Source organism: Lepisma saccharinum, chromosome 29 (genome assembly GCF_977018435.1).
Source record: "Lepisma saccharinum chromosome 29, izLepSacc3.1, whole genome shotgun sequence".
In the NCBI taxonomy this organism is placed as follows: domain Eukaryota; kingdom Metazoa; phylum Arthropoda; class Insecta; order Zygentoma; family Lepismatidae; genus Lepisma; species Lepisma saccharinum.
This window is the reverse complement of record NC_139257.1, coordinates 15,078,064-15,654,779: the sequence shown is the minus strand read 5'-3', so window position 1 is coordinate 15,654,779 and position 576,716 is coordinate 15,078,064. Positions and strand designations below refer to the sequence as shown.

Here is a 576,716-nt window from a genome sequence, read left to right as displayed (position 1 = left end):
AATTCTAGAATTGTGTGTCTGATATGTTGGTTAATGTTTTCGGGGAGATTTATAAACGATTGATGAAAAATAATGCTTGTCTCTAGAAGAATGGTTCTTCTGCTAAATTATTCCGGCATTACTTAACCTCAGCATGGAACTAACATCAAAGGTTGATCAAAAAGAACGAGAAATGCTACGTAAATTAATAACTTTTGACAACTCGAGATCATATTTCATTTATTGTTTATGATGTATCATTTATGCGATCCATCCTTTAATAAATAGTACGTTAATGAAGTTCATATTAATAATAATTTTATAATTAAGCTTAACCGATTTTTTCGGGAAGGGCGGGAGGCGGTAAACTGATCTCCTTGGGATGTCCCGTTTTTGGGTCAAAATATTATGGTCACCCTAATTTGATGCATATATTAAACTGCGAATTTTTGCTCGTAAATTACTTTTCAGTGCGATGAGAATTTTATGTAAATTCTTGATGTTTGGATTGAAACGTGGTTTTTCATCTGCAATAGTCCCTGCGGGTCTTCAGTGTCTAGGAAGACGCACGAGACCACCGCCAGATGGCTCCAGCGTTCCCATTCATTTAATATTCATAATTCCATCTTTTAAATCTGAGGGAAAACTTGATTAGCGTTCTCTTAGGAACGTTATTTGTGAGTGAATATAAAACCTTCCGGTATCCTTGGATAAAAAATGTGGCTGAGAGGGAGAGCTTCTTGCTGCCTTTAGGTTACGCAGCCTGTTCTTGTACTTTGAATACTCTGCCTTTCTCCTTGAGCTACTAAGGTTGCTGGAAATGTTTCTGCAAACTACCAACAGTGGCGCTAGTGTTCTGCTATTATAAAAATCGGAAGAATAGACTTTTTTTATGTTTAAATTATCTTTGATTGTTTGTTTAAGCCTATTCGTTTATTTTTCACAGCAGTTTGAAGAAGTAGTTTCGTGTGAGAAATGGAAATTTCTCGTGAACACTTTCGGGCAATGACATTTATGATTTCAAATGAAGTTTAACACCGAAACAATGCATCGAGCGACTTCATTTGGCTTTTGGACATCCAATAGGACTCTGTACAATTGGTTTTCCGAATTGCAGCGTGATCGCACATTTCTCAGTGATGAATTTCGTGAAGGTCGTCCATCCACGTCTGTTGTTTCCAGTAATGTTGATGCTGTGCGTGAAATGATTGAGAGAGATCGGTATGTGACATACCCTTGAAAATTGACATGAAAGCAATACATACGATTTTGCATGGTCATCTCAACGTACGAAAACTTCCAAGCCGTTGGATCCCACACAACTTGCCCGAAGCTCGAAAACAGGCTCGTGTAAATTGGTGTAAAGAAATGCTCAGAAAATTCAACAGAGGCAAGTCAAATTTGGTGCACTACATCGTTACAGGGGATGAAACTTGGATCTATTCATAAGAACCCGCAACTAAACAGCAATCCACTGTTTGGGTGTTTCAAAATGAGCGGAAACCAACAAAAGTTGTTAGTTCGAGAAGTGCTGCCAAGCAAATTATTCCTTGTTTCTTCGGTTATACTGGACATGTGGCAACAATAGCTTTAGAAGACCAAAGGACTGTAAATGATGAGTGGTATACAACAAATTGTTTGCCAGAGGTCATCAATGAATTGCGTAAAACAAACCCAAATCGTCACATTATTCTTCACCACGACAACGTCAGTTCCCACTCAGCACACCAAACTGTTGATTTCTTGTCCAGTAAAAATGTCGAATTAATGACTCATTGTCCGTATTCACCTGATTTTTCACCTAATGACTTCATTTTGTTCCCACACATGAAAAATAAGATGCGTGGTGAGCGATTTGTGTTGCCTGAAACAGTTGTTGACGCATTCTGAACAGCGGTTTCCGAGGTATCAGCTTCAGAGTGGAAAAAAATGCTTTCAAAATTGCTTTGGGCGTATGCAAAAGTGTATAGATCTTTTAAAGGTGAATACTTTGAAAAACAATAAAGCCATTCCCAGAATTCCACATGTCCTTTTTCATATTGATTGCAGAAACGTTTCCAGCAGCCCTCGTATGAGGTCAACAATGAGGTGCTGTTGGCTCGGTGAGATTGGTCAAGATTTTGGTGCTATCAGTTCCTTTAGCATTGTTGATTGAAAGTAGAGTACTGCATTGGACCACGTTCGCTCCAAAATACTCGATCGAATCTCCCACGCTCGAGCATGATTCCCTCGAATATGTAGAATATCAAATATCATTTCAATCGGACATTAATCGTACAAATAACGGGTGACACAGGAAAGTGAACTCATTTTTGAATTAACAGTATACAGTTAATGTGACACCAAACTTTCTTCAGTTCGTCTAATGCACGGGGTTTATCGATGTAAACTCGCTCCTTTAAATACCTCCACAGAAAGAAGTCGCACATATTCAGGTCGGGAGATCGCGGAGGCCAAGGAACATCTCCGAACCTGGAAATCAAATGATCATACGTGAACACGCGATGTTCCACCGACCGCCATGGTAGAGCCAGCGTATTTTTGGAACAGCTACGAGTTCTTTCACTTCGCTAGTTAGCGAACCTAAAATGCCAGTCGTGAATGCGGCGGCGTAGCAAGTTGCGCAGAAAGAATGCTCAGAAATCACTTGTGCGTGTCAAGTCGAGGTGCTATGATCGGGTGTTTGAGTTTCGCGTTCTTGCCGGGCCATTGTTGTTTTCCATTGTTGAAGACCGGGTAGAAGTGCTATTTTGAATTACGTTTCACGTGAATAATATGCCTCCTACACAGACCAAAATATATCGTAGGACACTTAAGGGACATGACGCCAGGGGTCCTGGGCATGGATGTTTGTGAGTGTCCATTCATCAGTTTCATCATATCATCACTCATCCCCATCTTCGCAAATTAGCCAAAAGTGGTACCAGAAGCGAAGAAAAATAAAAACAAATCAACAACAACTTAAGGGACAAACGCGAGAAGTTGTCGCGAACGTATTAAAATTTAAGCAGGAGGAAGCCGACCAAAATGATCTGAAGAAAGTGATAGACCTTGTTGTGCTGAGACAGGTGTCTCTGTAAATACAATAAATCAATTAAAAAGGAAAGGTCACAAGTTAATGCGTGAACATCTTCGTTATATAGCACGCCACGTAGAAATAAAAACCGACCACGGCCATGTACTTACAAATATTGACGATTTCGATATGTGCGTTGTTCGAAGGACAATAAACGAATTTTATACCACAGACAAACAAGTGCCTACAGTAAAATCTGTCCTCGCTAAATTAAAGACTTCAATAGGGTTTAAAGGGCAGGCGTCTAGTTTGTTAAGGGCCGGTTTTTCAATGTTCAGTTAAGGTTCATGTTTACACGTAAATGGAAGTTTGTGAAAATTTCGGTTTTTCAATGTACAGTTAGCTCGTAAGTGGAAGTCTGGTGGCAATTATCTTTACTGGTACTTCTTCTTGTAGTTACCAACCTAACTGGAAGTTGCGAAGCAACATGGCTGCCTCGTGCAGCTATCCAAGTTGCACACTCGGAACTTCACTGTCAGATGAAACAAGATATGATTCATAATGTTAAATTGGTACAGAATAAGACTTGTTTTGTAAGACCACTTTGCTATGTAAACGGGTCTTTCAAGATGATGTGTACACTAACGAACTCTAGGGTTAAATATAAGAAGTAGAGATGACGTCAGGCGTGATCTGATTGGTGCTGCACAAGACGAGCTCGAGTGTTCAAGAGCGACCAGGAAGGCTGAATCACTCGAGTTCTGGGTAGCTCGCCGATCAGATACACTAGCGTTATTCATGTAAGGTAGAGTTCGTTAAGTCTAATTGGTATTTGGTATGTGTCTTTAATTTAACTTAGATGAATTAATGGAACGATAGAATGGTTCCAAAAGATTTTGTTAACCTTATTATATTTTTCAATTTGGTTTCAATACGTGCAATAAAACTCATGTTAATATATAACTTCATCTGGTTTCTTTGAACCATGCTGGTTTTAATTGTAACATCTGTATTTTTCAATGAACATTCTCGAGACGCATAGGACTATCTATAGCATGCTCCACTGCGCGGTCACATCAGCCTCGTTTCCTCACGGGAGTTTGGTTTTCTCGAAGGAACCGAGGGTGGTGATATTTGTTTGGCAGAGCTTGCCAATGTCCATGCAAATATGGAAATTAAGCAGCGTATTTGCTAGAATTCGCTTGGCAAGGTTGTGTTGGAGAATTTGTGGCCAGGATATCCGGTCTACCAGGCGGAACAATCTGCAAACAGTAATTTGGTGCAGGGCACCACCTTTCGGAGCGGGTTGTGTTTTGTAATACTGTCCTGGGGCGAGACAGAGACACACAGGGGCGAGTACCTGTGTGGTGGGGATCGTCGGCCGGTCACTCTACTCTACCTAGCTTATCCATATACGGAGTTCACGGGAAGAGTAGGAGACATACCTTTCTCTGATATGCCTACGGACTAGCCTTGCCTATTTTAGTGCATAAAGTTATAAAGCTAGTGACTTCATTATAACAACGTTAAGGGGAGAAAGTGTAGGTGAGTGTAAAAGAGATGGGAGTGTCTGTGTATGCGTGGGGGGATACTTACATTAAATATAATTATCCCAGACGTCTCTTTCTACTGTGGTGACAGGAGTGCCTCCTTCATACGCACAGTTGCTATGGATATTCTTAGGGCTTAATCTTAGAGTAAGTCTTTAGTGTATTATTACCTTAATAACAGTCACTGCGGAATCATATGATATTGGAAATCATGGGGATAACAGATAAAGCAAAGTGTTGGATTTTATAGTTTTAATAGGCAACGAAACAAATAAAGAATAGAATTAGATGTAATACAAGGATCAAGACATACAAGCTTTTAAGGCGTAATGATGATTACAAGATGATTACATTGACCCATGGGGGTTTTGTGTTCAGTACATTTAAGACATTATGCTAACGGATATATATCCTTTAGTTTCTAGTGTAAACAAGAATATAAGGGCAGGCGTACAAATATGGCCCTTCGGACATTAGTTCGCTTGATCCAAACATAGCTCTCCTAATAACGGAGGTGTGTCATTATACCAATCAATCTACTGATTATAATCCTACCTAATTCTGGGTGTGTATGTTAGTGTAATTAATGGTGTACGTATGTAAGTTGAAACGTCCTTCGGAGCAGAATGACCCATAGCTTAGTTAGCTAAGTGTTTCAAGTCTACCCATAATGCTAACCTTTTCTCCAGCGGTGGCATGAGACTCCATTTTACTCAGGGTTCGGGAAAATAAACGAGCACTTAGTGGGCTATGACGTAGTTGACCAGTTAAGTTCATTGACAACTCAAAATTAAGTAAAACATATGAAGGTTTATTTCATCACAAACTTAAGCAAGGAAGGAACTTAGACCCTTTTACAGTAGTTTTATACATCCAACTTATAGTTTCACAGATACAGATATATATATATATTCATATTTGGGCCTCTCTATATAGTTACGGCCTTTTGTAGTTGAACTATACAAACTTTTAACCCTTAATGAAAAGGGAACAGGTAAACCCATACAACTTCGTATATGATACCTAGTAATCTTGTTAGAAAAACAATCACAAAGGGTTTATAAACAAAGCATCTAAAAGAAAAAGATTAGTGTAACCTTGGAAACGGCTTTGTTTCCATGTATAGGAGTAACTGGCCAAAAAACTAAGGAATAGATTCTAAGAAGCGAATTTCCCAGCATCGAGGAGATGGGGATTCGCTGTTACCATACCCAATGGGTCTGGTTTCCTAAATATCTCTCGCCCGAAAGCGGAGTGGGTCCTCTCCCACCAGAAGGTGGAGTGGGATATATTTTTCTCTCCCTGTTAGAAGGAGTTTACCTCTGCCCGTAGGCAGAGCCCTACTTCTCTCGTCCGCAGACGGAGTCAAACTGAGAGGCTAGCCCCGCTCTCGCCTTTATATTGGGTCGGCGACGCTAGCGTAACCAAGTGGAAGAAATATAAACTATTAAAAGTATATAAAAGGTAAAAAAAAAAAAGGTAAAGTGCTCCCCTGTGCATAGCACCACGCCATGAAGGCGTAAAGGGGATGTGGGGGTAACGCCCCACACTTTCTTGATCCGGTCGTGAGTGGGGGTGATGTGATCAGCATCACGCCCCTGACCGCCTTTACCCCCCAGGGTTTCCCCCAGGTACCCATGTTATTCGACGCTGGTTGGGCACCGGGGCCGCTTCCATCGTTAGAAAAGTATATTCTTACATTAAATATTAAGTAAGTTTACCAAATTAGAGGTGTAACCTGTTTTTAAATTGATACATTTCTTATTACATATTTTTATCAGAAAGGTCACAAAAATAGAGGTGCGACTCTACAAATTGTGAGGAGACGGGTTCGTTACAAAGTGTTGTGTATGGGCAGAGAGTGTGCCATACTTGTAATATAGGGGAGTTTGTCCCCTGGAGGAGTAACTATTTATCATACTAAGTACGGACTACACATTTATAAAGATTATGCTTACCTTCAGAAGAAGATACTGTTACAACGGAAGAATCCCAGCGATCGTCTCTGGTGAGGGTCGATGAGGGTCACAGACTGAACTCAAAAGCTTTGAGAATGACGTTTTAAAGTCAGATCAACAGCAAGTGGAAGGTTCCCTATTCTGTGCAGTACTCGCCCACTGGTCAAGAGGAGGGAGGATGGTGGGGAAATGGAGGGCAGAACCACAAAAAAATGAAGAAAGGGGGATTTAAGCCATATGTGCGTTGGTGACGCCATATCCTATGCTTGGTAACATGGTTCCTGTTGTGCCCTATGTGCCTACGCCGGCAAGTTATCACTCTAGCAAGAAATCGGCGGAACCAAAAAGGGTATCCGGTTTCCAGTGACTTGCATGTGTGGGGCGGTTAGACATCAACCAACCTTTGACCTTCCCAGTATGATGCTGGCAAATAATGCCTTCACTCAAAGTTCATATTACCACATGTGCACAGGCAGGGACCTAACAGTGGTCCCATTACGATCACGATTCAGTTCCAAAGTTCTTATGAATTAAATATGGCATGCTCAAATATAAGTTGTAGGCCCTAAAAAAATGTACCTAGGGAGCGTACAGGATTATCACTGCCAGATAGGACTCCGTTTGAAATTTAAAAAGAAAAAAAGAGAAAAGGAATGTCCGAATATCTGGAGGTGACAATACGAGTTCGAGTCCTGGTCACGGATATTTTTTTTTCTTCTTGTCAATTATTTATTACGTGTGTTGCCTTTAATTCATGCTTTATTTTTGAATGATCTTCTCGGAGAAATATTACAGTACATTTTTAAATTATTTTTACTCGTACCTTCATATTTTTAGAAGTTTAGAAATCATGCTTACTATTAACATGTTTCTTTCGCTCAACAAACATGCATAGAGAGGTACAAAGCATGCAGTCAAATGTACAATATTTACATATTAATAGTGTTTATATCAACAGACAGGTATTATTAATGTCTCGACTTTCGAGTTCTTCACGCTTCTTCTACAAGAAAGTATTTGAGTTTGCGTCTCATAACAGTATTTCCCCCACGTAGAATTCACCTTTATTAGAAGAAAGCTAAATTTGTAGTGCTGTCTTTCGTTAATTTATTTCGTAAGCATACAAGATGGATACGCAACCATTGTTCCTATAGTTTCCCAATGCAATAACGCGCTTGTAGTTCTATATTTAAACACCAGGCTGTGTGCCAGTCGACGCGGTTTGAAACTATACTAACATATGGCGCTCAGATCGATTTCCTGTAATTTCCGTGCTTCAGAATTGCCAACACACTGTTTTGGAGAACAAACCATGGTTTAGTTAAATGGCAGTTACTTTCCCATTGAAAAATCCGGTGCTGGTTAAGACTGGCTATTATCTCCAACTGGCAGTTAGTTAACAGAAATATTAACAAGACATTTAAAAACTGGCCCTAAGGTTTTTTGAAAACTCTCTTTCAGGTGAAAGAAAGTGCAGAGTAATAGGCACCTACTTATTGAAAGAAACGATATTCGCAATGTGAGAATAAGTTATCTGCATATAATTTGTAGATATCGAAGGGAAGGGCGTCCTATTATTTATTCCGAGAAACATACATCCACAGCTCTCACACAACCTCCAAAGCATGGTGTGACGACACTGTTGAGGGCCTAAAACCTCCAGTATCCAAACGGCAAAGCCTGATTATTCTTCATGCAGGCACCCACAATGGATTTATCCTTAACGCCCTTTTGATATTCAAGTCTGGTCAAAAAACTGGTGATTATCATACAGAAATGAATTCAACAATTTACCACCAAATTCAGTATTAATAATTGACACTGCATCATATTACAATGTACAGAAAGAAAGAAGTGAAATGCAAGACTGATTATTGAAAAACGGGATACCTTTTACTAATGATATGTTTAAACCTGAACTGTACAGTCTCATAAAACTACACGAACCAGAAACAAAGTCTTACGTCATAGATGACATAATGAGTGAGCATGGTCACACTGTCCTTTGTTTGCCTGCATATCATCCCGACTTAAACCCAATTGAAAAAATTGGGGGGATATGTAAACAAAAGGTTGCCAATCGCAATGTCACCTTCAAATTGAACGACGTCTGGGAACTGTGCAAGGAATTGTTTGGCGAATGGGAGTCCTGTTGCGGCAATGTCAAAGAGGCTGAGGAGGGATACATTCGTTTGGAAGGTTCGCTGGAACCGGAAATTGAACGTCTCGCTTTCAGTGTTGCTGACAGCAGTAGCAATGCAGACGATTCTGTTTCAAGTGCCTATGATGATTCGTGCGACATGACAGATTCCGATTCAGAACTAGATGGCATTGAGCAGTTGGAATAAAAACAACTTTGTTTCATGATGACTAGAGAGAGCCCGGAAGTTTGGCAAAATGCCTCTTTTTATCTACTGCATATATTGATACAATTTTTCCGGATATACGTTTCTTATGTTGTTTCGAATGTTTTAGAAGCCTTTTCATTTTGCCTATTTTGCCTATTTGGGACCCCACTGCCTATTTTTAATTATAATGCCTTTCTTTGCCTTTTTCAATGAAATTTGACCATTTTTTAAAAAAATGTGTATATAAATTATTTTTCTCCGAAAAAACGTTGTTGGCATTTATTTTTCTTCCTTTCATTATGCGAGTAATTGCAATAAACTGCAATAAATAAATAAATGTAAAATAAATGGCAATAGATCACACACATAATACAACAAAAATAATATAGTTTGGTGTATAATTAACTGTGTAATGTTCATTCAAAAATGAGTACACTTCCCTGTGACATCCTGTATATGTGTAAAAATTCGTCCTGGTAGTTTCAGCCCATAATCATCTATTCATTTTCATATATTGCTAAGATAGACTAAATTACATTTTAACACGGAGGAGATGACTATGTTTACTTCAGTCTCAATCACTGCGTATTTCACTTCACGAAACATATTTGAAGGCTCACTAGTACAGAAAAATTACGATTACACCTGAACTACTGGGCTTCGAGCGTATATCAGTCGTTTGAATGATCGAGCGTTATTCGCTAGAGCGAAGAAACAGTCGATGCCGTATGCCATCTAGCGTCATCCGTGCGATCTATTAGACTATCGAACAAAAAAGGCCTCGATGCAGAACTCTTAAATGACAATATTCTTCAACTGAACAACTCACTGAGCCGAGAGAACAGCAGGCTGTTTTCCAATTAAGATTTCATGGCACTGTGCTGATATTTTACAAGTATTAAAGTGTTCACAAAAACATTGTAGATAAGTTACATCGACATTAATCTAGAACTTGGAAAATATAAATTTTGCCACGTTTTCGCTGTTACTATTTTAACAGCTCAAATGTAAAATAAAGTTCAAATCCGATTTTTCAATTATGTTTGTAACATACTTAAGAAATGGTATAGTATTCAATTTTCTTTGATGGGATAAGAACATCCCTGGCAGGGGATACATTTTCTGGGGGGACTCCGTCCGTTAATTCGCACGCTGCTGTTAACCGTTATTGTACTACAGTGGGTGTTTTTTGGGCTGAAACAGTAACAAATGGCTTGGAAATTTATTTTGAAACATCTGGAAAACTCAATATGCTGACCAAGTCAGAAATTTATTTTATTTTAAAACATAAACTAAACGTAACGTTTCAACCTTCTAGCAAGGTCTTCTTCAGACTCTGTACCAAGTACAAATGAAACAAGGTACAAAACAGGAAGATATATATACACAAAAACCACGCCCTCCAGACAGAAGATTATTAGAAAGTGATTTTTCTGGAACATACCAGCAGGTGGCCTCCCTTGTGAACTGTACTTTCACCTGACAGGCGATTTAGCTAAACATTTCCTTTCATCTGGAAAGTGGCTCTTTTTCCTTATACTTTGTTTCTCCATTCCTCTTCCTTCTTCTCTCCTCTTTCACTCTTGTCCTTTCCACTCTTTCTAACACCTTCTTCCATTCGTTGTTTATCTTCAGTCCCCCATTCCAGTTCATTGTGTCTTCTTCACCTTTCTTCTCTATTTCCTTGGCCTCCTTCCATTTTATCACTAGTATTCTCTTCTCCCTTTCTATCTGCTTAGCCTCATCCCACTCTATGTCATGTCCTGTTTCTCTCGTGTGTTTAAATATCGCATTTATCTCTCTCTTAAGTCGTACATCATCCCTATGTTGTTTCAACCTGTCTTGCAGCCTCTTTTTCGTTTCTCCTATGTACACACTACGACATTCTTTACAATTCACTTCGTACACTTCACGTCTGAGAAACTAGCAGAATAAGTGAGAACTCTGATAGATCAAGAACATTATTAAAGTCGATTAGGATAATGTCAGGCAGAAGAAACTGAAATGTCATCCAGAATTACTATTTAGATTATCATGAATGTCAGATGTTCAATTTCACATCTCACGTTTCTTCCCATTAAAGTATAATAAACCAAACTAGATGGCGGATTTTATTCGGGATCACCAAAGAAAGACGTGCCTCCGCTTAAATCACCCTTCGCCACTCGAGGCGGGAAAGCGCCTAAAGATGTCTTCCAAAAGGCATTTGCTGCTTCCCTGACACGGGCTTTAAATGAAGACCTCCCGTTAAAAGCCCTAGGGACCTAAATTTACGGCGGTCCCTTTTCAGGTCCATAAATTTTTTGATCGTCCCTCGTCGTGCCGTAAAGACCTGGGGACAGACGGTGAGCAATTTCCGGTTGGCAATTTGAATCGGGCTGCTACTGAAAGGGGGAATTGGGCATTCCGTCCCTCGATGAGGGTTTGGAAACATTTCACCTCCTTGGTGTCATAATAAGACGCCTTCGTTCCCATGGCGACATAAGTTTTAATTGTGGACTGTTCTGAGGGTCTTTTACAAGTTATTTCGGGGATAGGACTTTCTATGCTGGACAATTTCAGTACACGATGATTTTACATTCACAAGTTTGCTATTTTAAGTCCACTTTATGCTCAAATATGCTAACCGCCACTGGACCTACAATTTAAAGTGGATCCCACGTTTGAGTGACTTACTTTCCTTTCTCAATTGTAACAATTGATTTAATTGCTTTATTTTACTTCTCTTCTCTACTACTTTTGGCTAATGTCGAAGATGATTGGTTGATTGATTTGGTGTTTTAAGTCCACTTTATGCACAGTAAGTCTAATCGGGACTGGGCCTACAGTTTAAAGTAGGGATCCGAACCACTATGTTCCTCCACCGTGTATCGAATCCGGGACCCCTTGATTACAAGGTGACGACGCTAGCACTGCGCCATCGGGGAGGCCGTAATGAAATTGATGGAGGGTCACTAACAAACGCCCATGCTCATGTCGGGATTCGATCTCGGAACGCCTGGTTCGTAGCGCGCTGTACCAACCACTAAGCCACGGAGGCCGAGTATTGTAACATAAACTGAAGCAGTAGATGAATAACAGCCTAAAGCCAAACTCACACGAAGTAAATAAAACATTGTTAGAGATATGCTGTCAAGGGTGTTACAAGATTTGTGAACTGTCTTTGCAGGTGGAAAGCTTCAAATAAAAATAATAAAACTCTGGTCCCTGAACGAACCTTATTGTCATATTTATAAAAACGAAGTAAATCCTCAACGTTTTCACTTTTGAAAATAATCATAACTCTCGAATGCCTGGAGTAATTTCAAACAAACTTGGTACACATATCTCTTGCAATCTGTAAAAGAAATACTGTGGGGGTAAGATACCCCTGGTACCCCTAGGGTAGGGGTGGGAAGGGGTGACATGTAAAAATAATTAAAAACGACCGATATTAGTGTGGAATCCATAGTTATCGGGGTCACTAAGATGAATAGTGACACTCCCAATGTCGTTCAACTCCGACTTCATCACCTATCGGGTTGGGGGGTGAGAGAGGGTGAAAAATAAAATGTAAAAAATGACCTAGATTAGTGTCGAATCCATAGTTTTCCAAGTCGCTAAGCTAATTGGTGACATTCACGATGATCAAACTTGGTACACATATGACTTACAATATAGAAAGCAATATTGTGGGGATAAGACATTCCTGGCACCGCTAGGGTGGGCGTGGAAAGGGGGTGACATGTACAAATAATCGAAAACGACTGATATTAGTGTGGTATCCATAGTTTTAGGGGTCGCTAAGATAAATAGTGACACTCACGGTACACATATGACTTACAATCTAGAAAGCAATATTGTAGGGAGAATACACCCCTAGCACCAGGGGTGGGAAGGGGGTGACATGTAAAAATAATCGAAAACGATCGATATTAGTGTGGAATTCATAGTTTCCGGGGTCGCTAAGATGAATAGTGACACTCCCAATGCCGTCAAACTCCAAGACACCCCTGGCACCCCTAGGGGAGGATATGGGAAAAGGGTGACATGTAAAACGACCGATATTCGTGTGGAATCCCTAATTTTCGGGGTCGCTAAGATGAATAGTGACACTTCCGATGGTGTTCAACTCCAAGTTCAATTTACACTATAGTTAGAATTCATTATTTTCCTGTCTAATAGAAGATTTCAATAAATAAATACCCGGGCAACGCCGGACAATCAACTAGTTCAATATAGGAAACAAAAAATCCTGTGTCACGGAAGTCAAGAATGAAATATAAAGTCAACTCTATTACCAAATAGACATGTTAAAAACAAAAGTGAAACAATAACTCATTTGATTCATACAATCTGATATCTTTTAAAGATGTTTAACTAAAGAATATCTTCAGAGAAATGTTCTGAATATTCCCAATTTTCATGGATTCGCTCAATTATATTCTCGCCATTAGATCCTAGATCTTATGCAACCCGAATATCCGTTAAGTTATTTGGGTTGCATAACATCCAGGCGTTTTTCTACCAATATACAGAGTTCGATGTTTAAAGTCGCGATTACATGGATTATGGCTATTCATATCAATACGGTTACATTTGATTCCAATCTGTGATCCCTTTGCTTTGCACCAAATCATTATGGTAGCAGCTAGACCACGTATATCTGAAATAGATGCATATTAACATAAGTAATCACTGAGTGTTCCTGTTATACGAGAGGATGCAACAATCGACACCAGCTTCCACAAGGATATATTTACTATCTGGTAAATAATGTTAGTACAGTGCTTTTCATGATCGAGTCGTCCGCGGAGCGGCGGCAGCACTTCGGGCAGCGAGAGCTCGTCTGCCGGCCAACTGGATGCAACATCCGCGTAGCTGAAACGCGAGCTCGCAACTGGATGTAGCTATGTAATGAAATAATCTCGTGCGATTACATTGACCGTAACAATTAGAATAAGCACGTACCTTACAACAGGCACGGAAATGCTGTTCTGAATTTACAAATTTACGGCATGTTTGTAGTACGTTTTCACCAACACGTTCAGTTCCTCTTCTGAAATTACTTCAATTTCTCTCCTGAAATTTCCTTTCTTTCGATCTTTCTAATGTATATGGTTTCAGTTTTAAAAGCTTGGTAGGCCCTCCTCGATGGCGCAGTACTAGCGTCGTCGCCTTGTAATCAAGGGGTCCCGCGTTCGATACCCAGTGGAGGCACATAGTGGTTCGGATTCCACTTTAAACTGTAGGTCCAGTCCCAATTAGCCTTACTGTGCATAAAGTGGACTTAAAAACACCTACCAACTGAATTAAAAGCTTGGTAGCTCGCCACGCAGACGTCATGAAAATGTCTGTTGCTTGTGCAAGGCGCCGGAGGTATTTTTGAGGAGTATGTTCCAATTGTGCTCCAACGTCGTCTAGTTTCTCCCAAGTACACACACACCGTTTTACCCTTCGCGTCTTAGCAAGAACAGACTCAGTTTCCCTAAATTTGTTCACAAGTTTTTGAACAGTGTTTCTGTGTGGAACAGGAGCATCTGGGAATTCTGCTGCAAAAAGTATGCTAACTTCCCTACAAGAAATCGTAATGATGTAAGAGTCACCCCCAAAAAATCGTTATTTTAAAGTGTACGAATAGCGTGAAGAAAAGAACCAGTAATAGTGAACTAAAACAAAACAATCTAAAACACTTGTTGACAGCTTAACAGTTCACAAACACGTGCAAACGTGACACCAGCTATCTGGATACTGAAGCACTGTGGGTCTAAATGCGGGCAGACGCTCTCCCACAGCCAGGCACGCTTGCCGCCGCTCTGCGGACGATTCTACTATGAAAGGCACTGTATAATTGTTTCAGCCTTGAGTTGTCAGCGAGTTTCAAGCAAAGAGGTGTGCATGCCACGTAGAAATATATCTCGTAACAATCTGTAGAATCTTTGAAAATGTAAAATACAACGAACTCCAAATTCCAGACATATAGCCATCACCTTACAAGACAGGAAATAGCTAGAAACATCTAAGGAATGTCTTGTCAGACATTGCCGAGCTTCCTTGATCGCCATCGTTGTATCCAGGTGTTAACAATCGCAATCAAGGAAGAGACTACAGGTCTGACTCTGTATTTGTTTACTAAAATCAATGTGAACAAATTTCTGGGAAGAGAGAGGTCAGTGGTCAGTTTTATGCTATCAGTTAGAGAGGGCAGAAGTACGTGCCAATAGTCTAGGAGAAGGGAGTGAAGTCTGTGCTGTCAGATTTGCACTGCAACGGGCACTTCCACAGAGTCAAAGACAGGTACAGTATGCGCCAAAATATACAGTACTGAAATGAAAAGATGAACAAAGGTGTAAGACATGTTACAATATAGTGACTGGTCTATATGCAACCCAAATAACAATCGTGCCTTTTGGGTTGCATAACTGTCACGAAACCTAAGGTTAGGTTAGGTTAGGGCATGTGGAGTGGACGATTGCCATTTGGGTTGCATATAGACCAGTCACCTTTTTCAAACTCGGTCCACCTTCACGACCGCTTCCGTATGGGCGGAAATAATGCTCAACTATGAATACTTTTTCCTCCGTCGAGAGACCCATTTCCAACAACAACTGCACAACACTACTTCCTTTTCACTACTGCGAACACGTGCAGTTGGAGCTATGCCCCGTCGACAAACGCAACCATGTGTTCGAGATGCGCGAGTTCAGTACTGTATATTTTGGCGCATACCGTATTTCCATTCACCACGCCGATCCAGTCCCTAGGGGTTTAAACTCAAGTGTTGTGGTTTGACATTTAAGTGTGTAGTTAGTACCCCTCGCACCTTAACATCAAGCTTACCACGAGTAGCGAGTTGCTCCATGAATGATAAGTGAGCTACATCAACCCAGTTCGATCCCACATACCGAAGGAGATCGAATTGGGTTGATGTTCTATCTATTTCCTGTCTGGAAAGGTGATAGCTAAATGCCTGTTACTTGGAGTTCTTTGTACTTTACATTTCAAAGATTCTACAGATTGTTACGATCTAGGCTCTTCGGACAAAAGCACTACAGTTTTTTTATGTTTTTTATTTTAATAGTAAACATTATACATGTTGGATTATCACTATGGCTCGAACGTTGAAGACCTTAAAATAGCCAAAAAAAATACCTATAAAAATACCTAAAAATTAAAATAAGGACCTAAAAACGAAAAAAGGGCGTATAAATGTGATCCAAATTAATTAATAACTTCAGTTTTAATTACAATATTTAATGAATAAAAAAATACAAATACAAAATTCTGGTGGTATGGAACAGCCAGTGCGAAAAAACTGAAAGCTTCAAAACAAGAGAAAGTTGCCACTTTCCAGACAAGTTAGGGTTAAAGGACCTTGTACCGTACCTGCTTCAGTCGTCCAAAAATATTTTTTTTTTATTTCTTTACTACAGAAAGATGTTTAAGAGGTGATGAAATGATGATTATTCGAATTGAGCAGTAAAAATGTAGTCGAAAGAAGGCGAAGTTGCAAAGAAAAAGCTGTTAAGACCTAAAAAAATGCTAAAAAAGGACCAATAAGCCAAAAAATGCTGAAAGAGGCAAAAAAGGACAAATAAAACCCACCTTTTTCTGGCCTACAATGACCCAAAATGAACATACATTATGTTGGGCCTCGTCTTCGGACACTAGGAAAAAAAGGATTTTTCCTCACCTTCCGAGACCTAATTATCACACTTTAGAATTTTTACACACTCCATATATAGAATTATACTTGAAGTATTTTCTGTAATGATTCAGTGCAACTTAAATAAAAGCAACAAAAAATCGCAGTTTTTGACTTACGTGCTTTTTCCCAAACACCCTATACTCCATCCCGTGAATATCTGGAGCAAGGTAGAGAAGGGGAGAAAACGACTGGGCGAAGCGAAGCCGTACACGCCGCTTAAAACAGCTAGTACATGCAGTCACTTTTCCCCCTCCATACAATCCCGTCCTCTCGCATGTGTTCATTGGTCGAGCCGTCTCGAGTCACTACTTGCGCAGAAACTTGCTTTCGTTCGCTCGCTTCAAAAATTCCCTTGAAAGAGTAGATACAGAGGCAAAAAAAGGCGTCAAAATATGAACGAAAACTGGATATGTCGCTACAAAGTCCTTATCTAGATCAATGAGGATCTCGGAAGGGAGTGGGTGACATAGGCCCCACCTTGCCCTACGGCCCCCTCTTCCACACATTTCACGTGTAATCTAGCTTTAGGTGCTCCGTTTTGCGCAGTACCAAAGTGTGAATTATTGAAGCTGAATTTCCAAACTTACCACCCTTATAAATAATACAAGCTCCAACCCGAGTGTTAGTAATTTATGGAAATAGCTTTTCTCATCCTCAGTAAACATCCACAGAAACAATTGCCTGGGTTAACTATAGATGGAGCGGACGGCGTGCGTAAATATTGTTTTGTCTCAGTCTGTTTCCGTAATTTTCTGTAGAAAGAATATTCTACGTCAATGTGGCATTAATTAATTCGCAAATAATAGCTAATTAAGACATGAATACAGTGATACATAGTAAGTGTTTCGCAAATGAGATTATACAGAATTTGCAATACAAGTATGGAGACAAATGCTTTTAGGATGGCAATAGGAAAGTCATTCTGCTCTACAATTTGTATCTGAATTTTCTCGTCAGGCACATGGAAGTTGACTTGTGATTGGTTGCAATTTTTCTTTTCAAAAATTAATACGAGAGGTTAATAGCTACAGAGGCCAGAATGATGTGACTTTTCGGCCGTGAGTGAACCGAACATTGACACAGAATCAACCACGTTATCTTCTTACGAAGTTGCAAGTTGCTTCTCTAATTGAGCAACGACGCCAACCGCTAGCAATAGTAAGGCAAGACTTCACGTTCTGTTGAACAAAAGACGATCGATTTTGACCATTCCGCATCTCTATCCCTTCTACAATCGTTCAGATCAAGTGATCAAACTTGAAATTGAGATTTTCAGAATCGGCGGTTTTTGGTACAGTTCTTAAAATGCCAACGACAGAGACCAAAAAGGAATATATGGCCTCCCGGATGGCGTAGTGGTAACGTCGTTGCCTTGTAATCAAGGGTCTCGGGTTCAATTCCCTGTAGAGGCACATTGCACGGTGGTTCGGAATCCACCTCAAACTGTACGTCCAGTCTAAATTAGCATACATGTGCATATAATCCCATCAATCAATCAAAATGAAATCTACACATTTCAATCATTTTGGAAAGCTGCCATCACATCTTCTGTTCTAAAACTTATTTTGAGTATTTATATTAATGACAAAAATTGACTTGCTGCAATCTGTATTCTTTCTGTAACGTTCCACCCAGTCAAAGCTAACCAGCTCTATTATTCCCACACCCGACGGTTGATTGATGCAACACCACAAGTTCTCTATCCGGCCCTCCTCTCGAGAATTACACTGGAACTGGGTTCCGCATAGACTCAATCTCACTTGCAGAAGAGATCCTCTTTCAGCCTCTGCCGAGTTTGCATTATCTTAATCATTTGCATAGCGGAGAGCGGCGTCGCTGGATTGAATATCTCTGTGATTAAGGAAACATGTAGATTCTGCAAAACGCAGATAGAGGGCTCCACTGGTGACCTTTGACGCGCCAAGCGCCAATATTCCACCTGAAGATAACTCAGAACTTCTATTTTTTGCAATTTATTATTTCCTTAAAGTGTTAATCATTTCAACAAACCTTAGCTTTTGTGGGGAAATGCAATTTCTGTGCCATAAACGCGTTCACGATGCTGCCTGATGTTGGACGGAGGCTGGAATATTACACAGGTTTCTATGGAATGATAGTGTTGCTTAATCCTGTGCAAAGCACATTGACAAAAAGGAGAATAGCCGAAGACCAACCGGTTGTCATGAAAGATGCCACACTGCCTGTTCCTCGCACAGCACGAGGGGAAGGGGGGCGGACTGTGACGTCACTGACAAGTGAACAGCGAATGTGCGTTCGGTCGGTACTTTCCCGACCGTGTCCTTGTGCACTGGATACAGCCACGCGAAAAATTTCGCGCGCGCTGCAACGAATAACGTAATGTCTTCAATAACTGTAATTACTGTACTTGAAAATAATGTTTGCACAACAGAGCACAATGTCACTGAAATCACTGAATGGTAACGTACCTCATGTTCAATGCAAAGGAGATCGCGGCCTGCGGAGGACCATAATGATTGTGTATTCGGACCGTAAAGGGCCAAAAAAATGAACGCGATTCTACCCGGTAGGACCCTGATTAATCTCTCTGGAATGGATTGTATCACCATAGAGCTGCGTTCACCGCGATCTTCTTGAGATGTAAAGAAAATACAGACACTTCCTATTAACTATAACGTTGTATTATAATGTATATGTACACACAACACGTAATTACACTGTCCTGCACTCCTACCTCGGTAAACTGTGTGTATATAAAGTTGGAAGCCGGTTTTACAATAACACTCCACTAGTTCTTCACTGAATGATATCAGCACTGTAATGTTCCTGTGATACTGAACTACACTGCACTTCACTGATATGCCACGAATGAAACGTAGCCACGTTAGGCTTACGTTTTTTTTATTAATGTCCGCAACACGGTGACTTTCGGCTGCTGCCGGAGTGACTTTTCCACGAACACTGGCGTAAGTAAAGGTACCGCGCAAAGATGGCGGCAACTAGGCACCGCACCCAATATGAGCTGACCAATGGGAGTGCAGGATTCTTAAAAGCATTAGATATACACAAAATAAACAATTGAAGTTGTACAAAAGCAAATGAATAGGAAAATGAGCAACAGAAAAGTTCATGCGAATATAAGAATATATAAAAAAGATATATCGTGGTTAGTTTTTTAGAGATAAATCTCCAACGTCCTTCTTAGTGAGAACTTGAAAAACGAGAGTTTTTCTTCTCAATAAGAAATACATGGATGTCTGAACACATTTATTAATGATATATTTAATAAGGTCCTGCTCCGTAGCCTTGCAATCTGAGGCGTCTTGCCTTAGGCTCCGGCTACGAGACGCGCGAAGGTTTGAGCCTCCCGGGGGAAGCGTAACGTTACGAGCTAAGGTTCTTGTCCCACGGCTGGTCCCTGGAGACACAACTGGGGACGTTGAAATCCTAGTTGTACCGGATTTTACCCTCTGTATTAGAGGGTAGGACTCGTTGACCAATGGGCGACGAGTCAGAGGTAGAGCAGTTAAATTAAGGAAACACTAATTGAATAGTTAAGTGACTGAGTTTTATTTGGCAAGCACTGCCATAGATATGTCATATGAAAAGGGATAAACTAGGGGCGGAAGGATTATACGACGCACGCTTTTAGAAGCGATATCGGGCGGGGCCACGCAGAGGGTGTGAGTGGCGATCAGCCAAGGGCAGGAGTGCAACGTTGTACAGTTAGGAGACTGCGACTCGGAAGTTAAAAGCCGTGTTCTGTATTATTCTTGCGCGCAAGAGGTTTTTTAAAAACTCGCAACTTTAAGGTTCATCATAAGATGGGGCAAGACATTTTGAACCTGAGTGTCCAAGTCCCATGAATTTCCGTCGCCTACAGCCGGAGTTATCGTTTCTCGAAGAAACAAGGGAAACATCGCCTTTCATTTCCTTCCGCCTGTTTTTTTCGTTGACACCGTGGTGACGCAGCTGAGTTTTTGTGTCTAGGGAAAACTGTGGGTGTTAAATTCGCTTCGATATAAACAATGACCCTTCATTGTTCTGGGCGTTCTCGAACATTGAAAGTCTGGATCAGTTTGAGTTCAGCGTTTTCGTAGCAAGGCCGGTGTAAAATAATTCGCTCATCGTTCACTCGTGCGCCACAAAGAACAGTTTGTGAAAAGATTAAATGGAGCCCTTTCGTGCAATAGTCTGTGTTCCGTGTGTTCTTTTTATTTTAAATAATGTCACTCTCAAAACCTAGCACCAGTAGTACAGGCACCAAGGGTGCAAAATCTAATCATTAACCTCCAGGAGAGTGACTCGGAAATCTGTGACACGGAGACCGAGGAAGACGACGAGAGCGGTGATGAATAAATATCTTCAAGTTTCTTTCAGGTATGGGTTTCTCGTATATGTTACAGTGATATGATATTATAATCCTGTGTAGAAATATTCACTATATTATTTCACTGTACTCATATATACTGTGCACGCATTATCAAAATAATGAACACATCGCGAATTTTCTGTCCTTCCCTTGCGCTAGCAGTTAGTTTGGCAACAGCGCAGTAGCACTGTCTGGGTATTGGCCGAACTCATGTTCCTTCTAAAAGCGTGCGCCGTATAGCACCATAAAGGGGCAGATACTTATCTCAGGATCGCCTGGGCGCTGGTCCGCTGGCTGGCCTGAGGCGTCTCGCGTCTGGACAGGCCCCGGCTTGGGCCCCATGGTAGATTCTTCCCGTCCGGCACTGTCGCGCTCTCGCGACACGATCTCGATCCTTGGCGTTGTTGTTGGGCTTCTCCTCCTGAGGCAGGTTGTTAACTCCTTTTATAATGCTCTCGGGAGTTAGGACATGCTTAGGATAGAGTTTCCGGGTATGGCCGGTAACGGTAACAACTTTTCTCCTGAGATTTCGGCTTGTGTAAGGGACCGGTGGCCGCCCACCATCCATCGTGAGGAAATTGGGGAGCTACGAAAGAATAGTGTAACCTGGTCATATAAATCTACATGCCACTTTATTCATATTCAGCAAAAATAAGAAAAAGCTACAAAATTTTTGAAAAATTGAAAAACATGTAAACTATATTCATTAAATTAGGCACACACAGGAGATGTACTACGTAGAATTTATCTACGTAGTACATCTCCTGTGTGCTTAATCCTAATGAATTGAACATCTCTACGCTGGGAGTTAAAAGTCAGCATGGAAGTAAATGGAGTACTTCCCTCTTTCTCTAATACATGAGTTTTGCCAATAGCTCTGTCCTTCTCTACCACCGCTGCGTTGCCAGATGTTACAAAATTTACAAAATGTAAGTCATAAATTTCAAACAGTGAAATCATTATCCTGTAGTTTTTTATGCTCTATTTACTGACGGCATTATATAACCTGTCATAAATTAATGTGATCTGAAATTTCCATAATTATGGAATTTTCCAAAACACTTAATTTTTTCTACTAAATACTTCAAAAGCAATAAATATCAAAAGGCTTGAACAACTTCGCCAGTTTTTTTTTCTATGGGATCTATGGTGTTTGTAGATATGATATTCTTCGCCTGAGTGAATTAATTTGCTTACGAGGAGAGTTATATATATATATGCACACACACACATTATTGAATATCTTGTATAAATCATCAGACCGTAACACGAAAAAGTTGGTTACCGAGAAACTTTGCGGTTTGTCGCGATACACATGCAGACCAAGCGAGAAAATTGTTGACCATTGTTGGAAGTTATTTTTGGAATACATTGTTACTCCACCACACCTTTATTTATTGCAAAATCGTAGTTTGTTTACGCGGGCTGTCTCGCGTATCAAATTCATTGCGCGCCACCAAGGTTACAATTCAGTTGCAGGCAGGTGCAGGTTCCCGACCCAGTTCGTAGGAAGTGCAGTGTGCTGTGTGATAATTGTCGATTGCATGAAGTTATATATTTCGTTTAATAATGTATAGAGAAGCTGGAAAAATATGCAGTATTGGTAAGCTTTGAGGTAAAAAAAACGCATAATAGTTATGCGCGTGCTAAATCACTTTTTAAAGTCAATGAATATCAGCATGGCGGTTAAGACAACAGATAATGTTACGGAGTGTTCTGAACGTCTTATATACAGAATACGAAAGGAAGAAACCGAAGGTTCTCTCAGAACACCGGCAAAAAAGAAGTCGAAAAGAATGGGGAAACAGAATAACGTCAGAACGAAAAAATACGATGGAACCGGGTCCATCAAGAGAAACAGAAGATTTTTTGGAGGATGTAACATCATTACCAGACGAGGACAGTAGTAACGCTTAAAGGTACGTGAGGTGAACACACTTTGTTATTACTTCATTTTCCGTAAAAAGGATATCTTAATGTTTGTTTTTGCATTTATTTAATTCTGTTTATATAAATGATACAGCATTCAAGGAAAGCAGTAATAATGGTTGCGTGTATTACACATATAATGCAAATGTAAAATAGTACTAAATAGTTATGTCGAAATATAAACATTTACATGCAAATATTGAGATAACTATCGTTTTTCCCAAACTGCATCAAATACATAGATTTTGATGATTTCCTATACGATATTAAGGAAGTCAATTTGTCGCAGTCATTAGCGATTAACAGCGACTCGATGCGACTCCGTTTATTGATCTGGCAACGCCGCGCTCCATTTAACCCATACTGACTTTTAAGGTTGAGACGCTCTATAGGTCATTCTATTGTGTTTTTTCTTTTTCTACTGTAAGTAAAGTGTTGTCTGCTATTTCATAGTAAACTATTTAGTAGAGGAAACGAACTGCAAAAAATGGCTGAGGCGGAAATAATTGCAACACATATGTTTTGTGCCAGATTGTGCGGAATGGTAGAGTAAATAATATATTAAGAATTCACCATATAAATGTTCGGAGAAAATCCGCCATCTTGGAATTTGGCGGAAAAAATTGACCTTAACAATTTAAAAATTATATCTGGAAAACGGTGCATTTTACATAAAAAAGTGAAGATAACAAAAATGAAATAGCAGAAAGTTTGCTAAAATATGTTTTTTGTTTGATACAATTACCATAAATTGAATTACAAAGATTCATATATTTTCTTTAATTTTTAGAATGAGCGTAATAGTTGGTTTTCGACACACAAAAAAAGCAAATATATAAGAAACTATGTAATTGATGACCTAAAGTCACTAGACCAAATTCATAGATCATGATTTCGACGTTGCGCGCTGCAGTGGCCTTGTACCGAGGGTGTTAAGTGACTTTTTGAGCCACCCTGTATTGTTTTCTGCAGTGCTTTGTTCACTTGCGTTTGTTACATGTTGTTCTTGTTGTTTAAAAATGTATGCACACAGTAGCGACGATTGGGTGTCTAAGCTGGGGGGGAGGTGCAAGGACTGTTTACTTTCTACTTAGTGCAATTAGAAAGAATCGTATTTGAAATGGAATTCGGGTCAAATCCACAGGTAGACAAGGCTTAGAATTAAGAGAGCATAGTGTGGGGACAGAAAGTGTGTATAGGGGGGGACTGCTCCCCATCCGTAATCGTCGCCACTGTCAATACATTGAACTAATATGATACGGTAAAATACGATTCTAAACCTGTCACTTTACTCTAAAGTCGATTCGAGAATGTTGCGTAGATACAAGTAGTATAAAAGTATATATTATAAGCACAAAAATTGTACAAAAGAAGAGCTCTTATGATTAAACAGCCCGATTTGCCTACACTTAAAACTATGCCAAGATTCCCTTATTCCCTATTTCTTCAAGTGTGATATGCTCTTAATTCCAAGAATTCTGAACTCTAGTGTAGAAAAGAAGACCCCTCAATAGACAGATTTGCCTACACTTAAAACTATGTCAAAAAGGGCATATAGCCCAATCGGCTATGTGTATACATATTTAAATCTAAAGAATTCTGAATTCTAGTGTAGAAATGAAGAACTCCCCTCAGACAGATTTGCCCATGTGTGTAAAAGCTACATCTCTCAGTTTGTTGTCCATAAACTTGTCAAAAATATGCCCCTCTTGTTATTGTTTTGACTATACTTAAAACTAGGGCAAAAATGCTCATAAGAGCTTTTGCTTACACAATAATATAATATAATATATGCTTAAATACTTATTACCTGGAATATGCTCAATATTTTAATTGGACACCAGCCTCAACTCATATATCTAGTACTAAAACAATGTAATATGCAGAAATCTTCTAGAATTGCTCTGCGACTCTCTCATTTCTTACATCATAAACATATGATTTTTCACCTATAAGAATAACACTACATATGGTGTCATCAGGGAGTGTATCGTGGAATTCACAGATAATTTTAATGTTTGTTCTGTCATTAACCACAACTTGTTTCCTTTTTGAAGTGTTGATGACAAACATGGGTCTCTGTGCTTTGAATTCATCTGGTGTGTAATACATGTCAGTATTGCCAGTAGTGACCCTTTTGTATGCTGTAAATGCTTCATATAATTTGAGGAAATCATCCTTGGACATGTCTAAATTATAATTTTCTCTAGGAAACACCTCATTTCTGCCATTTTTAAGATATATGTTCTTGATGTTGCAGTTATCAAATTTACTTGAATTTTTTTCCTGATTATTGTGTCTTCCAGTCTGAAACAGTACCACCACAAAATCTGGCATGTCATATTGTATACTGGAGAATGAATTTGTAGCATCAAACTCATAATAGGTACCAGTGGCGGGTTTCTGTACACATTGATATGTATAAAATTGTAAAGGAACTTGTGGATTTTTTAGGATATCTGCTTTGTATTTAAGAGCATAACTGGCTTCATATTCAACAACTGGAATTCTTAGCTCCATAGTCTGAATAATGCACTTGCCTTCATCAGGTAGGGTATTAGGCAGAGCTTCCCCAGTGGAGTTTAATGTACTGTACCTCATCAAAGCATTATTATCATTGGCAGCTCTTCTAAATGTGATTCTTAATCCACCCTTCCACATAATATCTTTGTAATCTGAGAAGAATCCTGGTAACAGGCGCATGGGGAACAGCACAGTGTGGTTCTTAGATAATATCTTATCACCAGCCTCAAATCCACCTATTTTGCAGTAAGAAGCCTCGGTTTTGGATAATTTTAGTGTGGCCAAAGCTGTGGAGGTAATGCCGGGATAATCTACTCTGTTTATAACAACACCATGCTTTCTGATCTCAATTTCAGAAAACAGATGCGGCACAAATTTGTCTACCAATCTTATATTTGAATTTGCCGGATAATCTGTACCATCGAGCTTTACAACATCAAATTTGATGTATAGATCTGCTCTGTGAGGGTGTATAAAGCCATCCCCTACATCAAGATCAACCTCAATCTCTGTGTTGGGTTGATTTAAATTTGCAAAGGTCCTCCTGTTTGGGGGGAATGATTGTAACTCATAACTTTCAATATTTTCCATTTTTTTCTTGTATGTATTTTTATTTAAATATTAATTTCTATGATTGCAGTTGTTGTGGCTCCAGCAAAATCAACTAATTCTTCTTTTTCATTAGTGACCATCAATTCAATGTTATCTATTCTATTATGGCACACAGGAAAATATATTGTTGGTGATGGAGTGTAGTTGATGGGCTCCATAAATTCAGAGTTAGGTTTGAATGTTGCAATGATGCCAGTTTGTTTGTGAGTGCCTATGCCATTTGATTTGGTGATCATACCCTCAGCCACATTACAGTGAATATTCAGAGTCTCTATGGCTAAGAATTTAGGTATATTAATAGCAGTGTGTTTGATGGCTGGTTCAAGTTTTGTGTTGTTCTCAAAGCCTAACAGCTCTCCTATAGTACCCAGATCCACTGTTTCTGTAGCAGATACAATCTCTACTCTGTGAGTGACAGAATTTTGAGTTAAGACTATACCTCTGGGTAATTGAGCATTTAGAGTGGACAGATTATACTGCCCTGGAGTGATGACAATTTTTTGATCCCCTACTGCAATTTTGTTGTTGTGGTGTGTAATATTAGGGATCAAGTACATGCCATAAAATGCTCTGAGAGCTATTGTTTTGGGATACACTATATCATCATGTAATTTGAGTTTCAATATTGAATTTTGGCTGGTGAGATGGAATACCCCCATGATGTTTCAGATACCACAGGGCTTTTTGAAAATTTTCAATTGATGGTTTATTTATTTGAGACATATATCTAAGAACAGATAAACACAAATGTCCACAATTAACATCTTTGAAATTTTGAACACGGGCATTATTGTAATAAAGATTAGCTGATTTTATATATTTTACTAAATTTTCAGGTGGAACACCTCCAAATGAATCAAACACAAATGCCTCATCTTTTAAATATTTAAGATAACAGATCCAGTGAGTGCCCTGATTTTTGTACTTATCCAAATTAACTATGCCACACTCTTTGTTGAGTGGTTGTTCTGGTAAAGAATCAGACATGTACACACCTCTAAAATTTTTGATGCCCAGTGGCTTGATTAAAGCTTCAATATCTTGGTTTGTAAGCGGCTCTTGTTTTTTTTAAACTTATTCATGGCTCTCTTAACACCTTTGCCTTGTTTCTCCATGAGCAAGTTATGGCGCTTCAATTCATCTAATTCTGCCCTATTCTTCTTGGCATCTATTACTGTTTTTGCTATGGCAGCTGATCCCCCAGCCAAGCTCCCAACAGCCCCAAGTGCTGCTAAGATGGCCGGGATAGTAAATATAAATCCACCCACATGTGATTTTTTCCTGGATTGCTGTAATTTTTTTAATTGGGGGGTACTAAGCAACAATTTCATACCATGGCCCTTTGCAATACAAGAATTTTTTTTCTTGCGCTGCTTTTTGGTTAAAAGACTATCAATAGTTTTAAGAGATTTAAGACCTGCATAAGGTATTTGATACATAACACCCTTGGCCTTCATTGTAGGTTTATTATATATATATTCACAACCCCCACCCCAGTTTTTGTTTGGTGTTCATAGCTATGGTGGTTCCCAATGCTGCTATTTTTTCACTTAAAGAAGCATCTTTGCTTACAAATCTACCAAATGCAGCCTCTTCTAATTTCTTGTCTGCAACATGTCTCTTGTCAAGATCAGAATGTGTGTTGTATGCTATGTCATGGTCTCTACAAGCAGCATCTAGGGGATTAACACCAGGATCACCTTTGTTTAATCTATTGTCCAATTTTGTGCCTGGACCACAATACTGATAGCCTGGAATGTGTAGTTCAAATGGCAGCTTGTTTATAATGTCATTAACCAACCCCCGACCCTCAGAAATATTCCAAAATTTAGGTGGTAGAGTATTAATAATTTTTATAAGATATCCAATCCCCTTAGTGTCATTCACTATAAAATTAGACAATTTTGTGCTTATCATGTCCATAATTCCAACTTTTTCATTGAAAAAATTGTGGTTGCCAGCATTTTCCTCCCCAGCTATCACCAATAACCTATCTACAAGTTTCCTGACATCATCAACCCACACAAATTCTTTAGGCAGGGTGTTGTATTGTTTGATTCCACTGCCAGTCTTGATCTGTGACCATATGGGCTTGATTAAATTGTTGTATTTTGCTCCACTGCTAGACTTGTCTCTTTTTTGTGTGGGATCATTGTTCTGGTATAGAGCATCTGATTTTATTAATATTTCTTTGTAATGCTCATAATCTTGATCTGTATAGCTGCCAGGCCTTTTCCTAGTCATCAGTTCCCACAATCCAGGTGTTCCAGGATATTTAACAAAGCCACCTTTTTCTCCAAGATGAGATTCTGAATATACAATCAGATCATCTCCCATAAATGTTACTCTAAAATTGCCAATTCTATGTATGATGCTACCATCACGCTCTGTGTCAGCATATAAGCCAAAAACCTCATCTTTGTTGTCTTTAGGTGTGCTTAAATATTTTTGAGCAAGAAGACCCAATTCAATAGGATCCTGACTAGCTTCAATTCTTCTAGGAGCAACAGGACTAGGTGTATGAATACTAGAAAGTGGGGTGAATGGATAATCTAATATGTTCCTAGCAGCTACAGGTACAAGCTCTGTGATCAAATTTTGATTTTGCTCTGTAACAGTTTTGATATTTTTACCTAATTCACTGATAGCATCAATAATAGGCTGTTCTGTTTGTTTGTGTTTTTCATAAATTCCTCGGTTCTCTGATTTCCATCCCTTAAATCTTTTTACAAGATAATCTTTTAATTTAAGATCATCAATGATTGGCCTTTTCATGGTTATTTATATATGTTTCAATGTCTAGAAAATTGTTGATTTTATTTCTGTATTTGCCACTATTGGGTTTTTTTGTCATATCAATTGTGACAAACCCATAACTGTCCTGGTTCCAGCTCCTACTGCAAAACTTAGAAAAATCATTGTAGCTCAAGTCCCCACCTACATATTCATCATGTATGTGTTTGAGGTTGGTATGGTCTTGATGAAACACACATATAAAATTGCTGTTGTCTCGGATCAGTTGCTTCGGTATTTTAGAAAAAGTCTGTGCCAGGTAAAAGCAATCTATGTTTTTGTGTCGCCCCTGTGTAAAGAAATTTCTAATCTTGTTTTGATTATCCAGTATAATGTCATCAAACACAACAACAGAATTATCGAGACAGTCATGAAGTGGCTTAACATCTGATTCAAAAGTGGCTATATCCAGTCCATCATATAGCTTCATCAGCTGCTGATATTTTAATTGTTCCAAGCTCTTAGAGAAGACATACAAGTGCCTGTTTTTCCAGTCTAACCAGTTGGGTGCCAATAAAAAATTATCAATCATTAGTGTAGTTTTACCACAAGCCGATGACCCAACAATAAGACATCTAATATTATCAGGCAGCAAGTTGCCATTTCTCTTAATCTGCTGTTCAGGTTCTGGCAGCCTTTTTATAACATCCCAGGTGCTCATATTATCACTTTGTCTGCATCGATCCAGCTGTGTTCTGGAAGTCCTAGCCATTTGACAAATAACTTGTTGCCTTTTCTGCGGATGATTTTTTCTATGAGATATGTGTCAGGCTGTTTAGTTTTGTTGAGTTCTTCTTCATAGAACCTGCCTTTGAGAATTTCTCCTCGGTGGTCTTTTATTATATATGTGTTAAGGGTCCCAGATTAACTTGAACCACTGTAAATAATTCAGTGCTCCAGTTTCTTGTAAAGCCTCTTTTGAATAAGTGCTTATATTTGCTGATTCTTACTTGATCACCAATCTTGTATTTGGCTTTTCTTGTTGTTGGCTGGTATCTAGGATAATAAACAGTTCTGATCAATTTTTGCTCATCAGATGAAGTTACTTCAGAGGGTTTCATGTTGATTGTGGAATGGACAGAGTTGTTATATTTATGTAGAAGTTCTGGAAGAATATTAATCCATTTATAATTACCTTGAAGTGTAAATTGTTTATACATATGATTTTTTAGGGTTCTGTTGAATCTCTCTACAATTGAGGCCTTGAGATCACTGTAACTCGAGTAATGTTGTATTGACTGGCTTTTAATAAATTGTTGGAACACAGAATTATAAAATTCTTTGCCATTATCTGTTTGCAAATAGCGCGGTGATCTTCCACTCTGATTGATGATTGTCCTGAAGGCTTCTGTAATACATTTTCCAGTCTTGGATTTGAGTGGCACAGCCCAGGAAATTTTGAAAATGTGTCTATTACAGTGAGTAGATACTTGTAGCCCTTGTTGATTTTGTCTAAGTTTTTCAGCTGTCCACTTGCCATCTCAATCAAGTCGCTCTGCCATAAATCATCTATGCCCTTTGTGACTACTGGCAGTCTCTTAAAATTATGTCTGGCTTGTCTGTGTAATTCATCAACAATAATTTGTCTAGACATAATATGTAAACAAGAATATTGCAACTATAGGGTGTTCAGCAGCTGATACTACAGGATTTTCTAAATATAATTTGTCTCCTATTTGTATATGAAATTCCAGAGAGCCATCATCTTCAGCATAAGATGTTTCTAATGTATTGGGGTCTGTAAAATCCTCTAACTCTACACTCGTGATTTTTGCTTTGTTGTCAGCATTTGTTATTGATAAGGTAGGGTAGTGGTGTGCCTGTGGTTGAAGCCAATATTTGATCTTGATTGGTCTAAGTGTGCCCCCAACAAAAAACTGGTAATAAAATTGTGCAGGGGACAGCATATATATTTTGCCACCTGGTGTAAATGGTGAATCATATTCTTTGTTGGGGATACTGTACAATTCAAGAATTACTGTATGTTTAGGATTCTCGATTATGCCAGTTATTTCTTTTTCTGCTGTGAGCAATCTACTTGTTACAGATTCAAGGTGCTCATTGATAGTCCTAACAACATCATCATGGCCTGGCTTGATTTTTATGTCTACAACAAGTTTCTTGTATTGTTGTACAATCTCTTGAAGCTGGGTGGCAAAAACACACAGAGCATTTGCTTGATTGGATTCCATGGTCCCTAGCTGTTGCTTGATATTAGCTACAATTTGCTGTAAATTTTCAACAACTGCCAATTTTGAATTTTGAGCAGTAAGATCATGGACCTGTCTTCTGATATCCTCAAACAGGGCATGCAGTTCATTAATATGTTGATTAGTTGGTAGAGTGGCCACTGTCTGAGTAAGTTGTTTGATCTCTGTTTGGATATTCCTGATATCTTCTGATTTCAATATGCGATTCACTGCCCTTTTTATATTTTTAAGTTCCTGTGATGTGGGCAGATTTGATACAGTATTTTGCAAAGATTCAAGTGCCAATTTCACATTGTTTAATTCAGAAGCATCAGCCACATTTTGCATAGCATTTTGGAGCAGGGCTATATCTGCCTGAGTGGGTGTTGATTGTTGTAAAATTTCAAGTTTTGTTTGGATATCATCGATCAAGTGATGAAAATGAGATAGCTCAGATTCAGTGTTGAGGTTTTCAAGCTTTGTGATTTGTTGCTGGACACTGACAAGGGTATCTACAATGCCAGGCAGGCGAGATTCTAGAGATTCTTGTACATTTGTCAAATCACTTTGCACTGCTGCTATGGTACCTTCAGGATGGGTTATGGTACTTTGAATTTTTCCAAAATCTTCATATGTTTCAAGTTGCAGCTTAATATTGGCAACACTCCGAGTTATTGCACTCAAAGCATCAGAAGATGGCAAGTTGTTCATAAAATTTTCAAGTGTCTCAATTTTTTCTTTAACCTCGGCTATGGCATTGTTCAGAGGGTCCAGATTAGGTATCTCCAGTGATTGAATCTGTTCCTTTAGAGTGGAAATCACTAGATCAAAATCTTCTTGTGATTTTATGCTTTTGACAATTGTTTGGAGCTGCGTCTGGATATTATTTATCTGCTCTTCCAATTGTTGTTTCAATTGCTCAGAGTTGTTAGCCTGGGTTTTAAATTTGGCTTGAAGAGCTGCTACAGCCTCTTCTAAACTTTGAAAATTATCCAATGTGGCCAAGTCAGTATATTTCTGAAGCAGCAATTTGAGTTCAGAATCAATTTTAAGAAGAGGGTCCATGCATTGTGATTGTAAATTTGTAATTTCTAATTGAAGACTGGCATTGAGTGTGGTTTGTAAAGCTTGTAAATCACTTCTTAATTTCTTGACTCTGACATCAAGCATCAGAATCTCATCACTGTGATCTTCATGTCTTGTGTGGCCAAAAATATCATTAGGCATTTTGTTTTAGTGGTTATTTATTATTGAATATCTAATTCTTAATTCTATAAAACAAGGTATTAGCTTGTCATAGGATCCCGGGACCTCAATATATAAGCAGTCACCAGCAGAAACAGTATATACAGTGCCAGAAACCATGTTTGAGTGCTTAATTCTATAAATATTTCTCCCTACTGAAATCTTGACATTACCCTCAGGGGTTGTAATAATTTGCAATTGACCACCTACAGGTAATTGGTAATGATTTAAATTATTGTTAAATATGTACAATGTTTTAATTGTTTCATCATCAACATCTGTAAGTATGCTGTTCAGATGAATAATTAACAAGCCACTTAGTTTAGATATTATATCAGAAGAGGGTTGTGGTGTTGGCAGGTCCATAATAGCCTGTTTTTTGAACCCAAATAAGTTCATAGGCATGTTTAATATATTTCAAATCATGCTCTGTAATTGGGCATTGATTACCACTTCTCAAATAACAATGACCCCATGGTAGAGTATGTATGCCACATGATAAAATGCATCTTTTATCATCATGTGGGTCCAGAGCCACTTTTCTTACAATATTGCTAGTCAACAAGTGATCCACACTCTGAATTCTATTTTCTGATGTTCTGATTGTGCTACATGATTTGAGGCAATTTTTATAATCTTCAAATTCAAGCTCTTTGTCAACAATTACTCTGCCAATCCCCTTGGCCTTTTTGGCAACAACACCACTACATGTTTCAAAACTGTACATCTTGGCCCTTAACCCAGCAAATGCCACAATAACATCACCAAGTGTCTCATCTTTTAACTTGCCAGGCACCTTTTTGTTGTGGTGTTGAATTTTTGAATGTTCACTGGTATCAAAATATTTAAACAATTCAGGCTGGGACATATCTTGATAAACATCTTCTGTCTGAATATCAACAACAAAACTATCTGTGTCCATGTACATCAGTTTTACACGATCACCATAAAAAGGCTCCAGCACATCATAATAGAGCTTTAACATGTGTAATTTGGCCAATTCCAATATCACAGCCCCTACATAAATAGGCTTACCAAACTTAATCTTTGTTTTTTCATGTTGAAGAGTGCCATATTTTCATCATAAATTCTTCTATAATTGAAATTAGGCTTTGCAATCAATTTTTTGCTCCGGCTGGGGTCAGTAATTATTTTAACATCAGTATGTTTTCTGACATTTTCTATGGTTTTGCCATACACAGAATTGACCATCAATTTAAACAAGGTCTTATCAAATTGGCTCATTGCAGATGTTCGAAGCTCTGTATTTGTATCAATATATGGCTTCAACCATCTTGAGTGCCTGAACCTCAAAACTTTTCCAATTTTGGTTACTTGAACACCATGATGCATCAGGAACTGGAGGTTTTTGTAATATATGACATAACCCTGTTTTGGCTCCAGAGTCATCATCAATTTCTTCTGTTTAGAGCCAGGTGAGCACTCAACCTCAGGAATTGGGGGCAGATCAGAAAATGTGTTGTGTAAATCATCAGGAATTGTCAGATCAACCTCTAAGAATAGGCCATAGTCACTGTCATCAAAATCCTTAAGATCTTCAATATTGAAATCTTCAACCCACTCAAGCCCTGCATATGGCAATTTATCCATCATAGCATAACCATAGAGGCTGTTGGCATCTACATACAGTATATAATTTGATGGCAGTGCTGGATCATAATCGGGAATATATTTATTATTTGCTCTGGCATATCTCTGAGAGCATTGCACCATGCCCCCTCTTATACATTGCTCCATAAACAAGTACATATCTTGATCTTGGATCAGATCCAATTGCAATTTAGTGTTTAAAAACATTGCAGTCCATGCTAGACCTGGCGCACTGTAAAAATACATTGGGTCCAGTTTATAATTTTGCATGGAAGATTTTCTGAATGCCTTCAATATATCAGGTAAGAGGGTCACATCAAGTTTTAAATATGCATTGTGATAATCACCAAATGTCTGGCATTTTAAATTGTTCCACATCAACTGGGCATGGTGATAATCTTCATCTGTGATTCCAGATCCTCTGATTTTGCTGTAAAACTCTTGTTGTGGTGGCAGAGAACACTCATCAAATCTAGAAAAATCTGTAACATAATCATATGGATATACACCCTTCCGCCTGATTAATTTCAGGTCCTGATTTGGAAACAAAGCTCATGTGATTTTGAATTGATCATCAGATAATTGAGTGGCCAGTGTAGCCAGGCTAGCAGACAGAATTCTGTAGGAATCAAGAAATCTTAAGTGAATAGGAACACCAATAATTTTAATTATTTTGCTAATAGATATATATTGTTCATCATTTTCTGCTAAAATATTTAAATTCTGCTTGTCAAACCCCTCGTATCTGATCAGATGATGGAAATCATAATTGGATGCACCATGGCAAAATATGGGGACAAATTTTGGTCTCTGGATCTTAATATTACAGCTATTACACAGGGCCATTAAGAATTTGCCATCTGTATGGGAATGGTGATGTACCTTGATATTTATATCTGAAAATTCAGAATCACATACCGGGCATTTTTCTGCATTGTTGAAATCTTCAATCTGTTTCTCTGTTAAAGGCAACATGGGTTTTGATTTTAATAAGACATTAGATGCTATGTCACGGCACTCATTTTCTATTTTATGTGCAAATTTTTTGATGGCATCTGGTCCCATGTATATATATATATTACTAACAACACCATCCTGTACAATCACATAATAAAAGCTGGAAGGTTCATGTAATTGATATGATGTAATTGAAGATTCCTCAGGGTCTGGGCTACAGAATGCAAGAGGTTTGAGATTTGATTCAAAATCACAGACTATATATGCTGGGTGTTCCAACAAGGCTTCAAACTTTTTGAATTTGACATTTTCACTTGGCATTGGCATCACCATATGAACAGGTTTATGGTTGCCACAGTATTTCAGATGCTCAAGTAACTTGTTTTTAGCAATTTCTGCATTCACTTTACAAACCCCATTTATTATTTTTTTACCATCAAATACAGTCAAACATCTTCTGCACAACTTGAATATTGTATTGGATTTGCCTTGTTGTTTTCTGACTAAAGCTTCAAGACTGTGTATCAGAGTGTAATGATATGTACCATCCCCTTCAATTAAGAGCAGATCAATCGGAACAGCAGAATCATCATCAAATATACTGATTCTGAGAGGTGCTATCAAGCAATTGCCACGGCCAGTAGAACAAATAAATACATTAATAGATAATTGTTTACCATTGATATCCCGGGCCTTTTTTCAAATTTATCAATATTCTGAACAGACATTGGATATTCTAAACCCTCCATTGCTTTATCAAAATTGTGTTCATATTGTTTATAATAACTTATTCTCTGAGGATTCCTTGAAACTGGAAACAAAGCAGCTAAAATACACCACAAAAAGCATTTCTCATCATTATTTTCTATATTAACCACGGCTCTTTTGTTTTTAATATTGGCAGGTAATGGCAAATATGTAGATCCTTGTAATGGGCTGAATTCAGAAATATTAACATAGAGCTTGTGTGAAGAACCGCATAGGCTCCATCCAGACTCTTTTCCAGCAAATTCAGAGTGTTTAATATTCAATTGATCTATCAAACTGCTTATTATTTTGTCTAAATTTGCATTTGAATATACCGGTACAGTTTCTGTTATGTGGGGCTGTGTAAATTTTGTGCCATTTGGTTTCTTATATTGTGTAAACAATTTGAGGGACAGCTTATAAGAGCTATTTTGTGCATTTAGAATTGCCTGCACATCAGGATTTATACTGTTCAAAAAATTCTTAATGCCGCATCTTGCCTCTGATACAAACCGGTAATCCCTTAATTGGCTATTAAAACTGCTATGGATAGGTAGTGCATAGCGTGGCTGCTTTGCCGGTCTAGCATTAACAGGTGTTTCAAACTTTCTTTTCAGACCAGATGTAGATGGTTGTGAGGGCAATATTGATGACTGTACATAAGAATTACACTTATGCCTTTTGTAATATGCCTTGCTTAATATTTTTTGGCATCTTGAACACAATTTAGTAGTTTTTCTGCATTTCTTAGGCTCACAAATATGCCAGTGCCTAGACCAATTAGAACTAGATATATTTTTTTTGCATTGATTGCAATATTTTTGATTTGGCATTTTTATTGTTTATTTATATAAAATTTCTTGGTCCAAAAAAACAGAACTATGGACAATATGCCAAAACAATTATAAGAGTAGTCAGTGGCTGAGCTAGTGCTTTTATACCCAAACAACAGCAATAACTAGGCTCTAGTGATCCCCAATATAAAATAATTTTGCTCTATTATGCTGTTGTACAACACACTTTACCAGGTTTCAAACCTCAGCTGTATATCAGCTAGCAGTGAATATTCTCAAAATCTCACGTGTGGAGATATTATTTTGCCACATGTATTTTAATCTCACACATCTTACCAGGGATCAAACCCGAGCCTCTTGTTTACAAGGCAATAATACCAACACTTTGCCGTCAGGGAGGCCCACACATTCTACCAGGTTTCAAACCTGGGGGCCTCTTGATTATAAAGCATATAAGCCATGGAACTATGTCTACATTCTATTGAGCATCAGAACCCAGGAGTTATGAGCTCTATATCAGCTAAATACAATTCAAAGTTGGACTTTGAAATGTGCAATGAATATGCTGTAAGTCTCACTCGGGTTTATATTATCAGAACAAAGCAAAACTGAATCCAATTCAGGCATATATGACAACATGCAAGAGGCCAATATTCTTTTTACTAAGAATTTCCCTTGGAGTCAATAACATGATGGCATGTATAGAGAATTTTCCCTGAAAGGGTACAGTGTAGATTTTATCTCATGCATGCAAGCATGAGATAAAATCTCCCAGGCATGCATAATTTATTGCCGGCCAGAACATGAAACTGATCAAAGATTAGAAAAAACATGAAATAATTTGCACGCCTGCCCTTGTCCTATTGTATTGATTCTGTAAGTTGTAGAGGATGAGAATATAAGTATTTTTGCCCTAGTTTTAAGTATAGTCAAAACAATAACAAGAGGGGCATATTTTTGACAAGTTTATGGACAACAAACTGAGAGATGTAGCTTTTACACACATGGGCAAATCTGTCTAAGAGAAGTTCTTCATTTCTACACTAGAATTCAGAATTCTTTAGATTTAAATATGTACACACATAGCCGATTGGGCTATATGCCCTTTTTGACATAGTTTTAAGTGTAGGCAAATCTGTCTATTGGGGGTTCTTCTTTTCTACACTAGAATTCAGAATTCTTGGAATTAAGAGCATATCACACTTGAAGAAATAGGGAATAAGAGCATCTTGGCATAGTTTTAAGTGTAGGCAAATCGGGCAAATCTGTCTATTGAGGGTTCTTCTTTTCTACACTAGAATTCAGAATTCTTGGAATTAAGAGCATATCACACTTGAAGAAATAGGGAATAAGGGCATCTTGGCATAGTTTTAAGTGTAGGCAAATCGGGCTGTTTAATCATAAGAGCTCTTCTTTTGTACAATTTTTGTGCTTATAATATATACTTTTATACTACTGATACCTATTGCTAACTTGTTAAATTTCTTCATTTCATCATCACTTTTGGCTAATCGCGAAGATGAGGACTTATGATGATATGGTAAAATGGATGAAGGGACAATATGGACTTTAACACGAGCCCCACAGAGGATTATTCTGATTGTGAGTTCAGACACCAGAGCCTCGCTAGACTTCAAACGTACTTAGAAGTAAAGAACTTTTCCGGTGATCATAGGTTATCATAGGTTTAACAGTATTACCTGCGTACATGATCTCAAGGGTTTGTTGAAGGCCATTAGATAACCAGCACATCTCAGGAAAATCATCTTGATATGAAGACCACACAGCCTTAAAATGGGCTGCTTTACTGGACTATCTAAGTTCTCATATTCTCCACTCATCAATCCCTACCTTCGTGATGACTCCTTGTGCCTCCGACTATGGGCTTTTAGGATTGATTTGATTTGTTTTAATTTACATTACGTCGTTGTTGTGCCACTTTTGGCTAATCACGAAGATAAGGATGAGTGAATGGACAATCACAAACATGTATGGACGACACCACAAGAGTCCATCTATGACAGGTCCTGCGGCAAATAATCTGGAAATGCGATCATCCAAGAAAACCAGCGATTTCTTTAATACCGGATATGCATTCAATCCACATTGCACTATACTTGTGGGCAATCAAAGAAGTACATCACACTAACATCATCAGATTTGATAAACCAATATTTCTAAAAGCACTCTGTATCGTATCCAATGAGAATTCGGCTAGTTGAAGTTCTCTGAAGCAGCCCATATTAATGCTGGGTGGTCTTCATATCAAGATGAACCGGCCTCTGTGGCGGAGTGGTTAGCACTACGACACCAGGGATCCCGGGTTCGAATCCTGGCCTGGGCATGGATATTTCATCATATCATCACTCATCCCCATCTTTGCAAATTAGCCAAAAGTGGCACAAAAGGCGAAGTAAAATAAAGCAAATCAAATCACAAAAAAATCATATCAAGATGAGTTTCCTGAGATGTGTTGGTTATCTAATGGAAGATTCAGGCCTTCAACAAATCCTTGAGATCATTTACGGACGTAATAATGTTAAACCTGTGATCATCGGAAAAGTCCCGCACTTCCAAGTAGTTCACCTTGTACTGCATTTTGGAGTCTAGCGAGGCTCAGCCGTCTGGACTCGCACTCAGTATAATTTTCTGTCGGGCTCGTGTTGAAGTGCACATTATCCCTTCATACATCTCACCATATCATTATGAGTCCTCACCTTCACGATTAGCCAAAAGTGGCAGAAAAGCGACGTAATATAAACTAGAACAAATTAAATCAATCCGAAAAAGCCATAGCCAGAGGCACAAGGGGTTATTTCATAGTTTATGCAGCACTCTTCACGCTACTTGAAGAAGCAAAGTGCATTGCAGATGAACATATTTCTGAGATACGTTCAATAATAATTTGTAGCCTGCTCAATTCAGAAATAGACTCTAATGTAAGTTCAAGCTCTGAGGTGTTGAAAAATCTTTATCTCCATTTGGTTCAACTCTTGAAAGATAACAGGATGCTGCTGCTCTGTGGCTGCAATACATTAGGATGCTCGATGGTCTTCGAAATTTCATTAAAGCCGAGCTTATTAGGAAGTGGAGTGTACATCTTCCATCAGTTACGCATATCTTCTCATTTTGCTGCATCAGGGGCAACACTTGGCTACAAGTACAAGTCTGTATGTAGAGGAAATGATGAAATTTAACATGTTAGCACCAGGTAAGACAAAGTGATCGGTTTAGAACCGTATTTTACAGTTTCATATTAGTTAAGTGTTTTAACAGTGGTGGCGATTAGAGGTGGGGGGCATGGGGAGCAGTTTCCCCTCCCCTCCCCACACACACTTATTGCCCCCATACTTTCGTTTCTTAATGCTAAGTCATGTCTACCAGTGGATTTGACCCCAGTCCCATTTTAAACATGATTCTCTCTAATTGCAGTAAGCAGAAGTAAACGGTCCTTGCCCCCTCCCCCCACTCCTTCAGCTTAGACACTTAATCGCCGTTACTGTGTGCACACATTTTTAAACAACAAAAACAACATGTACTGCAGAAAACAATAAATTACGTTCTCACCAATATCATAAGAAATGGAACAGGTAAATTTAGGGAAACACATGACTCTGCATTAAACTACGTACATGTAAATATCTCCCCAACCCCTGACTCTATAGGCGCGAAACAAAAACCAATCTCTAGAGGAAATCATAAGCTATGAATTTGGTTCAGTGACTTTAAGACGTGAATTACATAGTTTCTTACATATTTGCTGTTTTTTGTGTCGAAAACGAACTTTTATGCTACTTCTAAAAATTAAAGAAAATATTTTAATCTTCCTAATTCAATTAATATTTTAGGTACGTCTATCAAACAAAAACCATAATGTAGAAAATGTTCTGCTCTTTCATTTTGGTTATCTTCACTGTTTGTGTACAATGCACCGTATACGAGATATTTTCTAAAGAAATTTAAGGTTATTTTTTGCCGCCATTTTGAAAGATGGCGGATTTTCGCCAAATATCTGGATGGTGAATTTGCAATGTATTATTCACTATACCATTCTGCACATTCGTGTTGCAATTATTTCCGGGTGAAATCGTTTATTTCCTTTACTATAAAACCGCTCCTGCCGGCCCCCGTGGCGGAGTGGTTAGCACGTCGGGCTACAACGCTAGGGGTCTCGGCTTCGAATCCCGGCCAGGGCATGGATGTTTCCGAGTGTCCATTCATCAATTTAATCATATCATTACTCATCCCCATCATTGCAAATTGGCCAAAAGTGGCACAGAAAGGGATGTAAAATAAAGCAAATCAATCAAGTCGCTCCTCTGCGCAGTGCCTTGTGGGAACAAAAGCCTAACAGCAAGTACAGCAACGAATATCAGTTTTAACAAGTACCACATACCTAGTTCAAGACCAACTGGAAAATCCAGCGGGAGATCCAGCCTCGTGTGGTTCAGACATAACTCTTGGGGGGATGGGCAAAGCAATTTCTGTGGCTAAAGACGAGGAGTCAGTTTCTTTGAGGAATCACGATGCTGCATGCTGTTGTACGGAGGCTATAATACACATAAGTACTTATATAATGACTTAATGTTGCTTAATATACCTGCACAAAGCACATTGACAGAAAGGGGAATAGCCGAAGAAACACTGGTTGTCATGAAAGATGTCAAAGCATTGCCCTGATTGGTTAAAACTTGAAAGACGAGCATTTCCTTTTCAATAAGAAATATAGTCCGTCACAAAAGAATAGCACCGCTCTTTAGAATTGCATGTTTAGCGTGATGTAATAATAACAATAACCCGTGGCTCGATAGCCCTTTAAGGGCCTTGGCCTATCTCCCGACTGCCAGTCTCCCTCCACAATCCTACCTAGAGGTGTGGAAATTCCCAACCGGTAATGGGATGCCGTGGGGTCACCACGTCGAACCCTCAGCCGTTATAGGAGATATCCGAGGCCGGATTACGTTACTCTCTCGTAGCTTCCCAGTTTCCTCACGATGGTGGGTTGCCACCGGTCCTATCCACAGGCCGAAAATCCAGAGACTGAACCCAGGCGGACTCGAACCCAAGCCGTCCTGCAGTCAGAGTCCAAAGCACAGCGCCTTAGACCACACGGCCACGGAGAAGGACGATTTAATAAAAATCATGATTTTTTATCCACCCTGTATGCGACCAAGGCTCCACCCTTTCTCTGGTCCGGTTCACAGCCTCAGAACAAGAGGAATTGTTTTCTATTTCGTCTAGTTTCCAGAAGATGACATAATTCATAGCACAGCACAAACACAGTGGCGCTATTTTTTTGTGACTGACTGTACATATATACGACGAATCATATTTATAAATAATATCTATAGTAAGTTCTATTATTCAAACGTTCACTATTATTATAAGAATATACTTCTGGTGAGAACAATCACTTGTTTCTCGCCTGTTGAAGCAATATTTAGTTACGAGAAACTATTTTCTTGGTCATTCGAAACAAAGTTTTTTCTCTGTGTACGATGACAGGGGTTCCTGTTTCGAATCACGGCCCAGACGTAGGTGTTGTTTGTCTCTCTTCATCAATTTCATCATATCATCACTCATCCTCATCTTCGCGATTTGCCACAAGTGACAGAAAAGCGACACTAAATAACAAAATTAGTAACGGTAATCGTAAACTGATAGCGTAATGGTAACGTTGTCGCCTTTTAATCATGGCATCCCGGGTTCATTGCCCAGTGGAGGCACATAATGGTTCGGATCCCATCTTAAACTGTAGGTCCTGTCCAGATTAGACTATCTGTGCATAAAGTGGACGGACCTTCAACAAGCTTTGGCGACGATGAGGATGAATTGAGGAAACAGGCGATCAAAAGCAATAAAGATTACGCTTTATAGAGTACTTGAACGTGGAACCCTGTGGGATAGAAGGTTAGTAACAATTCTGGCCGCTAGGTGGTCTTTCGGCTGCAGAGTGTTGTTGCCAAACGCTTGTTTCGTGCAAACATGGGCACTGACCGTGCTGTTGCACAAGCCTTTCGAAAGGGCAAGTAAATATTACCGAGCTATTCAAGCCCTTCGCCAAGCTCAGGTTGGGAAAGAACAAAGCACGTGCGGAGAGGTGGAAAACTGAATTCAACACCGTGTAATTGGAACCGATAGCTGTGTAATTAAATAATAATTTATTTTAGGTTTCCATGGCGTCAGTTATAGCACATGGTGTCACTTAGACAAACGATAAAACGTTATGTTCCGAAAAAAAAGGCTAAAAGTTTATGGAAAATTGAAAATGTACATGTATAGAAATTCTTCACATCACTATCATTAGAATAAGTCATTACAAAGCAATAAATGGAAAATTGGTTATCATAGAAGTACTTGCAAATGTAATATCACGTTCAGGATTATGGTAAATACATTGATTGACATTTTGTCCATTACCCTACATATTTTGAGAAAAGCACCGAAGAACTATGACAGATACCTGGCAGACAGAATGAAATTTTCAAAATTTCAGAAAAAAGGTTGTGTACTGGAAATTTCTGTGAGAATATGTATCGCTCTTGTCCTATGTGGCTTTCGATTAGTACATTTCATTGTTGGCGAAAAATATAGAAAACAGTGGAAGTTTTGTATCCAATGTGATGGCGAAACATTTTCACAAAAATTTAATGTAAATTAAACTGAACGCTGCCCTCTGCCATACGATCACTCGCTGTGGAGCACGAGGAACGTCTACTTGAAAAAGCCTCCAACAGATGGCACCTCCAATGTGCAGTAAAAAAAGCTTGTGGAGACGTCAAAGCCATCCGACTACAAGAGTGAAATTTAATATTTATTTTACAAAATAAACTGGCAATGCATAAAGTATGGAGACAATAGAATTGTGATGCTAAGCAAATACAATCGGTTCAAGCAGATAACTATTTACCAATAAGTTATGTAAACAAATTTATATATAAAAACCTATTTATTTAAGCTGAAATCAGTTATATTTAGAATTACCTTGCTTTGAAATATTTGTACATATACTAGGTTTTGGCTCATATTGTTACGACCTTACTTATTTTGTAACTTTGCAATTCTGCGTCAAAAGAAAAATTGATATAGTGTTACCTCAAGTCCTTGTTAATGTCCGTGATACTACATGTTGTGACGCAAATATGAACGCGCCAATCAAGGCGTTGTTGAACTAATGTATTAACCTTTCTGTAGCAATCTAATGAAGTCAGCTCGCTTAAGACAACGGGCATTTATTATGATGTAAATATAGATTTGCCAAATCAAAGATTATCAATGTTTGATGAACTAACCTAATTGTAATTGAATAATGGCGGAACATTTAAATTTGTATAATTCCAAAATGTAAAATTTTATCAACGTTAAAGAAATAATTGTTAACTCAAATGAATATGTAAACTTTCTTTGTAAATTATTGATAGCCAAACTATGTATTTTTCAAATATCCTTCTGTTGTAATTTGGAATATTGTAATAAGAAATTACCTAAAGACAGGGGTTCGAGGCTGGAACTTTGGGTATAAATACGAAGTAGTTTGGTCCGTAAGGAGGTCTGTTCTGGTGTCAGTCTAGGAAGAAGTGAATAGGTGCAAGCCGCTCTTCTGTAAAACCTAGACTGGCCAAATAGGAACGGTCTAATCTAGGAAGAAGTGAATAGGTGTATTCACCTAGGTTTGTCTTCTGTAAAACCTAGGTTTGGGCCACCCTAGTTTGACCTTTCCAGTAAGTTTGAAATTATCTATTAACAATTGATCTCCAAGTTCCAGTTATGAATTACCTAACCACTGGCTGTAAGTATTCAAGCACTAAATAAACTTTTCATTAAAACTTCACGACTTTGGTTGGATTTGTTCTGCACCTACCCTGAAGATAGGTTTCAGTGTAGACCCTCAGAGCCTCAATGCTCCCGGCTATAGGAGTAAAGGGTGAGGAAAGTTACTAGGAACGTAACAATATTTTACATATTTTAATTATTTTTACATGTTTCCATATTTTAGAACATTTGTCAACATATACTACATATTCGCGCAATAATTACATGTACCTGTGTGACCGAAAGAGTTGGGTTAATTTCTTGTAAAGAACTAACAAAAATCCGAAGCGACGTTAAGCAAAATAAAGTTTACGACCCTTTTCATAGCCTCCAATTGTGTTAATTGCAAGTTTTCTGTTACCTGAATAATAGAGGAAAGTGACCAAAGAAGGACCCTCGTTTTGTTTTTCATCCCTCGTGTCATTATAGCACATTATTTCTATTAGAAATTTAATAAAATGGGTTACCAAAATCCTAACTGCGTCAATTGCCCTTGCCATTGTTGGACATCCCACCTTCTCCAACCTGCATTGCCTTTTCCCTTGAACATCTGAAACAATATGTAAAAGGACTTTACTAACGAGTAGGGACATTGAATTTTCGCGATGCGCGAAATCGCGAAATGTGAAAAAAAAAATGCAATTTTGAACATTCTGCACGTAACTACACCCCCAGTAATGAAATATGCATGAGTTTTATTCGCGAAGTAATGCGAAATGTGTGCTTTTCCACGAAATGAACGATTTTTCGCGAAATAACCGTGAAATATCATCAAATTAAGTAGAAAACACGCAAAAACCGGCGATCGAGGTTATGCGCGCAAACTGTCCATTTGTACCGAAACGTTTGCATAAAGTTTCCTACCACTTGCAGCTGAAGAACGTTTTATCTTCGATCACATCAGGAAGACGCTGCAAATTGGAATTTCCCATGCACATAATCTCAGTTCGAAAACTTCGCTCCCTGTCAAGCTGCATTCCTTTCTTCCCCCGAATGTCTACTCAACTTCCAGTTTCATTGAACTTGCTAGCTGTAGCAGCGATAAGATTAGTCTGTTCCCGCACATCAAGGGAAACAATGGTGTCATTGGTGTTCAGTCATGAATGAATTTTGTTTATCATCATGTGATTTTCAACATGTGTTTGTGTATGTGCAGTAGTGATTATTTTATTTGTTGGACAGCAAGGATATCCTTTAAATGCATACAATGAATAAATCACTTGAGATATGCAGTTTAGAAATTAAGTGATTTTGTGTTGATGTTTTCTTAGCTATTTTGTATGTTGTTTCCTCTCATAATGAAAAAGTGTGTGCCATTTTATTCCACCGCTGGTATATACCGCTGATCTAACATTTTATTTACCGCTCTCCTCAGTTTTTATTTACCATAAATTTGTCTCCCTACACGTTACTGTTGAAACCTTCCCTACACAATCTTTTCGTTATTCTTGACGTGCTTCGCCCATTGCGACCACGCGGCAGCACCTACTTCCGGAAACAGGAAAGGGGTCCAGGTTTGGTTAATTTCCTCTATTGTTTTTTATTTTCAATTTTACATCTCTCAACTCTATTTTTGCTATTGTAAAACATTTGCATCGGCTCCTGGTTGTATCAAACGTTATTTTGGTAACTCCAGTAGTCGTTGCGAATTTGAAATACACTCCCATTACATCTTGCGATATTGAACGCAGTTTAAATCCATCTTAAGACACAACAGAAGGTTCAAACACTAACACCTCTTCTTTTTATTGTTTTGGAAACAGAAAATGAAAACATATTTTGTGTTGTTTCGCAATTAATGTCAATGTAAGCATACTGAAACCGCGGTAGCTCAGTCCGTCGACCTCCGTGGCGGAGTGGTTAGCACATCGCGCTGCGACGCGAGGGATCTCGGGTTCGAATCCCGGGTAAGACATGTGTTTGTCAGGGGATACTCTACTTTGAAAAAAAGTCGTTAGGGCGTCTGACTACCATGCGAGAGACCCGTATTTGATCCCCGGCGGGGAAGAATCGGGATTTTCCACCTGCTCAAGCGACTCCGGCGCCCATCCAGCGTCAAATAAAGTGGGTACCTGGGGGAAACTCTGGGGAGTAAAGGCCGCCAGGGGTGTGGTGCTGACCAAGAAAGTGTGGCGTCCTAACTCCACACCCCCTATACGCCTTCATGGCATGGTGCATAGCACAGGGGAGCATACTGTATTATATGTGTGTCGTGTGGTGTGTCTAATTATTCAAAAGGTAAGTTTTAACAACATTAAATCCACATTTTAATCCATATTTTGGTGAAAATAACTAAATATGTTTTTACAAACTTAGCACATTTTTACATACAAATCCGTTCTCTTCTGATAATATTGTATTGTAGCCATGATTCGGGCTATGGGTACATTGAGAAACCCGTCATTTACTATTTCAATCACAGCTGTTGTTGATTTGTGGATAACAGTAATTAATCACATATCTATAACATCAGTAATATGCAACGTCAAGGGGAAGGGGCTTTGACGTCACTTGGGGTTCGTAGCTCAGAGTGGTTCATTGATAACTCACTTTGTACGTTTCTAACATTTATTTTCTCTCTAATTCTCACAAGGTTTTATGAGTCCAGATATCTGAGTTCAATTATACACATATAATATAATAACCAAGTTCTAAGATATTAAGTACTAAACCTATAGGCAACTGAATGGAGATAATCTAAGGCGCCATCCTATAGAAGCATACAGTAAAGTCATTTTTACCTAAGATTGGCAGAAGCGACACCGTCAGCGTCAGGCAGCAATTCCCTTATTACAGGATGCTGTTTTCCTAAAAGGTTTTTTTTATATATACCATTTCAGTCAGCGTGTCTCGATACTTGCCCTAACATACAAGCAACCTTCTCCATTCCAGTGGCCATTTTCGCCTAAGTCCATTTCCAACTGTCTTGCCCTTCAGAGGACAAGCTATCAGGGCGATCATTATCTCATGCACGTGGAGGTGATGGGTGAGCACATATGCACGTGGAGATCTTGAGTCTCTGAGGACACTAGCGATCGCTATCTGACCTAGTCACCCTTAATGACAGATTCACACACACTTGCGTTTGCTAGGCCAGTTCCTGTTGTTCAAAACTGTGATGTTTACCGAGAAGAGGGAAATATGGTATCTTCCCTAATCTTTCCTAGATGAAATATCGGGCGCGCTATCTTTGTGGCTAGTTTGGCAGAATGTCTGCACAATAAGGAATTTCACTTAATGTAGAAGACAGGTATCTACTATTACCAACACAATAAAGAATATTGCCAGTTGCAAATAAAAGTAAAGTAAAAAGTAAAGTAAAGTGCTCCCCTGTGCATAGCACCAAGCCATGAAGGTGTATAGGGGGTGTGGGGGTAACGCCCCACACTTTCTTGATCCGGTCGTGAGTGGAGGTGATGTGATCAGCATCACGCCCCTGACCGCCTTTACCCCCCAGGTACCCATGTTATTCGACGCTGGGTAGGCGCCGGGGCCGCTTCCATCGTTAGAAAAGTTCCCGGATTTGAACCGGCCGGGGATAGAACCCGGGACCTTTAGCATGGTAGTCAAACGCGTTACCGACTGAGCCACCGCGGCCATTCTGTTATAGTAACTCATTTTGAAAATAACTTAGTTTAAGTTACTGTGCTAAAAAAGAAACCCAGTTGTATTAACTCGTTTTGAAAAGTAACCGAGTTACTGTTATTTTGTTTAAAAGAAACTCAGTTAGTTATAGTTACTCATTTTCAAAAGTAACGGTTAAAGTTACTTTCTTAAAAAAATAAGTCAATTACAGTTTTGTAGTCACTGATTTAGAATTACCTTCACATTAAAAAGTAACTGTAAATTACTTCACGTGTTACATGCATGAACTAAGTAGCTGTGTTTCTTTAGTGATGACACACTCAAATATACTCTAGTTATCGTTAACGTATAATAATTAGGGTTCTGCATTGGACCACTTTCGCTCGCTCAAACTAGATCTAATCTCCCACACTCGAGCGAAGAAAACTGTAGATTCCGTAAGCCATCTAGCGTCATCCGTGCGAACTATTAGACGATCGAGCAAAAGAGCCACAATGGAAATACAAATAGCCAGTTGCAAATAGAAATGTATTTTATTCGAACAGTAAAGTTTCGTTATCGACAGGCTCGTAATGTAATATCTTCAAACGTTTGTCAGGGAAAGTTCTGTGTTTACCATTATAAAATTCCTTGTCTATTTTCTCTCATATGGAGTATGTAGCTGCTATGAAGATTTTGCTCAAAAAGTATCATTTTACAGCAATTATGTTGGTCACAGAAAGCGATAAATTGCCTTCCTTAACACCTTCCTCACCATTCCTGAACCACGTGTTATATTTCATAATACTTGCTGTTAAATCTTAACGAAAGTGACATACAGGGTGGTCCAAAAGTATGGAGACACCAGAATAAAAGTTTAGACAGATTACAGTTGAATGGCTACTGGTTACTGGTTAGTGTTGGTAAGTTAATGGTGTGGTGTGGGGAACGCAATTAGTCAGTCCATTTTTCATCGACGGAATCTTAATTACTGAGGGCTACTTGGATTTGATAAATAAACATGTTTTTTCATCCTTGCTTACAGAAGAAGATACAGAACGGAGTGCCACATTGTTACGGGAATGTTGTGAGACAGTTTCCGTCCAAAGTGAGTTATCAAATAAAAAGCATTGCGTGTTCTGTTTATTAACTTCCTTATGAACAATTGACCTTGTCAATGTGAAGGACTTTTCATTCCAGTGGAAGCATCACACTGTAATTGTTGGAAACAATCAGTCACAAAATTCAATCCTTTGGGAATATCCGTGATCAAAATCATGTGTATTGCCATGCGAACTTCTCTCTGTCAGTATGATCTCGATGCGTTACTGACGCGTTAGAGCATTTTTAATGCTTTCTTCTGACACCTCGAAAAGGAGCAAATTATTACAAGAAATCATTCATAACGTCTTACTGGTTAAAGATACCTGGAAATAACCTTCACCACTGCATTCCTCGTTAAATTCTAGCCTGATTTGATATATCATATCACCCCCTTCCAAATTATTTTTTTAAAAGTTTAATTCAAGATGGCGTGTTTTAAGATGGCGACCATCATCGTCATATGCCCTACAAAGGCGTAGCTACAGGGTGTGCCGGGTGTTCCTAGGCGCACCCTAATGGGCTGCTTTACCAAAGAGAATTAAAGACAGATATTTCAATAAGAGAGAAAATAAGCGGCAGTTTGTAAGAAGTTGAAAATGTCATTACTTGGTTCAAACGTGTACATTATCGCTGGTGAAACAAGTGTCTATAGTTTTTCGATTTTTTGATGTCATTGGAGAAAGAAGATATTTACTGCATTCTACTCTGTACTGCAGCGTCTTTCTTCTATACCTGTCACAAGCTGCACGTGTGAGAGAGCTTTCTCCAAGCATTTTTAATGCTTTCTTCTGACACCTCGAAAAGGAGCAAATTATTACAAGAAATCATTCATAACGTCTTACTGGTTAAAGATACCTGGAAATAACCTTCACCACTGCATTCCTCGTTAAATTCTAGCCTGATTTGATATATCATATCACCCCCTTCCAAATTATTTTTTTAAAAGTTTAATTCAAGATGGCGTGTTTTAAGATGGCGACCATCATCGTCATATGCCCTACAAAGGCGTAGCTACAGGGTGTGCCGGGTGTTCCTAGGCGCACCCTAATGGGCTGCTTTACCAAAGAGAATTAAAGACAGATATTTCAATAAGAGAGAAAATAAGCGGCAGTTTGTAAGAAGTTGAAAATGTCATTACTTGGTTCAAACGTGTACATTATCGCTGGTGAAACAAGTGTCTATAGTTTTTCGATTTTTTGATGTCATTGGAGAAAGAAGATAATTACTGCATTCTACTCTGTACTGCAGCGTCTTTCTTCTATACCTGTCACAAGCTGCACGTGTGAGAGAGCTTTCTCCAAGCTTACTCAAGTTAAAACTAAATTAAGAGCAACTCAGATGCAGGATAGATTGGAAGCCCTCCTCTTGCTATTTGTGGAACAGGAAAAAGATTAGTCCATTGATGTAAATGAAGTTATTGATGAGTTTAAGAACATTGTACCTTTTGACAGACGTCTCTTGTTATAGATGACGTGTATTTTGATGCATTTGTTTGTAACATTTATGAACATTTTGTGTGTGTGTGTAATTTCTATGCAATTTGATTTTTTCTACTACATATATTCAGAAATTTTCAACACTGTCATTTAGTGAATTTATACTCCTTTTCAAACATCAGTGCAGTTAAAGAGCTAAGTGATTGTGTTGAAAAAAATGCTATTGAAAAGGTACAAGACCTCATGTTTTTCCTTTGTGCACGCCCAAATCTAAAGTTCTAGCTACGTCTATGATGCCCTATAAGATTTTCACCCACCCCTATTACAAACCTGCAGCGTTAGTTTTGCGGAACAGTATGTCATTCAACTTTTATTCGGATGTTTGATTGATTTTGTGTTTTTAAGTCCACTTTATGCACAGTAAGGCTAAACGGGACTGGACCTACAGTTTAAAGTGGGATCCGAACCACTTGTGCCTCCACCGGATATCGAACCTGGGACCCTTTGATTATTTTATTCGGATGTCTCCATGCTTCTGTACCATCCTGCACTACAGTTATTACTGCGTTTCGTTCTGTAAGATCATAAAATATTAGGCAAAGTTTTGAAAATATCAATATATATCGTTACTGAGGATACCCCAGTTGCTCCCTAATATCCCTCCACTACAGCGGATACATGAATGGGAGGGTTAAGATTTGAACGATTTTTCCCTGATCCCGTCTGATCATCTCCCGGAAGACCTGGGCATCCGAGATGAGTATACTTCGTGTATACTCCGTATACGGGCCGCAACCTATGATGTTTAAATGGCTGATGACGTCAAAGAATTAGTCGCGTGTTGTGGGGAAATTCTTGTATTTCAATGAGCGAGTTGTTCGAAAAAGAGTTTCTGTAAATGTATTTTTGTCAGAGTAAGAATGATAATTATTGTTTCAAATTAAACATAGTTATATCCTGATCAGGTACAAATAAATTATGAGTTTATATGAAATACAACATTTAATTACGTTAATGAAAACAAAGTCTGTGTCTATTTATTTATTTCAGAGTAAGAATAATAATTATTATTGCAAATTAAACATAGTTATATCCTGATCAGGTACAAATAAATTATGAGTTTATATGAAATACAACATTTAATTACGATAATGAAAACAAAGTCTGTGTTCAACCAATGCGAAATACGACATGTATGAATTTGTGCATGGTAATATTAATTACTTGGATGCCGAACTTGTAACTACTAATTATCTTCCTTTATTTAACACGAAAAATGTTGATAGTTATTTATATGTCCGTATTATTGATCATAGGTTGTCTGAAATTGTGTAGTTCAAAGTTCAAAAGTCACGTGTTAAACATCTTATATACTTTCTAGCCACAGTAGAGGATATTAACTTACTTCTTCAAGCTATGTTCCCGTTTACTAGAATTATGATATACATCAGAAATATAATGTACATCAATGGAATTTTACGACTTTGTTCAATTATAATAACCTATTTCACAAATACATTGTGGATAATTTTGTGCCTTTGTGCTCAGTAATAGATGTTATATTTTCCCTTTGCCGATTATATTGACAAAAACAGGAAGTTCATTATGATTATTGCGATGTAGTTAGCGAACTATATAAAAACGTGTACTTGTGTCACCAACATTTAGGTATTTGGAAATGCAGAACTAAAATATGTAGACAAGTTGCTAAAGTGAAAATTTACTAGTATGTAAAGAATAACGATTCGTTTCGTACACTTGCACAGTCAGTCATTGTGATTTTATGTAACCTATTTCCTTTATTTAAATTTACGCTCTGTGTAAAAGTAGGAGAGCGAGATTTTATCTCAACCTGTTCTAAATATCACAAGTACAAGGGGAATATATAATTATCAACTTATAAGTCAGCGAATTTTGCATGGTACGATTTCAATACGTGTTCAGGTATTGTCGTTGTTAGGGATGAATGAAACACACGCAGGGGTCATTCCACGTCAACTCGACCAGGCCATGTCACCCACCATCCCCGATTTTGATGAAATTCGGTATACTTATAGAACTTTTAATGCTGATTACAAAAATGACAACTTTTTTTAAATTGGTCAAGGGGTTCAAAAGTTACGAGCTTTTTAAGAACTCCGTGTACGCCACATGCAGCTCCACTTTGAATGACACGATCGTATCTTCCCTCGGGTTTGCCGTAGAAACTTCGAGTTTGTTTTATTTTGTTCAGAATAGTATAAGCTTTCATTTAAATTACGTTCCAGATGAATGCATCAATAAACATGTATTTTATATATAGTTTTATGTATTTTTTTAGAAAAATAAATGACTAACTTCAAGAGCAAATTTCATGCAATGCCCCCCCTTCAATTTCCTCCCAATTTTATATGTAGGTAGCTCAGAGTGTGTACTAATGCCCGATGGAAAAATTGGGATGGGCGGTTTAGAGACAGGGTGATAAAAAAATCATTTGCATAAAATGACATTAAAAGTAAATCTTATTAAAAATGCTTATGTATTTAGCACAAAGCCTGAAGTACATTATGTTTCAAGCTACAATATTCAAAATTTATGTTCACTATGTGTGAATGTAAGCATAGGCGTAACCTGGCGGGGGCAAAGGGAAGCCCTTGCCCTATCCCAAATTTATATATTAATTAAAATTTGCAAGTAATAATTACAGTGGAACCCCGATTTAAGTTCCTCGATTTTACATTTTCCTTCATTTTGCATTCAATCTTGGTGGTCCCAACATAGCAAATTGTTCAGAAATTTTCCAAGATTTTACATTTTCCCACGTATTAAGTTTTTCAGCCAGGTCTCCTGGATAACGTAAAATCGAGGTTCCACTGTAACTATGTTAGTTTCAACAGTCTTCATTTTTTTAAAAAAAATATATGTTATATAATTATATATATAATCATTATTAACATTCCCAAGTTTAGCAAATTTATCTTCGAGAACATTCTTTTGGACATTTTATCTCAATATGGAAGTTCTTTTTTGGCTGCTCTTCATGGGGATACTTAATATGAAGTAAGAATCAATACTACACATTTGTGCTGATGGAAGTTTTTCAAATAGAGCTTTTTCGCCACATACCACAGAAAATATCCGTGTGACGGGATGGTTGGAACAGTAAAAATACTTGTATAGACTTCTATAGTATAAAGCAACAAGTACGGCAATTATGTACCAATTCCGTAGAAATAGTATTCAAGACATAAATTTCTTAGTAATCATCTAGGGTGAGGTGAAATGACAACAACCCACAGTACAATGTGTCAGCGATTGCAAAGTACTACAACAGAACCAGGAATTATGCACTATTTTAAATTTACAGGTTCCGTAAGTTACTTTTTACAAGTAACTGAGTTACAGTCAATCATTAAAAAAGTTACTCAGTTATTGTTACTGGTACTTTGAAAGTAACTGTACTCAGTTATTGTTACTGGTACTTTGAGAGTAACTGAGTTTCTTTTACAGTTACTGTAACAGTAACGTACTGTTAATGATCATTGATTTTGTGTAACTTCCGTGTTTTACTTATGTTTCTAGAACATAATATGCATTCATATATTTACATTATTACTGCTAATAAATGATGGAAAACACAGTCAGCTTTGCTTGAACAATTATAATTAAGAAATCATTTGTATGCTGACCACGGTATTTTGAATATGGTGTCATTGATTCCACTTGCACCTATTTCTTTCTCCTCCATTCCAAGTTCAACAAGATCCAAAGATCCACTCCCTCGACAATGACTTTTTCCTAGCTGGACAACCACATTCCAAACGAATGCAGCAGTCTACCAAAAACAATGGAGTTTTCACATACAATTAGAAATGAATTACAGTAAAGCGTGGATGTTCTCAATTTAGCATGCAACAAAGCATAGCTTCCTTGCCAGCAATTCCAAGACAATCCTTTCACGTAGCATCCGGAGAAGGTACATATCGTATCAATCTCTTCTAAATTGAGATTTATAGCTAGCCTGAATTCATAACCCCTGTCGCCAGCCGTTGCTCTCTCAGGCATTCAAAGAATGTCACATCAGTAATTTACAAATCCTTCCTGGTCTATTGGAGTTAAGGTGCTGATCAGCTGGTTTTTCAGGGCAACGACCAGGGAAGGAGGAAAGAGAACAAAACAGAGAGCAACGTGTGGTGTGGGGTCTTTTGCCTGGAATCGCCGAACAAGAAGGAACTGAGGAGATTGAGCCATCAAACACGTTTCGATATGAACAGCTATCAGCGGGGAATTGTATCATCAGAGACAGACAGGTATTGTTACTTCCAACCATGTTGATCTAGACTTGAAGGTATAAATCCGAAAGCTTGTGTTTTGCCATTTCCAAGTGTGTAGTTAGTACCTCTCGCCCATTACCATTAGGCTTACCTTGAAGGGCGAGTGCTCAAATAAGGAGGATGAATGATTAAGCGAGCTACATCACCCCCCTCAATGGTGAATTTTCTTGGTTCGATCCCACGTACTCAGAGTGCGTTACGTGGATGGAGGTGCTGGAATTTTCATTCATTTCAGTTTGAAATAAATGAAAACTAAGAACATAGAACCGTCATGCCATTTTTGTGCCCGATTTCGTTCATCTCAGGCGGAAACGCAAAGAAAAATAAGATTTTATTTTAAATTAGGCTGCCTCACCCTCCAGACAGGTTTTCTCATTTCTAGGCAGAGAAAAGAAAGGATGAAAGTTATAATCATTAAATGAATAACAGGCTGCGTACGTATTTAAAAGTAGAGAATTTATAGAGTTACACGTGTTTTAATGCTAATATCAGCTGGGGAGAACCATTAAGCTATGATAGATGTCGAGTTCTAACTTGAGGATGAATCAGATGGAACCTATAGACCTCAAGTCAGAGTCGGTCACCCGTAAAATGTAAATTGCGGAGGAACCTGCGCCCCAGCTCCGTCGCGGTTATCCGCGTCGGGCTGGCAATTTGGTATCAGGAGCGTCCGGCATTCCGCGTGGCGGAAGGTTCGATGTCGGATTTTAGGGAGGCCCATTTCATCAAAAATGTGGCCAGCCCAGGGACGTCCGTGGACGATTCCCTATCAATCTGCTCCTGGTAGCTCTGTGGTTCACTCACGAACCCGGTACCATGGCTACGACAAATTCCCACCTTGGGAAAAATTTTACCATTCCCAGAATTTTTAGAAGAAAAGGCATTTAGATTCGATGGTTTTTTGCATTTACAGTGGTTTTAGAACGTAAAAGGTAGGATTTTTTTTTTTTAATCATGATCTTGGATACGAAAATTATCACAGCGTTGTTTATGAGGGTTAAAATAATGCAGTAAGCTACAGTAATTTTAAACATTTTTTTTAATATATCTAACGTTCCTGTGCATTTTGCTCAGATTGTGATTAGGCTTCTCCTTAACATTTTAATTAATTAACAACGTGGAATAAAAGTGGATTTTAAAGTTATTTATGAATGAGGAAAATAAAATTAGTGCCACCGAGTCAGAGACAATTGGCACTATGGTGCAGTTTAACGAGTCATGGCAGAGAGTATGCTTGTCTGAGTCAATATTTTGTTTTGTTATTATTATTAATTGAAATTCCTTAAAAGTTTAATTTAAATTTTGTTTAAAACTGGCCGTAACTTGTAAATGATTTAGAATGCTTGAACTATAACTGCTAAGATTATTGCAACGAGGATATTACATTTTTATACATATATAGTTTTTGGAACGAATAAGGCCCCGAGGACCACTCATTTATATTCTTAATGACTGAAGTCTCCTAGCACCTCATGAAGGGAGCTTAGATTAAGGAGATAGTCAAGTTTATACGAGATAGTCACTTGCCTTACGTTACCTTAACTTACGCATACATTGCCTGAAAATTTTAATCCATGTTAATATGTAAAGAGACGAAACGCTAATTATATTCCTCGACACGCATGTACAAGGTTCGTACCGTGATTTAGGGTATAAACCGCCCGATTAATTAAAAGTTCTAGTTGAGAAGTAATAGATGTATAAATAGGCTGCAGTGACGAGAGATGTCCGTTCACAGGTAAGCAGTAGTGACGAGAATGAGTCCGTACACAGATATACATATACTTATATGCTTTAAGCAAAGTTAGGCACAGCCAACTTATTTTGAATAACTAGAAGAGAATTATGAGAGCATTACACGGCGTGGACGTTTCTCACATATTAACGAGATTTTTTTTGTTAGTATATATTTATATATTTTTTTTTCTGTCCGAAACATTTCGTTTGACAGTTGAATATTTATCCTTAGCACGTTGTAGCTTCGAATGTTAAAAACTTTAAAATGCAGATTGTTTTATAATCTTAAATATAAATATTGAAAGTTTGCTCCAAGTTACGGTATTTATTAAAGTGAAACAGGTCTAATATTTTAAATCCACTCACGAGATATAATAATAATTTATAATAAAATGGCACTAATAATATTAAAGATTAAAAGCAGACTTATTATTTAATAATGTGCTTTAGGCACAAAAGTTTTTTTGCAGTATGTAATAATACTCGCTCAGCGAATACATCACTAGAATTTTATAGTTACTCTTCAGAAGAAGGTATATGATTATATTAGCAAAGTTTATTTTAAGCGCCAGTTATGAGAATATTTATATTATATGAATATGTAGACGTCGACGTCAAGATTTTATTGCGCTCCACTAACAAGTATTTTCCTTCGGATATTGGATAGCTACCGATAATCCTGGAAATCCATTCTGCCATCGCAGAATGATTATGAGTAAACCACAACGGTTTTAGATTCTAACTTTGCCACAATAATATGCTAAGCATATTTTAGAATGAGTAGAGGGAATTATAGATTCTTCATTTTTAGTGATGTTAGCATAATATAAAGTTAATTATCGCATGTTTAGAGAGTACTTTATCTTATTTTTTATGGTCGATTTCAAAATAAACGATTGTTAGCAGACGAAAAGTAAACTAACGAGACTAAAATAATAATTATCTTTTAAATAGTAAAGTTTGAACAAATTTAAACCAGAAAAGCCCCCATCAAAGAAAAGTAAAACTTCAGGTAGGAAATAACGTTAGTTGTAAGAAAGAGTAATTGCGGTTGAGACTAAATATGCACAGGAACTTGTACAGTCAAGAGTAGAAGCATTACATAATTCGTGTCATCTTAACAAGAAACCAAAGTAATTTATTAGTCATGTTCTTCAGAATAACTAAACTGCTTGCCTGGTAATTTGAAATAATATTGGGACATGGTTCGAGTCGCGTCAGCGCGATCGCCAGCAGCAACGTCGCTGGAATCAAAGTTTAAACCTCACAAGCTGAAAAACGGGAGCAGCGCCAAAAGTGTTAACACCGCTGCGGGCGAATCCTCCGCGATAACCAAGCAACCAATCACCGCGAGTCCAGCCCGACGTTATAAACATTAGAGAGAGTAAACAGTACAGTTTTAAACACGTGCATTTTTGTATGGGAGCGACCAAAGTCCAGCTCGGCAGCGGAGAAGCAAACCCCTCTCACTCCTCAAACCCCTTGCCATCCCGCAATCCTCCGTCGGTCATCTTTGGACCCAGTCGGCTTGTCACGACACATTTTTTTTTTTTTTTTACAAACGTTGAATTTAGTCTCCAGTCTTGAAGCCGTCGGAATGAAGAATTTGCAACGTAAGAAAATCACCCCCCTTTCCCTCTTGTATCGAGTTACGCAGCAAGAAGCAGCCACTTCGGCCGCGAAAGACATGTATTCCTTTAACAGGACAACCACGGGAAGGAAAACTTCAATGATAGCAAATTCTTTGTTTGATACAATGTTGCCACATCTCAAATATGTTGCCACTCCGGCGTTATAATTCCCAGAAACGCTTTTACGAACAGAATTTGCTTCAAGCGAAGCAAACTATTAGAATAAATTTAAGCGATTCTATATCTTAACGTTTTATTTCCCAGTAAAAGTATGTATATTTTAAACCTCTCTCACCACAATGAGCCAGTACACGTTCAATTTTTAACAATAGTATAATAATAGGCAAAGTAGAGTTTTCAATGTTTATAGCAAGCAATTTTCCATTCAAAAGAGTAGTAGTAATTTAAGTTGAATCAAACGGAAACAGGACATTTCTCATAGCACAAGGGAAATTAAAGAAATAATTTCGATAATTTTGACAAATATTTCATTGGTTTCGTTATGAATTCTCACATAAATATAACTAACCTTATTCAGTATCAATCTAATTACATACCTTATTATTTTATGGTTATTAGCTTTCTTTATATTGTATTATCGTGGTAACTTATAAATGTTCATACGAGGAATGGCAAAGCAGTTGAATTTCTGTATTTGTGTTAATAAGTTTAGATCAACACCCCTTTCCTCATTTCCCGTTTACGAAATTATACTTTATCCTTTACCTAAGTCTGTCTATTCATCACACCAGTCAAGAGCTATCAACAGGAGAAGGATTTTCCCAGCGTATCTATTGGGAATCAACATGCAGCAGTTTGGCCAATCACCAGCGAGGAGAACGGGATTCGAACCCGAATCTGCACGCATCCCGACGGTTTAGCTTCCCAGGACAACAGCATGCAACAGCCATGTGAGCCAGCCAGCCTGCCAGTATTTTAGTACATGGAACAAACACTTTCCACCCTTATAAGAAGAAACTCCCAAACCGGACAAAATTCTTCAGTCCCTTTCCCCATCAATGCTCCCACAAAAGAAGAACAGAAGAGATGCAGAAAAGAAGAACAGAAGACATGAAGAGGGAGCAGGGAAGAGAGCAGAATACCAGAGAGAAGAATGAACACCGTAGTTTTGTCCCCACAAACTACACACAATATGCTCCTGTTCCGAAAGTGCATCGCTTTCCACAAATATCACGGTACTTCAATCAAAAGTGCAGCTTGTGTAAACGTTCCCCAAAATCTGCCAGTCTTTATAAATTTCACCCAATGAAGAAGCAGAAATTCATCAAGGACGTATCCTAGTGTTTACACTTCTCACCTCTGTACACTTGCATTACAGAATGTACATGACCCCTCCTAAAAAGTCATTCCGCAGTGTTTACGAAAGTGCATTTTTATGTGACATGTAATGCGTCACATTCAACTCTACAACTTTCATGTAAAGCAGTTTTACACCCACAAAGAAGAACCTTCCAGTGTGTGCAACCTGTCTTTTAACGTCATGCACAGGAGTGTACTCAGTGAGTTTCAACGTCCCATGTCTCATTCACTTTTCCATAAATGCACAAACTATGCTTATCAACGGTGCAATTTTACATGGTTTAAGTGAATATGCTGCATGACAAAATCGTGTTTCGCCAATGTCTACAATTTTGTCGACCGTTTCTCACTTAGTTCCTTGAAAGAAACGTTGAAATGAAAATCTGTGTGCAACCAGTTGTGCAACTTTTGCACGGGAGTGTACCATGTGAAAATATTTAAAAGTCGTTTATTCATCATTAAGTACACCGAACAATACTAATCAACAGTGCTTTTAACACATGCCCTTGTCGATCGTTTTCTTACCAGCTTTAAAGAAAACATCGAAGCAAAATTGCTAAGTGCATCAACCTCCAAAGGGAAGTCTCACAGTAACTCGACGGCATGTTTCCCCCAAGTGTACATGTGTGCTTCATGGATTCCAAATATTAATTCATACTTACATCCGTAATTCCAGTAGTGCCGAGAGTGATAACAATCCACTGAACTATCGTGACAACTCCAAACACTTCCAGTGAATGCGTGTGCATCGCAATATAAACCAAGAAGAACCCAAGTGGAAATATATTTATTATACACACATACAAACACTACGTAGTGTATCCGCGAATTTACGGTACTTTTTAACTCAAGTGAAAATATGTGTCGTGTGAGTCCACTTGTGTTGACTACTAACGCACACGTGTGTTCACGCCCCCTTTTGGCGACCTCAGGTCATAAGCAGTCATCATTGTTGCTTGGCCACACCTTTAACATGTTACATCAGTTATGTCAGTGATCGTCACATGTTAATCTTCCTATTACAAAATTGACGGTACGCTCATTCCATGCATGATTATGTGAGCGAGTATCAAAGTGCAAGTTAAGCACTGTGCTATTTTTTTTTACTAAGCAAAGATGCGAGCTTGTTATTTGTTTTTCTTATGGCCAGTTACGCCAGACAGTACATTTATGCCTATGGCCAGTTCTCGCGTCTGAAGTATCGCCAAGTATTTACTCAATTACTATTTTGTTATCATTATTTTTTTTTCTTTTCGGTTTTGGCGGAAACTATGGTTTTATTTCATTTTTATTTTTTCTATGTTTTTAATAAAAACTTCGATTTATAAGGATAGATCAACATGGATACCTTAAATATAAATTTCAATTCTGGAAATTTTTTCCAGAGGGGCTAATCGTATCAATCTCTTCTAAATTGAGATTTATAGCTAGCCTGAATTCATAACCCCTGTCGCCAGCCGTTGCTCTCTCAGGCATTCAAAGAATGTCACATCAGTAATTTACAAATCCTTCCTGGTCTATTGGAGTTAAGGTGCTGATCAGCTGGTTTTTCAGGGCAACGACCAGGGAAGGAGGAAAGAGAACAAAACAGAGAGCAACGTGTGGTGTGGGGTCTTTTGCCTGGAATCGCCGAACAAGAAGGAACTGAGGAGATTGAGCCATCAAACACGTTTCGATATGAACAGCTATCAGCGGGGAATTGTATCATCAGAGACAGACAGGTATTGTTACTTCCAACCATGTTGATCTAGACTTGAAGGTATAAATCCGAAAGCTTGTGTTTTGCCATTTCCAAGTGTGTAGTTAGTACCTCTCGCCCATTACCATTAGGCTTACCTTGAAGGGCGAGTGCTCAAATAAGGAGGATGAATGATTAAGCGAGCTACATCACCCCCCTCAATGGTGAAGGTTCTTGGTTCGATCCCACGTACTCAGAGTGCGTTACGATATTTTATTTTTATAGTCTGAAACAGAATTGTCCAATTTAGCTATTTCCCTACTGCAAAAAGTAACTCTGTTACCGTTGTTAACGTTACAAGTACTTACTTTTAAAAGTAGCTAGTTACAGTTAGAATTCCTAAATAAAAAATAACTGTACTTGTAACTTTGTAACTACTTACTTTGAAACACTAGTTGTTTAACAGTCAGAGCAAAAATAGTAAGTGCTGATGTAATATGTTTTGTATAACTATATGGTTTGACTTTTGTGATGAAGTGGCTTTCCGAATTCGAACTTTAAACAGTTATGTAGTAGCATGTGTGTGCGTGACTCAAACTTGATTGTAGGATTGCTTGAAAAGTCCACGTGAATGTTAAGATGCAACTATTAAATTCTTGCATGCACTTGGTCCATCAACTTCCTACTACTGGCCAAAAAGTATGCTGTGTCCAGTGGACATTAACAACACAAATGGATGGACATATGTAGTTAGTGATGTCAACTACTTTAGTGTGTTTAAAATGGTCAAAATATCCATCTAAAATGTGAACGGCACAATTTATAGTACATGAAATTTTGGCAAGGCATAGAGTACAATTTTTAGGTGCTATCTTAATGGGTGTCACTTGGAAACTATCTTCGGGTTGGGATAATCACAAAGTTTTCCATCGCATAAAAATAGTGTCCAGGATTATTTGATAAATACATTTGAAAAATCACAAATATTACTCTATATTCGTTTGATCCTCAAGTGCCAGGAGGATCAAAAAATATATTTAACTTGCAAATTTTAATTAATATATAAATTTGGGATAGGGCAAGGGCTTCCCTTTGCCCCCGCCAGGTTACGCCTATGCTTACATTCACACATAGTGAACATAAATTTTGAATATTGTAGCTTGAAACATAATGTACTTCAGGCTTTGTGCTAAATACATAAGCATTTTTAATAAGATTTACTTTTAATGTCATTTTATGCAAATGATTTTTTTATCACCCTGTCTCTGAACCGCCCATCCCAATTTTTCCATCGGGCATTAGTACACACTCTGAGCTACCTACATATAAAATTGGGAGGAAATTGAAGGGGGGGCATTGCATGAAATTTGCTCTTGAAGTTAGTCATTTATTTTTCTAAAAAAATACATAAAACTATATATAAAATACATGTTTATTGATGCATTCATCTGGAACGTAATTTAAATGAAAGCTTATACTATTCTGAACAAAATAAAACAAACTTGAAGTTTCTACGGCAAACCCGAGGGAAGATACGATCGTTTATAACCTAATGCGTGTCATTCAAAGTGGAGCTGCATGTGGCGTACACGGAGTTCTTAAAAAGCTCGTAACTTTTGAACCCCTTGACCAATTTAAAAAAAGTTGTCATTTTTGTAATCAGCATTAAAAGTTCTATAAGTATACCGAATTTCATCAAAATCGGGGATGGTGGGTGACATTTTCACAAAATTCTGGATGATTTGACATGGAATGACCCGCAGATATTCCTAAAACTTACGGCGTATCCTGAAAAACAACTTGTCTCTTGATTTTTACTATATCTAGCTTGTCTACCGAAAAGGGATATAATTATAAGGATTTTAGAATACGAAATTCTTCTAACAATATTCTCCTGATAGAACAGTGGTTTCCAACTTCAAAAGGTCCGAGGGCCAAAGTTATATCCAGCTGTTGATTGGCGGGCCGCATTTTTTTGGGGGGGGGATTAAAAATTACAAAAAATGTAAGTACTGAACTGAAAATGTAGTACTTTCGCATGACTTAAATTTCTAAAATGAGGTAATAGAAACAATTGAATCACACATCAAAATTGTATAATTACAATTTATTTCACAAAAACCCAATACTTATGGACGAATTTAAAGAAATGAAAAACACATCACACAAATAAGAATCCTTCATAGTAAGCGTTCAATGTGAAAATTGAGCCCGATCTGCTTCTTATATTAAAGTTGTATTTGAATTTCTGTATTTGAAAGTCTCAGAAGGTGAAGCAGTGAAGAATCTGCCAGTCGGCTTCTGTAGCGGTTATTGATGAACTTCATTGAAGAAAAACACTTTCCACGTGTATGTGCTGCCGAACATCGACGTCATTCTTTGCCCAAAACTACGAAGGTTTGGAAAGCGTTCCTTTGAAAGGTATTTGAAAAATTCTGGTCGCTTTTCTTGCCATTGTTGTTTGTAACGAGGTAGTCTTTTTTCCAACGTTCTTGGTAGGTTCTATTTTCATTTTGAATCTTACGTTTTTTGGAGATATTGCTCATTTCGATATTTGCACAAACTTTAACAATCAGTCACAGTACAATCCGAGTTGGAACACTGGAAATCTCTTCGTGCGTAGTAAAACAGATCAGGAGTTTGATTCTAAACACAAAGAGTGAAGCCAGCGCGGAAGCGGGCGAGTTCATTCCGCATAGCGAAGAGGTGGGAAGCGGGCGAGTTCATTCAGCATAGCGAAGGGGTGGAATGCATGATGTGATGAGAAAGTTACGTCACTTTGGAATCTTCTGATGATCATTATTGACTGCAAAATCAATTCTGTGATATTGTCTTTCTTCACAGAGCTTCCGTTCCTTCAGTAAAAAAAGACCGTATTTTAATAAAAATACATAAAATTAATGTATTTTGCAAACTGGCTTCGCGGGCCGCCAGTTGGAAACCCCTGTGATAGAAAATGAGGTTTATTGTGTTCTATTGCTTTTTGATTTGGACATCTTAATTAAAGTAAGTTGTTTGCATTAATATTCTCATTTTTCGTGTGATCGTAAATCCCTTTTCACAGGTATGAATTACTGATAGATAATTTAAGGTTAGTGTTCTTAGCATCCAATTATTTCGAATAGGTTAGGCTAGTAAGTTTGTTGTATTAGTGTGTGTACTCTCTCTATCTCTCTTTACATGATGTAAAATATTTAATATGAAAAATGATTTTAAAAAATTGTAACTACAAAAAAACCAGTCAAACTTGTGCAGCCAAATATTTACCGGATTTCTAGAAAATTCAAAATTTATTCAAATTACACACGGGAATTGAGTTTCCAAAGTTGGAAAGTTTATTTAATACAAAATTCCAATCTTACAAGCTCATTCCTCAGCCTTCTGTTCGTAAACGTTTACAAAATTACCTTGCATGCATATCTTAAATCGTAAGTGTTCATTCCACAGCAATTCAATAGCAATTATATACTAACGATGATAATTCTTTACGAATTTAGTGTGTTTCAAATGTAGGATAACATGTTATCTCTTTCGCCTTTTTTCCCTTGGTAATTTGAAAAATAAAGGTACATTATGCAGAACGGTAAAGATTGGATTTTGCTTTTATCAATATTATTTACATATTTTCTAATTCTGTATAACATTTGAAATGTTCTTGAAGTGAAAGCAACGTTCTGAACGAATAAGAACGGACGATTCTGTTAGAAAAATAGATATTATATTCTTAACTTTGTTAAATGTTGTAAATGAACTATATCCAATTATTTCGTCTAATCCTGTAACGTCACGGAAGTTGGTGTGAGACCCGTATATAAGTATCTAGGAGGACTCGGGTGATCTCGGATTGGATGAGTTCTCCGACAAAGTCGCTGCACAAAGCGACTCTGGGGTTCATCCAGCCTCTAGTGTCTAGTCGGGAAAGGGGCGGTCGAAAGATGGTTGAGATCAAAAATGTGTAGTGCCCTACCTACACACCCCTTATGTACCTTCATGGAACGATAAATTACATAGGGGATAGCTTTATCTTGCCCTTTTATTCTAATTTTATATTTTTCCTCCTGTATTATTTTATATCTCTTAGTTTATTTCCTTCTCTCTCTCTCTTTCTTTATCTCTCTCTCTTTCTCTCTCTCTCTCTTTTTTTCAATCTCTCTCACTTTCCTTCTCTCTCTCTTTCCTTCACTCGCTTTCTCTTCCCTTAACTCTCTCGCTTTCTTTCTCTCTGTTTCCTTCTCTCTCTCTCTGTTTCCTTCTCTCTATCTCTATTTCCTTCACTCTCTCTCTTTCCATCTCTCTCATTCTTTCTCACTCTTTCTCTTTCTCTCTCTCCTTCTCTCTCTCTTTATTTCTCTCTCTTTTTCCTTCTCTCTCTATGTTTCCTTCTATCTATCTCTGTTTCCTTCTCTCTCTCTCTTTCCTTCTCTCTATCTCTATTTCCTTCTCTCACTCTTTCTTTCTCTCTCTCTCTTTCTCTCTCTCTTTCCTTCTCTCTCTTTCCTTCTCTGTCTCTCTCTCTTTCTCTCTCTTTCCTTCTCTCTCTCTTTCCTTCTTTCTCTTTCCTTCTCTCTCTCTTCCTTTCTCTCTCTCTCTTTCCTTCTCTCTCTCTCTGTTTCCTTCTCTCTATCTCTATTTCCTTCTCTCTATCTCTCTCTTTCTTACTCTCTTTCTCTCTCTATCCTTCTCCCGCTTTCTTTCTCTCTATATCTATTTCCTTCTCTATCTCTCCTTCTCTCTCTTCCTTTCTTTCTCTCTCTCTCTGTCTTTTTCCTTTTCTCTATCTCTATTTCCTTCTCTCTCTCTCTCCTTCTCTCTCTCTCTCCTTCTCTCTCTCTCTCCTTCTTTCTCTATCTTTCTCTCTCTCTCTTTCCTTCTCTCTCTTTCTCTCTTTCCTTATCTCTCTCCCTTTTTCTCTCTCTTTCCTTCTCTCTATCTCTATTTCCTTCTCTCTCTCTTTCCTTCTGTCTCTCTCTCCTATCTTCTCTCTCTCTTACTTCTCTCTCTTCCCTTCTCTCTATCTCTATTTCCTTCTCTCTCTCTCTCTCTTTCCTGCTCTTTATCTCTCTTTCCTTCTCTCTCTTTCTCCCTCTCTCTGTCTTTCTCTTTCTCTCTCTTTCCTTCTCTCTCTCTTCTCTCTTCTCTCTCTCTCTTTCCATCTCTCTCTCTTTCCTTCTCTCTCTTTCTCTCTTTTCTTCTCTCTCTCTCTTTCTTTATCTCGCTCTCTTTCTCTCTCTCTCTCTTTTTTTCAATCTCTCTCACTTTCCTTCTCTCTCTCTTTCCTTCACTCGCTTTCTCTTCCCTTAACTCTCTCGCTTTCTTTCTCTCTGTTTCCTTCTCTCTCTTTCTGTTTCCTTCTCTCTATCTCTATTTCCTTCTCTCTCTCTCTCCTTCTCTCTCTCTCTCCTTCTCTCTCTCTCCTTCTCTCTCTTTCCTTCTTTCTCTTTCTTTCTCTCTCTCTCTTAACTTCTCTCCCTTTCTCTCTTTCCTTATCTCTCTCCCTTTTTCTCTCTCTCTCTTTCCTTCTCTCTATCTCTATTTCCTTCTCTCTCTCTCTTTCTTTATCTCTCTCTCTTTCTCTCTCTCTCTCTTTTTTTCAATCTCTCTCACTTTCCTTCACTCTCTCTTTCCTTCACTCGCTTTCTCTTCCCTTAACTCTCTCGCTTTCTTTCTCTCTGTTTCCTTCTCTCTCTCTCTGTTTCCTTCTCTCTATCTCTATTTCCTTCACTCTCTCTCTTTCCATCTCTCTCTCTCTTTCTCACTCTTTCTCTTTCTCTCTCTCCTTCTCTCTCTCTTTATTTCTCTCTCTTTTTCCTTCTCTCTCTATGTTTCCTTCTATCTATCTCTGTTTCCTTCTCTCTCTCTCTTTCCTTCTCTCTATCTCTATTTCCTTCTCTCACTCTTTCTTTCTCTCTCTCTCTTTCTCTCTCTCTCTTTCCTTCTCTCTCTTTCCTTCTCTGTCTCTCTCTCTTTCTCTCTCTTTCCTTCTCTCTCTCTTTCCTTCTTTCTCTTTCCTTCTCTCTCTCTTCCTTTCTCTCTCTCTCTTTCCTTCTCTCTCTCTCTGTTTCCTTCTCTCTATCTCTATTTCCTTCTCTCTATCTCTCTCTTTCTTACTCTCTTTCTCTCTCTATCCTTCTCCCGCTTTCTTTCTCTCTATATCTATTTCCTTCTCTATCTCTCCTTCTCTCTCTTCCTTTCTTTCTCTCTCTCTCTGTCTTTTTCCTTTTCTCTATCTCTATTTCCTTCTCTCTCTCTCTCCTTCTCTCTCTCTCTCCTTCTCTCTCTCTCTCCTTCTTTCTCTTTCTTTCTCTCTCTCTCTTTCCTTCTCTCTCTTTCTCTCTTTCCTTATCTCTCTCCCTTTTTCTCTCTCTCTCTTTCCTTCTCTCTATCTCTATTTCCTTCTCTCTCTCTTTCCTTCTGTCTCTCTCTCCTATCTTCTCTCTCTCTTACTTCTCTCTCTTCCCTTCTCTCTATCTCTATTTCCTTCTCTCTCTCTCTCTCTTTCCTGCTCTCTATCTCTCTTTCCTTCTCTCTCTTTCTCCCTCTCTCTGTCTTTCTCTTTCTCTCTCTTTCCTTCTCTCTCTCTCCTCTCTTCTCTCTCTCTCTTTCCATCTCTCTCTCTTTCCTTCTCTCTCTTTCTCTCTTTTCTTCTCTCTCTCTCTTTCTTTATCTCTCTCTCTTTCTCTCTCTCTCTCTTTTTTTCAATCTCTCTCACTTTCCTTCTCTCTCTCTTTCCTTCACTCGCTTTCTCTTCCCTTAACTCTCTCGCTTTCTTTCTCTCTGTTTCCTTCTCTCTCTCTCTGTTTCCTTCTCTCTATCTCTATTTCCTTCACTCTCTCTCTTTCCATCTCTCTCTCTCTTTCTCACTCTTTCTCTTTCTCTCTCTCCTTCTCTCTCTCTTTATTTCTCTCTCTTTTTCCTTCTCTCTCTATGTTTCCTTCTATCTATCTCTGTTTCCTTCTCTCTCTCTCTTTCCTTCTCTCTATCTCTATTTCCTTCTCTCACTCTTTCTTTCTCTCTCTCTCTTTCTCTCTCTCTCTTTCCTTCTCTCTCTTTCCTTCTCTGTCTCTCTCTCTTTCTCTCTCTTTCCTTCTCTCTCTCTTTCCTTCTTTCTCTTTCCTTCTCTCTCTCTTCCTTTCTCTCTCTCTCTTTCCTTCTCTCTCTCTCTGTTTCCTTCTCTCTATCTCTATTTCCTTCTCTCTATCTCTCTCTTTCTTACTCTCTTTCTCTCTCTATCCTTCTCCCGCTTTCTTTCTCTCTATATCTATTTCCTTCTCTATCTCTCCTTCTCTCTCTTCCTTTCTTTCTCTCTCTCTCTGTCTTTTTCCTTTTCTCTATCTCTATTTCCTTCTCTCTCTCTCTCCTTCTCTCTCTCTCTCCTTCTCTCTCTCTCTCCTTCTTTCTCTATCTTTCTCTCTCTCTCTTTCCTTCTCTCTCTTTCTCTCTTTCCTTATCTCTCTCCCTTTTTCTCTCTCTTTCCTTCTCTCTATCTCTATTTCCTTCTCTCTCTCTTTCCTTCTGTCTCTCTCTCCTATCTTCTCTCTCTCTTACTTCTCTCTCTTCCCTTCTCTCTATCTCTATTTCCTTCTCTCTCTCTCTCTCTTTCCTGCTCTCTATCTCTCTTTCCTTCTCTCTCTTTCTCCCTCTCTCTGTCTTTCTCTTTCTCTCTCTTTCCTTCTCTCTCTCTCCTCTCTTCTCTCTCTCTCTTTCCATCTCTCTCTCTTTCCTTCTCTCTCTTTCTCTCTTTTCTTCTCTCTCTCTCTTTCTTTATCTCTCTCTCTTTCTCTCTCTCTCTCTTTTTTTCAATCTCTCTCACTTTCCTTCTCTCTCTCTTTCCTTCACTCGCTTTCTCTTCCCTTAACTCTCTCGCTTTCTTTCTCTCTGTTTCCTTCTCTCTCTCTCTGTTTCCTTCTCTCTATCTCTATTTCCTTCACTCTCTCTCTTTCCATCTCTCTCTCTCTTTCTCACTCTTTCTCTTTCTCTCTCTCCTTCTCTCTCTCTTTATTTCTCTCTCTTTTTCCTTCTCTCTCTATGTTTCCTTCTATCTATCTCTGTTTCCTTCTCTCTCTCTCTTTCCTTCTCTCTATCTCTATTTCCTTCTCTCACTCTTTCTTTCTCTCTCTCTCTTTCTCTCTCTCTCTTTCCTTCTCTCTCTTTCCTTCTCTGTCTCTCTCTCTTTCTCTCTCTTTCCTTCTCTCTCTCTTTCCTTCTTTCTCTTTCCTTCTCTCTCTCTTCCTTTCTCTCTCTCTCTTTCCTTCTCTCTCTCTCTGTTTCCTTCTCTCTATCTCTATTTCCTTCTCTCTATCTCTCTCTTTCTTACTCTCTTTCTCTCTCTATCCTTCTCCCGCTTTCTTTCTCTCTATATCTATTTCCTTCTCTATCTCTCCTTCTCTCTCTTCCTTTCTTTCTCTCTCTCTCTGTCTTTTTCCTTTTCTCTATCTCTATTTCCTTCTCTCTCTCACTCCTTCTCTCTCTCTCTCCTTCTCTCTCTCTCTCCTTCTTTCTCTTTCTTTCTCTCTCTCTCTTTCCTTCTCTCTCTTTCTCTCTTTTCTTATCTCTCTCCCTTTTTCTCTCTCTCTCTTTCCTTCTCTCTATCTCTATTTCCTTCTCTCTCTCTTTCCTTCTGTCTCTCTCTCCTATCTTCTCTCTCTCTTACTTCTCTCTCTTCCCTTCTCTCTATCTCTATTTCCTTCTCTCTCTCTCTCTCTTTCCTGCTCTCTATCTCTCTTTCCTTCTCTCTCTTTCTCCCTCTCTCTGTCTTTCTCTTTCTCTCTCTTTCCTTCTCTCTCTCTCCTCTCTTCTCTCTCTCTCTTTCCATCTCTCTCTCTTTCCTTCTCTCTCTTTCTCTCTTTTCTTCTCTCTCTCTCTTTCTTTATCTCTCTCTCTTTCTCTCTCTCTCTCTTTTTTTCAATCTCTCTCACTTTCCTTCTCTCTCTCTTTCCTTCACTCGCTTTCTCTTCCCTTAACTCTCTAGCTTTCTTTCTCTCTGTTTCCTTCTCTCTCTCTCTGTTTCCTTCTCTCTATCTCTATTTCCTTCACTCTCTCTCTTTCCATCTCTCTCTTTCTTTCTCACTCTTTCTCTTTCTCTCTCTCCTTCTCTCTCTCTTTATTTCTCTCTCTCTTTCCTTCTCTCTCTATGTTTCCTTCTATCTATCTCTGTTTCCTTCTCTCTATCTCTATTTCCTTCTCTCACTCTTTCTTTCTCTCTCTCTCTTTCTCTCTCTTTTTCCTTCTCTCTCTTTCCTTCTCTGTCTCTCTCTCTTTCTCTCTCTTTCCTTCTCTCTCTCTTTCCTTTTCTCCCTCTCTCTTTCCTTCTTTCTCTTTCCTTCTCTCTCTCTTCCTTTCTCTCTCTCTCTTTCCTTCTCTCTCTCTCTGTTTCCTTCTCTCTATCTCTATTTCCTTCTCTCTATCTCTCTCTTTCTTACTCTCTTTCTCTCTCTATCCTTCTCCCGCTTTCTTTCTCTCTATATCTATTTCCTTCTCTATCTTTCCTTCTCTCTCTTCCTTTCTCTCTCTCTCTCTGTCTTTTTCCTTTTCTCTATCTCTATTTCCTTCTCTCTCTCTCCTTCTCTCTCTTTCCTTCTTTCTCTTTCTTTCTCTCTCTCTCTTAACTTCTCTCCCTTTCTCTCTTTCCTTATCTCTCTCCCTTTTTCTCTCTCTCTCTTTCCTTCTCTCTATCTCTATTTCCTTCTCTCTCTCTCTTTCTTTATCTCTCTCTCTTTCTCTCTCTCTCTCTCTTTTTCAATCTCTCTCACTTTCCTTCTCTCTCTCTTTCCTTCACTCGCTTTCTCTTCCCTTAACTCTCTCGCTTTCTTTCTCTCTGTTTCCTTCTCTCTCTCTCTGTTTCCTTCTCTCTATCTCTATTTCCTTCACTCTCTCTCTTTCCATCTCTCTCTTTCTTTCTCACTCTTTCTCTTTCTCTCTCTCCTTCTCTCTCTCTTTATTTCTCTCTCTTTTTCCTTCTCTCTCTATGTTTCCTTCTATCTATCTCTGTTTCCTTCTCTCTCTCTCTTTCCTTCTCTCTATCTCTATTTCCTTCTCTCACTCTTTCTTTCTCTCTCTCTCTTTCTCTCTCTCTTTCCTTCTCTCTCTTTCCTTCTCTGTCTCTCTCTCTTTCTCTCTCTTTCCTTCTCTCTCTCTCTCCTTCTCTCTCTTTCCTTCTTTCTCTTTCTTTCTCTCTCTCTCTTTCCTTCTCTCTCTTTCTCTCTTTCCTTATCTCTCTCCCTTTTTCTCTCTCTCTCTTTCCTTCTCTCTATCTCTATTTCCTTCTCTCTCTCTTTCCTTCTGTCTCTCTCTCCTATCTTCTCTCCCTCTTACTTCTCTCTCTTCCCTTCTCTCTATCTCTATTTCCTTCTCTCTCTCTCTCTCTCTCCTGCTCTATATCTCTCTTTCCTTCTCTCTCTTTCTCCCTCTCTCTGTCTTTCTCTTTCTCTCTCTTTCCTTCTCTCTCTCTCCTCTCTTCTCTCTCTCTCTTTCCATCTCTCTCTCTTTCCTTCTCTCTCTCTTTCTCTCTTTTCTTCTCTCTCTCTCTTTCTTTATCTCTCTCTCTTTCTCTCTCTCTCTCTTTTTTTCAATCTCTCTCACTTTCCTTCTCTCTCTCTTTCCTTCACTCGCTTTCTCTTCCCTTAACTCTCTCGCTTTCTTTCTCTCTGTTTCCTTCTCTCTCTTTCTGTTTCCTTCTCTCTATCTCTATTTCCTTCACTCTCTCTCTTTCCATCTCTCTCTTTCTTTCTCACTCTTTCTCTTTCTCTCTCTCCTTCTCTCTCTCTTTATTTCTCTCTCTCTTTCCTTCTCTCTCTACGTTTCCTTCTATCTATCTCTGTTTCCTTCTCTCTCTCTCTTTCCTTCTCTCTATCTCTATTTCCTTCTCTCACTCTTTCTTTCTCTCTCTCTCTTTCTCTCTCTCTTTCCTTCTCTCTCTTTCCTTCTCTGTCTCTCTCTCTTTCTCTCTCTTTCCTTCTCTCTCTTTTTCCTTCTTTCTCTTTCCTTCTCTCTCTCTTCCTTTCTCTCTCTCTCTTTCCTTCTCTCTCTCTCTGTTTCCTTCTCTCTCTCTCTGTTTCCTTCTCTCTATCTCTATTTCCTTCTCTCTATCTCTCTCTTTCTTACTCTCTTTCTCTCTCTATCCTTCTCCCGCTTTCTTTCTCTCTATATCTATTTCCTTCTCTATCTCTCCTTCTCTCTCTTCCTTTCTTTCTCTCTCTCTCTGTCTTTTTCCTTTTCTCTATCTCTATTTCCTTCTCTCTCTCTCCTTCTCTCTCTCTCCTTCTCTCTCTCTCTCCTTCTCTCTCTCTCTCCTTCTCTCTCTTTCCTTCTCTCTCTTTCTCTCTTTCCTTATCTCTCTCCCTTTTTCTCTCTCTCTCTTTCCTTCTCTTTATCTCTATTTCCTTCTCTCTCTCTTTCCTTCTGTCTCTCTCTCCTATCTTCTCTCTCTCTTACTTCTCTCTCTTCCCTTCTCTCTATCTCTATTTCCTTCTCTCTCTCTCTTTCCTGCTCTCTATCTCTCTTTCCTTCTCTCTCTTTCTCCCTCTCTCTGTCTTTCTCTCTCTCTCTCTTTCCTTCTCTCTCTCTCCTCTCTTCTCTCTCTCTCTTTCCATCTCTCTCTCTTTCCTTCTCTCTCTTTCTCTCTTTTCTTCTCTCTCTCTTTCTTTATCTCTCTCTCTTTCTCTCTCTCTCTTTTTTTCAATCTCTCTCACTTTCCTTCTCTCTCTCTTTCCTTCACTCGCTTTCTCTTCCCTTAACTCTCTCGCTTTCTTTCTCTCTGTTTCCTTCTCTCTCTCTCTGTTTCCTTCTCTCTATCTCTATTTCCTTCACTCTCTCTCTTTCCATCTCTCTCTTTCTTTCTCACTCTTTCTCTTTCTCTCTCTCCTTCTCTCTCTCTTTATTTCTCTCTCTCTCTTTCCTTCTCTCTCTATGTTTCCTTCTATCTATCTCTGTTTCCTTCTCTCTCTCTCTTTCCTTCTCTCTATCTCTATTTCCTTCTCTCACTCTTTCTTTCTCTCTCTCTTTCTCTCTCTCTTTCCTTCTCTCTCTTTCCTTCTCTGTCTCTCTCTCTTTCTCTCTCTTTCCTTCTCTCTCTCTTTCCTTTTCTCCCTCTCTCTTTCCTTCTTTCTCTTTCCTTCTCTCTCTCTTCCTTTCTCTCTCTCTCTTTCCTTCTCTCTCTCTCTGTTTCCTTCTCTCTATCTCTATTTCCTTCTCTCTATCTCTCTCTTTCTTACTCTCTTTCTCTCTCTATCCTTCTCCCGCTTTCTTTCTCTCTATATCTATTTCCTTCTCAATCTTTCCTTCTCTCTCTTCCTTTCTTTCTCTCTCTCTCTGTCCTTTTCCTTTTCTCTATCTCTATTTCCTTCTCTCTCTCTCTCCTTCTCTCTCTCTCTCTCCTTGTTTCTCTTTCCTTCTTTCTCTTTCTTTCTCTCTCTCTCTTTTCTTCTCTCTCTTTCTCTCTTTCCTTATCTCTCTCCCTTTTTCTCTCTCTCTCTTTCCTTCTCTCTATCTCTATTTCCTTCTCTCTCTCTCTTTCTTTATCTCTCTCTCTTTCTCTCTCTCTCTCTTTTTTTCAATCTCTCTCACTTTCCTTCTCTCTCTCTTTCCTTCACTCGCTTTCTCTTCCCTTAACTCTCTCGCTTTCTTTCTCTCTGTTTCCTTCTCTCTCTCTCTGTTTCCTTCTCTCTATCTCTATTTCCTTCACTCTCTCTCTTTCCATCTCTCTTTCTTTCTCACTCTTTCTCTTTCTCTCTCTCCTTCTCTCTCTCTTTATTTCTCTCTCTTTTTCCTTCTCTCTCTATGTTTCCTTCTATCTATCTCTGTTTCCTTCTCTCTCTCTCTTTCCTTCTCTCTATCTCTATTTCCTTCTCTCACTCTTTCTTTCTCTCTCTCTCTTTCTCTCTCTCTTTCCTTCTCTCTCTTTCCTTCTCTGTCTCTCTTCCTTTCTCTCTCTTTCCTTCTCTCTCTCTTTCCTTCTTTCTCTTTCCTTCTCTCTCTCTTCCTTTCTCTCTCTCTCTTTCCTTCTCTCTCTCTCTGTTTCCTTCTCTCTATCTCTATTTCCTTCTCTCTATCTCTCTCTTTCTTACTCTCTTTCTCTCTCTATCCTTCTCCCGCTTTCTTTCTCTCCATATCTATTTCCTTCTCTATCTCTCCTTCTCTCTCTTCCTTTCTTTCTCTCTCTCTCTGTCTTTTTCCTTTTCTCTATCTCTATTTCCTTCTCTCTCTCTCTCCTTCTCTCTCTCTCTCCTTCTCTCTCTCTCTCCTTCTCTCTCTTTCCTTCTTTCTCTTTCTTTCTCTCTCTCTCTTTCCTTCTCTCTCTTTCTCTCTTTCCTTATCTCTCTCCCTTTTTTTCTCTCTCTCTTTACTTCTCTCTATCTCTATTTCCTTCTCTCTATCTTTCCTTCTGTCTCTCTCTCCTATCTTCTCTCTCTCTTACTTCTCTCTCTTCCCTTCTCTCTATCTCTATTTCCTTCTCTCTCTCTCTCTCTTTCCTGCTCTCTATCTCTCTTTCCTTCTCTCTCTTTCTCCCTCTCTCTGTCTTTCTCTTTCTCTCTCTTTCCTTCTCTCTCTCTCCTCTCTTCTCTCTCTCTCTTTCCATCTCTCTCTCTTTCCTTCTCTCTCTTTCTCTCTTTTCTTCTCTCTCTCTCTTTCTTTATCTCTCTCTCTTTCTCTCTCTCTCTTTTTTTCAATCTCTCTCACTTTCCTTCTCTCTCTCTCTTTCCTTCACTCGCTTTCTCTTCCCTTCACTCTCTCGCTTTCTTTCTCTCTGTTTCCTTCTCTCTCTCTCTGTTTCCTTCTCTCTATCTCTATTTCCTTCACTCTCTCTCTTTCTTTCTCACTCTTTCTCTTTCTCTCTCTCCTTCTCTCTCTCTTTATTTCTCTCTCTCTCTTTCCTTCTCTCTCTATGTTTCCTTCTATCTATCTCTGTTTCCTTCTCTCTCTCTCTTTCCTTCTCTCTATCTCTATTTCCTTCTCTCACTCTTTCTTTCTCTCTCTCTCTTTCTCTCTCTCTTTCCTTCTCTCTCTTTCCTTCTCTGTCTCTCTCTCTTTCTCTCTCTTTCCTTCTCTCTCTCTTTCCTCTTCTCCCTCTCTCTTTCCTTCTTTCTCTTTCCTTCTCTCTCTCTTCCTTTCTCTCTCTCTCTTTCCTTCTCTCTCTCTCTGTTTCCTTCTCTCTATCTCTATTTCCTTCTCTCTATCTCTCTCTTTCTTACTCTCTTTCTCTCTCTATCCTTCTCCCGCTTTCTTTCTCTCTATATCTATTTCCTTCTCTATCTTTCCTTCTCTCTCTTCCTTTCTTTCTCTCTCTCTGTCTTTTTCCTTTTCTCTATCTCTATTTCCTTCTCTCTCTCTCTCCTTCTCTCTCTCTCTCCTTCTCTCTCTCTCCTTCTCTCTCTTTCTTTCTCTCTCTCTCTTTCCTTCTCTCTCTTTCTCTCTTTCCTTATCTCTCTCCCTTTTTCTCTCTCTCTCTTTCCTTCTCTCTATCTCTATTTCCTTCTCTCTCTCTCTTTCTTTATCTCTCTCTCTTTCTCTCTCTCTCTTTTTTTCAATCTCTCTCACTTTCCTTCTCTCTCTCTTTCCTTCACTCGATTTCTCTTCCCTTAACTCTCTCGCTTTCTTTCTCTCTGTTTCCTTCTCTCTCTCTCTGTTTCCTTCTCTCTATCTCTATTTCCTTCACTCTCTCTCTTTCCATCTCTCTCTTTCTTTCTCACTCTTTCTCTTTCTCTCTCTCCTTCTCTCTCTCTTTATTTCTCTCTCTTTTTCCTTCTCTCTCTATGTTTCCTTCTATCTATCTCTGTTTCCTTCTCTCTCTCTTTCCTTCTCTCTATCTCTATTTCCTTCTCTCACTCTTTCTTTCTCTCTCTCTCTTTCTCTCTCTCTTTCCTTCTCTCTCTTTCCTTCTCTGTCTCTCTCTCTTTCTCTCTCTTTCCTTCTCTCTCTCTTTCCTTTTTTCTCTTTCCTTCTCTCTCTCTTCCTTTCTCTCTCTCTCTTTCCTTCTCTCTCTCTGTTTCCTTCTCTCTATCTCTATTTCCTTCTCTCTATCTCTCTCTTTCTTACTCTCTTTCTCTCTCTATCCTTTTCCCGCTTTCTTTCTCTCTATATCTATTTCCTTCTCTATCTCTCCTTCACTCTCTTCCTTTCTTTCTCTCTGTCTTTTTCCTTTTCTCTATCTCTATTTCCTTCTCTCTCTCTCTCCTTCTCTCTCTCTCTCCTTCTCTCTCTCTCTCCTTCTCTCTCTTTCCTTCTTTCTCTTTCTTTCTCTCTCTCTCTTTCCTTCTCTCTCTTTCTCTCTTTCCTTATCTCTCTCCCTTTTTCTCTCTCTCTCTTTCCTTCTCTCTATCTCTATTTCCGTCTCTCTCTCTTTCCTTCTGTCTCTCTCTCCTATCTTCTCTCTCTCTTACTTCTCTCTCTTCCCTTCTCTCTATCTCTATTTCCTTCTCTCTCTCTTTCCTGCTCTCTATCTCTCTTTCCTTCTCTCTCTTTCTCCCTCTCTCTCTCTTTCTCTTTCTCTCTCTTTCCTTCTCTCTCTCTCCTCTCTTCTCTCTCTCTCTTTCCATCTCTCTCTCTTTCCTTCTCTCTCTTTCTCTCTTTTCTTCTCTCTCTCTCTTTCTTTATCTCTCTCTCTTTCTCTCTCTCTCTCTTTTTTTCAATCTCTCTCACTTTCCTTCTCTCTCTCTTTCCTTCACTCGCTTTGTCTTCCCTTAACTCTCTCGCTTTCTTTCTCTCTGTTTCCTTCTCTCTCTCTCTGTTTCCTTCTCTCTATCTCTATTTCCTTCACTCTCTCTCTTTCCATCTCTCTCTTTCTTTCTCACTCTTTCTCTTTCTCTCTCTCCTTCTCTCTCTCTTTATTTCTCTCTCTCTTTCCTTCTCTATGTTTCCTTCTATCTATTTCTGTTTCCTTCTTTCTCTCTCTCTTTCCTTCTCTCTATCTCTATTTCCTTCTCTCACTCTTTCTCTCTCTCTCTCTCTTTCTCTCTCTCTTTCCTTCTCTCTCTTTCCTTCTCTGTCTCTCTCTCTTTCTCTCTCTTTCCTTCTCTCTCTCTTTCCTTCTTTCTCTTTCCTTCTCTCTCTCTTCCTTTCTCTCTCTCTCTTTCCTTCTCTCTCTCTCTGTTTCCTTCTCTCTATCTCTATTTCCTTTTCTCCATCTCTCTCTTTCTTACTCTCTTTCTCTCTCTATCCTTCTCCCGCTTTCTTTCTCTCTATATCTATTTCCTTCTCTATCTTTCCTTCTCTCTCTTCCTTTCTTTCTCTCTCTCTCTGTCTTTTTCCTTTTCTCTATCTCTATTTCCTTCTCTCTTTCTCTCCTTCTCTCTCTCTCCTTCTCTCTCTCTCTCCTTCTCTCTCTTTCCTTCTTTCTCTTTCTTTCTCTCTCTCTCTTTCCTTCTCTCTCTTTCTCTCTTTCCTTATCTCTCTCCCTTTTTCTCTCTCTCTCTTTCCTTCTCTCTATCTCTATTTCCTTCTCTCTCTCTCTTTCTTTATCTCTCTCTCTTTCTCTCTCTCTCTCTTTTTTTCAATCTCTGTCACTTTCCTTCTCTCTCTCTTTCCTTCACTCGCTTTCTCTTCCCTTAACTCTCTCGCTTTCTTTCTCTCTGTTTCCTTCTCTCCTCTCTGTTTCCTTCTCTCTATCTCTATTTCCTTCACTCTCTCTCTTTCCATCTCTCTCTTTCTTTCTCACTCTTTCTCTTCTCTCTCTCCTTCTCTCTCTCTTTATTTCTCTCTCTTTTTCCTTCTCTCTCTATGTTTCCTTCTATCTATCTCTATTTCCTTCTCTCTCTCTCTTTCCTTCTCTCTATCTCTATTTCCTTCTCTCACTCTTTCTTTCTCTCTCTCTCTTTCTCTCTCTCTTTCCTTCTCTCTCTTTCCTTCTCTGTCTCTCTCTCTTTCTCTCTCTTTCCTTCTCTCTCTCTTTCCTTCTTTCTCTTTCCTTCTCTCTCTCTTCCTTTCTCTCTTCCTTCTCTCTCTCTCTGTTTCCTTCTCTCTATCTCTATTTCCTTCTCTCTATCTCTCTCTTTCTTACTCTCTTTCTCTCTCTATCCTTCTCCCGCTTTCTTTCTCTCTATATCTATTTCCTTCTCTATCTCTCCTTCTCTCTCTTCCTTTCTTTCTCTCTCTCTCTGTCTTTTCCTTTTCTCTATCTCTATTTCCTTCTCTCTCTCTCTCCTTCTCTCTCTCTCTCCTTCTCTCTCTCTCTCCTTCTTTCTCTTTCTTTCTCTCTCTCTCTTTCCTTCTCTCTCTTTCTCTCTTTCCTTATCTCTCTCCCTTTTTCTCTCTCTCTCTTTCCTTCTCTCTATCTCTATTTCCTTCTCTCTCTCTTTCCTTCTGTCTCTCTCTCCTATCTTCTCTCTCTCTTACTTCTCTCTCTTCCCTTCTCTCTATCTCTATTTCCTTCTCTCTCTCTCTCTCTTTCCTGCTCTCTATCTCTCTTTCCTTCTCTCTCTTTCTCCCTCTCTCTGTCTTTCTCTTTCTCTCTCTTTCCTTCTCTCTCTCTCCTCTCTTCTCTCTCTCTCTACCCATCTCTCTCTCTTTCCTTCTCTCTCTTTCTCTCTTTTCTTCTCTCTCTCTCTTTCTTTATCTCTCTCTCTTTCTCTCTCTCTCTCTTTTTTTCAATCTCTCTCACTTTCCTTCTCTCTCTCTTTCCTTCACTCGCTTTGTCTTCCCTTAACTCTCTCGCTTTCTTTCTCTCTCTTTCCTTCTCTCTCTCTTTCCTTCTTTCTCTTTCCTTCTCTCTCTCTTCCTTTCTCTCTCTCTCTTCCCTTCTCTCTATCTCTATTTCCTTCTCTCTCTCTCTCTCTTTCCTGCTCTCTATCTCTCTTTCCTTCTCTCTCTTTCTCCCTCTCTCTGTCTTTCTCTTTCTCTCTCTTTCCTTCTCTCTCTCTCCTCTCTTCTCTCTCTCTCTACCCATCTCTCTCTCTTTCCTTCTCTCTCTTTCTCTCTTTTCTTCTCTCTCTCTCTTTCTTTATCTCTCTCTCTTTCTCTCTCTCTCTCTTTTTTTCAATCTCTCTCACTTTCCTTCTCTCTCTCTTTCCTTCACTCGCTTTCTCTTCCCTTAACTCTCTCGCTTTCTTTCTCTCTGTTTCCTTCTCTCTCTCTCTGTTTCCTTCTCTCTATCTCTATTTCCTTCACTCTCTCTCTTTCCATCTCTCTCTTTCTTTCTCACTCTTTCTCTTTCTCTCTCTCCTTCTCTCTCTCTTTATTTCTCTCTCTCTTTCCTTCTCTCTCTATGTTTCCTTCTATCTATCTCTGTTTCCTTCTCTCTCTCTCTCTTTCCTTCTCTCTATCTCTATTTCCTTCTCTCACTCTTTCTTTCTCTCTCTCTCTTTCTCTCTCTCTTTCCTTCTCTCTCTTTCCTTCTCTGTCTCTCTCTCTTTCTCTCTCTTTCCATCTCTCTCTCTTTCCTTTTCTCCCTCTCTCTTTCCTTCTTTCTCTCTCCTTCTCTCTCTCTTCCTTTCTCTCTCTCTCTTTCCTTCTCTCTCTCTCTGTTTCCTTCTCTCTATCTCTATTTCCTTCTCTCTATCTCTCTCTTTCTTACTCTCTTTCTCTCTCTATCCTTCTCCCGCTTTCTTTCTCTCTATATCTATTTCCTTCTCTATCTTTCCTTTTCTCTCTTCCTTTCTTTCTCTCTCTCTCTGTCTTTTTCCTTTTCTCTATCTCTATTTCCTTCTCTCTCTCTCTCCTTCTCTCTCTCTCTCCTTCTCTCTCTCTCCTTCTCTCTCTTTCCTTCTTTCTCTTTCTTTCTCTCTCTCTCTTAACTTCTCTCCCTTTCTCTCTTTCCTTATCTCTCTCCCTTTTTCTCTCTCTCTCTTTCCTTCTCTCTATCTCTATTTCCTTCTCTCTCTCTCTTTCTTTATCTCTCTCTCTTTTTCTCTCTCTCTCTCTTTTTTTCAATCTCTCTCACTTTCCTTCTCTCTCTCTTTCCTTCACTCGCTTTCTCTTCCCTTAACTCTCTCGCTTTCTTTCTCTCTGTTTCCTTCTCTCTCTCTCTGTTTCCTTCTCTCTATCTCTATTTCCTTCACTCTCTCTCTTTCCATCTCTCTCTTTCTTTCTCACTCTTTCTCTTTCTCTCTCTCCTTCTCTCTCTCTTTATTTCTCTCTCTTTTTCCTTCTCTCTCTATGTTTCCTTCTATCTATCTCTGTTTCCTTCTCTCTCTCTCTTTCCTTCTCTCTATCTCTATTTCCTTCTCTCACTCTTTCTTTCTCTCTCTCTCTTTCTCTCTCTCTTTCCTTCTCTCTCTTTCCTTCTCTGTCTCTCTCTCTTTCTCTCTCTTTCCTTCTCTCTCTCTTTCCTTTTCTCCCTCTCTCTTTCCTTCTTTCTCTTTCCTTCTCTCTCACTTCCTTTCTCTCTCTCTCTATTTCCTTCTCTCTCTCTCTGTTTCCTTCTCTCTATCTCTATTTCCTTCTCTCTATCTCTCTCTTTCTTACTCTCTTTCTCTCTATATCCTTCTCCCGCTTTCTTTCTCTCTATATCTATTTCCTTCTCTATCTTTCCTTCTCTCTCTTCCTTTCTTTCTCTCTCTCTCTGTCTTTTTCCTTTTCTCTATCTCTATTTCCTTCTCTCTCTCTCTCCTTCTCTCTCTCTCTCCTTCTCTCTCTCTCTCCTTCTCTCTCTTTCTTTCTCTCTCTCTCTTTCCTTCTCTCTCTTTCTCTCTTTCCTTATCTCTCTCCCTTTTTCTCTCTCTCTCTTTCCTTCTCTCTATCTCTATTTCCTTCTCTCTCTCTTTCCTTCTGTCTCTCTCTCCTATCTTCTCTCTCTCTTACTTCTCTCTCTTCCCTTCTCTCTATCTCTATTTCCTTCTCTCTCTCTCTCTCTTTCCTGCTCTCTATCTCTCTTTCCTTCTCTCTCTTTCTCCCTCTCTCTGTCTTTCTCTTTCTCTCTCTTTCCTTCTCTCTCTCTCCTCTCTTCTCTCTCTCTCTTTCCATCTCTCTCTCTTTCCTTCTCTCTCTTTCTCTCTTTTCTTCTCTCTCTCTCTTTCTTTATCTCTCTCTCTTTTCTTCTCTGTCTCTGTTTCCTTCTTTCTATCTCTATTAACTTATCTCTCTCTCTCTTTCCTTCTTTCTCTCTCTGTTTCCTTCTCTCTATCTCTCTTTCCTTCTCTCTTTTCGCTGTCTCTATTTTATTCTCTCTCTCTCTCTCTTTCCTTCTGTCTGTCTCTCTTTCCTTCTCTCTCTCTCGCTCCTCTCTTCTCTCTCTCTTCTTCTTTCTTCTCTCTCTTTCCTTTTCTCTCATTCCTTCTCTCTCTCTCCTCCCTTATCTCTCTCTTTCCTCCCATCTCTCTCTCTTCCCTTCTCTACATTTTTCTTTCCTCGCTGTGTCTCTTTCTTTTCCACCACTGTATCTTCTCTGTCTTTCTTGCTTTAACACACTAAGTATTTTCCTTCTCTTCCTTTCTATATTTTCTCTCACCACTCTTTCTCCCTCTTCTTCCTCTACTCCTATCTCTCTCCCTTTGCCTTTTCTCCCCGCTCTCTCCATCCCTCCCTTTCCCCCTCTTGCTCTTCCTCCCTCTTCTCCCCTTCAGATGCGAGCGCAGATCTTCCTTTCCACCCAGCCAAGAAATCGCGTTAGCGCCACTGACTCTCGCTGCAGATGTTTCTGGAGCATCTTCCCACAAGCGAGATGTGACTCCGTGGAGCGAACTCGCTCATTAGATTTCCTCGTTGTTTACAGATCAACCCCAGCCTGCCTTCAGGAGCAGCTTTTACCAGGTGGGTCACGTGATCAGAACATCTGCTATGTAAGCAAGGGCAGAGAAAAAGTTGAGAAAGCTACTTGTTGAAAGTCACTTCGTTAAACTCTGATGAAGTTCCATTATACAGCGTGTTCCTCTTAGAAGGACCGAGAAATAATTAATAATTTGAAGTGTAAATAATGGTTTATTTACACACCTTTTTACATACCTTGATGTAGAAACTCGCCAAGTCAAAGGCAACAGATCCCATTGCGGTAGCACTGGCAGAGACGATTCCACGCAAGTAAAAAACTGTCGGCTCGGTAGCTCAGTGGTGCGAACGGCACGAGTAGCTCGCCAGTAATAAAAAGTCCCGGGTTCGAAATTTAAATAAGTCAGCCTCCGTGGCGGAGTGGTCAGCGAATCGCGCTACGAAGTCAGGGGTCCCGGGTTCGAATTCCGGCTAGGACATGGATGTTTGTGAGAAAAACGAAAATATTGTAAAAATTGATGTGTGAAAGTTGAGAAAATGTGTGGATGACGGGGGATATTATCGCATAGGGGTATTCCTTTAAAATAAAATGTGGTAGAGCAATAGCACGGTGTACCAAAGACCTGCGTTCGAGTCCTGGTCGAGCCTGCATTTTGCGCTGAAAATTTTTACTTAGTACAAATGAGTTAAACATTAGAATGGAAAGAAAATTGAGACATTTCTTTTGGAGATATTTGTTTTTATATCGTGACAAGTCTATTGAGAATAAAAGTATTTCTACTATTACTGAGTGATTCACTGATGGTTATTAAATGACAGAATTGTGACTAAATCACAAATACAACTATGATTCAAATGTGATTAACTTTATTTTTCTCAATGATTCATCTCTTCAATACAATTCGTTTATTATGCATAATGTACAGTGGTGAAAAGAAATACTTCCCGCATAGGCTTTAATACAAATATCCTCATGGGAGAGGTATTTTTCCTACAACTGTACCTAGCTAACTTTAAGCAAGTATTTGACTTACACTAAATTAAACTAAAACGTCTATATCTAGTGAGAAAGTCGCTTTGGCAACCATGCATGGAGTGAAACAAGATCTCACTACCAGACTTTATCTGTACTAAAGTCTATCGTATGATTATTTTTTGAGAATAGGGTCATAATTAGTAGTACAGTAAAACCTCGTTAATTCGGACTAATGTGGGAATAAGTTGACCGTTTTAACGAAAGTCCGAATTAACTGAAATAACCTAAAAGAACAGTTTAAAGTGCATTAAAACTCCGTTTATAGCAACAAAACACGTTTATTATTGTGTATTTAAAGGACATAGGCCTAAATACACTATACCGTACAGTACAAAGTCTGTGGGAAACAGAATTTCATCAATGGTTGACTGCCTTTTCTTTGGGACGTTCTCTTGTTGACTTCTAGCCACATTTAAAAACCTTCCATTCTGCTTTTTTCTGGCCTTTTGCCTGTCCGGATTAAGCGAAGTCCGGCTTATCGGGATTCGGATTAACGAGGTTTTACTGTACCACATGACGTTTCTAAGTTTAGCAAGGGGAGTTGTATTTATAATACGATCTGTGCTCATTTGTCATAGTTTTCTGCTATGTAATTCGAGACTCTGTTTATTGGCAGGGTAGAGCACGTGCGCATCCAGGGCAATATTTATGAATTATGTTTCGTAAGCAGGGAAAGTGACCATTAGCCACGTCTATTAGTACTTATAGCCTTTCTATTCCTGTCCCCTAGCAGGGATAACTCCTGAACGAGGGTGATATACGACCAATTACGTTAGTTATAAATAATGACAATTCAGCTCGGAATGGCAGCGTTTACGCCGCATAAAACGCCCCCTGTCTTTTCAGCGCGCGGATGCTGCATGAGTGAATATTAACTTTTTTGCGGGACTGATATGCTGATAACCATTTCGCTGGAGCTGGATGTATGGCGGTCGAAACGACTTGGTGGCGCTATACGCTCGGATGATGAACGATACTATTGCTCGTTGTGGTGCCTGGATGAGGTCCAGATGCTGTAAATGTGGGTCAGGGGGTTGACAAACATTCTGAAAAAGGTCATGTGTATTCCGAAACACATCATTAAGACTTCGTTGCAGTGGCAGTATTTCTTTCCTTAACATTGACTATCACCTTAGGTTAACCACAACTTTTGACGGAAGAGCCGTCTCCTGGCTTTGTGATCGAACTCAGAACTCATCTTCCCTTCATTTTCTCTACCTGTATTTCCTCTTTGGGTCATTCCCTGTGAGATCAACAAGGTCCTCAACCTCACATGTTTTGATTCATTTGAAATTTGGCATGCTGAAAAGGGACATATATGGTAGGAAAATATGCAACTTTGCAGATCCATATTTTTTGTATTTCCGAAATTACAGTGTTGCAAACTGTGAGATTTTGACCATTTTTCCAACATCTTCTTAACTTCCAATTGCAATATTTCGACACTCAGGGCACCTACAGAAGTGATTCAGACGGCTTTGGAAAGGTCTTGAAGGGCTCCTTCACACGAAATATTACATGCTGATGTCAGGTTAAGAATTGATGACGATGTGAACATATCTTCCTCTCCATATATCTGTTCTCTCTCTTTCTGTTTCTCTTTGTTCTTTATCCATGTCTCGCTTTTCTCCATTTCTCTTTATATTTCTGTTTTCGTTTACTTGTTTCTTCTCCCTCTCTTTTTCATCTTCTCATTCTTCATCTTTCTCTCATTCTCTCATTCTCTCCATATCTCCTTTTATACCCGGGTTTTTCATACTCTCTCCTCTTTCCTTTCCTTTCTTTTCCATCTCTTTGTCCCTCTTTCTCTGTCGCTCTTTCGTTCTCCTTCCCTCTCTACGTCTCCTCTTTCTCTTCTTCTCTCTTTTTATTTCTGTTTTTATTCTCCTTTATCTCTTCTCTCTCTCTCTTTTTCCACCCGTTCATTCTCAATCTCTTTATCTAAACTTGCTATCTTTCTGCCTCATTTTCTCCATGTTATCATTCTCTTCACCCCCTCCTACCCCCATTTCTGCCGTCCACAACTTTTGGTATTGCCAGGGTGGCTACTCACTGGGAATTCCTTGAATTCCGGGAAATTCTACGTGAATTTTTCTCCGTAGACATGAAAAATTTCAACTTTCATCAATCCAAATCATACTGAATTTATACATATTTATTAATGCCCTGGGGCACGTTTTTCACAGATTTTGCTTTTATTTTTACCGAGGAAGGAATAGAAAAGAAAGCTGCATGAAAAATAAATCATAATTCTCTCAAACCGTTTGCTTTGTTTATTGTAAGATATCTTGAGGTTGATTAGGTAAATGTATATAAATACTATATATAGAGTAAATACTATATCCCGTAACATTTGTGACTTGTTTTTGTGGATGTGTTTGAAGTCTGAGTATGTGAAATGGCACATGTAAACTCCCCAATTTATATTAAATATTATATACACAAACACCGTTTAATTTAATTGAATTAGAATTGTCTTTCTAAATTGGAATCGCACAGAACCTTGATATTGAGAGACGGTAATACATAAGGTGGAAATAGAGAATACATCTGCTTGTATACTTGAATTTTTGGAAAGTTCGCCTTGGAAAGCGGGAATTATACTTGAATTTTATCAAGGTCCTAGAGTGGCAACCCTGTAATCATCATCATACTTTATCTCGCATCCACAAAACTGTTTATCGCTTCAGTCGTTATTGTTGATACGTTCAAGCCTGTATTATTATACTATTAAACGTATTATTGTATTTATGAATAACTTAATAATACTCAGCGGTGAACGATGAGACTCGGTGAAGTACACAGACTCCTCTCAGGTACAGGGATAGTGTTAGGCAAAGACAATATTCACAGCACAGAGAAATAAAACCACATTATTGCAGTAGATAAACTAAAAGGTTTTATTCTTTATTTATGGCAATTATAATGCAAATATACTTGAGACGAAGGCGAGGATTTCGCTTTGTCGATGAATTGACTCAACTAAACGCATAAACTCAATGCGTGGCTATCGGCATGCCTACGATCACATAGACCTAGCTTGCGCCCCGAACTACCACACCAAGAGATATGCAATAATAACCGAGCCAATATTTACTTTTTTAGCCTTTTAGTCCAAATTAATCATTAGGCTAGCTTTAGTTCTTAACGAATAATGGATGCAGTATTGTGCATAGCATCTATGCATGGCCATCGGCATACCTATGATCGCATAGGCCTAGCTTGCGCCCCGAACTACCACACCAAGATGTATGCACAACACCGAGGAGTTCTTTTTAGGTTTAAAAGCTTCGTCGATCCGTGGCGAAAGTGTGTTATTTCTTACGCTTTTATACTATTTCGAGAACACAGATTCAAGTACAGATGAATCACTCACTATTTACAAAAAAATGCTACCAACAAAACTGACATCTAGAAATACAAATTCATATAGTGCACTCTCTCAAATATAAAGATACATTAAATTACCCATAATGTAGCATAAAATACAATAAACAATAAACAAAAGATATACATTACAAACAAGGTGCATTATTACATATAATAACAAGGAAATTACGCTTTCTTTCACAAAAATAAATATATTAGTGACATATTTTGTACTGGTGACGTCACATAAAAATATGGATCATATCATTGTCAACTTTCAAGATTTCAAGTCCGGATCTTTGGGAGTCATTTAATCTAATTATTACTCATCCTCATCGTCGCCATTACCCAAAAGTGACAGAAAAGTGACGTAAAAGAACAGAAACCCAATATACAGTCTTTGATAATAATTCGCTTAAATGTTTACATACATAGAGTGGCGCTGTGCGTAAACAGGAACCGAGCAATATGGTCTGTTGCCAGCCTTCAGTCTCGTCAACGTCACACATAAAAAGAAACGCTAATTGGGCGTTAATAGCTTCATGCCATAGATTGCGCCGACGACATTAGGGCATTCTGCACTCAATGCGCCAACTTCCAACCCAACTTGTCTCTGAGCTATTAAACAACGCCAATAGTTTCTCTAATAGCATTCCGTGCCCCCGTCAGCTTCCGGTGTTTTCTTTCTTCAGCAGTTGCAGCCACCGCCGAGCTTCGAACCTCAGCAGCGCCTCGGAATCCGGCGGAGAGTGGCTTCGTCAATCGAGTATTGTTGGAGAAGTTTCGTCCAAAGTAGCAGCAAAGGAAGTAACAAAGTTGCGAATTCTTCTCTTGATGTTGTGAAGGTCCACATCTGGACATGTGAATTTGTTGAAGACTGTTGTGGAGGAAGAAGATTTTTACCTAACACAGACGCAACACGCATATGCTATATACATAACATGTTGAATATTGAATAAATTTTAAACCTCGTTTTTTAATTATTCTGTATTTTGTTGAGTCTGTCCATGTTTCACATTCATATCGGCATTCTTAACTCCCGGGACGTTTTAGACCACATATTTGCTAAAGATAATACTTACAGTATAACTCAATAAGTTTTAAAACATAAACTAAACGTTACGTTTCAACCTTCTAGCAAGATCTTCTTCAGACTCTGTACCAAATACAAATTAACTAAGGTACAAAACAGGAAGATATACAGGGTGTCTCATAAGTAATTTCGCAAACTGACACAGGTGAAAGTACACGATAATAGAAGCAAAAAAGTCTCAATAAACATTGGTCCGCAAACGAGCCGTTTTCGAGATAATCGCGAATGTGTGATTACAAGCCGCCACTGACTTCATTGCTTGTGAACGTCGTCCTAGTTGGTAAAATGCTAATAATACAGTAAGAAAAGTCATTGGAGATCTCAGTGCTAGACTGTGTACTGATTGTATCCATCCTGTTTGATTCCAACGCCACCTCTCGGAAATCTTCTGTTTTGTAAACAAAGAGCAAACCTCGGAACGAGCAAGGAGTAAAGCACTCGGTGTTTACAAAATGCAATCAGTGACGGCTTCTAACCACACATTCGCACACATTATTAGCATTTTACCAATGGGGACGACGTTTACAAACAATGAAGTCAGTGGCGGTTTGTAACCACACATTCGCGATTATCTCGAAAACGGCTGGTTTGCAGACCCATGTTTACTGAGACTTTTTTGCTTCTATTATCGTGTACTTTCACCTGTGTCAGTTTGCGCTATTACTTTTGAGACACCCTACACACAAATCACTCCCATCTTGTTGCTTACCTTATTTAATTTGTATTTGGTACAGAGTCTGAAGAAGATCTTGCTAGAAGGTTGGAACGCAACTTTTAGTTTATATTTTAAAATAAAATAAATTCTGCCTTGGTCAGCATATCATGCAAACAAGGCTTTTCAGTATAATAGTTCAGACTCGGAAGTTGATAGAAAATAATCTTTTTTCTGAGCCTTGAAAACAATGCTAAAGCAGTCCGTTTTCCTTCATTTACAACCAGAAAATATTGTTTTCCTCTTTCAATATTTTTTTGCCGTTTCTGTTCATTTTTGAGGTTTACTTTTCTTCTCCACTGTTGTATCGTGAATACTAAATGCATTTCCTAGCATAACTTACGTACATAATAACATTTCCTGACATGGTATTTTCAGCAAGTTTGCCTTGAATCGAATATACAGTCAGTGAAAAGGCACAAATATTATTCTTAAGTTAAATGTTTGACAATGGATTAAATAATTGTGGTAAATACGAGGGTTGGGGAGTAAGTCATGGCAACCCAGTAATAATTCGACAATCGAAGGATGTATTAGAAATTTGGTATATACAACTGAAAGAGTATCCAATATGGATATTTTGTTGGTAGGAATCATAAAAGAAAACCCAAGCAACCTTGTGACATACATATGTTACAAAAACTTGTCTGATTATGACAAACCTTCGAAATAATCTCCCGCATTGTCCACAGCACGCTGCCATCAATGTGGAAGAGTTCCTGCAGCGACATCTACGACGTGCCGTTAGGGAGAAGCGTCCATATCTACTGCATAACGCAATCATACTCCACGATAATGCAAAGCCACATAAACTTGTGTACGGGACCTACTGCGAAGCGTGCTGTGGACAATGCGGGAGATTATTTCGAAGGTTTGTCATAATCAGACAAGTTTTTGTAACGTATGCACATGTGTATGTCATAGGGTTGCTTGGGTTTTCTTTTATGATTCCTACCATTATTACTGGGTTGCCATGACTTACTCCCCAACCCTCGTATATGTTTCCTCCAGCACACATAATATACTTTCTGTGAAGCTACTTCGAGGTTTCCTTGCTGGCCACTATTATCGCCTTAATCTGTGTTTTTACCTATTAAAGTCAAATTAGTTGCAATATAAATAAATTATCTGTTGCACGCGAAACACAACAGAAACGTGTAAGGCCTCTATCAAAGATCGTGAATGACTTATACAGAAGAACCTTGTGATGTGTTTTATGTAACCTTGAATTCAAAAAAAGATAACTACATTAGCACTTAATTATTTTTCCCTGTTCTTCAGAAGTTTAAGCCACCAAACAACAAGGTTTATCGAATGATTCAACTACTAATATCCAGCTACCAATTTAGGAGCGAGAATTATTTTTAGGTATTTTTTTAGCCATTTTCGGTCATTTTTGAGATTTTTTACGTCATCATCTTCCGAGCCCTAATAATACTAGTAATAATACTGTAAGTTTTTTGGTAGTGATGTGTCTATTTTTCCTTTTCCAGCAGCCAGGGCGTTCCGCGTGTGCGACATGAATGGATCCTGGCTTTGGGGGAACTGGACCAATTACACGGAGTGTCTCCTCCTGCTGGATAGGATCAACGTGGAGGTAAGCCTCTTCACTGCTTTTAACTGTTATTATATCATTATTCACATGGGCGTATTTAAGGAGGGGTCAACGAGTCCAAACCCCCCCCTTTTGGTTCAGTAAAATTACCAGATTACCTGTTCTATCTTGTTCATAAAAATTTCTTCGGACCTATTGTATTCTCCTAAATTCGACACATAACGAAATTCCACACATCACATGGGACTGCAGACCAAATGTCTGCAATTTCCTCATTTCGGAATTTCTGCGATAAGAAACTACATTCGGACTGTCAAATCAGTTATATTTTTCCCTCGAGTTTTCTTAAAGGAATTTCGTTTTTAGAAACAGCGCAAGAAAAACAGGGAAACAACGTAACATTCTCAAGTTGTTTGACACAAGATGAACAGAAAGTATAAATACTAAGTAGCGTGACCGTGACTACATACACACACACAACTTTGTCGGGTCTAGCAACCCCCCTCTCCTTTCCCGCTCCCCACAAGCTTCCTGTCAGCAGTGTCCTGGATTTTTACTTATGAAATAAAGCAACGCTAATCATACCAAAAGTTGAACCCCCCCCCCCTTTTACGTAAACTATATATACGCCCATGATTATTCATATTACATGGCTTTCTGGTCCTCGTGGGGCATAATTATTATAGACAAACGATTATAAGAAAGCTTGAATTGCTGTGAGAAGCTTTAAGTCCACTTTAATGCCTGTTAAGGCTAATCGGAATATGAATTGAATATATACAGTTGAATATGGAACCACTGGATGTTACCCCAATCAGGAATCGAACATGGAAAGTTTGAATATCAGTCGACGGCTGCATAACAAGCGATATTAGTTTTTTACCTGAACTTAACTCATACTTTTGTCTCTTTTATGATATATTTTGACATTTATTTTCCCATTATTGTGATGGTTTCCCTTGAATTTTTAATTGTATCAAGGTTTGGTTGTAAGATAGGCTATTCACACCTACTGTTCTATTTATATCTTAGAAAATGAAACATTAAAATGGTGACCAAGACAAAATTTATTTGTATACTTATAAAAAATATACACTAAAATCATATCGTTTCCACCCTCTAACAGGGTATTCTTCAGGCGAAGATTAATTGTGAATCTTCGTCTGAAGAAGAGCCTGTTAGAGGGTGGAAACGTTATGTTTTAGTGTATATTTTTTATACGTATACAAATAAATATTGTCTTGGTCAGCATTTTAATGTTTTATTAACATAGAAGCAAGGCTCAACAGTGTTACCTTAGAAAATGGAAACTGTTTACAGTAATAAATGGTGTTTTGTGTTTAATACAAATGTTTAGTGACACTTTATATCTAGTTAATATCAAAATACATATGCCACTTAATTATGCATTCTTTATTCCTCAACATAAAGTACCACTAAATATTTATAACAAATTATATCTTAAAAATCAAACACCATCTCTTGGTATAAACGGCTTTCCATTTTCTAAGTTATTCTATACCGTACAGTCCAGTGACATTCGTTGAACGACCGCAGCGCCACAAACGACAAAATTCTAGTTTCCTCTTTTAACCACGGGGGGGAATCATAAGTGGACAGCAACAAGCTGAATGTTGTTGTTGACCGTCATTTAAAACTTACGCCTAGAAGCCATAGTGCTTAAACTGAGACTAGCACATTCCACGACTCAGTTTACAAATAAATATATCAGTCTAATATACTCTGTGATCCTGTACTAATGTATAATTTACTTTCTCTTTCAGCACACAGTGCAGAATGCTGTGAGATACATAACATTTATCGGTTCGCTGTTATCACTGGCCACCCTCAGCGCAACGATGTTTATATTCTGTTACTTCAGGTGAGATTTGAACTTTGCATAAGTGTGAAATATGCGTTCCAAATATTGTAAGGATAAAATATCTATCTGGCCATTATGTGACTTGATCTTATCCTATAATAGTAAGAATTCCCAAGTGTCGCCACTTTGGGAATTTTAGGCTTGCCCTCTAAAGGCCGCCACACACGTTCCGGAGATCCTGAGAGGAATAACTGTACAGTTATTCTCTCTCTCTCTCTCTCTCTCTCTCTCTCTCTCTCTCTCTCTCTTTCTCTCTCTCTCTCTCTCTGACTCTTTCTCTTTCTCTCCCTCCCTCTAAACCAGGGGTCAGTGGCGGTGATTGGGTTCCAAAACTAGGAGGACAAGATGCAAAAAAGTGGGGGGCAACTCCCCCTCAACCTCCTAATCGCCGCCACTGCAAGAGGTGTTTCAAAACCTTTTCTATGCAAGGTCAGTTAACTACTTGAGAAATTGGTCAAAGTCCATGTCACACGAGAATAAAGTTGGAGGTTTTACAGTAGCAACGTGGGCCATATAAAAAGACATGACGCGCCGTACTTACACAATACAGGTATAAATAAAATTAATTGCCTATTTGTAAAAATGGACCCACAAGATGTATGTATCATTGGAAGGCCACACGCTGACATAAACATAACTATGGGGAAAGATGAATAATGAATTATATGTATTACTTTTTCACGGCGAAGAGAATGCTAATGTGTTCTGTCACTTTTCTTACCAGGTCTTTGCAGTGTAGTCGTCTGTCAGTTCACAAGAACCTTGTTGTGGCCCTTTTGTTGAGATGCTTGCTGCTGGCCATCTGGGCAGAGCCCTTCGTCCTTAGAAGGGACGGCCCTTCATATCGAGATGTGGTGAGTACAGGAATAAGCAAGAATATAAAATTTGAAGGGGGGAGCTTAAAAATTCCATGTATATTGTAGAATGTTGGGCATATGTTGATAAAGGTTATTGTACAATCTCTGCTAAGGATGCAGCAGCTACTGTCGTAAATAAAGCAAAGAGGGTAGACTGGATCTCCGCCCTCCCCTCTACAGGGATCGAAAAATACTGAGCACCCGGTCGCCATGGTGCCTGAGTGTATACAGGGTGTCGCAAAACTCTTTCAACAACGCTTGGGTGCTGTTAGATATAATAAAAACAAGTAACTTTTCCCTATAAAGTTTACCTCGAAAGCGCTTAGTTTCTACGCTATGAGCGCTTAAAATCTATCCTGTACGTATGCAACCCAACACAGCAAACGCTTGGTGTGACATAACTACCAGGGGCGCGTGGCATGGTTGCCACTAGCGTTCCTTGTTAAGAGAGACTATTTGAAAACAACAACGTGCGAGTCTTGCGTGAGCAATATACAAAATATTAATGGTACTTGCGATGTTGTAAGAAGCATTGACAGTATTTATAAACTGACCAAGACAAATAATGGGCAGACTGAAATTCAAGATTACTCATTCTAAAATATCTCCATAATTTATTGATTGATTTGGTTTATTTTAATTCGCTTTTCTGCCAACTTTTGCTAATCGCAAAGATGATGATGATATAATGAAATAACAAATGACACCAATGTCTAGACCAGGATATAAACCCGAGACACCTAGCGCGATAGCGACCCGTACTAATCACATCACCACGGAGTGTTTCGTGTATCATGCAATATCAACAATTGCAAGGGACACGTGAGGTAGGGGAAATCGACGAACGAACAAATGTAAACATGATGTGTTTGCTGCCTCGTTACGAACACGCAGACTGTAATGTTATTGCAATTTATTATTCCTATCTGTGCTAGCGTTATTGCTAATCGTGTTCGTCTCGTAAGGAAATAATTGCAAGGCTCTTTTAAGTTAATGATTGATTGATTGATTCATTGATTGATTGTTTTATTTTCCATTACTTTAGTTCGCTTTTTTGCGCCACTTTTGGCTAATTTGCGAAGATGGGGATGAGTGATGATATGATGAAATTGATGAATGGACACACTCTCAAACATCCTTACCCAAGCCGAGATTCGAATCCAAGACCCCTGGCATCCTACCGCGATGTTTAACCACTCAGCTACGGACCCACACTTTCAATTTAATGAACACGTTGTTTGGACATGAATAAATTCACACAATAAAACTAGTGCTTATTGAAAACCAAAGCCAAGAAATGTATACTTATATCATGCGCTGAACTGTAAAGGGCAATCGTATTGCACATTTTCGTATTATTTACATTTGTTCGTGGATTTCCCCTATTTCACGTGTCCCTTGCAATTGTTGATGTTGCATGACACACGAAACACTCCGTGGTGATGTGGTTAGCACAACTTTCTACGGCGCCAGGTGTCATTGGTATCATTTGTTATTTCATCATATCATCCTCATCTTCGCGATTAGCCAAAGGTGGCAGAAAAGCGAATTAAAATAAACCAAATCAATCAATCAATTGTGCAGATATTTTAGAATTAGTAATTTTGAAATTCAGTCTGTCCATTATTTGTCTTGGTCAGTTTATAAATATTGTCAATGCTTCTTACAACATCGCAAGTACCATTAATATTTTGGATTTTTCTCGGGCGAGACTCTCAAGTTGATGTTTTGAAGTAGTCTCTCTTAACGAGGAACGCTAGTGGCAACCATGCCACGCGCCCCTGGTAGTTATATCACAGCAAGTGTTTGCTGTGTTGGTTTGCATACCTACAGGATAGATTTTCAGCGCTTATAACGCAGACATTAAACGCTTCCGAGGTAAACTTTACAGGGAAAAGTTACTTGTTTTACTTATATCTACCAGCACCCAAGCGTTGTTGAAAGAGTTTTGCGACACCCTGTATATACGAGGGCAATGTTCTTGTAGTGGCAACACTGTTGGTATACGCTTGTCAGTTGTCGCTGGGACAAAAGATGATCGGGTCTTGTTTAGTCTTGTACTACGGATCGTGTGTAGGTGTTTGGTGCTGTTGTGTGGTAGTTAGAAGACTTTGTGAATTTGCCGTGCATTCCTTTCACGTGCAACGCGAAATTTGATTAATATTCGCTGATCTTCACGCGTGAACATTGTTCAGGACGGTATTATACACACACTTCACTTTAACGACCACACAACAGTACTATTCAGCACCAAACACTTACACATGATCCGTAGTACAAGACTGAACAAGACCTGGTCGTCTTTTGTCCCAGCGACAACTGACAAGCGTATACAAACAGTGTTGCCACTACAAGAAAAATGTTGCTCATATATGTAGCTATATTATAGACGTGTTGTTGCCAATTAAAAATTGACAAAGAAAACTAACAAAATTGAAATGTTTCATTCTAAATGCTAACATAAAAGAGAGATTTCCTTTTAAGCCAAAGAAGTTCACAAACAACTGAATATCACACAGACGTTCTAATTAGTGCTAATGGCCTTGATCTTTGTGAAGATTATGGAAGTGGAAACATTTCTAATATTGAAAGAGAAGCTTAACAGGAAAGCCAGAGAAATGATAATATCGCTGAATAGAGAGAATGTCTGTGAGCACCTTGAATCAAAGACCTGTGTCTTGCATTGAAAGGTGAAAGTGCTTTTAAAGAAATGAGAAGATATTTCTTTGTGCCTTTACAAGAAATATTAAAACAAATTGAAGTAGCAATTACGGGAGATTGTGAATATTTTAATCACCGGTTTTTTTTATGTACATGCATACATATACATATATAGGTATATATATATATATATTGTCATGGAAAGGCGAACGAGCATCAAAAGCTTAAAGTAAAAACCAAGTTAACTCGAGCACACTGACCCAATCAAGGCAGCGACAATAACAAAATTCCTCTGGCTAGATAGAAACCAGCTTGCAACTACGGGGTCGCTCTTCCTGATCGAAAGAAGGAAGTTGTGGCTAGGTAGCTTGCAAGCTCATCAGAAACACTGCACGTGGCGAGTCCGATAAGTACCTTGGAATTTTGGGAAACATCAGGAGCGTGGAAACGTTATAGTGGTCACGCGGTCGACGCGTGCCACAGTTCAGATGCTGACAGTCCGGGGTTACTCGCTCGAGCCGTGGTCGTCACCAGAGCCTGAGACGCCAGAGGGGTCGCTAACTGATTAGGTGATTGTGCTTTGCTCGTCCGCCTTCCTTGCCTCTTGACTGAGACAAGGAGGGCTATCCACAACCTGCAAAACCCAATCGAACATCGTTTTACTGCTACATACATACATACATACATTTAATAATATTAGTATATGAAGCCCCATCTTTCACTTTCACCAAAATAAGAATAACCATAATTGAATGTCTGATCACCTCCAGCGTGGTGTGGATCTCACTTTAAACTGTATGTCCAGTCCCGATAAGCCTTACTGTGCAGGACTCTGTGCATCGACTCAAACCAACTCCAGTATGGTGCGTCTGTGATGATATTTTAAGTGTTCGGCATATTCTTCTCGAATGTGCTAATATTACTTTCCTTAGACAAGTTTTTAAACTTCACAACTGTTTATCATAGTGTTTTAACGCCCGTGAATGAAAATAATGAAATGAATAAAGATTCAGTTGGTTATAATTAAACAAAATTAAAGTATGTTAACCCTTATTGGTTAACTCCACAAATTAATGCATTCTTATGTTAACATTTATAGAAACTGATGAAGGAATTAACAAACAATTATAGTTATTGGTAATAATTATAAGTATGTGTGTTGGGACAGTTATAATGTAGAAATATACGCGGGGTGGCCATCAAGTCTTGAACCAATAGAAGCGTTTCAACATGTTTCCTTGAATTATCTTCAAAATACGAGACTCCAGAACAGTTGTGGTAGTGGTTATCCTTTCCTGGAGAGGACACAGATCCAGAATTTTTACAGTATACACCTCACATTTCAAAATTCCTCGTATGGTTAAGTCGATGGGGTTGAGGTCAGGTGTCCGTGGTGCCCAGCGTGCAGGAATCATGTCGTCCGGTCAGTCGTGTACGCTCCTCTTCAAAATGAGGTGGCGCCCCGACATTGCTTCAAGACTTTATGACTACCCATTATGAACAAGAACGAATAAAGCATTTGTCGCCTGTTTCTTGCAGGAGTGGCTGTGCCGCCTGATGCTGTCCCTGGAGATGTACGCGAGGATGTGTAGCGTCAGTTGGATGTTCAACGAGGGCTTCTTCCTGCACTCGCGCATTACCGTCTCTGTGTTCAGCTCTCAAGCGCCGTTCAAACTCTTCCACACTGTTGGATGGGGTACGGGCATTTATTTATTTATTTATTTATTTAGCAAAGATCCTTAACAGAACATATTGTTTCAATTATAAAGGATCATATTAAAAACATTTATAATAACAAATAAATATACATTTTAAAAATTACAGAACTACAAAATTACAAGATACAAAGAAAAAGATACAGATAATAGAGAATAGAAATAGCTGTAGGTATGTTATGCAAAGTAACAGAATAAAATACAAACACAATATAGTACAATCACAACAGAGTATCGGTAAACACTTTCAGATACAAACATATTGTACATCGCACAATAGTCGATGAACACTAAGATTAATTGCAGAATTTGTACAAATATCAAATCCATATGAGAGGAAATAAGGCATGACTTTAAATACATAGTATCGATAAAAATAATATAATACAAACACAGCTTCAATCAAATTTAGTGTGAATTTAAATGTTAAGCAATGACAATATATTTCTTTTTATTATTGAACTATATGTTATAAAAGGAAGCGCGAAGTCTACTTTGATTACCTTTTGAACAAGTTTGTTGTGCATAGTCTGATAACAACTGAAGATTTATGTATATTATATCTCGATTTATCAATAAAAAAAGGAGGCAGATACCTAAAATTTATTGGCTTAACACTAAGTTTAACATATTAAATATTGCAACACTTCAGGCGAATCTATTAAGTAATTCATAATCTTATAAAGTATAAAATATTGAGCTATTAATCTTTTAGGTTTCAAAGGTGGCACCTCAAAATCTACAAGTAAAAAAGTTAGAAAATCTATTTAATACTGCTGAACGATTATACTTTTTAAAATACAAAATGTCGTAAAAATTTAGACTGAATTCGTTCAATATTATCTGAATGTACTTGATAAAATGGATCCCAAATTTCACTTAAGTATTCAAGTCTTGAACGAACGATTGCATTATATAGGTTCATTAAAACCTGCGTATTCTTAAAATCTTTAGTTGACCTAATTATAAATCCAAGACGTTTATATGAATCCGAGCAGATGTAAGAATAATGATGTTCATGGTTTAAATTCTCATCCAATATTAATCCTAAATCATTGATTACATCTACGCGTGTAAGTACACTTCCATTAAGAATATAATTAGGAAGTACGGATTTTGTTTTATTTGTAAACGTTATTATTGAGCATTTACTAATATTAAAAAAAACTTGTGTCAGGAATCGATGGAGCAAGGCCGCGCATAACGACAGGAAAAGGGAGACAGCGACTGGTGGTAGCTGAAACTGCGTTTCGCATCCAAGCAGTCCCTTTTCCTCCCAACGGTTCATTGGTCGAGCCCTCTCGAGTGATCACTTGCGCAAAGGACTTGTTTTCGTACGAATGCTCCACAGACTCCCGGACTGTGTACCTTGAACGTTATCCATGAAGGCATTGTGTTGACATAAACTCAAATATCTGTGAGAAGATAAATTCTATTGATGGACATACATCTCAGAACAAGACACAAATGATGGCATTTCTCAAATTGCTTGATTTCCCTGCGAGATGCAATGAAGTTGCAAAAGCGAAAGTCTGTTTGTAAGTCGATTTTATGCACAGATAGGGTAGGAACCACTGTACAATATGCCTCTACAAGTGAGTAAACCTGGTATCCCTTGATTAGAAGGCAATAGCTAAATCTTTAGTCACAACACCATCGGGAAGGCCCAGATGGAGTTTCATGTAGCAACAAGTAAGGTAAACTGTAATTTGCAAAGAGTCTAATTGTTTTTTTGATAATTCGTACTCTTCCTCCTCTTTCGATCGTATCTGTGGTTACTTATAACTAGACCTCGGATTTTTAGGCTCTAAAAATCCTAAATTAGGTTCGAAAAACCTTAAAATAGGTTCTAAAAACCATAAAATAGGTTCTAAAAATCCTAAAATAGGTTCTAAAAATCCTAAAATAGGTTCGAAAAACCTTAAAATAGGTTCTAAAAATCCTAAAATATGTTCGAAAAACCTTAAAATAGGTTCTAAAAATCCTAAAATAGGTTCGAAAAACCATAAAATAGGTTCGAAAAATCCTAAAATAGGTTCGAAAAACCATAAAATAGGTTCTAAAAATACTAAAATAGGTTCTAAAAATCCTAAAATAGGTTCGAAAAACCATAAAATAGGTTCGAAAAATCCTAAAATAGGTTCGAAAAACCTTAAAATAGGTTCTAAAAACCATAAAATAGGTTCTAAAAATCCTAAAATAGGTTCTAAAAATCCTAAAATAGGTTCAAAAAAACATAAAATAGGTTCGAAAAATCCTGAAATAGGTTCAAAAAACCATAAAATAGGTTCTAAAAATCCTAAAATAGGTTCTAAAAATCCTAAATTAGGTTCGAAAAACCATAAAATAGGTTCTAAAAATCCTAAATTAGGTTCGAAAAACCTTAAAATAGGTTCTAAAAACCATAAAATAGGTTCTAAAAATTTTAAAATAGGTTCTAAAAATCATAAAATAGGTTCGAAAAACCTTAAAATAGGTTCTAAAAATCCTAAAATATGTTCGAAAAACCTTAAAATAGGTTCTAAAAATCCTAAAATAGGTTCGAAAAACCATAAAATAGGTTCGAAAAATCCTAAAATAGGTTCGAAAAACCATAAAATAGGTTCGAAAAATCCTAAAATAGGTTCTAAAAATCCTAAAATAGGTTCGAAAAACCATAAAATAGGTTCGAAAAATCCTAAAATAGGTTCGAAAAACCATAAAATGGGTTCGAAAAATCCTAAAATAGGTTCGAAAAACCATAAAATAGGTTCTAAAAATCCTAAAATAGGTTCTAAAAATCCTAAAATAGGTTCGAAAAACCATAAAATAGGTTCGAAAAATCCTAAAATAGGTTCGAAAAACCATAAAATAGGTTCTAAAAACCATAAAATAGGTTCTAAAAATCCTAAAATAGGTTCTAAAAATCCTAAAATAGGTTCGAAAAACCATAAAATAGGTTCTAAAAATCCTGAAATAGGTTCGAAAAACCATAAAATAGGTTCTAAAAATCCTAAAATAGGTTCTAAAAATCCTAAATTAGGTTCGAAAAACCATAAAATAGGTTCGAAAAATCCTAAATTAGGTTCGAAAAACCTTAAAATAGGTTCTAAAAACCATAAAATAGGTTCTAAAAATCCTAAAATAGGTTCTAAAAATCATAAAATAGGTTCGAAAAACCTTAAAATAGGTTCTAAAAATCCTAAAATAGGTTCTAAAAATCCTAAAATAGGTTCGAAAAACCATAAAATAGGTTCGAAAAATCCTAAAATAGGTTCGAAAAACCATAAAATAGGTTCTAAAAATCCTAAAATAGGTTCTAAAAATCCTAAAATAGGTTCGAGAAACCATAAAATAGGTTCGAAAAATCCTAAAATAGGTTCGAAAAATCCTAAAACAGGTTCGAAAAACCATAAAATAGGTTCTAAAAATCCTAAAATAGGTTCGAAAAACCATAAAATAGATTCTAAAAATCCTAAAATAGGTTCTAAAAATCCTAAAGTAGGTCCTAAAAATCTAAAGTTAGGCTCCAAAAATCCTGAAGTAGGTTAAAAAAAACTAAAATAGTTCAAAATTTCTGAAAAATGCTGATTAGGTATAGTCACCGGTAATGAAAATAGGACACCTATCCTGAAATACGCACTATCTTGCATAACGTTATGTGTGTTGCCTAACCCTACGGCGATGGTAGAACTTGAAAATTGCTATTAAAATCCACTCTTCGCCTTATAGTTACGCAACAATCTTTTTTCATGTTATCCACAGTCAAACTCCACCTTTTGTCTGTGAGTATTATTTATATGCTAAAAATTATATTTCAACATAAACATGATCACTGATCCAAATTTGAATGCTGAAACATTACTTCGGAAGGCATGAAAGCCACAAAGCACCGAACTGAAGCGAAAGTGAGCAAGACCACATGGATCAGAAGTTAACATTTTGGACTGTGTAGGCAATGATTTTGCTTTGTTAAGAGTTTTGATAAAACACCATGGACTTGGAGGAAAGGAAATCGACCTACAGTACGTTTCAAACACGTTCGTCATTGAATTTTTTTGTGACCAAACGAAGAAAATGCCTCTGTGTGACATAAAAATCCTGTAAAACCTTTAAAAATGTATAAAAACCTAAAAAAGAGGCTTGATTTAGGCGCATAAACTTAAAATAGGTTCTAACAAGCAAAATAGTTTTTTTTGGGCACCATAAAATTTCATCAGTTGTTGCGTTTTTTAAAGAAGCGCTGAGATAAATTATTATTTCTATCATATCTGTAAAGGAAAAAATAGGTTAAAAACCTAAAATACGAGGTCTACTTATAACTTCACTGTATTTTAAAATAAGAACAAGAAGTTTGCTTAAGGTAATTTTTTACTTTTAATGAAAAGTATTCCCCAGTACAAGTGGTAGTACATATCTTGTTGTTTGAGAATTAGAAGTAGGCTTGTAAAAATAGATTTAATACTTCATTGCACTTAACCATAAATAGATAAAGACAAGGCAAGTTACGGGGGATGATCGAAAAAAAAGGTTACAAAGCCTATTATGGCGTATGTGTTAGACATAGCTGGAAGATCAACACACCTGATGATGGAGGGCACTCAACACTAGTCCTCGATGTTATCACCTTTCTTGTTCAAGCACTTGTCACAACGGTAGATGAGGTTTTCCATACCGGTTGCACAGATATCCGCGTCAAGTTCTCGTACCCACCGTGAGGCAGCTCTTTTGACATCATCACATGTCAGATAATGGTGGCCAACCAACCAAATGGTAGTCCCAGCTCAGCTGATATTGAGCGTAATGTTCTTCTTCTGTCCTCACGAATACACTCATCCACAAGAGCACAGTTCACGTCAGTGGTTGAGGCACTGGGCCTACCGCTGTGTCCAGGGTTGTCATTAACAATACGGGTCCGTCCTTCTTTGAAGGCACGACACCACTTCGCTACATGTTGCCTTGAAATTGTCCCCTCCCCATACACCTCCACAATCTAGCTTTGAATATCAGCAGGTGTAGTGTTTTTGGCCCACAGGAACCGCACCACTGCCCTCATTTCTACTCTTGACCAATTTTCTAGACCAGTCACCATTTTAAATGTCCGCTTCTCGGGTATACATGGTCAGAATCCGAAGTCCTCAAACTCGCAACAAGACAAACATGTTATTAATTTACACATAATTTCTTTACGTTACAGTGAATAAAACAAAAGTTATATGCTTTGTAACCTTTTTTTTCGATCATCCCTCGTACATTTAGAATGAGTTAGTTTGGCAACTTGTTAAATATATATAACTGCGGTTCAGTTTCATATAAGTTAACTTATTAATTAGGGAACATTTGTTTTGATCAAGCCAGTTTATTTGTAGATTCTAGGGATTCCAAATTCAATTTCAATTCTAGACCAAATAGTTGCTTGGTCTGTTTCTTCAGAATGAAAAGGTACATACTATAGTATTAAGCCCTAAAAGAATATATTTTAATTATGACTTTGAAGGTCATTCGTTTGAAATTAACTTAATACCTTAAAAAGATATATAAATTGGTTGAACTAGAAGAATTCCAGAAATTGATATGAAAATTGCAATTACTGATAGAATTTGTTCTTTTAAATTTAAGAAATGTCCAAACAGGATTTCCGTTCTTGAGGGACTAAGTTTCACGTTCACAGTCTAATTCTTTGTTTCACTACTTCCCAGGTCTTCCCGCTGCGCTGGTCTCAGCGTGGGCCATGTGCATGGTCGAGAGCAGCAGCTCACCTTGTTGGGCGCATTACTACAAGCTCCCTTTCATTTGGATCTTGACTGCGCCCATGACGGTCGAACTTCTGGTGAGTGAGGAAAACACAATTGTTCACGGGTTCCATGTGGATGGTAAAGGAGTTTGATCCTGCTTGGGAAATATCCTATTTATTCTTTGTTTCATTTATGTACCTTTTCCCTTATTTGGTTTCCTTTTCTTATATCTTTATTCCACAGCGCCTTTATCTGTCGAGGTGTCCTCAGAGCGGCGGCTAGCTTGGCGAAAAGTAAGATCGCATCTGCCGGCATTTAGAGCCGCAGTTGCGCGCTGACTTTGACACCGGAACTTCATTATTCAGATAGCTGGTGTCGAGTTTGCACGTGTTTGTGAAGTATTAAGGTGTTAACAAGTGCTTTAAATTATTTTATTCTATCTTATGTATTACTGATGCTGTTCTGCAATAATGCCAAGCTATCCGTACAATTTAAAACAAAGAATGTTTATGTACGACTGACTCTTGCGTCAGTACGAATTCTTGTAGGGAAGTTAGAAGGCGTTTTGAAACAGACTTTCCAGATGTTCTCGCTCCACACAGAGAGTGTTTGGAGACTTATTTATTTAATTTATTTATTATTACCTTCTACAGAGGTATATCCTCCAATGACAGAAGACGTACATAATAATAATACTAATAATAATGAATAGTAATTACAAAATTACAGAATTACAATACAACTACAATTACAATAGATAGATATGCAATCCAGTCACAAATTGTATTCATTACATAAGACATACAGAACAGTTTATAAATAAAATAAAGAAAAATAATAATCACATAATCTTCAGTATAAATACAGTTATGTATTAACTATCACATATTCGTACTTTCAGAATTGACTCTTAAATGTTTTCTTGTAAGTCAAGAATGGCATTGAAAAATCTATGGAATGATTATATTTCATTATACATATCACAAATTCTATTAATCGGGCAGCTCTTAAATGTTTGTGCTTTTGGAATTTTAGGGATGAAATATTTCTACAACGTAAATTATTCTTCCTTATATTAAAGTTAAGTTGTCCAAGAAATAAACTATTATCTAATATGCCGTTTACTGTTTTGTACAGGAACAATTTATCTAACAATTTTCGCCTATTAGTAAGAGTTTCGAAATTGAATTCCTGAAGTAGGTCTTTGTAGGGTGTTGTCATTTGTAGTGGTCTATTATAATTTTAAAAATATAAATATCTTAGAAACCTTTCTTGCATTTTATAACACGGGTCAAGATACCAAGTGATTATTTATAACTGATTTATTTTTAGAAGGTTCGTGACTTAATAAAGACACTAGAAATTTCACGTTTGAAACATCACGCACTTAAAAATGTATCTTTCGTTTACAAACGTCCCAAGAAGCAGTGTAATTTTTGTTAGTTATTTGGCAAGACTTCGTTAAAGCGTTCATAAGCGAGCGTAGTCTGGTCTAATATTTAAAGTTTGAAACCACATCGATCGCAACGTAACTCTGGCAACCTCGTGCAATGGGGAAGTGGAACAAAGGTTACTGCACGCTGTCTACTTTTGACGATCCAGTCTCGCTCCATGAAACTCGAAGCATTTCGGCTACGAAGTGCTCAGCCACTTGGACGTATTGCGCTTAACAATTGAAAACGAAACGTCCTAATTAAGCCATCCTTCAACCTTGTGTATCAAACCCGCGAGACTACGCGGCGATCGCTGCCTCTCCTCGAAACCTCAGCACAATGCTCGTCGAAGTCTGTTCCGCGTCTGTCTGCTGTGGGATTTCCTCTTTCTCGTAGAGTGCGTTGAAGTAATAGGTGCTTCCACCTGGTGCTAGCCTAACCAAACTTCTCCTCGACAGTTAAGTGCAGACTGCACTTACTCCAGGGGCGGAACGTCCATAATTGTGGCGGATTTATGCGACGAAATTTAAATTTATACTTTCCGGCAAGAGAAACGCTACATGGTAGACCTACAGGGATAGAAACCGTGTTGACTATTGTGTATGTAACTTTTAACATGTTTAAATATTCTTGAATACAAAATTTGTTCCAAAACTTTTGCTGGTGCACATATTGGCCTATAATTCTCTATTTTTGTATTTTCATTTGTTTATAAAATAGCACAGACTCTTGTTAATTTCCTTATCTTAGGAAAATTGTGCGGCTTTATTATTAAATTATATATCAGACATAAAGGTGTTTTGAATACCTCTGCACAAGCTTTGATTACATACGGAGAAATTCCGTCTGGCCTACTGGTCTTTTTTGGTTTTAATTTTTTTATCGCATCCCAATATTCCTTTTCGGTAATTCTATTATTTGAAAGTGGATTCAACTTCCTCAGTTATGTCATATGCACTTTGATTAATCAGTATAAACAGATTTAAAGTAAGAAGCAAAGATATTTACTATTTCTTGATTCGTTTGTAATATTTTATTACCGTACATCATACCTTAGTTTGAAATCATATTTCTACCCGTTTTATTTTTTACAGAATACTGATATTCTTGATACTCTCCTCGGTTTTCCTTTGATACACGTTGTATGCTCTATTTATAAGTGTTTTTACTCTTTTACGAGTATCATTATATTTTAATCCGCTTTCATTATCATGTTCCATTCGTTTCCTGTAACACTCTTTAAATCTTAACATATCCTTAATTTCTCGAGTAAACCAGGGAGGGTATTTACTGTTCGAGTGGATTCTCTTTGTTGGTACTATAGAGTTAAAAACAGAGTTAACTTTAACATTGAAATATTCTACAGCGTCATTTACATTATTCATACTACTAATAGGTTCCCAATTTGTGTCTCGAAACAATTGAGGACTAAAAGTGGTAAACGTTGTAAGTGCCAAAAGCGAAAGTGTTGGGAAATCGCATCGTTCCACACATCAGCCCCTAAGAACGTGCACACTAATGACCTCTTTACACGCCCTTTGAACTACTTAGAGGGCTTCCAGCCACATTTCACGTTTACCACATTATAAAGCATGGCACATTTCACAGTTTAACGTGGAAAACGGTGTTTGAATTATTGTGGCACTTACAGCATTTAACATTTTTAGTCTTCAATTCATACATTCGGCGGAAATTTGCTTTTTCAAAATTTAACATTGCAACTGGATTATAGTTCTTCAAGTTTGTTTTGTTTTTGTATAATTCACACTTGCAATTAATGCTGGATGATGCATATCTTCTTTAAGGCGATCTCCTACCCCGGCGAAGGTCTGAGCATTTTCTATGTAAGCTTATGGGATGTTTTCGGTATTTTGGTCACGATTATCTCGAGAACCAGTCGACAAAAATTTTCCAAATTTTGATTGAACACTGAGAAAGGATGTTTCTAGAGACCCACTGATTAATATTTTCATTTTTTGCATCAACGTCCCGAAAATTAATTAATTCATTTTACTCTATTTTCACTTTTCTTGACACAGCAACCCTGCAGAGCCCAGTCGCCTGGCTCTTCACGGACCCTCGTTCACGACTAATGAGCCGGGAGGAGAAGGGAGGGAGGCCCGAGGATAACTCACCAGATGTTTTCGAGCTGTAGAAATCTGCTTCAGGTATAAATATCCGGGGAGGAAAGCTCTCGGAAGATTTAACTGAGTATTTTTGAAATTATAGGGCTAACTTGAAAATGGACAAAAGAAAGTGTTCAGGAATGCGAATAGAATCAGCACAGATATATATTCACTTAGTCTGGAGTATGAAATTTCTGGAAGTACCGGGATGGCGAAAGTATGCTGTAAAGCATTGCTGTTCTCAAGGAGGGGTTGAGGGCAGCATATTCCCCAGTATCTCAGATGTCAAGAAGAGAAATAAATTACACAATGTCCATTTCAAGAATATTTCGGCAAAAATAAAGCGCAGGTTAAGTAGTTCATGAATATCTGGATAATGAACTTCTAACAATTGTATAGATCAGTCTCCCACCCCATCCATGACCAATAGCGCGTCCCCCCCTTAGATCATGCCATAATTCCCATAAAGTATTTTATTGCGACACTCTCCTATTACAGAAAGTCATTTTTTTACTTGATCTGCCCCTTCTCCAAATTATTCCTTTTCTTCATCTTGGAACCAATTATAGTGAGTTGAATTAATTACTAATCAAGTATGTTCCTCTCCGCCTCATCGCACACATTGCACAACGATGTCCTTTTTATACATATATTTTAGAAAAATATATTGAATTTTATGATAGTGAAAGGAAAAATATTCCTCACCAAGAATTTAGATGGGGCGGTCTGCGTCATTATCCCCTCACGCGCGAAGCGCCTAATAATCCGGGAGGAGGGGGAGACCCAAGAGAATAAAACCCAGATGCACTCGACCTGCATGCAACCGGTTTCGGGTATATGTAACAGGGGAAAGACCCCTCAAGATCAATCTTGGTATTTCTTTTTCTAAATTGTGGACGGGAAGTTTCGGAGCAAACGTTTGATGAATAGAAACAGAATAATCGCAGATAGTGTATATTCGTTTAGTGTGGAATATGAAATTACTGTGCTGCAAACAGTGCTTCCGGCAAGGAGGGGCTGCGGGCGGCGGCATATTCCCAAGAATACAGATCAATTGCGCTAAATCAATTTCAATTTCAAAAATATTTCAACAACGACCAATATATTGTTTTGTTCCGTGGTGGAGGATTCTCCCCGATGGCACATTGTTAGCTTCATCGCCTTGTAATCAAGGCGTCCCTGGTTTAATAACCGGTGGAGACACATAGTAGTTCGGATCCCACTTTAAGCTGTAGGCCCAGTCCCGATTAGCTTTACTATGCATAAAATGCAATTAAATCAATGTTTCATGGTCGCAAGAGTGTAAAACATCTGAGTCACATAAAATATAACGTTTAGCTTGAATTAACAGTGTTACCTTCTCAAAGCATTTAAATAGAAATGGCATATGCATGGTTTCGTTACACATTCCAACTTTAGGCCAAAACCTAAATAGTTTTACTAAATTAAAAAAAAATACTCTCAAAAGAGGAACACTGAAAAATTTGTTTAAAAGCAGATTTTCATGCCCCAAATATCGTACTAACAATAATATTACATACGCGTGTATGCATAATCACACAATAGCAGTAAAGTGGAAAATAAAATACGAGAATTGTATTTATTTTAACTCCACATACATACATGCACCTCCATAAGTGTGTTATGTATTATGTATCTGCATGTCTGTGTTAACTTATATTTCTGTTATTGGCCTGCAACCGTGGCGGAGTGGTTGGCACAGCGCTCTACGACGCCATGGGTCCTGGGTTCGAATCCCAGCCTGAGCATGGATGTTCTTTGTGATTGTGCCTTCATCAATTTCACAATATCATCACTCATCCTCATTTTCGCGATTAGCCAAAACTGGATTAAAAGCGACGCGAAATAACAAGAAATCAAAATGATCCCCGTAAATATGTTTCATGCTTCAGGACGTACTGGTAACCTTCATTTTTCACCCCCTGGAAGTTTTTTTGCCCTAGTCCATGTCTATGCAAGAATACGTTTATCTACGAATACGACAATTCTATTTATTACGTAAGGCATTATACAATATACCCCGAGGAAATATCATTATTTACGAGATTTTCTTCCCTCTGAAGATGTAAAATTGGGTTTTCATGTTGTTGTTTTTCCGTGAAGCACTGTTCTCCCGTCGAGTAGCTAATCTGGAGTACGTACATTTAAATCTTCTTACACATCTCACTATGTCCGAACAAACTGTCGTACAACATGATTTTTACTCGCCAAAAGTCGTACCATTTGTTTTTATTGCGCTTTCTGTCCTGCCAAGACAAGCAGAATGTCCTATTGCGCATGAAATACATATATATAACAGCGATGTACGTAACGTATCTAACCGTTATGGCCAGGGTTATGTCTGTCCGGTTGTCCCTATGCTAAAACATAGCACCAGCTATCGTAAGGCACAACCAACACCCCCCAGCTATCAATTTTCTCTTGGAACCTTGAATATATGTGTACGACAGAAACACACTATTAGATTGTAGTAGAAAAGGTCATATGGTTCAAGAATAGTAGAATTTGATTACAAGTAGCAAGAATGATTTCGAAGGATTTAAATTTGAAACAGATTTTCGTAGTGATTAATTCTGCATAGGTATAATAGTTCTGCAGTTGTGATTAAAAGATCTAGTATTGAAATGCAAATTGGAAGCCCTTTTAATACTAATCTTTTCATCACGATTTCCCTCTATTGATCGCTCTTCGGTCTGATTTTCCGTGTGACTATGATATGTACCGAGATTCCATGTAACACTTTCCTAGTCTTCCACGTTCATGACAAACATGCCGCTCTCAATATAGCAACTGCTACCGATATTTTCATTTGATACTACAAAATTTATGAGGATAATCCGAGCTTTTTCTCTTGGAAAGATCGACATCTACCATTATTCCCGGCCGGTCATTCACGCCAAAAATAGTTTAGGCCTAGAGGCCATACCAGATGCGCTGTCCTGTTGAGCGATCATATTTCACGGCATGGTCCACTGCGTTCTTTCACCTCGTGTCTGTTCAAATGTGTGTGATCTTCCTTTGAGACAAGTGTTTCGGAAAGCAGTGTCTGTCGAAGATTTGTAAAATGAAAAGTGGCGACGATATCAGCAGAAAGAGGAAACGGTGCTACAGTTACGGAATCTTTGCGAAGAATATTACAATAATAAGGTTGACATTGGAAAGGACAAGATTACGGATATTGAACGACTTACCAGAGAACAATCAACTTGCAAACAATGGAAAGCAGAAAGACGGATCAGAGTAACTGCCTCAAACGTAAAGAAATAGTTTGTAGACGAGCAGGCACTTCAACATCGCCACTTGTCAGAAATTTATTATATCCACCATTCCTCTCTGGTAATGCTATAGCTTGGGGTAAAGCCAACGAACCAATTGCCAAAGAGCAATATGAACAAAAGTTTTCAGTCTCCATAAAAAATTGTGGCCTATGCATCGACGAATTCCATCCATTTCTTGCAGCATCCCCCGATGGAGTAGTCACATGCAATCAAAATTCCTATCTCATAGAAATAAAATGTCCATATGCAGCCCGTTATTGTAAGACCATTGCTGAGGCCGCCCAAAACATCAAGAGTTTTCCACTATCTGTTAGCAACAGTGGTGATTTATATCTTCCCAGAAACCATCAATATTTTTACCAAATTCAAGCACAGTTACAGTGTTGCAACATGGAAAGATTTGATTTAGTGCTGTATACCCCTAGTGATTTGAAAGTTCTGACCATAATTAGAGATAGAGATTTCATGCGACAGATTATGGACAAGTTGCAAAGATTCTACAATGAATGCTTGCTGCCGGAAATTGTAGATTCTCGTGTAGAACGAGGATTACAAATCCGCGAACTAAAAACGAATGTAGTACAAACTGAGAAGAGACAAGAAAATAGCTGAACCTTGCAAGTTTTCAGTTCTTCCTATTTTAGGAACCTTTATGTCAAGTGAATAATTCAAAATGAATTTTATAGACTACACAAACTGTTAAATTCCATCAGAACTATGACATCTAGTCTTCAATATGTATATTTGTGTTTATTTCATGTTATAGTGTGTAATGAATTGTTCGGAAAGAGCCATTAAAGTGCCCCTTGCCATTTTACGAACATTTATATGAAGTAAATAATTTAAATGAATTTTATAGACTACACAAACTGTTAAATTCCATCAGAACTATGACATGTAGTCTGCAATATGTATATTTGTGTTTGTTTGTGTTTATTTGTGTGTTATAGTGTGTAATGAATTGTTCAAAAAGAGCCATGAAACTCCCTCTTTTCCATTTTACAAATATTTATATGAATTAAATGAATTCTATAGACTACACAAACTGTTAAATTTCATCAGAACTATGACATGTAGTCTTCAATATGTATATTTGTGTTTGTTTGTGTGTTATAGTGTGTAATGAATTGTTCGGAAAGAGCCACGGAACTGCCTATTGCCATTTCACGAACATTTATATGAAGTAAATAATTTAAAATGAATTTTATAGACTACACAAAGTGTTAAATTCCATCAGAACTAGGATATATAGTCTTCAATATGTATATTTGTGTGTTATAGTGTGTAATGAATTGTTCGGAAAGAGCCACGGAACTGCCTATTTCCATTTCACGAACATTTATATGAAGTAAATAATTTAAAATGAATTTTATAGACTACACAAAGTGTTAAATTCCATCAGAACTAGGACATATAGTCTTCAATATGTATATTTGTGTTTATTTGTGTGTTATAGTGTGTAATGAATTGTTCGGAAAGGGCCATGAACCTGCCTATTGCCATTTTACGAACATTTAGCTATATGAAGTAAATAATTTAAAATGAATTTTATAGATTACACAAACTGTTAAATTCCATCAGAACTATGACATGTAGTCTGCAATATGTATATTTGTGTTTGCTTGTGTTTATTTGTGTTATAGTATGTAATGAATTATTCAAAAAGAGCCATGAAACTGACTCTTGCCATTTTACGAACCTTTATCTGAATTAAATTAATTCTATAGACTACACAAACTCGTTCCCTCAGAACTATGACATGTAGTCTGCAATATGTATATTGTGTTTGTTTGTGTTTATTTGTGTATTATAGTGTGTAATGAATTGTATGGAAAGAGCCATGAAACTGTCCTTTGCCATTTTACGAACATTTATATGAAGTAAATAATTGAAAATGAATTTTATAGATTACACAAACTGTTCAATTCCAACCGAACTATGTCATGTAGGCTGTGACACACACATATTTATGGGTGTCGGAACCAGAAAACAGAGGCGATGAATTTGATGGTCTGGCTGATCATGCGTCACCCAATTAAAAAGGCAATGTGGCAGGCACTGGCCCATAGCTGTCGCACCATCGAGTTTACATATGTCTGTAGTTTTAGTTTCTGTGTGTGTGTCGGATTACGTTTATTCATCTTCCAAACCTTTGGAAAGCACTCGGCGGGAGAAACATGATACTTCGGTGGTGATTCTCGGAATTTGACCCCAGCTGGCAGGCCCTTCCAGTTTCTCCACCGCTGGAAACCGGCGATCTGGTGGTAGGAGGGAAAATGCCAGAAGTAAACAATAATAGCTGCAGAAAACAGATCGAGGTTGAGAAAAAGGATTTCTGATGTTTTACAGTCTTGCAAGAGCCGAAGTGGTCTATTTTGTCTACCCCCGTCGCGAACCTGTGAATGCAGCGCGCTGTGACGCCAGAGTCCCGGGTTCAAATCCCAGTTCGGACATGGATGTTTGTGATTGTTTGTCCTCAATGAACAAGTCGAGATTTGACATCAATTGAGATGTGTTTTGTGTGAGGAAAGCTGCCCCTTAGGGGCTTCACTTTAATAAAAAGAAAATAAAAAGGATCTGACTGCTATGCGAAAGACCCAGGTTTGATTTCCGGGTAGGTGATCTAAGGTTGGAGTTTTTCCGGCCTTGTACCCGTATAAAGCGGCTCTGGGGCTGCCCCAGCCTCAAATCAATGGGTACATGGAGGGGGGGGGGGGCTAAAAGCTGCAGTAGTATGGGGCTGGTCACCACCTCCAAAATGGTCCAGTTCGAGAATGTGTGGGGCCCTATCCCCACATCCTCTAAATGTGCCTTCATGCCACAGTGGTACGCACAGGTAACTTTATATTTTTATAGTGTTTGCAATGGAATTGAAATATTAAAATATTATACTGGCATAAATAGGCTACTTGTATTTTGTGCATGAAATGTTTCATTGCATTAGTGATAAGAGCTTTCGAAATGATTGATTTAATAGTTAATTGGTTCTAATGTAGCCATTATGTAAAATTCATACATCCACAACCCGAAATCCGGACAGTCGGGCCGACCTGCGTGCGAAGTGATTATTAGCATAGCGTGCTAAAACGCCGGGTGTCCTGGGTTCGAATCCCGGTCACGGCGTAGAAGTTTTTTTTGTGAGTTGCCGTTCAACAATTTCATCTAATACGCATTCTTCATTATTGTTGCAATTATCCAAGTATCAGAAAACGACGAATAATAACAAAATTAATCAGTCAATCAACGGACACTCGGTTCTAGGATCAGATCCAGGTACCCGGTTCCGGTTAATCTCTAGTATATACGTATGTAATCATGTATTATTTATACGCGGATCTTCCCGATGCCGTAGTGGTTACGTCGTCTTCTTGTAATCAAGGAATCCCGAGGTCGATACCCGGTGCAGGCACATTGTGGTTCGGACTCCACTTTAAACTGTAGGTCCAGCCCTGGCTAGCCTTTCTGTGCATAAAACAAATTTAAAAACAAACTCTACATTTATTTATGCATATATAGTATGGTCCGTTATCTACATTTATAATGGAAGAATAGTGTGTTTTACAATAATAAAAATAATGTAGTAACCAGCCCTGTTACGGAAACGCCACTGCTTTAGAAACATATTTGTCTCTCAGACTCAAACTCTCGGACCAAATTCCAACTTCATATTTTTCTTGGTCCGGAACACACTTCACCAATTTCATGCCACCACTTCCAGTCCATAATTTAAAAGCTACCCAGTTAAAAGCCAAAATACATGTTGCTTTCTTTTCATCTTCTAAACCTGTTGTGTGTTGGGGCGAAACCACCCGCCGTGTTCCAAACCCTCTTTCTACAAGGTCATTAGGCGACCCCGAGCAGCTGCAGTGAACCTGCCGGCCGGCAACAGGGTTGCCCTGTCAAGAAAAGTGAAAAAAAGTCTGATATTTCACAAATAAAATGAATTAATTAATTATGGGGACGTTGATGCAGAAAATGAAAATATCGATCAGTGGTTCTCTAGAAACATCCTTTCTCAGCGTTCAGTTAAAGTTTGAAAATTATCTGTCTACTGGTTCTCGAGATAATCGTGACTAAAGTTACGCCCATAAGCTTACATGGAAAATTGCTCAAACCTTCGCCGGGGTAGGAGATCGCCTTAACAAGAGGTAATTCGTCCGTATTGACTGTAACGAAATCCCATATATTAGTTAAAATCAGATCAAGTGTTCTATGTTTTTTTTATTTTCTATGTAATTAATAGAATGCAAGTCATAGAGACTCAAAAAAATTTCTAAAGCTCTGTACGAAGGTCCTCCTGTCTGCAGATTATAACTTGAATCTACAATATATGGTAAATTGAAATCACCAATAGTAATAATATTGTTACCTTGTAATTCCTCATTGTTTTCGAATAAGTTATAGAAATACATATAATTGATTGATTTGGTGTTTTAAGTCCACTTTATGCACAGTAAGGCTAATCGGGACTGGACCTACAGTTTAAAGTGGGATCCGAACCACTGTGTGCCTCCACCGGGTATCGAACCCGGGACCCCTTGATTACAAGGCAACAACGCTACCACTGCGCCATCGGGGAGGCAAATACATATAATCATCTACTGCTGAGGAAGGTGTGCAATACACAGTAATTATATAGTACATCTTATTATCTAAGGTCACTTTAATACAGATCATGTCTAGATTATTGCTTAATACAACATTGTCAGGTTTTATATTTTGTTTAGTGGCAATTAATACTCCCCCACCTCTATTATTACTTTGTTTATCTTGTCTTTATACCTTATAGTTCTCAGTAAACAATTCAGTGCTATATACACCGCTATGTAGCCACGTTTCTGTAATGGTAATTAAGCCATAGCTGCACATGAAAATGTTTAGATAAAATTCCTGAGTTTTTGTGTTTAGGCCCCTCACATTTTGATAATAAATTGTGAAATACCTTTGTGGAGCCTTTGCAAATGATACTAACTTATCAACATCTTCAATTGTTTTCAGAACAAAAATATCTCTATCCCCTTATCTTTTTTTTTTTTTTAATTTTATAGACCCTGAACCATCAACCCATAAGTATGCGTCGTTTTTCTCTCTTTTTACTTTCCTGGCATAGCCATAAATTTTCTTCCTGAGGGGAGTGAGACTTTGATTAATATATACAACATCGTTATTTGTGTAGTCTAGATGTGCACAGTTTAGATTTCTCTTAACTTTACGTCTTTGTATTATCTTATCTCTAACTACACGTCAAACAAACTTAACAATAATGCTCGCTGATTTCTGTTTCATTCTGTGACATGTGTGAATCATTTCATTTTCTACCTTCACATCTAGTACTTGTCCTACTTTCTATACAATTTCGTAGGGATCTTCATTCAAGTTTTCTGGTACACCATTGTAAACAAATTTAGGGAAACAACGTCTGTTCTTGATAAGAAGCGAAGGGTGAAACGGGGTGTGCTTACTGAGGAGAAATTAGACGGCATTTTGGCACGATTGGAACATTCTCCTAAAAAAAAAAAAATTCTTCCGGCGCATTGCACAAGAAACATACATCTCCATGTCGAGTGCGTGGCGAGCTACCAAGCTTTTAAAGCTGAAGCCATGCATTAGAAGAATTTAAAGAAAATATCAGTTGAGAAATTGAAGCAATTTCGGAAGAAGAACTGATGTTAGTGAAATTTCTTAAAAAGATGCGGTAAATGTGTGGAAGCAGAACCTATTGTAACAAGGTATGTGCATATTTTAATTGCAATTATCCATGTAATTATACTAGGTTATTTCATTACATATCTAGTGGTTTCAGGTACGCGGATATTGCATCAGTTTGCCGGCAGACGCGATCCTACTTCCCGCCGAGCTAGCCGCTACTCCGCGGGCACCTCGACCGAAAAAGACACTAGATATCGTCTTCCATTCTCAGTGTGCAAATCTATTTCTTCTTACTTACTCTATATTGTTGAGCGCAGTGGTAGGGTCTTCGCCTTGTAATCAAGGGGTCCCGGGTTCGATACCCGGTGGAGGCACAAGTGGTTCGGATCCCACTTTAAACTGTAGGTCCAGTCCCGATTAGCCTTACTGTGCATAAAGTGGACTTAAAACAACAAATCAATCAATCAATCTATATTGTTGACCGTTTATTTTGCTACCATTCTTCTCCAGTTTCCTATCTTGATTTCTGTTTTAGGTAAATGTCTGTTATATCGGAGACACATAAAAATCGGATATCTTGTGTTTCGGATGGTTCGTACTTACCAATTGTGTATTGCGGAACATAGTTGAAGGTGCCATTATGCTTTTTACACGAAAATAACATCGATTTTTCACATTACGAGTAATTCTTTTGGTTCCTTTCTTCCCTTGCGGATCATACAATATGGCACGCATAGCTGTGGATCATCGCGCGTCGTGCTTGTGTTTTGTCGATTTGGAGTGGGTATGCAGTGTTTCGACCTTCTTAACCGAAAAATACCTACTTTCGTGTTCATTATGTCATCACAAACCATTGACGGATATCCCCAAAAACCACTCAGGATAGCCCCACGAACCATTGACGGATATCCCCAAAAACCATTGACAACAACCCCAAGAACCATTGACGGATAGCCCCAAAAACTATTCACGATAGCCCCAAAAACCATTCACGATAGCCCCACGGACCATTTCCGGCAAGGTTTGGTTAGGTTAGGTAAGCATAGTTAAAAAAAATCGTAAAAGAAAGCACGTTTGGAAACACTGGCGAGACCGCGTGACTTTCGACGCACGCGCCATCTGCAGGTACATAATGGAAACAACGGCATAATGTTGTCTCTTTGCACAAAATGCAAGTTTATTATACCAAAAGTGCTTATTTCTTGTTGTGCAGCATTCTACGGTGAGAAAATACCTCCACGAACTTTCAAAATGCTACAGAAACTCATTTCCGTAAGTAGTGTCTTCTTTAAAAATGAAGAAATGTGTCTCCGATATAACAGACATTTACCCTGTTTTACTCTCTCTCTGTCTCTCTCTCTCTCTCTCTCTCTCTCTCTGTCTCCAGTTTACTTGTTTTATTTTTGTATCACCTTCTGCATGTCTTTACTTCTTTTCCTCTATCACTCTTTCTCTCTCTCAAACTATTTCTAGTTTAATATGACCTGTGAATATAACTTCACGATTTCTAAAATGTTTCACATCTGAGAATATAGCCTATTGATTTAAATTTTCCATTTTTATGAGATCTATTCTAGATAATAATACACTTGTCTGCAACATCTGTAATGCAACTCAATAATGCACAGTTTTAATTGACAGAAAAGGTCAGATTCAGATTTATTACACATTGTACATTATAAATTTCGACCCTTCGAGCATTACTATGACTGTGAGCAGGGGTGCCCATCCCCCCAAAGCCTATGACGCACTCCCCTCAAAAGGTAGAAAATCCCCCCCCCCTTTTATGCCGAATCATTTACTCAAATTATTTTGTTCAGACAAAATTTGCGGAACAGTACAGACATATTTAAGAACTATATTTACTTTAGGTATTGTTTACAATATTACTTGGACATTGATAGAAATAATATTTTACATAAATTATAATAACTTCAGAAGTTGCAAAGTTGCTGGAGCAAACTTATTTAAAATTTCCTCATTTTGCACCACTTTTAAAATATCAGACCATACACGAACGTTGTCTGTTTTTAATTCTTGCGTGAAGATATATAGATTTGTTAGCTAAACTATACAATTTTGTCCCCCCAAAAAATCCCATGACGCAGGCGCGTCAAAACTCTCCCCCTCCCCCTGTAGGCACACCTGACTGTGAGAACATATTTAAATTATCTAATGTGGAAAAGCTAAAATTAAAAAGAGATAAATGTATTGTAAAAAATGTAAAAATTGTATAATTCTTAACGTACTTCGCGTGTGACGAATGCAGAACAAAAACTATGGTTTCTCTTTGAAGGTGAACTTGGTGTTCTTGGTGAACGTTGTGAGGATTCTCGTCACGAAACTTCGAGCCAATAATACATTGGAAGCAGAACAGATAAGGTAAGGATTTCATTAAATGCAATAGAAGTAGTCTCATTTTCACAAGACTGTGCAAAGTCTTATAGTTTTTCTTATTCAAGTTGTTTCACATGATTACTATCCCTCCTCTGTATTTTGTAGTGGCGACATTATTGTTCTCGAGTACATTCGTAGAATGAGATTATTTTCGGGTGACTGCTCGAGTTCAGCTATCGAGCCTACCAACAGCGTAGAGCATGAGCAAGCGGCTCAACGATTGGTGCTTTGTTGAGATGACGTCACTGGCTCGCTTGTTGATTGGTTAACTCGTTTACAAGCTGCAAATACAGAACCACCAGCGCAGAGGAGTCTCCTGAACGCATGCGTCATTTGTGGGAAAATGGACAGCTTGCTCTGCGACGACATTCATGAGCATTTCTACATTCTAGTTTCTTCATATAGGAGAAGTATTTATTTTACACGAGAGCGCTGAACTAAGATTATATTACATTTCTTGGATCTGAAGTGATGCATGCGTCAATTGTGGGAAAAGAATTATTACTTTCTTTCACTTCAGATCCAAGAAATGTAATATAAGCTTAGTTGAGCGCTCTCGTGGAAAATAAATACTTCTCCTATATGAGAAAAATAGAATGTAGAAATGATCATTAATGTCGTCGCAGAGCAAGCTGTCCTTTTTCCCACAGTTGACGCATGCGTTCAGGAGACGCCTCTGCACCAGAGATGGTACGAAAGTAATCTCACTGTACATGAATCGATTTTTTTATTTCCTGAACTACTGCTAGTAGTTGATAGTAGTGGCGTTCACTTGAAAGTTATTTGAACATTGCACTGCAACGTGGAACAACGTTTCAGAACGGATAAATGAACTCACCCTGTATACAAACACAGAAATATATAAACGTGTATACACACACACAGCGTGTAACAAAAGTCCGGGAACACTTTAAAGAAATTATTGTAGCCAAACGAGTAGCATTACAAAGTAACAAAGTACATCATTTCAAAGAGTAAGGTTGTAAGTTTTCTTCAACAACACTCACTTTACAAACACCATATGTGGGAACCATGTGTGATCCAACAAATGTCGACGCGATAATCAAACTCTTCCCACTCACGGCACAACATGTCTTCCGAGATTGTGGCTGTTACTTGTTCAGTTCTCGTTTTGAGTTCCACAACATCACGTGGAAGAGGAGGGACATACATGGTCCCTTACATAACCTCATTAAAAAAAATAATCCGTTGCACTCTTTGTTTTGTCAAATTCTAGCACGCAGAAAGCCTTCTCAGCTCCAGAAAGCGCCATCTTGATTATGACACCACCTAGCGACCATATATGGAATTACACGTAACACCTGCAATGAGGAAAAAACTTACAACTTTATTCTTTGAAATGATGTACTTTGTTATTTTGTAATGCTACTCGTTTGGCTACAATAACTTCTTTGAAGTGTTCCCGGACTTTTGTTACATACATACATACATGCATACATACATACACATACATACAGTATGTACACACATTGTATGAAGTTCTCGGTGCACAAATACGTATCTCCAGTTGTTTTCTTCACAGGAAGGCAGTTAAAGCGACTGCAGTGCTCTTCCCTCTTCTCGGAATCCCTAACTTCTTGTTTCCCGTGAACCCGCACGATGACGGAACTTTCGAAGCAGCCTATCTTCTGACCAACTCTGTCCTTCAGTCCTCTCAGGTGAGTATCAAATCCTAACCACCTTGTGTAGTAAAAAAAAAAACTTCATTTTGTTTTTTTATTGGCCAACGTATTTTCTTTCGGAAATATATGGATATGTAGGCTGTGATTTGTTCACACACCTCCAACAACCGCCAAAGTTTTGTAATATCCCCAAAAAAATTTCACAGAGATCTAAATTATGATAATGTACAGTCACGGACACTTCTGGGTTCAAAGCATTAATATAATTGTAAAATATGGAATTTACTGTAATGCAAGGAGTGAAAATATAATCCCAGTCCGTCAGGTTCGTTCCCAAACAACATTAAATAATGGAACGTAACGTGGACCGAGTATTATTCCATGTCGAGAACACGAGACATTACGATCGACAATCTTCATCTCGTATTTCTCTTTGGCATCACTACTCAATTTACAGAGATGTATACCCGTGACTGGTATACAAGCCGCAGAATTGCAATGCTGTTTGGGTTGTCTAGTAACAAGGCGCTTGGTGGTCAGACATGGATGGCTTGCTTCAGTGCTTCTTCAATAGGGTCGTTACAACCCAGAAGTGTCCGTGACTGTACATCCTAAATATGCCACCAAAAGTCTTGATAACTCAACCACTCTATTTAATAGTACAGTGAGATGCACAAGTATTGCTTGTCAATTTGCGCATGACTATTTTCATTAACCTTTCTCTTCGATGCAGTGTCTTAACCTTTATGTTTTTCTAACGTTTGCTGGTGCAAAGGTTGTCAGCAGCTTGTTTGATGTTTGTTTCAATTCTTGAAGTTCTCATTGTGTAAAACAAAGAGCAATTTCCTTTGTAGTACTTGTGCATCTCACTCTACAATAGGCGCCAAAGATAAACAGTGTTCAGCTGTTTCGTTCTTTCTTCTCGTTCTTCATTCTGTGTGTTATTAGTAGATCCCGGATTTGCATGTAATTCGATATTCTTTTCCTTTCTAGATACATACCTTGAACAAGAAAATGTCAACGAATTATGTAACTGACATGATTTTGCATAAGTTTTATGTTACATATTTTTACATATTTGCCAGGATATTACATATTTTACATATTTGCTTATTTAATTTACATAAAACAACATATTTCGGTAATGTATTGCTATCTTGATCATTTTTCCTATGTTTTCGATCTTTGAAACATGATGAAGAAAATTTGTAGCTCATGTGATGTCATATTTTCTAATCAATGATATGCATGGTGCTTACGGTCACCTAAAATAGACTGCTGAGTCGAAAGACAGGCTGAAGACAAAATAATAATAAAATACGGGAACTTGTATTTATCGAAATATACTGGAGTTTCTCCCCCCCTCCTTTCTGGTTACATATTTTCGTTTCACTTTTAGATTTTGGCCAAGCACCTAGAAACTTGACATCGGTGGACAAGAAAGCTACATTCCTATACGAAGCGAGTTACACAATATGTTCCCTTGCACAAAAAGTACAGAAGTGGCTATGTATTTTCATTCGATTGTTCCTTCTGTCGACGCTTCTTTTATAATTTTTATAATTAGTTTCGAAAGTTATAAAGTTACAAAGTTGACCTAAATGGTTTCTTAAATATGTGCACGTTGCTGTGCTTCTTTGAGATTATAAATCTGTACAATTTTTAATTTGAACAACTTATGTGTCCTTAAAATTATGTTGAATATGTTCAAGTAAAATAAATATCTAACAGAATTCTTGAAATTGCTTAGATACTTGATTATTATTAATATTACATATTCTTTGATACTACATATGTAGCTACATATCCTTTTAATAATATATTTATGCACATATTTTGTCAATTATTGTTACATATTTTGTACTTTGATATTACATAAAAATCAGAGGTCTAGTTATTAGCGTATGGAATTGCATTTGTGCTGTTTCTTCGTGCTTTTAATTCCAATCCTTGAACACCCACTTGGTGAGATAACGGTATGAATGAACATGCTGATGGACAAATTGCTTAATATTATGTTTGTCGTTGACTGTACAATCAGCGCTAAATTGTCCATTGCTATGTTCGGTCTTTTTATTCTCGTGCATCCTGTGGGGCTTCAAGAATAGGAATTGTGTTGATGTTGAAGCAAATGCTACTAATGTTGTTTCTCAATTCATGGAACTCACATTGCGGAAAACAGAGTGAATGATTGATTTTGTTTATTACACATCTTTTCTTCCACTTTTGACTAATCGCGAGAATCGATGAGTGATTATACATGATGAAAAGACAGTGACAAAAAAACACCCATGCCCAGGTCGGGATTCGAACCCAGGACACGTGGCGTCGTAGCGCGCTGTGCAATTGGAGTTGTGATAGGTGATATGAAATCTTTTAAAATACACTGTTATTAAGGTAAAGCAGTCTCTTATTTTATTGTGATTTCGTAAGTAAGTATTGTGGTATTAGATTGTGGTGAATGTGAAAGTGATATGGCTCTAATAAACGCTCCAAAACGGTAAGAAGCTATTAATATTTCTAATTGCACGTTCTCAGAGTGCTGGTTGCAGGAATAACGTAAAGGAGAGTCCCATAACTCTGCCGCACGGTGGATTGGGCTACTAATGTGACGTAGTAATCTAGTGGCGCGCTCCAAAAGTTACGTCACATTCTAATGGAACAGTTTGTTACAAATGCGAGTATTTATGTTATACATAAAACACTTGTATACAAATCATGCTATAATGCAGGTGTACCCATCCACCCTAAGGTAAGTTGCGCATCTCCCACTAACCCCAGATCACTTCACAATCTCCATGAAGTATTTAATTACGACAGCGTGTCTACTAGTAACCTATTACTGAAGGTCACATTCTCTTAACATGATTGAAATCTGTACTTTATCTGCTCCAAATTATTTCATTTCATTTCTTCATTTAACGGATTCAAATGGTTGCATCTACTTGCAAAAGTGAAAAGTGCCAAATAAAGTAAATTAATTACTAAGCAAATATATTCCGATTCCTCTTTCGCCCCTCCATCGCACACATTGCAACATGTTGCCAATGTGTAAACTTGTTTTACATATATTTTAGAAGAATATAAACATGTTGAATCTCATATTATTTCAAGGAAATATCTCTCCTCCTCCCCAAATTATGGAGCGCTTCGCACCATTACCCGCCTGTGGGAACCCCTGATATCACTGGCGTACTCAGGAATTTTTCGGGAGGGGCTGGAGTTGTAACCGTTGTAATGCCCTGGACATTACACTGTAATTCTTTCTTATTTAGTTAAACTATTGTGTTCGTTCGTCTGATTTTTTGAAATTTTATTTTCCAAATATTTATGATGTCACATGCACCTAGTATCAGATGGACAAATAGACTAACCTTCATGTGGCAGAACCTGGCAACATGTAACAAACTGAGAGATTTATCAACAAGCTAGAAATACCATAGCAATGGGATAATAGTTGTAGAAAAATGTCAAGAATAATTGCAATATGTCGTTTAAAGTTTATAAATTGCTGTAAGTGCATTTATTAAAAAAACTTATATTAAGGTGAAATAGTACATTCTGTTGAACACACCTTGCCAACGACATAAAGAGCGAAGGTATAATTTCTGGTTAGACTGAATACTATACATAGCTTCGTTCCAGGGAACGGGATGCACAATAAAATATTTCGTACATTTGTATCTTCTCAGTCTGTTAAAATTGTAGCCGAAGACGAAAATGGTAATGAGGAGTCATTTTAAGAGGAGGTGCATTTATACCTCTAGTTTTTCGACTTCTTAACGGATTTCCATTTGAAAATTTTATTTTTTCAAATTTTCGGGATGGGCTGCAGCCCTTTCATCTATTTCTGCGTACGCCAGTGCCTGCTATAACGTCACTTGAGACCCACCTATTGGGGAAAGGATTATTGATGAAATCTCCGCTACTTCTCACTCTGTTGCTAGTTACTGATTAATTTAAACTCTAATTTAATTAATTTTAACTATTTTTTTTTTTTCACAGGGCGTTTCTGTGTCCCTCCTGTACTGTTTCCTGAACGCCGAAGTCCGTCTGGCCGTGAGGAAAAAGTACTACAGACTGGCAGCAAGATTCCGCACTCACGGAACGAAGGCGCTGAGAAGAAAGTCCACTCGCTCCACGTCGGTGTTCGTCTCCGGATCGGAAGCCTGGAACAAGCCCCCCCACGAGACCCCCATGTGACACAAGTGTGGCGACAGCCAGCCTGAACTCATATCCATTGAGCTGGATTCCTTTTACGGGACGCATAAGCCGATCATCAACAAACATTTCAACGCCTGCGTGTAATGGACCACATTAGTGGTGACGTCAACAGCAGACAACTCAACACGATTGAGTCCAAACAAAGTTTTCACGTGGTTTTAGCCAAATCTAAAGCATTGAATTTTTCATTGCAAGGGGTACCTTTATTGATTTTTACAGCAGTTGTGAAACAAAATTTTGATGTTTATCGTACATCCATGGAGAGATGAGACTTCGGTGAATACTTCGATATATTATACACACTTTACAAAGCATAAGGTAAAGAATAACGAAATAAGGAAATCCTGCATTTTAAAGAAGGTAGTGATTGCTGCTACAACCGTTTTAAGCATTGCCATTGGCTGGTAGCTTTCTGGAGGGGGTCTCACTTATCACACACAACTTAAACACGCATGGTGTTAGGTTAGACTTGTTGGGTTTCGTTCTCTTAGAAGAAGAAAGCGACGAAAAATGGTTATAGTAGCAATACCGAACATTAAAGAAAATCCAGCCATTCTGCTTCCGAACACAGCCGAAGATCAACCGAGCTCAACTCGTACGCAACGAGAGTGGCGGTGCTGATAGGGATGATGCGAGTTCAGAAGTCTCACGTGACTGTAGCGGCGCCACCTATTGGCTGAGGTTCCGAATCGGACGCCTGATAAGAAAATTCGCTTAATTCTATTTCTAACTCCCATTATTCTTTACCTTATCCTCTATAAGGATAGGCAAAATATCATCTTTACAGTGATGTGGTACGATGCACATCACGATTTTGTTTCTTGCTGCTCTGTCACAAACCTTAAACCTTAAATCCGTTGCAAAATGCAATGCTGTCGAAAGAAACAGGTGACCACTTTGTTTGGACTCAATCTTACTCAGTGACGTCACACTAATATGATCCATTTTAAGGAAACAATTGTGGAGTGAGTTTCCTTTCGTAACATCTCTGGTTGTCCAGCCTCGGAGCGAGTCGTCACGCCCGATACTTCCAATCATCGTGTGAGCCGCTGACGTCATCTCAACCCAGCACCAATCCTTGACACTGTTGCTCACACACTAGACTATCGGCAGGTTCGCTGGCTCGATGTTCCGAACGTAATCTCTCTCTGCAGAGTTTCACCTGGAATATATTTCTGGATATATGTGTGTGAAAATGTATCTTTATACTTCATGTGCATAAAAACATTTAATGAGCCGTGGTGTGTTTTAATTTACGTCAAATATTCTTGGGTGTTCGTTAAGCTCATGTACAGTACTGGGAATTATATGTGAATTCAACTTCAAATTTGTTCGTGGTAGAATATTGAGCGGACAAACGCTTGTAAAAGTAGTTAATATTTTACATCATACTTTCTGAGTCACTGTTGACTGATTTATTGGTTTGGTTTATTTTACTTCTCTGTCTGCAACTTCTTGGCTAATCGTGAAGATGATGAGTGATGACATGATGAAATTGATGAAAGGAGACTCACAAAGAACAGCCATACCCAGACCGGAATTCGAACCTGGGACCCCTGTGCGGAAGTCTGCGTAGTCACTGTTACATTAGAAAATTGAAATACGTAAAAGATTAATTCCACATACTTTTAATGTACACAATTGACATACTGTTAATACAGAGTTAATCCTGAAATCAATGCATCATACTTGTTCATTACAACAAAGGCAAAGCCAGGCACTTTTGTTTCGACAGTAAATGTTTCTTTAGGCTTAATTCTTAGTTGTACGTTGAACTTCTGAGATCAGTAGTGTTGGTAATGTAAGAATTTAGCTGTACTGACTTTCTTCGCATGGGCATTATAATGTAGCTTCATTTCGTGTTTTTCATTAAAATCTGTAGAAGGTATTGTGTACAAAGAAACATTTATCCTTGATACTTTCTCCACTCTTCGTAAACAAAGCTAACCTTTCACCACATCTTACATTGATATATGTTTTTTACACTGATGAGAATATCAGATGTGCAGCGAACTAGGAATTGATGTCACGTGGCAGATTTGATCTTTCCTATCTAACATACAAATTTGTATTCATCATACTGATCGTTTGAGATATATATTTTAGGACATGAAATCAAGTAAAATGAACACACTTTGTTGCACCTTTACGTGAGATTAGCACATATCCTCTTTTTACTCCCTCTTTGATGCTTCAGCACATTTTCCCATAATTTTCTTTCATGTTTTGTTGAAAAATTGTACAAACATAAATGATTTTCACTCTTCTTCAGCTACTACATAAAATCCTATAGTATCATTTTGTAGAACAGAACGAGAGCTATAAAATTGCATTATATAATCATTACAGCCCCAATAGTTCCCAAGATAATGTAGCAAAACCCGCGAGAGAAAACACAAACTTCAACCAAACTTATTCGGCAGAACCACAGTAAGCAGGATTGGCAAAATTTGTGTTCTTTATATAAACAACAAAACAAACCGTTTTTTATTTTAAACATGTTTTTAATGTTTTAAACAGTGTTTTAATGCTTTAAACAGTGTTTTAAACAGGGACCGAAAAAACATGTTTTAAACAAATAAAACGTTTAAAACATAATGCCAAGAAGACTTATTTTCTAAGAATAATGATGAAATGGATCTCTTAATGATCCAAGGATGAACTGTGTTCCTATTATAAAGTAAATACTTGACTAACTTCCTAAAATACATATTCATGTTAGTCTTAAATAAATATCGCATGTTGGCTGTTTGAGAAACTTCACACAATCCACAGTTGCCAGGCCACACTCAGTCCACGTGGTAGCTACTCTGTTGTTTCTTTTAAATATATTTTATCGTGAATGCAAATAAATATTGACATTAACAGCTATGCACTATGTAAAGTGAGGAACAAAACTGTTGCATCCACATAGTATTCAATTTTTAAAACGTTTTACACACTTGTAAAAGAAAAACATAGCCAGGTGGTTTAAACACAGACATCACGATATGTATCTTTGTTAATTGATGCACATTTTAAGTCACTGAACAGATTTCTATGCGCAATAAACAAAATCATAGGGATTGAATGAAAAGGCAAAGTTACAAAACACGTAAACAACCACAAGCTATCAAACATCAAGTATCAAAATATGTTTTAAACAAGTCTGAAAAAACATGTTTAAAACACTTTGTTTTAAACGTTTTAAACATTTGTGAAAAAAGCCGTTTGTTTTAAACGTTTAAAATACTTTTGTTTTAAACATGTCAACCCTGACTGTAAGGGTGTTTTAGTCAGCTGAGAGCATAGTTTTGGATCGTCTTAAAACAAGAACAACGAGGAAATAAACCATTCTAGAACAACGGAGGGCGGTCATTTTGAAATGAAAGCTACAGTATGAAAAGAGAAAGACATGTACATTCCATTTATATTTTTGTGCAGTCAGAGAAAGAATTACCTGGGCCACGGGACCTAGAATTTCGTAACGTTTTAAAGCCTCTTGTTTATGCAACCCAAATAACAAAATATTCGCTTAAGTTTGCCTGGAGGATCTGAGTTCTCGGGAAGGATTGAGCATTGATAGCATGAGTCACATGACTCATGCCCCAGGCACAACAAACAACAGCTGGGTGCTACGTGGCCTCAAGAAGAAAATTTCAGCAATTGATTTCTTAACAAGAGCTTCTCGTAAGGAAATATTATTTCGAGTGATACTAGTCATTGTCAAGAAGGTTCACTGAAATGATGATTCCCATCACCGACCACATGCCACACGTTCACAAGTCTAGTTTATGCATTGGACCTACAGATTAAAGTGGGATCCGAACCAAATGTTCCTCTACCTGGTACTGAATTCGGAAGCCTTTGATTACATGATTACAGACGTTACCACTACGCCATCGGAGAGGCAATGGACGCCTTGAGAAAGAGACTAGTGAAACCATATTTGGCGTAAATTTTAAAAAGAAGACAATATTTTGTGGTCACAGTTTCAAAACGTGGGAGAGGCATAGATTTTTTGTCCCATCGTCCAATTCACGAGTTTATAATTTTTCCTCACCGACACGATTAAGAGGAGTGGTAGAAGAAAAGCGAAGTAAAATAACTGAAACAGAAATAAAAGGAGAAAGCGAAACAAATTGTATCCATAATATTCTGCAGTCACTTCAGTCGTGTTCAAGGAATGCTACCTTTAAAGAGAGCCACGGTGTCTCTCTTGTCTTTTCCTCTTCCTTTGTGCTCTCATTCCCTCTGTCACGATTGGTCTAAAACTAATTAATGCGACTTTAATTAAACAATACAAACAACGAAACAATGCACAATCAACTGCTCAAAACAACATTCCATTTGTTTTCGAACAGGAAAATAATTGAGATGCTGTAAAATAAAGCAAGATGCAGTAATAAACTGGGAATTTGGTACAGTATAGAATTAAATCGGTGAAGATGTTCCATTTGATTGGATTTTTGTTATTTAGTGTCGCTATTCTTTCACTTTTGACAAATAGCGATGATGAAGATGAGTAATGAATGATGATATGATGAGATTGATTAAGGGACACTCACCAAGAACACCCATGGCCAAACCAAGATTCGAACCAGAGACCCATGCTGTTGTAGCGCGCTGTGCTAACCACTCCGCCACGGAGGTCGGTTAGGAGTGGACATTATACCATATTTTGTGTACGCAATTGGGATTAATGAATGGAATGACTAGGCATATTATGTTATTAATATATCACGTCATATTATTCTGCACGAAGTAACATCAGAGACATTCAATCTTGCATTTTTGCCTTTCAACTAATTTTTCGACTTGAGGTTAATCACATCAATAAGATAAATTATAAAACAAAGGATAATGAATGCGGGATATTTACAGTTATTATTAATTATCTGACACAAGCAACATTAAGCAGACTAGGTGGGCAAGCTCATTAAGTGGTCGACATTCGATCTCGTCAACAAAGTTCCCGGGTTTGAGTACCGTCCTTGTAACAGGTGTTTGAGTATTTCGTCGTTAATTTTATGTAATGGTCACTCGTCCGCGACTAGGAAGAAAAGTGATGTTACGTAACAAAACTAATAAAAATAAACATGATCGAAGAGTACTTATTTCATCTCTCACGAAATCTCCTACAAAACCGGGATATATGAAACATATGTATCTTCCCATACGTTTTCGATTTCTATATTGCCCAACCTGCTATCGTGAATGGTTTTTGGGGCTATTTGTGTATGGTTATACGATCCAGAATTCTTTTTGAAGCTATGCGGTAATGGTTTTCAGGGCTATGCTGGAATTTTTCTGTTAAGAAGGTTGAAGCACTGCTTTGCCGTTTGAAACACAACGCTAGTCAATATTTGCCCGCCATTTTGGGTGTTCAGGAAGCGAGAAAAGAACGAACAATAATTACTCGATATGTCGACAATAGATACTAATTTCGTTTAAAAAAGGCGAAATCCCTTGTTAAACGATCTTTCGCCATGCAGAATAAGTAAGTACGAATGTCAACAATTACAGAATAAACGAGTTACAGCCGATTCCCGGCTTTAACAGTTTTACCGAGAAAATATTTTGTATCTTTTGTTATACTATACTGAACCATGAATATTATATATTCATCAATATGAAAAAATAATAAAAACATAAATAGGGGAAATGGGACTTTTGGTTAACCCTGTATTTGTATAACATGGCCTCCATGGTCAAAGGAGAATTCTAGTGTTATCGCACGTATAGGAGGGCCTGTATGGTCATAGAAGATATCTAGTGTTATCACACATTTAGGTAGGATAATTTTTCTGTGCGAGCTTGGCAACTCCGCAAAAATAAGCGAGTTGGTAACGATGGGAAAAGATAGAGATTTTTTTCTCCCTTTCTGTTAAGTTATCAAACAAATTAAATATGACTTTAATGTAAGTCTAAGTTTGTGATATTTCAAGGCTTTATATGAGTAATGTTATGACTACTTCTTGTTTCTAAACTGATGAGAATAGCAGAGCTGAAATTTAATTGAAAGATTTGCCTCTGCAAGGCTTGTGTAATGTAAGTAATCTTAGTGGAAGTGTATTTTAAACGTGTTGAGTCACGTGTGTTTCTAACTAGTTTCTAGTTTAAGCTATTACTCTTAATAAAGCGTTAATTATGTGATATTAAGACTGTTACTTAATATCAGCAAACCCTGGGTGTAGAAGAGTTCTCATACTCCTAGCCGGAGACGTAGCAAATTTAGAAACTTTTATTAGCCCTCAACATTAATCTTCAACATGTTCTGCTTGTGGTTCTCAGTCAATAATTCGAAATATATATGAAGTGTATATTAATTAATATCATTCTCATATTGAAATTATATTGGACATCTGTACTTCCGACTAAGGAACAAAAATCTCTGATTTTTAAATAAAGTTTGTTGATTAGCAATAGCTAGATAGTGTATAGAATCTACCTTGCTTTTCTGACTCCCATCCTCTCTTTATCCATCGTACACATAAGGAGCTTTCAGACAGAAGGAACACGCGACAGGCGACAAGCCATATGGGGGTTTACACTGAAGTGACAAGCGACAGAATCCCCTTCCGTTCCGTCTATGATAAAAGTATTCACCGCAGGGGCAGTATCAACAGATCGAGGCGACTCTACGCTTGATATTAAGAAAACGACCCAATTTGAGCTACACGCAAGCGACAAGAGACACATGGTGCTCCGGTTCGGAAAGTTACGTTTACTGAGAGTTCGTTTCCAAGCGAGACATGTTGCTTGTCGCTTCTCTCCTGTGGCTTGTTGAATGTGACAAGCGACACGGAAGTATCACACTGAAGCAACGAACAACAGGGACACTTCAGTTACAGCGGCATGCTTCTGCGCTCTCAGGCTGGTTCCACTCGAAAATGATCCGCTAGAGGCGCTGGTGTTGACCCCGGTGCTTGGTGTTCGACTGCTTATAATGTTGATATGTTGTTTTAAGTCCACTTTATGCACAGTAAGGCTAATCGGGACTGGACCTACAGTTTAAAGTGGGATCCGAACCACTATGTACCTCCACCGGGTATCGAACCCCGGACCCCTTGATTACAAGGCGACGACGCTACCACTGCGCCATCGGGGAGGCCCTCGACTGCTTATAATGGAAGTAAATGGAGTTTTCGCTGCAACGTCTGATTCTTTTACATGAAGCATTTCTATGAATGTCATAATTGCTATGATATTTGGTACAGTGGTCGCGAAGATATAAACGAACATTCTAGACAGTCGACCACGTCCTGTTATCGTCATACTTTCGTTAATAATACGGGAGAAAAAATACGCGTGGAATGCTCTTGGCAACTAAATTTTTGTGTATGAATTAGGTTCATTATTATTATCATCATCATCATTTCCTTTAAAGATATACACACTGAAGCATTTGTATTTTTGATATTTACTGTCTCTTTTCTTCCGCTTTAAACTAATCGCGGCGATAATGATAATGATGATTGCATGAAACGACAAAGGGAACCCCACAAAACTTTCTTAGTGCCATCGACATGAGTGTAAGGCAACTTTCAAACCAATGGGACAAGCGACACTTCCAGACTGTAAAATAGCATTCATTGAACATGAGGGTCCAAACAGCAGACGACACGTTCATATGGCGTATTCGCGTGCTACTTGTTACTTCGGTCTGAAAGCTTAAACGAAGGGTGCTGAGACCGAAGCGACGCGCTACAGGAGGAGTTCCCAACTAAGTGGCAAGCGACATGGTGCCTTCAGTCTATTAGCAGATAGGCGACACGATAAACCGCACATTACAACAACAGATCTAGGCGACACGATAAGCCACACGTGTCGCTTTGTCGCTTCTGCGTCGCTCAAACTGGGCCATTTCCTCAATAGCTTGCAATATGTTGCCGTGGTTTGTTGCTCGCGCATACGCGATGCAATGAGTGTCTTGCTTTAGTGAGATTGCGCACCAAAGCGACAAGGGGCACGCGACACTTATCGCTTGAGGATTTCACCAACCGAACGCTGGCCTGTGCTTCCCGTCATGCCGCTACGATGTGAAATGTTGCTCTTGATTGGCTCGTTTCCAAGCAACATGTGTCACTTCGGTATGAAAGTTGCCTTGGACCGAATGACCCGTGTCACTTTGGTGTGAAATCCTCGTAACGTTTGTCGCATGTCGCTTTGGTGTAAAATCTCCTTGAGGAAACGGTGGAGTCAGAGCTTTTGTCCCTACGGTTCGAAAGGCTGCATTGATTTCCGACTGCTCGCTTTCAAGCGACATTTGTGGTTTGTCGCCTCGGTATGAAATATCTCTCAGGATACTATTTATATTCTAATAACATAGAAAAATAAACTCTAATACACAGTCCAAGATCTGACGTCCGGAATCACATTGCGATGTTTCTTCTTGTGTTATGCATGCTATTTATTTATTCATTTAATTTTACTTTTCTTTCCAAATTAATGCCATTTCGAGACTGCAAATCACTCCACAAATATAACTGTTTCCATCAATTCACTTACCGCCTTTCTAGAGAAACAAATCTACACAATATATTCCAAAAACTAACTAAGCCGCATTACTTTCATAACAAAATTAGCTGCTGTGTCGATCGCACTGCCATCTACTTGTCATCGTCTCGGGTAACCAGTTTCTTGGGTCATTTTCCACACTACGTTATTCAAGGCGCTGTACTTCAGTTTATAAGCAATCATTCACCGCGCATGCGCGGATAACAACCCTGGCGACGATACACGGTATCCAGAAAACGGCCTAAGCAGAACAACATGCAAGCGACAAGCGAGACGTGCAATCTATGTATGTATCGCTTCGATTCGAAAAATTTCCTGTGAGGAAGATTTCACACCAAAGTTACAGGCGACATGCGACACGAGTCGCTTGGAAGCGAACTTTCAGTAGTCAATGCAACCTTTAGAACAGAAGACACACGAGAAGCTGCACGTGTCTCTTGACGCTTCAGTCCGTTGTTCACGGATGCGGGGTGAATGTTTTCCTTCAGACTGGAGGGGATTGTGTCGCTTCTCGCTTGTGTGTGAATTACACCTGTCGCTTGTCGCTTCGGTGTGAAATTTCCCCAAGATAGCTTTCAGGTTGAAGCAACAGGCAACAAGCGACACAGAGTTTTCGCACCAAAGCGACAAGCTTTCAGACCGGAGCGACAAGCGACAGATGTCGCTTTGGAACGAGCCAATCAACAGCAACGTTTCACAGCGTAGGGGCATGGGAGACCGAACAATCCTGCGTTCGAATGGTGAAATCTTGAAGCGACACGTGTTACGGGTCGCGGGTCGCTTGGATGTGAAATCTCCCTTAGTCTATAAGCAAGCTTTCACTGTGAATTCACTACCAACAGACAGACACGACACTATGCACGCTATTAGAAAACGGGCCAGTACGAACGACACGCAAGCGACAAAGCAACCCGTGCTGCTTGTCGGTCGAGTCGCTTCCGTTCGGAAGAATGCATTTATTACTGAGGATTCATTTACAAGCTACACTTATTGCTGTTGCAAGTCGCTTATTACTCCTATGACTTCCGGCAATTTTTTGTTCGTTACGTCAAAGTAGAGTATCTAAGCTTTTTACTAGGTTTTTAGAGCGGTGGTGGTGTAGTCGTTAGGGCGTCTGACTGCCAGGCGGGAGACCCGTGTTCGATTCCCAGAGTGGGTGAATAAATGTCGGATGGTCCCAGCATAAAGCAGCTCCGGGGCTCCCAGCCTCATATCAATCTGTGCACATGGGCAATCCTGGATGGCAAAAGCGGCCGGAGTGTGGTGCTGATCACTTCGCTTCCAAAATGACCTTTCCCCCACATCCCGTACATGGATGGCACTGTGCTATATGCACTTGGAAATTTGCCTTTACCTAGGTTTTTTGTACGAAATCTTAGGAGTTTGCAACCAGAACTCGAGGCTGGTGTGGATTTTGAGAAGAGGGTCGCAAATGAAAGAAGGGTCTGTTTGGCTGTTTGGGCGAGAAATTTTATGACGATTGTCCCCAGTATGGTTGGAACAGGGCCGTAGTAAACAATAGCCATGACTACCTACGGATCGTTTTGCGCAAGGATGAATGGAAGAGAACTCTTGGGGTAGGAATTTTGCAAGTTAAGATAGCTGGGACACGAGGCTAAAGTCTGGCAAAATTCGTTACGGACAACGTATGACGAATTTAGGATTTTTCGAGGGGGAATCTTACAGATCTTTTTTCATGTAATAGAAGTTGATTTGGGTTTCCAAAAGGAAATGCTTTATTCCGAATAAATAAATATTTGCTGCTGATTTACTGTTTTAAGTCCACTTTATGCACAGTAAGGCTAATCGGGACTGGACCTACAGTTTAAAGTGGGATCCGAACCACTACGTGCCTCCACCGGGTATCGAACACAGGACCCCTTGCTCAAATATTTGCAATTGATTAGTTATTTTGTTTATATATTTTTTTCGAGACTTTCGAGACGAGACGAGACTTTTCACGAGCTGTCTCGTCTCGTCTCGAATTTTGAGAAGCCTGTCCCGTCTCGTGTCTCGTCTCGTTTTCGAGACGAGACACGAGACGAGAAGGGACATGTCTCGTCTCGTGGGCAACACTACCAGCGTCCCATAAGCTGTACACATGCAATTATTTGTATCTGACATGGGCCTCCTGAAGCCCTCCTGCGTACACAGACACATACAGATCGTGTTACTGAACTAATTTTTGTTCATATATGTATAAGCAGTTTATCTTCAGATCTCCTGTGGCATTGTCTACCCATTACAGTCAAACTATTATTCATTTTAAATATATGAGGTCTTATATTTGTATGTATTTCTATGTCACTATGCACGTACTCATTCGCTCACATGTATACAAATATTGACATATGTTTATCGTATGTCATATATAGTCTACAGTCAATGAACGTATGAAAATTTTGCTTGTCTTAACCAACCAGCACTGTGTAGTATTCCGTAATAAATTTTGAATTTCTAAGTGTAGACGTGTCCATAAGCAAGGCTACAAACATCCCATTCTTATTTTAATGAATTAATGCTTGTAATTTTCATCTGCTCGAATTTTCCTGTTTACTTCTTATTATAATAGATTAATTCTGTTATGTAAACTTTATCCATTTAGTTCTTCATCAGAATTGTCACCCCAATGGGTATATTATAATAGACAGTCAGTGTAACATCAGGGAGCTCTTTTGTTAACACTTGATCTGGTGTTGTTTGTATATATTAAAGATTAGATATTCTGGACTCGAGCACATATCCTTATCTGCCAGTGAATAATCCAAAATAATTGAATATTTTGCTGAACATTGTGTATATAAGTTCTATGTGTACAGTGGGATCCATGAGTATTACCGTGCAAATTGTCCATGACTATTTTCCATTAATTTTTGCTTACATCCTATATGTTTTTAAGCGATGGATTTTTATGTATGCTGGTGCAGAAATTGTCAACAGCTACTTTTGAGTTTTCTTTTAATTCTTTAAGCTCTTATTGGGTCAAATAAAGTGCACGAACATGGTGATGGACGATTTGCGCGGCAATACCCATGGATCCCACTGTACATGTGATTCTTCCTTGCAATGATCTAAGGTTAATTGGATCTTCTTGTTGACAGTTGACACAAAAAAAAATATCATTTTAAAATTTAAGTATATAATCATAGCATTTGATGTGAAAGACTTGTACAATTAGGCTATAGCATTTTATACATGTTGAAAATAAACGTTTATGTTTTCAAAGATTTAAGCCTAAACACAAGTATTAAACTACTGTGATGCAAAGTTTTGAAGAATAACCTTCATTCAGAAAATTTATGGGTAGGCCTATAATTGTTTTATAAACTAATAATAATGTTATTTCTTGGTTGGTACTTAAGTACATTTCTTTGGTAACAAAAATCTGAAGATTCGTGCTTTAGCTTAGTTTTGAATGTATTTGCATTGTAGGCTATTCATCCGTTGTTTTGTGAATTCTATTAGAAAGCTTTCGGTTGAAATTTGATTGCAGTTATTATAATTTTCTGCTTAACTTATAATTTTGACATACGTAGATTACGTAACCTTAAAGATAAGAATTTTTGAAGGGTAACTTAAATCCTTTTGCATCAAACATAAAAAGGGGGACCCCCCCCCCCCCCAAAGCAGTCTTCCTCCACCCGCATATATTCGAGGGTATGCGCTTAGGTCCTGGTACCTTAAATATAAACCAGGACGTCTTTTGCTCCGAATTTATCGGTTCCCCCGTTTTTCTTTTATGTGTACTTTATTTATGATATTACATATTACATGCATTATAATAACATTGAACATTATTTGATTATGTATTTTGGTTACAAAACTTTAGATTACAAGACTTGATCTGGCATCTAGAACAGGCCTTATTTCAGAAGTACACAAATAAATTAAGTTGCATTTTTTATACCTATAACTATAAATTATTTTGTTGCTGTTTTTTTTTGTACGTGGTACGTGTTTTTTATTTTTTTATTTTTAAGGATTGAGGTATATGTAAGAGTAACTGAAATGAAGTTCAAAAGATGAAATTTAAAGCAAAAACAAGAGTAAGTGTAGTTGTATTGCAGTAATATTAATAATAATGTAAACCATGAAATATAATAGGGACATGTGGTTGAGGTTAGTGTATTGGTTATGATCAAGAGTAGATAAAGTTATTGCATCACCAAGCATCTACATATATACACAAATGATAATGAAGTTATTACAATTAAGTTCAGTTTTGTTATTATAAATGTATTGCAGGATTATTGAATGCATCATATGTTTTGAATCTGGTACCATTCAAATAGGTTGCCTTTAGGTTGTTTCAAAACTGGCACAATTCCCGTGGGTAAACTATTTTTGGGAGTCCTGCAAGTTTTTAAAAAAAGTTTAGTTGCCTGGCTTAGAGGCGCAGCCCAGTATGTATTCTAAAATATCTAAGGAATTTACCTCTACTCACGCTGAAAGCAACAAGCGGCGGCACGCTTCGCTCGGAAGCGAATCCTTTGGAATGAATGCAACCTTTCTAGCCGAAGAGACACGACAATATGCACGGGTCGTATGTCGCTCGGGCTGCGCCGTTTTGTTAATACCGTGCATCGTGCGGTCTGTTGTTCGCGCATGTGTGGTGAATGTTTTGCTTTAGACTGAACAGGCTCGTGTCGCTTGTCGCTTGCCGATTCGATACGAATTCATCATGTTGCTTATCGCTTAGGTGCGAAAACTTCCTTATACCTTTTTCCACAAACTAAAGATGATAGATAGTATTATTTTGTTTTTTCACCTGCAATGTATGTAGATTAAGTCAACTGAGTATTTGTTTTATGTCCACATTATGCACAGATACGATAATCTGGACTGGACTTACAGTTTAAAGTGCGATCCGAATCATGTGCCTCCACAGGGTATCGTACCCGAGACCCCTTCGTTACCACTACGCCATCGGTTGGACCCGATTACATCATTTACTTGCAGATGTTGTCTGTTGTTTACGAGATACATAGACATGGCATCTCTGACTTCAACATCATTTCAAAACTCATGCTCAGTAATAGGCTTCTAAATAAGATGGTGTTTATCTGCAAACTCCTTTTCTTTCTTGTTGATAGAATACATCTTGCTATACATTGAAATAAGCACCGCTGAAATTATTATAAGGTATTCTATCAACATAAGGGAAGCTTCCACCGCAACTAATTGCAACTCGAGCTGTGTTCGTTGTGGTCTACAAATCAATAAAATGTGTGTTGTGTAAATGAGGTGAATGTAATGATGGCCATTACCTGCGGTGGAACTACATTTTTTGTGTGTTTCTGTCTAGATGCATGTTTTGTGCATCCAAAATTAGCTCCCTGCACTTTGTTATTCATAAAAGGTACAAATACGAGGGTTGTTTGTAAATTGCATGAACAATTTTAGAGATGACATCTGTTACACATGTTTCCATATTTCTGTTTACGGCATTACGAGAGACCAACACAGAGGGTGTTTCAATAATTTCCAAGTTTCGCGACTGAATTCTCTGGTGTAATACACGGCAGGAGAGCGACGGTGTTTGCTCAGCGGAGGTAAGGATAACAGGTGGGAAAAAACAAGCTGCAACTCTTCGGAAAACACGGCTTTATACTTTAATTAATCAAAAGAAACTTCGCCTGCCAAAAGCACCTCCCTGCGGAGTTAGAATTGGTGTACCATCCGATGGTTAACGTACTAAAATCTAAATTGTACAATACTACCGTAGGTTTGACATTCTGCTAAGGAATGCTCTTGCATTCTTTCACCCATAATGCCATCATTCATCATTAATCTTTGTGTTAGATAATGAAGTCCCCAGCCGGAATGTAGTGAAAAACAGCGTTACGGGTTTTAGGCACTGGAACAAAATTTTCATTGTAAAATTAACATAGCACCGCAGTAGAGGCTTTTCATTCATATTCTAGTAGAAACTTGTTAGTTTCGAGTTTTTTTATCAAGCTAATGTTTTCACTAACTGTAACAAATTATGGACGTTAAGTCATTTTAGTCTAATCGAATATGTCGTCCTCAAAAACAAAATTTCTTGTCCTCTTAATATATATGTAGTTTGAAATATACAGGGTGTCTCATAAGTAATAGCGCAAACTGACACAGGTGAAAGTACACGATAGTAGAAGAAAAAAAAAAGTCTCAGTAAACATGGGTCTCCAATAATCGAGATAATCGCGAATGTGTGATTCACTGTTTGTAAACGTCGTCCTAGTTGATAAAATGCTAATAATGTGTGTGAATGTGTGGTTAGAAGCCGTCACTGATTGCATTTTGTAAACACCGAGTGCTTTACCTTTACCAGTTGCCAGGTCGATTCCAAAAAGACTAGTAGCGGTTTTCTTCAAAGGAAATCGGGCCGAAACTCGAAGTGGGGGACGCAGTGGACGGACTAGCAAGTTATAGCGTAAAGAACATTATACATATACAAAATACTAATCACGTTAAACCATTAATAGTGTCATTATCATCAAACTGTAAATAAACATGGCAGCTGATATTTTTCAAAGTAGCATTAAAAGAATCTTCAAATTTCAGTTACAAAGACTATAAAAATATTTAAGAATATTTTAAGTTACAATTTTAGAGTACATCCAGAATGTTTTAATTTCACTGGATGAAAAGTTACTGAAATTACTAGAGTTTCATTAACACACTCAAGAAACATTTCCATAGTAGGTGTAGTGTCAGAAACAGAAAACTGAATTTTTACATATAATTTTGTATTTGCTTTAATCTAACTGTTCAAATATTTTACATGGCTGTTTACTAGAAAAAGCCTTTCTACAAAAAAAAACAAAAAAAAAACATATATACCAAAAACCATACAAGCAATTTTAATCGTGTTTTTTTTTTAAAAAAAATAAGAAAATCAATTTAAATTTAAAAAATCCTATTTAAATAATATAAATCAACAAGAATGATTTTTAAAATAAAATAATGATTTTTATCCACCCTGATCCAACGTACGCCTGTGAGTGAAAAAAAAAACGCCTACCCTTGAACGTTCGCTAGATAGCCTACGTTGGCACGCTTCGTCCAACAACTGGTTGCAACTCATTTCGATAGGCCTATTGATATGTTTCCCTCCATAAATTATAGTCTGTGTCCATGAAAATTTTCATACCTTGTGTGTATGATTATTTTAGGAATATGAGCAGCTGCTTTCAAAACCTCCCACAGGCCAAAAGCTTACTCGGGAAGACTGCCACGATTTGACGCTGGATGATGGACAGTGTTACAAACTGTGAAGAACTTCCTGACAAATGAAGATAACAATATAGAACGTGCTTTGTCCATTTTTCTTGATTTTACAGGACAGCACGTTATTTCCATGTTAGAGCATGCTCTTTCCTTGTATAAGCAACCAAAATCTCTTTGCAATGGATGGAAAAAGAACGTTCCAATCTTGGAAAACTCCTAGTTACAGAGCCCCTTCACAGAGCTATTTAACATCAAGTCTTAAGGGGGGGCCTTTGGCACTTGGTCATGCTCTTCATATACTGAAATATGTTTATATAAAGCAATAAATGCAGTACTGCAGAGCAGGGTGCGAAATCATTGAATACTAGTGGGGGGAGAAAGTTCTAAATCTACAAACCATCCTCCCTCACAAACATATGTGTAAATTATACAATATACATATTTGTAATGTTAGTAAAAGTAAAAATAAATTACTCAATTAAAATATATTATTTCTATTTACATAAAGTAAATTAATTTGTTACTTTTATACATATTATATAGTGCGAAGCAGCTAATTCCTTTACTAACTGGTCATAGATGATAAAATTATGAAATAGTTGGTGGTTTTATTATGTGTTAGTTTTTGATTAGTTTGTGCTTTATGTTAATATAAATCAATTAGATTTCAAAGTTATTATTGTCTTGCATTCTTCCTATACTTTCATTGTGTGAATTGATGTAGATTTGTTAATGATCTCTTGAGAGAGAAATCATTGAATACGCACAATTACACTAATTTTTGTGTGTTTTCGATATTATTCTCAGTCAAGTATATTTTAAATTGAAGTAATTGCCTGTATTTTATTTGTTATATCAAAAACTCTCCCCCCGGAAATTTTCGGGGGGATTTTTGAGGCAAAGATTGTTGGTTGGCGGAAATCCCCCATTCCCCCCAGAATTGTGCAACCGTTGTAGAGCAGAGAAGAAATTACTATACAATATTTTAAGGTGAAATGATTTTATTCTTATTAGCTTGGCTAACATGCAGCAGTTTTTGGTTAAAATCTACTGTGAATGCTCCATACCACGAACTAAACATTCATTTCCAGCTAACCACGAGCGTTTTTTCCCTAGTTCTGTGGTGTGAAACTACTTGCTGAGACTGTTCTGCATGTACAGTCAAATCAATCAACCAGGGCCTCCCCAATGGCGCAGTGGTATCGTCGTCGCCTTGAAATCAAGGGCACAAGTGGTTCGGATCTCACTTTAAACTGTAGGTCCAGTCCCGATTAGGCTTACTGTTCATAAAGTAGACTTAAAACACCAAATCAACAGCAAATCAATCAACCAGGGAGCAAGGGACGAAAGCCCCATAAATAGAACATTGATTGATTGAATTAAGTCCACTTTATACACAGTAAGGCTAATCGGGACTGTACCTACAGTTTAAAGTGGGATCCGAACGACTATGCCCCTGGAACCTCTTGATTACAAGGCGACGACGCTATCATTATGTCATTGGGGAGGCCCCGTAAATAGAACAAAATTACTATTTACTATGGAGACATCAAATCTTAATTTCCTTACCAAACCAGCACTTTACATGACCAACCCAACGCATAACGCACTGCAAGCAAAAGTACAGCTATTACAGAAATAATCTGAAACAGATATCAACCCATCATTCCCAGTTCAATTGTTGTCGCTTTCAAAAGTAACTTCTCGAAAGTTTCATCTCTATTTGATTTGGCAAAACTTCAATTCAATTATATCTAGCTTTCCAGAAGTGTATGTCGACCTTCGTGGCGTAGTGGTTAGCATAGCACGCTACTAAGCCTTGGATACCGGATTCGAATCCTGGCCAGGGGTTGAGTGTTCGTTGTGAGTGTTCCTTCATCAACTTAATTCTATCACACTCATCCTCGTCGTTACGATTAGCCAAAAGTAACAGAAAATCGAAGTTAAATAACTACAATGAAATCTCGCTACATACAATGGAGAAACTGAATAGGAGCAAACCTTTGACATTATCTTTCCCAAGCCCGATCAAACAGAGCGGGTCGTTCAGGCACTAAGCCCCGGGAGGGCTCGGGGACTGAAGCTCCACCCGAAATTCTACAAATTTATAATTTAAACACTGTATAGTGGAAATTAATTTTACTTCCATTAAACATCTTGTATAATAATTTGTATTGTACTGAGAAATTCATCCTAGGGGATTGTACCGCCCCTCCTCGATATAAAATTCAGGCTATGGGCCTGGGGCCGTTAGTAATATTTTGCAGGAGGGCCCAACATTTGTAGAACCGGCACTGTTTGTATGTAGTAGTAATTTCAAATTAAAATTCAAATAATCTGATATGTAATGAGGAAGAGAGGAAAAGTCCTATTTTTAGAATAGCACACACCGATTTGCTGTTTCCATTTCTTCAAAATTTTATGGTTATTTGAAAGATACAGTATTCTTTAAAACAGGTTTAAAAATAGTTTTTCTGGAACAGACGAGACTGTGTACAGAAAAAGATGCATACACAGCTCATATTGAATTGCTATATCTATAGTTAGTGCGTCTACAGATATTCATTAAGAGGTAAACCCTAATGTGGATTACAATGTGAAGCTGATCGTAGAAGAGTTTGAATAAACAAATCTTGATGTTAAATTTGCATGGAAAATTACTTTTTACTAGCACAAGTTCAAGTATCTGTATTTACAAAAATTTGATCCATTCTAACGTGTAAAATGCGTATATAAACTACACGAAAAGTTATTATAATGCAGCATCTCCTCTTTCAATGTCCACATCGCGGGATCTTCGATGAAAAAACGCTACAACACAGTTTGAAAACCTTGATCCGGGCATATACATTCTGCAAAATTCGTGCCAGTAAGTTGCATCCATTTCATACTCTGGGGCGAACTGCAGCGATCTACGGGTGAGATTTCGTAACCGTTGTAGCAATGTTCCCCCCATGTTTGCTAGCATCGTTATAACGTACGCTGGAATGAAAACGATAGTAAGAAACGATGCCGCCCACCCTGCTGCTACGGTCCAAAGGGGGAATGGCTCTGCCCCGTATGAAATTGGTTTGCTGCTGCAGACAACGAAGGAACCATAGACACAGAGTAATGTTACTGGAGTCACAACCACCCAACACAGCCACCACAATCCATTAACTGTCCTCCTACAGTGAACAAACATCAAAAGTCTTTCGTATTTTTTCATGCCGTAGATGTACACAAAGGCAAGCACTTCCATGACGCAGATGATCACTAGCGTCGGCGTAGCGTGGGTATCCAGCAGTTTGAACCAGTATATGCCATTTTCTCTAATGCAGAATGCCGAGACTAGGAAAACAAAGAACACGGTGACTATGATGCGACACAATCTGTCCTTCTTCAGAGTGGGATAAACGTCGTAGAGACTCCACTGGAAAGCGTCAAGTTGTATCACTATCCAGGAGAGTGCGGTATAGCCGAGAGAGGCAAATATCAGGACGTTCCATAGCTGGGGACAAGGCATGGTGGCAATCATCGCAGGATAAACGGAGAACATCGCTGCCGGCCCGTCCTTCGCCAGGGAGAAGATTGGGATGCCAGTTTGCGCTTGCAAGAAGCCCAAACCGCTAAATAGCACGAGTCCGAAGATTACGCTCACGGCCGTACTCAGACCAGGGACGCAGAACACTTCCCACCAGCAATTATGGTTCACGTAGTTGAAGCGAGCTCGGTGTACTACGGTGCCGTGTCCGACCCCGACGGTGAACAGCGCTTGGACTGCTGCGTCCACCCATGTTCCGACGCGAAGAAGTTCCTTAATTTCTGGTACGAAAAAGGCTCTAAGCCCGTTCGCTACGCCTGGAAGAGTGACTCCACGGAACATCATGATTGTCATGGCAATGTAACCGAGCGGCACGAGAAAGTAGAAGCTGATGCGAAAGTTCTTCCAGCCTACGTTGCAGCAAGTAATAATCAGGGCGCATAATACGAGATGCAACACCTCCATCTCTAGCACAAGTAGTCCAGCAGGATCCTCGATACTTGAAGATGTCTTGAGGGCGAATTTCGTAAGATACTGCTCCGACGGGCTTTGTGGGTTACTTGCTAAGCTTGCCAAGCCACTGCTTCCCAGCTCGGTACAGTTTCCGTCATTATAAACGTTCTTGCACGTGCTCCAATCTACACTTTCTTTCAGGGGATATGCCATGAAGAAGAGTGAGTACGTGCCAAAGACGCATCCGAACGCGCACAAGAACATATTCACTATCAGCGTTGCATATCCAGCTCCTTTCGTGATCGGAGACGCACCAAACATTTTGATGTAGCCGCTACTGGTAAATTGTGCCACCACATGTTCTAGGTGGAACATAGGTAATCCACAAATGAGGATGAAGATTAGGTACGGTATGAGGAAAGCTCCTCCCTTGTGAACGTAACACATGTACGGGAATCTCCAGACGCCACCGATCCCGATGCACGGGCTGAGGTAGTAGAACAGCACCTCCATCCTTTTTAGGTAAGTCTTGGCTTCGGCGGGATGTGCGTCGGGTTTCATCCGCTTGATTCTTCCGGTCTCTCTCCGGATTCGAAGTTCGGAGATTACTGACCGCGAATAGTTGCTTATGGTGCACTCCTCGACAACATCTGAGAACTGAACCACTCTTGGGGGAATGTCTTCCGTCTCCTCCTCAGCTTCATCGTGGGGTTGTGGAATTTTTTGTGGGCGAATCTTCAGAGGAATCATTTTCGACTTGGTTTTCCTCAGTGGACTTTGAGAAGGACCGCTCTCAACTGAAGGGCCAGTCTCATCAGCCTCGTCAATTATATTAGTAACTATCTCAATGTTGGTAACACTCTGGGAATAGATTTCTGTCTCGGTCTCTCGAACTGGCTCTGTCTCTTCTAGGCTTGGCAGCGGTTGCTCTACACTTGACTTGTTAGCTATGTCTTCAATGTCTTTTCTATCTTTTTCTCTTTCGCTCTTCTCAACTGAGGGACCAGACTCATCAGGTATATCAATAACTATCTCAGTAACTCTCTGAGACTCGATGTCTGTCTTCCTCTCTCGAACTGCCTCGGACTCTTGTAGGCTTGGCACCGATTCCTCTTCACTTGACTTCTCAGCCATGTCTTCACTGTTTCTTTCATCTTTCCCTCTTTCGCTCTTCTCAACTGAGGGACCAGACTCATCAGGCATACCAATAACTATATCCGTAACTCTCTGCAACTCGATGTCTGTCTTCTCTCGAACTACCTCGGATTCTTGTAGGCTTGGCACCGGTTGCTCTTCACTTGACTTCTCAACCATGTCTTCACTGTTTCTTTCATCTTTCCCTCTTTCGCTCTTCTCAACTGAGGGACCAGACTCATCAGGCATACCAATAACTATATCCGTAACTCTCTGCAACTCGATGTCTGTCTTCTCTCGAACTGCCTCGGATTCTTGTAGGCTTGGCACCGGTTGCTCTTCACTTGACTTCTCAACCATGTCTTCACTGTTTCTTTCATCTTTCCCTCTTTCGCTCTTCTCAACTGAGGGACCAGACTCATCAGGCATACCAATAACTATATCCGTAACTCTCTGCAACTCGATGTCTGTCTTCTCTCGAACTGCCTCGGACTCTTGTAGGCTTGGCACCGGTTGCTCTTCACTTGACTTCTCAGCCATGTCTTCAATGTCTTTTTTATCACTTGCTCGTGAGGATATCGCACCCTATACTATTTCTTAATCTTTATTTCTTTCTTGTCGCAAAATTTGCGTCTAGTGCTGATATTGTTTTTCGCTGCACTAATTCCATGGGAACACTTTGCCTATTTTTAAAATATCAACAATCAGGAATATCCAAGGCATTGCTCCTTCCTTGTGCACGAAAATTAACATACTTTCCATTGTTTCGAACAATTTATGTCGGGAAAGAAAAAAGAAGGGAAGTTTCAAGTCTTATCAATCAGTGATGTTGGCTTTAATAGAATTAAAATATTTTTAGTTTACCAAAAGATACTTCCAGTTCCAAACCCTTAATCCGAAATAAATAAATACACACACATACACGCACACGAATTTCTTTAACAATAGTATTTCTGTTTGGCGTATATATAGTTCGGCTTACCTATAAATAGTCAGGTTGAAACCTGCTTAATACGTTGTATAATGAAGTTATTTTTTGCGTAAGTCATTTTTGACATAATCTCGTACAGTCACGTACACTCCCGGCTTGTAATGAATACATTGACTTTCGATGGAATCGTTACAAGCCGGCAGTGTCCGTGACCGTACTCATGGGGTCCCGGGTTAATTCCGGGCAAAAGCACAGTGGCTAAATTAAAATATCTTGGCATAAGGTATTCTGAAAAAAAAATGACATTGAGACCGAGGATCTGATATTAAGACTTGATCTCGTCTCGATTTTACAGAGGTCTGTCTCGTTCTCGCCTCGATTCTTACAATGGCGTCTGTGTCTCCGTACGATCTTTCGAAAGAGGCGGTTCACTTTATATGATGTGGACATCTTGTAGTTCTTCTTTTGAGGTATTAATATTTTGACATTTTAAATTGCAAATTTCCACATTTTTTCATCACATTATTAAAATGAGATAAGAATGCTTAAATAACTATCTATATTCATTAGCACAATGAAGTACAATGGCCATCTCTGAGGCCACCATATTACGCCTGACGGATTATACAAAGGGCGACATATTCTTTACCATGCACCAGTGTTTGGAAGTAACAGTTACCTCTTTTAGGAATTACAACTATAAGTAAGTAGCTGTACCTGTAACAAAGTTACCATTTGCAGTAGAAGTAACTTTATCAACAGTTGCATTACTACACTTAAATTATTACCTTTAAATTTAAGTGTAGTAATGCAACTGTTGATAAAGTTACTTCTACTGCAAATGGTAACTTTGTTACAGGTACAGCTACTTACTTATAGTTGTAATTCCTAAAAGGAGTGGACGTCAAGAATCCGTCGGATGATCAACTGCAGAGCAGATTATTAAAATACGACGTGTCTTTGTGGCAGCCAGTTGTATAGCATACTACATACAAGTATCTCATGTACACTCACGACGAACTCAAAACGTACGAAAGTTTAGATACATTCAATTATTTTGTAAATGGAAAAGTGAGGGAAATATAATTCTATAAAACTAGTAATATTATTTTATTATAAAGTATGCTTAAGTGAATCTTTGCCAATAAATCTGCAGAAGTAATGAAATGACACATAACAAATGCTAGTAATGCTTTCAACGTCGCCTTTCCACCTGAGGGATTTGGGGAAACTCTATGATATGGCATGCCACTTTCACTTGCACGAATTTACTTCAAACAACAAGGGAGTTTTCAGACTGAAGCGACAAGCGATAGCGGGATTTCGCACAGAAGCATTCGATCTAAAGCAAACCATTCACCAGCCACGCTTGCGCAAATAACAGGCCGGGGCAACCCAATGCACGGTATTGATCAAACGGCCCATTCCGAGCGACAAGCGACACCTGCAATTTGTAGTGTATTTTTAATTCGGAAGGTGTTGTTTATTTTTGAATGTTGGTTTCCAAGAGACACGTATCGCTGCAGGCTGAAAGCTTCCTTTCTAATCAATTCACCACGAGAAATGCACGTGTCGCTTGGACTGGACTGTTGTTTTCTCAGTACCATGCATCGTGTCGCCTCGGTCTCTTGTACTCGTATGCAAGGTGAAATTGTTTCCTTTAGAGTAAAGGGGCCGTTGCTTGTCGCTTCGATGTGTAATCTCCATGCCACCTAAAAGTGAATGCTCAGTGATTAATGACATTTTCGAACCGAAGCGACACGACAAGCTGTACGTGTCGCTCAGATTTCCAATGGCGTGTATTGTGCCGCCTGAAACTTGAATTCCCATGAGCGATAAATGCTTATTTATAGACTAAATGGGCCTGTGTCGCTTGTCACTTTGGTACGAACCACTGCTGTCGCGTGTCGCTTCGGTTTGAAACCTCACTAAGATGCGTGCTTTTCACCACAACACAATACGCAGATAAACTATCAACATGTTTGTAACAAAATGCAAGTCGTACAAATCCTTTCCGGGTACCAATCCTTTCTTCGTTCTGCTTGTATCAACAGGTTTCGTCTTTCTACGTCCTTCGGAAACCTACGAAGTGATACTTGACTCAATAAATTTGTTCCCGATCGAACTGTACAATCATATGCTACACAGCTGACACCCTATTTCCTTGTAAAATAATCTCCACTTTGCTCTTTCACATTAACGTCCATAGCACCGTAAGCGTAACCGGATGTTCGAGGGGGACCAGACGAGTGCGCATGCTCCGCTGTAGCTCCACCTTTAACATCGTCTATTGCATGAAAGACGAGTTGCTCTTGAGACAGACAGAATCACCCGATCACCTAAAGGTGCAATGTGTGTTGCCTACCTTTCCGGCATTATTTACTGCCATTAAAGGAAGAACTTTTTTCCACCACTGTACATAGTATGCCATAAACTATGACATTTAAATGCCATTTTAAATGTCACTTTACTTCTTAAAGATTACATCAGAAACATGTGTTCCATCTTGGCGTACACATTCTGAAAGCCTGCTGTGGAAACTCTGGATTGCCCGCTGTATCATGTCTCGAGGAATATCAGTGATTTCTGCTGCAATCTTCTGTTTCAGTTCAGCAATTTCTAAGTAAGAGTATTATGAGAGGGCAACTGCCCCCTCTTGCACTCCCATACGCACACCTATGGTTTGTTTCCATACCGAGCAGGTGCAGACGACAGAAACGCGCGGTAAACAAAATCCTCGCCTGTGATTGGATAATTCCCTAGATGTGGCATAGCTGTTTTTCATTCTCGCGTCCCGCACACCCCTAGTTTTCAGCTCTTGTTTTAAGCTCACCGGTGTTACAGCACCTTGAATATTCTAGGCGCTGTACCGGTGTGATGCACGCATTGGGTGTACGCTGGTAAATTCTGGAAAGCTCGACATGTCCTCTGGCAACGCTGATTTTCGGTTTCGTCGCTTTCATTTGTTATCCGTTATGGCAGGGCGATGGAAAGATGTGAAGGCGGTTCTTATAGATTTAAGTGGAACTTTACACATAGAAAATACAGCGATTACAGGAGCTGTTGAAGCATTACAAAGGTAATTCCACTATACTAATTTTGGTAACAGTTCGTTATATTGGAGACATATTTCTTCATTTTTACAGAAGAAACTACTTACGGAAATTTCATTTTCTTTCATCGTGCCTAACCTAACCTTATCGGAAATGCTTCGTGGGGCTATCCGGGAATGGTTCGTGACGGTATCCGTCAGCTACCGGTGCATAATGTAAAATTTTCATATTTTTTTCGAAACCAATTTTTAACTATTGTAACCTACGTGACCCTACCTAACCTAACCTTACCGGAGATGGTTCGTGGGGCTATGTATGAATGGTTTGTGGGGCTACGTAGGTATTTTTGGGTACAGTGGGGTGGAAACACTGCATGCCGAGTACGGTAGTGAAACTGTGACCGCCATTTTGAGTGTTACCGAAGGCAAAAAGAAACAAAGAAAACTTACTCGATATGTCGCAAATAGAGCTTATTTTCGTGAAATAAGCGAAATGCTACCTTCAGCAATGTTTCTCAATGCAGAAAACGTAAGTACGAATATTCAAATTAAATGAACTAGCAAATTTCAGCCGTTTGTCCGATACAAGAAATTTACCAAATTTTTCACACGTGACGAACACGATAGTAGGTATTTTTCGGTGAAAAATGTTGGAAACACTGCACCCCCACAACGTGAGTCAAAATGTGCCCGCCATATTGTGTGTTACAGAAGCGAAGAAAGGAATCAAGGGTACTATTATAGTATAAGGGAAACACCTGTAATCATATTTTTTACATTACACTATTATCGTATGAGGGAAACACCTACGAAATCATATATTTCGGACTTCTTTACATTGCTAACGTGTTATTTTCGAATGCAGAACATTTCTTAAGGTGAAATAATGCATTTCTAACTAAGATAATGTCTATTTCTTCTATTTACGAGTACTTACTGTTACTTGTTGTTTCGAATCTGTAACACATTATGGCCGTGATAGCGTACTGGTTTAGGGGGCGTTCTGAGAGTGTTTTGTCGATTTATGCAGTGTTGCAACCTCATTCACCGGAAAATATCTACTTTCGTGCCCGGATTTGAAATTATGCTAATATGTCGCAAACCATTGACGTTAGCCTCACAAACCATTGACTTAGCCCCACAAACCATTCACGTTAGCCCCAAAAACCATTCACGTTAGCCCCAAAAACCATTCACGTTAGCCCCAAAAACCATTTTCCGTAAGGTTAGCTTAGGTTAAGTTAGGTTAGGCAAGCATAGTTAAAAAAAAATAATTAAAAATACTCGACACGTGGTTCTAGTGAAAACACGGCGAGGCTGAAACACTGGCTACAGGGTTGCATCATCTTAACACACGGAACATTGCACTCTCATGCAGAAAGCAAATGGCGGGAGCAGAAACAGCGTGTCGGACAGAGATTTTCGCAGAAAACAACACGCATTCACATTAAAATGGATCAAATCTATATTCACAAGGCCTCCTCGTCTGATCCATCTTCTGGGGAAGATGTTGTTAAGGTGTTGAAGAAGAATAATGTGAGAGTGGGCTGGCGCTCCATCAAGCATCTGCCACATTACCTGTCGTATTGCCAAGGGCACATTCTGAAGCAAAAGAGGCAGAGTGTTCTGCAGGAATTCCAGGTATGTCTGTCCGTTAAGGTGTTGTGTAAGAACAAATGGTCCAAGTAGGTGGTCGCCAATAATCCCTGCAAAAACATTGATGCTGAACCGTTGCTGAAGAGACGATTCAACCATTCCTCGAGGATTGGCTGTAGCCCACAGATGACGATTGTGTAGATTGACGATGCCATCTCTACCAAAGGTCGCTTCATCGGTGAAGAGGACTGACGACAGAAATCCCAAAATGGTGGTGGCCTGTTGCAAAAACCAGCGACAAAACCAGTGGTGCTGTCTGTCCGGGTACGTGGTTCGATAAATTCGTGCGGCCTCTCAACCGTTTCCATCTACTTGACCGTATACGAAAACCATCTTGGCTTGTTCCTGGTATGAATAACGGACCATGGTGCTTCGACGTAGCTCTAATCACACAATCTACAACACAAAAAAGCACACTGTGAGTGTTGTTGTGAGAGGATGATGTTGTTCTTCAGTGCCATCTACCTTGGCAAATATGTGTTTCCGGACATACGTTGATATGAACTTTTTTGTTCCTTTTCCTGTCAGGAATTACCTCCTGAAGTTTGTCCCTATAGTTTCTGTTCACCCTGTAGAACATAAAACACTGAAATCTGTTAATATTTAATAGAAGTTCAAATTTTTCAACTGGTATGGGCTCCAGTACCGAATTAATCATGGTACACAGGCATTCTTTACATGGTTCGATTTCTGTTAACACATACTTCAGAGTTTTAGTGATTACTTATTGTGTCTTGTCTGGAGAATGAGTTTTCCTTTCCATACATTCCTGTATGATTCTTTGTTTGAGAGCAGCCATTTGTTTTCTGTCGTCTTGGATATGGACTGCAGGTGTCAACTACTTCTTTTGTGTGAAGTGCAAAGAGGTATTGTCACGTAATGCTTTTGTTGTTAATTAGGCAAGTTGGCTTTAGGGTTTTTGGCATTAAAATAATGTCCGTAGATGCTTCAGGCACCTGATTACATAAGATCTGCTCTCACCCACAAAATCCATCTCAGATCCTTGTGTATGTAAAAAAAAGTCTGAGTTGACCAGACATGAAGAACAGTTTATCACTTCAAAGTGCGGACACTTAATGTAAGCTACTTTTCAAATCATAATTTCTCCAGTAAATGATACTTATCGTGAGGCTAATTAGTTTCTTCAAGCTTTGAACTAACTTCCACAATTGTTTTCAGTATTTTAAAGCACTTTCCAATACTCCTGTAAAACTTACAAAACATCATTAAACATTCGGAACCGTTACCCTGTTATGCCCTCTAATTGGTGTATTACCATGTGTAGGTTAATTCTCAAAGCCTCAAATCAATGAGTACTTGGGGGGTAAAAGCAGCCAGAGCATGGTACTGATAACATCACCTCCAAAATGGCAGAGATCGAGAATATGTGGGGGCCTACCACACATTTCCTAAATGTGCCTTCATAGCACTGGTAACTTTACCTTTACCCATTTAGTTTAGACCCCAAATGAAATGTATCAAAGTCGTGGCAGGATTGAGTTTTTTAATTTGACTCAAAAGAAGCACGAAGGAAATATTTTGAGAAATTAATTTATTGTTGGATTGTGTTTTACTTTGAAGCAGTTGAGATTATTGCCCAGTACAACTTTTAAAGGTATAAGATTGTTTCAAATTGTACTTAACAATTTGCAAAAACTGAGAATACTTTTTTTTTTTCGAACAGGTTAAGAAAGAGTGGATTACCAATCAGGTTTGTCACAAACACGACTAAAGAATCACAGCGAGTGCTGCATGAGCGACTCACCTACCTTGGCTTTAAACTTCAGCGGGAAGAAATATTCACTTCTTTGTCGGCTGCAAGGACTCTTGTAGAAACGAGGAAACTCCGTCCGATGCTGCTGCTGGAAGAGGCTGCCCTGGAGGACTTCAAGGGAATTCCCACAGAAAATCCAAATGCTGTGGTAGTAGGCTTGGCTCCATCTTTGTTCAATTACCAGCCCTTGAATCAAGCTTTCAGGTGAGGATTCTGTGGACAAATATAAAAATTTTGCTATTAAGGTCTGTTGAGAAAGTTAAGAGCTGTGTAAACATAACGATTTGAAAAATGTAGTGTGGTTTCAAGAGATGCAACGTAGGTGTCACACCATTACTACAGTTTTGAATCATATTTAGAAATGCTTCAGTTGAACTCATAAGAAATATTTCATATATGTTTACATTGTATTTTTTTTTTTTTTTTTGTCTGGGTATATAATACAATTGACAGCTAAGATAAGCATATACATTGCTATTTGTTTTCTTTTTCATTATTATTCTACATTGCATGTTTTAAGGAATCTGTAGGGACACACATTTATTGTGAACAAAAAATCAAGATTTCATATTAAATGGCATTTTGGTGTTAAAAAGGTTAATAAAAACCCTAAATTTGTTTTAAAAACTGCACTTTTTACAGAAATTAAACATTTTCGTTGTAATAGTACATTTTATGTAGTTATCAGAGCATTAAGTTTATTGTTCTTTGAAGGGGTCCATGTTTGTTTCTCAAATATTTACAGCAGAATTAATAAATTTCCCGTGATTTGCATAAATCGCAGTAATTGTATATACCGTGCGTCCATTTCGATCTGCAGCCGAGAGATCGGGAGAAGCGTGGCGGGCGGCGCTGACGGAGATGCCGACATTTGCGGCCTGTAATGCCCGCTTATTTTTATAGACATATGCAGACATTTATATAAATATTGCAAAACGATCACTAACCTGTGTTATAACACGCAAAAGTTCTTCTGTAATTCATCCAAGTTCTGCTCTTATATACACAAATAAATACGCTATAGAAACGACGTTAAGAGCCACAGATAATAAAGCATTTTAATCATAGTTTTGACCAGTAACGTCCTGTTTAAGTTTATATCCTTGAAAGAGTTTTGTGGCCATGGGAATCGTTTGGAGGTTTCGAATGTGCAACACTGTATCAGGATTACACTGCAGACGAAACCGATAAAAGTGAATGGTTTTCGTGAGCTTCCTTGCAATCCGAAATATCCGAGCTCGAGTTTTTTGTTCCTTCGCGACTAGATGAAGACAGAGTTGTAAATATAGTGGCGAGCAATGTAAACCAAGAGCGTGTTAATTTCGTACTGTGCGCAAGAGTGTTATTCTTGGTTACTTGCAGTTACTTGTTTGTGTTATTGTAGTGTGTATGTGTGACGTGTCAGTGAGACGATTGGAATGCCAGCCGCAAGATTCACGTTAGAACAAAGATTTTTTTTTTTATGTATGACACGTACCTACGTGAAAACAAACTCGTGTCGAGACGTGTGTAGGTAATTTGTACAGAAATTCCCATGCGTTTCAACTCCACACAGAGATACGGTTAGACATCTTGTCCTTAAATTACGAGAAACTGTATCGTTAAATTTTAAAACACCTAAGCAAAAACGACGGATTCTAACCGAAGCAAAACTCGATGATATTGGTGCAGCGTTAGAACGTTCTCCAAACAAACCTCTACACCGTGTTTCACAAGAGGTGGGCGTGTCAAAATCATCGGCACATACAGTCACTAAGCTACTAAAATTAAAACCATACTCTCATAACACAGGTTAGTGCTCGTTTTGCAATATTTATATAAATGTCTGCATATGTCCATAAAAATAAGCGGGCATTTCAGGCCGCAAATGTCGGCATCTCCGTCAGTGCCGCCCGCCACGCTTCTCCCGATCTCTCGGCTGCAGATCGAAATGGACGCACGGTATATATCCATACATATATGAATGTAATTGTGTAAGGTTTGATTAATTTCTTATCCATGGTAATGTTTAAGGATGCTATATATAACCTCTATATGTATTTTTTTTATATATATCTGAAATGTGTACGAATATCATTTTGATGTGTATAAATCCTATGTAAGACATTTACTTTGCACTGTAAAAGGGCAGATGCCTGTTGTGCGCAGGATAATAAATAAATAAATAACATGTATTAACAGTATAATTCAAATACCAGAACATGTCGCACCAGTAAATAAACTCTAAATTCCATGTTTGGGTTTATTACACATTTTGCAGTTCATTTCATACCTTTCAAAAACATGAAAAGTGAACATTACAGTACGTTATTTCACCTTTTGCGTTTCCGTCAAGAACGAAATATGCATGCCCTTAGGAATTGGATTATGCTTATACCAGAGTTGATGTCCTCTGCATTGTCATTTTTATTTCAATTCGTGAGCCTCACATTGCATACAGTGAATGAACATTGTGATGGAAATTTTGCTTACTGTTAACATTTCCCATTGGGTATACTACTCAATTAAATGACCCTTCCAGGACATGCCATTAACAAGGTCTCCCACATCCTCCCAGATGCTCATTCCATGCCAAGCCAACATACTTTGAATTGAATTGAATTGAATTGAAAAGTCTTTATTTACTACAGAGCGAGATTCAGCCTTGGGCTGCTCTACCACCTAACTCTGGTGAATAAAAGTTACAATACATATATTTATAATACTGAAATCAAATATATAACATAACATGAATGAATTTGACATAAATGAAAAATAATAAAATTATAAGAGAATACAATGACAGATACATTAACACACACACACACACATACACACGTGTACATACACAATTTCCAAATCGATACTACAATTGCATGCACATAGGTTGAAATATTCGTTGTGTCAGATAAGTGTTTGCAAAATACATGGTTTTACTTTACTTGATTCCTGTTTTCTTAGCCGTACGAGCTAATGCTCAATTGTTGTCTTTGCAATAAAAATAATACGACTTGTTCTTTGAAGTTTTTGGGTGTTGTAGCAAAAGAAACATAATCGGGAAGATCATTCCAAACCTTTTCAGACCAGAGGGAGAAGGAGCCTTCAAAACTGACAGCAGAGTGGCGGGGAATGTCGATTTTTCGCCGACTTCCAGTATTGTATGGATGTATGAAATTTCTAAATGCCAGTTTCTCGTGGAGATAGCTAGGTGTTTGCAATTTTAATACTTTATATATTGTAGAACACTGATGCAGAAGGCGTCGCCTAGACATGTTAAGGATTTTGTACGTATTGAGCAAGGGTAGGATGTGCTGATTTCTCCTGATCGAGAGAACGTAACGAATGCAAGAATTCTGTATTTTTTGGATTCTGTTCGATATTTTACGTTGTAAATTCGTGCCGTACACCACATCACGGTAATCGAAAATAGGATATATTAGTTTCGATGAGATATAATTTCGTTTCTCTAGTGAAAAGGCTCTCCTCCTGTAGAGTGATCTCATTATTGTTAGTGCTTTTGTGCATTGCGCTGAGATATGCCCTGCACAGGAAAATTTGGGATCAAAAGTAAGGCCTAGATTTTTAACGGTTGGTGCATAAATTATGTTTTGGTTTTTAATTTTGATGTTAATGGAATGCAATGGAATTTAATGTCATGGGTGTAAAGAAAACCTATCGGGGAGCTTTCAGACCGAAGCGACAGGCCCTTTCAGCCTACAGCCAAACATTCACTGTGCATGCTCGAACAATAGATTGAGGTGGCACGATGCACGGTATTGTCTGAGCAACATGTGCAGCTTGCCATGTCACTTGGGTTTGGAAGGTTGCATTTATTTTTTAGTAGTCGCCTGTTGCTTCGGTCTGAAATTTCCATAAACATTAATAGGTTGATATGTAAGCTATTTTTTTTAATTACACAAAAATTAGTAAACAGCCTTTATTGACATTGTTTTTAAAGCTTATTTATTTGACCTACAGATCTATGAAATTTCTTGATTTAAAACACTCATGATTAGCTTTCGTATAATATGCATGCAATGCAATAGGGTTTGCAATTTCTTAAAATGTGAGATTACAAAGTAAAATTTGGTTAAAATTTTATTGGTTAAATATGTGGAATAACCTAGGAGCATTTTGTAACAGATTTTATTTTACAGAATTTGAAAATTTAAACTTTAGTAGTGGGATACTATTGCATACATACCAGAAACCTTGGAACCATCTTGTTATCTGGCATTGGTAAACCTTATCCCTAGAACACTAGCGCTACGCAAATTTTACGTACATGAAGGAATCTATTTTCAACACAACCTCTACATCATGAAAACAAAATGACTTCTTTTTAAAAAGTATAAAAATAGTTTTTTTAAACATAAAATAATTTGTAAGAATGTCTTAATTGACAAGTCTGTACGCACATTAAGAATGAAGGCGAAAAGTTCAAACAATGAAAAACAATAATAATATTCATAACACTAAATAAGGAACGAAGGTAGTTTATAAATCTTACAAGAAAATAGTGCATGCTTCTAAACTCTTTTTTCCAATAATCCAAGTTAAATTTACAAGTGTCAAAATTACGTAAAGGATTTTTCTCGATTTACTAGAGCTATGTAAAATCGACGTACAAGTGGGTACCCAAAAAAAAAAACAGAATAACGCTGCACTGGGCAGGGCTTCCATAGTACGAATTTTTCCTGCTAGGCAAGCGTCTAGCAACTCATTGTGAGTTCAGTGCCCCCAGTGGTTTCGCCGGGGGAAGGTTGTCTCTGGTCACGGTGATTTTTTCGTAAAAGCAGTTTCGCTCGCACCTTGTTTTTGTGATGGCCGATGTAAGAGAAAGCGTGCAGCTGTGAAATTTTGTTTCCTGCTCGGGAAAAGTGCCGCAGAGACTGTTGCGATGTTGAACACAGTTTACAAAGACAGTGCTATGGGGAAAACTCAAGTGTACGAGTGGTTTTCTCGCTTCAAAAAAGGTGACATGTCGATTGATGACAAACCTCATTCTGGACTTCCGTCAACTTCCAGAACGGATGAAAATGTCGACAAAATTCGTGAACTTGTGCTCGAAGAAGATGATGGACCATTGAAGAGCTGGGGACGTTATCTGGACTATCTTGGAGCTCAGTTCAGCGAATTTTAACAGAAGATTTGGGAATGAGAAGGGTTGCTGCAAAATTTGTGCCTCGGAATCTGAGTGACCAGCAAAAAGAGTGTTGAGTGGAAACATGCCATGCTTTGAAAGAAGAGCTCCGAAACAACCCAGACATTCTTTCCAAGACATGGTGCTATTCTTACGACCCCGAAATCAAACATCAATCAAGCCAGTGGAAGACACCGTCATTACCTCGCCCCAAAAAAGCTTGTCAAGTGAAATCATACATCAAGACGATGCTCATTTGTTTTTTTGATGTGATGGGGATAGTGCATTCAGAATTCGTTCCACCACATCAGACTGTTAATCAAGCTTTCTATTTAGAGGTTCTGAAAAGATTGCATAATAGTGTGCAACAAAAAAGGCCTGATTTGTGGCATACAGGGGGACTGGTGTTTCCACCACGACAATGCACCTGCGCACACAGCCATCTCAGTGCGCAAGTTTTTGGCAAAAACAGCATGACTCTCTTGCCCCACGCCCCTTACTCACCTGACCTCGCTCCGTGCGACTTTTTTTTTGTTTCCCCGAATGAAGAGGGACATGAAGGGACAGCGATTTGACGACGTAGAAGAGGTGAAGAAAAAAACGAGGAAGGATCTGTCAGCCATCACAACAGATGAGTTTAAAAAATGTTTCCAAGAATGGAATCACAGATTGGACAAATGTATTAAGTGTCATGGAGAGTACTTTGAAGGTAATAAGGTTGTTTCGGGGGGGAAAAACTGCTTTTAAAAAAAAAAAAACTTTTTTTTGGATACACCCTCATACAGTGCACAACATAACAAACAAAATCAAGACGTTCAGCGCTTGCACCTTCTTTACCACAATGCTGCCTTACGACTGACAGACTGCTTGAGTCACTGTTAGATGGAGATGTGGGTAGGTGAGAGGTGGGAGGTAAGAAAGATAATTAAAGGCAACCTCAGGTAAATTTTATGTACGCTAGTGTTCTAGGGTTGAGGAATATCAGTGCAGCAGTATAAGTTGCATAGCTTGGGCAAGATCAATCTAAGCTTGACGTTCCTACTAAGCTCTTACCTTCAAGTTTACCAATGAGGAGGACCCTTTGAGATCAAACCCCATACCTGGTCTACCCTTCCATGTTTTTTACGTTTCTCTAGGCTAGTAGTAGACAAAAGTAAAAATAATTCAGCTGTCAATGCCTTTTTCTCAGGAGCCACCATTTTTTTTTTTTTTTTTTTCAAATAAGAAAACCATGAATTCAGCTAAGATGAAGCTGCTACAACATTTTGAAATTTGACCTTAAAACATCTACATTAATTTATTGGTTTTAAGGATATTAATTCTTGTGCCGGATTGACCTTCCTAAATAACCCTGTATACGGGACTCTAGTGTGAATAACATGCAAGACATTTTCAAAATTCACCTTGCAACAGTGCAAAAATTTATAGTGGCATGTTTAGTAACCTGATTTAATGGTACATGTGATACTGAAATTTCCATTTGCATAAGGGAAGTTGAAATATCAACAAAGTATTTTTTAGAACTGAATTCAGGTACAAAGTAAAAATTGTCAGGTGCCATGTATTTGTCTACCCTTTCTCCAGACAAATGCTAGACATTCTTTTACTTGTGTACTTATTTAAATCTCACAAACAAATGTTAAATATATTAGCAACAGGACTAAACTAGCGTGCATTGGAACATTTATAATTATTGTATGTTCTTTGTTAGGCTACTTCTAGATGGAGCTCCATTGATTGCCATCCACAAAGGCCGCTACTACAAGTGTTCGGATGGGCTGGCCCTTGGCCCAGGGCCCTTTGTCCATGGCCTAGAGTATGCCACAGACGTGAAAGCAGAAATAGTTGGGAAGCCTGCTCCTGCCTTCTTCAAAGCTGGATTGTCTGGGCTGGGAGCAGAACCTCACGAGGCAGTCATGATCGGAGACGTAAGGGTGCTTTTTCTTCTCTCCTGTAAATACATAAACCTTGCATTTGGTAACCCTATCTCTTTAGAATGGTAGATGAGGAACAATCACAATTAATCGCCAATATCCTAGCCAGGAATTCAACCTCAAACCTTTATAGGCAACACTAAAATACGAGGGTCCGTTTTGCAATAAAAACTAAGTAAGTAAATGTTTTTCAACAAAACATTTATTTTTTGAATTTACATACACTTCTCTATTTGCTACATAATTTCCTTGCCGGTTTAAACGTTTATCATAATGAACTATGAGTTTTTGGATACCCTCCTCGTAGAACTCTGCCGCCTATGAGATTGCCAGTTACTCACGGTCATTTTCACTTCTTCATCAGTGTCTAAATGCTTGCCGCCCAGGAAGGTCTCAGATGGCGAAAGAGGTGGTAGTTGCTAGGTGCAAGGTCTGGACTGTATGCGGATGATGATCTGATCGAATCTTTTGGCTTTGGTGGTACAGAATGTCCAATTACTTGAAAATGACATCACACAGATGTCCCCCATTTTGCATCACACACATTCAAAGTCTTTTAGTGAAGTTAGACATCACATCTTGCAGGACTGGCACTGGAATTTGATTGACTTCCTCCCGTATTCGATCCTTCAGGTCCCGGATTTTGCATGGTGGTTCAGATTGGAAGAACGAAGGAAGTAATCACATGCTGAAAGGTCGGGCACTCTTGCAGGCCAGGGAATGTCCCCATTCTCGGAGATGAGATGACCCGGAAAGATATACCTTATCACGGCTGTGGAAATCCGAGAAGTATGGCATGTGGCACCATCTTGCTGGAAAATGTGTTTGCATTGACAGGAAGATCAGCGAGCTGTGGCACTAAGAAATTTTCCAACAAAACATTAGGTATTCACAGTAATTGCATTGCCCATTCCATCTTCAAAAAAATAAGGCATGATGATTCCAAATTTTGATATGCTGCAACACACTACCTCTTTCTGACTGTGAAGTGGCTTTTCATGGAGCCTTGGAGGATTCCCATGTGACCTGTATTGAAATTTTTGCTTGTTTACAAAGCCTGAAAGATGAAAATTGGCCTCATCGCTTATAATCAGATTGTTGATAAGGTCAGAATTTTCATTCATTATTTCCAAAACCTCCTGAAAAAAGCTTAGTCTCTTTGTGTAGTCATCATCAGTCAGTTTATGCACTATCTGAATTTTGAGTGGATGGTATTGAAGTTCCGTGTGCAATATTCTTTGTATGCTGCGATCAGATATGCCAAGTTCCAGTGTGTGCCTTCGTGCAGAATGCTGGATTACTGCTCAAGGCTACATCCACTCTTGCAATATTCTCTGGTGTGTGCACGCATTTTTCACTTCCACCTCTCTTCCTCATAGTATTACCCGTTTCCTCAGTTATTTACGCATACTTCGATTGCATGCGAAGAAGGAACTGGATCATTACGTGCAAGATTAAAATGAGCAAGAAATGCACGCTGCGCGGCCATGTAACTGTTGTTGTTTTTGTAAAACACCTTCACAGTGAATGTGTCTTGTTCACCGATCCACGACTCCATCTTGACTGAACACCATTACCAGAGTAAATGGTAAAGTTTTATCTTCCAGATGGCAGCACTCCCGTTTTCTTCTTCCTCACATAACTTGCTATTTCCACGGTTGCCAAATTGCCCTTTTCATTGCTGCATCCTGTATTTATAAATTCTGAACAAACCCTTTTATTATTTCAATGTGGTCTGCTACAATCAACTATCCTGCCAAGTGCGAGTTGCGTAGTGTGATACGATTTCTACAGGCAGAGGGGAACAATGCAGCGCAACTTCATCGTCGAATGAGCTGTCTGCCGGAGAGTCATGCTGTCTTCGAGCATTGTCTTGCTTCATGAGAATGCCCAACCGCATGTTGCTGCATCAACCCAAGACCTTCTCCAACGAATCCACTGGGAAGTGTTTGATCACACTCCCTACATCCCAGACCTGGCACCGTGGCTTCCCACCTTTTCCCGGCGATGAAGAAGTGATTGGGAGGACGGTGCTTCCACACCAATGTGGAGCTTCGGCAGACCTGGCTCAACAGACAGGTGGCACCTTTCTTTGCAGAGGGTATTGGAAAGTTGGTGCATCAGTACGATAAATTATTTTCTTGTAGTTTACGGTTATTACAAGCATAAGAAAACAGTTTTTCTTTGTGACGTTTCAGGAGAACACACGCTCCTTTCATCAGACATTTATTTTCATTTTGACTAAAGATACAGTTATAACAATGGTTAGTAATTTTTAAACAAAAAGAATCCGTTATATAATGGACGTTGTCAATGTTACATTGTTGTAATATAGCAACTTAACTGTGAAAAAAAGCAGTCTGTTGTATTTTTATTTGAGATTTTTTAAATTATGAATCCCAAATATCATCAGGTAATTCAAATTCATCATTGTTTTCACACAGTCTCTTGATGTTTTCTGTTACATTAAATTTCAAAGATGGTGGCTTACTCCATTTGTGAAAAAGAAAACTCCATACTGGATCTACATTACCATTTTCATTATTTAATTTATTCCAGTGTTGCAAGTTTTGATGTTGAAAATTTATATCCAAGTGTCCCAATAGAAGGTGCCACAGATGCATTACACAGATGGCTTATTGAGATGAAGGTTAACCCAGTAGAATCATGGGAAATGGTTCGATGGTTTACTGTATGTGCAAATTACAATTACTTTATATTTGATGGCAAAATCTATCAGCAAAGTAATGGTCTATCAATGGGAAACCCAGTATCCGGAATCATCTCCAGCATTTTCCTTCATTACATAGAAACTCCAATTGTTAATGCAATAGGTGCGGATATCAAACTCTACATCAGATATGTAGATGATGTGCTAATTATTGCTAAAAATGATAACACCATCATGGACGTATTTAAATTGTTAAATGAATCACATCGTCGCATAAAATTCACTTGTGAACCCATGAATAACAATGTAATTTCTTTCCTTGATCTGCAAATTAAGACAACTGACTCAACAATTCAAACATCAGTCCATAGAAAAAAATTAGCGGGTGAAAAATACATCCATGCCAATTCAGAACATTCGCGTATAACAATGGATAACATATTTTTAATTTTTTTCCTGAGAGCACAAAGACTATGTTCTAATAATGAGGATATCAAAAATGAAGAAGAAAGGCTTTTTAATATAGCAAAAGAAAATGGCTTTCACACTAACAGAATAAACCAAATCAAAAAACAAGTAGCAAGAAAACTAAAGGAAAAGAGAAATACAGACAAAGATGAAAAATCTGTTGAAAAGAAATTTGTGTGCATTCCATTCCACAAGGGATTCTCACATAAAATTGCAAAAATTTTCAGAAGTTTTGATTTCAAAATTGTTTTTAAATCACCAAGAAGTTTGGAATGTACATTTAATGAATTCAAAATGAGAAACTCTCTACCAGATGCGGAAACCACAGGAATATATAATATAAGTTGTTCATGTTCAAAGGATTATGTGGGACAAACAGCAAGGAAAATGGCAATAAGATGGCACGAACACGATTTGGACATTATAAATCTAAACCCAAGAACAGGTTTGTCAACTCATATCATTGAAGAGAAGCATTTGATTAAAAAGAGAAAGGTTTTAAAAAGATTAACGGGAAACACAGAGTTGAATGTCTGGGAAGCTTCGTTCATTGCAGAAGAACACTGGAATAAATTAAATAATGAAAATGGTAATGTAGATCCAGTATGGAGTTTTCTTTTTCACAAATGGAGTAAGCCACCATAGTCAAAATGAAAATAAATGTCTGATGAAAGGAGCGTGTGTTCTCCTGAAACGTCACAAAGAAAAACTGTTTTCTTATGCTTGTAATAACCGTAAACTACAAGAAAATAATTCTATAATGCAAGCAATGCGTACATACAAGAAAAACTAGTACGATAAATGTCTGAATTTTCTTGTTGATTACGTTGGAAAGTAGATTATACGTGTACGCAACTTTTGTCAATAAACCCATTTCGATATTCACTGTGGTTGTGATTTTATGCTGTATCGGAGGTTTAAAAAAGTAGCCCTCGTATATATGAATTAGAATTTTTGAATACATTGGAATCACACAGACTCTTTATATTGTTAATATATTTGTGTGTGTATATGTGTGGGTGGTGATAGGCTGTAATATGTAAGGTTGAAAAACATCAGCTTGTACCGTTGTAAGTTCACCTTGAAAACCGGGAATTATACTTGAATTTAATCATGGTCTTAGAGAGTGGCCAACCTGATGTCATGTCTGTAATATTTGCTATCAAAACATAAATATGTGTGTCGTAAAATTTCATTTTTTACTTGAAGTGCTTTCTCCCGAATATCCTAGAATTGTAAGCATAAAATCAAAATTTGTTATTTACTTACGTACAGTGAGTATATACTTGTCAAAAACAACGTTTCGGTGCCAACTGCCCCCTTCTTCAGGTCAAGAAGTCAGCTTTACGGAAATCCACAAAGCTTCGTCATTTAGAAAGGATATAGGTTTTTACGTAGACAGGTTGAATGCTAGGATAACAAATTACTAAAACAGGACTATTCCCACATTTTAAAGTCCCTTAAAACTCATATAAAAATCGTTAAAACCCGTGTTACTATCCGATCACAATTCACATGTTGACTGGAACTGGTATGTACTCAAATGCGCGAGGTTGCGAGTGAGTCAATTTTCCTCCTTCCCCTAACTTCCCCTTCCATTACGTCATTTCAAACGAGAAGTCGCGTATGATGCTAGCCTCCCGCTCAATGTCTGGGTTAACCTTGAATCCAATTTCTGTATATTCAAGTTTTTCACATTTTTTCAACATTCCTAGCCATATTTCATCAATATTCCCATCTTCTCTATTCAGCTTGTTCTCTCTATTTTTATATACTCTATGTGATCAGAAGTATCCGGACACCCACCTGGAAATAAAGTACAAGTTTGGGCAACCCTCCATCAGGAACACTGCCAGTCAATATGGTGTTGGCCCACCCTTAGCCTTGATGAAAGCGTTCACTCTCACAGGCATACTTTCAATCAGGTGCCGGAAGGTTTCCTGAGGAATGGCAGCCCATTCCTCGCAGAGTGCCAAAATGAGAAGAGATATTGATGTGGATTGGTGTGGTCTAGCACGAAGTCAGCATTCCAAAACATCCCAGAGTTGTTCTATGGGATTCAAATCAGGACTCTGCGCAGGCCAGTCCATTAGTGGGATGTTGTCATCAAACCACTCCCCCACAAGCCCTGCAGTATGGACGGGTGCTTGGTCGTATTGAAAGACAATGGTCATCCCCGAACTGATCTTCGATGGTAGGCAGCATGAAAGCTGTTAAAATGTCAATGTAAGGTTGTGCCGTGACATTGCCATGTAAAGCAACAAGGGGGCCAAGCCCCCTCCAGGAGAAACATGACCACACTGTAACCCCGCCACCTCCGAATTTCACTGTCGGCACCATACAGGCTGGTAGATGTCGTTCACCAGGCATTCGCCACACCCACACCGTACCATCGGATCACCACATTGTGTACTGTGATTCATCACTCCACACAACGGTTTTCCACTGTTCTATGGTCCAGTTTCGATGCTCCTTGCACCACACGAGACGGCGTTTGGCATTTGTCTGTGTGATTTTTGACTTATGGGCAACCAAGTTGCCGCACCTTGCGCCAAACAGTAATGGTGCTTGGAGTAGATCCTGATGCAGTTCGGAATTCCTATGTGATGGTGGCGATGGATAATTGACAATAATGCTGTACGACCCTCTTCAACACTTGATGGTCTCTGGAGGTCAACATGGGAGGTTAGCCTGCACGCTTTTGGGTTGTACACGTCCCTTCACTATAACATCGGAAACAGTGGACAGAGGGATGTTTAGGAGGGTGGAATTCTCACATACAGACTTCCTACACAAGTGGCACCCAGCCAACTGACCTCGTTGAAAGTCTGTGAGTTCCTCAGACCATCCCATACTGCTGTCTTACACTGTCTGCAGACTACTGAGTTCGCTGACTGTGTGTTCCACGTGGTAGATGTCAGTACTGTGTCACCCTCTATGATACACACACGTTTTGCGGTGTGTCCGGCTACTTTTGATCACATAGAGTATAAATGAGGCCTTTGTGTCGCGGTCACGGATTCAGCATTTTTAAATATGCTTCGATTACGTATCCGCGTTGTTCACCTCACCAAGGCATGGTGTCTACTGGCAAACCTTATCGCCTGTCTGAGTTAAAGAGACCTCCTGCCCCCCCCCCCCTCTACCCAGGCCTCGGCATGGTCAGTGACCTTGTGAAATGTGGGACTTCATTCTGCCGCACCTTGTACCTACAATTACGAATATACTCATTACAGTAATATTAGTCACAAAATAATATAAATAAATAAATAAAAAATATATAAAAGCAAGCCTGAAAGTAGTATGCTTTACTTCAGTTAGAATCAGAAAACATTGTTGTTTTTTTTTCATTCATTTTTTGGACTTTTTTATAGGTAATTTTTCATAATTTTTGTTGTGTTTTTTATTACTTTTGAAGTTTCTTTTTTCTCCTTCCCTGTTGTTTCGTGAATTGTAAATTAATTTACTAGCATAACTTACATATATAAGTTTCCTAACTTGGTCTTTTATTTTAGCAAGCACACCATTAACCGAAAATATGGTCAATGCAAGACCACAATATTATTTGTGACTGAAATCTTTGGCAATGTATTAAATAATTGTGCTAAATTAATTTTTTCCTCCAGCAAACTTAAAACTAAAAAAAATGTTTGAAGCTTACTTTCAGGTTCCCTTGCTGGCCACTATGAACAGTTTAATCTGTGGTTTTAAAGTAAAATTAGTCAAAACATAAAAAATTATAATCTGATGCACGCGAAACAACTCAAATCCTGCCCACCTGTTGTATTGTGCGAAGTCCCACTCGGAAATAAGGTGTATTTATGTTACATTGAAGTAGAAATAAAGAAAACTACATTAGCTCATAATTGCTTGTTTCCCAGGTTTTATCGAATTATTCAACAACTCTCTTGTAATTTATGAAAAAATTAAGCTCTAATTTGAGAGTGAAAATTATTTTTAGGTCATTTTTTAATAATTGTAAGTGAAACTATCTCTGGTAGTCACAATACAGGGTGATTATAAAGTCTCTATACATTTTAGTGATATTGTGACAAAATAAATTTATTTTGCATGTTATGTGAAGCAATGCTAATTGTAGAAGAAAGAACAGCCGTTGATTGTGCTCGTCTGCATGGAATGACGTATGAACAGGTGCAGACAGACTTCTCCCGTAAAACCAGGTCCCACCAGGCTGGCTATCAAGAACCTGTTCAACAAATTCAAGCGAACTGGTAGTGTTGTGGATGAAGAACCTCCTGGTAGGCCAGCCATAACAACACAAATTGTGCAAAGTTACAGGATGCGATCACACGTAGCCCCACCACATCGAGCAGGAGACTCAGAATCCATAATCCTATCAGCTACCTACTGTTGCTCGTAGCACAGTATATGCCAAGCTCCCTACTATGCACCAACAGGATGGGGCGCCACCCCATTTTGCCATCATCATTCGGGATCACCTAAACCAAGTTTTCCCCGGCAGATTGATTTGTCGTGCCTTGCAACAGTTTTGGATCCCCCTTGACCTTCCTTACCCCTTAGACTTTTACATCTGGGAATTTCTAAAGTCTAAGGTGTACGAGGTGAAGGTCCACAGCATAGCCGAGTCGAAACAACGTATTAAGGCCACATTCGCTGAGATTGCACCAGCTAGGTTGGAGAAGGTGTTTTACGCTGGCATCTGTGCCTAGACTTGAGGGGTGGTCACATTGAGTTAGACTGATTTTGTGTCCTACTGTGATATATGTTTCAGTACATATGGTATTTTGTGGAATAAATCCTGTTCATGCAGAAATGTATAGTGGCTTTATACCCAGTTGTGCCATAAGTTCAGATACAAAGTGGTCGCCTGTCTGCTGGCACTGCAAACCCTGCACGATCTAGTGGCAAGATGGTAATACCACATAGAAACATAGGTGTTGCCTGTTCAAGCTTGGTGTAGTTGGTAAGAGCTACGAAAGTGTGTAAAATGGACATCGAACAGGAGCGTGCAGCAGTGGTTGCCTTGTACAAGGCAAAGAAGATGCCCGCTGAAATTTTCAAGGACCTAAAACATCTGGGCATTAACAGATTATTTGTTTATCGCACGATCAGAAGGTTTACTGAGACCAATGGAATTGCTGACCATGTTAGAAGTGGTCGTCCGCGATCAGTCCGAACACCAGCTCTCGTCAAAGCCGTCAGGGAGCGAATTCGACTGAATTCCTGTCGCAAGAAGTCTCTCCTTGCAAAGCAGATGCATATGTGGACAAGAACAATTAACGAATACCTTAGACTCAAATGTTATCGACGAACAACTGGCATTTCCTCACAGCAGACATGCAGTGTAAGCAACAGCTGAAAGCAAGGGCACTCTTGCGCCGGCATGGTCGAAATGGCCACAGAAGAATTCTTTTTACGGACGAGAAAATTTTTGATGTAGAGGAATCCTATAACCGCCAGAATGATTGTGTGTATGTGCTCAAGTGCAGAAGAAGAAATGTGTGCGGCGATCCCATCATCCTGCATCCATCATCGTGTGGTGGGGCGTTAGCTTTGTAGGTGTCACATAGCTGCACTTTTACGAGAAAGGGGTTAAAACCACTACAAAAGTGTATCAAAATACCATCTTAGAGCCTGTGGTGAAGCCTCTCAAAGAAACCTTGTTCCATGGAGAGGATTGGATGTTTCAACAAGACTCATCCCCAGCACACGAAACGAAGACCACCCAGCGGTGGCTCAGGAACAATGTGCCCCACTTCATAGCAGCTAAACAGTCCTGATTTGAACCCACTGGACTACAAACTCTGATCTGTGTTGGAAGGCAAGGTCTGCCAAAAGTGTCACCCTAATTTGGAAAGTCTATAACAGACCTTGATGAAAACAGTCGCTGAAATTCTGATGGAGGTGATCCGTGCCACAATAGATGCATGGCCAGACAGACTTCAGGCTTGTGTCAAAGCAAAAGGTGGCCATTTCGAGTGAATGTTGTATTACTGTACATCTGAGAGACACAATAAAGCTCCCTGGCATGTGTATCAGAACTTATGGCACAACTAGGTAATCACCCTGTAGTAACATAGACATGTGTCCATATTTATGTAGACCCAGTATTAGGAATAAATAATAGCTTTTTTATTTTTCAGGATGTTCGTGATGATATAGGAGGGGCACAGGCCACAGGTATGAAAGGGATTCTCGTGCAAACGGGTAAATATCGACCAGGCGACGAGGAAAAAATTTCTCCCCCACCTGAGAAAGTGTGCTCGTCATTTCCAGAAGCCATCGAGTTTCTACTCCAAGAGTCAAGCAGGTCATATGCAACATAGCAGCATAGAGGATAAAATGTGTAATTGATCGAGGAACTTTCACTGGTGAGTTCAGACTGATTTTTACTGTATTAAATAAACTATCAGATTTCCAGAAATGCAAAAAAAAAATGTGTGGTGCATGATTGGAGAATCTAGTTGCATTATGCACACTAGGATGCAGAAGTATTGCTAGGCAAATTGTCCATGGCTACTTTCATTAATTCTTCTCTTGCATCATCTGTTTTTAACCTCTTAGCCTCTGGATGGTCTAATTTTTGAATCCCGCCTGTATTTCTGTTGAGGACAGATGGTCGATATTTCGACCAGCAGTGCACGGCCACAATTAATGAACCATTTCTTGAAAACTACACATGATATTTCAGTTCTGTCTTTTTTATCTTTAGTATACATTTGAAGGTATGACATACCCAAATTACAAAATTAATACATCCATTGTTACTATTTACTAACAAGCTAAATTTGAAAAAGTATTTTATTTTTCCTTCGTTACCCCATATATTATTATGGGATATATTTATAAAAGTGGCTATAATTTATAAACTACTGCATCTTTTTGAAAATTTTAAATTCTATAAGCAAGAATGAGTAAAAATTAATATTTTAAGCAACATCCGATAATTAAGTATTTGGGCGGGATGCGGGGCCCAAGAACAGATTTTTTCAAAATTTACCCAGACCACGTGGTAGTGCACGACAGCAATTAACATGCCATTTCTTGAAAACTATACACTATATTTCAGTTATGTCTTTTTTGTTCATTATCATACCCGAATTACAAAACAATATATACATTGTTGCTATTATAAACAAATGCCGTTTCCCTTTTGTTACTATGGGATAAATTGAAAATAAAAGTCTATTAACCACTCAACCACTGCATCTTTTTGAAAAAATAATTTCTTAATGTAAGAATGAGTAAAAAGCAACATTTCAAGTCAGGCACGTATCCAGAGGGGGGGCTCAGGGGGCTCGAGCCCCCTCCGAAATTTTTCGATTTACACTAGATAAAATGAGGTTTTTGGCTTGTGTGTGTGAAATAAAATATTGTCATTATAATTTAAGGAGAAATATAATTATCGAGGAAAGGCGGAGAATGTTCTAGAACCCTGAAGGATAACCCTGTTATTGATAATATTGTATGTAAACTTTTCTTCCTCTTTCGGTGTTGTCGCAACGAACTTGAGCATTATTTAAAGATTTGTCAGCATTTGGAAGTTGCACAACAAAGCACTGTTGAAGGTAGCGCCATGAGTCGGGCGATTCGTTGCATTACTACAAAAAAAGTGCGGAACATTCCAGAATATAATATGGATATAAATACGCGGATTCAATTTCACAGTTGGTCTGTACAACAGAATAATTCAATAAGACTTCAGGAGTAAGTGTGACAGTCGATTAGTGATCAGTCAGTGTCCATTGACTGTTTTTTAAGATGTAGAGATTTGGGGGGGGGGGGACAGGACTAGTGACACATTTTCCTGGAAAGTGCAGAAGTGTGCCACTATTAGTACAAGTTCGGGTCCAAAGCTGAAGACATTGCCGACAGTGTAGTGCTAGTTTTGGGTCATGAGCCGAAGAGATCGGTCTCTAAAGTAAATATTTCAGCAGTAATGGGCATTGGAGCATCATTTTTTTTAAAGAAAAAAAGGAAATAAGCTGCACAGATCGACTAAAAATCTAAGTTTTGAGTGACGATTTATTAGTGACCGGTCCAAGTTTCGTGTATGCAGTCCGAGAGTTTCGTGGGTTAAAAAAGGACTTTTTAGTCAACTTGTTTGGAAAAACACTCAAACACTAAGTACCACAAAGAGGCAGCCATGAAGGCCGAAAATTTTATGAATGTCGAGAACAGAAAGCAAGATGATGTTGCATATGTGGAAATTTTAGCGGAGAAAGCAAGCTGGACCATGACTCCAAAACCAGGGTCTCTGGCATATACCGTGCCATTCTTTGTTCTACCAAGTGAGCTACCTAGTCAACCTTGGCTTCGCTTGATCTTTTGCTGTCGCTGTAGAGCAATGGCACGGTATGCCTGGTGGAGCCTGCATTTTCCGCTAAAATTTTTGCATGGCACATCTCTTGTGTATGCCCAACAGTAAGATGTTGCCTGTTTAATTAACAAGCACAGAAAAAGGAGACAGAATAAAACTAAGGGACATTCCCACCGGTTGACAAGATATTTTTCTTCTGTGGTCAAGACGAGCTGCCGTTTCAAGGTGACAATGAGATTGACCCACCAGGTTTCACACCGAAGCTACAAGCTATACGTGTCGCTTGAGGATTTCACAAATCGAACACAGGCTTGTGCAGCCTGTCGTGCCGCTACGGTGTGAAAAGTTTCTGTTGATTGGGTCACTCATTGCAAACTACGTGTGTGTGCCTTCGGTCTGAATTCTTCCTAAATCTTGAAGATCCAAGTCACAGAGATGGAAAATTAGGATTTTTGTTAAGGTTACGTTTCGAAGGCAGGCGACAACACCATAAAGGATCATATCCAAACCTGGAAGAACACATTCGAATGGATTGTCCACTGCATAACAGCTTCGTGAAACGAACACACATACACATACTGAGATCGTTTCGGCACAAACACAACGTTCGTACATTGCAACAGAGGAGTCGAGTGATAAAAAATGTCCCGATATCACGTTCTGAAAGAAGAAAACAGCAGCTTAAACATTGGCAGATTTAGGAGACAGTTGCTCTCCATTTTTGGCCCCGCACTATGGCTTTTTAATGCTAACCTTTGTCTACCAAGAGAAAGTAAACTTTTCTTGCCCCCTCCCCCCACCCCCCCCCCCCCCCCCCCACCCCGCCGTTTTGGAACTGAATCACCACCATCGACCTTAAACCTTGAGAGGTTCTATCTATACCCCTGTAAAAAAAATGATGTTTAGCCCACCCCGAAATGAATTTCTGGATACGTGCCTGTTTCAAGTAACATCTGACGATTAAGGGTCCAGAGGGGAAGCGTGGGCAAAGGCCCTTTGTTCAAAATTTTCCATAATTATGCAAAATTTCCAAGTGCCATAATTCCCTTTTTTTTTTTTTCAAAGTTGCAGCATCCACGTTACATATCCTCATAGAGTGGTCTCTTGTGTTTCCCTTCAAATTTGGTCCATCCAGCATCCATAGGGCTGACGCCAGAAACGAAATTCTGGACATTGTCGCAACACTGCCGCTTTATTTAATGTTGTTATTTTTTTTACTTAAATAGTATCAGTCTGATTTCAATGAAATTTTGCACAATTGTAGGAATGTATCACCACTACATATATTTTTTTTATTCACTTCGGTCTATTGGGGTAGGGGGTGCACAGGGACGAGCTACGTTTTTTTTATCATCTGTCTGTAACAATTAGTTACAATTAGTTACAATTAGTTAAAAAAAAAAAAATGGCGGCCGGTACTGTTGTGCGTCGTTAGTGAGCGTGTAAAAAAATCCAAATCTTCATCGAAATACACACTAAAAGTCCGTCTGGGATACTACATACTCGTTGCGAACATATAAAGATACTACAGAGCTGAAATAACAGGTAAAATAACGTGAGAGTGAGTGAAACGTGATATAAGAAAAATGCCGAGCTGCTGTGATTGCAACAGAATGATACGAGAAATGGAAAGACTGAAACTGGAGCTGTCGTCTAAAGACGAAATCATAAAACTGCTTGAAACAGACAAACTTGAACTGCTAAAAACGAAAAAAGGACAAAAAGGGGAAAATGTGTGGACAGAAGTAGTCAAGGGTAATGTAAGCAAAAAACCACTAATGCGTACCAGCATAAACGGACAAAACTACAAGGTATCAAACCAATTTATACATCGAAATCCATATGAGGTACTATACAATGCAGAAGCTAACCCCTCAACAACAAAATCTGTCAACTTAACGGGGCCAAGCAAAAAAGAAAATGGTAACGAAACTGGTAAACTCAAAAAGCAAGACAAATTTAACCCAAATAAAGAGTTCAAATGCAAGGTCTTAATTTTAGGCGATAGCCATAGTCGTGATATTGCATCAAAAATGTCAGAAAAATGCAATAAGTACGAAATAACTGGATACACTAAACCAGGGGCTCCACTGAATGAAGTAGTGAAATCAGCGGCTTCCATGTGCAAAAACTACGGAAGCAAAGACTGTGTAATCATAATGGGTGGATGTCGCCAAAAACGAGGCAAAAAATGTGATACCAGTACTAAAAAAGTGCCTCGAAATTGTACAAAACACAAACGTCATTGTTACAGGAATCCCACATAGGTATGATCTCATTCCAACCTCTTGTGTAAACATGGAAATTGAAAGGGTTAACTCAAAAATCTCGAAAGTGTGCAAATTCTTCCCCACAGTAAAAATGTTGAGTGTCAACGACATTGGTAGAGATGGGCATACTACGCATGGTCAGCATCTGAACAGAAGAGGCAAAGACGTTCTGTGTAATAAACTCTGCTTACTGCTGAACAATTCATCTCCACAAAACAACAATGTTACCATAGTCCTCCCCGCACCTCAATCTATTGGAAAGGAGAAGGAAACAATCCTAGTGCAAGTGCTGAATAGTGAAAATCATCTCGAGAAGATAACTGAAAAAGATGCAGTTGAAAGGGAAAAGGTAACAAACAACACTACCAAAAAGGTGAGTAAAGAATCTTTGTGTAATGTGCTCCACCGTGAAAATGAAGTGAGTGACAAACTACCGGAAAAAAATGAAACATCTGAAATTGCGAATACAAGTGATGGAGCTCTAAGACTGTCAAGAAGGGAAAAACGTGTACCACAAAAATTTCATGAAGATTTTTTATTGTAGAACCTAGTGACAAGAGTGATGATAAAAAAACAAAAGAAGGGAAAGGTACTCATGATAAAAAAGTAAATGCAAAAGAAAACACATTAAATATATTTCATCAAAACATACAAGGCCTTACCACAGCAAAAAAGCTTAATTTAGAAATATTTATGCAAAATGAATTATGTAACATTGATGTAATTTGTCTGACAGAACACTGGCTGCGAAAAGATGATCTTAACTACATAAACTTTCCAAATTTTACCCTAGCAACCAGTTTCTCCAGAGAAAATAAAATCAGGGGTGGGTCATGCATATTCATAAAAAATAACATTAAGGCAAAAGGGAGCAAACAATTCAACTACCTGAATGAGGAAAAAGAATTTGAAAGTTCCATAGTTGAATTTCCACCACTTAGGCTAGTATTAATTTGTGCATACAGAACACCCGACAGTAATATCAACAACTTTACTAGGAAACTAGATGTAATATTAGATGCTTATTCCAAAAGAAAAATCAAATCCATACTAATAGGAGATTTTAACATTGATTTCCTGAGTCAAAAAATAGAACATGAGGTAGAAATATTCATGAAAGCTCACAATCTGACAGCAGTTGTGAGAGTACCCACACGAATCACATCAACTTCAAAAACAGCAATTGATCAGGTTTTCTTAAACACCAACTTATTTGTATACAGTGTCAATACAATTAGTACTGGCTTTTCAGACCATGAGGCACAATGCATAAAAATTAGTGCAGCACAAAACACAAACCAAACACACACACCTTATAGACACATAAATACCACAAAAAGAGAATATAATGAAGCTAATTTTAGTTACTTTAACTACTTAATAAGTAGAGAATCGTGGGATGGCCTATACTACCAAACTGATGTGAATGAAGCATACGAGACATTGCAGTCTGCCATTTCATACTCATTTAATTTAGCATTTCCCAAAATAACAAAAAAAAATATACATTAAAACAAAATCAAATTGGATAACACCCGACATCAAAGAAAACTGGAAAGATTTCATCATAATGAATAAATGCAGACACAAATTCAAAAGTGAAACATTCAATTCATATCTAAAGGAAAAAAGAAAGGAGTTTGAAAACTCAGTCAAGGAAGCAAAAAAAGACTATAATAGCAATATGATCCTAGACTCAAAAAACAAACAAAAAACCTTGTGGCATATTGCAAAAACCGAATTAGGTATGGTAGGGAAAGAAAAATACAAAGACAACATATCACTAAAACACGAAGGCAAAAGCGTGGTCAATCCCCAAGATGTAGCATCAACTTTCAATAAATACTTTACTGGGATAGTAGAAAAAATAACAAAAAACATCCAAAAACAAAATCATAAAACTAGTAATATAACTAAAGTAGATTCCAGTATATACTTACTCCCAGCAGACGAGAAGGAAATATTTAGCTTAATAAGTCGCTTGAAAAACAATTATTCTGCCGGCATAGATGAGATACCTGACATTGTAATAAAAAAATGTGCCGCACACCTGTGTGTCCCAATACGTCATGTAGTTAATCTAAGTCTCCTTACCGGTAAATATCCAGAACAGCTAAAGACTGCCATAATAAAACCTCTGCACAAGAAAGGGTCAAAAAATGAAATGAGTAATTACAGACCAATCTCTCTTCTCCCAGTCATCTCAAAAATACTTGAAAGGGTTATGTACAATAGATTATTAACATTTTTTAACAAATTTTCCATCATTTCTGAACAACAACATGGTTTTTGCAAAGGAAAATCTACACAATCTGCTATACACACATTCACAGAAGCAATTAGAGAAATTTTGGATAAAAAAGAACACTGTGTAGGGCTCTTTCTTGATCTAACAAAAGCATTTGACACTGTCAACCACAAACTCTTGGTAAAAAAAATGGACCAGTATGGGATCAGGGGAGTAGCAAAAGAATGGTTTAAATCATATTTAACAGACAGGAATCAGATAGTAGAAATAACTCACATCGATGAGGATAATAACAAGGAAAATTATCGATCAAAGAAACAACGTATTACATACGGTGTACCCCAAGGATCCATTTTAGGACCCTTACTTTTTTTAATTTACATCAATGACCTTCCACAAAACTGTAAAGATGCAAACACAACTCTCTTTGCTGAAGATAAAACTGTTCTTATAGCAGGAACAAACACAGAACGGTTAAAACACAACATAAAGAATACAATCACTCACATCTCACAGTGGATAGAAAAAAATGGTCTTGTGGTAAACACTAAAAAAACAAATGCAATTAGATTTCAAATCAACAGCTGTAGCAGTGAAACTCCAGAAATTAACTTTCAAGATCAGGACATAGAATATGTATCTAACATAAAATTTCTTGGCGTACAACTGTCTGAAAATTTAAAGTGGGATCTACACATTGAAGCTACAGCAAACAAGGTTAGTGGGTTTTGTTATGCGATAAGAACAGTAAGAAATGTAGTAAATCTAGAAGCAGCAAAAACACTATACTATGGCATCATTCACTCTGTATTACGGTACGGCATCATTTTCTGGGGGAACATGAACAAAAGCATTACATTATTCAGACTACAAAAGATAGCTGTTAGAATTCTGGCAAATGCTCCAACAGATGCACCATGCAAACCATTATTTCAAGAATTACAGATATTGCCAGTTCCATGCATATACCTATATGAAATCCTAACAAGCATGAAAATTTGTCAAAATACACACACAGCAAATAAGGACTACCACACCTACAACACCAGGGGAAAGAATGACTTACATATGGCATTACACAATACCACATTCTACCAAAAAGGGGTAACATATAATGGTATACGCTTATTTAACATGCTACCAAATGCATTCAAAAATATAAAGTCATTGCCAGTATACAAGTTACATCTAAAAAGATTCCTAAAGGAACATTGTTTTTACACAGTGCAAGAGTACATTGATACCGTAAGTGACAGGAATAGCAACAATAATATAACAAAGTAGGACTGACCTATCATCATTTTTTTTATTTTTGTTTTGCTGTTCGATTTAATTTATCTAGATGTAAGTATAGGTGACTATTTAATGCTCAATTTATGTTTGTGTGTATGTATATATATATACATGTGTGTACATAATGTCATAGCAAATTAAGCAAACATTGAATATAGAAAACATATGTCTCAAGAAAATAACATTGAGCATGCATTTATTCTCTTTATACGATATCTTGTATCTCATACTATCTATTGTATTTTATATTATATTATGCCTATAATTTTATAGATGTATTCTAAATGTACATGTACAATGTGACAATTCCAAACTTTTGTAAAGTTGAATGGATGCTAATAAATCAATCAATCAATCAATCAGTTCTCTAGATCCGATTTTTTTGTACTTCGCAGCAAGTTTGAAAAGCCAAGCTTGAAAAGGCACCAGCTTCAATGGAAATACAGATGTCCAAGGTTCCGCCATGTAAAGATTAAATAATATATTTTTAAGTATGTTAATGCAGAGTTTGTCATCAGCTTGTTCTTTTGTTTTAATTCTTGCAGCTCTCATTGGGTTAACACATTGAATCCCATGTTCGTGCTATGCACGAGCATCCTGGATATGGTGTGTGTTCCATGCACATGCATAGTGTGGGCCAATATCACTTGAATGTTTAAATTTACGATGCTGGGAGTTCTTTTGGTATGCCTCTGCATTGTGCTGTACCCTGGTGGTGAAATTTTGAACCGCCTTCTCATTGAATGGAAAGTACGTTCATTTCATTGATTGCAGTACTAGGACTATATTTTTAGTGCTTCATCATCACTCACAAATACACACACACATACACATACTTGACCATGTGTGCCCATATGGGGGGAAAGGGGTGCTCGAGCTCCTCTTTCTGGCTAATGGAATTTAGTATGCTAACATTACTTTTTATGTTGATGACAGGATCCATTTCAGTACACCCTACATATGGAATCTTGAAGATCCCTCCCCTGAGAAAACTCCTATTGGCACCCATGCACTTGACCAATGTGTTTACTTGAAATATCAAAAGAAATGGAACACTGATTTATTTACTTGCACACCGCCTGTGTTTCATACTAAGGGTATGTATGTTTAGTATTAGAATACTAATAGTTTTTCTTGTATGTACGTATTGCTTGCATTCTAGAATTATTTCTCTTGTAATTTACGGTTATTACAAGCATAAAAACACAGTTTTTCGTTGTGAATTTTCAGGAGAACACACGCTCCCTTCATCAGATATTTTTTTTTGATTTGACTAAAAAATAGTTATATCCTGAAATGTCACAACGAAAAACTGTGTTTTTATGCTTGTAATAACTGTAGACTACAGAAGAAATAATTTTAGTATTAGAAGTTCTGACTTTTTCATTAAATGAAAAACAAGGACTATGTTGAACATCTCTAGCACACGCAAGAATACTCAGATTCTAATTGTTTCTTTTTTATCGTGTAGGCAATGAAATTGCCTTTATTTTGATGTATCACACATGTACAGTGTGTCCGAGAAATCTCCGTACCCCTAGGTTTTAGTATCACAGGGAGCAATGTCAGTGTAATTTTAGTTTATTTATTTAGTACATACTATAGTTCAGTACTTACATATATGAACTATGTATCTAGTGGATCTGTATATGCTCCATCGTGCTGTACATGACATGTTCCGGAGCGTCTGAGGAGTTACCTTTCGAAAAGCTGCCTCCACACTTTCGCGCAATTCTTCATCTGTCCTGTACCGACGATGAGAGACATGTGATTTGATTATTCCCCACAATGAGTTGTCCGGTGTTGTAAGATCCAGGCTTGGTGGGGTCCATTTCAATGTGGATGGAGATGTTGGAGAATCATGCCCAATCCAGCTGCCTGGAAATTGTTCATTAAGGAAATCATGTACCTGAAAAGCAAAATGGGCTGGAGCTCTGTCCTGCTGTACCCTCAAACAATCCATGATTCCCTTCACTTGCAGCTGAGGAAATAACAACGTTTGCAACATGTGTAAATAAGAATGTCCATTCACATATTCGTCAAAAAAATATGGTCCGAACAAGTATTGTGATGTCATCCCGGCTCATGTCTGTGACCATGAGAGCAGTGTTACCAATGCCACAACTAAAATTACACTAACATTGTTCTCTGTGATACTCAAACCTAGGGGTACGGGGACTCCTCGGACACCCTGTATAGTAAGACCAAAAAATAAATTGTTTCAGATTGTTGAAAATCACATAAAATGCCCGGGTTTCTGAGTTATTGCCAATTTAAAATACCCTGGGATTCAATGTGTTAAACAAAGAGAATAAACATAGGGATGGACAATTTGCTTGGTAATACTTATGCATCCCACTGTACATTCAAGAGTAGAATCGCTGTTGTTGCTGTTAAAAATTAATCTGATTTGTATATTATTATGCTCTATGGCAGGGATTCACATGGGACAATCTTTTTTGTTTCACGGCACCCGTAGTGTTTCAAACTTTTTCCACGGGGCCAAGGTCAGAATGTAAGCATATCTCACGTGCAATGCACATTTAGTGTGGTTAGATTGCTTGCCTTAGGTTAAAAAATAAACACACATTTCAAATTCAGAAACATTTTACATGCAAAAAATACTAAATAAGCACATATTTCGAACAACAATATCATTTCTGTGAAAATGTTGGAACATTTTGCGGTGCCCCTGTAAGCTATCCACGGCACCCCAGGGTGCTGTGGTGCACACGTTGGGAACCACTGCTCTATGGGAAATATTGCTGTCAAGATAGTTGTTTCCATTCTTCTGTGAGATGTGGAAATAATAAATAGCTTGTCTTTGTTAACTTGAAACATCAAATATTAATCTGCTCAAAGATCATTTGTATCTAGGAAAACTGGTAAAAATATTGAGATGTACAAAAGATTTTATTCAACTTGTATATTTCCACTAATTGCAGCAAGATACATACATATTCAGGTGCACTCAAAACTGCTGCACAGTATATAAAAGCATGTTGTTTTTGGTATTTTGATACGTGAGAAGAAATTCTAATATTATTTTATTTGTAAATATATTAGTTATTATGCTACAAAATAGGTGATTTAGTGTCAATAATTATATTACAGTCAGTTTCCTTAATTCTGCTTGTCAGAAAATAAAAATCTTTGTTTTTAACATTTTTGAAATATTTTTATGTTCTGTTAAGTGATGAGCTGGTTACATGGAGGGGGATGGTGATGAAGGCAGGAAAAGCATGGAAACTGCTATAACTACACTCTGTAAAAAAAAAAATAGCATCACTGTATTCTTATTACGGATGTTGACAATTTTGAGTTTCACATGCATGCATCTTTCCTGCACAACTTGAAATCAATTGATTGAAGCCTTGGTCTGGTATCACTGTGTAGTGTGGTGTTATTCTTTTGTTGATATAGTGTTTGGAGTGTCCGCTAGAGGGTGTTGCAATCAGTTACTGATGCAAGGCTTTGTAATTAATTGTCAGGAATCTGTAAAACGATTGTTAGTAGTGCAACTTGTGACATGTTTTATGTTGCAAACTACATGTTCATTATTGACAGTTTGTATACGTTATCATATTTGTGAAGTGTTCTGGTGGTGTGTAGTGTATTTGAGCGTGTTTTCTCGAAACAAATGGGCAGAAAGTGTGACATTTCACCACGTAAGCAAGGAATGGTTCTTGCTTTGCATATGGATTGGATGGTCATTCTCAGAGAGAAATTGGTCGACAACTTCAAATGCATCAATCCACAGTTAGCCGCTGCCTGCAAAAGCAACAAGAACATGGAAAATCATCACTGAGAAGTCAGTGTGGCAGAAAGAAAAATACATCACCTCGACTGGATCGTTTGATAAAGGACATGGCACTGAAGAACAGAGGATTGAGTTCACGCCAAATTGCACATAAACTTCAAAATGACGTGGGAGTTAACCTTACTCATACTACTGTAGTATCCCGACTAAAGAAACAGGGTGTTTCTAAACACGTCCCACGTAAAAAACCCAGACTAACTGACCCACATGCAAAAGCTAGACGTGAGTTTGTCGCACGTTATGGCGCATGGAATGATACAGATTGGGAACATGTGATATTTTCTGATGAAAAACGATTTAAATTGCTGGGGAAGGACAGCTCAGTTAAACTGTGGATGCGGAAGGGAGAAGAACTTGCAAAATCTTGTATTTTAGAAACTCAAAAGTTTTGTGGCAGTGTTATGATTTGGGCATGTTTCTCTGCAAAAGGGATTGGCAGGATGGATATTTGCACAGGGACCCTTAAGGCTGATCAATATCTGGAAATCCTGAATCGGAAAATTCTACAAACTGCAGGAGATCATTTTTCTGGACAGAATTTGGACTTCTTTATTTTTCAAGACGATAATGCAATCTGTCACCATGCTCAGGTGGTGAATAACTGGTTTCATGATATGAATATTGAAAGACTTTGTTGGCCGCTCAACTCTCCAGACATGAATCCTATAGAAAACCTGTGGGCTATGATGTGCAAAAAACTTGGTAATCAGACGTACAGGTCAAAAGAGGAACTTATGGCAGCAATTGTACATGTTTGGAATGAAATTGAGGTTGAATATTCTCAAAATCTCATTCATAGCATACCTCGAAGGTCAGAAGCACTTAGGAAGGCAAGGGGTGGCCACACTAAGTACTAGTCAAAGTATTTACTTACTATCATTACAAATTGACATATCATGATGCATTTAAATCCTTTGTTCAATCTTTTTACTTGTAAAAATTGTCTTTGTGCGAAAACGTTCCACAAGCTATATTTGCAATAATTTTGTTATTTGTTCTGTAAAGTGCATTATGTACGTAACTATGACTTAAATAATAAAAATATATTGTACAGATATAGTGTTTTATATAATTGTTAGGAAAACGAATCGACAAGTCGAATTAAATCAATAAAACAACTGATAATTCACGAGCGAAATGCTGAACGACCAAAAGTAATGAAGTGATGCATTTTTTTTTTACAGTGTGTATTAAAGCCTTGTTTTAATAAAACACTAAAATGCTGACCAAGGCAAAATGTATTGTAAAATAAGACACTACAGAAGGTTGTTCGCTTTATATCCGACCATTTTTGACGGGTACTCACCTTAAGAGATACCTTGCCGCCAACACCGATCATGTTCTATTGGACACCCAGCATTGTGGACTATCGCCCAGCATCGCAGTTTCCATTGCAGCAAGCTCCGGCGCAGGACAGGCATGGGAATTCTGTCCCACTTCTCCCTGCAAGCTTTCCATAGACCATCCAGGGTGCGCGGGCGGCGATGTTGAAGACGTCGTTTCAACAGTCCAAATGCGCAAAAATCCATTGGACTGGCATCTGGGCTTTTCACAGGAACGTCTTCAAATGGAATGACACGAATTCCTAATTCCTCTGCCATTTCCTGGTAAAAACGTAATGATGTTCTGGCGGAATGACTCAAAACCTTGTCCATATGGATCATCACCTGGTTCGCATCCATTCCATACAATTGTGGGATGTCTGTCCGATAGATAGGTGTCAGAATGGAGTCTTGGAAGTATCTGGCATTCACCTTCACGTTTTTGTCCACCTTGCGTATCATCAACTTACCCTCTTGTTACAACCATAAAGCCACGAGGGAAACTTTCCCTGCACTAACGAACAAAGTTGCTGCGCCCCTTGCCGTCAAAGTCACGGTATGTGACACTTGGCTTGCAGCCCTTCTCCTGGTGGTTTTCGTGGGTGAATGTTTCGCAAGGAGAGCCTGTTGTGTGTAACGGGCCACAATAGCTTTTGCAGTAGTCACCCAGAGTGTTTCACAATGCGTACGTATGAAAACTTAGCATGGAAAAGGGCCATTACGTAACCCTCCCAATACCGGTTGATTTTCGACGCCATTGGATAACATTCACTACCAACACTCACGCACCTACAACGTCAGACACAACACTGCTCCCGCCAGCAGATCCATAGTTCCAGCATGATACACCAGGTGGCAGCACCAAATCGACAATGGTCAAATATAAAGCGAACAACCTCTGTATTTTGATATAATTCTTGACCATTTTTAAGCAAAACTGTTGTAAATTTGAATGGAATACTCACTCACTAATATTAATCATTAAGCCTGTTTTATTGTCCATCTTGCATGAACTGAATGAGGTTTGACGACCGCTCGGAAGATGGATGGGCTGGAGCTTTGTTTAAAAAAAAAACTGTCATACTTTTTGCACTGGGTGTCATTGATGTTGGATGAGTAATGTCTTGTTTTTCATTTTCGGGGGTTCCTAGCATTAATAATTTGCAGTCCACATCCATACGTAATTAATTATGCCTAACCTAATGTTCCTGCCTTACTTCACGGGCAAATTGACATGTGAGACTTTAGCCAACTTAAGTAATCACTCTCGAGGCCACAGAGAGCAATGCATATTTCTTTTCGTTCTCACTGTACACACCGAAATTATGTGTCAATTGTGCTTCATCCATGATGCTTTTTTAAAAACTGAAGAAAAGACTGGTGGTGAAATTTTGAACAGTCTTCTCATTGAATGGAAATTTACCTTATCATGCAAGAGTGACGACAAAACACTATGCCTCCCCCATGGTGCAGAGGTGGTGTTGTCGCCTTGTAATCAAGAGGTCCTGGGTTTGATTCCCAGTGGAGGCACATAATGGTTCGGATTGCACTTGAAACAACAACTCAATCGATCAATCAAACAAAACATACATGTAGACCAGACAATGCCTCCCCAATAGCGCAGTGGGAGCATTGTCGTCTTGTATCAAGGGGTCCCGGGTTCGATACCCAATGAAGGCACATAGTGGTTCAAATCCCACTTTAAACTGTAGGTCCAGTCCCGATTAGCCTTACTGTGCATAAAGTGGACTTAAAACATAAACTCAATCAATCAATGTAGACCAGACTTTATTTTTAACAACTTTTATAGTTACTATTTCCAAGCATGGGAATCGGTAAGAGTATTTATATGGGTATCGGTTGAAACTGGTTTCGGCTAATCCCTAGTTCTAATGCTTCTATTAGCAGCGGCAATTTTCTTGTGGTTGCACAAGATGCAAGACCTGAACGTGAAAATTTTTGGCTTCTTTTCTCTTTCGTGAAAAGAGAAACTTCCTAGTTACTCAATTTTTGCTTTGATCGTGCACTTTTACTCACTCTGCCCACCCTAAAATAGGGTTGCAGCTTCTGCTTTCCATGTGAAGTGTTTTCAATTAAGTAAAATAAACTTCAATGGCTCTACAGACAATTAATGTGTCATGTTCGCTGTTTTCTGAGCTCTTGGTAAGTTAGTATGTGGACCTTTTGGTGTCTCGGCTCATTCACATTGCTAACAGCTAGACAACAGGAATACAAAGCACTTGAAAAGATTTATAATTGAGAATATGCTCGTCTCGCAAATTACTGCAAGTTTAATAATTTTCTGAATGTAAGTGACAATGGTTCTTTAAAAATGTGCAAAGTTAATTGGACATTTCCCATTGTATACTACTTATACTTACTAGAAAGACACATTTTGAGAGCTCACCTCTTCTCTCTCATCTTCAAGCAAACATTTACAAAATTCTTGCTGGTGGTGATGAACTAATGGCAGGCAGACCTGTATATGCTTACCAACTGTCCAGTGCCACCCACACCCCCTGGTATTCCATTCTACTTGCTCCTACTTCTAGTTAACACATTCGGGTCTGGCCTCATAATACAGCATTTTTACCTCTGGTCTGCGGTTTTTGGTTGTTTTTCAAAAAATCATGGAAAAAATATTTTTAATTTGTTTTTATTTACCACATATTTCTTAAATCTACAAAACTTCCTCTTTTCAATGAACAAAAATTTGTTAAATTTTATTTTCATTTTTAGACATTTTTGAATATTTTTTTCAGCAATGTTTTGTGAAAAAAAAAGTACAGCATTGTAACAAATGTTAATATAGAGATATTTTAAGTTCGTAATCTGGAAATTTCAATAAATAACTACATAAACCCTCAATACATCTTTTGAATCTTGCATAAGAATACTTCTTATGTGCACATAACAAAAAAAAATAATTCCAAATTACAAGTAATTATCTTTTGTTTGAGAAAGTGGCTGCAGGACAGGACAATGTATCAGTTGGTTCTGCGTTATCTCTAAAAATTAAACAAATAAATAAATAAATAAACTAAATAAATTTTCATTTCACATACACTATACAAAATAATAAATGGAAAAACTAAAAATACATCAGTGCATGTAGGAGAATCAAGCAAGAGGCAAGATGAATAGACCCAAAAAAATTACCTCTTCTCACTTCATTCATAAAATACTAGAGTTTGCAACACTTTTTATATTGTCAACAATTAATTATTACGAATACAACCTACCTTCCAAATCTTCAAATTCATCTGCATCATCAAAATCGTCTCTAACTTCAAAGTCTGAGGCTGAATCCTCATGCAGAATTTCCGCTATGCATTCCGGATCTAACGACGCCATTATAAACAATGCAGTGTTCATCAACCCGACAACAAACAGTCGCAGGTGCGAGATAAAAATAGCACATGTTACTTAACGGTCGGAATTTCAACAGAGGGGCTTGAATGAACATGCACATGAGACGAAGTACGAACATAGCCCATAGTTCAATTGGCAAAGCGATTGCATACCGCAGGATGGGCTATGCCAGTCGTTCGTCCACATTGACTTTAAGGGCTATGCCCGTCGTGAGACCCCCAATGTGTTAATATTTCTATTTTTTTTTAGAAGAAAGGAGAGAGGTGGGGCATAAATTAGCTTGAATTTTTTAATTGAATTGAGGCATTTGAAGAATATAGAACACAGAGAGATAAAGTGAAGAAACTGCTTCAAGAGGGCAAAGAAAGAAATAATGTAGCAAAATCATAAAGAAAATTTTAAAAAACCTTTTGTACAAAACACATTATTCATGCAATCAAAATCACAAAACGACATGAATTTGGTACAAAATGCAAAATGCAAAATACTGCAAAAATTCAACATTTGTTGTGCTTAAGGCTTAAAAATATAATGTACCATATTTGCACATGTGATGTGCATGTTTTCCAAGTTTTTAACCACCAGAAGGCTACAGGGCATACTGAGTGAAGAAGTTGCGTGGTTTGGGCAGAGATCGAGTGATCACCCACCCACGCTGGGGCCGTAGCATCGGCATTTATCATGCAAGAAACCTTTTGCATCACTGAGCAAAGCAGTGGGATTCTCATGGAGATAGGGCATGCACCTACACCTACAGGGGTGCCATAACATTGGTGTTTGTAGCACAAGAATAGGAAAATAACTTCCTGAAAAATTGTTTCGAACTTATGAATTGCAAACAGCCATAGACCATGTCACTTAGAAATTAAAACACTAATTTAAAAGCACAAAGAGTATATTATTTTGGGTATATTTGGCAAAAAAGTGTGCCATCCGTGAATTTTATGAAAAAGTAGAAAAAACAACTATTTTGGGATAAAAAACCAAAAAATCAAGGTCCCTACTCATAGGGTTTTGTACAAGGCTGCTGCTTTGTTTTTTGTCATTATCCAGTTTGGTTCTTTACATAGCACAGTTAGCTTGTTTCAATGAAATCTATGTTCAGTTATTTTTGCTGCTTTTGTTCATCTGTCTAGAGGAGATCTGGCATCTCTCAGCAGAAACACAACGGATTCCAATTTACCTGGAAAGCTAACGCATCATCTGGCATATTATGCATGTGGTGCTGTTTTCTTGTTTCACCCCCTTCCAATAACTCATCTGCTCCCCACCCCATCTACCTTAGTTTGGGTCCGAGAGATTGACGGGGAAATATCGGTGTCCTTTTACAAGCATTCCTTCAGTGTGTTTTTAATTTTGCCTCATCTGGGGGGAGGGGGAGGGGGACGAAATGTTTCTCTATGTACACCAAAACTTCCACGGCAACTTTGCAAGATTTTGCTAACATCCTGAATGTGAAAATGCCAACAACTAATGCAGTTGCTCAACAACAACAAGGAAGGAATATTTTTCATTCTGATTGTTGAGCAAGCGGAGGATGACCAGATTCTTCTGCTGCCGTTGCTCCAAAGGTATGTGTGGTGAACACCAGTCAAAGTGTTATTTTGAGTGCACACAAGACTATGCTATGCATGTCTTTTGTAAGTAAATACTAACTTTTGTGGTAAATAAAATAGGTTTTGCAAAATTTATGCTCTTTTTTTTTTCCTGAAGAAATCAATAGTCCAGCAGACGAATGGTTAGCTTTAGAGATGTGACGAAGCTGAAAATTTACCGATGCCCTCACTGATAATTTTTGGAACTGAGAGTTTTTGTAATAAAATTATTGCAAACTCTCATTCACAGGATCAACCTAACTCAAAATCGGAAATAAAAAAGTACATTGCTGAACCAGGACCTGCTGTTGTATTGGAAATTCAAAAATGAATATATTCAAACCTGAAGCAAGTGCCGCGAAAATACTTGGGCATACCTGCTGCATCAGTATTCAGTGATTGAGTGTTCAGTGTTGTTGAACAGATTTGAGAAGAAGAAGTAGGTTACTTCCTGAAGTGCTTCCAAATCTCGTGTTTCTGAAGTTGAATCTGGCAGAACAGGAATTCATTTTGCATTTCAAAGAACTGCTTGTGTACTAATGTTTAATCTCTTGAGAATCCATGTTCTTCTTAAAGCTTCACATAACATTTTGTAGATGCAAATGTACATTCGCATCTCTTGAGAATATATAGGTTACGTATATACATATGATATGCAATAGAAATGTACATAGCAAATTTATTTTTGTCATGCTGAAAATAACATCCCATTTCTGTTTAATAATCTTATGTATCGAAATCGGTTAAATATCGGCATCGGTATCGGTTCCAAAAATTGTCGGTCAGTACATCGGCATCAGTAAATTTTCAGCTTCGTCACATCCCTAGTATATACATATATATTCTCAAGAGATGTGAATGTACATTTGCTTCTACAAAAGGTGGTTATGTGTACCTTTAAGAAGAACATGGATTCTCAAGAGATTTTATATTAGTACACAAGCAGTTCTTTGAAATGCAAATGAATTCCTATTCTTAATGTTGGAGATTTACTGCTGCCAGATTCAACTTCAGAAACACAAGTTTTGGAAGCACTTCAGGAAGTAACCTACTTCTTCTCTAATCGCAAATCTGTTCAGCAACACTGAACACTCAATCACTGAATACTGATGCAGCAGGTATGCCCAAGTATTTTCTCAGCACTTGCTTCAGGTTTGAATACTCATTTTTGAATTTCCAATACAACAGCAGATCCTGGTTCAGCAATGTACTGTTTTATTTCCGATTTTGAGTTAGGTTGATCCTGTGAATGAGAATTTGCAATAATTTTATTACAAAACCTCTACAATAATGATGAATGATAACCTAATTTTCAATAAATCTTACAAAACTAGAATATAAAACTTATTAGATGGTAAAAACTATAGCATAATCTGTACCGGTTTAAAATATCGGATTTTTGTCGATTTTTTTACATCTGCAATTGGCTTCGGCACATCCCTGGTTAGCTTTAATATAATTTGGCACAAGACACGTTAGCTTTCTAGGATAAACATTGCATGCTGATCTAAACTTTATTTTTGTTTTAGCTGTCGTGGTTGCATAGTTTATTCAGTAATATATTACATATACTTCCCCAGGTTGGAACTTGCAGCCAATGGAATGAAGTAATTTGTTGAACTGCCTTTGTGTTGGTTGTCTTCACCCTTCATTTCCCAATGATGTAGTTGTGAAGGAAGAAATTGGTGATAAGCAGGTTAGTGGAGCAGAATCATACTAACATTGTTTAATTTTTGATATGATTCTATTTAAAGGTAATAAGGAAAACAGTAGCCTTCCATGCGTACGATATGATTGATGTACAAGTACAGGAAGTGCTATTTCATACATTGCTTTATGATTTAGAAAACGTGAAATATCAATATTATTTATGTTTGAACTGTTTTTCTACCTGGATATTCTTTGAGATATGCCAGAATATTGTCAAATTCCACACCTGCAGGAGGTGCATTAATATTGTTATTGTTGTATTCAGTTAATTATTGAAATACTACATGAAAAACCACACAAGTTCAACTGTAGTTCTGGTGACAAAATGCTGTGATAATGGAAATAAAACAGAAAAGCACGCAAGAGTTTCTCTTCTTACCTTTCCCCCAGCTGTTCTTACTCTGTGAAACTTGTATAATTATAATCCTGAACTCATTTGTATTCAGGTCTTTAAACAATAGAAAAGTTGAAAAGCATGACAACCAAAACAAAACTCCCAACATTCCATGGGTGTATCATAGAAAAGAGACTGTCTAAATTAAGGCTAGAAATGTTCTGAAATTAATAGTAGTTGTTCTACTTAAACATGAGGATATGTATTTGCCAAACTGACAAGTTTTGATATATATTGTTATTCCAATGCTCAAAACAAAAAATGTGCTAAACTTTATGAAGATAAAAGCATTTTAATATTTAATTTCCTGAGAGAGAAAAAGGTTTTACGTTTGTATAAATGTTGTCATCTGTAAAATGTGTATCTACTTATGAATGTTTACTAGGTTGTGTAAGTTAGTGTAGGAATCTATCGACAAAATATAGTCTGAAACTGCACCAGGTGAAAAAGTCAAAATTTGCACATTGTGGTTTTGGCATTGGAGCGACAATATTTTCCTTATTGAAGTTTTAAAACTCAAGGTTTAAAAATTGGACAATTGCTTGAAACCTGAAGATGATAATATAAGTAAGAACGTTTTTTTAAACATTTTTATTAGTTTATTGTCCAATTTAGTTTATTGTCCAATGTTTCGGCCAGTTTCGGAACTTCCACAAGGCAGGGGGGAAAGATGGAAGTGTACAGGAGCTGCGTTGCTCATCACATGAATGTGGAATAACACCACAGGACCTAGTTACGTGGTTGCCCCTCTTTTACATTCAGCATGATCTTTATTTCCTATTCTATCTTCCACCATTCAACTGTTTTTAGCCATATTTTGATTCATTCTTGGACACTGTAAAGATTGGAGTTCAGGAAAACCTGGAAATGTGCCTCAAATGTTGCACAGTAAACTGTGAGGTGAATGACTTGTAAGTAGAAACTTTTTTTTACTATTGTTGTTGTTTACCATTTTTTAGAGTTGGGAGTGGTTGGAAGAGTCCACCTTCTTTTGGGAAAATAGTTTCTTTGGGTTTTCCCCTAAGTGTTTGAAGTTAATACAGTAGTTGGCAGCATTTTTATTGTACACACAATGGCGAAAGTAACAGTAGGCGAATTGTCCACCACCATTTTCATTTGGTCTGAATTAGCTACACATTGTGTTGAAAATGAATTGAAATAAAGACGTCAATATGCAGAGAACAATGGCTGCTTCGAACCAACATAGTTTCATTCCTTAAAACAACACAGGATGTAGAATAAAAAAGTAATGAAAATAGCGGTGGACAATTTGCCTACCACTATATTTGCCGTTGACTGTACCACAAATTTCAGTAATGTACTCCTTTCTATTTTTCCCCCTTTTTCTTTCATGTCTGCATTGCTTGCATTGTAGAATTATTTCTTTTGTAGTTTACAGTTACTACTTGCATAAAAACACAGTTTTCTGTTGTGACGTTTCGAGAGAACACATGCTCCCTTCATCAAACTAAAAATAACTGTCTGATGAAAGGAGCATTAATTCTCCTGAAATGTTACAACAGAAAACTGTGTTTTTATGCAAGTAGTAACTGTAAACTACAAAAGAAATAATTCTACAATGCAAGCAATGCAGACATGAAAGAAAAAGGGGGAAGAGAGGTGGATTAGTGATACCTAGTAAGTTGTACGTGAAGATCTTTGTGCATCTTCTAAGTGCCTGAAGACAGCCTGGACTTGGCCAGGTGGATAGTCATCTTAGGTCAGAGACTGGAAAGCCCTTTCAGCTGCACTTCAGATCTGCTGGCAGACTTCCACACCTCTAGTCTTGTGACTAGGGCTTATATACTTCTGGTGTTGCCGTAGCAACCACAGGTTATTTCTGTTGCCTCTTATCATTCTCCCGAAGTGTAGAGGGTCAGGGATGCATGGACAGATGATTGATCGTATCTGGTGTCCTTGCTATCGAGTCATCGGGTTGTTTTCACGTGGTGTCCTCCCATGTAGGGTTGCCCTCATGTGGGGTGGCTGATCGTAATTGGTTCCGAGTAACCAACGCAGTAACCACAGTTTTCCTGTTGTTGCTGACCTTACTTCTCTGAAGGGTAGAGAGTGCATGTGGACTGAAGACAGATGTAGACAAGATCCACAGCACCTTGAGTGCTTCCTGTTGTGAACTGCACCCACGTCCAAGTTTGCAGAAAATCATGATTGTGCGGAAACTTACACATTACACCCTACTAAATGAAATGTTTATAAAAGTGTACTGCTTATATGACAAAACATTCATGTGAAAGTTTGTACAGTAAAACCTGTCTATCCCGGAACATGATAGTTCCGAGCCATATTTTACGTCTTAACAGTTTTCCTTCTTATACAGGGTTAACTTTAAATACAGTATAGAGTGCTGCAGGAAATAATGGAAAGACAGATTTACATTTCGCATTACTTATAATGTAGAGAACTAATGCATGTACGTACATGAATAAAAATGTGATACATTCATCAATTTCATCATATCATCACTCATCCCCATCTTTGCAAATTAGCCAAAAGTGGCACAAAAAGCGAAGTAAAATGGACACTCACAAACATCCATGCCAGGATTTGAACCCAGGACCACATGCGTCTTAGCATGATGTGCATAGAGGGAAAGAGAAAGATTGAAAGATAGAATAAGAGAGGTGAAGAAAGATTCAGATAAAAGTGAAGAAATAGACAAAGAAAGGTGGAGAAAGAGGGTAAGAGATGAAAGATAGAAATGGAATCTTAACAGCTATGAGTATTGTAGCACATTCTTTCATATCGTCAATGTTAGCGATAAGCGAGTGGCAACAGAGGCATGTTCCACTTACAGTATTGCATTGTTTTCTTGCAAGCAAAAAAAATATAGGAAGAAATTTCCATCTTACTGAGAATAAAAACATCTCGTTGGGCTTTAAATGGTGTTCTGTTTCCGTGTTAAGGAGGTTTCCACCTTAAGCAGGTCATTTTCAGGTATAAAATCGGTCCGTTCTGGGGACTTTTTCCCCCTTATTTACAGGTTTCCTTCTTATAGAGGTTCCGGGATATGCAGTTTTACTGTATAAGGAAACATTACACAAACTTGAACTAAATAATGTAGATGACAGCCACTTCTTACAGCATAGCAATTTTATCCAGACAAATAAAAAAGCAAACTTTCCCCTCGCTGTTGGGGTTCTTTTGGTAATTGGCCTTGGGAAACCCTTTATGAAAAAATTGATTGAATGAATTGTTGTTTTAAATGCACAGAAAGGCAACCTGAAAAGTCAGGACTTGCAGAACACAGCATCACAGAGGGACACAGGGTTTCATTTGCTGACATCTAAATAAGAAGCAAATGTGCCATGCCGGTTACTGGGACTGACAAGTAAAAGAATACATAGCCATATCCGGAAAAGCACTAATCTCAACAGGGACGTGGGACTCCAGCACAGTCATGCCTGGAATTCGCTCCTCCGTAAAAACAAAGCTGCAGCCAATAAGAACAACAGGATCCAAATTCCACACCATAATTGTCATATATTTAACCCTACACTGGTCTCCAATTCTATAATGTAAAATGTTTAAGTTTTTATGTATATTTTGTATACTATAAAAGTTTGCCTTGGTCAGCATTGTAATGTTTTATAAACATGGGAACAAAGCTCAACAGTATTACCTGATTTAAATCTTTATCTAAATCCACTTAACCCTTTCTGCAGCCACATGCATGAAAGGGTAGTTCTTTATTCCTGACAAGATGACATTCAGTTGAAGAATTGGGAAGATGGGATTGGTATTTATCTGCAATGCAATGGCCTACATGTGGAGCAAAATCAGGTAGAGAGAACTAAAGTTTACATTAATTCAACTTCCTATGATAAAAATGGAACAAAAGTACAAGTAAGCTAAAAAGTAATTTGTGCAAATTCAAACAACGTTGATACTTAATAAGTTCATCTCTTGATACAATCAGTAAAAATAAGCAAGAAACAAGAAAAGTAAAATGTGGATGTGTTTCCCCCCCCAACAGGAATGCACAGCCTGCCAAACTAATGTCTTTTCAGTTTTCATAATTTTCTAACAACTTCAGATTCTAAGTATGAAGTACATTACAGGCAATGAAAATGTAAATCTCAATCATTTATGAATTTATACTTACTACGTAATGTCTGTTAAGAATGAAAGCAAGTGTGGAGGAGAAATGTGGACCACAAGTAACACTTAATGTAGGTGCCACCAGGTGTCCAAGAATCGGGAAGAGTATCGGCGTTAGTTCAAGGTGGTATCGCTCAGCCCAAAAATTACCAAAGATCATCTGAATAACTTTAATAAATAAAGTAATTTAAAACATTCTCTTCATTCTTTACATTACATTATACTTCCACTTAAGTCCATACTTAAATAATAACATTGCTTGATTTCTAATTCTACACTCCGTTGTTTTCAGGCCAACTTCTTTTGCACAAGATCACATCAGGATGTATAAAGGACAGTTCAGTTCAGGACTTGAATTTCATGTACTCCCAAGCAAACAACAAGCCAGTCCAGTTCATCAAAGTTGGTTTTTATAAAGGATCGATTTTCATCTAATACATGGCCTGTAACTGCATCATTGATACAATAGAATTGTATAATGCTGCAGAAAAGTAATTTGTAACAGACTCTTTGAAGTGAAACTTCCTTCATCATTGTGGGGATGTTGCAAAATGCTCCTTACAATTAATGTGCCATTTACATGTCACCATGTAGTAATATAAAACTCATATCTGCAAGAATCGTTTCCCATTTACAGTTGTCCAATGGAAAGATATTTTAGGAATGTTAGTTAAAAAATGTTTGCAGAATATGACAATGAATGATGGTAAAATGGCCATTTAATGTTAATGAATTTCTTGAATCCAATGTCTTTTATTTCCCATTATTGTTATCTTCCTGTGGATACGTAGTATGTTTTGTTAGCTGGCATAGTCGAAAAATTGTTTAAAATATCGCACATATAAAGTTATATTATAAGAGGCTAATTTAAGTCAATAAGAAATTAATACAAATGTTATCTTTGTAACATTATTCAGTTTTGTCATTTTAAACTTAATTTGCATTCCATAGAACTTGAGTTTCAAAATTTAAAAAGGCCCTGTAAATATTGTTAATGTTTCCAATGTTGAATGCTTAATTTTCTGTGTGCATACATAACAGAAAGAACTCTGTGAAGCTGTTTTCCAAATTGTCACTTCTAAATTATGTAATAGATCTGTTAATTTTAAACTTTTCTCCATGTGATTAATATCCCTATTTTATGTCTCGGAATTATAATTTTGTGTTATTACGTACCCACAATTCTGATACATGTATGTCATTGTATTATGTGTGGTTTATGTGCCCTTGATAAATTAAAAAATGTAAATAGTGTGTTACCGTATTTACTCATGTATATACATAATGCACAGTTTTTTCCAAAATTTTTGCCCCCAAAAAGTGTGGGGCGTATTATGCACGGAATAATTTTTTTATGTTTATGGAACCCTGTCATGTTATATGGATATCGTTGTCAAGCTTGAATTCTGCAGTTTCTTAATATGGCGACACTTATTTGCAATGTGGTTGAAATAAGCTCATCACAAAATGAAGAAACGTTCTGATTTTTATGGTACTTTATTTAAAAAAAAAATAAGGAAAAAAAATAATTAAAATGTATTACTGGCCAAATAATATGACATATATGGAGTGCGTAAATCCCTTAATGGAAGAAATCTTGTGCTGCTAACTGCTAGTTTGAGGATCCTGAATGTGCCTCCTATAAATGTTTCCTTAGTCATAGAAAAAGTATATATCTTGAAGTTTTAAAGATAAAATGAGCAAAATCACTTACAAAAGTTTAAAAGGTCATGTGACACAAACTTTCACTATGTAATGTAATGTTCTCGTCTTGGCCCACATAGCAACAGCTTTACGACCTACAACTAAAAAAGCCGTGTCCTGAACCTGGATTGTACTGTGCATTATATACGATATATAATTGTTTGTCACTATTCCCTATCAAAAACCAGGGTGCTTGCTCACTATACACATGTAAATACGGTAATTATATCCAGAACAATAAAATTTCCTAAAAGCAGTTACATTGCTGCTTTCAAATTATATATATTAAAAAAATATGATTGATTGCCTGAGAAATGATAGTAAAGCTTACGAAGGCAATGGGGGGGGAAAAATACTTGCAAAATGAAGATGTTTGTTCCAGGGTGTTGGTGTATTTTCAGTTATTGCCATAGATTCCATCATAATGGAAAATGAAATGTTGTGGTCTTCAGTTGGATTTTGTATACAAGACTTGCATTAGATGAAAACTGTGTTTTCCCAAAAAACAACGTAGATGAACCTGACTGGCTTGGTGCTTGCTTGGAGTAGACTGTTTGTATAATTTCAAGTTGTGAAATGGTCTTTCCTTCATATATCTTGGTGGGATCTTGCGCATCAGAAGGTTGTCTGAAAACAACGGAGTGCACAATGTTATTATTAAAGCATGGAAACTTAAGTAGAAATATTTTGTAATTTTCTTAAAAGTAGTTGTGTAAGTAATGAACAGAAAATTTTAGTCATTGAGAGGATCTTTGGAAATTTTTGGGCTCATCTGGTACCCCTTTGAACTAATGCAATAGTGCACCAAAAGTAGGTTCTTGAACATAGCACGAAAGAAAGGACAAGCAGGAAATTTAAAATTTGTTGACAAACTATACTTGTTTAATATGCTGACCATTATCAGTTCTTACAGTAAAGTTTGAATTATTTTCATGTAGAAATCTACTACAATAGCTGTTGCTTTTTTAGTGTCTGTATTATAGTTATTGGGAACAATACGTGTGTTATTAAATTGTACTATATGTATTATTTATGCAGTAATTTGATTATTTTTTAAAAATAATTCTTTGTTAATTATTAGTCAATGATCATGTCAAGCATCACATAAAAACTCACCCTTGATACTTGCTTCCCTCCCCATATGCAACAGTCAATTACTGTTCAGGATTCCCGTCTCGTTATTACCTTTACTTGTGAAGTAGATATTCATAGTCACCTTCTTCCAGATGTGTACACTAATTGCCCTAATGTTTTGGTGAGGAAAATCTGGAAACGTCAGGGAAGTTTGTTTTTACAAAATTGTGGACACACTGACCATGCCTTGTAGGGCCTCACACATTCTCGATTGTGGCAATTTTTGGAGGCAATGTGGTCAGCACCACACACTGGTGCCGAGTGAGGGTGGGTGAACCCCAGAGCCACCTTATATGGGGACAAGGCCAGAAAAATACGAACGTTGCATCACGCACCCTGGAAATCAAACCTGGGTCTACCATGTCGTAGCGTTCCTCTGAACGCGGAGATCTTAAATAGGGATGTAACTTGCCCCTCCCGATTAGTACTAGTTGATGGTAGAGACAGCCCTGAACGGGCAGGTACAAATATCTAACTATTCATTAAAATAGACTCATGATTCGTTTCTAGACTGAAGTGAGCAATGCAAATGGCAGAATGGGTGTAGACTAGCTTACCCTGTTCGGTTTAGAAATAAGACCAGTAGCTCCTGCTTCTCCGATGATTCCAGATTAAAAGACCCCGTGTCGCTCTCATGCGCACCTATTTAAACCCTCACTTGGCCTCTTGTCACCTCTTGCCAAAGGCCAGTGTTCTTACCATTTCCTGTAGAAAGCTATCCTACACATTTCTGAGCAAGGAGCTGACAGTCAGATGCCATGACTAGAGTTATATATATATATATGTTTTGTAAATAGAATCTAATAATGTAGGATAATTTCCAACATTTGAATCTGATGCACATAAAGCAAAGAATAAATACAGTAGAAAATGTTGCTCAACATTTTAACACACATACAGTGTACCCTCAGTAATACATTTCTTTCCTACATTATATCTGAAATGAAAAATCTACTATGAAACCCCCTATACATTTGTGTTCAGTGAAAAATGTTTATATTCTGGCTTTCAAGCAGTGCTGTAGCGCAGTTTTGTCCCCCCCCCCCTCGCAACTAAAATATTGGGCGTCACTCAATGAAAAATTTAACGAAATTACGTTCATGTATACAGCAATGACAACACTAGAGGGATGGATGCACAAATGTTAGCTAATTGCCCCCCCCCCCCCCCCGGAGTTGTACCGCCAATGGCAAAGATAATAGGCAAATTGTCCATTCCTATTTTCATTTTTTTACATCGCATGTTGAAATGGAATTCTGTTGATTTGAAACAGGTGTTGACAGCTCATTGAACTTTTTATATCAATTCCTTATCGTCAGTGTGGAAAACAAACTGAATAAAAATAGTGATTGATTCTTTGTTCTTTTGCCGTTGGGTGTACAAGAAATTAATTTTTGCTGCAAATACCCTGCCTTCCGAATTTTTGTTATTGACATATATATATCAGGGTAGTGTAGCTTCTGGAAACTAAATCAGGATTCAAATCTGATAAATAACTCGCAGAGGATATTGGAAATAGTTGCTTTTACTTCAATGCAGTGGTGCAGACAGGTTTATTTCTTGGAGGAGGAGGGGGACTTCATGCGGCCAAATACATTTAGTGCATCTTTTGTATTTTTTGCTTGATAATTAACAAAAGAAATAGTCTCGTACATACACAGATATTTTAAAAAAATGCTGTTTTGGGGAATTGTTTGATAGTTAGTACTCCTATTTTGTATTTTGAGATGGGTAGGGCTTCAGCCCCAAAATCCATCCTTGGCTTCGCCAGCTAAAGATTCAGTCGTTCCGTCAGCATCACAAAGTTACTCAATGAAAAGCCATGCGAAAGGACTTGGCCCACAAAATATAGTTGCCATAATGACTTGGAGTTTAATTTTAATGTTAGTGCACTTCGATATTAATCACAATTTTAATGATAACACTGAACATACCTTACCTTTCTTAATACTTTTTCATGAAGCAAGACTTGTTTTTAAAATATGTATTTCTCAAAGTGGGGGATGCTATCATTAGTTAAAAAAAAATAAAGCATCCCAAGTTAAGATAATTGAAGGGCTTGAGTGTAAAACATTGTAACTCAGAAATAACCAAAATGTCACTTGCCATGTGATACAATTTGCATTGGGCTCAGTGAAGCCTTGTGAAATTGGTAAACACAACACGAAAACAATTTATCTACAGTATAGCTTCTAATAACCTTTTTTTCTTAATGAACTTTGAACAGAGGCATCTCCTGAACGCATGTGGTGCAAGCTGCACATGCGTCAATTGTGGGGAAAAGGATAGCTTGCTCTGGGACGACATTAATGAGCATTTCTACATTCTAATTTCTTCATAAAGGAGAAGTATTTATTTTACACGAGAGCACTCAACTAAGCTTATGTTACATTTCTTGGATCGGAAGTGAAGGAAAGTAATAATTCTTTTCCCACAATTGACGCATGCATCACTTCAGATCCAAAAAACGTAATACAAGCTTAGTTGAGCGTGCTCGTGTAAAATAAATACTTCTCCTATATGACGAAATTAGAATGTAGAAATGCTCATTAATGTTGTCGCAGAGCAAGCTGTCCTTTTTCCCACAATTGACACATGCACAGCATGCATTCAGGAGACGCCTCCGACTCAGAAATGACGGAACTGTCACCATGTTTCACCCAAGCCCTTCAATCTTCCACATTGTCTCCAAGCTGATCCCTCATCCTTCGCATACTCCCAGCTATAAATTTCCACTTTGAGCACTGTAGATCATAATAAAATCACAACACACTGGACAAGAATTGGTTCGACAAATTGTCCACAAAAATTTCAATACCAGAAAAAAAAGAAATTCACAAAATTCCCCAATGTAATGTACCCTGTGCGACAGAAGAGGAGGTACTGGCCCACAGGGCAATAAAGGCCCTCTGGGTTCCACTTCCTACTTGGTTTTTGGGCCCCTCTGAAGTGTTAAATAGTTACAAGAAAAAATCAACTACGTTGTTACAGTGTAGCTAAAAATTGAGAATGATGTGTAACACATGTCAGGTGTGAACTATGTGAGGATCTTTTTAGCTCAGACTTGAATATTGAAAAACTTCAGGCCCCTTGGAACTATTTGGTGGGAAATTCCATTCTAAATATCACATGCAAAGCTAATAAAAAGTACCAATTTTTTTTTTTCATTCCCCTATTGATGGCAGTCTGCTAGCAAGTAAGTTAATTTAGTATTTCGGAGGAGACCCACTTGTCTGCTTATCATCACAGTCATCGTATTACTAGGGGCATGCATATTTCGTTTTTGACAAAGTTGACAAACTCATTGTAATGTTAATTTTTCATGTTTTTGAAAGGTGTGAGATGCATTTTGTGACCATATTTTGTCACGAAATAATGCGAAATGAACTGCAAGAAGCGAAATTAACTCTTAAACACGAAATTCAGGGTTTATTCACGGACGAGACACCTTCTGAGGTCTGAATTATCCTGAGTGTTATGCAATTTCCGGAAAATTTATTAATTCTGCTGTTAATATTGGAGAAGCAAAAATGGACTCCTTTACACAGAAATAAACTTAATACTCTGATAACTACATAAATGTGCTATTAGAAGTGAAATGTTAATTCTGTGGAATAAGTGTAGTTTTTAAATCAAATTTAGGATTATGTTCACAATTTTAAAACCAAAATGTATTTTTATATACCACTTTTCATCCAATTTTTCACCGCTATAACACCGATATTTTATTTTATTTACCGCTTTTGAACCCGAAATTGACTCCATTTTTGTACCGAAATTTTGCTTTTTTATTTACCAAAAATATGTGCCTCTACGTATTACTATATTCTACAGAGAACCCACCCTCATCACATCCAACAATTTAAAAAATACACTGCTGGACAAAACAAACCGGACACTTGCATTTTTTGTGATGACGCATAATTCTGATTCGAAGGCTAACTAAATGTTGCAGAAATTATTGGAAATAAGAAAACCTGAATATATTCAACAGAAAACAAATTAAAATTAACGACTTAGTGGCGTGCCTAGGATTTTCAAAGGGGAGGGTACTTTTTCACTTTTTTTAGTAATTTCAATTCAGATGTCAAATATTAAGGTGTCAGTTTTTTTTTTTGTCCAGCAGTATAATAAGGATGAAGGTTGAGTTATTAAGTTATTTGTGGTGCCTTCTACTTTTACGTTGCAACGAACTCTGTTCATACATTTTTCATCCCATTGACGTCATGTTTAAATACCTTCAGAGTTGACCAAGAAATCGTATTTAAATTCCGTAGTGCGGCAGTTTGGAGCACAAAATAAATTAAAATAAATTGCCTTCATAAAATCATTTAAAATCAACTTTTTTTGAAATGTTGCATACATGGTATTGAAAGCATGATCTTGCCAATTTGTTATTCCTAATAGGATTGTTGAGTGTGGTAGATTTCAAAACATTCTTCTAAGTGAAGAGCAACACCACACTTTTTGCACTGCCAAGCACTTTCGCTCCTTTTACCCCTACTGTAGCACACAACACACCTTTTGGTTAAATTTTTTTTTCTGTGGGGGAGAATATGCATTGGAAAGTGGGCCCATGCTTTTGCTTGCAGTGTCATGGGGGCGTTGCTGGCTGAAGGTCGACCTCGAAGAGCGTACTCTGGCAGCCATAATGGAAGCTGAGGAGAGCGGCATACAATAAAGAAATTGTTCTTTTTTTACTCCACACAAACACATCGAGTGGTGCCACACAGAGAATTACAAACATCGCATATCTGGACTTTGTTTTAGAATGAATACAAGTGACATGTATGAGCTACACACTTAACTACGTGCATTTCTATCAAGCAGTGTAGTATTGCGAGCTGAGCTCGTCATACGACTTGTGTGTCTATAACAGGTTCATGCGAGTCCTGCTAGTCATATGTAGTGATGGGCACCATCGACTAATTTCCACCATCGACTAATTAGTCGTTAGTCGAAACAAAATATCGACTAATTAGTCGAAAAAATTAGTCGACTACTTTTTCGACTAATATTAGTCGAATTAGTCGTTCGACTAATATTAGTCGACTAATTTTTTCGACTAATATTAGTCGAATTAGTCGTTCAACTAATATTAGTCGAAAAAGTAGTCTACTAATTAGTCGTTTGACTAATATTAGTCGAATTAGTCGTTTGACTAATATTAGTCGAATTAGTCGTTTGACTAATATTAGTCGAATTAGTCGTTTGACTAATATTAGTCGAATTAGTCGTTTGACTAATATTAGTCGAATTAGTCGTTTGACTAATATTAGTCGAATTAGTCGTTTGACTAATATTAGTCGAATTAGTCGTTTGACTAATATTAGTCGAATTAGTCTTTCGACTAATATTAGTCGAATCAGTCGTTAACGACAAATATTAGTCAAAGTGGAACTATATATTTTTCTTATTATTTTCAAATTCCTCCACTCTTGTGCTGAGCTGAGCCAGGCTAAATTGGACTGTTTATAAACGAATGTTTATACACACACAAACACACACACACACACATATATATATATATGTATATATATATGTGTGTGTGTGTGTGTGTGTAGGCGCACAGAGAATAGACCCGGGATCTCTTCATTACAAGGTCACGCATGAGAACATTGAGAACAGTCTCTGTGGCCCGAAACGTTGAGTTGTGTACTCACGATGTCAGTCACCATCAAGGTTCCGGCTTCAAATAAAGACGTAAAGAAGACATAGGCAGGCCCATAGACGGGAATTATCATGTGTCTTGGGTGGGGGGGGGGGGGGGGACAAATCCTAATTGGAACAAAGAAAAGATGCGAAATGTTGTTTGTTGGAGTGTCAGATGTGACCGATAACTTTACTATAGTAGTATTACAGTTAGACATACAGTTATAGAGATGCTACATTAAAATCTAAAGTAACGGAACAAATCAATCTCACTGATAGATACCTTGCATACGTCGTACAGCTTCATGTTTGATGTTTACATATATTCTTAGAAGTATTCTAATAGTACTGTATTCCTTAACAGTGTTTTCAAATTTTCTTTAATCAACAGTGGAGGCGAGTTCTTGCTCCCATACTATCCAACACATATTGGTCGAAATTTTTAAAGGGGTGTGACCATTATGTGAAGCTTTTAAAAATATAGTTCTGATCAGTTAAAAATTATTTATTACGATGTAAACTGCCTTTGGTGCAATATTAGGATGAATGAAATACTAGCGAATAAGTTGAAATTGAATAGTCTAAAACGACAAACATAATTTATTTGTGACAGTAAGCCTTTTTTCGGTATGAAACAAAAAAGTAAGACATTAGTTGTTATTGATTTGTGCATTATAGTCGAAATATTACACCTGAGAAAATTTACCAGAGTATTGCGAAACTGTGTCGAAAGATCATGCGCCGCTATAATTGGTTTCGTTCTCTAACGCACCAATGCGACGATTACGAGATGAGAGATTATAAACCATTTTTTTGACTGAAAAAGCAGGGTGCGACGGTTAGTTAGAAGAAACTCGGGACAGGGATTAAAAAGATTTGACTGTCCCAAAAAATGTGGATGTCTGGTAGACTTGCATCAATTGTTATAAAACTACCTGGGTACAATTACCAAATATGGCAGACTGGAGCCTGCCTCTCTCCGCGAACAACCCATTCATTTATGCAAGGACGAAATAAAATTAATTCGTCAATTAGTTTGATAGGTTTTATATAGCATCACATTAAAACATTTCATAATTCGAAGGGGTAAATGCCCTCATCGCCCCTTGATTACGCGGATCTACATGGCTTTCTTTGTGAGTTTCGATTCACTAATTTCTTAATCGTCACTCATCATCGTCGTCGTGTTTACTCAAAAGTGGTAGAAAAGCGACTCTAAATAAAAATTCAAATACTATAAGAGGCTTCAATACACCCTTCTCAAGTAATGAGTTGCTGTTTTAAGTCCACTTTATGCACACTAAGGCTAATCGGGACTGAACCTACAGTTTAAAGTGGGATCTGAACCACTTGTGCCTCCACCGGGTATCGAACCCGGGACCTCTTGATTACAAGGCAATGACGCTACCACTGCGCCATGTGGGAGGTCCTCTCTCAAGTAATGATTACTTTCCGGTTCGAAAATAAGGTTTACAACTTAGAAGCAATATCATAATGTAAAATGCCTATTTTGTGTAGTGAAACAGCAATAATGAAACAACTTGAAAGAACGTTACTCATACCTGATGATTATTTGTTACAAGTTTCTGCAGTAAATAATCCTATGTCTTTCGTTATAATTTTCCAAATTTTTAGTCGCTTTTCTGTCTCTTTATGCTAATCAGGACAAAGAGAGAATAAATGGTGATTAAAGAAATTTAATGAGTAGAAACTTACAAAGGAACACTCCCATGAAAGGATTCGAACCCGGAGTCGTGATTGGCGGATAATGTGAATGGCCACTCAGCGCAAAGTGAAGATCAACATACAAGGTTGTATTATAGCGAGTGCAGCAAGTTTGAGATTGTACTTTACAGCGTAAAGTTTAGTATTTGCTCCAAGAACATAATTAGTGTTCATTTTTATTAAAACTAATTTTCCCTTGCCTTGCGTGAGAACTGGTTGATTTTAAACTATATTCTTAAGTTTGACATTAGTTTTAAGTTGAAGAATATTTTCATTACGGTACAATGCTTTTAAGATAAGATCTCTAGTTCACATGAAGGCCATACATTGAGATTTAAATATTGCGATATCTTTCTTGCACCACTAATGATACCTAGGGATGGTTAGGTCTTTGAATTCCAAGAAATTCTCCAAGTCCTGAATGCGTATCTCTTGTGAAAAGACACCATTGTAAACAACAAATAGCCACATGAATGACTACAGCAGGGGCACCTTTCGCTTTCAATTTGGCATGCTGTGAGGCGGTACCGGAATTTTCCAGTCACTCACCTTTCCAAGAAATTAAATACACCTAGGCCATTCTCCCTCGCATCACTTCTTAGCGATAAGCCCTCTCTACTTCAGTGGTCTACGCTTCGTCTGGAAACGGAATCAGAATCAGTTGTGTTCGATTTCCACTGATATTAGTCGGAAATAAAGTCGATTTCGACTGAAATTAATCGTGTGACTATTTCGACTAATATTAAATGTGAGAAAATTTACTAATGTTGCGAAGTACTTACTTAAAAAAATAATTCTCTGCGTCCAAAGATCATGTGTCGCTCTAACTGGTTTCGTGATCTGATGCGTCAATGTGTTAATGCGACGATTGCGAGATGAAATATTATGCTTTCATAGTGTTAAGCCTTGTCAATCAAGATAAAATCCTCCCCCTCCCCTCAAGTTTTGGCACCCAATCCCATCTATGTTTGAGGGCCTCCCCGATGGCGCAGTGGTAGCGTCTTTGCCTTGTAATCAAGGTTCAATACCCGGTTGAGGCACAAGTGGTTCCGATTCCACTGTAAACTGTAGGTCCAGTCCCGATTAGCCTTTCTGTGCATAAAGTGGACTTAAAACATCAATCAATCAAAACCATCTATGTTTGACTATCAATTAACCAATCATGATAATTAGATGTATAGAAAATGATATATTTTTAAATTAAGTATGTGATAGCAATGATACTTATAATGAAGAGCATGTCTGAACTCCACGAACTCTCCCTCAGAGTGCCCAGACATAAAACACGGAGCAAGGAAACTTTCCACTCTGCAACGCCCAGACTCTCGCTCATACAACGTTCAATATTCCAAAGGCTACTGAAACAATTCAACATCATCTCAAACCAAGTAGATATATTCACTGCATATTCGTCTTTTATCACCAACTTGAAAAACATTGTACATAAGTAATGCATTGTGTAAATAATCTGTTTACCTTGGTACTGTCTTGTCTTGTTTATTATTTATATTTTGTTTATTTTCTTTTCTTTATTATAATTAATTATATAATTATAATTTCTTTATTATAATTTTTTAATTTTTTGGTCTTGTTTAGTGTTTAATGTGTTCGTTTTAACACCAGTGTACTTTTTACTGTTGTTTCTTTCCGGTTTAAAATGGCTTCTGCTGTACTGGAAATTTCAATAAATAATTAAATGAAAAAAAAAGACATTTTTTCATCGTGAATGCAGTTCGAAGAAAGTCGGGACGGGGATTTAAAACAAGGACACTCTGGGCTGAATCCGGGTGTCTGATAGATATGCAACAATTAAACCTTTAAAGGTTATAATACTAAAATTATAAAATAACCAAATATTGTAGACTGCAGAGTCCTGGAGCCTATCTTGCTTCGCGAACAACCCATTCATTTATGTAAGAATAAAATCGAATTTCTTGCAAAATCTGAAAAATCGTCAATGTTATTTTCGTAGGTTTTACAGCTTCATATTAAAACATTTCATAGTTGGAGGGGGTAAATGACCCCATTGCCCCACCCCTTGAGTATTAGGCTGGACATGGATGTTCTTTTTGATCAATTCGTCCTCATCGTCGTGGTTACCCAAAGTGACATACATCCTGTATCTTTCTTTATTATTATCCTCATTTTACATCGCTTTTATGCCTCTTTAGGCTAATCGGGATGATGAGAATGAATTGTGATTACAGGAAATGGATGAGTGGAAACTTACAAGAAACACCCATGTCCACCACAGGATTCGAACCCGGAGCCGTAAAAGGCGTGAATGTGAATGAACCACCCTGCGCGCTGTCACCGATGTTGCTGGCAAATTTGTACCCCATAAGGGGCAGAAAGGTAAATTAACATCTAGCGACTGCAGCAAGTTTGAGATCATTCTGGACAGCGTATATTTTAGTATTTGCCCCACGAACATAATTAATGTTTATTTTTAATTAAATTAATTTTACCTTACCTTGCATCAGAGCTGGTGGATTGTAAACTCTCTTCTTATATTCGACCGGTTTTTTAAGTTTAAGAATATTTCCATTCCAGTAAAATGCATTTATCATAAACCCTCTAATCCATCTGAAGGTCAGAAATGGATAGTTTTGCTTTTAAAATGTTGCGGTGTCTTTCTTGCACCAACAATGTGCACTGGCCTGTGAATACAAAGAAACTCTCGGAACTATGAATGTGTATCCCTTCAGAGAAAACAAAAATAGCGACATGAATGACGGTAGGCATCGCCCCCTGGAGGTAGGGGGAGATAGAGCTACAGCAGGGTCAGCTTTCCCTTTGCATACCAGCTCTGTCGCGGCATCAAGGGATAAAAGATTCCAGTCACTGACCTTTCCAAGAAATACCTACCTGCTTTGCTTCCCTTCTTGACAATAAGCCCTCTGCTCAAGTAGTCGATTGTTCGTCTGGAAATGAGACATGTTCGGTCTTTTCGACTAATATTAGTCTGAATGTTCCCGACTGAAATCAGTCGAAATGTTTCCGACTAATATTAGTCGGAATGTTTCCGACTAATCCGACTAATATTAGTCGAACGACTAATCCGACTAATATTAGTCGAACGACTAATCCGACTAATATTAGTCGAACGACTAATTCGACTAATATTAGTCGAACGACTAATTCGACTAATATTAGTAGACTAATTTTTTCAGTCTACTAATTTTCATTAGTCGATAATTTTTTCGATGGTTTTAATAATCGACTAATGCCCATCACTAGTCATATGACGTGAATGGGTTAAGCTTGCAGACAAAAAAAAAAAAATCTTAGTTGGTGTTCATCTCAAAGACTTGGCTGTTTCTCATTGTTGTCCTACATGCGTTTCGTAAGTTGATATTTTTAACAAGTGACATTTTCTGTTCAATTTCTGAAATTAATGAAAATTTCAGCAGCACAGAGAGAACACTGCAGGGGTTGCGGCAACAGCTTTCAAGTGTATCATGTATAATTTCACTTAGTGTCTGCTAAACCTGGTTTCAAAGCATATTGTAATGTATTTTGGTCGTCTGTTGTAGTGGTTCACAGCCTGGTAATTTTTTTCTAAAGTCAATGGCCTGATCCCAACAATTTTTTTTCGAAAACAACTTTTTCTATGTTTTTTTTAACTTTATAATTAAATATTGTCCCGCACCATGGCTGTGCAGTCTAAGGCTCAGATTGCGGGACGCGTCCAGTTTCAAGTCTATTTCGTCCTGTGTATGGGACAGGTGAGCACCCATCGTAAAGAAATTGGTGAGTTACGGATGAGTAGCATAAGCCAGTCATGAAAACCTACAAGTCGTGCTCACCATAGGTCACCCTGTAACCGGTTGGATGAACACCCACCTCTGCAAAAGGAGGGGGGGGGGGGGGGGGTTAAACCGTCAGTTGGTAGGTAGTCCTTGGTCCTCGTGAGTTGTCTAGCCACGGGTACATAATTATAAAGAGTACTAGTTCATTTATGTCTAGGCTTGACGTGTAAAATTAGGTTTAATTTAGCTATTAACTACTGGATCTAATGAATCTCTTGATACCATGCCTAAAACAAGGCTGCCCTGCACAGTGGCCCTAAAATTGAATAGGGCAAAATAGCTCATTAAAAAGAAATTTAGAAATAAGTTTAAAATGAGATCAGATTTGTAAATTCACAACTGAAAATGCAAGTGAAATAGGTTAGCCTCAATTGAAAAAAAAAATATTAATTCAAAAGACTTTTTTTTTTTTTTTTTTTTGCAACTCTACAATTTTATAACAACTTGGACTCTGAAATGTAGGGATGAAATAAAATAATTCCAATACAGCTTAATCTTTTTTTTATTACATCCTGGAAAATGCCTGCAGTTTTAACAGTATATTACATAGCTAGTGGTGAGGATGATCTATACTGTTTATAATATACACTCAATCTAGATTAATATAGTAATTGTTTTTTTTCAATCAGTATAAAACCTTGAAAAAGCAATTTAAGCAAAAGCACAAAATGTAAAGTGTTTTTTTTTTACCTTTCAAATCAACAGTCTTGCAGTTACAGTACAATTATCACAGTAATAATGGACAGAAGCTATTTGAAGGACCACTTGGTAACACCCCATTAATCTGTAAATTTGCCCCTGGCATCAAGGTGGCAACACTGTCATACCTGTTCCTGATATAAAACCGTTATATTACAAAAAGATTTTCCACATTGTAATCTATGAAATAACGGCACTATCTGTGGAGGTCTTTCAACAAGTTTTGTTAATTCAATATTACCCATTAAATTGCACTTATGATCAGTTTGTCTTCATATTTACCCGATTAGTGTGCAATGTCAAGACTCGTAAAATTAATTCAATTAGGCAAAACCTTCAGTATACTTTGTATCACAGATGTGTATATTATGGAAGAATTTTGACAATTTCTGCTGGCGTCATTGGTAATTTTGCTGGTCAGTGTGTTGCAAATGAGAGACTCACTGAACACATCCATCAGTCTCATTATTGAAAGTGAAATGTGGCGTCGTCACTTTCAAGTGAATTTAAATTCAAGGCACGCAATGGCTGGCTCGTGGCTGAACCTGGGTAAAGCACCACGTACGAAAATATTTTGAGGGACACCTAATGCGATGAGTCATACAACAGGTACAGTATTGCTTTGAACGTCCTGTGTGTTGGGGAAGGGGGGTGTAAAATACCACCGTTACTTCATAGAGAGCAATTTGGTTTACCAATGGCTTATTTTTTACTTTCAGTAGACTTAACTAAATGAAAGAGCAAGATTTGATTCTTGGACATGCATGAAATTCAACCTTCCAAATGTTAATGCAGCATAAAGTTTCAAGTATCTACTTTTCTTATCTTAAAGATTTTCTAACAAAGCTAAATTAAATATCTGATTTTAAGGACATTTTGGATAATCAGCCTATATCAGCAAAATTTTTCGAAAATTTGTCTTTTAAAACACACTATAATATTTCAAATTCTGGAAGGTTATATTGAAGTGAATATTCATGTGATTTACTTTCGCTATTGGTTAAATAATTGATAGAAGAAAAGGTTTGTGGCACCACGAAAGTACCACATAATTTTTTTTCGTATTTTAGAATAACATTTTTTTTCTCAAAATAGGAAATAGTTTTGTAAATGACTGCTGCAGTCCTAACATTCATTCAGCACATGAAACAATCTGCATATAGTTTCAGCAATGTTCTGGTAGATTATATGAATAATTTGACTGCTTTTATGCTACGTAAATATGACCCTAAATTATGACAATTTTTTTCACGAGTTTTCATTTTAAATGCGAGATATTTCAGAAGTCCCTTTTTTCAGGGTATTGGCCCACTACCTATCCATTTTACATTGGAGGTATGCATGTGCTAACAAGGGAAGAAGGCCATTTAATATAAACACAGCGGAACCTCAGTTTTATGTTTTCAGGGGACAGAGTTGAAAAGCCTTAAATTTAGGGAAAATGCATAATGTGGAAAAGTTTTATAACATTTTCCCCCATTGGGACCATGAAGAATGAATGCACAACATTGAACAATGTAAATGTTCAATCTATATGATTAGTTAAAATAACATTTTATTCAACTTGAAGTTAGGACATGGTAAATTTCCCCTTGCACTTTGCACTATGCCATGTAAGACCCCACACATTCTCGATCTTGGCAATTTTTGGAGGTTATGTGATCAGCACCATGCTCCGGCCAGCTTTACCTTCTTGGATTGGCCTCAGGTACCCATTTGAGACTGGGTGAACCCCAGAGCCACTTTATGCAGGGGTAAGGCCAGAAAAATTCTGACATGACCCACCCCAGGAATCTAAACCTGGGTCCCCTGTACGACAGTCAGGCACCCTACTGACTAGAGCACTGCGACTCCTTAGGACATGTAACATAACCAACATTTTTCAGATGAATCTTGAGAAAGTTGAGACAAATCCTGGAACTTTTTATTCATAATAAACAATTATTTATATGAGGGCTAAATCCAGGATAATAATAATTATACTTGATCAGTAGCAATTCTAATATTTGCATTTTAAGTAGTGTGCGAGTACAAATACACCACATACAGCTTTTTTTTTAAACTAGGGGCTATTGGAGAAAAATCTTTGGGTGTACTGCCTTTACTTTTTTTCTATTTATGTGTATTTATACAAGAACTGCAAATTTATTGCAAAGTTTTAGACATCTGCAAAGAAGAACTGCAAATTTATTGCAAAGTTTTAGACATCTGCAAAGAAAAAACTGCAAATTTATTGCAAAGTTTTAGACATCTGCAAAAAAAAACCTGCAAATTTTATTGCAAAGTTTTAGACATCTGCAAAGAAAACCAATTTGGATGATAGTGTGTGCCCTATAAGGTGCAAATAGTGGAAAAGGTCACACCATTACTGGGGAAAATGGTGATTTGCATACTTTGAAGATTGAGTTAACAGTTTGGAAGCTATTTGAGTAGCAAATAACTGAAGTAGCTGAATAATGATGATAGCAAGGATAACAAATTTTGAATAACAGACACGTAATGGCTCTAGCCCTGACTATACAAATGAGCTCAAGAGATGCCAACAATAAACTTGATGTTTTGAGATGATTATGGAAAAGCAAGCATTTTATATGTAGGTATATACTTCCTTATGCATCCTAACTAAAAATTTCGCACATACAAGTGAAATCTAAAAGTACTTACATCGCATTTTGTTTAAAATTCATATGTACTCTTCCCCACCACTAACAAACATGTTCCAGGAATTCAATATTACATATACATATCTGTACAATATTGACAATACAAGAATACAAATGGCACATTGTTCTAAGTATTAATAAATAAAAATTGTATTTTTTGAACTTTTAAAAAGAGATAATGCAAGAATTATCACCATTGTTATAACTACATAAAGCTCCTTTCTGTGAATTTTTTAAAACATAGTGTTTCGATTTAGCATTGTGGTGAAAAAAAAAAGAGCTAAGTACTTTGATGAGGTACCCAGTTTGTGGGAGTTTTGTTGCCACCATCCAAATTTTCATTCCCCATTATTCATTTGTCATTTATCATTCCATTGCATTAAGCATATATTAGTTGTGATAGTAATTCTTATAGTAAAGGAACCTACACAGTGTCGGCACATCATGAACTATGATGACTTAAAAAGCCATCTCTCGTGAGTTGTATACGTCAACTCGTGATTTAATATCCAACTTCTCCATCAATATTATCTGATTACTGTTAATCATAATATACTTTTTTCTTACCCTGCATATTATCAACAAATTATACAACATTTCAACACCATGTGCGTCAACCATTTTATGCATTAAAAAATTATGAATGATTCAACACTTAGTCAAGTACAACAACGAACATTAGAAATGTTATGGTAGTTGAGTAGAAAAATGAATAGAGTAAATGCAAATGTAACAAACATTCTGTAAAAAAGGAGAATACTCAGCACTTCGACACTGAAACACATACTATAATATTTTTTTTTTAGAAAACAGTAAACAATTGGGCACAAGTGATTGCATTTGTACAAAGAAAACCCTTACATTCAAAATCAACACATTCATGCTTCAAGCACTTCTCAATTGCCCATCCAATGCTTCATCTATTTGCTCATACTGGTCCCTATCCATTGCGATTCTTGTCAATTCAAAACCACAGTGTAGCCAAGTCCAGTTGGTGATTTAAAGAGGCACGTCACCCAGACATGTAAAAAAAAAATCTAAGAGAGTGGATGCATCCACAAATGTTTTCAACAGCTCTTAGCAGAATATGCTCTCTCAAACCTATCATTCAACTTAGTGGTAGATGGAAAAGCACCAGTAGAATTCTCAACTTACATTTCTAACATTTTAAATGAATACAAAGTACAGTAGTTGAATTTTGACAGAGAAAAACTGCTAAGGGGCCGATGAAAGGTGCATGGATTTGAAATTAAGGATAAAGGAGCCTGATGTTGACCATGATAGGAATCTGAATAGATCTGCTTAAACTCAATGTAACCGAGTCGACAACTGAGTGGTTTCACTTCTCTTTGGAGGAGGTGGTGGGGGCTTTTTCTTAGAGGCTATTGTCACTAATTGTCTACTATCTTCATAGTCACTATTTACACTAAAATGCCTAGAACTAGAGCGAACAGAGTCCCGGGAGTATGGATCACAGTTCCTTATGAAAACATTCTCGTACACATTCTGAACACATCCACCGTAATGTTCCTGCACCCAGTTGCTTACGTTTGTTTCTCTGTAGTCGGCAATGGGCGGAGGGGGATCCCTGAAGCCTAGTACCTCGTGCGGAGTTGTTGACAAATCCAACTTACATTTCTGCGCAACTTGCCACTTCTTACGCATCACTCGTTGCAGGTCCTTTAAGAAATCCTTTGGAGGCGTCACCGACGAGTTTGACAGCTTCCTGGGACTACCGGTGCTTAGTCGCGTGCTCTCGCTGCGTTTAGGCGGAGTTGGTTTCTTGAGGGACGACGATTTTGAATGTGGAAGTACAGGTGGTGGTGGAACTGACTGGACATTTTCATCGAAAGAGATCTTCTTGCTCCGTTTTATCGGGCTCTTTGGTGCTGGGTTCGGACTAGATAAACATCCACCAACATACTCTGCATCGATATTGGTCCCCGACTTCCGCTGCATCTTTGGTGACCCTGTTTGCGCTCTAAGCTCAGCCAGGTAAGGAGGAACAGCATAGTGAGAGCTTCCATCGAGTTCAGAGTTCTGTCGAGACAGAGAGCCTGGCCTTGAGATGGGCTTCGGAGGTACTCTGGGTGCAGTCACTCTGAGGGTGCCGTGCGTCGGTGAAGGACTGTCGACGGGAGTTGGGGGAAGCGGAGGGAGCTCTGGACTCCGGCGCCGCTGGATGGTGTCCAGGCAGGGGCTGGGTGGGGGAGGAAGGGAAGCAAGAGACATGGTGCTTCCCAGCTCTGCAGACTGGCAAAATTCAGGTGGTGGTGGAGGGGGAAGGGAGTCTAAGCTGAGGGTGCTCTGGAACATTTCAGGGGGTGGAGGTGGAAGGGGTAGGTTCTCAATGTTATCCACGGTTGAATTAACGTGCCCACTAAATATTTCAATCGGAGGGGGAGGCAACGGCATGACGTCTGCTTCGATTTCTGGTTTGGTGCTGGTAACTTCTCTGACGGGCGTGCTGGGAGTTCTTGGCATGGAATCCAATGATCCTCGATGCCTAACAAGGGTCGAAGTGTTGCTGGCTGTTTCGTCTGCCAACGACCGCCTTCTGCTCTGCCGGACCCCACCTCTGGTGAGCGTGCTTTGACCTGACGATGGGAGGCTCCTTCCGTCAACTTCCCCATCCATCGCCTCTCCGACCTCCTTCAGCTGCCGAGTTATGGACGTCAGAGGTAACTTCGGGTTCATCGAAGGCTTTCTCTTGATGGTACCCATCGGAAAGTCACTTTCAAAGGCATGTTCGCAAGATGGTGTACCATCGCTAAGGCAACCGCTTGAACTGGAACTACTTGCACGGCTTTTGTTGCTGTCCTGGCGAGTGAGGGTGCTGCGAAGGGAGGTCGGTCGGTCGATCGGCGAACTGATCAATCCCTGAACTCCGCCATCCGGACTGCTTGGGAACTGCGGGGGGCTCGTGCACGTTGGGGTCTCCAGGGAATCCAATGTCGATCCCAACGACAGTCCTTCCTCGGATGCAGGCGTGTTTGCTTGGCTTGTTCTCTGGCTGCTAGGCACCATGGAGCTCACGGAACAGCTACGAGCATTGGCCAGGATGTCCAGGTCCTCTTGTGTCAGGTCATCCACCAAACTTCGGTAGTTGTCCATCAGCTGGCGCCCATGCTACACGGTAAAGAGACAAAAGTTAATGAGCTAACAGAAGAGAATCCAATGATTTTGCCAAACTAAATTCCATGTCTTTTCCAGATATTTTCAAATTAATTCCAAGAACATCGTATATTGATTTTACTCTAGGGTTCACAGATACCAGCCAATATTGGGCTGATGTTTGGAGAGTTACAGTGTCACAACCCTTTCATGGAGTCTAATTATCCTAGAAACTCATTTATTTTGCACCAGTATTGTGTGGAAAAATTGATTGTGATTAAATGACAGTCTTATCAATATTTTGAACAACTAAAATCATTAATTTTTCAAGCATCGGTGTTGGTGATAATTTAGAAGGGTGGTGATAATTTAGAAGGGTAGTTGCATTGGTATCAGTGTAGCCTTATTTAATTCAGTTTAATTCTTTCCTTCCTGTATAGGACAATGTATGCCATGACGTAACGTCATGGAAGATGTCAGTTTTTTGACTACCTGCAGGTCCAATAATGTTCTTCAGTAAATGTTGTTATTGCTACATGACTCTACATAATCTTTTAAGTGTCAGAAGTAATTTTACAAGGGTCGTTCAAGGTTGACCGGGATTTTCGTATGTAAAAAATCGATGAATAGCCGGATCATGATGAAACGTGCGGGTGACGTAATGTATTCCTTCGCGAGTAACTAGCGCCCGGCATGACATATTTCGCGCAGTTCCAGCAAACATGGCGGCAAGCAGTGTGTCTGTGGCTGTGGAGCAGCGGTGTGTAATCAAATTTCTCGTGAAGGAGAAAGTGAAACCAGCTGAGATTTTCAGACGATTGCAAGCACAGTATGGTGAACAAACGATGTCGCGGACAAGAGTGTACGAATGGTGTGAGCAGTTTCGCGAAGGACGGGAGCTGGTGACAAATGAAGCGCATGGACACATTCGCCCGACTGCAGTCACACCAGTGAATATCGCACGTGTTGAGCAAATGATTCTTGAGAATCGGCGAGTAACAGTGCGGGATATTGCTGCCGAGGTGAATATCAGTGTCGGGAGTTTTGAGACAATCATTCACGACCACTTACGCTTCCGCAAAATCTGTGCAAGGTGGGTTCCCTGCCAGCTGACATTCGATCAGAAGTGGACACGCAGGACGGTCTGTGACCAGCTTCTGAATCGGTTTCGAGCAGAAGGTGATGAATTGTTGCAATCCATCATCACGTGTGATGAAACATGATTGCACAATTCAACCCCAGAGACCAAAAGATGCAGCATGGAGTGGCGGCATAAAGGTTCCCCGCCCCCCAAGAAAAGCAAAACGCAGCCGTCCGCTGGAAAGATCATGGCAAGTGTCTTCTGGGACATGAAGGTCGTTATCCATGTGGATTTTCTGGACAAAGGGAGCACGATTAATGCCCAGTATTACTCCACATTGTTGAGTGGTGCTGTACGAAAGTCCATTTGCAAGAAAAGACCTGGGATGTTGTCTCGAAATGTCATTCTTCTCCATGACAATGCCCGCCCTCACACGGCCAATGTGACAACAACAACTCTGGCCGATATTCGCTGGGAACTTTTGCCCCATCCCCCCTACAGTCCGGATTTAGCCCCCAGTGATTATCATTTGTTTGCACCCCTTAAAGACCATCTGGAAGGGAAGAAATTCACGACAGACGAAGCAATGCGGAGCGATGTCCTCCAGTGGCTACGACAACAACCAAGTTCTTTCTACGCCAAAGGAATTCAGGAGCTGCCAGAACGATGGCAACGGTGCCTCGGCGCGCACGGAAAATACTTTGAAAAACTGACATAGTTTGGTGTTTCTTCTGCTACCTATTTCCTCTGCAGAAATAAAAGTCCCGGTCAACCTTGAACGACCCTTGTATATAGGCTCTCATCCAAGGGTGCACAGCCCTTTTTTTTTTTAATTTCTCCAACTCAATGGAAGACAACTGGATAATTTTTTCCACCAGATTGCTACACATATGACCTCCCAAATATCAAATTTCTTGAAAAAATTTACATTTTTAGTTTTCTTCTTCTAAACAAGAATAGGCAATTGCCATTTTTATTATTTTTGCTTATAGTCTGATCTATTCTGAACAAAAGGAGGTATGATTCTTAACTGTAGGATATGTAGTTTCCAAGATAGAAAAATTTATTACCAGCAGTGCAAAATTTCAAATTTCATGCCAAAAATATGCTGGGAAGGAAGGCTTTTACAAGCAAAATCAGCTTGGGAAGGCAACTCACCCTAACATGTTACATGAACATGGAGAGTGGTCTCGTGGACACAATTTTGCAGATGGTTTGTGAAAAGCATACATTAACTTCTTTTCTATTTATTTTTGCTTTTAAATTTCACTTAAATATGACAAGTAAACAAAATAATATCCCTCATGAACTGTTTTCAAATTTAACTGATTGTGCGTTTGGCCTTAAATTTTTGCTGACCAGCTCCTACAGTGATATTGGTACAATAGTACTGGCAGAGTCATGTGACAAATAACAATCACTCAATGCTCAGAAAAGAAACAATAAATATGCTGTGAGCCAAATGTAACCAGGGTTGCTACGATTCTTGATTATGAAATTCCCTGACATTTCCATGTGTTCCAGTCCAAAAATGATTTTTTTCGAGACATATTTATCATCATGATTTTTGCTTTTGAACCTTGTGTTTTTCAATTAAATATTTAATCGATTAATTATTATGAATATTCACTTCCACAACTTTTTTTTTTAGCAAATTTCATTCTACACACACAAGAACATGTAAAAATTCGAAGCGTAAAATGTAAAATTACAATCGGCATCAAATGTATTCTGTGTTACAATTAAGTGCATCTAGCCTTCAGGCTAAGGTAACAGCGCTACATTATTTCACCATAACAGATCTCCAAAGTATAAAATAAACAGAAAAAGTTCATAAACCATACAAAATTTTTCATTTTCTGGCAAAGTTATAGTTTGTAGAAAATGCTGCTTTTTTGCATATATTTATAAGTTCACAGCATCTGGAGAAATTTTTGTTGCATATAGGAATATAGGATCTATAAAATAATAGACGATAACTGCATCTTGACCAACCTTTCCGACAATTATAACCATATTGTCAATGAACTTTAGTTATCAATCAGATATCTGGACTGCAAGTTTTACTTTGATATTCTTTCTAATATCTAGTATTATAAAAGTGAAAATTTATTACAGAAATTCGAAGGAACCTTAAGAATGAAAGAAACGAGTTTCTAAACTGAATTTTTTTGGGAGTGGAATCACAAGAACCGAATCCAGAAGTGGAAGTGAATTGCTTGTTCATTTTGCAACTTTTTCTCTTGCAGACTCCAAAAGGCACATAAATTCCAGATGATCTGCAAAATACCCTGACATTTCCCTGTTTTCCAGGTTTTTCAGATGCGTAGCAACCTTGTATAACTCACGTGGCATGCAGCGTATTCATCTAATCGTCACGACACACATTGCTTTCAATGTTTTTATTATATTCCTTGAAATAAAACATCATGGCCCCAAGGATCTTTTTCCCTACTGCGGCAGTCAATGTGTTAAAATATTTCTTATGACTTGTGAACACCTGTTGTATCAAATTAGGATCTATACATATTCTTAAAATCTATTCTTACAGTAAGCTCCAGAATCCTATATAATTCCCTCAAGTTTCCAAGTATTCAAATTTTTTATGTAACATATACTTTCATGATTTTCATGTCAGAGGCAAACTCGAATTTGTAGAATTCCAGCACACTTGATATAGTATCATTAAATAGAATGGAATGGAATAAGAACATTTAAGCAATTAGAAACCGTTAATAACAATTCTGAAAGGATTGAAGAAATAACACTTTATAAAGCCTGAATCACACAGAACTGGGTATCCAGTAGGAATGCCTTAGTTGGCGCTGGACTGGCTACCCATTTGCTAGTTTTCGCCTCACACGATACTTTTTACCGTACTTGTCAATAGACTTTTGTTCCCATAAGACATTGCGCAGAACAGACAATCTGTAAAGATGGACGAGCAATTTGAAGAATGTTGTAGGAAAAATACTGCTTTGTGCTTTTATTAAAAATTAAAAAAGAAAAGTATCGACTAGAGATTGGTTCGGAAAAAATATGGCAATCAATGCATACTACCGAACAAGCTTCTTAATTGATATTAACTAAGATTCATATATATAATAATATTCATACATGAGATTCGCAGGATTCATTCACCAAGAAAAAAAAGTCAAACATTTAATACACTTGTAATAATAAGGATTTCCATTTTCAGCTAATCATATTTGGTCATATACACATCTCATTGCTTTGCATAAATACCTAAATATTAAAGAACTGAACACGAATGCACTGCACGTCATCTCTCTGATTGGCTGTTCCACAGAATCCAGTCAAGGGAAGCCATTAGAACATGTCCTATTCCTCCAAACTTGGAGGAATAGAACATGGACTGGGTATCCAGTTCCGTGTGATTCGACATTAAATCTGTACTACAGCCGAGTTCAATAAAAAAACATTAAAATATGCAGGCACTACATATACTTGAGAAAAATGCATTTTCACTTTGCAAGATGAATGATGGACAGAAAATTAAGATAGATTTCAATGTGATCGTAACTAACCTTTGCTATGCGGATGCCCATCACCCATCGGGCCAGTGTGTGTTCATCCTCTGCACATAGGAACTTAATGTACTTCGTTGATTTTGGTTGCTGCAGCTTTGGATGCTTGATGGCAAAGCAGTGGTCAGTTGGCGACTTGTATTTCTTCTTCCAGCCAACACCGTAATACACCTGCGAATACAATGGTCAAATCAATGACTTCTAAAAGTGTTGAGAAGTTTATACAATAATCAAATGTAATTTCAATGCAGCATTTATGAATACCCCATTGAATGGTTTATTTCAAGTATAAGACCTCTAGTGCATTGTCATGGACATCCAGAAGGAACGTAAAATATTTTAGCACTTTGATTACAACATGACTGTAACATGAACCTACTTTGGAAAAGTTTGTTAAGTGTTATTGAAAGTAGATAATAATCTCAGTAACTTTTCTTTCAGTCTTTGTAGCTGAATTTTGTCAATTTTTTAAATGATAGCTGCTATGTTTATTTAGTGCTAATGATAATGACACTACTTACAATTTGACATCATTAGTACATTTATTATTATACACAAAACATTTGCTATTTTTGCCTATGAATCTTGTTGACTTTTAAACAATAACAATTTAGTGTGTGTCTGATTTAAATCGAACAACCTTGGTCGTAACAAAGCTTTAAAATAAAATTTACTCAGTTTCTGGTTCAAGTACGGAAGTGACTATTTATAAAATTCCATTCATTTATAAGGTGATTATTTTTCTCTAGCTTGTTGGGAGAGTTTTATTCTCCTTTGATGCCAGCAAACTAGAGGAGATGTTTCACATATACAAGTTTGAAGCATCATAGTATTGTAATATTATAAAATATTCTAACAGACACCTACCTGGTTCACCTCAAAAGTAGCAAGACACACAAGATCTCGAGACGATTTGGACTTTTCCTTTGGCCAATAATAGAGCCCAGAAGCTCTGAGAACGAAGTGGTATTTTTTCCACACCTTCTTGTTCTCTGCCTTTAGATACAAAGGTCCTTCCACTTCAGGGACACCCACGCCCGTACCGGAGAAAAATTCCTGAAAAGAAAAAAAGACGTCTTTAGTAACTCAAGCACAAAAGTTCCTGACATTCAATCATAGCAAGCGATACAACAGCCCAAAATGTTCTTGAGCTCTGTAAATGAGTTAACGCAACAAACTCTTCTACAGATAGTATCCTTGACAACTCTATTTGTGTTATTAATATACTGAAATAAAGTACTTATTTATTCAATGAAATTATCAATTAAATCTTTGAAGAATAAGTAAACAAGATCTTTATTCCAGTAGATTAATTTGTTACTGCATTTTTATTCCTTGTAACATGAATCTTATGTTACTATTGTTCTTAAGCTGTCTAGGCTTATATTTCAATCTAATCAGAATATTATAGGCTGATATTTGTGTCTTTTGTTGCACATTGTTTCTCCTGAAGACAATATCTACACAGCTGCCAGCTGCATTTTTCTTCATTTAAGTCTTGTTTAAGAAGAAATGGTCAGTGGCAATTCCTCCATGTAGGAAGTGAGGAACTTCCTTCAGTTAATTTATACTTCCTTCCAGTTCTCTACTTTTTAGGAGTTTAGTAATAATGCACGTTATAAAATTATGAGCTCAATGTACGTATAATTGACTAGGTTAGACTGTCAAGAATTGACTGCTGTCGCTCGGTCCTGCTGCAGGCCAAAGACGATGGACACACAGGCTTTGCTGGCCCGTCTGAGGAACCTTGCTGGTATCACTACAAACAGATGGGCGAGGAGTGAAAAGGGGACAGGGGGAAGGTTGCGGTTCTAAAGCATCCAGCAAGGAAGCATTGAGGATTTCCTCAATCAGTGATACCAACCCCAGTAAAATGGTACTATACCCTGTCCCAGCTAACTGTAGAGCAGGGCTGTGCATATTGGCAGAGGACGGCTCGTCAAAATTTGCTCTTGCAGTTTTATCCGTAATATTTCCCCAAGAAAATCTTAAACCAATCGTACAGACCTGGAGACAAAAATACGGTCCATTTGCCATGTGCATTTGGTATTAATCTTTTCAAATTTTTGCACAGCTTACAGAGAAATCAGGTAACTCCTGTCGCCCATTACACAATCCCGTTTCTCTCACTGTTATTGGTGGAGCCGTCTCGCGTCACTTCTTGTGCAGAGACTTGTTCTCGTTCGCCTGGTCTACAGTTAGCTGGTACGGAGCTTAAACCTAGCACAGTTTGATCTTTGTTGGCACCTAGCTCCCTGCTTTTGGCATAATGGTAAAATATAGCATAATCTGCAAACGTGAGTCTCTGGGAGAGGGAAATCTAATTCAAAGATATATGTTTTCAGGAAATAACAGTAAAATTAGGTCCAAATCTTATTTTTGCTTCAATAGCGGAAATGTTTCAAATAAAAGGCAGTATGTCTCCACAGCGACAAGCTCTTCACAACCATCTGCGATCCATCCTCTATCTTTTCGTTACCTTGCCAGATTTTGTTCATGAGGAAATTTTATGGCAGGAAATCAGAAGAAGGTTGGGGGTAAACAGACTTTTCTAAAACCGGTTCAAGTTCTATGCTGAACCCATTTCGTTTGTTGAGCCATCGTACACAACTTTTCAAACCTTTGGTTTACCATAACTTTTTCCTACACCCCAAAAAAGCCACGAGTCGCCACTGGAAATGGTAGTGGTGGACGTAAAGCAACAAAATGAGGTTTTTATGTAAATCTCCAGGTTTGAGCAGAACCCAACAGGATGCCCATTATCTGAATGTACGTGTATGGAAATAACAAGGTGGTGTGCAGAAAACATCCCTAAATTATTAAGGATATTAAATTGTGTACATTAACATTATGTCTACATGAATTATCCTGAAAACTTTAGAATTATTAGTATTTATTGAAGTTATTTAATACGAGGGTGGTTTGAAAAGTTCTTGGAATCACCACCAGATGTCAGTGCTAGGACAACGAGGTTCCCGCATAGTAATAGGCCATCCTTTATTAATAAACACGTGGCGCATCAGTGTTCTGGGTAGAGATCTGTGGTGTGGACGTCACTTTGTAGTTGTTCCCGTGCAGTGCTTTGTGAAGATGGAAAAAATCGAGATTCGAGCGGTGATTAAGTACTTCGTAAAGAAAGGTATGAAAGCAAAGGAAATTCATGCCGATTTTCTGAACACACTGGGGGACTCTGCTCCTTCATATTCAACTGTTGCAAAGTGGACAAACGAGTTTAAATTTGGTCGGGACAGCTTAGAAGATAGATGATCCACGTAGTGGTCGCCCAAAATGTGCTACTACCCCAGAAATTATTGAAAAAGTGCATAAATTGGTCATGGAGGATCGCCGACTGAAAGTGCGTGAAATTGCTGAAGCTATAGAAATGTCATCCGAACGGGCGTATCACATTTTAACAGTTGAATTGGATATGAGAAAATTATCTGCAAGATGGGTGCCGCGACTTTTAACACAGGACCATAAACCCATCAGAGTGGACATCTCCGAACAATGTTTGACTCGTTTTAAGAGAAACCAAACAGATTTTTTGCGCCGGTTTGTGACGACAGATGAAACGTGGGTCCACTACTATACCCCAGAGACAATACAACAGTCAAAGCAGTGGAAACATGTTGATTCACCACCACCAAAGAAAGCAAAGGCAATACGGTCGGCCGGAAAGGTAATGGCGTCAGTGTTTTGGGATGCGAAAGGGATTCTGTTGATCGATTATCTTCCCACTGGTCAAACAATTACGGGACAATACTACGCTAATCTCCTCGACCAACTAAAGCATAAGATACGGGAAAAGAGGCCAGGTTTGGCAAGAAAGAAAATCATCTTGCATCAGGGCAATGCGCACCCTCACACAAGTGTCGTTGCCATGGCAAAAAATCATGAACTTGGTTACGAATTGTTGCCACATCTGCCTTATTCGCCTGATTTGGCTCCCTCAGACTTCCATCTTTTCCCCAAACTCAAAAGTTTCCTCGGTGGACGGAGATTCTCTTCAAAAGAAGAACTAATAGCCGAAGTTGACACGTATTTCACAGGCCTGGAGGAATCTAATTTTCGAGATGGGATCAAGGCATTGGAACATCGCTGGACCAAGTGCATTAGTGTACAGGGAGACTACATTGAAAAATAAAATAAAAATCACTGTTGTAAGTCGTTTCTTTCTACTCCATTCCGAGAACTTTGCAAACCACCCTCGTAATAAATGGTTCATTCTTTAATGTGCAAATCTGAGAGAACTTGAGACTACATCTTAGAATTTTTTGTTCACCTTTATTCATGTGTCATAGCGACTCACTGAATGGACAACTTTTGTGCAATATTTCATTTCTTCTTCCAACTGCATTTGTTGGGAAGGAGGATGCAACACCCAAGGGAGCTTCAGTCCCATCAAAATAACAACAAATTTTGTGATAAATATAGTGAAATCTAGATTTTTACATTTCTTAGAGTACCTACCCAGTTGAAAAAAAATGCAGATGTAAAATCAGGTGTCCACTGTATTTACCCTCCTATATACAGTAGAACCTCAATTTTATGTTCTCCAGTTTTAAGTTTTCCTGCAATTGAAGTTCTTTCAACTGGGTCCCATGAAAAACGTAAAATTGAGATTTCACTTTATTTATTGTTATTTTGTATGTTTGCTCATTTGACAGTGCTTTAAAAACTCATCCTCAGAGATTTTAGTGTAAAAGCTCCCATGCACTGAATGTTAATATAAAGTAGGGACGGGGTGAATTAATTGGTACGGTATAATTATCAGCCAATATTGGATCAGTAGAATATTATTTATCACAGAGTGTCATTTTGGTCCATCCTAAAATAAATAAATGTTAATCTAATCGCCACACTAATTTTATGATTTTTAATACTAAAGAACGTTTCATAAACAGTAAAATTCAATTTCTTGCTAGACATAAACATATAGTTTTCTAGGTTAGTAAAGACAATACCTCCAAAAGCTGTGCTTTTGCGTCATCGTCAAACTCCCTGTTTTTCTCTGATGAGCTGTTGAAGACCAGGTAATTCTCAGGCTTCACAAACAGCTCATATTTGTCCGGACGCTCAAGGAACAGAATCTTGTTTTTAGAGTCTCGGGTCCACATTAACAAGTTTTCCACGAGCAACTCGTGGTCTTCGTATAGTCGCTCTGCAAAAGAAATTTTCGTTTTAAACGCAAGCCTACCTTTAGTGTTAATGTACTACACACACAGAACAATTAAGAATAAGATCTTACTTTATGCTAAGCAATAGGCTGAACAGGACTGGACCTACAGTTTAAAGTGGGACCCAAACTGCTACATAATACACATCCAACATAAATAAAACAGAACCTTTTGATAACAAGGCCACTGGACCATCTAGGAGACATGGAATAATTAAGAATAGCCCTATCATCATTACAATTAAAAGCAAATGGCACAACATATGAATCACTTGCAATTGTATTCAACTATACTGCTACCAATAAATCTAATCTTAGTGTGCATCGTGAGTGATCATGCCTGAGATTTTTGTCTCACAAGGACATAACCTTGGCTCCTAGGCTACAGAGGCCAAATTTAAATCTAACAGAGCCAGGTGTACACACTCTTAAATTGCATTAATCACAAGTTCTTGTTTGAACATCATCAAATCACAAAAAGCCAGGTTTTTGGGCTTATACATAAATGTAATATCTTGCCAGCATCAACGTGTGATGAAAATAGTTGGTAGAAACAATAAAAAACTGCATGGCTTATCAAAGTGTAATTATACAGTTTGTTTTCTTATAATTTTTGGATCATTTCTAACCCATTCTGCCAGGATTCGTGCTGAATGCTTCGGAAAAGCTACCTTGAAAATATTGATGGAATTTATTTTCGTGGGATATGTTCACAAATTATTACTTCGTCAATTATTCTTGTGAGGATACAGAGAAAAACTTACTTACATTAAAAAATAATAAAACAATCATATCTGCTAATTGGGTATATTAAAAACACACTCGCTAAAAATATTGCACACATTTATTCTTGACATTGAAACTATCAACTTACCCATATATAAGTCTGGCAGGTGTTCCACTATGGCCCACTTGGGATCCATCTGGACATGGTTCTTGTCTGCAAGTAGCCTTGTCACATACACACACGTCATCTTCTCATCCACAAGGAGGGACTTTGTGCTTCCATCCGCAGAAAATGCTTTGATGAAGAGCTTCTTGATGTTTGCCTCCCGAAGCTTCTCCAAAGCAATGCGGATCTTCTCTTGCTTTGCACGCCCTGCCTGGTCCACCTGGAACGAAATGATGAGTTTTATTTCCCTACACCTGTTGTACAAAACATCACAGGTTATATTCACTCGTTAAGGGCATGTATGAAGGGTTTCCATCTTCAGACCCTTCCCTGTGGCAGGCTGGGGTTTCATTTGTTCTCTTGGGAGTATCAAACTTCCAATGGCACAGAAAAACACATGAACAGAAAGAGGACACATTAAAGATATATGCTCTCTTATACAGTCGGTGTTTTTCTTAGTAGCAATGCCCATTCCAACCATATTGAAATAAAGGCACACCTGGTGGAAAACTCTTCACCATGGACTGATTTGAAGATGGATACATCTTTGTAGTAAGGATCGCTACATTAGTTGGAAAATATGTCACTGTTGTTCAAAGACTTAGACATGGTACATAATGATAATTCTGGCAGTGAACTTATTTGGAAGGAAGTGACTGCCAATGCTGACATGCAACAGGTTATGCCCGACACTTCACCAAGATATTTAGCAACTACTTTAAATTTGTAAGGAAATGGTTGTGGAAACAATTCCAATTCACAATATTTTTGATGCGATGTCTGCAGCAGACAGTTTGAAACACACATGATTTTCTAGAGTATATTTGAGAGCAAATGAATCTATAGAAAGAGGAAGTGTTAAGTGCAACAGCAGTTTTCCTTTACCAACTATTGCTTTCTTCAGATGTGGGTTCATGTCATAGTGCTGGAACATTAGGGTTAATGGTTGCTGGAATCCTAAGTCAATGTTTAGAAACCATTTAGAAATCTGGGTGCTTTGAACACCCCTGGCATTAAAATTCTCCATGCTGGCCATTTAAGTGCCATGTCTGAACCTGGGCACAAATATGTTAAACTTCTACCCAACCCTAGGGTCACAAGCAGTGATGTGTGTCTACGCGTAAACAACGATAGTCTACATTCTACACGTAGATTACGTAATCTATGTAAACAACATGGCGAAAGGTGATAACTTAGCAAAGGGCACCGTGGAATTAAAATAAATTTATACTGCGTATCAGTTGCTGATGTGTGAAGAAAACTTTTCATACTCTTTCTTCCAAATTCGAACAATTTCTCACCTAGGAAGAAACCTAATGTAGGAAATATTCTAGTGTTTTATGGGAAAAGACCAGCCTTGCCTCACGACTGCCATCTGTTGTTGTTTTTTTGCATACTACTTATCTTCCTCCATAGTTGATAATAGAAGAGAAGAGAAATTTTGTTGTAAATAGGGTTCTTTTCATTTCGTTAGGAACAAATACAGTTGAAAATGTCACTTTCCTTTCATGAATCCCTTGAAAATTAATTTTAATGCACTTTAGATTGTCTACGTAGTCTATGTAAACTACAACCCAATGTAATCTATACGTAGATTACGTGTAGACAACGCATGTAGACGTAAACGTATAGTCTACGGCACATCACTGGTCACAAGATCACTGTAAGTGAAAATTATGACACACTGTGCCCAGTGGAACACAATCATTCAGTAAATAATACACTTCCTCTATCCCAAAACAATGGTTGCATTTCAGCTACAAGAAGTTGACTAAATTACCTGAGTTGGGGATGGGTCGAGACTGATGCCACTGGATTTGGAGCCGTCTGTCCGTCCTCCACTGCCACCACTCGACGCCGAACTCTCGCTGGACAGCATGGACACATTGTCCGAAAATGCAGAGTCATTATCAGGGCTGTCTGTTCTTACTCCTGAAAAAACACAATTTAATATTAACATGAGGGCTACAATTTAACTCCTTTCTTTCCTAACATCCTCTAGGGCTGGAAACACGACGACTTTCCACCATTTACCCTGTTATGAGTAAGCACCGACATTCCACATTCAAAAAGAATACGTCTGTTTAGTAATTCTCCTAATTGTCTAGATATCTGAAATCGCTTCATAGTGTCCTGTACCTAGTTCTTAACACAAGTGCCCAGAAACAGCATTTCACATGAATGTTCTCTGCAATTTAAAAAACTTGTTTCAAGAATCAGTACATTTCTTTGTAATAAGAGAACAGTCTCAAGGTTCAGTTGACATTCAAGCTATTACGGAGTTTTTGAAACTCTGAGGGTGTTCAGATATTTATCAATGGAGAAGGCCAATTTAAATTTTATTACTGTGTAGGTTTCATCAAGTTTCAAGTTACAGAAAGCATTTGTCACCAGTTGCATTGGTGATGAAGTGTGTTGACTTACAACCATTCTCTGAGGATCCTAGGTTGGAGTTCCTGCCAGGGCATTGTTGCTCCATTAATCTAATCATCATTGTTGCAATTAACCTAAAGCAGGAGAAGAAGTGTTCTTTTCTAGTTCATGCACTGGCTTGTAGCATGGAAAGGAGACAGACAAGAAATGTTCAATTAGGTTCTGCTGTACTTTTGGTCTGTCAGTAAAAAGTTTCTGAAAAATGGCTTGTTTCGAAGAATTGCAATGATCTTCAAAATTCTGAAAATTTACATCTGTTTAGAATTTCTTCTAAAGCATTCAAGTTAAGCTTCATGTTATTTGCTTTTGCGATTGTCTACATATCCCGAGATAGAACATGGCTTACGGTCCCATGGAACTGATTAATGATATCTGCAAAAGCAAGCCACCCGAAGATTCTCTTGAGTGTTCTAGAAGTATGTAATTTTTCACAATTTGGAAGGTTAACCCTAGAGAGCTAACGCGTCATCTGGCAGACTACGGATGTGGTGCTATTTTCTTGTCTCACCCCCTTCCACTTAACTCTTCCATTCCCTGCCCCTTCTACCTTCATTTGGATCCGAGAGACTGGCGGGGAAGTACCAGTGTCCTTTTACAAGCATTCCTTCAGTATGTTTTTAATTCTGCGTCGTATGACGGACAAAACGTTAGTGTCTACGTACACCAAAACTTCCACAACTTTGCCACATTTTGCCAACACCCTGGATGTGAAAATGCAAAAAACTAATGCAGTTGCTCAACCAAGAAGGAAGGACGACTTTTTTTAATTCTGACCCTCGAGCAAAAGGGGGATGACCAGATTCTTCTGTTGCCATGTGTGGTGAACACCAGCCAAAGTGTTGTATTGAGTGCACACAAGACTTATAAAAATGCAATTTTGCATGCCATTCATGTCTTTTGTAAGTAAATACTAACTTTTGTAGTAATTAAAATAGGTTTTGCAAAATTTTATTTCTGAAGAAATCAGTAGTCCAGCAGGTTAGCTTTGTTTGGCACAGGACACGTTAGTTTTCTAGGATTAAAGTGGTTTCTCAAAGGACAAATTTTCAACAGTCCTTGCTGGTGCAGGCCAAAGATCCACTGGCATTTTTCACTGATTACATTTGACCTTTGCTACGGTTTGTACATGTTCACTGCCACTACCCAGCAAATACTGCATTATTCATATCTTACAGATGAAGTTTGCATGAAAGGTACAGGTCTGTTTCCTACCTTCTGTGCGGCAGTGCACGTCACTATCAGCGGCATCCAACTTCAGCCTTGTGCCCTCACTGCTTGACCTTGAGTGCGTTTGTCTGTGGTGCATGCCTATACTAGATTGGTGACTTCTTCCACTATCATTACCTGCAACAATATTGATTGTCAACAATTACTTTCTGGCTCCAAATGACCTTATACCAATATTAAACTTGTTTTAAGTTGCTTTTATGCCTCTTTAGGTTACTTGCAATGAGGATGAATGATGATTAGATGAAAATGATGAAGATGACTCTCACAGGAATATCCAACCTGAGACTTGCACTTAGTAATTTCAAGGACAAAATCTCAAGATGACTGTTCTACATGTTTGAACTTGCCCAACACTGAAGATGAAGCAATTCGACTGCTATCAAGTTTTTAAACTGCATACACATTAACACTAATGTAAAATTATTACAACCAACATTGCACATTTGTGTAGTTTGGAAATTTACAATTTTATAAATACAATATCATGTCATGCATTCAAACTGTATAATGTAATACCTAGGAATAAATACATATATTTGATTTTCTACCAATAACCCTGTACTTTATTATAAACCACAATACATATATCCAAACATGAAGTAAAATTCCCTTTGAACAATATGTGACAAGGATTGAGGTTGTTTCAAAGAGGTTCTTGTAAAATACTTAAAAATATTTAATAAAACAGCATATCCACTTTACTCTTGTGACCATCAGAGATAAATTTTCAATTACACCTTAGAATTTGCTACTTGAATAATTTTTATTGTATTCAAGTAGTAAACTTTATAATATAATTGAAAATCAATCTCTGGGGGTCCAAAATGTATATGAAAACCATTTAAATCTCATATGCGAATTCACATTTAGAAAAATGCATTTACTTAGTCTAATTTATACATGTGGTTCTACAAGAATATTGCTTTGGATTGGAAAGGGAAAATTATTTATGAAGCCTATCTCTTCAGGCAAGAGACGTGTACACCCCTAGTATGAGATTCCAGAAAATCGGAAATTGGCACATTATCAACATGTCTGTACAAACTTTTCCTTCAGAAGAATCTTTAGCTCGTTCTCTAATTGCTACCTTTGATAGCATAAATGCACAATACAGCTGTGTGGAAATCTATTGGATCTTGCAAATGATCTCTGTGTAAGCCAAGGAATTTCAAACGTGAAACGAGCTTAAAACGAAAAGTAGCCACATGATAATACTAACCAGATTGTGCAGTCGGAGTTCTTTTCTGCCCCATGGCCTGCTCACACTGGCTCTCCAGGGCACACAGTTCACCCAGGATGGCATCCAAATCCACATCTTGTGTGTCTGGAAACAGAATCAAACACATTAGTAATTCTGGTATGAGTTCTCTAGCAGAAATTAAAAAAAGAATAACTACAGAAGCATAGGCATTAACTCTACAGAAAAGACTGACATAATGCATATATGACATTTGGGCACCCACTTGCTCGACTTGCACAAACCCATTACTAAGGTGACAAATACTTGTAATGCCCATTTAATGGCTACTAATTTATTCAAGTTTCTACCACTCGACTATGTAAATATTAATAATCTCATGTAAACTATCAAATTCCAAAACATTTCTAAGAACAGTTGTTGGCCTTGATGTCTTCAGCACGATGAATATTAGTCTATGTTGTACAGCGACATGTGTGACATTGACAGTTATTGGAAAATTTCTTTTTACAACTGAATTACAGTTACTATGCTCCAAAACTAACCCAATTACTTACACCTTTTGAAATGTACCACCTTCAAGGAACTTTTACAGTAACTTTACTCTGCTTAGCTATAACTAGTAGAATGTGCTGCATGTATGAATTACAAACAGGTTATTCTCTTCACTGATGTCCACGTACAATTAACACTAATTTCCATTACATTAACCCCCCCCCCCCCCCAAAGTTTAAATGCAAAAAAATTAGAAGAAAACTGATACTCTTGGGGGGAAAATATACATTACGCCAAGGATTTTCACGTAACAAATGTAGGTGTAGATATCAAATTTAGAATTAAATAAATAGTTACTGTCTGAACCTACAGAAAAGTAACTGTGACTTTCATTACCAGGAAAGCCAACACTGTTAAAGTTCTTGTTACTATAAAAAGTTAAAAAGTAAGTCCACTTTAAGCTTCAATATGCTTGGGGACAATCGGGACTGGGCCTACAGTTTAAAGTGTCATCGGAACCTCTGTGCCTTGCTTGTAAGGTGACAGGATCGACACTATGTCTTTGGGAAGGCACTAAATCCCTAAATGTTACTTAGATCAATAATGAATTCAGGGGGTCGCCCACTAGGGAAAATCCTCCTGGAAATTGAACAGTCCCTCCTGAAAATTTCAACAACCTGACAGAGCATTCGGACAATAGCTAAGAAATTTTGCAACCATGTTCACTTTTGGCTTCTTTCATTCACTTTGAATTCACATTAAACATACTTTTCTCTTCCTTTTTTTTTTTTTCATTGTAATAAGCACTCTTTATAATTAACAGTCAAAATAATGAACGCATTTAAATTATCGTCAGTTTCCTTAAGTGCTGAATTAAGAAATATGATAGACCGGGATATGCTTTAAGCTTAGGGTGACCATATGTCCCATCGATATTAGAATATAAAAAAACACTATTATCCCGTTTTATAAAAGTCTAGGAGTTAGCTAGAGAAACCAAGTCTAAAATTGAGATACAGTTCATGCTAAAAATTCTTAAATTATTTAAGAATTTTTAGGATGAAGAGTCTTAAAAAGAATGAATTCCTACTTCTTGACAGAAATTCAAAAGACAAATCCCACGTTTTGTGTTAGATATATGAGGTACGTTTTCTGGGAGTTTCATTAACGTTTACTGAAGAATAAAATTGTTCTCAAGAAGATTGGTTCTTCTGATAAATACTTCTGGCTTTCCCAGGCCTGTAGCCCGGATTTTATTTCGGGGAGGGGCTCATCTCTTATCAGCAGAGGCGACGCCAGGAATATTTGTAGAGGGAGCAGGAATAAAACTCGATTAGTAGAAATAATAATGGCAATAATAATTATTACCACGGTTATAATTGTCATTTTACAATAAAAACTATTATAAGTTGTTAAAAATAAACCCAATTTAAATCCAAATGTATTATTATTATAATATAAATGGAGGGATCGATTCACCGTATGAGTGACTTTTTCTTACATTTTGTACAGTTAGTTGTGCCGAAATACATAGTTATTGTATTTTGTTATTAACTTTTACATATTCCGTTTAAATAAATACTTTAAAATTAGGGGCACATTTTACTCAAAGTTTATATTGTGTGACTCTCACAAAGAAAACTATAAATTTTGGGAGCTGGGGATCCATTTATTCTTTGGATTAAATTGTAGAATATAAAAATATAAGCTGGTTTCTCTATTATACACTAAACTAAACTGTTATTGCTGTAATGTTTAATCTTGCTAAGGAAGTAAAATTAATTGCCACTATACACTACTTAAATTATATGTTTGTAGGATTTCGGGGGGAACTTCAGCCGCCTTCGCCCTCCCCCTGGCTACGTGTCTGGGCATTCCTCAACTTCAGCATAGGACTGACAAAGAAGGGACCGGAAACACTATGTAAGCCATACTGAGATTATATGAATTAATACCTCTTCACAATGGGAGATCAAATTTTATATAAATATTATTTATGATGTATCATTTATGTAATCCATACTACAAGAAACAATAATAATAATACGTTAATAATAACAATAATTTTATAATTAGGCCTAACTGATTTTTCAGGAAAGGGGGTGAAGTGACCTCCTTGGGATGTCCCGTTTTTGGGTTTAAATATTATGGTCACCCTATAGGGGAGGAACCCACAGAAAGTTTAATTGATGTCATCCACAGATATGCTGTAGAAAGCATAGTTTGTTGTAAATTTAATTATTGCGTGCAATATTATTATTGTATTGATTCTCATAATCTCATTCTTAAAATGAGAGTACTAAAAAAAATAATGAAAATGTATAGATCACACTGCTTTGAAGGACAGTACCAAAGAAGATTTATGCACACTACTACTCATGATAACATACATAAAATATTAATCAGGAACTTTACTTTTCGTCAACCGGATGTGACGTTGTACTTCTTTATATTATTCGATACATATTCAATTCTTTATCTACTTGACACTAATTTACCTTGTTTTTTATACAAAATTTTGCGATCTTATGTACACGCAAGCTAGATAATAAATATATGATGTTATATCTAATTCTTATACCATCTTTTTACGTGCTCATGTAATAATAAAAATACAGTATTAATACATTTTTAATTGATATTTATTATAATTATAACCTAATTATTCCAATTTAAACATTACTATTATTTATTATTATTATTATTATTATTGTGACACTTTGTTCGGACCCCCCGAAATATATTTCTAGATACGTGCCTGACACTGGCAGCAGATGCTGAGGAGCGTTATACAGGGTGTTTCCGGGCTGATGACTCAAACTTTCAGGGATGATGGAGAAGGGCACATGTATCAATTTGAGATAAGGAACCCTGGTCCTGAAACGACTTAGTCGAAAGTTATAAGCGAAAATCTGTGGATGAAGATGTAATACTTTTATTACCTATACAAGTTTCACAAGCTGCTACATTCACAACAGTTGTTCAAAATCCAGCTTTGCTGCAGTCATGACATCGTCGCACAAAGTTCTGGCGCATCCGTTGGAATAACCCTGGGGATGTTCGAACAATGTCACAGGCAGCGAGAATTCATGCCAGGAGATCCTCTTCAGTCTCGACAGGTGTCTCGTACACACAAGACTTTTCACACGACCCCACAAAAAGAAATCAAGTGGTGTCAGATCAGGTGACCGAGCTGGCCACGGAACAGCTTGTGAAACTTGTACAGGTAATAAAAGTATTACATCTTCATGCACTTATTTTCGCTTATAGTCGTTTCAGGACCAGGGTTCCTTATCTCAAATTGATACATGTGCCCTTCCCCATCAGCCCGGAAACACCCTGTATATCGAGGGAAGAAAAGATAAAAAAAACAAAAAAAAACGCGTGAGCGACAGGGAGAGCTGTGAAAGGGAAGTTGAGGCTGCGCTCCAGACGTTACGATCCATCTGTAGGTAGGCAGGAGATTAGCCAATTTTAGGATTGTTAGAGCCTATTTTAGGATTGTTAGAGCCTATTTTAGGATTTTTAGAGCCTATTTTAGGATTGTTAGAGCCTATTTTAGGATTTTTAGAGCCTATTTTAGGATTTTTAGAGCCTATTTTAGAATTTTTAGAGCCTATTTTAGAATTGTTAGAGCCTATTTTAGGATTGTTAGAGCCTATTTTAGGATTTTTAGAGCCTATTTTAGGATTTTTAAAGCCTATTTTAGGATTTTTAGAGCCTATTTTAGAATTGTTAGAGCCTATTTTAGGAACCTAAAAGCACACTTTTTAGAACCTAAAAATCCGAGGTCTAATTAGACTAAGCTTAAATGTAACCTTGCTTCAAATAATAATAATAATAATCGTTACTCTAACTTCCTGTAAGTCACAGAAAACAATATTTTTTTTTCTAAATTATCGCTATAAGTTCACCATTCGAATTACATTAACTCTTTCTAGAATTCTCGGGGGGGGCGGAGCCCCTGTGTTATAGGGATAGAACAATGAACATGAAACAGTCGTTATGTTACAAAATTCAGAAACGCCGTTTTAGTCGTCTCGGTGGTCGACTCACTATATCGCCACCGACGAATTCCAGCCTGGGCATGCTTCAGAATGAAAGCCTGGATCTTTGACACCAAGTGAGATAATGCAGTCATAGAAACTATGATTATTATTACAGGGTCTTGAAGAAAGCAAGCATGGCGGGTAAAACCACTATCCAAGCGCCCCAAGAACCCGGACTTGTTTTGCGTATGACATTCCTACTTCGGGTTACACGATATAATGTACAAATTATGTGTTGGGACATACTCAATCCTGGCGAACAACAAGCTGAAAGGCGGAGATAAAATTAGCATCAAGTGGACTGATATCACCAACAACGGAAAACCGCCGACTACAGCTGATATGCTACTTCCGTTGCAGCGGACCTTCAAGGAACCTCCTAATTCCTTCACTTGACGCTTGCTACTCCACAGGACAAAAAATTCAAGTGAACGCCAAAACTCGTCGCTCTTTAAAATACATGTACAGGAAGATGCGGAGATGTCTAGATTTCAGGTCTCGATATACGAGGGTCGGAGAAAAAGTTAATTGCACTAGCAAGAAAGAAATAACGTATGGAATATGGAGGACAGTTCTTGTATTTTACACTACCAAAACTATATGTCTACATGATCACAAAGTCTGTTCAAACATTTGACACAGCGTGACACGAGTTTCTCTATACCTAGTTCCATGGACGGCCGCAGGATTTTTTCCAGGGAGGGGCAAGGAAGGTATTTTTCTCCAGGGGGGCAAACAAGGCACATTTTCCCCAAAAATAGTGTTGTTCCCTAAAAAACATTGCTTAAATTTGAACTTATGGTGTTCATGCAATAATTAACACATATTATTGTGGATAAAATGAAATTATATGTGAAATACATAATTTTTGGCTGACTTTCATTTTCCAGGGGTCCTTGCCCCCTTCCGAACGCCCATGCCTAGTTCGAAGATTCCCGTCCAACTTTCTAATACCATTCTTGCGTCGCAGTTTTAACTTCCTCGTCGGAATGATATCCTAGTCTCCAAGGTTCTGTTTTCATACCCAAAGACATGGAAATCGCAGGCCGCGAGGTCTGGACAGCCTTCAAGAATTTGGACTGAATAATTTATATATGTATATGGTCGCGGGTTCGATATCCTGTGAAGGCACACAGTGGTCCGGATCCCACTTTAAACTGTAGGTCCATTTCCGATTAGCATAAAGTGGCCTGAAAAACGAACTCAATTAATATATTGTCCAGGATTTCCATATTGCATAAAGATAACGTACAAATATACACGACTTACTGAATTTGCCTTTAGCGCAAAATCTTTTTGGAAAAATTCTCTCCGATCGAAAAATGCGTCATCGTATTCCAAAATCTGAAAATTGCATCTGCTTAGAATTTCATCTAGGGCATTCTCATGAATCTTCGTGTAGTTTTATTTCGCTATTGTCTAGATGTTGGCAGTAGTTTCGTGGCTAAGTAAGTCAATACTCCATCAAACATATTTAGACAAAAAAAAGCAAGTCTCACGAAAATTCACGTGGATTCTCTAGAAGGAATTCTCTAAATAGGTATTAGTATACGTATTTTTTTCAGAATTTCGAACGAAGAATTTCCGTAAACGACTTTCTTGGCGCGGCTTTAATTTAAAACGTGCGTGAAGTTTCCTATGCTCCATCCCCTGAAACTTTAGAGCAATGCCACGATGTCGAAATGAGGTGCATTTGCAAAGTAAGGGCGAGTGTTTGCCCTATTAAACCGATTCGTATGACGTGAATCGACTTCAAAACTAGGAACCCACTCCCCTTCCGAAAAAGTCACCAAGTCCACGGACTGACCTTTGAAAAAGGCGCTAACGATCTCCTCGTTTGGGGGAAGTTGCACAACCCTTGCTGATTTCACCAACCGATTGACGGCATTCCCCCACACACGGTGTTACTCACGAGACTTCGTTCTTTCGGAGGTAGGCTGTCTTTTGAGTCAGAACGAATGGCCTTGAGGTTATGAATCTCGAAACAATGTGACCACATTTAGCGAAACTGAGCGTTTCGAATGCTGAATCAGTTACCCAGGTTTTCACTGCATACGTCATGTCTAGACCTCGGATTTTACGTTTTTAACCTATTTTCCGTTTGCAGGTAAATAATAAATAAGTTATGTCAGCGTTTCATTAAGAAATGCAACAACTGTCGAAGTTTTATAGAGCCTAAAATAACATATTTTGCTTGTTAGAACCTATTTTAGGTTTAAGTGCCTAAATCAAACCCTTTTTTTAGGTTTTACAGGATTTTTACATCTCTCAGAGGTATTTACTTGGTTTGGTAACGAAACAATTCAATGACTGGCGTGTTTGAAACATGTTTTCTGTCGACCCCCACTCCCTCCAAATCTATGTTGTTTTTCAAAGCTCTAAACAAATCATCTTGATACCACTGTTACCTGCACACAGTGGCGAACCCGCATTATGGATCCTTAATGCTAAGCCTTATCTACTAAGACAAAGTTAACTGTCCTTTTTGACACCCAATCACCTCTATTGCCTGCACAGTCCAAAGTGCAAACATCTGATCTGTGTAGTCTTACTAACTTTCGAGTCAGTTCGGTCCTTTTGTAGCATTCACGCCTTGTGAAGTAACTTTTTTCACCACTGACTTATGTTTCAGTTGAACGTTATTTAAAAGATAAAATAAAACATCTGCTTGTACCTTTTTTTCATGTTTTACCAAAATTCACGCATAATTCCCCGAATTCAAAGAATTCCCGGTGAGTAGCCTCCCTGATATTGTGCATCAAATTATACATACGTAATTCATTTTTCATACCAACAAGTAATTTTTGCTAACAGCTAAGGGTCTGGCAGAGCTCATCAAACGTTTTCGTTTCTATCTAAACACTAGCTTGCAAATGGTTCACTAACCTAAAAATAAATTCTAACATTAACTCATATATACAAGATTATATCTGTCTAATGGGATTGGATTGATTTGTGGTTTTAAGTCCACTTTATGCACAGTAAGGCTAATCCGGACTGGACCTACAGTTTAAACTGTGCCTCCACTGGGTATCGAACCCGGGATATCTTGATTACAAGGCGACGACTCTCACCTCAATGGCCTAGCGCTTCGACGGCCCCAGGTTCGAGTCCTGTGGTGTAGGTATGTGCGTTTGTCTGTTAGTGTCAATTTTCTGTGTTAGGTCCCCTTTATAGGCGAATTGGGACTGAGCACAGTTTAAAACTAGGTCCGAACCATTATGTGCCTCTGCCGGATATAAAACTTGAGCTCCCTTGATTAGGAGATGAATTATTCACTATAGTTTGTTAAATTTGTCTCCGAAAGATAACATGATCAACTCGGAGCCTCTGTTACTTTTGATCAGGCCTAGGAAGCTCGCTTATCTTCAGCATAGAATATTTCCTTCATGTTTCTGGAACACTCTTTCGACTGCGTTTTAAGGGGACTGTCATGTACCAAAGCGAACTTTTCTGGATTCCTGCCACAGTCTTTGTTCCCGCAAGAGAAGGGTTGCCTGCCATCTCGCAAACGCGCGCGTGTGTCATCATCTCTGCGCCGTCGTGAATCCACGAGGGTTGGGGGATCACCCCTCCCAACTGCCACGTTTTTGGATATTTATTGTGCCTAATATTTTTCAAGCTTCAAATGTTATTTTTTTATCATCAAGTTTAACAGGCCCGAGAATTATTATTATTTTCTTTTGAGTTCGATTTATGTCCAAGTTATGCTCACGATAGGCTGGTGTGAATTGGACGTAGTTTACATATGAACCCGAATCACTGTGCAATACGCCTCAAAAAGGGGATCGAACCCAATACCACTTTAAAGAATATGTTTTTGTCTCTGTTTATTCACTTTCGTTGAGTTTACCGTGGAAATGGGAATTATAACGACACACAGTAATTGCCATCTATTCCGGGTTTGGGACCCTATTTTTCCTTAACAACACCCTAATCACTAGAACATGAAAGCCAGGTTGGTTCCTGTTGACGATACTTGTGTAGGTTAGAACTGATTCTGGGTGAGGTCCCCGTATGTAATTGCAACCCAACCCCCTCAACTGTAACTTCTGCATCCGCCACTGTCTCTGCCCAACTCCAACCCGTGATGAAGTACAGCATTTTCATACTCAGTGGCAACACCGACATTCCAGGAATAGCCTTCTAATGAGATATTTCAATGCTATGCGCCATCCTGTAGTTTTACACTCCAAAAATAAATCTTCTGCATTCAAATTGAAAAAAATAATATATATATATTTGGTCTTCAGGTGAACTTACTCTGAAACGAACTTAAAGGCACTTACCTTCGAGATTGGCCATAGAGAAGCGGTAACTGTCAATCCTTGGGGTGTTGAGATCGGGGCCCCCTGACGGCAGCGGCCGCAGTGCCCCGGAGCTCACATTGTCCAGTCCCTGGAAAGAGAAGAAACAAGCGTCAGGAGTCATTCTCGTTCATTAAAACAAACATTGAAATTTCTTTGTGTTTTTTTAAACTGAAAGCTGTTCTTGAAATCTGCCTATACTGCAGTTGCTGTGCAAGTTTGCAAACGTTAAGGGGAGTATCTGCCCCCTCTCTCCACCCTCGAATTATACTTGTATGTATACAGCAGTCTCATGAGTCATATTTGGGTACATGGGACACAAGTAGGAAGGGTAGGATTTCTTGTACTCTGCTCAGTCATGTTTATTTTTACCACGAAAGTTACCAACAATTTTGTTTTCAAATTTTAAAAAAAATATGTTTGAAATTGTTTGCTCGTGTTTGGTTATTTATATTAAAAATTATAAATATTTATAATTTTTAATATAGAGCTTCTACTTGGAACTAGAGTTTTGGTTTAAAATTTTCATAACTTCACATAAGACAATTATGTAACTACACAATCCATTCTCCCAGCACTGCCTTTGCCGAAATAAAGAAAATTACACATCTTGCATAATTTCCAGGATATTTATAATCCACAAAAATGCCGCGTGTAATTTTTGCGGGCTTCACGATTGATTGATTGATTGATTGATTGATTGGCTTTAATTTACTTTGCTTTTTGTGCCACTTTTGGCTAATTTGCGAAGATGGGGATAAGTGATATATGGATGAATGTGAGTGAGTGCCCATATGGATGAATGGACACTCACAAACATCCCTGGTTCAGGGAAAGTACAGGCCAGTAATGGTACTCAAATTTGAACCAATACATATGCACGAGCGAGCACACATACAGGATGAGTCATAAATATGGCTACACGCAGTGGCGTGACCAAAGAGGGAGTTGGTGGGTGTCATAACCCCTCTCCTTTCGCCAAGTATTCCGATAAAAAAAAACGCCAAAGGTAGGAAAATATGTCAAAATGAGGGCTGACTACCAGAATAAGTGTACACAACCCCTCCCTTTCGAAAATCCTGGACACGCCACTGGACGTTTGAAGTAATGTAGTGTGTTACTGTACAATGTAGAGGGAAATGATGAATGGTCTATTAAACTTGAAACTTGATGTTATCATTTCAGTAAGTTACGGGCCCGAGCTTGCGTCATTAGCCAAGATGGCGCACAGTTGAAGAGTGGGCAACTCTGAACACGCAGCATCAAGTTACAGTTGATGAGTGGGCAACTGCATACCAGAATGATCATGAGGGCCGTGTGCACAGCAATGGACTAAACAACAACAATTTGATGCAAGCAGTCGTTTTCTCCACTTTCCCACAGTCGACAGCAACAATGTTACGTTAAAATAACGTCTCGCCGGTCTCACTATCATTCTGGTATGAAATTGCCCACGCTGCAACTGCAACTTGCTGCTGCATGCTCAGCGCCATGATGGCTAATGACATAAGCTCGAGCGCGTGACACCCTATTTTTTTATTTCGAACACATAGGCACATGCCCAATTACAGTGTTCACAGAGTAAACAAGAAGGTAATACAAAATACAAAAATAATATTACATCAAGTGAGAAATATGACATTTCAATCTACAACATACTTATAATCATGACTGATTTCATATATTGCTTGATAAGAGTTTATGTAATATTTGTATACAAGTTATACAGAGGCAATCAGCTTATATACATGTAAATAAATAGTAGTGTAAAAGAGATATTGAGTAATAAGTTGCACATATAAGAGACACAATGACAAACATACGACAGTGAAATTGAAACAGTATTTTATATTAAAAAATGTTAAACAAAAATATAGATAATGTCTAATTTAGGGTAAGATTATGAACATAACAATCTTAATTGTGTCCTGTTTGTATAGGCTACAGTGTTCAGAAAATACAATGACTTTTAAATCTGAAAAGATCGATACTAGGGTTATTGACGTTTCACGTTATGTATGTCATTCATAATTTCCCTCTACATTGTACAGTGACACGCCATATTTACTTCGAACGTGTAGCCATCCATATTTCTGACTCACCCTGTACATCCGTGAGAAGTATGAAAAATAGGATGCATCGTACATAAGGTGGCACGTTCCAGTTAAAAACTGCCGCCCTGTACTTCAATCCCCCCTTATCTAGCGCACCAATCCTTTAACCTCCCTTTCCCGACACCTCGAGAGGGAAAAAATCCCAGACTAGACTTAATAATGATTAACAACCCGTCTCCGAAAACCGCACCCACGATCCCTTTGGCTCTTTCTGCTCATATCTCACCCTTCCATCCACTCGCTCCCCCAAAACGTCTGTCACGGGCGACCCTCGCATCCACACCTCGGAGGCTGGAGGGTGGAAATCTACCCAAAAGACTGCCAGAGCACCCAATCTGCGTTCCGCCATACGCGAGCAAGAGCCTGCTTTACAGCGAGAGACTGACGTCGCTAGTTCTCACCAGTGATGTGCGTCTACGCGTAAACAAAGATAGTCTACATTCTACACGTAGACTATTTTATACACGTAGATTACGTAATCTATGTAAACAACATGGCGAAAAGCGATAACTTAGCAAAGGGCGCTGTGGAATTAAAAGAAAATTATACTGCGTATCAGTTGCTGATGTGTGAAGAGAACTTTTCATACTCTTTCTTCCAAATTCGAACAATTTCTCACCTAGAAAGGTACCTAATATAAAAAATATTCTAGTGTTTTGTGGGGAAAATACCAATCTTGCCTCACGACTGCCATCTGTTGTTGTTTCTTGCATACTATTTATCTTCTTCCATAGTTGATGATAGAAGAGAAGAGAAATTTTGTTGTAAATAGGGTTCTTTTCATTTCGTTAGGAACCAATATAGTTGAAAATGTCACTTTCCTTTCATGAATCCCTTGAAAATTAATTTTAATGCACTTTAGATTGTCTACGTAGTCTATGTAAACTACAACCCAATGTAATCTACGCGTAGATTACGTGTAGACAATGCATGTAGACGTAAACTTATAGTCTACGGCACATCACTGGTTCTCACACGTCGCTGCCAGATTCTTGTTTCGGCACGCCAATTCCTACCATTACATGCACTAATATTTTGGCAAAGCTTCGAGTGTAATATGATGAACGTAGGGACCAGGCCTGAATTTATATATGTGGAGAGACCTGGAACAATCAAATTCGGGAGGTCCCCCTCAAGGACGTATTTAGGAGGAGGGGGGTCAGGACCCCCTCCCCGAAAGACTTACCAAGCACTAAAATTAAATAATCAAAATATAATTGTTTAGCATTTGTTACATAATCGATGGTTATTTATTTCTGCTGAACTTATTCGAAGGTAAAGATCATATTGATCATAGGGTTTTGAAGGACAGTTCAAAGATGTATGCACACTACTACTCATGATAATCATAAAATATTAATCAGGAACTTTACTTTTCGACAACTGGATCTAACTCATTTTTTTGTTATTCACTAAATATTCAATTCTTTATCCATTTGACATTAATTTCCTTGCCAGGGCAGTTGTTTTTATACAAATTTTAGCAATCTTAACTCACCGTAAGCTAGATAATGAATACAGCTGTATATCTATTATTTTACCACCTTTTTACCTATTCATGTAATAATAATACAATATGAATTAATTTACATATTCAATTAATATTATTTTAATTATATTAATATTACCTATTATTATTATTGAGACACTTGGACAGACCCCCAGCCGGAAGTGTATTTCTACATACGTGCCTGGTCCCCCTTTAATATAATTTCGGTTCCAACTTCTATTCTTTATCCCTGCAGTAAGAACAGTGATGTGCCGTAGACTATAAGTTTACGTCTACATGCGTTGTCTACACGTAATCTACGCGTAGATTACATTGGGTTGTAGTTTACATAGACTACGTAGACAATCTAAAGTGCATTAAAATTAATTTTCAAGGGTTTCATGAAAAGAAAGTGACATTTTCAACTATATTTGTTCCTAACGAAATGAAAAGAATCCTATTTACAGCAAAATTTCTCTTCTCTTCTATCATCAACTATGGAAGAAGATAAATAGTATGCAAGAACCAACAACAGATGGCAGTCGTGAGGCAAGAGTGGTGTTTTCCCCATAAAACACTAGAATATTTCCTATATTAGGTTTCTTCCTAGATGAGAAATTGTTCGAATTTGGAAGAAAGAGTATGAAAAGTTCACTTCACACATCAGCAACTGATACGCAGTATAATTTTCTTTTAATTCCACGGTGCCCTTTGCTAAGTTATCACCTTTCGCCATGTTGTTTACATAGATTACGTAATCTACGTGTATAAAATAGTCTACGTGTAGAATGTAGACTATCGTTGTTTACGCGTAGACGCACATCACTGAGTAAGAACGAAGTCGATGCACATATCAAGATCTAAGATTTTTGTCATTTTGTGACCCTTTTTAAAACATTTTTCCCCAGTGCAGATGGAGGGCTGGGGCTGTACCCCCCTTTCACTCAGCCTCTCCCTAAATTCGGGCATGATAAGGCTAATCACGTCTATCTCGGCAAGACCTATGATAAATTTATGTGTACACACAACCAGTCTTTTCTTTTTAGCACACCATGCACACCTCGTATTAGAACCAGGGTTATCCCAAATACATCAACGTTCCAAGGTATACATATTTAATCGAAAAACTATGAAGGTGTTACACCGAGGGGGGAAAAATCCGAAACCAATTTTGATTTTTTTAAAAAATGTGCCCATGAAGGTGTTTCACATGAGCGAGAAGAGTGTACATTTGCCTTACAGCGTAGAACAAATCTGTCCATTTTAACGCACTCATATGACAAATGTTCGAATGCATTGCTCTATTAAAATAACATCGGGCGAAAATATCTCGTCAAGTTTTCAAAGCATACTCCAACGAATAGGGAACGGATGTTAAGGTGCAAACTTATAGCCGGGAAAGGAAAAAAAAAGTTCTGAACACGTTTTCAAAAAGGTAAATGAGTTATATTAACATTCTTTATTCAACACTGTTGCAAATAATATAATTTATGGGAAACACGGTATAATTCACATTATACATTTTATAGCTCTCGTTCTGCTCTACAAAATGAGACCATATGATTTTATGTAGCTGCTCCAGAAGAGTGAAAATCAATTATTTTTCTGTCCAATGTTTTAACAAAACATGAAAGAAAAGGAAGGAGAAGGGTGATGAAGCATCATCAAAGAGGGGGTAAAAGGGAGATAAATGTGCTAATCTGACGAAAAGGTGCAACAGCGTGTGTTCATTTTACTTGATTTCATGTCCTAAAATGCATATCTCAAACGATCGGTACGAAAACAGATATATTTTTGGAAAGGTGCAGCACTTTAAAATCCGTTCCCTACTAATGAATACTGGATTGGATTGATTTGGTGTTTTAAGTCCACTTTATGCACAGTAAGGCTAATCGGGACTGGTCCTACAGTTTAAAGTGGGATCCGAACCACTTGTACCTCCAGCGGGTATCGAACCCGGGATCCCTTGATTACAAGGCGACGACGCTACCACTGCGCCATCGGGGAGGCTCTAATGAATACTGCATGGGTAAAGTACACAAAAGTTTAAATCCGTCCCAGGCTCCCCATGCCTACACTCACCACCTACCTTTCATTAATAATTAAATATCTCAAAAACAAGAAAAAATGCAAATTTGTTATCTGCGTTAGCACACATCAACTGCCATATTTACTTTCTATCCTACAATTTAGATTAAATAAACCTATCCGATCATGCAAAGTGTATATATAGCCCATTGGATGATTCAACCTGCACAACATAAATGAACGGAAAATGTAGGGCAAACGTGGAGGACATTACGTGGATGGAAAATCCAATGCACACACCTTCCTTATCACTGTGACGGATGTTACGATTTTCTAATCTGCACTTCATTGCTTCGGAATAGATTAATCACCGGATATTGATGTACTCGTGAAACATTTTACAGCTCGGTGACTTGGCACTGTGCATTTACGTTCTCTTAAGTTGGAAACTACATTTTGCAGAAATCGTTAATGTACATTGCATTGTACTTCACTAAATATGAAACCAACGTAAATTTGTTGGGGCATTTCAGAGTAAGGCTGGAGGTGTTGTCTTTTTCTTAAATTTTCGTCGCTTTTATTTCATTTTAGGATAATCGCAACTATGAGAAGGGGCATTGCAAAGGATCATTCATGCCTAGGCCAGAATTCGAAGGGGAGTGGAGAAGACGTCGATGCATCGTTGTGTTTTCTACAGCGAATTTCTAATCGTCGCGATTAACGCAGCGTAATCAAAATGCAGGACTTGAAGAAACAGCTTACTGGTTAACTTAACCGGCGCCCGGCAAATAGCTGCCATGATCGAGAGGATTGATTGATTTATTTTACTTCGTATTTTATGCGTCATATCAGGAACCAACCCACAACTAAAAAGCTGAGCGTCTTGTTCACAAAGTTTCTAGTAACAGTTTCCTACTTGCTATGCAAATTATCTCAATGATTCTTTCTTATACGTTTTTTAAAGCAACTAAGCATATTCTGCCACTTTTGGCTAATCGCGAAGGCAAGGATGAGTGATGATATGAAATTGATGAAGGGACACTCACAAAGAACACCCATGCCCAGGTCGAGATTCGAACCCGAGTCGAGGGGACTACGGCAGGAAGGGTCCTTCAGTGACCCGCAAGGACCCAAGTCTGGATTGGCGGCAAGGGTGTACGCAGGATTCTTTGTAGTTTCGTGTTCGCCAGTTTTTATACATAGGTAAATAAAGGCACATTTAGGGGGTGTGGGGATCGATCTCTGTCACCCTGGAGGTGATGTGATCAGCACCACGCTCAGGTCGCATTTACTCCCCACCCCACCCCCCTGTACCTATTGATTTGAGGTTGGGTAAGCCCTGGAGCCGCTTTATGCGGGGACAAGACCGGAAACATTCCGACCTTAGCTCACCCAAAATCGAAGCCGGGTTTCCCGCGTGATCCTCAGACGCCCAACCGGCTAGACTACCGCGGCTCTTTTTATACATAGGTGCACAAGCAAAAGATTTCTAGACCGATAATATCAAACTCTGCCAAAAAACCACCGGCCTCTGTTCGAATCCTGGACGAAGCACGCATATTCCTTGCCCCTGTCGCGTCAGCTCAGCCACAAGCAACGGAGCGACCAAGCGTTAAGAGCATACGATATTAATTGCGAGCAACTCCACCCCATTACGCAACCAGCGGAGCATCTTCCCCCAATAATTCCCGCTTTTATTGAAGCTACATGAATCATTAATTTGCAAAAGACCAACCCTGATCTGGTTATCTGGCGGTAACCACCCCCGACGAGCTTCACCCTGACCCAGCTGACGCATCCCGGAAAATCCCGTCTGTTCCCGGAGAGGATCGATATTCATCCCGGCCCAGGAGCAGCCAGCCTGCCAGGTCAGTGCACTCCGCGCTACGCAGCCACAGGCCAGGTAGCGGAAGTGATTTCACTCCGTACGCACTTTACTCAACGCATTGCGTCGGACCCTGAACTTGATGCGTCCTCCTTTGACCACCGCCGAGTTCGTTCGGGGACAGAGAAAGCGACCAACGAGCCGACTCCATCATAGTTCGCGACGGGGTAATGCTTTCCCACAAGGCCTGTGCTGACGGTTTGTTTACATGCAACGTCATCATTGTTAGGCTTGGGATCGCAACACGATATCGCCATCACGGTGTTGAACAGGCGGAAAACTGGCAAAGCTATAACATAGTATCCCTAGTTTGTTTGGATAAGTGTAACTATTGCAGTATGGTGCCATCTTGTTGCGATTCATGACCTACTAACGATGACGTCACCATGTAAGCAAAGAGTGTCTGCAAGGGCCTTGTTATGAGAAGGCTGGTACTAAAAAAAATTCCAAGAATGTCGAGGTGACCCATGTCTCAGGCTATACTATAATTAATGTAAAACCTGTTAAACCCTCTCTTTGTATACGAATATGTTGCTGAGTGTATTAATGGAAATACCTTTCAGTGGATGAATAATTTGTTTACCAGTGTGGACCTACCCTAATATTCAAAACAGCAGCCAGTGGAAAGTTGGAAATCGACCGTCTTTTGTTGAGGCATGAATGCAAAATAAACTTTTGCTCGAGAGCGTATTTGTACAGCCACCGGAAAAGATAATAGTAGGCAAATTGTCAATCGCCATTTTCATTATTTTTTTATTTTACACCCAGAGAAGTCTGTCTGTTGGCCTCTCTCTCCTTATTGGCCATTTTATTTCAATTCAATGCCATCACAGTGTGGAAAACAAACTGAATGAAAACGGTTATGGACAATTCTCTTACTGTTTCTTTTGCCGTTAGGTGTACTTCGCATTCGAATATTTCCGATACTTTTGGCTGTAGTCGTAGTGTTGCAAGTGAGGTAGAGAAGCTACGTCTTGACGCCTATGTAATATTTGAAATTATATTTAAGATTACAGACAATTTCGCTTTGATTTGCCTAACTATTTCATCCGGACGGATGTTCACTGCTTTCGCCGCTCTACGATATTCCAAACTCGTCGACAGCAACACAGCGATTCCAACCCTAGCATAATGGTTGATTGATTTGGTGTGCGCTTTATGCACAGTAAGGTTAATCGGGACTGGACCTACACTTTAACCTTTAGTCTGCCACGCGGGTCTAACGAAAGTAAGCCCAGTGTCGCCGAGGCTTTTGAGCGCGAAATTTAAATTTGTATACTTATTGGAGAAAAATCGTAATAACTCTGGTACTATGGGACCAATCTACTTCGGATAACTTTTGTTATGCAGGTAAAACATCAGAGCAACGGTTTTTAGAACTTCGTGCGAAGCACCCCAATTTTAATGTGTTTTATACGGATGGGTCCAAGACAGTCGAATCAGTGGGTTGCGCCTTCGTCCTAGACTCTCAAAGTTCCAGTTACTTGCTACATCCTGCCTGTTCCATCTATACGGCAGAGTTGTACGCCATTCTAAAGGCACTGGACTTTGCAGACGTCAATGGTCTGAAGAAAGTCCTTGTGTGCTGTGATTCGACCAGCGTGTTGCAGTCTCTGGATTCGCCGTATTCTCGGCATCCGGTAGCGCAACGCATATTCAGACGGCTTGTGTCCTTATCTGCCAGCACAGATGTACACTTCTGTTGGGTCCCTAGCCACGTGGGCATCCAGGGGAACGAAGCAGCTGATGCTGCCGCCAAGTCTGCTGATGCAGTTGGCGACGTTCTCGTCCATCTTTTGCCAGCTAGCGACCTGCAGAATGTGTTCCGTTCTCGCCTTCTTGACACTTGGCAGACCGAGTGGGATGTGGAAACGGGGAACAAGCTTTACGCTGTTAAGCCCACCATAGGTGTTTGGCGTTCCTCGTCTCGTCCCTCTCGGCGAGAAGACGTTATTCTTACCCGCCTGCGTATAGGACACAGCCGTCTCACGCATGGTCACCTACTGCAAGGGCTGGACCCTCCGTTGTGTCGTACTTGTAATGTTATTTTAAGCATTCGACACATTCTCGTTGAATGTGTCGATCTTGCTCACCTCCGGCAGACTTTTAACCTTTCCGGCCGTTTGTCATCGCTCTTGGGTGATGACAGCAGTATTTTATCACATGTTTTTAGTTTTTTGCGAAGAGCTGGACTCTTCCACCGTCTGTAAGGAGGTTTTTAGTTTATTCTGACTTTTTAATGTGTTGTGTTTGTCTCGTGCAGGTCTTTTTACAACCTTGCACTTTTAGTTTTTCCCAAGGGGCTATCTACACCCCTTTTTTAAATCTCAGTCAGAATTTTAGATAAGGGGACATTTCCCCGTATACACAGAAGGGTGCGAAATGGCCTTAAGTGCCGACGCACCCATAAATTTTAACTCAATCAATCAATCAAAATCAGGGCATGCAACCGTGTACAATTCAGAACCCCCAACCGAGGGGGTGGGGGTTTCAGGCGGGGGACGCGACCCCGAATTTCAATGAGAAAAGAAAGAAAATCTGGAGTTCGCCCCCTCTTCTCCGGCTATTTTGGGAAGACGCGAACTGACCCCACACCCCACCCCTTAGCGAGACCTCCTGTTGCAAGCAAGCTCCCAAACTTCAAGAACAAAGACGACTCTGTGTGTCACATTCGGCATTCTTAGATGGAAGGAAAACAGCGTCATAAATAGCAAGCGTTTATGGCTTCTCTGTCAACTCAGGACTCGAACACGTGACTTGGGCTTGTTGGAAGGGAGAAAGTTTGGATGACATGATGGCGAAACTTGTTCGGAAAACGACTGTCAAGTGTTTCCACCCCAATATAAAAATATAAGTGTGACAAAACCTCGATAATTTTATGTAAAGCTGCATGGTTCAAAAATAAACCAAATTACGACAAGACACTTATTTTTTTGGTTTAAATTTAAACCAAATTTCAACTAAAGTTTAAAGTGGTATCCGAAGTGCTTCCACCGGGTATCGAACCCGGGACCCCTTCATTACAAGGCGACGACGCTACCACTGCGCCATCAGGGTGGGCCCTTAGCATAATGATGTTAAAAACCTAGCACAATTTGAACTTTGTTACCACCTATCACCCTGCGATTAGCATAACGGTAAAATCTACCATCATCTGCATACGCACGTTCCTGGGAGACATAAATTAAATTTAAATTAAGATACTTTGAGGATAAGTACATATATTTTTTTTAAATCCCTACATCTTTATTCTACTTTTCCAGTGGACTTGTTTCAAACAAGCTTTGACAATAATAATTCCTCTCATCGGAAGGTCGGCAGCAGTGAGGTGGGTCAGCACCTCCAACGTGCTCACCCACGGCGGACAAATGCTCCACGGTATAGTTCTACTTACACGATGTCCGACTTCGCTCAACCAGGAGTCCAGCTCCGAAAAAGTCTCCGTTGTATCCGCTGCGAGGTACATCACGCCTCCATGACCACACTAGCAACTATGGCTGCCGAGGCAGGTGCTCATATCGCTCGGAGGAAACTGACGTAGCACTTTGCAGCACGGCTTTTCCGTCCCGATAAGAAACGTCGCAATTGACTGACGAGCCATATTCTTCCTGGAAGCCACCGGACACTAACGTGGACAACGCCGGACGATGGCCTTCTGGACCTCCTCTTCGGACGAAGTCGCTACACTAAGACTCCAGGATTTTCTGGAAAGGTACTCTCTCATGGTCAAAAACACATTATCGGCAGGAAAGAGTTTGCAACACTTCCACGGCGATTATTTCCAAGGTCCATATCGTAGAGCTATTATTCATTTCACCACGCCTTTACGAACGAAATATACAAATGAAAATATGATTGGTACGGAGGTCAAGGTGGCGTTTTGAAAATGCAGACGAGACTGGTTTTGATTCGATTTGTTATTTACCGTTGTTTTTCTGCCACTTGTGGCTAGTCGCGACGATGAGGATTGGTGATGGAGAGACTCGCAAATAACACACATGCCCCGGCCGGTATTCGAACCCGAGAACCGTGACGCCGAAGCGTAATGTTGAGTTTTTAAATCCACAGTTAGGCTAATCGGGACTTGGGCCTACAGTTTTAAGTGGGGGCCGAACCACTACGTCCCTCCACCGGTATGGAAACCACCATCCCTTGATTACAGGGCGACGACGTTACCACTACGCCATCGAAAGGCCCTCGTAGACCGAAGACTTTGGTTAACTATAATGCATGATATTTGAAATCGGGAAACTACTGTAATGATCCCCGATGAAGACACATTGCATACTTTATAAACTGTAGATACAGCCTCGACTAGCCCATCTGAACACAAAGTGGACTTATTCAATATTTGAAATGTTGACTTTAATGTTAAGAAAATTCATTTCTACGGAAGAAGATTTGAAAATGTAAGCAAGTGCATCGCATAATTCAGGAACGTTATTCGAGAGAATTAATTGCTTATAATGAGCGCCTGCAATCGTTAATCCCCGACGACAACGAAAGGATATCCGGCGACACTCGGCTGCTCCGTGAAGCGGACAATCCTTGCAAAACGCTTGATTTACCGCCTGGAGGCTCCAGCCATTCGGGGCATAAATCTAATTCGCAGCGGCACAATTTAATTTCCAGGTGGCTCCATCTGGATTAGCCGCCGGAAGGAGATAAATCCTTGCAAATCCGGGAAACGTTCAGATGGAACTTCCATTTTTGCACTCAACACTGGAGAAAGTGCTGAATAAATTGGTGGAACAAAGAACAAAGTTTCTTCAAGTCGATTTTTAGCTCAGTTAGGCTAATGGGGGCTAGACATACAGTTTAAATTGATTCCGAGCCACCACGTAGTAGTATATAGTACAAATGTACAGTATACGGTAATGGGTGGACAAAATAACTGATAGAGCGTGAGACCCATAGGTAGGGACGTTAAGTTTAAAGCAAAACAAAGTGTTTAAAATGCATTTGGGTAGGTAATGGAAGCAAGTTTTCGGTTTCGGAATCGCGAAATAACGCGAATTATGCCAATTTTTAAGAATAACACCGAATTTTACACTTTAACGCGAAAAACATCGCGAAATATGCAATATAAACTGGAAATAACAACTCTACTGTTCAAAAAGAACTACCTGAAGCGCTATTCTGTCATTTGTAGTCTAGCTGGCGATAGTTCGATTCAAAATATATTATCACGCTTCATTTATTGCATTTTCACGCAGATATGACTGACAGTGTTTAACCTCGTCCTGAAATAGAATTCGCTCAGGAGAGATCTTCCCAGAAGAAATTTAGTAGGAACGGGAATATTTTCAGCGAGAAACACCTGTTATGTTTCAGAAGCGGGTGTGTGGGGGGAGGGGGGGGGGGTCGCGTATATGTGTATACACTAAACGGTCGCAGAAGGATTTTTTGGCAATTTTAGGGAAATGTGATGTGTATGATTGTGTTCAAAGATTTGTGTGGTATCATTCGATAAACATTTCATATTTAGCGGCTGATGAGATGGGAATAGTTTTCCAAATGGGAAAAATTTGGTTATTTCTCACAAAGATACGCCATATTTTTTTTTTGTCAATAAAACTAAAATTTGTCTAAATTTCCAGAACTAAAACAATATGAAAATTTTAAGCAAGAAAAGAACAGTAAAAATGCATGTAAAAATAACACCGAATTTTGCCCTAAACCGCGAAAAATAAGACCGAATTGCAGTAAAAAAAAAATAACATCGAAATTCAGATAAAAATAAAAATAAAACTTCACGTCCCTACCAATAGGTAAAAATGACAAGATGCAAGAACAAACAATTTTCTCCATTTCCCGCCAAAGCCTAGTGGCGCATTTATGACATTACTTTAGGTTGATTTATTTTACTTAGTTTTTCTGCCACTTTTGACTAATCGCGAAGATGAGGATGAGTGGTGATGATATGAAATTGATGAAGCTACACTACCAAAGAACACCCATACTCAGGCCGGGATTCGAACACGGGATCACTGGCGTCGTGGCGATGCTACTTTTAGACATCTCACGGAACGGTCGCTTGTATTTCTTTAAGGCCGAATCACATGGAACTGGATAACCAGTTAGTTGGCGCTGAACTGGGAAGTGATGGCTGCCTGGCTGGCTGCTTGACTGGTTTTGAGGTATAGGTCATGTTCTAATTGCAACTGGCTTTTCTCGACTGGGTTCTGTGGAACAGCCAATCGGAGCAAAGTTTGGCCATGTGAAGATAATCTGTGAGTTTGCAATGGAGAGTTTTTTGTCTGTGGTTTCCGAGTGTTGGCTGTTTGGTTAGCTTCTCGATAAAAATAAGGAAAGAGATGAGGTGCAGATGAGATGAGGTGTAGCCAGTCCAGCGCCAACTAGGGCATTCCTACTGGAAATCCAGTTCCGTGTGATTCGGGCTTTATTTTATGTCGCGTTTATGCTTCTTTAAGCTAATCGCGGCAACGGGGATGAATACTGCATCAAATTGAGGAGGAACAGTCAGAAAGAATTAATTGCCCACACCCATAAAGGGACACTGGAAATTTCGATCATCCATGTAAACTTCAGTAAAGTGATGAAGAAAAGTGGACTTTGTGCATGTATAAAGGAAGTTTTTCTTTCACACGCAAATCCTCCTGTATGTACACTATCAACATAATTCGCTGCAGTTGGCAACTGAAGAACCCGAACGGTGAAACAACATGGGGTAAGTCCGTCGCATCTAGTCAGTCAGTCAACATCTGCTCTCCCCTCGCAGGTCGGGAAGTGCAGAGGCATTCCAAAAATGTATCCACGTCCTATACCTAACCTGTTACGCTTGGTAATGCACTGCTTCTTGTCACCATGGTAACGTACCAGTGGCGGATCCAGAAGAGTTTCAAGAGGGGTCGAAGATGATAAGATGCTTGATCGCTAGATCATAGATGTTCCGGGATAGCGGCCACGGAGGTCGGACGTGTTTTCCCTTAGCTCCGCGTGCAGGGGTGGACAGTATGTGGTGAGGTGATTTTCTGAAGGGAGTGAACGTTGTGCTGCAGTGAACGTGATTTTTTGTGAGTGCAAATCTTTGCAGGAGCAGCATTTCGAGTTTGAGTGTTTGTGCATTAGATATATTTTTCTGGCAACATGGGTATCACGAAAGGTGAATGGAGCAGAATCGAGAGCACGATGGAGAGAGTCGTTGCTAAAGAACTGAACTCTCAACTGGGGGATCTGGACGAGAGGATAGCCCTGGCCTTCGTTAGCGACAAAGTACAGTCGCTAATAAAGACTTCTCTGACGCAAATGATAGCCGAGGCTGTGGAGGAAGCCGTTTGCAAAACAAAGGAAAAATATGATGCAGAAATCAAGGCCCTCAGATCCACCGTGAGTGTGTTACAGTCGCATATAAACTCCATTGAGCAATACGACAGGAGACTGAACCTCGTGATCCATGGTGTGGGAGAATCGGAAGAAGAGAACTGCGAGGAAAAGGTGCTGGACATCCTCCGGGACAAGGTGCAGGTTCCCGTCGATGCATCCCAGCTCCAGAGATGCCACCGCCTGGGAGCGAAGCGACGCGACGGGAGGAGCAGGGCGCTGATCGTGCGTTTCGTATCCTACAGGACTCGTCGGTTGGTGCTCCAGAAGAAGAAGCTCCTGAAGGATTCCGCCCCCCACATTTCCATCACGGAGAACCTCACCCGGCAGAACCTGCAACTATTTCACCAGGTAAGAAATAGTGGAACTTTCCAGCGTGTGTGGACTTCTGATGGCAATATCTTGGCACTGCACAACAACGCCACAGTGAAAATTGATCGCTTGGACGACCTAAGCAAGTATAGAAAGTGACAAACTTAACCCTCGGCTGGCACTCATTACATACAGTAATTGACACTATTATTTCACTCACTTCAATTATGGTTCTCAACTTTATACACATATATTTTACTTATATCCTTCCCCTTTAAACAACTTCATTTCCATTACACATATATTATATATATACACTTATTTCCAATCATTTTATTAATCATGAGATTTGTTAATTTGAATGCAAGGAGGCAAAAGGTCGATGTTGTGCTGTGTCAGTGCCAGATAGTTCGTTGGACACCCCTGAAAGATGTTCCCTGATATTTGTAAGAATGGCCACTCTCTCCCTTCCCCCCGAGGCCAAGGTCGAGACCACAATGCTGGGGCTGTAAATAGCCTTCCTCCCTCCCCGCATGGCAACGACCCGACACCCCCCGTGGCGTTGCACTGCCTGAGCGTGGCGAACCGGAGATTCCTTGCAAACTTGTATCCGCAAGTAGAGGACCTCGCAATCCCAGATAACACAGAAAATATCACGGTGGGCCACATCAATATTAACCGGCTGAAGAACAAAATAGATCAAATCGCAGCTTCAAACATAACTAATTTCACTTACGTTGCAATCACCGAGACTTGGCTAGATGATTCTATTCCAGATCGGCACGTCGCAATTGAAGGGTTCAAAATGTATAGGCTCGATCGTGGCTCTTCTAAGCAAGGGGGCGGCATTATTGTTTACGTAAAAACCAACATAATATCGGAACTTATTTATTCTGTGTCGGATGTGGACATTGAAGGATTGTGGGTGTCTTTGAAACTCAAACAAAACGACAAACCCTTAATTATCGGATGCGTGTATAGACATCCCAAGGCCGCCGTCACTTTTAATGGAAAATTAGAAACTATTTTGCAATCTCTTCCGGCTTGCCACGCTTCGGTTCTCGTTGGAGATACAAATCATGACGTCATGAAACCTACTGCAGGGGATAATGCATTTTTCGACACGATGGAATCAGCGGGGTACAAGCAGCTCGTTCGTCTGCCGACACGCGTGACCGACAAAAGTGAAAGTCTCATAGACCACATTTTTACAAACAAGAGAGAAATGCATGTTAAATCCGCTGTGGCAATGAATGATTTAAGCGATCATTTTCTGATATGCACAAGAATTAATCTGAGGCCACAAAGATCTCCTAGAATACTAGTAACTAGGCGTTCATTTAAAAATTTCCCTGAACAGCAATTCGTTGATCATCGTTCCTATCTACCATTTCACAAAACATCAACGATGCCGGATATAAACGATAAGGTAACATATTTGCAGTCATTAATAACCGAAGCTCTTGATGTCTATGCGCCAATAAAAACGTTTCGCGTTAGGGCCAACAAGCGCCCCTGGATCACTGGTAGTCTTCTTAGATTGATATCACTCAAGAACCGGATGTTTAAGCGCGCACGCAGTTCAAATAATAATAATAATAATAATTACACGTGGGAACAATATAAGATCTTAAGGAACTACGTAACAAAAACAGTAAAAGAGGCGAAAAGAAACTATCTCCTTCAACAGATCTATTCTGGTAAATATGCAGGCAACAATAAATTCAAGATTTTTAGTTTTTTAACGGGAAATGACAATAAAAACCAATCCATCACATCTATTGAACACAATAATGAAATAATTACCGAAGCTGAGAGGGTGTCGAATGTCCTGAATTACCACTTTGCTAATGTCGGAAAGTCAATATCGAATATATTCACAAATGATTTAACGCTCAAGAAAAATGAAACTAGCAAACAAATTGAAAACTCCAGTCAATCTAGAGAAGCCAGCTTCGATTTTACACCCGTCTCACATGATGACGTACTGAAAATCCTTCAAAAACTTAATGTCAGAAAGGGTCCAGATTTCGATGGAATAAGTAATCGCATATTATATCTGCTCGCCCCATGGATTACAGAACCTCTCACCGATATAATTAATTCATCCATAAAAAGCGAAATCTTTCCCAACAGCTGGAAACACGCAAGGGTCACACCTATATTTAAAGGGGGGTCCCCAACGCAATTAAATAATTATCGGCCCATATCGATAACTTCCTCATTAAGTAGGATTCTTGAAAAGGTAATAGATAAACAATTAGAACAATACTTAAATTGTAACAACCTAATTACTAACAGACAATTCGCTTTTAGGAAAAATCACTCAACAGAATTACTCCTGCATGAACTGTTACATAACTGGCGGCATGTATTAGATCGTAAAGGAAAGCAATACATCGGCATAATTTCGCTAGATATCACTAAAGCATTTGACAGTGTTCAATCAAAGTTATTAATACAGAAATTATATCAGCAATTCAATTTTTCTGCTACTGCGTGCAACTGGATCGAAAGCTATTTGCACAATAGGAGTATCGATACAAAAGTTGGCAACTCGATTTCGTACGGTCTTAATGTATCTATCGGTGTACCTCAGGGATCAATTCTGGGCCCAAAACTTTTTAACATGTTTGTAAATGATATCGCAAGCAAGAAATTTGGCTTTGATTTGTATCTATACGCAGACGACTGTCTCCTGTACTGCGCATCTAACAAATTAGAAAAAGTAATTGCAAATATTGAAAAAAGCATGCCCGAAGTTCTTGAGTGGTATCAATCTAACATGTTGAAAGTGAACGAGTCTAAGACTCAAGTATTAATATTATCCACGGAAAACAATAACATCACGCAAGTTGACAATATTAAAATAGGTAATTCGAATATAAAACCAAGTGAGAGTCTAAAATATCTTGGTGTGTACCTAGATAAGAATTTATCCTTTTCACAACATGTGAAGATTATGTGTGCACGTGCAGCACCTAGAATCAAACAGTTTCAATATGTCTGCAAATATGTGCACTTTGCTCACAAATTAGCGTTCTACAAGGCATTTATTAGGCCATTACTTGAGTATTGTTCCTCTGTACTCTATGGGATTAACATAAATAACACCAACAAATTAGAAAAAATGCAAAATTGGGCAATTCGTAGTATACGAAATACACCACACATGACTTCACGATCGAGCAGAGAAGAACTGCAACTACCCACGCTTGAATCCAGACGAAAATATGCGTTCCTACTCAAAATTCATCAGGCAATTCACACACACAACCACTTACTAAGCGGCAAGGTAATTATATGTAGTAACATGCATTATCCCAATCTGCGATCTAATAACACCAATAGTATCCGAGTACCAAAATGTAACAAGGCAAGATACGGATCAAAATCCCTGTCATCTCTGGCAAGTAAGGCGTGGAATCAACTGCCTGTAGCCTGGAAAAAGGAGAGAAATTTGGCCAAATTTAAACAACAAATTAAGATGTTAATCTACGAATACTGACACCGTGCCTCATTTGCCTCTTTGCCTCCTTCACATATACTTACTTAATTTCTATTTCTTGTGTGTTTTTATTCCTTGTGTATTTTTATTCCTTGTGTGTCTCAATTATATAGGCACACTTATATTTTTCCATATTTTATACATCTATAAACATTTAGCAGAATTGTATAGCTTAAGAAATTAATCCATGTAGGGCAAAAAGCTGTTTCTATTGTAAGATAATTCGTGTAAAAATACTGTAAGCTTAAGTGTAACCCTACTTCAAATAATAAATAATAATAATAATAATAATAAAATATGTAATATTGTTTGTATTGTTTTTATATAAAATATTATGAGTGAAGTATTTTAAATATTATTCGTGGCACCCCAAGCGAATCACTGCAGCCTCTTTTTAAAACCATATTTCTTGTTTGAGGAGACCACGAGCCCTCCCCCTTAAATCCGCCTTTGTAAGGTTCCTTCTTGATTGGTTCAAGGATTAATACCCCCTCCTCCAACCCACTTACGAAGTGATAAATATTCATTGACAATTCTAAAGTCTCATAGCTCAGAGAACAGGGTTGGCAACTCTGTTCTTCCACGTGAGCAGCGACTCAAATGATTGCATTTTCCAGGGTTGCCACCTACAACCTTGCTTCCAAGTTGCAAATTCGTGGTTATTCAATCGGAGCGTAGCGTCCAAGCATCCCTGCAAGAACAGACATCGCCAGACTTGAAATTCCGTTACAATTATTGCTACGTAACTGGACAACGGATACATCCTACACAAGGCGTAATATTTCTGCTGGTAGAGCACGCACCGGTTTGAATTGTGTGACGTGATTCAGGGTGTTAGGTTTCGACAAAACCCCTCGCACGTACTCACTTTTCTGCAAGAGCACCATTACATTACGCGTACACGCACGATGCGTGCAGTCTGCGGTCGCTTGCTTTCGCGTATGGCGAGCTCATGTAACGTGGAACGAATCGGATTTCCACCGGCGGAGGCGTCCTTAATGAAGGAAGGGACGGCGGGTTGCAGAACATGTTGGCGCTGGGGATTAATTTCGCCTGTTACGGCCGCTTGTCATGTAAAGTTACACGCCAGAGCACAGGGAATTCTGAGAGGATGACAAAAGGCGTTACTTTGCACAATAAGTGGTGGCGAAATCTCAGGGGAGACTATACCCATATAAAAAAGCTGGGTTTGTAAGTAGGGATGGTATACCCAACGGCATAAGTAATAGTAGGTGAATTATCCATTATCAGTTTCCACAATATGATGCTCAAGAATTGAAATAAAACTTCAATAAGCAGAAGTCAACATATGCTTCGCATCAGCAGACTCCCACTCCTTAAAACAAAACTTAACTAACTCTCTGACCTTCTTAAACCCCAAGGTTTATGGCTGCAGCAACACAAGCCTTCCATCTGTCCCTATCCTGGGCAAGATCAATCCAATCTTTTCCATCCTTACCGATTTAATCTCAACGTTATCCCTCCATCTTCGTCTTGGCCTTCCTACAGGTCCCTTACCATCAGGTTTCCCAACAAGAATCCTGTAAACTCTTCTTTCCTCTCCCATTCGAGTCTTAAAACAAAACAGGAAGTAGAATAAAAAAAATTAAAATAGTGGTGGGCATATTGCCTTGACTGTACAAGATGATAGTTGGCACAATGTTGCTCTCGATATAAAGCTCCTCTTGCGCTTTGCAACATGTCGTGAAAGCAAATGGGGGAGATGTGGTAGGTTGGGCTCCACGAATTTACAATATAGGCTATTTATGGAGGTGTAGCGATCAGCATCATGCTCCGATTGCCTATATCCCCCGGTACCCATTTATTAATTTCATTTTTGTCGTTTCATGCATGTCGTTTCTCATCTACTTTTGGTAAATCGCAACGATGGGTGATGAAACTGATAACGGGGTACTCGCAAAGAACACCAGGCCGGGATTCGAGCCTGGGGCTCCTTCTGTCATAACGCGCTCTCATAACCACTCCGCCACGGAAGTAGATTCCCATTCATTAGAGGCTAGGTGAACCCCAGAGCAGAGGCACTAGTGGAAAAATTCCCGCCTAAAATCACCCCGCCCGGGAAGGAATTCAAATTTAGTACCTCTTACCGTGGTGTTTTTGCGTTGTCTACGTTTATTTCTATATTCCAAGTTTCAGCACTTGTAATGGCCATTTACACTTAAAAACTGTACTAAATTAACAAAAACAAGTCCTGAACAAAATAATGTTATTTCGCTCAAAAACCTCCTATATGTGTGTGGTTTTTATTATCCCCCAAAAAGCATCCTCGAGCGACAACATTAAGCGCATAAATCTAGCACCGTAAATGACTCCCGCATACCTGTTTCGCATTCAAAGAGGAAGTTGCCGCCACTGTTACATAAAATGCAAAGTCCGGTTGAGTACATTTTTTAAAAAAGGAAAACTTGTCCAGAAACGACCAGGAAATGCCAACTGTTGCCGGGATCGGCGTTATAGTGACGACTATGTTGCCACAAAAACTACGAGGTGTGGCTAGAAAACAGCGGACTGATGCTACGAAATCTTTTATGGGTTATTTTGTACAATACGAACAATATCCCCTTCAAAGTACTTCCCTGCACTATCGTTACACCGCTCCATACGAACCTTCCATTGCTGGAAATCATTTTCTGAAACCATGTTCATGACCTCCGTAGCTTTTGTTTTCATAGATTCTACGGTCGTAAATCTGGTTCCTGTCAGTGCTGATTTGACCTTTGGGGTAAATAAAGTGGCACGGACCTAGATCCGGCGAATAGCGTGGATGTTCTGGTGTGGGCAGGAGCATTGTCCTGATGAAGAATCCATGACTTGCTTTTCCAGAAATCAGGTCGTCGTCTTCTTACTCGCTCACGAAGGGTCGTCAGCAACGTAATGAAATAATGTTGGTTGACAGTTTGAACTTCGGGTACACAATTCGAATCAATTCACCGACATTTGCAATGTTTAATTCAGTTTTTGACGTGCAAGGCCGTCCAGGACGCGAGTCGTCCGCGATCACTTCTCGTCCCTCTTTAAACCTTTGAAACCACTCAAACACTTGCGTGCGTGATAAACACTCATTTCCGTACACTTCCTTCAACAAAACATAAGTTTCTGTGGCGGATTTTCAGAGTTTCATAAGAAACTTCACATTGATACGCTGTTCCACTTTCACACTTAACAAAGTTTCCGACGAAGCACAGGAGTACGGTTCACTTCGTCGACAAGCTACAGCCGAACTGAGCACCGCGCACCCTGGGAAATTACACAGTCGATAGGCAGGATATCACGTTATTCACTCATGCACCTCTCGAAATTAACGCGCTTGCCGTTTGTCGACAGCAACATCCATCCGGGATTTTTCTAGCCACACCTCGTATATATAATCAAAGCCAAAAGTGCCACCATATTTTTTTTTTCTTTCACGGAACCTGTGGCTCGTCTTTGTCGTCTCACTCTGTGCGGCGTACAGAGTGGAAGGTCCTATGTTCGAATCTGGGTATGGACATCTCGAGTCACACATTGGACATGGGTGTTTCTTTCTCCCTTCAGCAATTTCATGCAATCATCATTCATCCTCAACCTAAAATGGAGACAAGCGACATACAGGTAACACAGCAAACAACGTGTGAAAAATAAATTGTTCTCGGCGGCGGTGGCCCAATGAACACAAACAGTAAGTTTATGATATATTTCTTACACATTAATTTTATAACTTAGAATTATAACACCACACTGTATTATTTTTTTCAAAAAATGGACGATTTCAAATCAATAGGTGATTCTGAAAGTATTTTGAATGCTGATCACGGAAATTACATCCATTTTTTCCCCATCACAATTAAAATTCTCATTCCATTACGCCTATTACAGAACGCAATAAAATAAATTTAAACAAAGGAATTTCGGTTGTTTACAAACCAATAGGGGATTCTGGAAGGACATAAATTTCTTTCCATCACATCAGGATTTATCTCCACGTAATTAAGTTCAATCAACCCAACACTACATTTATAACATTGAGTTTTGGACATTTTGTGAAGGAAATTTTCATGATGGATTTCGAAGATGGAACTTGAGTAATCAAAGTTTACATTTTTCATGTCAATGTGTCTTGTGAAGATAGAATGTGGATTAAATGCTTACTATTCTATGTGCATTTACAGTTCAAAATTGGAGAATTTGTATTGTAGGAAACCAATATTTTACCACCATCTAAACAGAGCCATCTATTGAGGAAATGATGGAACTATACATTTTATTGTGAAATTAAGGCAGTTAATATATTGCTCTTTTCTGAAAAAACTATACGTAATGGGTAAAAATGGATTTCATTTTTGGAATCAGCATGCTGAAAGTATTCAGAGACAACAGTCAACTCTGAGTCATCCAAACCCATTCAACCCTGCGTAATGGGAAAATATTGATCATTCCTCCAAGTCAAATTTACTCGTATAGTTCTATTTTTTCCTAAAATGTATCCTTTCCATTATCACCTAAAATTTTGCTTGAATTTCCCTGCGTAGAGAAACATTAAAAGTGTATAAATTGTTGGTGATGTACTTTTGGTGCATCAAAATTAGATTGCTCGGGAGAAATGCGCCAAATTTTGCCACTTTCCCAACAGTTCTGTTTGTCGTCGCTGACCACGTGATTGATGTGAGCTTTCATTGCACCCCGTTCAATGGGTTGATTGGAGAAGGTCGACCAGGCATCAATACGCATCGACTTGCTCCGGGGGCGGACCAAGGCCTCCCACGACAGACACACTTCATCTCGCCCACAGGCGCGAGCAAAACTCGGCATAGGATCTGGCTGAAAGTGAAACCGCGCAACCATCCTGACACACATGCAACCCACAATACAACGCGGAATAACTCTTTCATTTCGATGACAAAAGGAGGATCTCTCTCACTCGCAAAACTGGGTGACGGACAGAGGGGGGGGGTCAGTTACCCTCCCTCTTGCTCCCTCAAGAGTCCAAAAGAGAAGTGATCTTTTGCGCCTTCGTCAATTTCATTTCACCGATGACAATGAACAAATCAAATAAATTTCACTGGGAGAATGGTATCCCCTCAGCTAGAAAAAAAAATGCATAAAATATCCCCCGGTCGCCCGACTGTTCCCATGTTAAAGCACACGCTCATCCCCCAGTCGACCTGCGATTCTGGAGTTGGCAACCTGATTTCCTGAGAGTTGGCAACCTGATTTCCTGAGAGTTGGAAACCTGAGCAAGCATCCCTCCTTTCTTCCATTTGGACCACTTATCTATTATTGCTCATCCTCGTCGTCGCGATTAACAAAATGTGAAGAAAATAAGAACGCCAAAAATTCGATGGAAAGAGGAGAACTAATCATATTATGTGTGGGGTGTCAGTTATCAGGAATGAAGTGGGTGTAACCAAAAGTGTTGAAATCTGACAATGACGAAATCCTAGACTCACGAGGTATAAGCCACTAGGACCCACAGAAAAGGGGCGAAAAAAGCAGCAAGGGACAGATACCGATGATCCAAGACGATATCATTGTCGAGTGGAGATTCTTCGGTATACCAGAGTGCCGAGGAAAGAATACCACCAGTCACAAGCAAAAGCGTGTTATTCGCAAACTCATCAACATGATATGCACAAACAACTTACATTATAATATAGTCACTACACGTCCTTTCCTTATCACGAAGGACGATGCATATTAACAGCATACATGATAGAAACGAGACAATAGAATAACGTTAAACAACATATAATGATATGGTCTGGCGCACACTGATGACACAGATCAGGTCTGGTATACGACAATCATCAAGCACAGACGACTGTAGAAGATGGAATGAGGAAAACAATCACTCTACAGCAGGAGCGGATATTCTAGGCTAATTAGGCTATCTGCGAAGCCTGAAGTCTAAAGAATAAAATACAGGAAGAAAATCGATCAGAGATTGTAAATAAAATTATTCACATCAGTGAAATGATGATTGCGATTCTGGAGTTGGCAACCTGATTTCCTGAGAGTTGGCAACCTGATTTCCTATGAGTTGGCAACCTGATTTCCTATGAGTTGGCAACCTGATTTCCTATGAGTTGGTAAACTTATTTCTATTCATAGCCTAGAACCACGTGACATAGTCCAGATATTGGACTCTGTATACGCCACTACAGTGATCTAATCTTTCTGGTCGTTTTCTTCTCGTGTGCCGTTAGATTACGTCCTCTTCCACCGTCACAGGAACGACTGCTGTGTCGCTTGTCAACATTCTGACAACAGCACAAAGTAAAATATATGAAATAGCATGTGCCTACTGCAAGAGTCTAGAGAGGTTGCACATGCACACACGATTGCAGATTGCAGGGAACGTGGGAGGTGGTGATCCAGTTTGGGACAAGTTCGGTGTCTGCGTTGCCCTTGGTCTATTTCAGTCAAAAACAGACAAGGTAAGCAAATGGTGTCGTTTCGTTGCCTGTCACACATCCGCCTGTTTGCTGTACGTCAGTACACCCAATCAGGCTGTGGCAAATAGCAGGAGCCACGCGCAACTCATTTATTTGGGTGTTCTGATTTCTCTCTCAGGGCAAACATGATGCTTTCTGGATTTTTCAAGTAAATTATATCCGTATTCTGGTCGCATAACACGCGAAAGGCTGTAAGTAAAACGATCGAAGTCCACTTTCACTGCCCACTGATTGTTTTCACTGTAAAGTGGCACAACCAGGGGCGCCGACTTGTCAAAATTATTGGAGGGCTCTGATCATTGAAATAAATTAATGGATGACACACTCTCTCCTTTTTTTAAGTTTTGGCCTCAGTGTTCGGAATCTCATAAAAGCCCACGAATTCCTCAGAAATATTAAAATTTTTATTGACAGTTCGAATGCAGAATATTAAATGTCCAAGGATGGATATGTCACAAGTTTCGTCAACCATAATAGCAAAATATTCCCGACTTTTAATATCTGCTACCACGGAGCGCAAAACAGATCTCCCTAATATATCTATCAATGATCTCGTTCTGAATGTCATACGAGAGCCATTTGTAGCCCAAACATCCCATCCACTACCCTAGTTCATGCACGTAGTCTTTTGAAACTCCTTTTAGTAAAAAATTTTAACAATACTTAGTATATAGTAATAAGTCATGTGTTTTGCCGTCGCTGGTCATAGCTCCCAAAGTTGATGGTCTAGAACATTTCAAATATGTATTTATAGTTAAGTTCGTGTGGGACAATTCAGAGTCAACTTTACAAGAGAAGCAAAATAATACATTAGATCCTCTTAAGCAAAATTATTAGGGGGGCTCTGCCCCACATCGTTAATATTGGGGGGGCTGGAGCTCCCCCAAGCCCCATGGAGTCGGCGCCTATGGGCACAACCCAAGTGTAGGGTATGCTTTGGATTGGAATGTTATACGTACACTGGAATAAATTACGACAGTGGTGGGTAGTTGAGACATTCTACCGGCATTTTTTTTTTCAAAATTTTCCTTTCCATTCATATCCTTTTTGATATTCCAAAATCTGAAAAATTACATACGCTTAGAATTCCTTATAGAGCATTGACGTGAACTTTCGTGTAATTTGCTTTCACAGTTATCTAGATATTATCAATAGTTTACTAGACTTACGTAATCGCAAAACTTTTGAGAATATCTAGATAACAGCGAAATGAAACTACTCGAAAATTCACGTCCATGCTCTAGAAGGAATTCTAAGCTGATGTATTTTTTCATATTTTGGAATATCAGAGGTTTTTCGATTGGAGAGGAAAATTAGAAAAAATCGCCCTTTCGGCTGGCAAAGGTCCAGTATTGGTGGATTCCGTTTCAACGTAACTTGGATCATTCTTTCTGGCAAGGCTTCTTATATGCCTCTGTAATCCTGCACGGACATTCGTCAGAAGAACACCAGCACCTGTATGATTGATTCATTTTATTTTCCGTTGCTTTTCTGCCACTTTTGGCTAATCGCGACCATGGGGTGAATGGTGATGATATGAGATGGATGAAGGGGACAATCACAAACACACAAGAACGAAACAACACAAGCCCAGCAGAGAATTAAGTCTGGCTGAATGCCCAGTCGCCAGAGCCTCGTCAGCTGGCAAAAATGCAGACAAGGGTATGGTGACCGACATCTTACGTGACATGCTTGTACGTGGGATCCATAAGTACTGCTCAGCAAATTGTCCATGACTATTTTCGTTGGTTTTTATCTTCATCCTACGTATTCCTAAGGAGTGTATTTTTACGTATACTGGTTCAGAGGCTGTAAGCAGATTGTTTGGTGTTTTGCGTCAGTTCTTGAAGCTCTCATTGCATAAAACAAAGGGAGTAAACGTGGTGGTGGACAATTTGCCCGGAAATACTTATGGATCCCACTGTACGACTCTATTATGTGATCACAAAATCAGAAACCTAGTGTGTTGTGAAATTCATGGCCTGTGCCACAAAAGTGGTTTTCGAAAATTCCTCTCATCATGATGTTCCAAATTCTGAAAAATTCCATCCGTCTAGAACTTGTTCTAGAGCATTCAAGTGAATCTTGCGTGGTTTATTTCACTGTTACCTCGCTTCGGCGAATATCTCGACAACGGCGAAAGTAAACGACACGAAAATTGGCTTGAATGCTGCACCAGGAATTCCAGACAGATGTAACTTTTCAGAATTTGGAAAACAAATGTGGCGGGTTTTCGAAAACTGTTCTGACAGAGGGCACAGGTGGTGCAGGCACCTGTCAGTATATCGTGTCACCTACACTCTAGGATGAACTCCTCCCTTTCACTTTCCAGGCTGTTCTACATCCACAGCCAGAAACCGGGGCCCAGGGGCACATTCACGACTCCTACAGCTGCAGCGGCGTGTTACGCAATATTCGTGTCAAGGATACACGTGATCGATTCCCCGTCGTGGGATTTAGCCTTCCCGTGTGCGTACCAAATAATTCACGACCGCATTAAATATTCAGAAGAATCTATTGTTGCTGCTCGGCACGTAGGAAAAGAGGCAGGTAAACCGACCCGGAATCCACAAGTTTATCTCTCTCTGGCACCAGTGGCGGGTTAACGATTAACTCTCGGGGGGGGGGGGGGGGGTAACTTTTATCTTGACCGCTAGGTTAATTCAAGGTAAATTGTTAGTTTTAGACGTGTTGGATTGAAGAGTCACTCCAGCTTGTCACGGATACCACAGATACTTACGTTGGCAAACCAAATTCTCGCACTCTACCAGGCTATTTTAAAACATACGTACAGATCATTTTGTGGTGCCTCAGAATGCTAATAATCAACTTTTAAGTGTTAAGCTACCGACCGAATTATTACAGCGCGCTAGGACGTCAGGGGTCCCCGATTTGAATCAATCCCGCCTTCGCGATTAGCAACACTGGGAGAAAATTCAAGGTAAATTGTTAGTTTTACACGTGTTGGATTGAAGTCACTCCAGCTTGTCACGGATACCACAGGGTTCTCACTTACGTTGGCAAACCAAATACTCGCACTCTACCAGGCTATTTTAAAACATATGTACAGATCATTCTGTGGTGCCTTAGAATGCTAATAATCGACTTTTAAGTGTTAAGCTACCGACCGAATTATTACAGCGCGCTAGGACGTCAGGGGTCCCCGATTTGAATCCCGCCTTCGCGATTAGCCAACATTGGCAGAAAAGCGAAGTAAAATAAACCAAATCAATCAGTTAAATGTTAAACTGCACTTGATATTCATGACAACAAGTTTATTGAACACTGTTCAAAATAAACGGATAAAAATATAATATATATTTAAAACCATGAAGTAGACGTTTCAGTGAAAACTTTTACATTATTCGTAATCCCAAAACCTGGCAAACACGCAAAACAGTTGGATTTCTCTGACTTGTCTAACTCTTGGGGTATTTTCAGTGCTCTAAGTGAGGGAGGGGGGAGGGAGATGGTATCCCCAGCCAGCAAAATGTTTCGCAAAGCTGTCTCATTGTCACCATTTTAAACAATATGAGGATCCACCCCACCTAACTCCAAGGCCAGACCAAGCATCCCCCAGCTAACATTTTCCTCTTTCAAGCTCTGGGTATACTGTATTTTTAAAAAGTCCATACTTCTCCATAATTTCCAGGAGAGTGGGAACGCTCCTTTACTCTTATCTAAGAATACTACAGTATATTTGAAATGTGAATGTTTGGCCGCGTTTGATGTGTTGTCCTCTAGAAATCGATCATATATTGGTCACGGATATTACGTCTTTCATTCTAAGACCCGTGACACACGTTTAATAGATGTCTACGTACATTTATGTAATTACTAAGGAAAAACCCTGAGCATTGCGAGACAACGTGTTGACTAAATTCCAGTGACTGGCCGAGTCTAGAAAATGTTTCAATCCGAAGATATTCTAGTAGAAAACTAAAACAAATGTAGCATCAGTGACAAGCTACATCCTGGTGGCCCTGTAGACCCTGATGTATATTTATTTCTTTTACCTATAGTTTCAGATACAGTACTGAATGACCATTTTACACTGAAACATTAACAGCAGGAAAACAACAAAGTATGTGTGTTATGTGCAGGGAAATAACAAAAAGCATATGTGTAAAGTGGGTTTGCAACAAACTTTTGCTTTATAACACATGGCCTCGCGCTGAGTTTTATACCTCAACGTTCCCCGTGATGTTCGGAAAAGAACTGAAGCGACGGATGAGACAGGAACCACGGGGGAAGCGCACGACTAACCCGGGTAACGTTAGCCGCAAGTGTGCCGAAATGACTTTCAGGATGAATTGACGAAAATGTCACGGAAAATGTATACATTATTTTAAGGGCACTAGTAATTATTCACAGGTCATATTCCGACCTTTTTTTTTAAAAAAAAAAAACTATACTTTATACAGAGATAGGCTAATCAGAACTGGGTCTACAGTTTAATGTGGGATCCGAACCATTGTGGCAAGTGATTGAATCCATCGAGGATCGAACCGGGACCACTTGACTGCGACAGCGTTATCACTACGCCATCGTGGAGGCCCAAATCTGCGTATGGAAATTTCAGAAATTGTTCGAGCTACGAATGTTGAATTTGATGGGATGAAAAGTTCTCTCCAATGCAAATTTAGTACCACAAAAGTTGTCTTGGTCGCCCATGTATCTGTGCCATCATTCAGATATCTAAGAAACTACTGCCGACGTCCGTGGTCTAGTGGTTAGCGCATCGCGTTACGACGGAATCGGTTCGATTCCCGGCTTGGGTGTTCTTTCACGAGTGTGAGTGCACGTCCATCAATTTCCATATCTCTCATCCTCGTAGAGCCGATGCAGCTCAGTTGGTAGAGCATCTGGCTAACATGCAGACGACCCGGGTTCCGATTCCGGGGCACGTGAGCTGGATCAGGAATTGTTCGTCATTTCCGTTTCTGCGCGGCTCCGACGCCCACCCAGCCTCGTATCAAAGGGTACCTGGGGGCAACCCCGGAAGGTCAAGGGACGGAAAATGATGCTCATCACATCATCCCAACTATGGCCAAGATCAAGAATATGTGGAGCTTTACACCTCCACATCAGCCCATATCCATATGCCTTCACAGCATGTGTGCACAGGTAAAGATAAAGTTTTTTCGTGTATGTAGCACCATGGCATGAAGGCATGTTTAGGGGATGTGGGGGTACAGTCCCACACATTCTCGATCTAGGACACTTCGGATGTGATGTGATTAGCACAACACCGGCCGTCTTTACACACCAGGGTTGCCTCAGGTACCCAGTCATTTGTGGCTGGGTGAGCCTCCGAGCCGCTTTATGCGGGGATAAGGTTTAAAAAATTCCGACCTCAGATCAACCCATCCCAGGAATCGAACCCAGTTCTCCCGCGTGACAGTCAGACGACTACAACACCGCGGCTCCAGCACTAGGCACACGCACAGGGGTACCTTTAATTCAACACTCATTCTCATTTGCGCGATTAGCCCAAGTGGCAGAAAAGTAAAATAAATTAAATCTCTCGATCAAATCAGAAAGTACCGAATTTCACGACCTATAGAAAACAAAGCTTCCTGGAACATTTGGCTGGAATCTAGCCTTCATGAATCTCCACTCACCTTGCTCAACCATTCGGTGACCTGCCTCACGCAGGGGTGATGACCTCGGCTCGTAAACGTGGTTGGGGTTCAACAACCTCGAACGCTTGCTGCAGCGACTCCGTGACGTCACCCGAACGCAGCGAACGCTTCCAGACTCGCTGGAGAGCTGGAGGAGACTGGAGTCTGCGGGGGTCGCCCGGGCACGCGCTGCCTGGAACCGCCGGTCGCGCCGACATCGATCTGGGGCGGGAAGGAGCGAGAGAGCGTCGTAACGTCCCCACCTGAGACGTCCTTGACCCGTCGGATTCCATCCACGACCTTTGATAACGCCCCATCTTATTTTATGGACAAAATATAATAAACGGGGAAAAAAGTCTTCGGCCTCCCCGAGAGTTCTCGCCAGTCTCTATCCCGGACAAAAAAAAACCTCTCTCTCTCTCTCTACTTCTCTCTCCCCTTTCCTCTATATCTCTCTCTATATATAGAGAGGGGGGAGGGATAGAGGGAACAGAGAGAGAGAGAGAAAGGGAGACACATTGAAAAAGGGAGAGATAGAGAGAGAGAGAAAGGGAGGGAGAGAAAAGGGGGAGAGAGAAAAGGGGAGAGAGAGAGAAGGGGAGAGAGAGAGAAAAGGGGAGAGAGAGAGAGAGGAAAGGGGAGAGAGAGAGAGAGGAAAGGGGAGAGAGAGATAGAGGAAAGGGGAGAGAGAGATAGAGGAAAGGGGTGAGAGAGAGGAAAGGGGAGAGAGAAAAGGGGGGAGAGAGAGAAAAGGGGGGAGAGAGAGGGAGAGAGGAAAAAGAGAGCTTTCTCCTCTCTTTCTCTCTCTCTCTCCTCTCTTCCTCTGTCACCATCCGGAATGACGACATTTAGTATTATATTTTTATTTTCGATTAATATGCATTTGCCGAGCGATGAAGTTCGTTATTGCAAACTAATGGCGCGCATATACAACCGTGCAAATCCGCAACGTATTTACGCTGCGTATTTACGCAACCTCTTCGGCCCATACACAACGACGTACACTTTTATACGCACGCTCTTCTCTTCCTTAAGAGTAAAACCTCACAGCCGCGTTGGTCTAGTCTGTCACGCGGGAGACCCGGGTTCGATCCTCGGGGTGAGTCGGAAGGTCCCCGCATAAAGCGGATCAAATTAATGGGTACCTTGGGGCAACCCTCAGGGGTAAAGACTGATGATGGCACTTCCAAAATAGCCGAGATAGAGAATGTGTGGGATCCTACCCCACATTCCCTAAATGTGCCTTCATGGCAAGGTGCTGTATGCACGGGGAAATCTTTACCTTAGATTACCAGTACCAGGTCATTTATTTCAATGTCATTGGAATGGACATTGCAACTAAAAAGACACAAGAGAGTATTTATCCCCTTGTTGCAAGTAGAAGCGATTTTTCAAGTTGATTATTAAGCTCCATACATTGAAAAATATGACAAGAATTATCAGATTGTCTTGCATTCCTTATGGAGAGAAAAACACGAGAAGGCTAATCAAATGGGAGTTTTCGACTTTTTCCAGAGACAAATCAAATCTTCAACGTGTACTCTATGCGTTCATGTGCTTTTCTACGCCATAGGAAGTTTGGTATTCCCGAGAGAACAAATAAAATAATGCTCCCATAAGTCTAATGCATTTCCCCTTGCCTCCTATAGCCATCCTGGCAGTGTTGCAAACCCTGATGTGCATAAAAGAGTTAAAACTGCAAAACCTGATGTGCATAAAAGAGCTAAAGTTAACTTTCAAGGAGCTAGATTTACGAAGGCTGGATAAAGTGCCTCCTAGGGTAATTTTAGTTGTCAAAGGCAGGGGGGCTGATATTAAAGTGATGATAATTTATTCTTAGTTTTCACCGTCTACACCTGGTGGCATCTCCCAACCTAATAATCCAACTATGGTCTTATGGAATCGACAATAAAGGAATCCCGGTAACAATCTTCAAGTCAGCCAAGGCGCTATAAAAAAGTAGCTGGGGAGGTAAGAGGGAGTGGTGTGACGTGTAGCCAATACATCAGTATCACGTACAAAATGTATATTTATGGCAAAACTTTGTCTATGTGGGCCGGAGCCAGTGATGGCATGATAGTGGAGCAGAGAGGGTGGGCGCCCCAGGTCACAGCCAAACGAGTGCACGAAATAGCCACATCTGGCTCCAAAACAGCTAAGTTGGCAACAGTGCTCCGCAGCCGCAGCGTAGGGGAGAACCGTGGAGGAAACCCACAGCAGTCTTAGACTAAGAGATTAGATAACACTACATAACAATGCAGTTACTATGAACACTAACAAGGAAAGCGTAGCGAATTGAAGCTCTGACAGAGATATAAGAATTTACGTAGAAGGAATTGCACTTCAGAACAGCAGCATGTTAAATGCTAGAGAAATTTCACATATAATTTATACATGAAGTGCGATAAGGCAGATTTTTATGGAAATACATACGTCGCTTTTCTTTTAAAGGCTACAGAGACATGAAGAGGTTTCGCTGTTGCAATACGTAACAGTCGTAAAACGTAACCTGCCACGTTTATGGAAAAAGTCATTTTCTTCAAGCTTACTCGTTGCTATACTATGCTGGTCCTTAGTATGACACTACGGTTTAATTTTGAAAATTCACGTCAACAACAACAACTCCTTACAAAAAAGTTTAGAATATTGTTATATTAGGCACAGCATGTTTGGAATGTTATTATATTAGGCAAAGGGTGATAGGCACTGTTGTCGGCGAAAATAAGAGGACGTTTACCAGACAGATGCCATGTGGTGTTGCATTCCAAGGCCGTGCCTATCACCTATTGCCTGAAAAAACAATATTCCAAACTTCTTGTGAGGAGTGTAATAATAATTCCGGAAGTTGAATTAATTCCCTATCACTTATCTAATCAACAGGATTAGAACATTTGCCTTCGACCTTCAGGTGCCATTTGACAACTAATGTACAAGACTTAGTCACCAGATAAACAATTAGTCATCAATAGGCGAAAAAATATCAAAGCAATGTAACAGAAAAATATACATCTTGTTTTAAAGGAAAATATGCTTTATCCAATGTAGCTCCGTTTATTAAAAACCATCCTTAAAACTTGCTGTTACTTTGTCTTAAAAAATGAAAATATTGTGGCCAACACCCCCCCAAAAAGAAGCTATTGACATATTCGATATTGCCAGTATTAGAAAATACATTTTTTTATAGGGTGGGGGGATTAATTGCAAAACACACAAATACTGTTCCAGCAGATAGCGTAATTAACAAACTACACACTTACACACCTCAAAACCATTGAACCTCTCCCAGAATGATTTGAATGCAATGAAAACCGGAAATATTGATTTCTGCTTAATCACAATGACACACAACACGGCGAGCACAGGTCGTAAAAACGCGTCCATCTGCAATAAAACGGGAGTTGGGAAGGGGGAGGGGTCGATACCCCGCTTCGGCGAAAACAAAGGCTCCAGTTATTGGCTCCGCTTTATTAGCTATTTAATACAGAAGGGTGCTCCACACACTACATTATTCCAGCTGCATCACGTGGCATTATTTCCCCATGCTGATAACGCTGCCTGGATAGTCGAACTGGAGCCTCCATCAATTGAAACTTGTAAAGGTTCATTCGTCCCCAGGTTTTACACCGTTCCATAAACACACTGTCAACACCTTCTTGCACACAAGGCCTGCGCAGGCATTCTGTCCCCATGATTCATTCATTTGGCGTATCTACTTCGCTTTTCTGCCACTTTTTGCAGAAAAGATGATAATACGAAATTTTAAAATACAGGGTCTGTATAAAAAGTAATGAGACCAAATTCGGGGGGGGGGGGAATGTATTGAAGATATCGTTACAAATCATTAAAATGCTTCAAAATAGGACCCTTGGCGGTCGACACACTTCTGCCAACGAGTTTTCCACGCTTGGAAGGCGCCCTGGAAGTCCTTTTCCGGAATGTCCTTCAAGCAGCGCGTCGAAGCCGCTTTGACCTCTGTCACGGTCCCATGGCGGTGTCCTTTGAGGGTTGTCTTCACTCGGGGGAACAGGAAAAAGTCCGCCGGGGCCAGAACGGGACTGTAGGGGGGCTGGGGAAACGTTGTGATGCCGTTCCGGGACATGTAGTCGTTGACCACGAAGCAGGTGTGGCTTGGTGCATTGTCATGATGAAGCCTCCAATCGGCACAGATTTTTCTCATCTGCAAATCCTCGGTAATGATGGTGTGCACAGTTATTTTATCAATTCATACGCGGTCTGCAATCATTCGAACACTTAACCGCTGGTGTGAGTTCAACACATCACGCACGCGTTGCACATTCTACTCGTGGACGGGCGTCCCGCGCGGGGTTCGTCTTCCACACTCCCTCGACCGTCTTTGAAGCACTTGTGCCATCTCAAAACAGCAGCTTTTGATAGGCTTCCACTCCCGAACACTTGCTGGATCATGGCCAACGTCTCCATAGCCGATTTTCCGAGTCCCACACAGAATTTAATGGCGTAGCGCAGTTGCATTTTTAATGACGTCAATAAGCAGAGGGCAATGCCTGCTTCGAACTAACATAGTTTCATTCCTTAAAACAACACAGGATGTAGAAAACGAAAGTAATGAAAATAGTGGTGTACAATTTGCCTACCATTATCTTTGCTATGAACTTCTAATCCAATGATTATTATATTGGGAACACACTGCTTTGAAGGACAGTACCAAAGAAGATTTATGCATTTTACAACTTACGAATAAAATATTAATCAGGAACTTTAATTTTCTTCAACTGGATTTAACATCCCTTTTCTATTTGTTCAATAAATATTCAATTCATTATCTATTTGACATTAATTTCTATCTTTTATACAAATTTTGGCGATCGTAAGTACATGCAAGCTAGATAATAAATATGGGTTGTATATTCTTGTACCATATTTTTAGGTATTCAAGTAATACTAAAATACAATATTAATAAATTTAAACACTTTAATTAATATTTAACTTTATTATTATTTAATTATTTCAATTAAGTCATTATTATTTCTCAGACACTTGGTTCGAACAGTCCCTTAAATTTATTTAGATACGTGCCTGAATCGACACGGCTCTTCTAGGTATCATCCCCATCCCACGGGAAGTCAGGCGGATCGAAATTTCGGGAGGTCCCTGCACCTGCGTCAAATTGCGGTATTTGCCGAATGGCGTGACCTTAGGTTCCTGGCACGGGGGATTTCCCTGTGGCTCCTCCCGGTGGTAAATTAAAAGGCACACGTAACCCATTACCTAATTGTTTTTCTGTGATTTCGCCACAGAATTTTTGGGCCAGCGCCAAGGTTAGTCATGAAACCTACGACAGCTTGTCGTTTCTTTGTCTTTCGAAAGTAAGAAGCTTTAACGAGAGCTTATCAGCTCCGGCAGTTCATAAATCAAACAAAGGAACACGCAACTTAATCATACGGATTACACGGTGTGAACCCAGCGATAACCACACTGTTCTCATTGTTGTTTAAGTCCACTTTATGCACAGAAAGGCTAATCGGGACTGGAACTAGTTTAAAGTGGGATCCGAACCACTATGTGCCTCCCACCGGGTGTCGAACTTACGTCGAACAAAAGCTACAACGCTATCACTGCGCCGTCACACGTAAGTCTAACACCTTCTCGGTGAAGCACCGTATTTCGTCTTCTGAAATCAGGTTAAATGCTTAAGTTGTTGGGCCAAACGAACCGTATATATGCTAAGAGATGTCCCAGATATCTCTCGAGCAAGCGAACGAAAACAAGGGTCTGCGCAAGTAGTGACGCTAGACGGCTCCACCAATGAACACGCGAGAGGGAATGGGATTGCGTGAAGGGGGTGAAAGCGACTGCAGTTTTTCAGGAGCGTGTACTGCTTCGCTGTGCCCAATCGACCCCCCCCCATTTTCTCTGACGCTATGTGCAGCCTTGCTCCAGAGATAGCCGAGACAGAGTAACCTAAACTCCGTACCACCTAACTGTGGACCAGGCGAATGAGAACAAGTCTCTGCGCAAGTAGTGACGCGAGACGGCTCCACCAATGAACAGTGAGAGAAACGGGATTGTGTAATGGGCGACGGGAGTTACCCGATTTCCTCCTTCTCTCTGTAAGCGTTGCAAACTCTTGAAAAAGATAATACCGAACGCACATGGCAAACTGGCCGTATTTTTGTTTCCAGGTCCGTACGATTGGTTTAAGAATTTCTTAGGAAAATATAGAAATATTAGGGATAAAACTAACTGCAAGAGCGAATTTTGACAAGCCGTGCATTTAGCGTACGGACTAAGGTCTGAACCGTACGGTTGGCAACACTGCGCTTTCACCACTCGATTTTCCTCCTCCTCCTCTGCCGATATGCGCGGCCCTGCTCTACAGTTAGCTGGGACAGGGTATAACCACGAAAGCATTCCGCGCTTGCGTCAGGGGACGAGGTGAATTGAGTATCCTAGCACATAGGCGTGTGTACCTCACGTTGCAGTAATTCTGGTTGCCTAATAACACGGCGCTTGATGTATACCTATAGTGGAACCAAACGCAAAAGAACCTGCGCAGACCCTGAATCCTGTGCATCGTACTCCCGCGTGGAAAGGAAGGGTAGAGTGGAGCATGCTTCCTTATGGCCCGAGTGGAACCGATGGAGGGGAAGGTGCGCGAAGGCTTCTGGCCGAAGGTTCTATTGCTTCTGGTCGCTCTTGTAGTGTGTTCAAAGCAAGCCCACTTTATGACTGATTGAGATTATTTTACGTCGCTTCTCTGACACTTTTCAAAGCACATGCTCAGACAGGCTCGATGCAAGGACGTATTTAGGGGGGAGGGTCCACGGGGTTCGGACCCCCACTAAAAGACTTATCAAGTACCAAAATTAAATAATAAAGAATACATTCATTTAGCTCCTGTTGTATAATTTTATCTGAACTTATTGGATTATATTGGGATCATACGGCTTTGAATGGCACTACAAAGAAGATGTATGCACACTACAACTCAAAATTATATGCATAAAATATTAATCAGAAACTTACTTTTCTCCAACTACATGTAACATCATTTTTGTTATTCGATAAATATTCAATTATTCACCTATTTGACATTAATTTCATTGCCAGGGCACTTGCTTTTATGTAAATTATTCCGATCTTAACCACAGGTAAGCTACATAATGAATACGCGCTGTTATATCTTTATTCTTATACAGTCTTTTTACCTAATCGTGTAATAATAATATAATATTGATTTATGTATTGAAATTAGTATTAATTTGATTTAATATAATTATTTTAATTTAAATATTATTATTCCTAGAACACGTGGTTCGGACCCCCTCCCCCCAAAACATATTTCTAGATACGTGCCTGGTGACAATCTACTTTGATTCAAACTATCAGCATCTAGACTAGAAATGACAGATGTAACAGCTCTTTATGTAGTTCTTTTTTAACAGAACCTCAGCTTACATTGCATATTTAGAGGCGGTTTTCGCGTTGAAGTGCAAAATTCGATATTATTCTTAAAAATGACAATCGCGAAATTCCGAAACACCGAAAGTTTGCCTCCTTAACTTACCGAAATACATTTAAAAAAACACTTTACTTTGCTTTCCTCAACTTTTCTTGAAAACGAAAACTTCACGACCCTAGACATGTGTAACGAAAAAAAAAATGTTGTTACTTACAGAATTTGTGCGGAAACTCCCACCAGGACATGCGAAGTCGAAGAAACTAGCTGTGTCCTGGCGAAAACAGTTACCCAACGTGGTGGTTGACGCTTGCGCAGAGCAGAGTGGTACGAAGGGCGAGTTCCCGCCCTCATTAAAGAGAGAGCCAGGGGAGGGTGTTTATGAGCAATAACCAAGCCCCCTTCGTGGACCCCCCGTGGCTAATCTCTATCTCTCTCAGCGTCCATCCGTGCCCAGATATCGACGACCGGTCACGCAACTGCAGCTTAGCCACTTGCCAAGAAAACCAACCAGCATTGGATTTGGACTTCGGCGCAAAGGACACTGGGGACAAATTAAGACGCGTAAGGGAGCTTTCAGACCGGAGCGACACTTGTCGCTTGAAAACGACTCTCCAGAAGTAAATTCAACCTTTCCTATCGGAGTGGGCCATGTCGCCTGTCGTTTCGGTCTGAATGCTCCCTAAAAGATCCTGACGATAGCAATATATAAGTATTTGACTTGTTAGATATGTGCACTATATAATGTTGCGTTCATATCTTATGCAATCTGAAATACAGTTATGTTTTTTCTGGCATTGTATTTCCTTCCTTTATCTTCTTTTTCCGAGAGGAAACACAGAAATGTATTTAGCACAAAGGCTCCGGAAACTAAAAGACATTGACATTTCAAGAACAAAATCCGCGTTATAAGTTTCTACCTAGGGCTAGAGTAATTTCGGAGAACGAGTTGGCAACACTGAGGAAACCCTCCCATTGAAGATTGTGTTTCAAGGTCTTGGTCATACTTTGATAGCGTACTAAATTGTTCGCCTATCAATTTCTAAGGCCCGGGTGTCCAGAAACCTCTCCCTTTTCGGCTTCCCCACCATTCCGCCATGCATATTTCATGCGGCAGAAGGGAAAAACTTGACAGGGGGGTAATTTATGCTTTACTGATCCACATTAACTGCATCTCCTACGCGACAACTACTTAATTAATCCGAATGACAAATGCTGATTCTACTGTGATACTATGTACCATTAACCCGAAAACGGATAATACGAAGAGTAAGCCTCAGTATTTTTTTTCCTAGCGGGCTGTAAATGGCTGTTCCCTGACCCATATACACACAAGCGTTAAAATGCTATTTCCTGCAAATTGACGAGCATGAAACCGCACCGTAGCGAGAACACATGTATTTTTTTATGAGTCAAGACGCCAGAGACTCGCTAGTCCGCAAAATGCAGTCCAGGGTGCACTACGTGGAAGGGAGGTTGAAATTTGGGTGTGTTCGAAAAGGGTCACCCTTACACCCCTCGCGATGACCCAGAACGAGATGCTATGACGATGAAAGAGGTAAGAAATAGAATAATACGACCATGTTGAAAGAGTGGAACCTAGCACCCCGGTCTTCATAACGGCACGTCCAACATTTTGATCCCCATTAGACAACTTGATGCACCATTGCAGCAACTAGGGATTCTACAGAGGAGGGTCCTGTCACACACACACAAAAAAAACTGGATCCAATTATGCCTAATCGAAAGAGCATGTCACACTGCACAAGGCAAGATAAAAGGCCATTTCAGACACTTGTTACCAACCCAGGGTTAAAATTATTAACACGTCGACAGTGCTAGGCGGACCGTATCATTTTCACGGTGAATCGATCCGAATATCTTTAGCAGCAGCTGCAACGGAAAAATCATCTTCCCCCAATCGTGGTAGCTGCCAGCTGTCTACCACCCTCACCCCCATTTACACAAACATGGCCGCCATGCCACGCACACCCACGCCAACTTTCGGCTTTTCCACGGGGCAGCATGCGACAAGGAGATTTCAAGATTTACGACCAACTTCAAGGCCTTCGGTCCCCTCCGACACTCGACAGTGACCCCAACAACATGCGGCGGACAAAAAACAGTAGGGAGGGGGCTACGGGAACCTTCAACGCGCCTTTGTTTACGGTAGCTTTTACAGGGTATAACTGGACTTCTGAATCTGAAAGCAAGCGTTTGAGAAGATATGCTGAACACAGGACGAATTCACCCAACCACCTTAGAAAATGCATTTCAGAAATTACTATCTCAAAATATTCATGCGTTACTGCCCCATTCCCTAGAATAATGGCGCTGAACCTAACGTTTTAAACATCTACTACCACATTCTATTTTTCAAGAGGAACATTTGCAACAGAAGCTACTTCTCCGTACCATTTTTTGGCGTTTACTTCTTTCCTTACTCCACCCCTGATTTCTCAAATCTAAGAAAGACCGCTCGTCCAAATTTGCCTACAGTCAGCTTCGTCACAGAGGGTCATATTGTGACAACTGTCCTCTCGCAGGCTATTGTACGAATCTTCAGACACTTTCTGAACCAGTGCCAGCATTGGCTGTCGGCGAATTTTGCTTCTGCTGGAGCGACATTGTTACTCTCCTGAAGAAAATGTGGTCAATAATTTATCTACACACCCTAGGGCGTCTTAAAATTTTTAACAAAATCACAATTTAGTCATCTTGGCTCTATATATACCCCTACACCATCGTTTCTCAACCTATGGGGCGCGACCAACTGCTGGGTCCCGAGGGGGCGTTTGGTGGGTCTCGAAGTCGGGCTCGAGAATTTATTTGCTGTCTTCAAAACCTATTACATTTAAATTACTAAGGTATATTAATAATGTAAATTCAACCCGTGCTGTACGTAGTCTAAACTCTACATTTCTGTTATTCGCGCTCCACCATTGCTCTTTACCGGCATCTCTCAATTTCAGCATCTGTGTTTAGTTAGATGTTAGACTAGTAAAATAATCTTTTAAATTACATATTAACTTTTCTAGAATGAAGTATTTGTAATTTGTTTAAGCAAGCGTAAAACAGAACTTGTTAAAGTACTGGATGTTAGCAAAAATATGATTATAAACTAGGTGCACACCCTACAAGTAATTCTGCCGGCGTCCATGCTTATGGGACCCGGACTGAAAAGGTTGAGAACCACTGCCCTACACCCATTAAATACGAACTTGCACTCCCAGATGAAAAAAATCTATGTAACAAAGGACTTGTAGTTTTTCGTACTTGTGGTTGCGATAATGATAACAATGTGGACGCACATTGAAAGTGGGATGAGAAGAAATAAAGTTGCTACTATGTGAGTATATCGTCACATCAATGACAAAACCGCGAATGTGCAAATTTGGACATTTCAATCAAGTGCAGTTCCTTAGTAATTTTTGTGAAAGATTCCTATATTAACTTATATTACGTAATAAACAATCATAAAGATTTAGCAAACCTGATGGTAAGAGGCCTGCAGGAAGGCCAAGACGAAGATGGAGGGATAACGTCGGGGTGGACCTAAAGGAAATGGGTAAAGATGGAAAAGATTGGACAGATGGAAGGTTTGTGTTGCTGTAGCCATAAACCTTCCAGTTTAAGAATGCTAGAGTTAGCGGTTTTGTGATTGGTACGACGATACCAGAAGCGAGTCCTGTCCAAGACAACCAACATCTATGCATTATGTGAATGGCGCGTGTATCTGGCTGAGTAATTTCACGTCACTAGCACTACTCTTGGACTCTTGATATACCCGTACGAATGAACAGATCATATCTCCGAGCGACCGCTATTTCTTTTTCGGAGACACGGTCTCCATATTGTCTTCCTTGAGGAGGGAGAACATGCAGGAAAGTAGAAAGCGTCGAGACGTACCCAGTCAACCATTCCTTCGTCCTCCTCGTCATCTTCCAGTTGCACCTCCACGTTCCTCATCCTTGCCATGTTCAGGGGTCGAAAGGGTCACAGGGGCATCACACACACACACACACAACACCGAACGCCACAACAACACACACTTGGCGATCGAGTACACTTGCACGCAAGCACAGCACAGGCAAGAGCCGCCAAAACTGCCGCATGTGCCAGTGTTTTCACTCAAGCAGCCTCACCCTCGCACAGCTGTGGCGTTGGGAAAAAGGAAGCAGGGGGGAGGGCCAGACCATTGGGTCCCGACCCGACCAGAAATAACCCTCCTCCCCTCCCTCTTGTGATGCGAGAAGCAAGCCCTGCAGGGGGGAGAGACTTTCAGCAACTCACGAGATCTTTCCCCCCATGGACCGGGCTGGAAACCCAATCGTGGGTTCCATATGTGACATTTCTCCCTCATCGCTTGCCACGTGACACCCCACAATACGCCGGGTGACGTCACCGCGTGCACGCAAGAAAAAAGTGCGTACGAGGGGGCGGCAACGAAGCAGTTTCAGTGCTGCATGAGGAAACGGATTGAATTAGGTCAGTTACCAGATCTCCAGCTCAGGGTGAGATGGACCAAGAACTTGTACATTGACACATATTCCCCCAAGTTTCGAAAAACAAAGTCGTTACTGGGAATGTCGAGTTGAGTTTCCTTTGAAGTTAACTTTATGCACAGAAAGGCTAATCGGGACTGGACCTGCAGTTTAAAGTGGGATCCGAACCACTTGTGCCTCCACCGGGTATCGAACCCGAGACCCCCCTGATTACAAGGCGACGACGTTACCACTACACCACCGAGGAAGCCGACAAGTCTGGTCAATTTAGAAGTCCTCTGAAATATTAGTTTTGCTAGTTCCTGCCATACACTGCGACTAGGTATGCATCTGGCATTTATCCACCCACCCTCAACGAGCTCCCACCAACTGAATGTCTCCACAAAGGTTCAATTTATGGTTATTTTAACGTTAAATTTACGTTTACACCCCATCGGATGGAAAATTGTGGATGAATCCCCGGCGTGAATGAAGTGTAAGGTAACGAAACCAAGACACTGAACTGACGTAAGTGGTTACAATAACCTAGAAACCTTCTAACCGTCTTCCTGAGTGACGTGTACTACAGTTTACCCAAAGGTATGTGGATAAGGGGTGGGTAAAGAGGTGCCGTGGTGGATTTCTTCTTCCACATGATTCAATTCCCCGAAATGCTCTTAAAAATAAAGATTTTTCGTTGTTCCTTTAAGTCATTGCAAGTATATCTCTTCCACCTCAGACAGTAGGCAAGAAGATGACTCTAGCAATGTCGATCAGTCTGGTTGTCTCCCAGAAATAAAGAACCTGGAGTAGCAGAGGAAGAACTGGGTAACAAAATAAACGACAAGGTTTCGACGGCCACCGCGAGTTTATGAGAAACGTTTATTAAAAATATACTATACGTACAAGAACCACATTTGTAGCTATTCTAAATTCTGTACATTAAAAATACACTGAAAATTCCTGTTAGAGCTGGAGCACAGCTAAAATAATGAACGCTTTCAGATCTCAACCACTCCTGGTTCGACCCCCATATGTTTATTATTTATTTATTATCTCAATAGGGTTACAATTAAGCCATACAACATTTCATTTAGACCAACATTAATACAAATAATGACTTGATGCCCTATGTGGTAAAAAATATACAAAAGCAACATCTAAGGAAAATGAGATGAATTTACATGAGTATACAGTATAAAATGTTCTATAGTAGCAATGAAATAAAGAAATTTTGAGAGTTATACACATTTAGAAGAAAGGAAAATGTAAGGGTGTGTGGGTTTGGGTATGAGTGTGTATGAAAATACTGTTCCAAGTACAGGGATGAAAATTTTAAAATATGTGTGTGTGGTGGAAATAGTGGTGGTGGTGGTGGTGGGGGGGGTAAGCACTGAAAATAATATTACTGGGGTTAGAATTTATAGGCATGTGAACGTAGAAGACGACAGAACTGCGCTTTGCTGGTACTGAGTTTGACCTTCGTCGGGAGTGAAATCCAGGTTACAGCTGCTAGGTACGAGAAGGACTTCTGGCCAAATCTGGTTTTGTTAGGTTTGGGAATTACTAGATCTCTATGTAAGGACGATCTGACATTTCGGGTGCTGAACTCTGAGCGGAGCTTAATCCTTTGATGCAATGGAGACGATTTGTTATGTATACTATGGAATACCTTATTCAGGTAGATGTAATGTATTCTCGATGTGACTGTGGGTATGATGTAAATCTTGCGCAATTGTTGAGAATTATATTCTTGGGGGTGCATGTGAATAGTTCTTAAGCAATTGTTTTGGATTGTTTCAAGTTTCTTCAGATGAGTTAAGTTACCGCCATAAATAAGACTAGCACCATACTCGAATACGGGACGGATAAAGGAAAGGTAGAAATGTCTACTAAGATTTCTATTGAAATATTTACGAATTTTTCGAAACAATTCTTTGGAAAGTAATTACTTCCCTCCAAATTGTTCGTGGAGAAGAATTTTCACCAAAATTTAGGTGATTAACTAGGATTGTGAGTTTCTACAATTGAAACCGCGAATTCCTAGCTGTGAAGCCACGGCTGCATCGAGCACCGTTTATTGGCCAGCATTGGCTCTCAACAGGCTGTTGCGTCACGGAGTTTCGCTTAGAAATCTCCATACAGTACTCGGGCAAATGATGGTGTACAGTACATTCCCCTGATATGTAGGTATTGTAACAGAAAACTCAATTACGAAGGCACAACCTTACTTCAAACCTCAAAACGTACAGAAATGAAATTAAACTGTAATAAGGCAATCAATATGCTCTGGTCATTTTTTTGAAAGCCTCAAAGAAGAATGTATTAAATACGTAAGTATGAGCAAAACACATGTGGAAGTTGTACAATACACTAAATCAGGCGGTTCCTTAGTGTTTCAAGATTTTTCTCGGCACCCAAGTCTGAATACAGGCCTATCTAACACTTGTAACGCTCAGTTAGTGTGGTTAAAAAATATAACATATTTCAAATTCAGAAACATTTTACGTGTAAAAAGTACTAGAACCATGTGTGGGCTAACAAGCGTCATTTCAGTGAAAATATTGGGAAATTTCGCGGCGCCCCTGTAAGTCATCCACGGAACTGCACTAAATCCAAAAAAGGAAAATATCACAGAAAAATCTGATTTGTTTGGATTAACAAAACATTCTTGGTTAAGCTTTTTGGTGTCCGCAAAGAAAAAATTGGTACACTTGATAAAATTTGGAAATTTTGACCAAATTCTTTAGCAACAAATGTGTACGGTTACTAAAAAAAATTGTTCTCGTAAACATTTGTTTTCCGCTTGTGGAAACAAATATTTGGTTACCAGAAACTGTTTTTGCCATTTGTAATGCATAAACTAAATGAAACTACTCACGTGGCGAGCACATATTAACTCATCACGCAAAATAAGAAAACGCAATAAGATTGAGACGGACGACGTGTCCTTGTTAATTACATTCTGGCTCCTCCCCTGGTCTACTTGCAGGATGAATCATCATGTCTTCACCCCTGGATGACGTCATATGTTACGTGTCTCGGCACGGTAGAAGTGGTTGCTAATTGTTGGGGGAAAATTCTTCTCCACGAACAATTTGGAGGGAAGTAATTACTTTCCAAAGAATTGTTCCGTTAGATTCTTGAACCTGAAACTCAGAACTGATAATAGGGACGTCAAAAAAGTATCTTACAGTCAACACGCAGAGACAGAATACGTTACTTTCTCACTGGTGAGTAAGATACCGGAAGCAGATGAAAGATGTTGAGAGGAAACGCATTCACGTCAAATTATTTTTTTATTTATTACTTTAAAAATCCTGAATACAGGAAAATCCATTTTACATCAGGATATCAACACGGGAAATGAAACTCACAAATAAGATGTGCGGACGCACACAGCTAAGCCAACATTATTTACTCTTCAGTTGCTTGATGCACGCAGTTTTGGAAGTATATATAGATGGAAGCCCGGAGCGTATTTTAATGAGTTGTAAATGGTCTATAGCAGTGGCGTATAGTGAGTCCAAGATCTGGACTATCTCACTGTCACGTGGTCCTAGGCTATGAACAGAAATAAATTTACCAACTCCTAAGAAATCAGGTTGCCAACCCATAAGAAATCAGGTTGCCAACCCATAGGAAATCAGGTTGCCAACCCATAGGAAATCAGGTTGTCAACCCATAGGAAATCAGGTTGCCAACCCATAGGAAATCAGGTTGCCAACCCATAGGAAATCAGGTTGTCAACCCATAGGAAATCAGGTTGCCAACCCATAGGAAATCAGGTTGCCAACCCATAGGAAATCAGGTTGCCAACCCATAAGAAATCAGGTTGCCAACCCATAAGAAATCAGGTTGCCAAATCATAAGAAATCAGGTTGCCAACCCATAAGAAATCAGGTTGCCAACCCATAAGAAATCAGGTTGCCATCCCATAAGAAATCAGGTTGCCAACCCATAGGAAATCAGGTTGCCAACCCATAAGAAATCAGGTTGCAAACCCATAAGAAATCAGGTTGCAAACCCATAAGAAATCAGGTTGCCAAATCATAAGAAATCAGGTTGCCAACCCATAAGAAATCAGGTTGCCAACCCATAAGAAATCAGGTTGTCAACCCATAGGAAATCAGGTTGCCAACTCATAAGAAATCAGGTTGCCAACTCCAGAATCAGCAACATCATCTCACTGATATGAATAATAATATTTACAATTTCTGATCGATTTTTCTCCTGAATTTTATTCTCTAGACTTCAGGTTTCGCAGATAGCCTATCTAGTCTAGAATATACGCTCCTGGTCTGTAGCCTATATAGAAGTGATATTTGTTATAAGGATACGCGATTCTGGTATTAAGAAGTGAATTGTTATTCATTCATGATTCTGAAAAGAAATATTAGATATGGAACTTGACGGTGAAGAGAAAGATCGTGAATTTGAATAGAATTTCGTGTTTGCAAAAGTTTGCAAGGGTTGGACATGTTTAACTATTCTGATGAAGACATTTACTACTTTTTCTGTTCTTTTTACATTTCTTTCACGAGCCATTGGCCAAATTTAGCAGCAATTGGTAATATTAACCATTTAGTATAACAGCAGATGCTTTCGCTTCCAGTTCAAGTAACGGAGCGAATTAGAACTGGAAGCGCAAGTAAAGGACAAATCAGACTCAACCACAAGAAAACTAAAATCAGGAGAACTGGTACACAGAAGAAAAGCTATTTATCGACTATTTAAATTTACAGCAGGCGAACTGGCTGTAGTCTGTACACACAATTCTTTATGTAACACAAACTAAGCTAGATGGGGCTTACAATCCTCTGATGATGAACGTGATAAGGACCTTGCAATTAGTTCCCATGGAAAAGTGACAAAGGAAGGTTAAGATGCCATGCCACCTGACCTTCAAGGGAAAAGGCAGCAGTGAGGAAAATACACATTGTGTCGGTGTAAATATATTCCGACAACTGCGTAAGGTAATGATCTTGCTTGTGAATAATACGCTAAATAAGTGTTTTAATCGTTGCTGGTGGAACCTGCCACAGCCAGTTGATGGGAATTGTCATTACTAGTGCTCGGAAGTTGAGGAAATATCCTTTTTTTCCCTAGTGTCCGAAGACGAGGCCCAACATAATATATGTTCATTTTGGGTCATTGTAGGCCAGAAAAAGGTGGGTTTTATTTGTCCTTTTTTTGCCTTTTTCGGAGTTTTTTTTGGCTTATTGGCCCTTTTTTAGCCTTTGTTTAGGTCTTAAACATCTTTTTTTCTTCCAACTTCACCTTCTTTCGACTACGTTTTTACTGCCCATTCTCAATTCGAATCATCATCAGTTCATCACCTCTTAAACATCCTTTCTGTAGTAAAGAAATAAAAAGAAAGAAATAAAGAAATATATTTGAACCACCCCTGAAACGAGAGAAAAACATTTTTGGACGACTGAAGCAGGTACGGTACAAGGTCCTTTAACCCTAACTTGTCTGGAAAGTGGCAACTTTCTCTTGTTTTGAACCTTTCAGTTTTTTCGCACTGTGTGTTCCATACCACCAGAATTTTGTATTTTTTTCATTAAATATGTAATTAAATGAAGTTATTAATTAATTTGGATCACATTTATACGTCCTTTTTTCCGTTTTTAGATCCTTTTTTATATTTATATTTTTTATAGGTCTTTTTTTTTTGGCAATTTATAGGTCTTCAACTTCCGAGCCGTAGTCATCACACTGTCAGTTAAAAAAACTGGAGCTCAGCATCACGTACTGCACGTAACCCAACAGTCTGTCTGTTGGTAGGAGAAGTCTGAATATAAATTACAACTTTCTCGTGGAATTAATATCCGCAAGATGAGACCGGCCGTAAAATTTCTAGACGAACAATAAACCGGATATCTTGAAGACGCAGCACAGACTAATAATATTAACTACCCGAATCAAAGTTTTAAAAACAGCATTTCTCTAAAAGCGTCTTTCTCCGATTTAATGAGAAACTGCCTGCTTCAGTCTTTACAGCCAGCTCCCCTTCTCAGACGTTGCCCATAAATACATAAATAAACCAAGCGAGGAAGTAGTCCCAGGTGCGTTTCTCCTCTCCTTCGCCATTCTATTGTACGTGCGCATGCGCAGTGGGATAAAGGGCGCCTGCGAGCATTCTCGAACTCCATTACTCGATGAAATCCAAGTAAAACAGAATATGGGGATGCAATAGGGGAGAAAATTGTTTTCTGGGTCTTCTATTCCGAAATTATTATGGTGTTGTAGGTATTGTCGAAGAGCGTGACAAATTTCCTTAGCTACTAAATCGAAAAGTTAGTTCATGCAGAGCATATCGCACAGAAGATTGATTGATTGATTTCACAGTTTTGGATGCGTAGGTGTGTGGCCATCTTGCACCCTTCAGTATATGCTGGAAAATAGCCTCTTCTATCTAAATTCTTATTAAAAAGGTGCGTAAAAAGCCCCTTGGGAAAAATTAAAAGTGCAAGACCAGTTCTCCAAAACCTAAAAACGATTCTTAAAACATTGTCGTCTTCTCCCAACAGGGATGATAAACAGCTGGTAAATTGCTGATGAGAAGGGAACGGATTTATATGTAAATACATATTTATGTATCAAGCTGAAGTCAGTTACATCTTGTATTATCTTTGCGCATCATGACATCTACAGTAAAAAAAAATCAGTTTCTATTTTCCATATTTTTACATATATTAGGTTTTGGCTCATATTTCACATATTTTAGTTGTTCTTACATATTATTTCCATATTTCAGAACATTTCTCAACATATACTCCATATTTGCGCAATAACTACATGTCCCCGTGTGACCAAAAGAGTTGGTTCAATCTCTTGCGAAAAACTGACAAATTTGAAATACACTTCCTTTATTTCTTGCGATATTTAACGCAGTTTTAGTCCATCTTAAGAGACACAACAGAGGGAAATTCACGTTCGAACACTTACAACAAAATTTTGTTATTCATTGTTTACATAACAGAAAATACAAAGACATTTTGTGTTGTTTGACGATGTCAATGTAATTCATGTAGTGTCTTATATTATTAAAAACTTAAATTTTTTTACAAATTGAAGTCCATATTTAACTTCATATTTTTGTGAAAATAACTGAATATGTATTTACATATGTAGCACATTTTTACTACATACAAATCCGTGCCCTGCTAATGAGGCTCCTGGGGGAAGAAGCCCGCAAAGAAATCTGCTCCCGTTTGGAACTTCTACGAGATGTGTGTGAAGAAGTAGTTTCGTCCTCTCCAAAAAAATGTATATGGTTCCCGCATATGCTATATACATTACTTAACCCTCAAAGAAGGGCATTATATCCTGAGTGTATGTAACCATATTCACATAACTTTGAGTCGGCCCCTGTGGCGGAGTGGTTAGCACAGCACGAAAGAACTCCAGGGGTTCCGGGTACGAATCCCGGCTTGGGCATGGATGTTTCTTAGTGTCCATTCATTAATTTCATCATATCATCACTCATCCCCATCTTTTCAAATTGGCCAAAAGTGGCATAAGAAGTAAAATAAAGCAAATCGATCAATCAACCTGAACTTTGCAATTACGTCAAAGGAAAAGCATGACCTGTTCATAGTAGACGAACCAGTCCATTGGTATGTGCGAATAAGCCTCACAAAACAATTTTGCTTCCTGTACAATGTTCAACTTATTTACCAAAGCCACGAACAGGGAATGCAATGTCGATCCTTGATGCTGACAAATCATTTACCCCTCCCTTCTGCACTTTCGATCATTCCACGTGGCATCAAAATAAAGTTGACGTGTGCTGAAAAAGGAAATGCATAACGGATGTATAGGCGACCATTAAACATAATGGAAAAAGGAAAAGAAAGAAAAGTTCTGCAGAGGATTGACAGTCTTTACACTAAAACATCATTGTGCCTTCAATTTTTAATCGCAATTACAAAACCAATAGCAAAGAATAACAGACAAATCAAAACGGTTCTCGAAACTCTGGATAGCCTCGATAACAGGCGTAATGTTGGCCTGTGCATATTATTGAAGAATTAAAAGCAAGAAGAGGCACGTGGCTTACGGTATAGACGGGAGTGTGATTGGAATGCGTAATGCAATCATAATCTGTAATATCGGGGACTATGAAGCTTGTAATCCCGGGATTTCGGGACGGGAATTCCAATCAAACGCAGGCTTGTGCGGCCTGTCATTCCTCGTTTCCAAGCGACACGTGTCGCCTGTCGCTTCGGTGTGAATTCTCCCCAAGTTTCTCTTCTCGATTTTGCACAGGTCGCTTTCTGTCTCTTTTGGCAAATCGCCCAGTGGAGGCAGGGATGCCCACAGGGGGGTTTGCGTCAAGAGAATATTTTTTTTTGGGGGGGAGGGGATTATACCAATTCTATAACTTCACGCAAAAATGGGGGGAATCCTTTCGTTTGATTGACATATTGATTTTTAGTTTTGGTTATTATGTTTAGTTTTTCTACATTACCTGCGGGTGATCTCGGCGATAGGGTTGAAATGAAACACTAGCTCTTATGCCTTTAGAATCGGTTTGGATGGGGGGACGTGCTATTCGCATTAATACAAGATTAGTCGAGCATCCAAACTGTGAAGAATAAGGTTCAGTACACTAACAATGGCAGTGAGCCTGAGGTGTTTTGTTAACAAACATGACAGTGAGCCTAAAGTACCTAAAGTAAACATATATTGCTTTACTATGTCTATTATATTTATATATTATATTTATTGTTCCGCAAATTTTGTCTGACCAAAATAATTTGAGTAATTAATTCGGCATAAAGGGGAGGGGGCGAATGTTCTTCCTTTTTGGGGGGAGTGCGTCATATGCCCCTGAGTGGAGGCACATGGTGGTTGGAATCCCAAAGGGCGGAGTGGATTCCAGCCTACACAAGATAGCCTACAAGAGGAACTTTCAAAAGTCAGTCAGGATTTTGGCACGGCAAGAGTTTCCATCTGAGCCACACACACACACGATAGAGAGAGAGAGTGGGGAGAAACAAAGACAATAACAGCGATGGCCTTCGAAAGAGCGCCCAACAAAATTGATTGATTGATTTTACTTCGCTTCTTGTTCCACTTTTGGCTAATTTGTGAAGTTGCGAAGATGGGGATGAGTGGTGATATGATGAAATTGATGAATGGACATTCACAAACATCCATGCCGAGGCCAGGATTCGAACCCGGGACCCCTGGCGTCGCAGCGAGATGTGCTAACCACTTCGCCACGGGGGCCGGTTACAGACCAACAACAGACCTTGTCCATCCTCGATGCGTCTGGTAATAGGCAATTTGCTTATTCGCATTATTGAACTTGACTGTGCCGTTGTAGCGGAAATTACCGGTAAACAATACGGAGACATCAACTATAGGAACATGTTGAAACTTGTTCGACATTCCTCCTCTTCGCTTCAGCCACCTTACCTCGTAATTCACTGAAGCCAGAGATAAAAATCGCATTCTTCGGCTGGAAGGAGAGGAGACGGCCACCCACAACCCGCGCACATATTTCACGTCACAGGCGACGACTCGGAAAACTATAGCGAGAAGCAACAAAGGCCGTGCCACTACGATTCGTTTGTTTAGCAGCGAAAAAAGAAGAAGCGTCCCCGTGGCAAGGTTTCCTCCTGACCACGAATGCATCACGTTCAAGTCGCTTCTGGAAAGACTGGTTTCGAAATTAAAACTTGCCTTCGCTGTAGAGCGGCATGCATAATCATAAAACAGGTTCAGGAATGTGCAATACACAAAATTCAATGTGGAAAACTACTGTACCTGCCATCCACTTGTTGCTGCTACTCTGCACAACTGAGGTATTTTAATAAAGCAAAATACTTAGCATTTAACTATCTCTTCTCGGTCTCGTCTTACAAAATGGGAGTGGATTTCGCTCGGGCGCCAAATAGTTCGCACGGTTAACGCTAGATTGCGTTAGGAATCGAATCGAATTATTCGAGCGAATAATGCTTGAACAGGCAAAACAATCGGTATACGCTCGAAGAATATGTTTGTGGCAGTGGCGTATGCTGAGTCAAAGACCTGGACTAGCTGTGGAGGAAGGGAGAAGACAAGGCTCATTCTTGACGTCTTCATTTCTTCAAGGAAGTCAGGTTGCCATCCCAACGGTTGTCAGGTTGCCAACTCCTAGGAATTCACGTTGCCAACTCCTAGGAATTCACGTTGCCAACTCCAAAGAATTCACGTTGCCAACTCCAAAGAATTCACGTTGCCAACTCCAAAGAATTCAGATTGCCAACTCCAAAGAATTCAGATTGCCAACTTCAGAATCGCCATTATCTTCATTTTGAAATCAGGTTAATTCACAGTTTCTAATAGATTTTTCTTTAGTATTTTACTTTCAAGACTTCAGGCTTCGCAGATAGCGTAGCTAGCCTGGAACATACGCTCCTGGTTTGTGGTAGTAGCCCTTCAATATGGATCGTGAAGTGAAAGACGCAGTGAAATTGGACAATATCCGAGAGACTGCATTTCCATTCGATATCTAGTTAGTAACCACTGCAGCTGGTTGACTGCACAAGTATTGGGTATTATAGCAGCCATATTCTGAAGACGAACTTTCTACGCATAAACACATGTGTGAGCGCAGACAGCGGCAGGGGGAGGGAGGTGGGTGGCTTCCTGTCCGTGGCAGCTGCAGACGCAGCACGTGTCTTGGTCTGACAATGGCCATCCCCTTCTTCCGGCACGAGCTCCTTGTCTAGGTACCCGATCGAGGCTTGTCACCAGGGCTATTCCTCCAACATCTGCCATCCAGCTTTCGGGAGAAGGGGGGCACCCCTCCCCCATCTAGTCCCTACTCCTTCCAAGAGGGTTGCTACCAGAATCCATGCGTTCCTGTTGTGTGGATTTACATTAATTATGTGTAACACTTAGGAAGAATAAACAAGGTTCTCAAATAATAGAAAAAAATGCCCAGTAAAAGTATCAAAGTATTTGCATTTAAATGGATTATGCATAACCTGCAGCACAGGACTACGCTTTTGAAAAGAATCTGAAACCGCTAAAGGCTTAGAACTGAAGAATAGGCCACCACTGCAGCGCCAAATACGAGCAGTAGATAAAACTATGAACACTTCTGTGCCCCCTGTTATCAACTTTGTTTTTCACCATAGAAATCACATAGCATTTTAAAAAGTTCTTACATTTACATTTCCACGATTTCAAACAAATGAACAACAAGCGATCAAGTGTGCATTTGAAGCTTTCTGCGTCTTGTGAGCTGTGTTGCTCGTTTAATTGGCGCTTTCGAACTGCACTAGGTGACGTCACTTCCGACAAGACCACAAGTCTGCTGTTTGTACCTTTCGGACACAGCCTAGGACGATACGCGAGTCCGAAAAGAACACAAACAGCAAATATAACCTTGCTATAACGCCGGCATGTTCCTGCTACTGATCAAAACCGTATTTCAAAATCTGGCACGGAAGCAATGGTGCTAGTGAAGAGTGTCACTGGGGTGGTAAGGCCGTTGTTCTAACAGCGCCGGGGGTGAGGAAAGAGGAGAGGAAGACTACAGTTTGCATATTACCGAGGTTTCATATATCTCGGCATAATGTGGTCCGGAAAATAATCTACTTGCAAATGCATTTGGAACAACTCCAATCGCTTGCAAACACATCGAAAACAATGCCGACCACTTGCAATTTGAGAACGCTTCACAAAGAACTCTGGCCATTTGCGAACACTTCGGAAACGATACCGACCGCTTGAGAACGCTTCGGAAACAATGCCGACCGCTTGAGAACGCTTCGGAAACAATGCCGACCGCTTGCGAACGCTTCGGAAACAATGCCGACCGCTTGAGAACGCTTCGGAAACAATGCCGACCGCTTGCGAACGCTTCGGAAACAATGCCGACCGTTTACGAACACTTCGGAAACAATGCCGACCGCTTGCGAACGCTTCGGAAACAAGAACCAAACGCTTTCAAACGCTCCGGAAACAACGCCGAAAGCTTGAAAACGATTCGATAACAACACTATGCAAAATGCTTGGTGACGTACACGTACAGTGGGATCCACTTGTATTGCTCGGCAAATAGTCCATGACTATTTTCATTATTTTTTCTCTTACACTGTGTGATTTTAAGCGATGGATTTTTATGTATGCTGGTGCAGAAGTTGTCAACAGCTTGCTTTCAGTTTTCTTCTAATTCTTGAAGCTCCTATTGGGTCAAATAAAGTGCAGGAACAGGGTGATGGACAATTTGCACGGCAATATTCATGGATCCCACCGTACGTACGGCAGAACCGTTCACAATTTACATTTTTGTTGAATGAAATCGCATTTTCTATTATTCCCTATACTTCTCTATGATAACAATGGTTCATTACAATTAATTTGTGGCCGGATACAATGCATATATTATCCCAGATCAAACGTGGAACACGAGAGTTTGCTACCAATTTACAGATCATACCGCACAATATAGGAATTAATTACGAAAGGGAGAGAAGATATACGCGTTCACGACATGCGAGGTTTTGTCCCACAGCATTGGATTATCCAGCACCTTGCCTTTCCCACCGTGGCCGTTGTTCCGTGTAAATCCCATTCATCAGAGGTTATTGCCAACGCGAGGTCAAGACGGTAGCGTGGGATGGGAAGGAGCAGCGACCGAACTGCAGCCATATTGTACAATGAAGGAAGACGCCTGCAATTATTAAACATTTTATTAAAAACCTGTAATTTACCAGCCAACATTTCTACCGGATAGAGATATCATTTGCAAGAGATTACTCGCTCCGGTGTTAAATTACTATGCACTATTATCCTCGTGTATTATAACAAGAAACTTTGGAAACTTGCTACTACAACGGATATGAAACATGGTTCCTTACATTAAAAGAGGAACACACATTAGTTCTTTTCTGAAGAAACTCAAATGTCAACCTGTTCGAAATAGTACACCCTGGACAAGGACGTATTTAGGGCGGGGGTCCAGGGGGTCCGGACCCCCGCCCCCCCCAAAGGTTTACTAAGTACAAAAATTAAATAATGAAAATAATGGATTAATGAAATAACTAAAATTAAATAATGAAAAATATACTTGCTGTTTAATCGAGGGTAATTTATTTCCTGCAATCTTATTGGAAGGAAAGGATTATATTGTGATCATACGACTTGGAATGACAGTAGAAGATTCATGCAAGATGTATTACTACTTGCAACGTAACATTAATAAAATATCACCAGGAACTTTACTTTTCGTCAACTGTATCTAACATCATTTTTTATATTCAATAAATATTCAATTCTTTATCTATTTTACATTAATTTCCTTGACAGGGCAGGGTTTTTTAACAAATTTTCCCGACCTTAACTACACGTAAGCTAGATAATGAATACGTTCTGTCATATTACTATTCTTATGCCATCCTTTTACCTATTCGTGTAATAAAAATATATTTATTAATTTGAATATTTTAATATAATAATTATTTTTGTTTAAACATTATTATTATTATTTTGAGATACTTGGTTCGAATTCCCCCCGAAACATATTTCTAGATACGTGCCTGGCCCCGCCGGACTGCATTCTACGCTCTAGAAAAGTTCTGCATGGAGCTCATGTTTTGTCGTACACGTATGCTTGTGAGAGTTCCTTCATCCACCTCACCTTATCACCATTCATCCCCATTGTCGTGATTAGACAAAAGGGGCAGAAAAGCAACATAAAATAACACGGTGAACATTCTAGGACCATGTTAAAATACACGTATAATCCCCGGTTTTTAAGGAGAACTTTCCAAAAATTCAATCATACGCGTATTACCGCCTCTCACCACACATACACACAGATATATTAACAATGTAAAAGGTTTGTGTGATTCCGATGTATCCAAACATTTTAATTCAGTTCAAACCCAAGGCACAAATGTTACGAGATATACTAATCTATGAGAAATTGTTAATTGTATAATAATTTCAAACTCAAATTTACCTAATCAACTTCAAGATATCTTATCTTGAAATAATCTTCCGTCTGTTACCGAATCACACTTCAATATATTGTTCTGCAAAGGACACTTACAAAGTAAAACAGACGGAGAGAATTCTGTTTCATTTTCCACGCAGCATTCTTCTCCTTCTCGATAAAAGAAAAGCTAAATTGTGAAAAACTTGCCTTGGGTCATTTATAAATATGTTTAAATTCACTGGGATATGGATTAATAAAAGCAGCAATGGAGTTTCTACAGAGAAAAATTCACATAGTATTCACGGAATTCAAGGAGTGAGTGAGTAGCCACCCTGAATAAACTAAATCAATCAACAGCTAAAACCTCTGACAGGTACAGTATTTGTATCTAGAACAGGTGAAACAGGTAAATGAACTATTACATACATGAATAGTCTATGTCATTGTTCTCAACCTTCATGAGGCCGCGGGTCGGCAAATTCTTTTTTCTTTTCTTTTTTTTTAGTCGATGCCCCGATCCCAAGAATTTTACTCCTACATGCCATTAGAATTTTTAAAACTTTGCACATTAATTAATGCGCCATTGAAATTCATAAAGAAATTATGGTATAATCAAAGAGTAATAATTCGGTTATGTCTAGGCTTGTAGACCAATATAAATAATGAAAAGATTCTCTCAGGCTATCGACCAGGTGAGTTGAATTTCAATTTTCCTTTATTAAAGGACGAGGTTCAGCCTGCGGCTGTTCTACCACCTAACCCCGTTGGATACTTATACATACTAAATATATACTACATACTAAATGTTTGTACAATAACAAACAAAGAAAGAGACAAAAGGAAGACACAGAAAGAACAAATACAAAATTGAAACAACGGCTTGTCTACACACTAAAAAAGAAAAAAAGACTGAAAACAAATACACAAAGGATACACACATTAATTGACACAATTGTGCTTGGTGTGATATAGTTAATACAAATTAATATTAGGTGTAAAACATATAAATGTTCTCAATATACGAAAAGGACAAAGTATCGTCAAGGGTTGGCAACATGTAAGGGGAAAAGTAAACAAACAAAAATGAAAATACTTGTTTTTAGAAAGTTGGTGCAGTTGTGGAAAAGATTCCAAGCTTTTGAGAGCAAACCAAACGTCACTCTCATCTTTTCCACAACTCACCTGATCGATAGCCCGAGAGAATCTTTTCATCATTCCTCGCCAAGGAAAGCTTCAAGTCTTACTTCAAATATCAATAGTATTTGTTGAGGACAATTACTGAAGAAACTAACCGCCGGTCCGATGGTTGAGGACCACTGGGTCTACATCAATCATAATATTATAATAATTACGATTGCTCATTTACCTGCTCGCGTCTACTGGCAGCATATGCATTCTCAGAGGAACAAAAATTCAAAGTTAATGGATAATGCGCTCCCTCCTTGCACTCACTACATCTCTCAATGCAAACTGAGCATTGGAGATTGGAGACACTCATGTCGCAGTGTACACTGAGTGAACAGTGTACAGGTAACTAAAAATGTGGCAAATGAATTCGACGAACAGGGACCCAAAAACAAGGGGAAACAGCTATTCCAATCATGAACGTGACTTTTCTGGTGTCGATAGAATCGCAGTACATTCATGCAATACTCACATTATGGGGGAAGTCCGTTAAGAATGTGGTCTGTTTTACGATGCCCGGACGTCCTGCTCGACTTCTGTTTGCTACGCTGTATGAGAAATTAAGCGTGATTTAACCACTACCTAAAGCAAAAAAGATATAATCCTCTACAAAAGATTCAGATATCGAATCGATGATATTAGTGTATACTTTCTTACGTCACGCGAATTATAACTACGTCAGTATCACTGCATCACGAGTCCAGAGTACTTTATAACTGGACAGAATTACGAAGATCCTAATTATTTTAAAAAGTACATTATGTATTTATCTCATCAACATGCTTTTCGACGCTATTTACGAATTGGTGCAATAGAGTGTGAAATCCTGAGGGGATTTCACCCCCCCCACCAAAAAATTACGGGTGGGGGAGAATTTTTGTTACAACAAACACATACTTTTAATTCAAATATACTTTACTAAGAATAATATCGAAAACACACACACAAAGTAGTGTAGTTGTGAGTGTTCAATGCTTTTTCTCTCTCAAGAGATCATTAACAAATCTACATCAATAAAAACTTGCACATAATAAAACCACTTCAACTATTTCATAATTTATTAACATCTTTGACAAGTTAATAAAGAACTAGTTTGCTACTTTACAATATCTGATATATTTAAAAGTAACAAATTTATTTATTTTTGTGTAATTAATAATAATATATTTTTAATTAAGTAATATATTGTTACTTTTAATAACATTATAAATATGCATATCGTATAATTTATGTGTGTTTTTGTGGGGGGAGGGGGTTTGTAGATTAAGATCTTTCTCCCCCCCCCACCAGTCTTAAATGATTTCGCACCCTGGTGCATCACAACACTAATGTTCATGATAAAATGTATTCCTCTCCAATCCCACATCTCAGCTTATCTTCTGAATGTTCCCCAGGCTCTATAGCCTTAACTGCGCCACGTAAATAAAAAAAAAAATAAAGTCGAAATAAATAAATAGATTTATTGCAGCGATCCAAGGGAAGTTTTATATAAGTTCATGCATTTACAATGTGAAATTAGGGCCTCCTGTTAGCGTAATGGTAAAGTCGTCGCCTTGTACTCAAGGGGTTCTGGGTTCGATAGCCAGTAGAGTGTGTAATCCGGCTCCAACCTTAAACTGCAAGTACAATCAACGGCAAATGAATTAGGAGAAAAAAGATTTTCTCGACGAAAAATGAGTTGGCAATGCTGCGAACACCGAGGCATTTGAGATAAGACGCTTGAGGAGCCTCAAGCAAAGTTTTCTCAACGCACAACTTCAGTACCGAAGGTCATGTCGATTGGCAACTTTCGGGAGCATGTTGTCTGTCTACCTCTACACAGTTCTCCCCAAATGCCTGTTTGAAAATGATCTGGTGGTCACTTTTTTTTGCCAACGTAGTTCTGACATTGCAGTAATGTTACAATATTTTTTTTCTTATTTTGCTTTGTCTTTACGACACATTTATAATTTATCGCAACTATGAGGATGGATGATAATTACATTAAATTGATAAGGAAACACTGCAGAGATAGAACTCCATGCTGAGACCAGGCCTCGAACTCGGAAGCAAGAGCGGGGAAGTTTATTCACATCGTTCTAACTCTCGGCCACGAGTTAGCTTATAATTATTTGTAATTGCTAAGGAGTATTTAATCGTATATTCATACCTAATATCTGTTTCTGGACACTTAATTTATGAGTGGTATTAGATCCAAAATGTGTTCGTCGGGGAGAATCCGCTTTTTGTTTGACGGGGCGTTTGGAGAGGCACATATCGTTCATATCCGAGAAACAATTAGAGTAAAAATTGACATGTGTGAAAGTTTAAGAAATGTGTGAATGACGGGGATACTACCGAATAGGTGTATTCCTTTTTTAAAAAAAAATACCGGCCTGGGCATTGTTTTTTGTGCGCTTTTATCATATCATGACTCATCCTCATCGTCGTGGTTCTTTCAACCATGGTGTTCACCCTCGTGAGGGCAGACCTCACCCTCACCCTCCGGAAGACTTGTGAAGGTGAGGGCGACTGCGATCTCGGGGGGTGAGGGAGGTTGATTCCAAATGAACACCTCTGCTTTCAACACGTCTAGTATCCGCATATTCTGCAACAATGCAACTTGCGATCAGTAACTAACTGTCACAAATTTTGACTAAGTAATTTTTGCAATCCACGTTTTGCATAGAAAAGCTAATCGGGACTTGACATACTTTGTAAAGTGAGATCCGAACCACTATGTGATTCCACCTGGTATGGAACCCCGGACCGAAAGAAGTAAATAAAAAAACGTGGCTATACAGCCCTGGAAGGGACTTGGCCTATCTCCCGACTGCCAGTCTCCCTCCCACAATGAAAGAAGTAAATAGATGAATAAATAGTTCAAAATTGAAATTATATACACAAGTATTGCTTTCAGTTATCTTCACATGTTCTAGAGCAAATTATGGATCTGCATTACAGGGAAGATTCACGAAGACCCACACTCATTCGATATGCAATGATCGAGATGGAAATTTCTGTGAGGTGGATGTTGGATCGATCCTTGAAAACAGGTCGGGGAGAGGGGATGTTTAGTGTATTGTTTCGCATAATTTGTAGGTAATTACAAGAGATCTGAGATACAAAAGTAAGTAAGTAATCTCCATAGGTATAAAATACAAATCTATCATATTCAAATTTTACGATATTACGTGTATCATCAGAAAACCAAACATACCAAATTTTGGAAAGTAGGAGCTAGTAAGTGAAATATATTTCAAGTTGATGATTTATATTTGATAGAAATTCTATTAAGATGTCAAACCTGAAACCCATAGTCAAGTTGTATGATGAAAGGATAGAGGACTGAGTGACCTAGAGCAACGCAAAGAAATGAAAGCACTCTATAATTGGAAGAAACAATGATTTACAAGGGCGAAGAAAAATGTATTTGCTTTTGCAAACTCGACTTTAGTTTGCCTATTCCAAACTGAAATGCCATATTTTGAGATCATTGTGTCACATGCTAAATTAATGCAGCCTTGAAAAATCAGAGTTCAAAATGTTTCAAAGAAAATAAATATATTGTCTCTAGGGAAAACAGAAAGAAAGAAAGGACACACTCATTCAAACAAACAAAAAATAAACTTGATTTTCAATGTTTCAAATAATGTTGACGTGTGTTCAGTAATGAATGAGTCCACCAGCCATTGTTGTCGATTACCTCACGTAATCTTCTGGGCATAGATTCAACAAGTCTATGACAAATACGTGGCCTGTTCTGTATAGTTCTCCATACGTCATACACATGGCCACGTAATTGTTCTCGTTCTTTCATAGCCAGGTTCCCATTCTCTCACCATAATGGACCATACGTTTTCAATTGCATTGAGGTCAGGTGATTTTGCTGGCCATTCGAATGGCTGAATGTCAGGCTGATGTGCAAACCATTGCTTCGTTCTTTTGGACGTATGGATACTACAATTATCATGATCGAAGTTGATGATGGGCATTTCCTCCCAAGGATAAATAACGCGAACTGTCGGTAGCATATGTTCTTTAAGCACTTTAATATATTCTTCGGAATCCATCCTCGAGGATATTTCTACGATATCTCCTGCACCAGCTGCACTGATCCACGCTCAAAATGCCACTGAAATTCTTCCACTTCTTCGATTGCTACAGTTCTGTCCGGTCGCCACAAATTAATTTGGCCATCTTCATCCGAACAAAACACTTTCTCGTCAGTCAAAATAACTGTTTCCCGAGAGTCATTTGTCATGGGTAGATATTGTAAAGCGAACCCAAGACGAGCATTTACGTGTTGCGCTGTGAGTTGCACTTTCTTCGCTGGTGTTCTGTGCCGTATCCCCGCAGCTTGTAAACGCCTTCGTATTGTATCACTTGAACACTGCAGTTGTAAATGTCTGGCAACAATACTGGCTGGAGAAAATGGATGATTTGCAATGTGTTCCACACTAGCAGCATCTTGCTCTCCCGATGTCAGTCTGCGGCGCCCTGTTTTCCTTCTTGTTTTCAGGCCCTCTTCTCCTTCAAGTTGAAAACGCTCTATCCAATGACGAACAACATTTTCATGCCTTCCATTGGCTATTGCGATATCGGAAATTGTGCGGCCACATTCGAACATGCCAATTATACGGCCACGAGTAGCTTCAGACGTGTATGGCATCTTGACTCCGTAGCTCGTCCTGGCCAGGTTTCCGACTACCAAATCGCAAGGCATTCACTTCATCTTAAATTAAGGGTTGCTAACCGTATTTTCAAAAAAAAAATATCGTTGATATGCAAGGAAAATATCAGGGATGGTCACGACATTACGATCCAACAATTCAAAAACGGAATTTTTCATATCTTGCGAAAGTTAAGGTATTCTAATGCTACTCAATTTCTACTTACGAAATTTCATCGCCGATTCTTGTCATACGAAGTGGAATGTGTATTTGTTTCGGAAAACTTACAGGTGTAAATTATCTTCCCAGTAGAGTAATCAGAGTGCTAGGCACGATAATTGTCATTATTATTGTTTATACTGTATAACCAATGGCATAGCCCGACCCTGTGGCCGAGTGGTTAGCACATCGCGCTGCGACGCCAAGGGTCCCGGGTTCGAATCCCGGTCGGGCTTGGTTGTTTGTGAATGTCCATTCATCAATTTCATCATTTCATCACTCATCCCCATCTTCGCAAATTAGCCAAGAGGCACAAAACGCGAAGTAAAATAAACTAAATCAAATCAAATCAAATCAATAGCATAGTTACGTAAGTTTCAATGAATGATGTAACCCCTTATCACCTTACCAATAATCATAACCAATATTAACACTCGAATCTAAGTCAATCGAATATACAGCTTGGCGAGGGGGCGGAAATGACAAATTTTCCATCCCATGTATAAGCTATAGCGTCCCTGGGCTAGTGTGCTGCATAATTTCTACATTTGATTTGAGAAATCATTTTAAAAGATATATATTTTTGTTCCTCAGGTCCCAGGAGCTTAACAAAAATATCCTTAACTAGTAAATGTTAACAAACCTGAAACTTTTGGGGCCAAGTGTCCCTCTTTCAGATGCCAGAATTTGAACCCTAAAATAATAATTCTGAATTTACGAATAGTAGCGTGTTGAATGGCGGTGGGTAATTAGAGGTGCTGTGCGTATTATTGCTTTACGAATTCATTTTCGTTCTGAAGAAAGTTGCCATTCCGATACAGACAGAATATTTCGAAAATTCCTTAATCATTCTGAGTCTGAGTTTTATGCACAAATAGGCAAACCGGGACGAGATCTACAGTTTGAACTAGAATCCGAATCACTATGTGCCTCCACCGGGCATCGAACCGAGAACTCCTTGATTACAATGCGGCAACGATTTCCTTGCGCCATCGTGAAGGCTCTCTTAATCAGTTGCATATGCATAAATTAGTATAAATTAATTTAAAATATATTTCTCATACTACACAGAATTCATTATCACCACAGTCGGGGAAAATAGTTTTAGAGAAAATTGAAAATAGAGGAATATCTATCGGTCTTCCCGTTTTACTATTTCTTATAAAATCAGAAGCATTTCACATCACTGTCACAATCTAGAGCCGCTATTGAATGCAAAAACAGCAATACTTCAAACTTTGAAATCTACACCAAGGGTGATATTTTTGTTATTTCACGTCACTGTTCTACCAGTCTCGGATAATCGCAATGATGAAGGTTGAAGATGTGATAGATGGAAGTGGGATGCAGACAATGACACATCTTCACCTTACTTCGAAGCGCGTGCGCTAACCAATTAGCCACGGGGTTGGCTTTTTTGTGTTTATCAGTTCACCGAATTAATTTATTCGTCATTCAAGATCCAGAGGTAGAAAGCAACGTAAAATAACAAAAACAGAAAAAATACCATTCACTTATCATCACCCAACAATTTCATGCTGACCAAATCCACACACGAACCTCTTTTGGCATTCGTTTTTCAGAATGGCCTTGGGGATTAAACATCGCCCATTTACTGGTTCAGCTCGAGACAATCCAGGTGATCATGTTATCGAAGCTTACCTTCAATCCTTCACACAACTTCGCTATTTGCTTCTTACAGGTTTGACATCTTAACCGAACTTCTATCGAACATCGTTCATAGAGTATATTTTACCTATCAGATCTTAATTAGCCTTCTAATTCCACATATATTTTTTTTTTTATTTAGCGTCGCTTTTCTTCCACTTTTGGGCAATCGCGACGACAAAGATGAGTGAAGATAAAATAAATAGAACATTCAGAAACAACACCAATGCCCAGACCGGTATTTGAACCTAGGATCCCTGACGTAAAATCGTCTAGTGCTACCACTCAGTCAATTTTCACATAGAAACTTACACTTACACACCTCTTCCTTACATATGTGTTTTGTTTTACCTGCTGCACTTCTCTTATGGTGAATTCTAACCCCTCATTTCAGGTTTATCTCATGTTTATAGCTATTGCTTTGTAGTGAATGATAATCCTATTACGCCATGTGAATCTTACTCCAACAAAAACCCTGTTAGAGGATGGAAACGTTACGTGTGTAATGTTGTTAAAAGTCTGCTTTGGTTAGCTTTTTTAGTGTATTGAATGAATATTGCATTTTCATTTCGTGTTGAGGCATATTTTAGTCACCTACATTTTGCGTTTAAAATATGTAGGTTCAGTATATATTAGTCATTGTGAATTCGAGTCAATTAAAACATTTTACGTTGTTGCGAGATTATCTATGAGGCATAATGAATAAGTAGAGAAAATGCAACTTGTTATGTCCAACTGATCTCCGAAAGTATTGTTTAGCACGACACATTTCAAGTATAGTCCATGATTGTATCTAGTATATCAACAAGATGTGTCCCTCCTCTCAAACAATACGTGGCTTGTCCCCACCGAACGAAGTGTGTCACTTATAAATTAAGTGTCCGAAAGCAGGTATTAGTCATGAACAGAACAAAAAATATTCCTGAGCAATTACAAATTTTATACTCCAGTTCATGGCCGGGAGTTATTGACGGTCTCCCCACTTTATCCGCTTTAGGTTCCGGGTTCGAGTCCTGGTCTGGCAATCTCTTTTGTAAGTGTCTCTTCATCAATTTAATATCATTATCATCCATCTTCATAGTTTCGATTAATTGTAAAGGTGACATAAAAGCAAAGTAAAATATGAACAAATACAAATAATTGTAAAATGACTACAACGTCAGAACTACATTTGAAAAATAAAATGCGAACAGAAGGTTCATCTTCAAACAGGCATTTGGGGAGAATTGTGTAGACAGACAGCATGCTCCCGAAAGTTGCCAATCCACGTGTAGCATGACCTTCGATACTGGAGTTGAGTTGTGCTTTTCAGGAAAGTTTGCTCGACGCTCCTCAAGCGTCTTATCAAGATTGCCTCGGTGTTCGCAGCATTGCCAACTCGTTTTTCGTTGAGAAATTATTTTTTCTCCTAATTCATTTGCTGTTGATTGTACCGATTAGCCTATCTGTGTATAAAATGGACTTAAAACAAGACATCAAAACGTGAAGTTCTATATGTATCTTCTGATTAATGGTCCCGAGCTAGAGCAGACGCTGTTTGGGAAAGAAAAAAGAAGCAATTCAAGACTGCAAATTGAAGGGTGACAATTCAGACACCCTGAGGTGACAACAGGTGCGTTGTGTGATTATAAAAAAAAAATGAACTGAAAACCCCAATTTTTCATTCTCCAGTTTCCAAACAGCCTGCGTTGTCTTCCGCAAAAGACCCTACCTCGTCGACGGAGGAATCAAGCGCACTTGACGGCAGACATGGTTAACATGGAATGTAATCACAGGGAAGGAACAATATCACCACGTCACAGCTGGGCGGAAAGAAAGACTACGTCGGTGGACACAGGTGCACATAAGTACATAGGTGGAAAAGAGATCGCCCAAGGAACTTCCTGCTTTCAGTTAAAAGTTGCAGGAAGTCGAGTGTGTTTATTTATAAATAGACATTCCCTCGCAACATATTCTAACCGATGAAAGGAATGTGCATATGTGCCACTCTAGGACCATGATAAAATTCAAGTATAATTCCCGGTTTTCAAGGCGAACTTTCCAAAAAATCAAGGGTACAAGCAGGTATTTTCTCTAACTCAACCTTACGGGATATACTAATCTACGAAAAATTGTTAATTATTAGAGCCCGGATGTTCAGGCACTGAAAAGTATTAAAAATGGCAGGCAAAAAGGCAACGAAAATTTTTAAAAAAGGCAGTGTATGTCGAAAAAAAGGCAGTCAAGTTTCAGAAAGAGACTGAAAAATTGAAGAGGACTTAAATTCTTCTTAAATCTTTAAAGATGTATTTACAAAATAATAATTTGAATAACAAGGGTTATTGAAAAACGAAATCAAATAGAAGAAGATAAATATAATTTTAAAAAATCTTTGAAAAAGGCAGCGTAACGTGAAATAGGCACAAAAAAAAGCAACAAAGTATTGTTCAGAATGTTAAGAACCTTCGGATCGGTGTACTTTTGTGCTCAATTTTTGTCTACCAGCGTCGGAAACGAATAGGCATTTTGCCTAAAATCCGGGCTCTATTAATTATACAAGAAGATCAAACTCAGATTTTCCCAATCAACTTCAAAATATGCTAATTTGCAATAATCTTCCGTTTGACAGATTGTTCTGCAAAAGACACTAACAATATATTGAGAGAATTCTGTTTTATTTTCCAAGCAGATTTCTTTTCCTTCCTTGATATAAATAAAATATAACTGAAAAAAAAAAACTTGCCTCGGGCCATTTATAAATATATATAAATTCAATGGGATTTGGTATAAAAAAAAGTTGCCATTTCTCACGTCTACGGAGAAAAATTCATGCAGAATTCCCGGAGTCAATAATTCACGCATAATTCCCAGAATTCCCGGGGAGTAGCCATGCGTAGTAGTACGTCTCGAACGCTGCATATGCGGAGCGGTCAATCGTACAGGAAGAAGACAGGCTTCCTTCAGTGACGCAAGTACCGTATGAACATTACCTACGGAACGCGAGAATGATCAGGGTAATATTTGTCAGGTGGAGGAGGGGGCAAAATTTGCAACGTTCACCGAATATTATGTACATGCGAACATAGAATCATTTTCACCGGGTTTTGGGAAGTGTGTGAAAATCAATCTGTGGTCACACAATGTGTACCTCGGAAAATATCGTACGTCGGTTTCCAGTACTTTATCAGCACCAGGATTGGCATGTTTAAAACAAAAGTGTTTTTAAACAACTTGTTTTAAACGTTTAAAACACATGGCTTTGTTTTTTCACAAATGTTTAAAACACATTTTGATACTTGATGTTTGATAGTTTGTGGTTATTTGCGTGTTTAGTAACTACGCCTTTTCATTCAATGCGTGTCATTCTGTTCATTGTGCATAGAAACCTGTTCAGTGGCTGAAAATGTATATTGAATTAACACTGAAACATATCGTGATGAATACCCGTGGGTCACGTTAAAAAACACCTGGCTATGTGTTTTTACAGGTGTTTAAAATATTTAAAAAAATGAATACTACATGGAAGAAACAGTTTTGTTTCTCACTTAACACACTGCAAGATGTGCACATTGTTGTTAATGTCAATATTTAGTTGCATTCCCATTCACTATAAAATTATTACCACATCGAACAGCCTGCATGCGAGATTTAAGATTTAAGACTAACATAAATGTGTATTTTACGAAGTAAGTCAAGCGTTTACTTAATGGGAACCCAGTCCATCCTTGGATGATTAACAGATTCCTTATTAATCATTATTCTTAGCAAATAAGTCTTCTTGGCATTAAGTTTTAAACGTTTTCTTTGTTTAAAACATGTTTTTTCAGTTCTGGTTTAAAACAATATTTAAAACAAAAAATAACTGTTTCTTCTAACCCTGATCAGCAGTCCAACAGATATCTTCGTCATTTCATTTTCCCTCAAATACCATCCCTCAAATATAATCTTGTGGTTATACGAAAAACGATATAAAATGAAACTCTCGGATTCTGAAAGTTAAAGCGTAGTTATAGGCTACTACTCGTATGTTATTTCTGAACAAAATTCCCTGCAAGAGAGAACGTAGAACAGATCTATTTACGAGTTAGAATTGTGGCAAAGTAGGTGTTGGAATCTTCAGATTATAGCCTTTCGCAGGGTATGATTTTCAACGGTCCCATGGCAGGTCTTTGCTGTGAATTAAAGGAAAGGGACAAATTAGATGCAGAGGAAACTTATCTCGTTAAGATGAAAGCATCTGTAAACAGTTCAAGAGAGAGTCAAACTCCGGCATACATGAAAAGTCTCACTTTGAAGGTGATCATGAGAACGCCAATCACTCGTCCTTGGAAACACTGTTAAATGGCAAGAAGGAGTAGCCAGTATCTAGCTGTAAATAGCTTCACGTTTCGTCACATGATACGCTTCGATATGCAAGGTAAAAAAAAATAACTACACTGTCTTACTACCTGTATGATCTCTGCTCTGCACAATATCTTGAAGCTTTGCAGACATATTGATCAACTTGGTTTATTTTACTTCGCTTTTCTGCCACTTTTGGCTAATCGCGAAGATGAGGATGAGTCAAGATATGATGAAATTGAAAGAACACTCACAAACACACATGCCCAGGCCGGGATTCGAACCCTGGACCTCTGGCGTCGTAGCGCGCTGTGATAACCACTCCGCCACGGAGACCAGCGCTTTAGAGGCAAATTAGATTTTATAGGTGTATAGACCAGGTAAGTTCGACAAAATATACTTTACATACAGATTATCACCAGCGAACAATCCCTGACACACTATAACATAAATATCAGTTAAGGTCCTAAACACTGCATCGCAGTAGCTGTATTATCAATGAAGCGTATATTTATAGTACCGGCTTTGGACGAAAAATTCAAACGGCATAACTTTGCCAATGAACAACACCGACCCGTTAACTCACATGGCCACTGTTACACGCTCGATTTCCTTGGCAAAGCAATTCCCAAGAAGCGTTTCGCAATGTCGAAATAACTGGAATATGTTAATGCTGAAAGAGAAATCCGGGTCCTGTTATTCTTGCGGTACAACAAAAGGAAGGCACGCAATTAACTGAAACCTAATCCCTTTGGCACAGCCTCGAAGCGTTAAGGCCGGCCTTCGCTCACCGGGTCAGAGCATCAACTCTCAGCACTGCCCCTTCCTGACTACAGAGGATTTTCTACCACGTTCTGTATACCCCTCGCGATACTGGGGAAAGAACGAACATGGCTACCTGCGGGAGTGTAGACGAGGATCTCCCGCAGCACGATGCCAAGGCATCAGTAGCATTACAAACATGCAAACTATTTAGAGTACTGCATGGACAGGATTTCGCTCGACAGCCAAATAGTTTGCACGGACGACGCCAGATAGCGTATGAGAGCTGCTTCGAGCGAATAAAGCTCGGACAGGCAAAACGAGCGGTATACGCTGGAAGACCTGTAGTACACGTAATTTGTCTGTAGTAGTGGGCCCTCAAATACAGATCGTGAGGTGAAAGAAGCAGTGAAATTGAACATAGTCACTATCCCCATGCTAAAATGTACAGAGCATTCCCTGACATTCGCTACGAGACTCGGCGGCAAGCGGCCCGGCATCAGCGGTTGACTTTCACGATGAACGGGTCCGCGACAGTCGCTTATATTAAACCTCGTAAAAAAGTTTAGAGTAACAGGGTCAGTTCTGAATATAAGTGTAAAGAAAAATGGGGAAATAAAGTATACAAAGACAATCCGCACACCATCCGTGAGTTAAAAGAGAGTATTGTACAAAAAATCGGGAGAATTACAGTAGACGAACTTGCACGTGTAAATGCCAATTTCCTTCGGAGATACCAGGAATGTGTTGCAGCAGAAGGACATCATTTCCAACACCTTCTGTAGTCAAGGTTAGTACACAATATGAAAACTGTAATTTTAATAGCCGACCCTAGCGACTGTCGCTGACCCGTTCACCGGGAAAGACAAGCGCTGATGCCGGGCAGCTTGCCGCCGAGTCTCGTAGCGAATGTCAGGGAATGGTCTGTAGTTTAGCCTATCTTACGAATACAGTGATATATGAATAGTTTGATAGATGCAGGCAACCACGAAACTATTGAGAATATCTAGACAATAGAGAAAGCAAACCACACGAACAAGATTCACGTGAATGCTGTAGAAGGAATTCTAAGCAATTTTTCATACAGTAACACCTCGTTAATCCGGACCTCGATAAGCCGGACAGCCAAAAAATAATACAAGGTTTAAAATGTGAAGGAAATACATTCTAAACTGTCCCACCAGAATATGGGCTTGTACTTCAAACCACAGCAAGAGTTTCGAGTGATGCAGAGCAAGGTCCGTCGGGCACATCATCATAATATGGGTATCGCATATGTACGTACTGAATTGTATGTTCGTACAGTATTGCTTTACATTTTACTGTAGGGCCTACTATATAGTGTATTTAGGCCTATGTCCTTTAAATACACCATAATAAACGTGTTTTGTTGCTATAAACGGAGTTTTAATGCACTTTCTACTGTTCTTTTAGGTTATTTCAGTTAATCCGGACTTTCGTTAAACCGGTCAACTTATCCCCCTCATTAGTCTGGATTAACGAGGTTTTACTGTATTTTGGAATATCGTAACCGGAGAGGATAATACGAAAACAGCTGCTCTGACGTCGGCCAAAGGTCCAGCCCATTAAAAGCAAACATGACATCCAACCGAAAAAGGGATGATAATTTTCAATCATAGAAATTCATCGCAGCCACTTTCACCTGTTGAAATTATAAATTCCAAGGGCATTTATCTCGAGTAGTCAAAACTGCGACCATTAAGAGAAATATATTCCCATATTTCACGGCCTGAAGATTGCATTTTGGGTAGCATAAAACCTAATTATTACAGCCATAAACTTGAAATTTATAGGTAAACAAACATCCATATATTTGCATTCCAGACGAGGAAACGTTACTGTAATGACGTCTGAATTTAACAGAATCGGACGAGACTGAATACTTTATTATTACTGAAGTCAAACAGGGTCTAGGTCATTCCTTAGGATGGATGTACATCAACTTGACGCACCATGGGAACAAATGACGTAGTCCCACACTTAACATGAGCTGAAGAGGTTTCCATATTTGGTGGTATAACATATCGGCTCCAATTTTGTTAAAACTATGAGGGGCACGCCACTGAGCATAACAGTAAATGGTCATCCCCTTTGGTGCCTAAAAACCTCAACCGATGTATAAAACTAAGCAATTATCTCGATCCCTGTGTCCTCCTACAAACCTATAAACACGAATTGTTTTAATACCGTGCGTCCATTTCCTTGCGAGGCCGAGAGATCGGGAGGAGTGTGGCGGGCGACGCTAGCGCAGATGCCGACATTTTCCAGCAGTAACGTCCCGCTTAAGTTTACCCTCGAAAGAGTTTTGCTTCGCTCGGAATCTTTTGGAGGTTACGGATGTGCAACACTGTATCAAGATTACGTTGCAGATTAAACCGTAAAAGTCAATGGTTTTCGTGAGAATTGTTTGCAATCTGAAAGCTTGAGTTGTTCCTTCCTTCGCAACTACAGGTGCACTGGACAGAGATGCGAATGGAGTGAGGAACAGACCTTGAACCAAGAGCGTGTTAATTTCGTACTGTGTGAAAGAGTGTGGTTTTTGTTCCTTGCCGTGCTAGTTCTTTGTGTAATTGCAGTGTGTGTTGTGTGTAAATGAGGCGAATGTAGATGGACATCACTTTGAACAACTCTTACAACACAGGTTAGTGCTCGTTTTGCAATATTAATATAAATATCTGCATGCTCAAGATATGTCCATAAAAATAAGCGGGGCGTTACTGGTCGCAAATGTCAGCATCTCTGCTAGCGCCGCCCGCTTTTTTAAATCGTAATTTCAGAATTGAATGTCTGTTGAAGCTATTCAGAAGCATTTTGAAATATCTGGCTGAACTCTTCATCTGAAATCTCCCGTCCCGAAGTTTCTCAGGCAGTTCTGTGACGTCTCTTGGGTAAGAAAGAGCAGAGGTTAAATTGCGATGAGAGCTCTAAAAACTATGACAACTGTACAGTAAAACTGAAAACCTTTCACAAATAAAGAGTACAATTAAGAATCTCCCCGTTTCAACTGTGGCTAGAAGATCACTTGTTTGGGATGGTTCAATCGGACAGCTCCACTTAACTGACAAGGTTGAAGAAATTTAACAAAAACGTGAAGTGAAGCATGCTTTTCTAGAAATCGAGTTTCACACACTGACAATAGTTTGTTTTTACTGTCTGGTACATAATGCAATATATTTGTTTTTAGTATTTCACCTCTGCATGTATTATTTCTAAAAATACATAAACTTCACTTACTGTACCAAAAAAGGTCCTCACTGAAATCAGATTTTCAGATGAGTGTACCCAGTGTAAAAAAAATAGTGGGTGTTATTTTCGAAATCAAAAAACCGTGCACACAGAGAATTTTGTATTCCTGCAACATCAAGTGTCTCATCGGAAAGTATGCTGAACCTACCATAGTGTTTTCAAAAAGAAAAACGGAATTTGGGGGGGAGGTCCCCCTAGATACGCCCTTGTATCCTTTGTGTATTTGTTTTAAATCGTTTTCCTTTTTCTTTGAGTGTGTAAAGGAGCCCTTGTTCTCACTTTTGTATTTGTTTCTTTTTGTGTCTTCTTCATGTTTCTTTCTTTATTTGGTTGTACAAACATTTAGTATGTAGTATGTATCAATTTGGGTTAGGTGGCTGAACAGCTGCAGTGTGAACCTCGCCCTTCAATAAAGGAAAATTGAAATTGAACTAACAAGAAACCTTCAATTCAATCCAGCTCGTGGCAGCTAAATGATAGGTCGTCCGTCCACCGACTGTTTTGTTTTCTAATACCCCTCAGCACAGCGTGTTTCTTCTCTCGGCAGGTGAGGAAGGGTACACAACAGAAAATGTCAGACCAAAGTTATTCTGTGCTCGTGAAGACTAAACAAGGGTCGCATGCAAACGACAAACAGGGCGGCCGAAGCAAAGCAGCGGAAGTGACGAATGTAAAGATGTAAATCTCGTCTCCCAAGGTTACACAGGGATGTGTAATTTGGCGGAATGTGAGAATAAACGGCTCGTTCGGGTAATTGTAGCTCTGCGAGAACACGCAAGGTCATTGCCAGAGAAGGAGATGAGCGGCACGAAGCCCGGGGGGTGCGGAGAACCAGTCCACGGCTCAGAGGATGGTGGTTGTTGTTCGTGGTGGCTCTTTAAAATCTACAAGGGCAGCAAGAGGTCACGCTGCAGCTCCTTGCCCACAATCAGCTCCCCATTACAAAAACTGACTCGCGAATATAATCATCTCGGATCATATGGCGGATCTAGACTTTAGTAGAGAGATCACTTCCATAACGTCTCTTGACTGTTCTGCATTTGTAGCTTGGGAGCGAGCCGCAACTCCCGAAACCTCCAATCAACAAGCGAGTATCTGACGTTTTCTCAACCCAGCACCAATCGTTAACCCTCTTGCTCACGCTATAGGCTGTTGCTAGGCTCGCTGGCTAGACACGCTGGAGATGTTCCGAAAGTAACCAGACTCTACAACACAACACGTTCGTTCCCCCGTTCCCCTATGTACTTGAATCTCACATTTTTAAAATTACGAAATGAATACTGTAACTTTATTCTATCTTGTGAGCCTCCCAGATGGCGTAGTAGTAACGTCTTCGCCTTGCAATGAAGGTGTCCCGGGTTCGAGGCACATGGCACAGTGGTTCGGATTTCACTTCAAAACTGTAGGTCCAGTCCCGATTAGCCATAAAGTGGACTTAAAACAAAACTCAAACTTTATCCTATCTTGTGAGTGAACAATCTAGACTTGTCATTTGAAATAAAATTCATATATTATACATGATTTAGTTAGAAAGTATTTTACACATATACTTGTTTTCTATTGTGTCAAAACCCGCGACACCAAAAAACAATTAATGTCTCCTTTAATTGTTACATTTCCCCCTCAACTCCACTAGAATATTCAAAGGTCAATTACTTTCTCTCTTTGTCTCAAATAATTTATTTTTAATCATATCACAATTCACAGAAATTAAAATAAATTTCTTATTAAATAAAGAGGCAGTGCTTCGTCTGTCCCACTCGTGGCACAAAATTGTTCACTTGTAGCTACAAATCTGGAAAAGTATTTTAAGGGTAGTTATGTTTAATCAAGTGTTAAATTTCATATTTTATTTCATTGCACAGAAACTGTAAGAAAAATGTTGCTCAACTATCAATAGAATGATTACTTAATATCAAAATTGTAGCCCCTGTGTCACACCCGTGACAATGAAATCTTATAAAGGCATAGCTGTTAAATAATTGACTTCATATGCAAATTTTATTGGAATATATTACATTGATAGTTGGTGGATGTGTGTGTGTTGCGTACTTTCCTTGGTACAAACGAAATATACAAATACTTTAAAAATAAGCCTAGTTTCCAACTCTAACTCTCTAGCCTTCTTAAACCCGAAGGTTCATGGCTGCAGCAACACAGGCCTTCCATCTATCCCTATCCTGAGCAAGATCTATATACTCTTTTCCAACTCTACCAATTTCCTTTAGGTCCATCTCAACGTTATCTCTCCATCTTCGTCTCTTTACCATCAGGTTTTTCCAACAAGAATCCTGTAAACTCTTTCTTGCCTCTCGCATTCGTGCATGGCCTGCCCACCTAAGTCTTTTTGATTTAATCATTCTAATATCTGGACATGAATGCAAATTATGTAGTTTCTTTGTTTCCATGACAGAAAAAACACTACATATGCCGACCAAGGCAGTCTGTATTTCAGTACAGAAAAAAACACTTCACAACGTTAAGCTTCAACCCTCTATCAGAGTTTCCCTCAGACAGATTTTAGTTTGGTTTCAAGTCTGAGGAAGGCCATGCTAGAGGGTTGAAACGTAACGTCAAGAGTTTTCTTTTTTACTAAAATATAGACTGCCTTGGCCAGCATAAGTAGTGTACTTTCTACTAGTTAAATAGTAAATGTGTTTTTGTTACTTAGCGTCAGTTTTCTGCCACATTTGGATGGCGAATAGATTTAAAATGATGAAGGCGCACTCGCAAGGAACACCCATGCCCCAGGTAGGGATTCGAACCCGAAGCGCGCTCTGCTAACCACTCCGTCGCGGAGGTCGGCGTACTGCTTGGGTAAGTGACTTAATACAGTGGTAGCACCTCTCAATCTACCATAAGATCGCTCCGCCTCGAAGCGTTTCACACTACGATGTGCCTTTTAATTCCTCCCCGCGTTCCGCTTCAGATACACCAGGGTCAAATACCGCTCACCAGGTTTTCTATTCATTTGCCACGCTTAGTTAACTTAGCGCTGACAGGGGGCACCGGTGCTAGAAGAAGAGGACTTTGAGGTGTTTGTACTCAATGCCGGGCTCCCAATGTCACTTTAAAGGTGATGCGAGCATCACATTACAGATTAACCAAGTTGGCATGTAGGGAGGATTATCCAGATACTCTTGACAAGGAAACTTTGACTCTGGAAAAGAGTATATATACCCAGTTTGCAAATAATATACTCAGCCCTAGAGACAATGAAACTCCAAACATGTGATATCATCCTTTTCACTACACTTGTCCATTTACATACATGCCACGTATACTTTACTAATGCACTTTGTATGCATTTGCTACAGTTATTTGTCTGCCAAATGAAATCTTTTCGGACATTTTTGAAAATGGAGAGTTGGCCACACGGCGTGGACGGACGACGACGGAAACAGCTTTGTGGCCTTGACTAACAGTTGCCAGTAATGTCGCGTTTCGGTTACATTCAATGGCCCGCCAGATCCCCCGACCTAACTGCCCCAGACTTCTTCCTTTGGGGACACTTGAAGGATAAGGTGTTTGCAACCAGAATGGAAGAGCTGAAGGAACGCATCAGGGAGGAAATTGAGCGCATAACCCCGGATGTCCTAGACCGTGTCATGCAAAGTGTCCGTAGTCGTCTTGTTCAGTGCATTGCTAAACAAGGTGGCCATTTGGCAGACATGGTGTTTCACAAATAACTTTAGCAAATGCACACAAAGCGCAGCAGTAAAGTCTACGTGGCATGTATGTAAATGGACAAGGATGATATACAATTTTTGAAGTTTCATTGTCTCTAGGGCTGAGTATATTATTTTCAAACTGGGTAATCGAAAATGCACCACCCTGTAAAAATAAACAACCATTGCTCCTATAACACATCTTCCAAGAGAGTGGGATGAAATTATTTGGGGGGTATGTTTTCAGTTCAGTCACCGGCAATAAATATGCGACATCTGGATCCTAAAACACTCGCTTCCCTGCGTTATGTGTGTTGCCTAAATCTGCGGCGATAAGCGAATTTCCAAAGGCAACTTTTACCACCGCCGTAGGGTTAGGCACAACGGCTTGGAGGAAAGCGAGTATTACAGGATATAGGTGTGCCATTTTTTTGCGCGTGACCGTACATTAATCGCAGGAATATTTTAGAAAACCAGAGTAATAAAATACTCCTGAACGCCCAAGGATTCCTGTGAAGGGCTAAAGGGCAGTTCTAAGAGCCGTACAAAGATGTCAAAGCTAATTCTAAGAGCGGAAAAAACAGCAATACATCTTTCAGAGCTTTATTGCATACAATTCAGTTTATAACTGGAAAGTGACATTAGTAATCTAGAATGTCTCACGAATTCTACCGAGCATAGACTGCCCAGTTCTTCCTCTGCTCCCAGAACAGTTTTATGTCAGTGTCGCGGCCTACAGACCTACATTTCGAGCACAACAAGTGATAAGCTAATGACTTCGGTTGTGTACGTACATGCTTTATGGAAAAACTTTTGATCTTTCTGAGCACGAAGAGAAAATATAGTAAAAATATACACCAAGTAATTCAAGTGAGCTTTACATTAATATCACGTTCTGATTACTTAGGAGCAATACTAACAAATACAAATGATATTACAGACGAAATAATAAGCAGACTTAATTCAGGAAATGCGTGTTACCTTTCTCTTCATAAACTTTTATCTTCTCGTATAATATCTAAGAAACATATATGTATTATATGGATGTAAAACTTGGTCCCTTACATTAAAAGAGGAACATGAGTATTTGAAAATAAAATCCTTAGGAATTTATTTGGACCTAAAAGGGATGAGGGGAGCGGAGATGGTTACATAATTTAGAACTGCATCATTTGTATTCATCTCCAGATATTATTAGAATAATGAAATCAAGACGACTTAGGTGGGCAGGTCGTGTGGTACGAATGGGAGAGGAAAGAAGAGTTTACAGGGTACTTGTTTGGAAACCTGATGGTGAGAGACCTGTAGGAAGGCCAAGACGAAGATGGAGGGATGACGTTGAGATGGACCTAAAGGAAATCGGTAGGGATGGAAAAGATTGGATTGATCTTGCCCAGGGTAGGGACAGATGAAAGGCTTGTGTTGCTCCAGCCATAAACCTTCGGGTTTATGAAGGCTAGATAGATAACGTCTGACAGGAGTAACGTTAAGTGGAATATGCTTCCGGTGAGCCAGTTTCCGCGGAGGGAAAAAGAAAGCTACTACATCTACAGTTCAAACTTTCAGCACAGATCAAAGAAACATGACGTGCGAAAAAAAAAAACGAGCGTATTTCACTACAGAGAAACGAAAACAATATGAACACGCCTGGCAGAACGTGTATACAAGAAGAAAATCACTACCGGAATCGCAGACAAACTGGATCAGTAGCATATAAACCTTGAAGGTAACACTTTCACACCTTAAACGCGGATGGTTGTTCATAGGGTATTGGCAAGTACACACCACATAGTGTTATATCCAAATGTACCGCTATGTTCTGAGAAATAACAACCATAGGGGAAAGTATCGCACAGAAACGTAAATGCATCATTCGAAACAAAAAATGCATAGTTTGTAGCTCAGACCAAATGTTTAAGTGCATCATCCAGGAATATGCATAAAAAACTGTATTCAAGTACATCGAACTGTTAACCTGTTCCTTCGCAAATGCCATAAAACACACTTTAATGCACCAATAGATGAGTGTCTGATGCATCAATACATTTCATGCATTTATTTTTCTGTATATAAGAGTCTATTTTCGATGCCAATTGAGAAATTCAAAAAACTGTACATACAAATTCCTTATTATATAACTTAATCGAAATAACGTAGCTTTCCCGATGGTGTAACGCTTTTCCCAGTGGCGTACTCAAGAGACCAAAATCTGTTCCATGTCACGCGCTATCTCGGCCCAGAGCCAAAGCCAACGGACTGTACTTTAAATAAATACATTTAATTACTTGTGACTACATCGATTGTAACAGTACTAAAAAAAACATGTTCGACTATTTAGAAATTGCTGCTAGCAGGGGCAACGCTAAGGTGGGGGCTATTGGAGACGCAGCCCGCTGAAAAAATGGCTCCCTACCAATCACTTTTAGTACCTAATATTGATTGACTGATTGATTTGTATTATTTTACTTCGCATTTTTCCCACTTATTGGCTAATCGCGAAGATGAAGATGAGTGATGAAACAGATGAAGGGACACTCACAAAGAACAAAGAAAATCAGTGATCCAAGCCGGTTTACTAACCGCTGTACTAACCACTACGCCACGGAGATCGGCTGGAAGATAGAAAGAGAAAGATGGTGGAGAGAAATGGAGATACTCTTCTGTTTCGTTTCCTTCTCTTCTATTTCTTCATCTCATTTGTATCTCTTTCGCTCTCAAGAAAGATAAAGGAAAAGGAAAACAAGAGGAGAGAGAGAGAGAGAGTGTCTTTCTCTTTCTGCCTGCCTTTGCAGACAAACTATAAAATTGAGATGAGAAGGGGGGATAGAGCATGAGGGAGGAAGCGAGGAGTAGAGGGAGGAGAGAGAGAGAGAGAGAGTATATCGAAATGTCATTGGAAAGATAATTTTTATGTCTCCTATATCTGCCACTCGGCTCCTACAAAAATATCCTGGCGTCGCTCCTGTAGACCTCCCCAATTAATGAAACGCGGCCATGGATTTTCGAAAAGCCCATCCGATGGAACGACTTCCGGAAGATAACCCCCGTGCCACTTGACCCGAAGCCGCCGCAAACAAACAGACGCCTGTGCCCAATTCCCTCGGACTTCGCTCCTTCCGCAAAACAACGGCCGGCTATGCAGCTCGGAATGCGAGTCGATGCAATTCTCCCGCCCTGTTGTGCTGGCGTAGACTAAAGTCTCCAGGACTTGGAAAACAATGCGATAGTACGAAATGCCGATTTCACAAGTCAGCGGGAAAAGCAAAGAAAACTATGAACCTTACTGTGGTATCCATGCCATTCCGATCTTACATACGAGACACGTTCACGACTGGTGAACACTTCCCCTTTCCTCACCCGAAAGTACGTGACCGTGCACATTCTTCAGAATTCAAAAGTTTCCTTAAGTTAATTTTGTGTAATAATACACAAGACGTCAGATCCTTCCCATAACGAAGCGGTCCCGGCAGGCACGTAGCCAGGATTTTATATCGGGGGGAAGGGCAGGCGTCGCCTGAAATATTTGTAGAGGGGGGTTAGGCCACTCATAAAACTTGATTAGTACAAATACTAATGACAATAATAATTATTATGCCACGGTTATAATTGTCATTTTACAATAATAACTATTATAAGTTACTAAAAATAAACAAATTTTAATCCATTTTTTTATTATTATGCAAATGGAGAGACACTGCTACTTGATCCACCGTATGAGTGAATATCCAACACAAGTGTTGTCCATTATTTTTCTTACATTTTGTACAGTTAGTGTACTGAAATTCATAGTTATTGGATTTTGTTATTTATAATTTTTACACATTCCGTTTAAAAAAAGGCTTTGTAAGTTAGGGCCAAATTTTACTCATAAAGGTTACATTGTGTGACCTGTCACAAAGAAAACTATACATTTTGAGAGCTGTGGATCCACTTATTCTTTGGATTAAATTGTAGACAAATAAAACCTGGCTCCTCTATCATACACTAAACTTTTTTCCGATCTAATGTTTAATCTTGCTACGGAAGTAAAATTTATTACCACTATACACTATTTAAATTCGATATTTATAGGATTTTAGGGGGGCTTCAGCCTCTCTAAACTGTAGGTCCAGTACCGATTGGCCTATCTGTGCATAAAAGTGGACTTAAAACACAACTCAATCAATTGAAGGCGGTCAGATCAAAGAAGTCAGCATATAATTCCTGGCAGAAGTGCAATAATAATAATAAGGGAACAGAACTCGAAATGCTATATATTACGGTTGATGCATACACAGGTAAACGTGTACTTTGGGTTCCGTGTCTCAGTTTATGCATTTTATTGCATTACGCGGAACTGCAGCCGATAAAAATGTCCTTTTATGCATTCCTGAGTGTATTGTCATGCACCAAAAGTGCATAATTACTAGTATATGCACTTTGATGTGTTACTGGAGTCAACATATGTGTCACACTTTGGGTTCTCTAGGTGTGTTAGTGGTCTATTGGAGGCAAAGTGTGTCAGTATAACTATTAATACATGGCGAAGCTATTTTTACCTTAGCGGAATTGGGCTTAGAACCTAAAGTAACCACTGTGCAATGTGCCTCCACCTGGAATGGAACCTAGAATTGCTTGATTACAAGGCGTAGACAACTACACAATCGTGAAGGCCATACTGATTCTTGATTTGTCCATGCTGGATATGATGCGATCAACACCCTGCTCCGGCCGCTCGTTTGTGTTGGGGGGGGATAACATTTTGTTGTTGACGACGCCAAAATTTCTACAAAAACAACCGTTCTGGTACGGAAGGTAGTATCAAAAAAGATGAAGAATTGAATATTTATAGAATAACGAAAAAAGAATGTTGAATCTAGTTGACGAAAAGTACATTATTAATATTTTGTACTAATATTCTGAGGTACTGTCAATTCAAAGCTGTTTAATGCCATCTAATCCATGCCTTCGTGTAATTTCGGCAGAAATAAATAACCCCTTGATTGGTTTTGTTCATTTCTGCCACTTTTGGCTAATCGTGAGAACGAGTCACAATATGATGAAATTTATGAAGGGACACCAACATAGAAGACCCATGGCCAAGCCAGGATTCAAACGCGGGATGCTGTGCTAATCACTGGACAAATAACTTCGATTGCGATTCGATTAAGTCTTACGCCCTTAACACCACATATAGGCTAATCGAGACTGGACCTACAGTTTAAAGTGGGATCCGAACCACTGTCTCCACGAGGGACCCCTTGATTACAAGGCGACCACGATAGGGGAGGCCATTTTTGTGTGAAGATGTGGCCAATCTAAATCTTTTGACAGCCACCCGCACCAAAAAGCCCCGCATGCACCAAAGAGTCGAACCCCTTCCTACCGCTTCGATGATGTCCAGCAGGAGAGGCGTGACGGCGATCCTCCTGGGGAGAGAGCCAACATGGCGGTACTTGCGGCTAACGTAGGCGCTGGACCTCCTCCAGTCCCTGGGCCCCAGCACGGGCGACGAAGGGAAGTCCTTCGGCCTCCTGAGAGAGCCGCACAGCATGGCGTCTTCACCACAACACTTCACATGAATAAACTCACTCTGTTCCGTTCGAACAAGGCGTGCGCTGTTCACGGAGTCCACAGTCCACGGCGGCAACGAACTCGCACCATCGTCAGATCGAGAACTGGCGAACGTCTTTGTCCTATCCTTTGCTGGCAGCACCTGCTCCCGAGACTCACGTGACTGCGAGCGCCACCTGCCCCGTGGCAGCGGCTTCAATCTGGAGGAGCAGAGCAGATGGCTCTCTTGCCAAATCTGATCGAAATGAAAAGGAAAAAGGTCCTGCCTTGCCATGTTCTTGCAAGACGTTCTGAAACACGCGTGTGGACTTGTTTGTATTGCTAACCCAGTGGCGTTCACCACAGTCTTAGACCCAAGACATCTACAAAAGTGACTACGTAAACCAAGGACGTATTTAGAGGGGGGATGGGGTCCGGAAGCACGTGTTGGGCGATCTATTGTCCAGAAGACAATATATCGTCACGATATTTGGCGGTATATAGCCTATCGTGTCTGTGACATATTGTCAAGATATTTTGGCGATATATCGTCACGATATTTGGCGGTATATATCGTGTCGGTGACATATTGTCACGAAATTTTGGCGATATATCGTCACGATATTTGGCGGTATATATCGTGTCGGTGACATATTGTCACGAAATTTTGGCGATATATCGTCACGATATTTGGTGTATATCGTGTCGGTGACATATTGTCACGAAATTTTGGCGATATATCGTCACGATATTCGGCGGTATATATCGTGTCGGCGATATATCGTCAGGATATTTGGCGACATATATCGTGGAGACGATATATCGCCGATATGACGATCCGGAAAAAATATCGTATCGTATGTGACGATATATCACGATATCGTGCATCCCTAGTCCGGACACCCCACTCCGAAAGGCTAACCAAGTACTAAAATAAAATAATAAAAATGTACGTCTTTTGTACTACAATCCATGGTTATTATTTATTTCCAATGAACTTGGAAGACAAATATTATATTGGGAGTATGCTGCTTTGAAGAACAGTGCCAAAGAAGATGTATGCATATTACTACTCATGATAATATCCATAAAATATTAATCAGGAACTTTACTTTTCGTCAACTGGATCTAACAACCTCTTTTCTCATTATTCAATAATTATGCAATTCTTTATCTTATTTCACATTAATTTCCATGTTTTTATACAAATTTTGGCGATCTTAAGTACACGCAAGCTAGATAATAAATACAGTATCTATATTCTTATCCGAAAGGAGGGGGGGGGTCAGGCCCACTTCTACTTTTTCGATTTTTCAACTGGGAAAATTTATAAAAAAAATGCATTGTTTCCTAGAGCGTTTTCCCAATATTTCTACATTACTTTCGTTCATAAAAACATAAATGAAGCATACATAGAAGGCAAAATTCACTATCACCCCCCCCCCTTTTGACACGTGTTATTCGAGAAGCTCATGCCAGTAACAGAGTGCCATTTGATTGTTAATAATGGATTTTTTTGTAATTATTAAAAATATATATATTTATAACTGCGCCTTTTGGATAATAGCAAAGGTGAGGATGAGTGATTTAATATGATGAAATTGAAAGAACAGGCTGGGATTCGAACCCTGAGCCCCTCGCGTCGTAGCGGGCTGGGCTCACCACTCCGCAACGGAGACCTAGCAAAGCAACATTATTAACTCGATTGACTGTGGTCATTAGAGAGAACACTCTCAAGTGATCTGTCGATATCTCAAACTAGTAGGTAATTGTGAAGAACTAAAATTTCCTACAGTTAAAAATCTAGCCAATAAAAGTTTAAAGCGACATATACGAGGGTGGTTCAATAATTACTGTCCCTGACATATAAGCAGTATTATTTTTCCACAAAGTCCCCCTTCACAGTAATGCACTTCTTTCACCTAAGCTGTAAAGCCACTATGCCAGCTTCAAAGAATGTATGTGGCTGAGCCGTGAGCCATTCTTCCGCAGCGTCCATAACAGCAGCATTTGAGGGAAAATGCGTCCCCTTGAGGTGCTCCTTCAACTTCGGGAACAAATGAAAGTCACTAGGGGCGAGGTCGGGTGAGTAGGGAGGGTGTTCCAACACATGGAAACCAGCAGCATGGATTGCGGCACCAGTAACATGGCTTCTGTGTGCTGGAGCATTATCGTGGTGAAACAGCACTTTTCGCCGCAACATCCCACGCCGTTTCTCCTTGATTGCTTCGCGTAACTTAGGGATTAGGGCTGCATAATAGTCCCCAGTAACAGTGTGTCCCACCAGGTAGTCAATAAGGAGCACACCCTAAGCATCCCAAAAAATTGTGGCCATAACCTTGCGTGCTGATGCTTGCACCCTGAATTTGCGGGGGGGAGGTGAATTGCTGTGCCGCCAGTCCATACTCTGTCGTTTGGACTCGGGATCATAGTGGTGGAGCCATGTCTCATCCACTGTCACAAATCTATCACAAAACTGCTTCAGGTCTGCCCTCATCAGCTCCAAACCAGCCCTTGAACATTGAACTCTGTCTTTCTGTTGTTCACGGGATAACATTTTGGGGACCCATCGCGCTGACACCTTTCTGAATCCCAAGTGTTCATGCACAATGGTTTCCACTGAGCCTACAGAGATGTGCATGATGTCTGCTAACTGTTGCACCGTGATTCTTCTGTCAGCCATAATCATGTCATGCACAGCATCAATGTTTTCTGGGGTGGATGCTGTTGTTGGAGGACCAGCACCAGGGACCTGTTAACAGCTTTCCTTGCCGCAACGGAAATCGCGGCACCAGTTTTTTACCACCTGCCCCATCACCCAACACACTGATCATGTTCTCATGAATCTCCTTTGGGCTTAGCCCCTTTTTCTGGAGGTACTTGATGACAGCTCGTTGTTCGGTTTTCTCCATTTTTCAAACTAAGTGCCACCTCTCACACTTAAAACGAGAAAAACAAATTTACTATAGCACCTACGGTTCTGAAGTTTTGCATATAGACATCTATGACATTAGGCTACAATATCCCCATCATTCATTGCAATTCATATCCTTTAAGTATGCCGGGGACAATAATTATTGAATCGCCCTCGTATATATCTTTATTGTCCTATCTGTGTGTCTATTAAAAAGGACCAAGAAATGATCAAGTCTGAATTCACCCTTGGTAGCTCGTAATTAATTTTCAAATGTAGGAAGTAGCTCCATGTCTCTGGAACTAAGGCGACCATCTGAAATTACAGAATTGTCATCCCTTCTGCCTCCTTAGGGAGCTTTCAGACTGAAGCGACAGGCGTTTTCCACAGTTTAAAAACTATGCGCGACAGAGGACAAGCGACACGAATTCCTTCAGTCTATAAGCAAGCATTCACTGACGTCAACAGGCCGACGCGGCACGGCATTCAGAGCCGAGCGATACGCAAGCGACAAGTGAAGCGCGTGTCGCCTGTCGCTTGGGAAGGAGCCAATCAACAGCAACGTTTCGCACTGCAGCGGCATGACAGGGCGTTCAAGCATGCATATGATTCGTGGAACCTAAATTATGCCAATTAAGTCGAATTTAGGACCTTTCTCGGCTAATGACAACGAAGGAGATTAATAGCGAACGGAAGAAAAAAACACACAATATACGATTCCAACTTCGGATCATTTTCCAGTAATGCGTTACAATGTATACATATCCTGATGAAGTGGAAGATACGCCAAACATGTGTGCCTTGCCTAAGATTCGAATCCAGGTCACTGGTTTCGTAACGGCCTGCGACAGAAAAGAGATAGTCATACGAGTTGTTACCCCTCCTCTTTCACTCGCAACATAACTGCCTAGGTACATAAATCTATTCTACACTTGTCAAGTTGCGTACGTCATTCAAAAATTTCCAATAGGAAAGACAGGTACAGGTTTTGTAAATATAAGTTCCAACTGTCACGAATATAGCATTAGATTATTTGATTCTTTCATGTTCTTGTTTAACATGGTTTTTCTGCATGTTTGAGGCTGTGTGACGATATGCACGAATGGAGATTAGCTGAAATGGATGTAACAATTAACACGATGAGGTATCGATGAAGTGCCAGGGAACGGAATCCAGGACTTTCAAATAATGGAACTCTGCTGATGCCAACAGAGGTGATATCCAGGCGTGAAGTATTATTCTGGCGTTTGAAAATACAGAAAAGAACGAGACAGGAACATCCAACTCGAGACAATACCGAGAACGAGAAAGACTTCCTCATCAGGAGACGAGACCGTAGTAAATCTCGTCTCATCTCTGTGGCATCCACACCAAGCAAAGAGGCAGACTATTCGCGAGTCGAGTTCATTATCGATCAGGTGTTGTATTACTAAGAATAAGCGATAGTTTCCTGGAGCACGTCGGTAAGTTAAGTATCAAGAACGGAAATAATGATCCTCCATATTCAAGGACGAAGTTGACCACATCAACAACTTTTCTTTTTAATGCGGAAGCACACGAAGCACAAAATTTAGCAGAAACTCAGTTTTAAGAAATGAAAATAGTAACTAAAAGGCCTGAATACACAATACATACACGCAACACAGGCTCACAATTACTCTTCATGGATTCATTTTGTAATTAGTATAAACAAAATATACGACTTACAAATAAATCACTTGGCCATATCTGAAGAATTCTCACCTAACAAACTCTCTAGCCGTCTCTTGCCATCAGGTTTCCCAACAAGAATGCTGTAAACTCTTCTTTCCTCTCCCATTCGTGCCACAAGCCCTGCCCATCTAAGTCTTCGAGGTAAATTTCTCACATGAGAATCTCGAACACTAATTCTCCATCTCGCCTCAGTATAATCCTAAGTCGACTAAGCGTAGGAAACAATACGATTCTCAAGGCAAAGTATCATCGTGCAGTAAGCACATAATGAACATTCCGTCACGAAATTCGTTTTAAGTAAACCCTTTACTTCGACATTTGCTGTGGAAAGTGTCACTGCCTCTCAATCGACATCAAATTACGTCAATACTTACCAAATGTACACCACCTAGCAGTCAAGATATGGCCATACTCACCTGAAAAATAAAGAAAATAACATGTAATTTTTGTATTTAAAACTATTACAAGTACAGAAATGTTACCAGAAAAATTTCAATGTAATGGTGGGGGTAAACTTTTTTCCGCCTACGGATTTCCATCAAGTCTCGACGTAATAGGCATTTTTAATATATTATTTTTCCACTTTAAGTATTACACCCTTTGTCACAAGCCTGGTAGTGTAGGCGAAAAGTTCACATACCTTACACTACAATTTAATGAAGTTTCGGAATAGCTTACCACGACACACTACAATGGTTTACAATACTAACAAATAAGTATTAAGACCTCATATTCGCACGCAATTCCAAAAATTTAGTTTAAATTTAACAAAACTCAAATACAGCATCACTTCTATGTGAAACATCTCAAAGTACGACAGACCTGTCCAAGATATTTATTTTCTCCCTCTCTCTCTCTTTTCCCCTGTACGTTATTTCCGGTCTTCTTCCCATCTCCCTCCTCGATAGAGTAGGGGTTAAGTCATCGAAGGGGTCCCGGGTTCGATAACCGGTGGAGGCACACAGTGGTTCGGATCTGTAGTCCCTATCTGTGCACAAAGGATACCTTTGGCCGGCTACAGGAAAGACTTGATTAAATTTGGTTTATTTTACTTCGCCTTTCTGTCACTTTGGCTAATCGCGAAGATGAGGATGAGTGATGATACGATGATGGACACTCACAAACACCCATGTCCAGACCGGGATTCAAACCTGGGGCCCTGATGTCGCAGCGCGCTGTGCTAACCACTACGCGACAGCACACGGCAAAGACTTTTTCGAAGATCTCTCCCACTTCGAACAACCGCAATGATATTACATCCGAATCTAGGTCAATTGCGATGATTTTGACGTTGAAGGTCATTTAAATAATTAATAGTAGGGCAATTGCGACGATCAGGACCTAACCTAACTTAAGCAAAGGCGCCACAGAACTAGAGTTGACGAGCTGTATCTTTGCGGGTGAACCCTGCCCAATACCGGCTGCGCAGTAGCAAGGGGGAGGAGCTACCGGCTGCGCGTCATTATCCTTGCGTTCTGTCCTTGCTGTCGACCACCCAAAGGGCGAGTAGGTGGAAACTACATAAACGTCTCTCTCTCACACTCTGCGCGGAGTAGCCAAGGCCACCCGCAAAGATACAGCTCGTCAACTCTAGTAATGCTGTAGAAGGTTGGAACAACAAAATAAGTACGTGGCTTGTTCTGGCCTGCCTCAAGAGCCAAGCAGAAGACACCAACATCAAGTACATGAGGATGGAACTTAATCTAGTAGAACAGAAAAGGAAGAAGCGTGACATTAATGGTTGGAAAGTGTATTTGTATAGTATTTGAGGAAACGGGTGACTTGAAAAGGTGTCTGCTGGCTCTAGCCCATGTTCAAACACATGACTGAACAAAATTCCCAGCCGAGAATATCAATATTTCACATAATTCTCTTGTAAGAGGTATTGTACGGGGTGTTAAGTCACCCTTCAATTTGATACAAGATTTAAAATGCCATCGCAATTGTCCACCCGCCCTTTCACTTCTGTGTTCATCGCAATTGTCCGGCTACCATTTCATCCGCTTAGAATTCCTTGGAGACAATTTAAGTGAATTTCCTGTTGTCTAGATAACTGTGATGTTTCCTTTGCACCGTATACCAATACGGTATATTATACCAACAGAGATATCTAAAAAAAACAAAGAAAACCGCAGGTAGTGTCACTTGGATGTTGTGGGATGTGGGCCTCCCCGATGGCGCAGTGGTAGCATCGTCGCCTTGTAATCAAAGGGTCCCGGTTTCGATACCCGGTAGAGGCACATAGTGGTTCGGATCCCACTTTAAACTGTACGTCCAGTCCCGATTAGCCTTACTGTGCATAAAGTGGACTTACAACAACAAATCAATCAATCTACACAAAGCTATTTTTCATAATACGGAATATCATAGCTGTTTTTGGAGAAAGACTTTGCTGTCTGGGGCCAAAGGTTCAGAGTGGCCAACCAGAGGCAACAACAAAAGTTAGACGCGGTGAAAGTTTTCCCTTGATGTCTGAAGACAATTGCGCACGCTGGAACTGCCTACTTTCAGCCCTTGTTCACTTCGCAGATCTTCTGCGCTCTGTCTTCTTTGGAGTCCGGATTACGCGTTCCACATTCGAAGAGCTTCCTCCTCCGATATGAAAACCGTTATTCCCATCGCTTCCGCTCCATTTACAACAATCCCTCATTGTTCCATTGCAACAACGCGTACACGTTGTATCACCGTCTCAAGCTATTAATTATTCCCGAGCAAATTATCCTACTGACAAAAGCCGATCAGACGGCGCTGACCTTTGGACACTCACATGCTCCAGGATCTGTTCGGTGGGCGGATGTCCCTCCCCCTCGGCCAGATGGGTTCTGGTTATTGGTCGTAGCCAATGGCGTACGCAGGGAGAACTGATGGGATTTTGTCAAATAAAAGAAAATCAACTGAAAACAGCCAGATCCTGGGAAACAGCAAAACCCTTAAAATCTTGTCTCTGAATGAAAAACTTCTAAAACTCTTAGTCTAACATGATGTTAAAATAATAAGAGTTGCGGTAGCTCAGTCGTTATGGCGTCCGACTAACATGCGAGAGACCCGAGTTCGATCCCGGCGGTGGAGAACCGGGATTTCTTTCCACCTGCTCAAGCGGCTCCGTCGCCCACCCAGCGTCGCTTAAGTGGGTACCAGAGGAAACTCTGGGGAAGGGTAGGCGACCAGGGTCCTAACTCCACACACCCTATACGCCTTCATGGCGCGATGCAAAGCACGGGGGAGCACTTTACTTACACTGTTAAAATAATACCATTATTCACGCCCCCTACCCCAAGATACACAACAGGTGTTGGGTGAGACAGTTTTATCTGTCCCTCCTGTGAGGTCACCTCAAACACATTCCTCCTTCATACTACACAAAGAACAGTCTCACTGTCACAATGTAGAAAGAGTTCTCCCTGCTAATCCCAAAGCTTGTCCAAACACAGTGGCGTATCCACGGGGGGTTGGTGGGGCCCAGTATTCCCAAAGAGAAAACGTCAGAGCCAGGGAAAGATGCCAAAATGGGGACTGAATATTTGGAGAGGAAAAAAAGGTATACTCAACCTCCTCTTTTCAAAATCCTGGGCACGCCACAATCCAAACATCTCTACCAGATAAAATTTTCCACTTCAAGCGCTGGTCGGATAAAAATCATGATTTTTATTTCAAAAAATTATTTTTGATGATTTTTTTATATTTAAATCTATTTTTTAAAATAATTTAAAATTTATTGTATGCTTTTTGACACCATACATATACATACATTTTTTTTATAGAAATACTTTTTCTAATAAATGACCATGTAAAATATTGGAACAGTTTGGTTAAAAGCAAATACAAAATTATATGTAAATATACAATTTCCTGTTTCTGATACTGTAAGTATACATGATCCTACCATGGAAATATTTGTTGAATGTGTTAATGAAAGTATAATAATTTCAGTAACTTTTCTTCCCGTGAAAATAAAAACATTCTCGATGCACTCTATAATTTTAACTTAAAATATTTTTTAGTCTTTGTAGCTAAATTTTGGTAATTTTTAAATGATAGTTTGAAAAATATTAGCTGCCATGTTTATTTATAGTTTATGGATAATGACACATGATTAGTATTTTGTATATTTTCTTACACAAAATGTTTGCTATTTTTGCCTATCAAAATTATTGAATTTTAAATCAAGATAAATGTGTGTGTGTTTACAGTGTATATATTACATTTTCTTTCCTATTAGCTTCACTCCATTTTTTATTTTCCTTTCTTAAAGCCTAACAAACACCATTCAATGATTACACCTTCGTTCCTACTACATGTAAATAGGAGACAATCACCTTACAAGGGACAAAATACGGGGCAGAGTTGAATTATTTCCCATGTGTGGCAAGTAGCAAACGTCCTCGAAAACAAACAATGTTTAGAACTTCTTTCCTAACCGCAAGAGGAGCGACACACACAGCTTGGCTCGCGTGCTTGGAAGAGTATGGGCGGGGGGGAGGGGGAATGGCCTCCAGATGAAGTTTCAGACACGACATGTTTTTACGCCCGGTCCACTAGACGCCAGCGAAGAATTCCTCCACAGAATCTCTCAGGAACAGAGACGACTACTGGACGTGTAGCGAGGATTACAAGAGAACCGCTTTGATGCAGGCACTCTCCATCAAGGGCAACGCTTCATCGCTCGGAGATGTGTAAGAGCGCAAGCAACGATAATCCGGTGCTAGGAGTTGTTGTTTGGGGCAAGAGAGGGCAGGGCATATTGTCGTATACCATTAGTCCACACACACACGGAATTTTATGTACACTATGTGTAATAAAATTTAATGGTTTGGTTTGTTCTTATTGAGGAAACTCTTGCAACACTCATTCCTACAATCCTTTTAAACAGAATATACAAGCTCAAAACAGACTACACCCTTCTTCACGTTCATTATTTTTTCTTTTACTTTCACCGATTTAAATTTTTATATACAGTATCTACCAGGGGCGCCGACTTGTCAAAATTATTGGGGGGGTCCTCTGATCACTGAAATCACTTCCTTTTTTAATTTTTGGCCACAGTGTTCGGAATCTCATAAAAGCCCATGAATTCCTAAAAAAATATCAAAATTTTTATTCACAGTTCGAATGCAGATATGTCACAAGTTTCGTCAACCATAATAGCAAAATATTCCCGACTTTTAATATCTGCTACCATAGAGCGCAAAACAGATCTCCCTAATATATCAATGATCTCGTTCTGAATGTCATGTGAGAGCCATTTGTAGCCCGAACTTCCCATCCACTACCCTAGTTCATGCACATCGTCTTTTGAAACTATTTTTAGGAAAAAATTTAACAATACTCATAATTACATACTTAGTATATAGTAATAAGTCATGTGTTTTGCTGTCTCTGGTCATAGCTTCCCCCCCCCCCACAAAGTTGATGGTTTAGCGGTCTCAGCCCCCCAAATTGATGGTCTAGAACATTTCAAATGTGTGTTTCCGTTATTTTACGTCGCTTTTCCATGTCTTGGGTTAACGTCGCGGCGAGTATGAATGGTGGCTGATGAAAATAGATTATGAGACAAGCGGCAATGATACCACATGGCCTACTCAAGGCTCCAAACTGCATGGAAGCACTCCCCTGCACTGACCACGCCGCTAGATAATATGAAACAAATCGCTCCGGATGTGAACCGCGAAAGCGACAGGGAAATGAAGACACTGGTGGAAGACAGGAACTGAACTTGATTTGATTTGGTTTATTTTAATTCGCTCTTCTGTAACTTTTGGCTAATTGCCAAGATGAGAATAAATGATGATATGATGAAAGTGATGAAGGGGGACACACAAAGAATGCCCGCGAAGACATGGTACAACAACTTTCGATATAGCATGGAATGCATAGGGAAAAATTTAAGAGCAACTGGACAGAAATGTTTGTGTGTGTCAACAAAAAACTCTTCCAGAATGCTCCAGAAGGAATTCCCACCAGACATGCTCTCTCCCAGGTTACAGTACTAGCGTCATACTTCTCAACAAGATACAATCGCGGTCTAAAGCCGTTCCTGACACAGGCCCAGATGCAAATTCTCCATTCCAGTACTGGAGAAAGTGCTATTACAACTGGAGCTGCTCAAATGCCGGCTGCAGCTACTTCATTCCAGTGTCAATTCTTCAATCGTCCACTTCCGCAAACTTGTAAACCAATCACTTCCAACACTAATGTACTATTAGTAGTATTATCCTTAATTTCTTAGATTAAGTGCACAGTGTCTCTCAATAGTCTTAGGACAACGAAATTTTAAACTAGGCAATCCAAATTACAGAAGGCGTTGGTGGGTTGCGTGTAGTTAGGCTCAACTTCAGGGTTGCCATATGCACAATAGATATTTATGAAGCAATACGCGAAAGAAAGAAATTCAAGTATTATTGTATAAAACTAGGAAGAAAAATCAGTATTACATCTGCTGCAAATGAGAAATACTTTCTGAAATAAAGAAACTCGATCTTTTAGTAATTCATTGCTGATGAGTCTACACAAAGGAAAAGATGAGAGATGAAACGGAAGGGGACAAAAGATAGGAGAAGAGAGAAAGCAAAAGGGGAATAGAAAAAGCAAAGGAGGGAAGAAAATGGAGGACAGAAGTGGATAGGAGAAGGAGAAAGGCAAAAGATGCGAGAAGAGATGAGGAAAATGGAGAGAAGAGAGAAAATAAATCGAGATGAGAGGAGTGGAGAATAGAGTAAAAGAGAGAAGAACGAAAAGAAGAGAAGAGTGCAGTGGAGTCGGAAATCTAAGACAGGAGAATAGATAGGAGTGGAGAAGAGTGGGATGGAGACAAGAAGCGAGAAAGAAGGAAAGGCGATTTGAGATAAAAGCAGAGGAGAAGGAGGGGAAAAGAGAAGAACAGAAGAGACTGGAGACGAAGGAAGAGGTATTTGCAGAAAATATCATCTCGGCTTCAAGAATTAATGCATTGATCAAATTATCAACATGAAACATTCAGTAACATTTTAAAATGTATTGGAGAATGTATTAGATCGGTGCGAAAGGGTAAACTGATCTGCTTGGGATGTCTCGTTTTTGGGTCAAAATATTATGGTTACCGTACTTAAATTAAACTGACGGGAGGACACTAGCAAAGAGTGCCACATTTCCACCTGGTGGTGAAAATTTGAAGTATTTTCTTTTTCGTCAGTATTCGCTTCTCAATGGTCTCCACAACCTCTACACCAAGTTTCAGCGCAATCCGTTGCTTCGAACGGGCTCTGAGTATGGCAACTTTATTTGTGCCCACCCTGTATATATGGGAGAGCCGCGATTTTGCTCGAATGAGACAATTGTAGAGGAGCCTGCAATGAGCGTTTCTCCCTTGCTGCTACTGCTAGCAGGACCAAAAAAATACAGGCATCATAAACACAGGTGCGTTGGCAACCAGTTCCACAGACTCGTTCCCGGCAGGTGTAATGACAGGTGCAGATTTAAAAGGTCGGTTCAAGGCGACACGTGATTTGTGTTAAGACTCCATTAGAAACTAAAACAAAGTAGGAAATTAGTGCTGCGTTTTATATGTGCCATTTTTTAACTTCCTGTTAATGCAGATCGTAAATATATCCTTCCTCCAGCTTCCGTTCCAAGGTAAAGATTCAAGCGCCAAATCTTGTAACAGAGGTAAAATACGTAGAGGGTGAACCAAGAAACTCAAAGTAAAATTACAAGAAAACTTCCCCCAAAATAATCCACGTGACATGGAGGAATAAGGGAGGTGTGGAGGCAAGGCTGAACACGTTCTCGTAATAGTGAAGTGATGCAATCAGCAACATGCTCCGGTTGCCTTCACATTAAAAAGTGTGGTGCGAAGCAGGGTGGATAAAAAATAATTTTGATGATTTTTTAATTTAAATCTATTCTTCTGATTTTTTTTAAAAAAAAACACGTTTAACATTCCTTGTATGGTTTTTGGCACTATACATATAGATATATGTTTTTTTTTTTTAACGGAAAGGCTTTCTCTGGTAAATGACCGTGTAAAATATTTGAACAGTTTGATTAAAGCAAATAAAAAATATGTAAATAAAATATACATATTTCTGTTTCTGGTATATATGAATTCACTATGGAAATGTTGAGTGTGTTAATGAAACTATAATAATTTCAGTAACTTTTCTTCCACTGAAAATAAAACATTCTGGATGTACTATATAATTGTAACTTCAAATACTTTTATAGCCTTCGTAGCTAATTTTGGCGATGTTTATAATTTAGTTTGCAAAATATCAGATTGAATGTTTATTTACAGTTTAATGAATGGCATTATTTACTGTTTAACATGATTAGTATATAAATATTTTGTATATATTCTACACAAAATGTTTGCTATTTTTGCCTGTAAAAATTATTGAATTTTAAATCAAGAAAAATTTAAGGGTGTTTACAGTTTAACATTACATTTCCCTTCGTATGATCTTCACCACATCAGTACATATATTTTGTTTCCTTTCTTAGAGCCTAATAATCATCATTAAATGATTTCAAGATCAATGTACTTTCACCAAAAGTGATTCTGATATCTACAAAATCATTATATATAATATTATTCTATAAGTTATTTTTTTAATTGATTAAAATCTGATTTTTTTAAAAAAAAAATCACCTGATTTAAATCGATCCAACTTGATGCGTGGTTTTACAAATACTCACTTCGTGTAACAGAACACTCCCTCTGGTGTGAATACGGAATTGGTGTTAGGCCCGCTTTAGACGAAAGCATTTTCCTTAGCATTTATGCCATGACCAAAAAGCTACCGCGTAAAGTGAGAAATGTTATGGCATTTCAGATGCCATGGCATATTTCGTGGCATTTCTCAAGGATAGGCTCGGTCCGAATCATTTTTCGTAGCGTAACCAATCAGAAGCAACCTCTAGGTCACGAGTGCAAATTTAATGACGGCCGCACGAGATGTACACAACGTATCACTTCACACTTTTAAAATACGATAACTATTCAACCGAGAGGAATATCGCATCGCATTAAATGGTTTTAGGTAGAGAAGAACGGCGCTGATTAAACACATACTTTACAACGTTTACTGTACACGTATGAAAGAATATTTTAGCTTTTTCAATTGTAAGCACCGTGCACACAGCATTGACGGTGTAACTCGACGTGCCTTTAGTGCTGTATGTATTGTATATTATACTTGAAGCAGCTAACTGAAATGTTCCATAAAATGATTTCGTGTAAAGATTTTTGGAAGCATTTACGTAGCATTTATGCTAGCAAACATGTTAATGCTTTCGTCTAAACCCGGCTTTATTATTCATCACCATGTTTGGTATCTTATTACACCATTGCCTGGCGAACAACACCTAATACAGCCTCCATGATGGCGTAATGCTAACGTCGTCGCCTTGTATCCACCCCAGCGTAGGAGGAATACGGAAAACACCCCCAGCAGGCACATGTACCATGTTAAAACATAACAGGAACCCCACATCAAGTAATTTCCATTTCGAGGACTGATGCAGATTACAGGCTGTCTCAACCATAGGACCTTCTCGGGAAAATTACTAGTGGATATCACTCCACCCTGTCCCCGTAACATAGTCAAGACACGACGTAAACGGTAAGGTGGTTGTGTTACAAGCATTGCACTCGCAACGGTAAATCACATAAAGGTTCACTTGAATGCACTACAACGAATCATGTGTAATTTCTCAGTTTTAAATGTCACCAGTCCTAAGCTATGGACTTAACAAATTGTTCCATCCTATGAAATATTCAATTTTCTGTTCTTAAAACTCGTACCAACGAGCTTGGAGGTCTTTGTGAAGAAACCATGACAAATATATCTGCCGAGGAGTCCAATGCCCACTTGACACGACGCCTGTGTGGTCACTTGCTAACGGAATGGGTTCCAATCGAACCCGTTAAAACGAGACGTGTGGACCCACCAATGAAGCGAAGCCCAAATGAGGTGCAGATATATATGCATAAAAAATTACGAATGGGGATTCTCCGCACGTTCACAGACAGCAATCTTTTATGCATTCACCGACTTCGCCGAAAACCTCTCCATTGGGATGCTCGCCGCGTTGCCCTTGGCTTCCTCTTACGTGGCCACATCCCATGATTACCCTGGGGAAGACATTTTTATTTACATCAGAGAAGTAAACATGTGTTCTTAACATGCTCATTTCAAACGCGACATCCGAATTTTGCCAGTAGGTACCATTTCATAGATACGTGATGTCATATCATGGACCTAATAGTTTTAGCAAAATTAAACGGTTGTGATCGTGGCTACACTCAAGGGGTCAACTACGACACGGTAAATTACTGCATCAAAAAGGAATGGCCAAATGAGAAAATAATTCATACACCATTAATCTATACTCTAAAATACTCTACCACCACACCACACCACATTTCACGCAGGTTTCTGTCTGTCATGGACGTTGGGGCCTAACTATGGGGGAGTCAAGATCGTATTTAGGGCCTAATCTTGAAGGGGGGGGGGAGAATCGACAAGTTTTCCCTCCGAAGCAAAGAGCCTCCACGACTATTGTGCTAAATAACTGTTAATCTATTCCTTTGCTCATCAGGTCGCAAAAATGTTTATTAAATTTGGGGTGATTCCTCTACCATGGACGTATTTAGAGGGGCCAGGGGGTCCGGACCCCCCCCCCCCGAAAGACTTATCAAGTACTAAAATTAAATAATGAAAAATATATTCGTTTAGCCTTTGTTGTAGAATTTCCTCTGAACTTATTGGAAGACAAGGATTATATTGGAATCACACCGCATTGAAGGACATTGGGGGGAGGGGAGAGTCCAGGGTTCCGGAAACCAACGAAAAAGTTACCAAGTACTAAAATTAAGTAAATAAAATATTAGTATTTGTTGCATAATCGATGGCTACTAATTTCCTCTGAACTTTTTAGAAGGCAAGAATTATATCATAAGTCTTTAAATTACATTACAAAGAAGATTAATGTGCACTACTGCTCAAAATAATATGCATAAAATATTAATCAGAAGCTTACTTTTCTCCAACTACATGTAACATCATTTTTGTTAAATATTCAATTATTCATCTCTTTGACATTAATTTCATTGCCACGGCTCACGTTTTTATGTAAATTATTCAGATCTTAACTACAGGTGCCGGACACTGTGGCCGAGTGGTTAGCACATCGCTGCGACGCCAAGGGTCCCGGGTTCGAATCCCGCTCGGGCTTGGTTGTTTGTGAATGTCCATTCATCAATTTCATCATTTCATCACTCATCCCCATCTTCACAAATTAGCACAAAACGCGAAGTAAAATAAACTAAATCAATCAATCAATTAACTAACTATAGGTATGCTACGTTATGAATATGCGCTGTTTCTAGTCTTATACAGTCTTTTCACCTATTCGTGTAACAATAATATAATATTAATTTAAACATTATTATTATTATTATTATTATTATTATTATTATTATTATTCCTGACACACTTGGTTCGCCCCCGCCCCCGTCCTCTAAGACATCGATTTCGAAAAAAGAATGACCCCAGTGGAATCAGCAGCATGGGATTAATCTGCACGTGTACATTTCGGAAATACGAAGCAAACGAACAATGTGCAACTTGTGAACTGAAACATTTGGGAACGTAGAATGCACCCCTTGCATTCCCATGCGCATTTTCCTTAGCCAATTTAAATAGCCTCCGACGTCAGGGGACTCTGGTTCGAATCCCCAGTCTCGGTGTTCATTGTGAGCGTCCCATTGTATCATATTATCACTCATCCTCAGCTTCGAGAATAGCCAAAAGTGGCAGAAAAGTTAAGTAAAATAAACCAAATGAATTAAGTCACAGTACTCCTTGTTGCATTCAAAATATTTGCTGCAGTAAATTCGTGAGGAATCGATTTTCTCTTTTGCGTTTTACACAATTTCCAATCTTCAAAACACGTCGCCAGGTACCTGGACTTCCTGGAGAGAGCCCCTCTCGAAATTAGCATTTCCAGGCTGTAGAAGGTAACGTCAAAACGCCATTGCCGAGGCAAAATCCAAGGAGGTGGTGGGTGGGGGAACAGATGCGAGTGTTTACCTGGAGGCTGTAGCACGCGCGGAGTGGCCGGGGCTTCCTCGCTCCGCAGCTGCCTCGGTGGCCCACCTGGCACGCGACCAGAGCAGCAGGTGCCCTGGCAGACAAAGACGCTCAACAGGAGAGGTGAGGATGCTGGAACAGAGATTCGGCCGCCTTCGCAGCGGAACGCTATTTGTTCGATACAGCTTCGTGGCATGGGCGACTGTGGGAGTAGTCTCTGAATATGTTACATGGGTGGCTTTGATGCACAGAAAGTTTAATCGGGACTGGACCTACAGTTTAAAGTGAGATCCGAACCACTATGCGCCTCCACCGGGTATCGAACACGGAACCCCTTGATTACAAGGCCTATGTTACGTGGATAATAGGTTACATATCTTCGACAATGCAAACTTTCTATTTTTAATGTGGCTAGCCTTGGTACTCAAAGAAAAGCCGCGGTGATCTAGCCGGTAGGGCGTTTGACTACCACGAGGGAGACCCGGGTTCGAATCCCGGGATGGGCGATCTAAGGTTGGAATTTTTCTGGCTTTGTGCCCGCATAAAGCGGTTTGAGGCTCACCCAGCCTTAAATCAATGGGTTGGGGAGGGGGGAATAAAGGTGGCCGGAGGGTGCTGTAGATCACATCCTCTCTCTACCCGCCAAATCCACTAAATGTGCCTTCATGGCACGGTACTATATGCACCTTACTACTCACAAAACTTATAATTTCATTCTCAGACATCATCTTTAGTGCAAGTAAAATTAAATATTGCTCGTGGCAATTTCTGAAATACGTAGTAGATTTTTAATTGGTCTAAAAATGTTAACACTTTTCACGCCAGTGTACTTTCCCAAATATACGTTTCTCATTTCTCTTTTAAAACTGAAACATATAGATTGAACAACCTCCCGTCCCACTTGAGGCTTTAGGTCTGGAGGAAAATTTCCAATTCTTTCTTGCTTCCGTCGTCTTGTACATATTACGCATAAGCACGTCGACGTGTGAACGCCAGGGTTGCATTAAGCACTGTGCATGCGGGGACATAAGGTTGAGGACCGCTCGGCGCGGAGCAGAGAGAACGGAGGTTCCCATGCGTGCTGTGGGGCTGGGAACCGCTTCCTGGGGAACGAGCGGAAGCCGCCGGGACGAGAACTCGGATGACCTCTTCTATTCCCGACGCTAACGGACTGGTTGGTCCTTCAAGCAGAGCAGTAGAATACGCCGCGGCGTTCTGTCTGATTGAATTGGAAATTATGGGTGCGTCAGCATTTAGGTTATTTTGAACCCGTCACATTATACGGGGCCCAACCCCTTGTGTCGCCCCTGTCAACACATGTTTTTTCGAGCACAGAACTATTCAATCTCTATTGTACCAGGTGGTTATAATTAAAGTGACGGTGTTCAGAGTGGTACAGCACGGGCTGTAATGAGAGTAGCAGTCTGAAACTTCGTAGATATGCTAATGAAGCAATGCGCTCGCGAATTATGCAAAAAAAAAAAAAATAGTTCCAATTCTCGCCACCAGGGTAAAAAATGGCGCTGTAAGCAGTCAAAACTTGGTATAGTTACAGGAAAAACACTATAAATCGCAGAAAACAATACTCTTTGTAATAAAATATCGCTACAATTTCACTATTCGAATTACATGAACATTACTAAAGGAAAAAGCAACAAGCGTCACCAACCACAACCAGGGAGCTCACACAATGGTTAGGCAATGTCACAGACTTTGACGTCAGAGTTACGGAAAATTCCACGTTTTGACTGCTTACAGCGCCATTTTTAACCCTGGTGGCGAGAATTGGAACTTTTTTTTTTTTTTTTTTTTTTTTTTTTTTTTTGCATAATTCGCGAGCGCATTGCTTCATTAGCATATCTACGAAGTTTCAGACTGCTACTCTCATTACAGACCGTGCTGTACCACTCTGAACACCGTCACTTTAATTATAACCACCTGGTATTAATCTATGTTGGAATCTTTTCTTTAAAAATGTGTTATTGTTAATGTTACAATGGGTAATGAATTGTTTAACTTAAATCAGGAAAAAATGTTGAAACTATAGAAATACTAAACAACTAAGTAGTAACCTTGGTAAATTGTAAACAATGTTATGATATAAAAGAACTAGATTTTTGTAAGTCTACGGGACATTCTCCAGGTTGCCGAAAGGCTGATGGTTCAGGGGACGTTGGGGAATATCTTGCTTCAATCTTCGGATTGGCTGGTGTACTTGTACTCCATTTTGGCAGATATTCTACAAACCCAACTCTGAATAAGGTGTTCTCCTGCATCATCAAAAGACCAGGGTTATAAACTTCGATATAACTAATAGGTTTAGGCCTACAAGTTGTACCGGGTGAATTGTCTGTTTGAAAAAGTGTTTGTATAACATCAGAAGTTTAAATAAATCTTCGAGTAAAAAGGTCTTAATGATCTTTCATTTCAAACCTACCTAGGTGATAATTAAAAATAAATCCTACACCACAGACCTCGCAAGGGCTTGGTCCTACTAACCCTTAGAAGCCTTTGAGAAGTCCGATAAAAGGGTTGTAACTGACTAACATGAAGCCCTACAGGCAAGAGGTGCGTGTCACCCTTATCTTAACTTTCCTTAACACGTGCCTGAGTACCAAAATGTTCTTACCTGGGTTAAAAGCTGATGCTGTAAAGGGGGAACTTAGCACATAGAAGGACCAAACACAGGACAATACAGAGGATTACACTGGCCGTACGTCCAGACGCCAGAGCCTCGTTGGCCTGCAGGGCACAGTTGCAGGGGTGTACTACGTAGAAATGAGGTTGACATTCGGGTCTTACGAGGAGGTCAGTCTTACAAGGCTGGGGTGTTGAGTTTGGTAATGCTACGTAGAAACTATTGGATTTCTGCCGTCAAACTGCGGGCAATTTCAACCAAAAATTCAGGAAATCCATTTGAGATTATTTCCCCCTGGAGTCAGGAAGAGGGATCTGAAGGCTGAAGCACCTCCCCCCCCCCCTTGCAATCCTACATATCTAATTCAAATAGTGTATAGTGGGAATTTAAATGTTCTTCCTTAGCAGGATTAAACATCTCAAGTGTAATAAGTTGTAATCACGGGCGTCGGCAGAAATATTTGCAGGGGGGTCGGGCAAATGATAAAAGTTGAATAACAGAAAAAATAAATGTCATTATACAGTAATAAATATTATAAACTAATAAAAACAAATTTTATTCGAAATAATGATTATTATTTTTTATTATTATTACATAAATGTGGAGACTCGATCCACCAAACGACTGAATGCCAGGACAACTATCTTCCATTATTTCTATTGCATTTTATGCAGTTAGTATCTTTTGCACGTCTCGTTCAAGAAAAGGCTTTAGGCCTTCCCGTCGCAGGTAGCGTCCTCGTCTTGTAATCAAGGGGTCCCGGGTTGGATACCCTGTGGAGGCACATAGTCGCTCGGATTCTACTTTAACTGTAGGTCCAGTCCCGATTAGCCTTACTGTGCATAAAGTGGACTTAAAACACTACATCAACCAAAGGCGATTTTATTTCCATAAAGTTTGTTGTCTGGCCTCTCACCTGTAACTGTAATTATTAAAATTTTGAAAACTGTGAAACCATCTGTTCTTTGGATGAAATGGTAGAATATAACCTCGTTCCTGTATTTTCAGTCAATGTTTTCGATCCAAGATATTTTAACTTTGATTATTCTGTTCGGATAATAACTAAATGAACTTTCTTTCTGTTCTTAACAGTAAATGTAACAAACTTTCGGCTTTCTTGTATCTTTAAATTAACGATGTCAATTTCCAGGGGCGGTCCACTGATCCGTTCGACCCCGCGTTCCGACGCCCATGGTTGTAATATGCTGAGAAAATCATCTTCAGTGCTTCTACCTTTCCCTTTTTCGCCTTCAGATGGCACCTGCTGATAATGTATAGGCCCCACTTCCCATTCGTATTGCCGGTGACTTAGAGGTATGGCCTCGCACATTCTCAATCTCGCCCGCAGTGAGCGTCACCACACTTTGGCGACTTCCGCATTCCCCAGATGTAACCACTGATTAGAGACTGGGTGAGGCAAAGGGAATCGAACCCGAGTATCCAGCGTGGCAGTCAGATGTCCTACTGCCTGACCAAAAGAAGCAGCTCCATTTTGGAAACTCGACGATCTCGGCGCCAGCATCCACAGAGCTTAAGGGATGCTCTTGAGGGAAGCTGTAAAGCATTCGAGATGAATCAATATTTGGTGAGTGGCGAGAAGCTTAGCAGCTGCCGGCGGAGGACACGTGGCTCTTCCCTATCTTGGAGCCACGTGCCAGGCTCCCCCGCCCCTCTGGCTCCTTTCCAGACTCCCGTAATCTGAAATAGAGACCGGGCAGCGACTGCGCATCGCAGATAAAGACAAAGCATACCTGGCGGGAAAGGGTTAATTTACGTCATTCTCCTCTCCCAAACCCGCGATAAACTGATATCAACGTTCGCAGCACAACGAGATTCAAATTAATCAATGAAAAGACGCTGTCAGCACCCTGTTCTTGATGTGTATAGAAGTAAGACTCGGATACAATTTCAACATAGTAATTAAGAATTCAAGAGCAACAATGTCCAGCTCATATCCCTGGAACAACACCAATTAGAACCGCCCAGGAGATAAATCGGCATGGGCGTCGCCAGAAAGTTCTGTAGATGGTGTAGGTCATTGATAAAACTTGAACAGAAGAAAACATATTAATAACCAATTATATTTCAAATTATATTATTATTATGTCGTTGGCGGGACTTCTACTCGATCTACCAGAAGAGTGAATATCCAGTACAATTAATTGTCTTTCATTATTTTTTTTTTTATATTTCATAGAGTTAGTGCATTGAAATACATAATTATTCTATTTTGGTATTAACTTTTACAAACCTCATTCAAGAAAAAAATTAAAAGTTAGAGGGAAATTTTAGTCAAACTTTATGCTGTGTGATCTACCGCATAAAACTATAATTTATGTGAAAACTGTGGAACCATTTATTCTTTGGATTAGATGGTAGAAATGAAAGCATGACCTGCTCTAGTACTTTTGATCTAACGCAGTTTTTATTCAGTTATTCATTTCTGTTATTAACAATAAAAAAAACTTTCTTGTTTTTCTACTAACATGAAATGAACTGTGCCAATTTCCAATGGTGGAGGGGTCGACCTGTTCAACCTCCCACGCCCATTACTTCAGTCACAAGTAAATTGCCACTGAAACCATACAAGTTAAGGCGAAGAGGGACAATTACGCACCAGGCATGCATTTATTCCAATATCGTCGGAATGAGCAATGCTACTAAAAAGATCTCCGCCAGAAATGAAGAGTATGAATTTCTTCCCATGTGGCAAGCGGAAGTGGTGTCCTAAGTTGATTATTAAGCCTTATACGATTTTTGAAAAATATGATGAATTAATATTTACGGAATCGCATGCATTCCTTATGGGACATCAACTTCAAGTTACGGCTCATCAAATGGGAGTTTCGACTTTTCCTACTACTATGACATAGTTCAACGTGTCCTTTTTCCGTCCATGTGCTTTTCTACGTCATCGGATGTTTGATATTCCCGAGAGAACGAATAAAATAATGGTCCCATAAGCCTAGTGCATTTCTCCTTGCCTCCTACGGCCATCCTGGCAGTGTTGCCAAACCTGATGTGCATAATAGAGCTAAATTTCACCATTAATATAGCTAAAGAGGACTTTCAAGGAGCTAGATTAACGAAGGCTGCATAAAGTGCCTACTGGGTAATTTTAGTTGTCAGAGGGGTGGGGGAGCTGCTATTACCGTTAGCTTTAAAGTGATGGCAATTTATTCTTAGTTTTCACCGCCTAGATTTGGCGGCATCACCCATCTCAATGATGTTAATATAAAATCGAAAATAAAGGGTTCCCGGATAACAAAATTGTCATCTTCATCTTAGCCACAGCGCTATGTATAAAAATACATTGGGAAGGAAAGAAGAGGTGGGTGACGCAGCCTATAGCTATACGAATATCACGTCACGTGCAAAATGTACACTCATGGCAAAACTTGGTATTTATGGGCCAGAGCCAGTGGTGGCATCATAGTGGGGCAGAGGGCGGGTGCCACAGTTCACAGTCAAACGAGTGCACGAAAGAGCCAGATCTGGCTCCAAATGAGCGAAGTTGGCAACATTGATCAGCAGCTGCCCCAGCGTGAAAGACCTAGGGGAGATTGTCCCTCCTCGCCTTAATCAGCCTTGTACCGCGAATTTTCTTTTAAGTTGCCCGTGCATATACGGTAGCACCCTACCATGAAGGCACATTTAGGAAATGTGGGGGGTAGGGCCCCGTACATTCTCGATCTCTGCTATTTTGGAGGTGGTGTGATCAGCACCACGCTCCGTCTGGCTTTACCCCCCCCCACCGGTACCCATTTGTATGAGGCTGCATGAGCCCCGGAACCGCTTAATGCGGGGGACAAAGTCGGAATTTTTCCGACATTTTATCACCCACCCCGGGAACCGAACCAGGGTCCCCCCGCGGCAGTCAGACGCCCTACCGAATAGACCACCGCGCTCTTTACCAATACCAGACTTGGCTGCAAAAAAAAGGTATATAAACTATGGGAACTTGCAGATTTCAGATGAAACAGCCACCTTTACAAATGCTCTCGCGAAATCGTTTTAAAGTAACTGTTGTGCCCGATAGCTGGACGCTCAGGTCCTTTGGAAGTGCATCTGACCTTGTGTCGAGAGGCAGCTGCTCCTCCACAGCAAGGCCACCGAAAAGCTCAGGTGCATCTGGTCGACCAGGATCTCCCAGCATCCCAGATTGGAGATAAATTCCTAATAAGTGCAGCAGATGGTGGCAACGCAACGCACCTGCGATGTAGAAGGATCTACTCCGGCAGAGCATGGAGCCCGCTTTGGTCATCAATAAAACTGTTTCTGAATAAGCGGAAGAGAATTCGGTCTTCACAGAACTACGAATTGAATTTCATTCTGGCAGGAGGGAGAATTATCCTAACACTGGAAGCGACAAGTGAGGTACACTGTCTCAAAGTGTAGGGGCTAAGTCAATATATAACTGACTTCACGAGGTTTATGATGCCCGTCTCGTAAAACTCGGGGTCCTGTTGTGGGAGCCTGTTACCCTGACCCCGTGTCAGGGCAACAGTGTTTTTTTATTTAAATATTTTATTAATATGTCAATTAATTGGGTAATCAAGTGTATAAACATATATATGTGTGATTAGTGTACATCAATTTATTATGCATTTTTAGGTTCGTATTATTCCATGTATAAATACCATGTAGCTCTCTGTTCTTTCTTCGTGTTTCGAATGTTCAAAAGAAAGGCGGGCAGTTTAGCTGTTCAAGATTAAAAATTTTGAAAGAAGGGCCGTTGGCAACAGACGCCAACAAAACGTATATAAACTCCTCAATGAGAGTAGGGGAGGTCGGCTGTTGGAACTGAGACTTGGAAGGGAGAGGCTGTTTTTTCTTCGGTCAGCTAGGACCGGAGGACAGATCTTCCGAAACGGATGCTGTAGAGATTGGATTGCCGGGCAAGCTAGTGCCTTGGTGTCCAGTTTACAGGTAAAAATGTAGTTTGTACTGGATGTTATTTTGAAGTAATTACGGTGCGCCGGGCAGCCTAGTGCCTTGTCACCGTGGAGGTTGAGAAATGTACACGTCGGGCGACCTCGCGCCCGTTAATACGTTTCTTGGAGTAACGCGAGTCTACCTTGTGACAAGCGTACTTCAGATGTAATTCATGAAATGTAAAGCATCCAGGTACAAACAATAGAGATTTCCAACTTCAAAATTAGAGTTTTGGCCCGATAATTAGAGAAATGAACGTTCGGATACGACTTGTGTATACTTTAAATTTTACGTTAATTAAACTATAGAAAATATCCAAAATTTCAGTTTTTAATTTCACAGATGCTGGACAAGGTAATTTATCCCCCCTAGCAATAAGGTTTCGCAAAGGTTATCCGTTGTCTCTCGTAGTTAATTATATAATTATGTTGACTTGTAGCAACCCACGTGCATTGTCGTACAAAGAAAGATACCCCTAGACAAATCTGAGCCGAGTACGAAGTGCACCGAACCTCGAGTGCGCAAGTAAAGTGTGGGGGGCCAAGCAAGTAACAAGCCCAACCCTTGCTTCGTGTTTGACATCATCCGAGTAAAATAGGCGACCTCTCAGATGCTTATTCAAAGGAGCCAAGAGATGGTAATCGCTCGGAGCAAGGTCCGGGAGGTGTGGTGGATGTTGGAACAAATGCTACTGAATACCAGAAAGGGCGTCATGTGTATTGTGAGTTAGAAGAACCAAAACGACTTATGTGGTGAGAAATCCGGGCCTCTTTTTTTCCGAATTGAGGTTCGTAGGCGCAGAAAAGGACGCCGGTTTGAATCGGATGATGTTGTCAAGCACGACGAGACAGGCACCATGAACCTCTTTTAGCGCTGGGATGAATGCCTGAACCGGGGAGGAGGTGCATGAAGTATACTTTCACGTGTGTCCGTTTATATTGGTCGAATAAATACCTACTGGAATTTACAGGTTTTGTATCTTACCTTCCGATCAACCCTCGTACATAAATTTAAACAAGGCATCAATTATAATTTACAGAACAACCTCAAGGCTGCAACACTCATCAAGTGAACTTCAAAACGCCATTTGTTTTGTCATTTTAAAGATGGCGCTTCCTACACATGCATTAGTGAAGAGCAGTAGTTTCTTGCTCTCTGGAAGCCTAAAACTTATAGACATTCTACGGCAAATGAAAATTCAATATCTCTATGCATGCTTACCGCACCATCAAGTTTAAGGATGGTGGGGAGAAATTCGACAATGACCTGTTCGCAAGGCAGATGGGTGGAAAGACCTTCGCGGGGACTCATGTGTGACTGCACGTTCATCTCAAAGGTGGTTCCTCATGAGGTATACGAACACCGACTCAGACTTGAAATTATATCTACATCAGCAATGTTAAAATGCAGCAAGCTTGTGCAACCCATAAATATACTAGATAACAAAAAATAAAGACAAATTAAGGATTTCATTTGACTCCGCCTTGTAATTAAATGATTCTCAGAACACAGAAGCACCTCCCTGAGAATATCTTTCTGCACAGTCTTGGGAAGAGTCAGAATGTAATATTAAAAAAGTAAGCCTGGCTAAGTCATCACAACAGCGGGGTGACATTCCCATACGAAAACTAAGCACTCACTTCTGAAAAAAAAAATCAATAGATTTGATAACGCGAAAGATTAATATTACATTCAAATGACTCGTTTAGTATTCTACGAGCGTAATTGCATCCTGCACGGGACACGAAAAAGATCATTCAGTCGTTGCGCCCACACAACCCCGATTGCTGCTCGACCCTTAAAACAATAACCAGGCGCTAAATCTGTCAGCGAGCCCCTTCGTGTGGCCACCGCAGCCTGTTTGATGAGAAAAACCGAAGCGGCGACCGGAGCGACGGCACCAACGAATCCCGTGGACAGACATGTAGCCATGGGGAGGGCTAAGGGGGCTGAAGCCCCTCCCCGAAATCCTACAAATATCTAATTTAAATGTTATTCTTATTGTTAATAACATAAATAAAGTTATAACCACAGTAAAAACTGCATTACATCGAAAAAAGTTGTGCATATTTTTATATTCAGACATTTAATCCAAATAATAAATGGATCCAAAACTTAAAGTTTATATTCTGTGACCTTTCACAAAGAAAACTATGAGTAAAATTTACCACTAACTGTTAAAGGCTTTTTTCAACGATTGTGTACACGTTAATAACAAAATACAATAACTATAATCTTCAGTACACTAACTGTACAAAATATCGAAAAGTAATGGACAACAATTGAGGGGTCTGGTGAGAGAGGGAGCTATGCCACAAATCTTGAAAATTTTATTTTTTGCCATTTTCCGTCTTCTCCTACGATCTGTCATCTATCATGTGAACTACAACCATGTGGCATAGCTCCCGCTTGTTCTGCAGCAGATTTTCTTAGTTCTTGAATACGTACTCATCAGCATTTTGAGTGAGAGAAGGAGCTATGCCACATACTGATGATGTCTGCAATAGGAGTGGCAGAGGTTGTGTTGCAGTAACCGGTGCTAGATTTAATATCAGCCCTAAAGTCAAAAGATCTCATGGCAATAATGCCTTATATTCCTCCAGTTCTTCATGGTGTTTACCAAAAACTAAAATCCACAGAAACAATGGACAGTGAAGATCCTCCAGAAGACATATGAAGTTGTCTTTATGTAGATCATATGTAACCCTGTGAACATGATTTACACTGAGGCAAAAGTATTTAATGATGTGCTAGATTGATTTTTTTCACATGGTTATACTACAACAATATACCATACATGTTCACAATAAATGGTATTTATATTGAAATTCATATTTTTCCTTTTGAATAATTTACCTAACAATATGTTCAGCAAAAAAAATACTCTTTGTTATACAAATTATGACTCAACGCAATGCTTTAGAAAACTAATTTTATTTCCATTTCTTGTCAAAGTGGCATAGCTCCCTCTCTCACTAGACCCTTCAATTGTGTTAGATATTCACTTATACGGTGGAGTGAGTAGCGAAGTCTATCCACTTATGTAATAATAACAATTTTTTTTATTGAAATTGGTATATTTTTAATAACTTATAATAGTAATTATTGTAAAATAGTAATTATTATTGTCATTATTATTTGTACTAATCAAGTTTTATTTATGGCCTGACCCCCTTGCTCCTAAAAGATGAGCCCCACCGGCGAAATAAAACACTGGCTTCGGGCCTGCCCGTGGAAATTCACGCCTTTTAGTTCCAAAATGTTGGATCACAACCTGAGACACCGAAGGGCCCCTCCTGCCAACATCCGATTGTCATTCCGCACGGGATGCAGTCGTTGCCACACAATCGCACGTGCCCCATCCAGCATCCGGGAGGGTTTTGACCTTCGCCACTCCGCTCCCAGAGGGTGAGGCGAGACAGCGTCTGGGGCAGAGTTGCAACTCTGCATGTGCCGAAATCTCCACCAGTCAGGATTTTCATTTGAATTGATTTTTGTTATTTAGCGTCGCTTTTTCACACTTTTGGCTAATCGCGAAGACCAGTAACATTATGATGAGATGAAACTGATGAAGACACTCCATGTCTAGGCCGGGATTCGAAGCCGGGATCCCTAGCCAGTGGCGGATCCAGAAGATTCACTTTGGTACCTCACCTCACTGATTGAATTTTGGTTTTAAAGTCCACTTTATGCACACGGAGGATAATCGGGACTGGACCTACGATTTAAAGTTGAATTCGAACCACTTGTGCCTCCACTGGGTATCGAACCCGGGTCCTCTTCATTTCAAGGCGACGACGTTACCAGTACGCTATCAAGGAGGTATCTCATTTCACTGAGAATGAATACACTTCCACTGTTTTATTACTTACTTACTTATTCCGATCTTCTTCTACCGATTGGTGTCTAGGTTTTACAGAGCGCTCGCCATCTGTCGCGATCTTCTGCCAACTTCCTTCACTCCACGAGATGTTGCTCCTGCTCAGGATATCCTTCATTCCCTCATTCCATGTCCTACGTGGTCTTCCTTTCGGTCTCTTTGCATCCAATCCTCCCATTCTTGCTCCCATACCTGATTAGGTATTCCATGGTCAGGCATTCTGCTGAGGTGTCCAAACCATCTGAGTTGTGCTCGCTCAACATCCTGATATATTGGTTTTGTGTTTAATGTTATTCTGATTGTTTGATTTCTGATTTTGTCCCTTCTGGTCTTTCCCACTTTTCTCCTCAAATTTTTCATTTCTACTGTTTGTAAGATTTGCTTTTGTTTTTCATTAATTATCCAGGATTCACTTCCATATATCAATGTTGGTACATAAGTTGTTTTGTACACAATCATTTTTGTTTTTTGGCTTATTTCCTTTTTCCCTAAAAATCCTTTGTTTATGGCATAATATAATCTGTTTGTATTCTTTATTCGAGTGTTTAATTCTTCATCTATTTTTCCATTACTATTGATTGTAACACCTAGATACTTAAAACTTTGTACTTGTTTTAGCTCTGAATCTTGAAGGCTTATTATGCTTTTATATAAACAATATAGTACTGTAAACAGGAACCAAGAAGACCATTATTATATATTAAGGTCCATGGTTGAAAGATGGTTATTATTATTGTATGTCGCTATCATAATTCCTCCCATTGGTAAGGTAAACTGAACGATCAGATATAAGAAGTAAAGCGAACAAACAAAGAAAACAAAAATATATCGAAAGGAGCCTCGGGTTTGATCCCCTCCCACTTTCAGATCTATCAAATTTCTTAAAATCAATGGTGCGCTATTTGAACACTTGGTATGAACAATGCACTACACTCTCAATGCAGTAATACTAATCATACTGTTCCTTGAAACTACGAGGGTCACTATTTATATTTTGAGCCTAACAATGAAAAAACAGGAATTTGGCATTGAAAACTGCTTTATTGTTTTTCGAAGTATTCTCCTTTATGGTCAATACACTTTTGCATTCGTTCGAACCATTTGTCAAAGCAGTTTTTCCAATCTTCTTGAGACACCTCCATAATATGGTTTTTGAACGCATCAACGGCATCTTCCGCCGACGAAAATCGTTGTCCACGCAATTTATACTTGACATTCGGGAACAAGAAGAAGTCATTGGGTGCCAAATCAGGACTGTACGGCGGATGACCCATCAATTCGATTTTTTGACTGTTCATAAAGTCGGTTGTTAGACGAGATGTGTGACAGCTGGCATTGTCTTGATGAAGAATGATCCGACGGCGTTTGTTTGTTTTCCGTATTTGACCGAAGACCTCTGGCAAACAAATTGTTGCGTACCATTCAGAGTTGACCGTTCTACGTTCCTCTAAAGGCACAGTTGCCACGTGACCAGTTTTCCAGAAAAAAACAGGCGACCATTTGTTTCGATGTGCTTCGAGCGCGAACAACTTTTGTTGGATTGGGTTCATCTTGAAACACCCATACAGTCGACTGCTGTTTACGTTCCGGCTCATATGCATATATCCATGATTCGTCACCTGTTACAATCTTATATACGTCTTTTGAAGCACCACGATTGTATTCATTGGGCATTTGTTTGCACCAATTGACGCGAGCGTCTTTTTGAGTTTTTGTCAAATTGTGTGGGATCCAACGAGAACATACCTTTCTCACAGCTAAATGATCATGTAATATTTTATATATGCTGGTGGAACTAATGCCTATGGTTGCCTCAATCTCACAGTATGTCACGTGACGATCTTGCAGTATTAGGTTTTGCACAGCATCAATGTTTTCTTGAACAACAACTGATTTTGGACGACCTTCGCGAATCTCGTCGGTGAGCGAATGGCGGCCACGATTAAATTCGTTTACCAGCGTTTCACAGTGGCAAAGGATGGGGCTTCATCGCCAAATGTGGAAGTAAGTTGATCGATGCACTCTTGATAATCCACGTCGAAAATCGTAAAAAATCATCGCACGAAAATGTTCACGAGTTAATTCAATTTTATTGTTGTCGCGCAATCTCCAAGGCAACATAACACAAATGAGGCTATTGACAAAACATTTGAAGTACGTTATGGTCAATAATGCCAGACGATTCCGTGCAAACGTCAAATCGCGCCTAACTTCAATCAGTGCTGCCAAGGCTCAAAATATAAATAGTGGCCCTCGTATCTCCATTTCTATTTGTGTGTGTACCAAGTTCAATAAACTTAGATCAATAGGTCAGACACAGTGGACCCCTTACTTCTGGGACACCCGGTAAATCGCTACGTAACCTTGCATGTTATGCAACGTGCCAAACCGTTGGGAGTTGTGGGTTTCAGCCTATTAAGGATTCAGAGGTTGATTCGATTCAAATTAACTTCGCACAATGGTATTTGGCCTCGAGCTAGTACATTCCAAGATGACAATGGCTACTACTGCTTTACAGGACATGCATCCGAGAGGAATAAATCTCGCTTCGCTTTCGTTTTTTCGCCAGTTTCTTTATTCAATCGCCTCCGCGATTTCCAATAATTTTATTGAAAGCTCTCCAAATGCACGAATCTGTGATCGCAGAGATCAACGAACCCGAACGTGCAAAAAGTGTTCCTTTCGGCAACACTGGTAATCGATAGTCCTTCGCAGGGAGAGGAGACGCCCTGAGTCATCCTCTGCTGTCCATCGATTTTGGGCAGTCATTTGTCAAATCAAGGACAAGGTCTCGCCCTGATGCTCTTCACCCTCCGATGGAGACACTACAGAATCGAGTGGAGGGGGCAGGGCAAAAGCAATCACGTAAATATGCACGCAACGCGCTTACACTTAATTTTGAAAAAGTCGGTCTCTACCAAAATAACAAATACAAAATTCTTGACTTTTTCAATTTCAATTTCAAGGTGCAATTTTCACGCAGAATTCCCGGCGGTTAGTCAGTCACCCTGTCTTGACCTATTCACTTCCACCCGTTACAAGTTGTGACAGTTTTTGTGTGCGAGACAGAGAATGGAATTTGATCTCTAGTTTGCTTTACTTTTCTTATTGAGGAAACAAACTTTTAACTCCACTTGAGGTATTATACACTCTGTAAAAAAAAAAATTAGCATCACTGTATTCTTAATACGGATGTTGACAATTTTGAGTTTCGCATGCATGCATCTTTCCTGCACAACTTGAAATCAATTGATTGAAGTATTGGTCTGGATTCACTGCGTAGTGTGGTGTTATTCTTATGTTGATTTAGTGTTTCGAGTGTCCGCTAGAGGGTGTTGCAATCAGTTACTGCTGCAAGGCTTTGTAATCAATTGTCAGGAATCTGTAAAACGATTGTTAGTAGTGCAACTTGTGACGTGTTTTATGTTGCAACTACATGTTCATTATTGACAGTTTGTATACGTTATCATATTGTGAAGTGTTCTGGTGCTGTGTAGTGTATTTGAGCATGTTTTCTCGAAACAAATGGGCAGAAAGTGTGACATTTCACCACGTAAGCAAGGAATAGTTCTTGCTTTGCATATGGATGGTCATTCTCAGAGAGAAATTGGTCGACAACTTCAAATGCATCAATCCACAGTTAGCCGCTGCCTGCAAAAGTAACAAGAACATGGAAAATCATCACTGAGAAGTCACTGTGGCAGAAAGAAAAATACATCACCTTGACTGGATCGTATGATAAAGGACATGGCACTGAAGAACAGATGAATGAGTTCACGCCAAATTGCACATAAACTTCAAAATAAGATGGGAGTTAATCTTACTCATGCTACTGTAGTATCCCGACTAAAGAAACAGGGTGTTTCTAAACACGTCCCACGTAAAAAACCCAGACTAACTGACGCACATGCAAAAGCTAGACGTGAGTTTGTCACACGTTATGGCGCATGGAATGATGCAGATTGGGAACATGTGATATTTTCTGAAGAAAAACGATTTAAATTGCTGGGGAATGACAGCTCAGTTAAACTGTGGATGCGGAAGGGAGAAGAACTTGCAAAATATTGTAGTTTAGAAACTCAAAAGTTTTGTGGCAGTGTAATGATTTGGGCATGTTTTTCTGCAAAAGGGATTGGCATGATGCATATTTGCACATGGACCGTTAAGGCTGATCAATATCTGGAAATCCTGAATCGGAAAGTTCTACAAACTGCAGGAGATCATTTTTCTGGACAGAATTTGGACTACTTTATTTTTCAAGACTATAATGAAACCTGTCACCATGTTCAGGTGGTGAATAACTGGTTTCATGATATGAATATTGAAAGACTTTGGTGGTCACCCAACTCTCCAGACATGAATCCTATAGAAAACCTGTGGGCTATGATGTGCAAAAAACTTGGTAATCAGACGTACAGGTCAAAAGAGGAACTTATGGCAGCAATTGTACATGTTTGGAATGAAATTGAGGTCGAATATTGTCAAAATCTCATTCATAGCATGCCTCGAAGGTTGGAAGCACTTAGGAAGGCCAGGGGTGGCCACACTAAGTACTAGTCAATGTATTTACTTACTATCATTTCAAATTAACATATCATGATGCATTTAAAACCTTTGTTCAATCTTTTTACTTGTAAAAATTGTCTTTGTGCGAAAACGTTCCACAAGCTATATTTGCAATAATTTTGATATTAGTTCTGTCAAGTGCATTATGTACGTAACTATGACTTAAATAATAAAAATATATTGTACAGATATAGTGTTTTATATAATTGTTAGGAAAACAAATCGACAAGTCGAATTAAATCAATAAAACAACTGATAATTCACGAGCGAAATGCTGACGACCAAAAATAATGAAGTGATGCTATTTTTTTTTTACAGAGTGTATCTCTAAAAAGGGCACGAAAACACAAGGTTTTAAACTGAACTTAAAACAATTATAACTGCAGGCTTCCCACTCATTCTGGGGGGGGGGATCAATGATTTTTCCAGATTTTCCAGGTACAAGTAAGTTTCCACAGCACTATATTGAATCAACTTACTAATGAAAATGTGTTATGTCTTCTACTTTGTCAAATTAATTAAGAACATTGTACATTATTGAAAACAAATTACGGAAAATAAAATGGAGCATTGTTGTACGAAATTTAAAAAAAGGGAACAAGTTGCGAGGAAAATGTGAAAAGGAGTCTTCAGGTAGCGAGACTCAAACATTGGGGATGATGTGTTAAGCACCACGTTTCAGATGCCTCTACTCTTCCGGCATGTATCGATATGTTAGAGGCTGAATGAGAACTAGAGCCACCTTATGCAGGGAAATTGCCAGTAAAATCCAGCTTCCTCGGGTCTCCGTACCGACTGTACCACACGAGCGTATGGTATTTGAAAAATTTTCGCTCGGAAAGGAGGGGGGTTGTAGTAATTAACATAATATGGGATAACCCAGGGGTTTATCAGAATTTTCAATCTAGGGGATGTAACGGGTCTAAGGGCCTCCCCGATGGCGTAGTGGTAACGTCGCCGCCTTGTAATCAAGGGTTCCCGAGCACGTGACACAGTGGTTCGGATTACACTTTAATCTGTGGGTCCAGTCCCGATTAGCCTTTCTGGGCATAAAGCGGACTTAATACAACAATTTAATCAATCAATTAGAGGGGTCTAAGGGTAAATTCGACCAAAAGTACCATAATTTACCTCGTTGTGAAAACATTTAGGGGGTGTTTATGAATTTAGATTTAATATAGGAATTCTAGCTCTCCTGGCAACGTGATTCATTCTCAGGTAACCAGCCAGATTAAATCGGTATTAGCGGTTACCCGAGAACACTTCTTCCCAATTTGAGGGGTTCGAGATGTGCTTTACAGCACGTCATGATCTATACCCTGTCCCACCTATCTCTGGATCAGGCGAACAGTTGTTTGATTTGCTTTATTTTACTTCGCTTTTTGCCACTTTTGGTTAATTTCCGAAGATGGGGATGAGTGACGATATGATGAGATTGATGAATGGACACTCACAAACATCCATGCCCAGGCCGGGATTCCAACCCGGAACCCCTGGCGTCGTAGCGCGAAGTGCTAGCCACTCTGCCACAGGGGCTGGCAGCAGGCGAACGAAAATGGCAACACAACAAGATCGAGCCTAGCTTGCGGCACCAGGTTTCGAACGTGGAGTTTCGAACATGCATAGATATCAATTGCAAGCTTAAATACAGGGTGATCCATAAGTGTGCAAACAGTTATTTAAAACAAACACGGATGGCGAAACACAAATAAATAGTTCAAATAGTAACGGGAGGCGGCTGCACCACTGAACACGCGAGAGGGAACGGGATTCAGTGGAGGGGGAAAAGCGACTACTGTTACCAGCCTTCGCAGCAGCGTGCACTGCTTCGCCCTGCCCACTCGATTTCCTCCCCTTCTCAGACGCTATGCGCGGCCTTGTTCCACAGTTAGCTGGGACAAGGTATAAGTGGTCAACCCTTTGGTTTGCTCGTCTATTTTCCCCCACCCCATTATTTCCATTATCACTTCATCCGTGCAAGCTCAGTCTCCCACGCTGCCAACAAAAATAATAATAATAAAGCCCCATGCAACAGCAGACACCCACCCCCGATAAGCACGGAAAAAATCGTTCGAAGGGTGTGGTGAGGAAGCCTGCTTAGGAAAGCTTTCCCACCGAAGCACAGTGACCGTGGGCGGGGATGGAAGAAAAAACCTTACTCGAGGTGTTGAGTTCGTAAAACACCAAAGTAGTTCTAAGAATTCCCGCACATTTTTCACACCGCCTACAATTTCCGGAATGACGTATCCGATCCCTTGCGACCTACGGTATGCAATCAGTGCTTACCGCAGTGTTGCTAACCAGTTTTCTAGTAAATTGCTAAGGGATGCACGTCAAATCATGCATCAGCAAATTCTCTGAAAACCAAGAAGTCGATCAGGTACAAAATACTTTCCAAGGAACACAAGCGTATTAACAATCAATAATTTGTTACGTCTACATTGCTTCCAAAGCAGACACGGAACCACGGGGGCCCAACCGTCAGGTTTATGGATATAATATTATGCCTAATCTTTTTGAAGACTCGACGGTTCTGTCTTTTATCACAAAGTTTATTTATTTATTTATTGCGTCTTGTATATCATGGCGAAGTTAAGGCTTTGTAGCCTCTTCTAGCACTTTACCATGTTTACAGAGAATTTTTAACATATGAAAATTAGAAAACATTAATACATAATACATAGAAAACAAAGAAAGAAAAATATAAAGTTACAAAGAAAAATTTAAAAAATTAAAAATCATACGGGAATTAAAGTCTAACCTATATTCATTGGCATACAACAAGAGACACACACACACATACATACATACACACACACACACACACTCACATATTCATGACAGTAGTCAGGGATTTGAAATATTAAGGTGAATAAATTTAACAGGCTTGAGATTTGTTTTTTTTTTTTTTAAAGTTTTAACAGGCTTGAGATTTGTTTTGTTTTTTAAGTTTTAACAGGCTTGAGGTTTTTTTTAAAGTTTTAACAGGCTTGAGGTTTTTTTTTAAAGTTTTAACAGGCTTGAGATTTGTTTTTTTTTCAAGTTTTAACAGGCTTGAGATTTGTTTTTTTAAGTTTAAGTCCAATTTTAGCTCGTGATAAGTTAATCAGAACTGGACCTACGGTTTAAATTTGGATTCGAACCACTGCAATATGCCTCAAAACGGAATCGAACCTAAGACCCATGCAGAGATTGGGTTGTTCTTTCTTTATTCCATTTTACTTCATTTTACTTACTACTTCATATCCAATCGACCAGTTTACCGTAACTATGGGAGAAATTGTGCCTGGTCCAATTTTTGCCCCCCGCCCCCCAAAAAAGGATGCTAATATCTACAACATAGTTGGTTCGTGCTAACAGAACTATATATTGTTTATATAAAATAGTATAACTTTAGGTTACAATTTATTCTCAGCGAGGTGAGGCGCACCTCTCAAATGTAACTTCTGGATCCGCCACTGTTCCAAAGTGATTACTGCAGGTCGGGGTAAGTACGCTTCCTTCAAATATTTGTGTATTATTGTCTTTTCTGCCACTTCCCATCATCCGCGACGATGAGGATGTGGTGATTAGATGAAATTGAAAAAACAGCCAGGCCGGAACTCGAACCCGGAAACTTCGTTGGCGAGTGATAAGTGTGTTGAGGAAAATTCTGGGTGGAAATAGTTCTTAAATAACAAGGCAATGTACCTGTGACTATGTATATCAATTGAGTTTTGCTAGAATGTTACCGAACACAAATAGCAAAGAAAAAAATATTTTCACAGGAGAGTCGAATGTGGTGAAATTGATGAGAAACCCTAACGATCAAATCCAACCCTAAATTAAGACTTATTTCCCAACTTAGTATGCATGAAAAATATCTTTGGAATGTTATTTTATCGGTTTTTATTGTCAGTCCTACGGTTCCAAACAATATTCCGGACTGCTAAGGTTGTCAAGCAAGATTACACGCAATTAAAATGTCATTCTTCATTTCGCCTATAAAATCGCTATTCCCAAACCGACCAGGTAATAGACGTGTACAAACCTAATGGGCGTGAACCACATATTGACCTGGTGTAAATATGTTTTACACTTGTTATGTTAGACCGATCACAGGGTTGTGTAACTTTCGAAACACACTGAATTACTCTGATCTTCCATCTGGAAGAGGGATTTGTTTGGCAAAAAAGTAAATAATCTCCAAGCGTAGAGATATGTCCGTACATTTGGCCGCACTGGATGTGAACGCCGCCTCGATGGAAAGTCATCAACTTTCTCGCCATCTACCGTCCGTCTCCCGTACTAACCTCGACCAATTTCGCTCTGCCGCCGAGAGATGGCTCTGGCGTGCACTGTCACAGCAGAAGTAACTGACGCGAATTCTTGGAATATTTTATTTTCGCCTACCAATTTCGCTTGAAAGGGAGCATGGATGAATGACGTTGCGTTAGTAGGAAGAAACTCTCGTGAGGAGATAAAAATAAATACTACACAGAAACGTGCTTGCAAAGGGTGGCAGAAACCAGTCTTTCAAACTACATGCCGTGACTGAACAAGTAACTGGTGGAAAGATTTAAAGATCCGGGAAGTTATTTTTGCGAATCGATAACTTTCCAACTCACTTATTGCTAGGGTTGGGATTTTTTGTGACCTAACAATTGACAAAATATGCAAAATAAAATATGCAGTTATGACCTAAAATTTCCATAAATATGGCCTTAACCACAATATGAATCTATTTGTCTTTCCGTTATTTTACATCGCTCTTGTAGCTGTTGGATTAATCGCGACGACGACGATGAATGATGAAGCGATGAAATGTGGTATGCAAAAAACACAATGATACACACTCAGGGAAAAGCCACGGAACCTCAAGATTATGTACATTGTTATTGTAAGTGCTGTGCCACGTAGACCGACAACATAAATATGTAAGAAATAACTTAATAATTTTAAAAAAAATAATTCAAAAGTATAAACCCTCAAAGTATGCAGGGTTATTTACGAGTAACAGCAATTTAATCTCCAATTAATTATCTGCAGTTGGAAGCTCGTGGTACTGAAGATATGCGCTCCCAGTGCTCCAAGTGGAAATATCTATGCAGATGCTTATGTAAATGATCCTATCTGGGAGTTACTTTACGAAAATTTTCTTAAGTGGGGGCACGGTTGCCACTCTAGGACCATGATAAAATTCAAGTATAATTCCAGGTTTTCAAGGCGAACTTTCCAAATATTCAAAGGTATAAGCAGATGTTGTTTCTATTTCAACCTTCGAATTACCACCACATACACACACAAATACATATATTAACAATATAAAAGGTTTGTGCAATTCCAATTTATATATTATGTGTATATATAATACAGTATATACACATTATACACACACACATACACACATACATAATTTAAGGCGCGGAGTTTAAATTTGCCATTGCTCATACTCAGACTCGAAATACATCTATAAACACAAGTCGCATATGTTACGAGATATATTAATCTACTAAAAATTGTTAATTGTTAAAGAATTTCAAACTCAAATTTATTTACCTAATAAACTTCAAGATAGCTTGTAAAATTCTCCGTCTGTCAGATAGATTGTTCTCCAAAGGACACTAAGAAAGCAGCGTATGGAGAGAATTCTGTTTTATTTTACACGCAGCCATGGAAGGGGGAGGCAAGGGGGGCCACGATGAAAGTCAACCAAAAATTATGTATTTCACACATATAATTTCATTTTAGCCACAATAATGTGTTAATTATTGCATGAACATCATAAATTCAAATTTAAGCAATGTTTTATTAGGGAACAACACTATTTTTGGAGTAAATGTGCCTTTTTTTGCCCCCACTGGAAAACCTATCTTCCTTGCCCCTTCCTGGAAAAAATCCTGCGGTCGTCCATGCACGCAGCTCTCTTGTCATTATTAAGCTAAGCTCTGAAAACTTGCCTGAGAGCATTAACAAATGCATATAAATTCAATGGGATTTGGATTAATAAAAGCTGCAATTTTTCACGTCTACGCAGAAAAATTCAAGCAGAATTCACGCATAATTCCCGGAATTCCTGATGAGTAGCCACCCTGGGGGGGGGGGGGGGGGATAGCATCCTCGACGTTCCCCCACTTCGAATACTGCATGCTTGTAAGAAACTCAAAAACTCACACACCTTCAACACCCCGTCTCACAAAGTTTTACCACCTTTACTACCCATGGTTACCCCCCAGGTACCCATTCATTTGAGGCTGGGTGAGCCCCAGAGCCGCTTTACGGAGGACAAGACCGGAAAAATTCCGACTTTGATGACCTACGCCGGGAATCGAACCTGGCTAGACCACCGCAGCTCAACAACTTGCAGGCATTTTTATATTGTGTTAAGAGATGTGGAGCGTACTTTCGCGATAATTGTCGATACTTATTCCAGCCGTTTTCTTGAGAGACGTTGGGTCGCACAAATATTCTTGTGACGCAACTATTATGCAACAGTTCGGTATATTGGGTCACAGCGAGCTTTTTCGCAACAGACAAAACAATACAAAATGCTCCAACAATAACATGTGCAAAGTCAGATCAACGAATTCGGAGCCAATTTCACGGATTGAGCACAGCACAAAAGAACTCGTTTATAGATCTACGTTACGAGGACTTTGAACGTGTCGAATGGAACTCGAGACTATAGGGGAGCAGATAACTGCAACCAGAATAATATCGACCACTTCTTACCGCACGGCCAGAAAAATGCTTCCAGGGGCGTTGTCGTTTGCTTTTTATCCTGGGAAGTGTGATGGAACATTGTTACAGGAAAATAGTACTGAAATAAATTGAAATATAATTGCACTACCAGTGCTCGAAGTGAGGGAGGGTGCAGCGGAATGGTATCTTCCCCACTAGCAAAATTTTCGCAAAGCAACCCCCCAGATGTCTCATTGTCACCATACTGAAGCATAGGAGCATCCTCCCCCCCCCCCCAGCTAACATTTGCCATTTCAAGCGCTGGCCATCACTAAACAGGGTGTCGCTGTAAAACACTTCGCCATCGTAAGACGTAATAAACAATTCTTGAAGCTTTCCTCGCGGCGAATATTGAAGAGGTTTTCTCGGGCAATCAGCCAGGTGATTTCCGGAAAGGCTTCCGAGCTTTTGAGAGCTAACGTCACTCTCATCTTCAGGGAATGAAATGCAGAGATAATAAACCTTTTTCGAGCAAGGCCTCATCTCCAAGAAGCTATCAACTCGCGGCAAGCCACGGCACCTAGCGACCTGTTGAGTGAGATGAGTCAAGGCAAAATGGATAATAAACCTTTTCCTGCTCTCACAAAAATAGGCAATAATTAGGCTGGAGAGTTCAATGAACCAACCGATCTCCAACTACGCATTGGCAATGATCAGGATGGAAAGTCCATATTAACTTTTTTTTTGTTTTTTTTGTGCAGAGGTAAGTCAGGGTGGGTGGGTGGGTGGGTGTGTGTGTGTGTGAGAGAGAGAAAGAAAATAGAGAGAGAGAAAAAGAGAGAGAGAAAGAAAGAGAGAGAGAGAGATAGAAAGAGAGAGAGAAAGAGAAAGAGAAAGAGAGAGAGAGAAAGAGAAAGAGAGAGAGAGAAAGAGAGAGAGAGAGAAAGAGAGAGAGAGAGAAAGAGAGAGAGAGAAAGAGAGAGAGAGAGAGAAAGAGAGAGAGAGAGAGAAAGAGAGAGAGAGAGAGAGAGATAGATACTGGTGATTAGAATAAACAGTAGACTAGATAAATCCTCAAATAATACTTATTTTCGTCACCTATTCAACAAGTTAAAGGTAATGTCCTTTATCGATAAGATAAGGCTGGTGTTGACGTGCAAATAGATTGGAACTGTGTGAAATCTTATTTACATCGACACGTGACCGATTATAATGTAAGAAATTTTGTTCTTTGTTTGATCACAAAGGAAATTAGAACTGCTTATTTATACAAGTGTCCGAGTACACATGCACTCATAAGATTTTGTCCAAAGAATGTATTTTTTGCAAATTGGCAGATCAACTTAAATCTTAACGGTGGAATATTTAGAATCTTGCAGCAACTCCAAACAGTATTTTCACATTGTTATCAATATGAAGTTTATATAAATGGTGTAGGTTTAACAACTTTGACAAAATGAACACGTGTCTCCGAGTGTCGATTGTGGGATAACAGCCAGTGAGAGTCAGGCATACCTACCGTTTGCAGGCATCACCCTCACCATCCAACCAGTTACGGTGTGACGTGTGGTCAGCACGACTAATCCCCAGGTTTTCTATGACCAGGTTACGCTACTCGTTCGTAGCTCCTCAATGTCCTCATGATGGTGGGTGACCACCGGTCCCATACACAGGCCGAAATCTCAGGAGGCAAGTTGTTACGCTTCCCCAAAGAGACTCGAACTTCTCCTACGGGTCACCAAAAAATCAGTTTCGCAGCAATGAACAGAAAAATCAACACCATGTCCCAACAGATACACTTAGTAAAACACAACTATTCCTCCTTCACATTATTGAATAGTAAAGGATATACAAAGGCCGTGCCACTTTGCTTAATCTTTGATCTCTTTCATTTAACTATTCTCTCTCGTTGTCAAGGTTCGCCCGAGGGATGCAAGAGAGCATTAAATAACTGAATACAGAGAGGTTACGACAATAGAAGAGTTAATGGCTGTTTAGAAGAAGCGATTCATGGTCCAAAAAAGTCGTAGCGCCAACCAGTCATTGCGCCAACCTGCGTATCCCTTGGTGAATATAGCAATTTCAAGCTGGAAGCAAAGGGCCAGATGCTTCCCTTTGCACTAATTAGTCTCCGTTGAGGAAGGGCTGGAGGGGTCTCGGTCGCAAGAGACTTCCAGTGTCCCAGGGATGGACCAGATCCAAGTAACGAACTCTTAATTAAGAAGGATCCAAAGGGACTTGCATCCGTGGCTCGTTTATTTACAGCACGGCGAGTATGCGGGATGCGGATAGAAGAGGCCTTACACCAGCAGCAGGAGAGAGGACAACAGAGGCCCTCCTTCAACAGCAGAGAGGACGGGAGGGTCCCTCCTCCCGCAGTAGGGAAGACAAAAGAGGATCTATTATAGCAGCAGGGAGGGTAGCGAAGTCTCCCTTCCAGCAGCAGGGAGGAGAGGAGAGGAGGGTGCCTCTTCCAACAGCAGGGATGACAGGAGGATCCCGCCTCCAACAGCAGAGAGGACAGGGGGGTCCCACCTCCAACAAGAGTCCCTCCTTCCACAGGAGGGAGGACCTCTTATAGCAGCACGGAGGACAGCAGAACCTCCCTTCCAGCAGCAGGGATGACAGGAGGGTCCCTCCTCCAACAGCAGAGTGGACAGTAGGGTCCCACCTCCAAAAGCAGGAAGGACAGTAGGGTCCCTCCTCCAACAGCAGAGAGGAAAGTAGGGACCCACCTCCCACAACAGAGTGGACAGTAGATTCCCTCCTCCAAAAACATAGTGGACAGTAGAGTCCCTCCTCCAACAGCAGAGAGGACAGTAGGGACCCACCTCCAACAGCAGAGAGGGCAGTAGGGTCCCACCTCCAACAGCAGAGAGGGCAGTAGGGTCCCACCTCCAAAAGCAGGGAGGACAGTAGGGTCCCTCCTCCAACAGCAGAGAGGACAGTAGGGTCCCACCTCCAAAAGCAGGAAGGACAGTAGGGTCCCTCCTCCAAAAGCAGGAAGGACAGTAGGGACCCACCTCCAACAGCAGGAAGGACAGTAGGGTCCCTCCTCCAACAGCAGAGAGGACAGTAGGGACCCACCTCCCACAACAGAGTGGACAGTAGATTCCCTCCTCCAAAAACATAGTGGACAGTAGAGTCCCTCCTCCAACAGGAGAGAGGACAGTAGGGACCCACCTCCAACAGCAGAGAGGGCAGTAGGGTCCCACCTCCAACAGCAGAGAGGGCAGTAGGGTCCCACCTCCAAAAGCAGGGAGGACAGTAGGGTCCCTCCTCCAACAGCAGAGAGGACAGTAGGGTCCCACCTCCAAAAGCAGGAAGGACAGTAGGGTCCCTCCTCCAACAGCAGAGAGGACAGTAGGGACCCACCTCCAACAGCAGGGAGGGCAGTAGGGTCCCACCTCCAACAGCAGAGAGGGCAGTAGGGTCCCACCTCCAAAAGCAGGGAGGACAGTAGGGTCCCACCTCCAACAGGAGATTTTTGATTGATTTGATGTTTTAAGTCCACTTTATGCACAGAAAGGCTAATCGGGACTGGACCTACAGTTTAAAGTGAGATCCTCCTCCAACAGGGGATTCCCTCCTCCCGCAGTAGGGAGAACAGCAGTGGACCTCTTATAGCAGCAGGGAGGACAGCAGAGGGAGTCCTCCAGCAGCAGAGAGGACAGGAGGGTACCTTCTCCAACTGCTGGGAGAACAGCAGGGATGAAAAGACAGTGTCTCCTCCAGCATCAGGGACCCTCCATCCTGTAGCGTTGTGTACAGCAGAAGATCACCTCTCGCACCATGGCGAACGCAGATGCTACCGAAACATTCCAATCTTAAGATAGTCACAGGGAGAACAAAATAATGCATATGGAAGAACAGCAAAAATGAAGCTTCAGTACACTGAGATGCCTCTTCTGGAACATTGTCCTTAGTTCAGAGAATAAGGATAATAGGCAAGCCGATCGATTGCTGTTAAGCCTTTCAGTGTGCCTCTCGTACGAAAAGCAGTCATCAAAGGCGGGTAACGGTTCAATGGTTACAGCTCTGCGAAAAAGGAACACAATCGACCTGATTGCAATCTTATCCTGGCAGCACCTACTGGAACGTGCGATGACGCAAGAGGCCTGGAGGAGCGACACACATTTAAGGCCAACCCTAGGCTGCTGTTCGCACAGCGGTAAACCACGAGTTTCTGAGACAGAGATGTTCTCTAAAGTAGTAGTTTGGTAAAGTTTTCGGACGCATCACTGACGACCATTCAGGTGCCGCCCTTAAAATGGAAGCCGCGCCCAATCCCAACGGACAACTGCTGCCTCGTCGCTTACAATTATTTTGCAACGCACATTAATAGCTTTATCGCAGGTCGTTAATGGGAAAATGGTGCCAGAGGTCAATTTAATATTATGCAATCAACATATATGTCCTTCTACAGAGGACATATTGGGAGCATATCCAATCGCCTTTCTTCTCTAACGATTTTGCTATACTGAGAAAGAATTGCACAATATAACTGAAAAAGTCTGCAATGCCAGAAACTAGAATATTTGATCCCAATCGTCCTCACCAAGACTCGAAGTGATGTTCCCAGCAAGGAATGGGGAATTTTGGAGCCGGATATCACATAATAGGGGCAACAGTTAGAAACTACCAAAAATGTGCAAGAAACATTAATTTTACACGTCATGCATTAATGCATCATTTCTGACTCACTGTGGTCGCTGCTTGTCCTCTTGTAGTGGAATATAAGCCAGAGTTGTTAAAGGGCAGGAACCGGGTTCTATTGGGTTCCGCTGCAGGACCGGAACCTTTTTTTTCTCACACAATTTAAATTCGGTCCAAGTTGCGTATTGTTTCATTCAAAAACTGTCCCTGTACCGTATTTAAATTGACCTGTAAAAAATCTTCCTGGACCGTACTAAATTTAGTTGGGAAAAGGCTCCTGGACCGTATTTAAATTCATCTGGAAAAAGGTTCCTGGACCGAATTGAAATGCAATTTTAATGAATCAGGTTTCTTTAAAAATATATTTATGATGCACGCATTATCTACGTTTATGCATGATAAAATACTCAAATATAAATTTTAAAAACGGTTAGGTCCGGTTATTGAAAATGAACAGGCAGACTGTTAAGTTTTAGCCACGACTTGTAACACTGTTTGCCACCCCCCAGTGTTGCTCCCAGATACACACCAATTAACGAAAAGCTAAGTGAGGCCCAGAGCTGCTTATGCAGGGAAAATAAGTGAAGAATCCTCACTCCGCAATTCGAACCTGGCGCCCCAGTGTGGCACTCAGACGTCACACCGACAAGTCAACTGGCAGTTCTGAAAGAACTCCAGGAAAAGTTTAAATTCAGCCACTGTCTTAGGTCTTTCTGGCCGGATACGGAAATAACAACGCAAGATTTATAGTTCTCAAACACGTTCGAAAAGTTTCAATTTTTATTTTTCGAGGCGCACGAAACCAGATCACGCTAGGCTCAACTTCCTTGGGGTTAGGATAGGAAAACAACGAAATTCCTAAAGAGCAAACATGGATTGGTTGTATCTTACCAGGAGTATTTTTGTCAACAGAAAATTAAGTAATTATGTGCAGGAGGAAGAATGAAAAATGAAAGTCCAATAATTTATGTACTGTCACATGCAATAAAGATTCCTGGACCGAATTTAAATTCTTCCGGAAAACATGTTCCTGGACAGAGTTGAAACTGATCCTGGAAAAAAGGTCCTGGACCGAATTTAAATTCATCCGGAAAAAAGTTTCCTGGGCCGTATTTAAATTCATCCGGAAAAAAGTTTCCTGGGCCTTATTTAAATTGATACGGAAAAAAGGTTTGTGGGCCGTATTTAAATTCATCCGGAAAAAAAGGTTCGTGGACCGAATTGAAATACTTTGCAGATAAATAGGTTCTTTACGGTCCAGAACCCATTTACGCTTACTGATTTTCTCTCCTGGACCGGAATTGAATTTATTTAAAATTCCTGGACCTTGAACAACCCTGGATTTAAATAGTAAATTTTCAAGGACAAGTTCTGCTATCGCCCTTCAGTTAGGCAACACACACACACAACGCCTTGCAGGAAACAAGTCATGTAGGATCCAGGTGTCCCATTTACGTATATTTCCGGTGACTTTACATTCATATACAAATTAAGGGTCGGATGTAAATTTGGCCGACACCAGTAAAGCACTTTCTGAAGTGCTTTCGAAAAATCGCTATGATATTATAAAATCTGAAAAATTACATCTGTTTAGAATTCCTTCTAGAACATTAACGTGAATCTCTCTATAGTTTTCTGTCGCTGTTGCCTAGATAGTCGCAACAGTAGACAAGAAACTATTGGAAATATCTCAATAGCGAAAGCAAGCCACGCGTAAATTGACGTCAAAGCCCTAGAAGGTATACTAAGCAGATGTAATTTTTCAGATTTTAGTACATCATACGAGTATTTCGAAATGAAAGGAAATGTCGACAATTGCTTCACTAACGTCGGCCAAAGATCCTGCCGAACCTTAAGACAGCTATACTGTGCAATAATCACACTAGAAGAGACTTTCAAAATAAATTATGTGCACTGTTATGTAATTATGCAACTAACTAACTCTCTAGCCTCCTTAAACCCGAAGGTTCATGGCTGCAGCAACACAGGCCTTCCATCTGTGATCTATATACTCTCTTCCATTCCTACCGATTTCCTTTAGGTCCATCCCAACGTTGTCCCTCCATCTTCGTCTTGGCCTTCCTATAGGTCTCTTACAATCAGGTTTCCCAACAACAATCCTGTAAACTCCTCTTTCCTCTCCCATTCGTGCCACATAGCCTGCCCACCTAAGTCTTCTTGATTTAATTATTCTAATAATATCTGGACATGAATACAAATTATGTAGTTCTAAATTATGTAACCTTCTCCACTCACCTGTCTCCTCATCCCTTTTAGGTCCAAAGATTTTCCTAAGGATCATATTTTCCAATACTCTCAATTTATGTTCCTCTTTCAATGTAAGGGACCAAGTTTCGGATCCATATAATAATACAGGCAAAATTACTGTTTTGTATATTTTAACTTTTAGTTTCTTAGATATTAAACGAGAAGACAAAAGTTTATGAAGAGAAAAGTAACATGCATTTCCTGAATTAAGCCTGCTTTTCATTTCTTCTTTCATATCATTTTCATTTTTTAGTATTACTCCTAAGCACTTGAATTAGGAAACTGGTTCAAACGAGTTGTTATCAATAATTAGATTTTGACTATTACTTAACAATTGGTTTCGACCTGTAAACATATATTTAGTTTTATCTTTGCTAACTTCAAAACCTATCTCTTTAGCTGCTTTGAAAAATATTCTAGCATTATTCTTAATTGTATTTATATCATCCCCTAATAAGTATGTAATTATGTATGATAATATTATTTACGCATCGAAATGCTTGATAAGTGGGTCCTTATAGGCGAACAGGGAGAATGTACGGTCCAATCAAATGGTCATTCAGTATACCGCACCACACATTCACTGTAAATCTATGATGTGCCACTAGCAGTGCATGTGGATTTTCATGTTCACATGTTCGTGGGCTAGTGCGCGCGTACTGGTGCCTGAATGATCCATCCATCACTGCAGTTAGCACATTTTCCACATACCGTCGTGTTCGCACACTTCGCGGTCATCCAACTAATCGACGAGGTGACAACACTGATCCTATTTCCCGAAATCGAGTGTCTACAGTTTGAAATAAGGTGTGCGATGGTAACACCCTATTTGGAAAACGTGCCCCATACAGACGCCTTGCAGCACGGCTATTACCTCCAGCCTCCCCATAAATCAGATGCATGTCCGCCAGCTCTTGGGACGTGTATGCAGCCATCCCTTACATCGGGCTACAAGTGTTTATGGCCGTTAACACTAGTACACTTTACAGAACACGGTGGGCTGTGACTAAGTATTAACACGTAACACTGCTAGGTCAAATGTTTGCCCAACACTACTGTCCAAGAACCTCACGTCTTTCCATTCAACCGTGAATTTTTAACAACCTGCTGCTGGCACAGCACCTGAAGCACGAATGGCACAGACACATGCGCTCCTTCATGAGGAAACCTACACTGCTGGCGCCCATAGCGGGAAATGTGGTACTTATCGTCAGATCACACGGACACCCATCTGCCCTTCAGGGTATGCAACCTATGACAGTTCATTTTTTTCGTTTTTACGTCATGGTGCACTTCGCTCAGGAAATTTTCTTTGTTTTTTGGTGCCATTCAACACATGCCAATTTTCGTCGATACCAGCTCACGCAGAACGCACACCCACCCCACTCCCGTCAACATCTTCGTTCGCGTCCTTTGGGGAATCCCTTGCGCCGACATTGCGTGATTTTTTGACAAGAGCGTACCCAATTTCTTAGTGGACCGCCCAACACCGACGACTTCTCTCCGCCCGTTTTGCCATTATTTACTTCGGAAAATCATTTTCCCACGTTTTCAAACGTTAATAACTAGGCAACAAAGCAGTTTCCGGAATTTCGTTACATGAACTTTCCACCTTATTTTCACTCGTACAATCACCTCCCAAGCGTTTGTAAACGAACTAACGAAACACCCTGTATATACACACACGCAGAGAGAGAGAGAGAGAGAGAGAGAGAGAGAGAGAGAGAGAGAGAGAATGCATTTGTCACCTACTCGCAGTTTGTGTGGTCGACAAGTCTTAGAAAGTAACCGCGCTTTCCAGAATTCACCAGCGTGCATCAAATTCGGTGAAATATGGCAAGCTTCATGCTGCAGCTAATTGAAAGCTACATTCGGAATGCGCGCGCATATTCACGTTTATTAGGGAAAAATCTCACAGAAAATATTTCATAAATATGATATATTTTCACTTAACGACATCTTATTTTGCATGTGCACTACGAATTTCAGTGGTATTCTTTTGTAAAAATGTTGAATTTGCCAAAAGATGCTTTCCTGCATGTTGCAGCAGAAGACGGACGCATGTTTTCATGCATCAGCATACTTCATTTCGCTTTGCGTGCAAGTGAAGGAGCAGTAGTATTAAAAATATCGACAGTTTATACTTGCAGCCAGTTTTTTCGCCTTCCGTGGAACATTCCGTGCCTACAGAACGCATATCATGAAACAGAACACGTTTCAGTGCAGACGACGCCATTTTGATTCAAATTGATGACGTCATGGTTTCACCTGGTGCAAGTTCTGGTGCGCACCGGTGAAATACGGAAAGCCGAAGCGTGCATCAGCGGTGCACCAGCGCGTCCACCGGTGGATTCTGGAAAGCGCGGTAAGCGAATGACGTGCAGTGGCTAAGGCAGCTTGTAGATCCTGCCACTGCACAGCTGGGATTGGACAAGGTTCACCCGCAAAGATACACATCGTCAACTCTAGCTTGCTTACAACTTTCTATTGTAGTTCGCCCATCACAGTGGAGTTATGCAACACACACACCAGGCAAGATACGCTTTATTTTACTTCGTTTTTCTGCCAATTACAGTGATAAGATGAAAAACGGATGAAAGCACACATGGGCAGCACACAACAGATTATACTGGCTGCGAGTCCATATGCAGACTATACAACTTTTCCGGAATGTCTGGAGTAGCGACGCGCAGAGGCGAAAGCTTGTGAGCGGGGCCAGACTAGGTGGAGAAGGGTGCGATTGGCTAGTCGAGTCGCCCCCTCCCCGGGACTCCTCCCCTCCGCGCGTTCATTGGACGAGACACGCACCCGCAACGTGCGCCCAGGACGAGTTCGCGTTCTCTTACTCCAGACATTCCGGAAAAGGAATATAGTGTACTACGTGGAAGTGAAGTTGACATTTGGGTGACTTCGGCAAGATAACGTTTTACACCCTAGAGCAATGGCAGAAATTAAGGCAATATCATAACGGGTGGTAAATTCCTACCGCCTGCGCCAGGCCGACTGGAAATAACAAAGGAATGTAAAGAGCCGCCAGTCAACACCTTAAATGCACTTGCAAGGATGCGATTATGGCTCCAAGCGCTCGTGTGAGCCTCCGAGAGAAGGAATTCGGAACGGGAATTGAGCCAGTGGGTGCCGCAGTCTGGAGGGCAGCACTTTCCAGCGAGAGCTTTCGCTGCAGCCATCAAACGGCCGTAACCAAAGCGGTTCTATTGTTTCGTGCTTTTTGCAGTTTAAAAAAAAAAGCTGCCACTGCGTACAAGCAATTAACAAGCGCAAATGCCTGAGTCTGATAACGGGAGCTGCAGTGTTCCAGCTAGCGTGGCTGCTGAACTCAAGTGTCTCTCGTTCTTGTAATTAAGTGGCGGATTTATATGCAACTAGCTGATGGCCCGGGTATTTATTTATCCCAATCTTGTATTAGTAAGGAAAATAATAAATTCTAACTATAGTGTAAAATGTAACTAATTTTAAATGTGATCGTGAATATCACCTATTAGCTTAGCGACTCCGAAAGCTATGGATTCGACACTAATCTACGTCATTTGTGGCATTTTATTTTTCACGCCCTCTCACCCTCATTCCGATAGGTTATGAGCTTTAAGCTGAACCGTATTGGGAGTGCCACGAAAACTATGGATTCCATTCGCAACACAGCCTGAATGTTAGACAACCCGAGAAACACAATCGTTGTGCAGGATTGCATAGTCACGGATGTCTGTCTGTGCGGAATTTAATATAGGTCGCTCGCGATTATTTTTACATGTCACCCCTTCCCACCCCACCCCTAGGGGTATCAGGGGTGTCTTACCCCAAAAATATTATTTCCAGATTGCAAGTGATACGTGTACCAAGTTTGGTTGAAATTGCTCCAGGCGTTCGAGAGTTATGCCGGAACAAACATATATCCACACACACATCCATTTTTATATACAGTAAAAACTGCATATCCCGGAACCTCTATAAGAAGGAAACCTGTAAATACGGAAAAAAAGTCCCCAGAACGGACCGATTTTATACCTGAAAATGACCTGCTTAAGGCGGAAACCTCCTTAACGCGGAAACGGAACACCATTTAAAGACCAACGAGATGTTTTTATTCTCAGTAAGAAGGAAATTTCTTCCTATATTTTTTCGCCCGCAAGAAAACAATGCAATACTGTAAGTGGAACACGCCTCTGTTGCCACTCGCTTATCGGTGACATTGTCGATATGCAAGAATGCGCTACAATACTCATAGCTGTTAAGATTCCGTTTCTTTCTTTCATCTCTTACCCTCTTTCTCCACCTTTCTTTGTCTATTTCTCCCCTGTTCTTTCGTCATCTTTCTATTTTTCTTGTTTGCTCTCTTTGTTGCTTTCATTTTCTTCACTTTTATCTCAATCTTTCTTCACCTCTCTTATTCCATCTTTCAATCTTTCTCTTTCCCTCTATGCACATCGCGCTACGACGCCAGAGGTCCCGGGTTCGAAAAGATACATAAGTACGTACTGTACGTTCTTAAAATACTGTAAAAAGTGCACCAACATGTTGTGTGGTCACATAATTGTAATCTCTGCTATGCTTATTGCGACTGTATCGCATTTTTATTCATGTAGGTGCATGCATTAGTACTATACATTATAAGTAATGCGAAATGTAAATCTGTCTTTCCATTATTTCCTGAAGCGCTCTATACTGTATTTAAAGTCAACCCTGTATAAGAAGGAAAACTGTTAAGACGGAAAATTTTGCTCGGAACCATCATGTTCCGGGATAGACAGGTTTTACTGTATATTGATGAGGTACAATTAGTGACGTTAGAGAAGAGGCTCGTTTAATGCTTTCTTTGCTATGTTCATTAACCTGTCGCCTTCATCGACTGCCTCCAAGTTATCCCAGGAATGCGCTGCATTTCATATTGCTACAATACCGAAGTTATACGGGAGGTTAGTCTCATTCGCTTACAGTTTTACTCAGATACTTCTTCGATACACTTGGCGCGGGATAACGGAGGACAAGTTGGTCAGAGTCGAAGTGCGGACTCTGACACGTTATGGACACAGCATACATCTTTATCTAGGATAGGACTCTACAGGCACTTCGGACAGGTATGATAAGTGTGGAGAGAGCATTCTCACTCATCTTTTCCTTCATGGCCGGAGCGGGTCCCTTTTTGCAGTTGGTATGACCCGTAAACCTCTCGCTTTATAATTTCATGCATCCCGGTGACCACTTTGAACCCATGCCGATACTCTCACCGATACAATACTTGAAAATTACAATAATTAAAAAGTTATTCAAATTATCATTAACAATAGTGTGTAAGTATTCCAATCTAATTACATACAGGGTGTCCCACGTAACATGACAAATCGAAATATGGCGAGAAATATGCATCGAACGAAAAATGTTCCATATGAAAGTATAATAGCATTGTAGGGGCAAGTCACGTACGCTACAATGAACGCAACCCGCACCCCGCAAAAAGGGGAACCCCTATTTTTTTATTGCAGATTCGAATTGGACGTCGGAAAATATGTTTTCACACACAACTGGTGCTAAATAAAGATAAACTTCTAATTTTGCATAATTTCCAGGATTTCCACGAAAGCGCCAAAAACACCGAAAAAGTATCGGTAAATAAATTCCAACCGATACTTTCCGATACCGATACATCGGCATCGACTCAGCTCTAGTTTGTACATTTGAAGGCGGGGCTAGTAGTGTGAGATAAATAAAGAGCGACTGCACATTTAGTTCCAACAAAAATATGAATCTAAAATTTAACATGTCTCTCTTATGTTAGTATTATTTTTGGTCACATTACAGGGTGTTTTCCCTCATGGCTTCTCAGCACATGATAATGTGATTTAAGACCCAATTACCACTTTGGGCGAAATGGGAATTTCTGCTTCCCATTTCGCCCAATTCAAGCCTAAAGGGAAAGCTTTCCAACGAAATTTGGGGAAACTGCCTCTTTTATACTACACATCATTTTTTTTCAGGGGGTACAACAAACGAGCCTCCTAAAAAAAAAACACTACTTCAGCTTGAAGTTACCATTTCCCTGCAACGTCTTTGTAATAATTACTATCAATTACTGACTCAAATGAAATTATAATAATATTTAATTATACGTTGACACTCATTTTTCAGTCCCGACTAATCTAGTCCTACAATTATTAAAGAAGAATACCAACTAATGACATATGCATACTAGGAATCGAACCCGGGACCCTTTTATTGAAACGTGACAGCTTTGTTCAATTTTGGAGTGAAAGACCTATAATAACTGGTGGCAAGGCCAGTGAATAGTGATTTCGAGCCATTTATGAGCACAGCTAGATAAATCCAGTTTCTAGGACATGTATGCGATTACACTTGAATTTAATCAGGAGACATTAGCCTACTTCGGAACCTCATTCTTTTGTTTTACAAACGAGTACACCTCAAATTAACTCTGCAATTAGCATGCCAAACAATATCCGTTCGTAACAATATGATAACTTAACAATGGACCCGTTGAAGGTCTTCCTCCATCAGCGATATTATTTTTTAGCGAATTCATTCATTAAAATGTAAATATGAACTTCCCTAGCTCGTTCTTATATTAGTATATTCATCATTCGTCGGGGGTGCAGGGAGGGTGGGTACATTCAGGTGCACATACATTATAAATGTCATTATTGGGTACGAGGAAAGTAGCATGTAGGCTTGTCAACTTTAAGGAGATTAAGGGAGACTTGTTTACAGTTTTCACCCTTTAGATTCAAATATCCTGCAATATAAATGTCCTCAATATCACCCGATTGCTGCTATGTGTACAAAATTAAATCAACTTGATCAAAATAGCCTAACCACAAATTGCAAGTAAATAAATAAGTAAAAAGTAAGTAATACTTTATTTCTCTACTCGAAACTCCGAACTGACCATGATAACACGAACAGTGAAACGACCTTAATTCCACTGTAACATAGAATAGAATAGATAGAAAAGTATCTTTATTTACTACAGAGCGAGGTTCAGCCTTTGGCAGCTCTACCACCTAACTCTGGTAATTAAAAGTTACAGTACATACATTTATAATACATAACATGAAAGAATTTGACATAAATGAAAAAAATAATAAAATTTTAAGAGAATACAATGACAGACACGAATTAAATCTATACAGGGTGGTGTAAAAGTAAGTTGACAGTTGGCATGCCAAGTAGGCAAAGACTGTCAACCTACATTTGCACCACCCTGTATAATTAAGCAAAATTGGGTGGACGAAATAAAGTAGTCTCGAGACTTTGACGCAACAATGCATTTGATTTCGTTTTCTGCAGCTCTTCCATAAACATTTTGTCTGCTGATTGATTCATTAATTTGGTTATTTTACTTCTGCCACATTTGGCTAATCGCCAAGATGAGGTCGAGTAACGAAATGATGAAGGGATACTCACAAAGAACACCCATGTTCAGGCCGGAATTCGAACCCGGGAACCCTGAAGTCGCAGCGCGCTGAGATAACCAGGGGTGCCCACAGGGGGGGATTATGGCGCAGATTGCGCCATCGAAATTTTTGGGGGGAATTTTTTCCATTCAATATAAAATTCAACATTTATATCGTTTTCCAAAATATATATAAACATTTTACACCTTAAATACACCATATTTAATCCATTAGATGAAGAAAAGAAAGTATTTAAGGGTATTATCGAAGGTGACGGGGGGGGGGGGGAGATATTCAACTTTTACATATTAGGCTAAAATTGGCATGTGGTTTCTGGGAGGGGATTCTGAATTAAATTTTGGGAGGACAGTATCCAACTCTAGGTCTTAGATTATGGCGGGTATTTTAGTTAGAGGGGGATTTAGCATTACATTGAGGGGATATCCAATTCTTGTGTATTGTTAATGTCTTAAGACTGTTGCGGAAATTCTGGTGTGGAGACAGAATTAATTTTTTGGAGGAGGCAATATCCACTCTTCAATATCAACAGTAAGTCTAAAATTAATTAAGTAATAAATTTAAAGGGGGATAGAAAGCTCTTGATAAAGTGTTAAATCTTAGATTGTCAAGGGATTTCTGTAGTGGAGAGAGTTCGAACATTACATTTTGGAGACTGTATTTAGCGATATGGTATCCACACGTTTTCGACCCCGAACGTGCCAAAGGAGAAGCTGGAAAAGACTAAGAAAGTATTGGCATCCTATTAAATTAATATTCTTGAAAGCCCGCAAAGAAATGGATGTAAAAATCTTCCTCGCTTTGCTCGCAATATATTGCTAGGATGCATGTTTGGAGCTTTGTTGAAGTGAATGTGAAGTTTTTATACTATAGCTGCATTACAAGACAAGCGATATTCTCGATTATGATGGACGATTTTAGGGATAGTCTTGAGTGATGGACCCCTGTTTAGGGAGGAGGGGCAGATCAAGTATAGTGTACAGTAAAGCTAAGAAAAAGTTACTTTCTGTAGACAAGCTGTTGTAATTAAATACTTTGTGCGGATTACGATATGGTTTGAGGGTGCGAATGATATGATTTGGGGGGATACCTGAATTTTGGCGGGACGCATGACATGATTTTGGGGGGATGCGCCATTGGCCTTGGGGGGATGGGCATCCCTAGAGATAACAACTCCGCCAAGAGGTTGGCTGGTCATGGTGTGAATGTCCCCTCATCAATTTCATCACATCATCACTCCTAACTGTCGCGATTAGCCAAAAGTGGTAGAATAGCGACGTTAATAAAGCCAAATTACGCTAAAACTGCGTACATTCGTGGAGTATCTGTAAGAACACGTATGAAAGCTTGCAATCTGGAAGATGATGACTCGGTCATTTGTTTGGTAAACGCCCGATGGCTTCCGTGGCTGAGGTGAACGTATGACGATAGGGGGAATAAAAGGAGGGGGAGTAAGAGACACGGGGCTTTTTGGAATTCGAGAGAGAAGAAAGTCGACACACGGTGGAGGAGGAATTACGAGGGCAAGTCAAAAAGTATCTACACTTTGCCACAACTTTTCTCAGGTTGGCCGCACTGCCTACAGCTCTTGTGTGCTACAAGGTTGTACTTTTGTGGTCGTGTGGCTGAGGATTGATCTTAATCCCTCCATTTTTCTTTCTTTTGTTACAATGTAAACATGGCCGCCCCACTGGCAGTGTGCACCAAGGAAGAACAGCGATCAGTGATCCGATTTCTCTGGTCTGAAAATGTGTCACGAGGCTGAAATTTATCCCAGGCTTTCAGTACATCTGATGATGTCAGAATAATAGCTTTGCATGATGGGTAACCATCGATTCCGTCGGTTCGTCAGAATCATCTCTTGAGCTTGCTTAATCTTCCTGTCGTTGGTGGAGGTTGATGGGTGTCCTGCTAACGTGTTTCACGCTTGTCCGGCCGTTTTTAAACCTCTCGATCCACTCGTACACAATACTACGCAGTAAAGCGCTGTCCCTGTATTGTACTGAAAGGCTGCGATGAATTTCAACCCCTGATACTGCTTGAGACCAGAGAAATTGAATCACTGATTGTTGTTCTTCCTTGGTGCACACTGCCAGTGGAGCGGCCATGTTTACACTGTAACAAAAGAAAGAAAAATGGAGGGATTAAGATCAAACCTCAGCCACACGACCACAAAATTACATCCATGTAGTACACAAGAGCTGAAGGCAGTGCTGCCAACCTGAGAAAAGTTGTGGCAAAAGTGTAGATACTTTTTGACTTACCCTCGTAGATCTTCGTGCCGAGACGGGGGTAAGCTACCTTTCCCTCATGAAGTCGGTCATTCTCAGTCAGAAGGTATTGGTAAAATGTAATCTCTAGTGTCATTTCCTAAGTCAGGTTTAGTATCTCTGTGCACCTCTCAGGGGGGTTTGTGCTAAGCGAGTGGCGTACCTGAGGGTTAAGTTACGCATTCCAGGATGAAGGCAGAGCGTGGTGCTGATTACAGCATGTCCACAATGGCCGCCGTCTAAAAAGTTTGTCACGAAGGCAGCAGTCCTCACGCACAAGGGACAACTTTATTTACTTGAGAGCCTCTTAAAGACTCCACTTAGCTCTTGATTGGAGTCTCCAGCCTGACAGATTGATAGAGGCTGGAATCCCCCCAAGTGACACAAGGACTGCATCGCTTCCATTTCATTCGGTCGGCGAACCCTGACCCAGTAGTCAAGAGAAGGCGGGACTCGCCACATGACCCAGACAGCCTGGAAAATGACTCCGCGGCGCCAGCAGGCGGGCCTTCCCGACGAGTCGGACTCGCAACCAGGCTCTCATGTCGAAATAGCTCGGCTACAACAAACTAACAACCCAACTGCGGTAAATCACGGGCAACTTGATGCTAATCGTGATCGAAAATTCAGATTTGTGGCTGAGAGACTATTTTCCTTTTTGGGTTTTCTACAAATGTTCGGTTGTGGATATCTCTACTTGGAAAACCACAAAGGGCGCCGACTTCTGCCGGCCCCCCTCCCCTAGAACTAAAAAAAAGGGAAGGGTATATTTTTACCGTTAGTAAACAAACAAAATGTCCGTTGTTTTTGATTGATTGAGTTGGTATTTGAAGTTCGCTTTATGCACAGTAAGGCTAATCTGGCCTGGACCTACAGTTTAAAGGGGGATCCGAACCAGTATGTGCCTCCAACGGGTATAGAACCCGGGACTCCTTAATTACAAGACGACGACGCTACCACTACGCCATCGGAGAGGTCTTATTTCAGTTGTTATGGACTGATTTGATCACGCCCTAAAATTACTATATTTTCCTCTGACAGACAGGCTAGCTGATGTTAAAAATCTAGAGAGACTGTAATGCAAGGTTGTTTCTCACGATACGGTGAAAGTTGTAGGTGTGTCTGATAATTCCATAAAAGTGACAATATACTCCTGAGTGTACAGTCACACGCATTAAAAATGATACACATAGATCCTAAAATACTCGCTTCTTTGGCGATTGACGGACTTTGCTTCTTAGATTTTTAAGTTTTATTTCCCAACGTAAATACTTGCGGTAAATTTGTTAAGGGCATGCGAGACAGTCTAAGCCTGGCATTTCCCTCCGAGTCAGTGTTGGCAACTTAGCTCTCTTGGAGCCAGATCTGGCTCTTTCGTGCACTCGTTTGCCTGTGAACTGGGGCGCCCGCCCCGTGCCTTACTATGATACCATCACTGGTTCCGGCCCACATAGACCAACTTTTGCCATGATTATACATTTTGCACGTGACGTGATATTGTTATATTGGCTGCGTCACCCCATCCCCTCTTATATACCCAGCTACTTTTCTTTTTTTTATATAGCGCCGTGTTGACGTGAAATTGGCATAATATTGTTATCAGGGAATCCTTTATTTTCGATTTCATACGACCATGAGATTGGTGATGACGCCGGATCTACATGGTGAAAACTAAGAATAAATTGTCAATAATTTAGAGTTAACGGTAATAGCAGCGCCCCACCCCTTTCACAACAAACATTACTCTAGGAAGCACTTCGTAAATCTAGCTCCTTGAAAGTCAGTTTTAACTCCATTTAAGGTGAAATTTAGCTCTTTTATGCGCACCAGGTTTGGCAACACTGCCAGGAGGAGGCAAGGAGAAATGCATTGGGAATATGGGAGTATTTTTTGATTTATTATCTTGTTAATATCAAACTTCCGATGGAATAGAAAGTGATATCAACGGGAAGAGGGCAGTTTGAAGAAGTGATTGCCCAGCAGAAAAGTCGAAACTCCCATTTCATTAGCCGTAACTTGATGATGAAGTTGATTCCCCATAAGGAATACATGGGATTCCGAAAATTCGTATTCGTCATATTTTTACAGGTAGTATCTAGCTTAATGGTCATCTTTGAAAAACGCTTCAACCTGCCACATGTGAAGAAATTCACTCTCTCTTGTATCCCCACGTTTTTCTTCAGTAGCATTCAACATTCTGACGATATTAAAATAAATGCACACATGGTGTGTAACTGTATCTCCTCGCCTTAAGCCTTGAATTTACTGTATTGTTAAACCATCGCCTCAGATTTAGGCCACACACATCATGCAAAGAAGCGCGTATTTCAGGATCCTTATTTTTATTGCGGATGAAGGTACACAGCCTAATTTTAGTTCGCACGCATATCTTTCACCCTTCTTGAAAAGGACCACAAAATGGAGAACGAGATTTCTGAAATGTTGTGGAAATATTTTTACGAATAACGAACAGGAATTCCATAATTCCGGATGTAACATTTTGAAACTCTGGCCTTGTGTATCCTCCAGACTAAGCATATGAAATCTTTCATTTCACTTTACAAAATTAGTATTTTTTCAATCAAATATTTGGGATTAGGCTGCAATAATTCTCTGTATATTGATAAAAGTTACACTGTTACGGATGTAAATTTGAAAACACATTGATATACAAAAAACGATAAAAGATCAAGCTCCTATAAATTGGACAGTGAAATATCAGTTTTCCTTATTTCAGTACAACTAAAATGTTTCGAATGTAACTTTTTTACGTTACTGACATAACTTTTCTGCTGACATCATCACAGCAGTACGAAAAATTTACCTATAAAATGTGTATCAAATAGTTTCAAAACAAGCATATTTTCAGTCCTATGTAACACGACTGTCTTAAATTCGACATGTCGCTTTCATTTAATTTATTTGTCCATCACAGGAGCGAAGTCGATTTATGTTGAACATAATATACACAAATGTTGACAATAATGTTAATGTTAATACATAAAATAATGTTAAAAAATATAATAGTGTAACAACATGTTATAAATACAGTTAAAACTCATCTACCGTCAATCAACTAAAGTATAAAGTTTGACAGAATTTTGCACCTAATGACATTATCTGATTCGAAAAATTGTCCAAATCACGCACTAGGAATAACTCATTAAACGATTCCTGAACTCTTGCTACGGGAGAGGTTTTGTGTACGTTGAACCTTGAGAATGGATTGTATGACAATTGGCGTATAACTGCAGAAGGGAGGGGTCACGACGAAGTTAGTCCCAGGCCCCCACATATATAAATCCGCCATCTTGCGCCGCGTCTTCACACCCTCAAGATATTCTCCGAAGGCAAACAAGGGGGACGTTTGCAGCCTCGTCATCTAGCCACCCTTCCAAATATATAACGAACGTGGAATCCCCATGACTACACGCACCCTGAAATCTGGCAAGAGAGGAGGACCACTATTTTTAACCCGACGCGGACCCCTTCGGAAGGGAAATGTTCCGGAAGAAATCAAGGCCCGCGACGCTCCATCAACCCACGGAGGAGCCCTGTGTAAATATGCTCCCTCCCCTCCCCCCAAGGCAATGAAATTCTTTCTCGCACAGACCTTACGGGGGAATGAAATTCTTTCTCGCACAGACCTTACCTCTTCTGACTCAAGCGATTTCCCAAACGGCGTCGTTACAGGGGGAGGCTGCGAGAAGATGGCTGAACACGCAGGTACAGCCGGAGAAGTGGCGCTGGGACAGCAACAGGTAAAATTTGTCTTTGCCAAGGGCACACAATGTTTATTGGACATTATCCATTGTCAATCTTTTTAGCTTACTGCATATTCTTCTCTTGGACAAATTTATCCTTGTCGGTGAGGCACTCCCCCCCCCCCCAAGCCTGCTCGTTGACACAGTGGTAGAGTAGCGTCTCCGCCTTGTAATAAAGTGGTCCCAGTGGAGGCAAATAGTGGTTCGGATCCCACTTTAAACCTGTAGGTCCAGTCCCGATTAGCCTTTCTGTGCATAAAGTGAACATAAACAGTCAATCAACCAACACACCTGCTAATATGCTACCAGTGGACTCAGCGATAGCGCCTTGTAATATAGGAACATGACGGAGAGGGAAAAGCTGAGAACACTGTCGATCTTGGAAGTATGAGAATGGCAAGCCATATTGCAGACGGGTGAACAGTGTTCTAGAATGGGGGAAACGAATGTTTTCAAGTAAGTGGAAAGTGATTTCGGGTTACTGAGCTCTGATGTTCTGCTTGTGAACAGCGAAGAACCAACATCCAAATCCTACTGGACCACTTGCATTCCAATTAAGGAAAGCGCGGAAGAGCGCTGTCTCCGGATGATCTTTTATGGATGTCTGCTGCGCCACTCGTAAACCTCTCTAAAATAGAACTCCGAAGCACAAAAAGAGAAACAAAAGAGAAGCACAAAAAACAAGTAGGAAGGCTCCACCCCTCCGCACGCCCACCGGCGGCAACGCAAGAAAACGCCCCAAGTTGGTGCGTAAGTAACGACGGCTACAATTGTACGTCACGGCTCGATTCCGTCTCAAGATCAGCCGCAGACTGGAAACTGACATGGGTATAACTGATCGCACTCATCCCAATCACCTTTTTGGTCAAGCCCTGACCTTCGTGTTCTAACGTCAAGCCTTTGTTGTTAGGCTTGTGAGGTTTAGTTCTCCTAGCATAAATACATTGGAATTTCTGCCTCACGTCAGGAGACGAACGGCAGCATAATACCTTTTTAGTCAAGCCCAGAAAACAGCAGTGTATTTATGCTAAGAGATATAAAAGCTAACAACGAAAGCAATCCACACTTACGTCAAAAGACGAAGGGCGGGGCTTGACCACAAAGGTGTTCGAGAAGTGTGCGATAAGTGAGTCAGCTTCCTCAACCGCCAGCTGTTCTTCGGATTAACAGCCAGTAACCAGATGTTCGTTTAGTTTTAACCTCCCAAACTAGGTTTTGAGAAGCCTGTTTAAAGTTTATTTTCTGTTCACATCAAGATCCTACCACACTCAGTCGCAGCTCTGGAAACAGTCATCGCTGGAAGAATGCTACAGTCCTGCATCTCTCAGTTTATCTCCAAGGGGCTGCGATAACTCTGGTATAAGCGATTTACCGATATCCCTTTCACCCATTTGTTTCCAAGAGTGCATCTGAAATCACACATATTTTCAACTTAAAACCTTCGAAACCCAACGAAGCTTGGTTCACAAAGTATGCTCCTACCAACAGGCACGTATCTAGAATTAAATTTCGGGGGAGTCCGAACCAAGTGTGTCACATATAATAATAATAATAATAATATCGCTTATAACTAAACAACATATTAAATTAATAATTGATTGATTTGCTCTTTTAAGTCCACATTATGCACAGGAAGGCTAATCGAGACTGGACCTACAGTTTAAAGTGGGATCCGAACCACTGTGCCATGTGCCTCCACCGGGTATCGAACCCGGGACCCCTTGATTACAAGGCAACGACGAGGGAAATTAATAAATATTATTATTGTTGTTATTATTGTATGAACAGATAAAGAAAGGCATGCATTCTTTAACTAGCTTAACATTTGTATAAAAACAATTGTCCAACCAAAGAACTTAAGTCACGACGCCAAGCACCATCGATTGGTCTCCCAGCAACCCAGATCTAATTCCTTACGATTTTTATGTGGGGTCACAGGTTTTCCTCGTATCGTCGATCACCCTATAGACGCAAAAGCGATAAAGGGATGTGGGTATTTCGAAAGTCAAGATCACGAGACAAGACGACATTTAACGGAAAATTAAACTTTGATGCTTCGACCTTGAACTTTGACTTGACCTAATTAACGCTAATGCTGTGAGAAAAAAAAAAGAGAAACACTCACCGCAGCCAGTGTATCCAACTCCCCGAGCAGCTCGTTCAGCCTCCGCTCCGGGTCATCCTCGTTCTCGGAGTCATTCTCCGCCTCGCTCGTCGAGTGGTACGAGGAATCCTCGTACTCCGCCATGGCAGGGGGGAAGGGGGGCGACCGCACGCCTCCGCTGGGCCTGGAAGAAATTAGAAGAGAACGTGACATCACTCGGAAAGTGGGAAAATGTCCGCGCTTATTGATCTAACAACAGCCTTTACTCACCTTGCAACCCATGGCGCGAAAGTTACTTTCCTGAAATGTAATGCCGTTTTCAACAGCCATAACTGTTCCGCAACTCTCGTAAGAATATACAGAAGATTATAAAGCAACATGATTATAATAATACTTTACAAGTATAGAGATAATGCCATTTACGGTTCTTTTGTCCAAACACAAAGAAAAGAGTCTTGATTTATAGTAGTTAGAAATTTACGGTTGGTTTGTGTCCAAGACCAAATGCTATGGAATGTAATCGTCCATAATCTTTGGCCGGAACCTGCATGGTTTTTTATGTTTATGCATTTCAAGGTTTTTTTTTCTTCCTTTTTTGAACATCCATGCCAAACCTAAAGCGATTGAACCCATTATTTTTGCTATAAAATGGCGCCCGAACTGGGAGGCTGGACGTTTGGTCACCACAGGGCAGATGTTTTCAAATTTACCTCTCCATTCGAAAAACCGCTATGATATTCCAAAATCGAAAAAATTACATCAGCTTAGAATTTCTTCCAGAGCGTTCGTGTACATTTTTGTGTGTTTTGCTTTCGCTGATGTCTAGTTTTTTTCAATAGTTTTGTGATTACATAAGTCTATTGAACTATTGATGATTTATAGATAGCGGCGAAAGAAAACCACACGAAAATTCACGTCAATGCTCTAGAAGCAATTCTAAGCGTATGTAATTTTTCATATTTTGGAATATCATAGCGGGTTATTGAAAGAACACGAAAATTTGAAAACATCTGCCCTGGTGGCGGCCAAAAGTCCAGCTGAGCCTTAATGATATAATATACTAGAAAGTGATATTTTAACACACAAACACACACGTATGCGACCTTTTGTATTGCATAATTCGCTCACTGGTGGACAGGGACGTAGCCAGAGGGAGGTTTCTGGGGGCTGAAGCGCCCCCCCGGCCAAAATCCTACAAATATCTAATTTAAATTGTGCATAGTGGGAATTAATTGTTTTAAGTTACTGAAAAAGAAGATTTAACGAGCGAAAATAGCGGCGATGGGACTATATGCCTTGATCAGTGCCAGTTCAATTAAAATCCCCTTGGTTTGCCTTGGCCATCATAGGACTGTTGCAAAATGTTCAATACGAAGCCCATATTTCATTTACTATTGCATTACATGCATGACATTACGTTACTCTACAGTGCCATCAGCACACATCGCCTTGGAAAAAAATTATTCAAATCCTATAAAACACGAACCTTATAAATATTGTATATGCCATGTCTATTCAATCTACGAGGGACGTCAAATGAAAACCTTCATTTCTTTTTTTGTTTCTTATCTAGTAGGTTTTTGCACGTAAAGTTGCACAAGTTTACTGCATTTTAGCATAGACCCATTGCTGATCCACATATATTTTTAAGTCTCAAGAAGAAGAATGTTTGGAATCTATGTGCAGCCACTTATGAGCCACCGCGATGGCATTTCCACCCATCTGCGTGCGGACTGAGGTCATTGTCGAACTTTCTCTATTTGTTGATTGATTTGGCGTTTTAAGTACAACTTTATGCACAGTAAGGCTAATCGGGACTGGATCTACAGTTTAAAGTGTGATCCGAACCACTATGTGCCTCCACCGAGTACCGATCCCGGGGCCCCTTGATTACAAGGCGACGACGCTGCCACTGCGCCATCGGGGAGGCACCTTCCCAGGGTTCCTACACAAAATCATGCAATTTTTTCCATGATATTTCCAGGACTTTTCAAGGATTTTCTACAATTGCTCCAGGACAAGTGTACAAAGCAACCATGGCAAAATACACATCATTACATATTTTATTTTATTAAAACAAAAAGTTTTACGTTTTCTTAATGCAGGCTCCCAACTCCCCAACACCTGCTCCTTTCCACACATTTCATTTCTTAGTATAATGAAGGTTATTTAATTTTTACAATAATACAAAAAATACAAAAGTAGAAAAAATAAACACAAGTATATATAAGTTTATAAAAAAATACCATTTTGTATTACAAATAAACAAGAATAATATCTTTAGAAAACTTGGAATATTTAGGATAGCAAACCCTTTTTTTTTAAACCATTATTATTATCATCATATTTTCTACCTCTGAGCGATACAAAATAATACAAAAACTTAAAAATGACTACAGTAGACAGCAACGTGACATAGGTAAATAAACGACAGTCATGACACTGACCTGTTTTAAATGAAAACTTACTTTAATTCATACAAATAAAACGGGGAAAAGGAATTTCCAGGACAACCTTTCAAAATTCCAGGTACAGCTTGGAAAAATGTGAAATTTCATAACATTACCTCGCCTGGAAGGAATATTTTAAAATTCCAGGTTTTCCAGGACGCGTAGGAACCCTGCTTCCTCTATTTGTAAACGTGCTGGTGTGGTAAGCATGCAGAAAGACATTGAATTTTCATTTGCCGTAGAATGTCTAAGTCTTAGGCTTCCAGAGGGCAAGAAAGCACTGCTCTTCGTTTGTGCATGTGTAAGCAGGAGGCGGCCTCTTTAAAAGGACAAAAATGGTGTTGTGAAGCTCACTTGCTCAGTGTTGCAGCCTTGATGTCGTTTCGTAAATAATAGTCGTACCTCATATAAATTTAAGCTGTTTACAGTCTGTCCTGTAAATTGTGTAGGGACTTCTAAGGTTTTCATACGACTGAATCTCCCTCGCAGTGTTGCCACAATATGAGGGCACAATTTCCCTTTCCAAGAGTCAAAATTTCCCTTTTCGGACTAATTTTTCCCTTCACCTAAAATATCAAATAATAACAATAATAAAAAAAACTTGTAGCAGCACCAGCTGCAATTATTATTATTATTAGTGCTGGTGAAGGTAGCAGTAGTATTTACGTTGGTCAATTTCGAATAAATAAAATACTGTATATTAAAACAAATCTTTCACATACATGTCAGCTTCATCGCTTTTTTCCAGAACTCCCAGATTTGAATCCTGGTCACCAACCATTAAATCGTTAATCCTCATCGTTACTATTATCCGAAGATTCATAAAAGCGACGTACGTACAATAAATTTAACAGAAATAGATACAGGTTTATATTCAAAGGATCGAATGAGGAGGCACAGAAAAAAATATTAAAATATGAATATGAAATTGGAAATTAACATAAACTGTAATAGTGTAGTCAGTTGTCTTAAAATTTCCCTGAAATTGTGTTATTTTTCATCAAAATTCCCTTTTGACTAAAAATTCGGTCCGAATTTCACTGCAAAAGGGAAATTTTCCTTCATGTGGCAACACTGATCCCTCGTAGAACGCAGAAATCTTGTAAATGTGTATTCAATCTGTATTATGCTTAGTGAAAGTCCACTTCATAACTCCTTTCCTTAATCATTATGAAATCTGAACTCAATTATTACGCCAGTCGTTTAAAGAGAGGATAATTTAACGCTTAAAGTGTTGACAGCCATGCGAAACGCACGAAGCGACCTTGAGTGGCAGAACCGCGGCCTTGCCCCGATGCATCCACATAATGGAACAGTTCCCTCATAACTTCCTACAACAGCCCCCGTGAGAAAAGACACGGGGCACGCCCAGCGCGGTGGGAAACAAACTCACTTTCTGAAAAATTGTAACATCCGCGGAGCACGCACGTGGCCCAGTTATCAGGGTGAAATGCAACCACGTTGCGGATGATGGATGGACGGCACTAAAAGCTCCCTTGAGAAATAACTCCAGGACGATAACTGGTGCCCGTGACGTCTTCTTGCGATACCTGAAGTATTGGTGATTTCAAGTCTGAAATCTTACCAACTGTCGCTCCAGAGTACTAATGTGGAAGTCGTGTCAAGCTATCGATACCTCACCGAATGTCATAACTAGAAATATATTTATGCTGTCTTACGCCACTATCGTACGGGTCTGGCTGGTGCAGGGCACACCGAGCTTGGAACAAACGAAAAAACTAAATGCTAAGAACTCTACCCCCCCCCCCCTCCCTTTAGCCTAACCACATGTGCACTATCAGACCTAATCGGAATTGTTATGTGAGAAGGACCAGGTTTAGAGAACTCTTAGCATTTACTCTCATGCCGCCGTACCAACAAGTGTCCAATCACAGCGGAGAACGGTTATTTTGACAAAATTCTGTTTCCATGCTGGCCGCTTTGAGGAGGGGAGGATTCTTAAGGTTGCCGATTCTTGCCCAAACAGCAGGCCTCATTGGTTGTTTGACCGCGTGTTCCTTCGTAGGTAAATGCGGCAACAGAGGGTCTCCGCGCAGGACGCTATAACGTCGCGGCTATAGTTTTGGCGTTTGTTGCAAGCTGAGTGTGGCCCGCACCAGACTCATTTTCCTATACCCGTGTCTGTCTCAACAATAACCCCCGAGGAGCAGTCTCTGTAGCAGAAAAGCGTGTTAGTATCAAGGGAGTCCGGAGGGGAGCAAGCAGCCTTTGCCCCCCTGGAAAACTATTGATGGATTTGGTTTATTTTATGTCGCATTCTGCCACATTTGGCTACTCGTGAAGATGAGGATAACTGACAATTTGATGAAATTGATGACGGGAGATTCACAAAGAAAACATATGCTCAGGCCGGGATCCGAACCTGGGACCTCTGGCGTCCACTCCGGCACGGAGGACGGCCCTGGAAAATGAATGTCAGCCTAAAGGAAGATGATAAACTGAAGGGGGGCAGAATGTCCCCTCCAGAAGAACTCCTGCCGATGCCCCTAGTTGATGTTCTAAGTTCTGTTAAGTTAAATCTGTTTAGACGTTCTCAGCAACAGTATCTTCGTTGTTGTCTAGATTTGTGCTATAGGGACTATGACAGCACAAGACCATGTAGAGAATACACTTGTAATTTTCTTACTTCTTTTAACTTCTTTAGTCTATTCGCAACGATGACTATGAACAATGAAACTGATAAAGGGTCATCCAAAAAGGATACTCCACGCCAAGACTCGAGCCTGGGACCATCGATGGCCAGTCCAGCTCTCCACGCGTTGGCATAGAGAACGTGCAAGTCACAGCCTACCTCCACAAACAGAAAGCATAATTACAAATTGAACGACAGATGGCAGCACAATGGAAAAACACATTCCAATTAGCACAATCAAAGAAACCACGAAGACTAAATTTGCTACTTGGTTATTATAATTAGAACTTGAAGCATTGAACCTTCCATTGGAATAAGAATTCGTTAGGAAAAGAAAAAGTGTTAAAACGAGCACTTAACAAAAAAGGTTCCACGTAAGAAATGTTCCGATTTTGAAGCAAGTTGACCTGGCTTTTAGAAACATACAGTTACAAGTGGAATGGGTGTTTCAGTCGCTGCTCTAGCAATGTGGGATTCTTAGGGAGATTTCAGACCCAAGTAATAAGTGATGCACATCGCTTGGGAACGAGCCAATCAACAGTAATCTTGCACACCGTATCGGCATGGCAGACCGCACAGGCCTGCGTTCGTTCGATTGGTAAAATTCTCCAGCGACACGTTCAAAAACTATAAATTAAGTTCGTACACTGTAGAGTGCCTCAAATATCGTATTTACTTAAGGCGAGGAGATGCAGTTACGCACCATGTGTGCATTTATTGGAATATCGTCGGAATGAGCAATGCTACTGAAGAAAAACGTGGGGGTACAAGAGGGTATGAATTTCTCCACATGTGGCAGGTCGAAGCGTTTTTCAAAGTTGAACATTAAGCTAGATACGACCTGTAAAAAATATGAGTAATAACAATTTTCGGAATCCCATGCATTCCTTCAACTTCATCATCAAGTTATGGCTAATCAAATGGGAGTTTCGACTTTTCTGCTCGTCAATCACTTCTTCAAACTGCCCTCTTCCCGTTGATATCATTTTCTATTCCATCGGAAGTTTGATATTCCCAAGATAATAAATAAAAAAAATACTCCCATATGCCCAATGCATTTCTCCTTGCCTCCTCCTGGCGGTGTTGCCAAACCTGGGGCGCATAAAAGAGCTAAATTTCACCTTAAATGGACTTAAAACTGACTTTCAAGGAGCTAGATTTACGAAGTGCTTCCTAGAGTAATGTTAGTTGTCAAAGGGGTGGGGCGCTGCTATTACCATTAACTCTAAATTGATGACATCTCATGGTCGTACGAAATCAAAAATAAAGGATTCCCTTATAACAATATTATGCCAATTTCACGTCAACACGGCGTTATAAAAAAAAAGTAGCTGGGGATATAAGAGGGAATGGGGCGACGCAGCCAATATAACAATATCACGTCATGTGCAAAATGTATAATCATGGCAAAAGTCCCGGTTCACAGGCAAACGAGTGCACGAAAGAGTCATATCTGGCTCCAAGAGAGCTAAGTTGGCAACACTGACTCGGGAGGGAAAGCCGGGAGGAGACTTGAGTAAGTAGTTGATGCATTGAAAATGTATATCTAAGGTGGTTCAAACCGTATGCAGCAAATTGCGAAAGCAATCCACACAGAAGCCCTAGGAGGAGCTGTAAGCAATTAAGAGTTTAGAATGTAAGCGTGATTCTTTGGACTACAGAGACATATATGTCACCACTGGAAAATGATGGGTTTTTTTTGTAGCAAAATTTCCTTTCATCACTCCTTTTTTTATCGAATCAGATTGACTTTCACTGCTTTCAGAGGTCAAGAACAAGTGCAACTCGGCTCCCAATAACGTAGTGGTAACGTCATCGCCTTGTAATCAAGGGGTCCCTGGCTCCATGCCCAGTGGAGGCACATTGCACAGTCGTGTGGATACCACTTTAATCTGTAGGTCCAGTCTCGATATGTGCGCATAAAGTGGACTTAAAGCGAAACTTCAAACAAGTGGAACTCAATAATCGCATCACACAAATTTGGTTTTCGAGTCATATTTCAGGTATTCTATTATGCACGAACTACACCGCACAACTGCAGACGTTTCTTGCGTCTAACTTACATTCTATTTTCATCATCATCTTCTTCCTTTTCTTCTACTCCTCTTGCTTTTCCTGCAGCTAGCATAATCTCATCTAACGTGATTGTTATATTTTCAACGTCTGGGCGTGTATGGGGCCGCAGCCGAATCTAGTCAAAGCGAACACAAAGCACCTTTCGCACTGCAAAAGCACATTACGGTTGCGTATACGGCATCCACACTTAAAGCGTTAACAGATTAACAGTTCCAAAATAGTTTTCAGATGTTAACATCTGTAAGGCACTGTTGAGGGTACGGTTACGGCCCGTTTCGTCATTTATTGCGTTTTCACCTCCCCCAATACAAATTCGCGTGATTTATGTGACACTAACTTTCTAAGGCGAAACGAGACATCCCATTTCGCCTTACACACAAAAAATTTCCCACCAGGGAATAATATCGACATCAAGGGTCATTATTATTAATGTATTATTAACCTAACCTAACCGACAGGACAATGGGAGCTCCCATTATGAATTACTAGAGGCACATATTTTTGGCAAATAAAAAAGCAAAATTTCGGTACAAAAACGGAGTCAATTTCGGGTTCAAAAGCGGTAAATAAAATAAAATATCGGTGTTATAGCGGTGAAAAATTGGATGAAAAGTGGTATATAAAAATACATTTTAGTTTTAAAATTGTGAATATAATCCTAAATTTGATTTAAAAACTACACTTATTCCACAGAATTAACATTTCACTTCTAATAGCACATTTATGTTGTTAACAGAGTATGAAGTTTATTTCTGTGTAAAGGAGTCCATTTTTGCTTCTCCAATATTAACAGCAGAATTAATCTATTTTTCGGTAATTGCTTAACTCTCAGGATAATTCAGACCTCAGAAGGTGTCGCGTCGGTGAATAAACCCTAAATTTCGTGTTTAAGTGTTAATTTGCAGTTCATTTCGCATTATTTCGTGACAAAACATGGTCACAAAATGCATCTCACACCTTTTAAAACATGAAAAATTAACACTACAATGTGTTTTTTTTTTTCAAATTTCGTTTTTTCGTCAAAAACGAAATATGCATGCCCCTATGAATTACCCTTCAAGTCGATAAAATTCCCAGGTGGGAAATTTTTTGTAGGTGCGAAATGGGATGTCCCGTTTAGCCTTATAGAAAGTTTGTCACAAATCATTTGAAATTCTATTGAGGGTGGTGAAAACGCAATAAGGCGAAACGGGAGGACACGGAGGGTACCTAAGTATCATACAGACTACCTGTTTTCTGGGGAAGCAAAAGAAACACTTATGGACATAATAGGAACACTGTATTTGATTTGATTAGGTTAGGTTAGGTACTTGTCATAATGAATGTCGATTACACAAAGCAATAAATCACTTGAGCAATGCAATGCGGTAGTCCGTATAATACTGAAGTACCCTGTTGATTCCCAGTGTTTTACTCGATCATTAATTTCGTACATAGAAACTTTCTTTTTAGAATTCTTCTTAAGAACTGTTGGACTGAACAAACAGAGAAAGAGAGAGAAGACATTTAATTTCAATGTTTGCACTATCCTCATCAGCATCAAGACGCAGATGTTTATAGTTCCATGGTAGACGTTCGTTCACAGTGTTGGACACAGAAGACCGGGAAAACTGCTTCTCTTGTTTGATCAGCTTCATATCGAGCGATTCCAGCCGTCAATACAATATTTCCTTTGTTGCGTTCTTCACGCCGGTTTGGCACCAAGATTTCCGGTCCAATCAATTTCCAACTCCCACATCTTCGCTCGCAAACAAGGCTCGCCTTTATTGGCCCAACTCGAGCCTTCCACATGGTCTGCTCTTGAGGGATCTGCAACTTCATTCCACGAAAGTGGTCTCCCGGTTTGTTGAGAGGAGACGGCGCTCATTGCGAGGCAGGTGGGAGGCAATGCAAGCACGACACTTTGAGAGGATTGCGTTCGCAACTGTGGAGAAAGTGATGTATCTCGGGAGAAAAATCTGCGAAAAAACTCATGACTACTTCTCAAAGTTTTCAAAAAATGTTTTAAGTTTTTAAGTCCACTTCATGCACAGCCAGTTTAATTGAGACTATTACAATTTAAAGTGAGATCCGACTCACTATGTGCGTCCCGGGACCCCTTGACTACAACGCGAGGACATTACCACTATGCCACCGGAGCGGCTCTGCTCAAAAAATGTATCCTCTAATGTTTTGATTCCTGACAGAAGCATATTCCCGTGGTTCGGCTCCACAGTAATTATTAACCACACTTTCAAAAATAGAATAATGATCAAATCTAAAATTTCCACCCTCAGTCCCTCCCCACAAAAGAATGTTCTTAACCCTAGATTGAGACTTAGTGTCAGAATATTTTATTATTTAACGTTGCTCTTCTGTCACTTTTTTGTAATCGCGACGATGAGGATGGGCTATGATGAGATTAAATTGATGAAGGGAGACTCACAAAGAATACCCATGTCCAGACCGAGATTCGAACCAGAGACACCTGGCGTCGTAGCGTGCTTATTGTCACAATAATCGGAAACCTTCCAAATATATATTGTATTAAAAAAAACTGTAAAAGCTTATAATCTCTCTCTCTATATATATATAAATGGATGTGTGCGAGTATATATGTATCTGTTTGTTCCGGCATAACTCTCGAACGCCTGGAGCGATTTCAACCAAACTTGGTACACGTATCACTTCAATCTGGAAATAAATACTGTGGGGGTAAGACACCCCTTGGGGTGGAGGTGGGAAGGAGTGGCATGTAAAAATAATCGAAAACGACATATTTTAGTGTGGAATCTATAGTTTTCGGGGTCGCTAAGATGAATAGTGACGCTTCCAATGTCGTTCAACTCCAAGACACCCCTGGCACCCCTACGGGTGAGGGTGGGAAGGGGGTGACATGTAAAAATAATCGAAAACGAACGATATTAGTGTGGAATCCATAGTTGTCGGGGTCGCTAAGATGAATAGTGACACTCCCAATGCCCTTCAACTCCAAGACACCCCTGGCTGGCCTAGCGGTGGGGGTGGGAAGGGGGGTGACATATAAAACGACCGATATTAGTGTAGAATCCATAGATTTCGGGGTCGCTAAGATGAATAGTGACACTCCCAATGCCATTCAACTCCAAGACACGCCACCCCTGGCACCCCTAGGGGGGGGGGGAGGGATTGACATATAAAACGACCGATATGAGTGTGGAATAATAGTTTTCGGGGCCGCTGAGATGAATAGTGACTCTCCCAATGCTGTTCAACTCCAAGACACCCCTGGCACCCTACGGGTGGGGGTGGGAAGGGGTGACGTAAAAATAATCTAAAACAACCGATATTAGTGTGGAATCCATAGTTGTCCGGGTCGCTAAGATGAATAGTGACACTCCCAATGCCCTTCAACTCCAAGACACCCCTGGCTAGCCTAGCGGTGGGGGTGGGAAGGGGGTGACATGTAAAACGACCGATATGAGTGTGGAATACATAGTGTTCGGGGCCGCTGAGATGAATAGTGACACTCCCGATACCGTTCAACTTCCAAGTTCATTTTACACTATAGTTAGAATTCATTATATTCCTGTCTAATAGAAGATAAATAGAGGATAAATAAATACCCGGGCAACGCCGGGCACACAAAAACACAGGAGCAAATCCACGATTTTAATGTGACAATAAAAGAACTTACAGCTTCTATATTTCTTACATTCTCGCATATCCATCTATTTAAGGAAACGTAGGTTATACACTCCTGGAACCCTTCAGCTGTTACTGCCCTGAGGGGAGACTCAAAATAGGTGCACATGTGATGTTCCTGTTAAAGATATTTTCGTTGTAACACGCTTAAAATTAATGATGCACCCCATATCCCAATGAATATCTGCTGCCACGCGCTGGGACGCTCAAGATCAATGCTCGCTTCGTTGATATGAAATTAAAATCAGAGGTTTTCTTGAGAGGCCGCCCACGCTCACACAAGCCACTTCCTCAACTGCTCGCCCCGTCTAATTTTATTCCAAAGCTATCAAATGCCACCATATCACATTACCACTTCCTTCCTGCCACCAATTAGAAGAAACAAACCCTGCAGAGGCAAAAACAACGCGAAGAGAACTCTTGGGGGTATCTGGTTACAAGGTTTACATCACTGACGTAACAATAACATCGTACATTTCTTGGGAGTTCCTTAACCCTTTAGCTGGTGAGGTGGATTTTTTTGGGACGTAACTGGTGAGGTGCGGTGAGACAAACCCCAAACAAAAAAATGTCCTCACAAAGGTTCCTGGACCGTATTTAAACTGATCGTGGAAAAAAGGTTCCTGGACCGAATTTTGCTTTCTCTCCTGGACCGGAATTGAATTTATTTAAAATTCCTGGACCTTTAAGAACCCTGGTTAGAGCAGTGGTTCTCATCTCAAGAAAACAAACACATACTATGTACACACTTCATTTTCTGGCCACAATTAAGTTAGGAAAATCTGTAACTACGGGGAACGTCGACTGCTTGCGACATCATTTGAATAGCGCAACAGATGTCTCTCTGCTCCGACCTCAACAGAACCATCTGGTCTCGAGATTATTAGCTTCCTCGCGAGGGCCACGAAAAAAATCCATGTCAAGTAAAGCAGAAACGCCCGAGGTTTCTTTCCCACCCTCCCAAACGCTCCTTACTTCAACGCTGACACCTGACTAAACAGATGGAGACTTGTTACATCGGAGGGAGGAGATTATATTACCTGTGGATGGATGTTTCACGCGTTGTAGTTGGCTAATATGAAGGTTCAATCTCATGTATATCTTCGTGAGGAAGGCAGGTGGAGGAAGAAACGACAAGATAAGAAGTGAAACCATGGTGGGAGGACTACATCCATGGACAAAATTTAGCCCTATCTGGGAAAAATTATCTTAATTTACCTTTGGGTGCTGCTAGATATTCTCGACAGTTTCGTGGCTATGTAAGCTTATTAAAGTATTGATAATATCTAGATAACAGGGAAAGCTAACGCGCCGAGATTCACGTGAATGCTCTAGAACAGCGGCTCTCAAACTCTCTTTCTCACTGTACTAACGTCTAATGTACCCCCCATAGGTTTTCTCCGAATAGTGGTTTTTGAGGATTTTTTTTAGGGGGGCTGCCTGATTGATATGTTGGAGGCGTGGTGTATCTGCAATAGAGCAAAATGGAATTCGGGCTGTATGTGGAAAGATGGTAAACAAATAAACATTAGAATCCTACGTTTATTTATTTTTCCAAGTTTCAGATAAGGCCATTTTACACTGAAAACTCTAATAAATCAACAAGAACGAGTCAAGATGGTTTTAGGTAAAAATAAAAAATGTAAATATAAACATGATAAGACATAAACAAGGAAACAAACAAAAGATTTACATATTCGTTCTTAGAGAAGATCGGAAAATACTTTCAGGGGCAAAAATGTCAATGTTTGTGGGTAGTTTATTATAGAACTGGGGCAGCCTGTGGAACAGAGAGCGCTGTGTAAGGGAAAGCCTAGCGGTAGAGTTGTCGAACAATTGAGTGTCTCGCGTCGATCGAGAGGGAACTCTGAAGTTGAATTATGTAAGTAGAAATTCAGATCTTAATTTTCCATTGATGATTTTATAGATACGCCATCCACACTTAAGGATTAATCAACAGTGTGAAGTTTCATATCATATTTCATTGCACAGAAACTGTAAGAAAAATGTTGCTTAACTATCATAGTCAGGATGTCAGGTTTCTCAATATTATTATTTTATTGGGTGTACCTACGCTTACAATCTTAATGATTAGTTACAAAATTAAAAATGTGAAGCACATGTATGCTAAGAAGTATATTAAAAACTTTAATTTTCAACTATTTTTTCCACAGTTATTGAACAAAAATCAGTTAGTAAACAAACTGTCAAGCACAATTTTGGAGTGTTTATTGTAAATCCTTAGTTTCTAGTGAGAAGGATGTGCCTGCATAGCCTGACACAGTTTCTTGATGTCTGATTGTGAACTTGAAACTTTCAAGCGGTGATTTGGCTCCAAATTTAGTCTATTTCGGAACTTGTTTCTTTTCTTAGGTTTTCTTCCATGGATGAAAAACCACTCTCCGAACTGATTGCGTGCCCCCATCAAGCAGTTCATGTAGCCCTGGGGGTACACGTACCACAGTTTGATAGCCACTGTTCTAGAAGGAATTCTAAACACATGTAATTTTTCACATTTTGGAATATCAAAACAGTTTTCTTTCGAAAGGAGGAAAAATCGAAAACAGCTGCCCTAGCATTACCCAAGGGCCCAGCAGGGGCTTAAGGGTAGACGGGTGTGTCCCGTAACGATGTGTCAAAAATGAACACTTGTGCGCTTGGAAAATGGTGGCCATTTTTTTTATTTCTTCGGCCTTATATCAGAAACCATCGAAGGTACCGATAAAATATTGTAAACAAAAGCTGCAGAAGGGAGTTTATCAAGAAATTTTCCATATCGAGGTGTAATGTCGTTTTTATGGGGGCCAAGGTAAATGTATAGCCAAAATTAGCATAAAAGTGGGCTTTGGTAAAAATCTTCTGAGATGTTGCAGATGGGGGGGGGGGGGTTATGGATAAATCACTGCTTAAGAGGATTAAAAATACATTCTTTACATCTAAATAACGGTTACAGATATAGATGCCCAAGAAAATTAGTAAAATTTGTAAGTCTGAGATTCTCGCAGAAGGAATACATTTGTTTGAACATTAAACGATAATGAGGAATTTTACATTGCAGTTTTTAAGGATGTTGACGTTTTCTTCATCAGCCGGATCAAGAATGGTAAAGCACAATGATAGGAAGTTCATGTATATTATACAGAATTTCCTTCGCCTTCGACTCGTTGTACTTCTCCAACTATTGGATGCCTGATTCAGAAATATATTCCATTTGCTTTCTTCAAGTTGGCTCTTTCAAAGATTACCCTGGCTCATTTCAAACTCCACTGGAGTATTGTTTACAAAAGTGAAAGAGAAAACTGTTTGTGTGTGAAGCATGCATTCCTAGTTGACTTCCAAAGCTTTATTCAAGTAAAAAATCACGTACATTGTCATTAAAACCCCTTCAATTCGTCCTCATACTGTGCGACTACCCATGTGTTCCTTATATTCAACATTTGAGGACCTGTATTTCGGCTGCCATAGTCCACAGACTTTAGGATATGTATATTTTGACATCTATCGAATGTAATGCATGAGAATCTCATCTTTGCGACAGCATTTCGTACCTCTTCGGTGATAGACATAAGAGAGATCTAAGTTAGAAACAGTGGACATAATAGAGAACTTGGGTTAGAAACATTACCAACATGAGAGGACGCTGCAACACAATAAGTATCTTGTTTTTCAGAAAGATAAGATTAAATAAAGGTTGTCAGAGTACTTGGAAAGAGACCATTCGTTTGAAAACTTATCTAAACTCAAATGCCAACATGTTGCAATTTGTTATGCTAGCGCAACGGAAATAATCAAGTAATGACAGATGTGATTGAAAAGTTTCAGATAACGTGAAGATAAAAGAAAACATCTGCGGAGACTACCAATAGTCGCTGATCTATATTTGCAACCAAGGTTAACGATACATCATGCCACCTTGAATTACAAAACTCTTCACGACAGCTGACATCCACTCTGACACTATGTCGGAATTCATGTGCATGCGCTACGATGAAACATCAGGGGAAGCACGAATATAATTGGTTTCGTTACTCTATCACGCAGTATTTGATTGTAAAGAAAACCGAGCAACGGATTATGAAGTTCAATGAGAATGGTTCCTTAAATTGGGCATTATCCACTGTCTACCTACACCACGAAAACGTCTCTTCTCTCGTCTTCAGGTGACCTTTCTTATACCTATTTTTGGAAGATGTCGGGATTGAACTTACGACGGATCTGTGAATTCTTACTGATCCAGTGGGTAATAACTCATCTACGAGCAATCCAAAACTCTATACTGTTTTAAGATCTCTGTAAGTTAAACCAATCCTGCACTGTTCTTATTTCATTGATTACAATTGAGGACTTCCATGGATATTTTTGCATCCTCAGGCCAGTAACGCAGTAGGAGGGGCATGTCAAGCCCCTTCAAATAGCATACTTAGTAATACCACAGATAAAGATTTATCTGTGGTAATATCGATGGCAAAAACACGGTTCTAATGTGTTCTGCAAAATCCGTGGCGAGTGACAACACGAAAATTATACGCGAGGAACACTTTGTCTTTTATAAATGTACTGAAGGAATACCAAATAAATTCCAAAATATTAGGGGGGTAAATACGTCAGCATTTTCGTGACGAAATTACCTCAGCAAATGGGGTAACTTCGTCATCTCTGCTTACGTTCCTAGCAGGTCAAAATTACCCCCTTGAAGAGGTAAGTTCGTCACGCTTCAGCGACCGTTTTCCCCTTGCCGATCAGTCGTAAAGCCTCCTGCACCTGATCGGAGGTATAGTTCTGATATTTCCGACCACCAACTACCTTCTTATATGTCCTTGTCATCGTGCCCCAGAAAATGCTGCAAACAGCGCCAAAGCACAATGCACTTGCACACAACACACTTCCTCCCTCCACAACTGCACGTGTGTGGCTTCACACTCCCTTCGTTCCACCAGCATGTGACTCCTACTGACATCTATCAGTCTCATGACGAAGTTACCCGTTTGACGGTAACTATTGAAGAAAGAGAAATTGAGAAAGAATTTCGGACACGCTGGTACATAGTTGGATTACCCGTATTACGCAAGGGTTACATCTTTTAATTTATCCCTTCTCCGTACGGTTTTGAAACAACTCCGCAATACAAACTAACCGAATAAATTTCATACGAGTATTCCCAACACTACAAAAACTGCAGTGTTCACATTATGGTTTATCCTATTTACATTACATTAAAATCTCTTTAGTCACAAAATCCTTATTGTGAAAATGCCATGACGTATTTACAATTAGTAATTTTAAAAAAAACATTTCAAATCACAACACTACAGATAGTAGAAATTTAGATACGTGGACTATTTACATAGAACAATCATAATTAGCAAACCACCCAATCAATGAAAAAATATCGCTCAACCATGTTGGGTGTAAAAAAACTAGCTACTCAAAATAAACAGTTGAACATCTCGTCCGCTCCTTAATTCTAATTGGTGGTTGAATGAACTTCTGGAAGGATACTAAGGACTGTTTCTACTTCGTTGCGCTAAGTCGGGGAGAAATTGACAAGAAAGCTCTCACACGAAGCTGGAGGTCTGTCTTCAGCTAAGGATTGAGCTGCACCATGTTAAGACTGGTTAGACTATTTCTTGACAACAGATAGCCAATTCGCAAAAGTTGAACTTGACAGAATACTGACCTATGGTTTCGACGTATTATTATAGATTTCGTTTTCCGTGTCACTGGCCCATCTAACCTTCTACAAGCAGATGGGAAAAACAATTTTAAAGAGCGTAGAAGATATGTGAGGATATTGCATTGCATGGTGTTTATTTTCTCTGTGGTTTATTGCACGCGCAAGTAGCGCTTCAGTGGGAATATCTGAAAAGTACATCATAAGGACCGCATGCAGACCTGTCTCTCTTATAACACAACCTTCAAAGACAGCGCACGCTATGAATTTCACAATATGCAACAAACGACACCCAGTGTACAGTAATCGAGAGGTCATAATGTTGCAGGAAATCACGTAGAAGCCATGAAAAAGAGGATATCGGGAGGAGCCCTCGACGCACATAAACAAGCGAGGGCACGCAACATGGGAAGACGTCGCTGGACCAGCCTCCGTGCCAAGAATACAAACACCCCCTCCCTCCGTCCCCCCGCACGCACATGCAGCTTAGGACCCTAAACTTCCGGTTCCGGCAAATCAGACAGCTCCCAGATGCCACCCTTGCGAATGTGAGGAAACAAACTTCGGTGAAGTTCCGAAGGAACGCTGCTGGGTGAAAAGAGTGCGCCAAAGGAAATTTTGAAGAACGGTCGATCTTGGTATTTACCAATTAAGAAATCTTCCTACAGCGGCCAGGGTTGGATTGATGTTAAAAATTCTTGGTGCGTTAGCGTATAGGTTATTTGCAACCACCACATCAACAAAACTAGAAACATCCTCGGAGCATTCAGTACAATATCAGGGCGTCTACCAAAATAACAAATCCAAAATTCTTGACTTTTTCTTGACCTTTCCTTCTTTTTCTTAACATTTATTTAATCGTCCCCTACTTAGTTATAGTTGGAAATAAAGTAAATAGGTATTTTTATTCAATGAAAAACCCCTACCTCAAGACTAGTTAAGATGAAAACTGAAGCTGTGCTTTAACAAGAGTTTAATTATTTATTATTATTGTAATTATTATTAATGCATGTAAAAAATTATGGTTCAGACATCATCCTGGATGGGGAATGGCCACATTACTTTATTTTATATTTTTACAAGAAGCATACAAGAATGTGATTCTTAAGAAACAAAGAGAACAAATCTTAACCACAACTCACTTTTAGATTTCCAAATATTCAATTTTATCAAATCCCAGTACAGGTATGTAACAATATACGTACATTCAATATACTGTAAAAAGATAGCAAAAATTCTTGTCCCCAAGCATAATTTCTTGACTTTTTCTGGACTTACCTGTTGATTACTTGACTTTTTCTTGGCATTCTTGACTGGTAGACACTGAATATTCATTCGGGTGGAGCGGTAAACAGGTTTAAGGAGACAAGAACTATTACAGACACACACACCTATCAGATATTTATAAAGTATCAAACTAATTCCAAACTGGTTAAAAATGTAAATAGCGAACAAAATAGTTGATTTTTTTCATTATACGAGGGGTGCCAAAAATGTACCACTTTGAATAACATCGGTGTTTACTAAGACACAGGTCATTTTCAAAATTTAAAATAATCTGAAGACATGAATAATTTTTCCATGTCAATGTCTGTTATCAAACTGGCGACCGCTCTGGTCCAGATAGTGCTGGAAACTCAAAGAAATGGAATCGCCAACATCAAGAGTAATTTCGTTCGGATTTGCGTATTCTCATCTAATCGCTGGCTCTTGAGCTGCTTCAAAACAACTTCCTCCTTGACACAGCTAAAATTTATGGCTTGGGTCTATGGCCTGTTTTTCATTACATAAGGCACAAGGGGTTCGGTCCGACTGTCTATTTGTCGAGGGGATGTCAGGCCGTCGATGGTCCTTCTCGTGTAGTACCACGCGTGCAGCTGTGCCATTAATCCCCGTTGTTTTCTGGTGCTGGCGATATCAAGGTATAGCCTGACAAGCTAAGTCCCGATATGCGCAGATCGCTGTGGAGCACTTCCTATTACGTCATCCTCCCCACCACTCTTCTACGTACTGGTCTGGCCTTGAGACTACGAGTGGTGCCAACTCAACAAAATTAAGCTAAAACAAATATGACAAACTATTTTTACTGTGTAGATTGCCGGTGCTGGCACATATCAGTTTATCAGTGGTTCATTTGATTTAATCCGGTCTTTGAAAATGCATGCGGTGCGCGGATCGTAAACTGTAGTATTACGCATGCGCGTTAACGTTTATAACGAAGAGAAACTACTGGGCGAATGACTTCATTTTCTGAATGCGACATCGAGCAGTGGTCTGTTTTTTTAAAGCCGAGAGGGGTGGGGATTATTTTGTTTATCGTACAACAATCACTACGAGAAGGCAATCTGATAACACGCTTGCCTGTTTCTTTTGTAAAGCACTGAAATGTTCTTGTTCTTTACTCTTGGCTGCATATTTTTTAAATGCAAAAATCAAATCATGCCGGGTCCAACGAAATCCACAATCTGCTCTGGAAAACACCTTAGAGGACAGGCCAGATAAATTGTTTACAATGTTGCAACATATCTGCGAAATCAGAAGGAGTTACATAAACTTAAGTATAATATTGTCGAGTCCACAAGCGCCGCCACGGGAGTATCTAAATGGATGGTTTCTCAAGTTTTAAAATAACTGGATTGGATTGATTTGTTCTTTTAAGTCCACTTTATGCACAGTAAGGCTAACCGGGACTGGACGTACAGTTTAAAGTGGGATCCGAACCACTATGTGCTTACACCGGGAATCGAACCCGGGATTCCTTGATTACAAGGCGACGACACTACCACAGCGCCATCGGGGAGTTCAAGTATTAAAAGAATGAAAAGAGTCGTTGGCGAAAGGTGAGCTGAAGTTCTGTACTCCGACAGGTAGAAAACAGTCCAGGAAAAAGCGAATACAAATTTCGTTGAAAATCCTCAGACCATTCCGCTCCCTCCAGGTTGCAACACTGCGAACCAACGTCACTGCGGAGAATGGAGTGGGGAAATGTGGTGTGAGCTGCGCAACAGCTATTTGCAGCTTTTGTTTTGTTTTTAAACTGTCAAGTTATAGGAGAAGCCACCGATGTTATGTTAAGCCTCGTCTCGAATATATTGCTAACACAACTGTTGCCTCCCGATTTTTAAAGTTGATTGATTTGGTGTTTTCCACTCTATGAACAGTAAAGCTAATCGAAACTGGGACTACAGTTTAAAGTGGGATCCGAACCACTGTGTCTCTCCACCGGGTTGATAACAAGACTACGACGCTACCACTGCGCCATCGGCGATTTTTAAAGGCCGTCTCTTCTCGAATTTCGAAACGAGACCAAGATTACTGTTATCTCCGCACAATCCTTAACTTTAAGCATATTAAAATAATTAGGCTAGGCTGGATACCTCGGAGCACTAGTCCACATTGAGCGAAATATCGCCACGGCTAAATATGGAGTAGTTGAGTGGATATTTTCCTCCAGTTTTCCACAACTCTGCAGCTACAACCGCACGCCTTTTGGTGCTTTGTGAAGACAGCCTTACATATAACAGGTGGCGAGGGAACACTAAAAATAGTGACCGCTGTTACGCAAACGACGGATGAAATGATCACTTTAGACCGAAAGAACAGTTCTTGCCCAATACGCATTCTGCCAAATGACCACCATCGCGCGTTACGAGAGAATATTGCTCCGAGGATGGACATATAAGGAGATCCCAAATGACCCGTCACTTACATCCGCCCTCTTCATGGAGCAATTGTAATCTCATCATGTCATCTTTACTTCCAAACCAATCCGATTTACAGCACTGTGCCTTATCATTAGGTAATGTGGCCTTTCAACATGACACCCGAAGTAACGCAACATCCCAGCACATAATGTCACCACAGAAAAAACAGGATTGCATTGTTCATATATGCACCGTATGGTAATATTATAACTTAATAGCTGTGTAAAATCAGTATGGAATGTTGTGATTGATCAATGGAGCACTACGAATAACAGTAACAATTTTTTATTGTTACACAGTTAATAGATTATCATCCACCCAACTTTCAAACCTCTGGCTGTTCGTCATACTTGTGCATCTGTCTCTCCTGCAGCAGACATATACAGGGTGTATCATAATAGAGTAAACAACTTTAAGAATTTATTTCGACTAAACTATGAGGAATACAACAATGATATTTGTTGTTATGTATCAGTCAGTAACACTTCAAGTTTCTATGAGTGTCTACAAACGGCTACAAATGTTCAATGTGTCTTGCACCAGTTATACAACACACATCCCTTCGAAATTCGAGTTCTTGCCATACTTTTTTCCAAAAACTCTTCGTCCACCAAAGCAATGGCGTTTCTTATTCTCTCCTTTAGCTGTTCCACATTCTGCGGCATAGGTGGCGCATAGACTTTGTCTTTCACAAAGCCCCAAATGCAGAAGCCTAGGGGTGTTAAGGTCTGGGGACCTGTAAAAGTAGCCATTTTGTTTAACTCTACACAAGCGTCACAATGAACGTGTTTACAAGATTTTCTCATTGTTACACAAGAAACCTCATTGTTGCGTTCCCGATAACTTTTTAACAATAAACCTGAAAAGTTGCTAATTATGATACACGCTGCATTTCTTGAGGAGTTGAAAATCGTTAAAATGTACCATATTCTGGGCTTTCACACTTGGAACTGCACCTTGGAGGTGATTGATACCCACAGTGAAGGGCCCACAACTTCCTGCAGACGTTTAACATTTACATAAAACCCATAACAGGGGAGAAACAAAGCGGTCCCGGACCAAACTGAAATTGAGATCTCGAAAGCGACGGTAGAGAACCGGTTGCTACCCATAAGGAAATCCAGGGGCAAATATATGTTCGATCGGCGCTCACAAAAACCACCGGGCCGCCGCCTTCACTCTCTCTACTAATTTCAATCCCACACCCGTGGAGATCTGACAGGCGATGGCGCCAGCGATACAATCCCCAGCGGAGCATCGCTCGCGCCGCCTGTAAACTCCGGTAATAACATATTGTCAGGAGTCGCATTTGAATACGACCCCTCCCCGGCCATTATCATCTTCCCGAATGGACGCAGCCGCTCGTAGGACCTTCACAATGCGTTATTCAATTAACTTCTCTCGAAAAATCATCGCTGCACGAATTAACGGGCCCCATCTACAATTCGCTTCAGCGTCAAGTTAGCCTTGTCCGTCGTCATAGGCCAGGAGGCTCTCCGAACTATGATCCCGGGCCGTCGAGGATTTTTGTATGGCCTCCTTCGTGCTTATAGGGCTGAGCTGATACCGATCGGTATCCAAAAATATCGGTTGAAATGTATTTACCTATACTTTCGGAATTTTTCCAGCCTTGTCTCTGGGGGTCCATCCAACCTCTAACGAATCGTCATCTGGTGCAATTCTGGCTGATAATTGCGGCCGGAGCGTGGTGCTGATAACATCACCTTCGAAAATTGGCAGACATCCAGAACGTGGGGATCTACCTCAAAGCACGAAAAAACTTGCGTTTAAACAGCCCTGTTTGGGCAACAAGCGGCAACCTTAGAATCCCTTCCACCCGAAGCGGCCAGCAGGAAAACAGGATTTTGCCAAAATTACTGTTCTGAGCTGTGAATGGGGGCGGAGAGATAGCGTGGCCCGGGTGTGTGCTATTATCTATGCTTATTCTATCACTACGTTTCGGGAGAACATCTCTTCTCTCGTCTTCAGTGAACACTTTCTTTTTTTGCCGGTGGTTCGGGAATCGAGCAAAAACCCTGTAAGTCATTCCGGTGTAGAATTCAATAAAATACGATCTAAATTGGTACACAATTCCAGGCGAACCATCAGCGCCAAAAAGAAATTTGTTCACCTGAAGACGAGAGAAGAATTGCTCTCTCGAAAAGTGTTGTTAGAATAAGCACTTAGACAATGGATGATGTCCAATTAGCATAGTGTGCCAATACATGTTGGTCGCCATGCGTTTTCGCACTTTTGAAACACTTTTCAGAGATGGGGAAAGAGACTGAGTCACTTCACAGCAGCTGAGGTTAAGCGTTCCGTTGGCAAGCCTCTTGAAAATATTCCAACTTCCAGGAAAGAAACTCTGCTATAAGCGAGTTTGTGAATCAGGGGTTTGGACGAAAGGCCAAACAACTTTCCCACCGACATGTGACGTCATGCGTTTGTGACATAATCTGGTCGCGGAGATCCGCGTGGCAAGGGCCGGCCCATCCGAGAGGAACAGGCGACTCATCTGCCAACCCCACAGCATTTCACAAAGAGATTCTTCAGTTCTGGGAGCGACATTCTTTCTCCTCGCCCTTGGTGACGCAAAACAAACAACAAGGTTCGTCTCAAATAAATCATGACACTATACTCAGCACGTACACTTTCATCTGGGCCGACCTAAAGCCTGGCTTTCATTGGTCGAGTAGACGGGAGAGTAGCTGGAGCGAGTAGAGCAAAGCGAGCTACTCTCCTCGTGTAAACAACTGGGGAGTGCACTGGAGCCAGTACTTGCTTCAGTAGTCAGGACAGTAGAGTGGCTGTCCACGGAGGACAGCGACTCGACAGACCACTCGATCAATGTAAACACTTTCTGAAGAGAGTATGAAGTCTGTGCGGTGGTAGTGTGTTGTTATTTTGCATATTAAATGTATTTGTATTATTTTAAAAATTCAACCATGAATACGAGGTGATCCAAGTCCGACAACATAAAGTTTGTAGAGACATAGGAGAAGTAAAATTGAAAATAAAGAATTTACGTTCTACGTACAACCAAGAACAATTGAAAATAGAAAATTTAAGTAAGTTATTTTTCTTTGTAGACTTGTTCTCGTGCATTATTGTATTCATTTCTCATAAAAATAAAGGTGCGTGAACTGTTGAAGAGCTTTTCTTAAATCGCCAACTACGTCGACGTGTTCATATTGTCAAAAGAGCACCAAACAGCTGCAGCCACTATCCCACATTGATAGAAAGTGTGTAAACAGCTACTCGCCACATAATGGTCGAGTCGAGTAGACAAGCCAGTAACTCGTCCCAGTAACTCTCCCGCTTACTCGACCAATGTAAACTAGCCGTAAGCCAGAACCTTGGCATTGCCAGTCTAGGGAATGATAAGTCGACCCTATACTCAGTCTCGTCTCGAATTGATTGTTTTATCTTAATTCACTTTTCTGCCACTTTGGCTAATTGTGAAGATGAGGATGAATGGTTATACGATTTAATGGATGAAAAAGCAAATACAAACACACATGGACAGGAAACAATACAAGCACCATAGATGATTGTACTGGCTGTGAATTACAATGCAGTTTAGAGTGTAATACGTGGAAGAGAGATTGCCACCCCTTACACTGCTTGCCCCCCACTTGATATTTCCTGTTTCGACCCCACCACCACCGCCACTGTCTTGTATACAGTTAGCAAATAAATCCCGAAATTTCCCTTTACTTGTATTGGATATACAGTGGAACCTTGACAACTCGAACTTGAGGGGGAAAAGAAAAAATCGAGGTATCAAGGATTTCGACTTACCAAGGTTCGAGTTATTGAGGGCCAAAATCGCCGACTTCGAGTTATTAACAATGATTGTTACATACGCCAGGGTGGGGGAGTTCAAGTTCCAACAACAGGATTGTTGATCACCCGACATTGTACGTACCCACTTTACACTTCGACTTATTGAGGTCCGTGCGACTAAAACTTCGAGTTATAGAAGTGATTAAAATTTAACTTCGACTCTTAGAGGTTTTTCATACTCTACCTTCGAGTTATTGAGCTCAAACGGCATCCCATAAACTCTACAAAAATTCGTCTTATCAAGATTTTATTCGAGTTGTTGAGGTAAAATTAGTATTGCGTGTTATGGACAATTCAAGGGGATTACAAAAAATTCGACTTATCAAGGAATTCGAGATGTTGAGGTTCGAGTTATCAAGGTTCCACTGTATTTCCAAGGTGGGCCTTTGAAAATGGAGGAAAACGAGATCAGACTTCTGTAAAATTGAGACTGAAATTTACTATCCCACACTCGTTTTCAGGGATTGAGTTTTTCGGATTAAGAGAGAGAGAGAGAGAGAGAGAGAGAGAGAGAGAGAGAGAGAGAGAGAGAGAGAGAGAGAGAGAGAGAGAGAGAGAGAGAGAGAGAGAGAACGTGAGTAAACAAATACTCACCTAATCGCCGCTATTGTGTGAATACATTTTTAAACAACAAACACAACATGCAACAAACGCAAGTGAACGAAACATTGCAGAAAAAAATATTACGATCTCACTTAAACACTTAAATTTAGAGAAACGCATGAATCTACATTAACCTACATATCTCCTCACCCCCTGGGTCTAAAGGCATGAAACGAAAAACACTCTCTAGAGGAAATCATGATCTTTGCATTTGGTCCAGTGACTTTAGGACGTAAATTACAGTTATTTACATAATTGCTGTAATTTGTGTCTGAAACCAACTTTTACGCTAATTCTAAAAATTAAAGCAATCTTTTGAAGCTTTGTAATTCGATTAAGCTTTAAGGTAGCTCAATCAAACAAAAACCATAATTTAGCAAATATTCTGCTCTTTCATTTGTGTTATCTTCACTTTTTGTATACAATGCACCGTTTTAGAGATATTATTTGTTTTACTTTTCAAGGTGGAATTATTGGCGACATTTTTTCAAGATGGCGGCGAACCTACAGGCCAGAGTGTGGTAGACTCCTCAAAATCGGATTTCTCATTATTTTTTTTTACTATTGGAGCAGTTGGTTTCACTTCTGTTGCAATTTGTTCCCCAGACAACATTATCTTTCCTCGACTAAAACCTCGGTGTTGAGGATAAATGGTGAGATGGAACTGACGATACAAAAGGACACCATTTCCGTGACTCGAACCCACAACCGTCGGTGGCGACATCGTGCCTCGGCCACTGACAGTTAAACCTTACAAAAGACTCCACGAAGCACGAAACCCCCGTATGTTGGTCTGAACGTGAAGTTTTTATCTTCCCAAGGTCCTTGATCCACCCGTAGCATGGCAGGCCACTTCCACTTCATTCTTTTGCAGTGTTCGTCTTGCTCGCGCTCACTGAAGCTTGACGGACCAAAGGCAATGTCTTTCTCGCCTTATAGGGGGGCAATTACCTATTGGCGAGTGCAGACTGCTTGTCTCTCTCCAGCGAGTGATCTTTGTATCACTGGCAACTATCAACCAGGGTGCGAAATCACTTGGGGGACAGGGGGAATTACACCAACGATATTGTCCTAAATCTTACCCCCCCCCTTTCCGGGGGGGGAAGTTTTTGTTCCAACAACAATTGACTGATTGATTTGGTGTTTTAAGTCCACTTTATGCACAGTAAGGCTAATCGGAACTGGACCTACAGTTTAAAGTGGGATCCGAACCACTATGTGCCTCCACCGAGAATAAAACCCGGGACCCCTTGTTTACAAGGCGACGTCGGGGAGGCCTTGTTCTAACAACAAAGATAAACAGTTTTGAAGTCGGATAATAACTGGAACTATCAAAAACACACAAAAGAATGAACAACAAAGAGCTCCATCTAAGGACACTGAATCCAGCAACCCCCAGAACACAGTAATTAAGTCAGCTTTTAGATGCGAATTTTACATATGAAACTGTGCATTATCTTCTTAATGTTTCTTAACTTTTGGCCCTCCCAGTAGTCACTCATATCAGTGTTCACAGCATTAAACATCTTCAATTTGCAATCGAATTTTGAATTGACAGTCTCTATATTATATATTTTATAATATCAATTAATTATTTAATAATTGACATATATATAGTGTGTGCTTGCTGTCTCTCTGCTCCTCCCCCTCCCACCAATCTGCAGTGATTTCGCACCATGCCATAAACAGTCCATGAAAATAAATTCAATCAATATCTCGGATCACTGTAAGATCCAGGATTTCTAGGCAATAAAAACTGCATAAACTGACATGTAAAATGGCATTATAAATTTGAAAAATTCTGATTAAAAAACAGAATTAAATTCAAGATCACTAATCGAAAATTATTATTTCCATAGCCAATGTGATATTTTCAAGAAAATAAAGCCCAGTGAGGGAAAGAGTATTCGTGACACCGTGAACCTATTTTCCACGGCAAATACCTAGTCAACAGTGTTCAAGTAAATTAAACGAACAAATGATCTAGAAACGTTTCAGTAATCCAGTGATATCTTGTGCAGCATTGAGTGATTGATTTTTTTTAATTTTACGTCGCGTTTCTGCCATTCTTGGCCAATCGCGAAGATAAGGATGGATGATATGATGAAAAAAATGACGGGAGAACCAACCGGGATTCGAACTCAGGACCTCTGACGTCGTAACTTGCTGTGACAACAACTCCGCCAAGGTGATCGGCTTTTCTGACATGGAGGAAAGGCTTTTTACCTCAGGAGTGTTCACTCAGGGGTGTCCACTGGATGGGATTATGGCGCAGGTTGAGCCATCGAAATTTTTGGGGAGATTTTCCCCCTTAATAATGTAAAATTCAACATTTATATATTTTTCCAAAATATATGTAAAAATTACATATATATATAAATTTTTACTGAAAATCATAATTTTGGAACAGGCTTTTTCATAAATAATAGAATTATCTCGGCTCTTAAAACAATAGAATTTATTAATGATAGGATATCATATGCAGTTTTACAGGGTAGGTGGTGTAAAATTATTTTAATAAACATACATGCACCAACGGAAGATAAAGATGATAATACTAAAGATGATTTTTATACAGAGTTAGAACAGGTCTTTGATAAATTTTCTCAGTATGATATGAAAATTCTGTTAGGTGACTGTAATTCACAGGTTGGCAAAGAAGAGACATTTAAACCCACGATTGGTAAAGAAAGTCTTCATGAATTAAGTAATGATAATGGTATAAGATTGATTACTTTTGCAACCTCAAAGAATTTAATTGTGAAAAGTACCACTTTTAAACATAAAGATATCCATAAATATACCTGGTCTTCTCCAGATGGTAAAACTCATAATCAGATAGACCATATTCTTATTGATAAGAGAAGGCATACTAGTATAATTGACGTTCGTACACATAGAGGTGCTGACTGTGCCAGTGACCATTATTTAGTAATTGCTAAATTAAGAGAAAGACTCTCAGTGATAAATCATAAGCAACAAAATCTAAAAGTTATAAAATTTGATACAGGAAAGTTTGATGATGAAAGAATTAAGAAAGATTACCAAATTAAACTGTCAAATAGATTTGAGGTTTTGCAGGATTTAAATGATGATGAAAATATAAATGAAACAGACGTAAATAAGAATTGGGAGCACATACGTAATGCAATAGAATCAGCAGCTAAAGAAACTATAGGATACCATAAACCAAGAAAAAGTAAGCCATGGTTTGATAATGAATGTCATAATCTAATAGAAATAAGAAATCAGGCTAGACTTAGGTGGTTAAATAACTCGGATGACAAAAATCTAAGCAATTATAATACAATAAAGCGAGAAGTTAACCGCACGTTTAGAAGTAAAAAAAGAGATTACTTGAAAAGCAAAATTAACGAAATTGAAACAAACAGCAAAAATAAAAATATCAGAGATTTATATAAAGGTGTAAATGAATTTAGAAAGGGGTGGCAACCTAAAGTAAACTTGATAAAAGATAAAGACGGTGATTTTCTAGCTGACCCAAGCGATATTCTAAATAGATGGAAGAACTACTTTAATGACCTTTTAAATGTCCATGTAGGAGATAAATCAGAAGTAAATGAAGTCCACACAGCAGAACCTTTAGTTCCAGAACCTAACTTGACTGAAGTTAAAGATGCTATTAAAAGGCTTAAGAATAACAAAGCACCTGGCATTGATTTAATACCAGCTGAGTTAATTAAATATGGTGGAAATTCATTAATATGTCAAATTCATAAATTAATTTGTTTAATATGGAAAAAAGAAGAAATCCCTCAACAGTGGAAAGAATCCATAATTGTTCCTGTGTTTAAAAAAGGTGATAAAATGAACTGCAATAATTACCGTGGAATTTCTCTACTCTCAACAACATATAAAATATTATCTAACATTCTTTTAACAAGACTAACCCCATATGCTAATGAAATTATAGGTGATTATCAATGTGGATTTAAACGTAACAGATCAACTACAGATCAAATTTTTCACATCAGACAGACACTTGAAAAAAAGTGGGAATATAATCAGAATGTCCATCAGCTATTCATTGATTTCAAAAAAGCATATGATTCGGTCAAAAGAGATAAATTATATAATATATTAGTAGAGTTTGGAATACCTAAGAAGCTTGTTAGTATGATAAAAATATGCACCAGTGAAACAGAAAGTAAAATTCGTGTGGGTAATAATATGTCTGACAAATTTATAATTCATGATGGGTTAAAACAAGGAGATGCATTATCTCCATTGCTCTTTAATTTTGCCTTAGAATATGCTGTTCGGAAGGTAAAAGAAACTAAGGAAGGACTAAAATTAAATGGTGTGACTCAGTTGTTAGCATATGCAGATGATGTAGACTTACTGGGGGATGATATAAATACGATTAAGAATAATGCTAAAATATTTTTCAAAACTGCTAAAGAGATAGGTTTGGAAGTTAACAAAGAGAAAACTAAATATATGCTTACAGGCCGAAACCAAGTGTTAGGTAATAATCAAAATCTAATTATTGATAACAACTCGTTTGAACCAGTTTCCAAATTCAAATACTTAGGAGTAATATTAACAAATGAAAATTATATTAAAGAGGAAATAAAAAGTAGGCTTAATTCAGGAAATGCATGTTACTTCTCTCTTCATAAACTTTTGTCTTCTCGTTTAATATCTAAGAAACTAAAAGTTAAAATATACAAAACAGTAATTTTGCCTGTAGTATTATACGGGTGTGAAACTTGGTCCCTTACATTAAAAGAGGAACATAAATTGAGAGTATTTGAAAATAAGATTCTTAGGAAAATATTTGGACCTAAAAGGGATTAGGAGACAGGTGAGTGGAGAAGGTTACATAATTTAGAACTACATAATTTGTACTCATGTCCAGATATTATTAGAATAATTAAATCAAGAAGACTTAGGTGGGCAGGCCATGTGGCACGAATGGGAGAGGAAAGAGGAGTTTACAGGATTCTTGTTGGGAAACCAGATGGTAAGAGACCTGTAGGAAGGCCAAGACGAAGATGGAGGGACAACGTTGAGATGGACCTAAAGGAAATCGGTAGGGATGGAAAAGAGTATATAGATCTTGCTCAAGATAGGGACAGATGGAAGGCCTGTGTTGCTGCAGCCATGAACCTTCGGGTTTAAGAAGGCTAGAGAGTTAGTTAGTTAGTTAGTTTTATATGTAAAAATTTTACACCTTAAATGCACCATATTTAATCCATTAGATTAAGAAAAGAAAATGTTTAAGGGTGTTATCGAAGGGAGGGAGGGTGGGAAAAATATCCAGCTCCGAAATATTAGGCCTTATTTTACAAGTGGGTTCTGGGGGGGATTCTGAATTAAACGTTGGGGGAGGAAACAGTATCCAACTCTAGGTCTTAGATTAGAGGGGGATTGAGCATTAAATTGAGGGGGGATATCCAATTTTTGGATATTAGTATTGTCTTAGACTGTTGCAAAATTCTTGTGTGGAGACTGAGAATTAATTTTTTGGAGGAGGCAATATCCAATCTTTAATGTCAACAGTAATTCTAAAATTGGCTTGGAAATTATGGTGGTAGGATTGAGTATTACATTCAATCCCGAACGTGCCAAAAGACAAGCTAGAAAAGACCAATTAATTATCTTGGGATCCTAAGAAAGTATTGACACCCCATTAAATTAATATTCTTGAAAGCCTGCAAAGAGATGGATATAAAAATGTTCTTGCTCGCAATAATGTGTTGCAAGAATGTGTGTTTCTTTGACTCTTTGCTGAGGTGAATGTGAAGTTTTTTACTATAGGTGCATTACAAGACATTGTTTTAAGTCCACTTTATGCACAGTAAGGCTAATCGGGACTGGACCTACTATGTGCCTCCACTGGTATTACAAGATAAGCGATATTCTCGGTATTCATTAATAACTTAACTTAATGCTTAGTGTTCGTATACTACTTCATTTAAAGCAGGTGCACCATTTGGAACAAAATATATCGAATCCGCATTTCTAACTTCACGTCACAGAAAAAAATTACTTTAACACGTTAAATTTGCACTGAAGATAAAATCCACGTACATATTGTTATGGGTTATTAAAATAATTATATTTACCCCAAGAAAACGGAGGGGGGTGAGTTCTTTGAAAGAGGAACCGTATAATATTATCGTCCTTAGCTTTACTTTGTGGGGATTACTGTATGGTTTCTTAGCTTTACTTTGTGGGGATTACTATATGGTTTGAGTGCGCGAATAATATAATTTGGGGGGACGCATGACATTATTATAGGGTGGATTGCGCCATTGGCCTTGGGGGAAGATGGGCACCCCTGGGTTCACTAGCTGTTATATTCATGGCATTGTCATACCCAGGTTTCTAACCTGGAACCTTAGGCTTCTTAATGCGTTACAGATACCACTCTGGTACGGACGTCGCAAGAAGGTCCTTACGCCCCTGAAACCAGTGGTTATATAGGGAAGGTAAGGTAAAGGTACCCCTGTAAAGTGCTCCCCTGTGCTTTGCACCATCTAGCATCTATAGAGGGTGATGTGATCAACAACACGCCCCTAGCCGCCTTATCCCCAGAGTTTCCTTTATACGCTGGGTGGGCGCCGGAGCCGCTCAAACAGGTGGAAAAAATCCCGGTTCTCTCGCATGGTAGTCAGACGCCGTAACGACTGAGATACCGCGGCTCACAAATGTACCCCTGTGCCTGTCCACACATGCCATGAACGCATGTGGGGTGATGTCGAGGTATAGAGCTCCACATATTCTTGATCTCGGCCACAGCATCACGCTCCGTCGCCTTTACCTCCGAGGATTGGCTTCAGGTACCTATTATACGAGGCTGGGTGGGCCTCATAGCCGCGCAGAAACTGGGAAATGGCTGGATTTTTTTTCTCTTTAATGCTTCTTATGTATTGTTATTGGGTAAGAACGGTTAGAAAATCGGCGTGCAAATGCTTTAGACTCTGGTAAAAGGTAAAGTGCTCCCCTGTGCTTAGCACCACGCCATGAAGACGTATACGGGGTGTGGGGGTAACGCCCCACACCTTGTTGATGGGGGTGATGTGATAACGCTTCCAACGTTAGAAAAGTTCCCGGATTTGAACCGGGAGGGGGTCGAACCCGGGACCTTTAGCATGGTAGTCAGACACGTTACAGACTGAGCCACCGCGGCCATCTTTAGACTGTATAGTTATTTTTTGCACAATGTTTTCGGTATTTGTTCACATGTGTTTAAAGATCACTACTCTGCCTCGAGTGCTGGACTCCCTCCACCGACGTTCCTTCGCGAAACCAAGACAATTCCAACCTAAGACTCTCGACCCAGAGACTGACTGACATACAAACTATTCAGCAGCTTCATATACGAGGGTCATCCAGTAAATAAAGAACGTTTGGTTATACAAAATGAAAAACACAATATTTATTGGAAAAAAACAATTCTATTACATACCTGAAGCTTCCTTCACTTCTCTACATAATCACCTCCTGCATTTAAACATTTGTTGTATCTGGGCACGAGCTTCAGAATTCCCATGTTATACTCTTCTGACGCCAGTTCATTAAGGTCATGGCAACAGTCTTTTGGGATCGTAAAGATGTTCTTTTGGTGTATTTGATGCCAAAAGGCACTACGATCAATGCAAATCGTTATTGTGAGAGACTTAAGAAAACTACGGCGAGCTATCCAAAACAGGAGGCGAGGAATGCTTTCTGGAGGAATTGTGCTTTTGCACGACAATGCCCGCCCTCACACTGATGGAGCAACTCAAGAATTGCTGGATCAATTCGGATGGGAAATTTTTGATCATCCACCCTATAGTCCGGACCTTGCTCCTAGCGATTTCCACCTTTCCATAAGCTGAAAGAGTTTCTGGGCGGTAAACGTTTTGGAAGTGATGAAGAGTTGGAGAATGCAGTGACCACCTGGCTTAATGAACTGGCGGCAGAAGAGTATAACATGGGAATTCTGAAGCTCGTGCTCAGATACGACAAATGTTTAAACGTAGGAGGTGATTATGTAGAGAAGTGAAGGAAGCTTCAGGTATGTAACCGAATTGTTATTTCCAATAAATATTGTTTTTCATTTTGTATAACCAAACGGTCTTTATTTTCTGGATGAACCTCGTACTTACCTCAAGGTGTCAAAATCTACTCTTGACAATACATAACTCCCACTTCAAAGGTCGACAATAGATCTCTCTTATTAATAGCGTTCAGGGAATGCAACTCACCGCCGACTTAAATGACCCATTACGTCAAATTGTGCACCCATAACTTAAGGAATGCACTTGACGCCCACCTTCTCTCCTAACCTCTAAAGACCGGAGCCAACAACAAATCTATTGTTGCGTAAAAAGCAGAAGGAACACGTTAGTTCTTTGGCAAGTGCGTCACTATCACGTTCCAATACTTTTCCATAAGTGCAATAATAAGGTCTTGCTTGTTCTTACTAACATCCAGAAATAGAAAAATCCACATTAAAAATTGCCTTCTTATAAAAAGGAAGCGCCACCCTCATACGACTCCGAAGTCAGTGCGAAATCATTGTGTGTCAAAATTGAAAATCTAGTAGTGAACTTTAAACACAAAGTTTTTTTTATAGACAAAACTAAAAAAATTTAGGCGCCAGCTTTTTTCCTCAAATATCCGTCAAGAAAGCCATGAATATGATCACGATACACATCTCGATATGTAGGACATTTGTTTTATTAATTTATACAAGACTTGAGTTGAATGTATTGAATAACTATGCAATACGTTCTAATATATAGCCAACTCTCCCATGTCGCTGCAGATTTTAAAATTGGACTACCAATAGTGAAAAAATGTATAATGGTATGTTTATTGTTCTCACCTAATGATGCACGTGATGCATAAAACAAATAAACATTAAGAAACACATACCGTATCCATTATTTTTTTAAAAAAGAAAAGGTAATTGAAATTTTCTTAAGTGAACTCCAAATATATATTTAAAAAAAATAGAACTGAATTTCAAAATTCAGAAGCCACGGCAACCGAACGCCCTGAATTTTTCTACCCCTGCTTAAATTAGTAATATAGAATTTAATATAAGAATACGAATTTGCTTGAGATCCGTCTCTAGGATCTATGGTTTCACACAATGCTAATCGGGGTGTACGGGGTGACCCTCTGTAAAGAAACCCACCCATATGTCTTCCACGTAATACGTCCTTGTTGCCGGGCGCAACCAGAGTGATCCTCCATAGGACTCGCGTCGCGTCCTGTCCATGCGCGTTAGTATAGCCATTTCATCATCTTCGCGACAATCCGAAGTGACAGAAATGCGAAGTAAAATGAAATAAAACAATCGGTCACTTAACTGATGGTGGCCGCGGTGGCTCAGTTGGTAACGCGTCTGACTACCATGCTAAAGGTCCCGGGTTCGATCCCCGGCCGGTTCAAATCCGGGAACCCCGGCGCCCACCCAGCGTCGAATAACATGGGTACCTGGGGGAAACCCTGGGGGGTAAAGGCGGTCAGGGGCGTGATGCTGATCACATCACCCCCACTCACGACCGGATCAAGAAAGTGTGGGGCGTTACCCCCACACCCCCTATACGCCTTCATGGCGTGGTGCTATGCACAGGGGAGCACTTTACTTTACTTTTTTCACTTAACTGATATACTCTAGTGTCTGCAGCTGCGAAACTGAAGTCTTGGGTAAGACAAAGCCGTTCAATCACTAAATTAACGATGAGACGTAGAAATTAAAAACGGCAGTGACGAAATCTTTACTTTCAGGGCTTGACTAACGAAGGTGCACGAGAAATCCTTCGCCGTGTTGACATACGGATAGCCAAGTCAACAAGTGTAGCCTTTGTAACGTTTCAATGGTCAACATACGAGATGTGGCTCACAGACTTTTTTTCCTCGGCGTATCAGCTCCAAGGTAATACAAAGAAAGGTAAATGGATAGAGTGAACCTTGTGCCCGTATAGTGCAATGACATGAAAAAAAAATCCTCGTACTAAAGTACAAGGTATTCACACAATATTGTAACTCACAAAGAACAGAGTTTAAGTCAGATAGACTAATCGGGACTGGACCTCAGTTTAAAGTGGGATCCTATCCTACAAACTGAGGATCCCAGGGTGCGAAATCATTGAAAACTGGTGGGGGGAGAAAGTTCTTCATCTACAAGCCCCCCACAAACATATGTGTAAATTATACGATACATATTTGTAATGTTATTAAAAGTAAAAATAAATTACTCAATTAAAAATATATTATTATTATTACTATTATCATTAATTGTACATAAAGGAAATCAATTTGTTACTTGTATACATATCAGATATTGCAAAGCAGCTAATAAATTTCTTTACTAACTGGTTCAAGATGTTAATAAATTATGAAATAGTTCAAGTGGTTTTATTATGTGTGAGTTCTTGTTCAGTTTGTGCTTTATGATAAATCAATTAGATTTCATGGTTATTATTGTTTTGCATTCTTGTTTTACTTTTATTGTGCGTAATGATGTAGATTTGTTAATGATCTCTTGAGAGAGAATGCATTCAATACTCACAAATACACTAATTTGTGTGTGTTTTTCATATTATTCTTAGTAAAGTATCTTTGAAATTAAAAATAATTGTTTATCTTTTGTTTGTTATAACAAAAACTCTCCCCCCGGAAATTTTTGGTGGGGGGGATTTTTGAGGACAAGATTCTTGGTGGGGGGAAATCCACCCCGTCCCCCCAGGATTTCGCACTTTGGAGGATCCTATCCTAAGCACTCTGAAATGTGTCTCCACCGGAGACCGAATCCAGGACCCTTTGACCACACCACGACAACATTACCATTACGCTATCAGACAAATTCAGTACGTTTGGTAGATGGGTGAGGAAAATGCATCCATATTATGACAGAAAATTGCTTGAATTTCCCTCCACATCGGATTTTTTAAATGCCACACTGATTATATTCGAGTCGTGTGTGTTTACTGCACAGGCATACTGTAGTGATGTGCTGTAATTAATAACCTAGGTCAGGAAATTAGTATTTATGTATTCTGCACTTGCTGTATGCGCATTCTCAGGCATTTTCATGATTAAGTGCATAATAGTAATGGCCCCAAGCAAGACACATGTCTGTTAAATCCAGGAGAGACCCTGTCTACCTCGAACCTTCAGGAAAATAGAATGTATGAGATTTGAAAATGTATTCTCTTGCCCAGGGGAGGGGCCATGCCATGTTCTATCCGCTTGTTCATAAAAAAATTATTCGGACTTATTTTATTTTCCTAAATTCGAGACGTATAGGACGAGATATGGATGGAAAGGAAATTACGTAATTCCACACACCAGATGGGACTGCAGACCAAATGTCTGCAATATTCTGAAAGTTTCAGAATTTTGTTACGTACCCAATAGAACCAAATAATGTAAATAGTTTCAAAAGCGGAATAGAGCTGGCAGCAGCAGGCGTGCAAGATTAAGAATTAACATAATATATGTGAATAATTATATAAATAAGAACAAAGCAAATTGGAAAGCTAAAAAACAATAAAATCTACTATAAGAAGATAAAGAATAAATATAAAAGAAATAAATTAATATATATATTCGATAAATCAAATCTGTGATCATATGTAAGTTAATACGAAAATTAAAGAAGTCAAAGCACTGATACAAGTTTATGTCTTCACTATGCAATGTCCGGTCAGGAGAACAATCAGAGAAAGCAGGAAATGGTGAATATCAAGAGCTACAGCACGACGCAAGGTGGTTGTTTTATTTTCAGTAAGGAGTGTAAGTTGCAGGAGCTTCAGTGTGCTTTACGAGAAGACAGTGACTGTACCTAACACAGTAGCATCTTTGTTTCTTTATACATGCGTTGTTTAATTTGCAAACACATGTGATTCTGTGTTGATTCGAGACGAGACCAACTTCTCTCTTGGATCAACTCCAGCTTCAGTACTATGCATGGGAAGGGTGCGAAATCACTGCAGATTTGTGGGGTGGAAGGAGCAGACAGCAGGCAGACATATATGTGTGTGTGTGTGTGTTTATATATATATATATATATATATATATATATATATATATATATATATATATATATATATATATATATATAAATATAAATTATTAAATATTATAAAATATATAATATACGGACTGTCCATTCAAAATTCGATTGCTAATTGAAGAGTTTAATATACTACAAATGCTATGAACAGTAATTTGAGTGACTACTGGGAGGACCAAAAGTCAAGAGACATTAAGGAGATAATATATAGTTTCCTACGTAAAATTCACATCTAAAAGCAATTACGTGTTTTATTTATATATTTTTATACTTTGTTTGTAGCTAACAAAACGCGATGAGAAATGGGGAAGAAATAACAAGTTGGACTTAATATTTTTGTGTTCTGCGGATGGCTGGGTTTAGTGTCCTTACAGATGGAGCTCTTTGTTGTTCATTCTTTGTGTGTGTTTTTTATATTGTCCCAGTAAAGTTATTATTCGACTTCAAAACTGTTTATCTTTGTTGTTAGAACAAAAACTCCCCCCGGGAAAGTTTGGTGGGGGAATTCCCCCCCCCCCCCCGCCCCGGATTTCGCACCATGCATGCGATGCAATACCGACATCTGGTATCAAAAGCTACACCAGACAAGTAAAGTTAAAGAACGAAGCAAGCGAAAAGGGTGTGCAACATGTGGGGAGGCGAAAAACAACGATAACCGTTATATACATACGTATACAGGCCCTTGCCCAGGGGAGGGGCCATGCCATGTTCTATCCGCTTGTTCATAAAAAAATTATTCGGACTTATTTTATTTTCCTAAATTCGAGACGTATAGGACGAGATATGGATGGAAAGGAAATTACGTAATTCCACACACCAGATGGGACTGCAGACCAAATGTCTGCAATATTCTGAAAGTTTCAGAATTTTGTTACGTACCCAATAGAACCAAATAATGTAAATAGTTTCAAAAGCGGAATAGAGCTGGCAGCAGCAGGCGTGCAAGATTAAGAATTAACATAATATATGTGAATAATTATATAAATAAGAACAAAGCAAATTGGAAAGCTAAAAAACAATAAAATCTACTATAAGAAGATAAAGAATAAATATAAAAGAAATAAATTAATATATATATTCGATAAATCAAATCTGTGATCATATGTAAGTTAATACGAAAATTAAAGAAGTCAAAGCACTGATACAAGTTTATGTCTTTGAACAGATATTGCATCTGTCTGATTGATTTACCATTCCCATAGCGGAAATTTTGTTTACATCAGTGGCGGCGCGTTCCAGCCGACGCCCCACAGCACTTTTGGTTGCGCGTTTCAACCATAGCACCTACTTGGATGCGCGTGTCAGTCGTTTGGCACCAAGTATACACATTGTTGCACATATTTAGTGTTGGCGCGTTTCAATCGCAGTCGCAAGGGAGGATATTAGTATAATTCCCAAAGCTTAAGGGGAAAAGCTGGAAAAAGGATATAGGAATTAATAAATCGTCGAAAAGCGGAAATAGAAGGAAATACAGAAGGAAGTCCATATCCAGACTGTCCATTAAGAGGGAAGTCCAGATCCAGATCTGTCCATTAAGAAGAAAGTCCACTTAGGAAGTCCAGATCCAGACCATCCATTAAGAAGGAAGTCCAGATCTAGACCGCCCATTAAGAAGGAAGCCCACGTACGAAATCCAGAAGGAAGTCCAGATCCAGACCGTCCATTAAGAAGGAAGTCCATATAGAAGAATAAACAAATTTAAGGAAAAAATAAAAGATATATCAAGATAAAAATTGACTGTAAATGAGAATTATAGAGAAAAGCAGCTCATCATATAAATATTATATTTCAATGTATGCTTGTTTACATAATATATTCGTTTAAACGTCTCCATTGGAAGGCATGTAGATATTCTAGCTGTGGTTTAAGATTAAGATTTATGCACCTTGCACCAAATAGAGGTAGCAATTTATGCGATAAGAAACTATATTGGGACTATCAAATCAGTTATATTTTTTCCTCCTCGAGTCTTCTTAAAGGAATTTAGTTTCTAAAAACGCAGTGCAAGAAAACGAGGTAAGCATCGTAACATTCTCAAGTCGTTTGACACAAGATGGAACAGAAAAGTATCAATACTAGCGTGACTTCGTGACTAAATACACACAACTTTGTCGGGTCCAGCAACCCCCCCCCCCCCAACAAGCTTCCGGTCAACAGTGCCCTGGATTTTCACTTATGAAATAAAGCAACCCTAATCATAATAAAAGTTAACCCCCCTATACGTGAACTATATATACGCCCGTGCCCTCCACAGATGGAAAAGGCTAGATAAATCATTGACTGAACTTGTCTTGGGGAGGGGAATAGTATATAGGGATAAGTGTAACTATTGTACCAATGGAGGAATTCAGAATTATGTCCCTTTGTCACTTTTTTCCAGGATAACGACAATGCAATCTAGAGCTCTTCAGATTGGCTCCTTACTTAGCAAGCACTTCCATCCAACAGGCAATGTAATAAAGAATGCGCAACGTACACTTATCGCCCTCTCTTGATCCCTGTGTAAATTTACCCAACAACGGACAGAAATGCCAAGAGATACGCCACCGTCTGGTATACCAGCAGGGCAACATGGGAAGCACATGATGGGCAGCCTCCCACCGAGAACAGAGTGCGTCAGGAAGAGGAGCTCCTACGTCACGTCCTGGTGGGGTTGGATTTCGTTAGAAAAACCCTCGGCATCAGAAACAAGCTTCTCAGCAGTTCCATTGTTTTCCTATAGTTCATAAATATATCTCAGGGTGGAACTCTAGAACCATGATAAAATTCAAGTATAATTCCCGGTTTTCAAGGCGAGGTTTCCAAAAATTCAGGGTAGAAATAGATGCTTTCTCTATTTTAACCTTACGTATCACCGTCTCTCACCACGCACACGCATTCAAATTTACCTAATCAACTTCACGATATCATATCTTGCAATAATCTTCCTGTCAGATAGATTGTTCTGCAAAGGACGTTAACAGAGTAAACGGATTGTGAGAATTCTATTTTCTTTTCCTTTCTCGATAAAAATAAACCTAAACTGTGAAAGACTTGCCTCGGGGCATTTGTAAATGTATGAATTTATTTGGATTACTAATAGTTGCAACTGTTCACGTCTACGGAGAAAAATTCACGCAGAATTCCCGGATCCAATAATTCACGCAGAATTCCCGGAGCCAATAATTCACGCAGAATTCCCGGAGCCAATAATTCATGCAGAATTCCCGGATCCAAAAGAACCTTGTGCGAAAATATTTCGCGCACTCTCCCCTCCAATCCCTCAACTTGGGCCATAAGGAAGCTTCACTCTACCCCTCCCCTCCCCGCGGGAGTACGATGCACAGGAATAGCAGGCCTGCGCAAGTTCTTACGCAGCTCCTTGACTGAAACTCCGTTTACTCGACACCATGACGTCTGGTGACGAAAATGACGAGAGAAGAAATGCCGTATACCAACTTCGAACCAAGTGAATTACGCTAACCATTACACCCCGTACACTACAAGGAATCCAAAGGGGGAAATCACCTCAGTTACCGCTTTTCAATGGATTGCTGGGGAGCCTTATCCCCTGCTTTGGCGACAACCATAACTTATGCATTGAGTCACATCACGTACTTGGTTCCACAATGTGATTCGTTCGAATTCGTCCCGTGCCCCCACGAGGAGAAAAGGAAGTCCCCAAACTTTGAGAAAAGCAGCGTTTCCCAATTACTTGCCACTCAGGAGACGGCGGCTGCGTCTCTGCACTCTGGTCACGTGACGGAGCCGCCGGATGCAAAGGAGTATGAGACTTCCTCCTCCGCCTTTTGTGACGCTCTCCCATCGGAGCTCCGTTCACCCATTAGGTACCAAGGGAAATTCCTCCGCATGGCTAAAATCCCAAACTTATCTTGACAAAAAAAATCGCTCGGGTAGCAAAATTTTCCCTTTAAAAATTCCCTGATTACTCAAGTGTGGCCCCCATGCTAACATTGAACTATACTTCCCGCTTTTCCAAAAACTTTCCAGAAATTCAAGGGTACAAGCAGCATTCAACATTACGTATTACTGCCCCTCACGTCCCCCCCCCCCTCACACATATATATTAACAATATAAAGATCCACCCAATGATATCCAAAAATTATACATTTAAAATATTTAAGGTGCGAAATACACCTACAAACACAATACAAGTCACAAATCTTACAAAAAAAGTAAAAAAAGGTAAAGTGCTCCCCTGTGCTTAGCACTACGCCATTAAGGCGTATAGGGGGTGTGGGGGTAACGCCCCACACTTTCTTGATCCGGTCGTGAGTGGGGATGATGTGATCAGCATCACGCCCCTGACCGCCTTTACCCCCAGGGTTTCCCCCAGGTACCCATGTTATTCGACGCTGGGTGGGCGCCGGAGCCGCTTCCAACGATGTTACAGGATATATTAATCTATGGAAAATGTTAATTTTGTGTAAGAATTTCAAACTCAAATTTACCTAATCAACTTAAAAATATATTACATTGATCTTCCGCCTCTCGAATAGATTGTTCTGCAAAGGACAAAGTTAAGGAATTGAGAGAATTCTGTTTTATCCTCCATGCACCTTTCTTTTCCTTCCTAGATACAAATAAAAGTGTGAAAAACTTGCCTCAAGGCATTCATATAAAATGGTTGTGATTGGTGCTACAACTGTTTCTAGCAGTCCCATTGGCTGGTAGCTTTCTGGGGTAAATAACCTGTGGTGGTTAGGCTAGCTGGGTTTGGTTCTCTTAGAAGACGAAAGACGAAAAATGGTTGTAGCAGCAATACCGACCTTTATAAATATGTATAAAATGCACAAGTTCCGTTTTCTGCATGGTTGCCAGCAGCAACTCTATAAAAATTAAGGATATTCAATCAAATAGAATGAGAATTCCCGAGCCAATAATTCATGCATAATTCCCGGCGAGTACAAGGGTCACTATTTATATTTTGAGCCTTGGCAACACTGATTGAAGTTAGGCGCGATTTGACGTTTGCACGGAATCGTCTGGCATTATTGACCATAACGTACTTCGAATGTTTTGTCAATAGCTTCATTTGTGTTGTTTACGTTGCCTTGGAGATTGCGCGACAACAATAAAATGGAATTAACTCGTGAACATTTTCGTGCGATGATTTTTTACGATTTTTGACGTGGATTAGCAAGACAAGAGTGCATCGATCAACTTACTTCCACATTTGGCGATGAAGCCCCATCCTTTGCCACTGTGAAACGCTGGTATAACGAATTTAATCGTGGCCGCCATTCGCTCACCGACGAGATTCGCGAAGGTCGTCCAAAATCAGTTGTTGTTCAAGAAAACATTGATGCTGTGCAAAACCTAATACTGCAAGATCGTCATGTGACATACTGTGAGATTGAGGCAACCATAGGCATTAGTTCCACCAGCATATATAAAATATTACATGATCATTTAGCTGTGAAAAAGGTATGTTCTCGTTGGATCCCACACAATGTGACAAAAACTCAAAAAGACGCTCGCGTCAATTGGTGCAAACAAATGCTCAATAAATACAATCGTGGTGCTTCAAAAGACGTATATAAGATTGTAACAGGTGACGAATCGTAGGGAGATTTCAAACCGAAGCGACAAGCAGCAAGTGAACCTTGTAGTGTTATTTCTCAAAGTTCGTTTCTGTAGCTTCTCAAATTTAAATTTCCAGCAGGAACTAGGGAAGAACACTTCTTATCTGCAAACTACGCAAACATGAAGCAACTGGGATACACAAAACACCAGCTCAGAGCAAACTCTATCATGACATGAGCATGTGTTGTGGTACAAACTATTTTCAACTCAAACAAACGCTGCCGACCTCCACGAACGGGGAGATAAGCGAGAAGTCTAGAGTTATCTTCGTCTCCGCCCTCGTTAGCATTTGGGGAAAGGGATGGGCGATTTGTCGAATTGAAGCACCTCTCCAATATACAGGGTGTATACAAATGATTAAAGCGGTTTCACGATGTTACTGTACGTGTATTATTGAACATATCGTGAAGTAACTTTACAGATTTGTAGAGAAACTCAACAAGTTTTGTGAGTTTGTGCCGCCCTTTGTGAATCTGCAAACACTAACTTTATAATGAAGTTTTTCTCAAACGCGATGCAGCATGTCCCTATCAATTCGATCAAAAGCACTGATGAGAGGAACCCACAGTTCTGCCAGGTCACTCGGTAATGGAGGCACAAACACTAAATCCTTCACATAACCCCTCACACAAAAAAAAGTCACACGGATTTAAGTCAGGGGAGCGTGAGGCAGTGACACGTTGTTGATCATCACTTCCACAACAACCGATCCATCGGTTTGATAGTCTGGTGTTCAAGAATTCGCGATGGAAGTGGGGCGGAGCATGCTCAAAGGCGCCACGGGGAATCTCTCACAAAACTTGTTGTTTCTCTACAAAACTGCAAAGACATGTAAAGTTGTCACGGTATCTAGTGACATGTGAAACGCAGTTCGATAAAAATTATTTTTTGTTTATTGATTCATTTTATGCACCAACTTGAAAGTGTGAGGTATTTTATTTTGTGGATAAACTTGTATCCGAACCAAACGTCGGGAGTTGGAGCCGGGTCTTTCCTGAGTGACAGCCGCCGCTTAGAACATGACATATTTGCACCAACGCGAAGATAAGGAAAGATTATTTTCGTCGAGACCGGACTTCAAGTCAGCGGGCGGTCGAGCCCATGTTCACGGATGACCAGGAAAAACCAGCTGGAGCTCAAGCTTGCAAGGATCGACGACGCGCACTTGACCGCGTTTCAAGACAATGGAGAGAGGTCATTTTCCATCCCTCAGAAAGAGAAGCGAAGCCACCTTAGCGTCATTCCCAACGGACGAATTTGAATCTCTCTTAAATACGCGGTGCTACCATCCCAGACACAGTTTTTTACCCGGATTTCATAGAGAGAGCATCTCCGCGCTACACTCTCGCGTGATCGTTGCTTTGTGTCCGTGAACTTTGTTTCCTTTCGTACTGTGAGCGACTTGCAGATAGGGAGTTACCAGTGTGCGCCTTATTTTGGTGAAGATTACGCGGTGATTTGTTTTTGCCAAGCGTGGACTACATAATGATGGAGGGCTAGAGAAGATAGAGAAGGGAGCCGTCGCTCCCCCTGACGCCTGCAACGACGCCGAAGCCAGTCAGCCAACGCCAAAGACGACACCAAAGCCAAACACTGCCCAGAGTTCGAAGGACGTCTTCAGAACGACGCCGATCGAACCCAGAGGGAGAGATTGAAGGACGACTCCAGAACGACGCTTCCTGAACGACGCCGAATCGAAGCCGTCACCAGAGAGATTCCGAACCGACGCGTGACCACGTACACCCGACGCTAGTGACGAGATGAACGCCCGAAGTTCTGAGGAGGTGCAAGTACAACAGATCGTCGCAATTACTCTTCGTCGCGATCGACCTCGGAGGACAATTTCGCCACAAAGGAACCGTGTGCAAGTCCCGCGTCCAGGAGAGATGAATGACCACGCCATGTAGCAGAGTCTGGTAGAGTATACGTCAGAGGGTCTATGTACATGTAAACGTGCGTCGTTAGTATCAACACCGTACAGTTAACGCCGAAGTCTCACTTATTCGCAAAGTTACTCAGGAAAAACCTAAACCTAATTTCCGCGTCTGATAATTTTTGGTATTGTTATAAAAAGAGTCATTTCATGTTCAGATGTGCTAATTTAATTGTCTGCATTCAGCGTTAGAAGCTCCATTTCATTTCTTTAATATTTAGTGTAAATTGTCAAAGTGTGCTCCATTTTTTGTGTAACCGACCGCCCCGGCGCGCCATTTAATTTGTCGAGAGTTGACTGATGAGTCCTTTTTAATTGTGGAAAGCGTAGTTGTTTTTATTGCAAGGTCGTGTGCGTGAAATAGTATTATTTGTTGCGTAGTGGTTTTTAAGGTAATTTTTGCTCGCGCCGACGATTGATTAGTGTATTCCGGCAGCTGGAGCCAATTAAGTTTTTGCATCACTATGTAATTGAGTAGTTGTTCTCATTGGACGAGAGAGGCTTGTGTGTAAGACCCCCGTCCGAGAAACTTGTATATGTCGTCCTCACGACTCGATGCACACGTTCATTCGAACGAAAGATTTAACCACGCCGACCCATTGTCTTAGTTAACCGCTTTCCGAGGGCTGGCACTTAAGTTAATTTAAAAGAGCACAGGAGCTGGCAGACAAATGCCCTAAATTCACATAAAGGTTTAAAATTAAAAGGAATGAAATGTTAATGAGATCCATGATTTGTATCCATACTTCACATGTAAAAATACCTCATGTGTGTGAAAGAGAGATAGAGTGAATGTTGGGAGAGCTTGAGGAGGCTTTGTAAACAGTTGTTGATTGCAATATTTTTTGTTGTTACAATATATATTCACTTTTTTACCGTTCGTCAGTGTTGTTATTTGACGTTTTTCAGGTACCGGATATTATGCTATTAGTGTGTTATGAATGTTCGAATCTACATATCAAAGGTAAACAAAACAGTGTAACATTTCAAGGTATTAATCTCCGCCTCGCAATAGTATGACAATAAACGACCGTCTCAGTACCGAACTTGATAACTTGACCGTGAGTCACGACCGGTTTCCCGTACACATAACGACGTTTGGCCCCGTGCCGGGGTATGATTGACACGTCATTTCGGGGGCCGTGAGTGCACTCGTTACAAAGTAACATAATGAGACCGCTTCAATCATTTGTAGAATTTTTTTTTTAATTGTGGAAACCTTGTGTAGAATTTACCATGGTTAGAAGTCCAATACCAATCCCCATAGAAACCAAGGTCTATAGTGTTGCCATAACTTTGAGACATACCAAGGGATTTTTTTTGTTTTTTAAAGTATTGGATGAAGCATTGCTAGACAAGGAGAGAAATGACACACGGTACTTCAAACCACTCACGTCCTAATGACTTTACGTTTCAAAAAACACAGATTCAATTCAATAGCGGCTTGTAGTTTACTTCGGTTGTTGCACTCTTCTGAGACATACATGACGAGGAAGGGGGTGAAGGTGGAATACCACCCCTCTCGTTGCGAATTTTGGTCCTTGGGAGGATGTTTTACACACAATATCCTGATCCGTCGAAAGAGGTACTGGAATCCCCCTTCCACTGGGAAATTTTTCATCTAATTTTAAATTTTTGTGCAGTTAATGAGTGATAGTGTATATCTCATGTATGTTTCTTTTAAATATTCGTTTAGAGAAAGTGGCAACCAAAATTTTGTTTACATCAGCTTTAAAAAATTGTACTCCTAACATGGACATGTAATATCTCGTGTGAAATAGCTCATCATGACCTTTCCAACGACGTCCGAATCATTTGTATAGGTGCCCTGAAATATTTCGATTTAAAATTTACAAGATGGTAAAAAAAATGCTCCAAATAGCACATTTTGCACCCCAATAATTTCGGAAATATACAACATATGGATCTGCAATTTTTCATAGGCTCCTACCTCAGGTGGCACCTTCAGTATGGCAAATATAAAATTAATCGAAATATGCGAGGTTGAAAAGTGCCTCATTGATTTCACATAGAATAACCCGATTGTCTGTGGATAAATCACTGCCAAGTTATCGTTAGTTAAGCCTGAATCACACGGAACTGAATTCCAGTAGGAATGCTCTAGTTGACGCTGGACTGGCTACCCATTTGATAGTTTTCGCCTCGCACGATACTTGTTACACCGTACTTGTCGATAGTCTTTTGTTCCCATAATGGCGGCCGCGTGAGATGTAACCAATGTATCACTTCACACTTTTAAAATACGATAACTATTAAACCGAGAGGAATATCGCTTCGTATTAAATGGTTTTAGGTAGAGAAGAATGGCGCTGATTAAATACATACTTTACAACGTTTACTGTACACGTATGGAAGAATATTTTAGCTTTTTCAATTGCAAACACCGTGCACTCACGTGCCTTTTGTGCTGTATGTATTGTACATTGTAATTGGAACAGCTAACCGAAATGATCCATAAATGCTTTGGTGTAAAACTGTAAAGTGCTATCTGTTATAAGATTTTTGGAAGCATGTACGTAGCATTTATGCTAGCAAAAATGTTAATGGAAATGCTCTCGTCTAAAGCCGGCTTATAGGTGGACGAGCAATTTGAAGAATGTTGTAGGAGAATTACTGCTTTGTGATTTTACTTAAAAAGGAAAAGTATGAAGTAGAGATTGGCTCGAAAAAAGCATGGTAATCAATGCGTACCGAACAAGCTTTTTAACTCATTTGCATTATTCATACATGAGATTCGCAGGATTCATTCACAGAAAAAAGTCAAACATTTATTAATACACTTGTAATAATAAGGATTTTCATTTTCGGCTAATCATATTTGTCACGTACACATCTCATCGCTTTGCATAAATACCTAAATATTACTGAACTGAACACGAATGCACTGCACGTCCTCTCTTTACTTTTTTTATCGAGAAACGGAGAAACTATAACATGAGCACTCTGAAACCATAAACAAAAACGCTCCTTTGCAAACTCGTAGATTATCTTCACATGACCAAACTTTACTTTGATTGGCTTTTCCACAGAATCCAGTCGAGGAAAGCTAGTAGCAATTAGAACATGTTCTATTCCTCCAAACCAGTCAAACAGCCATCAAATCCGGGCAGGTAGCCAGTTCAGCGCCAACTAACTGGATATCCAGTTCCGTGTGATTCGGCCTTTATATATATATTTTTTTTAAATTTACCCAAATTGCTCGTATTTCATTGTGCCCCCCCCCCCCTTAATTCCGTTTGCAACTCTAACGGCTGACTTCATTCACCTAACGAGACTGCACCATGAAAGTAGCAGCATCTCAACAGCATACTTGGAGAAGAGACAAGTTTAGATTTGCATCTGAGCAGTGTCGTCGCGTGCAGTGTTGCCACATGAAGGGAAATTTCCCTTTTTGAAGGGAAATTTGGAGCTAATTTTAAGTTAAAAGGGAAAAGGGAAATTCGATGAAAAATAGCGAATATTCAGGGAAATTTTAAGACAGACTGAACATTAATTATATTAAACATTATAATAGATTCCAGTTTTGAAAACGAGAACTTATTTTTTTTTATTTTGTCGTATACTTTGTTCTGAGAGGAAGGGTGGAATTTTGGTTGACCCACATCTGGCTACCGTTTGGGGCCGGCCGGAGGTCATTGGCCATTCACCCTTATGTCCCGGCTTTGTGAGTGCGAGTCCGAGGGTATTGTTTATGTAAAGCTTTGGACGGTTCTCTGAATTTTGCCTCAAACACTACACGTGCAAACCATAAAGTTCTCTTTGTCGAAAATTATCTTTACCAGTCTTCATTGGACACTGGGTTATTCGTCGTGTGCGAGTGTTTGATGGAAGATTGTGCTCTTCTTGGACGATGGAAGAACAAAGGAAGCAAAGGAAACGATCTGCAACTCCAGCATATATTAGAAAACGTCGTGGAGAATTATCGAAAGCTGAAAAAACACCGCGGAAACGAGTTAAAAAATTCCATGCAGAGTAGCAAGAAGTGACCAACAATGGATTAAATTTTAATAAAAACTTGCAGTGTTTCAGAAGTTTCCACCTAATATGTGAAATTTACCAGAATAGAACATTTGCTCAGGTATGTAATATATATATATAATAAAACGTGTATACCCATGCGCCGAACTTCATATGTGCGCCTTACTAGAACAGCATTTTGTGTAGAATATTTTTAATTTTCTTCTGATGGTGTGATTAAGACAAGGGGCATGGGCCTCCCTAAATCCAATCTCTGTTTGTGTGTTTTGCTTTTTACTGATGAAAATATTCAGTTGCCAACTTTTTTTAGCTTTCATCTCAAAACAAAAAATTTGGCTTGGTTTAGTAATAAAAACTAAATCTTCCAAAAAACATTTAAAAGTTATTGATTTTATTGTTTATTGATTTGGTTTATTTTACTTCGCTTTTCTGCCACTTTTGACTAATTGTAAAGATAGGAATGAGTGATGATATGATGAATGGACACTCACAACCAGCCAAGCCCAGGCCGGGATTTGAACACGGTACCCCTGGCGTCGTAGCATATAAAAGTTAAATTGATTAACATTTTATACACACATACGAACATGGGTCAAGGATAATATTTAATTATTATTAATAATAATAATAATAATAATAATTCTTTAAATGAAGGGGGAAAATGGGCGAAAAAGGGAAATTTTACCCCTTGGAAAGGGAAATTGTGCTTTCAGATTGTGGCAACACTGGTCGCGTGCTGCACGCACCCTGGAAGGGATATTGGCGGCGAAATCAACGAACACGCGCTTCGACCCCGCCCCCTAAAACTTCCTACAAAGCTGCCTGCTTGCAATGCACAAGTAGCCGTCTCTCCGTACTCCCTCCAACAAACAACACCACACTTTAACCACAGAGAAGACCTCCATCCAGTCTATTCTGACGTGCAACGGTATAACGAAGGAAATATATATAACTTCAAATATAATCTTAAAACATTAATACAATGTTGGATTATAAGTAATTAATTCTTGCGCTGGAGTGCCTGCCCTACCATATCGCCTCAGATTTTAAAATTCAACTAACAAATTGCTGACATTTATAATGGCATGTTTATTATTTTGATGTAATAATACATGTGATACTGAAACAGAAAAAGATATTAAAAAGCACATACTGTACCAGTTATTAAAAAAGGTAGTGGAAATTTCATTAGCGAACTCGAAATATTTAAAAACATATATTTTTATAAGATTTTTAAAATTCAGGCGTCAGGTGAAAATTTTCGAGCGCCATGGCAACTGGGTGCCCTGTATTTTTGTACCCCAGTATGTATACATAAAGTGCTTCAAATATAGTGCACATTACACAGAATAAAATAGAGCAGAGATCCTTCAGCTAGATTCAAAATCGATGCTTATACTATTATTTCTAACAGGGCTGCAAATACTGAAATTTTCGCATGAGTTAGAGCTTTATCCAAACATTAGGAGTAATCTCATATATACTGTATGGTAGGGTCACCGAACGCTATCTTTTAAAATATAACTTTCTGTCCTGCAGAAATCTTTAAATTAATCTGAATGTTAGGGATTTCGGTGATGATATCACCGTCATTGTGAGTTTCAAGTTAGTGCTTCAAAAGGTGTCATTTCAAGTTAGTGCTTGAAAATGTGTTTTTTACCAACAAATTTTAGAGTTTAAAAATATTTACATGTATTGTATATTCACAATATAAAGATGTTTTCATGTAAAGTAATGCACCAGACATTGCTCTTCATAGATATATAATTTTGACCATTAAGGTTGACATATTTCTGGAATTGCTGTATATACACATTTCAAAATGCCAGTCATGTATTTCAATGGAAGCTTGAATTGAAATATCTGCAATATTAACAAGAAAATACAATACAATAACATGCTTTATTCTTCCTATAAAATATTGCTGTAGTGTTTACTTTTCAATGTAATCATTAAAATATGGATTACATATTTTAATTTCCAAAATACCTTCTCCATTGTAACATGCCTCTTTTATGTCAATTATCATCATCAGTATTCCACCATAAATGGCATTCTTGGCAGACGTTATGTGATTTTATCCACATATTTAATGGAAACAAAATCCAAAGTTAATGGGAACATGTTCTTCACTCAACATTTCACAAAACCTCCCATGTTCTCTTCTGAAATTTTCAGAACTACAGTGCTGATTATAAGCACCAGTTGTGTGTGTGCAAGCATGCTCCTTTTTGATATTTCCAAAGCTCTGCGGGCCATGGTTCAGTGGTAGAAAAGATTCAACTGTCTGAACTTCACATGGAAAATATAATGAAACAAAGATATGAACCTAAAACAGAATTTCCAATATGTTCTTCCATCTACTGGAGTACAATGCGCAATACTAAAATTAACGGTTTCTTTCGTAAGCCTTCACTGCTTTCACTTCCACCAAAGGAGGATGTAAGAAAGCTAAAAAAAAAGTAATTACACTACCACCACACAACAGCTGCACTTTCGAGATTTTTTGCCCTCAAATCCATGTTCCTGAAGACGGAATATGCAGCTGCTCTGTGCTGATCATCATACAAACACTGCACAACACTGACGTTTTATTGCAACCTCATGACTGGTTTGTTCATAAATCATTACTCACAGCTCACAAAGCATTTGGGCATAATGTGTGTGTGACCTCTGCCCTCACCACACACCGAAAGTTGAAAGTTAGTTTTTGCATTTCTCTCATGTGCTCACAGGCACGGATCCATGGTGAGGGCAATATTTGTGATCACCCCTCCCAACTGCCAGGTTTTTGGATATATTATTATGTCTAATATGAAGACTCAAATGTTCTGAGTTTTGTCACAAAGTTTAACAGGCTCGAGAATGGTTTTTAAAAGTTTGATTAAGGCTAATTGGAACTGGGCCAATAATTTTTCGGTGAGGTGACATGCACGACTGAAATTCACCCCTCATAACTCAAGAGCTTGGGTGAAAAACATGGTAAGTGACATTTTGGTCATTTTGGAGTTCATTAAAAAAAAAAAGAAAGGTTAAATTTTCTGGATCCGACACTAGCTGTAATATTTGTGTTATAACAAAGGTATTGAGAAGAGTAATCACTCGGGGCCAGATTGTCTGGGTCCAGGGACGCGAAAAGCATCTTACTTCAATTCAAGATATCCTGGTACTTTCATTCAATTGCCTTTACTTAACTTTTTAACTGGGCATCTAAATGTTGATCTTATTATGTAGCATGAGAAAATTTGCAACACATTACTGAATCATTGATCATGATCTGATTCGTTCTCTTGGGAATATAAAACTTCCAATGGAATAGAAAAAGATGTCAACTGGAAGAAGGCAGTTTGAAGATACATTTCACCAGCAGAAAAGTCGAAACTTTCATTTGATTAGCCGTAACTTGATGGTGAAGTTGATTCCCCATAAGGAACACATGGGATTCCGAAAATTCTTATTCATCAAATTTTTCAAACATCATGTCCAGCTTAATAATCAACATAAAAAAATACTTCCATTTGCAATATGGAGAGAAATTCATACTCTTGGATACACGCAGGGTTTATTTTTTAGTAGCAGTGCCCATTCAGGCGATATTGAAATAAATGCACAATTGGTGCATAACTGTGTCCCCCCTTAAACTTATTGTATGTACCAACAACAAAGATTATTTCCACTATTGAACCATCTTACACATTTGCAGCCTGGCACAAAAAAATTGCATGTTTACCATGATTTATTAAAAAAACATCATTTTTATCCACCCTTGTTCTTGTCTGGTTGGCATGCTCGGAACAAGAGAGATTGTTTTCTATATCATCCAGTTGCCGGAAGATCGCATAATTAAAAGTGGAGCACACACGCAGTGGTGTTATTTTTTTGTGACTGACTGTAGTTACACTACCGCTGGCACAAAAGGTTGATCGATTTTACTTCACTTTTGGTTGTGAAGATGAGGATGAGTGATGACATGATGAAATTGATTAAGGGATGCTCACCAAGAACACCCATACCAGGATTCAAACCTGGGGATACCTGGCTTCATAGCACGTTGTGCTAACAATGCCACCACAGAGATCGGCTGTTAGCACAAAAGATTTTTAGCTTTTACTCTAACTATAAGAAAAGAAGCCCGAGTATTCCACCACAATAAAAAGCATTGCTTCTATATCCTCTTACGGAAACAAAATGCCTTGTGGTACACTTATTATTATTTATTGAACCTAGTTTGCCCTCAAAATACATCTGACATAAATCCTAAAATTAAGAAACGTACAATCGACTCCATTAATATACATAAAGACAACAATACCAACAATAGTTTTGATTTCTCTTTTATAATGCATGCAAAAGTCCAAACCGCAATAAAATCAAATGCAACTGGAGCAGATTTAATTTCCATGAACACGTTAAAATTTATTGCTAACCATATTTCTTCCGCAATCGCAGATATTTTTAACACATCCCTGTATATTTGGAATCTCGCTCACATACGCCCTCTGGCTAAAATCATGAACCCAGTAAACACTGAAGTTTATTGACCAAACAGTATTCTTCGCACTCTGCCTAACGTGTTTGAACACATTATGCAAGAACAAATGAACAAATTTTTAACTATGTACAATCTGAGAAATTGTTAAACAGCTTCCAGTCTGGTTTTGCCAATATATTTCGCAAACAATTAGCTCGTGTAATTAATTTGTAAAGTCTCAAGTAGACATGGTTAAGTGGAAGAAAAGGCTTGTGTCTCAACTTCGCCATCCAAAATAACAAAATAAATAAATGTTCTTTACCATAGTTTATTTGTACTCACTTGTACTGACCAAAATTAGCCTGCCTAATGTTTTTTCTCTCTGAAACAACGATAGTTCAAGATATGTGAAACGATACTTTCACACAGGTACATATTGTTTACAATGGTCTGATTGTCATTAACACCCCCTTCCTTCATATAAGGTTGCCCTACAGCCACACACAGACAGAAATTTCCACCTGAGATCATCCACTCAGGAAAACAACAAATCTGGGCTTCTTGCATGGCAAACTAATGCCTTATTGACTGGGCCACCATTTACTTTAATTATTAATTCTAATAGATATAAAGTACAAATGTTTTAGTGGAAGAAAAGGCTCTTGTCATAACCCTGGCACTGTAAATAAGGAAATTAATGAAAGAAAAATAATATCAGATCTGTATCTTTGGAACTGTTAGGCAAATTCCAGGAACATTATCAAAAAATACAATTCTTTGAGCTATCCATCATTAAACAATACAATAAATTATCTGAGAATATGAAATATTCAGTGTTCCTGCATCAAAAGTATCAAGATAACAGGAAAATTATCTTATATGTTCAAGAGTCAACAGGTTAGAAAATTGGCAATCTGACGGATAGGCACAGATCATAAATTATAGTTGCATTTCGCAATAAGTTTTAAATAATGCTTTAGACTCTGTAGTAGGTGCTTCTGAGTTTATCTACTTCATCAAGTCTGACAACAGAAACAAAAATTACAATCTCAAAAAGATACAGCACTGCATATCATAGTATTAACAAGAAGTTTATCACAAAAACTTGCTTTAATGCATACAGTCACTTCCAGAACGAATGATAGGAGATGAAAAAAATAGCATAAGTGCCACAATGTAAAGTCTTTGCCACTCGTGACATTACAAGGAATGTACATAGCTAGTTGGATGTAATGCTAGGTGCCAATAAATGGCTCTCAAGACAGCGCCCCAAGTGGAAAATGTTGGCGGGGGGGGGGGGATGCTCCTATGGTTTAACATGGTTACAATTAATCAACTGGGGGATGTGAAAATCTTGCCAGCTGGAAGGATACCATCCTCCCCTCAATTCAGGCACTGTCTCAGTATGTCAAGATATGCCAGCACTAAACAAGATCAAATTACGCTGTAACAGTTCAGATTGTTTTATGATTTTGTTCAAATTCTCCTAGCAGGAAGACTAATTATCGTAGAATTTCGGCAATCATTGTCACACAAAATTTGAACCTTCTTTAAAGTAATAAGCACTGTTTGGATTTTGAAAAAAAGTTATGTATGTTGGAAAAAAACAACTTAAAAATTACCATAAGCAAGCATCTGCGCTTCCCATGGACAATTTATTTTCCGTTGACAAGTGACTAAGTATTGTAGACTAGTGGGAATTAATGTAGAAGTAAATCAGAACCTTAGTAGAATGCACTTAGGGACTTTATTTTAATGCTAAGAGAACCAAACCTGGCCTGTATTAACCACGAAAGCATATATCAAAGAAAATATTGTTAACAGAAGTACATCAAAATTGAACCATGTAATAATTGCATTTGTAGCATGATGAAATTGTAATAACATAAAAGCAACTTGGGCCAATTATGATTAGCCAAACTATAAAGCACTGGATAATTTCTTGATAATGCACATGCTCATTCTGCATGCTTCTCATCCACACTATGACTTTATACACACATGTATGACACATACTCTACTTGCAGAACAAATTTTCTGCCCTGAACATGAATATCAGGGGCCATTCACCCACTGTACCCCTCTCGAGAATTACGTCAAATTTTCTTTTAATCGACAGATTTCAAGTTGTTCCAGCTTTAGGAAAGCACAAATAACGGAGATATTTGACCTCAAAGAATGGCCCACGTAAGTTAAAACCTACAATTTCAGAGTATTTTCACCGATTTTTGTTAGTAAAAACTGTTTGTATGCACACTAAAATAGCAAAAGAACACGTCTAAAATAACTATCCATTCCAAACCTAACTACGTAAAATTATAGCTGCTGTTGTGGAAAGTAGTTTTGGGTGCTTTATTCACTTGCACGAAGCCTTCGGGCTGTTATGCTACACGGTAAAGTAACATGCTAAAGTAACAGACGATCTTTACTTCACAAGAACACATTTCCGAGAGCTAAGATCAACTGAAAACATAATTTTCATAAATCATGCAAAATATTTCACATTCTCCAAGGGGTACTGAATATCATAGGGAGTGGTCACTGATCCTCTCCTGTATACAAATTGAGAATGACAAACTTTTGGGCCAGGTTCCGATACCATGAAACACGTATATTTTCTACATGGTTCAAATTCCAAAGTTTTCCAAGAAAACGCACTGAACAAGTTTTGGTATGACTTATTGCACTTTTGTGCATCCATATTTTTCTAATCCCGCTTCCATATGCTTATGTGAGTAGGTTAGGGAGGTAAAGCTTGGTGATCTTACTATTGTAATCATGCTCCTAATGCTTGCAACATTATGAGAAGGTTGCCTTAGTTACGTTTCACTGATTTAGCTCTGTATGAATGCTTCAGACAAAGGCAACTTACAAGAGCCATGACCTGCACACCTTGCTCTTTACAATATAATCTCTGCCTTGCAAAAGAATACTTTTTGTGTCTTTAATGCACAAAACAATTACTCCAAACTTGACTCAACAATCATCTCCAGCTTTCTAACCTACTGTACAACTTGCAAACAACACACAATCAGAACAGTGGCTAAACTTTTCAACGAAAGCATTTAGGAATGTAATGCCCTTTCCAACACTATGTCATGTGGTGTAGTAACAGTAACAGGCTGTATGCAAGACAACAGTAAGCAAATGGTTGCTAGCAAACAAATATGCATGCAGGAGTACACGGAAGGAAAAAATCAGAAAATTATCACTGTGCCTCTGAAGTACGTTATGTGTTAACAAGACAGAAATCAAACCATATAAAAATAAAAAAAATGTGTGTGCACCATGATTAGTTCGGAAGTAAGCAATCAGAACTTCTGTCCACATGCTTGCAGTTCTAGTGTTTCTAAATAAAAAAAATAAAAAAAAACTGTGGCCAGAAGATTTTTAAAAATATGGACCCTTGCTTTGTACTACAATAAAATCAGTGCAGGTGATAGGGTTTCCATTCATCCTGCAAAACCTAATTCCCCGACATTTCCAGGTTCAAGTAATTGTTTTAAGTGCATTCAAATTCATTCAGCCATGCTCCCAATAAATGGACAAAAATAAAATGGAAGAACATTTTTTGCAAAATACTATCTCAATACAAAAATTGGATGAAAAATTAAATGCAATTTCTATTATTCTCTCACCTTGGCAAGCAAAAAGAAATAAAACAGTGGGAACTCCTAGGTATGCAATACACAATCTATCTTTTTTTTTCGCTTCTTGATATGAATACCGACCACACGTTGCAAGCGTGGGGTATAACAAAAAACAAAATTGCAGCCAACACGATTTCTTTTGTTAACGAAGATGCATAATGAATAAGAAATTAAGTACTTTCAGCTTACTTGTTCAGTAAAATTTATTTATATATAAATCATACACAAGAGAGAGAAATAATTATTTAAAGGAAAAAGTAAGTTATTACACCAGAGAAATTGCTGTAGCTATTTTATTACATTCGGCTCTGAAAACAAACCAAAGAATCAGTAAACATTGTCGTGCTTTTTCATTGGGGCGAGACCAAAACTTTAACTAAAGCCATTAGTCATCATTCTTGCAGTTCTTTCACTATGACTCGTCTCTAAAACCGTAACAACTGCTCCATGTTCGACGTGTTTTCGTCCATGAATATTTAAAAGTCACGCCTTCTAAATATTTACATGAATATTTACAAATGCTAACTTTGGCGCAACCATTGATTTCTTCTGCACTTCATTCATTGTTTAATGAATTCAGTTTTACGTAAACGATAAAAGTGTACACAGATGTGCGGTGACCAAAGGCATGCCATGCCCACTGACCCTCTACCAAATAAGAACATTTGCGGTGACAATCGTAGGAAACTTACCTTAAACTGCCCAATCTCGTTCGGTAATCCAGTTTTACTTATTTACAGCACTTCCTCTTCCAAACAACAAACACTTCACCACAACAATGGTCACACCAACATGTTTCTACTGACGGTCCTTCACCGCTTCTTAGGTTCAGAAGCAAGAACAAGCAAAAGCAGACTCATTCAGTGAGTCAATCCTCAACGTGTGTGCGCCCCCTACGTACGAGATCGTGAACAGTGTTGCCAAACATGCAGAGCAAAATAGTTCGACCGTACCTAAAATTCAGCTAATAGCCCCATTCAGGAAGCTAGAATTTGCAAAGCTCCTCATTGTTTTTACGTACATTCTGTCGAGTGTAAAGAATTAGCATTTGTAAATACATATGTTATATCCTGCTTATCTTTACGAATAGTTGTGCCACTATCGAAATATTCGAAAACGATTACAAAGCTTCCAGGCCACTACTATGGTATAATTACATTATTTTTTACTTCCAGTAACATAAAAAACTGTACAGAAATGGGATATTATACGTACATTACAAGTATTATTAATTTATTATACTTATGAATATTTTACAGATTTCAGTAGGGTTACATATTTCAGCAATTTTTTTCTACATGTTTATGTGCATATTTCGCGTATTTTGGCTACATAAAAATCCTGGTCCTATTTATGAGAGTGCGTGCACAATGAGTGAACTTCAATAATCTTATATAAATACTGGTGCTGTAGAAACGCTTTACCACTGGTTAATAATAGTGAGCTTGTATGACTCATTCCTCTCCTTACTAAAACACTACCTATCATTCAGTTACTTAGTGGTAAAAATTCTGGAAATGCGTAGTATAAAAATAATTCGTATTCGTGTTTTTTTGTGTTTTAAAATCGCAACGATGATGATGAGTGACAATTAGATGAAACTGATGAAGGAAAACTCACAAATAAACACCCAAGCCAAGGCCGGGTCTTGAACCCATGCATGAATTTCGTGACAAGATAGAAAGCCGACTACTAAACGCGCTCAGCCACCGAGGCGGCAACACAGAATCATGTGTGATTATTAGAGCCCGGATTTTTATGTAATATCAAAGTACAAAATATGTACATAAATATATATTATCAAGGGATATGTAGCTAAATAAGTGGTATCAAAGAATATGTACTAATAATAATAGAGTATCAAAGAATATGTACTAATAATAATAGAGTATCCAAGCAATTTCAAGAATTCGGTAGATATTTATTTTATTTAAAGGCATTCAACATAATATTAAGGACATGAGTTTTTCAAATTAAAATTTGTATCAAATTTATAAACTCAAGAAAGCGCAGCAACGTGTACATATTTAAGAAATTTTGCACTGCATTGAGGCAAAGAGAGCTCTTTGTAACTTTCGAAACAAATTGAAAAAAAAAGTCTACAGAAAGAACAATCGAATGAAACTACATAGCAACTTTTGTACAAGGGAACATATTGTGTAAATCGCTACGTACAGGGAAGTAGCTTTGAAGTAGTATATATTTTCTGTTAAATATATGAGGACTGTCTACAGTAAAAAGAGCTTAGTTTTGATCCAATGCTCCTTTCAGCATTTCGCTCTTTTTGAGAAGCAGAGCGCGAAATGTCAGATCTGGTATGGAAATTGTTAAGTTGGCAACAATGATCTTAAAACACGCATTCGCCTCGCGCACAGATGGCGTTGAATGCCAGGGGCTCTAAGAAAAACTCACAAACCAAAATACCGCATATGGCACCAGCCGTCACTTTTAGACATAATAGCATGCCAATACTTATATGTTGACTATGAAGATTTAAATTATTAATTGGTGTTAAAATAGATCCAGGAATGAATCAGTGTCATCTCGTAAGCTCTCTAAAATTATCGCAAAACATATTATTGACAAATGAGCTACAACTACGAAATGAAGTAGGCGCGAATTTCCATGTGAAAATATAAATAATATTAACGATTAACAAGAAATGGAAAAAGAAAAACTAATAGTAAGTCTGCTATTTGATTGAGTTGGAGTTTTAAGTCCACTTTATGCAAAGTAAGGCTAATTGGGACTGGACCTACAGTTTAAAGTGGGATCCGAACCACTATGTCTCTCCACGGGGTATCGAACCCGGGACCCCTTGATTACAAGGCGACGACGTTACCACTGCGCCATCGGGGAGGCCTAAGTCTGCTATTGAATAATCACAAATTCTATATTTTAAAAAATAGACTCAGATAAGCTAATCGGGACTGAATCTACTGTTTAAAATAGGAACTGTGTAATGTGCCTCCATGAAAACGATCCTGAGCCGCGTCTTAATTAATAAATAAACGCGAAAAGAATTGTGAAAAAGCGTAAAATAATGGATTGCAAGAAATAAGTACGAGAACAATAATCCCTAAACAAAAATCGAGTTGTGAATACGAACGGAATAACAAGTAAAGGAAAATCTTCCAAGTGATAAGCGTGAAAGTGATAAGAACGAAGCTGGAGATCAGGAGGGGAAATATATACTCGTAAGAGCAGGGGAGGCACCAAAGGAGGGACCAGAATGGGCCATGGCTTTACTTGTCAAAATGTAATGGGGAAATTTAGCAAGTAATATTAAATTAAATTTTATGACGAACGTACTACCTGAGATGATTCGAATCCAGGATCTCTGATTACGATGTATCATTGCTTAGATTTGAAGCAAGACTCGAAGTGTTGAAGTTGAACCTAAACTTATTAAACGATATGAAGAAGAAAACCGATTTGAACTTGATCGTTCGATTCCATAGGCGTGCGCACGGGGTCTGGCAAGGGGGGCAGTTGCTCCCTAATGCTACCAATTAGAAATTAGTAAAGATGAATGTTACCGACGTTATAAAACAATATAATTTATTTATTTATTTATTCCTCGTTTTGGATGGCAAAGTTAAGGCACAAGCCATTTCTTCCATTAACCATCTCTATTTTACATTTTATAAATTGATTCTTATAGCTAACTGTTTGTGAAATATATAAGATACCAAATAATGAAATATATAAAAACTAAGAACATTAAGATACCAAAAAAATAAAAATAAAAGAAAAACACGCAAAAAAAACATAAAAAATAAAAACAGAAAAATACATACACACTAAGAAAAGTTAAAAAACAAATACACTTAAAACATAAACACACACACACAACAAACATACTCAAATTACAGATCAAGTCGGTGGGTGTTGGTCCTACAAGTTTACACGAAGGTTTAATTTTATTTCCCTGTTTTCAGTACTGGTAAGTTGACTCCAGAAGATGATTTCTTAATTTTGATTTGAATTGGCCGAGAGAAGAAGAGTTTCTTATGTCATTGGGGAGGTCGTTCCACGCTCTGGTAGCAGTCACCGTTAAGGAATTTCCATAAAACGTTGTCTTGTGGAAAGGGATGGCCAGCAGAGAGTTGTCTCTCGAACGGGTGGCAAAGGTATGTGCTGCACTTATGGGTTGAAATCGAGAGAGTAGGTAGGAGGGTTTGTAGAGTGCTGTAAGAGCGTGGAAGCGGCGGCGATTGGAAAGATCGAACCAGCCTAGCTCCTTGAAAGCCGGGGTAAGGTGGTCAAAATATTTGATATTACTATTAAAGAAAATAAAATATTTCCATGTCAATAGGAGTTCCAGCCAATTACGTAGGGGTACATTATTTAATATGTAATTGGACTTTACTCTTTAACATATTTCTTCTTGCTAACATTCCAGAAAATGTATTGTTATTAGCACTCCCTCATACTTAGGTGGTTGAACGATTCTGATACTACACCAAATGCGACACAAACTTTTTTTCTAAATTTGTGCAGATCAGTGGCAATGATTAGGAGGCAAGGGGGCAGTTACCTATCCACTTTTTGCCCTCACAACATTGCCTCTTGGAGCTAAACTACTAAGAAAGTAAACTTTCCTTGTCCCTGAGTTTTGGCATCCAATCACCGACGCTGAAGTTACTTTATGTTTTCCCTGTGACAAGTTGATCGTGTGATAGCGTGTTCTCTAAGATGGCGCAATATCAGATACCTGCTTAAACAGTTTAACCTTTTGAGTCCCAAGTATCTCGATCGAGATACCCTGTGTCAGGTCGTAGTTTATACGTTATAACTTTTCTATTTCTGGCTAGAATTTCGATTCATTTTTATATATTGTTCCTAACACATGTATTTAACAGAAATGTTTCTTGCACCTTTTTTTTCTTCATGAAAATGGAGGTGAAAAGGCGGGAAAAGGGACTTCTCTTTTGCGTCTCTTTTCAAGGGAAAAGATAAATTTCAAACATTTCAACAATTTTTTAAAATAATTTTTGGGGGTTTTCTCCCTTCCCCCTCCATATATACGCCAAATTTGCACAAATTTTGCATTTTGTGCATTTTGACATTTTTTTCGGGGGAGCGGGGGGAAACACCATTTTTTTTTTTAAGAAAAGTATTTTTGAGGGAATTTCCCCCCTTTCTCCCTCCATATGTGCGCTGAATGTGCATAAATTATATATCGTCTGAATCTGTGATTCATTCTGCGTACAACGATATATGTTTCATATCTCTAGGGCATTTAGTTTCTGAGCTATAGTCATTTCAAGGTACCGCTGCATTTTGAAGCTTGAATCAGTGGCGTGCCCACCATTCCTTTTGGGGGCACAACTCAAGTTACATTGGTCATACGACAATGATGCAAATATTTTTCTCTTTATTACATGCCAGCGATAATTTCTATGTGCATTTTGAACTTTTCATATCCTTTTTTTCGGGGGCAGGGGGGACGAAACCCCATTTTTTTTAAAAAAAAGTATTTTCAGGGGATTTCCTCCCTTTCCCCCTCCATATATACGCCGAATGTGCATAAATTATATATCGTCTGAATCTGTGATTCATTCTGCGTACAACGGTATATAGTTCATATCTCCAGGGCAAATAGTCTCTGAGCTAAAGTCATTTCAAGGTATACCTCTGCATTCAATCATCTCTCTAGGGCAATTAGTCTCCGATCTACACTCATGTAATTGAAACTCTGCATTTTGCTCAAAATCGGCTCGGACACCAAGGGGGTTACATGTGAAAATGGCCTTGGGACTCAAAAGGTTAAATTATCTGTTGTCGAAAACTTTATTGCACAGGTTTGTGTCAGTGACAGAGTGGAAGTGCTTAAAACTCTTGTACCAACTCAAGGAAGACTAACATTGTAGGATAGGATACTTTCGTAAGACTGTTGGAGTTTAATCTACAGTTGGATGAACAGTGTTCACGTTATCCAAAATTTGTAAATATGTGTGTAAAAATATATGCCTTTAATTTGCAAGCATGTGTGTAGAGAAAGTTTTAGTTTCAAAAGAGCCGAGAATTTTCTTTAGATTCGGCTTTCGTTTACTTGGTAGCAGGAGTGCCCACAGAGGGGATTCATGACACGCCTGGGTCCTGGGATTTTTTTTGGGGGGGGGGGACAAGAATTTTTATACCAATTCATCAGAGACGTCTCGTGAACGAATTCGGTGAATGCTGCGCATGCGTCAATTGTGGGAAAAAGGACAGCTTGCTCTGCGACGACATTCATGAGCATTTCTACATTCTAATTTCTTCATATATGAGAAGTATTTATTTTACACGAGAGCGCTGAACTAAACTTATATTACATTTCTTGGATCTGAAGTGACGCATGCATCAATTGTGGGAAAATAATTATTACTTTATTTCACTTCAGATGCAAGAAATGTAATATAAGCTTAGTTGAGCGCTCTTGTGTAAAATAAATACTTCTCCTATATGAAGAAATTAGAATGTAGAAATGCTCATGAATGTCGTCGCAGAGCAAGCTGTCCCGCATGCACCCCATTCGTTCACGAAACGCCTCTGCGCAATTCTATATAAAGCAAAAGTAAAACACGCAAAAATATTTGGGCACATTGAGGCCGCAGCGCAGAATCCTGGCTGCTCAACGGCAGACGATTGGTTGATTGATTGATTTGCTTTATTTTACTTCGCTCCTTGTCCCACTTTTGACTAATTTGTGAAGATGGGGCTGAGTGATGATTTGATGAATAGGGCCATCAGGAACCCCTGGCGCTGTAGCGGGATGTGCTAACCAGGGGGGCGGCTCGGGAGGCAAACTATTGAGGTACCCGTATGTATGCACATATTGATAAAAAGTGCATATGAAGGCAGGGTGGACGGTGGAGCATAATTTGGTGAGCATATGTAAATACCTGGAGGGTGGAGGATAAGAGAGTAGCTAATTAAGGACGCTCGTCCACTTTTATGTACGCTATAATAACCCAAGGCCCAGGCCTATCTCCCGACTGCCAATCTCCCTCCCACAAGCCTACCTAGAGGTGTGGAGATCTTCAACCGGTAATGGGTTGACGTGGACATAGGCTCCGACTCCATGGGGCTCGGGGGGTCTCGAGCCCCACCAATGTTAATGATGTGGGTGCAGAGCCCCTCAAATAATTTTGCTTAAGAGGATCTAATGTATTATTTTGCTTCTCTTGTAAAGTTTACTCTGAATTGTGCAACATGAACTTAACTTTAAATACACATTTGAAATGTTCTACACCATCAACTTTGGGGGGGGGGGGGCTATGAACGGAGACAGCAAAAGACATGACTTATTACTATATACCAAGTACCTATATAATTATGAGTATTGTTAATATTTTTACTAAAATGAGTTTCAAAATAACGAGGTGATATGACAATTATACCAACATGTTGTTTAGTGAGTTCTGAACAATTTGAGGTCGTAAACACGACTTTCAGGCAATATTGATATGTACGATATTTAGTTATCCTCGAAATCTCTTCCTCTAGTCCAAAGAATAAGGGGAAAATAATTCTAAAAGTGAGTTTATTTAACACTGGCTTGCAGTAAAGTACGCAAGGAAAGCTTATGAAAAGTCTGTATTGCGAAAGCAGGAACGGCTTAGATCAAAGGCATTATTGCTAAATCACGGCGTGCTATGTGTTTATTTATTATTGCAAAATTAAATTTAAAAAGTAAAATATTGTAGCAAGAACAAAAAAGTAAAACTATTTGCCTGCGATTTGTGTTAGCATTTATGTAAATAATTAAATAAAACTGTTAAATATTGTAAATATTCGCTATTTTTATGGGTACGTCAACACTAAGGTTCTTTGCACCCGTGACATGTCCTTTCTTTACAAGTCTGTTGCAGACATTAAAACACACCCATGCCCTCGCCGGGACTCGAACCCGAGACCTCCGGATCAAAGCGAGTTGAGACGACTACCCAACACGCTCGGCTACCGAGGCCGGCATAAAACTGTTATGTTGGCCTCTTAATGTAAATACAAAGCCTACTTTTAAATAAAAATGTTAATTGTTATCTAAAAAACAAATGAGCAGACACACGTTTTTCATGTTACATTTCATTTGCATGAGGAATATAATACCTGCTTAAAAACTGCTATACGAAGACGTAAGTTTTATTTTTAAAAAAGGGAGGGAGTGAGTCATTCATTCATTTATTTCAGTGATCAGAGGCCCCCCCAATAATTTTGACAAATCGGCGCCCCTGGACGTGGGATCAGCACGTCGAACCCTCAGCCGTTAGAGGAGAATTCCCAGACCGGGTTACGCTCTCACTCGTAGCTCCTCAATTGCCTCACGATGGAGGGTTGCCTCCGGTCGTATGGGGGTTATTCCTGAGTAAACAAAAAAATAATCGATTAGGAATTCGATTATAGATGGCAGGGAAAGAACTTCCGGTTTGGGCAATTTCCAATGTAAACAAGTGGAATACAGATCGTCACCGAGCTTATTTTCTTATAAAAGATCGGATTCAAAATGGATCACTTGACATTTTTGAGTGATATAAAGAAAAAAGGTACCTAGAAAAGATTGGCAATTTCCTTGATGGATGAAAATTTACGGAAACATAGTAGTCTTTTTCAAAACAATGTTGATCTTCTACCAACAGTTTCGTGTTAAGACTTCTGCAGATTGATATAAAGCTTACATACATTATAAACATTGAAATACTTCAATTTTACAACAGTAAAATGTGTAACTTTCGACATTGTGTAATCAAACACAGCCCCTTTAATTTTAGATTAATTTTATCATATGGCTTAGAGAGAGCGTAGTCAGTATTTTTTGTAAGGGGTAAAGGCCAGTAATAAAAGTAGAATAGTAGAAATAATAATAATAATCACAACTGTTATAATTGATATACAATAAATAATTACTAAACTAATGAAATAAACAAATTTTATTCGAAATTTATTATTACTATTTATTTATTAATGCTATTCGAGTGCATATCCAGCACAACAGTTTGTAACGAACCTGAGCGTTTAAGGTTTTATATTTGTAATAAGTTAAGATTTTTAAAATGTTTGTTACTTCAAATAATGTGCAATTTGTCAGACAACTATAGTTAGATTGATACAGTTGTGATTGGAACTTGTATATATGTTTATAAATACGTCATAATCTGTTCGTGTTGACGTCACTTTCTCATCTCAGCAGAGGAAGTGAACCCACCTGAATGTTTCTCACCTGACGACAGACTGAGTTTGGAAAACAGGCGAAGGTGAAGAATCAATAAGAACTTGGAAACGGGGAGAATTCAAGAATAGATTTTCGGTTTTCGAGTTTTCTTCTTGCCGATAAGTTGAAAGTAAGCAATTAATTATGTACTTTGACTTTCGCTATATGTGAGTGAATTGCCCAACGTTAGTATTGAATGTTCTAGTGTTTTATTGGTAAGTGATTATGAAATATAAGCGATTATAAAACTGCGTTTAACTTTGAAAACACTGTTGTGTTTCTTTTCTACCCAGCAAGCCCTGATGATTTGCAAAGATTCTCATGTTCCCGACTAAAGGAGTAGCGGACTAACTTTCTGACGACGGGTGTACAACTGGAGGACGTTGCAAGTTACAATACTGAAATGCACAGTTATTGTATTTTATTATTAACTTTTGCAAGTGTCGTTCAAGAAAAGACTTTATTTTACTAATAAAGTTTACACTGATTACATTAAATTATAAAATTATATTTTTTTGGAATTCTGGATGATTATAAACAGTTTCAATTTTTAAATATAATCAACATACGTGCGTTAGACAATTATGATTTTCGAAACACGTAAAATATTTTCATTTGAATTACTCCGGTGATGTAGTGTCGACTGTAGAGCCTATTCCCTCGTGTTTGTGTCCAATCTTTTCGCTTCACTGCCTGATTCACTGATTTTTCCGTATCGGATCTGTCTGAAAACTATGTGTAGATACCCGAGAAAAAATATTTGTTTCCAACCTTGTGTTGTAACCAAAAGCCCCACAATGATTGTCGCCTTTTCTTAAGACACTGCCTTTACACCTTTGAAGTCCAAGCTATTCTATTGAAAACCGGAAGTGAAGTTCCCGCCCGCGCCAAGGAAGCACAGAAATTTAAACATCCGGCGAATAGCACCCATACACAGGCCGAGAACCCGAAGACTGAACCCAGGCGGACTCGAACCCATGTCGTCCAGTAGTCGGATGCCTTAGACCTCACGGCCACGAAGGACATTATGTACGCTATAGCATTCGCAATGGGTTTTTCACTAAGGGATGTTTTACGTGGTGGGGAGGAACACAGAAAAATACGCTATACGCCACGGCTGCTGTCACAATCCTACAATTGAACTTCCTATTTGGATAATAAATTCTTGTTTGTATCATGTATTAACAATGCGAATATCAAAATACGCCTCCCTAGTGGCGTAGTGGTAACGTCACCGCCTTATAATGAACGGGTCCCGGGTGCGATACCCGGTGGAGGCACATTGCATAATGGTTCAGATCCCACTTTAAACTGTAGGTCCATTCCTGATTAGCCTATCTGTGCATAGAGTGGACTTAGAACAACAACTCAAAATATATTTTTATATATGTCGCCTTCCCCAAATGTTTGACAGCTAACCCGTGGTCCAACCACGCGAGAAAGATTGGCAAACAGCCAGAAAGGCGCCAGGGGAGTGAGAATTTTCTTCCACACCCATTTTGCAAAACTAATTTTCAACAGAAAACACTATTAACTCTTGCAGTGTCGTATCACATTACGACATTATAACCAATGTGGTATTTAATAAATTTCCAGCGGGGGGAAAATTCTACTGACAGTCTAGAGACATAATGAGAGAATGCTTTATATAGTATATATACAGGGTGCGAAATCCTGGGGGGACGGGGGGGAATTCCCTCCACCGACAATCTTGGCCTGAAATTTCCCCCCACCAAATTATTCCGGGAGGGAGAGTTTTTGTCTTAACAACAAACATAAACAATTAGTTTGGGATTCGAATATACTTGACTGGAATAATATCGAAAAAAAAAAAAAAAACGGACAACAAAGAGCCTCATCTCTTAGCACACGTCCCCAGAACACAGAAATTAGACCGACTTGTTATTTCTTCTCCATTTCCCATCGCCTTTCGTTAGCAACTACGTAGTATATAAATATATTAATAAAATGCGTAATAGTATTTATATGTGAATTTTATACAGGAAAATATTATCTTCTTAATGTCTCTTAATATTTGCCCCTCCTCCCGTACGCAAATCATTGTTCATAGCATCAGTAGTATATTAAAATCTTCAATTTGCAATTACATTTTGAATGAAAGACAGTCGATCTATATTGTATATTTTATAATATAATTTGATTATTTAATAATTGACATATATTTAGTGATATTATATATATATATATACCTATTGTGTGTGTGAGAACATTGCAAAAACGAATTTTATTCAAAAAATGTGTGCAAAGAATTCGGCATAAGAAAATTGTTTGCAATTTATGTTTTTGTGTAACAATAAATAATATTAATTTGTTCCAAACTCTTTGTTTCAAGAAACAATTTCATATGAACAACATTACTCACTACTCCATTCAGGCTCGAGCCATGTTGGACACAAAGTTTCCTGGTCGATGGATAGGACGTGGAGGACCAGTTTCTTGGCCAGCTCATTCACCCGATCTCACGTCGCCTGGTTTGTGCCTTTGGGGACTACATAACGAAAAGTGCTACCACGAGGTTCCAACAACGACAGAAAACATGTGGAAACGAATTATCGATGCTTGTGCCTCTATCACTCCTGGCATTTTGGGACGAACAGTGTGGAGCTTCAGACACCGTGTTTTGAAATGCATTGAAGAGAACGGTCATCATTTTGAACATTTTCTCCTTTAAACATTTATTTGTGTACCTCAAATGATAACTAATTTGTAGTAACATACTTAATTTTGTTGTTCATATGAAATTGTTCCTTGAAACCAAACAGTTTGGAACAAATTAATATTATTTATTGTTACGCAAAAACATAAATTGCAAACAATTTTCTTCTGCCGAATTCTTTGCACACATTTTTTGAATAAAATTCGTTTTTGCAATGTTCTCAACGGAAACCAAAACTGTTATTACATAAAGGGAACAAAATGAAACTACCAAATGTTTATAAAGGGAAAGGAGGAAAGCGAAGGCAAGACTACCAGCTTACCCAGCAGCGTGTACTGCTCCGCTCTGCCCACTCGATTTGCCCCCCGCCCCCTCTTTGTTGTTATGCATGGCCTTGCTCCTCAGATTGCGGGGAAAGAGTTGTAGGTCTTATTCTCGGCATACGCCACTGACGTGTGCGCGTGTGTGTGTCTTGATTGCGATATCGAAAGAAAGAAAATATCGAGAGGAAACAGGCAGAGGAGAAAGAGGATGATGGAGAAGAAAAGAAGAACAATATTTTCTCCCCAAGTTACCTATCGTCTCTCTCTCTCAATTTCTGTTGGGCCTCCCCCATGGCGCAGTGGTAGAGTCATTGCCTTGTAGTCAAGGGGTCCCGGGTTCGATACCCGGTGGAGGCACAAGTGGTTCGGATCCCACTTAAACTGTAGGTCCAGTCCCGATTAGCCTTACTGTGCATAAAGTGGACTTAAAACACCAACTCAATTTCTCTTGTTATATATTTCTGCCCCTCTATTATAATATTATGTATGATTCTTCCTCTTCCTGTGTGCTGCTTCTTTTTGGGGAAACGATATGGAACTACAGAGTGTATTATTTCTGTTTCTTTTTCTCATTCAGTTATCTAATTCCCATATACGAGGGAAAGTCCGAAAGTAAGTTTCCCCTTCAGTTTTGCCAGGGAAATCGTACAGCAATGGGGGAAACCAGGCAGTGTTGGAACACAACAGACACCCATACAACAGTGGGTGAAGTACGACCGCGATCCAACAGGTGGCGTGAACGTAGTGTGTGCAAACGAGGGGAGGTGCCTCTCAGTCGTGGCCCGGCAGATATGGAGCATCTCATGCAGTTTGGAGCATCTCATGCGTTATCACCGGGAAGGAAATGAGTTTCTCTTTCGGATTGTGACGGGGGATGAAACGTGGGTCCACCATAGCACATCCGAATCGAAGGCCGCATCAATGGAGTGGAAACATCCGTCATCTCTTGTCCGGAAGATGTTCAAGACAACTCCCTCGGCAGGTAAGGTGCTTCTCACAGTGTTTTGGAACGCCAATGGTGTTTTGTTGCTGGACTTTTTGGAAAAAAGGAACCATCAACGCTGTACGTTGCTGTCACACCCTGTCCATATTGAAGCAGGCTATTCGGCGTAGGCGGCCTGGCCTTCTCACATCTGGCGTGGCTGTTGTTGGATGACAATGCGAAACCGCACTCGGCGAGGGTTACGCAACACCATCTTGAAACCCTTGGTTGGAAGCGCCTTACCCATCCGCCGTACAGTCCCGATCTACGGCTTTGAACAAGGCTCTCGGAGGAAGGCGCTTTGGAAGCAATGCTGAAGCCACAGAAGCTGCTCGAGAGATTTGTGAAGTGTATGGCGAAGAAGCGATGCCTCTTAGGACGGCTCAAAATTGGTTTAAGCGATTCAAAGACGGCATTTCGACCTCAAAGACATGCATCACACCGGACGCTCCGTTCAGTTCGATGAGGAGCGACTGAATCAGCTTATTCACGAAGATCCACGCCAAACGACGAGGGAATTGGCAGAGATAATGGAATGCTCCCACAGTACCATAGAGCGTCACATTCACTCGATGGGAAAGGTTCAAAAGTTGGGCGCATGGGTTCCGCGTGCTTTGAACGACAACAACAGAAATCAACGAGCCACGATCTCCGCTGGTTTGCTTGCCCGTCATCGGTCAACTCATGGACACAAGCAGCGATTCCTCTACCGAATCGCTTAAACCAATTTTTAGCCATCCTAAGAGGCATCGCTTCTTCGCCATACACTTTACAAATCTCTCGAGCAGCTTCTGTGGCTTTTGCACCTCGATTAATCGCAAACAGCAGAAGGTGTCGAAAATGCTCTTTTTGTCGACTTGACACTCCATTATAATGACCTAAAAAGAACAAAAAGTATATCAGCATAAAAAACTTAACATACTATTTTGTAGAGCACATAATTCTCTATCGAATAACATAAAACGCATTGCCTACACATTTTATTTTTCACGCAAAATTTTCACTTAAAAAAACGCCAGAACTTATGGGCCAACCCAATAGTACAAATAACACACACAGATCAATTGCATCAATTGTTTAAGGACACATGTGAGATTAAAAATGATATGTATTCAAAATAAGGATCATTCTTTAAGTGTAATGTAGATATCACCTTAGGCTTTTTACATTGCTTAATATAATTATCCAACAATACAGTGTCACTCTTTGAACGTTAATAACAGGAACACTAATAACAGCAAGTATGATTTCATTTATGTCGCATACCTGAAAGTTATAAATGTTCAAAACGACCACCATTGGCAACAATACGTTATTTGCAATGCTGAACAGATTTGCAAACAGCCTATATGGTATCCACGAGGTGGGAAGCATAGATCTCAACTGCATGTCCCAGGTCACTCAGTGTGTCTGGCTTTGTGGCGTACACAGCATTCATCACAGTTCCCCACAGGTAGGGATTTAAGTATGTTAAATCAGGATATCTGGATGGATATTCAACTCTTCTTATGTTTCTTGAAACAACATTTTCTCACCTCTGCCATTTTATTACACAAGACTACCGCTTGGCAGGCGGTGATGGGATTAAAAGCAGGCCTGTATGCTATCACACATGCTCACATAGACATTGCAGCTTCAAATCTAAAAAAAGTCCAGTCAAGTCATCTTTAATAGTTTCTCTGTTATTAAAGTTCAAAGAGTGTACACATTATTTTGGAATACACTGTATCACCAATTTATTTTCCCTAGTTACTCTGCAAACAATTTTGTAATTATGCAGAGTGGCCCAAACACAAAGATGGTAATAACATTTGGGTATAGATTTGTTTGGGCTACCCTGTATATTGTTGTTATACGTATTGTTGCTTTTCCGTTACTTTTGGCTAATGATAACAATGAAGATGAAAGGGCACTCAAAAGGAGGTGCTCGAACCTGGACCCTTTGGTTGTAAGATTGTGAGATGATTGCTCATGGACCTCAGCCAGCCAGCAATTTTGAAAACATTCAAAATGGAGGAGAACGTCAATGTGAAATGACTTCAAACATCATGGATCGCCATAGGCGTGCGCACGGGGGGCAAGGAGGTGGGCAAGTCCGCAATTTTTTCCCGCGGATGGACAAGCAAGGTATTTTGCCAAGAGGCATATTGCCTAGATAATAGTGTTGCCCCCCCTCAAAAAACACAACTTGAATTTGAAATTACCGCATTAATGTAAATATGTAAATTACTATGACTGAAATCAAATTACACGTGTGAAATATATACTTTTAGGTTAACATTCGATTTCTGAGGGGCAGGTGTAGCCATCCTTGCCCCCCCCCTCATTTCCAGAAGTCCATGTCCCTACATTCTCCTAGAAATTTAGTGTAGAGGAATCTTATCTCCGTTATTAAACGATATTATACTCTTAAAGAAAATTAAGTATTTTCAAGCCGATTGAACTTTAAAGCAACTACAGGGGGAAGGAGTTGCAGTCGTCCAACCATGGACGGAAATCAATTCTAGGGGGGCAAACATTGAGATATAAGAAAGCAAGAATCTAAGCGTAGCAGGACAAAAGGATACTGAAGATGGAATTAGTTTTCATGTCTTTCTTGCATTATTTCCTCCAGAGGGCTAAGAGTACCTGCAGGGGGGCACAGAGGGGCAATTTCCCCCCACGATATCAAATTTTATACAAGTAAAAACACATTTCGTAAAATTTTCTTGCTCGCTTCGCTCTGAAAGTCTGCTTTTCTTAGTCTTCTCAAGTTAAGAGCTGTAGCTAGGGGGCGGCGGGAGTTGGCCCTGGGCTCCGAACGATGTAAATGAAAAAAAAATGTAAAAGACAATGCCATGGCGTCTCATGAATTCTCTTGCGCCATATTAAATCAATATTGTTTTCAGTTTGCAAAAATTTGGATCTAAAAAATTTCTTGCTGGCTTCGCTCGCAATTTTCTTCTTCTCTCTAATAACATTGTAAATTTCCTGCGAGAGAAGGTATAACTACTAAGTACTTTAGACCATTGCTCCTAACCAGCTGTGTCTTGAGTGCATCAAGCATCAATACAATTGTTTGAAGGAAAAGGAGCGCGGCACATTTCAGATACAATTTATTTATTCGTTATGGTGCCTCTGTGTTGCTGCAATATACAGGGTGTTATTAAAGTTCGTTTCCAACGCTTAGGAGGTGATTCTACAAGGGAAAATAAACACAAAAGTTCATGTGACGAAATGCCGAAAACGGCACCCATTCGGAGTTAGTGAAGTGGGGAAAAATGTGAAAATTATGTTTACAAGGAAAGAGTGGCACAACGGCCAACCATATGACCGCGGCGAAGGGCGTTCCACAAAGAAATGCGGCATGCTCTATTCGAAAAAGCACATGGCAGATGTGTGAAGTTGATGCGCAAGGGATTCCCCAAAGGAAGCTATAATAATAACATAATTGTTGAAATTAAAATAAGTAAGTTATAATTAAGTTATCATTAAATTAAATATTAACTAAACATGTAAATTTATTAATATTGCATTTTTATTATTTCATGAATACGTAAAAAAATGGTTTAGAAATATAGATATAACATCATATATTTATTATCTAGCTTGCGTGTGATTAAGATTGCCAAAATTTGTAAAAAGACAATGAAATTAATGTCAAATAGATAAAGAATTGAATATTTATCGAATAATAAAGAGAGGATGTTAGATCCAGTTGACAAAAAGTAAAGTTCCTGATTAATATTTTATGCATACCATCATTAGTAGTAGTGTGAATAAATTTTATTTTGTACCGTCCATTAAAGCAGTATGATCCAAATATAATATAATAATAATAATTAATATAATAATAACCCTTGCCTTCCAATTCCATAGGATAAAAAAAACATAGCTTATAGACTATAATCAAGTACAGTATTATGCTCAAAAGTATATTATCATTATTTTATGCTAGTACTTGGTAAGTCTTTCGGGGGGTGATCCGGACCCCTGGACCCCCTAAATACGTCCTTGCACCCTGATTAAAACCATACTGTCATATTGAGTGTAACCGCTACCTAATCTGATACAGAAGCCGCATTTTACCTTCCTGTACTGGCTCAGCCGGTCTGGCTGCAGTCCACCTAAATACCATCAGCTTTTGTCTGTCTTTCGTCATCATTGTTGTTAAGATGTGTGTTCCTCTTTTGTTTATTCAGCTGGCCCATTTGTGGTTTTTGGTTTTTTTTCTTGTTCATTGTTGATAAAAGCAAGGACGATATTTTTCTTCCATTTCGCTAAATACTTCAATACGATTGTAATTTGCATTTGTATGTTTACACTTTACACTGTATGATGATCACTTTCTTGGAGTGAAAGACAATATATACCATTGGTCTGTCTTGAGCAAGCTCTGTTCGTTTCATATTACAAAACATGTGGTGGTTGTGATAAAAGCAAACAAAAACGAAGGAAGTCACTACAGTCCATGCTATCATTGGTTGGTTGATTGATTGATTCACCTTTAGGGATTACAGTAATCCATGGTTTAGTCAATGTTACATGATTTTTAACATTTTTGTGAGCAATATAATATCATTTTCATATAGTTAAAATTGTACAACTACTAAGTACAATGAATTCTTGCAAGAGCACTTTTTTTACAATATACCGTTTTCATAGAAGCATACAATGCTGATTGGTATCGATGTAATGAGTTATTCTTTGAATTTTGCTTTAAATCCACTTTTACGCACAGATAAGCTACGTAATTAGGAGTGGACATACAATTTAAAGTGGGATTTAAAACAACACTATGGCTGCAACAGGTGTCGAACATGGGATTGATTGATTACAAGGCCACAATGTTACCACTGTGCCATCGAAAAGGCCCTTGATGCACTGATTGCTTCATTTTCCTTTATTTTGAACATTGCATCCCGTCAGCACCTTTAGATGATAATCCTGGCGTCGCCACTCGCAAATAGAGAAAGGGATAGAAAGCTGGATGAAGCCTTCATCATGCTAGGCTTACACTGTTGGAAAGGTCACGCTCCGCCACTGGTTTACGGTTTACCTCTTTGACACCACTGGTCAGTGAATTGTTCGAGATATTCGTGTGGGATGGGGGGTCCAACCGAGGGTCTACATCAACAGGGACGTCGGAACTTATTTTGGAGTGGGGGGCAGGTTTTCAAATCTATCAACCAGTTTTTACAATCTCATCCTCCCATATATATATATATATATATATATACCATATATATATATATATATATATATATATATATACCATATATATATATATATATATATATATATACCATATATATATATATATAAATTATTATTAAATAGCTTATTTTATTGTTATATATATTTATTTATTACATAAATAATAAATATATACTTATTGAATGAATATATGAATATCCAAAGTGCTGAAGTCTCATGAGAGAAGGCCCAGAGACCTCTATTATGGAATATTTTATTACTTATAATTCCATTAAACTGCGCTTAATACATGAAAACTGAAATTCTAGGTCTTACAATAATTACCGCAAATTTCCACCCCCGCCTGGTACTCGATCTTCGCATGTAGTGAAGCCTGATGGTATTGAGGCATTCCTTTAATGATTAGTAACATAAATGAAAACGCACTACTTTTAAAAGGGAGCGAAGTACACGTTCAAACGTATTGAGAAAATCCATGTTTCTGAAGCTTTCTGATCGATGTGTCAAAAAGAAAGTTGCCCGTAGCCGTGTTCTCATTTATCATTTTATAATTTTATAAATCTTCTATAATTTTAACAAAAACGTCACATACTAAAGAAGAATTACATCAATGAAAGAGTTAAAAGGAAATAAGTTAACGATAGATTTAGTTTATTTTACTTCACTTTCCTACCATTTTTGGCTGATCGCGAAGGCAGTCGATGAGATTGGGGCAATATGGTATATTTTATTTGGTAAGCGCTATATTTTTCATATTTCAACATATAAAACATTTCTGATTCTAAAATGGCGTAACAAAACGATTCTTTCACCTTTTACTAATATTTTCAAATCCCAGACTGCTATTCAGAGATTAAGATTAAGAAATGAAACTATCAGTAATTTTAGAGTATTTCTAGGCTAAGTTTCGCGATGAAGTCTTTCAAATATAGTGCATGGTTGGAGAGGGCCGAGGTGTCAACTATGGGGTAAGTCGCCACGCTATGCCAACAGCTTTAAAATGAGATATTTTGATCTGTAATTATCGTAGCAGCCAGGTACTTGGTATTGCGTTTGAATGAAATCTGTCTGAGCTTTAAATGTCTTTTCAGATCAGGCCCATCTTGATGTTTCAGATTTGAGAGAGGAACCTATGACTGAAGGCGACCCCCCCACTACCCCCCCCCCCCCCCGCCCCGAGATGTCTAAAATATCGATCCTTCCTCGACCTTGGCCCCTAAAACTAACCTCCCAAGATAAAAATAAATCACCCGTGAACATAAGAATGAACGGTGTTACCTCTCTCCGAGGTCTAAAACTAAGCCATCAGCCCGAAACATGACGTTTAAAATAAAACAGTAAACTTTTAATAAATCTAAATGGCCAAGAAATAAAAGTTCCTCTCTTCACACGAGAGGAAGTGGTTCATACACTCCAAAGTTTGAAGCGTTAAAGCCCGAAAGGGCAGAGAACCAAAGGAATGTTGGTTTAAACAGATTTAGTGAAATCACCAGTTTGTTTGTGCAATGAATATACTGCAACTCCAAACCACATTATATTTCAATGCAAACTTTATGAAACTTACAGAGAACCATTTTTACAGGAATTGTACAGGAGTGGACATCAAGCGCCACTGACACTGCCTTGTAGTGACTTCACCTTCATCCTCGGTAATCTACATTCTTACAAAATATCTTAATAAGTCTAATATAATTCTGCAAAAGTGTAATGAAATTTGGAAACTATTTATTATGAAAGGAATAATTGTGAGTAAATATTATGTGTATACATGTATATAATGCCAATTGATAAATTGTTAACTGGTGCATGGATTTTGTCCACAACCAATAAATATTTTATATATATATATATATATATATATATATAAAACTGATCGTGTATCGCAACGATACTTATCTGTTTCTAGTCTCGTCTTTTTATGTCCTTTCACACAGAAAATATAAATTAGTAAAGAAATCGTAAGGAGAGAAGTAAAACTTACCAATCTCTTGATTCTATATCAGGCGACTAATTGCAGTGCACTGATGCGCGATCTTGCAGTCGGTCTACTTTCTGCAAATGATTTAAATGTTTATAAACTATATATGCACAGTTATATCGCTTGGTGTGGAAGGAAATCCAAACTCATCACTACAATTTGCAGAATGCCGAAACACGTCTTCTGCAGTTATTCTACTCTGAACAATGACCGGGTCGTCTGACCAAGTCTAAATTTGGAAAGGGAAGGGGAGATTAGCTTAGGTTTGAATTTCCAAGAACTTAGAAGGTGCTCCTTTTCTCATGGCCGATGACTTTTTTGACAGCAAGGGGTCTGTAAAGAAAGCTCGTGTTCGGAAAGTGCACCGGAAGATTTAAAGTTAAAGCTGTCTTCTGTGCCCCTCCCCGGTGCATTGTTATATACGAAGCCACTTGTAGGTACAAAACCTGGCAGGCTTCAAACAAAATTGGAAACAGAAGCAGCGAATTCCTACGGGGATACTTGATTTGCAGAGACCTGACTGCAACGTCATGTGCTTCTTGCTGTTAACGGAAACTTGAGTGCACGTTCACAAATCTAGTGCAAAAATATTTTTCCAAATATTCTTCACAACCAAGATAAGTTGAAATATATGTAGTCTGATTTTTTAGGCGTGATTGGGGGGAGGGGAGCAAAAATACAATCTTGCCCCTCCTCTGTGGCTTCTTAACATCAGGCAATACAGAAAGCACTTGTGGGTAGAGGCGGAACAACCAAGGGAGGAACTTTCATTTCTTGGCCATTTAGATTTATTAAAGTTTACGGTTTGTTTTAAACGTTATGTTCAGGGCTGATGGCTTAGTTTTAGACCTCACAGAGAGGTAACACCATTCATTCTTATGTTCACATGTGATCTCGTGCCATGTACGCACATTTAAGGGATATGGGGGTAGGGTCTACACATTTTCGATCTCGGACATTTTGGAGGTGATGTGATCAGCACCATGCTCCGGCCGCATTTACCCCCAGGGTTTCCCCAGGTACCCATTCATTTTAGGCTGGGTGAGCCCGGGAGCCGCTTTTTGCGGGGATAAGGCCGGAAAAATTCCGAACTTAGATCACCCAGCACGAAAATCGAACCCGAGTCTCCGCGTGGCAGTCAGACGCCCTACCCACTAGATCACCGCGTCGTCTCGATTTTTTCCCCCCACCTTCACCTTTTTACCTACAAGGCTCAAGCTCCATCTGCCCCCTGGTTCGGAGCCCTTGCATCCATGAAATGTATTTGTAGATGGAAAAGAAGAGATTTAAAATTAGGCTGCTTTCTGCCCCCCTTCCCATCGGGGTGTGGGGTTTATTCTTTCACACCGACCGCATCTGTCCATAAAATCGAAGCGGGGAATTTCTAAGGGGACAATTCCACCTTACACTTGATTTGCTGAGACGTGGCTGCGATTCTTACCTGCACATGGATCTTTATGTCACATACTTCTTGCTGGTATCGAAACTTGAGGCCACGTTCATTTAACTAGTGCAAAAATATTTTTCCAATATTTTCAAAACCAAACACATGTTGGAAAAATTACAGTCTCATTTTTAGCTCGCAACCGGGGGCAAAAATACTATTTTGTCCCATACGATAATGAGTGGGGGGAAAGTCCCCCGGTTCTGAAGTCCCTGTACATCAATACACTTTCACTACCCATAATTATGTCCACCTGTATGTAGACAACTTGATCACAAGTATGTCTACCAAGGATTTACTTCATGTGGTGGATTTTATTTGTCAATACAAAAAGTTCATTCTGTGTTATGTATGTACATAATCAATAATAACCTGGTAGTCTTCTTCAAAGACTGTATAGATCCAACCACCTTTGGTTTACTTGTAAACAAAAATTTGTATTTTTCTAGTGTCATCAATGATATCAGCACCACACAAACTATATCTGCAAAGACAAAATGTACTCAAATAATGAATTATGAATTCAAGTTAGTAATGTTTATGCAAATGTGAAATATTGTGGTGTGCAGTGTTATTATATTACTACAGAAAAACAGAGGTCTTCAGTTCAGATAGATTTTCAAGTAGTTGAAAGATTACCAAGGTTGCTAGATTCTAGATTATTATAAAAACATTAATGTAATCTACAAGCCAGATCAAGCAATAACTGACTGACAAAATGTATACCTCACAAAATATCAGGTAGATTGATAATAACCTTGAAAAACTTGCTATTTGGTTAACTTTTCATCTAATGAACAGCAGTTTACGCTAATGGTATCTATTGATTCACAACATGTATCATAATCTTAAAAGACTTGTAGAATGTAGAGATTATATTTGTAGCTTTTGGCTGTTTACACAAGTTTAGTGTAATTGTTTTACTTTGTGAGAAACATGAATAGGCTAATGGGCCTGGAATTTCAGTTATAATACCCAAAATATAAGTTTTATGCCTTTATTGAAAATTAAGCCACAACAAGAATATAATGAAACAATTCTAGACTGTAATGTGTTAACTTGGACGAACATGCTACATAAAAGGACGAACATGCTACATAAAAGTGTGCGGGTGACCTGTTTTGAGCAGAAACAATTCGTCCATTGAGAATGAATGTTCCATCTCCAAATTGTAAACAAATGGAGATATTTTGGCTATAGTCTATTTAGGATGCAATTGTTTCGTCTCCGCTATCGTATGATGCCTATATTCAACCAATACTGATATATTGAGAGTCTTTTTGGTCCATGTACTGAATTTGGAAGCAGCCATGAGAATGCAAACTCCAACAACCAATGAAACCTTAGGACAATTTGCTCAACCAACTACAAGCACCATCAGAGAGTGAGATAAACAACCACTTGCATTCTAACCTCAGTCACTTGTGGAATATGCTTAGCAATAATAATGGTCTTCGGTTCTTACTTCTGTTGTTAACAGACAAGAATTTTGAATAGAAGTGGATTGATTTCTCAAAATTTGAATGATTTATTTTACTTTGCTACCAAATGACAAATTTATAATGAAATTCTTTCATCTCCATCTCGTTTCCAGCATGCAGTGTTATATCTGGGAGATAGAACATTGGCACTCTCAAATCAAAACTAGTGTTGCATGCGACTGTTCAATTTGAAATTTAAATAATTAATTACAGCATTTATACCTAACCAAACAATGACTTCTTTTTAGAGAGGCTTCAGTATACCAGCCTTTGCAATGATACCAACTTTCAGCGCAATGGTGACAGAGGTTCAATAAATATACCATGTCAAGCTTTAAAGGGCTCTCCTGAAAAAAATGAAAAATTGGACATGGAACATTTACATTCTCAATGGACGATTTATGGCAACTCCATTTCGTCCACTGAGAATGTAAATGTTCATAATGTATGTCCATCCATCATAAATAATTCATATTTTGGGAAATTAATCAACTACTTTGAATCCACTATTATTCAAAATTCTTGTCTGTTAACAACAAAAGTAAGAACCGAAGACCATTACTATTGCTAAGCATATCCCACAAGTGGCTGAGGATAGAATGCAAATGGTTTATCTCACCAGGGGTGCCCACAGGGGGGATTCAGGATGTGCCTACATCATGGGAATATTTGTGCGGGGGAACAAGATTTTATAGTTTGCCTATCAATTCTACATATCTTCACACAAAAATGGGGGTATCGTTTCGTTTCATTGACTTGATATTGATTTTTAGTTATGGTTATTATGTACAGTTTTTCTACTTACCTGTGGGTGATCGCTGCGATGGAGTTGAAATGAAACACCACCTCTTATGCCTTTAGAATCGATTTGGAATGTTGGGAAGTGTTGTTCGCAATATACAAGGTTAGTCAAGCAGACAAACTGATAAGAATAAGATTCAATACACTAACAATGATGTGAGCCTGAGGAAATAATCAACAAGTTTGCTGCAACGACTTTGCAACGTCAGTAGTTATTATCATTTGTGTAAAATGTTATTTCTATCAATGTCAAAGTAATATGCAACACACATGTTAATGTTTATATTGTAAACAATACCTGAAGTAAACATATTGCTTAAATATGTCTTTATGATATTGTTCCACAAATTTGGTCTCACCAAAATAATTTGAGTAAATAATTCGGCATAAAGAGGGGGGAAATGTTCTACCTTTTTGGGGGGAGTGCATCATAGGCCTTGGGGGGGGGGATGGGTACACCTGTATCTCACACTCGAATGGTGCTTGTAGTTGGTTGAGGAAATTGTCGTAAGGTGTCATTGGTTTGTTAGAGTTTGCATTCTCGTGGCTGTTTCCAAATTCAGTATATGGACCAAAAAGACTTTCAATATATCAATATTGTTGTATGTAGGCATCAGAGGAAACAATTGCATCCTAAATAGAATACAGCCAAAATATCTCCATTTGTTTACAATTTGGAGATAGAGCATTTGCATTCTCAATGGACTATTTATAGATCTAAAATAAATAAAAAATTTATTGCAGATAAATAATAAATCAACACTGAGAAGAAAAGATGAGTTGTGAGATGACATCGATCCATGAAGCATTTCGAATCCCAGAGAAAGATTTGTGTGTTGCTGCACATGAGACAATCAGGAAAATCTGCTACATGTTTGAGGATAATACTGCTGTAACATTGGTTCACAGGCAATGCAGATTGATCAAAGAATTTGTTGAAATTTGCCATGATGGATATGTATCCCTTTCCATTACTAAGATGAATATTATAGTAGTGGTTTAGTACTAATTCATGAAAACTAATCATAAAAATTATAATTTTATAAATTATTTTCCTGTAGTTTAAGGTTATTACAAGCATAAGAAAACAGTTTTTCATTGTGACGTTTCAGGAGAACACACGCTCCCTTCATCAGACATTTATTTTCATTTTGACTAAAGATACAGTTATAACAATGGTTAGCAATTTTTTAAACAAAAAGAATCCATTATATAATGGATATTGTCAGTGTTACATTGACTAATTACATTAATTACATGTTTTTGGACTACCAAAAACTCACAAACCGGGAACTCCAATACGACCCATCATTGCAACTTTCACACATTCTGCATACAAACTATCCAAATATTTAGTTGAAAGGCTTGCTATAATTAAACAACAAACATCATTCAGTGTTAAAAATGCATATGAAGTGAAACAGAAACTAAAAAAATATTGTTTGGAATAATGAGTATCGTATTGCAAGTTTTGATGTTGAAAATTTATATCCTAGTGTCCCTATAGAAGGTGCCACAGATGCATTACACAGATGGCTTATTGAGATGAAGGTTAACCCAGTAGAATCATGGGAAATTGTTCGATGGTTTACTGTATGTGCAAATTACAATTACTTTATATTTGATGGCAAAATCTATCTGCAAAGTAATGGTCTATCAATGGGAAACCCAGTATCCGGAATCATCTCCAGCATTTTCCATCATTACATAGAATCTCCAATTGTTAATGAGATAGGTGCGGATATCATGCTCTACATCAGATATGTAGATGATGTGCTAATTATTGCTAAAAATGAGAACACCATCACGGACGTATTTAAATTGTTAAATGAATCACATAGTGGCATAAAATTCACTTGCGAACCCATGAATAAGAATATAATTTCTTTCCTTGATCTGCAAATTAAAACAACTGACACAACAATTCAAACATCAGTCCATAAGAAAAAATTAGCAGGGGAAAAATACATCTATGCCAATTCAGAACATTCACGTATAACAATGGATAATATATTTTTAATGCTTTTCCTGAGAGCACAAAGACTATGTTCTAATAATAAGGATATCAAAAATGAAGAAGAAAGGCTTTTTAATATAGCAAAAGAAAATGGCTTTCACACTAACAGAATAAACCAAATCAAAAAACAAGTCGCAGGAAAAGTAAAGGAAAATAGAAATACAGACAAAGATGAAAAATCTGTTGAAAAGAAATTTGTGTGCATTCCATTCCTCCACAAGGAATTCTCACATAAAATTGTCAAAATTTTTAGAAGATTTAATTTCAAAATTGTTTTTAGATCAGCAAGAAGTTTGGAATGTACATTTAATGAATTCAAAATGAGAAACTCTCTACCAAATGTGGAAACCACAGGAATATACGTATAATATAAGTTGTTCATGTTCAAAGGATTATGTAGGACAAACAGCAAGGAAAATGGCAATAAGATGGCACGAACACGATTTGGACATTATAAATCTAAACCCAAGAACAAGTTTGTCAGCTCACATCATCAAAGAGAAGCATTTGATTAAAAAGAGAAGGGTTTTAAAAAGATTTACGGGAAACATAGAGTTGAATGTCTGGGAAGCTTCATTCATTGCAGAAGAACACTGGAATAAATTAAATAATGAAAATGGTAACATAGATCTAGTATGGAGTTTTCTTTTTCACAAATGGAGTGTAAGCCACCATCTTTAAAATTTAATATAACAGAAAACATCAAGAGACTTTGTGAAAACAATGATGAATTTGAATTACCTGATGATATTTGGAATTCATAATTTTAAATAAAAAATAATGTGATCAAAATGTTTTTTATCTGAAATAAAAATAAAACAGACTGCTTCTTTTCACAGTTAAGTTGCTATATTACAACAATGTAACATTGACAAAATCCATTATATAAGGGATTCATTTTGTTTAAAAAAATTGCTAACCATTGTTTAGTCAAAATGAAAATAAATGTCTGATGAAGGGAGTGTGTGGTCTCCTGAAACGTCACAACGAAAAACTGTTTTCTTATGCTTGTAATAACCGTAAACTACAGGAAAATATTTCTACAATGCAAGCAATTCATACATACAAGAAAAAAACTATTATAATTTTATGATTTCATAATATTACTGCACAGTTCCAAGGACATATTCTGCATCAATCTTAAATTAGTTAAAGAGATTCTCTCAGGATAACAGCTTTCGAGAGTTTACGTCACTCTCATCTTTATGGACTGTAGTGCAGAGATGTGTGTGAACCTAGTTTTTACATGTTTGTTGCATGTGGGGCAAACAAAATTCACACTGGAACCACTCTAGCTGGCGATAGTCGACTGAGAGTATAGATTCCACTTTAAATTGTAGGTCCAGTCCCGATTAGCCTTTCTGTGCATAGAGTGGGCTTAAAAGAACAAATCAATCAATCCATCAACTGAGAATGTGGAAACAACCACCTACATTAGAATCCTCCCACACCAAATACAAAAAATAATAGTTACACACACATGGGCGTCCGGAGGGGGGGCAAGGGGGGGCCGTGCCTCCCCCTGGAAAATGAAAGTCAACCAAAAATTATGTATTTCACACACATAATTTCATTTTAGCCACAATAATATGTGTTAATTATTGCATGAACATCATAAATTCAAATTTAAGCAATGTGTTTTTAGGGAACAACACTATTTTTGGAGAAAATGTGCCTTCCTTGCCCCTCCCTGGAAAAAAATCCTGCGGGCGTCCATGGTTACACACAAATCTCAGCACCTCAATCTCCTAAAAGAGAGTGATGTTAGCTCCAAAGCTTCAAAGCATATTCAGAACTGACCTGAGTGATATCCCAAGAGATTCTCTTCACCATTCGCTGCCAGGAAAGCTTTAATTACCTAAATTAGTATAATTTTCATAACTATTATAGTATATTTATTTATTAGTAAGATATCAAAAATATGAATGTAACCCACTTAAATTCAAAACATATTCAAAACTAATAAAAGTACAATATGATATTATTTAGATAAATAATACAATTGCAGACATTTCTCCATCCATAATCTAACCTCACATACCTGATATTTCAAAGTTGCTTTGTTCACTACATTAACTTAATTACTTTTTAGAGTTTACACTTGAGAGATATGAAACAAATCCTTAACTCATGATAGTATTTACAGCACATAAGGTACATTATGTTTGTCATGGGTCAACTTGCTGACAAGTTAGAGACAGTTCCTGAGTTTGAACTTTTACTGTGTTCAATGTTAAGGATTTGCAGAAAGTCACCAGTGTTGAAGAAGGCCTCAGATGAAGTCACCCAGATGGATTTGTTGACTGAGTATATCTCCCAATTAGGTGAGTAAATACTAGGAGTTAGCCGATACCACTTTGAACCGATACCGCTACTTGAAAATTGTAATAATTAAAAGTTATTAAAAATATTTATTAACATTTCTGTGTTAGTATTCCACACGAATTACATATATGCATCAATTTATCAAGAGTTTTGCTTTAAAGTTTTCAAGAATTACACCAGAATAGTAATTTACATTTATGTCATCATAAAAATATTTTTTTCATGCAAAACTCATGTAAAAAGAAAACTTCGAATTTTGCATAATTTTTTTTAATAATTAGACTAAGTGAAAATATCGCGTGGCATTTTTGCGGAGCATGTAAAAGATCAAAATTCCGGGAAAGTATCGGCTGGCATTGGTAAATAAATTTCAACCAATACTTTCCGATACCTATACATCGGCATCAGCATGGGTTTAGCCCTACTAGTTGGAAGAAATGTGAAGGACTGCAAAAGTTTTGGAAAGATACAATTTAGAGAACAATTACAGTATTTTTTTTAACTCTGCCAACTACATACTACGTTTCTGAAACATGTGCGTGAAAGAAAACTTGCAACTGCGCAATGTGGTGCTGGAAGGGAGGTCCCCTCCTCCCACCTATTCTCCTATCGTCTTAATAGTGAGTGACGCCCTATTGGCATTGCGTCTCGTCTGTATCCTGGTGGAAAATGATAATCGATTTATCAAAGATCACTGTGTCTGAGAGATGCATCATGTACACTCTATATCTGGAGCATGGGAACCAAAACAAGTTCTCTGCTCAAGTGTGACTCGAGAGGGCTCAGCCAATGAACTCGTGAGAGGGAAAGTGAGTGCAGCTAACAGCCATTTGCAGAAGCATGTACTGCTTTGCTCTGCCCACTCGCAGCCTCCCCTTCTCTACTGTGTGGCCTTACTTCGTACATTCCTAGGACAGAGTATAGTTGCAAATAAATATGCAATTTTAAAAAATCTAATATTTCATGTCTCCAGCATAATGACATAATTTCATTGCGAAAAGTGTATTTCACAATTAGACCCTGTATAATTACTGCATAAAAAAGTAGGTATATAACAAAGATAAAAGGGCCACATTTTGAAAGTAAATAAGAAAAAGTGATGATGGTGCGATTTATTGATTTTTTTGTCTTCAAACAACATTCCAGAAAGTGTCACATCATCAATATCTATGACTTAAAAAAGGGGCGGTTTGTAAATGTATGGGTTTTATAATGTAACACACCTGAGAGACGTGTGGTATAGTTGAAAGGATTTTTTGTGACATGTAATTGGCAGGATTGTCCCGCACCGTGGCTGTACATTCTAAGGCGTCATGCTTCGGGCTACAAAATGTGCATAGGTTCGAGTTTGTTGGGGTAAGCATAATAACATTTCTCCTGAGATTTAGGCCTGTGTATGGAACCAGGGGCCACCCACCATCGTGAGGAAATTGGAGAGCTATGAATGAGTAGCGTAACCTGGTCATGAAAACCTACAACAATGTGTGGGGGGTTCATTGTGCCAACCACACATCACCCCGTAACAGGTTGGATGATCTCCCACCTTGAGTGAGTGAGTGAGTAGAATTAGGTGGGAGTGAGGCTGGCAGTCAGTAGGTAGGCCGTCAATGGGCTGTTTTGCCATGGGTTATTATTATTATTATTATAATTGGCAGGGTTCAAAAAGTTAAACTATTTTTTCCTAGTGTCCGAAGAGGAGGCCCAACATAATATATGTTTATTTTGGGTCATTGTAGGCCAGAAAAAGGTGGGTTTTATTTGACCTTTTTTGCCTTTTTCGGCGTTTTTTGGCTTATTGGTCCTTTTTTAGCCTTTTTTAGGTCTTAACGACTTTTGTTTGCAACTTCACCTTCTTTCGACTACGTTTTTACTGCCCATTCTCAATTCGAATCATCATTAGTTCATCACCTCTTAAACATCCTTTCTGTAGTAAAGAAATAAAAAATAAAATATATTTGAACCATCCCTGAAACAAGAGAAAAACATTTTTGGACGACTGAAGCAGGTACGGTACAAGGTCCTTTAACCATAACTTGTCTGGAAGTTCACGCTGGAGATGACTATTGTGATATACTGCAATGCCAAGTGAGGTAAGGTTTCTGAAGTCCTATTTCTGTAACCCTAGTGTGGTTATGCCAAATATGATTCTTCAAATATGATTTTTCAAATTATGTTAATCTAAAAAATATATGATGTCTGAAAGAAGATGCATTTTATTCATATATTTTTTTCGCACTGTGTGTTCCATACCACCAGAATGTTGTATTTTTTATATTAATTAAATATGTAAAAACTGAAGTTATTAATTAATTTGGATCACATTTATACGTCCTTTTTTCCGTTTTTATGTCCTTTTTTGATATTTTTAGGTCTTTTTTTTGGCAATTTATAGGTCTTCAACTTCAAAGCGCTACTGATCACCTACTGTTTTCCCCACTTCCAGGCTACTTGCTGGGCAGTCTAGATGCAAAGGAAAATCTTCAGATCCTACTGCTTGATGCTGTGGTTCGGCTTCTCACAGACAAAAGACCCAAAGACTCTTCCTATGCCAGAGTGCACTGCTGTAATACTGCTCTGGAGAGGAGTGATTTTCCAGAAACCTTAGGGGAAATGCTACATGTCTCAGCCCCAAGTCTATACATTCATTTGCTACATCTTTCACAAGTGATACTTTCTGCATCTCACAAGATAGGTGAGTATTGTGTTTATTGTGGTGTTCTTCAACATCTTGCATGATAACTGAGTGTTTTTGTTGTTCTGGTCTTCTGTGGAATCTTATAGGATAGGTGACTTGTTCTACACTTTTTCTGGAAGATGTGGATGTTTGTGATTTGAGGAGTTGAATGCATATCTTGAAATATATCATTTAGACACTGATTATCACAAGAAACGTATGAGAATGAAAATATGTTAAATAATTTATTAGTTTTGAAATGTAATACACTGGAACCCCGGTTTTACATTTCCAGATTTTACATTTTCCCCAAGTTATACATTCCATTGTGATAATCCCAACATAGCAAAATGATATTAAGATTTCCTCGATTTTACATTTTCCAACATTTTAATTTTTTTCAGCTTGGTCCCCTCAAAAATGTAAAATCGAGGTTTCACTGTAATTATTGGAGCAAGATAGAAATCATTTTTCAACTGGAGAACCTATTTTTTTTAAGTGGCTTATTCTGAAAATTTGACCTGGTTTACCAGAACAATTCTTATTTATTGTTTATACTGTATATATTACATATTAATTACATATTTGAATTTGAATTTTATTTTTCTTCCGTTGACCCTTGTTTAAAAGGGCATGGAAAACGTCAAGATACATAATGAAATAATAATTAGTTAAGTTAATCATAACAAAAAAACAAGAAACATTGCGTAGTACATTACATCACTACACCAAAGTAAAACTGAAAAAATACACTTCATTACACTACAATAAAAATAAAAAACACATTATCATTGTTGCATGATTGAAATAAGAATACAATTAAAATACATATTTTTTAGTACATTGGCCTTGTATTGTCTTGTTCCATGAATTCTCCGATACTGTAGAGAGCTCTATCTGTCAAATATTTTTTTATTGTTTGTATTTGTTTATCTTTTGGAGATATCAGTTATATGTCATGAGGCAGCTGATTGTAGAATATTTTTCCCGCATTCATTGGTGATTGTTTTGAGATATTGAGTCTGTGTTGGATTCGGGTAATAATTATCTTTCCCCCTTGTATTGTGGTTGTGTAATTGGTTATTTTTAGTCATGCTTCCAGTATTTAGAACAATCGTTATAGCCTTATAGATGTATAGGGAGTATATTGTCATTATTTGTTTTTCCCTAAATAACTCTTTGCAAGATTCCCTACAGCCTAGTTTGTACATTATTCTAAGTGCTCTCGTTTGAAGTCTCAGTATTCTGACAGTATTATTATAAAATGATCCACTCCAAGCTATTATGCCATATTCAACATAGGGGTAAATTAGTCCATAATATATGCATTTGTTAATTTCTGTTAAATTATATTCAGCCATTTGTTTTAGCAGGTATAGATTAGATGATAATTTACTGCAGATGTTGTTAATTTGTTCTTCCCATGTTAATTTTTGATCTAGTGTTATTCCCAAAAACTTTACTGAAGATACAGTTTCTATGAGCACATTGTCTATGCATAGTGTTTGTGACTCAAAATCCATGTTTCGGATTGTATTGAATATCATAAATTTTGTTTTATTGCTGTTTATTATTAATCCATGTGAAGTTAAGTATTGTGCCAGTTGGTTTATGGTGATAAATGTGTTTATTTCAAGCTTCCTAGGGTCGATACCTCTGGCAAGAACAGTTGTGTCATCTGCATAGGTGACAATTTTTGTGTTTGGGTATTCTGGTACATTGTTTATGTACAAAATAAAGAGCAGGGGCCCCAGGATTGATCCTTGGGGTACCCCCATTAACACTTTCCTACTTTGTGATTTAAAGCTAGTGACTATACCATGCATGTTGTAGCTTATTTGAGTAATTTGCATTCTGTCCTGTAGATAAGATTGTATAAGTTCATAAGCTATCCCTCTTATTCCTATATTGCTTAGTTTGACCATAAGCAGGTCATGTTTTACCCTATCGAATGCCTTGGAAAGATCTAGATATATAGTGTTTGCAGCTTCGTGTTTCTCTAATGCTTCGGTTACATAATCGATTAACTGTGCTAGAGCTGTGTTTATTGATTTCCCTTTCTGGAATCCATGCTGGTTTCTGTTTATTATGTTATATTTGTTACAGAACTTTATAATATAATTTGATAAAAATTTTTCCAATATCTTTGAAAAAGCAGATGTTAGGGAGATAGGTCTGTAGTTCTCATTGTCTGTTGCAGCTCCTTTTTTGAATATGGGTATATCTGTGCTGTGTTTTAGAACTTTGGGGAATGTACCAGATTTTATTGAATTGTTGACTGCATACAGCAGGGGTTCTAAAATAGATTCTGAGCAGGAATTAATAAGTTCAGGTGACCATTCATCAGGTCCGTGTGATTTTTTTGTTTTTTAAACCTTGTATAACTTTTTTTAACTCATTAGCACTTACTTCTGGGATATATATATACTGTTTGGCCGATATTTCTCGATTGGGATCTCTAGAGTTTTGTCATTATTTTCATTCTCTCTGTTTGTGTTGGTTAAGTTTATAAAATATTCGTTGAATAAGTTACATATGATATTCGGGTCAATTACTTCAGTGTCATCCTTGATGACTTTTGTTTGCTTTATCATTGTTTGTGTTTGATACACGGTGATTGTTTACTATTTTCCAAATGGCTTTTTCTTTATTAACAGACTTTTTTATTTGTTTACTGAAAATATTTGATTTTTGATTCTTTATGGCTTTCTTGAATAGTTTTTTTACATTTTTGTACTTTGTCTGGTGCTTAGTGTCTTTTGTAATTCTAAATTTTTCATATTCTATTTTCATATTACTTTTCAAAAGTATAATTTCTTCTGTTATTGGCACTTTCTTCTTATTAGGGTATATTCTTTTTGTTGTTTTGGGACAAGCTACATTTAAATAGAAGTAGAACAAAAACAGAAGTCCAACTACTAAAATTTTCCAGTATTTTATATATATATATATATATATAATAAAAGAAAGGAGGGCCAAAAGTGCAAATAAAAAGCAAGCAAGGAAAAAGGAAACACCAGACAGTAGAAAATTTAAAATTTTCGCAGATGCAGGCTGCATCATCAGTAGAAGAAGAAAAAGGGGAACCAGAAGTTAGAGGGTCACTGCTTATTACCCAGGAATGGTAATTAAAAAGATTGGGAATTTTTTCGACATTGTCCCTACATGGAGTGCCTCTGGGGTTCAGTGGCATACACAAGGGGGGGTGTTATGGGGTTTAAACCCCCCCCCTTTGAGCTTTTGAAATATTATGAAAAATGCTGTGGAAAAAATAAAAATGACAATTTTATCACTGTCAAGGACCTGCGACAGTACTACTACTACTACTACTACTACTACTACTACTAATAATAATAATATAATTTGAAATATTATTCCCATGCAGCACGTTGAAAAGCACAGCATTCCAAACACGCGTCTTTAAGAGTGAATGCCTTGAAAATAAACACGAATTCTTGAAAATAATATATACGGGCAACTATGATTTTCAGTGGCGTAGCGTTATAGTATGCCCGTATGCCCGGCGTTCCCAGATTTAAAATTTAAAAAATGCTTAAATGCTGTGATTATAAAGTAAAACGTGACTAATTTCATATATGTTTGACCTTCATGGCATTATAATAGCTATTTTTTGCGATCCGTTTGCAACGCTCCACTCTCAACACTCGTTCTAGCATCTCTTTTCAATGCCTTTCCTGGCAGGACGCTGAGCAGGTTCAGCGTAAAGGACTCTATATTCCTTGCTGCCTTTCTGGAGGGAAAGCTTCGATTTCTACAGCACGCGCGTAAAGGCTCTCTCATATGCCATCGTACGGAGCAGAGAGGTCTACCGTGATTGGTTCATGTAACCCTTCCTGCCTTCTGAAGCAGACGACAGCGGTAGAATTCCTACCCGGTTCTTCGCTCTTCGCGCTCATGCAACTCGTGCTGTGTGATGCTACAATACGCAATATTGACTCACGTAACTTTACCAATCTCAAATATACTGCTTCTTAATGGCCACTGCATTGTATAATTTATCGCACGAACAGCGATGTGCATTAGAAACTAAAAGATCAACACAGTTTTTGTCAAATACGTTGGTGAAGTCCTCGTGGTAGAAATTCAGCCTGTGGCTGCTCCCGCAAAACTATTATTTTTTTATTGTATTTTTTCGTTATTATCTAACTACTTAATATTGTGTCAATGGAAATGTTTAGCATTAATTTGAAAACTCTAACATCCAATGGTCTCTGGACAAAATTATTTTAAAATTTTTATCAGCATTCTCAAGATGTAATAAACAGTGGTCTGAATTACTAATCGGCACTGTTACGTTAGTAGAGTGTACGATATTTGGATCATCCACTCTGCTTTGCATAGTGCGTCAAGACAACAGAGGTCCCAGGTTCGAATCCGGCGTGAGCACGGGTGTTCTTTGTCAGTGTCCCTTCATCAATATCATCACTCATATTCATATTCGTGATTAACCAAAAGTGGTAGAAAAGCAAAGTAAAATAAACTAAATCAATCAGTAGTTGGATCATCTACAACAATGACGTTTACTGTTGTGCAGAGGCGCTTGTGATTCAGGTAGGTTTCTTAATGACTTGCATCATGCAGAAAGGTATAAAAAAAGGTATAAAACAACAGAGTTCAAAACATTTGTGGCATAGTGAGGCATCTAATTTTCTAGCTAAAACATGCATGGATGATGTTTTATTGAAAACCCAGCTGACTTCAGGCAAATAAACAATGCCTGTGGCGACTAATTCTATAAGTAAATTATTAAGCAAAAAAGGGCCGACCCTTCCTTCGGACTTGGCGTTCCCACCTGAAATGTCCATGCTACGCCACTGATGATTTTAAAGAGCAAAAAAGTTGTTATGTATCTCGGCTGCAACAACGTTCAATGATCATTTATTTTTTGTGTGTGAACAAAGAGCATTAACTAAAGAAAGTTCTTGGTTTGTTGAAAGCGGCTAATGTATAGACAAAGGCTAGGCCGACAAGAGTAACTCAGTCATCAGTCCGCCTTCCCGCGGCACGTTTGAATTTCTGAATTCAAATGACAATAAGCTTAATTATTGTAAAATGTTTTGTTGGTAATAACAGTGAGACAATCCACATGTGAATAATCGGGGATATTTATGCGGCGACAAAGCCTGAAAAATTCCAACCAATTCCGGGAATTGAATCCGGATCTCCCGCATGGTTGTCAGATGCCCTACTGACCAGACCCCCGCAGCTTCTTGGATGAGTTCCGTACTTTGATTATTTCAATTTATTTTAATATATTTTCTTGTTTTTATAGATTTTCTTCACACTTAAAGTGTCTCATCTCGTTGAGTAGACAATTATTTCCTAAGAAAGAAAATATGCTCTAGAATTTGTTAAAAATCGAATGACTAGAAATTAATTTCGTTTTATTGCTTTCATAAATACTATATTTATGTAGATCTCTACTACTTAATAGTAGTAGTGGTATTAGTAGTAATTCAACTAATTAATTAATTATAAGTATTATTAATTAATTATGAGTTTTATTATTTAATTAAAGTATAATAAAACAATGGTAATGTGAATTTGGAGAAAGTTTTAGATATAACCCCCCCTCCCCCTTGATGAAATCCTGCGTACGCTACTGCTGGGGTTCACCCACTCTCTAACTATCTTGCCTTCTTAAACCTGCAGGTTTATGGCTCAGCAACAGAAGCCTCCATCTGTATTTATCCCTAGCAAGAGCTATCCACTCTTTTCCATCCCTGCTGATTTCCATCTCATCTCAACGTTATCCCTCTATCTTCGTCTTGGCCTTCCTACTGGTCTCTTACCATCAGGCTTCCAACAAGAATCTTATAAACTCTTTTTTTCCTCTCCCATTCATGCCACATGGCCTGCCCACCTAAATCTTCTCAATTTAATCATTCAAATAATATCTGGACATGAATACAAATTATGTAGTTTCAAATTCTGTAACCTTCTCCACTCACCTGTCTCCTCATCCCTTTTAGGCCCAAATATTATTCTAAGGATTTTATTTTCAAATACTCTTAATTTGTGTTTCTCTTTCAATGTAGGACCAGGTTTCGCATCCATATAATACTACAGGCAAAATTACTGTTTTGTGTATTTTAACTATTATAGTTCCTTATATATTATATGAGTAGATAAAAGTTTATGAAGAGAGAAGTAACATACATTTCCTGAATAAAACCTGCCTTTTATTTCCTTTTTAATATAATTTTCATTTGTTAGTATTACTCCTAAGTACTTGAATTTGAAAAGAGGTTCAAACGAGTTTTTGTCAATAATTAGTTTTTTATTATTACCTAACACTTGGTTTTGGCCCATAAGCATATATTTATTTTCTCCTTACTAACTTCCAAACATACCTTTATAGCTGCTTTGAAAAATACTTTAGTATTATTTTCAATTGTATTTAGATCATCCCCTGGGGTTCACCCAGCCTCTAATAAATGGTACTTGGTGAGGGGTAAAGGAGACCAGAACATGGTGCTGAACATATCACATCCACAAATAGTCAAGATTGTGAATATATGTGCTACCTTCACATCGCCTATGGCATGGAATAGTGCAATTAGCATGCGGAACCTTACCTTTGGCCTTAATACATAATGATTTTTTTTCCTTAGGTAGTAAAATGGCATCACAGAATTCTGTTGAAGCCATTATTCTTCGGTTGGATCCAGACTATTTTGAATATCAAAACCTAACACCAGTGACTGACGTTGCTCTGAAATATAATGAGTCGTTCATAGCTCTGTCATCAAGTGTACTGTGGGAAATATTAAGGTCTGTTGGGGAGAACAGAGAAGAGGTAAAGGTTCCAACGCCCTCACGAGCTACACTCTTGTAAGTATAAGGTTCCTAACTTTATGCCATAAAACTTTATTTTCCTATGCGAGAAAGGAGTAAGCCTGATGGAAAGAGCCCAGTAGGGAGACCAAGACGAAGATGGTGAGATAACATTGAGATGGACCTAAAGGAAATCGGTAGAGATGGAAAAGAGTGGATAGACCTTGCCAGTGGCTTATGCAAGGTAGGGGGGGTTACCGGGTTTAACCCCCCTTGAGCTTTTGAAATATTATGGAAAATGCTGTAGAAAAAAATTAAAAATGGCTAATTTATCACAGTCAAAGATCTGTGACAGTAATACTACTACTACTACTACTACTAATAATAATAATAATAATAATTTGAATTGAATTATTATTCAATTAACCTTCAACAGAAGGGGGAGGGCAAACATTGATGGCCAAGGGCACCTACACGTGGGCACAGAGGAGAATTGCCCCCTTTGATTTCAAATTTTATGCAAATAAAAATACATTTCGAAAAATTTTCTTGCTTGCTCGCTCGCAAAGCCTGCTTTTCTCTGTTTTGTCAAGTTCAGAGTCATAGCTATGGGGGCGGCAGGAGTCAGCCATGGATGCCAAGCGATCTAAATGAAAAAAGTTGTAAAAGATAGAATGCCATGGTGACCAGTGAAATGATTTGTGTCCTATTAAATCAACATTGTTTTCGATTGCAAAAATTGGACCTAAAAATTATCTTGCTCACTTCGCTTGGTTTCTGTAATCTAATGTATTTAAAAAATATGTGTTGTATATATGTATTGAATAAGTACAGAATTTAGTGTTAGCATGTTGCATATGAATTTTCTTATTTTATGTCGCTCCATGTTGCATATGTGTAAAACATTAGTTGTATATGAAAGTTATGCATGATATATATACAAATAGAATTATCTTTGGAATGCTTTTGTCATTCGTTTTCTGCAATTAAAAAATACAGTTTGTGTGCCTGTTTTCCATCAGTAGCTAATGTGAAAATGACGGTGTTGAAAAAATATTTCAAATTGTTTGACCAAACAAATGCTTTAGCACCGACTTCTATCCCCTTTTTGAGTAATTTATTAGCATAATAACATCTTTGATATTACCACTAATAATAATAATAATAATAATAATGCCATTATTATTGTTATTGTTGGGATGTTTATCCTTGTACTCCCCCCCCAGATAAAAATTCGTTGTTGCGCCTCTGAGAGAGAGAGAGAGAGAGAGAGAGAGAGAGAGAGAGAGAGAGAGAGAGAGAGAGAGAGAGATACAGCTATTAAGTTTTGATTACTATTTACGTTATATTTTTAGATATTTTGGTGGTTCAGCGATTGAGAATTGGAACAGAATATCAAAAACTCACATTCGATCTCTAGTTGAGGCACTGTTTTTACTTACTTGTACTTACCTATCCTCAAAAGACTACTAATGAATGCTTACCGTTTATTCACGTTTTTTCCCTTTGTTGTTGACTCCAGCTGCCTGAAGCACTTGCTGAGGACTTACTGCAAGAGCATCCATGTAGGTACGCAACTGACTAGAAATGACCTATGTGCTCTGATAGCATATTTATTACACCTGTTCCCATCGTTGGAGATCGTTGAAAGTGGATTGGCTCAAGGTAGGTTCATTTTATGGTTCTCTCAATATTACATTGAATCATACTGATGCATACATTTAATTTCAGTTACAGGAGAATCAATATGGTAAATACTTTAATCACAATCATTAAGTTGTCACAGGTAATTACAATGAATATAAATTTATCTTGTTTTATAGTTAGAATTAAATATTATATGTTTGTTGTGATTGTTTGCATTGATTGATTGATTGATTTGTTGTTTTAAGTTCACTTTATACACAGATAGGCTAATCGGGACTGGACCTACAGTTTAAAGTGAAATTCGAACTACTATGTACCTCCACCAGGTACTGAATCCAGGAACTCTTGATGTTAAGGTGCTGACATTACCAATATGCAATTGGAAACGCCCTGGTGTGTACAATAGTTACACTAATTGAAAAGGGAATTGAAATTCACTTTAGTAAAGTATTGAGCAATTCTCTTTCACCATTTGCATATGAATGATATGTAGAGGTTTGTCCAGATTTTTTGATCAGGGGGATCTCATATTTAGGGGGTATAAGTCTAAATTGGTCCTTTTGTGAGAAAAATTAGGGAGTGTTGAATAAATGGGGGGGGCATTGGGTGTACAGTTTAAAGCAGGGTTGGCAAAATTTGTGTTTTTCTTTAAGAAACAAAACAAACAGTTTTTTGTTTTAAACAAGAACCGAAAAAGCATGTTTTAAACAAATAAAATGTTTAAATCATAATTCTAACATAAGTACATATTGAGGGGGTCCGGACCCTACCCCCCTGAAAGACTTACCAAGTACAAAAATTAAATAATGAAAATATGCGTTGTTTAACATTTCTTGTATAATCGAGAGTTTTTTGTTTCAATTTATTTGAAGGCAGTAAATATTTAGTTTTTACAATTCCTTTATTTAACATTAATTTGATGTGTGTGTGTGTGTGTGTGTCTAAACAAAAGCTAATGCAGTACAATGACTCTTTTGTTGCATAACAACATCATAATTATTTTATTGGGAGATGCTTGACACTAAACTATCCTACTGCATTCTCAATGACATATTTAGAGGCGAAGCCCACATTTCTGGACCCCCCCGGCCACAAGACTTACCAAGTACTAACATTAAACAATTAAAATATACATATTTAGCATTTGCTGTATAATCGAGGTTTATTTCCACCGAAATTTGAATGACAGTATTAAATATATTAATCTGAAACTTTAATTTTCGTCAACTTTATCTAACATTCTATCTTGTTATTTAATAAATATTCAATTCTTTATCTGTTTGGCACTGATTTCCTTGCCAGGTCAGTTGCTTTCATATAATTATTTTAATTTAAACATTTATATTATTTATTATTATTATTATTATTATTATATCTGAGACACTTGTTTCGGACCCCCCCCCCCCCAAATAAATTTTTAAATACGTGCCTGTTCCAAGAAGAATTATATTCTAAGAATAATGATTAATATGGAATCTTGTTAATCATCCAAAGATTGGCTGTGTTCATATCATAAAGTAAATGCTTGACTAACTTCTTAAAATAATCTCGCATGTAGGCTGTTCGAGAAGCTTCAACTAATCCACAGTTGCCAGCCATGTCCAAGTAATTCCACATGGTAGTTACTGTCTTTTTTTATTTTTTATAATACGACATTTTATCATGAATGCAACTAAATATTGACATTAACAACGATGTGCACATTTTGCAGTATTTCAAGTGAGGAACAAAATGGTTTCATCCATGTACTATTCAATTTTTAAAAAATATTTTAAACACCTGTAAAAAAACATAGCCACGTGTTTTAAACGTGACCCATGGATAATGGATATTGATCACACAATATGTTTCTTTGTTAATTCAATATACATTTTCAGCTACTGAACATGAGATTTTTATGCATAGTAAACAGAATGATATGCATTGAATGAAAAGGCATAGTTACAAAACATGCAAATAACAACAAACTATCAAACAACAAGTATCAAAATGTGTTTGAAACAAGTCTGATAAAAACACTTTGTGTTAAATGTTTTAAACATTTGTGAAAAGATCAAAGTCATGTGTCTTAAATGCCAACCCTGGTTTAAAGTGGAATCTGAACCACAGTGTATCGAATCTGGAACCCCCTTGATTACAAGGTGGCAATGTTACCACTACACCATCAGGGAGGTCCCAAGGATGGATAGTGAATAGACAAAATGGATAAAGAGACACTGAGAAACACCAATGCCCAGATTGGGACTAAAACCCAGAAGTTCAGTGGTGAGATAGTAGGTTCAGCACCTAATGCACTTGACCACAGAGACAATTCCAGCAGAGAACTAAGTTTCAATTTAGTAATTAGTATCAGTGTAGACTCTTTGCATGTACTATTGCATGATATGTTGTGTTTGCTTCCATTGCAGAAATTGCAATGATAGCTGTGGCACCTGAAATTGCCGTGGATGTAACGTGGCCATCACAACTAGTATTTGCAGCATGCAACGAGGATTTGGAGTTTAAGAAAATTCTTCTGACTTGCATGTGCTACCTGGTGAAAATTCCAGCTGCCATCAAGGTACTAGGCTTAAAACTAAACCAACGTAAGCTTTGTGCAATCACCCTGTTTGAACTGGGGACATATGTTTTCAGTTAGTTTAAAATTAAACACCATGATTACAAGTGAGAAGTTTATTGAGTTTCATTCTTGCACTTACAAAATAGAAAATCTTTCATACCTTGTTATGATAACATGAAAAAAAATTACCTTTAATATTTTAAGGCTTTGGACCATATCAGATATTATAATAATAATAATAATAATCCTTTGCGCAACAGCCCTGAAGGGCCTTGGCTTACCTACCGACTGCCGGTCTCCCTCCCATGCTTTCCTTCGTCACCTCTAAGCATGGAGATCTGCAACCAGTATTGGAATAGTTGGGGGTCAGCCTGACGTACCCCCAGCCGTTATAGTAGGTCTCCGTGACCGGATTACGCTCACTCACTCGGAGCTCCCCAATTTCCTCACGATGGTGGGTTGCCACCGGCCCTATACGTAGGCCGAATAAATTCCGACCAGAGCCAGATTCGAACCTATGCCGTCCCGCAGCAAACGATCTCAAGACGAGTGAACGCCTTAACCCGCTCGGATACGGAGGAGGACCCATATCAGATATTACCTTTCCAAAAACTTCTAATGTTTCAAAGACATTCTGCAAATATACATCTATTTAGCTTCCTAGGAGCAATGCTTGAAGTGAGAGGGCGAAGGTAACCACCCAGCTAGCTAAATTTTCACAAGCTGCCTCTTCGTCACCTTGTTAAACCAAAGAAGGATTCCCTCAGCTAACCCCAAGCATCCCTCCAACATTCCCCACTTCAAGCATTGCCCGAGACATTCAAGAACATCTTTGCATGGATTTAATGCATGGTTCTCTAGAAGTTTGCAATATTAAGGTCATCCCCACCAGTGACAAAAATAAATTTCTTTGACTGAAGATGAGAAAAAGAGATGCACGTAGTGACAAAATATATTGTAGGTAAAAAAAAGACAAAATACAACTGAGATTTCACGATAATAAAAAAGAACCATTGTCACTAGCATTCAGACAAAAACAACAGCTAAGGAGTAGCATAGCACAAATAACAAGTTACTGTTTCAGTACTTGTATTAGAAACATTTTACTTTTTGGTTTATATTGATTGAATTGTTGTATAAGTCCACTTTATGCACAGATAGGCTAATCGGGAGTTACCCTACAGTTTAAAGTGGGATCTGAATCACTGTGCAATGTGCTTCAACCAGGTATCGAACCTGGGATCCCTTGATTACAAGGCGACGATGTTATCAATACGCCCTTGGGGAGGTTTTACTTATTGGTACTTTCATTAGTAATGTATTACTGAAATAACATGAGGAATTCATATGATATTTGTTACTTTACTCCCATTACCTCGATCAATTCAGAACTTGACAATTTATTTGTTGGAAGAAAACATGGCCTGTTGTGTTATGTGTTGTGCATGTAAAAATTACATTGAGAAATTGACACTTCAGATAACGGATGTGATGCTTGCTTGTGTAAATAGTTAAATGTCCTTATCGTATGACAAAATAGCAGTGTTCAGAAAGTTACTTTTAAAAAGGTAACTAGTTACAGTTACTTGCTTAAAAAAAGTAACAGTTATAGTTACTCATTTTAAAAAGTAACTCAGTTACAGTTACCTGTACTTTAAAAGTAACTGTAAGTTACTTTTACAGTTACTTTCTGCTGAGACTTTTCTTGCAACCAAATTACACAAGTCGATCTTTAATTGTAAAAAAATATTTTGTGAAGACTAACATGTAGGTATTTTACTTATGTTACTGGTACATAATATAAGTCTTCGTATATTTGTATTTATTACAAATAAAGTGCTCTCCTGTAATTTGCACCACGCCATGAAGGTGTGGTAGGAAAGAGGCAACATCAATGTCTACTGTGTTGCAAAGGCAACAGATCCCATGGCAGTAGCACTGGTAGAGACGATCCCACACAGGTAAAACAGCGGAAGCAAAAAATCAGGCGAAGCCAGGCTTGGCTCGCTAGCTCAGTGGTAGAGCAATGGCATGGATTGCCAGAGACCCAGGTTCAAGTCCTGGTCGAGCCTGCATTTTTTCGCTAACAGTTCTACGTAGGGCATCTGCTGTGTGTGCCTAATTTAATAAAGTAAGGGTAATTCTCTTTTAGTAACTTAACGAACTCTGACAAAGACTTGCATAAAATTAATCCTGTCGCTTTCTTCCCCAGATCCTGAAAACACAAAGTGTAATGGCAGGTGTACTGCACAATATCAACCCTGGCCTTACACCTTTCCCTGTTCCTTGGTCTCCTACTCAATTTTGGGATCTGATGCGACTCTCTCTTCTCACCATTAATATCCTGATTCCTTACTTGCCTCAGGAATTTGTTGACAGTAATGGAAGCACAAGGTAAATATCAAACAGAGTTCAAAGAATACATTCAGGACTTTAGTCAAGAGGTGTATCCAGAAATTTCATAAGTAAACTTTGTGCCTTCTTCCTCCTTCCCTTTTTTCTATAGCAGTCACACATTTTGCCATCTTTTTCTGCATTCAATATTCTTTTTAGAAGCCCAAAGCATACCACTGTTTATGGTAGTGCCATTATCAGTAGGCAGAAGAAATACCTGAACAAAATCTTGCATTTGTATCTCCAAAGAGATTCAACCTTAAAAATGAAAAGATAAAAATACAGTGATGTAAAGGGTGTTTCAAAAAGATGGGACACTTTCAAACGGAAGCATAGAGAAGAGAATAAATACATACTTGCAAGAGATTTAATCATGGAAATGAATAGTGCAGAGGATGCCATTACATAATTACATACTGCTGAAGAGATGGGTAGGATTTTGACTTGATTATGACATCCAGTAGAAGACGACCTTTTCTAAGCAAGCATTATTGCAGTTGTCGAGGGACATATTCCATAGCTCGATGTAACGTCCACAGGAATCTGAGCGATTTCCTCATGGATCCTTTTGACTCGACCTGCTACAACTGAAGAATCACTTTAGTCTTTAGGTTCATTCTAGTTGGAGAATCAATAAAATTATCAATATGGAGCATTGAGAGGTTACTTGCATAAAAAATATTTAGAAAAGTAAAGTAGATGTGCATTTGTCACCTAACAAAAAAGGAAAGTGGCAAGCCTCAAACTTTATAAGGTCATGAAATTTAAACCATGGAGTCTATTCTCTAATCTTACCATCAGTGCCCAAAGTGGAGGGGGAGGGGGATATGGAGCTAACCCCAGCTAGGAAAAAATATGCAAAGCACACCCTCCCCCCACTGTCCTATAGTCAAACATAGGAGTATCCCCCAGATACCCAAGGCTCATGCAAACATCCTTCCAGCTAACATTTTCCACTTCGAGCACTGCTTACCTTAGCAATGACTGAAAGTGTGACACCACTCACACACATTTGCTTTCCAGGATGTCTACAATATTGGAAAAACAAAATTCTATGACTATACCAAGTTTTCCAGACAAAGAACCAAAATTTTCCAGACCAGGATATTATTAAAATTCATGTATTTAATAATGTGTATAAGATCACTAAATGAAGGGGTCCAAGGTTCAATATCTGGTGAAGAAGGAGATTTTATTGCAGGAAATCGATAGAAGGTTGGGGATGAACAAACAGTTTTTTCAAACTGTTTCAAGTTCTATGCTCAACTCATTTCTTTTGTTGAGCCATTCTACACAATTTTGTGGGAGAATTAACAATATCACATAACTGTAGTGAATAATAAGTAATGCAAGTTCGAAACTCAAATAGTATATGCATAATTGAACTTAAAACTGCAGTTATCCGAAAAAATAATTAATAATAAATCCTAGCACAATTTTGAAGCATTTGGCATAATTTCAGTATTTAAGCAACACTTTTTATTATCCTCAATCCACACGACTGGGAGAGGGGACAAAATCGAAATTCCTGCAAAATCTAAAATATCGTCAAAACTTTTTTCGTTGGATTTTATAGGTTCACATTAAAATATTTCATAGTTCAAGGGGGCAAGGGTCTGCACCTAACATTCAAAATGCAATATATAGTACAAGCGATATGTGTGACTGTAATTGAATGAATTTTTCAAACCTTTCTCGGTTTACCATAATTTCTTCCTACACTTCAAAAAAGCTGCGAGTCATCACTGTATCACATACATCGCATACAATGAAATACAATATATGTACACATGAAATATAGTAAAATATAGTGAAACAGTGGCGAAGATACAGTACAAGCAATGCAAGCACTGCTTGCACTATTAAAATAGTATTTAATGTATTTAATGTTGAGTGCCTTATTTAGTTTCTATCGCACTCGATTTCGCGAAATTTTACGGCCGCAAACTCTCTCAGCAGCCCGTTGGCAAGCACCAAACTCTCTGCTTGCAGCCACTGCGCGGGAAACCAACGCTTCTGAAGTATCATTTGGCGAAGGGTAGATGCTGGTGAAGGTACGGTCCCCAAACCACTAATAAAAGCTCTGCTTTTCGGAGCTTTTCGGCTTCTCGAAAACAGCCGAGCCAAGCAGACAGCAGACACTACTAGCAGAAAGCATATAAGTGTTAACACGATATCGAAGATGGATATTTGCTTTATTATAAACACAGAATTATTGAAATAAATCATTATAACTGTTCCAATTCCACGTAAACATACTTTAAAGCATTACTTTAACTTTCACGATTTGTAAAACGTGCAGATAAACATGTTGTCCCCGGCGCTGGAGAGCACTGGAATCTGCAGAACAGCTGGCTATTGTCCGCCTCACACTCTCTCATCTCAAATTGCAACGCCACGCCAGTGTTGACAACTACTACCAAATAATTTACACGATATTTTTCGTGAGTTTCCATACAAACAAATTCAATAAACTGATGTTTTTTCGATAACACTTATGTCAAGAAAGCAATGAAACACTCTTCTGAGACCTGCAAATAGCAAAAACGTTAAGTCCTAAATGCTATCAAACTCAAAATACTATTTTTATTAATATGATACATAGTCAAAAAAAAGAACCGGCGTATTTTATTCCTGTTCTAATGGCTTATTATTCCAATGCTTCATATAATTTTAAGCTTCAAGTCAGTTATTTTATTCTACCGTGAACAATAATTTTTACAACGAAGTTGGTATCACTTTTCTGTTAGTTTCGGAGCTTTTCGGAACATTTTCCATTTGTGTGGGAAGAACGAGTGGTTCAAGTAAGAGTTCTCTTTTGTTTGGTGTGCTGAGAATTTACCAAAACAAACATGGATATTTCAAATTGTGTACGGGAAACTGTAAGTAATAGCAAGTTATATCAATAACGTGACCAAGAATTTGAACTAACAAGCATGGCTGTTGAGAGAGGAGTTGGGGATTATTATTATTATTATTATTATTTAAAATGCCCTTTCTCTCCTAGAAAAACTGGGACAACAACCCCCTCTCCCACTCTTTCGGAGTACTGCATTGCTTGCCTTTCCCTTAAGACCAAGCTTCGCCACTGTAGTGAAATATAGTCTAATACATTTTAGCTAAACATCAAACTTACAATCCCATTTAACCAAGTACAGGGTGCATCACGGGAAAAGGATGGTTTTCAAATGCAGATCTCGAAGCAGGTAGAGGGGGTAGAGATGAAAGTAGGGTGGCATTGAACTCGCTCGGCCATACCATTTTCAGCATGGTTTGGATAGGCTCGGCTGGGCTCGGCACGGGGTCACAGCAGTACATGCGATGTCAGCTGCACTCATCATAAAGATGGCATCTTCATTGACCTGCTTTATTTTACTTTGCTTTTTGTGTCACTTTTCACTAATTTGCGAAGAGGGATGAGTAATGATATGATGAAATTGATGAATGGACACTCACAAACATCCATACCCAGACAGGGATTTGAACCAGGGACCCCTGTCATTGTAGCGCGATGTGCTAACCACTCTGTCATGGGGGCTGGCAGACAGTTATTGTTCGTCTTATTGTTTCTGACGATTTAAACATAAAGAAACATAACAAGCAGCCTTATTTTTCTCGTCGAAATTCCCTCTCGCTGAATGTTAACAAATGGATGCAACAGGTGGGTGGCACCACCCAACATGGCAGTCGCTGCAAGCAGTGGCTTGCCCGAGGGTGGGGGTTACAACCCCTCCCTCCCGGCAACGTACTCCTAAAAAAATAATAAGGTAGGAAAAGATGGCGAAATAAGAGCTGACTACCAGATAAAGTGTACATAACCCCTCCCTTTCGAAAATCTTGACCACCCAATAGCCGCAAGCTAATTTGGCTTCAGGTGACATCACATACGCTCTCTCTATTCCTTCGCCAAGCCAAACCGATCCGAATCGTGCCAAAAATGGCATGGCCGAGCGAGTCCAATGCCATCCTACTTTCATCTCTACCCCCTCTCCCTGCTTTGAGATCCCCATTTGAAAACCATCCATTTACCGTGACACACCCTTTATTTAGAACATTCACTTCACATGTTAAAAGTAATAACGAGAAGGGAAACTAAACAGTAATTGACTGTTGGGCATCAAGTGAAAGCTTTTACATAATACTTGCCATGTAATGACTAATGGTAAACAAAGAATTCATCATAAAAAATGTAGCATAAATAATACATAATGATAGTAACATTTAATAATATATGTATTAATCCTGATATCAACCAAGCACAAAACTGCAACAAGAAAGTAATAAATGCCAGTAGCTATTTGCTGTAGCAATTTCTATTGGAAAATAGTTCAAAACATGGCCCCTTTTCCTCGAATATATGCAATTCCTACTATAACTATCCACAATATTCAGTATATTAAACTGAAGTATAGTTTATTGACAACAAATTTAAAACTTCAAACTTTTCTTTAATCTAAAAACCTACTTCTAGAGGACTACTACACAAAAGTGTTGGTTTTTCCAGTAAATTCCTGGCATTTCCAGGATTTCCAGATTGGTAGACACCCTGGCTTGCTGTGGCATTGCACAGTCAGGGTTTAGAAATTATCTGCTCTCTATTTTGTTCATACACAATGGCCATTTGGTGAACAATCACATTTCCTTTCCCAGATTGATAATGTTAATCGAATGGTACATGCAGGAGGCCTTTTCGATTGACATCATAATACCTTGCATCAAGTGTATTGCTACTATGGCATCATCAGGAAAAGAAATTCTTCTAGACGACCTTCGAAGCCAAGGGACTACAAAACTTTTAGTGAGTAAGTAATTTCACTTCTATTTTGAACGATATTGTTAGTAACAAAATACATCTCTATGCTGTGTACATGATTATGTTCTAAAACAGCTAGGGCACACCAAGGGGAGGGGGATTATGGGGATATTAATTTTCCCAGTGTTTGAGTAGAAAAAAATAAGATAAGATAAGATACGATTTATTTCCATCCACTTGATCATATGAGTACAAATAGCACTATGATATGAGATAGGTCAATTACATGTGTAATTTTGAGTACAAAGGAATTAACACATACTTAAGCATATTAAAAAGTATAAAGAGTATAAAATAAAATTACATGTATAATTTTGAGTACAAAGGAATTAACACATACCCTCGAATGTATGTGGGTCCCCTCCCCAAAATGTGGGGAGGCTTCAGAATTTTCTACTGCCACAGTTACACACAATTCAAATTACCGTATTTGCTGGTGCATATAATGCACCTTTTTTCTTTAAAAATAGGTCTGAAAAGCAGGGTGCATTATACACATTGACAGTCAATTTTTTATTACCTTCATTTTGGGAACCTTTCTATGTTCTGAATTACATGATTTCTTTCTTGCAGGGTGTGACAATTAAAATGTATTCTTTCCTAGTTAGATTTGGTACGTTATTTGTTGACATGCATATTACTTTATATTTGAAATACTGTAAATTCATTATACATTCAGTGATAAAGCTTTTTCTTAAAAAATGTTGATGGAAAATGGGGTGTATCTTATATGCCGGTGTGTCTTATATGCTGGCAAATAATGTATGTCATTAACGTATATTTATTACATGTTATGCAACATGGTATAACTAACAGTTCCAGGCTTTCCATCCTTTTTACAAAAAATTGACATTTTTGGGTAGGAGGCACAACTCTGTTGCCTTCCCACCACAATCAATGGCATATGCAGGAGGGAGTTCATGGTGCTCCAAGCCCCTCTTAAATTTTGAGAAATAAAAATTTTCAAGTGAAAGTAGTGTAGTGAATAACTTGGGAAAAAATGTTATATAAATGCACCCTCATCCCCACCCCTCTTAAAATGTCTCCCAAGAAGCTGTGGACAAAGTCTGTGAGCAGAGATGGCTCCTACCAGGAATAAAAGGTTTTATCTTTTGTTTGTTGCATCTTCAATGCAAATACAACTGCGATAGAAATAAAAGACGTTACTGGGTGCATCCCCGAATGCATAATCATTGAAATAATCACAGCAAGATCTCTGGAAGGCAGTTCTTATACCCTTCCAACTTGCTCTTTACTGTCCATTTGGTGAAGGGCAGTTTCCAAGAAAGCAACATCTCAATTACAATTTTTACTCTTTTCCATGTAACCTTCAAAAGAATCGCCGGCTTTGTCCTGAAGGGAAAGGGGGGGGGGGAATTTAACGAAACAACTTCTTCCTTGACACAGGTGAAATTTATGACTGGAGGTCTGCATCTTTTTCATAGCGAGCAGTCGTTGGTCTGGTTTAACTGCCGATTTGTCGAGGGGGAACTCTCAGTGGTCTTTCGGAAAAATGTGTCATGCCGGACCATGTGTTCAGCTGTGCAATTCACCCACGTTGAATTCTGGTGCTGACAATATCGATTTCGGAGAACACACAGATTTTATCGATGCATGTGCAATGTTCTGAGACATTGAGACTATAGTACTGCATAAAACAGGCTGGCATGTAAGGGTTAATGTTTAAATAATTTCTTATAATTTAATTTCATGATTAAAATGTGGCACAACTAATTTTCTACTCTCTTTCTCTAAGGATTCTCAAAGCAAATCTTAAGCAAACCAATTCTGTCAGCAAACCATCAGAGGCTATTAACACTTAATTTCTACACACTCGAAATTTTGGGAAGAAACAATCCACAGCAACAAGAACTGTTTGGAGAGTTGGGTGTAAATGTGATGCTTGATGTCATGAAACATTTTACATCCTGCAGGCAAGATGATGCTCCAATGGACCCCTGGTTTGTAATTTATTATTACTCAACATTTTCATTAAATAACATTGCAGTATTATAGGAATTAAGCAAAATAATATCTTCTTGAATACTGTTAAACATATGATCATATTTTTTTTAGAGAAGACAGTGAATACAGTGAAAACACAGGTAAAAGTCTAAACATATGACAATAGGTGTAACTCGGCAGGGGCAAGGAGGGGTCCCCAAAAGTTACAGGTTTGTTAAACTTTAAAGTTAGATGACCTGAGGAGCAAAGTACCTAATAAAGAGTAATATTTGTGATTTCAGAAATGTCACAGTTATTTAGAAAATAATCCTAGACGCTGTATTTATTGAATGGAAAACTTTTCAAGTCTCTTGCCCCAAGTTTCAGTGTACCCCCTCAAAATTAGGCCCAGTTTGATTCTGTTCCCCTCAAAATTAGGCCTAATTTGATTCTGCTCCCCTCAAAATTAGGCCCAGTTTGATTCTGCTCCCCTCAAAATTAGGCCTAGTTTGATTCTGCTCCACTCAAAATTAGACCCAGTTTGATTCAGCTCCCCTCAAAATTAGGCCCAGTTTGATTCTGCTCCCCTCAAAATTAGGCCCAGTTTGATTCTGCTCCCCTCAAAATTAGGCCGTTTGATTCTGCTCCCCTCAAAATTAGGCCTAGTTTGATTCTGCTCCACTCAAAATTAGGCCCAGTTTGATTCTGCTCCCCTCAAAATTAGGCCCAGTTTGATTCTGCTCCCCTCAAAATTAGGCCGTTTGATTCTGCTCCCCTCAAAAGTAGGTCCAGTTTGATTCTATTCCACTCAAAATTAGGCGAGTTTGATTCTGCCCCTCAAAATTAGGCCTAGTTTGATTATGCTCCCCTCAAAATTAGGCCTAGTTTGATTCTGCTCCACTCAAAATTAGGCCCAGTTTGATTCTGCTCCCCTCAAAATTAGGCTGTTTGATTCTCCTCCCCTCAAAATTAGGTCCAGTTTGATTCTATACCACTCAAAATTAGGCCAGTTTGATTCTGCCCCTCAAAATTACACCCATTTTATTCTGCCCCCCTTAAAATTAGGCCCAGTTTGAATCTGCCCTAAAAAGTAGGCTGTTTGATTTTGCCCACTCAAAATTAGGTCCCAAGTTACGCCCATGCATATGACTACATTATCCCTCAAAAAAATGTTTTACAAATATTATTTTGGCATTGTCTACTGCTTTTATCCATACTTACTCTAACACTACATTTCAAAAGAGCACCTCTTCTCTTGTCCTAGGAAAACTAATTTATTCTTGCCAGTGATGGGAATCGAACACAAGACAGTTGATTGATTGAGTTGGTGTTTGGAGTCCACTTTATGCACAGTAAGGCTAATCAGGACTTGACCTACAGTTTAAAGTGGGATCCGAACCACTATGTGCCTCCACCAGGTATTGAACCCGGGACCCCTTGATTACAAGGCGACAACGCTTCCATTTGCCATCGGGGAGGCTGAACGAACATAAGACTTTTACTGCAAATGCAGGAGGCCATGGAGTAATTGGCTAGCTCGCTGGATTTTTAGTAACATCACAACTGTCATAGGTTCGATCCCCACCACCGGCTAAAAGACAAGAGAAGAGGTGTTCTCTTGAAACTTAGTGTTAGAATAACTATAGATAAAAGCATTAGACCAAAGGTTTTCTGCTCAATAGATCAATTTATTCTGAACTCAAAAGAAGATTTAAATTTCTAGAACTTTTAATGTGTGCAATACTATTATCTCCATACTCACCCTATGTATTTATTATAGATATATAGGCTTGTTTATGCTATTCTTGTATTGAGTTTTATATTTAGATATATATGCTATTCTTGTATTATGTCTTATATTTGTATGTTTATACTATTCTTGTATTGTTTTATATTTGTATATTTATACTATTCTTGTATTATATTTTATATTTGTATGTTTATACTATTCTTGTATTAGGTTTTATATTTGTACCAATGATGACATCTATTGCATTATTTTAATGCTTAGTGATGAATAAACATATTGATATTGATAATATCCAATTAACAATGCATGCTAATAAAAACCATTGTCACTAACATTCAGAGAATTAATATTTCTTTTGAATGGAAAGTTAAGTACTATCAAAATGCACCTAGTTTGGCTGCAGCATGTTGCTTATATTCTTGGTCCCTGGTTTGATACTCAGTGGAAGTTTTAGACCCAGCATTGTAAGGACAATCGGAGGAGTATTGGGAAAAGAAGAAATATCAGGCTCTGGTCTAGAATGCCAAACAGAGACAAAGGGACTTGAGGTGCTGACCCATCACCCAAAGAAAAGCTTCTTTGAAGTTCTATGCCTTCAAAGGAGCTGCGATGATCTAGTTGGTAGATCACCTGAGTGCCATGCAGGAGACCTGCATTCGATTCCTAGGATGGGGGATCTAAGGTCGGATTTTGACCAGCCTTGTCTCAGCATTAAGCAGCTCTGGGGCTCACCCAACCTCAATGAAATGGTTACCTGGTGGGTAACCCTGTGTGGGGGAGGGGGTAAATGCAGGCAGAGCATGGTGCTGATCACATCACAAAATGGCCAAGATTGAAGGATGTGTGAGGCCCTACCCTCACATCCCACTTGGTACACAGTGCACGGGGAACTTTACCTTCACTACACAGAGTTTAATATAGTTTACCTTCTTGCTACATTGTTCAACTTTTATCGGCACTATGCAAAACCACTTTCACAGACTTTAAGGCTAATATTTAAATGTGTTTCATTCCTAAAGGATGGTTATATGTGCAGGAGATTGCTTATGGGAGTGCGTTGCTTGGCACAAGAAAAATTGCAAGACCTTTTGCAAGAAGAGTGGCGTATATTGCCTTCTAGATTTCATTGAGGTATGCTATGTTAGCTCTAGTGTTAGTTGCGTTTGTCATTAGGGATACTAATGAATGTAGTTCACTGAAATCTTCACTAGACACTTTTATCCCATATGCATGTTAGGTTATCATTCTTCAATTACAATGTAATTTTCAAATTACATATTGAATATATGTACGAGGGACATTCCGAAAGTAAGTTTCGTCATTTTGTTCACAGGGAAGCTGTATTACAAAGTGAGAAAACACATTGCCATAACAAAGACAATCTTTCCTGAATTCACGACGAGAGGAGCAAGAGCAGAGGAGCGATGGCGCATGCGCAGAGTACCGAAGCATAGAGATGAGCAGCAGACCGACGTGCCTGAGCTCATTTGAGTGCAAACCAGTATGGCAGAAAGATGTGTGCTGGAAACATGTGCTGTCGTGCGCTATGAATTGGTGCGTGGGACTAGTGTTTCAGATATTCATCGACACTTACAGAAAGTCTATGGAGACGATGTCATGTCCCGTCAGATGGTTGGGTACTGGTGTTCAATGTTCAATGAAGGAAGGCTGTGTGTGGAAGATGAAGACCGATTTTGGCCCCCTCCACATCCACGTCTGCAACAAAAGTCGACAGAGTACAGGAAATGGTGTTAGCCAACAGGCGCGTAACTGTATCTGAAGTTGCATCCACATTGGGTGTTGGATGTGCTGAAGCCCAACACATGATTCACGACTTGTTGGGCAATGATTTTTACCAGGAGGTTTCTTGAAATTGATTTCACGGTACGACAAATGTATCAATGTTGGTGGGGACTATGTGGAAAAATAGCCAAAAGATCGTATTTTGTTATGACATTGTATTCTTCAAATTTGTTCAGTTTGTAATAAAGCTTCCCTCTGAAAAAAAAAAATGACGAAACTTACTTTTGAACGCCCCTCGTAATGTAGTGGAACACCGATTACATGCATCAAAATTTCAGTGTAGACCCAGCATTAGGACATTTTGGGTGGGTTCTACTTGAAAGCAATAGTAGGGAATTCTGGTCTCAAACGAAGGTAAATTAAATATCCAGGAACATACAATTGACATTCCAATATATTTTCTGTTTTTTTTTTTCATATTATTTTTTAACATAAAATAGTTTTTCTTGTATGTACATATTGCTTGCATTGTAGAATTATTTCTCCTGTAGTTTCCAGTTCTTACAAGCACATAAACATAATTTGTGCTGTTACGTTTTGAGAGAACACACACTCCCTTCATCAGACATTTATTTTTAGTTTGAAAAATGTTATAGTTATTTGTCAACTTCATTTAAAAAATAATAATAATAAATTGCTTGTTTCACAGTTGAATTGTAATGTTCGAACAATGTAATATTATTCACAAGATTCACTGTATAACTGCATCTTTATGCTTTGGGAAATTCATTCCAGTGTTATAACTGTAACATTATTCAAACTAAAAATAAATGTCTGATGAAGAGAGCGCGTGTTCTCCCGAAACGTGACAGCTCAAATTATGTTTATGTACTTGTAAGAACCGTAAACTACAAGAGAAATAATTATAAAATAGTTTCAAGAGATCAATACAAAACCTGCTACCATTTGCAAATCATATCCAAGAACTGTTATCTAATAGCGATAATTTATTTCGCATAGGATGCAACATTTGAAATCAAGACGGTATTTCTTGGCTGTCTCATAGACATATGTGAAGATAATGAGACGAACTTACACCTCAGAACTTGGCACGGCAAGAAAGGAACGAGCCTCTTAACAGTTCTAGCAAATGCTTGGAGAGAAGAAGAGAGTAGAACTCAGGTACTCAGGACATCTGAAGGTTGTATCCTAGGTACGTTGACAATGAAAACCATTTCTAGCTTTAACAAGTACCATCAGACTAGAGGATATTATTCTGTATTGGCCAAGTAGGATTCAAAAATTAATTTTGCAACTGCAAGCCAAATATGCATGTGTTAATGCCTGAAATGTGTCAGCGTGCAATGCAACTTGGACATTACCCATTGTATCTAGTGCTTAAAACTATACTCATTCTAACACTACGAGAGAGCATCTCTTCTCTCGTCTTTAGGTGAAATGTATTTTGCCAGGGGTGTGATTTTAATCAATGACAGACGTGTGATTTATACTACAAATCCGTTCCTCTAACCCAGTGTTCCGCAACCTTTTTTTACTCATGGCACACCCCAGACGGGCCTAGACTCAACACGCACACACCAAAATGCGAAGGAAAAAGGAAAAGAGCAATAAAGTTTAAGAAGCGCCGACAAACTGGCACAAAACAGCCAGCCGTGCACAAAAGATGCAGTGTTACAAACAAAGAACTCGCTTGAATAGCTCTGTTGTATGACTGGTGCGGGCCGCTAAAAGGCTTGCTAAAAGTCTTACGTGGCTTTCTTTGTGGTGAACACAAAGCTTGCTGCCTATAACCCATCAAACCAGCCCAATATTACAGGCGAGAATACATATAAGATGAGCAAACTATGACAATATTGAGTAAATAAATTACATTTAATTTCTATGAAAATATAACAGTTATCAGCAAGAATAAACAAGCACCTTCTTACTTAAAATCGACAATTAATTTCTTACAATATTACAATAGTAGGTAAAAGTTCGCGTCACACCTTTCACTTTGTGACGGAACACTAGTGTGCCAAGGCACACCGGTTGCGGAACACTGCTCTAACCAACTATTCCACGGCGTTCCATAGGGATTCTGTACTAATTTATGCTACTATTTGTAATTCATGTAGAACTCAAGCACATAAATCCCCTCTCATCAAATATGACAAATAGTAGCATAAATGGAGCAAAAATCAGTACAGAATTCCTGGGGAAGGGGGAGAAGAGTTGGTTAGAGCAACAGATTTGTAGTAAAATTCACACATCTGCCATAGATTAAAATCACACCCCTGGCAAAATAAGAGGTGGTTTCTCGAAACGTAGTGTAATAAGCAGAGCCTGGATTTGTATGTAATTACATATTCTATTCCTTTCTACATACATACATTGAACAGGAAAATGGCAAGGAATTATATAACTGACATGATTTTGCATAAGTTTTATGTTACATATTTGCCAGAATATTACATATTTTACATATTTGTTAATTGACTTTACATAAAACGACATATTTCGGTAATTTTTCCTATCTTCATCCTTTTTCCTATATTTCCTATCTCTGAAACATGATGAAGAAAATTTGTAGCTCATGTGATGTCATGTTTACTAATCGATGAGATGCTTAAAGTTTACTGTCACCTAAAATTGACTGCCAAGTCCAAAGACAGACAAAAGTAAAAAGTAAAGTGTTGCCCTGTGCATAGCACCATGCCATTAAGACAGACAAAAAAAATAATTAAAAATACGGAAACTGTCATATATCAAAATATGCTGGAGTTTCTCACCCCCACTTCTGAACAACTTATGTTCTTAAAATTATGTTGGATATGTTCAAATAAAGAGCACAAAGACTATGTTCTAATAATGAGGATATCAAAAATGAAGAAGAAAGGCTTTTTAATATAGCAAAAAAAATGGCTTTCACACTAACAGAATAAACCAAATCAAAAAACAAGTCGCAGGAAAACTAAAGGAAAAGAGAAATAGATGAAAAATCTGTTGAAAAGAAATTTGTGTGATTCCATTCCACAAGGGATTCTCACATAAAATGGCAAATTTTTTTTGAAGTTTTAATTTCAAAATTGTTTTTAAATCACCAAGAAGTTTGGAATGTACATTTAATGAATTCAAAATGAGAAACTCTCTACCAGATGTGGAAACCACAGGAATATATAATATAAGTTGTTCATGTTCAAAGGATTATGTGGGACAAACAGCAAGGAAAATGGCAATAAGATGGCACGAACACGATTTGGACATTATAAATCTAAACCCAAGAACAGGTCAAGAACATATCATCGAAGAGAAGCATTTGATTAAAAAGAGAAGGGTTTTAAAAAGATTAATGGGAAACACAGAGTTGAATGTCTGGGAAGCTTCGTTCATTGCAGAAGAACACTGTAATAAATAAAATAATGAAAATGGTAACATAGATCCAGTATGGAGTTTTCTTTTTCACAAATGGAGTAAGCCACCATCTTTAATTTAATGTAACAGAAAACATCAACAGACTTTGTGAAAACAATGATGAATTTGAATTACCTGATGATATTTGGGATTCATAATTTTAAAAAAATCTGAAATAAAAATAAAACAGACTGCTTTTTTCACAGTTAAGTTGCTATATTACAACAATGTAACATTGACAACATCCATTATATAACGGATTCTTTTTGTTTAAAAAAAATACTAACCATTGTTATAACTGTATCTTTAGTCAAAATGAAAATAAATGTCTGATGAAAACTGAAACGTCACAAAGAAAAACTGTTTTCTTATGCTTGTAATAACCGTAAACTACAGGAAAATAAAATAAATATGTAGCAAAATTCTTGATATTGCTTGGATACTCGATTATTATTAAAATTATATATTCTTTGATACTACATATTTACCTACATATCCTTTTCATAATAAATATTTAGGTACATATTTTATCAATTATTGTTACACGTTTATGTACACATTTTCTACTTTGATATTACATAAAAATCTGGGGTTTAGTAATAAGTATAGTTTAAAGCACTAGGCAATTGTTTTGATTGATTGAGTTTGTGTTTAACTTGATTTTCGAGAAATTGCACCTGGCGAGGAGGAGCCTTTATGCACAGTAAAGCTAATCGGGACTGAACCTACAGTTTAAAGTAGGGTCCGAACCACTATGTCTCTCCACCAGGTATTGAACCCGGGACCCTTTGATTTCAAGGTGGCAACGCTACTACTGCACCATCGGGGAGGTCCTCTAAGCAATGGATAATGTCGAATTCACTGTAAATGTACACCCATTGTCTCTAACATTCAGAGAATTATGAAACGTGTCAGTTGAAAGGGAAGGGGGAGTGAGTGCCCACTTTCACACCCACCAGAAGAGGAGGAGGAGAAGGAAAATAAAAAGTAGGAGAGAAAGAGATGGTGAATAAATAGCTAGTAAAGAAACGAGAGAGAGATAAAAGAAGCATCTTCAACCCACCCCCCATTTTTCTTCTCCTCTCTCTCTTTATGTAATACCACCATCTCAAAGGAGGAGCATGTAACGACCGCAATGTTAGGCAGATTTCAGTCGTATATTGGCATTTATCTTATTCGTATACTTTCAAGTTAAGAACTTGGATTAAATTATTTATACTTAATTGTTTTCATAATTTATGTATATATTTACGTTTTATCTTGTTATAACATTATTCGCGTATTTTTGCAACATTTATTCAGAATGTATAGGCTAATAATTATCCCAAATAATATATGCAACGTTTTCATTGTTTTTCAAATCCAAAATTGCTAGGATTATTTTTATCTTTCACGCAAATTTTGTTGTTTAAGCACAAGTTAATTACATTTCTTGTTAATATCGATTTTTGTTCAACAATGTACAAGATTGAAGTAATTTGTCTTCGTTATAAACTAAATCTTTATTTAATCATTTTTTTGTACAAGGGCAAATATGATTTATTTGATAAAATCAGTTTAGTTATTTCTATATAGTTTAATATTGTAATATTATAGCAAAGTATTTCTCCCTCGTTTTCAGTAAAATATCGTTTTCCTATTGGCTGTTTATGTTAGGAGTGGGGGAACCATGCTATGTGTTTTTGGCGATATAAATTCCTCCACGTTGGCATTTTTAATTGTTGCCAACCTGAACTTTAGCTTACTATCGCTAATTAACATTGATGTGTTATATAAATCATCAGTTTTTCTTGCGTTTTTTTATGTTATGAGTTTGTATTATTGTAAGATAGAACAATCTGTTATGCTACACCTCGTGCTTGAGGTAGGCAGTTAGGTCTTGCTATTAACTATGAAGGCGGTGTGCGGATTCGTGTTAAATAAGTTGCTTATCACTGCCTATGAGCATGCATGACCCAACAAATTATAATTTTAACTTGTGCGAATCAGTATGTACGTGCGATTCGTGGAAGATTTTGGACATTTTAATTATAAAGTATTTTAATTTTATTTACTGTCACGTGTCGCAATTCGGTGGTTTCCTTCCTGGAGGAAGGGTGGATCGTCTTAATCTCGATCTTTGGGTGAGAACTGGTGCTCCCAACTGACCAGCCGGAGCAAGGAGCGGTGTGTTGCCAATTCGGATCTTCATACCCTGGAGTTAAGAGTGGTGGCACGTTGCAAGCAAAAGAGCTACATATCTATTTCTGTCTCTCTCTCAGTAGAGAGAGAAGGGAAGAGATAAATATCCCTCTCTTCTTTTCCTCAGCTTCACCCCCCCCTCTCTCTCTATACCTCCCCTTCCCTCCTGGGCATTTGTCCCCCACCCCCTTTTGGGAGAGATAAAAAGAGGCAAAGGAAGATAGGAAGTTGAGAGCCCACACCACCTCCTATGCTCCTCTTTCTCCATCCGTCATCAGAGTATGAAGGATGGCGAAACACCAAGTAAACACAGTAAGCGTTTTAATATTATTTAAAGTAAATTGGGCTTTAATTTAAACAATTGTTACCCTTTACAATATTTCTTAGATGTGGATATGCCACTCATGGGCAAGAAACAACAAGACATCACTTTTGGAATCAACAGGAACACAGGGTCAAGCCCTGCGATGACAGACCTTTTGGGAAGTGTTCGACCTAAAGCATTTGCTCTTATTCAAAAGATGATGAGCCACCAGACCAAGATAACCGGCTTAGCTGCTGCTTTTCCTCTGAAAGAGATTCCACTTTCTGTTCAAGACAAGGTTAGCTTGATCGGAAGGATCGACTGAAGTTAAAAAATTATAGATGTGTCAGTACAGTAAAACCGCGTTAATCCAGACTAATTGGGGGGGGGGGGATAAGTTGACCAGTTTAACGAAAGTCCAGATTAACTGAAATGACCTAAAAGAACAGTAGAAAGTGCATGAAACCTTTGTTTATAGCAACAAAACACGTTTATTATGGTGTATTTAAAGGGCATAGGCCTAAAATACACTATACAGTACAGTACAAAGTCTGTGTCTGCGGCAAACAGAATTTCATCAGTGGTTGTCTGCCTTTTCTTTGGGAAGTTCTTTTGTTGACTTCTAGTCACATTTAAAACCTTGCATTCTGCTTTTTTTAATAGCCTTTTGCCTGTCCGGATTAAGCAAAGTCCAGCTTAACAAGGTTTTACTGTACTTATACTGCAGGAGGCCTTAGAAAGAGCGCTTTGCGGGCTAACAGCAGACGTCGCTCGCACACTGTTGCTGATACTCTCGTGTCGTCTGCTCCTCACACGAACAAACAGGCCGAGGTAGCAAGGGGCAGAGGTCACTCACCCTTCCAGAAGGTGCAGCGAGCTAGCTGTGGCAACCGGGCTCGCTCATTCGTAGACCTCATTGGTTCTCACAGACACACCCCCATATTGTCGTCTGCTGCAAGTCCGCGAAGCGATCGTTCTAAGGCCTCATGGAGTATAGGTTATTTACCCTCATCAAGTCATACAAGGAGAAACCCTTTGTAAAACAAAACACAGGAATTCAAATAAAGTTTTGTACTGAAACTAATCCCATGGACATGAACTCCATAACACAAACACTCGTGACATGAAAGGAAGAATTCAGGGGATGGGGGTCCAGGGGGTCAAGACCCCCACCAAAAGAATTAACAAGTACTCAAATAAAATAATGAAAATGTACTTTTTAGCATTTCTTGTACTGTAATAAATGGTTATTTATTTTCTATGAACTGGGTAGACAAGGATTATTATATTGGGATAATACTGCTTTGAAGGACAGAACCGAAGAAGATTTATGCAAACTACTACTCATGAAAATATGCATAAAATATTAATCAGGAACATCCCTTCTTTATTATTCAATAAATATTAAATTCTTTATCTATTTGACATTAATTTCCTTGTTTCATACAAATTTGGCGATCTTAAGTACATGCAAACTAGATAATATATACAGAGCATTCCCTGACATTCGCTACGAGACTCGGCGGCAAGCGGCCCGGCATCAGCGCTTGTCTTTCCCGGTGAAAGAATATATATATATATATATATATTCTTATACCATCTTTTTAAGTATCCATGTAATAATAAAAATGCAGTTATAATAATTTACACATTTCAATGAATATTTCAAATATAATTGAATTGTTTTAATTTAAACATTATTATTATTATTTCTGGGACACTTGGTTCGGACCCCCCCTCCCTCCTTAAATATATTTCTAGTTATGTGCCTGGTGATATGTACTGCTTTGGAAAATATTTAAGAGTAAACTTCGTTCTTCTCTATAGTTCACACAATTTATAATAACTATAATAATAACCGGTGGCACAACAGCCCATGAGTGCCAGGGTCTATCTACAGACTTCTATCCTCACACCAACATGCCGAGGTGGCAGATCATCCAACCAGTTACATGATGACGTGTGGTCAGCACGATGAACCCCCAGTTATTGTTGTAGGTTTTCATGACCAAGTTACGGTACTCGTTCCTAGCTCCCCAATTTCCTCATGATGGTGGGTACACACCAGCCCAATACATTGCTGAATTCTCAGGAGAAAGTTGTTACACTTTCCCTCAAGGATGCTTGAACCAGCATGCATCCCATAGCCTGAGCTCAAAGCCTTAGATTGCATGGCATGGTTAAAGACTACATAATTTATAATGTGGGTTACAAATTCTACGACACCATCTAAGAATAAAATCTTTTATGCGAATAGGACATTAAGGACCAAAGGTGAAAAACCTTAAAATGCAGGGAAATGTAAATTCTTACAACATTATACTCTATTGGGACCACAAAGATTACATTCATAATGTGTGAAAACGCAAAATCAGGGTTTCACTGTTTTATGAAAAGGTCACCTATCTGGAGAATGAATGCAATCTGCAATACTGTAGATAAGCATAACAACAACATCAATATGTTTTTAACGTCATTTATAAAGTTTAAAAACTAAATAATGAAAACACTGTCAAATAACAATGATTGAAGAATGTTTTATGTAGGGATGGGCCCATATGAAATTTTGGCCAATGCCGATATAAATTTACCAATACCCAGGGCTTGAAAAATCTCGGTCACCAGGTCGTCATGGCGAATAAAAATTTCAGCCTGGCGACTTGCAATCGTTTCCTGTAATATTGACATTTTTTTAAGTTTGCATGTAAAAAAATTTGAAGATTATTGCAGTATAGCGAAAGTTGGCAAATGATATTTATCGACGTTGTGAACATTCCATAGAATCGGTAACTATTCCTTACTCTTTGTCCCCCAAGCCCCAATTTTCTGCTTTCTCACATCATTTAGCGATGTTTTGAACATGGTGACGCTCAACTTCTTATAGTACGCACAATTGCTAGTAGGTGGTTTCTTGGCACCTGATTTTCAGAGCTGGCGCCTAGCTTTGAAAAAGATTTTTCGAGCACTATACCGATAACCAGTATTCTACTGATCTGATATAAAATTAGAAATGGTTCTTGAAGAACCTGAAAGGTTCATTGGCGTCCTTAATAAATGTGTGTTTCAAGGTGAGTGCAGTGAAAAAGAAATTGCATATTTAGACATTTACTTTTCTAGAAAGTAGCACATGGAGATTATCCATAAAAATTACAACAAAATGGCAGAATTTTGCACTAAATTATCAGATATTTATCGATATATCGGATCGGTAAAATATTCGGTAATTTTACCGATAAACCGATACCAATTAATCGGTCCGATCCCTAGTTTTATGTAACTTATCACAAACTTTATTTCTGATTGTATTGTATCATTATTTATAACACGGATTCTAACTAGGCACCACGCCATTGAGTTCACTACAAATAAATAATGAATATAAAATCTCCATGCTTTAAAAGCTGCGAGTGTAAAGAGATACCCAGCCCACACACAAGACCAAAAGCCACAAATGAATATCAATGACTGCTGATTCAGTATCTGAGGGGTATAATGTAGTAGGAGGCCAACGAAATACTTGTATATTAGTATTTTATAAATATTGCAAACTAATTTAAAGTATTTGAATGTTCAAGCGTAGATATTAGCATCAGTGGGAATTGGTAGGATTATGGATGACGAGAACAATTTCGGGTACTTATTTTCATCACAGAGGAAACATTGTTATAGCTTTGGCATGCTTGATACAATATGAGTACTGACCCTTTAGAAATATGGCTTTTGAAGCTCTGTTTTATTGTAAGGCAAAGTTAAAGTTCCCCGTGCACTTTGCACCATGCCAATCTCTGCCATGTTGGACGTGATGTTATCAGCACCATGCTCTGGTCAACTTTACCTCCCAGGGTTTCTGCCAGGTACCCATTTAGTATAAGTTGGCTGGGCCTCAAAGCCGCTTCATGCAGTGACAAGGCTGGAAATATTCCTACCTTAGAAAAAACACTCCAGGAATTGAACCCAGGTCTCCCGCATGACAGTCAGACACCCTACTGACTAGAACACTGTGGTTCCTTGTTTTATTCTGATGCTTTAAAATTTCATTCATCTGAATATCAGTTGTAATATAATTAAGCCTTGTTTCCATATTAAAAACACTAAGTTGCTGACCAAGGCAGTATATTAACTAAAATGATTTTAGTTTAGTTCTTCATCTGAAGAAGACCCTGATACAGGGTTGAAACGTTACCTGTTAAGTGTTTTTATCTTAATAAACTGCCTTGGTCAGCAACTTAGTGTTTTTGAATATCAGTGTAAAATCTCTGAGGGTATTTATTAGTGATAAATTTACTGATGCTAATAACCAATATGTTTCTTGAAGAGTACGAGTGGTCAATATCCTACTTAATTAATGCATGTAACTAGGTGACTGTTCAATGGGTTGTTGCTTTAAAGAAACTATGTATTTAGACAATTAGTTTAGACAAGTTCGGTATACGAATTATAAGTTTATATTTGTAAAAACAAAATGGCAGGTTTTTGTACAGTCATGGACCATTTATATATGTGTGTATATACAGTATTGGCCATATTATTGGACTCATTAGTTGAAAAAATGAAACACAGATTAACTCACTTCATGTAGAGAAGTTTGACAGATTTAATGTTTTGTGATACACATTGCATTGTTACACACACTGCAAGTACTGTCAGAACTTCACATGACCACCATTGGTCTTCACCTTTGGCTCTTTTTGAGCCCATTTTATCATTGTTTATGTACAATTCCCTTTCACTCTTATTTCTAAACTTCAAACCACGTGGTTTATGAAATTACATGTTGCTCTGGTGGTACAAATAAAGAACACCGTTACAACAACCAGAATTAATATTATTTCCTTTGTTATAACCAAACAAATAGCATAAATAACACTGTAAACAATGTATGTATTGTTCCAGGCATTTTTAAAAATCATGCTGCCATCTGTTCATAGGACACAGTAAAAGAAAGGATTGTAAGAAACAAGATTACGTGGTCTGTTAGGAAGGTAATGAGACTGATTTTCTGTAAACGATGAATTTTATTATTTTTACAAATCCAGGTTATCCCTTTCAAAATAGTTCCCTTGGGCAGCTACACAGAGATGGAAGCATTTTTTCCTTTGTTCGTAGCAGTGCTGGAAGGCTTCTGCTGGAATACCTTTTAGCTCGTCGGTTACGCTCTTCTGGATATTATCCAAAGTATCAAAATGGCATCCCTTCAAGTGGTTTTTCAGCAAGGGGAATAAAAAAAAGTCACAGGGACTGAGATCCGGCGAATAAGGAGGCTGAGGAACCACAGGAATCCTTTTTTTTGCCAAAAAAACATTGATGGAGACTGTCGTGTGACATGCTGCATTGTTGTGGTGCAGCATCCAAGTGCGTGCAATGCCTGGTTGCATACGTGCAACCCTTTTCCTGAGTCTTGCAAGGACTTCATTCGGTACACACGTTCAAATTTAACTCACCGTCAATCAACGATCTGACCTCACCCTTTCCACATTGTCATCCGTTTTTGAGGATGAACGTCTTCCCGCACGAGGTTCGTCTTCCACTTGTTCTCGGCCTTCTAAAAAGGACTTGTGCCTTCTGAACACTTGTGCCCTAGATAGTGTATGTTCTCCATAAGCCCTTTGTAACTTTTCATAAGTAACAGTAGGGGATTCGCCAAGCTTAACACAAAATTTGATGGCACAACGTTGTTCAAACGTTTGCCAGTCCATTTTTGTAACGCACCTCACAAACACAACTTCACGTCACACGGTCTCAACAATCGTGTAGCAACTGTAGCAAGTTGAAACTTGTACTGAGTCAATGGCAAGCGTTCACCTACCTGCCGTGTGAAGGTGGGGGCAGCAGCATTGCCGGTTCGTGCACAGTGTTGCCAGTCTCATTACTTTCCTAACAGACCACGTATATCAAAGCAGACAAACAGTTTAATCCCATAAAAAGTTATAACAATCGTCAAATATATTTAGTTAGAAAACTTTCAAAACAAGGAAATGTGCTTCTTTTTTTACAATGAGTGCAATAATTTGGCCAATACTGTATATTAGATTGGTAAAATTATCGGTTGTATTCACGATATATCATAAGTGACATACGTGAAACTTATTTTATTCCCAACAGAATTTTGTTCCTATCCTGCAGCCTGCACCAATTTAGATACAAGATTGTAAAATAACAATTTCTAAATTGTATTCTTGTAGATTACTCTGGTACTGATGGAGAATTTCCTGTTACTGAAAATACATGAAATGTGGAATGAGGTGGCCGTCAGTTTTGAGAGCACCGGGATCAAACTGACGAGTGCTGATGGCTGTGCTCTGGAAGCCCTACGGAAAACATATCTAGGATTTGTCCAAGAAGTAAGAGAAAAGCAAATCAATATTTTGAATTCAAACGAAGGAATGGTAAGTTGTTCCTGGTTTAATGTCTCATTAATAACATCTGATTATTTAGACATGAAAATGGGTGAGTGTATAGTAACAATACTCAACCGATGTATAATTTTTGTCCTATTTCAGTTACTTTACGCCAACTTTCTGCCTATTGAGTTAATCACGACAATGAGGATGAAGAATGAACTGATGAAAATAGATGCTGAGAGAAACTCAATGACACGTCCATACATTATACAAGACTCAAACCTGGAACCTCTGGATTTGCAGCTCATTAACTCATTCGCTGCCACCTAAAAAATTGCTTACTTTTGCCATGGGGCCGATTAAGGTTCTTATGAAATTTTGTTTATTTGTAGCACAAAACGGATTGAAAATTGTTGAAAATTTGCAATTTTCATGTGAATTTTACAATGATGCCATGCACGTCACCGGCATATAGTATGAAGTTTTGTTACTCTGTGCTGCATGATGTGCAAATGCATCTTGTTCTACTGACATAGATAATCTTTATTTTTGCACAGCATGCAATATTTTCACAATATTCTCCTTTTCTTTCTTTTGGATGTTCCTCCTAATGAATTTCATGCATAGACATATATTTATTATATAACGCAGTATAATATATTGAAATGGCTATATTGATGCATAGTTGGTTCAACACTTTGTTAGATTTTGATTTTGTTTATTTTTCTTCACTTTTCTGCCAATTTTGACTAATCGCGAAGATGAGGATGAGTGATGATGTGATGAAATTCATGAAGAGACGTTCAGAAACACCCAGCTGGGATTCGAACACGGGACACCTAGCATGCTGTGCTAACCACTCTGCCAGGGAGGCTGGCAATACTTTGTTAGATATTGATGTAACATGACAAAATCACTTGCAAAAACAATGTTACATTTATAGGCTTGTGAAAGTCCAATGATAAATTTGAAAAGTTCCCATACATTTACTTCACTTACCGCAAATTGCGTAACAAGGTTCAGTGCAAAGTCCTGGCTCCCCTGGACATTCTAAACAACAGAATGCAGTGTGTTTTTCTCTATTGGTACAGGAAATAATAATTGTAATGTTTCAGACTAGCAATGTTACCAAGAATAAAAATAAAAAGCAATTTCTTTGCTGTCAAACAATGCCTTGATGCATGACAAAAAGAACTATAATGCCGTAACGCCATTTGATGCAACAATGCTAAGAGAGACGTGCAAATGAGAAACCAATCTAATGCTTATTTCGAACAATACTTCAGCAATGTGCCATGAGAGACTTAAAACCCTGTTGTGCAGTGCCTCTGGTGGCCAAGCATTCAAAGGTAATGCGTATGACGCACACAGCTACAAGCCCACATGACGTATATATGCATCATCGGCAGCGAACGTGTTAAGCAGATCACTCCATGGAAGCTGGCTACTGTAAACTTCCACACATTCCGAACCACAATGTGCAAGCACAGGGAATAAAAACCAGAACCCCTTGATTATACTGTGAAGGTTTTTAACTACTATGCTATTTGGGAGGTTCAGGAAACTTACTTTTGCAGTGCCAATCAAATTTGGGTACCTAACCAAAGTGGCCACTCTAGGACCATGATAAAATTCAAATATAATTCCCGGTTTTCAATGTGAACTTTCCATAAATTCGAGGGTACAAGCAGATGATTTCTTTGTTACAACCTTACAGATTACTGCTTCTTACAACCCACAAACATATTAACAACATAAAGGGTGTGTGCGATTCCAATGTATCCAAATTTTTAATTACATTCAATTAAACAGTATACTAGTTTATATCAACCGATACCGATGCCGATACTCTTACCGATTCCCACTGATGCTGATACTTGAAAATTACAATAATAAAAATTTGTTCAAAATATTGATCAATATTGGTGTGTAAATATTGTTCTCCAATTATATTCATCAATTTGCCAAGAAATTTACTTTAGAATATTCAAGAATTGCATCAGAATATTAAAATAGATCTTATGTAATCACAAAATTTAGTTTTTCGTGCAAAATTAGTGCAAAATAAAAAGGAAGTTTTAATTTTGCATAATTTCCAGGATAATTAGACTCTGCGAAAGTGTCGTGTTGCATTTCTCCGGAGTCCGTGAAAGACCAAAATGTCGGAAAGTATCAGCTCGTATCGGTAGAAGAATTCCAACCGATACTTTCTGATACGGATACCGATACATTGGCATCGGTATCGGCTCAGCCTTAATAAAAACACAGTTTTTTTATTTAAAATTTTTTTAACCATTGTTATAACTGTATATTTAGTGAAACTAAAAATAAAGTCTGATGAAGGGAGCGTGTGTTCTCCTGAAACATCACAACGAAAAACTGTGTTTTTATGCTTGTAATAACCGTAGACTACAAGAGAAATAAACAGTATACATATTTAAAATATGTAATTTGAGATGCTGAGTTTACATTTGCTGTTTCACATAATCGACTTGAAATACATCTACAAACACAAGTGACAAATGATGTGGGATATACTAATCTACTAAAAATTGTTAATTGTATAAGAATTTCAATCTCAAATTTACGTAATCAACTTCAAGGTATTTTGCAATTATCTTCCGTCTGTCAGATATATTGTTCTGCAAAGAACACTAACAAAGTAAAATGGATTGAGAGAATTCTGGTTTGTTTTCCATGTAGCTGTCTTTTCCTTCCTCGATACAAAAAAAACTGTTAAAAAAAACTTGCCTTACGACATTTTCCCAGAATTCAACGAATTCCCGGTGAGTAACCACCCTGTTGCATATGTACTTCTCTTATGCCACTTATCTGCTTCTTTAGGCTACAGAAAACACAAACATTAAAAAACACATGATGTACTCTTTATTTAAAAAAATATAATGGAAATTTCCATAATTGATATTTGGCGGAAGGTGAAAATTTTCAGGCAGCATGGCGACCTGTATTTTCTACCCATGCCTGGAATTTTCTTCCTATAATGAAAGCACAGTGTGTTCCTGTATTTGTTTGCTTGTTTACTGCAGGAAGAGAAACAGGAGAGTGACTTCTATGAATTGATCAGAAACTGCCACCTGGCCCCTGCACTCTATACTCTCCATGAGCTGGAGGACATCGTTCTCTGTAGCAACTACGAGTTTCTGGCTAAAGCAAAGGAAAAGCAGAGACAGGAGGTGAATGCCAATTTAGACAAGTTACCTGCTGAGTTTAGTTGCAGAACATTCTTGGAGGAAACCAATGTAACAGTAAGTACAGAAGATTCAAGGATCTGCTTCTCCAATGTTGTGACAAGATCCTATTTACTACTCATAACTGCCCAAAAAACATATGTTGAACTGAGGGGAGGAAAAGTAACAGAACTATATGTGGAATCCAATATTAGTAATGGTTATTGCAATAATCCAGACAAATTTAAAGTATTATTTAGACGAAAGAGAGTTACTAACTTTTTTCGCGAAACTTACTTGTAGAAGTTCTATTAATTTCAGTGGCTGCTGCCACCATCTGCTTGGGAACTCGATGCTTCACTGGGGTTTCAATTAAATTGTTATTAATACAACATCTATAAGTAAGTTTCACGGAAAATTAAGAACTCGCTTTCGTCTAATTATCATCAACCACGACTTTTATTCACCAAACATGAATAAAGTCATATCGTATCACTCCATAAGATTATATTTTATTTAAAGCCTCTCTGATGTTTCATGTTGACCAGGGCATTCACTTGTTTATCTCAGTTGTCTCAACCTCTGTGGTATGTAATTAATGCACAGTGTTGTGCTATGCAAACCTCCTGAGGTATTCAGGATATAGGAAGTTCCATCATGCTATGGAGTCAGTGGTTTGCATAGTGGCAGTAAAAATCACGATTCGGCATGGAGGAAGGTCTCCATGGCCTGGGTGATATAGAGATGAGGCAGACTGAGAAGGGACTGACTTTTGATTTGGATTGAGGAGAGAGAAGAACTTAGCGAAAGGATTTGAGGAAAAGGGAGGCGAGGTGCTGGTCAACCTGCAATGAAGCCTACAGAGGACTTAGTTTATTTTATTCTTCGAAATTATCTTCATCCTTCAGATAGGCAGGTAATTATCCTAACCCAGCCATGATTCAGGTTCAAAGGTTCATAAAACCCAATGAGTGACCATTGTCTTTTCTAGTTGTTAGTTTTGCTTGTTAAGGGGTTTAGTTTTAGTTGTGCCTTTCGCACTGCCAAGCGTTAACTCGTCATGTTAATGACGAATGCTCTCATCATCGAGGATGAAGGATGAATAAGTTACATCACCCATTGATTAATTGTGAAAGTGACTGGTTCTGATTCCGATCATTCTGTAGAATGACACGGTATTATCAAAAAATTCAAAGGTTAGTGTGATCATATAAAAGTTGCAGCAACCTTAGTGGCAGTCACAATACAGAGGCTGTCGAGTGATGCTCTGTCCTGTGTATGTGGTGGGATGTCTCAAATTGAGCAGACTAGCATCAGGTTAACAAAAGTACCCTTAACCCGAAAATTAGGGGATTCAAAGTGAACTCCCTTACCCTGCAAAATTATGGCTATGGAAGCAACATCAAGTTCCAGGCAAGAATATCACATCTTGCTGCTGTTGCAGCTGCCTACTCACCTGATGACTTTTGGTTGTTCCCTACTTTATTGTGGTTGTTTTCCAACAATGAGGGACATCAAAGTTCTTCTTGCAGTGGCAGGGCTGTGAAGCAACTGTGTAGAAGAGTAATGTATACTGAAGGTAACTAACTTTTACTTCATTAGGACAATAGGAATTTAATAAAATACCAAATGCAGTTTACTTACGTTATGTGACTATGTTCCATTTACAAAACAACGTTTCGGGAGTCAACTGCTCCCTTCTTCAGGCTACTTCCTTGGCTCACGTTATCGCTTCTTGCCACGTCAAATTAGTTTAAGTTGGTGTTTTAAGTCCCCTTTATACACATTAAGGCTAATCGAGACTGGACCTACAGTTTAAACTGGGATCCGAACCACTATGTGCCTCCCCACCAAATTAGTGTAGAACAAGGAATACACTATCTGGCCATTCGTCACCGGACACCTGGAACGAGTACTTTAATCCGGTTTCAGGCGTCCGTCAGTATCGTGTGGGGCCACCTTTCGCAGCAAGTACAGCCGCAACCCTCTGAGGAAGACTGTCCACCAAATTGCGATAGGTTTCGACGGGAATCCTGCTCCATTCCTCTTGCAAAGCGGCGAACAACTCTTTAGTGTTTTTTGGGCGGTGTGGCCTGGCTCTCAACCGGCGCTCCAACTCGTCCCAAAGATGCTCAATCGGGTTGAGATCAGGACTTTGGGCGGGCCAATCAAGTTTTTGCACACCCATATCCTCGAACCACGTGTTGATCACACCTGCCGTATGACATGGGGCATTGGCGTGCCGAAACAGATAAGGACCACTACCGAATTGTGCCCACAATGTCGGTAGCGCAGAATTGTCCAGGATCGTTTGGTATGCATCTGCATTCATGTTTCCACGCACTAACACAAGAGGACCAAGACCATACCAGGAGAAGCACGACCACACCATGATGCCACCTGATGGGGTGTCCGGTTATGAATGGCCAGATAGTGTAGGTCATAGATATTCACTTTGGTAAAAAAGAGTTGCTAAAAACTTCCCTGCCCCTTTAAACGAAAGTGGTTTTTACGAAGAATGAAAGGGGCAGGGAAGTTTTTATCAAAACCTATTCCTTGTTCTACACTAATTTGACACGGCAAGAAGCGATAATGCGAGAAAAGGAAGTAACCTGAAGAAGGGAGCAGTTGACTCCCGAAATGTTGTTTTGTAAACGGAACATACTCACATAACGTAAGTAAACTGCATTTGGTATTTTATTAAATACTTATTGTCTTACATTGTGAGAAATTCGCACAAGCACAAAACATGTACTTCATTTGGATATGTTTCATGGGTGAACTGCAGGAACTTTCTGATGGTACAGTCATGTTCAAAAAATCTGTCGCATGGATTTTTTCTAAGTCCAACGTCTTACGAAATTATGTTGGTAGCTCTGAATCAAGGAAGTGTTGTGAAATATACGATCATCCAATCAGAGTGAAATTCGATTCTGAGGAGCAGGAGGCGTGACTCACGGTCTTGTCCACAGGAAGTTCAACCAATGCAGCATTTCCAAATATGAGATAACGTCCCCATTGGTTAAATATTGTTTCAATAATGCGAATCGGCAGAAAGATTGCGCAAAAGTTTACTTTGTCGTTTTAATTGCCTTTAATCGTTTCAAATTAGTATTAAATTGTCCCAATTATAGTTCACGAGCTTAATATAATGTATTCATGTATGTGTTTGACAATCATATATCACTCATTAGAACAATTTTCACAATATTTTCACTACGTGAGATGACATTTCATTTACATTTACGATAAAATAGTGGTTTGGGTGTAATAACAGTTTTCATTAATTAATTTAGAGATGCATTTTTATTTGTTGAGTTAATGATTAGGTTAATTCGTTATTTCTCGCGAAAAGAGGGAACCACAGCTGAAATAAAATACACAACTTGTATTATTGAGGTCAAGAGTTCGTTTTAACATCACTTTTTGCACACATAGGCTAATCACGACTCGGGATACATTTAAATTGGAATCTGAAACATTGTGTGACCTGACTGGAACTCGGAAAAGGACACACTGATTACAAGCCGTCGATACATTACCACTTGGTCTGGCGAACGCCAATAATAATGAGGGGTTGTGGGAGTGGGAGAGGGGTGACGGAAAGTAGAAAATAATAATGTCACCCCCTTCCCACCCCAACCCTAGAGGTGCCAGGGGTGTCTTGGAGTTGAATGGCATGAGGAGTGTCACTATTCATCTTAGTGACCCCAACAACTATGGATTCCACACTAATATCAGTCGTTTTCGATTATTTTTACGTCACCTCCTTCCCACCCCCAGCCATAGGGGTGCCAGGGGTGTCTTACCTCCACAGCATTTCTTTCCAGCTTGCAAGTGATACGTGTATCAAGTTTGTTTGAAATTGCTCCAAGCGTTCAAGAGTTATGCCGGAACAAACACATACACACATCAATTTTTATATACAAGTATATAAAAATAATATAATATATATATAGGGTGGCACATATTGTATCTACCAATAGAAGTTGGCAACCCTGTCGGAATGCAGGTGTGCATGCACAGAAGTTTCCCATGCTTAGGCAGCTGCATGTCTTGCAATTAGTCTGCCATGGAATGTTGGCCGGTTCAGACACGAATCCTGGCAGTAGAAGTGTTCATCCGAATGGGTCCCATCCAGGAGACACTGCGACGAAGACCCAATGAGGTTCGCCATCAACCAGTGCCAGAGCTTCACAACATGATATGATGGATCACACAATGGAGCCAATGGAAGCGTGCAGAAAAGAAGTCTTCAGGTCGAAGGAGGCGGATTCTCTGGCACCCTGATGCTTCCCAGTGCAGTACCTACTGCGTCTCCTCAATGGGACCCGTTCAGATGAATGCCTCTACTGCCACGATTCGTGTCTGAACCAGCCAATGTTCCATGGCTGACTAATTGCGAGACTTGCAGCTGCCTAAGTATGGGAAACTTCTGTGCATGCGCATCTGCGTTCCGACAGGGTTGCCAACTTCTACTGGTAGATACAATATGCGCCACCCTGTAGAAGATAGATTGAAAAGCAATGTGGAATCTGTGGTTCAACCAAGAATAGAACCTGGATCTTTCACACTAGGCCAGAGCACAACCAGAAATTCCACAACTTAGATCTCTGTGAAACTTTGTACTGTTTTTGATATGGAATGCTAAAGATGAAGGTTTTCAACTTTGCAGTATGTTTCTCTGTGCTATAAACTTTTAACGCAAAATTTATGTTCTGCAAGTTGAAAATTTTTAAAGCTTTGAATGTAAACATGTGAACATTCAGATTCAAAGATATGTGGGTACAAATTGTCCATCACTATTTTAATCCAGGCACTATTAATTTTTCCATGCAGGTTTTTGATAGCGATCAATTTTTTCACCTGTCTGGTAGCTTCATCAGGGATGTTCTGACTTGTTGTGGGTGGTGTCGTTCTTTTCTCGTCCACTACAATACTTACAACCTTCCTTGATATCAATCTTAAGCAAAAGCCTTCAGATTCTTCAAAAACTAATAATAAATCCATTCACGATGGATGCAGTAGAAATTTCACATTTCCACATTGCTGATTTGATAGTTCTTTTCTGATTAATTTCAAAGGCTGATTCCTTCATTCACTGAGGAAATGGAATCTGGGACACCCAGTCAAGGCAGTGAGCCTTCCAAATTACGAGGGGCGTATCATAAAGAATTACACTTTATTGTTTTAATGCAAAATGAAATGGCGTAATTCCACGCACTGGGCAGGATGGGCGCATAGGTACCTTGTCTACCGCCAGGTGGCAGCACCGTGTGACAGTGCGTAGTCTGTGACCTGTGCAGCCGTCGAAGCACAACGTCACGAGTGCTGTTGCGAACAACATGGAACAAGATGAACGTGGTCAACGATGGACGAGTTGGTTTTTGTGGAAGGAAGGGGAAACAACGACACATATCCATAGACGGTTAGTGGCTGTGTGTGGCGAGTATGCAGTGTCACGGAAAATGGTGTATAATTGGGTAACTGGCTGGAAAAACGGTCAAACATCGACGGAGAAGGGAAAGAGTCCAGGGCGACATGTGAGTGTGAAAACAGACGCAAACATCGCGCGTGTGGAAAATGTCATACTGGAGAACAGGTGTGTGACGTTTATGGAACTGGAGAGGATTACGGGATTAAGCAGACGAACCCTGCAACGCATTGTGCACAGTGACTTGAAAATGGGTAAAGTGTCAGCTCAGTGGCTACCGAAATGTCTTAACGCATGCCACAAACAACAACGTGTAGACATTTCCAGGGAGCTTTTGGAACTTTACAACCAGAATCCAGCTGATTTCATGGGAAAGCTTGTGACAGGTGATGAAGTGTGGCTGCATTACCACAAACTGGAAACCAAATCCCAATGCATGCAGTGGAAACATAAGGGTAGCCCCCCACCCAAGAAATTCAAAACAGCGCCCAAGGCTGGGAAACAAATGGCCACTGTGTTTTGGGATAGTGATGGCATCATCCTCATTGATTGGCTACCGAGGGGAACCACCGTTAACAGTGCAGTCTACGTGGCAATACTGACGCGGTTGCATCGTGCAATTCAAAAGAAGAGGCAAGGCAAATGGGGCAAAGGTGTGCTTCTCCAACATGACAATGCCCAGCCGCATACCAGTCGTAAAACAACAGCTGCTATTGACCAACTGGGTTTCAAGGTGTTACCACATCCAGCATACTCTCCCGATTTGGCATAGTCCGATTTTCACTTGTTTGGCGCCATGAAGAAGCCCCTGCGTGGTCACCATTTCAACAATTGTGAGAAACTGCATGAGGCTGTCCAGCGATGGGTGCACACAACTCCAAAGAACTGGTTTCAAAATGGTCTCGAAAGACTTCCACACCGCTGGCGTAAGTGTCTACAGCTCCAGGGGGACTATGTTGAGAAAGTGCATATAGCCGATTAAATGTATCTATGTCTGTATGTATCGAATACAATAAAGTGTAATTCTTTATGATACGCCCCTCGTAATAATAAAATAAATTATCCAATCAGAAACATGGAAACATAAAATTTCTTATATACAATAATAGTATATCATTAAGAGAAATGTGACAATCAACGTCATCCCTGATTTGACATCCAAAAATTAAACCATTGCCTCTCAAGCAATGCCTAAAATGGGGGGGGGGGGGGGGAGGACAGTGCTTTCTAAAGTGGATTTATGGTGTGTGCTACAGTGGAAGTTCAATGAGCACTGCAGGTTTTATCCCTTCTTCAATGTCCAGCAGCACTGCCCACCTAAGGGGTATGCAGGATCCCAGATGATGTCAGTACTGAAATCAGGAAAAAATATCTTATCCCGATTCTGACTTCAAGAAATAATTTCACAATTTTTTGGATCCCAAACACTCAGGAAATTTTGAATGGTGTGCATTCTTAATTTTTTGAAGTGTCTGAATCAACGTTTTCACAGTGGCAAGAAAGGCTTTCCTTCAAATGTATTTTTCTCCCCATAGCAAGCAACAACACTTTCAAAAAAAATTCTCATTCCGTAAGACCCATCCGTCGTCATTATATATATTCATAATATTTCTTTGTTTCAGAAATTCTGCGGAAGAAATGTACTAGTGAAGAGCGTCCCTGATAATGAACCGCATGAAACTGAACCCATACAAGTAACACCAGAAAACAGTCATGTTTCAACTCCTGGTTGCGATTTCTCAAGTGATTCCGAAGAGGAATTTGAAACTGCTTGATTTGTTGACCCCTGTCACTTCCATCCCATCCAGGAAAGGTGTGTGGAATTTGTGAAAACAATGCAGAGAAAAATAAAGTTGAATGTGCAAATCTGTCCTTATGAACTGTATCACAGTAGACGAATAAGAATTTTTTTTGGATTTTAGATTGTGTAGTCAGAAAATAAAATAGTGTACACTATCAGTACATTTTAAATATACCTGTTTGTAGGCTTACTCAGATTTTTATTTTATTCAACTACTGGAAAACATTTTGCGTGTAGTTCAAGGAATTTTCTTAAGGAAAATGAAGTCCAGTGAGGAATTCCGAGTCCATTTCTCTTTCTAGTGTATTGTTCTCTGCAGACAGACTTTATTTGCTTTGGTTGGTTCATTTGGTGTTTTATGTCTACTTTATGCACAGTAAGGCTAATTGGGACTGGACCTACAGTTTAAAGTGGGATCCAAACCACTACAAGGCAATGGCGCTACCACTGCATCATTGGGCAGGCCCCAGACCTTATTTGCATCAGAAAAGGAGTGTTACATGTTACAGGTAAGGGCAATTAGCATTTTGTTGTTTGTACAAGGTAAGTTGAACGGAACCATGCTAGCAACTTTTAGAGTGGTTGCGTACTGCACACCACTTAATTAAGATAACGTACAAAAATTGTACATAATAAATTTATTCATAAATTGTCACCAACATCTCCCAAATGATACATCACGTAACAAAGATAATAACCTGTCCTTAAGAATTCTTCTCTGTGACACTGTTAACTGTGCACATCAAATAAATACATCATAATTATCACTTTGGCATTTTTAAGTTATTAAGTACAAGTACTCAAAAAATAAATATTAAAAAAATATATGTAATAAATTATGATCAGCCAGTGACCAAGAGCAAATAAATTAAATTATAACAAAAAAAAAGCTTCAAAAAAGGTTTACAAACACAATTATCGGATACAATACACTTAAAAAGTCATCACCATGACATCACAGATATTAAGTAACTTACATAAAAAATCAGTACATGACTAGCAGCGGTTATAGTAAACATGAAGAAAACTTGGAAGGTGGAAAACATTATAGGAATGCACATGGTACGCCACGAACATAACAGTTACCAGAAAAAATAAAACTGGTTACATTCCAAAAATTTCCATCATTTCCATTCTTCCAAGTTTACCTTCCACATCGAGAGGAATGGTTACGAAAAGTTGATCCAGTCTTCATTGAAAGTCCATGGCAAACGGCAGGCCTGCTAAGAATTGGAGTCGTATGACACATCCAGCTTCTTGTAGCTGTTGTAGCGGCTGTCATACTGGGACGGTGGGTTGGATTCCTTTGGCACGATTGGAAAACAGCACCAGAGAATAAAAGCTACGAATGCTACGAATGTTCCAATTAGCAATATGAAGTCTTCTATGGTCTGTGGGCGAGAAGAATGGTAATGGGTAACCATCAATTCCCACAAAATGTATTTCAAGCAACATGCCAACATCCTAATGTAGTAAAAGGTAACATATTTATGGGATCCACAATAGTCTAGTTGTCAGGGCGTCCGATTACCACACATGGAAAACAGTGATTTGATTCCCGGGACGGGTGATCTAAGGTCGGAATTTTTCAGACCTTGTGCCTGCATAAAGCAGCTCTGGGGCTCAGCCAGCCTTGAATTAATGGGAACCTGTGGGCAACCCTGGGGTGTGGTGCTGTTCACATCACCTACAAAATGGCCAAGATTGTGAATGTGTGGGGCTATACCCACACAACCTCCCAAAATATGCCTTCATGGCACGGTGCAATATGCATGGGGAAGTTTACCTTACCTTATCATATTTATGCATAATCTTGCTTAAAACTGAATGAAAAAAAAAGAGGTGGATTATATTCAAGGTGAATTGATTTAAACTAAGATTTAAATCATTTTAAAGAAATAATTTACAGAATAATGTGCATAAGGATTTTGTATGTATCAGAATCACTTGGTGAAAGTACATTAATCTTGTAACATTCAGTGATGTTTATTAGGCTTTAAGATAGGAAAAGCAAGGAAAAATTCAGTACTGAAGAGGTGAAGCTCACATGAGAGGAAAAAATGTAATACGTAAACTGTAAGTTCCCTTGATTTAAAATTCAATACTTTTTATAGGCAAAAATAGCAATTATTTTGTGAATAATAATATATACATAGTGTCATTATCATTAAGCTGTAAATAAACATGGCAGCTGATATTTTGCAAACTTTCATTAAAAAAAATTGCCAAAATTCAGCTACAAAAGCTATACAAATATTTTAAGTTACAATTATAGAGTATATCCAGTGTGTTTTATTATTTTTATTTTCACTGGCCGAGTGGTTAGCACATCATGCTGCGATGACAAGGGGCCCAGGTTCGAATCCCGCTCGGGCTTGGTTGTTTGTGAATGCCCATTCATCAATTTCATCATTTCATCACTCATACCTATCTTCGCAAATTAGCCAAGAGGCACAAAACGCGAAGTACAATAAACCAAATCAATCAATCATTTTCACTGGACTTCTTTCTATGGGGAGAGATAGAACGTCTCGTATATGAAACACCTGTCGTGTCGGTTGAGGATCTCGTTGCACACATTAATATCGCTGCAGCGACACCGTGGGGTTGTTTGCTCACACTAGACACTCGTTGATTCGGCATTGTCACCTCTGCATGGAAGTTAATGGCAGACAGTTTGAACATCGTCTGTGATGTGGTTCCCTCGGCACCTCCACTCTGCACACAGTGAACATGTCAACACATATTCAACCTAGCGCACCACCACCATCATCTTTGTTTTTCTACATAATGGTGATGTCCTCTACGCACATTCGCGCTTTCTTCTTAGTTGTCAGTCTTCACATATGTCTTTCGTGGATAACACATCTCGCTAAACTCTTCCCTACCCCCCATGACTTCAACAGACTTCCTTTGGGGAATCCCTTGCGCATCAACTTCACACATCTGCCATGTGCTTTTTTGAATAGAGCATGCCGCATTTCTTTGTGGAACGCCCTTCGCCGCGGTCATATGGTTGGCCGTTGTGCCACTATTTGTTGTAAACATAATTTTCACACTTTTTCCCACTTCAATAACTCTGAATGGGTGCCGTTTTCGGCATTTCGTCACATGAACTTTTGTGTTTATTTTGTTGTAGAATCACCTCCTAAGCGTTGGAAACGATCTTTAGTAACACCCTGTATATATAGGTGTGTTTCACCTACGTCACAAACTGTTGCAATGTGGATCGAGCAGCCATGATTAAAGCGAGTTCTTTTAAACATACGGAATTCAAGCAGGCAGGCAGGAGAGTTGAACCATGTTTACGATGGTACATTGTGCAGTATTCGGTTCAAAGTTAAATTCATCTTGATGATTGTACTTTTGTACTTGAATATTTATATTTTGTTTGTTAACACAAACTGTTATTGTTATCCGATCCAGAAGAAAAGGTGCCTGTAGTAGGCTTTGCATACAGTTAGAAAAAAAGGACTGCTTGGTTAAAGCATTAATGATATATCAACGTATCCCAAATTGATAGATTGATTTCGTTTATTTTACTTCGCTTTTCTGCCACTATTGGCTAATCGTGAAGACAAGGCTGAGTGATGATATGATGAAATTGATAAAGAACACTTACAAAGAACACCAATGCGCAGTCAAGGATTTGAATCTGGGACCCCTGGCATCGTAGCATGTTGTGTTAACCACTCCACCACGGAAATCCCAAATTGTTAAAGCAAGGGGTAAAATTACTGTTTATGAGCAACTGAACATTTTAAATTACAGCGCTTGATCAAGCGTTAAAAAGAAACAGTGGTGATAATGGCAGAGCCTTGGAATTTACAGTTAATCTGTACTGGATGTAACTATTTCAAGCAGAATCCTAATACTAATAAATACAAAAACAAATTGATTCCAGGTTGCTAGGTCAAGCAAGTAAACACACATCAACTACAGTTGGCCAAAGGTTTACGCCCCTTTTCATTTCATTATCGTCCAGTTCATATGAATCTACACCGCAAAAGAACTTCATTTTTCTTCATATTTTCTTGTCGACTGTGCAGAGTTTGAACCATAGTCTGTGGTTTGAAATATGAAAAATTACTGTACTATTTCAAGATGGCACAACATTGTCATTAATTTTATGCAATGTTACCGACATTTTAAAAGTACTAACAAACGTACAGTTGGCATTGCAGGTGTAACGAATGCTACGTGGTGTGTATTTCCTTGCAGACAACAAACAACTTGGCCACGAACATGTCGGCATTGCGAATCCTGATGTCACATGAAACCCACCTATATGTATAGTGCCAAACAACATACAAGCAATCAAGCACGTTTAATTTTTTTTAAAAAAATCGATGTAAATAAAAGAACTGATTTAAATTTATAAAAATCATTAAAATAAATATCATGATTTCTATCCACCCTGATTATATTCAAGATGACTCAAAGTCATATTCAATTTTACAACGATTTATTCTTAATGGACTTCTTGGTTCAGATCCCACTTCGAACTGTTGTAGTAGTCGCAATTAGGATATCTAGTGAACTTAAACTTTGTCCAACAATTTTCAGTAGGTTAAGTCCTTGTGCATATAGCACCGAGCCATGAAGGTACACTTAGATGTGCAGGTACTGTAGGGCTCCCTCCACACATTCTCAATCTCGGCCATTTTAGAGATGATGTAATCAGCACCATGCCTTTACACCCAAGGGTTGCCCCCAGGTACCCATTGATTTGAGGCTGGGTGAGACACAGACCTGCTCTATGTGGGGGCAATGATGGAAAAATTCTGACCCTAGATCACCCACCCCGGGCCTCCTGCATGGCAGTCAAGATGCCCTACTGACTAGACTACCTTGGTTTCAACTATTTTCAGAAACATGGTGTATTTTTTTGGAGAAGGTTGATAAGAGATGTGTGGGTGTCTGTCAGGATTAAGAGGTACCTGATATATTACAGATCCCATCTCTAGTTCATGGGTTTCTGGATAATTTAATTCATCAGTATTAACACATTAAATCCCATGCTCCTGCTATGCACGAACATCCTGAATATGGCGAGTGTCCCATGCACGTGCATAGTATGGGCCAATATCACTTGAATGTTTGGAGTTACGATGAGTCCCCCCTGAGGATCTTGAAGCCCCCCCGCCCCCGAGAAAACTCCTATGGGCACCCAAGCACTTGACCAATGTGTTTACTTGAAATATCGAAAAAAAAAATGGAACACTTACTTATTTACTTGCACACCGCCTGTTTCATACTAAGGGTTAGTGGCGGCAAGGGGGGACAGTTTCCCCCCACTTTTTGTCACTTTGTCCCTGTTCTATGCTATAACTTATGTACCAAAGAAAAGTAAATTGCTCTTGCTCCCATTAATGTGTACACCATGCCCTCCTAGTTTTGGAACCCAATCACCGCCACTGTTTAGTAATAGAAGTACGGACTTTTTCATTATATGAAAAACAGGGACTATGTTGAACATCTCTAGCACACGCAAGAATACACAGATTCTAATTGTTTCTTTTTTATCGTATAGGCAAAGAAATTGCCTTTATTTTGATATATAACACATGTATAGTAAGACCAAAAAATAAATTGTTCCACATTGTTGAAAATCACATAAAATGCCCAGGTTTCTGAGTTATTGCCAATTTAAATACGCTGGGATTCAATGTGTTAAATTTATCACTATCCAGATAACTGAGTTGATGCTATTAGTTTCAGATTATTTGGATAATTGAATATCCAGATGATTTTACAAAATATTTAGATGAAAGGTGTCTGTATACCTGCACTGACATCATCCAGGGTGGGCCCATCAAGAAAACTTTGCCACAACTGTTTTGTGGAGGAACTTTCCTTATCTTTGCCATCCTAAAAACTATCTGAATGTTCTTGCCTTACTTGCTGCAGAAAGGAAGACTGAGAAATATATTCATTTCAAAATTGTCATTGTGAAAATTTTGATTGTGAGCATTAAAGTAGAAGTTGCCTACAATAATAGAGTCAAATTTCAATAATTTGAAATTCCATATCAAAAGTATCCAAGATAAAAGGTATACTGGTTACACTTTGGGGTTAAATATCATACTTACACATAGTTTGCCATCTGGAAATAAATTCTATGATAGGCTAAATACTAAAGTTGATTAAATAAATAAAATGTTGAAAATTACCAGACCTTCTTTGCCAATACTGGATAAGGATGTAAAAAGTACCGAATAATCATTATATGTATTATATTAAAACAATATTATATAAATTTTTGCAGCGCAATCTTGCAAAAACATGATATTTGGCAAGCCTACTTATGATATTTTGATACTTAAATATTATCAGGATTCTCATTTGGAAAAAAGGGAAAATAGTAGCACCTGCAGAAAAAAATTATCTACATCAAAAGTATCACACACCTTACAAAAAAATTAAATATGATATAGGCACTTAACAATCACACACATTTGTAAACATCCATATACCCATAGTCATGATGAAATTCATATTATAGCGAGTCACCAGATGAATAGGAAGTTCAACCACACCATTAGTACAATAATTTTAGGTAACCTTCACCCTCGGCAGTAAAATATTTTGCATGGTATATGAAGATTATGTTGTTTATAGGGTTGAGCCAATACCGATCTATCGGTATCAGCATCGGTATGGCTTAATTTTTTCTGCCAGTACCATCCGATTTTCAGTGGATAGAAGATTAGGCAGGCACGAGCAACAGCTCGTCTCAACATTTGTTCTTTTTAGAAGTTCATCCACCCTTCCTTGTGACTTTGGGAGACAGCCACAAGAAGTTCCATAGATTTTCCTAGAAACACTGGATCATAAACCCATACCATCCTGGGAAGCAGATGGCAAGATCAAAGGACCTGAACCCAAACGTGACTGTGAAGGCATGTAACTGTTTAGCTAAAGCTGTCGAAATAAATGAACCATTCATTGCCAATTCTTGCTTGAAAGCTCGTGGGGGTAAGATAGGTGGATGTTCTTAAACCACACACCATGCTAATGCTGGGTCAGGTGGTTGCGGAGTTCTTGCTAAAGGTCACTGTGAAATTAGCTTTGTTTTATCTACATACCAGCAGGACATGGATTCAGCAATTCTTCTTGTCCTCTTCTCTTGTATGTCAGTCTTTTGTGTGACTGCTGGTATCGGCCAATTAGGGTTATTTACTTCCACCGAGATTACATTAGGACCCCACGGTTTTCAATGACGGTACGAAAGAAGATCGACTTTGAGTTTTTATTTCAAGTCCACTCTAAGCACAGATAGGCTAATCAGGACTGGACGTACAGTTAAAAGAGGGTATCAAACCCGGAATCCTTGATTACAAGGTAAAGACGTTACCACTACACCATCACAGAGGCCCCTCTAAAGAGTTGTGTACAACACTACTTATAATAATGAACATAAAATATTAATTAAGAACTTTACTTTTCATTAACTGGACGTCACACCATTTTTTTTGTTATTCAATGAATATTCAATCTTTTACTTTTTTGACATTAATTCCCTTGCCAGGACAGTTATTTTACACAAATTTTAGGGACCTTAACTACATGTAAGCTAGATAATGAATACATGCTATAATATCTCTGTTCTTAAGCATCTTGTCATTCTCAATCTTTGGACACCAGGGATATCGTAATAATTATGCACAAAAATCCCACAAATCTCCTGAATTTTCAAAACCCGCAAATATAAATAGCCATTTTATTTGATCCAGTATATGGTGACCTTAGATCATCCACCCCTGGAATCGAACACAGATCTCCTACTTGGCAGTCAGATGCCGTAATGATTAGACCAACGCATCTCAAAGTATTATAATGCTAGATGAGAATAATTTTGGAGTTATTTCATGTCATGAAAGGAATGTGAAGTGACGAGTTAGTATGACTTCGTAACCAGCCTTTATTATTTTAAAATTGAATTTTACAAGTATTGACATCGGTATCAGCTCAGTTGTTTATGACCTTTCCCATTGTTTTTAGCTCATGGAGATGTGCTTTGTTAAATAAAGTATGACTGTTGCCTTACCGTGAGCAGAACAGCCCGAAGGCTCTTTGTGCAAGTGAATATAGCACCCAACATGGATAGCAATTTCCGATGTGTTCTTTTGCTATTTTAGTGTGCATACAAATGATTTTTACTAATAAAAAGTGACAAAAGTACTCAAGATACAAGGTTTTTCATACGAGGGTCATACTTTGTGATCAAATATGCATTATTTGTGTTTTTTTGCATGCTGGAAGCAATTTTATATTATGTAAAACTTTGAAATCTGTTGATTCGAAAAAAAATCATCATAATTCTCAAGGGGGTACAGTGGATGAAGGACCCCTAATTTAACAGTCAAACAATATTACTCACCGGCTCTTCTCCTAGTAGAATGGAATTAACAAGGTACACAAAATCGTCAAATGGAGTCATCCTTCAGAATGCAATTTTCACGTCCATTCCAAAAAAAATTAAACTAGTTCTGCACCGCTAAAAGAAAAATGGTGGACATGAGATTATATTACATTTGTATAAATTGGGGTGTTGCAGGCACTAATAGGCCAGTCAAGAAAGGAGAAAAAAAAAAGGGGGCCAATGTCGGGAATAATTCCGTAAAAGCTGAATCTTGGTCAGTTGTTAGTACAAAATCTCAAAAGTCCCTGCCCCTCCTTGCGGTACTACCCCCCCCCCCCCAGTGCCCCCTCAAACATCAATTTCACAGACTTTCAGTTATTGACCTATATCTCTATAACCAATCGTCATAGGCAGGTCATCTTTTGTGATTCTTAATACTCATTACATGGGTTACAAAAAAGATTCTGTTTAATTTTTCAAAAATGTTGGTGGTTTTGCCATAAATTAAAAAATAAATCTTCAAAAAGTGAAAATTTTCTTGTACTTTATAAACTTTTTGCCTTTTAACTTTTGAACAAATTAAATGACAAGAAATTGTTTCAAATAAAAGTTGTAGCCTGTTTTATAAGCTTTAAAATGATATAAGTTTTAATGTATTTTAATGAAGGATACACCATAAAATGTGCCTCCAAATGGAGGATAGTACCAAAAAAGTGTATCTTTATCACAGTCCAGTGGTTAAGTCTGGAATCATTGACTTTTTAATAAGAACAACAGACTTGGTAGAATTAATTCTTGTATCACTTAAGATATGTTCAGTCGAGTAGTCAATCGTCATCTGCCTTCTGACGGCCGCCATCTTGAAAAGAGTTGAGCTGGTGTTTTTAATTTACTTGAAAAGATTCCTCCATATTGGATATTTTTGATTTGATATATCTCGGGAATGGTGGCACCTATCAACTTCATTTTTTTCCAGAAATGTTCCAAATAGTACAAACTTCACTAATATATTAATAAATCTAGTTTTGAAAAATAAAAAAATAATAGTTTTGTAGAAAAACTCACTACTGATAATTCTTTATGCGAATAACCGCACGTTGAAAGTCTCAATAATTCTCGAACTAAACAATAGTATTTTATATCTTGAAAAGTTATGACGTGTTTGTTAAGAAGACTTTACATGAACTGAACCCTTAATATGCAATTTTTTATATTTATAAATTTATATTAAAAAATATTTTAAAGAGAAATACAATTTATATACAACTCAATTTGATTTCTGAAAATGGATTGAAAGAAAAACACATAGTCATTGTAATTAATGACACAAAAATAGTGAACATTATTTAGAAAATATTTTATGAATTTTTCATAAGATCTTTTCCCTTCTTGATCAGGTTTCAAAATTGTATCCTTCACTCGAATCATTTAGTGGAAGCAAGATTTTCCATTCAACACTTGGAAAGTCCAGTGCAATGTTTTCTTGCAGCATATTTTACGATTTCTCTGTAGTTATTACACACAAGTACATAGTATTGTCAGCCATTGAGGTATCTACGGACCACTGTTGCTTTGTACTTCTCCGTTAGAAATCAGCTGATCTGGGTTGACAACAAGGCCACTTATAACAAGATAACCGAGGTTCTTTCATGAAATCATGATACAGAAATTGTATTATTCTGACATCCTCATGTTGACGAAAGTGAATCAAACTAGTCCATTCTAACCATGTCAAAATGAGTATACTAAATTGGGATGTTTCCCAATAACTATTCATTTCCGGAAAGCGCTAAGCTCAGAACACTTTTTTCTTCATAAACTTTTATTCTCTCGTTTAATATCTAAGATACTGAAGGTTAAAATATACAAAACAGTAATTTTGCCTGTATTATATGGATGCGAAACTTGCTCCCTTACATTAAAAGAAGAACATAAATTAAGAGTATTTGAAAATAAAATCCTTAGAAAAATATTTGGACCTAAAAGGGATGAGGAGACAGGTGAGTGGAGAAGGTTACATAATTTAGAACTACATAATATGCATTTTATGTCCAGATATTATTAGAATAATTAAGTCAAGCAGACTTAGATGGGCAGGCCATTGGCACGAATGGGAGAGGAAAGAAGAGTTTACATGATTCTTGTTGGGAAACCTGATGGTAAGAGACCTGTAGGAAGGCCAAGGAAGGCATAACGTTGAGAAATCTGTAAAGATGGAAAAGAGTGGATTGATCTTGCTCAGGATAGGGACAGCAGATGGAAGACTTGTGTTGATGCAGCCATAAACTTTCGGGGTTAAGAATGCTAGAGAGTGAGTGACTGACTTAAGCTCAGAACCTTTCAGCCTTCAAGATGGGATGAGTTAAGAAATTGCACGTACAGAAACTGCCTGGTGTTGACATGTTATGAACTGCATTAGGAGTTGATAGCAACGTAGTGCAACATAGTTTGGATAGCACTTCAGAATTCAACTCATCCACGTAATGCAACAGCACTGCTGCTTTTGTTTCCTGATGACTAAATAAGTCGCAATGATATGACATGGGTTTGACGCCACTCTAAAAGCTGTAAATCTTCTGAAAACAGGACAGTTCCAATTATTGCATGCGATAAACAAATATTCAAAATATCGGATTCAGTGGTTCTGGGCTGGCCACAACTATATGGACACTATAAGAGAGTCATCATATTTGGAGCTCCACCTTGAAATGACCATCTTAAAATACATGGTGGTGTTTTTGCTGGAAGAAACTAGATATGAATTCTGGAGCAAACCAATAGTACTTCTTACGTGCACTCTACAAACAGCATAAGGATGTATATCTTGTCAATTGTAATGCAGAAGCTAACTCAAGATAGTGCAAGTAAGGAATTAAAGAAGCCCAAAAATCTAAGTGTGACAACTTAAATGAGAGAGAACTTCACACTGTTCACCTGGGAAAAGCCTTCATGAAATAAACTTATTTTTATACGTCAAATCTCTGTGCAAGATGCACTAGGTTTTTCATGCTCAAGACCATTATAACCAAGCATGAGGTACTATACTCTGTCCCTGGATTTTATGAAGCAAGCAAATGAAAGAAAGTCTCTGCGCAAGTAGTAACTCGATTGAGTTTGACCAATGAAAACTTGCGAGAAAATGGGATTTACCAGCTGTTTCAATCAGCATGTACTGCTTTGCTCTGCCCTCTCGCTTTCTCCCCTTCTCTACAGTTGTGTGTGACCCTGCTCCAGAGATTCCTGAGATAGAGTATAGGTGTTTGGTGTTGAATGGGATATCTCGCCTGTACTACTACATTATCCAAATGTAGGATTTTAATTGAAGACCTGATGAAAAAGGGAACCGATATAATGAGAAATTCATATCAAAATATATTGTAAAACAAATTTCAGTATTTTCGTATCATCAATTACAATGGATGTGTGTTTTTCTTTCAAATAATAAAACAATTTAATACTAAGCATAAAATCAAAATTTGTTATTTACTTACGTACAGTGAATATATACTTGTGAAAGACAATGTTTCGGTGGCAACTGCACCCTTCTTCAGGTCAAGAAGTCGGCTTTCGGGAAATCCACAAAGCTTCGTTATTTAGAAAGGATATAGGTTTTTTACGTGGACATGTTGAATGCTAGGATAATAAATGACTAAAACAGGGCTATTCCCACATTTTAAAATCCCTTAAAACTCATGTAAAAAGTGTTAAAACCCATGTTACTATCCGATCACAATTCACATGTTGACTGGAACTGGTATGTACTCAAATGCGCGAGGTTGCGAGTGAGTCAATTTTCCTCCTTCCCCTTCCATTACGTCATTTCAAATGAGAAGTCGTGTATGATGCTTGCCTCCTGCTCAATGTCTGGGTTAATGTTGAATCTGATTTCTTTATATTCACACTTTTCCCATTTTTTCAACATTCCTAGCCATATTTCATCAATATTCCCATCTTCTCTATTCAGCTTGCTCTCTCTATTTAAACATATTTGGTCTAGGAAATAATTCGTGCGGTTGTTACGCACCGATTGAAGCTGTAGTTCAAACACAAAATACATAAATACCTTAAGAAAAATATTGTCCATTGCGAGCCACCACTTTCGCCCATCTGTCAGGCAAGTTACGGATTCCGTGGCAAAAGAAGTCCTCATCCTTTGAATCGATCCAGTCAGAGACCCATTTTTCGATATCTTCTGAAGAAGTGAACCGCTGTCCAATCAAATCGTTATTCATGCAATCGAACAAGTAGTAGTCCGAAGGAGCAACGTCTGGTGAATACAGCGGGTGGGGTAAAACTTCCCATCCGACATTTTCTAAATAGGTTTTGCGACATGTGGGCAAGCGTTATCATGTTGAAAAATAAGTTTATTATGTCTGTTCTCCCATTCTGGTCGTTTCCTGGCCAGAGCTTGCTTCAAACGCATTAATTGTCGTCGATAAAGTTCTCCATTAATAGTTTCACCCGGTAGCAGCAGCTCATAGTACACCACACCTTTCATATCCCACCATATGCACAGCATAACCTTTGCACAGTGAATATCTCGTTTCGGTTGTGATGGACCTGGTTCACCTGGCTTCATCCAGGCCTTTTTTCGTTTCGGGTTCTCGTAATGGATCCACTTCTCATCGCCAGTAACAATGCGATGCAAAAACCCCTTTCTTTTCTGTCTTTGAAGCAGCAATTCGCAAATGGTTTTTCGTCTTTCAACGTCTCTGTCTTTCAATTCATGTGGAACCCAATGTGACATCTTTTGAATCATTCCCATGGCTTTGAGGCATTTGGAAACTGTTGTTTGATCAATGCCTAATGCTTCTGCAAGTTCTTCCTGCGTTTGACACGAATCCTGATCGAGCAATGCTCTCAATTCTTCGTCTTCAATTTTTTTTGGCTGTCCATGTCGCTCTTGGTCTTCCAGGCCGAAATCACCACTTCTAAACCGTGCAAACCACTTCTGACATGTTCCCTCAGCTAGCGCATGGTCACCATACACTTCCACCAAAATACGATGACTTTCGGTAGCACTTTTCTGCATGTTAAAGTAATGAAGCAGAACATCCCGCAAAAACACTTTATCTGGCACGAACTGCGCTATGTTCAGTTGACTACAAAATGCTGTTGTTGATGTGTCAATCAACTGCCCTATACTACGAACGATGCACGCTGACAGGAGTTTTCAACGCATGTGTGGCTACACGGAATTGTGGGACGATACGCTCGTTACACCATCTCTTGTCCAGGCGCACAAATTAAATATAAATGAGGCCTCATAAACATTCCTACTTAATAATTTGTCTTTCTCGCGTAAAACTTCCCGTGTGACTATCTCATGCTCCTCTTCCAATACATGCTCAAATAATCCCGTACGGGGGTTTCCATCTTTAATATCCTTATCGTGTTCTTTCCATCGGGCCCCCATGGTCCTACCAGTTTGCCCTACATATTCTTTCTTACATTGACATTTGATTCTGCATACGCCCTTTTTCCTTCTACATTATCACCCTTTCTCATCCCTTCTCTTTTGCAACTCATAAAATGTTTCTCTAAACATTTAGGGGCTTTCATCCCACACTTAATTCTATAAGCTTTTGTTACTCATTCCACCTTTTCCGATACTCCCCATAAATATGGGATAGCCACATACTTACCTTCCCCTAACTTCTTATTTATATTTTTTTCCTCTTTCTTCTCTCCCTTGCTATTACTATTTTTATTATCGTCCTTGGAGCATATCTTTCTCGCCCTACTCAAATTCTTCCGCATTTCTTCATTTTTATATGACGTAATGGAAGGGGAAGTTAGGGGAAGGAGGAAAATTGACTCACTCGCAACCTCACGCATTTGAGTACATACCAGTCCCAGTCAACATGTGAATTGTGATCAGATAGTAACATGGGTTTTAACACTTTTTACATGAGTTTAAAGGGATTTTAAAATGTGGGAATAGTTCTGTTTTAGTAATTTATTATCCTAGCATTCAACCTGTCCATGTAAAAACCTATATCCTTTCTAAATGACGAAGCTTTGAGGAGTTTCGTAAAGCCGACTTCTTGACCTCAAGAAGGGGCAGTTGCCACCAAAACTTTGTCTATGACAAGTATATACTCACTGTACGTAAGTAAATAACAAATTTTGATTTTATGCTTATATATGATAGTGAGTAAGTCGCACACATCCAAAACATGAATTGAATACTGTATAAATTTCAATAATGCCTACTTTCAGGAAGCAAATTAGGATGTATGTAAATTGAATTTCCTTTAAAAATATTAAGGTAAATTTATAAATATAAAAAATCACATATTAAGGGTTCAGTTCGTCTAAAGTCTTCTAACAAACATCTCAGAACACAGATGGTGATTGGCTATTCGACTGAACATATCTTAAGTGGTACAACAATTAATACTACCACGTATCTGCTTTTATTAAAAAGTCAATGATTCCGGACTTAATTACCAGACTGTGATAGACACTTTTTTTGGTACCAGGTGGTTATAATTAAAGTGACAGTGTTCAGAGTGGTACAACACGGGCTGTAATGAGAGTAGCAGTCTGAAACTTCGTAGATATGATAATGAAGCAATGCGCTCGCGAATTATGCAAAAAAAAAAAAAAAAAAAAAAAAAAAAAAGTTCCAATTCTCGCCACCAGGGTAAAAATGGCGCTGTAAGCAGTCAAAACGTGGAATTTTCCGTAACTTTGACGTCAAAGTCGGTAACATTGCCTAACCATTGTGTGAGCTCCCTGGTTGTTGTTGGTGACGCTTGTTGCTTTTTCCTTTGGTAATGTTCATGTAATTCGAATAGTGAAATTGTAGCGATATTTTATTACAAAGAGTATTGTTTTCTGCGATTTATATTGTTTCTTCTGTAACTATACCAAGTTTTGACTGCTTACAGTGCCATTTTTTACCCTGGTGGCGAGAATTGGAACTATTTTTTTTTTTTTTTTTTTTTGCATAATCCGCGAGCGCATTGCTTCATTAGCATATCTACGAAGTTTCAGACTGCTACTCTCATTACAGCCCGTGCTGTACCACTCTGAATACCGTCACTTTAATTATAACCACCTGGTACTATCCTCCATTTGGAGACACATTTTATGGTGTATCCTTCATTAAAATACATTGAAACTTATATCATTTTAAAGCTTATAAAATAGGCTACAACTTTTATTTTGAAACAATTTATTGCCATTTAATTTGTTCAAAAGTTAAAAGTTTAAAAAGTACTAGAAAAAATTAACTTTTTGAAGATTATTTTTTGAATTAAGGCAAAATCACAGGCCTTATCAAAAAATTAAACACAAACTCTTTTTGTAACCCATTTACTGACGATTAAGACTAAAAAAAAAAAAAAAGATGACCTGCCTACTATGACTGGTTGCAGAGATATAGGTCAATAACAGAAAGTCTGTGAAATTGATGTTGGGGGGGGGGGTGCTGGAGGGAAGCACCACAAGGAGGGGTGGGGACTTTTGGGATTTTGCACTACTAGCAGTGTTCTAACAACTGACCGAAATTCAGCTTTTATGGAATTATTCCCGACATGAAACCTTTATTCACTGGACTATAAGGACAAACTAAATATTGGACCATTTTCTGTTATCAACCTGTTCCATGACACCCATTGTGCATGCTCAAAGGCAGAAGTACAATGCCTAATGCCATGGCACCTGAAAATTTTACATGGCACCTGAATTTTTATTTTTTAAATAATTTGAGTTTGCTTATGGAAATTTCCATTACCTTTTTTTTTTTAAATATTGAGTACATTATGTGTCTTTAATGTTTGTTATTTCTGTATCACGTGCATAATTAAATCAGAATAATAAACACTCCAATACAAATTATTTCAATGTTCCTAGTTGAATTTTAAAATCTGATGATATAATAGAATGGCAAGAATGAACAATACAGAAAATGTCTCCAATTTCTTTCCTACTTCTTATAGTCACTAAATATGCAGTCCTGGTAACGTATCTGGAGTTAAGATTTGGGGGTTACGTGAAAAAATTTTACACTTACGTCTATATATGTTGCAAAATTACATTCATTACCACGATCATTCTCAATACAGAAACCTAGGAACCATGTTTGATGATATGAACAAGTGATGTTCGGCATTCATTTCGCTGTCTACAGCGTTACCACACTTTTCCTTCGTTACTTGCAGAGCATTAATTGTTGCTTTGTTACTTGATGATAGCACTTGGAATTTTTCAAGCTAGATGGAATGCTATACAATCCCACAACCTGCGAGGAGAATGAGGAAGATGACGACAGTGAGAACGATGAGGTAGAAGAGCATGTGGAATGGGGACTTTAATTAGAGGTAAGTTTGGCAACAGTGTTCGAGAGTTCTTCTACAAAAATGGCATCTTGCGCAGTGAGGACGCTAGTGCTACAAAAGTTATATTTTGTTACAATATGTGCTCATTGGCAAAACATTTAACTGATATCCCCCATGAACCATTTTCGGTAAGGTTAGGGTAAGAAAGGATCTCAAATTTTGTTAATATTCGGTATATTAACTTATTTTGGCCTTCCAATCAGTACATTATGCACGGGTAGCCCCACAAACCATTCACAGATAGCCCCAAAAACCATTCACAGATAGCCCCAAAAACCATTCACAGATAGCCCCACGAACCATTTCCGGTAAGGTTAGGTTAGGCAAGCTTAGTTAAAATTTTGTTCCTAAAACAATGCGATATATCTATAAAAAAAAATTTCCACTTATATCGGTTTTCCCTATTTCCACATGTGACCCCCCACATTTTAACAACAGATTCGTGATCAGAAGGTCAAATTTAGTTAGTATATCCAAAAATTAACGAAATTGGAGACATTCTCTATATTCTTCATTCCCTCCAATAGAATATATTGCATGGTTATTCATGCTGTTACCGGTAAAGCCTTATTTAGAAAGCCCACTCTGGTGCAATAATTAATTAACTTTAATTCAATCTTGTATTAATTAATAAATTAGATGTTTTAAGACCATATTTCAAAATGTGTAGCTTTATCTTAGTGGGATTCATAGTCTACTTAGACCATATTTGCCAACCCCCACCAAAAAAAAGGCTGGTGCCTGAATTGGTTTTGGTTTTTTCCACCCCTGCTCAAATGTATTGCTTGTGGAGTTTGCCCTTCTTTCCTGTGTACAATGAGGTTTGAAGAAGAAAAATAAAAACAGACACTTTTTGCGAGTTTACAGTGCTGGGATGGCCAAATCCAGATACAAATTTATTCAAATGTCTGACAATTTTCTATCTGGATTTCAAATATTCAGATATACAAATTGTCTGGATACCTGATATTTGAATTATCCAAATTATACGTTGCATCCAAAATTAATATCAGAAAATCTGAAATTGGGATATCAGTTATCCAGATTTAGTGGACATCCCCAACTCTGGATCTATTACATATTATGTATATTATTCCTAAAAGTTACCAATGCACGGAAAATCTTAGTAATGAAAAATATGAGGTAAAAGAAGGTTTTCTTGCATTTGTCCTGCCTGAAATACTTTCAAGTGCATTTTTATCAAAACATGGCTTCTTGAGTTTACCCTTCTTGAGCAGAACACTGCAATTCTTAACATGTTTATGAAGAGAATACCAACCAACATTTGGAAATCTTATATTACATAATTTACTATTATTATGCTGTTAAAAATGTAAAGCACAGTTCACATAATCAAGACTTGCAATTCACTACTTCACTTGGGCATACCCATGTATAATAAGATTCCTCAGAGTTGGAACTATAAACAAACATACTTAAAGATACTGATATCCAACTTCTTTTACAACATAAATGATGTTCTGGCAGATTTCTTCAAAATCCTTAAGCAAAAATGTTAATAAAACAAGCTCTAATCCATATCTTTAAACATTTTCTATGCTTGTTAGCTATTAATCTTGAAACTGCATTTTGTCACATTTTTTCTTTCTCTTCCAATTTGCCTTTCTGTTTCTTCTAAGTGTAATTGAGTATTGTCATGTTTTATTTATACAGGATGATTCATAATTCCCTCCAGTGTTTTGAATATTATATTACAACAACTACAGAGCATTCCCTGACATTCGTTACGAGACTCGGCGGCAAGCGGCCCGGCTTCAGCAATTGTCTTTCCCGGTGAACGGGTCCACTACAGTTGCACGCTACAGTCTGGTTTTTTCACTCTCCCTGCCTTCACTCTCTTTCCCTTTCTGTTGACGTTGCAGACTGACGGCAGTATAATCCTCCCTCGGAAGTTGTGTTGTGTCGTGTCCATGTGTTGAAGATTGTGGCTTAAAATGGCACCACAAAAGTTTACATTACAACAAAGGATTTATCTTGTCCAGTGCTACTTCGGAAAGAGGAATTGTGGAGAAGTACAACTACATTTTGCAACGAAATTTCCTGGTGTTCCCTTTCCACATAGGACCACAATATTAAACCTCGTAAAACAAGTTTAGAGTAATAGGGTCAGTTCCCGGACCCCGTTCACCGGGAAAGACAAGCACTGCTGCTGGGCCGCTTGCTGCTGAGTGTCGTAGCGAATGTCAGCGAATGCTCTGTATAACACATACAGCAAAAAAGTGCATATCAGTACATAAAGAATTTCTCCCAAGTTTGCACTTGCAATAGGTCCCATCATGTAATTGTAGATTTAGCCACTAGGTGGCAGTGTAATGCAGTTAACACAAACATGGCATGCACTGGTGAACACAAATGCTTTTTGATGGTACAACAGAGATTTCATACAAAATATCCAACAGAAGTACCTTCAGACAATACAATTTGTATGTGGTACAAGTAGTTCAAGGAGACTGGCGGCCTGTATGATGCAAAACGAAACATTGAGAAACATTTGCCAGAAGCCCTAAAATTGATTTGGTGTTTTAAGTCCACTTTATGCACAATGGGTTTAACTGGAACTGGACATACAGTTTGAAGTGGGATCCGAACCACTATGTGCCTCAACCGGGAATCGAACCTGGGACCCCTTGAATACAAGGCGACGATGCTACCACTGCACCTACCACTTAGGTCTAGAAGCACTAAGAAATCAACATGTCGCGCAAGTTGGGAATTCCAAATGTCGCAGCCAACAGTGTTGCAAACGACAAACGTCTTCATATGAAACCTTACCGGGTGCAAATGTTGCAAGCACCAAGTCCCCAGGATCACAATTGTCCTTCCCAGTTCTGTCTGAATATCCAAGAAAAGCAGGAGGAAGATGGTTTTGCTGAGAAAGTGAACTTTAGCGATGAGTACACATTTCATCTATCTGGAAAGATGAACTGTCAAAATGTATGTATTTTGGCACGAAACACTCATGTAGTGATGCAACACAACTGTGATTCCCCTAAAGTGAATGTTTTGTGCAGTTTCTTCGGCAAGTTGAGCAAACTGTTGTAAGTGTAGTGTACCTAGACATTCTGCACAAGAGGCTAATTCCATGATTACAGGAAGATAGTGAGGAGTTCTTTTTTCAACATGATGGGGCTCCCTCACATCTCCACGAGGGTGGGAAGCTTATGCTTATCTCAATGTTGAATTTCCTGGTCACTGGCTTGGATGTTCTTGTACGATCTCTCCTCTACTTCAGTGGCCACCATGTGATTTAGCACAACAGTGAGAAAGGGTCACGCATGCAGTTACTGGTACTGATTGTGATATATTGGGATGTGTGTGGCAGGAACTTGATTTTAGGATTGATGTCTGCCACCTTACCAGGGGTGCACATATCAAGCACCTGTAAGGCATGCACCAAACTCGGAGAGATACTTTATGGACCTTTTTGCTGTGTGTTTAGTTATTGTACTATAAACGTTCAAAACCCTGGGGTAACATTTTAAATAACCCTGTACATGTCTCAGTTACCACCTTTTGGCAATATGCACACAACTATATTTATTAATTTAGATATTTAGAAATAGATATTTGACCTGTTCAGTATCACTGTATAAATTGTACTCATAATGAATAATTCTTACTGGGAGCGAATGTAGAATATAGAGAATATGTCTAATTTTGTCAATACGAGGGAGAGTCCGAAAATAAGTTTCCCCTGGCGACTGTGGACAGAGATGGGAAGGAAAAGCAAAAAACATAAATGAGAAAAGGAATAGCATAGTCAATGATCGAATTTTGTTTTTCAAAGCTAGGCACCAGCTCTAAAAATCAGGCGCCAGGAAACTAGCAATTGTGCATCCTACAGAGTGTTTCAAAAGTTGCACAACCCAAACTTTGAAAATGTATATCATCAAAACCGTAAGAGGTTTTCTGCACTAAACTAATCATGTACGCTATTACTGGGTTAATAAATATATGTTAGCACGTATCCAATAAAAGCAATTACATTATTTTAAAAAATATTGTTAATTTGCTGAAAATATCTGAGAATTGATTTTCAACAATATATACCAACATACAGATTTTCAGCGAAAAATGCAGGTTCGACCAGGACTCGAACATGGGTCTCTGATATACCATGTCATTGCTCTAACCACTGAGCTACTGAGCCGGCCTGGCCTCGCCTGATTTTTTGATGTCGCTGTTTTGCCTGCGTGGAATCTTCTCTTCCAGTGCTACTGAATGGGATCTGTCCTTTGATTGCTTGATTTAGTTTATTTTACATCGAGTTTTGTGCCTCTTGGCTAATTTGTGAAGATGGGGATGAGTGATGAAATTGATGAATGTACATTCACAAACAACCAAGCCCTAGCGGGATTCGAACCCGGGACCCTTGGCGTCACAGCGCGATGTGCTAACCACTCGGCCACAGGGTCGGGCTGTTGCCTTTGAAATACAGTAGACTTTGACGTTGCCTCGTTCCTCCCAGCGTAGAGATGTTAATTATTGAAGAAAAGGCACACACAAGAAATGTACTACGTGGAAATTTTCAGCGAAAAATGCATTAACATCTCTACACTGGGAGGAACCAGGCAATGTCGAAGAGTCTACTGTGTTTCAAAGGCAACAGATCCCATTGTGGTAGCACTGGCAGACGATTCCACACAGCGAGAAAACAGGCGAGGCCAGGCTGGCTCAGTAGCTCAGTGGTTAGAGAAATCGTACGGTATGCCAGAGACCCAGGTTCGAGTCCTGGTCGAGCCTGCATTTTTCGCTGAAAATTTCTACTTAGTACATCTTCTGTGTGTGCCTAATCTTCAATAATAATACCAACTCTTAACAATTTGTGGGATCATTTGTTGGTGTTTGACTAGTCGTAAAACAGTTGCTTTGTGAGGTACAGCAGAAGCAAGGGATTTTTCTTGGAAAAACCTCTTGCACATGAGTAAGAATGAGTAGTAAAATACTCTTCAGCAATACACACGTTCTGCTCCAAAGAATACACCATGCTGAATCAATTAAAAGAAGAGGCATAGCAGCGTCGAAAGTGAGCGAAGAGAATCCAGAGACAGACTAGGATTCTCTCAAGAGTCCAATTTCAGCACAAAATCTTGGTTTATGATTTTTCATGTAAATGTATAGCAGATACTTAGGCACATGTGGCGTGCGTCTGTTGACAATATTTCGACCTGCCGGATCCTGTGAATGAGTGGTTAGCACATCGCGCTGTGATGCCATGGGTCCCGGGTTCGGTAATTCTTTACTATCCTTCGAACACCTATAACTTCTTAGTTTCGTCAATTTTTGACATTCGTACTTATGTACTCGTATCTGCTTCGTGGAACATTCCTGAAGGTGTATCAACGTTGTTTTGATGAAATTAATTGCAATTTTTCACATTACCAGTACGTCTTTCTGGTAGGCCTTTTTGCTTGCCTGAGACACAATATAGCGAGTACACCTTGCTACATAATCACGTGTCGTGCTTGTCTTTTGTCAAATTTTTGACATTCGTACTTACGTATCTGCTTTGCGGAACATTCCTGAAGGTGTATCGAAGTTGTTTTGATGAAAGTAAGAACAATTTTTCACATTACCAGATCTTCTTTCTCCTATCCTTTCCGCTTGCCTCACACACAATATGGCACGTACACCTTCCTACATAATGACGCGTCGGGCTTCTCTTTTCTAGATTTTCAATTGTTATGCAGTGTTTCAACCTTCGGAACCCAAGAAATGTCCGTGAACAAAGTTCATCAGATCTATTTCTTTTCATTTTATTTTTTTTCGCATTGTTTTACGAAGAAAATTGTAATCTTTTGTGGTGCTATCTGTGAATGGTTTTTGGGGCTATCCTTCCTGGAATAAGTGGGAAACATCAAGAAATTGCAAAATAAGCAAAAATAAGGCGTTAGTTTTCGGAATGGAAACTGTCGATTTTCGCGAATTTTTTTGTTTCACAACACAATATTTATATATTCCTGATACTACCATGACACCAAATTTTAACTATGTTTGCCTAACCTAACCACGTGCCAATGGTTCGTGGCGCTAACAACATCCATCCTTCTAACTCTCGTTGCAAACGCAGACAGTTTGAAACACTGGATACCCAATGAACAAAACACAATCACGACGCGTGATGGTGTACGAAGGCCAAACGCTATTCTCCGTCTGAGAATTAATTTTCAACGAGCAACATGAATTTCAGCTATGAAACATTCCCACATCAAACAAAACACCTTCCCGATGTTCAGCAATGCTACAGGAACTTATTATGGTAAGTAGTTTCGGTAACACTTTACTATACCGGAGACGGATTTTCTTCAAATTTACAAGAGAAAGTACTTATGCAAATCATTTTCTGTAGCGTTGTTGATGTTCGGGAATGTAGTTTTGATCCATTTTAATGCGAAAGCATGTGGTTTTCTACGAAAATCTATTTCCGACGTGCTATTGCTGCTGCCGCCATTTGCTTTCTGCAACCTAACCTAGTAGGCATACCTCGCCCCTGTGAAGGTCCGTGGGGCTATCGTGAATTTTTGGGCTGCCCGTGGATGGTTTGTGGGAAAGGTAAATGTCTGTTATATCAGAGACACTTTTCTTCAAATTTACAGGAGAAACTACTTACGGAAATCTGTTTCTGTTGCATTTATCAAACTTCGTGGAGGTATTTTGTCACTATGGAATGCTGCACAACAGAAAATAAGCACGTTTGATGTAATAAAGTAGTCTTTTGTACGAAGCGACAACATTATGCCGTTGTTTCCATTATGAACCTGCAGATGGCGCTAGTGTCGAAACTCACGCGGTCTCGCGAGAGGAAGAAGTGTTTCCAAACGTGCCTTTCTTTTTACCAGAATTTTTTATTTTTTTAACTATGCTTACCTAACCTAACCTTGCCGGAAGTGGTTCGTGGGGCTAACGTCAATGGTTTTTGGGGCTATCCACCAATGGTTTTTGATGCTATCGTGAATGGTTTTTGGGGTTATTGGGAATGGTCTTTGGAGCTATCCGTCAATGGTTTGTAATGACATAATGAACACGAAAGTAGGTATTTTTCGATTAAGAAAGTTGCAACACTGCATGTCCACTCCAAATCGACAAAACACAAGCACGACGTGTGATAATCCACAGATGTGCGCGAAATATTCTATGTTCTGCAACGGAAGAAAGGACCCAAAATAATTACTCGTAATGTGAAAAATCGAAGTTATTTTCGTGTAAAAAGCATAATGGCACCTTGAAATAGGTTCCGCAACACACAATTGGTAAGTACGAACAATTTAAACTGAAAATATGTGTTAGAAAAGTGCCTCCGATATAACAGACATTTACCGTGGGAAATAAGAAACAACAGTAAGTACTCGTTAATGTAATAAATAGACATTATTTTCGTTAGAAATTCATTATTTCACCTAAAGAAATGTTCCGCAATGCAGAATAGTACGTTAGCAGTGTAAAAAACTGTGAAATAAATCATTGATAGGTGTCTCCGGTATAGTAAAGTAGTAAAAGAAGGTAAAGTGTTCCCCTGTGCATAGCACCACGCCATGAAGGCGTATAGGGGGTGTGGGGGTAACGCCCCACACTTTCTTGATCCGGTCGTGAGTGGGGGTAATGTGATCAGCATCATGCCCCTGACCGCCTTTACCCCCCGGGGTTTCCCCCAGGTACCCATGTTATTCGACGCTGGGTGGGCACCGGGGCCGCTTTCACCGTTAGAAAAGTTCCCGGATTTGAACCGGCCGGGGATCGAACCCGGGACCTTGAGCATGGTAGTCAGACGCGTTACCGACTGAGCCACCGCGGCCTCTAATATAAGATAGATTTTCGTAGAAAACCACATGCATTCGTATTAAAGTGGATCAAAACTACATTCCCGAACATCAACAACGCTACAGAAAATGATAGTAAAGTAGTACCGTAGTTTTTTCTGTAAAAATAAATAAATGTGTCCGAAGGATAGTAAACTAGTACCGAAAATTAAAAATTACCTTACGCAAGCATGCACGCTTCGGTACTACTTTACTATACCGGAGACACCTATCAATGATTTATTTCACAATTTTTTACATTGCTAACGTACTATTCTGCATTGCGGAACATTTCTTTAGGTGAAATAATTAATTTCTAACGAAAATAATGTATATTTCTTACATTAACGAGTACTTACTGGTGTTCCTTATTTCCCACAAACCATCCACGGGTAGCCCTAAAAACCATTGACTTTAGCCCAAAAATTCAGGATAGTCCCACGAACCATCACGGGGACGAGGTATGCCTACTAGGTTAGGTTAGGCCTGTTAGGTTAGGTTACATTAGCACTCCTTTCATTCAATTTAGCATATACGGACAATACGAGAGCGTATTGTGCTCTCTTGCAGAAATCAAATGGCGGCAGCAGCAATAGCGCCTCGGAGATAGATTTTCGTAGAAAACCACATGCATTCGTATTAAAGTGGATCATAACTACATTCCCGAACATCAACAACGCTACTGAAAATGATTTGGTCTCACTGCAGAACATGGGCTGCCTTTTCCCTCTAAATAGACGAACGAAAATTATATCCCCTGAAAGTACGTACCTTCTACTTCCATTTTCTGGTGTTCCTTTTACGATTACTATTATATTATTGCCTGTAAAAATGTTTTTCCTGCTACTAAAAGCAATGCATTTCTCCATTCGTTCGTGTCCATATTGTTTACGCACAGTTTCTTTCATTATTTCTTCGAGGAATGCCTACAAGGTTAGGTTAGGCCTGTTAGGTTAGGTTTCATTAGCACAAATACAATGACTAATTATTATTTAGGCTAAGTGAACTAAACCTAGCTACCTAACAACACAGGCATTTTTTGCTTTCACTAGATTTGTGCAGGAATATGCCTTTTCCTTCGCTGCTACGATTTCAATACCGCCCAACCTGAACACGTTTTTCTGTTGTTTTTTTTAAAGAAAATTTTTTTTCCGCACTTTAAAACTTACTTTTCCGGATTACTAACTACAAAACGTTACCAAAAAATTATGAACCGCGTTCCTCCTAAGCAGCCCATATTCTGCAGTCTTACCCTTATCGACAATGTATTTTCCGTTGACAAGCGACTGTAAGTATCATAGACTAGTGGGAATAAATGTAGAAGTAAATCGGAACCTTAGTAGAATGTATGTAGGGACTTTATTTTAATGCTAAAAGAACCAAACCTGGCCTTCCTAACCTAACTACGAAAGCATATATTGAACAAAATCTTAAGTAATCGCTAAAACTCCGCTGTATGTTTTAACAGAAGTAAATTGAAATCGAACCGTGTTAAAATTGCATTCGCAGCATGATGAAATCGCAATAAAACAAGAGGAACTTGGGCTCATACGGTACATCACTCCGCTTTTTGCAATCATCTACATCTATAGCCTAAGCTTGCAACAGGTCTACGTTGTATTGAACTTTCATGTTGGCATTATTGATATGTAAATTATTTCCTTTGAAGTTTATTTTTCTATAACAACAATATATACAAACTTCTTAGTGTGACAGAGAAACCGAAAACAAAAACATTACCAAATTCTTGTAGAATACCTATCCGATATGGTACTGCATTAAGCTAAAGCAATTTGATAGCAAAAAAGGACATGCGTCAAAATGGACATATTTGCCAAACTTAAATATTTACCGTAATATGATTACCTCGCAACTCTGCTTTATCCCTTTTGCTGCATATCATTTGCAGTTTGCCGTGATATAATGCATTTTAGAGAAAATTCCTAAAATGCACAGCAAAAACACAACATGTATACCGCAGTGTTGGCGACATAAATTCCAAAAATACCTACAGTAATATGAGAAAATGTTCAGCAAGAAGTTATGGGAAAACCATGAGAAGTAAATATATTTTCTATGACTATGTATTCACTATTGCTGCATGGTACGGCATGTTTGATTCATAGACAGTTCATACTATTAGTTTATAATGACTTCTCAACTACAACTAGACTTGTAGAATTGTAGAAACATGGACGCCTCCAACACACTCAACTGGTGTAGAGAGCGTGACTCGACCTGGAACTTTGTGCATAGAATAGTTTTTGTGCCCCTCTTCAGTCATGTTTATTGGGTACAAACTTAGCTACATAAAGCGTTGATATGTATATATAATTCTCAATGTACTAAAGAGTGTCGAAATCACAAAAACATCTCTATCGAAGAGCCAATATGTCTCAACATGTTGTACTAAGATTGTCCAGTATATCTCCTGATGCTAATGAACTCTGCTTAATCAGATAAGTGTTCTGTAGGTGCTCTGGTCTGGTTGGTGCCGCTTCTGCTGGTTTGTGCTTAAGGGGAGGGAGAGGTCGAACTGGATTAAGAAAACATTAGAATTCGTAAGTATCATGAAATTTTTGGTTATATATTTCAGTTCATTACATGTGTAATTAGATACTTAGCAGCGAAGTCAATCAGTAGAGAATGAAAGAGGCTTACGTACCAAAAATAGAAAACATTTCCGTTTGCTCTACTTCTGCAGCTGTAATTTCTATTTGTGACATTATCAAATTTGATTGATTGCTCTCCTCACTAATGCATAATAATACACGTTTCCATTGCATTATTTTAACTATATAATATCAAATAATAATAACTGGTGTTATAATGTGCATGGGAATTGAATGCATTAATTTCCTCATAATCATCTATCAGAAGAAATTAGCTAAATGTAACCAGAATACCAAATAACTTTGGTAGCCGGATGTATACCCCCCAATCTCTACCTCATATGTACGTAAACATTTTGTGTTTCGCATTTGGCAACCGGTAGAGACATGTATTTGACATGCATGTCAAACTTTTCCTACCAATTAAAGGTACAAATATTGTACTTCAAATAGGCCCTAACTAGTCAGAATTCGGAGTTGGAAATTACAAGGTTTGTCTGGCACGTAATGGACTTTATCCCTGAAACGATGAGTTGATTCTCGTGTATTTTACGGCTACAAATCGGATAAAGTTCTCCTTTCTTGTGCGCCTGTCTGTGGGGTTATTTCCGTCTCATCACGAATGAAAATAGCTTGCATATCGCGCGCGACCGAGACGCATCAGTGAACGGCAATACTGGAGAGATCGTTTGCGTATATAATGAATGCATTCATTAGGAACTGAAAATGGCCTAGGATTAAAAATGTGTGTATCCTTCCGTATATGATTTGTTGCGGCCTAATTAAGTTCCTTTTGTTTTATTGCGATTTCATCATGCTACGAATATAACATTTACACGGTTCGATTTCAATTTACGTCTGTTAACGCATACTACAGAGTTTTAGCAATAGGTACTAGTTTACTATCCTTCGGACAGATTTCTTCATTTACTGTAATAAGTTCCTGTAGTATTGTCAATGGAAAATACATCGTACATGGAAAGTGTGTACGCTTGCGTAACGTAATTTGGTAAAAATTTACTATTCCACAAACACACGTAACTTCTATGTTTAGTCATTTTTAACATTCGTACTTACCTATCTGCTTCGCAGAACATTCTTTAAGGTGTATTCGCATTTTTTTTTTTTGATGAAAGCAATTTCAATGTTTCACACTACTTCTTTCTTTTCGTTTTATCGCTGCACTTCGTGCTTGTGTTTTGTCGTTTTTCATGGGGTATGCAGTGTTTCCAACCTTCTTAACCCAAAAAATGCAAACAGTTAAAATGCGTTGAACCATTGACGATAGCCCCAAGACACATTACGTAAGGTTAGGTTAGGCAAACATAGTTAAAATTCGTTTATCTTTGCCTAACCTAACCTTACGTAAAGTTTTTTGGGGCTATCGTGAATGGTTCAACGGATTTTAACTATGTTTGTATTTTTGGTTGGAAACACTGCACACCCAATGAACATTGACAAAACACAAGCACGACGCACGATGGTCTACAAAGGTGTACGTGTCAAAGGCTATTGTGCGTCGGAGAATTAATTTTCAACAAAAAACATGAATTTCCACAATGATACATTCCCACATGACAGAAAACACCTTCCAGATGTTAGATAATGCTACAGGAACTTATTACCGTAAGTAGTTTCTTCTGTAAAAATGAAGAAATCTGTTTGTGTGATAGTAAATATTTACTGGTAAGGTAAATGTCTGTTATATTGAAGACACATTTCTAACGCATATTTTCAGTTTCAAATGGTTCGTACTTACCAATTGTGTATTGCGGAACCTATTTCAAGGTGCCATTATGCTTTTTACATGAAAATAACTTCGATTTTTCACATTACGAGTAATTCTTTTGGGTCCTTTCTTCCGTTGCGGAACATAGAATATTTCGCGCACAGCTGTGGATCATCACGCGTCGTGCTTGTGTTTTGTTGATTTGGAGTGGGCATGCAGTGTTGCAACCTTCTTAACCGAAAAATACCTACTTTCGTGTTCATTATTTCATCACAAACCATTGACGGATATCTCCAAAAACCATTCCCGATAGCCCCAAAAACCATTGACGGATAGCCCCAAAAACCATTCACGATAGCCCTGAAAACCATTCATGATAGCCCCAATAACCAATCACGTTAGCCTCACGAACCATTTCCGGCAAGGTTAAGTAAGCATAGTTCAAAAAATAAAAATAAAAAAATTTGGTAAAAAAAAGGCACGTTTGGAAACACTTCTTCCTCTCGCGAGGCCGCGTGACTTTCGACACTCGCGCCATCTGCAGGTTCATAATGGAAACAACGGCACAATGTTGTCGCTTCGCACAAAAGACTACTTTATTACATCAAAAGTGCTTATTTTCTGTTGTGCAGCATTTCATAGTGACAAAATACCTTCACGAAGTTTGATAAATGCAACAGAAACTCATTTCCGTAAGTAGTTCCTCCTGTAAATTTGAAGAAAAGTGTCTCCGATATAACAGACATTTACCTTCAAATTCTCCTAGCAGGAAGACTAATTATCATAGAATTTTGGCAATCATTGTCACACAAAATTTTAATCTTCTTTAAAGTAATGAGCATTGTTTGGATTTTTTTAAAAAAGTTATTTTTGTGGTAAAAGTCTAGTATAGCACAAACATATTTCTTCACTTTTACAGGAGAAACTACTTACGGAAATTAGTTTCTGTAGCATTGTTGAACTTTCTGAAGGTGTTTTCTACCATGTGGGAATCTATTATAGTGGTAATTCATGTTTCTTTCCTCAAAAGTATCTCTCCGACATGCAATTGCCGTTGCTTCGATTTGCTTCCCTGGATGTTCCCTGCATACGATGATGTAACCCCCTGTTAGTGCTGCCAACCATATTGTGATATTACTACAACCCCAAAAATTTTTAACTATGCTTGCCTAACCTTGCCGTGAATAGTTCATGGGGGCTATCTGTGAATGGTTTGTGGGGCTATTCGTGAATGGTTTGTGGGGCTATCGTGAATGGTTTGTGGTGCAACGCGATCATGAACCACAAGTTCAAAACCGGTAAAAATACAAAGTTAGTAACATGGAAGTAGGTATTTTTCTGTTAACGAGGTTGGAAACACTGCATACCCACTCGAAATCGACAAAACACAAGCACGACGTGCGATGATCACACAAGGTTTACACACCACTGGAAGCGAAAAAATGAAAAAGAAATTTCTCGTTAATTTGAAAAATGGAAATTATTTCCGTGAAAAAAAAAAAAAACATGACATCTTAAAAAATGTTCTGTAAAGCATAATGGGTAAGTACGAATGTTAAAAAATCAAGGAAGAAACGAGTTAGAGGTGTTTGTGCTATACTAGACATTGAATAGCCCCACAATCTATTCATGGCAAGGTTAGGTTAGGCAAGCATAGTTAAAAATTTTTGGGGTTGTAGTAATATCACGATATGGTTGGCAGCACTAACAGGGGGTTACATCATCGTATGCAGGGAACATCCAGGGAACAAATCGAAGCAAAGGCAATTGCATGTCGGAGAGATATTTTTGAGGAAAGAAACATGAATTACCACTATAATAGATTCACACATGATAGAAAACACCTTCAGGAAGTTCAACAATGCTACAGAAACTAATTTCCGTAAGTAGTTTCTCCTGTAAATGTGAAGAAATATGTTTGTGCTATACTAGACTTTTACCACAAAAATAACTTTTTTTTAAAAAATCCAAACAATGCTCATTACTTTAAAAGAAGATTAAAATTTCGTGTGACAATGATTGCCAAAATTCTATGATAATTAGTCTTCCTGCTAGGAGAATTTTAAGAAAATTTAAAACATTCAGAAATGTTCATGTTTCAACATGATACCCAGTTAATTTTCTATGTATGTATTTGGCTTGGTTGTGTTTATAAAGTGACACATATTTAAAGTCTAATTTACAAATTTATGTATAAAATTTAGCTAGAAATCTGCCATACTGCATGAATCGACCACATTGATATTCGATAACTAATTAAGCATGACAATAAAATGTCTTTAACCTAGTGTGACTTAGGTGTGTTAGGTAACGGTTCTGATTGTTTGATGTTTTTTTCAAATTCTCCTACCAGAAAGACTAATTATTCTAGAATTTTGGAAATGATTGTCACACAAAATTTTAATCTTCGTTAAAGTAATGAGCACTGTTTGGATTAAAAAAAAAGTAATTTATGTTGAAAAAAACTTAAAAATTACCTTATGCAAGTATGCACGCTCCCCATGGACAAGGTATTCTCCGTTGACAAGCGACAGTAGGTATCATAGACTAGTGGGAATGAATGTAGAAGTAAATCGGAACCTTAGTAGAATGCATTTAGGGACTATTTTAATGCTAAGAGAACCAAACCTGACCTGCCTAACCTAACCACGAAAGCATATATTGAACAAAATCTTAAGTAATCGCTAAAACTCCGCAGTATGTGTTAACAGAAGTAAATCAAAATCGAACTATGTTAAAATTGCATTTGTAATATGATGAAATCACAATAAAACAAAAGGAACTTCGGCCGTTGTATTTATATATAAATGGTTCTAAAAGGTTGCGTTACTTAAGATGTATCTGTAATTTTAATTATTTCATATTAATTTCCAACCTTTGGTACGTTGCATCTTATTGTGTTTCAGTTCCCAACTCTTCTTTTACCAAAAGTATTTTGTGGTATTGGTTAAACTAGACACTCTTCTGCTAATGTTAATATGCCAATAGTATAGCATTATAGGACTAGTTCAAGTATTGCTGCCAGAGACCAGTGTGAAAATACTGCCCCTCCCAGACTATCTCCTTTGAATGCTTTGTGGATTCTAAAGAATTAGTTCAGTGCAGAACCAAAGTGGGACTGCCAAGAGGGCGGTGGCAATTTACCTCAACAGGGTGACGAGATTGTGAGCAATTTGTAAAAATAGGCTCTGAATGTATGTTTTCGGAAGGGCAGTAGATCGGTGTCCCGGTGGGCCAGTCTAGCCCTTGTTCAGTGATTGGTTTAATAGTAACGTAGGTAGTTTGTATTTATGTTAACTGCTACGAGGAGATAGAGCAGCTTATAATAGGGAAAGAAAGAGACAAAAGCTGTAAGTATTGGTGGTCCTCATTAAAGGTTCTGTAATTCACAATTAATGCTATGATGTGCCACCTGGTGCGAGATTGTGTAACTACTCTTTTCAGGATTGTGTGTTTTGCCATGCGGAATCTAAAAATATGACATCCAGCATTACATAGGCATAGTGTTCTTTGTGGATGTCCTTTTATCTGATAATCACTCATTCTCATGATTCATTCTAATAGCATAATCTATAGCTAAAAATTTATAATGGAAGGACTGAGATTGAAAAAGGAACTGAAAAACTTTTTTTCCCCCCCCCCAAGAACTGATTTTCTGTACACATCAGTAAAGTTGTAGATGTAAAATCATTTTTGGTAACAGTTCCAATTGTTTTATGATTTTTTCAAATTCTCTTAGCTGCAAGACTAATTATCGTAGAATTTTGGCAATCATTGTCACACGAAATTTGAACCTTTCCTAAATTAATGAGCATTGTTTGGTTTTCGAAAAAAGTTATTTATGTTGAAAAAAACATCTTAAATGTTAGCTACCTTACGCAAGCATGCGCTCTTCCCATGTACGATGTATTTTCCCTTGATAAGCGACAGTAAGTGTCGTAGACTAGTGGTAATTAATGTAGAAGTAAATCGGAACCTTAGTAGAATGCATTTAGGGACTTTATTTATTGTAATAGTAAGAGAACAAAACCTGGCCTGCCTAACCTAACCACGAAAGCATATATTGAACAAAATCTTAAGTAATCGCTAAAACTCTGCAGTATGTGTTAACAGAAGTAAATCAAAATCGAATCATGTTAAAATTGCATTTGTAACATGATGAAATCGCAATAAAACAAAAGGAACTTAGGTTGTAAAACTCACTGCCAGTTCAACTAGTCACAAAAATAACTCGAAGTGATGATAAAATAAGTGAAGGATCACATAGACAGTGACCAATTTTATCGCCACAAATTTGTGCATGTCTTTGCTTATATCTGCTCCTAGGCCTACATCTGGACTTAACTACACAGTGTCTGAGTAATTTACTAATATTCATGATAGTAGTCTCAGAATTTTGCTTGCACTACTACCATTACAAGGAACCTTTGCAGATTTGAACTTTTGAAATGAAAGGGCAATGATTTCGCTGTAAATAGAGTAAGAATTAGGTTTTTTTTATAAGAACTGCTGTGATGGAGCTTAGTCATGTAATAATAATAATATGTTATGACTACTGGTTCGTCTACTGTGTTGTTCTATCATCCACCTTTTGCTGTTGTTGAACTAATAGAAAATGAGATATGATCTGGGCCTTTTTTTTGTCATAATCTAGACTTTGTCTGTCATCATTGTTTGTTGTGTATGAATTAACGTGTAGGTGTGGTTGGAGTTGACGGTTTACAAGTGATAACTGTGTTAGGAATACTTTGTCAATCAGAACTTTGTTCACACTTGGATAACTGTGTATGTCTGCCTGCATTTCTAATCCAACAGTGCATGAAAACTTGTGACTATGTGATTTTTCTAATAGGACGTTTGATTTTTATTGTTGTAGAAAGATTGGAAACCCTAAAGTGAGAATAGAGAACACGTTTGTTTGTTATCAGCAGATTTCACTACTTTTGCATTTAAGAATCTAGAAAGTTGCATGGGTTTATGCATTACAGAAGTGATCATTTGGTCTGCTGTATACTTTCCCAACAACAATGCATTTACAATGGCCATACTCTACAGTGGTGTCAATATTATTAAGCTATTGACTTGGAAGTGTTCTTAATCTTTTTTTCTACTTTGGTGATTTTAAGCTTGTAAAGTGGATAAAATGAGAAATTACATGAGTTTCAAGACTGACATTTCGGCATTCTAGGGTCATATCCTCAACAGGGCATATTCTGACCACACATACTTAATTGATCAAATCCAGTAACAATGTACGAGATGTCTGTAAATAATGGCTTGTTTATGAAGATGTAAACTCTTTCAAGTTTTATTAATTTTTCCTCCAAACTCATATTTTTTTTATCATTTCTAATTGTTTTTATAATTCTTATTATTTAATGCAGTGAGTTTGAAATTAAATTTTCATTATATACACGTTTTCATCTTATACAGGCAGAGTTTAGTGTAGGTTCTGGACTAAAAGTCTTAAAATTTAATCAAATAAAAAGAGTTTTGGGCCTCCCCCATGGCACAGTGGTAGCGTCATTGCCTTGTAATCAAGGGGTCCCGGGTTCGATACCCGGTGGAGGCAAAAGTGGTTCGGATCCCACTTTAAACTGTAGGTCCAGTCCCGATTAGCCTTACTGTGCATAAAGTGGACGTAAAGCAGCAACTCAAACTCAAAAAGAGTTTTATTGTTGATTAACAGATTTTGTTATTGAAAAATATTAAGCACATATTGCATAGTATTGTAATTTTTAAAATTCTAACCTATTTTTAGAAAATTTTAAAGAAGATCATTCTTATTTTAAAACTATATCAGTAAAGTCCAACAATATTATAACAGTGAGAAATATCTACATTTTTTACTGTTGTAAACTAGTCTAAATATTTATTTTTAGAATTGTCAGTGTTGATGTTTGTAAAATCCAGGCTTTATTTATTTCAATTGCATCAAGTCGGGAGGTATTGTCTGTAAAGCTTATCTCATTATACTAGTGCCATCTAGTTGGACACTGGCCACATGTATATGCATGATATACTTGCTCTTATGTCAAAATGTTCTCCATGTTAAATGCTCACATGTTATGCAGGTCTGTACTTTGAGTGTAAATCAAGTTTTGTGCCATGAGCTTGTAGTTACAGTTATATTTTCAAGTAAGACTTGAAGCTTTCCTGGCGACAAATGATAAATAGATTCTCTCGGGCTATCGACAGTTGAGTTGTGGAAAATATGCCAAGCTTTTGAGAGCTAACGTCACTCTCATCTTCTGGGTAGAAGTGAAGATGAGAGTGACTTTAGCTCTCGTAAGCTTGGAATATTTTCCACAACTCACCTGGTCGATAGCCCAAGAGAATCTATTAATCAGTTGAATCAGTTATAGGCTATTTTCATTGTTTATTGTAGTTTATAATTGCTTGCTTGCTGAGAATTTCAAATATTGCTATTACAAGTGTGAACAGAGTTTTGATTGTATTTTTTTTTCCTACAGGGTGATGAAGATGTGTTTGGAATGCTTTGTTAGCTATCCGTTGTGTGGTTGCCTCATGATTCTCAGTCATTGCACATAAGCCATCATGGGATCTGAGCAGGGTGAACTCACCTTTTATGTAAAAGCTGGTAGAGATGAGAAGCGCCTGGGTGCGTGTCCCCTGTCTCACAGGGTACTCATGGTGGCGGAACTGAAGGCAGCTGAAGGTGCAGTCGGCAAATTCCGTGTGGTTCCTATAAATGTTGCAAGGCCGTTGGAGGAGTTTCGAAAACTTGGCCTGAGGCGCGTGCCTGCTCTGTCTCATCGCGACGAAACCGCTGATTCGGCTGACGACATAGTAGCTTATCTCGATGATCATTTCCCAGGCGGCAACCTCTCGTATGATCACCCGGAAGCAGAGAACGTGGCACGCGATTTCTTCTCTCGTTTTTGTTTCCATCTGCGATCGGTGGCTCGCGATGCAGGGCATTTGGAGTCAGAATTACGCAGGATCAGTGACTTCCTTATAAATCAGGACCACGTGTTCCTCACAGGTGACCGCCTCTCTCATCTTGACTGTGAAGTACTGCCGAAACTTCACCAAGTACGTGTAGCAGCCGCTCGACTGAAGAGCTACCACATACCATCCAGTTTCCAAGGCCTCTGGAGGTACCTTCACGCTGCGTATTCTGAATCTGTATTCACTAAGACCTGTCCTTCAGATCAGGAGATACTGCTTCATTGGCTCGACAAGCCCGACACTCCCCGTCTCCCACCGGATCAAGTGGCGCACATGATACGCGAAGAGCCGAGGTTCTCGTTTGACATACCGGCAGTGGCCGTGCCAGTACATATTGATTAAGCAGCTTTGGGTTACATATTTATTCCCAACAGATGTGCATCACAAATATTTCTAGAAGCTCATAAAAGATCTGAATATATTCATTAATTTATTGGAATAACTAGTCGAATTATGTTATGTAATGTTTTAATTAATGTGATCTATTGTATCTTGCCAGTGAGACATGGTATATGCCTCATAAATAGGCAGCATATCTTACTATCAAATAGAATACTGAATTAATATAGGGTGAAGGCATAATTCTGTTGCTACTACAGGAGTGTCTTAGTGGTGAGAAGTCAACAGCTTGCCCTGAAAGCATTTAATTACTACAGTATCTGAAATCCAAAGTCTGTGAAAAGTTTGTTTTTTGGCATTATTTCTGTAGTTTTGTTTTTGAAAAATAGATTTTAGTGGATCTACTTTGTATCTACTAATTTACATTAAAATAAGAGGTGATTTCATTAACAGAAGCTCAGATAACTTTTACCTCGAATAGCATTCATGGTTTTGTAGATGATAATATGTAAGGTTCAGAATGATAGTGGATGTATATATTTTAATTATTACCTGTTTCAAACGTGCTTAATGCAACAAAACATATACATTAATGTTATTTGTGCATCTCTTAAATTCAGTAATTATCTATTTTTGTCAAAAATGAGTTTTACATTGTTGCTTGTTGTGCATACTAAGCATTATGTAAAAGACTGAGAATTGCTGCTGCTATTTTTATACTCCAAATAACGGTATTAACTTGTAGATAGTGCAAAGAGCACTTATTTATTTTTTACAGTAGAAGTGCTGTTAGGTTATTAATACTCAAGAAAGGTTTATGCAGCTTTGTTATAGTACTTCATATTCTCTGTGTAAATTGATTTTATGCGAGAAATTTCTACCTTGATTGTGTAGGAGGCTTGAAGTAATTGATTGACTCTTAGACAATAACTGTGACTTGAGGAGATTAATAATGTTCATGTTAATATATAGCTACAAATGATTATAAAGTCATAATGTTTTCACATTTAGAATTTGGTTAATGCAGATGTAAACATTTTTGTGTGTGTGTTTTTAGTTCATCTTCACATACTGTGCTGCAGGCCTGTCCAAACTATGGCCTGTGGGCCACATGCACGTGCCATGGCTTTTTAGTACAGTAGAGACTCGTTTATCCGACATACCACCAGAAAAAAAATCAATCGGCAACAAGAACTGCAAGTTGCGAGTGTGAGCATAATCTATTTTTAGTTTCTCCCGACTCTACTTCAGACAATTCTGTAATTTTTCCAGTTAATGTTTTCTGTATTGTTGTAAAACATGATTACAGTTTATTACATTAGGTTCATAATATGTAAAATTATAACATTAGTTTGACGTTTAATAGGCTTTTTCTTAATGCCTCCCTATTATCCGACATTCTGCCGGCCCGTTATGTCGGATAAGCGATACTCTACTGTATTTATAAAACTGTTACATTTATTTTGGGGCATTATCTTTAGTGCAAATATAACATAATATGGCCCAAGACCAATTCTACAAGTAGTAACTTGCCCTACACAAAAAATAAAGGTTTGGACACCCGTGCAGTGTAGTGGGTTTGAATTGCACTGTGTTCATAGCACAAGTTAAGATATTTGAAACAATAGCACAAGCATGTTATGCGATGATAATGCACCTAAAACTGTTGAACTTCATCAATGCAGTTAGTATTGAAATAGAAATTCAAAAATTAATAAATATGAATTTTTGTTTGCAACATTAAAATAACTTTGTGTTGTAATTATTGTACCATTTTTGACATTAATTTACATCATTCATTGAAAAGGCACAACAACAATCATTGATATTTACTTTAAACAAAGCAAATATGCTATATACTCCACTTGCACCCAAAACTATTAAATGTGAATATGTGAGTGTGTGTTTTGAAATTATTTTAATGATTGAGGTTGGTAATTTATACCGGGTGTAGACAAATGAATATCGGAGTTTTAAACTTGTAACTTAAGCCTGTTGAACTGTAACAACTGAATTAGACCTTGCGAGTTCCAACACACAAAAAGACTTACGCTCGGGAGTCGCCATCTTTACGAATAGCTCCGCCAGGCGGCAGAGTTAGGAAACAAATTTTGCGCATGCGTAGAATCAAAACTTGTTGAGTTACTCTTTCATTTCATATATGGTTCATATTTGTGATGTGTATAACATAGAAAATATACAAGTTTACAACTCCAATATTCATTTGTGTACACCCTGTACAAGGAGATCAGCACTTATCATATGCCATAATGGAAAAATAAAACAATTTCTATCTATCATATTTATTTGACGAGGTACAACCTTTAAATGGGATTTTCCTGAATCAAATATACTATTTCTCCCAAATATTACTTGTAGGAATGTTTATAATTCAAGTGATTATAATGGAACTTTGAGCTGATTTTAGCATTTATGTATTTTACTGCAGCATACTCTAATGAATTATGATCTCACATCAATGCATCTTGTGCACTCTGATTTGCGGCACCTAATTTTTTTCTTATTACAAAGTTCTCTTTCTTGACATGGCCAGTGACATACAGAGATCGTAATTACATCAACAAAATAACCATAAAAATGTGCAGTTAGAAGTTTTTTGTTCATCTAATTTTTTTATTAGTCTTCACGCCATCAGCTGCATTTTGTGATTTTAAGCTGTAAGTATGTAGGCATTGCACATGCTTTTTTTTTTCAAGAGATGTGTGAGGTTTAGAAATAATTGTATTATTTGTGTGTTCCTAGTTTGCACAGTTTTGCCATGTTGTTTAATAATGCACAGAAGTTATATTTTTTTTCTGTGCAAAGCATATTAGCTAATAATCTGTCACTGAGGAGAGAAGCATGTGAATATCAAACTTCATAATTTGAGAGATCTCCTTTTACATCGGGTCTTATCGTAGAATATGTGCACGTGAATTAGAAGGGCATTAATAATTGATTTGCCATAAATATCAACCAAAGATGAATTGCAGGTTTTTACAAATATCTTTCAAGGTCAAATATTTATATTTTGCCAACTGCGTGCCATATTAGATGAATAACATGAATAGTAGAAAAATGAGTATTCATCTTTCTCCTCGTAAACTTTATTTTTAACCGGAACAAGACAATTCCCCTCTCCTGTATAGTATGTTGTTGTACTGAATGTAATATTGACTCCGAGACCTGACTTCAAATAGTGCAGTATTACATAATTAGTTCAACACTGAAAGAAAAGGAGGAGAAAGGAAAGATAGTAATAGAAAAAAATAATGAAAATACCTTCGTTGTTACAAAGGAAGTTACTGCAAAATACAGAAATTCAACTTGTTAAATATGTTGAAAATAATATGTTTTTACTATTTTATTGTGAGTTTTGAACTTGCTTCTTTTTTTAATTTAACTGGTAACTTGGGTCATGACTGAATCTTGACCTTTTTGCTCTATCTTGTTGGATACTCTAAAGATGCGTATGTGGATATTAAATTATATTTTGTAAATGACGTACACAAGAAGTACTTACATGTCAGTATAGCTGGAAGAATGGTTTGGCATTATAGAAACCAAAACACCGTGTAGTGTTATAACGGATTTTCAGGTGGCAGAATATGTGTTCGTATTTGGTTCTTTTTAAAAGATTGCATAATTCTTATTGCTTTGACTTAATCATGATTTTGATTATGTGCTTCTAAAGGCGATATGAACAAGCTGAGATAAGCTGTCAACTTTCATGCAGCTTACCTGTATATTTAGTCAGAGGTGTAATCAAACGTTTATGGTTTAAAGGTAACAGTAAGCAAATACTGTGTGTTTATTTTGAGGCATTGTTTTTGTTTTGTTTTGTATTATTTTTATTATATTTAGTGGAAGTATCTTGCTTTTTGTTTGTGTTTTGAGGTGGTTGGTCAAAAACTATTATTTTGTAATATTTAAAAAGACATTTTTTTTACAACTAATGTTGATTGCACACTTGTCTTTGTGTATTTTCCAAATAATGTTTTTGATGCACAATGTATACTAGTCACAATGCAATGCTTTTGTTGGAAAGCAGAAATTCTTTGAAATTAAGGTTGTGTACAAATTGTGTAGCTTTGTGATGCAACATAAAACTATGTTTTATTATTTATTTGTCAAAGACCTGCACAAGAAAATCATAATTTTAAATAGGATAAAATTATTGTCAAATATTAAGTACAATGCTAATTATTGTTGGTTTCTGGCCAGAAATCATGTACCATGTTCCTCTTATTGAAAGGAAAATCTATTCTTGTTGCTCTATTATTACTAAAAAATCTTGAAATTGAAGTTGTTTCTAATATTCTTTACGGCTCATAGAAAGCTGTCGTGTAGGTATTTTTACCTTAATCCTGCAATATTTATGCTGGATTTTTTTTCAACATGGATAATACTCATGTAGGCTATGCTTGCACACCACTTTTTTTCATTCTCATTTTAGCCTAGCAGACTTTGAAAAGGAATGACACAAGTATCAACTTACTCAATGTTCAAGCATCCTCTGAGGAACATTGTTGATTGGAAGATACTGAGAGCCCCTCCCCCACCCTTCTACTATGGCTGTTTGCATGGTAATAAAAATTGAGGTGGTCCAGTCTGAAGGGCATCTGACTACCATGCGGCTTCGATTCCCGTAGTGGTTGATCTAAGATAGGAGTTTTTCTGACCTTGTCCCTGCATAATGTGGCTCCGGGTATAATCCATCCTCAAATCAATAGGTACTTAAGGTGTGGTGTTGGCCACATCACCTCCAAAATAGGCGAGATCAAGAGAGTGTTGGGCCCTATACCCCACATCCCTAAATATGCCTTAATGGCATGTTGCTATATGCACAGGGAACTTCACCTTCACGGTTGCAGGGTTAATAATTGATTAAAAACATACTAGTTTTATTTGTAATTCGCCTGCAGTTAATTGACACACAGTGCATGTCATTAAGAAAAACTACTCGAGTGGTACAGAGCATATCTCAGTTTTAGGTTTTCATACAACGGAACTACTTTTTTTAGAAGCTGCCACTAAATTTTACCACTTTCTGTCAGCACATTACTAATTATCCACACATCCACTGTATACAAGTTGCTAATTTTACTAATGTACGAGGGAGAATCGAAAAGTCTTTGCACCTAATTTTTTTCTAGCTTGTTGTGCGTGTTATTACAAAAAAGCGTGATATACGAGCGATGCAGTAGGCTTTTCTTGGAACGGCCATTTTGTAAATTTCGATTTCTTCAATGGCACGGCACTGTTATCAGTTGGCAAAGATGGCCGGAGTGCTCAGGAAGTCCATACCATATGAGCAGCGAAGTGTTATTCATTTTTTATGGTGCAAAGGACAAACAGCCACAGATATCCACAGGGAAATGGGGCCAATGTATGGGGACAAGTGTCTATCAGTGCAAAGTGTGCAGTGTTGGTGCAAGGAGTCTGAAAATAGACGGGAAAATGTGGAGGACAATGAGCGATCGGGCTGACCTCGTTCCTCGCTGACACCGGATATTACCAGTGTTGATGAAATGGTGAAAGTTGATCGACGTGTTCATCTGAAGGACACTGCCACTGAACTTGGCATTTCCTAAGGTGCAAAGACTTTTCGATTCTCCCTTGTACGTGTAGGGAAAGTTTTACACAATTATTCCTGATGGAGATATTTTTATGTGTGTCTCGATGTGAGTTGCATTTGATTCATCTGTACTGGTATCACCTTCCTTCTCTCTCTCTCTCTTTCTTTAATTTGGATAGCTGGCCCAGTGAAAGAATACCCTCTCCAATACTTTTCACAAATTTTGGTGCACCTAAATCTGTTTTTCCCTTAACAAGTACGATTCATTCTTTTTTGTTCCTTTTTGTGTGGAAGTAACACTATAATTAATGATTAATAACAGCAGAAAAGTAAAACTCAAAAGGAGCTTAAGTGTAAATGTGTAGCTTATCTATTATGCTTATCACAGGTGTTAGATATCAATGGATCTTTCATAAGTTGATCTTTCCTGGTAATTATGAATGCATTTTTTAAATGTTTTTACTGAGTGCAAAATTAACTTTTTTTTTTTACACTGATGGTTTTTATTTATTGCAAAATGTTGTCATCTAGTCAATAAGAAGAAAGACATACATATTAGTTAGCTATCATATTTATGAGCATTGTTCTAAATCAAATAACTTCATTTAGTAGAACTTTTGTTCTTAGCTGAAAACACTTGGTTAACTTGATTTTTTAAAAGTATGCAGAGAAATGGTTTTGTTAAATTGTTTAGTCTCATAATACTGAGTGACAAATTTATATTCTCAGTTGACATAGAAAGTAGATTGTTGTGTTACTTGAAGCAAAAGGTGTTCAAACAAGAATTCCAGATTTAATAACGTGAAAAAATCCTATCAATCTCAAATTATTCAATGATAGGTACTTATAAGAACAGTACTGCCAACCCAACAACAACAATCCAACCCCTTTGTTGGAGTGGTTAGCAAGCACCTGCTAAGATGCCAGCATCCCGGGTTCAAATCCTAGTCTGGGCATGGATGTTTGTGAGTGTCAATTCATCATATCATCACTCATCTCCATCTTCACAAATTAACCAAAAGTAGCACAAAAAGTGAAGTAAAATAAAGCAAATCAATCACTCAATCAACCAACAACAACAAGACAATGGCACATTCAAATCTGGCATTCTTGTTGGAACACCCTGTATAATGTAACACTTTTGCATTGAGATAATCATAAAATATTTTAATACAAAAGGGAAAAGGCAAAACGATCGCTGTTAGTGAAGTATTGTTATCAGGTTGAAGGCATACTATGTGCTGTTGCACCTATGTACTTGAATATGTTTTCTTAGCAAATAGCCCCTATGTGGGGACCAAAGTCTTTAAAAAAATAACATATTTATGGAGTGTTTACTTTATTTGTTTTAATGTGTTTAAATTCTAATATAAAAATGCAACATACTATTTTATTCATGTTTAATAATTATTAAAGCATGTAAGCCAAAATAGTATTTATCTCTGTTTAAGCATGTAGAAAATTTTGAGTAAAAATTTCTCATTTGTTCTGTGTAACGTGTACTTTTATAATTTTGTTGTGTTCAGTATGAGCCATGCAGAAAATACAAAGATATGTAGTTGCATTTTGTAGTTGAAATAAATGCAAAGAAAAAGGCAATAAAGTTGTTAATGTTAAACTTCATACTGGTTTTATTGCTATTTGTGTTTTAGGTATATTTTTTTCATTTTTAGGATATTATAGCATTGTAACTTTACTTGCTTCAAAACCAGTTTGAATACTGATGATGGAGTTATTTTTCTATCATACAGAATTTATGAAATTTTAGTCTCCTGTATTTTATCATCCATCGCCAGTCAAGTCTAAACCTTTTGCAGTTACATATTTATGTACATTAATTAAGGATGAAAATAAACTCTTCAGGTTGATCATGGAACATCTGAAATGTTATGCTAGATCAGTAGAACATTGGCAGTTGGAATCTAATAAGTAAATTTCATGTTAATACTTTTCTGGTAATGCTCAAATTTTCATATCAGCCTCTCGTTACAATGTACATGTGAACATGCATCTGTATTGTACATCCAAAATTTGCTTGATTGATTGATTGGTTTAGCTTATTTAACATTGCATTTCTTCCATTTTTGACTCATCACAATGTGGATGAATGGTGATAACTGATAAGACAGGGTCTGCCAGTCAAGAATGTCAAGAATTCAACAGGTAGGTCAAGAAAGTCAAGAAGTTAAGCTTGTGGTGAAGAATTTTTGCTATTTTTTTTTACAGTATAGTGAATTTACATTGTTGTTTCATACCTTTAGGATTTGATTAAATTAAATATTTGAAAGCTGAAATTGTATTGAGTTGTGGTTAAGGTTTGTTTAGTTTAGATTTTTGTACGAGTGAAGTTTTGTAAAGATATTAAAATGATGTGGCCATTCCCCATCCAGGATGAAGTCTGAAGCATTAATTTTTACATCATTAATAATTAAAGCAAGTCTAAATCCCTGGTTAATCAATCATTTGTAGACACCTTGTACATAAAAAAATATTTCATGAGACTCCATAGCTGTCTTTCATCCATGTCTTTTTACTTTGTACATTTTTTTACCCTTTAGTAAATTTTCCCATACTAGACGTTCATGTAGAGCATGATTTTCTTGTTTAATGTTTAAAAAATACCCAGGAAGACAATGTTAATACCCAGTACAAGGTTCATGTCTCTATCTCTTTTTGTACCAAAGTTATGTACCCTCAAAATCTTGGTTGCATGACTTTTCAGACACCCTGTATATTTCTACTTTGCTTTAATTATTAGGAAACCCCTATAAGGCTTTGGTAACAGATTTGAAAGATTTAAGTAGAGAATACATTTTTATATTGATGAATTAACTGAGCTGGTTGTTATTGGAAAGTGAAAGTTAGATCAGAATATTTTTGAAGAGGTGTAGTGATGTGAAATTCAGGCAGATTATTATAGTGGAACCAAAAGCAATAAAAACTGCGCAGACCTGTGACCACTGTGCACTGTATTCCCATTTGTAGGGGAGGGGCAGAGTGGAGCATGCTTCCTTATGGCCCGAGTTGAATGGAAGAAAAAGGAGGTGTGCGGAGACTTTTCGCCGAAGGTTATTTTGTTTGTGGTCGCTCTATAGATAATGAGGCATGTTCTGAATTTAAACACACAGACCAAGGTTCTATAATGATTTGTTTTTGTTGGTATTGAGTCGTACAGACCTTAAAATGCATGTAAATGCAAAATGTCTTATTGAGATCCTGTAGTTCAAATGAATAATTCAGAGCAAAGGCAAAATATGTAAATATGGATACTACATTTTTCAGATGACCCCAGGTGCAAAGAGATTTGTCTGGGAGGCCAGGGTACAGTCCCACCTCAGCTGATACATCCTTGACTATGTCTTTGAGTTAGATGCTATCAAATGATCGCTATTCACCGGGAATTCCTGGAATTCTGGAAGTTCTGTGAATTGTTGGGTCCGGGAATTCTGCTTGAATTTGCTCTGTAAACATGAAAAATTGTAATTTTTATTAATTCAAATCCCATTACATATTTATTAATGCCCTGTACCAAGTGCTTCACAGTTTTTATTTTTATCGAGGAAGGAAAAGGAAAGAAAGGTACATCGAAAATAAAACAGAATTCTCTCAATCCATTTGCTTTCTTAGTGTCCTTGGCAGAACAATCTATTTGACACACACAAGATTATTACTAGATGAGATATCTTGAAATTGATTAGGTAAATTTGAAATTCTTGTGCAATTAACAATCTTCATAGATTGCTACCAGTTACCCAAAAAAGTTCATGCCGTATATTGCAGTGAGAAATAAAGACTCTGTATTTTCTGGCAATTGTGTTTTATTCAGCAAAATAAGCTACTTCAGCTTGAATTACATGTTCCCAACAAGATACAAGCTTATAAATCCCACGTTTGTAAATGTTCTGGTCCCTAGAAGCAAAAAATTGTCCTATAACCTGCGTGACATCATCTCGGTTTCGGAACTGTTGCTCACGCAAATGGTTATCCATGGCCAAAAACAAGTGAAAGTCGGATGGGGCAATGTCGTGGGAGTAAGAAGGATGAGGTAAAATTTCACAACCAAGTGTGTTGATTACCTCCTTGGTCGCTTTCGCCGTATGAGGTCTAGCGTTGTCTTGAAGAAGGATCACTCCTTTCCTGTTGACTAGTGCTGGCTGCTTCGGACGCAGTGCAGCTGCAACCCTTTGCAACTGGGACGAGTACACCTCGGATGTGATGGTTTTGCCATGCTCTAGGAATTCAAAGTGCACAACACCAGCGCTGGTCCACCAAACACAGAGCAGAATCTTCTGTTGATGAATGTTTTCTTTGGGAGTCAATGCAACAGAACCAGGGGACGACCAATGATGTTTTCTTTTGCGGTTACTGTATAACACCCATTTCTCGTCACATGTCAATATCTGGTCCAGGAATGGGGCTTTCTTGTGGCGTGACAGCAATGATGCGCAAATGGTGAGCCGTTGGCGTTTGTTTTCCTCGGACAAAACGTGAGGAACCCACTTACTGAGCTTCCAAGTCTTCCCGAGGTTGTGCAGATGCAACTGAATGGTTTCCTCCGACACTTCTTTGCACGTTTGCTGTGTATCACGCTCAATGGTCTCCTTCAGCAGGGCTTCGTCGGTAGTGGCAGGGCGTCCAGCTTGAGCCTTGTCCTGGAGGCTCTCATCGCCCGATGCAAAGCGACTGAACCACTTTCGCGCTGTGCACTTGCTCACTGATGCCTCTCCAAACGCGGAGCATATCTTTTGAGCAGTGGCTGCAGCATTGCTGCTCAATTTGAACTCATACAGTAAACACAGCCGTAAAACATCCTTTGACACTGACATGTTCCCTTCAGGATTGTAGTTCCTACAGACCTGCTGTCTATGCGACTGACACGCCTCCCAACTCTGCACTGACTGAAGGTTGCCGGGAATGTAAACTTTTGACGTCATCCAGACAGGGTTGCCGACACATGCCGTTTGACTTTCACTTTTCGTTCCAGTGGCACGAACTTTTTTGGATACCTGGTATATTCCTGTAACATTTGTGACTTGTGTTTGTAGATGTATTTCTAGTCTTGAGTACGTGAAATGGCAAATGCAAACTCTGCACCTTAAATTTATATACCATTCAATTGAATTGAAAATTAATTTTTGGATACGTTGGAATCACACAGACCTTTATATTGTTAATGTATTTGTGTGAGTGGGAGGGTGGTGAGAGGTGGTAATATGCAAGGTTGAAATAGAGAAAATATCTGCTTGTTCCCTTGAATTTCTGGAAAGTTTGCCTTAAAAATCGGGAATTATACTTGAATTTTATCATGATCTTAGAATGTCCACCCTGCTATCACACAGTTAAAAGCAAAATGTGCCATAGTTCCATCGTGCATAAACCTTATCAGTGGCAGATACTAACACAATACATTCCCAATTATCTTGCAAATGGTTTACAGCCCCTTTTTTTTTTTTTTTTTTGCTTACACTAGGGCATACTTTTCTTTCTCACATTTTGGAAAAGTGCTTATGAACCACCCTGTATATGTTAGAAGTCATGTCCAAACCTGGCAATAAATGTATAAAAAACAGTTTCATTGAGTGACTGTTTACGCACAAAACAAAAAACTAGGTGAAGTAAATAATTTAATATGCATATTTAGTTCATGTATATTCTTCATCCCCCCCCCCTCAAGGCCATAACCAAAAGGTCCCAGGTACATAGTAGTTTGGATCATGGCCGTATTTAGAGGGGGGCAGGTTTAGGGTTCAAATCCCCCAAAACTTCCCGCATGTTGGATTAATCTGAGTTCAGAAACTAAAATGTGTAACACATTTTCAAAAAAGTATTCGCAGTTTCACAAAAATACAAGAGACAATTATGAAATGATCTAGCTAGAATTTTCAAACATTTTGAATTCTGAAATTTGATCCAATTCTCAGAATCGCAGTTCACCTTCATTTTCACTTCTGCTACACTGTTTCCAGTGCTGTTCCTGGATCAGACTTAAAATTCCCTTGTGATTGTCCCACAATTCCCATTCCAGCTTGGTAGCGCATTACCTTCACTACACTTCACCCAGCGGTGGATAAAGTACATACATTTAACCTATATGTGGTCCTATAAAGCACATACTTGTATAGTGCATAGTGGTTGTATATAATGATGTCTGATATGATAAGTATAGGAATAATATGAGCGCCGGAAAGTGGGATCGAACTGATCTCTAGAACCACTCCCCCGAATTGACATTGGTTATTGCAAGTTACAAAATAGCAGAACGTTTGTTAGTTTTATTGTTAATAACGGAAATAAAGTCCAGTTAGTATTCAAACAGAATAACCAACAAAAAACGGCATTAGATCAAAAAATTGAGGTTACAATACAGGCACCAGGTTATGGTTTACCATTTAATCCAAAGAATAACTGTTTTCCACAGTTTTCAAAATTCCAAAAATTAAATTTTATGTGAATGGTCAAACAACATAATCTTTATGACTAAAATTTCTCTCTTACTATTAAAGCTTTTTATAGAGGTATCTAAAATTTAATAACAAAATATAGTAGCTGTGCATTTCAGTATGCACTGCATGAAACGTAAAAAAAAAAATTCTGCTGCATATTCACACTTCTGATGGATAGAGTAGAAAAATCTCCTCAAGGATATAAGGACAGTAATAATAATAATAATATGTTTGGAATTAATTAGTTATTTATTATGAAATTTTAATTATTATTAATTACCAATCATTATTGTTATTATTTCTATTATTCAAATTTCTTGCGACACCCATGGGAACAATTATGAGTGAACCCCCCCAGAAATTTTTACCTGCCTACGGCCATGGTTTGGATCCCACTTTAAACTGTAGGTCCAGTTCTGATTAGCATACCTCTGCATAAGTTGTACTTAAAAACAAAGTCAATCAAACAATATTCTCTCTCTTTTCCAGGCTTAGTCTGCTGTGACCATGAATTCCAGTGCAGGAAACGACAACTCCGGACAGAGGCCCTCGACCCCAATGTCCCCTGCAGAAGAAATGCCTGATATCAAACCTGCAGGACAACCCGTGTCAGACTTCCTGCTGCAGCTTGAGGACTACACACCAACGGTGAGTGGATGCACCTTCACTATAGATATATGAATAACTTGCGGAATGTGCCAGTGATATTGAAATTTGATGGAATGGTGCATGTAGTCTACCAAGAACGAAATGCCTGTTTTTTTTTATTTCAATCACAAGAGAGGAACTTCTGGTCTTTGAGTTGAACATTTGATCTTCTTCTTTTGTCACATTTCTCTTCCGTGATTACCTGTAAATTTTTACAGGGTGTAGATGATGTAGAGAGCAAATCACACATGGTGGTCTTTTTTATTTACGAGGGCAAATCAAAAAGTCTTTGCTTCAATTTTTTTCATCCAAAATAATAAACATGCAGGGAATCAAAATATAGGAATTGTTCTATGTACCTTGCACTATTTTTCCACGTAGTCACCACAGCAGTTCAGCCATTTGTCCCATCGTACCACTAGTTTGGAGAGCAGCCGAGAGTTAACGCTGGGCCGTTCCAAGAAAAACCTACTGCATTGAATGTATATCTCGGTTTCTCGAGCACACTAATATTTCGGCTGAATAAAATAGGGGCAAAGACTTTTCGATTTGCCCTAGTACTTGTTCAGTCTCTTCGTAAATTACATACTTCAATTCATGTTAGTTAATTAGTGTACCAGCAGTAAACTCAGAAAATTAAACCAATTAAATAAAGGTTCCCTGTGACTTATTGAAATTCCAAAAATGAGATCTTTATATGAGAGGTCTCACAACATAAATTTCATGACTAAATGAATGATGGCTGTAAAAGTTAATTACAGAATAGAAAGAACAGTTTTGCATGATATTTACTCATCTTATGTATGAAGTAATTTTCCCCCAAGGATATAATAATGATTCTTTGACAAAATAATAGTTTATTAGTAGTTTATAATAATCCTTTGCGCAACAGCTCTGAAGGGCCTTGGCTTACCTACCGACTGCTGGTCTCCCTCCCACGCTTTCCTTCGTCACCTCTAAGCGTGGAGATCTGCAACTAGTGTTGTAATAGTCGCGGGGTCAGCCCGACGTATCCCCAGCCCTTATAGTAGGTTTCCGGGACCGGATTATGCTTACTCATTCGAAGCTCCCCAATTTTCTCACGTTGGTGGGTTTCCACCGGCCCTATACGTAGTCCGAATAAATTCCGACCAGAGCCGGATTCGAACCTACGCCGTCCCGTAGCGAACGATCTCAAGACGAGTGAATGCCTTAACTCGCTCGTCTACAGAGGAGGACTCAATAATAATAATTACTCCCTCTGTCCCATAATTATAGTCCGGTATGCCAAATGGTAGTACAGGAATGACAGACGAAGAGGCAGATGGAAAGCACAATTTGTACTGATCCTTGAGTAATAAAGTTGTATGACTCATTCCCGTGTTTCTCTTCATGTTCTTCTTCTGTATACACTAGTGTCACAGTTTCAATATCGGGCAATTATTATGAGACAACAACCAAAGGTGTACCGGACAATAATTATGGGACAGAGGGAGTATTTGATTATTTTTATACGAGGGTCACTATTTATATTTTGAGCCTTGGTAACACTGATTGAAGTTAGGCACGATTTGACATTTGCACGGAATCGTCTGGCATTATTGACCATAACGTACTTCAAATGTTTTGTCAATAGCTTCATTTGTGTTGTTTATGTTGCTTTGGAGATTGCGCGACAACAATAAAATGGAATTAACTCGTGAACATTTTCGTGCAATGATTTTTTACGATTTTCGACGTGCATTATCAAGACAAGAGTGCATCGATCAACTTACTTCCACATTTGGCGATGAAACCCCATCCTTTGCCACTGTGAAACGCTGGTATAACAAATTTAATCTTAGCCGCCATTCGCTCACCGACGAGATTCGCGAAGGTCGTCCAATATCAGTTCTTGTTCAAGAAAACATTGATGCTGTGCAAAACCTAATACTGCAAGATCGTCATGTGACATACTGTGAGATTGAGGCAACAATAGGCATTAGTTCCACCAGCATATATAAAATATTACATGATCATTTAGCTGTGAGAAAGGTACGTTCTCGTTGGATCCCACACAATTTGACAAAAACTCAAAAAGACGCTCGTGTCAATTGGTGCAAACAAATGCTCAAGAAATACAATGGTGGTGCTTCAAAATACGTATATAAGATTGTAACAGGTGACGAAGCATGGATATATGCATATGAGCAGTCGACTGTATGGGTGTTTCAAGATGAACCCAATCCAACAAAAGTTGTTCGCGCTCGAAGCACATCGAAACAAATGGTCGCCTGTTTTTTCGGGAAAACTGGTCATGTGGCAACTGTGCCTTTAGAGGAACGTAGAACAGTCAATTCTGAATGGTACACAACAATTTGTTTGCCAGAGGTCTTCGGTCAAATACGGAAAACAAACAAACGCCGTCGGATCATTCTTCATCAAGACAATGCCAGCTGTCACACATCTCGTCTAACAACCGACTTTATGAACAGTCAAAAAATCGAATTGATGGGTCATCCGCCGTACAGTCCTGATTTGGCACCCAATGACTTCTTCTTGTTCCCGAATGTCAAGAATAAATTGCGTGGACAACGATTTTTGTCGGCGGAAGATGCCGTTGATGCGTTCAAAAACCATATTATGGAGGTGTCTCAAGAAGATTGGAAAAACTGCTTTGACAAATGGTTCATACGAATGCGAAAGTGTATTGACCATAAAGGAGAATACTTCGAAAAACAATAAAGCAGTTTTCAATGCCAAATTCCTGTTTTTTCATTGTTAGGCTCAAAATATAAATAGTGACCCTCGTAATTTCTGTTTGAAAAAGTCAACCTCGATGGTGCTCATCTTTGCAATTAGCCAAAGGTGGTAGAAAAGTGACGCTAAACAACAAATATCAAATCAAATCAAAATCTTTTATTTAATTTTAAATCTAATAAATACATGGCTGGCTCAGCAGCTCAGTTGGTAGAGGAATGACATGTACTGGAGGCATTACTGTTGTTCGTAAACTCCAGCCAACTCAGCCCAGGTCTTACGAGTGGATTGCGCAGACGTCATAGAAAACGTCACGTCGACGTCACTAGCGAAGCTGTTCCATGCTGCAGTTTACGAACAGCGTGGATTATGGCGTGGTGGATCGTCTGCTTGAATCTTGAGCATGTTTAAAAGCAGTGGACTCTCTTTTAGATGTAGTATTAGGTGTAAATGGCACTAAATCTCACCTTTATATAAAGCTCGGCTATCAATATAAATTATTATGATATTTTGACAAATTTTATAAATTGGCACAAAAAATAACGGAAAAAAACTGAATCAACTGTATGCCTACATACACGGCCGTGCTACATATCAAAAATTATTATTTTCTAGTATTTTATTGGTTGGTGAATTTAGTTTAGTGTACCGTGTATTAACACAAACTAATAACGTTGAATTATGGTAAATGAAATAGCTTTAAAATATTTATTTCATTGCAGTTCAAATGAAAAAACTTTTTTTTATTGTTTTATTCTTTTTTCTTCGGATACCAGTTTTTGCATATTTTTCCCATATATAACATCTACGGAAAAAATTATAAGATAATATTAACTACATCTTTTCCTTCAGTTGGCTTGTCTGACTTACGAAGGCATCAAATAAATGATTGCCGGCCATTGAAAGCTGGTGCGTCGTGTTTTCTGCTAGTTTTCGTCTGCAGTCAGCCAACTCAGTCGCATCGAGAACGGCTTACGAATCTTACGAGCCAAGTAAGCCGGATACGTCACCGTGACGTCAGGGAGCCGGAAGTGGGCGGAGCTAGCCGTACTTGGATTGAGTTTAAGAACAGATGTAGCCAGCTTCGGCTGACTTGGCTGGAGTTTACGAACAGCCGTATATTCTGCTTAAATTTCTATGTAGCACATCTTCTGAGTGTGCCAAATCAATAAACACATTTATTCTTCATAAAAGCATTAGTTTTGCATTTAAGAAATAAAATAAGCAAAGGACTGACTAGGAGGGATATGAATGTCAGAAACCATATATTTTCAATGAAATTCCAGTTTACTTTCATATGCTAACCTATCACTAGTCCCGCACTGTGGCTTTCCAATCTAAGGTGTTAGGCTTTGGGCCTGACTACGGGAAGCGCAAGTTCGAGTCTCCTTGGGGAAGCGTAACCCAGTCATGGAAACCTACAACCATGACTGGGGGTTCATCGTGCTGACCACACGTCACCCCGTAACTGGCTGGATGATCTTCCAGCTCTGGTGGGAGTGAGGATGGCATTGGGTATGTTAGCCTTGGCCCTCATGAGCTGTTGGGCCATGGGTTATTATATTATTTTAACTTATCACTAGGTTGTAACTAAATTGGTCATTATTTGGTCAGTAATTTTGACTGACTGGTTCCTGTCCCAGTCTGCCTCACTCACTTAAAGCACATTCCCACTGACCCGGAAACAAGTGTGACACACAGTCAGTGTATATTGTATTTATGCAAATGTTACTGTTAGCTAAAGATATAAGCGATGGTAAGTGGTATACATGGGAAAGGTACAACATGTAACTGGATGATACATACACTATTTTCATACTAGAGAATGCATTAGTGTCTAAGAATTAACTGAAAACCTCATATCTGTATGGATCACCATTAGCACTAACTTTGCTTTAATATTATATTCCAGATTCCAGATGCTGTGTCTGCATTTTATCTCCACTCAGCTGGATTTGAGGCCTCTGATCCGAGGATGTAAGTAGCTTTTTCCAGTGTACATAATGGTGCTACTGTTTATCAGCTTTTGTCATGGAAGGATTAGTCAAATATGTATTTAGGGGGGTTTCAGGGGGTCCGGACCCCCACCCCTGAAGGACTTAAGTACTAATATTATATAATGAAAAAATATATGCATTTAGCCTGTGTTGTATAATTTCCTCTGAACTTATTGGAAGACAAGGATTATATTGGGATCAAATGGCTTTGAAGGACACGAAGGACGTATTTATTTAGGGGGTCCAGATCCACTCCTCCCCACCAGAAAGACTTATTAAGTATGAAAATTAAATAATGCAAATATACTCGTTTAGCATTTGTTGTATAATTTCCTCTGAACTTATTGGAAGAGAAAGATTATATTGGGATCATACAGCTTTGAAGGACGTATTTAGGGGGGTCCAGGCATCTTACCAAATACTACAATTAAGTAATGAAAATATTAGCTTTTGTTGCATAATCGATGGTTATTAATTTCCTCTGAACTTTTTAGAAGGCAAGGATTATATTGGGATCATACGGCTTTGAATTACAAAGAAAATTTATGTACACTACTACTCAAAATAATATGCATAAAATATTAATCAGAAACTTACTTTTCTCCAACAACATGTAACATCATTTTTGTTATTCGATAAGTGTTCAATTATTCATCTATTTGACATTAATTGCATTGCCAGGACACTTACTTTTATGTAAATTATTCCGATGTTAACTACAGGTAAGCTACGTAATGAATATGCACTATTATATCGCTATTCTTATACAGTCATTTTACCTATTCGTGTAATAATAATATAATTATTTTAATGTAAACATTATTATTATTCCTGAGATCCTTGGTTCAACCCCCCCCCCCCTGAAATAAAAAACAACATATTTCTAGATATGTGCCTGGGATTAGTGTATTACTAATAAAGGGTTCAGCAAAATTTATATCAGAAAGAAATACATGTACTATGGCAGTGTTGTATGTGCTGTATGGTTGGATAATCACCATACATTCACTGTAGAAACTTGTTTTGAATATAATGACTCCACCATTGATGTCCAAGGGTTCTTTCCTTTCTCTGCTATTCTGGGTTAAGAAGTTATGGATAAGCTGGTGATCATAAGGGTGGGTGTGCACTGGACAACCAGGTCAAGATGATGGGGGTTTGCAAGTGAGCAGAGCTAAAAGAACAATTACCAGTATCACCATCAGTTGTGCAGCCAGTGACATCAAAGCTATATCTAATTACTTGAAAACTGAGTGTATGATCATTAGTATCTTTATACTTTCTTTACTTATCTGATATTTTTATAATTCCTTATTACTGTATTTTTTACTGGATATGTCCCAAATGGATTTTTGTTTTCGATTTCAATTATAAATAATTCCATCTCCATTTTCAACAAAAAGCACCAAGTGTAATTGCACTAGGACATATATTACAGATTGGTCACACTATTTTCAACTGCTAGTGACAGTTGCAGCGATTGGGTGCCAAAACTGGGGGGAGGGACAAGGACAGTTTACTTTTCCTTGGTAGACAAGGCTTAGCATTAAGAGGTTATAACGCGAGGGCAAAAATGGCAAAAAGTGGTGGTGGGGGAAACTGACTCCCTATGCTCCCTTTAATTGCCGACACTGGCTATTGTGCTACCTGCCACTTAATTCTGTGTCATTCATGGTGGTTGAGACTAGCCAGTTGTGGATGAATGCATAATGATCCATATAATTTAATGCTACTTGTGTGCAGTATCCTGGTCATCACACAGCGTGGCAAGCCATAAGTCAACTGATACATTTCTGTAATATTGCATGAAGCAGTGACTCAAGAAAATCTAGCATGCTACTCCAAATTCCCTAGCAGTCAGCATTCAGGCAGACATTGTTTGCTGGGAATGTCTTCAAAAAGTGAGATTTGATTTTAATTATACTGTAAACAGCATACATTTGTCAATGTATCAGCATTATTTTCCAATAAATTCCTCTTTTACTTACATAATTTTCACTGAAATATCTACATAATACTGGCTTTCTTACCCAACCTTGTACAAAGGAAGCAGTAACAGTCTTTAACCCTTGACTGACTATGTGATAGGTAGATGCCTATTTTCACAGCTACCATCTTTGCTGAGTCATGAGTAGACCTCGGATTTTTAGGTTCTAAAAAATGTACTTTTAGGTTCCTAATTAGACTAAAAATCATAAAATAGGTTCTAAAAATATTAAATTAGCCTTTAAAAATCCTGAAGTAGGTTCCAAAAAACTTAAAATGGTTCAAAGATCCTGAAAAATACTAATTAGGTACAATTGTTATAAACAAAATTTGAAACAAACCATGAGAAAGTTTAATAGATATATGTAACCAGTGCTCGAAAAATCTTCAGAGCTAGGTGCCAGCTCTGAAAATCAGTCACCAGGAAACCACCCACTAGCAATTGTGCAAACTAGGGGTGTGCAGGATCCCGAAAAGTCTAAAAAAAATGTACTTTTAGCTTCCTAAAATAGACTAAAAATCATAAAATAGGTCATTAAAATCCGAAAATAGGTTCTAAAAATCATAAAATAGGTTCTATAAATATTAAATTAGCCTTTAAAAATCCTGAAGTAGGTTCCAAAAAACTTAAAATGGTTCAAAGATCCTTAAAAATACTAATTAGGTACACTTGTTATAAACAGATTTTGAAAGGAACCGTGAGAAAGTTTAATAGATATATGTAACCAGTGCTCGAAAAATCTTCAGAGCTAGGTGCCAGTTCTGAAAATCAGTCGCCAGGAAACCACCTACTAGCAATTGTGCAAACTAGGGGTGTGCGGGATCCCGAAAAGTTGGGATCGGGGAAAAAAAATTCTGTTCTGATCCCGACTTCAGGAAATAACTTCCCAACTTTTTGGGATACCAAGCAGTCGGGAAATACCGAATGGTCATTTTAAAGAGTCGTTAATTCTGGAAGTTTTCTGCACTGTAAATGTCTGGAACTTATTTGAAATGGTAAGTTTTTGTACCAGGAAATGCAAAAACAAGCACTTAGGTGAAAATGATGTGTAGAACTAGAGATTTTCAGAGTTTCGGGATGTTTCGAACATTTCCCATCCCGAATATTGAGATTTTAAAAATTTCCCACCCCGACCCAAGAAATTCTGTACCGCACATCTGTAATGCATAAAACTACTATAAGAAGCTAAGCCGGCCCCTGTGGCAGAGTGGTTATCACATCGCACTATGACACCAGGGGTCCCGGGTTTGATTCCCAGCATGGGCATGGATGTTTGTGAGTGTTCATTCATCATATCATCACTCATCCCAATCTTCGCAAAAATGGCACAAAAAGCGAAGTAAAAGAAAGCAAATCAATCAAAAATCAATGAATCTATAAGAAGCTGAGCATCACCATATTCAAAACATCACTAAATCATGTGAGAAAGCGGGAAATGAGGGTTGGGGGACAAAGAGTAAGAAATGGTTACTGATTCTATGGGATGTTCACAACGTTGATAAAAAAAATCATTTGCTAACTAACTTACTCTGTACTGCAATTTGAACTTATAATCTTAATTATTTTGTAAATGCAAACTTAAAAAAACGGCAATATTACAGCAAAAGATCACAGTCGCCAGGCTGAAATTTTTAGTCGCAATGGCAACCTGGTGATTTTCGAGCCCTGTATGTAACCATCAAAAATATTATTTTTCTAACCAAATTTTCATTTATATGCATCACTTTCAAAATTATCCACTAATTATTGTAATACTAATACTTGTACTGTTAGCAAAAGTTATTAATCAATATGATAAATGAATTATGTATTATTTCCTCCACAATACATAACAATATTTTTCACATTATCATCCTCAGACAAAACCCCGATTTTATCTGTAAGAATCATCTTGTATGCTGAAAATGATCTTTAAACAGATGCTTAGTCAGTGGTGCAAATTTGAATGCTAGAAAGCACCAAAATTTAGCGGATCAGAAGTTTGCACTTTGGACTGTGCAGGCAAAAGTGGCGCCAGACATTTTGCTTTGTTTAGAGCTTCGAAAAACATTATGGATTTAGAGATAGGGAAATAGGCAGAGAGAATGTTTCAATCAAGTTAGTCATTGGATTTTTCATTACCAAACAGAACAAATACCTCTGTGTGATGTAAAAATAATGTAAAACCTTAAAAAAATATATAAAAACCTAAGAAAAGGTTTGGTTTAGGCACTATAAAACTTGATCACTTGTTGCATTTTTTAATTAAACGCTGACATAACTTATTTCTTATTTACCTGCAAAGGAAAAAAATAGTTTAAAATCCGAGGTCTAGTCATGAGGTAGAACATGGACTATAGAGCTATTATTTGCCCATTCCACAATTGTCATGCACAACTACAAAGTCAGAGGCATTTTCATGCATCATGTACTATAATGGGGTTTCTATAAGAAACATCATAGTGAACTTCAACTAGGAAAGCAGTTTGAAGAGTTGTTATAATGTATCCCAGTGCATGAACTGAATCAGTTTTGTCAGTTCAGATTCTTGGGTTTGTTTTCTTACACTTCATTCATAGCTGCTGTAAAGATCAAAGACACAATCTACAAAGATTTGCCCAGAAAGGCTATTTAAACCACTTTTGGGTGACTGCTTTCCTAAATAGTGTGGACAATAGCAGCTGTTTTCTTCTGAATCAAACAAGTTTGCCTTTCACGTTTTTTAAAACCATTTCCAGTCCCGATTAACCTATCTGTGCACAAAGTGGACTTAAAAACAAACTCAGTAACTCATAGGAACATTTGTAGACAATCTACTGTTCAGGAAGATTAAATTTGGCTGAGTACATGTTCTGTGTACTTAACATGCCTTCTTCGATATTTAGTTAATTATTTTAGTTAGCAATGTTCTGTAATTTTTTTCCCCCAGAAAAATCTGAACCTAGCTGTTACTTGGTGTACAGCCTTCGCATGTGCAAAAGTGACAATATACCTCCCCAAGAATATCTAGTTTTAGTGATCAGCCATGAAGCAATAGTGTTTTGCTTTACTTCCTTGCAATGTGGTTTGATTTAAGTCAGGTTGATTTAAATCACTTTAATGTACATAAGAATTTTGTAGATATCAGAAAAACTTTTGGTGAAAATGCATTAATCTCGTAATCATTTAATAGTGGTCATTAGGCTCTACGAAAGGAATAGAAAGGGGGAAAAAATATGTACTGATGGGATGAAGCTCATACGGAAGGAAATGTAATACGTAAACTGTAAACACACTTTAATTTTCTTGATTTAATATTCAATAATTTTTATAGGTAAAAATAGCAAACATTTTGTGCAGAAAAATATACAAAATACTAATCATGTTAAACCATAAATAGTGTCATTATCATTAAACTGTAAATAAACATGGCAGCTGATATTTTGCAATCTATTATTAAAAGCATTGCCAAAATTCAGTTACAATGACTTCAAAATAAAAAAAATATTTTAAGTTACTATTATGGAGTACATCTAGAATGTTTTATTTTCACTGGAAGAAAAGTTACTGAAATTATGTATTATAGTTTCATTAACACACTCAACAAACAATTCCATAGTAGGTTCATAGTATCAGAAACAAAATAACATATAATTTTTATTTGCTTTAATCAACTTGTTCAAATATTTTTCAGAGCCGTTTACTAGAAAGAGCCTTTTTATATATAAAAAAAATGTCTATATGTATGTGCCAAAAATCATACCAGCAATTTTGAACATGTTTTTTTTTTAATTAAAGAAAATCTATTTAAATAAAAATAATCATCAAAAATTATTTTTTGAAATAAAAATCATAATTTTTATCCACCCTGCTTCATTGTGATGCTTATGTAGCAAATTTACCTTCATTTCTTTCCAGAGTTCGTCTTGTGTCATTGTCAGCTCAGAAGTTCATCTCTGACATAGCCAATGATGCTTTGCAACATTGCAAGACCCGCAGCTCAAACCAAACGACAAAAACAAAGGGCAAAGATAGACGCTATGCTTTAACTATGGAAGATTTGACTCCTGCTTTATCCGAGTATGGCATCACTGTGAAGAAACCCCATTATTTTGTGTAAAGAACATTGAATAATAAAGTGCAAGTGTTACAGGAACTAATTTTTTAGCACATGGACTCTGTGGAAGATTTAATGTATACAGCATGAAATTCTTGATTACATTTTGATGTCATTATTGGGCCTTTCCTCTCTTCTCCAGGCCATACATTTCTAAAGTAGAAATTGTAACTTTCCTGGCAATGTGATTCGAACAAGTGTTCTTGAATTACCGCTCAGGTTAAATCGATGTTAGCGTCCAACATTTCAGGGATGATGAGAGCAATGTATGCACTTGGAACATTGGATGCTAACACCGAATTAACTTATCTGGTAACACAAGAACACTTGTTCATATATTTCTACTTATTCATGTGGCTGCCTTATCACATTTGCAACGTATCAAAATTATGAAGAGCTCGGGATATCAACCAAGTGATTTCCAGATAGGCTTTCGAGAGCTATAAATCGACCACAAGGAAAAAAACCTTGGGATGAAAGTACCCTCGCAGCTTTCCCTTCTTCCCTCCTCCTCGGGCCATAAGGAAGCATGGTCCACTCTCCCCCTCCCCTACTCTCGGGGGTATGGTGCACAGGAGTCGCGGGTCTGCGCAGGTTGTTTTGCTCGTGGTTCCACTATAACATCACTCTCATCTCCAGGGATTGAAGTGCACAGATGTGTCAGGGTGAGGTTATATGTATTTGGTGTAGGTGGCTGGCAAATCAGGTACCGTCTCTCCGATGCCCGTGCTCCCAGTCGACTATTGCCAGTTCGATTCCCATGTCTCTTGAGGATTTCTTTTTCGCCATGGATGGCTATTGCATCTTTTATGAGAGCGACATTAGCTCCAGGCCCGTAGCTACGTAGGGAGGGCTCATAGGTTATCAGGGGGCTTTGTAAACCAAGAGTAATTTTCAAAAGTTTAACACTATTAAAAGAAGGTAAATTATGTGTGTGTGGGAGGGATTGGGGAAGGGGGAAGTGGTCATTAAGTTAAATGAAATTTAGAAATATCATACAAATACTACATTAAAAGATCGATTTTTGAAGTGTTGAGTCCCACTGAAATCATCCCTTACTGCACACTCCATACTACTATTGATGATGCAGATATTTATATCACACAAGCAAAAATGCACAATATTAAATCATAGTGGTTACAGTACATTCCATCCCCAGCGGAAGCAATGAATCTCCCCTTCCTTCCGACTTGGGGGCTGTTGACCTGTGACGCAGAAGCGGAGGGAATTTGCATGATGACATCGAATTGGCAGATATCTTTCTAAACTGGAGGTTGCGATAAGGGCGGCGAAGGTACAGATAAAGAAGCTCCCCTGGGAAAGAACTTTCTAGAGTCTAGAGAAGAGAATCTTCTAAATACTTGCCGCAACTTAGACTTCTTCTTATAAATAAGATGAACAAATGTATTAGCTGTTGTTCATGGTCTGTGAATTTATCCTTCACCAAAGTTGTGAGCAAAATGATATCTGCTGTCTATATTTTCACTGCAAACAAATTACACAGAATTGTTTTGCCTAATGTCGAGGGGGCTGATGGCAGTTCCAGAGGGGGGCTAAGCCTCCCCTGGCTACGGGCCTGGTTAGCTCTCAAAAGCTCGGAAGCCTACCCGGAAATCACTTGGTTGATATCCCGAGAAAACCTCATCATCATTCGCCACCAGGAAAGCTTCAAGAATTATACCAAAGTTTTGGTGTGTGCAGCATGTAGCAGAATGCAGCCTGCCAGCACAGCATTGAACCTTGCAACAACTTTATCACTGTAATTTTGCAAACCATATAAGAAGAGGTATATACTACAGTATGCAATACAATTAAAGATTTTAGAAGTGTTTTGGATGGCAGTTAAAAGTATTTTTTATTGTGTATTACAAATATTTTACTTTTTGTACCCATTAAATAAAGCCAATTAGTGTAGCATTTGCATTACTTTTCTTGTGGTATCTATTCTGACATGTTTTCTATTGACACAACTAAACCCCATGGTGCAAGAGCCTTTTGAGCACCAATGACTGCCAAGTGGCACTACTCAAAGAGAAGTGTCAAGTGCTGGTCTATAAGACTAGAGGTGATACCTGCACTAGTAATACATGATGTCTGGTGCTGAAGTAAATAATTTTTTTATTCAATTTAGACTATATGAAAAGCATGTAGCATATGAGCATATGTAATGTTCACTGTCAAGAGAAAAAAAGTTTATTATGAGGCCAATTGAGCATATGGTGTATTTTATGTTTGGTTTGGAAGATTTAGCAATATTTCTCCAAGGTAAAGGCCAAGGTCATGTGATTCATATTCTAGTACCTGAGTAATAGTATCTCACGGTGCTGTAAGCACGTGTCCACATTATGAAGAAAATTCTGAGTTTGTTTACCATACATTTTTCATGTGATGAGAAGTTCCAAAAACTTTTGAGAGCAAATCCTATCGAAAATACAAAATTTAAGGTTGCTAACATATTTTACTATAATATTACGAACGTGATTTAAAATCTGAATTACTAGGAATTACACCAAAGAAAAGACTAATGAAAGGGACTCTTTCTACATTGATAATGATAAGAGTGTTTGTACACGACGTGTGAAGTAGGGATGGCCAAATAGATTCTTTTTTCCTACAGAGTATATGATCGTAATATGAGGAAGACGAAACTTTGTTAAAAATTCTACCCAAAAAATTGTTTAACCTCTCTCTGAAATTTGGATTGCCCCTGAAATCCAGGTAGTAAAATTTCCTAATTGAGATTTTAAATTTTCGGGAATTCTGATATTTTTGGCCATCCCTAGTGTGAAGGTAAGATGTGCTAGGAAAAAGGTTCTGTCTGATTTGAACTGCAGGATCCAAAAAATTAGATGGAGAAATATGTACAGTGGATTAAGAGTTGCTCTTTTT

The 576,716-nt window shown here is 38.8% G+C and overlaps 8 protein-coding genes, 1 non-coding gene and 1 pseudogene across 19 annotated transcripts in view; 6 read left to right on the top strand and 4 right to left on the bottom strand.

The window, feature by feature from the left end:
• LOC145981405 (calcitonin receptor-like) overlaps window positions 1–8,026 on the top strand; it is a 477,125-nt gene extending 469,099 nt beyond the window's left edge. The window contains exon 3 of the mRNA XM_083114642.1: window positions 7,965–8,026. Within this exon, the coding sequence (XP_082970768.1) occupies window positions 7,965–8,026 (62 nt within the window). The remainder of the gene's footprint in view (window positions 1–7,964) is intronic.
• Window positions 8,027–78,363: 70,337 nt separating this feature from the next.
• LOC145981404 (uncharacterized) lies at window positions 78,364–80,982 on the bottom strand (the record flags this gene model as incomplete). Its single annotated transcript, XM_083114641.1, has 3 exons — window positions 78,364–78,438; window positions 79,225–79,272; window positions 80,935–80,982. Coding segments are annotated over 3 exons (171 nt in total), but the record flags the coding sequence as incomplete, so codon positions are not given.
• Window positions 80,983–81,373: 391 nt separating this feature from the next.
• On the top strand, window positions 81,374–123,308 carry LOC145981403 (corticotropin-releasing factor receptor 1-like). The gene is made up of 9 exons (XM_083114640.1): window positions 81,374–81,560; window positions 89,219–89,322; window positions 91,065–91,162; window positions 91,887–92,016; window positions 96,220–96,376; window positions 102,074–102,204; window positions 116,913–116,998; window positions 118,557–118,692; window positions 122,662–123,308. Exons 1-9 carry the CDS (start codon window positions 81,374–81,376, stop codon window positions 122,857–122,859), a joined length of 1,227 nt encoding a protein of 408 aa, XP_082970766.1. The 3' UTR covers window positions 122,860–123,308.
• Window positions 123,309–147,478: 24,170 nt separating this feature from the next.
• Window positions 147,479–187,593, top strand: LOC145981637 (haloacid dehalogenase-like hydrolase domain-containing protein 2). Of its 2 annotated transcripts, none has more exons than XM_083115024.1 (5): window positions 147,479–147,711; window positions 151,025–151,318; window positions 157,948–158,164; window positions 167,435–167,662; window positions 187,061–187,593. In XM_083115024.1, the coding sequence occupies exons 1-4, from the start codon at window positions 147,554–147,556 to the stop codon at window positions 167,615–167,617; spliced, it is 852 nt and encodes a 283-aa protein (XP_082971150.1). In that variant the 5' UTR covers window positions 147,479–147,553; the 3' UTR covers window positions 167,618–167,662; window positions 187,061–187,593. The 2 variants fall into 2 exon arrangements, with proteins under 2 accessions (XP_082971150.1, XP_082971151.1); XM_083115025.1 differs by having other exon boundaries at window positions 147,481–147,711; window positions 187,112–187,593.
• Window positions 187,594–207,202: 19,609 nt separating this feature from the next.
• LOC145981531 (uncharacterized) lies at window positions 207,203–437,665 on the bottom strand. 5 transcript variants are annotated; one of them, XM_083114833.1, is made up of 11 exons: window positions 437,486–437,665; window positions 380,466–380,628; window positions 236,649–236,757; window positions 227,837–227,941; window positions 226,600–226,731; window positions 224,735–224,886; window positions 222,937–223,174; window positions 221,851–222,047; window positions 217,754–217,942; window positions 216,887–217,057; window positions 207,203–212,272 (listed from the first exon to the last, which is right to left on the bottom strand). In XM_083114833.1, exons 2-11 carry the CDS (start codon window positions 380,586–380,588, stop codon window positions 210,452–210,454), a joined length of 3,237 nt encoding a protein of 1,078 aa, XP_082970959.1. In that variant the 5' UTR covers window positions 380,589–380,628; window positions 437,486–437,665; the 3' UTR covers window positions 207,203–210,451. The 5 variants fall into 5 exon arrangements, with proteins under 5 accessions (XP_082970959.1, XP_082970958.1, XP_082970961.1 ...); XM_083114832.1 differs by lacking the exons at window positions 380,466–380,628; window positions 437,486–437,665 and adding an exon at window positions 318,400–318,709; XM_083114835.1 differs by lacking the exons at window positions 380,466–380,628; window positions 437,486–437,665 and adding an exon at window positions 278,771–278,831.
• Window positions 437,666–461,627: 23,962 nt separating this feature from the next.
• LOC145981293 (cilia- and flagella-associated protein 69-like) lies at window positions 461,628–514,367 on the top strand. 2 transcript variants are annotated; one of them, XM_083114477.1, is made up of 15 exons: window positions 461,628–461,829; window positions 465,026–465,212; window positions 467,657–467,905; window positions 474,523–474,742; window positions 476,208–476,350; window positions 478,741–478,868; window positions 481,105–481,286; window positions 485,937–486,088; window positions 487,856–488,060; window positions 490,813–490,924; window positions 492,557–492,749; window positions 497,519–497,733; window positions 503,618–503,821; window positions 506,824–507,042; window positions 514,021–514,367. In XM_083114477.1, the coding sequence occupies exons 1-15, from the start codon at window positions 461,647–461,649 to the stop codon at window positions 514,171–514,173; spliced, it is 2,745 nt and encodes a 914-aa protein (XP_082970603.1). In that variant the 5' UTR covers window positions 461,628–461,646; the 3' UTR covers window positions 514,174–514,367. The 2 variants fall into 2 exon arrangements, with proteins under 2 accessions (XP_082970603.1, XP_082970602.1); XM_083114476.1 differs by having other exon boundaries at window positions 478,741–478,892.
• TRNAS-GGA (transfer RNA serine (anticodon GGA)) lies at window positions 480,894–480,964 on the top strand. The gene has a single exon. It is a non-coding gene; the product is annotated as a tRNA-Ser (tRNA).
• Window positions 514,368–514,830: 463 nt separating the features above from the next.
• LOC145981302 (uncharacterized) lies at window positions 514,831–540,710 on the bottom strand. Of its 4 annotated transcripts, none has more exons than XM_083114493.1 (3): window positions 540,582–540,710; window positions 522,583–522,699; window positions 514,831–515,590 (listed from the first exon to the last, which is right to left on the bottom strand). In XM_083114493.1, the coding sequence occupies exons 2-3, from the start codon at window positions 522,640–522,642 to the stop codon at window positions 515,423–515,425; spliced, it is 228 nt and encodes a 75-aa protein (XP_082970619.1). In that variant the 5' UTR covers window positions 522,643–522,699; window positions 540,582–540,710; the 3' UTR covers window positions 514,831–515,422. The 4 variants fall into 4 exon arrangements, with proteins under 4 accessions (XP_082970619.1, XP_082970618.1, XP_082970621.1 ...); XM_083114492.1 differs by having other exon boundaries at window positions 540,596–540,710; XM_083114495.1 differs by lacking the exon at window positions 540,582–540,710 and adding an exon at window positions 540,470–540,497.
• Window positions 540,711–541,184: 474 nt separating this feature from the next.
• LOC145981553 (transcription initiation factor TFIID subunit 10-like) lies at window positions 541,185–575,744 on the top strand. Of its 2 annotated transcripts, XM_083114872.1 has the most exons (4): window positions 541,185–541,290; window positions 562,892–563,050; window positions 567,681–567,745; window positions 573,629–575,744. In XM_083114872.1, the coding sequence occupies exons 2-4, from the start codon at window positions 562,910–562,912 to the stop codon at window positions 573,828–573,830; spliced, it is 408 nt and encodes a 135-aa protein (XP_082970998.1). In that variant the 5' UTR covers window positions 541,185–541,290; window positions 562,892–562,909; the 3' UTR covers window positions 573,831–575,744. The 2 variants fall into 2 exon arrangements, with proteins under 2 accessions (XP_082970998.1, XP_082970997.1); XM_083114871.1 differs by lacking the exons at window positions 562,892–563,050; window positions 567,681–567,745; window positions 573,629–575,744 and adding an exon at window positions 549,544–557,574 and having other exon boundaries at window positions 541,214–541,290.
• Window positions 559,778–560,893, bottom strand: LOC145981402 (histone-lysine N-methyltransferase SETMAR pseudogene; annotated as a pseudogene).
• Window positions 575,745–576,716: the final 972 nt, after the last annotated feature.

What these genes read in the sequence shown, in the direction of transcription:
- LOC145981403 (XM_083114640.1), top strand. Translation starts at nt 81,374, where the DNA reads ATGCGAGCGCAGATCTTCCTTTCCACCCAGCCAAGAAATCGCGTTAGC. An exon ending in TGGATAGGATCAACGTGGAG is followed by an intron (nt 89,323 to 91,064) that starts GTAAGCCTCTTC and finishes TTTCTCTTTCAG; the next exon opens with CACACAGTGCAGAATGCTGT. An exon ending in CCATGACGGTCGAACTTCTG is followed by an intron (nt 102,205 to 116,912) that starts GTGAGTGAGGAA and finishes TTCTCTTTGAAG; the next exon opens with GTGAACTTGGTGTTCTTGGT.
- LOC145981637 (XM_083115024.1), top strand. Translation starts at nt 147,554, where the DNA reads ATGTCCTCTGGCAACGCTGATTTTCGGTTTCGTCGCTTTCATTTGTTA. An exon ending in GCTGTTGAAGCATTACAAAG is followed by an intron (nt 147,712 to 151,024) that starts GTAATTCCACTA and finishes TTTTTCGAACAG; the next exon opens with GTTAAGAAAGAGTGGATTAC. An exon ending in AGGCAGTCATGATCGGAGAC is followed by an intron (nt 158,165 to 167,434) that starts GTAAGGGTGCTT and finishes TTTATTTTTCAG; the next exon opens with GATGTTCGTGATGATATAGG.
- LOC145981531 (XM_083114832.1), bottom strand. Translation starts at nt 318,567, where the DNA reads ATGCTGTGCGGCTCTCTCAGGAGGCCGAAGGACTTCCCTTCGTCGCCC. An exon ending in CTCTATGGCCAATCTCGAAG is followed by an intron (nt 227,942 to 236,648) that starts GTAAGTGCCTTT and finishes TTCTGTTTCCAG; the next exon opens with ACACACAAGATGTGGATTTG. An exon ending in CAAAAGCACAGCTTTTGGAG is followed by an intron (nt 217,943 to 221,850) that starts GTATTGTCTTTA and finishes TTTTCTTTTCAG; the next exon opens with GAATTTTTCTCCGGTACGGG.
- LOC145981293 (XM_083114476.1), top strand. Translation starts at nt 461,647, where the DNA reads ATGAGTTGTGAGATGACATCGATCCATGAAGCATTTCGAATCCCAGAG. An exon ending in AAATTCCAGCTGCCATCAAG is followed by an intron (nt 478,893 to 481,104) that starts GTACTAGGCTTA and finishes TTTCTTCCCCAG; the next exon opens with ATCCTGAAAACACAAAGTGT. An exon ending in TGAATTCAAACGAAGGAATG is followed by an intron (nt 503,822 to 506,823) that starts GTAAGTTGTTCC and finishes TGTTTACTGCAG; the next exon opens with GAAGAGAAACAGGAGAGTGA.
- LOC145981302 (XM_083114493.1), bottom strand. Translation starts at nt 522,642, where the DNA reads ATGACTCCATTTGACGATTTTGTGTACCTTGTTAATTCCATTCTACTA. An exon ending in TTCTACTAGGAGAAGAGCCG is followed by an intron (nt 515,591 to 522,582) that starts GTGAGTAATATT and finishes TCTCGCCCACAG; the next exon opens with ACCATAGAAGACTTCATATT.
- LOC145981553 (XM_083114871.1), top strand. Translation starts at nt 549,629, where the DNA reads ATGGGATCTGAGCAGGGTGAACTCACCTTTTATGTAAAAGCTGGTAGA.